At 46.6% G+C, this 443,107-nt stretch overlaps 6 protein-coding genes and 1 pseudogene across 14 annotated transcripts; 4 read left to right on the top strand and 3 right to left on the bottom strand.

Moving 5' to 3' along the window:
• Positions 1 to 25,148: 25,148 nt before the first annotated feature.
• On the top strand, positions 25,149 to 29,857 carry LOC142803721 (uncharacterized). The gene is made up of 5 exons (XM_075889464.1): positions 25,149 to 25,363; positions 28,432 to 28,493; positions 28,615 to 28,731; positions 29,462 to 29,488; positions 29,618 to 29,857. Exons 1-5 carry the CDS (start codon positions 25,282 to 25,284, stop codon positions 29,741 to 29,743), a joined length of 414 nt encoding a protein of 137 aa, XP_075745579.1. The 5' UTR covers positions 25,149 to 25,281; the 3' UTR covers positions 29,744 to 29,857.
• Positions 29,858 to 29,885: 28 nt separating this feature from the next.
• Positions 29,886 to 63,564, bottom strand: caz (FUS RNA binding protein cabeza). 3 transcript variants are annotated; one of them, XM_037426281.2, is made up of 12 exons: positions 63,415 to 63,564; positions 62,653 to 62,692; positions 60,128 to 60,212; positions 55,953 to 56,109; positions 52,295 to 52,909; positions 51,707 to 51,752; positions 50,653 to 50,693; positions 42,718 to 42,821; positions 41,682 to 41,811; positions 39,033 to 39,240; positions 31,088 to 31,393; positions 29,886 to 30,227 (listed from the first exon to the last, which is right to left on the bottom strand). In XM_037426281.2, the coding sequence occupies exons 1-12, from the start codon at positions 63,428 to 63,430 to the stop codon at positions 30,191 to 30,193; spliced, it is 1,785 nt and encodes a 594-aa protein (XP_037282178.1). In that variant the 5' UTR covers positions 63,431 to 63,564; the 3' UTR covers positions 29,886 to 30,190. The 3 variants fall into 3 exon arrangements, with proteins under 3 accessions (XP_037282178.1, XP_037282171.1, XP_075745578.1); XM_037426274.2 differs by having other exon boundaries at positions 55,953 to 56,112; positions 63,415 to 63,563; XM_075889463.1 differs by lacking the exons at positions 50,653 to 50,693; positions 60,128 to 60,212; positions 62,653 to 62,692; positions 63,415 to 63,564 and having other exon boundaries at positions 55,953 to 56,011.
• Positions 63,565 to 63,784: 220 nt separating this feature from the next.
• Chchd2 (Coiled-coil-helix-coiled-coil-helix domain containing 2) lies at positions 63,785 to 71,243 on the top strand. The gene is made up of 4 exons (XM_037426294.2): positions 63,785 to 63,944; positions 66,958 to 67,153; positions 70,002 to 70,233; positions 71,105 to 71,243. The coding sequence occupies exons 1-4, from the start codon at positions 63,913 to 63,915 to the stop codon at positions 71,116 to 71,118; spliced, it is 474 nt and encodes a 157-aa protein (XP_037282191.2). The 5' UTR covers positions 63,785 to 63,912; the 3' UTR covers positions 71,119 to 71,243.
• An 11,250-nt stretch (positions 71,244 to 82,493) lies between these two features.
• Positions 82,494 to 364,636, bottom strand: LOC119175083 (transducin beta-like protein 2). 5 transcript variants are annotated; one of them, XM_037426315.2, is made up of 10 exons: positions 364,283 to 364,611; positions 359,802 to 359,996; positions 317,482 to 317,533; positions 221,396 to 221,670; positions 139,923 to 140,009; positions 126,962 to 127,097; positions 119,108 to 119,157; positions 108,704 to 108,898; positions 85,034 to 85,220; positions 82,494 to 82,822 (listed from the first exon to the last, which is right to left on the bottom strand). In XM_037426315.2, exons 1-10 carry the CDS (start codon positions 364,419 to 364,421, stop codon positions 82,786 to 82,788), a joined length of 1,353 nt encoding a protein of 450 aa, XP_037282212.2. In that variant the 5' UTR covers positions 364,422 to 364,611; the 3' UTR covers positions 82,494 to 82,785. The 5 variants fall into 5 exon arrangements, with proteins under 5 accessions (XP_037282212.2, XP_037282204.2, XP_037282229.2 ...); XM_037426307.2 differs by lacking the exons at positions 82,494 to 82,822; positions 85,034 to 85,220; positions 108,704 to 108,898; ... (3 more) ...; positions 221,396 to 221,670; positions 317,482 to 317,533 and adding an exon at positions 356,729 to 358,636 and having other exon boundaries at positions 364,283 to 364,636; XM_037426332.2 differs by lacking the exons at positions 82,494 to 82,822; positions 85,034 to 85,220; positions 108,704 to 108,898; ... (4 more) ...; positions 317,482 to 317,533; positions 364,283 to 364,611 and adding exons at positions 356,729 to 358,636; positions 362,645 to 363,463.
• On the top strand, positions 213,409 to 215,437 carry LOC142802632 (uncharacterized; annotated as a pseudogene).
• A 10,811-nt stretch (positions 364,637 to 375,447) lies between the features above and the next one.
• Positions 375,448 to 423,273, bottom strand: Mer (ezrin/radixin/moesin family protein merlin). 2 transcript variants are annotated; one of them, XM_037426344.2, is made up of 16 exons: positions 422,837 to 423,273; positions 422,486 to 422,614; positions 419,497 to 419,619; positions 418,932 to 419,015; positions 417,904 to 418,055; positions 415,682 to 415,757; positions 414,621 to 414,755; positions 412,653 to 412,727; positions 411,749 to 411,862; positions 411,157 to 411,279; positions 409,863 to 409,994; positions 407,738 to 407,823; positions 401,646 to 401,757; positions 400,806 to 400,990; positions 399,185 to 399,344; positions 375,448 to 375,883 (listed from the first exon to the last, which is right to left on the bottom strand). In XM_037426344.2, exons 1-16 carry the CDS (start codon positions 422,921 to 422,923, stop codon positions 375,833 to 375,835), a joined length of 1,824 nt encoding a protein of 607 aa, XP_037282241.1. In that variant the 5' UTR covers positions 422,924 to 423,273; the 3' UTR covers positions 375,448 to 375,832. The 2 variants fall into 2 exon arrangements, with proteins under 2 accessions (XP_037282241.1, XP_037282249.1); XM_037426352.2 differs by having other exon boundaries at positions 401,655 to 401,757.
• Positions 423,274 to 423,573: 300 nt separating this feature from the next.
• On the top strand, positions 423,574 to 441,325 carry LOC119175118 (replication protein A 70 kDa DNA-binding subunit). 2 transcript variants are annotated; one of them, XM_037426361.2, is made up of 16 exons: positions 423,574 to 423,746; positions 423,832 to 423,879; positions 424,003 to 424,078; positions 424,153 to 424,261; positions 425,037 to 425,152; positions 425,836 to 425,880; positions 426,700 to 426,787; positions 429,305 to 429,476; positions 429,669 to 429,870; positions 430,724 to 430,863; positions 431,640 to 431,709; positions 431,837 to 431,980; positions 432,877 to 433,118; positions 435,311 to 435,427; positions 439,070 to 439,156; positions 440,708 to 441,325. In XM_037426361.2, exons 1-16 carry the CDS (start codon positions 423,714 to 423,716, stop codon positions 440,813 to 440,815), a joined length of 1,797 nt encoding a protein of 598 aa, XP_037282258.2. In that variant the 5' UTR covers positions 423,574 to 423,713; the 3' UTR covers positions 440,816 to 441,325. The 2 variants fall into 2 exon arrangements, with proteins under 2 accessions (XP_037282258.2, XP_075745576.1); XM_075889461.1 differs by lacking the exons at positions 423,574 to 423,746; positions 424,153 to 424,261 and having other exon boundaries at positions 423,827 to 423,879.
• Positions 441,326 to 443,107: the final 1,782 nt, after the last annotated feature.

The following is a 443,107-nucleotide window of genomic DNA, read 5'->3' as shown; positions in this document are numbered from 1 at the left end:
AGCCCTTTTCCACTCTCGTTGTGAAAATGGAGCCATTGTGCCAATTGATCCATCCTTGTCTATTGTGGTGCATAAGGCACTTCTTTGTTGAAATTTTTCTGTCACCCTTGTTCTTATATATTCAATAGCTTCGTCCCCTTCTAGTCTAGCACCTTGAGCTGTAGCTATAAACATCTGCTCTAGGTTTATTTCACTTCTTGGGAGTATAGATGTCACAGAACGAGCGCTAAAAATGGGCGCGCCGCCAAATTCTTGCGATAACGCGCGGTAGAGACGCCGGGAGGTCAAAACAAAAAAGAAAACAAACATCCAAGGCTCCCCGGGCGCGCGCTCTCCCCTCGGAAGCGTGGCTTCGCCGACGAACCTCCTCACCCCACATCGGCGGCCGAGCAAGCCCGCGAAATTTCTAGAACGAAAGAGGCGTGGTCACGCCAAGTTGAGTCATCCGACGCGGAGAGCATTCGAACCGTCTCGCCCTCTTCCCAGGCTTCGCTGCGTATCGCGCCGACGAAATGACGAGAAGCTTCAGCAATCACGCACGGAAGGTATTTAATCGAGCAGCCGAGACGAGAGATCAGGAGAAGACGGAAGTTAGCGCCAGAGCGCGTAGGGTATCCCGCCGTGTAGTCGGCGAAGGTTTTGTCCGTAGGGACAAAGCAGGAGAAGACGGAAGTTAGCGCCAGAGCGCGTAGGGTATACCGCCGTGTAGTCGGCGAAGGTTTTGTCCGTAGAGACAAAGCGGGAGAAGAAGATGATTTCCACCTGGGGGGTGAAGGCTCGAGCTACAGGCAAGAGCGTGTGTCTACCGCTATCGAGCGAAGACGTGTGGCAACAGCTGCGTGTGTGAAACTGGGTAAACTGGTGTGCGCACAAAAAAAAAAAAAAAAAAAAAAAAAAAAAAAAAACAAAAAACAAAAAAAAAAATTTATTGCGTGTGTGAAGCCGACGTGTTTCCGGCAAAGAAGTTGGAAGCTTGGAGAGAGGCCAACTGAAGACGCGAGGTTTCCTGGAAGAGAGACTTCGGGGGCTGCGGAACGACAACGCTGGACTTTGAGTGAGTGATTCTCGGAAGAGTATCATCTAGACTTTTGTTCCAAGAACTTTGGACTGAATAGGTTTTCTATCTCTTTAGTCTTTAAAGTGTCTTGGTTGTTCAATGCATGCGACTGTATTGTAGTGCGTATTGTTGTCTGTGTCCGTTGTTTCGAGTGTGGCCGATTGTACTGTGTAGTACGTTGTTTGATTGGTGACATATTGTAGGCAACTATTGTGGAGTGTGCATTCTTGTGTATTGTTTTCGATCTGCCATTCTTGAGAATATAATTTTGTGTGTTTATCAACTCTCGGCTCCGACTTGTTCTTTGGGCCACAGCCGGCGTCCGCTGGCACACCAAAAAGGACCACTTCTGAATTGTCCACGCTTTCGTGGTGCGGTTCGGGGGGGCCGATACTTCGGCCCTTGGAATTAGCCCGGCGATCGCCTCCCTAATTGACGGGACCTGTGTGACAATTAATCTGGCGTCCGCGACACAGGACCTTTTGGTGCACAGTGTGTCCAAAATAGTGAGAAAGAGCCTCGAGTTGTTGATAGTGCTATCGGGACGATTTTGTGTGTTATTTAGTGTTCTCGTTAACGAGTGCAGGAGAGTGTTCCGATAGACTGATTTAGGCAAATACTTTTTGCACGCGGCAAGGTTTTATTTGCGAGACACAATGGATCTCGAAAAGTTAGTCGCTCTTGGTTAGAAGATGGGTCTTTCTGGCGCCGAACTACGGAAGTGGGTCACCCAGAAGGAAAAAGAAGAAAAAGAGAGAGCCAAGGAAGAAAAAGCAGCTGAGTTGGAGAGAGAAAGGCTGGCAGCTGAAAGGGCGAGAGAAGAAAGAGAAGCAAAGGAGCGACAGCTGAAGGAAGAAAGAGAGGAAAGGGAACGGCAGCGGCAGCACGAGATGGAACTCGAGCGGCTCCGGTTGCAACAGCGAAGTGAAACTCCCGTCCAACCTAGAGTTGAAAGCAACGAACGGGAAGATCATGGCTTCCGCTTGAACCCAAGCAAGCTGCTCGTGGCGTTTGATGAAAGGAAGGACGACCTTGACGCGTACCTTCACCGATTCGAGACGATTGCGAAGAGCCAGAATTGGCCGGAACATCAATGGGCAACTGCTTTGAGTACTTGCTTAAGTGGTGAAGCGCTCAGTGTGTACGGTAGGCTGACGCCGACCGATGCAGCCAACTATGCAAAGGTGAAAGCTGCTTTGCTGAAGCGATTTAGATTTACTGTAGAAGGATTCCGGGACAGATTTCGGACAGGAAAGCCAGCTGATGGTGAGACGGCTACACAGTACGCCGCCCGACTTAGCCATTATTTCGACAGATGAATTGAACTTTCAGGGACAGCGCAGAAGTACGATGAACTTAGAGAGCTCCTAATTAGAGAACAATTTCTTACTAGTTGCCACCCAAGCCTGTCACTGTACTTGAAAGAGAGGAAGGCTGAGTCACTTGAAGGAATGCTTGAATTGGCTGATCAATTCTTGGAAGCGCAAGGTGGAACTAATTTGGCGAAGGTCAAGAAGGATTGTCCCGATGATTCGAAGAAATTGGCTCCCGAAGAAAAGAAGCGTGCACCTGAGAGCATTCCGCGATGTTTTCTGTGCAACCGAGTGGGTCATCGCGCGAAAAACTGTCGATCGATCTTTACGAGCCCTAGGGTAGTAAAATGTTTCAAGTGTGGTCAGACTGGGCACAAAGCAGACGCTTGTCGGAACGGAGTGAGTCAAACTCACCAGGTATCCTGTGTGCAAGCGGCACCGAAATCTGATAATAATGCCGTCACCGATGGATTTGTAGAGCTGAAGAATGGGGAGAAAATTCCTATTGTGGGTGCTGTAATGACAAAACAGCCAACCAGTGGCACGAAGGGAATGCCAACGCTGCCTGGAAAAGTTGCGGGCAAAGAGGTTACAGTGTTAAGAGATACCGGCAGCTCCACTGTTATCGTGCGGAAAAACTTGGTACGGGAAAGTGAGTCAACAGGCAAAATGAAACTGGTTTGCCTAATTGACCGTACAGTTCGGATGCTTCCCGAAGCAGAAATTGAGGTTGAAACCCCGTACTTCCGCGGGAAGGTTACGGCTTTATGCATGACGACCCCCCTGTACGACCTTGTCATCGGAAACATCGACGGGGCGCGAGGACCGAATGATCCGGAATGTTTGGGAGAAGACCCTAAGATAGAGCCCTCGCCAACCCAGCGACCGCAATATACAGTGGAGGAGCATCCCGTGACGGATCTCCGTAGAGCCCAAGGTGAAGCCGCGGCGCAAGAGACAGCGAATGAGAAGATGATCGAGTTGAATGAGTTCACGACGTACGTCGGCACGACCTCAACCGACAGACAGTGCAAAGGTGACGGAGTCGGCCAGCCAGGTCCAATGTCGTGACATGAACAAGCGGGTGACAGGATCGGTTGAGCGTTATCACCCGTTAACAGTGTCAGAAGTGACAACGATGGCTGAGACGCCGCCTCAGACCCCGTCGTTGGAAAAGGCTCGCCGAAAAAGAACAAGGAAAAACAAGAAGAGATCGAGTGAGCACCGCAAGCAAGGACGCAAGCGCAACTCGAAATACACAGGATAAGTGCTGAAGTCGAATCAGAATGTGTTTGGCAGTGCTGAGTACCATATGTTGTGTTAATGTTGTGTTATCCTGTGTCACAAGTGTCGAAGTGTCTGTGCTGTGATGTGATGTATAGTGTTGTATAATTGTTGTAATGAGAGAACTTTGTACGTTTGTATTGTTCGGAATGTGTGATGAAGTGTTGTAGTCATGTACCTGTGGCTATATTTCATGTGTCGTGGAATTGAATTACAATGTACAGTTGTATTGAGGATCTATTCCAAATGTGAAGTGTCATGAGTGACGGTTTGAGTTACAGTCTTTCAGAGTGATTGGTGACTGTTCGCGCTCGTTTGTGTGGTTTTGAATATTATGAGATAATATTCTGAAAGTGGGGAGCAGTGTCACAGAACGAGCGCTAAAAATAGGCGCGCCGCCAAATTCTTGCGATAACGCGCGGGAGAGACGCCGGGAGGTCAAAACAAAAAAGAAAACAAACATCCAAGGCTCCCCGGGCGCGCGCTCTCCCCTCGGAAGCGTGGCTTCGCCGACGAACCTCCTCACCCCACATCGGCGGCCGAGCAAGCCCGCGAAATTTCTAGAACGAAAGAGGCGTGGTCACGCCAAGTTGAGTCATCCGACGCGGAGAGCATTCGAACCGTCTCGCCCTCTTCCCAGGCTTCGCTGCGTATCGCGCCGACGAAATGACGAGAAGCTTCTGCAATCACGCACGGAAGGTATTTAATCGAGCAGCCGAGACGAGAGATCAGGAGAAGACGGAAGTTAGCGCCAGAGCGCGTAGGGTATCCCACCGTGTAGTCGGCGAAGGTTTTGTCCGTAGGGACAAAGCAGGAGAACACGGAAGTTAGCGCCAGAGCGCGTAGGGTATACCGCCGTGTAGTCGGCGAAGGTTTTGTCCGTAGAGACAAAGCGGGAGAAGAAGATGATTTCCACCTGGGGGGTGAAGGCTCGAGCTACAGGCAAGAGCGTGTGTCTACCGCTATCGAGCGAAGACGTGTGGCAACAGCTGCGTGTGTGAAGCCGACGTGTTTCCGGCAAAGAAGTTGGAAGCTTGGAGAGAGGCCAACTGAAGACGCGAGGTTTCCTGGAAGAGAGACTTCGGGGGCTGCGGAACGACAACGCTGGACTTTGAGTGAGTGATTCTCGGAAGAGTATCATCTAGACTTTTGTTCCAAGAACTTTGGACTGAATAGGTTTTCTATCTCTTTAGTCTTTAAAGTGTCTTGGTTGTTCAATGCATGCGACTGTATTGTAGTGCGTATTGTTGTCTGTGTCCGTTGTTTCGAGTGTGGCCGATTGTACTGTGTAGTACGTTGTTTGATTGGTGACATATTGTAGGCAACTATTGTGGAGTGTGCATTCTTGTGTATTGTTTTCGATCTGCCATTCTTGAGAATATAATTTTGTGTGTTTATCAACTCTCGGCTCCGACTTGTTCTTTGGGCTGTCACAGCCGGCGTCCGCTGGCGCACCAAAAAGGACCACTTCTAAATTGTCCACGCTTTCGCGGTGCGGTTCGGGGGGGGGCCGATACCTCGGCCCTTGGAATTAGCCCGGCGATCGCCTCCCTAATTGACGGGACCTGTGTGACAATAGATTATTCCAAAATTTCGCAGCTGCCTTTCTGTCCTTTTTATGTACTTCTGCCAGCCACTGAGCACCCTTTCTTCTAATCTTTTCATTGATCAGGAGGGATGCTTCCTTTCTAGAGCTTAGAAAGATTTCCAACTTTCTTTCAACATCATCTCTCAGTTCACCCCGTTGCTTAGCATGTCTGTGTTCCCTAGAGGCTTGCTGACGTTTTGCTATGGCTCTCTTAACTTCCTCATCCCACCAACTCTTGGGCTTGTGTCTTTTTTTCCGGGGTGACTTCTCACGTGCCTTAGTAAGCTCTAGCCCAAGCTGTCTAATTAGATTTGTGTATGTCCACACAGTTTTATTATCCTCAGTGATTACTTTCTCAATTTGTTTAGTAGCAATGTATATTTGCCTTTCTGAATGAAAATTTTCCTGTAGTTGCTCATCTTGTCTCCTTCCCACTTTCACTGCACTTCCAAAACTTAGCTTGATACGTTTGTGATCACTACCCAGACTTCTGGAACCACCTTCATCTATGTGCATTCCCCTGAGCTTATCATACATCCTATGTGACATCAGTGCGTAATCTATCGTTGACTGCAGCCTTCCTACCTCCCATGTTATTTGCCCTTCACACTTTTTGGTACTGTTGCAAATGATCAAATCATGCCTTTCACACATATCCATGATCATTTTGCCTGTTGAGTCAGTATACCCATCTATATTTCTATGTGCGCATTCATATATCCTAGTATAATTATCTCGCACTCTTCTCCTAATTCCTCAATGTCTTTAGATATACACTCCACCATTGCCTGGTTTTCCTCTCTGGCCTTTGCTCCCGTCCACAAGTACACCAAACCAAGGAGTGTCATCTGCCCAGTACTTTCCCTCTTAACCATAAATGTTCCATGCATCCCTGCTTGACTCTTTGCCAACCCATTCTTTTATGTATAAATGCACCAATTCCACCCCCCTTTTCACTGCCTTCTGTTCTATTGCAATATTCCCATGCGTAGTCCGGATTGTAGGGTGGTTGCTCCATGTTCCGAAGATGTGTCTCAAACACCCCATATACCATCAGCTCCTCCTGCCTCAACTGCTCTTCTATATCTTCCCACTTTAACCTGTTCCTGCCACCCTGCATGTTAACATAGCCTACGTCTGACTTAGCTCGGCCCTTGTGCTTACGCCGATTTCTTCTCCCACGGACTTCGTGTGGCTTGAATATTTGTGCCCCTTTAGGTCCGTCTTTGGCTACACTGTTAGCCTCAGGGCTCTGGGTCCCCCTAAAAAAGCTATGGCTTAGTGACCCATTCTGTTACCGACCCTCCTGCCCGTCGCACCACTGTAGTGAATGCCATCCTGAGCAAAGGGGCGAGCGCCGGGCTCGTGCACGTCTTGGTTAACTTCCATTACGCTGTATCCGAGTTGCTGGCTCACACAATTGGCCTCCGCTACCCTCCTTTCAATCCCACGAGGCTGCCCCCAGACCTCTGGGACTGTGCATATGGTCACATGCACACTCCCAGAGACTTCTCGGAGCTTACGCATCCAATCCTCTAACTTTCTCTGAAGGTTCTGATCCTTGTCCTTCAACAGATAATTGAGCCTAGCATGAATAATGACTAGATTTTCGCCCTCCATGCTGTTTTCTACAACCTCATGAGCTTTGGCAAGTGCATCCACCATGCTCTTCCCTGACTGTGCCTCCACCCTGACTCTCCCATCTTCCTTCACTGTCTTGAAGACGCCATCCCTAACCCTGGCCACGTTAGAGTCCCCCACCACTAGGACCCTTCTACGCTCCAATCTCTGGCTTCCTGTTTGTGATGGCGCCCCTGTTTGCTTCACCTGTTTCTCTCTCTGCCGTCTGTCCTGTGTTTCTGCCCAGCTTGAAGACTGCTGCGCCACCGAGCTGTACGTTCTCGGAGCCTCCGTGCTGTGGCCAGACACTGCGGCCCCCTGACCTCCCTTCTCGTCTGTTCCTTCCCACCTGTCGCCTTCTCCGCTACCCAAGCCTTCCGTTTCACACCGCTCGGGGCCGGGGCAAAGCGCCATTAGCTCTTTTACCCGCTGCTCTAGCTCGGTCCGCCCTTCCCGTTCTTTTAAAAGGTCGCCCTTCATTTGCTCTAATAGGCTGGCGGTAGCCTCCTCCCGCTCACGCGATGCTCCGAGCTGTTTTTGGAGTTCTATCCTCTGCTCCTATTCCGCCCTAAGCTCCCCCTGAAGCCCCTTGATGCTAGCCTCCATGCGCTGCACGGCCGCCTTCAGTGCCTCGCACAGCTTGCACACGAAACTCGCCTTCTGCACGTCGGCCAAACTCGTGAATGCTGTCTCATCCAAGTAGCACCAGCGCTTGCATTCTTCGCACTGCACCAGCTCACTATCGCTCGTGGTTTTCCTAGCCTCCTTAGCCATCGCCCGCCCGACCATCGGACCGAGTGCCCGACAGGCCTACGTTTAACCCTAATCCCGCTATCCAGCCGCCTCCGTTAACTCTCCTACCTCAACAACTGTTTGAAGCTGCCGCCTACACCGCACACATACGTGTTCAATTTCGCTAGTAGCCTCTCACTAGGTCCCTTTCGTGTTCGGCTCTAGCTCTTTAACAACTAACCGGGCGCCCCGACCTTCTTCAAAACAGCCGCCTAGCTCGTTCACGTCGTCAACGTCACTACAACGTTGCCCGTGTCCCACACCTACAGTACTCGCAACGCAAATTATTGATTAGGAGAAAAAAAAGTAATAATGGTGTTCACGAACACAACAAAGAAACGAAGAGAAACTTATCTCTCGTTGCGCGCTGCTTCTGCACCAACCGACCTTGCACAACCTTGCACGACCTTGAAACCGCCGAACAGGTGGAGCGCGCGAAAACACGTCTGCCTGTCAGAGCGAGAGGGGTGCAACGCTCTCGCCTGTAGCAGAAAGTTGGAGTAAGCTGTCGAGGGTTGATCGAGAGGCACTCATTCGAGAGCAGCGTGAGGACCTTTCGATTAAAGCGCTAATGGAAAGCGTAAACTTGGAAAAAAAGAAAAAGAATGTCTCTTTTTTTGAGAAAGCAAGGCTCCTGCATCGGAGCTACACAAATGCGCAATGTCGCAAGTATGAGCAGCTCTTGGTGCCACAAAAGTATCGTCGCCAACTATTGGAATTGGCGCATGAAAACGCATGGGCAGGGCATCTCTGCATAAAAAAGACCAAGGCTAGAGTTTCCCTTGAGTTTTATTGGCCGAAATGCTAGAAGGATATCGAAGACTTAGTACGCTCATGCGACACTTGTCAGAGAGCGGGGAAATCCACGGACAAGTGGAAGGCACGTACCCATGAAGCTTGTGCCAATTATCACAGAACCTTTTCGGCGCCTAGTAATTGATATCGTCGAACCATTGCCAGAGTCAAGGCAAGGTTGTCGGTACATCCTAACGGCTCTCTGTGTAGCGACAAAATTTCCGGAAGCGTTACCACTTAAGGAGCTCAATTCCCCTCATGTCGTGGATGCACTGCTATCCATATTTGCACGCGTCGGATTTCCTTCTGAAATTCAATGCGACAATGGTAGTGTCTTCACCAGCTGCCTTACCTCTACCTTTATGGATAAATGTGAAATAAAAGTAGTGCACAGCTCGATCCATCACCCGCAATCAAATCCGGTACAGCGTATGCATTCCGTTCTGTAACGGATACTGAGAGCTCTTTGCTACGAGCACAAATGCGACTGGGAAGCGTGTATTCCTCCCGCTATGTTCGCTTTGAGATCAGCTCCTCATGAGAGCACTGGTTTTAGCCTTGCAGAGCTTGTGTATGGCAGGAGTTTGAAAACACCATTGCGAATGCTACGCGAGTCCTAAGAGGGATTCGATGAGGACCCTAATGTGGTTGCGTATGTTCTAGACCTCCTTCAGAGGCTTGGGAAACCGAAAGATCTTGTGGAAAGCCACATGAAAGCTGCACAAGTGTTGTCGAAGGAGTACTACGACAAATCGGCGAAGAAGCGCACTTTTGAAGTAGGAAGTCAAGTAATGCTGCTGCGGCCGTCCAAAAAGAACAAGCTTGAGGTTCATTGGGAAGGGCCTGCCAAAGTAATATCGAAGCTTTCTGATGCCAATTATGAAATGAAATTAGGAAGGCGGCCGAACAAAATTTATCACAGTAACTTAATGAAACCACATGTTCAACGTCAAGCGGTCGTAAATCTGCTGTTGAATGCTTCAGAGGAAGAGGGAGAAGAAATTTTGAGTTCTAGTGATGTAATCGAAAGGGGATCGGAGGTAATCTTGGAGCAGTTGAACCTAGAGTCTAGGTTAAGTGAAGTCCAGAAGGAGGACCTGAGAAGGATTGTTTCAGAGTTTGAAGACGTGTTTTAGGACCGTCTCGGGAACACGACGGTAATTGAACACGCGATATCGAGCTAACTTGTGAGGAGCCAATCCGTAGCAAGCCGTATCGTTGTTACCCTGGGCAAAATCAGATCATGAAAGAGGAGATCGATAAAACGCTGGAGTTGGGAGTCATAGTATTGGGCGAGAGTGACTATGCATCCCCTCTAATATTGGTTCAAGTGCCAGGAAAAGATCCCAGGCCATGCATCGATTATCGACGTATTAACGCCATAACTCGAGACCAAACTTACCCGATACCAAACCTAGAGGAGAGGGTAGAAACTGTGTCACAGTCCAGCTATATTTCCACGTTAGACCTCGTGCGAGGGTATTGGCAAGTCCCCCTTACGGAGCGTGCTAGCCGCATTTGTTTCTCCATTTGGAACGTATCGTCCACTTAAGCTGAGCTTTGGATTGAAAAATACGCCCTTTTGTTTTTCAGGCTTAATGAACCGCGTTCTTAAAGGCCTCTCTGAGTTAGCTCTGCCGTATCTTGACGATGTCGCCATCTTCTCTAACAACTGGGAAGAACATGTCGAGCATTTACGCGTCGTGCTGAACAGGTTGAAAGAAGCTGGTCTTGCCGTGAAACCTACTAAATGTCACCTAGGGTGCGGCGAGGTGTCTTTGTTACATTGCAGTGGGTGTTATAGCAACGTGCAGGTTCTTAGTTAATGGGTGTCCGAGCCGTCGCCCCAGACTCCCACGAAAAGACGAGGCCGTTTGTACGCCACACTTTATACACACGAAAAACGAACACACATAACATGGACAGGCTATTTAAAGAATCCTTCACTGTCTCTGTGAACTATCAAAGTCCTAAACTAACCGTCCCTCCTTTTTAACATGGACACAAGACATGAGGTCGGTCTCACCGAGGTTCGTTGCTACGTCTTGAGCTGGCTCGCGTTGTCCGCACGGTCAACCAGGCGACTAGTTGATGGGTAGGCTCCGCCCCCGCAGCCACGTCGCGGCTGGACACATCTGCTGGAGCTCGTGCCCGTAGCCCGACAGCTCCGCGTTGCTCGCACGGTAGACGAGGCGGCAACTTGAAGGGTATACGCACCACCACCGACCACGTACAGGCCGGACACCTCCGCTGGAACTCGTGCCCGTAGCCCGACAGCTCCGCGTTGCTCGCACGGTAGACCAGGTGGACCAGTTGGCGCGGTAGACCAGGCACTACCACCGGCCGCGTCCCGGCCGGACACCTCTGCTGGAACTCGTGCCCGTAGCCCGACAGCTCCGCGTGTCCTCAAGCACAGGATGCCTTGAAGCCGCAGCACGTCAGCGACGCACGGCCGTGGCAGGTAGAACGTGGCAGGTAGGCCGGGCTCGACTGTTACTAGGCTCGGGTCCGGAACCCAACGGCCGAGTCGAGAGCCCCGTCTTCCTCGTTCCTTCTCGTACCTTCGCCGCCACGCTACTCAGCGCTCGTGCTACCTTCGTCGTTGTCTGCTTCAAGCGCGCACTTTGTATGGCGCGCACTTTGAATGGCGCGCACTTTGAAGCTTCGCGCACGACACATATCACAAAAGCCCCCCCCCTTAAATGAGTTTTTTTTTCTTTTTTTAAAAAAAAAAACTGCTGACACGTGCGCGGTCTGTAAACCCCTTCACTGTATATGTCCTCTGTATAGTTCACATGTCGAGGTCCAATATTTACTAAATACACAAGAACACCGTTAAATACACTGACATACTTTGAGTGTCCAACACCCAATATCACAGTGCATGAAGTCCGAACTCTTGGCTCACAATCTACTCATGAAGTCCGCACCGGTATTCTCCGACCCTTTTATATGCTGAATGCTAAATGAGTATTCTTGCAATGCCAGGCTCCACCTCAGGACCCTACTGTTCAAGTGTTTGGCTCGGGCTAAGTACTGTAGAGGTTGGTGATCTGTTTCCAAATGGCATGTAGATAAAGTGGTAATGTCCGGTCTGAGTTGAAAATGCGGTTACCGATCTCGACTCCAGTTCCAGTGGAACTTGCCAGTATCCTTTGGTAAGATCGAATTTCGAGAAAAACCTCTTGGTCCCAACCTCTGCGAACATCATATCCGTCCGTGGTATGGGTTCCGCATCTGATATCAACACCTCGTTGATGCGACGAAAGTCTATGCATGTCCGATAAGTTTGATCTGGCTTCTTAATTAGCACCAAGGGGGAATTGTATGGCGAATTGGATCGCTCAATCACCCCGAGCTTGAGCATATCTCGAACTTCCTTTTCAACCACTTCTTTCATCGCCAGTGGTAGTGGGTACTGCGGAGTGCAAATCGGATCCGGTGTTGTCAGTCGAAGCGGGCATTCCAGCAAATTGGTCTTTCCTGGCATTTCGGAAAACACATCTTGGTATTTGGTCAGAATCCGCTGGAGCTCAGCAGCTTCCTCTTCAGCCAGCCCTTCACCTATATTAATTGTCTCCACCCCAGTCCCTTGGTCAATAGTGTAAACTGGTATAGGTGAATCTGCCTCCTCTTCTTCCATCACTACGAATGACGCTGTTTGTGTAAACCTCTCCGGTTCGCGATCCTCGTAACGCTTTAACATGTTGATGTGGAACAACTTGGTGTCACGTCCCAAGTCCAACCAGTAGTCATGACTGCCCTTTTTCCCTGTGACCTTAAAAGGTCCTTTCCATTGCATGAGTAATTTATTTTCCGTAGTAGGGAGTAGAATAAGGGCCCGGTCGCCTACTTCAAGCTGACGTTTCGTGCTTCGCTGATCATAGTATTGCTTCTGTGATTTTCTTGCTCGTGTCAAGTTCTCATGAGCCAACTGCAGTGTTTTTTCAAGACGATCTCGCAGATCCAATACATATCCGTAAGTTGTCTTCGCCTCGTCGCCGATGTGTTCTCCAATCCATAATTCTTTTAACAAACTAAGTGGTCCTCTGACGTCACGCCCGTAAATAAGTTCGAAGGGAGAAAATCCCGTGCTGGTCTGAGGCACTTCACGATAGGCAAAAAGGAGTGGGGCAAGCAACCGATCCCAGGATCTTGGTTCCTCCTGGCAGAGCTTCCGCAACATCTGTTTTAACGTACCGTTAAATCGTTCCACCAACCCGTTACACATAGGATGGTAAGGTGTAGAACTGAGGTGCTTAATGGCCAGTAACTCGTTGACTTCTTTCATCAGTTCGGAAGTAAAACAAGATGCTTGATCACATAGAATTTCACGCGGGAATCCTACGCGTGAGAACATCTCCACCAGGCCCTCTGTTACTGTCGCCGAATCGATTGCTGGCAGGGCCACCGCGTCCGGGTAGCGCGTGGCGAAGTCCACCATGGTCAATATGTAGCGGTTTCCGTTTCTCGACACAGGTTTTAAAGGACCGATAATATCGATTGCCACTCGCTCGAAAGGGGTGTCGATCAACGGCATTACGCCCAGAGGCGCCTTGCCCACTTTACCTTTTGGATATGCTCTTTGGCAAATGTCACAGGATCGCACGTATCTCTTTACTTCTTCCTGAACTCCTGGCCAATAGAATGATCCTAGTACTCGGTCAATTGTCCTCTTGATGCCTTGATGGCCCGCCATCAGACTTTCATGAGCTAGCTGCAGTACTTGGCTCCGCAGTTTGCGAGGAACAACTACCTGCTGTACTATCTTGCCGGAGGATAACCGATAATGGCGATATAAAACTCCCTTTTGCATAACAAACGAATATTCTGTCGATCCTCTCCCAAAAAACACCTGCCCAACTTTGTTCCTACAGAGATCTAGGCTCTTGTCCTCCGCCTGCTCAATCTTGAAGATTCGTTGGTTGATATTCAAAGCGGTTGCTTTCACCGAATCCAACGAAGTACTTGATTTCTTGACTACGCTGATCATTGGTCTCTCGTAGCGATCTGCTTTCATCACCCCTAATCTCTCCTTGACGCTTTTAGACTTCGTCTTCCTTTCCGACAGTCCCTCGCTCCACCTGCTATCTGGATCATTGGGATCACGGGATCCTGGCACGTTTCCCACGATGACGTCATACAATGGGGAAGTCATGCATTTAACGATCACCGTGCCAGAAAAATAGGGCGAAAATATCTCCACTTTTGCTTCGGGAACCTTTATTCTGCTCCCATCGGCTAAAAATACTGTCGTCATAGCTCCTGTCAGCACTTCGTCGGGCACGAGGGAACGTCGCACAACCGTCGTGTTACTTCCTGTATCCCGAAGAACAGAGACAGGCTTATCAAATAGGAAACCCTGGAGAACTGGCATCTGATATTTCGTTGCCATTTGTTGCGTGTTTACTGCCCCCGACACATTATTCTCGGGCCCGCCGCCGGATGCGTTATCATTGTCTTTAGAGTTCTCTTCGGACAATATACATGAAGCCTTTTTATACGTGGCGGGTTTCTTGGTGCAAACTTGGGTATCGTGTCCTGCCCTACGACAATGCCCACAGTAAGGTTGCTTCGTCCGAGCGCGACAATCTGAGGCTTTATGGCCGATTTTGTTGCAAACAAAACATTGCACTGAAGTTTTTGAGGTCGTGCTCCCACTTTTCACAGCCATGCCGTTTTCAGCCTTTTCTCGGAAAACAAGCAGGTTAGACTGTCGCTGTGCCTCTAAAAACTGATCTGCCGCTTCAGCCATTTCTTCAAGTTTACGGCAATTCTTTTCACGCAAAAAGAGCGCCACTCGATCATGACACTTACTGATGAACTGTTCAGCTACAATCAGGTCACGAACTGACGCGTATTCTTTGTCTACTTTCGACATTTCCACCCATCGGTCGAAAAAACTCATTAATCGTGCAGCGTACTGCCGGCCGGTTTCTCCCTCTTGAGGCTTACTGTGCCGGAACTTCTCACGGTACCCTTCCGCTGTGAAGCGAAATCGCTGAAATAGAGCCAGTTTCACTTTCTCGTAATCAAGTGCATCTTCAGGGGATAGGCGACCAAACACTTTTAGCGCTTCTCCGCTTAGGCACAAACTCAGAGCCGTGGCCCACTTGTCTCTAGGCCACTCTTGCCCTGTCGCCACATTCTCGAACCTTTTTAAGTACGCATCTAGGTCATCCCGGTTTTCATCAAATCCTGGTATAAAATTATGAGGATTGACGTTGGAAGACACCCTTGATGATCGACCTATGTCTGCCCCGACAGGCTCTCTGGCGGTTTCAGTCTGAGTCAGTTGAAGGCGCAATTGGATCGTCCTTTGGGCCTGCTCCTCGACTTGTAATTGCAACTGCATTTGTTCCTTCTTCGCCTCTCTTTCTGCCGCCCTTTCCTCACGAGCTCGAGCTTCTCGCTCATCAATCCAAGTTTTCAATTCCGCACCTTCCAAACCCATGCGCATGGCCAACGCCATTAAATCTGTCGAGCTCATCTTTTCCTCACTAATCGTCAGCCTGACTCAAGCGATACAAATGGCCTCGTCCTGTCACAGCGGACGCCAGTGTTACATTGCAGTGGGTGTTATAGCAACGTGCAGGTTCTTAGTTAATGGGTGTCCGAGCCGTCGCCCCAGACTCCCACGAAAAGACGAGGCCGTTTGTACGCCACACTTTATACACACGAAAAACGAACACACATAACATGGACAGGCTATTTAAAGAATCCTTCACTGTCTCTGTGAACTATCAAAGTCCTAAACTAACCGTCCCTCCTTTTTAACATGGACACAAGACATGAGGTCGGTCTCACCGAGGTTCGTTGCTACGTCTTGAGCTGGCTCGCGTTGTCCGCACGGTCAACCAGGCGACTAGTTGATGGGTAGGCTCCGCCCCCGCAGCCACGTCGCGGCTGGACACATCTGCTGGAGCTCGTGCCCGTAGCCCGACAGCTCCGCGTTGCTCGCACGGTAGACGAGGCGGCAACTTGAAGGGTATACGCACCACCACCGACCACGTACAGGCCGGACACCTCCGCTGGAACTCGTGCCCGTAGCCCGACAGCTCCGCGTTGCTCGCACGGTAGACCAGGTGGACCAGTTGGCGCGGTAGACCAGGCACTACCACCGGCCGCGTCCCGGCCGGACACCTCTGCTGGAACTCGTGCCCGTAGCCCGACAGCTCCGCGTGTCCTCAAGCACAGGATGCCTTGAAGCCGCAGCACGTCAGCGACGCACGGCCGTGGCAGGTAGAACGTGGCAGGTAGGCCGGGCTCGACTGTTACTAGGCTCGGGTCCGGAACCCAACGGCCGAGGTTGTTGTTGTTGTTGCCCCTTCGCACTGGCACATACCCACTATGGGGGATTGGCCATGAAATCTAGAAGTATCCTATATGAGATATATTAAAAGGTTTATCCTTAATGAAAAAACTAATGATGTAATAGAAAATAATAATTAACTAAAAAGGAATATTAAACTAAACAAATAATTGAAGATTGAATCAAGAAGAGAAAAGGTGAGGTAATACTACAGTGGAAGACAGAAATTTTGAGTAGACCAGACAATCGAGCTTATCTCACCCGGTCACAATCAAATGAATATGCAAATTTCATTCAAAATTAGACAAGTGTCTTCAGAAATATATTTAAGCAGGCATTATTATGACATGCGCTTTGATTCTCGAATGAAATTGCATACAGCATCGAATACGCTCCTGTGGCAATGTCCCAAGCTAAAGGCACCGAAACTTAGAACATTATCTGCAGTTAAATTTAAACCTACTGCTTGAAACGGAACAATTAAAAGTCTTTTCCTAATTAATGAATAGTTTTTACATGTTATAAAGTAATGCTCTATTGTTTCCGTTTCTTCACAGAATGGACACAGGGGGGATATCGCCAGACCAGCTCTGTGCAAGTAAAAGTTTAATGGAGGGACACGACATCGAAATTTGGTTAAAATAACTTCTAACTTTTTAGATTGACTCCACTGAGGTTTCCAGGGGTATGTTAGGTGCTGATAGTCCGTATATTTAGTAATATTTTCCATAATATCCGTATAAATAGCCCATTTTCTATATCTGATCGACACTATGTGTTCCGATTCTGGTAGTACCGAGATCACAGGGCCATCAAGTGTGGCTCGAGATAGTGAATCGGCTATTTCATTCAACCGTATGCCACAGTGTCCCGGGACCCAGACTAACTTCAGGAACTTCACATGAGGTGGAACTAATGTTTGTAATGTCGCTAGAGCTCTTGATTGTTCTGAAGCTGTGAGAGTAGTACACAGCGAAAGAGAATCAGTAATTATCATTGCACTCTCTTCGTTTGAAGGAAGTTTTCGTAGCGCTAAAATAATAGCCAGGAGCTCAGCTTCGAAAACCGGAGTGAAGTCTGGTAGTCTTACCGAGAATGACCAACCGAGGTAATCTGAGACGATTCCTACTGCTGCCTTTTCTTTATTCACAGAAGCGTCTGTGGCTATTATGTTCTTTATTTCCGCATGAGCTATGTAGTCTTCTAACCTGTCATTTAAGTAACTCGAAGATTGAAACTTAGATAGTGGGGGAAAAATTTCATCACATTCTATCGTAATATTGTGATTTAATGCTTTGGTTCCAATTACCGATCTGATATCCACCTTTATGCTTTCAAGTTTCTTTTGTACAAAAATAATCTGGGGAGTACGAAAGCGTGGCCAGTGAGCGAGGAAGAAGGCGTCGGGGTCACTAATAAAGGCATATGCAGACCGTCTCGCTGATAAGCCGTAAAATTTCAAGTATGTTTGTACTGTTAAGATACGGAATCGGCAAAGAATAGTTGGTATGCGAGCTTCCTGATATAGTACATTAATAGCGACATACCTGGGGAGTCGCAAACACAACCGTAACGCTTCTCGCTCTAATAGAACTAACGGTTTAATTTTGTACGTAGGGCCACCCGAAAATAATATACACCCAAATTCGAGTATTGGGCGCATGTACATTTTATATATCATTAATAAGGTGTGTCTACGTAACCCATATTTTCTGTTGCTCAACCTTCGCAATAAGCCTGAAGCTCGTTGTGCCTTTGCCACGTTATAGTCTATGTGAGGGCTCCAGTTAAGTTTCTCGTTATAAATAATGCCCAAATATTTGATAGACTCTACTTGTGGAATCGGTTCCTGATTATAAAGTACTGAAATTTGAATAGAATCTGCTATAGGGAACACCAGGAGCGCACTTTTACTGATGTTTAGAGACAATGAAATTGAATGCAGCCAAATTTCAAGAGAATACATGTACTTTTGCAATTTTTGATGCAAAGAATAAATGTCACTGTCTGCAACGAAAAATGCAATGTCGTCTGCATAAATGTAGACAGTGATATCTCGTTCAATGGGAATTGAGCTCATCAACACATTGAATAACAGCGGAGATAGGACCGCCCCTTGAGGTACTCCACGTTGCTGTTTGAATTTAGATGAGTGACATCCATCCTTTGCACAATAAAATTCTCTCGATTTTAGAAACTCTGCTACCCAATCAACAATATATCGCGGAAAGTCACATTCGTGTAAAGAATTCAATAAAATTGGGTGCTCAACGCTATCATAAGCTTTAGCTATGTCTAGTGTTACTAGTACCGCGTATTGTCGTCTTTTTCGGGCAAGCTGTATTCGGCTCTCTAAGTCGGCATGAGCACACCAAATTGAGCATTCGCTACGAAAACCTATTTGAAATGGTTTCAATATTAGCTTGTCAGCCATCCAAACTTTTATTCTATTATTGAGAACTCTCTCTATAATTTTGATCAGGTGAGATGTTAGAGAGATTGGTCTGATGTTGTCAATGTTAAAACCTGACCCTTGTTTTTTTAATATGGGAATCACTCTAGCTATTTTCCAGTCATGTGGTATCCAGGCATTGCTTAAGGAATAGTTTATAAGGTTGAGGACGTCGCCGGGTGATATCTGGAATAAAATTTTAATCATAGGAACTGTTATACCGTCAGGACCAGGAGCCGAAGAGGGTAAGTTTCTAATTACGCTTGACATTTCGGACAATGTCACTTTTTCGTAGTCAGTCTTTATAGAGGACTTTTGCCAGTTGATTGTCAAAGTCGACGAAAATCTGTTAGCTAAACCTCTTCCGATTGCCTCTAACGAATTAGTCATTTCTTCCGTCGATAACCTGTCATAATCAGAGTTAGCTAGAGACGGCAGAATTTTGCGCGATCTCATATATCGGAATAACGCTTTCTTATTTCTAGGTTTGGAAAGAAAGTCGAAATGTTTTTTGTCATAGTCTTCTTTAGCTTTAGCCACGGTGCGCTTAAATGTAGCAGCAATAAACTTGTAATCTGCCCAATTTTTGGGGGACTGATTATGAATTAGCTGCTTCCAAGCCGCTTGTCGTCGTCTATGATCACGAGAGCACTCAGAATTCCACCACTGACTACAAGGCTTTCTCGTATCAGACTCAATAGAAAATTCTGCTTTTTTGAACGTTCTTTTAATTACCGCACTTAATTTCATGGCTTTATTTTCATCGTTGTCTTCAGTGGGGGTAGTCAAAGCAACTTCTAGGTCATTTTTAAATTTGGAATAATTGATAAAGGTTCGAGCTTGGGAGTAAGATGGAATAATGGGGCAAGAAATTTCAAACAGTACTGGTAAGTGGTCACTGTTGGTGGCGCAGTCTAGAGTAGTCCAAGATACGCTAGAAATACCCGAGCTTATAAAACTCAAATCTAAGGCAGAGCGGGATCGGTCTCGGATAAATGTGGGAGTTCTAGCGTTGAGGCATGATAAATTATGGTCTATAGACCAGTCCCACAAGCGTTGTCCACATTGATCAGTCCTAAAACCCCAACTAGTGTGGTGAGAATTAAAATCTCCAACCATAATTTTTTCTGTGCACCACGAACTAACAGCCATGTCTAAACATCGCGTGTCTTGTACACCCAGAGGAAAGTAAAGATTTACCAGAGAGAAGGGAGAGCATCCAGGCAAGGTGATGTCTAAAGCGAAAATTTCACATTCGGGGGATATACTTTTGTACGAAGTTTTGATCTTTGAACTAATTTTATTATTGACAAAGAACGCTAAACCTCCACCTTTGGATGGGCGATCCAGGCGAAAAGACCGGAAATTAGGTAGGTAAAACGAATTATGTGCTGACAGCCACGTTTCTTGCAGTGCAATAATGTCTGGATTGAATTTACAAGATAAATACAATAAATCTGTACTAGCTGAATGAATAGATCGGCAGTTCCAATGAAGAATTTTGATAGAACCTATCATTTTGACAGAATTGTTTCGGCAACTACCTTATCTAAAATGCTGTCTTTAAGAAAATCGCTCTTCGATAGGTTCTCCTTCTGGTATTTTTTGTTTTTTGAATGTTTTGAAGAGCCAGTATTTTTGGAGACAGGGGATCGAGTGCGCTTTAGGGATTTGATGTCCATGTCCATATCATCATAATCCTGATCATCCTCTAGTATGTCTTCACCTATCCTCTGGTTGTCTGTACAAGAGGGCCCTGCAGCCTGTACCCCTGAAGGAGATGACTCTGCGTCTGCTTCACTTGGTGGGAGAGTTACGTTGTCTTGGGAAGTATCCTTCATATCTCTTGGTGTCCCATATATTTGCGTCAACTGAGTGGCTACAATATGAGATAAGGAGTCACAAAGGGTGGTGGCCAGGCGATCTATAGCTTTCTCCATCGCTTTTTCAATCATGTCTGCAATGGACACTGAAAGAGAAGCTTCTAAAGTTGCATTATGTCGGGCTGCAACACCAGCATATCCCTGGGTTCTTGCCTGAATTTCAGCGATGGCGTCTTTTCGTGAACAGCGTCTGCGATCAACAATTTCCATAATTTGAGTCTCCCGCGCTTTGGCTGAGCAATTAGCGTTATCTGCGCAGTGCTGCTCATGACAAAGACAACACTTTTCTTCAGTACAATTGCATTCATTTGCAGTATGTGCCTCACCACATTTTCGGCATCTGGGAGCTGACCTACATCCTTTTAAAGTGTGTCCATAGCGCCAACATTTCTGACACTGGAGGGGACGAGGTGACAGTTGTTCGACTCTGAATATTAAAGGCCACGCCTTGATTTCAGTGGGGCGAATCGACCCGGCAAATGTGACAATTACAGACTCAGTAGGGATCTTTGTCTGTTCTACAACTCGTGAGCATCTATAAACTGCAATAGCACCTGCCTCAGAGAACATCTCTAGGACCTCAGCTGGAGTCATGTTGATGTCTACGCCTCGGACAATACCTCTGACGCATGCTAGGTGAGGAGGAATGAAGGCGCTCACCGGATTGGTAGCGAACATCGAGCATTTAAGTAAGTCTTTGACACAGAGCTGGTCAGGAGAAAAGCAGACAATGCCTCCCTTGCCAAACTGCCGGACCTCTGTGATGGTGTGATAGTGAGTTGTCGCTGCTTTGAGTTCCGACTGGATCACTTTAGGGTTTTTCATCTTAATGACTCCGTCGTTGCTTGGGACTAGGGCCACAGGAACGGAAGCGACGCCATTGCGTAGGAACTGGTCCACTGGTAGCTCCTGCGGTGAAAGAGAAGCAGACCAGAGATAAGTCCCTGGTCCAGGCGAAGAAAGCGGCATCTGTCTGGATTGACTAGCCAGAAGGGTACTAGCTAATCAATGCTAAGGCTTTAGATACGCCTATCCAAGAAGAAATTCAGTAGAGGCTACTCAGATTTCAGCCAAACCCCCAGAGCAAGCAAGCGTGCGGGCGCAATTCCGCTAGCGAATTCCTTTTTCCGCTGCAGCAGCGCCTCCTCTTCTTCCTTCTCCTGCGTTACTCTTCTCCTGCGTCTCGGCCGCAGGATGAGCCCCGTCTTCCTCGTTCCTTCTCGTACCTTCGCCGCCACGCTACTCAGCGCTCGTGCTACCTTCGTCGTTGTCTGCTTCAAGCGCGCACTTTGTATGGCGCGCACTTTGAATGGCGCGCACTTTGAAGCTTCGCGCACGACACATATCACAGTCTTACCTGTGGCACGTTGTGGGGCGTGGCCGGCGTAGACCTTCAGAAATTAAGGTAGCCGCTGTCGTGAACTATCCACGACCAACCACGAAATCTGAGATAAGGGCATTCTTGGGCCTGGCTGGATACTATCAGCATTACGCGCAAAATTACTCTAGCATTGCCAGCCCTCTAACTGACGCACTTCGAAAATCCGAGCCGGTTAAAGTAGTACGGGACTCAAAAAAAAGTAGAATGCGTTTTGCCAGCTAAAACAGGCCCTAAGCGAAAAGCCTGTTCTCATGGCACCCGATTTCTCTAAAGGATTTGTGATTCAATGCGACGCGAGTGATCGCGGCATGGGAGCTGTATTGTGCCAGGAAGACAGTGCTGGTAACGAAAGGCCAGTTTTGTATTTAAGTCGAAAACTCAGCGGCAGGGTAGAGGCATACAGTACCTCTGAAAAGGAATGCGCTTGCCTCGTGTGGGCCGTTCAAGAGCTAGCTTGTTATGTCTACGGTTCGAGGTTTGTGGTCGAAACGGACCACTGTCCTCTAACCTGGTTAAATAACGTGCCGCCTAAAAGTGGCCGGTTACTGAGGTGGAGCATGATACTCCAACAGCACAACTTTGACGTTCGCTACAAAAAAAAAAAAAACGAAAGCTAAACGCTAATGCAGACACATTGAGCCGTGCGTTTAGTTAGTACCTTCTCCACCTTTCGGTTTCTCGCTGGCGATTCGGGGCAAAATTTTGTCCTCATCACGGCCTTAGCTGAGCGCTCTCGTCCAGAATGAGCTCAAGGAGCCAACTTTATGTTCTATTCTATTTCGTTACGTTGTTGTACATGTAAAAAATTGAGTTCTCATTTTAAGAGTCTTGTGTCCCACATGTGCCTCTTGATGTAGAGGGAACGAAAATCTGATAGACACGTAGCTAGGTATATGTTGTAATATACTTTGTCTGGTATTCTGTCGGGTGACCGAGGGCACTTGCCTGTGTCGTGTGTTGTCTGTTGTCGAACCGTTCTTGACAAGTTGCAGAACCATCGACAAGTGCTGAGACCAAAGATCGTCAGAAGAGACGAGTGAAGCTGGTCGACAAGTTGCGGCGACAAGCCAGTGGAGGTGGGATCCGTTCTCAAGAAAGGGATGTGTTCCCGCAACACAGTCCGGAGCTGCATTCTCCCCATGGCCCTGGAGGCCAACCTATAGAGGGACCTGGCGAACGAGCGCGACTGACATCCGAGCCACGCGAAAGCAGCTCGTCTTTTCGGCGCATTGTCTGGCGGCGGGGGTGCTGTTATGCCTGCGAGTCCACGCCGAACGTCCATGCCTCTGAAAAAGGCAATCTGTGTCAAGGCCAGCACGCGAGCCCGCCTGACGCGAACAACTCAACGGCGTCATCACGCGGCGGTGCCTTCCTGTCGCGCACGCACAGCGAGCCCGTCGAAGCAATCGGTCGGTGCCTTCCTGTCTGGCGAGTCTGACGCAATGCGTGGCGACGTCACTCGTCCTTGGGTGCAGCTACGTGCAGTGCAGCGGATCCGGATTCGATGAGAATGACGCGGCCCAGCCGCGACCCCATTGGAGGATTCTGACCTCACGGCCAGCGGCCGTGAGGTCAGAATAAATATCGTTTCTGCACCCTTTGAAATGATCCAAAGTGTATATTTTTATATGGAGCGCCACACAGACCAATAAGTGCCTGAACATGAGCAATATTGCAAATTTTTCAAAGTTCATGTGCCAGCGCTTCCAAACTACTGTCTTCGCGACTCGTGTTTTTCCCCCACTTACCGTCAACAATGCAAGCAAGCTATGCAGCTGCGTTGTCTCTGGAATAGTTGAAAAGCTGTAAAAATTTCTGACTTTGGTCAAGAACACTGCATTGCTTCCCCGCAAAGCACATTAACATACACTAGTGGTAAATGCGTTTTAACAAGGAAATGCGGCTCTTTTCCTACCGACTGGAATCGTTTTACCGTGCTGCGTATAATATTTCACTTTTTCGAAGTTTCGTCGCAACCTAACTGCCACCATATTTAAGAAATTAAAATTTTCTTAAGAAATTGGTTCCAGTGTAGTAAAGTGAACAACCATTACTTTTTATAGTGTAATCGTAGATGGTCTAGCGTACTGTCTGGGATATCTGGCGTAGAACGACCCTCATCTCCTCCAAAACCCGAACACTAAACCGAAACAACGTTCGAAATGCCTAAGTCCATTCAGGGATTCATAAAACACGAATTAAAAAGAGCGAAACCAACCCTGGACTACGCTTTTCCTCTGGGGGGAAATTACATGTATTGGTAAAGGCACTTAATTTTTGTGATAAAGTCAATTAACACCACTTGCAAAAAAACCCCAAAACAAAACTTACAAAGAATAAAATACCCGAAAGTATTTGCCTTTTCATAGTCGAACCTGGCTGTGAAGAACGCAAAATAAATGCAAGCGGAGTTGGAATGCTGTGCATTAGTAGACAATTCTGTGAATTTACGCAAATGTATTATGATGGCGAGGTGACCAGAAACTTTATTAAAGCTTTGATGTGCACGTATTTGAGATTTCTGGCGCACAAGCCAATTTCCTGCTACGGGCAGAGCAAAATAGCCGGTCGTGAGAACGATAACCAACAAGCTCTCGTAGGACGTGCCAAGCAAGATTTAAACGTAAAATTGATCTGCATTTACCGCACAACAGAACGATGTCCTCGTTCTGTTATGCTTGCTATCGAGCAAATCACTCAGTTTTTCTCGTTGACTAAAGCTAGCAACGTCGTTATTTCATCATCTGTCCACATGGTGCGTGGAGTCCGCGAGGATGTCATCGTGCCTAGCGCGCGCGTACCGGCCGACAGAGAAAGAGCAACGTCGGAGGGATGGGGACAGGGGAAGCGGAGACCGCGACGGGCGGGAGAGGTCACGAGCCGTCAACTCAGCGCGACCGGTTATACATGCCCTTTCTGAGCGCGGCGAGTTCGGTGAACCTACCCCCTGTCTCCGGGTCGACGGGACTCGCCGCGACGACTCTCCGCCCCGACGCGTCCGCTTATACATGGGGAGGGCGAGTCCACAAAACCGGTTTATTTTGACTCAACGCGCCCTCGTCGGGTCAATGTAAACGGGCCTTATGTGTCAGAGAAGAGAGCTCGGCTCTTCGAGTCTCTAAGCTGTTGGCCCCAGTGCCGAATTTGTAACGCCTCTGTATATATGCTGTACATAAACCTTGTTCAACTCACCGTCGTCTCGCCCGCTTGTCTATCAGCTCTGCGCAGAAGCAGTCGCGAGCTGAGAAACCTACACTGCCAAACGGCTGGTGACCTTCCCGGCAGAGTTCGAAGCAGTGGCGCCTTCGGGACCGTGTTGGCGTCGCCGTCCTTCGTGACAATATAGAACATAGAATATACAAAATATTAATATACAAAATATCAATGCCCTTGTGGCGAAATCACTGTCCTTTTTTTCCCTTTCCAGTCGTATCCTTGGTGTCGTGCAGTTTTCATCGCAAACGAAGTTATAGGTGAAACGACGTACGCAAGCCAATTATTCAATTAGGCGACCGCCATATCTACAGTCAGTCGAAGGTTTGAATGCTCAGCTTGCGCAAATGTCAACACGCGCAGCTTACATTTTGTTTATTTCTGCAGCAGCGCAGCTGACCACCCCTCGATTAATTCCCGATTTCCAGAGGCGCAGAGAGGGGGAGAAAGCTGTTCTTTTTTACTGCCCGCTAACTTTTCCGCGCGGAATCGGTGCAAAAGAAAAACTCCGGACCTCCTGTCAGCTGGTCTGTCGCAGGACGTGGCCAGTGGCGGCTGTTTTATAATACGTACGCACTCGATATCAGGAATATGTGCAGGATGTCGAGGCTTTTACGCTGGTCCCTGCTCGCGTTGATGATCAGAGACGCTGCTTTGGCATATAAGTGTTCAGGTGAGAGCTGGAAGTGTTATGAATTAATATACATCCGCCACCGAAAACTGTTATTCGAGTTATGTACGCGTGAACGCGGTAAACATATTTTGTATGACTTTTTTCCTGTCAGTAATGCAGTTTTCCTCACGTTAAACGTCAGTGAAAAAGCCATCTGGCCCGCCGAGTCAACAGCGCGTTTTATGAGTTGTAGTGAATTGTTTCAGCTGTTCACCAGCATAGTTGAACAAGCCATTTACTAATTATTTATTTATGCTAAGTACACTGAAGCGCATACATTATTTCTTCCGTAACCGTAAGAAACGGTGAGCGAGTTCCGTTTCAGTTTTCCTGTATTTGCGTTTATTCGTTGTAAGGAGGGTGTTCAGAAGATGGATGCTTGACGAGGTGAATTTTTGATCGCCGTGAGCGAATTGTTGTAGTGGCTTATCATCGGCGTCCATTACCACACAAGGTCGAGTTGCCAACTGTAATTATGCTTGCCTCTTAATCGTGTCGTTGTTCTAGCATGTAAACATATATACATATTTTTTTAAAAGCCCCAAACTACCCGGAGGTCGAAATTCAGATGTGACTCGCTACAGTGCTATGCTACAGTGCGAGTCTGCATACTATGGGTCAGCAATCAAAATCCCATAGTATGCAGACTAGCAGGTCGCAGTATTCACCTTTTCATAAACGCCTCCCTGGGCTGTGCAAATTGGCGCGTCCTCTCGAAAATGCACTGGAAACGCTGCGCCCTTAGCCTTTGTACTCCCGCGCACAGCCCATCATGGCGCTGACATAAACAACTACGTTCTATAACAGTGACATCAGTGGTCTACAGGCTGGCGATGCAGATTATAAAGGAAAGACTGCAGGCATAAATAGAGGATGAGGGGGTGCTGGCGGAACTGCAGAATGGGTTTCGGGAAACACAGGAGGTTGGAAGACAATCTGTTCTCACTGACGCAGTGCATCGAAATAGCAGAAAAGGAACTCAGGCCCCTGTGGCTAGCATTTTTGGATATCAAGGGAGCGTACGGTAGCGTGGTTCAAGAGGACTTGTGGGGAATACTGGACACACTAGGCATGGAATATGTAGTCACTAATCTTTTAAAGGATATCTATAAAGGTAGCAAGGTAGTTATAAAGTGGGAAAAACAGGTATACAAGTCCACAGAGGTGAAACGGGGGCTTAGGAAGGGGTGTCCTCTGTCACCATTGTTATTCATGATGTACCTACAAGGATTAGAGGCCAAATTAGAGGGAAGTGGACTGGGCTTCAACCTCTCTTTCGTCAAACAAGGAAAACTCGTTGATCAGGCACTACCAGCATTAATCTACGCAGATGATATAGTGCTAATGGCCGACAACAAAGAAGATTTGCAGAGATTGATGGACAACTGTGGTAATGAGGGAGATAGGTTATATTTCAGACTCGGTAAGGAAAAATCAGCAGTCATGATTTTTAATGACAATGGAGTTAGTGAGTTTAGAATACAGGAGGTCACGCTAGAGATAACAGATAAATACAATTATCTGGGCGTATGGATAAGCAATGGGACCGAGTACCTAAGGGAACACGAAATATACGTAACGTCTAAAGTTAACAGGAATGCAGCGGTGACGAAAAATAGGGCACTGTTGAATTACAATAGGTATGATGTGAGAGGAATATGGAAAGGGGTCATGGTTCCTGGTCTGACGTTCGGCAATGCGGTCTTGTGCATGAGATCAGAAGTTCATGCAAGATTAGAAATGAAGCAATGTGGAATAGGTATGCTTGCTTTAGGAGCTCGCGGGAATACACCAAATCAGGGAGTACAAGGTGATATGCGATGAACATCATTTGAGGGCAGGGAAGCTAGCAGCAAGATAAAATTTGAGAAGCGATTGAGAGAAATGGGGGAGGAGTGTTGAGCTAGGAAGGTTTTCACCAATTTGTACATGAGAAATGTCGATATAAAACGGAGGAAGCGAACAAGAAAATTGATGGGTAAGTACTTAGAAAAGAGCAGGGGGCCAAACAGGTTAAGAAGGTGAAGGAAACCGAGACCGATATGTGTAGAATTGGCATGATTAAGAAGTCCGCACTAGGGATCTATCGAACTTTCAAGCAGGAAATTGCCAAGCATCTATGATAATACTCAGGGTAGTTCTCTACTGCTTGAGGCCAGAACGGGAGTATTGCGAACCAAGACTTATCGGGCCAAATACGAAGGGGCAGACATGGTATGCAGTGCATGCGGAGAGGAGAAGAAACTGCCGAACACTTGATAATGTTCTGTAAAGGGCCTCACCCTATAGTTCAGGATTATGGCGCAGTTTTTCAAAGCACTGAGGTTTAGAGACAGGGAGGGCAAAATAGACATTCAGCGTGTAGAATTAACTAGGAGGAGGTTATCTGATTGGTGACTATAATCAAGGCACGAGTGAAAATTAAATCCTGCACTGCAAAATACCAGTTTTCAACTTCACTATTTAAAGAGAGAGAGAAAAAAAAAAGATAAATCTAGTTGCTGGTTCACTAAGTATTACGGCTAGGTGGCATTAGCCGCCGCCCGAGCTAAAGGGTACAACCATATCAATCCAGCCCCGCCCACCCCTAAAGCCTCTCAGCACCCTTCCTCTCTCTTAAATGCTTGCCATCCACCTGCTGTCATCAGTTAGGACCACGGAGGAAGGAATACCTTTTTCCTTCCTTCGTGAGTTAGGACAAATTAGTGGAACCACTGTGAGCACACATTAGCAAAAATCATGCCATTACAGGGTTTTTGTGCTAGTAAAAACAAAAAAATTAATGAACACGCCCACCTTTAACGTGTTAATGCTTCTTAACCCTCTTACAATACAGTGGCACTGGCGGAGAGATTTAGGCTACACACTTAATGCTTATGACACAACCCTGAGCGAACAGACTAGAATAGTACCCTGGCCGAGAGTTCGAACCCAGATTGTATGTAACTACCAATCTTGATGAAATGCTCCCTTTGTGACATTGAACTGAGTAAGGCACACTAAAGATATGGGTCCCTTTCCCTGTCAGGGGGAACTCTTGTCAATTGCAATTTTGCTATCAATTTCAGAAGTTACTGACCCAGTGTTCAACAGGGCTTCGGAATGCGTCTTGAAGATAATGTACCCAACTGTAAGTGTATTTTTGAGTTTCTCTCGTAAACTGGATTGCATTGAATTGACCCTACTCCATGCGTACTACATACAATCGCTTCCATATCTATCTTCTTCCATTGCCTACACTTTTTTCACAGATGCTAGAGGCTTTCGCGAAGAGCCAACCCTCTGCAATCACTGCCTCCGGGATGCCAGATTTTCAGCGTGTCAAGCAAGCATGGGACGAAGACTGCACCCCTCACGCCAACAGCATTGTATGAGCTTGACAGCATCGTTCTGGCAGTTGTGCCGCTTTTTGATGGAGATACGATATAGGAAACTATAAGTGACATGACCTTCCTTTCAAAGCACTTTTCACTAGGCAGCGTCAAAATCCTATTCACATAGCGATTGTAGCAACACTCCAGGCCCAAGTTTGCTATCACTGTCACCATTACATTCCTAGAAAGCTTGTGATTAGCAGAGTTACGGCAGTTGTCGAGAGGGCATGGCCCCCTCATCCCCTAATCTTCACGAGTACAAATCTGCTACAAGGGAGCAGGAGAGTTTTGCCGGGTTAAGTGGCCCCATCTTCAGTAGCCCATAAGGGAATGACTCTGCACCACACGAACATGGGCAACACTTGGGAGTGATTACTGCAGATTTTAATCTAGGACTGCACAAAGACATCCATCATTAGCTTTGGACGTATGAATACTTGATCTAGTATCGATGCTAGGCAGAAAACTTGACATCTACCGCGACAACCCTTAATTCAGCTTCCACTTAACAAAACAGTCATGATGTGCAACATGTCGCACCATGGCACATTTTATGCAAAAACCAGAATCCACTGCCAACTACAGCTCAACAGTTCCAGCCTAAGCTCAAAAGCATTATCAAATTCAACCTTCATGATTTCATTTACTGTAAGTATTGTAACTCTGCTAGTTAAAGGCACTGTTTACACCATTATAACCTTTACATTGCCAAAAAATCTTTCAGGCAAAACTACTGGTGCCAAGCCAATCCGTAGGTATCCTACAAGCTAATGACATCTACCTTTGAATATACCTGATGTAGCCACTATAAGTAGACTGCAGTTGGGCAATGCTCTACAAGGCAAATGGCATCTCTTCTTACCACCTTCCATTTCTGAAGAATGAAGACAAAGCCAGGCTAATGTTCATGGTCGAGACATGCCTCAACAGCAGCATTTTCACTCTTCAGTTCGAGGCAAGTTGTTATTCATTGCACAACAGATGCAGAAAATGTTCGGTAAAATGAATTTCATTACAGGCATCGTGAGCAACCAAGTGACAACGGGCTCATGTCCTACAAATGAATCATGGGCAGAGATTCATCGTCTCTCTAAAATAAAGACAATTTGTGGCGAATTATGTGGCATATAAAAATGAAGCAGTACCACTTCAACGAACAAAAGAGCTTTATTTACGTGCACACAACTGTTATACTATACACAAATTATGTAAGGTGCTAAGCAAATGCATTTTCAAAAAGATGACCAACCAACCAGCATGGAATGGTGCACATCATGAGACAGTCAATGGAAAATATGTATTGGCATGAAAGATGGTATAACTAAAACAGTTTTTTTCATGAGAGCATGCAATGATGTCAATGGACAGGATGCAAGAATTTGATACAGATCAACAAACACAATAGAGCAACAAATGCGGCCAATAAAGGGTCAAACGAACTCCACAGGCCACTTCAGTATGGTCGCGCTCTTCTGTCACCTCTGTCTCCGCTGAAAAGAAAAAAAAATGTTCACGTAAGCATGCTGAAAGCGTGCAACTGCCACCCCTGCTCATGAAACACACATCCAGTGAGCTGCTGGTGGCAACAAACCTTATCAACTGTCAACTACTTGCTGTTCTGCAAGCCCCTCCAGAGTACTAACAAATATATTGCAGTCTTGATGTAAAATGAAGTCTGGGGTGCTAAATAAAGATATCTTGAGTCAACTGCTATTTCTATTGTTTATAGCCTCCTTCAAACATTTTTAAACACCGAGTGAACCATGGTCCACAATCTTAGACAATTTTGCATAATGTATGCATATTAAGAGTGCTGCAACTGAATGAATAGAATGTAGTAATCACATTGCAATGCAAAGGCTAACAGATGTCATTGAAACAGCTTGCACAAGCCAGTGTCAAATGCCTAAAATAATAGTGGCTACAGCAGCTGTAAATGCAACATAATGCCACGTTTATTTCCTCAAGTTTTGTCATCGCCCTGTTACACTATGTTCAGCGCAAACCGCACCTACGGTGTTAGAGAAGCTTCGAGGCAGTAGTAGATCGTTTTGTTAACATTACGCCCACTTCGTGAACATTACAGATTATTCTAGAACCTACGTCGCTGCTAGCAATAACGCTAGAATGTTCGATGGCAAGAGTATGAATGCCAGCACGCTTCGCTGCTTGTCAGTTCATCGACGGCCGACGCTCTGCCCGCCGCTATAAGTGCCAGGGTCTTCCTATAATCCGACTTTTTTTTTACGTGGCCACAAGTTCGGCCCTAAATAAACAGTTTAATATACGACCCGCAGAATGGTCCCTTCGTCCACGTCACGATCCCTTTGACAATATACACAACACTCACCCAGGTCCACCTCGCATGGGTCCGCCACGTCCGGGGCCTCCACGACCTGGCCCGAAGCCGCCACCACGGCCTCCCATTGGTGGGCCACCTCCGCCCATGGGCGGTCCACCCCCTCGTCCACCCATGGGTGGTCCGCCTCCACGGCCACCTCGGTCACCACCCCTACCCCCACGGGGTCCACCTCTCATGCCACCTCGCATGCCTGGCGGCCCATTGTCGGGACCTCCCGGCCCACCAGGACCATCACGTGGTGCTGAACACCTGTTGCACTGAACACGCCAGGAAAAGTTGTTGTTGCCACATGCCCTGCGAAGAGATGGAGACAAACCTGATAAATGCAGGAAACAACTATCATTACTTAAAGCTTCCGAAAAAAAAAAAAAAAAGTTATCCTCCACCCACAGAACTGTGACCTGCTTGCCGTTCGCATGTGAAAGGCTGCTGTGATAGTTTCTGCTGGAACCACAAGCACTTTTTTTAGCTAATGTAAATATTACTCATAGGAGCCAAAGCCACAATATTGGTATCGGAAGATTTATCAGTATTACGTAAAACATTACTTTCAGCTGCGTAGTCATGTTAGAATCCCTGATGAAGTTTACCAGGACATATCTATGCAAATGCTCTATGGGTGGAGCTGGCATATTTTTTTCAGCTTTAGCTGAACACTCGGAAAAAAAAAAAAAAAGTCCCCGTATCAGCATGTTACACCACAAATGTCGTCGAAAGACGATAGTCTTGCTCTGGAGAGTGAACAAAACATTTATTTGATGTTCTGCTCAGAAAATCAGTGAATGATATTGTCACGGGGTCGTGACGTGGCCGAAGACAGGAGACTTCGTGTTGGGATTTAACTGTTTATTTGGGCGAACCTGTGCCCGGTAAACGGAAAGTCCAATTACAGCAGCAGTCTCGGACTGATAGCGGCGAACGGAGCGTCTGCCTTCGATCAACAACTGACAAGCGTCGAAGCGCGTCGGCATTTATACCCTTGCCGTCGAATGTTCTAGCGTTATCGCTGGCGGTGGCGTAGGTTCCAGAACAATCTGTACCGTTCGCACAGTGGGCGTGATCTTATCGAAATGATCTACTACAGTCCGGAACCTTCTCGAAACCTGCAGGCGCGGTTTTCGCCGAGAATCGTGTGGTGTTTCGGAACGATAACAAAAACTTGTGAAATGGAATTTGGCATCGTCCCGATGCTTTAACTAAAGATGAAGGTACAATAATAATGCAAGAAGGTACAATGAATAAATTACAATACAACAATAATAAAAAACACTGTTTCAGTTTGTTAACGTGCATGAAACGGCTTGAGGCGCGCGACATGGACGACTTCAGGTCGCGATCGGCGTCGTTGAGAGTTCGTGATGCCGTCGGGGACCACCTCGTAATCAAGTGGGCCGAGACGTCGAACCAGCTTGTACGGTCCGAAGTACCGTCGCAGAAGCTTTTCACTTAGTCCACGTCGGCGTATCGGCGTCCACACCCAAACACGTTCACCGGGCTGGTATTCCACGAAGCGTCGTCGAAGGTTGTAACGGTGGCTGTCGGTCCTCTGTTGATTCTTGATACGGAGACGCGCAAGTTGTCGGGCTTCTTCGGCGCGTTGAAGGTACTCGCTCACATCGAGGTTTTCTTCGTCGGGGACGTTGGGTAACATGGCATCGAGCGTCGTTGCCGGGCTCCTTCCGTATACCAATTTGTATGGAGATATCTGCGTCGTCTCCTGCACCGCCGTGTTGTATGCGAAGGTCACATACGGAAGAATGGCGTCCCACGTCTTGTGTTCGACATCGACGTACATTGACAGCATGTCGGCGATCGTCTTGTTAAGCCGCTCGGTGAGGCCGTTGGTCTGTGGGTGGTACGCTGTCGTCCGGCGGTGGTTTGTTTGGCTGTATGCCAAGATCGCTTGAGTTAAGTCGGCGGTGAATGCCGTTCCTCTGTCGGTGATAAGGACCTCCGGGGCGCCGTGACGTAGGACCATATTTTCGACGAAGAACTTAGCTACCTCGGATGCACTGCCTTTTGGCAGGGCTTTTGTCTCGGCGTAGCGGGTGAGGTAGTCGGTAGCTACCACGATCCACTTGTTTCCGAAAGCCGACGTCGGGAACGGCCCCAGTAGGTTCACACGAATTTGCTGGAAAGGTCGGCAAGGTGGATCAATTGGCTGCAGAAGTCCCGCTGGCCTTGTCGGCGGTGTCTTGCGTCGCTGGCAGTCCCGGCATGTTCTCACATAACGAGTGACGTCGGTAGTAAGACGTGGCCAGTAGTACCTTTCTTGTATCCTCGCGAGCGTGCGAGACACACCGAGGTGCCCTGCCGTCGGATCGTCGTGCAGGGCCTGCAGGAGTTCTGGTCGCAGAGCTGAAGGCACCACAAGGAGGTACTTAGCTCGAAGCGGTGAAAAGTTTTTCTTTTGTAGAAGACCGTTTCGTAGAAAGAACGACGCAAGTGCGCGCTTGAATACCTTCGGGACTTCGGCGGTCCTGCCTTCGAGGTATTCTATTAGGGCCTTAAGTTCCGGGTCGGCCCTCTGTCGTTCAGCGAAGTCGTCGGTAGTTATCGTTCCTAAGAAAAAGTTGTCATCCGGTAGCGGTTGGTCGACAGGCGCACGAGAGAGACAGTCAGCATCGGAGTGTTTTTTGCCGGACTTGTAAATGACAGTAATGTCATATTCTTGCAGTCTCAGGCTCCACCGTGCGAGGCGACCTGAAGGGTCCTTCAAGGTGGCTAGCCAACACAAGGCATGGTGGTCACTGACAACTTTGAAGGGCCTGCCGTAGAGGTAGGGGCGAAATTTCGACGTAGCCCAGATGATGGCGAGGCACTCCTTTTCTGTTGTGGAATAATTTGCTTCTGCTTTGGATAGCGATCGGCTGGCGTAACTAATAACCCTTTCAAGTCCGTCAGCCCTCTGCACAAGAACGGCGCCAAGACCTACGCTGCTTGCGTCAGTATGTATTTCTGTCTCGGCGAATTCGTCGAAATGGGCAAGTAACGGAGGCGTCTGGAGGCGATGTTCAAGCTCCTGGAAAGCGTGTTCCTGCGGCGCTTCGCACTTAAACTCCACGTCGGCCTTGGTAAGGTTAGTGAGAGGATCGGCGATGCGGGTGAAGTTTTTCACGAACCGCCTATAATAGGCACACAGGCCCAGAAATCGGCGCACGGCTTTCTTGTCAGTGGGCGGCGGGAAGTCGGCGATGGCGGCTGTTTTCCGTGGATCGGGACGAACTCCAGACTTGCTGATAACGTGCCCCAGAAACAAGAGCTCCTCATACGCAAATCTGCAATTTTCTGGCTTCAGTGTGAGTCCGGAAGTCTTGATGGCTTGAAGTACAGCTTCAAGGCGCCGAAGATGCTCATCGAAACTCGAGGAAAGCACGACGACGTCGTCCAAGTACACAAGGCAAGTCTGCCACTTCAATCCTGCCAGTACTGTATCCATAACGCGTTGAAAAGTTGCAGGTGCTGAGCAAAGGCCGAAGGGCATCACCTTAAACTCGAAGAGGCCGTCCGGTGTTATAAACGCCGTCTTCTCTCGGTCTCTTTCGTCGACTTCGATTTGCCAATAGCCAGTCTTGAGGTCCATTGACGAAAAGTACTTTGCGTTATGGAGCCGATCAAGTGCGTCGTCTATTCGTGGGAGAGGATACACGTCCTTTCTTGTGATTTTGTTCAGGCGACGATAATCGACGCAGAAACGTAGGGTCCCATCCTTTTTCTTCACTAACACCACGGGGGATGCCCATGGACTCTTGGACGGCTGGATAATGTCATCCCGAAGCATTTCCTCAACTTGTCTCTTCATGGCCTCACGTTCTCGCATCGAAACCCTGTACGGACTCTGACGGAGTGGTCTGGCATTTTCTTCGGTTATGATGCGATGTTTCGTGATTGGGGTCTGCCGAATTTTCGATGACGACAAAAAGCAATCTTCGTATTGCAGGAGCAGGGCCTTGAGCTGTTCTTGCTTATCGTTCGGAAGTCTGGGATTGACGTCGAAAGCTGTGGGAGGGGCTTGGTTCCTCTGAGCAGGTTCCGCAGAATCGGCGAGGGCGAAAGCACTGGTGGCTTCGACAATTTCTTCGATGTATGCGACCGTTGTTCCTTTGTTCACATGTTTGTACTCATTGCTGAAATTCGTGAGCATAACCATTGCTTTGCCTCCCCGCAGCTCTGCAATTCCTCTTGCGACGCAAATATTTCGGGTGACCAACAGATGCTGACTGCCTTCAATGACGCCTTCCAAGTCAGGTGATTTAGGAGCGCCGACAGAAATAATGACACTTGAGCGAGGCGGAATGGTGACTTGTTCTTCCAGCACATTCAAGGCATGGTGTCCTGACGGCGTGCGCGGCGGTAGTGCTTCTTCTGTGGATAACGTTATCAACTTTGTTTTTAGGTTGATTACAGCACCATGGAGGCATAAGAAGTCCATGCCAAGGATGACATCTCTCGAGCAATGCTGTAGGACTACGAAGTTTGTAGAATAAATATGGCCGTTAATGGTGACTCGCTGTGCAGATTCCTGCAGGTGTTACGAGATGACCTCCGGCTGTGCGGATTTCAGGGCCTTTCCAAGCTGTCCTAACTTTCTTTAGCTTCGCGGCGAACGACCCACTGATGACAGAATAGTCGGCTCCAGTATCGATGAGAGCGGTCACACTGTGGCCGTCGATAAGAACGTCGAGGTCGCTAGTTCGCCGTCTCACATTACAGTTAGGGCGTGGCGTCGGGTCACGGCTGCATCGGCTTGTTCCGCTGCTTCCATGTTGCGTCGTCAGGCCACCTTCGGTAAGTGAGCTTTCGCCGTCAGGGCTTTGCCTGGTTGGCACTGTGTTCGGAAAGCTCCGTCGCGGCGTCGTCGTCGTCGGAGGATCTTCGGTAGTTCCTCGCACAGCAACCGCACCTACACCGGTTGCTGCCCTTAGTTTCCCGGATACGGGCTAGGAGACCGGCCCCGCGTTGGGCCGGAGTACTGCCGGGGGTGCGGTGACATGCGGCGGCTGGGCGACGGTGAACGGGAAGGACTTCGGGGTGTCCATTGAGTTCCTGTCAGGTAGTCGGCGATGTCACGTGGCCGTTCCCCTGGCTGCGGACGTGGTGCATCGACGGCGAAGCCACGCAGTCCCATCTGTCGGTACTGGCAACGGCGGTAAGTGTGCCCGGCCTCGCCACAGTGGTAGCACAGTGGGCGGTGGTCAGGGGTGCGCCAAACGTTGGTTTTCCTCGGCGCACTGCGCTGGCCCGCTGGTGAACGGTAGGTCGTCGGTGGGGGTGGTGGCGGCGGTGGTGTTTGGCAACAGAAGTGCGACGGGGCGGCGTTTTGGCGTGGACGGGGAGGAGCGTTGTGGCGCACTGCAGCGGCGTAGCTCATAGTTTCTGGCTCGGGCAGTAGTGTTTGGGGAATTCGAAGTGATTGCCAAACTTCTTCTCGCACAATGTCGGCGATCGAATCCACTTGAGGGTGCGCCGAAGGCAACAGTTTGCGCAGCTCTTCCCGCACGATCGCTCGGATCGTTTCACGCAGGTTTTCGGAGTCACTGGTTTGAGCAGCAGCGCATTCTGGAGTCAGGCGACGATTATACTGTCTGGTGCGCATGTCAAGGGTTTTTTCTATGGTGGTCGCCTCGGATACAAATTCTTGGACGGTGTTCGGTGGATTCCTCATTAGTCCCGCGAAGAGCTCCTGTTTGACCCCTCGCATGAGGAAACGAACTTTCTTCTCCTCAGGCATGTCTGGGTCAACGTGACGAAATAGGCGGGTCATCTCCTTTGTGAAAATTCCAACCTTCTCATTTGGTAGCTGAACCCGAGTCTCTAGTAGGGCAGCGGCCCTTTCTTTGCGAGCGACGCTCGCGAACGTTTGAAGGAATGCGCCGCAGAAAACATCCCACGTTCGGAGCGTGGACTCTCGATTTTCGAGCCAGGTCCTTGCGGTGTCTTCCAAATAGAAGAACACATGACGCAGCTTTTCGTCATGGTCCCAGTGGTTGAGGGTGGCCACACGGTCGTATATTTCTAGCCAGGACTCCGGGTCTTCGAACGATGACCCATGGAAAATTGGTGGTTCCCTGGGTTGATGCATGACCATCGTGGGCTGGGACGCTGCGGTTGTCATTGTCGCTGCAGTCGCGGTCATGGCCTTGGTCTTCCGCGCCTTCTCTTGTAGAAGCCCGTACTCCGGTGGTAGCCCTTGCTGTCGGCGGCTTGTTCGCTGCACTTGGTTGGTGTCGGTGTCTTCTCCGCGACGTGGGCTGGGTTCACGGCTTGACGGGGGCGTCTGGTACATGAACAAAGCAGCACCTCCACCAGATGTCACAGGGTCGTGACGTGGCCGAAGACAGGAGACTTCGTGTTGGGATTTAACTGTTGGGCGAACCTGTGCCCGGTAAACGGAAAGTCCAATTACAGCAGCAGTCTCGCACAGACAGCAGTCTCGGACTGATAGCGGCGAACGGAGCGTCGGCCTTCGATCAACAACTGACAAGCGTCGAAGCTCGTCGGCATTTATACCCTTGCCGTCGAATGTTCTAGCGTTATCGCTGGCGGTGGCTTAGGTTCCAGAACAATCTGTACCGTTCGCACAGTGGGCGTGATCTTATCGAAATGATCTACTACAGTCCGGAACCTTCTCGAAACCTGCAGGCGCGGTTTTCGCCGAGAATCGTGTGGTGTTTCGGAACGATAACAAAAACTTGTGAAATGGAACGTGGCAATATTCTGGAGGCGCTGCGTTAGAGTGCCTCGAGCATGCTGCAGAGGCGAACGAGTGCATCAAGTCACGTCACACGCGGGACATGAGCGCTATCTGGCAGTTATCTTGGAAAAGTAAGCGCGCACGCCCTGCCGCCAGTCTCGGAGGTGATAAGGTGGAGAACGTAAGGCAACGGGTCGGTGCCATCACCGTGTGGTCTTAGCAAAGCGTTGAAAACACTTGCCGTTTCGTGCAAGCGTTGCATGGCCAGCACAGCGTTATAAAGGCTACGATCCTTAAGATTACTTGTGTGTGCCTTTTCTAGTAAAAAATACACAAATAATATTGACGTGTTGTTATGGTGCCTCAGATATGCACAATAATTGCTTTTTAATTGACAATCGCACATGAACGCTGAACCTTGAGCAATATTGGTGGGTGCTGCGAATGGGGTCGGCCGTTCGGAGTATCGTCACTTTTGTGCCATTTAGGGTACCGTTAAGGGTGGGCAAACAGACAAATGCACAGGCAGACAGACCAAAATGTTTGCATTGAAGGTCCACAAGAAATACTATCGTCTTTAAAAAAAAAGGGGGGGGGGGGGGAGAGAAGGAATTACAGTAGACTCGCATTAAATGGAACCTGAAGGGACCGGTAAAATGTGTTCCATTTAACAGGAGTTCTGTTTACTGAGAGTCTACTGCACTCGAATCTCGGCAGACTTCCTAAAGCATTGGATATGCCGTACTTGTTAAAAGAGCACACAATCAAAGTTCCTGGGATTGGACGACGACTTCACCCTATAATGACACCGCCTGTGCAGCTGTCAGATAGCGAGGAGACGCTGCACCCGGAGGCACTTTATCCTGGAGTCTCACATAACACCCCTAGCTTGGCACCATTGAGCTATGCCACACACTTGCCACAAAGGCCAAAATTGTGGCCTCACATGTCCTTTAGCCAGGTGTTGGCACGGCTACTTACGGCTACAATACTGTCTGATGGCTCTAGTTGTAGACAATTTTTTTTTCCCGATGAAAAATGGCGCGTTTTTAAAAATCCTCGAATCTAAGCCGACCTGCAGTTTGATACACTATAATTTGGGGGAAAAAAAAAAAGCTATCCTAGATTTGAACACGTACGGCACAGCAGCAGACAAGGCTGTTTTACCAAAACACTTACAGGGGTAGATTAGCATTTGGTCCTAGTACATTTTCAGCAGCAGCAAGCACCAGTACTTACGGGTTCGGGCACTTCCAGTCTCCGTCGCGGCCACCCATGCCATTATCGGGACCACCCCCACGACCTCCTCCAGGGCCGCCGCCTCCTCGGGGACCTCCCCTTCCACCACGGGGCCCTCCACGGCCACCCATGCCACCACCAAAGCCACCAAATGGAGTCTTGCGCTGGGCTAGCTCCACATTGATCTTGCCACCCATGAACTCTTTGCCTGTAGCAGGGCAACACAGAAGTTACCAAAGTCAGATTCAGGAATTCCTACAGGAGTAACATTCCTCCTCAGCCTGGAATTTTTACTACCATATAACAGTTTTAACAATGAGAGACACCTACGAACAGCTGCAAGAACATCAACAGTACAATTCAGATGTATGGGATAATTTATCAATATCCTCCTCAGATCGCCGTAAATTTGTGGTCACAATAGTGAAATCGAAACACTTTTGGTATGCACACAATACCTTACGACACGAGAAGAAAAAAAAATTGCACCTGTGTGCCAACTGCTTTTGCACACCAGTGTGCGCAATCATGATGCACACACACTTGGTCTTAATGCACAGAAAATTAACACTCGCTGATTAGAAAAAATTACATTTTGTGAAAAAGCATTCTTGTTCGTTGTCAAGCTGTTTGTATCAATTTCGCGCAGACTTGAAGCACAAGAAGACATGCTGCACCAGAACTTTGTTCGCTTAGAAAATGCAGTTTTGGCTTCGCGAGGAAAGTAACTGATTTACAAGCCCTGACAAGCGACTTGCTTGTGCAGTTCTTGGCTCGAGTGGCACCTCTTACGCTTTCACCAGGTTTCAGAGTTGCTCAATTTGAAATTTGGCACCACATCTCTTTTCTGGCACAAGGTAATGGAAAAAAATACCCTTGTCTGACAATTAGAGGTTTGAGGGGTCACTGCTAATTGTCTTGAGAAAATTTTCTGCCTTTTCATTAAATATTCTAAGACTAAACAAAAGGCAATACCTAATTCCAAAAAAAGCTTATGCCAACTGCACGAGACTAGTCAGCGTGCGCACACCAAAGTCCATACGGTGACAGAGTGTGCATTATAATGAATTGAAGAAAACAGCTTGTGATAACAAAATTACTCGCTTCTAAGGTTACATGACGTGTGGACATTATTCTCTAAAGCCTTCAAAGAATAAAGAATAAAGCAATACAAAAATATGAGCACATGATTATTCAGTTATTAGGCACATTGTTGGACACCACCAGTAGAACACCGAAGTTGAAAATACTGCCATGCTGCAAAGCGGGAAAACATGGCTTCTACAGTTGTGCGATTCCTATAATGCTGACCAGATGATACCGCATGAGCGAGAATGCGATTGCACCAAGAATGTTGGTTCTACAGTCGAACTCCGCTACAACGAAACAGACTGAACGCGGAAAAAATTTCGTCGAAGTGAAATTGAAAAATATATAGCTGATCTGAGCTAGCAAAACTGATGAACGTTTATTCTTAATATTCGAAAAATGTCTGCTGCTTCCTATTCTTTCTCAGCAGCGTCACAACGTCATTCTCACCCATGTATAGCGAGGCCATGGTGAAAAGCACGCTGAAACACGCCTAGAAATGCCTTCGTGAACGAACGAAACAGTTGCATTAACACGTTAACACCAGCAGCTGTCTGCTGTCAGAAGTATCAGACAAAGCCGGGATGAAAGCAGGGACTTTTGCATCATTCTATGCCGTTCTTATCCATCACTCGCGGCTAGCTGATTTTGTTGATAATGCGGACCAACAGCCGCTCTGATTAGTTACCACACTGGCCATTCATTCCACAGTTGCACCCAGCAGCTGCGTGAAGGAAACCACGAGCTGAGCGACTGAGCTTCAGCTTCGGATCATCTGCGGCTCAATATAAGCCAGTGGCAAAAGCAGGGCAGTCTCATTGCCATCGCTATCGAGCAATGGCGGCACCCATACTTGTTGAACAGCGGTGGTTTCTGGTGGTGCCAACGCGTATTTTAGACTTTGTTGACGCATTTTCAGGCTCTGAAAATGCGTCGAAATGTTAGATTGGGTTTACTGCATAGCAATAAGTATTTGAGCCTAGAATTGCATCTTAAAATTTTGGTGAAGCAGGAAGATTGAAGAAAAAAGTGTCCGTTGTGGCGACAATATTTATGCATTGACTCCTATGACTGCTGACTGGGAATCGTGAATTTTGCGTTGTAGCGGAGTTTGACTGTAATGGTGGTGCGAATTTCCGAAAACTGAAAATAAATACATTTTAATGCACGTGTGGTCTGAAGAAGATTGATATGTGGGGTTTAACGTCCCAAAACCACCATATGATTATGAGAGATGCGGTAGTGGAGGGCTCCGAAAATTTGGTCAGAAGATGCGACTACCTCGCACGGTTATTGTTCTAGACACGAGAAATTATTCACTGACAAAACCTCTCCCCCAAGCTTTCCTCCAGCCACCCTGCATGTCTTGAAAGTGACCTTTTAGAAGTTGCTGTTCCATTTTAGAGCAGTTTATGTGGCCATCACCAGGCTAGCTTTTGGCATACTTTTTTGCTGAGCGCCTCCCAGTGCCCGTTCTTTGGCAACCTGTACTCTTACATGAGCAACAAAAAACAAAGCAAAGACATCTCAAGATAGCAAGAAACTTTCCAGTGCACTCACCATGAAACCAAGTGATGGCAGAGTTGGCAGTCGGAGGATCATCATAAGTAATGGTCGCCTCTCCCTTGCCTTTGCCAGTAATCTTGTCCTTGTAGATCCAAATCTTGTTCTTCCCAGTCTTCTTGTCAATCTAAGAAATGAAAATTTCGATTGAAGTGAGCACCAAAACCATAAACATCAAAAGGAGTATAATAAAGTGCCACACCGATTTGTGCCTCATGTACCGAATTTAGAACAGGGGTTCAGGGAGTGGGAATAATGCTGTTTTGTGGCAGCTTTGAAGCATCAAAGGGTGTGTTTGGGAGCAGCGCAAGTTAGTTTTGGAGCATATTTTTGGGTTCAGATATCATTAATTCAGATTCTCTCTGGGAAGCACAAGGTTCAAGCAGTTTTTAGTAAATGTTTAATGCTTGTAGTGTCCGAACTTGAACGAACACGAATTATCAGTTTTATTTATCGTTACTTTGCTGCATATAAAACAGTTGAGCAACACCACCTATAACAGCACATCGGTTACAACGAGAAGCTGCTCAACCGTCAAACTTGTTTTATAGTGAAATAACCCACTCGGAGCAATGCCCGCATGTCGCATTGTCCTTGCAACAATGAATCCTGGCTGTTGGGTGTCTGTGCTGAAAGGTAATGAAAGGCAAAATTCTTGCAAGAAAAAGAAAAGAGATAGCAGCATGGCGAATCGGTGCAGCCCTTCCACTTTTGGTACCAGTGTACTCGTGTTTCTGGCTTCAACATAAAATTTGCCTCATACCCAATGTATCACTAACCACTCAAGTCACTGTCGCTACTTAATCACAAACCCTACTTCATGCACAAAGTGTTGTACACTCTTGGGCTCCTTTGCATGCCACATGGACGATCAAAATAGGCCAGCCACATTTTTTACTACCAGTTTTTTTTTGCCTTTAGGACGCACATCACAAACTGTGTGACCTCATTAAGCTTGTTCGAATGTTAAAAATTACACTAAGCCAAACAAAAGATAGACTAATGGGGGGAACAGAGAAAAATGAAGTCCCACCTTGATCAAACCAATGGCACCAAAATGCTCAGCCAGCTGAATCTCTCCAACATCCTCTGGCAAGTTGGAGACAAATATGGTGTCTGCCATTTCCTCGGAAGGTCCTACGAAACCAGGGCACGCTGACTTAGCCATATTGGCCTTCACAGCACCAAAACGATAAGCTCCAAGGCCATTAATGCAACCTTTCAAACTACAGGAGCCTGAACTAGACTGCACTAGAGCTAACGGAACCTTAGCTGGAATAAAGTTTGCTTGAGCGTGTTTCTGATGCAACGCTATTCAGATGGTTTGTCTTGGGCAAAATGTGTTCCCACACATAGCAAACGATCTTGATTGTCGTTAGTACGGTGGATTGAAAGAAAGATGCTTGAAAGTGATGTCTGAGAAAGCCTTTGCAGGTCACGCATAGCATCATGACTTAAGACTGCAAGAAACCAAACTTGACTTCGCAAGTAATCTTTTATATCCAGCCATTCTAAACCCTCTTTGAAGGCTTATAATACACATTTTTTTGCCCCAAAGCGTGAAAAAGTGGCACCAAACTTTTTGACACACGTAATGGTGTGGAGGAGTTGAATCGAATGGAAACCAAAGGGAACCAATAATCTTGCATGACATCTAACAGTGTCTCAAGAATACAGAAGACCAGCCCAGGAGTTTTCAAACTTCGTGGGGAGCCCCAGCAGAGTTTCAATAGTGCCAGGGAACACAAAGCACTCCTACTCATGTGCTTGATCTCAAAGGCCATCGCTGTCTACGCACAATTCTACTATGTACACTATTGAAAATAACAATCATCCCTTCCCCCAAATGCTTTTTACACTGCCTTGTAAAGCACAGGTCGATTGCACACCTATTGCATTTTCGTGCAAGCAAAGTAACCTACTTTTTTGTCTTTGCTGAAGCTTTGTCCTTTGAGACAATGCCTTAGTCTAAACACTCACGCAGTCCGAAGCCAGCACATTGAAGTGCCTCCTGTGCACTCGTTCTACATTTTTGTTATGAAAGATGTGCTAGCAAATATCAGCCTGCCTAGCAACAGCGACGCATGACACATGAACGTGCACTGCGGGTCTGTAAGCAACGTCCCACTTAGGCAGCAAACATCAGTACCTTCTCGCAACACATGGCCATGCTGACAAAACTTGCAAAATTTCATGACCCATTTTCAGATATGTCACTGAGCATGAATGATAAGTGTGCACAAATGCGATGTGCGAACCATGACAGACTGTGCTGCGGTAGTGTAGTAGGTTTCTTGCTACTTAAGACTCCAGATGTGCGGATGCAGCCTACATAGGCATCATTGCATCCAAAATTCCTCGCGAATCGGCTTCTTTAAATATATTACCATAGTAATACAAGACTGAGTCACAGTTGGTTTGTCTTTTTATGGAACTCTAAAAACCATCATACTGCAAGCCTCCCAAGTTCAGCGCAATCCACTTTGACAACCCCTGGGCTAGCTATTCAAACACAACTGTTCAGCTTGCATTAGTGCTGATGAACTCCAAAAGTGCTTGTGCATTACTTGCACACAAAACATAACAGTGCTAAGCATGGGCAATGTGATCAAGATTGGTTGAACACTGAGAAAATGCAACTTGCCTTACATTAATGTTGCACTTTATAAAAGGCAAGCATTGTTTTGACCCAATTGAAGAACTTCCAACAGCCTAGAAAGTGGGCATAGCCCTTCTTTCCCTAAGATGTATAATTGACCAAGAAGTTTAGCCTTTCCACACACTAACAGACATGAACTTGCCAACATCAAATACAATAGTGCTACGGAGACATTGACCAACGCATGCAACCCAATGGGCACAGGCCCACCTCGCTTGGCTCAATACTGTGGCCAATTTTGAAGTGGCGTCGTGGTGCTCCAAGCTAAGATACAAGGTTTTGCAGTCTGTAAGCATGTCTGTTCAAGTGCAATAGGCGTAACCACCCTCGGGCAATGACCACGCATATGACACCATTATGTGTGAAGCAGAGCAACGTTCCAATAATCAACTAGAATGTAAGCATTACAACTATTTCCTAGCTTTATTTTCTTTGAAGGTTGTTTGTTAGTATTCTTAGGGCCGATGTGTTAGTATTATTAGGACCATTTAAGCATCATTCCTTCAAAAACTGCTATCCCTAAGGCAGATGAGGGGATAATTCCCCATTCACAGCATTCGTTTGCTTGAATTCAGATGAATGACCGTTTTTATCATGAACTACTATAAATGAGATCTATTTGAGCATGGCGGGCCCCACTTAAAAGATTAAATTATTTATCAACCAGAAAACGGGTAGCACTATCAACAAGTGCAGATGTACAAGCTCACTTCATTGAAAGTCTTAGACCGTTTCTGTAAACTGGGGTGAGTACAAGTTAGTCTTTTTCTGTATACCGGAGTCCAGTACAAGTTAGTCCTGACTGGCAACAACAAATAAAGAGAAAGTTTTTTTTTATATGCTGCACATTCCTATTATATTACACTAGGAGTTAGTATGTACAAAGTACTGTATTTGCACGAACATGTAACGAAAACTTTATTTCTAATATTCGTGAGAACAACTTGCATCTAAGCTCCAAATGTAAACAAAAGAAGCTCTGACAATTGGCAACAGGTCTGTAGAGAAGCCAACTTCTTGATGCAAGTGGCAGGGCTAAAGGGCTGATCAACTACGACAACTGCGCCCACATCACTACCATGTAGTTAATGATGTGTGAGCACAGCACAAGCTTTCATACAGGTAGATCCCACAATGCTAGTTTTGCAAGCCGCCAATATTACGCCTTTATCACCTTGTCACTGAATGTTCCATGCTATATTCGTGCAAACACAGTACACATCGAAATCAAGGCTACAAGGTAAACCTTGAAGCTGAAATACAGGCAGTACATGCATGCTTATACATCCTCCTATATTAATCTATTACTATAATGAACTTTGTGACACAAAAGACAACACGCATAGGAGAGGAGCTGCACTTACATGTATGCACAATTCAATATGAAAGCCCTTCTCAGATTAAAATCTGCGCGAGCAAGGATTATGTCAATTTGTGTAGCTACAGAAGTATTAGCATTATGCTACATTCGAAACTGCAACTCCTCACCCTATTGTACAAAGAACCCATGCAAGTAACCTTGGCACACTATAGTGCTGTGAAAACGTGTATGGATGACCATACAATAAAAGGGGGGCAAACAAATTGTGTTGCAAGGCACTTCAAGACTGGTTTTTTGGACGCTCTACGTTGAATTCTTACACACTCCCCCCACTGAAAATCTGCACTACCTCATTGCCAAGGCACATATTCTGATCGATATCCACACACAGTATGCAGAAACCAAACCTCTGAACAAAAGGTTCGTTGTACACTAACCAACAGATTCTGTGCAAGCATATTTCATTTGGCTTGCGAATGTTTTCGCCTTACACTAACATGCTTTCCAAACCATTGATAACCTTTATACCAGCAGAGACACCCTTAAGAGTTCATCAAAAAGTGCAACTAAGCAGGCTGCCACGTTTGGATAAGCTGCAATGCGTAATAATGATTAAACAAACACACAGCACATAACTCTCGCTAGTGTATCCGCAGCTTCGAGGTACATCACTTTCGATGACTGTGCAGTACTCCAGACCACCTGCTGCCCGACACCCACAGTAGCAGGAAAAACCTTGCAGTTCCAAGCCCAACTCGCACGACAAAAAAGGTAATATGAAAAACAATGCTACCAACATAAGCATAGTTCAGTGATGCTACAGTTAGTCAATTCATGTCATCTTCCCTCGCAAAGTGGCAATTTTATATCGCGCTCCAATGTGTGCACCAGGTGTTCCGATGCCTAATAGATCTTCCGCGCAAGCATCTAGCATGATTTGTTTATAAAAAAGGCACCCATACAGCCTTCATATCAAGGAAGCAGTTCTGTTTTACAGTTATACTGAAGGCAAGACTGAGAACAGTTTTGTTTGCATTTTTTTCTGGCTGCATTAACACACAGTAGTAACGCATTAACGCGTGTAAGGGCCGCACCCCGTTTTTATAAAGTACATAGCCGAAAAAAAAAAAAAAAAATCCGTTCAAGGGCCGCACCCACACTTTCGTTCACCCACAAATATTCAAAACGCGCGCGCATGAGACCTTTTAAACATTGTCAATAGATGGCTCGAAAAAACCCAACCATCATCATTATATTGTACAGAGGCAGTAGTACATCACTAGTATATTTTGTTGAAATTTGTTTGTGCCAAGGTGCTCATCAAGTTTGCTAAATATTGCAATCCGGTGTTTATACGGCAGTTACCTAAAGGTTAAACCGGGATTTTACCATTCGCGTCACTTCTATACAAATGCACTATCCATATCGACTTAGCATCACCAATCTTACGCCTCCATGTATTATGGAGTTATCAGTGTTACCTGGTTGAGCCGTCTAGTTGTGCACGCCGTATCGTCACTCGTGTTTGTGTATGTACTGCCGAGCATTAACGTTGTGGCACGTTGGCAAACACCTGAATAGCTACACGGCTGGCTACAACTTAAGGGGGGACACAAGTTGTGGAGACCGAAAAATCGCAAAAAAAAACTAGTTTTTTTATTGCGTTTTTGAAATCTACACCTACTAGTGTACTTATACCGTGAATTTCATGCCTATAATATTTTAGCCGCTAAGACCCTTTATACGGCGCTTTCATGCTAAATCTGAGCCGAAATCTACGTTGAAATCGCACACTTTCCGTGACGCGCCCCTGCCCTTTCATGTGTGCCAGCGCGGCCCGCTTGGTCTCATTTGAGAGAGCAGTCTTTCGCCTTCAAATTCCCGCCAGAATGGGTCCAATTAAGCCATTGGCAGCTTGTAAAATGAGCGGCAAAAAGAAGTATCAGAGCGCCTTCCTATTCGCTACTTCGCGCATGTGACTTGAGCTTGCCTCCCTACTGGTGGAGGCTCCTGGCTTCGTCTGTTCCGAGTATTGAGGTGCGCGTCCATGCGCGCCATTTTGCCTCAGTGTCAGCAGAGAAGTTTCATGATGTCAAAGCCTGAGCGCAAATTCCGCACGCGGCACAAGTTTGGTGCGAAACAGTTGCCAAGGACGTAGTCGCGAATTTCAAGAAGCGCTCGGTGATACAGCAAAACCTTCCAGATGCTACCCTCACGCGGCCCATGGCGAAGTCGCCGACGCCACCACGGAAGGCCTAGCTACCGCATCAGTTGTCACGGAGCTTATGCAAAGTCCGTCAGCCACGGAGCCTTCGAGCAGCAGTCGCATGCGTCTAGATACTATCTATCGGCAGCAATCTGACTTGGAAAAGGAGCGAGCTAAAGCCGAAGATAAGTTATCGGAGTTGTCCGCTGCAGCGACGGACCGGAAACGCGCATTCGTGATTGACGGTGCAGACGAAGCAGCTCGATGATTGATTGATATGTAGGGTTTAACGTCCCAAAACCACTATATGATTATGAGAGACGCTGTAGTGGAGGGCTCCGGAAATTTAGACCACCAAGGGTTCTTTAACGTGCACCCAAATCTGAGCACACGGGCCTACAACATTTCCGTTTCCATCGGAAATGCAGCCGCCAGACGAAGCAGCTCGACCGCCTGGTGGAACCACGTTCACAATTGTAGATTTGGACACAGTGAACAGTGCTTTGTTGGCACAGATCAAACCCCTGTGTAATTTGACTGCCCGGAAAATTGCACAGTGGAACAGAAGGGCAAAAAGAGCAGCGCCGTGCAGACTACCGGAGCGGAGCGTCAACGCTGCATCTTGATGCTTTGTGCCACCACAGACGGGCGGAAGCTACCCCCATATGTTCTGTTAAAAAGAATTCCAAACAAGTGTTCCCCAAGGGAATCATTGTTCGAGCCCAAGAAAAGGGTTGGATGAACAATGAGCTGGTTCTTGACTGGATGAAGTGCGTCTGGTAAAACAGACCGGGAGCGCTGTCGGCCAAACGTGTCACCTTTAGTGCTAAACAGCTTCTGCGGTCACCTGACCGATAAGGTGAAGGAGCAGCTGTGCTGTGTCGGCACAGACATGGCAGTGATTCCGGGCGGCCTCACTGGAATGCTGCAGCCTTTGGACGTCAGCGCTAATCGACCTTTTAAGATTGAATTCCGAAGGCTCTACACCGAATGGACGGCAAGCGGCAGCCACGAGCAGACGCCGACCAAACAGCTGAAGAGGGCACTGCTTGCTACTGTTCTCAGTTGGGTACTGTCTGCGTGGAGCTTGGTGTCGACGGACGTCGTATCCTAAAGCTTTAATGTAATCGGCATATTCAACAGCTTGGATGGCGCCGAGGATGACTGTTTGTTGGAGGACGATGCTCCGCAACACACCATCTCAGACTGAGTCCGAAGACTCGTTGAGCGACAATGATATATGCTGCAATAAACCTTCGTTTGGTAGCTGGTACGTTCTCTCTTTTTTGCCCCCCCCCCCCCCCCAAATTGCATGTCGAGTGTATGGGCCACACCCGGAAAATTGGTCGTCTTTTCATGAAAAAAAAAAAAAAAAATGCAGCCCTTACACGCGTTTATACGGTATTTGCACTGAAGGCAAAAGTGAGGAATTGAGATTGTTTCACACAAGTAGCTGGTCCTACGGGAAAGCTTTACACATATACGATTCACCAACACCCCTCGGTGCCTTTGAGCAGCTTTTACAAACGGGCGAGGTGATGTACTTAAAAGGAAACTCATACCTTGACAGAACGTCAACCCAATGACCATATTACAACCAGACTAACATGCTCTTCCAGACAACCATAGCATTACACAAAACAAGGTTGATACCAAACGAACAATTATCGTACACCTGAATGTTTACTTTATATTGCTTGTATTTCAAACGCAGAAGTGACAACATGAGGCAGATATCTAGCACATGAAAACCCTGTCCACACCGCTACTCTTGTTTAACATTATTTTAAGCCGCAGCAAATGTTTGCTGTATGTATACCACACTTATTCGTCGACTGATCATACTAAGCGCTTCCGTTTCCGTGACAACACACTTTTCCAGAAGTCACAAGTGTACAAAGCGGGCTATAAAGTAATCCATACAGCAATACAGATTTACGGACTATTCCATATATGCAATGCACCACAATGGGCTATAAATACCATTGCCCACATTTTCGCCTCAAGCGAGGCTGCGCCGATTTCCTTTGCAAAGAAAATTCGATAAACCTGAAGGAAAGACCTTTAATGTGCACCTCCCAGCAGCTTGTTCAGGAAAAATAGAAATAGTCTAAGGGCGCTTCACCTGCACAACCTCATGCAGGCACTAACCAGGCAATGACCACCAGTGGTACTTTGTAATACAGTAGACTCTCAGTAAACGAAACCCGACGGGGCCGGAAAAATAAGTTCCATTTACCAGGAGTTCCGTTTACCGAGAAGTGAACATGGCTGCAGAATACAAGCCCGAAACCAAGCATTGCAGAGGCAATAGTTCCATTTAGGCAGTCGTTCCGTTTAACAGATTTCCGTTTACCGAGAGTCTACTATACTTTGCAGAGCTGCATGTTGCCCAACTAGTAGCATAGCAGCATTTAATGCCACCGAAGAAACCATCTTATACTAGAACGAGTGAGTTGAACCTCGTATTTAACTAGTTAAAGCACCCAGCACACAAACGCTTAGAATAAATTGAACCAGTCTTGACCATGCCTTGCAACACCGACCGTAAGTAAAAAAAAGAAGCGTGCAGAAGCAGCACCAAAGCTTTAGAAACAATAGTGCGACCTGTGAGTATTGAAAAAAAAAAAAAATAGTGGCTCTCCACCACAGAATACAATGAAAGAAAATTCAGTTTTGGGGAGCTTTAAGCCTCTTGTAGAGGTAAGCGCTAGGTAATATGCACGCATAGGTAAATATATAGAGATAAACTCAAAGCAACACCATGGGGTGAAGCTGTTACCTTTGTTGTAACTTCCCCTGCCACCGGGACCACCTTGATTACTAGAGTGTGAAGCAGACATCGATTTGTTAGGCCTCCCTCCTCGAGACTCTCACGGGCAAGGAGTTTGCACCCCCTGGCTTCTCCTGCTCTCATTATGCAATTAGCCCCCGCCTCGGACCATCCTGGCCAAGCCAGGAGGTCCGGCGAGGCGGGGTCCAGGGAAGAGAACAGTGACACACTCCCTGCAATGCCCAAGAGCAAAGCTAGCGCGCAGCGAGCCCCGCGTCGCATCCCCAGCCATCATTAGAAACCAAAGAGCACCAAAACGTGACTACGCAGAGCGAACGCTATCAAGCAAATGGTGCTCATGTAACCCACAAGAGCAAGGCACCTACTACACTGCATGAATGCTGTGCTTTCGAACACCATGCGTGAGCTTAACCAGAAAGCCTAAAGAACTTCTTTTTGCACCTTTTGCATTATGTAAAACCACAGATTGTTAGCTTAACCAGCACATCTTAAAACCTCATTTTCACACTCTTTGTACTATGTAAACCACAGATTGCTTTTAACACCCTTTTTTAAATGCAAAAGCAGCAGGGCCAATTAGGCCTCTTCTATGCTGCACACACACACGTATACCAACAGCCAAAGTGAAGATCCTTTACATGCTCACTGCGCCTTTCATGCAGACAAACCAAGACAAACTTACAGCACTGGTGTTTTGAAGTGACAAATGTACAGTATGTCAAGGTAACAGAGCTGCCTATGCTGCTCAGGTTGGTCAATCATGATTTTGTGTGACTGGATCCATATTAATGCCCAAAGCAACGACACATTTTGCATGCATAATTACCTCGCACAATTGTAATGTGATCTACAATGCCTTGGATGGCCCCTGAAGAAACAGTAAATAAAAGGTATTACATTGTTCATCCCACAAATGTAGGCAAGGGACTGTCAGTAGTCATTTATAAAGCAAACATATTGTGTATTTATACAAGTTACAAGCAGACTTCAACCCATATGGAAGACTGTTACACCAAAATAAAAATGTAATGATATCACGTACTTGAAGCCACCTCTTCCTCCCCGATCGCCATACATGCCTGGCCCACCTAAGAAAGGGAAGACGAACAAAAGCACAAGTTAAAACTTTGAGACAGCAACATTACAGTAGCAGAGGTGTGCGAATAATGCATTTTACTGTTGACAGCTATATATGCAGCTTACTACCATGCCCCGAAGTAACAGAAGAAAGACCTTGCCACATAACACTAAAGACACCACTACAACTACAAACTTTTCACATTAGACATTACACAATGATAATGAAGGTTGAATGCACAGGCAAAATAATAAGACAACAGAATAGAAGCCACAAGCGTGACACCAACATGAGGTTTACAGACAGCCACTACAACTACAAGTAATCCAATGAGACAATGCACAACCAGCTGGTGGGTGATAACTAAGTCTACACAGCAAGACTTCTTACCATATGCAGTTAACCTGTTAGATCACAGTTGTGCAGGCCCACAAAGCAAAGCAAGCATAGGCAGGGCAAGGTGCATGAAATTTGGCACTACTCCATTCTACATATGCAACAGGCTCAGGGTGCAGGCAGGCAGCAGTTCTAACATCCTGTGAGCACACCCACCTTGGCCACCGCCAAATCCACCACCAGGACCCCCATATCCTCCAGGTGGAGGTCCGCCGTAGCCGCCGCCTCCTGCTGCGCCTCCCGCGGGCGGCCCAGGTGGACCTCCATGCGGTCCAGCCATGCCCCCTGGGGGCCCTCCTCCACCCCGTCCAAAGTCCCCTCCCCCATAACTACTTGGGGGCCCCGCGGGTGCACCCGGCTGAGGGGGCTGGGGTGGACCACCCGGGCCCCCGTAAGCACCAGCTGGCTGTGGCGGCCCACCCACTTGTCCCGGGGGCCCCTGGGCCTGCCCATATGGGGCTGCACCGGCCGCAGCACCGTAGCCCGAGCCATATGGGGTTGCACCAGCGCTTCCATACTGGTGGGTACCCGGTTGTTGAGGCTGCTGTGGCTGCTGGGGTGTTGGCTGTGGCGCTCCATATCCAGCTGCCGCTCCATATGCACCTTGAGGCGCTGGCTGCTGCGCCCCATAGCCTGCCGCTGGAGCTGGTTGTGCTTGTGCCCCGTAGCCTGTGCTGGCGGCGGGAGGGTATGCGGCCGTGTTACTGGCAGCAGCAGGAGGAGGTGCCTGAGCTGGCTGAGCTCCATACCCTCCGTACGTTGCACTCTGGCCTGCACGTGGGACAGGCCAGACGTCGCTCACTGCCCGCGGTTTTTCTTCTAAGTAAACTGGTGGGACTCAATACATTGCTCTGTCTGAGGGCAGGGCATTTGTCCCTACCTTGTCAAATGTGTACAAAATAGGCTTCCATGTGAAACCAACCATAGCGTGGCTGGCAAAGCTTATTGTTTCACCTCAAGTACCGTTTACCACACTATACAAAATTTAATGAGCTGGATACACAGAAACAAGTGACAACGGTGCAAAAGTGCGACACAGCTCTGGTATGGCCATAGTTTATTTCCCTGCCCCATCCCAGAAACCAAATGATCTGGTTTTTTCTCATATCTAAACAAAGGCCATTGATGTGCTCTGTTTCTTACAGCACACTTACGGAAGACATTTCCAACAAAGTGTAAACACAACTTACAAACTATTATGAAGACAAAGCCACACTATAGAAGAAAAATGTCTATGGGGATGGCAGAAATTCGCACGTCGGGGATGTATGCCCCTGAAGAAACCAATAACTTTAGGTTGTGTCTGCACGTGACTAACATCTGAATGCACCTGATTCATTACCGACAGCATTTTCCTCTAGTGTGTTCTTGTCTTAAAAGGAAAATGCTGTATGAGGGGGGTGGGGAACGGCCTGAAAGAAGCACACACAGACCATACCACTTTTCGCAATATTCGCACACCTCTATAAAACACAGTACATCAGCATCACACAAACACCACTATAGATGCAACAACTTTATGTTAGTGCGTCTCACCTGAGCCCATGAATCAACTCAGTGAAGGTGACAGATGACCCTAAAACACTATACCACACTTATTCGAATCTAGGCAGATTAGTTTTTTTTTTTTTCAAATTTATTGGCATTAAACTGCAGGGTCGGCTTAGATTCGAGGATTTTGAAAAGCGTGCCATTTTTTATTGAGAAAGGCGGTGCACTCTAGCACCACCTAGATGGCATTATAGCTGTTGATAGACAAACCAACACCTGGTTTAACACATGCACACATCAGGGCGCCATTTTGATAATTGTGGGAAGTGTTGAGGCGAGAGTGTCATTTCGAGCCGCGCCTGAGTGGTCTGTGTGGGGCGTAGCTCAATGGCACCGAACAGGTGGTGTCATTATAGTGCCGCTTCTATGAGGAACATTTCCCTAGCTGCGGAGTCGTCGTACAACGTTCCAGTTCCAGCAAGGTGGTATTTTGGAGTGGAGCATCGCTGGAGGGGCTGCAGCGTGGGACAACTTGGTAACTCGTGCGCTTTTAAGAATGCCGACATATCCAATGTGCTTGAAGGCACTAACAATTGTGCACTGTTTGAAGACAGCAACAGAGAAGTCAACGACGAAGGAAGCAGCAACGAGAACTCAGAATGAGTGCCGCATCGTTATGATGGGCAGTGCGAGGAAAAAAAAAAAAAGACAACAAAGAAACACAACAGGACTTGCAACTGTATGTTTCGCCTGTTATTTACATCATGAACCAACTGCCTCGTTTCATCTTTAATTTCAATAAATGCTTTCTCTTGCTGTCTCTGCGCAGAGACAGAGATAAAGCAACAGTTGAGGTGGGCCTGACTCTTGCCGCCCTCGGCTCCATTGAAGATGAGCCAAACGCTGCGAAGGCAAGAGTGATGAGCCTCAAACAAAGACTCGTCATGAACAGCTTCATTTTGACTGCTTCCGCACTGTCCCCTCGAGCCATTAACCGCGAAAGGTGGGCCTATGTGCGCAATGAACGCTGGTTCGAAGACACATTGCCGTTATTAGGCGACGGCCACTTTAAGCAGTGTTTTCGAGTGTGCCCAGCCACCTTCAGTTTCATTGCGGACAGCCTACGCCCTTCGCTAGAGAGGGCCACAAGATACTACGTCGCCGACACAGCAACTGCCGCTGCCAACCCTAACATGATCGCGCTAGTGACGTAATGCAGGCGTTTGAGAGTATGGACAGACTATAGGCTTTCACTTTTCCACAAATCGCACTGCTGCTGAAAATGAAAACATTTTCTCAGCGCAAAAAAATACTGACAGGGTACCGCAGCGTTGCGACACGTTTTCTTCTATTGATAAATTATGCACACTGTATGCGAGAGTACTCCCTGCCAGAAAAGTAGATGCGGGATCTGCTTTTGCAAAAAGGATCTTTGCCGGAAAGGAGTTACTCCTTTGTCGTGTGTCACTGCGCCCGAACGCCTTTCCGAAAGATGTCCCCTTGTCTAAAGGACTTAAGGGTGCCCGTGCGTCAGGGGCATAAGCTGCCCACTACTTCGTCCTTGGAAGCATTCCACTACGCCCCATCTTCGATCCGCCACTTCAACCATAAAGCTGTTACAATGAAGGGGGAACGGAAGCAACGTATAGCTACCACTTACGAATAATTAAATTTTTTGTCTAAATATATACAGTGTTTGTCACGTCTTTGATGATGTAGTGGGCGATTTTCGTAGGTTCACGGTTTAGCTATGAAACCCTCCGGAGCTTCGTTGCACTCATCATCATTCACTCCGTGGATATGCTGCGATTTTGTTTAGGGGCGAAGCTCCTTATGATGTGGGTCTGTCGCTCCTCCGTATGCATACCCGTATGCTCCTCTGTATGCATACGTAGCCACTAGTGGCACATACCCGTTCTAGAGTGGGTATGTGCCACAGGGGTTATGAGATGGTGGTACTTGGAGTGTTCACCAGATGGACGCACGAACGGACATACTAGCAAATGGAGGGACACTCGGACAGATAAACAGACTCGCGGACAGATGCATAGATTGACACATAGATGGCCGCGAGGACGGACGGAAGCACGGAAGGGCTGAGGGACGCTTCGCCCCACTCATCATCATTCCCTCCGTGGATATGCTGCGATTTTTTTTCCCCCACTGGGCTTCAGACTTTTGGTGGTCCGCTTAAAATTGAGGTCGGCCTAGATTCAAGTAAAAGAACGATGATTTCTGACAAAAGGTACATCGCCACAACACAGTTTTAGTTGTCAAATTGTGCATAGGAAGCAATGGAAAGCAATGCAGCGATTCTCCTCACCCTGTGAATAAGAATTGGGCTGCTGGTAGCTACTGTACGACTGGCTTTGTTGCCCATACTGGTCCTGTCCATAGGTCGTTGCAGCTGGGGTGGCAGCTACATTAGAAGCAGCGCCCCACATGGGCTGTTGCTGTGGTTGCGCAGGTGCTGGCTGTTGCTGCTGAAATGAAGGAAGATAAACAAGTTTCTTGGAACTGGTAGAAATTAAAATGAACTGATAAGTTGTACTACGTAACCTCGAACTATTCTCTTGGTTACTTGCATGATCAGAAGTGTCATTAGAAGAAAAATCGCACACACTGAGAGTTGATCTAATCGTGGCATGGTCATTTATTGCATGTTTAAGAATCCACGATTACTTTCATTTCCCTGGTCGAAAGTCTGGCTAATACAGTCGAGCCCACATATAACGGCCCCACTTCAAACAAACTATCGTTCAAAGCGAACAATATCCACGTGACCGTGAAAATATATATTAATTCGATGACACAAAATTGCACTTACAAGGAACGTCTCCGGCGCTCCGCCGACTTCCTGGGAAACCACTTTCGACCACTGATCAGCATTAATCGGCGAGGTGCTCACTGTTAAATGCAGATTTCGCCTCCACGCCCCTCTAGAAGTTGCCTCTCTTTCCGACCACTTTTTTGTTACACGCCCCTCCGTCCTTTGTCCCCCCGCTATTCTGAGCAACCCGCATCGCCAGACGCGGCCTGTGTTTTCACACTGCCACGGATCTTTTGAAGACCGGTCGGCTATCTCCCCTGTTTTCGATCGCTGGTACTGTCGTTGGCATTGCCGGGCTGGAGTGACCAGACCATTTGTCAACATCGTTTGTATCCGATCATCTGCGTCTTATCGTACAGTTCTAAAGCACACAAGTATGCTACCCCGCCCACTTTAATAATTTGCAATTTGTGTTGTGTTTAGGGCCTGTTCTCGTTCACTTCGCACTTGGCTCAGCCTGCCCCCCACAAGCGTAAAAACTGCTGTTAATTTGCGCGGAACAAACCGCAAAATATCGAAGTCAGTGAGGCCACAAAAACCCACCAGCGCAACAAAACGATTCTTTGACCACGACCGCCGCCTGCAGGCCAGGCGGCCGCGCTTAGATAGTTTTTCTACACGTGAGGTGCACGTTTCGTGGACGCCGTGCACGCCAATCCAGGCAACTGTGCTTAGACCTCGTTTTTCTACGCGTGAGGTGCGCGTTACGCGGACGCCGCGTGCACCAATTCAGGCGACTGTGCTTACATCTTGTTTTTCTACGCGCGAGTTGCACGTTACGCGGATCTTTCAAGCAAGCTACCCAATATGCCTCTTCTTCGCGTGTTTTGGTTTTCAAGGTCGCTTTCCCGCCGTAACCCCCCCTCTCCACCATATCGCAGCTCCTTGGCCTTCTGCAAATCTCTTTTCTCTCGATCACAACTCCTTCGCCCGTCTCCACCGCTACGCGACGCCAGACACGCTGGCTCAAATTCAGAAGTTTTGTTTTCTGACTAAAACTGGCCCAGAGCTATACCACATGTTCTGGCATGTGTGTCGCGTGTGCACATCCTGCTCGCTTTCGGTGTGCATGTGTGGTCAGGGTGGCGAATGGGCAGCCTTGCACTTTTTCCTGCCGCTCAACAAAATGCCGAAGGTGTGACCGTATGGCTTGGGCACAATCCGCGCATTAGGTGCAGTGTTGCGGAGCGTTTGCTCATAGCTGTTGACCACCTGGCAGCTAACTTGCCGCTTCGGGCGTCCCGGTATTCAGCTGAGGAGACAATATTTTGTGGGCGGCGGTGACGGTTACATGCGCGCGAAACTGTTTTCGTGAGGCCAACTTTGTCGACGTCGGGCCCGATGCCGAGCCTGAAGCTTCCAAAAGGACCACTGCGGCGGCGATTTGTGACAGCCCGTCGTCGACTCCGACCTGGGAGAGCGGGTGGGACATCTGTTGCAATGGCTTTATTACGGTCGATGATGCTGACACCGCGGAACTGTGCATAGATTAGGGCATTGTGAATAGAGTAAGCGGCAAAACCACTTTGTAGGAATCGGATTGCGAGAACGACGGTACTTTAGAGCCAGTGCCTTATGTAGCTTATGCCACGGGCCTCGACGAACGAGCACCCTGCCGTCTTAAATGAACTCGAGACCTTATTGCTTCTGCGTTTCGAAACCCTTGCAGCACGGACTTTTTAGGGCAAAAAATGTGTTTTCACACGCAACCTTTTAAAAAGCTGCGTGTTTCATTTACTACAAACTTCAGGATACAGTGAATGGATGCCGTGCCAGGCTCAGGTTCGTTATAAGCGGGCTCGACTGTATAAACAATTCCAGTTTCTCTTCACAAAATAACATGTTGCTCGGAAGACGCTAAGCAACTACAGAAAACTAAATGTTGGTTTTTCAACTTTCAAACTACGGAATGATCTACCAGTTCATTAAAAATATTCACCTACCATCATATCAATGATTATTAAAAGCTTACATGTTTTCTTTGTAAACTCTAGCCATTTTTCATATTTAGGTAACTTATTTGCCCCCCCCCCCCCCATTTCTTGGTAAGATTGATTCTTTCAATTAATTTTTTTCTTGTTTGTGTTATGCAATGAAATGTGCTACCACATGCATCTTTACTACCGTGCGGAATATGTAGCTTTCATATATATTTCTGTTTTCAATCAACACATTTATTTTTGTCCTGTACTTAAAAACGAAAAATACCCCAGAAGTTTTTTTTAAGCTGTCAGACCTCTTTTTGATCTTTTCCTGTTTAATACTTTGAGAAAGAATAAACTTGAAGTTGTCACGCGAAGCAGTAGGCAAGTAGCGGCCTATACCGCATTTTTTGAAGTTTTTTTTTTTTGCGCCAAGCTTGAAAGTTGGGCTTCCCCTTTAATGAGCTGTGAGTAGTTATGCGAATACAGGGGGAAGGTCCGTAGCCAGGCACTTTCGCCAGATGTGGGGAACTTGAAGGCCTTGACTATTTGCCGAAAGCACCTATCCTGACAAAGCACCTATTTGAAGCAAAAATTTTATATGTGAATACATTTCTTATTCAGGCTATGTCAAGCGTGCAGCGTTGTCCGCATACCAGCAGGTGTTATCTCTCACTCCCTCTCACATAGCAACAGCTGCTGGCGCGTGTGCTTATTCTCGCCTCTAGCAAAGGGAGCAGATGGTGCAGGTGGAGTAGCAGACAGAGTGGAGAGGATGAGTGCGCTCTGGCGTGTCAGGGCACTCGCTGTGGGAGCTTGGAGGAGCTCTCTTCCTGCATGTGTGGAGGCAGTGGAGAGGGTAGGTGCAGTGCTTCACTGATCCTTCGCCTGCTGTTCGCTTTTTCTCCTCCCTGCATCCCCTCTCTCTCACGTATGTATAAAACAAGTGAAGCGCTTGCCTCACTTTCGACCGCTCGCTTGTTGACAAATAGAGGCCGGATTTATAGGCACTGAATAATCGGGGTTTAGGCGCCAAATATAGACAGGTAAAACAGTTTTAGGCCACTAAAATTGTAAATAGAGGCACAATAAAGTCTTACGAAAACTTGAATTTCGGAAAAGTACGCGTGGGACCTGTGTCTACGGCACGGAAGCCAAAATAAATGTTTTAATTTATGATGGTACAAAGGTGCTAGTGGTTTAACAGCCGTGTAATTTTTACCCCGCAGCGTTTGCAGAACACGACTTCTCTGACGCTATAGCATTCCTGTTGCCAGCGATATTCTTGCGTACAAGAAACCCCACCCCTAGTTCTTTTCTGTCAACTAATCTACAGTAGCATAGGAAGTCTTATTCAACCCTATATAAGCCTCGTGTCCTTTCAACTTCACTGAGCCCTATTACATCCATTGAAAACACCCTCTACATCCTCAAATAGCACAGCTAGACTAGCCTCACTAGATAGCGTTCCAGCGTTAAACATAACCAAGTTCAGGTTCCAATGGCGGCCTGTCTACACCCAGAGACTCTTAGCACCCTCCGCTGCTTCACAGGTATCACTGCGGAGGATTAATGGGTGCGTTCATACTGGTGCTGTTTTTGGTGCGGCACCTACCCATTTACAAACATTGAATAGGTCTATACAGACGATTTATGCGGCAGAGTAAGGTCAACTTCTGAACTGGTGCCCAATACTCTACAATTGGAGAGACTTGCACGAGTGGCTGCCAATGGACTGCCACTTACCCCATATCCTGTGGAGGCAGGCTGGGTGTAGCTGGCCTGTGAGTAGTTTTGATCCACACTTCCATAACTTCCATAGGAGCCATACCTGAAAGACATGCCCACATTCACAACAATGTTTGTTGCACAAGTAGTGAAACAGTGCTATTGACAGCGACAAATCTAAAGGCACGACCTATGGTCATTGCTGGCCTCATACACAACGCTCGCTGTATTTGTGCCTGGTCAGCCTTTTCCTTGATGCCAGGAATGTATACTTTTTCAGTGTTATGCTTATCACACTATTAAAGCTGTTTTAATGCCACCTAGGGCTAGACTCAAAGATAAAATCACATTTCATGGGAGTTACCAAAACCATTGCAAACCTATTTTGATAACTGTTGCAGCTGCACTGTTTGACCCTCTAAAGGCCAAATTCAACAATCTTGTGGTGTCACTAGTAAGAGGGTTGATGTCAATGTTTATACATGACTTGCACTTTATGTCTCCGTTGAAGCGGTCCCATTGCAACAACTATATATATATGTGAACAGCTGCACAGATGCGCAGTACAACTAGTCTTTAGTATAATTGAGCTGACAGCCACGTTGCCACAGTTGGTGCAAGGCAGCTGTTAAATGTGGCATACTATTCAGTAATGATAAGAGATGGGTGGTCTCGCTGAGAGGAAAAAATGCAGTTTTGCGATGTAGTGGATCCCTACACGCTTTGACTCTGAACGAACACTGCGGATGTGACTCGAACATCTCCACGTTCTCAGAAGTGTTGCACGAAAACGCGTTTCGTTTTAAGCACCAACTTTGTTACTCCTGTGATGACTGCGACGAGCGAGTCATAGGGGCAAAACCCTGAGCGCGCAATTGAAACGAAAAGGAAGAATGAAGAAGACGGTTCGGGGAGCATGCGTGGCTGGCTTCGATGGTTGTCTATGCTTTCGACCTCGTGTCCTTGGCGCTCGCCCCGGTCGAGCGTGACCTGGACGCCAGCAGGACGTCGTGGTGCGAATATCGACTCCCCATGTTGCCGGGTGCTATGGTCACCGCAACAACGGTGCGTGTGGTCATGTTGACTTGGTGTCGCGGAGAGAAGCACGCCGACCATAACAACACAAGACCTTCTCGCGTGGAAGGAACTTCATTGTAGACTTTCCATGTATCGTTGCGAGATTCCTTTGTGCGTGTTCTTGTCCTCGTCCGATATAAAGAACGTTTTTGTGTTATTGGGTTGTCTTGAGTGCGTCCGATGACTTGGGCCCATTCAGTAAACCGCACTACTCACCACACTCTTGGCGAAATGGTGTACAAGTAAATAGAATCGCACCACTATACCAGTTGGTGGGGGGTGAAGTGCCGGACTGCAAAGGAGCTTCGCGACAGTAAATTTAATCATGCTTTCAGAGGCAAGTTTGTCAGCACCAGGATACAAAACTGATGCATTTACTCTGCCAAATCAAGAAATGCTCACGTGCGCGCCGAGTTCTCATGAGTGTGCTGCGAGATCACACGTTCCCTTGACTGGTCTGCGTAGTACGTGCGTGTTAACGAGTATCGAGAGTTTAGCCCCTGCATGCATGCGGATGGTCATTAAAAGCTAGCTACATTTGGCTTCTTTAACATGGGTTGCCTTGTGCTTGGTGCCATTCAACCTCCACTTGACACTTTTTGCGACACTGTGTTGTGCAGCGCCTGCATGCTTGAACCCAGTCTCGTTGAACAATGCGGACAGCTTTCCAATGAACGCAAGAGCATCCTTGTTAATTAGTGTTCATATCTTCCCTCTGGCACTTGCCTACTACGAAATGGTCTCCACACATATAACCATTGGTGTTTTCTTCGTCGAAATTTGAGCACATTATGTGCGCCAGCCAGGCTCTATGACGGTTGGTGGTGAGGATTTTCGTATGCTCGCACTGGCCTTCAATGCAGTTTGGTATTCGAAACAAACTTCTAGTGGTGCACTGCCTATTTCTTCCACAGCTGTCGCCATGATGTTGGTAGTCTACAACTGTGCATATAACCACAGCAGAGGAAGGACCTCGGCAGTGCGTCGAGGCAGTTCTGCAGAAGGTCTAACCGCAGCTTACCAATATGGATTGATTGATATGTGGGGTTTAACGTCCCAAAACCACCATATGATTATGAGAGACGCCGTAGTGGAGCGCTCCGGAAATTTCGACCACCTGGGGTTCTTTAACGTGCACCCAAATCTGAGCACACGGGCCTACAACATTTCCGCCTCCATCGGAAATGCAGCCGCCGCAGCCGGGATTCGAACCCTTACCAATATTGCAGACTCGCTCAAAGCAGCGACATCGAGTGACTTGGGTGCAAGTCATGTACTGCATCGGAAAGCAATCTCCTAAATTGTTAGCTGTTTTCAAGTACCATGAGCAAGACAACCGGGGTTTTTATTTTTTAGCAACACGCAGTTTTCGTCAAACTGCCACACAAGTTCGCGCATGTGCACTTTGTTTACTAGCGCGTACTGATCTCCCGGGTGTCATCGTAAAATACGAAAACCACACTTACCCAGCTGCCGCAGGTTGGGTGTTGCCGTAACTCCCGTATTCTGAAAACAAAGCAGGTCAGCCTCGCTTAGTTCAGTGTACTAACAGGGAAACCTGTACCGAAATTCCATCTTATGTAACCCAAACCTAAACGTGCACGACGAGATATACCAAATTAGAGGACGTTTGTTTCTTTGATTGCAAGTAAATACGTGCATTCTGTAGTTTTATAGTAGGCAAGGTTCCTTTTGGCGTTGCATAAGTGGTTGCCAGACTGGAAGGGTGGTTGTTGCAAGTGTGGCCAATGCGCATTAACGCTTTTTTTTTCATTCCGACTGTGCCACAAAGCGGCCGCACGCACAGAGTTTTCGCCGAACTTATCTATAGCATTTTACAAAAGAGGCGAGACGTGCGACGAGACGATGGCGACGAAGGCGGGAACATGGCGTCACCGCTATCAGACGAACAAAAATAAAAACCTCCCCCAGATACTTCATGCCCGTCCTTATGTTAACTAAAGGTGCCCAATATTTTAACCAGTAGAAAACAGCCTTAGGCGGGCTCCATCTATGTAATCAACAAGAAACAACGTTGCGAGCAAGGAAAGTCGGGCGAGTTATAAAAAAACCGAGAAAAACGATCACAGCCTACGTCGGACGGGCGGTGCGGCTATCAAGCCTAACGCCGGTCCGCCGATGAACAAAGCGAAAGCAATAGCTCGATTGCCTGAACTGTGCGCAGGTTGGACTACGCACGAGTACACGAAACGAAAACGGTTACTTACGCGTGGCGTCGGCCATGCCGATGATATATTTCAAAGCTTGCTAGACGAAATCGATGCCGCGTAAACACAACGAGGAAGCCGACTAGAAGATGGCGGGCTGAAAGAACGAAAGGCTACGTCACTCATTTGGGCATGACTCCAAAAACACTCTTCTTTTGTAGCCACTGGACATTTGTGGCGCTAATAGTTATATTTAAAAAAGGTAAACGCATTGTTCTTCAAAACGCGGGTATAATTTAAACAACACAAATTTTATGCGAACATTCTTGATAAATAAATTGTAGTTATTTGCTTGATTATGCACGTTTGAAATTATTCAGTTACATGACTATGAAACTGGTAGGTGTTCTGGGCTATCATCATCAACACGTTCTAGGTTTTTCGAGAAATTTTGCCCTTGAGCGTACGGTCATTAGACTTGTGCGGACTTGCGCGACAACTGGCGTTGTCCTTTGCGAGTGTTCGGAACTTTTCCTGCGGAAATTAGCGTTTAAGAAGATGCCTCGTCAAAGGAGGGCACCAGCTGCACCGTACGTACCTCACTGATTGTGTATTTTTCGTTAGAATTTCGGCGTATAGCGGCAGGCGACAAAGCGCCTTCGGCATCACCCGGCCGCGTGTCTCGTTGAACATTGTGTTACAACGTATATTCGTGTTTTACGTTTATCCCGCCGCTTCATAACGCCTTCAATCATGGCGAGCCACTTCCGACGTGGTTTTTATATTGCAAACGCCGTGTTTTCCTCATACTGCGCCGTTGGTCGTATCTACTGCCTGTGGGCCTGTTGCGAAATACCAAAAATTTCGCCTGAAGGCATCAAAGATTGCTGTCCATTTGACTTACATTTGTGTTATAATTTCGATAGAAATTTAAGCTATGTTTCCGTAGGGCTGGAGTGCTAGAACACAGGTGTACACGTAGGTCGTGGTGGTTTAGGTACGCAATCAAGATCCTCCTGAAAATGACTCCGAAGTACTCAAGTATGTCTCATATAACGAAGTCAGGTATTTCACGTCTAAGCAATTCTTATCTTACGTACTTTATGATTTTCTCGCGATATCTGTATTGCGCATTGTCTAGCTTCATCGCGAAGCACACGGTGGAAGTCAATGAATTAAAATTATCTCGTATTAATAAAATTCGCCTTGCAGCATTGCCAAGAAACACTCGCGAAAGATCGTGGATAAGTAATATTAGGTTTATGTTTAATATTTGAGCTGTATCAAGTTGACCGTGTGCTCAGATTCGGGTGCACGTTAAAGAACCCCAGGTGGTCGAAATTTCCGGAGCCTTCCACTACGGCGTCTGTCATAAATCATGGTGGTTTTGGGACATCAAACCCCACATATCAGTCAATGTATCAAGTTGATGCGCATTATCTCGTTGACGTAATAACACATCTTGCTGCGCCATAGCTCACGCTGCTGTCGCGTGCTTGTGACGTTCCATAGTTAGTGCGGTAAATTTCGTGCGTGCAAAATGTCAGCGTTAATTCGGGGCTTGACTGAGACGCACAAGTAAAACGTGCATAAAATCGGTGTACGATCACACAACACCTCGTCAGCCTCAGACGACTTGACCTTCTGTTTGCTCCTTTATCACGTTAACTGATTGATCGTTGGCGCATGACGGATATGACGTTGCGTTGAATTGGTAGGCCATCCTTGACCTCTCTCACCTGGAAAAGTGGATGATGCAATCTTGGTAACTTGGTTTCTGGTTTGGGACACCAGAGAGTTGACATAATAACCATCCTTATTGTTCTGAAGCCTTGCTTGTAAGCCATCAAAGGACTGCTATGCAGAAAGAGCGTCTTTGGTGTAACCGAGAAATTTTCACACCAGCAACTTGCAAGGTCGTCGTCCTAACAGCTTCTCTTTAAGCATTGTTTTTATTCTTTCATCAGCAAGCAATGTGTATGATGCATTTGAAAGTGAAGCATGCCACAGTTGGTTCATTAGCTGTGGTGTTGTGGGGACTTAGGTGCAGCAAATGGAAGAACACTCGGGTAGTCTGAGTAATAGTTTTCTATTACACTAGAGGGAACTCTGACGCTAGTGTCTATGGAAGCTGCAACACATAGCGCTTCATTGAACATGGGAATGATGGGTAGTACACAGATTTGTCCAATTTTCGTACTTTCGGTTCTGGTTGGCATCACGTGGCTTGAAGTTGCTTCGTCATGAAACAAAGATCAATGAATATTTAGCAGTTGCACTTCACTAACCATTTAGGTTCACCATTCCAAATCGATCGGCTCATGAAGTTTATAGCTGTCCGTTCTTTCATTTGAAACAAAACATGGCAATAAGTGAAGCCACTAGTGCATTCTAGGTCAGCAAGCACGAAGACTAGGCAAATCTCCGTATTACCCGTCATTTTCATGTTCGCTGAATTGACGATCGCAGCACCAAGGTCCTTGCTAGTTAATTTTAGGAATTCTATGATCTGAATAGGGCTCTTCAATGAGGTGTTTCTTATAGGAGTCGCAGTCAGCAATGTCTTTTGGTAGAATGAATGTAACATAATCATTTAAAGGTTTAGCCAAAGTACCCAGTGTGGTTTGTCTGAAAAGGACCCGCTAAATGAAAACAAGTGTCACAAAGCATACACTGGTTTCTGTGCTTTGGCCTCTGGGATTTGAATGCTGGTGTGCTGATTATGTCCAGGGTGCTGATCTGCAATAGTCATTGTCGCAGTGCTCAAAATTTTTGTCAGCTGCTGGTGTTCAACGATTTCACCGGTATCTATATTACTGAAATGTGCTTTTAACATTGCTGGTGATCTAAGAGAACTTTAAGAAATGTTGAGTGGTACTTGGCTGTTGTACGCGCACATGTTAGTAACCAGTCCAATAGGCATTTGTGTTACACTGCAAATGGCTGTAAAATTAAGTTAATGGAGCTAATGGCACCTCAAGTAACCTGAGATTGCTTGGTTTGGTTTGGGAAAACTTTATTGTGACTAACTTGAGTGTGCTCTTCCAATTTCTTTGTCAGTTATGCTTATGTGAAATCCTAAATGGTCATACTGTTAGTGAATAGTTGCTTATATTCAAACTCATTCAGCACTCGGGTTTTTATGGTTGCAGTGTATGACTATAGGAAGGTTTCTTTTGTTAAGTAATAATTACTGTGACTTCATTTATGGCAGAGCTCCAGGTGTGTTGAGTATTCAAAGTAGTCAGATATTAATTGCTGTCAAGTTCTGTGCACACCGGACTGTTCGGTTGCACTTAGGCATTCTTTTAACAACAGATCCATTCATTGTTAAGCCTGTATCATGTGCACGTCTATACAGGCCACAGGACCAGAGGGGAGAAGAGAATGAATAAACGAAATGATGATTATGCTCAAAATGAGACTAAGCTCTTTTAGCCTGCCCTTACATACACTGGCATGCTTACAGCTTCACTGTCCAGTGGTTTATGCTGTGTAAAAAAAAGGGCTTAGTTTATCTTCTTTATCTTTATCCTTTTAAAATTGTGTGTGTGGTAATGTTTGTCTGAAATGGGCTATACATTTTTCGTCTGCTGTGTGCAGGATGAGGCGGGCCCCTGCACCCCCACCAGCCCGAGCACCGGCTGCACCGGCACCAGCCAGGGCCGCAGCTGCGCCTACACAGCCTGTGCCAACCCAGGCACACCCTCCGGCACCCATGATGTCCCAGCCTCAGCAGCCTGGCATGTTTGCTCAAATGGCCACTACCGCGGCTGGAGTTGCCGTTGGCTCTGCTGTGGTGGGTTTCTTTGTCCTTTTGTTGGTGTTGAATGACTACAAGCTTTATTTGCTCCAGCAAAACGAACATTTGGGCTAGTTGGTGTAAGCTCATCTTGATGGTAAAGAGGGGTTTGCACTAATAGACAGACTAAAGAAGCCTGTGGGCCTGTGTTTACTTCTTCCTTAGTCTGTGCCTGCTAGTGTGCCCCCTTTCTTGCCATCAATTTGTTTGTTCTGTGTGTGGTACCACAGCTGCTAGATGAAAAACGATAAGATGCACAGCCTGCTGTGTGTACCAAAAACAGTGTCGGGCAACAAGGAGTACAGGATAGAGCAGCAAAAATTTTTAACACTAGCAATACACACATTTTGGCCAAATCAATCGTAGGATGCACACCTGAGCACTCAATTCAGGTACAAGTAGTGCTTCTCAGTGCATTTGTGGTGCATTGCATGTTGAATGACAAATTTACGCTATATGTGTTGACGTGAAGCTTGATGATGTGTCCACCAGAAACTTAAACTGTAGACATAAACTAGTGAATAACAAAGAGAACACGCACAAAAGTGGAAATATGTATGCTAGCAAGCTTTTAGAACTAGGTGCATCTGGCATAGAAATAAGTGGAGTTGAGCTCATTCGGTAGGGATTGATTTCATGAGACACTAACTCAGCACTAAGTGATTTCAGTAACTCAGCACAGTATGAATGTTGGCAATACATGCACTGGAAGGATATCTTGGAATTGGAAGCCCCAAGTGTCTTCAAAATGTCAAGAACGTGGAACTGTGCCAGCTAACTTGTCTCGACATGCTTTTTAAGCCTTTCATCACCCTGGCTGCTCCCTTTTGTTCTGGCTTGCGATATCCATTTTGATGGGAAACTTATCCTTCTATGACCAGTCTCTCTCACTGACATTTGTGATCCAAGTTATTTGACGAGGGGAACAAGCTTTTTGCCTGTTGTCAACGTATCTATTAAGTAATACAGTGGCATACTATTACAGTAAAAGCCCATTAATTTGAACTCAAAGGTGACTATAAAACTGTTAATGTTAAGCGAAGTTCAAAAATATAGTGGGCTGGCGCTAGCATGAACGGACGTTGCGCCACACTGCATGGGCAGAACCCAAAGAACTTGTCCAGAACTGGATGTTTGTGGCAGGTGATTTGTGAATTAGGTTCATAGAGCGTCAACAGCAAACACAATTGATGAGTCACTGATATGCAAGAAACAAGCAGGGACATCCATGTGAGCAATGAGCCTTAACGTGTAGCATGACACTATTTTATTGCATTTATTTATTTTGTTGCAACTCTGTAAGCATTGTTTGCAGCTTTACCATAAGCCCCAGTGCAGTGCCTCTCATCTGCTGAGAAATGCTGCTGTTTCATTGTTGTTGTTTTTTTCACCTCTTGTAAGTTTGGTTTGGTGATGTTTCGCAACACACTGTGATCATTTTAGGCTGACTTCTGTGAGGAGCAATGAAAGCCAGAGGCTCGCACTTTGAATTGATCGTTGTAGATATTGGCACGTTTGAATTGACTAAATTCAAATTAACAAAGTCCAAATTGACGAGTACCCTGTTGTGAGGCTGCTGCTGTGATGACTATTGTGCAGGGGTACTGAAGTGGAGTGCCCTGTTGGCTCCAACCCAGTGGTGTCTGGGGCTGGGAGTGCTCGTTGCAGCCTGTGCCCCTGCCCACTCGGGGGATACAAGCACCTAGTCTGAGCGATGGCTGAGCAATAAATGTGTAGTGGTGATATGGGAAGAGAAAAGGTCACTCTGCAATTTAGATCTGCTGAGAGGTGAAACTCCGGAATGAAACACGTTCGTAAGTCTATTCATCAAGCAGAATTATAAGCGGCTAAACTTGTATAGGCGTCTCTTACTGCCAAAGGTGAGCACACTTGATAGGAAGTCATGTATATTAATATTCGAGACATGAAGGAGAGTAATGTGTAAATGTTTTTTCACTGGCAAAAAACGTTTGTAGAATACCTTCCTCACTCTGCTCAATGTCTGAGGTACTGTCAAAAGGATCAATTTACATGCAGTAATATTGTGTTAGCTGCACCGCTGTACCGCTGAATTTCTTCCTATGTGCCCTTGTGCTGCTGTTATGGCAAATTCTGTACCTGACTCATTTATTTTGCTTGAGAAAATGCTCAAATCCACACTCCCTTCTTTAGCAAAAAAAAAAAAAAATCCTATTTTAAATGCACCACTTCTAAAGTACTTTTGATCGTGTGCCACTTGTGGGACTTGACCAACAATACTCCGCTATAATAGGAATCACTTGCACAGTAAACTCTGCTTGAATGGAACCTGAAGGGACCAGGAAAATATGTTTCATTTAATAGGAGTTTCGTTTACCGAGAGATCATTAGTGTTGCATACTTTGAGTACGAAACCAATCATGTTAGAAGCATTTATTCTTTTAGCTCACTGAAAGTTGAGTGTATAGGGATAGCTCTGACCAGGTGTAACGTTCAGTAAAGGCTGATAAGATGTTCTATTGTGGCAATTAAGTAGTTTTTGTGCATGGTGCACCTACCAACAACACTAGTGTGACATCAGGCTACAATATCAGTATTGGTGACTTTGAACACTCCATACAATATTGCCACTTATGCATCACCGATGAAGCAAAACGTTGCAGTATCTTGCAAGAGCATGTGACAAAAACAGTTTCGTAATTCCAGGCTACAATAATAAGAGAAACTAGCTTTTTAAAACATGTCATAATAAATTTTTTAGGGCACATTCATGCTGACCAGTACGTATAGTAAGCTCTTTAGTGGTTGGTTTTTTCATTCAATGCAAAAAAAATGTCAGCACCACAGCAGTGAACTTTCGTTGCAGGGCCACACCATAGGTCATGCCCTGACCGGTAGCTTCGGAGGGGGAGGCGCTGAGGCAGCTCCTGCTGCTGCTGCTCCTGCGGCTGCCGCACCACCCATGCAGCCACAGCAGCAGCTGAGTGGCCCATGCCAGTACGAGCTCAAGCAGTTTTTGGAGTGCGCCCAGAACCAGCATGACATCTCACTGTGCGAGGGCTTCAACCAGGTCCTCAAGGAGTGCCGACTTCAGCATGGTGAGTGGCGACTTTGAACGATTTTCGGGGCCTTTCAATCCTGTCGGATGCAGCAAGTGTAAAGACCATTTCTTTGGCTGCCCTGCCATGCACCCGTGTGTCTACCGAACCTCGATATGGTGACTGTGTAAAGAAAAAAAGAACCTATGGTAGTCCTGCAGTGTGGCAGACGGTGGAGCTAAGTAGTTGACCTCTTCAGAAAGTATTCGAGACTTCCAAGGTCAATGACTGTTGACCTCTAAACGTGACTCATAATCTTAAGGCATAATGACACCAGCAACCAACAAATTTTGCAAGACCAAATCGGTCACCAATGGTTTCTTTGGTCGAAAAGCGATCGTTTTGGATGAAGTTGCTTCAGCTCCAAGAATGGAGTCCCAACGTTAGTAAACCGATCAGCAGTGTAAGGGGACAACGTCAGAATAACTCAAAGGCTAATTTACGTGGCCATGGGAATGGAACAGATGTAAACAGAAGCAATCACATGTTTGACGGAGAGCACGTCTCTGCCACCACGGTAAAAGTCGGTCACTGTGAGTAGCCTCAATCAAGAGTTGCGCAGTGCTGTCAGGCACAGGTGTGAATGGTGCCTTACTGGGATCATTTTAGTCCTGGGCGCATTACCAGTGAAAAGTTAGTGTTATAAAGTAACCTGCTGCATATACGGGAGGCGTGGTTATAATCTTTTTGCAAGCACTTGTGCATGCATGCTTTCTCACTTTTGGTGGGAATGTCTCTAGCACAGTGTGTCATTATACTAAAGACATTGTTTTGAATTTTTGGCAGCCTCATACACAACGGTACATTTTACCAGTGCGAGCACTTTCAGCTGTATGTGCTGTGCAACTGAAGCGGCTGTTTTTCATTTCAGGTGGAGGCATGTGAAGTAGACCAAGAATCTATGCTGTTGGGCCCACTTCAGGAACAAGCTGATCAACCATGCTGAGGAGGGCATTATCTTTGTGCGCATGTGTAGAAAGTAATAAAAGAGAAAGTTCTGTAGCATGTTACTCTTATCACATCTGTTAATTGCAGGGGATTGTTTCCAATAAAACTTGGAAGTAGTCCCTGTTCATGTGCACAGCTCAAAGGAGCTACACAATAACATCCTTGGCTTTGAACCTCATTGATAGCAGAGCTTCAATGATTTCATTTCAATGTGCAGGAGAATGTGTTCTTTATACAAAATTACCTATATGTGCTACATTAACAAACAGCAGATCCATTTCCCGTGTTGTCTATGTCGAAACCCTTATTGTAGGAAGATATACCATACAGCCGAATCCAGACATAGGAAATCTGGTTATAACAAGTTATTTGGCTATCCTCTTTGAAAGGTCTACATTGAAGAGATTAAAGGAGCCCAGCAACACTTTATGAGCATGGTCAAAAAACACTCTCGATCGGTAGTAGATGTTCCAGAGAACACGAGAGTCAAATATTATAGGGCAGCATGCGGCCTGCAATTCACAATAAATTCTCAAATTCAGCTAAAATTGCTTTTTCTGTCAACACGTGATGAAGAAAACTAAAAGATAACTCGTAGAAGGCCTATCAGCCAATCGGCTGATTTGAACATTGCGCGCTCGGTCGCTACAGGGATCGCCGTAGGAGGCTGCAACTTGTCCACACGTCTGTGCACGATCACTCTGTAAAAGCCACCCATTCATAGAAAAAAAAAGTTCCCAAGGTCACTAGGCATGCGTGACATATTTTCTTTGCCTATGCAATTCCTCCTGCTTAGCTTCTAGCGCTTTTGTCTGGACGAGACAACAGAGAATGCGATTGCAACGTGCGACTAATCTCTGCAACTCCGCTCCTACTGGACAGATTATTGAACATTTAGCAGCATTGAATTTATGAGGCAATGAGCTCTTTTAGTGAATCTATTCCATGGTTACTTGAAAAAAGTATTTAAGGGCCCCTTTAACCTTTTACTATATTGAACGTTGTAGTTGCACCATGTTGTGACCCTGCAGGTACACTTTCCTTCATGATAAACTGTAGCCTGGGATCATTGTAAATGTTTATGCCACCCAAAAAGAGCCATATGGGCATATGCTGTCGAATTGGGCATTTAGTTTGATGGGCACTGCGTGCCGTTGAGGGGAAAATGAAAAAAAAAGGATGCAGATCTCTAGGTGTGGATAGCTTGGGCTGTAACACGGTACAAAATACTTTAGGTGAGCCGACGCCGGGACAATCCGCTGCCCGATAATGTTCTGCTTCGCTAGGAGTCTGGAAGATGGCGCTACAAACTTTGCTCCTGCTTCCCCTCGCCCTTTCTCGGTGTAGGAAAGCCCCGTGATGTAGGAAAGTAGCGGTGCTCAGTTATCGTCGCCACAACACCCTCACCGCACCGTCAACCTCCTCCCTTATCATCCAGTCTTTAGCGGCGCTGGCACTGCTCTATGCGTGTCGCGTAGTTGATATCGCACGATTACCCGGTTTTATCAGATTTCGAAACTGTCGCTTACGTGCCGGATGTGCTTTGCAGAATTCGCCAGCAGCCCTTCACGGTCCTCAGTCCTGCAAGTCATCTATCAGCACACCGCAAATGAGAACATAATCGGTCTCTCCCTGCCAAGCGCTCGCTTCGCGGTGTTCGCTCACCTAAGATGTTCTTGCACCGTGGGCTGTAATAATTCTCCACTAGAGCTGTGCAAATAGTAAAATTTTGGGTACAAAGTGAATTTGAATGCTATTAAAATGTGAGTACAAATCCATTATACCATTTTTCGAATACTTGTTTAATATTTTTTTAATACTTTGAAGCGACATTACAGAAAAAGCTGCAGAGAATCCCCAAGTACATTTTTACTGAATAGGAACATGCATCTTTGAACTAAGTTGGTTAAATGCAGTAGGGCTGGTGTTCCCTAGTTGTTTTATCAACGATCAGGCAGTGGAGACTGAACTATATTTACGTGACTTGGTGCAACCAAGGGGGTGTCACAACACTTTACATGCGAAAGGAAAATGTTATATATTTAGCCTTTCTCCCTCCAACTTCTGTGGAGGCCCAACTGGTTTGGCAAACAAGGTCGTACTCCCTTCGAATTCAAAGTTACTAGTCTGTCTTGTAGATGTCGCTGTATAAAAACATCTGAAATTTTGGATGGCTGAAAATCTTCAACTTTTTTTAACTTTCTGGTCTGAAACGGCATTGATTAAAGCCTGCACCTCTATGGCATAGTTTTTAACCAGTGCTTTCGTGAGTCAATCCATTTATAGCTGCAGCAGAGCCCTGAAGGCTGCTTTGCAGCAATACAGAAAGGTGAAGCGGTGAAGCATACTGAAAAAATATGAAGGGGCCATTGTAACGGCAATGTGCATCTCCATGTTGGAACCAACATGTTCTTGAGTTAACACATTTGGAACTGTAGCAGAGTCTAAAAAACAGCTTCGCCACAATGTGAGAGTGTAATGGGGTGAAGCATATAAAAAAAAATCTGAAGGGGCCACCGCGGACGTTGAAGTTCGTATAACTTTGAATAGTAAAATTTCAGTATGAATCGAATTGCCAAAACTAGTCGGAAAGTATTCTAAAGTTCGAATATTCACACACCACTATTCTCAACACATTTCTCGCAGTAACCTTCCCTCTAATACTTCAATGTCATGCAGTGAAGTATACTAATAGAGGAACCCGGCGCCTTTTAGAAAATCGTACCACCTGCAGCCTATATCGAACTGCCTTGTGATGCCTTTCAAGTTTGACAGAGTATCCAGATTTGACTGGATACTCTGTATCCCTAGATACCACCTTATTTTGTCATCTCTCCATAACAATATACTTATGTAAAGCTCCTGGATAAAATAAAAGTGAAACTAACTCTTTTTTCGTTTTTCTATGCTGACGTTTGCTCTTGTATATGCTGACCAGGGGCTCCCACTTTGCAGTGCGTAGCTAGCAGATGCTCTTTGCATCACTGTGACCTTAAATCAGTCACACTCGTCAGCTGGTATTTCAATGAGATTTTTTTTAATGTTACATTATTACTGGCTGTCAGAACCAACGAGCAGACATCAAAGTGTTGTTGCATTTGGGCAGCTTTGATATTGGTAGCAAGAGACTGAAATGTGCGCGTGCGAATTCGATTTTGATTGGAATGCTGACAGCTGATACCTATCAGTGGGATGATGCGAAGGCAAAAACATGTTCCTGTGAGAAAAGACGCTTTGTGGAAAATCTAAAATTCTTAGTCGGTGAACGTGGCAATGGCACACCAACAACTAAAGGTGGAAATGCATACATAATTTTTTGAGAGTCAAAAAGACGACGTGCGGCAGACGCTAACATTGCCCCTCAAGGTGCCTGACATGCAAGCTGAGAAGTGTCTCCACCTTAATAGTCTGTATGTGGTATAATGGTCAACAAAAAGGAGATACATTTGAAGACGTGTTGAAGGGACTTTGGCACCAATGTTGAAAATAAACTGGAAAGCGAATATGGGTTACTTAGGTGAATGAAAACCTAATAGAGTTAGTGATGTGCGAAAAGACGCTCGCATACCTCACAGAGTAAAGACCGTTTCGCTGGTTTGAAGTCAGCCCGACTGATTCTACGATTCCAGATGTTTCCGCGTTCTGCATCTTGTTTCTCAGAATGAATTTGAAAAAAACGCTTGCTGTCAGTTTCATATACATGTACTGCACCCGAAAGTGTAGCAAAAAGGTATCACAAACATAGCACGAGTGAAACCACGCTGTAAAAGTGAAAAAAAGAGGTGCAAAGCCTGGTGCACACGCTTGCAGCTCACCGTGCTGGGCACTGCCATGGAGGTCGAGCCCTGTAGAAACAGAAAATAAGCAGCAGGTAACACGTGCGAGGGAAGCGTGGCGGTGTTTGGCCAATGAGAGCACCCAGCATAGAGAGATAGTGCAAAAGAGAAGGACAGGAGCAATTAACAGTAGTTGGTGTTACTTTTGTTTTATTGGGATAGCAATTTATATGGACATTCTCGGCTGATTGTCGCCGTTGCATTCATGTCCCAGATATGTATTGTCACAACGCAGAAACAGCAGCAGTTGAATACAGGACAACTAACTTTAATCATACCAGAACACAGGCTAACTGACCGGATGAGAACCTCGACTTTCTCTCTCCATGCGCGTGCTCTTCGTTGTTCTCTTGGTGATGCATATTCATTGTGGAAGTATTGTGTGTTTAGATATATACAAAAGGCAAAAAGGAAAAAGTTCTGCAGTACCCAATGGGAGATTTGCACCAGTGACGCCTCGCTCCTCAGCGCGCTGTATTAACCAACTAGGCCACGCTGCTCATAAATAATTTCCATACCACTAACAGTAATATATATATATATATATATATATATATATATATATATATATATATATATATATATATATATATATATATATATATATATATATATATATATATATATATATATATATATATATATAAGGGAAACAAGTGTATACTTAAGTGCTCGTTTTTCGTGTTTTACACAATATTAATGAGATCTAACTGACAATAATGCCAAGGAAGGTATAGGGGAAGTTATTAGGCCAATTGTAATGTAAATGAGAAGAAAGAAAAGTGGGTGAAAAGATAACTTGCCGTGGGCAGGATCCAAACCTGCGACCTTTGAATAACGCATTCGATGCTCTACCACTGAGCTACCACGACAGCCACCCCCCCGCCACTTTATTGGGTATCTATGTCAATTTAAACGTGGGAGTGTCAGTCAGCGCCACTAGTAGCCATGGCGACGAGTGTGGTACACTCTTTATGAGCCTGTTTGGCGTCGCGTAGCACGTGAACTTATTACTAATTGGAAGCTGACCAATAGTCCACCGTATACAACCTTGAGGCACCAAGTCTGCCAGTACGAGACCCTCGTTAATGAATAAGGGAAACAAGTGTATACTTAAGGGCTCGTTTTTCGTTTTACACAATATTAATGAGATCTAACAGACAATAATGCCAAGGAAGGTATAGGGGAAGTTATTAGGCCAATTGTAATGTAAATGAGAACAAAGAAAAGTGGGTGAAAAGATAACTTGCCGTGGGCAGGATCCGAACCTGTGACTGTAACCTGTAACTCCAAACCTGTAACTAAGAGTATAAATCCGAACCTGTAACTAAGAGTATTTTCGACTAATCAGTGGGACCCCTATGGGCACCAAAATGGCAGCCAATTATGCCAACATATTTATGGGAAAGCTAGAATCGGAATTTCTTGCACAAAGTTCCTTGAAATCACTGTTATACAGAAGATACATAGACGACATCTTTCTTATTTGGACCCACAGCGAGGATGAACTTCTCAGCTTTATCGACACTTACAACGCTGTACATCCGAACATACACTTCACACACACACACTCGCAAATAACCGTAAATTTTCTTGATGTTACCATAACGATAAAAGAAGAGAAGCTCTCTACAACCCTATATCGCAAACCAACGGATCGACAACAATACCTCCATTACCAAAGCGATCACCCACGCCACTGTAAAAACAGTATTCCATACAGCCAGGCTCACCGGTTTAAGCGAATCTGCTCTAGAGACGCTGACTTTGACACGAGCTCACAGAGGCTAAAACTTATGCTCGAGAAACAAAAATAACACCCACATGTAATTAATGACGCTGTTCAAAAAGCGAGAAAACTAAAGCCTGAAGACTTACTTATCAAGCGACCACTGCAAGAAGACCCTCAACAAATAAACCTCTGCTTGACTTACAGCACAAACTTCCCCAATGTAAACAAAATCCTTAAACGACATTACAACATTCTGGAACTAAGTGAACGTCTTAAACTCGCATTCTCATCCGCTCCAGGCGTCGTTTACCGACGACCACGTAACCTCAAAGACACACTTGTCCACTCTCAAATTAACACATCACCCCCCAATAATTCATGCCGACCTTGCTTAAAGCCACGATGTCTTGTATGTAAGGTGATGCGAGAAACACACAAAGCAACCAGCACACAATCCAAGTTTTCGATTAACATACGAGGAAACCTAACATGCGATTCCTCTAATGTGGTATACCTACTCGAATGCAACGTGTGTGGTATGCAGTACATCGGACAAACAGAAACACCATTTAGGATTCGCTTCAATAATCACAGAGCCCATGCGAAATCAGCCCCAAGTCTACCTCTATCAAAACACCTCAATCTTCCCGACCATGCATTCGACAAACTATCAGTAACGCTCTTAGAGACGGGATTTAAATCAAATCGAGAACGTGAACAACGAGAGTCATACCTTATCCACCGATTTAACACCCTCGATAGAGGTATAAATGAGAATCCTGGTACACTTGCAGCAATTAAAGCATTAAAAAACAATAACGGCAATAATGAAAATAGTAACTGAGTTCACTGCACTGCAGCTGCGAAGGGCACTGGAGAACTCAAAACAATTCCAAGTGTAACTACTCTTCCTAAGTGCAGCTGTCGTCTGTTTTCTATTTTATTTTACTATCCAATCAATTGTGCCATGCATGACATGCCCAACAGCAACCCTGTGCACAGCCGGGAGGCCCCCACTGCACGCGTAATCCAGAAGCAGGCAAGGAATTCGCATTGCGCCCGCTTACCAGCCTCTGCCGCAATACGCGGTACCCCTCTTTCTACGACGAAATGTACCAGCCTCTGCTGCAATACGCGGCACCCCTCTTTCTACGACGAAATGTTGACGGGGCGCCGGGTAGTTAAAGGCTTAAACTTCTTAAAAAAGTGCTTTTGGCCGGAGCCAGGAGGCGCTGTCTGAAAGGAAGCATACACAGACTGCAGACATCAGAAAGGGGAGTGAGATGGAGGGAAAGTGGAAGGGGGGCACCAACGGGGGGGGGGGGGGGGGAGTGTCCACTTTATATTCTTTTTCTATTTCTTTTTCTCTTTTACTCTGTCTTTTTTCCTCGTTCCTTCTGATTTGAGATTGTATAAAGCTGAGCACCAAAAAACTGTATCTTCAATCCTGATGAAGGCCAGACTCTAGGCCGAAACGTCGAAATAAACCACGTTGTGACCGCTCACGAAAGATCTACTTCACTATATATATATTGTGAGCGCAGTCACCGACTATTCTTCATCAATTGGGCGTGTCATCATCATTTGTATAATTTTTCTCATCTGAAGATATCATCATCAGTGTGTGCCAGCTCGAGCTCGCCTCGAATAAAGCTCTTCCTCATAAGTGGTGGAGGTGTTGGGTAGCACCTCCACCATATAAAGGGCTTGCTGATGGATAAAGGGCTTGCTGAGGTAGCAGGAGCCGAAAGGAAGGAGACGTCCAGAGTTACACTTTGAGAGCGGCCATGAACCAGAAAATAAGGAGAAAAGCCGGTGGTGCGTTGCGCAGCTGTATTGTAGGCCAACGTTACGAATGGCAAAATGGCGTTCCACTTCGTGTGGTCAGGGTTAACGTACATGGCAATCATGTCCGAGAGGGTACGATGAAAGCGTTCCGTCAAGCCATTTATTTGAGAATGATAAGTAGAAGTTGTTTTGTGGATGGTGTTGGCGGCGCGTAGAACCTCAGCAACAATAGAGGAAAGAAAGACCTTGCCGCGGTCACTGAGCAGAACACGTGGAGCTCCATGGCGTAAAAATATGTTACGCAGAAAAAAATCAGCTACTTCAGTGGCTGTACCAGCGTGCAGTGAGGCAGTTTCCGCGTAACGAGTGAGGTGGTCAGCAGCCGTTACAATCCAACAATTTCCATTGGAGGTCACGGGAAGGAGGCCGTACAAGTCTATCCTGACGACTTCGAATGGCAAAGCGGGACAAGGAAGAGGTTGGAGAAAGCCAAAAGGAGCAGTAGTGGGTCGTTTCCACCGTTGACATAAGGCACACGAAGAAACATAATTGGCAATCGCGGATGAGAGGCCAGGCCAGGTGAACCGACTGCGTATTTTGTCGTACGTTTTGTGATAGCCGAGATGCCCAGCAGCAGGATCATCGTGGAATGTCTCAAGAACCTGACGTTGTAAACAACGTGGTATAACGGGGACCCATTTGTTTCCTTCAACGTGGTAAATATAGTGATGTAAAACACCATCGTAAAGCTTGAATTGTTTCAGTTGTCGGCGAAGTTGGGCGTTCGGAGGAATGGATGTACCTTCCAAGCGTGCTATTATGGAGCGGAAGTAAGGGTCAACGCGTTGACGCGGCACAAGGGTAGAAGGGCGGCCGGATCTTAGCCAACTGAGACCTGCGGAGGGTAATGCTGCGGTGGAAATTGGTGACGGTGGGCTATTACGGTTGGGTAGAGGGCTGTGAGAGAGAGCATCAGCGTCTTGGTGCTTCTTACCAGATTTGTAGACGACATCAAAGTTGTGCTCTTGTAAATGAAGCACCGAACGGCCAAGACGACCCGATAAGTTCTTTAGCGACGAAAGCCAGCACAATGCGTTGTGGTCGGTGACGGCTGTGACGTGGCGGCCGTGGAGGTATGGACGAAATTTTTGCACCGCACATACAACAGCAAGGCACTCTTGTTCGGTTATTGTATAATTTTTCTCGGCAGCAGTCAAAGCACGACTGGCGTAAGCGATGACACGTTCGCGTCTAATGTTGTCACGCTGCAGCACCGAGACCATGACCACTGGCGTCAGTGTGAAGAATTGTGGGTGCACCTGGATCGAAATGACATAGTACCGGGTCGGATGTCAGGGCTTGCTTCAACGCCAGGAAAGCCTTTTCACAGTCTTCAGACCAGACAAATGCCGTGTTACTTGCGAGCAGTTGATGGAGCGGAGAGGCAAGCCTTGTGAAATTGTGTATGAAGCGCCGAAAGTAGGATGCCAAGCCGAGAAAACTGCGCAGGTCTTTTTGACGCAACGGACGGGGAAACTCGAGGATGGCGGCTAGCTTTTCAGGATCCGGTTGAATACCGTCTTTGCTGACTAAGTGCCCTAGAACCTTGATCGTCTTGCTTGTGAAGGTGCATTTTTTCGTATTCAGCTGTAAACCAGCTTTTGCAAGGCAACCTAGGACTTCTTCGAGACGTAGATGTTGCGAAAAGGTAGACGAAAACACTATGATGTCGTCTAGGTAGCATAAGCAGGTTTTCCACTTCAGGCCACGCAGTACGCTGTCGATCATACGTTCGAAGGTAGCAGGCGCGTTACAAAGTCCGAAAGGCATTACGTTAAATTCATATAGCCCATCTGGGGTGGTAAAAGCCGTCTTCTCTTTGTCAGATTCGGACACTGGTATTTGCCAGTAGCCCGATCGCAGGTCAAGGCTCGAAAAATACTCTGCGCCATGCAACGAATCTAGTGCATCATCAATTCGTGGGAGAGGGTAAACATCTTTGCACATTATTTTGTTCAGTGCCCGGTAATCAACGCAAAAACGTACCGTTCCATCTTTCTTTTGCACCAACACAACTGGCGAAGACCACGGACTCGAGGAAGGACGTATGATATTTCGTCGAAGCATGTCTGATACGTTTTCCTCGATTATCTTCCTTTCTGCGAGAGACACGCGGTATGGGCGCCGGTGAATTATTCGGGAGCCGTCAGTCTGAATTCGGTGAGTCGCAGAAGTTGTCATACCAAGGACAGCGGAATGAACGTCAAACAAAGGCGATGTCTGTTCAATAAATTCAACAATTCTTGACTCTAGGCTGCTGTCAGATCAGGGCTTATCGTCACCGATAGAGGAGTGGGAGAGTTGAGTGGCAGCATGTTTGGCTCTGGTAGGTCTTCTTGACTTGGAAGGGTGACAATTGCAACGGGATGCGGGTCACTACCGCATGTGACTGTTGATCCACAGGGCAACAATAAGGGTTTGGGGGTCTGATTTAATATATATATATATATATATATATATATATTGTTGCGCACCTCCACCACAAAACTGTTGCGGTTAAAGTAGAAGGGTGTTTATTAGCAGGGCGGAGTTGATGGTTTGGTAGTAATGGCGTCGGTCTCTGCACCAGTTCACGTCTTCCTCCTCTTCTCCTCTCTCAGCTCATACACGTTGCAATATATATACACACTCACACAATTTACAACTGGTTTACTATCAATGGACTTGAAAGAAACATTCTTAAACAAAGCTCACGTCTCGCTTGTAGTTATGCATCAAGCGCCAGTTTCATGGCAAATCCCCCGTGATGGGTGGGAGCCATGTATGACGGAACAAGCAAGTCCGCAAGCTTCTCCCACCATCCAGCTGCTACCAGCATCGACACCCCCGCTATAATGTGTGGGACAATCTGAGGCGGAAATTTTGATGAAGTGCATTGAAACGTTACTTTTTGCCACTGTCACTAAAATCGGGGACATTGACTGACACCAAGAAAGGAAATGCCGCACAAACGCCGGCGGAAATGCTGTATGTAGTTCGGCCTTTGTTATGCCACCACGTGTCATACGAGCACCTGTGGAACAGCTCCAATAGAATGCTAGTGTCACTGAACCAAGGTGGGCTCGCTTACGTGGCCAGGCATAGGAAGAACGTGCTACTGCACGTGCGAGAAACCCTGCAGCTCAAAGAACAGTCGGCCGTGTTCACTACATTTTGTATGGTTTCTAAATATCCTAGCCTTGCTTCATGTAACAGTCCGATGTGTAGCTATTGCATTCATGGCTTCGGCCCTGTGCCGAACCTGATACTTTTGTTTAGGGGCTTTATATTTAAACACTCTCGCTGCAGTCGGTGGGTCAGTTGGGCTTGAAGTGGAACTAGCAGACTGCACAAGAATACTGCAGTGCTGGTGCTGAAAACTTGACGAATATGTGCGGGGGTCACTTTCCTTTCTTAATTGTTTACTCTGAAAGGTGCCTCACTTGAATCACACTTTACTGCTCCAATTAGTTGGTGCTCGAAACAGCTAACATCTAAAGCGGTGATTCTTATTTGTCTGAAACACTTTCGTGTTTCTCACTGTTCGAATGTGTGCTGATTGCAGTCGCAGTACGTTTCAAAACTTGGAGCATCAGGAGTTAATATATATTGTTGCATGTTCCATGGCAAATTTTCTTGGTGCTGAATTGAGGACATGTCAGGGTCCTGATCTGAATCTGCCACTAGTTATATAGTCCATTAGAAGACTTCTCAGGCTGTACTTTGTGCAGCCCTGCTTCAGGATTTTTCTCTGACCTCCACATTTAACTTTTCACATGCCTAACGAAAACCTGGTTTTCATTAAGAATGTTTCAAAAAAGAAATGAACTCTCAGAATTTCCTTCTTGCTTACATTTGATGTTCTGTCACATGAAGTACACATCCGTGAGGCTTCACAAAAATAATGGCCCACAGCATGAGAAGTGATGATATTTTATTTTTTCAGTTACCAAAAAGATGGAGTGACCTTTCCAACCATTCACACGCATGCTTCAATTTCACGCAATACAACCAGATGCACTAGGAACAAAACATTCTTTTTCTCGCCCTTCACGAGAAAAAATAAAGGTACTTGCACTATTGACCAGCAAGTTTAACACTGGACTGCTGTAGGCAGTAGGAAGAAGTTGACTCTTTGCAGCATGCACACAGACTGAGAGGAAATGAACACATGATCTATTTGGCCACCGTTACAGACGGGCAGACATTTTACGAATCCTTTGCTTCCATAGTCTTCAAAATGCTCCTGTAAGATATGAAAGAAACAAAAATTTGGAGAAATCACCAATGACAATTGTTCAATGAGAATGAACTGCCACACATTTCAATACAACAGTTCAATTTTGAGGATTACAGAAGTAGCACACTCAAGACACCTGTATATTGATGTGAATACATTTAGGTTGCTTTTACTTTATTGTATTATTTCATATGGAACAGGATTGTTAATTAGTGCATCTCGTGCATTTGTAAAGTTTGCCCGTGTGCCTCCAAGATGGCTGGAATTGAGCCATGAACATGGTCCTGCAAAAGTTGTGCATGGTTCCAGCTTTCGTAAGTCCGAGCATTATCATCCATCCAAACGGGCAAGAAAAATTTGAAAGAAAGCATTTGAATTTAAAAATTCAACGAGCAATCAGCCTCCTTAACTATTAAATAGCCTAACAGCTACATAACTAAATATAACTGTTACATATAATTGGCTAAAATTGTTACAGGTACAATTTCATTTTACACTGATGTCAATCAAGTCATGCAGCACCAAATGGCTGACTGCTAGGAAAGCAAGTGAGACACCTTGTGTATTCTATGCCCTCTGTTTCTGGTCATGTTTGTGGCATAGATTTTCGTACAAAAATTACCAGAGGAAACTCGATCAGTGCAATTCCAGCAATACCATGAGAACGGTGAGCAGGATTTTAGCTCCATAAATTTTTGCGGGTTTTGTTTAGCATGGTGTATGACCAACCTTTCAAAGCGTTTGCGCTTTACATTATGGACACGAAAACCAAGGAATACTCGGCGTACACGAAAAAAAATGCTAGCTTGCTTCTGTATGCAATACAGTCGAACGCTTTTAGAAGAGACAAGTGGATATAGGAGACACTAGTATGCCTACAGTAAAATACGGTGAATAGGAAAATGCATATGAGGTCCCCTGCTTATCAGATACATCTCAAATAAAATACAAGAATCACTGCCTGGAGCATGCATCTTATGAAGGGGTTTAAATGTATTTTATTTAAAACCACATGCCTACTAGGTCACATAGTTGTTTCAGGCCAAAAGATGCCTCGACAGATATGTTTCCTAGCCATCACTTTCGTGCTGACCCAGCTATTGTGGCTGTAGCTCCCATAAACACCATTGCTCAATTTCCCTCTGATAATTTTCGTAAAAAACTATGGGTTGGAACCACACTAAGGCTACGTGTATGCTGTCCAACAAAAACAGGATTGATAGCCAAAATAGAGAGCCAAGTATCTCTGTTCTATGTCATCGTAGACTCCTCCTCATTTTAATGTATTCTTTTAGACATTACCTGGTGAACGTCGAACCCCTCAGACAGTCCTGCACGATTCCTTGACGTTAAATACAAGCGAATCATTTACCCCACAAAAGAAAATAAGCACCTAGTTAACAATAGTTCACAAAGTAGTATTCTCATTATTTAGCGGAGCATTCCGCAACCTCCCTCTTGATGCCAGTCAGCCACTCCCTCTTCTGAACAGCGACTTTCGCAGGTTAGTATTCACAAGCGTAACCAGAAACTTTTCAAAGGGGAGAGGGGGTTCAACCATAGTTCATATATGTTTGTGTGTACATGTTGACTTACAGAACTGAAAAATTTTGGGCTGGGCTGTGTGTGGTTGAACTCTCCAATTTTTGCCCTGGCTGTGCCAGTATTGGAGTTGAGTTGTTTCATTTCATACTAGGTGTCCTATGCAGAACAGGGGCTTTGAGGGGTGGCACAAGCAATCACGTGATTCGTGTAACAAAACCTTTCATTTTGGCTACATGGTGGTTGTGCGGGTCACACAGTTCCAGGAAATGTTCTGCCAAGCAAAGAGGCATTTTTGAGCATTTTAAAAGTAGTTGGAAATAGCTTTGTGCAGTATAGTTCGGCATGCACGCCGATGCTCTAATGAGTTATGTTACATTCACACCGTTTAGAAAAATTCGTTGAACAATTTGATAGTTTGTCATAGCAAATGGTCCACTATAGTCGAGTTGACTAAAATGTGTATTTCTTATATGATGTAATAATATGAAGACCAAACAAATGGAGGAGAATGGTCCACCTTACATTCCGGAGGTATTTTCATGAGTTTGTTGTAATGGTTGCAAATGGTGTATGTGTAGCTGCCTTGTTTCAAAGGTGATGACACTATAACGACAATCATACAAGTATATCATTAAAAATAACCCTGGCAGCGAACTGCGCTGTTGGACGTACCGTGCCTCATCAATCTGCGTCTGCAGCCTGTCACGGATGGAAGCACTAGCGGCGCCCTTCTTGCGTTCCTCAAGGTCATCGATAGCGTTCTGGTATCCAGGCACATTATTGAAGAGCAGAATGTGCTTGCCCGCTGCTACCGCCATGTACCGTCCGTTGGGAGAGAATTGCAGCGCCACGATGGGGTCTGAGAGAGAAATAAATAAATTAATGAAATGTTGGAGATATTAGCCTGGCTATTCATTTGACATGAGACTCCGGCTGCTGGGTGACCATTAGAATATATACACATTTATATACACTTAACAGCACATACAGCCCCTCCACCCCCAACACAGAGTTTACCCAATGACAATTTGACACCAAAACATTTCTCTGTAATGACCCCATCAGATTCTGTCATGCACACGTCAGCCGATTCAGTGGATACCAAGATGACCAACAGCAGAGGTCAAAAAAGCTTCACACTCTTTGTCCCTAATAAGGACAAATATCAATGACATCGATGTGCTTTGAGTTCTTGACCAACTTGCTCTCCTGCTGCAAAACAGCTAGTATCCTGGTCAGCTCAACTGATAGAGTGACCACCCCAAAGGGCGAATTTTTCTTCAACAAGAAGCCTTCCTTTCTCAGAAATCCCTGCGAGTTTCCTGGTGGCCCCGTGCTAAGAACAGCTAATTGTGATTTAGCCCATTAATAATAATGACATATTAATTAAGTGGATATTTTCAAACCAGACAAATGTTAGCCATGAATATGTCTGAGGCTTGTGAATGAACCAGTCTGCGTACATCACAGTAATTGCAAACCCGTCCATGTTACCATCACTAAAGTATAAAAATAAATGGATGTATGCTTGTTTAACCCAGCGTGATGCTCTAAAGCTTGGCTGGTTGTCCACTTTCACAAACTGGAACAACATCTCAATTTTTAGTTGCACAAGCAGTAAGTGACACTCTTGTTTCTTTTCTAAAAAGTTCAGCTCGATCGGTTACACATGGTTTTCCCGATATTAGGAAAATGTGTTTTAAAAAATAAAACTGGTATAGAATTGATGGTTGTGATATTAAGAGTTGTACATTTATGATGTTGCAGCATGTGTAATTAAGATAATAGCTAATTATCTGTTAGAATAACTAATAAAATTGAATGAGTTGATTAAAAAATCAGACGCTCCTCTTGAGCAGCGTCGATTGTTGCAGCACCTGACGGAGCTGATCTCAACCACACACTTCCTTCTATGTGGCCTTTGAGGTCACATAGAAAGAAGTGCCTAGGTCGAGGATTACGGTTGCCTCTAGATTTTTTGAAAAGTACGTTTTATGAATCTATAGGCTAGGGCAATGAAACTTTTTGCTGTATATAAAAGCTTTTATGCTGATTTCAAATATTTCGTTAGTTCTGTAGTAAGTTGCACAGTTTTCGTTTTGTGGCATGACAATGTGTAAGATATAGTTTGTTTAAGGACAAACTTCTAATGCCATCAAAATTTTATGGTTTTGAGCCATTAATGGCTCAAATTACTCTTAGTTAACTGTAGAATGCAAATAACTATCAAGAAAGTGTGTCAAAGACATTTCAATGGACAAGAAAAATTGTAGAGTAAAAATTCTTAGAATCCTCAGCTTATACTAATTGCTTGCTTAAGCCTTGTAATAATTATACAGGCAATATCAGGTTTCAAAGGAGTTACTTGCACCATTCACATGTTGAGGAATATCTGGGTAAAATGCCATCCTGCTCTGGCTATCAGTTCAGAAGTACTAAAAACATGATGTTTAATTTCAAAAGACTGCCCGAAAATGGGACTTGAGAAAAACATATTGGAAAGGTGTAAGTCAAGGATCATCTATGCAGAAAAAATATGTCTTTAAAATGACTTCTTCTATTACAAGAGCTTTGCAATCATTGTTATTTTGAGCATGTGGCTTATAGTTAACTCCTCATGCAAAATGCGATGGCAAGCAGCGAGGTGACAATTTCCAAGGGACTCTAGACAATGAGCAATCTTTAGTTTTCGGTAGCCACCTCATGCTCTTTAAAAGCGATTGTAACCTACTTCAAGTTAAATTTCAATCTCCACCTTTTTTTTGTTGTTGTAAAAGTAGAGAAACCAAACATATGAATGCAAATAAAAATGAAAAATAGGTAACTCTGGAAAAAAATTGGATTTTTTTTACTCGCATCTCCTTTTAAGCTATGAGAAGCCGCATTATTAGAGAACAAAAATTATCATCATCATGAACTTGCATGCGCTTTCTTTTTCTTCTGCTTCCTGAAGCCAACTAAGAGGTAGGATCCTCCCCACCGCGAGAGAAGGGCGCGCGAGCGAGCGTCCAGCCCCCCCTCCCCCCCTCTCTCTCTGCGGAGCAAAGTACGCGTAGGAAATGAGAGCGCGCGCCGCCGCGTCGTGACGATGTGGCGACGCGTGCTCATCGCGCCATCCTGCTGATGCTGGTAATGCTGAAAACACGATAGTTCCCCCCGAGATGCCCGTCAACAGCGGTAAGAGGTATATATAAATAGTTTGCCGTTTGAAAGTTGAAAGACGTGCCTCTCCGTGGCTAATGCCTCGCACTCACGTTTCAGAGGTTTCACATTCGATTCTGCACGCCGGATTATTTTTCTGGATTATTTTTTTTCTTGCGTTTTCACATATATAGATAAGTATGCACATACCGTAAGTGACGCTGGCGGCGAAATCCAGCCGAGAGTGTCGATATAATAGCAATCGCAATAAAAATTCAGCTCCACACTAACCAACATCCAAGCTACACGTAACGCAAGCCTTTGCCTTTTACTGGTGGGTCTGAAACTACATAAATTAGAAAAAAATGTCACCCATCCGTTTTGAAGACACTGCATATAGAATGCACAACTCAGTCAAGACCTATGCTGAAAATCGCCAACCATTCGTCGTGTCGCCATTCATAATTTTATGTGGCCGCGGGCTTCTCAAATTTGCCAATTTGGCGAAAGGTAGTCGCGAGTGGCAACCCTGGCGATGAATAACTATAGAGCCATATATTATGTGAGTACCACGGTGTCCGTGATCGACGCCAAGAAAAGAACGTCGTGCTGTCAGTAGGCAGCGTGAATGCAGTTGTACTTCGCTGGTCGAGCTTATAGGTGAACTTAGAGACATGCCGTGAGAACGGCGGGAATCGGCAGTCTTACGTGCAAACGGAGAAACTAAACGGAATCCAATCTTACTATCATTGGATTATCCAGGGAAGTATCGCGGGTTCGATTCCCCGTCGTTTCGAAAATTTTCACTTTTGCAAGTGTATGCCCACTTACAAACACACACATGCATGCACGCGCACTTACAAATGCACACTAACGTACACGGTTAGGCAGCTCCCGAAAAACATTTCTGGTTACGCCGCTTATTGACACGCTCAAACAGAAAAAAAAAAACTGCAAATGAAATCACGAATTCGGTCGAATCAGTGAACTATACGCATCTGCAACCGTTATATCCGATGGTTACTGCGAGACGTGACAAAATTAAAGATCGATATCAAGACAATATCCACCAGCCCCCGCTACCTCTCTCTCTCTTTCACCGCCCCCCAACACACACAATGAATTTTACATGATAAACGAAGTTATGAAGCCCCTCATGATTTGGTTACGGGATTGACGTAGCGGAGTGGATTCGAATTGGTTCTATATATATATATATATATATATATATATATATATATATATATATATATATATATATATATATATATATATATATATATATATATATATATATATATATATATATAGTTATAAACTTCGAGAATAGTGCAGTATAGGAAACAAAACAATAAAATATTTATTTATTCCTAACAGTTTCGGTTGGTGGACCAGCCTTCTTCGGAGGATGTGGACCAGCCTTCTTCGGAGGACTTACATCCTCCGAAGAAGGCTGGTCCACCAGCCGAAACTGTTAGGAATAAATAAATATTTTATTGTTTTGTTTCCTATACTGCACTATTCTCGAAGTTTATAACTTTTATTACGGTAGCCGGAAGAAACTCTGATCATCTATTTAATATATATATATATATATATATATATATATATATATATATATATATGAGATCTAACAGACAGTAATGCCAAGGAATCGAACGCGTTATTCGAAGGTCGTAGGTTCGATTCCTGCTCACAGTTGGTAATTTTTTCATCCACTTTTCTTTCTTCTTATTTACATTCCATTGGTTCTAATAACTTCCCCTGTACATTCCTTGGCACTACTGTCTGTTAGATCTCATTATTATTGTGTTAAAACACGGAAAAACGAGCCCTTAGGTATACACTTCTCTCCCTTATATATATATATATATATATATATATATATATATATATATATATATATATATATATATATATATATATATATATATATATATATATATACGTGTGTGTGTGTGTGTGTGTGTGTGTGTGTGTGTGTGTGTGTGTGTGTGTGTGTGTGTGTGTGTGTGTGTGTGTGAATTCCGGCCCAAATGAAAATGCAGCCGCAATCGACCCCACGACTGCGCCGCGCATCGTCACATCCGCCCAGCTCCCGTTCGACGAACTGAGATCAAAGTTCAGTGGCGCCGCCGGCAGCCGATCAACGACCCACGATGCCTGCGTGCCAAAAGTCGCGTGCCACTCGCGCGTCGTTCGTTTGTAGTAGAGTGGGGCGAGGCGGGGTGTCCGCGGAAAGGGAGCACACAACCCTCGAGTATAGGTGTGCGGTCGAGTAAAGCGAGGATCGATCATGTCGAACTTGGGGGAAGCCGTGCGCCGCGACCTTGAGAGCAGTCGCGCCACTTTTGATGCGGACCCTCCACGGCTGGACCCACGGGCAATTAACCGTTTTCGGCATGAATACAGAGTTTTGGCAGGTTGAAAAAAGAAATGCAGTGGGCAATTACGCTATATACCGCACGACGGTACCGCTTCTCCATCACCGGTCGTCGAACTATACTGCCAGCAAAGACAGCCCAACACCACAAAAACTTTTTTTCTTTAAAAATTGCTGTGGGGTTGTCAAGCCTCATTGTTTTCTGTCATCCTACGCCAGGGCTAACGCGACACGCACTGTCGCTGGAACAAGAGCACAACGAGCGGCAAAGAAACCGAGGAACGCTACCGTACCGCACTTGCGAACCGTGTTTACGTAACTTGCTTAGAATCATACGCAGCCGTAACAGTCTTTGAATTATACGGAGCTGTAAGTAATGAAGTCACGTTTTGCGATTCCCGAAACCCTCCTCTGCAAAGTTACGCCAATACCACCCAGCAAGATGCGTCATTAGCGAGAAACGCTCTGTAAATGAAATCATGAGAAAGATTCGCACTAGCGCTTGTGGCGGTGGTCAAACATTTAATAACCACTAAATGGTTACAGAGAGGTGATTGGGTTGGGGGCTTATTGGCCTCCTCCCCTCACAGCGCTAGGTGAATTAATCCCCATTTTGGAGCTTTATTGGCAAGCAAAGCCGCCCGCGTCCGTTGAACTAGCGCCTTCTGGTCCTGACAGCCGAGCAGGGCCGCCTCCCAGTCCTCTTTCGTGGGGTTGGGGACGATAGACGGATTTGACTGGCACGCCCAAACTATGCTGAAGGTGTCAGCCACCTTTCCAATGAACTGGCACGTGCCATGAAAGGATGAATTGAAAGCACAGCCGGGTACAGTTTTAAAAGAAGGCGCTCGTCAGCGCGATGCAGTTGCTTACAAGGGTACACTGATAGCGCCGGCGCTCCTCCTTGTAGTAATTGGGTGATATCTTTGAATGAATGGGCCGAATTGTCTGATTGGGAGTGGGCTTCCAAAGACGGGGAGATAGCCCGGTGTTACGACCGGCCCTGGGGAGCCAAGCAGGAAGAGGTTGGGGGAGAACCAGTTATTGATCTGACGGTGTCGTCCACCCCCACCTCCCCATTCGGGTTCCTCCTCGCCGGGAGAGCTCCGGGGTCTGCTGTGCGTTCGTGACCATGTTTGGTAACATTTTAGGGCGCCGTGACCATATATGGACCTCGTGTTGGGATGTGCCACTCCATGTGTTGTGAGGTGTGTTTCCCCCTCTCTCGTGGCCGAGGGGCCGGAGACACCGTATTGGCTGACGATGCGGACGGGGCGCCCAGTGTCAACGGCGCGGCGCTATAAAATGCCGAAGACGTTTTGTATTACACGCACTCTTCTCTCTTTGGGTCAGTTGACCACTTCTCCACATGTAAATAAATCTCTGTTGTTCGTTCGGGCGCTTCTTCTCGCTGAATTGTTGGACGATGGATCCTGCGACGGGGCCAGCTACCGAAAACGAGACCGGCAGAACCCGGAGTCCCAACAACTGGATGGCAGCGGCGGGATGCCGATAACCCCGAAAGCGACCACTGGACGGAGTGAGCCCGAAGTTCAACAACGGGACGACAGGAGAAGGATTACAAGAGCTCATCGACTTCCAGAGGGAATCGAACGGCACTTCTGAGAGAAGCGCGACGCCGGAGACATGACTGCGAACTGGGTGAGTGCCGGCTTTCTCTGTTAAATTTTACCAGGCATTTACTCTATGTGTTAAGTAAAAGCTGGTAGAGAGGGGCTGTCTTGGTCATTGGGTTAACAGGTAACTTGCGTCAGGCAGAAATTGTGTGATAGCTTGGTTAAGCTCTTTCTGTCAGTAGCGTCAAGGTTAACAGTGACAGGGCAGGATTCCGTGTAAGAGCTTTTGAAGCTTTATTTGTAGACTAAGTTAACGGAAAACTTGAGGCAAGGCAGGTATCTAGAGCTGTCGTTGCCGTCAAGGTTAATTAGTTGCAGAACAGGAATCTTTGTGGAACAGAGACAGCGGTACTGGAAGCAGCCATGAATCTGAAATCCCTGCGAAAGTCCATGTTGTTGCTACTTGCAAGGGAGTTGAATCTGGAGGTGTCGGACTCTCAAAGAAAGCCAGAGCTGATAGAGGCGATTCTCGCTTTGGGGGCGGAGGATGACGAGCTGTCAGAATGTGTCGAGAAGATTCAGGAGAGGCAAGCGGCAGAGGCCGAAAGAAAGGCGGCCGAGGCCGAAGGAAAGGCGGCGGAGGCCGAAAGGAAAGCGGCAGAAGCCGAGGCAGATAAGATGCGAAAGCACGAGCTTGAAATGAAGCGCCTCGAGCTAGAGATTAGCCATAATAGTAGAGCAGGAGGCAGCGAGGCATCCGGTACAGCAGAGCGGGTCAGGTTCAAAATGACGGACCTAATGAGATCGTACAAGCTAGGGGAGGACATTGGGCTGTTCCTCGTCAACTTTGAGAGAACTTGTGAAAGGCAAGGTTTCAGCCAGGATACATGGTCTCAACGCTTGTTGTCCCTACTTCCGGGGGAGGCCTCAGAAGTAATCGCGCGCCTCACGAAAGAAGAGGCTGACGAGTACAGTGAGGTAAAGTCGAGCCTTCTCAAGAAATACAGGTTGTCAGCGGAAGGTTTCAGACAAAAATTTCGCAACGCCGTAAAAGAGAGCAATGATTCATACCCGGAGTTTGCTTACAAGTTAATGGCCAACATGGGGGAGTGGCTGAAAGAGGCAAAGGCGTATGGGAATCATGACAAGGTGCTCGAGTGTATCGGTCTGGAACAATTTTATCAAAGGTTACCAGAAAAGGTGACGTTCTGGGTGCAGGATAGACCGGACGTAAACACCGTAACGAAAGCCGCAGAGCTCGCTGAAGAATTCGTTACGCGCCGCGCCCTCGGGGCAAGCAGCGAGCCAAAAAGAAAAAAATTCCTACGGTCGAATAAGGCGCCGTTTAGAAAACAACCGACAAGTCTCGCACAAAAGGGTGAGGAAAACAATTCATCTAACCATGGGGCGTCGGCAGAGGCAAGCAAAAGGAAATTTGAGGCGAGAAAACCGGCGACTTGTTTCAATTGCCACGAAACAGGGCACTTCGCGAAACATTGCCCGGAAGAAAAGGTGGCCTTTTTATCTATAAATGAAGCCGACGAGAACATGTGAAGTTGTTAGAGCCCTATATGTACGACCTTACCGTGAACGGCAAGCAGTGTCAGGTTCTTAGAGACTCCGCAGCCACTATGGACGTAGTTCATCCGTCTTTTGTTCAGTCCGGACAGTATTCAGGAGACTGTGCCTGGATTAGACAAGCCGTAGAAGCAAACAGTCAGTACCTTCCCGTAGCTAAAGTTGTCCTTAAAGGCGCATTTGGGACATTGGAAACAGAAGCCACGGTATCGCCATATCTACCCCCTCAGTATCCTTACTTATTTTCAAATAAGTCAGATCAAATGCTGAAGGAGAAAGGTCTAACGTTGGGAGAAGGCATAGTGCAGGCACTGACTAGATCAAAGGCACGTGCGCTGGCTGCGAGAGCAACATTCACTGAGGCAAACAAGCCTCAAATCGACAACGGGCCTGGTTGCGAGTTGGACACCACGGAAACAAATCGACTTGTGCGAGAACAGGCTGCAGAAGCCGTAGTCGCGGAGGCAACCATTCCTAAAGGCGACGTTGAACCTCCTCCCGAATGGGAAGGGGTCAATTACGCCTCGTTGACCGAGCAAATAGAGAATGCCATTGCTCCCAAGCCGATTCCTGGTAGTACAGAGGATAGCACAGAGGGTGACACATTCCAGGTACTAGGAACTACAAAAGAGTTGTGTGTCATGCCAACTTCGGATAATTTCAGTCGGCTGCTGCAGGTGAGCCCCGCTTCATTAATAACCGAACAAAAGGGTGACCCAACGCTTAAGCAATTCCAGGACAGTTCGAAAGAGGGAATCGCCAAACGAAATGTGAGATTCCAAGAGAGGAGCGGCATACTCTATCGAAAATATCTAGATAGGCGAGGAGTAGAATTTGACCAGGTAGTCGTACCTCAGGCGTATCGTCAGGATTTGCTTAGTTTGGTGCATGGAGAATCATGGTCAGGCCACTTAGGCGTAAAGAAGACGAAAAATCGTCTCTTACAGGAATACTACTGGCCTAGATGCTTTAAAGATGTAGAGAGGTTTGTAAAATCTTGCGATGTGTGTCAGCGAGTGGGTAAGCCGGGAGATAAGGCGAAATTTCCAATGAAGCTGGTACCCGTAATCACGGAACCCTTTCGTCGGTTGGTAATTGACACAGTAGGTCCTTTGCCCAAGACAACTTCAGGCTACCGTCACATCCTGACCTTAATCTGCCCCGCTACTAAATTTCCAGAGGCGGTCCCGCTAAAAGAGCTAAGTTCCGTGGAAGTAGTGAATGCACTTCTGTCCGTGTTTGCCCGGGTAGGCTTTCCTGCCGAGATACAATCAGACCAGGGCACCATTTTCACGAGGGCCTTAACGACAACCTTTCTAGAGCGGTGTGGCGTGAAATTATTGCATAGTTCAGTCTACCATCCGCAGTCGAACTCGATAGAAAAGCTTCACTCCGTGATGGAGCGAGTGTTAAGAGCCAACCTGTGCTTAGTTCACCGGACTACTCGAGGCCTTTCATAGTCCAATGCGACGCTAGTGATAGAGGCATGGGGGCAGTTCTTAGTCAAAGGGATGAGGGGGATCAAGAGCATCCCGTCCTCTATGTTGGCCGGAAACTCACCCTTCGCGAGCAGGTTTACAGCGCTAGCGAAAAGGAATGTGCGTGCTTGGTTTGGGCAGTCCAGAAACTGGCTTGTTATATTGCCGGAAGCAAGTTCATTGTGGAAGTGGACCACTGTCCTCTCACCTGGCTACAGACCATGTCCTCTAAGAACGGCCGCCTGCTGCGTTGGAGCCTCGTTTTGCCACAATATACGTTTGAAATACGCTACAAAAAGGGTGTACTCCATGGCAACGCTGATGGCTTAAGTCGATGCCCCTGACGCGAGAGAATGCCTCGAGAACTCTGGCATTTTTTTTTTCCTGACCTAGACAAGAGCTAGTGATTGTTTTTTTTTTACTCTTTTAGGTGTACTTGTTTGAAAACGTTGAAGACACGGCTATCCAGGGTTTCGGGTTCGGTGTGCTTCCAGTGTTGTTGTTTTGTGTCACCTTAAAGTGTGAGTAACATTTTGAATAAATTGTGTATTTCCTTTAATATCAGTTAAAGGGGAAAATTGCCTGGTGGAGTTTGGCGGAATTGTCCGGCGCTCACCGGCTGAGTAGTTGTGTTTTCATGTGCGTATGTGATGTCTGTTGAGCCCTCAATGAAGCAGGTGTTGCCCTCTACTTCATCAAAGACGGTCGTCACCAAACCGACTGCCGGCGATGATCTCTCCGGACAGTGGCTGCAAACCTCAGCCCATCGAGATCTTCACCCCCCCGCGCGAGAGACTGTTACGACCGGCCCTGGGGAGCCAAGCAGGAAGAGGTTGGGGGAGAACCGGTTCTTGATCTGACGGTGTCGTCCACCCCCACCTCCCCATTCGGGTTCCTCCTCGCCGGGAGAGCTCCGGGGTCTGCTGTGCGTTCGTGACCATGTTTGGTAACATTTTAGGGCGCCGTGACCATATATGGACCTCGTGTTGGGATGTGCCACTCCATGTGTTGTGAGGTGTGTTTCCCCCTCTCTCGTGGCCGAGGGGCCGGAGACACCGTATTGGCTGACGATGCGGACGGGGCGCCCAGTGTCAACGGCGCGGCGCTATAAAATGCCGAAGACGTTTTGTATTACACGCACTCTTCTCTCTTTGGGTCAGTTGACCACTTCTCCACATGTAAATAAATCTCTGTTGTTCGTTCGGGCGCTTCTTCTCGCTGAATTGTTGGACGATGAATCCTACGACGGGGCCAGCTACCGAAAACGAGACCGGCAGGACCCGGAGTCCCAACACCGGGAAGAGAGTGCGCGGACGGCCTGATCAGCCTGTTAGTTTCCCTTGAGTCCTTGGTGACCGGATGTCGCCACTGCTCATGTGTCGTATACGCTGCCCTCTTGCGTACCCACGTTAAGTGACGGAGGTAGCGTGCGTGCGCAGCAAACGCTACCTTTGTGTACTCTATTCGAAAACTACCTATAGGCGACTTCTCCAATAAAAAGGGAGGGCACTCCTCTCCCCCCAAACACACACATTGGCCGAGTCAGAAAGAAAAGTGACTACGCAATGGCCGCAAAAAACGAAATTGAAGTGTTGACGCGAGTGCATCTTGGGGGAAGTGATTTTAAATGAAAAGAAGAGAAAAGGGAGCCCCGTGACTGTCTCTCAGGGGGAGGACACCTCAACAGTAGCTCACGAGAGATGGGGGTAGAGAAGGGATTAAAAGGATAGGATTAAAAGGTAAAGAGATAGAGAGAGAAGAAGGAGGGAGCGAGGCGAAGGGACCGCGAACGACGGAAGTATAAAGAGAAGACAGGAAAGATGGGCACGGTTGCGGGAGTCCGAGGACGAGGCACCACTGGCGAGAGCTCTTGTCGGCGTCAGGAGATGGCGTAGGGCAAGTCCAGTAGGCCAGAGCTACACTGTCTTCGAAGATCGGCGTCAGGAGATGGCGTAGGGCCAGCACAGTCGGCAAGAGCTACGCTGACGTCGGATATCGCGAGTCCGACTGCGTCCTAAAACAGCCTGTCTTAAGCTTTCCAGGGATCAGGAGTATCAAACAATTGCGGGCCGCACGCCTACTCACTCGCAGCCAGCGTCCCGTTCATGGCTATGTTCATCCCACATTTCATTCTTTCATAACAAGTACGTTTGCGCGCTACAAAGGCATGACTGGTGTAAAGCATTGTTTTCGTGAGGCACCCCGTGCGGTGACCCATACATGTGTAGGCGCACAACATTGAAATAAAAAGAGTATTTCAGAATCGGCGTACAGATCGTTCTAATTTTGGAGATCGGCATAGACATGTTGGATAAAATGCTAGCCCCAAAATATTCTTCAGTAATGACTTCTATGTGAGATATGCGAGAGGGTTTTTCTTTTTTTCAGTGGTGATGTTGGCTGACAATGTGTACAAAGCATCCCACCGCTCTTACATTCTTCTCTGACACGGCCCTTGCAGGGATGAAGTCTGCGAGTGCGGCCCGCTGCCCGAGATGAGTTTGAGACCGTCGCTCTATATTGAACAGTTACGGTGCTGGTGTACGACTGAGTAAACTTGTCGGCCTCCTTCGATGATTATAGGAAGAATGGGAGCACCCTCATTCCTCCACCTCGTACACTGGCAACGCGTACTTCAATCGATCTGTTTTTTTTTTTCAAAAGCAACGGGAAAGCTGTTGCACGTGACATATCCACGGTACACAATGTGAAGTCGGCAAGCGCGCGAAACTGCATACACTGCTCGCGGTGTAATAGGTTGAGCAAAGCATGAATAATATATTAAATATATACGTGTTTTCCACGTGTTTTCCGCAACATACTTGTCTATAATCAGTCTGAAATGTGCACAAATGCAACAGCCGCGGCGGGGATCGAACCCACGAACTTGAGGATCGGAAGCCGGGCACTGCGACCGCTGGACCACCGTTGTGGACTACGGCGGAGCGTGGCTCCGCAGTAGTTTCTGTAGGACACACAATCGAATTCCGCGCCGGGATCGAAAACGAAAAAACAAACAAACAAAAGTTAACGAAGATCGAAGGACACAAAAGATGGCCATCGGCCCCAAATTGTTCTGGTCCCAGTCTATAGCCCCAATAAGTTCATTAAATATGTTTGCAGACGACTGTGTTATTTATACAACTGTCAGTAGCCCCTTGCATCAATCATTACTTAACGACAACTTGTGCAAAATTGCTGACTGGTGTGAGAGGTGGCAGATGGTTGTTAACTACTCAAAAACTTGCGCTCTTACAGTAACACACAAGAAAACTCCTCTTAAATATAAATACCATGTCCGTAACCAAAGTATTGAATTTGTTAATACCGTAAAATATTTGGGATTGACCATTAATGCGAAACTTAGCTGGGACGCTGACATCGACAAAGTTTGCGCCAAGGCCTACAAGAAGCTATGCTTCTTAAGAAGGAAGCTGAGGTCATGTGATTGAAAAGTTAAACTTGCAGCCTATAAAACCCTAGTTCGACCAGTGCTAGAATACGCATGCCTTGCGTGGGACCGATATTTAAAGAAAGACATAGATAAAGTGGAAAGGATTCAGCGGCTAAGCACACGGTTCATTTTTTCAGACTTTAGGCGCCCCTCCTCCGTTTCTGAAATGTTAAATAGATGTGAGATGGAACCACTGGAATGTAGGCGAAGAATTGCAAGGTTAGTCTTGTTTTATAAACTATACAACAATGAATCTGGTTTATATAAAGAATTGTACACTCTGCCACCTCCTCAGCACTCAGCAAGGTTAAATCATTCAAAAACTGTAAGACCATATGCTCCTAAAAATAACACACTCAAGTACTCCTTTTTTGTAAGGACCATTGAAGACTGGAATTCACTGCCTTCCGACTGCGTGCACGCTCCGACTTCTCCTAGTTTCGACCTCTGTCTTAGGAACCTTATGTAACCCTCTCCTGCTAGGATGGTGAAAAACTGTCTGCAGTATTCCTTAAATAAATAAATAAATAAATAAATAAATAAATAAATAAATAAATAAATAAATAAATAAATAGTTCGACACACGGCAACATTATCGGCAACTTGAGTAGTTTAAACTTGGACCACGCCAATCGGAATGCCGTCTCCACAGCGCGGACAATCGCACTGTCTGACATGCGAATGCAAGAGCGCGCAGCTGCAACAGAAAAAAAAAAAACAGGAATAGAGAAAACATACGGGTCGTAGTTATGACAGAACGGTGATTCTGGCCTTGAGCTGTGTGCTCGTCGTTAAGCGTGTATGTGTGCTCATCATACGCTGTACACACACGTCATGCATGCACATGCCGGCCAGCTGGAGATGCATGCGTGACTCACGCTTCGCGACAAAGCACGTTAGCCGGCTAAAGAGTGTGGAACCAGGGAATGCATTGACATTAATAACTTTTTTTGTTGTTGTTTCTTTCTCCTCCAATTTCCTTGGTCTAACGCATCAGGCGACAGATGGCAGCACGAGTATCAGTCGCGGAGAGTTTCAATACCGAAACGTGCTACAAAAAGAAGGCGACGAATACAAACTAAGCGCGCGCAGTTCAGGCTGTGCTTCATCGGTTGCCGTTTTGAAAGCGAACTGAACGATGGCACCGAACACTGCTTCAGTTTGCGTGTACGGCGGTTGTTGAGCTTGGTCTCCAAGGACGAAAAAAAAAAAAAGAAAATTGAAGCCGGTTGCACGGCGGTTAAATCCGAGTAAACGGTGGAACTGGCGAGAGTGCGTCACCACCTGGCGAACTCAGATTGAGTTCGTCTTTCTTCAACATAATAATCTCCTTTCTTTCTCTATTTCTATATTGCCATCTCTTCCCTCGCTCCCATCGTTCCTCCTTACTTCTCTCCCGTTCCTCGCTATGCTATACAGTACATGGTGATGCCATGGTTTTGCGTCTCACGTCTCCTCCTTTCTCACCTTCACATCACTCCTCAGTCCCACTTTCCTTTTCTCACCCCCTCGCTATTCTATGCCATGCACGGCTATGCTAGGAGCCGCTTGGCCCATACCCACCGAGTTTTCTGCCTACACGACACCGGCCGTACTCCCGAGTCCCTCGGTGATCTACGAGTTTAAGAAGTAGTGGCTGGATTCGGTGAATCTACAGGCGGCGCAATCACCTTTGCACGAAGATTACGTTCACCCGTTTGCTCCACTCGACCTCCCAGAGTTCTCGCACGGACCATTCCAATAAAGTTTTACTCAATTTCATATTTATTATGGAGAAAGAAACAACCAAAAGATATGAACATTCTGGAGGGGGCTTACGAACTAGATCCACCGTCACGCGTTTGCCTGGGCCGGGAAACGCTTACACGGAAAGTATAGCGAGACAAACGGGCTTCATCGCAGATACAAGCTAAAGAATCGTTGCAACACGTACGAGGTTTCATGTCGCACCAATCACTACACAAGAATGATAAACTGAAGTACCACCATGGCGAGTCGACGTACTCCTTGCAGTGCACACAACTGACTGAACTCGCCTCGATGCTCGTTCAATCCGACCCGCTAGCATAGCCGTAAATAAAAAAAAAAAACACATGTTCCGGACTCCACAGACTGCTTGCTACAGAGGCTTTATAGGGTTCGCCTTAGGTGACACCTGACAGCTCATTCAAGGAATCGCATCTGAGGGATCACCTGCTGGTAACTGAACTCTCGAGACTTTAGCGCTATTAAGTTGGTCGTAGGCGTTTTCTAGTACATTAAAGTGAAGTCGGAAAACGTTGCAAGGCCCTTATCCGTTGTTTTGTTAAAGTGAAGTCGGAAAACGTTGCAAGGCCCTTATCCGTTTCGAGCCATTCGTCTCTGAGAATATATGCAGCGCATCGTTACGCCATACCAACCAGACCCAGTAGAAGCAACAATGAACGTTATATATTGGAAATGAAAGTCGCTAACGGATGCGATATGGAGCAGTTGCAATCACATCGCGACTGACCAGTTGCTTTTCGACTAAAGACTCGTTGACGCCCTCGATGCTCATACCTTTGTGCATCATCCAGAATTCACGTCCGGTGGCATCACAGCTCGCGTCGCCATTATTGCCCCGCATGATAGGCTGACGTCCTGTTGCTGCGCATCTGATTGGTTCAGAGGATTGCGAGCTCAGCTGACAGCGACTGAGCCGACGCAGTTGCTTTGCGACCAACGCGACCTGTCGCTTTGCGACTAACGGGGTCGTATACGACTGGTGCTTGTCGCATGGTGTATAAGAGGCTCAAGTGCGACTGTAGCAGACTGTCTGAGATCCGTAGCCTAGCGACAGCGGTGAGCTGCATAGATTGTAGATTATTATAATAGACTTTAAGCGCAAGACAAACAAAGGACGAAGGCAAAAGGAAAAGGTACCACACTTAGTCTTTGGTCTTTCTTGCACTCAAAGCTCACAACTAACCCTCACAACTAGCCCACACATTCATTTTTTAGGGCTTTGTACTTAGCAGCCATTTGGATGAGCATTCGGAGCTCACCAACGATAATCGTGGAACAATAGTGTTTCAATTCAGAAATTTTTAGAAATGTGTTTCTATGCCACTTCTCAAATCGAGCATGATGTGTGAGGGACGTTGCTTATCGGAATACGCGTTTTAGAAGCAGAAGCAGTCACAGTTTTTTAGGCGGGACTATTTCTTTAGTCGCAGAGCGCGTTGGCTGCTGCGTTTCGGTCATCTGGGCGGGGCATCTCCTGTCTTCTCAAGTTGTACCCGACTAGAGAGCCATCAACGCCAGCCAGTTGGCTCCTGGCACGCACGCACGCACGCACGCACGCACACACACACACGCACACACACACACACACTGTGTGTGTGGGTGAGAGAGAGAAGGGAGAGAGAGAAATAGAGATAGAGAGAGGGAAAGAAAGAAAGAGAGAGAGAGAGAGAGAGAGAGAGAGAGAGAGAGAGAGAGAGAGAGAGAGAGAGAGAGAGAGAGAGAGAGAGAGAGAGAGAGAGAGAGAGAGAGAGAGAGACGCGCGAGCACGTGTTCAGGTTTTTTTTTCCCTTCGGCGGCGTGTGAACCGTGAGACGACGCCGAGACAAACAAAGGATCGCCCGAAAGAATCAATTGAGCGACACCTGTGCGCAGATGCAGACGGAAACACATATCGTATGTACGGGTTTTCTATTACTCGCCGTCCGTGAGCGTTGCCAGTACATGTGTGTGCAACAGGACGCGCCGCTGGAGGTGTAAACACAATCCGGCACCTTGGTTCCCTCCGCCGACGCGACCGGATGGCGCCATGCAAACAGATGCCCACATCTGTCGTTGCTATGCGGCCCCGTCGCGACAGGAGCGCGGTGTGTCTGGCTTGCGTGCAGCGCATATGGGCCCCATTGTATGGCCTACGAAGCCCCACCATATGCCAATGTTTTCCCAGAAGTACGTCGGAGGCAACTCGAAACCAACGCGCAACATAATTTCGCTCTGATGAGGCAACATGGCGAAACGAGACGTGGACGATGGACAGAGAAAAGTTTGTTTCGGTATTTTGTAAACGGCGTTGAGCATGAATTAACGAAGCGTTTAGCACAGAACACACGAGCAGAAGATCCGAGCAAGTGCTCCGCGCGAAACACGGCGATTTATACTAGACGTACATCACGAACGCGCAGTACTAAAAAATTGCCCCCACCTCCCCGAAGGAAATCGTGAGGAAAATGCATTTCTTGCGCCGAAAATGCACGGCGTAGTAATTTTAATGGCGGAAATTAATGACGAGACGAGGATTCGTAGCGTAGCTATTTATTTGCACATTCGTCAGCCAGCAAACAGTCGACTAGCGAGCGGACGGGAGAGTGGGGAGCAGGGAGGAGAGAGCGAACGGCGAGAGATGGAGTGGCGAAGCACTGCATCACATCGCTGCGCCGTGCTCCCTACCGTGCTGCAGAAACTAGGCGCCTTCTACCAACGCCGACTAAATTTCAAGGCCGAAAGGCTGCCGCAGTGACGTCAGAGGTTGGGGGCCCAGTTGCCCAACTGAGCATGCTCAGTAAGACTTTTTTTTTCCACATCTTTTATTCGGCCCAATCTAGCCACAGCAGCAGCTGCGAGAGCGGGAGCGTTGGTTCACCTAAAACGTGAACGAAACACAGGCTTTCCGCCGCGTTCGCGGCGTAACTGGGCCCCCACCCTCTGACGTCACTGCGGCAGCCTTTCGGCCTTGAAATTTAATCAGCGTTGGGTCTACCTTTTCTAACCACCACAAGCACTCTCTCCACACACGCGGGACCTCGGCCGAGCTACCGCGACGCCAGCGTCCTCTCACGCCAAAGAAAGCGCTCCTCCTCTCCACTCACTCTTTGCTACCCCGTCCGCACCACCTGCTCCAGTTACTGGAGTGAGGATAACGGGAAGGGCAGGGAATGAGAATGGAAGGGGAGGGAGAAAAAAGAAAAAAAAATTCCGCCATATCCACGAAGTGAATGATGGTGAGTGGGCGAAGCTCCGGAGGTAAACCTGGTAAACCATGAATCCTCTGTACATTTTGCCCACTCGATTTTATTACATCGCTCCCCCTAGCGTACGTCGCCGCACTAAATCGAACGATTGCCTTCAACCAATGACACGCGCCATATGTGACATCATTCCTATTTTATAGGATCTCGCGTCTTTCATCAACTACAAGTACCGCTTTCTAGTTTATAACATCTTGCATCTTTTCATCATCAGCTACAAGTACCACCATCTAGTAAACACTACAAGAACTAAACGAGAGGTGGCTACATACAGGAGACGGTACCGCCATCTAGTGAACACTGCAAGAACTAAACTAGAGGTGGCTACATACAGGGGACGGTACCGCCATCTAGTGAACACTGCAAGAACTAAACTAGAGGTGGCTACATACAGGCTACAGGGGACGCACAGCCCACGCCCTAAGGAGCTTCGCCCCTAAAAAAATGCGGAAAGGTGAGCAAACGGGTTGTGCAGTGCACGATAATTATCTTTCATGTAAGGACAACTCAACCGATACACTCACGGGGGAACCGGGAATAAACAGACAGAGTGAAAAAAAAAAAGAAAGTAGACTAAATAGAAAAGGGGGGGGGGCGTGAAATCAAGGAGAAAAAAAAAGAAACTAGCGAGATGGGAGGAGGACACGCTTCACCGTGGCGAGCGGCTTATAAAAGTCGCTCGGTCAATCTGGTGTCCTCAAGAAAGTAGCGAGGATAAGCGCACACACCCGCAGCTGTTGCTATGGGAGAGGGAGTGAGAGCGGAGAGATTACACCTACCGGCACGGACACCAACAGATGCCTGACGTGCCCCAACTAAGAAATTCACTAGCACTTAAAATTATGAAGGACGCTTTGTAGATTCCAAAGTATGTTCGGCGAAAGCGTGTGGCCATTCGACTCACTGTGCATTTTGCTCGTTCTGTGTTTTTTTTTGTTTTTTCGTTGTTTTTATTTTTGTGTCCACTGTGTCGTCACGTGACTACTAGAGAGTGTGAGGAAAGAGGCCACAGCTGGCACCATTCCAGGGCACAGACAGACGTTGGTAATGAATAACACTAATTGATCGATTTGTGGGGTTTAACGTCCCAAAACCACGATTTGATTATGAGAGACGCCGTAGTGCCATGGAGGGCTCCGGAAATGTCTACCACCCGGGGTTCTTTAACGTGCACCCAAATCTGAGCACACGGACCTACAGCGTTTCCGCCTTCATCGAAAATGCAGCCGCCGCAGCTGGGATTCGATCCCGCGACCTGCGGGTCAGCAGCCGAGTACTTTAGACACAAGACCACCGCAGCCGGGCCAGCAATAACATTGACGAAGCCGAAAGGGGAGGGGGGCCGTTAAACCCTGCCCCGACGAAATAAAAAAATAAGACACTGTGTATACGCTTACACATATACAAACACTCTCTCGCATGAGTCAAGGCTTGGTTAAACTAATGCTGCTTCTAAGCACCCAATCTAGTCATCTTTAGCACCCTCAATTATCACCGAACAAACACCGTTGCATCTGAACACGTTTGTTTTGCACATACTCAACCGTCTCGGACGACGCACTAGTTGCACGCTCAACAACAAAGTTTTCCTGCCAGCAGCAACTCGTGCAGCCATTATAATTAAACCCCTGCCCAAAAATATGCTGGCAGGAATACATGACGAGAGACGAAAGGCAAGAGCAGAAAACCTCGCAAAACAATTTCAGGATCGCCCAAACGTTCTGTATGTTGACGCCGCTCGAGAAGCGAGAGACCGTTACACCATATGCGCGGTCACCGGCAATGGGGAACTTGTTACTGCAGCCACCGTAAAAACGGCTTCAGCATTAAAGGCAGAAGAAGCCGCCATCGCGCTGTCCACCACAATTCCGGCTACCAATTTCATCCTGGGTCAGTAGGGTTGAGAGCTGGGCTAGTTGGTGAGACATCATTTAACCATATGGTGTAGTAGCGCGAATTCGACGGGGACGAAGAGGACAAGAAAACACGACACTCGCTACACTCGCAACTAATTTTTATTTCAGAAGCAGCACTTCATATATAACCCATAACCCTAGCGACACAGAAAAGAACTACGAACACTGAATCATTGCCAACAGAAGCTTTTGCGCAGACTCAAGCGATAGTACACGGCAGTTAAGCTTAGACACTTTTAGATGACATAACTAAAAACAGCCCTGGGTGACAACCTCCTGGGTGATTCATCCTGGGTGATTCGAAATGAGCGCTCATGAATTTTACGATGGGCTGTGTTGGGCCGATCGCGGCCAACATTATCAAAAATAAAAAACGAGACGATAAAATACAACTTATATGGGTGCCCACTCACGCGGGGAATCCAGGGACTGAGGCGGCCCACCACGTAGCCCGAGGTTTGTATCAACCGAAACGTGGGCCTCTCCACCCTGGACTTCCCGCAGGAAGGGATCACCACGTATAACGAAATTACAGCGTATTGCCGAGAGAACCGCAAGACATACGCGGCCCCGCAGGCAGATATGTCAAGGTTACGATCTGGAGGCAAATCCAAACAGATTCTTTGCCCAGCCCTCATCGGCTGTCTAAAATTTTTTTCCAGAAAAGATCACACCGAACTGCCGACATTGCAGCTGCGTGAAAGCTACCCAAAATCACATTCTTTGGGAATGCGAGGGTAACTCCCCCCACCAAGAACAATGTTGCCAGCTTCCTCCCTCGAGGCGTGGCAGTCGCTCTTGTCGTCAGCTGACTACCGTCTCCAGGCAGAAGTGGTTAACTGGGCCGTGGCACGCCACCACCCTTCGAACCACCGGCAAATTAAGTTTATCGACCTTGCTATGCCACCAATAAAGTTATTTCTCTCTCTCTCTCTCTTTTGAATAAAGCACGGAAAATACGAACGTGCGATCACTAAAATGCAGTAAAAAGATTGGTGGGGGAAAAAATGAGTTCCAGGAACAAGTACGAAACACGATCAACACGAAACGAACTCTCGTATTATAATGTGACGAAAGTTAAGCGAGGAATTAACAGTTTACCGTTGTCGTTTTTTTTTTTTCTTCCTTTCGAGAAAGACCTGTTTCTCTCCCGCCGGAGCTTGGAGCCGGGGGGCATGCAGACCATACACGTAACACCGCAGTCATCCACACGACTGTGGTCACGCGCCCCGCATCTTTCTGTACAAAGGCAGTGCGTACACAAAGAACGGCCGAGTTACGTCACACAAACGGCATAAGTACGCGTTGGTACGCGAACAAGAACGCTGCTTGTAAGCTCCCCCCAAGTTGTGGCGCGTGGCGCGCGTACAATACGTGCACCTGTTGCAACACGAAACGAATATACGGTGTACGGGGGTGTCTATCTATACCGGCGGCGGCTAATCAATTTCCCTGAAGAAACCGTTCTTTATTCCACCCTAACACACCACACGTACGCACTCGAACCTAACCTATAATATGCTACAACTCAGCCACGCACTTGCCAGTTGAAATCGTGCATTTCCAGAAAGCGCTCGCGAAATGAACGACCCTATAGCAGTTGGGGAGAGGAGGTGATTACGCAATGGCTGCATTTCGGGGAGTGTAGAATTACGGCACCAGAGGGCAGCACGCGGAGGTGCATTAACTTGACGCTTTGGTTTTTCTAAATGTTGGGGAGGTGCGCATGCAAAAGGCATACGATAATTATGACCGGCAGCTTACCGTTGTGCTAGAAACGAAGTGTGCGCAATTACTGCATTTTGACGGTGGCCACATACGATGTAGACACTTGGAGCAAAGAAGCTCGAGAATAACGTTAGTGTGTGTGTGTGTGTGTGTGTGTGTGTGTGTGTGTGTGTGTGTGTTTTGCGCTTCTTGTTCAAATGCTCGAATGCCCTTCTTTTACGATATGGCCATCGTAGGAAGATGTGCAAAGCTCCCTCTCGAGACATATCAAGGCATATTTAAAATCGCCGTAACGAGTAGTGTGCATAATGAGCTATTTCGAAATTGCACGAAACGTGAACAAAGAAGCGAAAGTTGCTCCCAGGCGCCGATTATTCGCGCCAAGTGATAACACGTGCAAACTTTTTTTTTTTTTCTCTTTACCCCGACACTCTAGATGATCGTTATATGTCACCTGTTCTATAATCGGTCTCTCAGCGACGCGACAGGGTGATATTACACACACGCACACATATATAATACCACCTCGTCGCCTCGGGGAGAACAGTTTACGCAGCAGTCTATTTTCTCAGTCTAGCTTACAGGGCCGCTTTTGCAAGAGAGCCGCACAACTCTCTTGCGAGGCGGCGTTTCGTAACCGAAGCGTACACAACAAGTTCCACACCTCGTGCATATACGACGCTGCCTCGCAAGTACAGTTAAGCGAGTCGTTCGCGAAGCAGTTCATTCATGTCCACGCGGGTTTTCATTGCGTAATCGACTATAAAGTATAGCGTTATCGAACACGTGTTAAAATAACGGCAAGGCGCGCGTAACCGAGAATCAATGTTGACATTACGTGATGCTGAGGTTATCAGGTAATGCTATTATAGCGATGCGGTCGTAACGATTACGTCACTATTGATATTTTTTTGTATTGAGCGGCTATGTTGAAAATGATTGCCAATTAAGAAAGAAATTAATTAATATACCGTGCGCACTGGTTACGCACTGCGTTACAAGATGCGATGCTGTGAAGCCAGGGCAGGAGCCGGCCACTGATTTAGTGGGAGGGATGGCGGTGAAGTATTACCGGGAAGGGGCTGGTCCTGACTTGTGTTTTTTAGCAGTTATTATTGTCATAAGAAGCTTATGACAGCATAAACACTGCTAATTTATGCTCAAAGGGGAATCACTCGTTTCTTTAACCTGTTTTCAAATAGTAATAAATTGCAGAAATTAAGACTAAATACGCGCTACACCACTACAGAAACGGGATACATTTTGCTGCGGTAAACTTTAGTTAGGAATGGGGTTGAGTGGCTGGTGCGAATACGGGTTGCAGGCAATGAAGGAATTTCTCTTTAATTATTCATTGCAAGTTTATCTTTCGCGCTATTTCCCAGATCTACGGATTCCGAGCTCGGCAACACTGGCGTGGCCATGGTTGCCACACAAGGCCCGTGCCCCCCTCCTGCCCCCAACCTTCTATACAAATTGCTGCAATTGGATAAGGCAAGCAGCAGACCCAACACGGAGAATCCTGTCCTGCCTCTATAGCAGATAACAGCATTTCGTCCTTACAGCTAGGCTAACATGTAGTACATTTCCGTCAATCTGTTATTAGGGCGTCAGCCGTAGAAGCCTCGCTAAGCACGGAAAGTGACTGTCGCCGTCGACACGATCGAGTAATGCAAAAAAAGAAAAAAAAAAAACAGAAAAGGCACCGTCACGTGATGACGTAAATATAGGTCATCGTAATGACGTCACAAATAGCCCTGATTCAAGACGTCATGAGGACGTCACATGGCGCGACGCCATATGAAGACGTAACGTGGAGTCATGGTGAGACCATCGATTTTGCAAGGATACCGATCAGGGAGACAGTGTGCAAAACGAAATGGCGGGCAGAAAGCTTGCAATGCCTCTGATCCCGGAGGTAATTCAAAATCAAAGCATTCTGGGAGGGGAAAGATCAGTGCATGTACTGGGAAGAAACCGAAAACGGATCTCGCCTTCGGGTCGTTTTAGGGCAATATACACGCACGTGAGTTTCTGAGCTCTCGTGCCCTTGCACACACACGCACACAAAGACTCACCGTTGTGCACGTGCTCCAGCTTTCCGTTGAGCTTGGCCGTTCTGCCGCAGAAGACGTGCACCTCGTCGTCGGTGGCGATGGCCACCGTGCGACCGTCGGGAGACAGAGCCAAGCAGCGCGGAGTGGCGCCCTCGCTGACGGGAGGGAACTGGCCCGTCGTCAGCAGGTACGGCTCCTGGCCCTTCTGGTATTCGACTGCGCAGGCGCACGAGAAATGATTCCAAGATGCACGAATAACTGAACACGCTCTATTCGCAATGAAATGGCACCGTCTGAAAAAAAAAAAGAAGCCCCATTTGCCCAAACGATAGCGTTTCCTAAAATTAACTATACAAGGGACTGCGATCGTTCAGCGACTGTGGGAACGATACGACACGGAATTGCCTAGTCTTCGTACTTGAGGGCGGCGAATCGCGCTTGTGGCTTCGTTTATTGCTGTGTTTCGGTTTAATGTCGAAGAAAAGAACGAATCCTTTTGAGCTTAGTGACCCGATTGGATGATTTTTGATATGTGGGGTTTAACGTCCCAAAACCACTATATGATTATGAGAGACGCCGTAGTGGAGGGCTCCGGAAATTTAGACCACCTGGGGTTCTTTAACGTGCACCCAAATCTGAGCACACGGGCCTACAACATTTCCGCCTCCATCGGAAATGCAGCCGCCGCAGCCGGGATTCGAACCCGCGCCCTGCGGGTCAGCAGCCGAGTACCTTAGCCACTAGACCACCGCAGCGGGGCGACCCGATTGGAAATTGTAAGCCTAAAAGATTAAGGTGGTGAAGCGCAACTGCTGAAACTTCACCGACTGTTGTTTCGTGACAATTCAGCTTCAAGCCTCGCGAAGCCAAGCGGAACGCAGAGTACGAAGACTATATAGGCAAATCCGTGTACTATACCCATGATTCCCATGCTCGCTGAAGCGCATTGCGTTGCCCCTCCCATATACACTAGCGCCACAGTTCCCAGTAGTGTATATATGGGAAACTCTATCGTCTAAACACCCAGATGATGTCATCCGATGGCGGGTAACGCATGGTGCGAATGAATTTGGTGAATCTGGCTTCCGGTAATCGATTGCGCATGCACAGAAGAAATGAAGAAGCGATAGTATAGCGATAGTACAACCTTTATTAACCATGAACCAGCGTCGTCTAGAAGAAAGGAGCTCCTTTCTGTCACATCATCGGGCTGATGTCATAAACGATGATGCACTATGTGGTTAACGTCGGCCGAACTTGCTTTCGGTACTGAAATTCACAAGCGCAGAAGAAATGAAACAACTATATACAAGATTTCCCGCTCTACGTCAATGCACCGCGTTTGGCAGAATGAAACATCCGCCTGCCACGGCATTCCGCCACATCGTGAGTGTGACGCCAGACAAAGATGAAGCATGTCCTCTATGGTTGTCATCAGTAGAGGTTGCTTATTGTAGTAGGGTTGACAGGCGGGCTAGTTGGTACAAATTAATAATGGAATAATTGGAAGCGCAAACCTTGGAATAATTGGAAGCGGACACGAGAGAAGAGACAAACAAGCGCAGACTGAACGCGGTTTTATCGTTGCTTATTGTACTCAACCGGGCAGGCGCAAAAGAGAGAAAGATAATGGAGCGAGATATTCGTACAAGCGTTACCAATCATTTGGGGCAACCGTTAGAAAACGCGTTCATGCGCAAAAAGATGGTGAAATACCTAAGTGAAGGTTATTGAAGGAGATGGCATGTCCACGATCGAGGTGTCCCTCACGTTGTAGCTTCGCAAGAACCGTAGTGATTTATAATGAGCTAAGTGTACGTTTCCAAATATTATGCAACATTTCCCCGGAATACACGTAAAAATTTCTCTTTCGCCGAACAAATACGAAAGGCGAAAATTCTGCAGACAAATCCACAGCACTGACCCTCAGGTCACGGGATCGAATCGGCCGCGGCGGCCGCATTTTCGATGGAAGCGAAAATGCTTGCGGACACTGTACTTCGACCTATGGCGCACGTTAAAGAACACCACACGGTCAAAGTTTCCGGAACCCTCCACTAGGGCGTCTCTCGTAATCATATCGGAACCCTCCACTAGGGCGTCTTTCGTAATCATATCGGAACCCTCCACTAGGGCGTCTCTCGTAATCATATCGTGGTTCTGGGACGTTAAATCCCATTGAATATTAATGCAGTTCCGCGGAGGAGGTGGTGCTCGCGTCGCGTACTCGACGACATCACAGAGTTGAAGACCTGAAAGCGACGAGCATGTAAGTCATCAATGCATCGACGATGTCATCGGCCCGTACAGTTCAGGAGAGCAGACTTCGACTGCGCCGTCGATGCCGCTCTGCGATAAGACGGGCCGCCCGCCAGCATGCTCAAAGCATTAGCCTTACGCGAGGGGCGACGAGCAGCGCTGATAGGAGCGGTATTACACGTTGGTACGTACAGGAGACTGGTGTGTGACCAGGCAGCAAATGGGCATTGAGCTGGCGGCTGAACGAATGGGCGACGACACATTAATTTCTTGCGGAGGCTACATTTGGCTTTGACCACGACTTACCTCTCATTTCGCACCAGGTGCGAGCCACAAGGACTGCGCCTTCGCAGAACGCTTAGCATAATGGACACGCGTGTGAACACGCCCTGGCCGTCCAGGGGAGTCAGACTGGCGCGCTTTTCAATATATTCGCAATAGGTACACACGTATACCTATCAATACAGCCACAAGGCGAGTCAGTGCTTTGTCAGTGGGTGTCCGTTGAGCAACACAGATCATGGTACACCATCTTACATGTACGAGAATACGAGCGGTTTACTTGACCATATCGCGAAGAAAGTTCTGGTGGAATCCCAGGTATAAGTTTCCATCGTCATAAGCTGATTGATAGTTTAAAGTATTCTGTGTACACAGGTCTAACCACCAATCTCCTCACGCCCTGCTTTACCTCTCTCGTTATCTCTCTTCGTGTCAACCGCAATGCGCAGAGCTGAACTTCGGGATGACGGAGGGAGGGTCAAAGACAGTTCGCACCGTTACACCCGAGAGTCAGCAGACCTGCTTTGAAGTCATGGGCCCCTTTATGCCTATGTTAATGGTTGCACTGATCAGGCTGCGTGATGGGAACATCACAGGGCTTGTCTGCTGCATACGTTCGAATCTGTTGTGGACTGCCCTACTCGTATAAGCATGCATAAAAATACGACAGCCAGGACCGCTGAATCTGTTGCGGTTACAAACTTCATTTAACGTCTTTAGAGGCTCCTCCCACCTTCTTAAGCGCGAGGACGGCGCAAGTACAACACCGGTGACAAAGGTGCGTTAGACGGTAACCAGTTTACCGGTACACCTATCTCTATCCCAAGCAAGAAGCATCCTCATGTACTACATCAACGCTTCTTTACTGTACGCACATTGCGCGCTCAGTGCATCGCTCTGTTTCTGTTCATCTGTATATAACAGCAAAGAGAGGACACAGATAGAAGGCGTGAAGAGAAAGATCACACATAGAAAAACTTGCGTCGAAGATTCCACGAAGAAAAAAAAGAAATACGTGAAGAAAGAAAGCGCAATGACGTTTTCCTGGATGGCGAGCGGTCAGTCGCATTTCGAGAGTCCCCGCCCGAGTCTTCACGCTTCTTATTTGCTTTCCTTGTTGCTGCATTCTTGTCCCCCCCACCCGTCGTCGACGAAGAAAGCGCTAAATTATGATGCCCGTGCCCCGCCCTGTGCCCCGCCGCGGTGGTCGAGTGGCTAAGGCATTCGGCTGCTGACTCACAGGTCCCGGGATAGAATCGCGGCTGCGGCGGCTGCATGTTCGATCGAGGCGAAAATGCTGTAGGCCCGTGTGTTCAGAAATTTGGCTGCACGTTAAAGAACCGCAGGTGGTCTAAATTTCCGGAGCCCTCCGCTACGGCGCCTCTCATATTCAAATGGCGGTTTTGGGACGTTAAACCCGACATATTATTCATTATGGTTCCCGTATAGAGGCGGTGGTCACCCCCTGTATATATCGTATCGCCGAGCTGCCGCACAGTCACTGCCAGGCCATGGCTGGCCCCGTAGACGCCACTTTGTTACTCTCCTCTTCCTCCTTTCTACCCTGTCAGATAAACGAACCAGGCGGTATAGCTGCTTGTCCCAGAAGCTTAAAAACAAAATTGCGCGTTTTGATCTCTCCCGCGCTCCTCCGTGTCTTCGGCGCTCCGAGAATATGACGCACCTATAGACGTTTCTTTTGTGGGCGCCACCATCTTGCTAGCGGGCGGCTCTTTTCTAGTCTGGCAACCCATCTGGCATGTGGGAAGCTCGCTGTTAGCATAGAAGGAAAGCGTGCGGTTGCGGTTTTATCGTTTCTTTTTAGTTTTTTACGCAGTGAATTTCGACAGAAGTGGTGCGGGTTCTTTAGAGTCTATGAGACGTTCTGACAAGGCTCAAGTCTTTGAGGGTCAATTGCTTTATTATACAGTGCCGCGAACAGTGCCTCTGTTGATGCATATTCACAGCACTGACCTTCTGCTCGAAGAATGCGCAGTCTTTTCAGGTCTTTCTTTCCCAAAGTGAGCAGCAGCACTTCGAGAGCATAGTGAATATCTTTTTTGGGCTGTAGTCATGAGCTTTCCTAACAAGATTTTTTTTTACGCCACACCATCGCATCAGCTACCGCTCTTGCATGAAGCCGTGCGTTGGAGTGTAGTGCACATGGTTCGTCTTTATTTCGTCGCACGGACGAGTTACCTTTACTGCGCACTAACTGCTGTCTAAATTGTTTATAGAATCTGAAAGAGAAACCGTGTCTTATTCGCTCGTTTGTTTTTACAGGTGTGCACTTGAAATACGGCTCTTACATCAAACAAAGCTGACGTGCCTGCGCGTCCTCTTTTTTATCTTCTTCTTTTAAATCGCGATTTCTGAGTGACTCTCGGTGCCGCAGTACTTTGACCTGTGACAGAGAAAAAAGGTTACGCGGAGCTGTTTATGGGGGAAATATTGTCATCGTTGGAATAGCTGTAGGCTGCGTACCTTCCGTTCATAGCCGAAGTCGAGCATCAGTGTCGAAGTCGTCGTGGTTCGTTCACCCGAGACGAAGTGCTCTGAACATACCCGAGTACTTGCGGAAGGTACAAAGTTTTTCTCCTGTTTAAGTTTGCAAGCCATAGAAGCTGCTGCAATTTGAAAACGATGCAACTTGAAGAGTCCACAGCCGCACAAAAACTCCGCGTCTGGTGATGCACGCGGCGTATTTTTTCCTACAGCAGTTTCCTGTTCCTGTAGTTGTTCATCATCATCATCATCAGCCTGACTACGTCCACTGCAGGACAAAGGCGTCTCCCATGTTCCGCCAGTTAAACCGGTCCTGTGCTTGCTGCTGCCAATTTATACCCGCAAACTTCTTAATCTCATCTGCCCACCTAACCTTCTGTCTCCCCCCTAACCCGCTTGCCTTCTCTGGGAATCCAGTTAGTTATCCTTAACGACTAGCGGTTATTCTGTCTACGCGCTACATGCCCGGCACATGTCCATTTCTTCTTCTTGATTTCAGCTATGATATCCTTAACCCCCGTTTGTTCCCTAATTCCTGTAGTTGTTACTGCACCCAAAAACGGCGCATCGGTTTCCTGATGACCACTTCTTGGCCGTGATAGCAATGAAAAAAAAAATCCGAAGGTTGGCTTAATATACGGCGAAATTGCTCGATAACATCACACATGCCAGCATCCACACACACACTCCGAGCCGTCGCCCGCATGCCATAGAGGAGGAATGCGTTGGTTGCCAGACCGGACCTCCTCGCCCGATGCAAATGTCGATAAGCGACACGTCCCGCACACGCCGACTCGACGCTGCCACGTTACGGACGCGTAATTGAGCAGCGAACGGCTTTTGAGATGAACGAACGCCTAAACTACGAGATCTCGCGGGCCTATACTTGGCGCGCGGAATGCGACAAGACGAGGTTGGTGCAGGAATGTGACGCCACACTTCGCAGTGAAAGCAGGGAGCAGGTACGAATTCGTGTGTGTATAGACCTTTTTTTTTACGGAGAGGAGGATTTCCTTCTTTCTGGGCACGAGAGTGCAAGAGCCGACGTCACAGCCTCGGTAGTGCATTTTTTTTAAAGACGATAATCTTTCTTGGGGACATTGGACCCCAAAATTTTTGTCTGTCTGCACACTTGTCTGTTTGCCCGCGGTAACGATTCTTCTAACGGAACCAAACGGTACCTCAAACGGCCAACCGCATCCGCAGTGCCAACCAATATTGCTCAGGGTTCAGCGTTCATACTTTTCGAGATTGTCAATTAAAAAAAGCAATTATTGCGCATAACTGAGGCACCGTAACAACACGTCGATGTTTTGCATGTGCGCCTTGTTATGACCGCCATCAGTAGGCGCCATGCTGTCGCTGAGAAGCGTAGCCGGGCAGCGTTCCCACGCCTGGAACCCAGTTTTTTCGGAACCAGCATCCAGAGATGACGGGGAGCAGCGCTCTTTTAATCCTCAAAGAGGTAGCCGACTGGTCGGCTGCCTATGCCCGCCAGGTATTGTCCCTGCTTGCCGGAGGATGAGACGTCGTGTCCCCACGACACCGTAAGCCGTTCCAGAGAGGACAACAAAGACAGCGTCTTCCTTGGAAGAAACCGCGGCCGCGGCCACAAATTGCCCGGCTAATTGAGCGGACAAATCGGCGGACCGTTTGATGTCTGCTGTCAGGAGCGTGGGACGCCTCGACCAGCGGCACACACACGACGAGAAAGAGCCCCTCTGGCGCCACTTTGCAGTGCAGTGATCACGACTCAATATTGGATGCTCACGTGGGCCGTGCATGCTCGTACCCCTCGCCTGTTGTGTGTGTGTGATTGGTGTTCCACTCAAGAAGGAGGAGCCCGACAGGGCTTATAAGGACGCCGCAGAGTGCGGGACGTCGCTCTGAACCATGTAACGGTTCAACCACCACGCTCGTGGTTTGTGAAAACTCTCAACCTTTCTATGCTGTAAATATTTGTAAATAGTGCCATAAACCTGTTTGTTTTTTCGTATCCCCATCTTGTAAGCGCTCGTTTCCTCAACCCGAAGCTACACCACGCTACCACAAAAGACCGGGCAGACCCCGGTCCGCAACAACGGGTCCTCATGCTGGGAGCCGCAACAGCCTTCATACACAAGTATTTCGAAGGACCGTAACGTTTATCACGCTGCGCTGACAGTGCAACGCGATGCTCAAAAAGGCAAGCGTTTCCAACCCTTTGCTAAGACGACACGGTGGTGGCACCTATACCCGTCACTTTGCGTTCTACTCCTTATCGCTTCCGAGACAGGCGCACATCTTTCTCCGCAGGCCCTCACGCCTTCCTTCGTTTTTGAAGATAACTGCCAGATGGCACTCGTGTCTAACGTGCCTCGATGCACGTTCGCCTTCTGTGCGCGGATCGAGACTCTCTAGCGCAGCGCTTCCAGAATACAATTCACCGAATTTCTCGCACAGAACATCAAATAAACGTTTTGTTCACTCTATCCACACGCAAGACTATCATCATCTTTCGACGACATTTGCAGTGAAGCATGCAGATACGGGGCGAATTTTTTGTTTGGGGGGGGGGGGGGGAGTGGGTGTCGCGCGCACTGAAAACTGCCCAGAGGACTATGGCAGCGCCCTTGAATGAAATGGTGGATAGGGCACGTATGACCAATGGTGCAACGATCCCGCCACAAGGGCACGAGCCCATCGAGATTGGTACTCTAACGACCGTCAGAGCCTGGCACGTAGTGAGAGGTGGTCATCAGGACAGTGAAAAATGTGTGCGGTGTTCATGAAAATGGTTGACATGATAGTAGTTCCTCAATTTTTACCTTGCCGGTTAACGAGCGGGGAGGATAGGTGCGCACTCGGTACCAAAAGACCACCACTACCCCCGTCATCATCATATTACGCTGTCAGTATTAACTAGTCAGACGTTGGGAAAATAAATTGACATTTCGGATATAGGTGAACAAAACGCAGGTAAGCGAGAATTACAGGAGTCTCTATAGGCACAGATAACAAGGCGTCACGGAAATTGAGATTTATTGTACGAAGAAAAGTAAATAAATAAAAACAAAATATATGGCACGTTCGTACGAGGTAGAAAAAACAAAACCTCACCGCGAAGGAAAGATATTAGAAACTTTGTTTCAAAAGGGAGGCTCATAAATGTCATAATGATCGCGTATAGAGTTACTATATACACGCTTCCATCGGCAAGGACAACTTGTAGATTAAATGCACGTGTGGGGCACCCGTAGTAAGCGCCATGCCACGAAGTGTTAGTGGCGCCGTTTCTTCGGTGCACACCACGCAACGGCGCTTATTGGTCAGCTGCAAATACGAGAAATTTAGAGTATTGTTAAAAAAAGAACTACCAGGCTGGTAAAAGACAGACACGGCATGCCTGTTTACAAATCCACATTGTGTACATGACCTAACTTTCACGATAGCACAATGCTATTCTTGAACGAGGGACAGTGTGATACATGTGTTACGAGTTGGTTTCGCGAAAGACGTTAGTGTCGTAGAGTTTGGCAATGGAATAGTGCGTTCTTTGAATCAGAAGACGCGTTCGGCATGACGGGAGCTCAGAACAGACACGTAAAAAAATAAAAAAAATTGGCCCCGTATCTGCCTGTTACACTGCAAATGCCGTCGAAAGACGATCTTGCGTCTGGAGAGAGTGAACAAAACGTTTATTTGATGTTATGCGCGAGAAAATCGGTGAATAATATTCTGGAGGAGCTGCATCAGAGTGCCTCGAGCGTGCAGCGGAGGCGAACGAGCGCATCGAGGCACGTCACACGTGAGACATGAGCGCCATCTGGCAGTTATCTTGGAAAACGAAGCGCGCGGCGTGCGCGCCCGTCTCGGAGGCGATAAGGGGTAGAACGCAAGGCGACGGGTAGGTGCCGCCACAGTGTCGTCCTAGCAAAGCGCTGGAAACACTTGCATTTTCGTGCGAGCTTTGCATCGTGAGCGCAGCGTGATAAGAGCTACGGTCCTTAGAATTACTTATCTCTGCCTTTTCTAGTAAAAAGACACAAATACAGAATATTGACGTGTTGTTATGGTGCCTTAGAAATGCGTAATAATTGCTTTTTAATTGACAATCGCACAAACATGAACGCTAAATCTTGAGCAATATTGGTGGGCGCTGCGGATAGGGTCGGCCATTCGGAGTATCGTTTGGTGCTGTTTAAGGTACACTGTAAGCAAAAGTTAGCCGAGATGGGAGTTTCTCCAGCACAAGAGCCCACAAAACTTCCCTGCCCCAATTATTTACTCCCTGTTAGGGAGTGAACTCGGCCCATGTCTTCGTAAAACGCCCCCTGCTTAATGACAGAGTTTATGAACGACATGACCTTGTTAAACTCCCCAGGGAGTTTCAGGTCACGTCGTTATAAACTCCCTAGGGGAGTTTTAAAAACCCTTTTTAGGAGTGACGTGTGTGTGTGTGTGTGTGTGTGTGTGTGTGTGTGTGTGTGTGTGTGTGTGTGTGTGTGTGTGTGTGTGTACGGGCATATGTTTGCACGTCGGTGTGAAACACATGTGCTTTGTGTGGCTAACCATGGTAGCATCTGTCAACAGGCAACGGAATTATAAGTGCAGCGAAGAATAGCAACGACCGGTTGGTATTTACTGTGAACATTTCAATATATTTCGCACCGTTAAACCACGCTGCACATCGGTCCGATTCCTCAACGAAACGCCGTGAATGCCGCACTTCAAAGGGCCGAGTAACAAGAAACTTCGAAGAATTATATAATGGTAGCAAAAGTAAGCTGTTACGATCGTCAGCGGCTGCTCCTGGAGTTTCACCGTCTGAAAGCGGTTTGATGTAGGCTTCGCTCGACTACGGCAGGCTGGCCGGCAACCGGTGTGACAGTTGCGCCGGCGACGCGCTCGCCCCGTCTCCGCCGATAGCGGATTCTCGGAGCGTCCGCCTTTAACGATATATCGTTAAGGGCGGACAAACAGACAAATGTACAGACAGACAGACAGACAGACAGACAGACAGACAGACAGACAGACAGACAGACAGACCAAGACTTTTGAGTCGAAGGTCCCCAAGAAAGACTATCGTCTTTAAAAAAATACATCCTATGGACGCGATCAAGAATAGAACATATTGGAGTCCCGACCGTTGCTCCGTGACAAAAGCCTGTCAGATGCGGTGAAGGATGTGAGTGCCGACAAGCACGACCACGACGCACGCGACATCGTAGGAGGGATGTGACATCTACCGCGGTGTTCCTGCTTAAACAACTTTTCTATAGCTTCTTCACCCTCCTCGAGTCCCCATTCTGTAGTGTTTACACAAAGCATCGTCTGATACAAAGCACTGGCGCGGCAGAAATAAGAAGAAAACGAGGAAGTAACGCCTGTTGTACTCACTGTTGCAGTCCCACAGCTTCCACGTTCCGTCACGGGAAACAGACGCCATCCTGCACAAATTGAGGACCGGAAAGAGGAGAAGAGAAGCAAACGACGAATTTGAGACGTGTGAACAGGACGAAACAAGGCCATCGGTGTCACCTCATTGCGATAAACAAGTTGGCAGCATGAAACACCAAAGATCAATACTCAGTAAACGGACAAGCGATTTTATGCTTCATTTACCGTATATTGCCTCTTCGTGATCTCATACTCTGTGCTACACCCTTTGCGTAAACTCTCTTCTTTATTATTTCAACAACACCTAGGCTTCTTGAAACTGCTTGCCCAGTCACAGAATTATACCTGTAAAGCTTACATGTGTGCTCAGCACTCAACATTCCAATACAACCAGGATTAGAGCAATCAAAATTAATAGAATAAACTCAGAAAAAAATATCAGTGGCTTAGCTCGGCTATGCCAGGATACACAGACGGACGGACGGACGGACGGACGGACGGACGGAAGCACCGGTGGACGGGGGCAAGGAAGGACGGACTAGCGAGCGAGCTCACAAGAGTCAAAATGACAGCCCACTCGTGACACGTCACTCCTGGAGCTTCCAGGCATTCTCCGGCGCGCCATACGTGGGCCACGTGACGTCACTACTCCTCGAACATGCGCAGCGCGGCTCTCGATGAGCCACGCGAAACTACTCTACCTCGGCCAGTGTAGCTTAGGCCATAGAGTTTCGTAAATATACGCTAGAGGGAACTGTGGCGCTAGTGTCTATGGGAGCTGCAACGCACGGCGCTTCAACGAGCATGGGAATGATGGGTAGTACACACATTTGTCTAATCTTCGTACTTCTGGCCTGCTTTTGGCTCCGTGTGTGTTCGTGTGGCTTGGAGCTGTTTTCTCGCGAAACAAAAATCAGCAAATGTTAAGAGATTGCGCTTCACCACCTTATTCTCTTAAGCTTACCATTTAAAAGCAGGTCATGAAGTTCAAAAGGGTTCGTTATTTCCTTCGAAACAAAACCAAAACACAACAATAAACAAAACCACAAGTGCGATTCGCCGACCGCAAATACGAAGACTGGGCAAGCCCGTGTACTACCCATCATTCCCATGGTGGCTGAGCGATCGCAGCGCCAGAGTCTCATCTAGCTAAGTTTAGGAAATTCTATGGCTTAGGCTACGAAAGAGGATGCATAGAAACCATCGTGAGAGCGCATCTAAATACGACACACAAGAAGAAACCCGAGAACAGGCGCACCTGTGTGTGCCTGTTCTCGTCAGTTTCTTTGTGTGTGCCATGTTTGGTTACCGCTCTCGCGATGGTTTCTGTGTCAAAGCACCCATTCAACTTTGTCAACTCTGCACCGATTCAAGTCAACTCTGCGGAATAGTGAGTTGTGGCCAACGTATAGGCTCAGCGAGCTATCACGCGTTGCTAACCTCACAGCACTACTCTATATCAGAGCTTACTACTCAAGCGACCAATAAATCATCATGTACTTCTGTGTACACCTGTAAATAAACGACCTCTACTCTCCGCCTCTCTCACTCTCATTTTCTATCCTCAATCAGTGTTCATTGAAATATTTTGAGTAAAATATTTCATTCTCTTTCCCTTATTTGGCAGATAAGCAACCACTTACTATGACTAATATCTTCCCCTCGCGCTATACCCTTCGCTTCGGAGACTCTGAATCCTCTTTCGTATGATTGCAGGACGTCACATCCACTCAATGCCGTCTATCCTCCTCACGAACTTGCAATGTGGGGAGAGGGCACACACTGGCTCAATCGTTGACAGTCTCTCACTCTCCCTATATTACTGAAGGCTGCCGAAGCATGGAGCTCAAGGTGCTTTGGGCTGTCGACTTCACTCCATCGGTAAACTGCAGAGCGCCAAGTCCGTACGAGACGTAGAACACGACAGACAAGACAAGCGCTAACTCCCAACTGCCTTTTATTGTGGAAAAGGATTTGATGCACACGCACACTGATGTTCTGAGCATGCGTTCTGGCGATATGTTCTTATGTGGTCGCGACTGGCACTATGCGCATGTCAGCTGTACAAATGTACGCAGTATTATACCCAGCCTTTCCACCAGTTGCAGCGTAGTACTCGAAAACGGGGTAAACCAGTAACATGCGAGGCACAGAAGGAACTAAGGATGTGTCCCCACAAATCATGGAGATGAAGAACACCGTGTGACGATGGTTACATATACAGGTGACGAAGAAGTGCCTTATAAATGCCCACACTATGTAGGAAAGCGTTTGTTCACAATATGGGTAGTTGCGCGTTTGTACTATGATGTGTGTGCGCCTCTATGTTCCGTACTGAATAGCGTAGCATCCTGAAGCAACTACCCCAGCAACAATTTCTATTAAAATTCTACTCAAAATCTATTTTGAATGATGATGTCCCTTTTTTCGTCATATCTTTGTGAGCCCTCTTTTTGAGGGAACACGCGCTCGGCCTCCAAGAAACACTGAAAGCTCCACCGAAAATGCGAGCAAAAAAAAAAAAAAGTCACAGCTTTGCCGCAAAGGCGTAACGATGAATGCGATAGAAACAAATTGGAATGTCACGCGAAGAATAAATAACAAGCAGATCGCAACGTGCCCCGCGTTGCTCGCGCGAATAAGTGTCTCAATTGTTACTTCACTGCCTCTGAAAAGCGCTCTCTTTTAGTAAACGGAGATTGTGCAGCGAGTGCAGCGACCTTTGTGAACCCGGTAACTACAACAGATTCGTTCCGGTGAAAGCCCAAGGCCTACTATTCTCCCCACTGGGAGATAAGCACGTACAGCCGCGCCGAGACGACCTGGCGACGGTAAAATCTCTTAAAGGGACCCACAACTGCTCAGAACATGAAATGAGATGACTGCACGGATGGAAAGATTGTCCCTTATAGTGACTCAAACCAACCCTGTTTTTCTCGTGAGAAGTGCATTTTTATTTTTATTTCTTCTTTGAAAATTTCGAAAAATGGCCTGTGGCGTCTCTGGTGGCAAAAGCATAAACTACCATGAATGCCCTGTCACGTGACCATGCGTTAATGCACACGCTCAACAATTTATTGATTAGTACTGAAATATTGTTTGATGTTTTAGAGCGAGAGATAATATTTCATAAAGGTATAAGTATAAGCTTGCGTTAGTGGTACGCATTAAAGTGGCGCTGCCTTTGCGAGACATATGTAAGGTGGACGGCGTGGTGGCGCTAGCCACCGCCCGATCTAAAGGGTACAGCCATATCCATCCATCCACGCATCCATATGCGCAGTTCCGTTTTCGATTACTTGGCTTGGCGACGCGGTACAAATGCAGCGAAGCTCTATGGAGCCACACCGTCTCGTTGTAACGGCTTGTTATTTTCAAAAATAGTTGTAAAGCGCAGAATAAACGTGGTTAAGCATAGTTACAGGAAATCCTGCGAAATAAGAACAACGACAGCATTGCGTAAGCGACCAGAAAGGCTACCGGCATCACTATCAATACTGAGCGTTGCCGGATGAAAAGACACTACCGTGTTCAGAGCCTTTCAGATCGAAAAATACCGCTTATAAAATGACTACGAGCTCTTGGTATTAACTACTGCAGCTACGATCACTACGAAGGGTAAGCTTTCTGTCTCGCAGGAAAAAAAAAACTGGATCGAAAAAAGTCAGTTGTCGGTCCCACGTATATAGAGAAAGTACCGACACTCCCCTCCATATCCTCTCTAAAGTGTCCAACCCTTCTCTCCCAAGTGCCCAAACCATATCCATAATCATCATCATCACCATCATCAGCCTGACTACGTCCAGTGCAGGACAAAGGCCTCTCCCATGTTCCACCAGTTAACTCGGTGCTGTGCTTAAACCATATTTATATCCTCTTCCAAAAGACCACCATGTGGACGCCGGCCCTATAAGCCGGCTCGCCCTACTTTCCTATTAAGAATGTTATGTCAAGCTGATAAGATAACACGCACAATGTTCGTGGCGGTCCGACAGGCGGGAGAGGAGGGTGCGCGGCGGCTTGGTTAAAGAACGGCGGTATTTTCCTAAAAAATATATATATCCGGGAACTTTAGGCGACGCTCGCTCATTGCGCCATCTCACTGGCAATGCTTAAAACACGATAGTTCCCCCGAGATACCCATCGCCAGCGGTAAGTAGTCGATATAGTTAGCTTGCCGTTTCAACCTTGAAGGAGATGCTCCTTCAAGGTGGTTAACGCCTCGCACTCACAAGCAAGAGGGCGGACGTTCTATTCCACGCGCCGGAGTCTTTTTTTTTCTGAATTAGTTTTCTTTATTGCGTTTACATACATACAGATACGTATAGATGTGTACGGTGAATGACGCCAGGGGCAAAATCCAGTCGAGAGTGCCCGCATAATTGCTATCACATCAATAAAATGACGCAGATCTCGCGCGCTCTGGGAATCGGCGTGAACGAATCCTCGACGAGCCGTTAAGACGAAACGCGGCGTATCGCGACGCGAATCGAGCGGATTTTTCGGCGACGGACTCGTTCCGTATAACGACCACTAATTGGCCACGGCATCGCAGACCTTGCGACGCACGTAGCGAAGGTGACTTTCATTCAAGGGCGACGTTATCTCTGGGGCGATCACGTTCGGTGATACGCTGTCGATCACCTTCGCGCGGTTTCGCGCGTGAAGTAGCGAAAAACGCGTCGACCATGGTATAGAGAGAGATCCAAAGAGGTTTGTAAATAGAGACGGCGAGCTCGGTGCAGCGTCAGAAGCGATGCACCAACGCGTTCGTATATACGGTGCGCGCAGAGTATAGCGAACCCTGGCGGTACGTGATCGGGTGGGTCCACCATATTGTCGACTTGCACTCCACCAGACGGTCGACAATCATCATTCATCACACACTGTCGAAAGCGGCCACAGGGTTTCTCTTCGGTAAAAGGGCCAATTGATTGATTGATATGTGGGGTTTGACGTCCCCAAACCACCATATGATTATGAGAGACGCCGTAGTGGGGGGCTCCGCAAATGGGGTTCTTTAACGTGCACACAAATCTAAGCACACGGGCCTACAACATTTCCGCCTCCATCGGAAATGCAGCCGCCGCAGCCGGGATTCAAACCCGCAACCTGCGGGTCAGCAGCCGAGTACCTTAGCCACTAGACCACCGCGGCGGGGCGGTAAAAGGGCCAAGACAAGATAGACAGCAAGCAGGTGGACAAAACGATACCGCATTTTAGGAATAAGGAAGATAAAAGGAAAAGTCGGCCCAATCTTCGTAAACGGAACTGCCACATAGCGCGATAAACATCTTATACCGATGTAGATGTTAGGTACACATGCATGGCTTTACTGCATAATTATAGAAAGAGATAGCCAACAGGCACCAGTGTAGCCGACGTTTGCCAGAATTGGCCTATATAGTCCCCACCCCACGTATTGGTAAGCGCTTTTGTGTGCTGACATAGTGTTGGGGCTTCTTGAAGCTCACAATTAAACTCCAAAAGAGTTTAAAACAATAGGTTTCTTTCACAAGATGTCGTATATAAGGTAAATATCATGTTCATTGTAGTCTCAAATGATGCCGTTTTTGTGCTGCACTCGCAATTATTACATTCTATTTTTTTTCTACGATTTTGATGGGGGAAATGTTGATTTTTCTTTGTCGCGCACCCATAAACTGCTAGCGAAAACCCAGCTGACTACTAATACAACGCTTGGCCATAAGACAAAAGTAAATAAAGCGCTATAGGTTCGCAAAATCGACAAACAGTACTCCTGGCATCATGAAGGCAACCTACAACCTCCCTCAATCCCTCTGTTCCGTCCTCGTTTTACATCGCAACACCTGATTCCGTTTAACGGCGATAATTGCATCCGGAACAAAATTGCCGCTTCAGCACGCGGAAATCTATAATAAATAAGCGACTGCCCCGATGTAATGCCCGCGAGGCATGATCGCGGCTTCCAAGTATTTCAGTGGAAATGACATTACTAAGGAATTCCCAGTGCAGCGTTCTCGGAGTGATAAGCGAGCGTTCAGTTGATGTAAGCTGGAGCTCGGTTCGCAGGAACCGTTCCCTCAACGCGAGCGATCGACAACGATATCAAGTTTACACATTAAAAAAAAATGGAACGGGGGAAAGGGCTGTCAAAGTGTGAATTACGCCCTGTACAAGGTGAACAAATTGTTCCGAGATAAGACGAAACAAGGCCGGAGATAAAGCGTGCACACAAAAAAGCGCCCCTCTTTTGATAAAGAACGCTGTGGCGTCAGTGTGCGCGAGTATTGTGTGACAATGCGTATACTTGACGCGTTACACAGAGAGGGAGATAACAGTTGCAGGGGAAAAGTCGATCACTTCTGTGTCGCAATCAACAAGGTAAAATGTATTAGACAAATACGGCAGCCACTATATAAGCGCTTTCTATCGGTCATATTATCACATGCGAGCTACATATATATACAGAGCGAAAATGAAAAAAAAGAAGAGAAAAACTCGCTATGAAACGGGAATTAGTTCGCTGTATCCTGTCATTCTATATAAAACTTTTAAAGAATTTGCATACTTTCGATGCGAATTTCCATGCGCGATTAGGATTCACGAAACTGTTTCACGATAGCCCAAGAAGGTTAGGAGGAAAAAAAAAGCATGAGGAGTTTCACGTGGTGATTACTTTTGCACGGTTTGTAGTAGTGCGGGGAAGAGGGGGAGGGTATATTCGCGGGTGGATTCTATAGGCGACGAAATGCAGCATCGCTACGGCTCTCTTAATCCCACCATTGACTCTTCCGGATTATGTCACGCTCCGTGAGAAGAAGCAGACCTCTCACAAAGAAACGCCAACTATTTGGCCCGTTTCGGACTATAGCTTGTGTCCAATATTGCCGGCTATTTTCGTTCGATATAGCCGTAATTTTAGGGGCGAAGCTCCTTAAAGCGGCACCCGTTCGTCCCTCGTAGTAGTGCGTAACATGTCTTACGCTTTGACCTCCAAGATGGTGCCGGTGGGAGATTTCTCCTGTGCGTTGTTAAACAATCGAAAATTCGCAGCGTCGAATTCTCCTGTCTCTCATTCCCCATTAGCAGCCGTTGGCGGGTACATTAAGCACTATCTGACAGGAAAAGGTTGCTACGTTATACTCGCTGGGCGTAAGCTCCTTGGCTTTAGAAAGGTTTAGCGAGCGTTGAGCCGCAGTGCCACGAATGCAGTGAACTAGTATATATCATGAACTCGAGGTGGTTAAAGGTGGGAAGTAGACCCGAAGCGCAAGCAGTAAGAAAGTGTGCGTGTGCCACCTCTCGTTTAGTCCTTGGAATGTCCGCTAGATGGCGGTGCTTCTATATGGGGAATATATGATTAAAAGATGCGAGATAGTGGCACTTGGAGTGTTGACTAGACAGACTAACGGACACACAGACAGATGCATGGACGGACGCACGGATGGCTGCACGAACAGATGGACGCATGGACGGACGCAGGGGCGGATGCATGGACGAACGCAGGGATGGACGTGCGGACGCACGAACAGACGCACGCACGGACGGGCGGATGGACGCACGGACGGTCACACAGACGGACGCATGAACGGATGGAAGCAAAAACGAATGAACGGACGGATGCTTCGCCCCACTCTCCATCATTCACCCCGTGGATATGCTTCCATTTTTTCGATGCATTGAGGTTAAAGCGTTCTCGTATTCGATGCAAAACATCGTTCGATTTCAGCGAGTTTCGATGCATTCGCGCGTTCAACAACACATATAAGATTGTGAAATCTCTGATCGAATACGAACACGAGCTGTATTCGATTCGAAATTTCGAATGTATCGCGAACTTCAAAGGTGCACCGACGCAGGCACACATACCTGGACGAGTCGTTGGAGAAGGCGAAGCAGAAGACGCCCGACGTGTGACCCTTGAGCTCGAAGGCCCTCTTGACCTCCTTGAAGTCGCCCGTCTTGTTGAAGCACACCTCCCACACCTTGACGTCCGGGGTGAAGCCTGCACGCAGAGCGGGACCCCGTGGTCAACGCGCGGGTCAGCGCACGCGACTCGGAAGATGTCACAGCGAAAGCACAGAACTATCGGCGGTTTCAAGATCTCAAGCGTTGTACCCCCCCCCCCCCCGAAAAAAAAAAAAAAAAACTTCTGGTCACCTCATTTACCATGCTCCTAACGTTGAAACTGAAAGCCCGTTTTTAATTTCCTTTCAAGCGCAAGAAAAGTCTCTCTTTCGTTTTTCACGTAAAAGAAACGTTCGTAAAGTACAAGGGAATGTTTCATAATTTTTATGTAGCTCAAAAGAACGTTTATTTGAATATATTTTTGCCAATTAAGGGAAAGAAACTGTGAAAAATCGGCGAGCTATTTTCTAAAGCTTTGCTGGTCCACCAATGCTATTGTAGCACATCGATGGACAAAAGCGGAAGTCATCAAGGGGCTGTGTTCTGTAATCCTTGAAATGGTCTGTAGCGCGATAGTACCATAGAGTAACATAGCACTATGTTACTCTAGGATAGTACTATCTGGGTCAAATGAAACGCGAACAACGGCAAGCCTTCACTATGGTATAGGTACTATTGGCGTCAAATGAAACCCGACCAGCGGCAAGCCTTCGAGATGGTACCGCGCGCGCCGTTCACTTATCACCGCGGACAAGCACGCGTACATATGCGCGGAGCTGCCGAACTGGAGGCGAGTGCCAGTCAACGGTGATAACTGGACGGCACGCACCATACTATCGCGAAGGCTTGCCGCTGTTCGGGTTTCATTTGACGCCGATAGTACGCGTGCGTCGTCCACTTATCACCATGGGCAGGCACGCACGCGTGCGCAGAGCTGCCGAACAGGGGCGCACGCCTGTCCACTGTGATAAGCGGACGGAGCGCACTATGCCATTGCGAAGGCTTGTCGCTGTTAGGTTTTGATTAGGCGTTCATAGTACATGTACTATGCCGATCCACGCATTAAATACTCAAATTAAATCTTTGGGTTCTCGTAGGACAGATACGAGGCCCGCCTTTGAGGCGGGCGTCCACGGATTACATTTTAACACCTGGGATATATTTTTCAACGTGCACGGGTATCTTTAGTCTATACACCAGCGATGGAAATTATTTATAAAATAAAGATCCTTCTTTTTTCATTTGCAAATGAAAATAAATTATATTGCACCTCACCGAAAGTAACCAAATTTCGTCATCTATATATGCAACAACTCAGACATGCATTCTCCACAGCACCTATATGCATTCAAGTCGCAGAGATCTTCATTCAACTTCCCAGGTTCGTTATAGTCAATTCTCTTCGTGTGTGTGCGTGTGTGTGTGTGTGTGTGTGTGTGCGCGTGTGTGTGTGTGTGTGTGTCGTAAGAAAAGCGGACGTGCTCTATTTCAGTCAGAAATGGTTTGGGAAAATTATGTGCAATTTCCTTCAAATTACTCACTTTGACGCATTACGTCGTTATATTACCAAGCCGCAAAAGTGATTCATTATAAAACTGATAGGAATGAAAAGTAACTTAAAAACTGTAGTTTCATTACTTCCAAGTCTGATTTATAGGTGCACGTTTGTCACATTTCATTCACATCGTAAAGACGGGGTATCGAACCGGTGTCCTTGGGCTAACAGCACTGTTGATTGATTGATATGTGGGGTTTAACGTCCCAAAGCCACCATATGATTATGATAGACGCTGTAGTGGAGGGCTCCGGAAATTTCGACTACCTGGGGTTATTTAACGTGCACCCGAATCTGAGCACACGGACCTACAACATTTCCGCCTCCATCGGAAATGCAGCCGCCGCAGCCGGGATTCGATCCCGCGACCTGGGGGTCAGCAGCCGAGTACCTTAGCCACTAGACCACCGCGGCGGGGCGCTAACGGCCCTGTCGACCACGCACCAAGAACGATGACTGCAGAAGCAACAGAGTGTATCAATTGGGAGGTGCTCTTGGGATGCACATACTGGCAACGATACTGGTCTTACAGGTTTGGTACATAGACCCGAAGACCGCGGCATAGAATCTCGCTATAGCATCGGCCACATTTTCAATGAAGACGAAAATGGGCCTTTGAACTTAAACTTGGGCGTGTTAGACATTTCCGGAGCACTCCGCTACGGCATCTCCCATAATGATATCATGGTTTTGTGTCGTTAAACCCCGATAATTATTAGTTTTATGTAGGACTGTATATATGTATGCATGCTATTTCGTTTTTCTTTACTTGTAACATTCAAGTGCAAATGGCAGCCGTTGCCAAGTAACGGTGACAAATACTCCATTGTTTATTTTCTATTTCAATAAAAAAATTTGATTTAGCAGTCACAAAAGCGTCTTATGCCGTACCGTAACCCGATTGCGTTAAGCGATATTGCAGCGAATACAACGGGTTTCAGTAAACTTGACTACCGACGCTCGCTAAAGCTTGCATATTTCGTCCTGGTCCTTACTTGCCGAAAAATTCTTCCTGGACTAGGACGAATTTTTTTGGCAACTAAGAAGCCTTTGTTTCTGAGAAGTCCGTACTCTAAGGGCCAAGACGAATTTTTCGGCTACTATGAAGCTTTTCTTACTGAGAACTCCGTGCGGATTTCCTTGTGGTTTCGTGCTACAAACGGGTCGTTGTCTTCTTTCTCTTTCTTACGGCACAAGAAAGCGTGCATACAGTATACGGGACAATTCGGGAGTCGTCGACGTAGAAGACGCCCGAACTTTAGCGATTTATTTATATTCTTCCCCCCCCCCCCCCCCCCCCCAGTCACCTAACCGTCACCTAATCGGAGGTCGACGGGCGTCGCTAAATCGACAGCTCAGCTCGACAGATGACGCGCCTTCGACCAGCCTCCATCGTGTGCGTATTAGTCACAACTGCGCTTTGTTAAAAGGACCCATCCAAGCGCGAGGAAAAGGACCTTGCAGGGCAACGCGAGAGTCGACGACCCCGCCATCGGCGGCAGTCGTGACAACTGCCACGTTCACCCCTACCGCGTATACAATACACAGACGCACTGCTCGCGAACAGCAGCGACCGTAGTGACTCAGCGCAGCGGCGTGAAAACGGCATTGTTTACAAACTGCGCGTCCTTGGTGATTAGCGTCGACGTGCTGTCCGCGAGAGAAACCATACAGGACGACCCAATCGAATGACTTGATTGGTGCGGTGTTGGTGCTATTAACCATTGCGGGTATAATAATAACATTATCGGTTCAACGTCCCGAAACCGCGACACCATTATGAGAGACGCCGCAGCGGAGGGCTCCGAAAATTGAGACCACCTGGTGTTGTTTAACGTGAACCTATATTCCTAAGTACGCGGGCCTTAAACATTTCTGCCTCCTTCGAATTCAAAATGCAGCCGCTGCAGCCGGGATTCGACCCCGCGACCTTCGGGTAAGCAGTCGATGTCCCATAGACCACAGCGGCGGGGAAACCAGTGCGGGTCTGTGGGATTACGTACTTCATCTACCGAATATTTGTTGAGCAGGTAAAAAAAAGTTTCGCATCTATCTTACACACACACACACACACACACACACACACACACACACACACACACACACACACACACACACACACACACACACACACACACACACATACATACACACATATATATATATATATATATATATATATATATATATATATATATATATATATATATATATATATATATATATATATATCGAGGATATGTTATGTCAGAATGTTAAAGCAGGTTGCCCCACCAATAGTGTAGAAACACACACAAGAAAAACCACAAAATGATTATGAGGATCACTATGGACATGTACAATCGCGTATAAAGAAGGAACAAAGTCTAAAGGCACGGCCCAATAGATACAGGGTGGTCTCATAGATCGGCGTGGGTAGAGTACGTATAGAGATGGTTCTTTTATGCACTTGGATGTAACACGACTGTGAGATATGTTCGTTAACAACACATTACTACGAAAGGCAGCTATAATGACAATTATATACAGCTCATCAAGCCTACGTACGCTCCCCCCCCCCCCAAAAAAAAATATATCACGTCGTTCTTTAAGAAAGGTGAAGCCATCAATGCAATCTTCGTAATGACTTCAATGACCAGAATAATAATTATAACGTAGATAACGAAGACAATCCACAATTGATTAAAACGCAAGGTAATATGACTACAAAAGCAATATTCCGAATGTTGCACTCCCACCCTGACGATGTCTTTGCTGGCAGCGGAGTCGAACCCGCAAGAATGCGCGCGCAGCACGTGGTCATCATGGCCGCACTACGATTAATGACACCGCTATAAATGGCAGAGGCTACGGTGTTATAGGTCCCCTTTTTGCGGAGTGTTTCAGAGCACAGAATGCGGCGCTCAGTTGATCGCGGGCACAATGTATACCTGGTATACGATTCCCTGCTGCGGTATTAGCTGCATTGCCATAATAGGAAAGGGCGAAAGCTCTTGGTAATTGCCCGTTGCTAGCCCCTATAGAGCGCAAGAAATCAATTCGTAGTCTCCTGCATCATTTAGCTAATACGTTGCTGATAGGGACCTCTGACTGTAGATCGTCTTGTGAAACACTCGGAAAGGTGATGGTGGGACCGTCTGCGTCATAGCTTCAAAGAGAAACTGTACCGACAGAGTATCACGTCATGAGCGGCGGCACTTGCTCTTATCGTTGAATAGAAGTACAGACAAATATTAAAGTCAGGAAAAAATCAGAAGAAGAAAAACTTTTATAGCCGTAAATCCCAAATGACGGAAAGATACGAGAAAAAGAAGAAAACGAATTCGATGCAAGCTTTAAGCTGCAAAATTTCTCCTAAGGCGGCGGTCAGTTAATAGAGTCAAACTAACAACACTGCAAGCCATAAATAGCACAGCAGATAGAGCGCGGGAAAAGGGCGTCTGAGCAAGAGACGCCAGTGCGCTGACGTATTCGTGACGTGTGCGGTGTATACGGTTAGCCACGCGCATATATACAGTGTTTCACCCTCAAGTCGCAACTGAACGTCAGACAGAGCGATAACAGTGTAAAACGGTTCGAAAAGTGTGTCAGGCGCCTTTCTGATGCGTTCTATTTATGAAGGCGTGACAACCCACAGACTCACCGGACGGCAAGTGCAGGGTAAAAACAGAAATTGAAAAAAAAAAAGCAGGTTCGATATATAGCGGGCCGAAACGATATCAACACCGAAAGACGTGACTTAAGTTAGCGATGCAAGCAGTGTACTGCACTGCGGCTGTTTCATGCGTTATATTGCACATAGAGATGTGTGAATCCGCACAGAAAGTGCATAGAGAAGGAAACGACTAACGAAGGCGGGTAAAAGAAAAAAACTGGATAAAACCCGACCGAATGCGGGAAAAATACCGGGAAACGACGTTTTCGATTAAGCAAGATAGTGCGCGCATGCGTGTTGAAGCTCTCGGGAGCTGGTCTACAAATTTTCTAAGCTGATTGATATGTGGGGTTGAACATCCCATAACCACCATATGATTATGAGAGACGCCGTAGTGGAGGGCTCCAAAAATTTCGAGCACCTGGGGTTCTTTAGTGACTTCAGTGACTTCATTTTTATTCATCAAGCGTGAACATGGAAAAGTGCATGGGTACAGATTCACTGGGAGGTCCCGCGGTAAGAACCGCAGGCGGGACCTCCCATGATGGAAAAAAAAGAAGAAAAAAAGAAAGAAAAGGTAATCATCAAGCAACACTGAAATAAATTGTCAGCAAATAAACACAGCATAAAAAAGAGAAAGATAAATAAAAAACAAAAGAAAACAAAAAACCATTAGAATAATAAGCAGGAACACTAAAAAACAGGGAATACATCGTCAATCTAAAAAAAAATGTGGATATGAATACCACAACAAAAAAAGACATGATAATACAGTTACAATTCAATCAAACAGAAGGGCCTAACAAGAAAGTCTTTAGTTTGGATTTAAAAATGCAAAGTGATTTAGAAGATTTAACATCAGAGGTTAGTGAATTCCAGAGCGAAATGGCCGAGAATAGAATCGTTTGTTTGCCGTAGTTAGTGTGTATACACGGAAGTAAGAGATTCTGGCGGGAGGCAAAGCGCGTTGAATTGAGATTATTAGTGATGCAATGAGGGAGAATATCTAAGACAAGGTGATCGTGCAAAACGTTAAAAAATAAAATACCAATGCTGTACCTAAACAGATGATGAAGGGGCAAAACACGCAGCTGATAGAACAGCGGGGAAGATTTTGCTTGTCGATGGGAAAATGTAATGATGCGTAACGCTTGTTTCTGCAGTGTTATTAATGGGGCGATGTGGGTATGATACGTACCACCCCAGGAAGAAATGCAGTAATTTAGGTGACTGTGGACAAAAGCGTAATACAAAGTTAGGAGAGTTTGCAAGTTGAAGTATGGTCTAGCTCTAATGAAAACTCTTATGCCGAACATAACTTTCTTTGAAATGAAGATTACGTGCTCATGAAATTTAAGGTGAGAATCGATTATTACGCCAAGAAAATTAGTGCTACGACGAAGTTCAATTTTAATACCGGAAATATACAGGGAAGGGAACTCGGAAATTTTTCTTTGCGGGGAACTAAAAAGCAGAAAGCAAGTTTTAAGAACGTTAATAGATAACTTAATCAACGTAATAGTAGACTCAGCTGTAGTGGTATATAGAGGTAGTGATTTTATTCCGCATCTCACAAATACAAGAAGCGTGGTCGAAGAGCCATAACACGGTAGAAACCAGGCCTGCAAAGGCGTGTGCATAAGAAAGTAAAAGTGCCCTCCCCCGCCCTTGTTATCTAAAAGGTTACAAAGCGTGACAGGACAGGTCCGACTGATTTAAAATGAAGTATACCTCATTTTAAATCAGTCGGACTTGTCCTGTCACTGCTTAAACAACAGCAATGAGACCTGCTTTGGGGGAATCGGCTGCAGTGAAACGTCGCAGCCACCCTTTCTCGTACCCCTAATGTGGGACCCTTCGAACACCTATGCACACCCTTGCGTAGTTTTTGAATAAATGAGTACAGTCGCAAACATGTGGGGCGGTAAGTACATGTTAACGCTGCGTTAAATAACGTTAATATGTTAAATAGCTGCGACATCCTGACAGTTTATAAAATTACAAATGAGAATGAACACACACACACACACACACACACACACGCACACACACACACACACACACACACACACACACACACACACACACACACACACACACACACACACACACACACACACACAAATCAAACCGATTACGCAAAGAAGTGATACAGCGTTCACTGTGACAGGAATGCCATTTTTTGCAGAGGGCGCTTCATTAAATATATACTGGCGTCAAAGTTCATGTAGAAATCCTATAAAACGTGAAAAACAAGAACTGCTTTTTTTTCAGAAGGCTGTTGAAACCCAGCGTTTGACAGGATCCCACGGCTGCTATCGTTTGTTGCAGTGCCGATGTCAGCAGGTTCCTATCCCTGCCACCAGTTGATGGATCTGGGGTTTTGGCAGGATACCACACTTGCCACCATAGCTTTGAGTTGTTGGGACTTTGCCGGTATTAGCACCAGGGAATCGGGAGGAAGACGCCAAGCATGAGGAGAGTGATTGATTGATTTGTGGGGTTTAACGTCCCAAAACCACCATATGATTATGAGAGACGCATGAAGAGAGTGACGAGGAACGCGGTACAGATGTTTATTTTACATTATTCACAAGCGAGCATTTCTCGCCACAAGACGAACATTTAGACAAAGATGTCTTCCTACATCGTGCCGATTTCGTCGAAGGCTCTCTCAGGAGCCCGCTGCCATGGCTATCAAAAGTATTTTCTCCTCACCCTTAGATGGAAGAATGGCTTTAAACTTCTCTGTCCAACCACCGGACACACACCACTTTTGACGGTGCCGCCCACACCAGCCCTGATCAACGTCTTTGACCGCACCGTAGCCACACTGCCCCTCCGGCGCCTATACTTGTCTCTTCCTTGAGGTGAGAATGCCGCTGGGTGCTGGGTCCCATGCTTGTACTCGCAGAAACATCAAAAGACCTCCACTTTCCACGCTCACTTTGCGGAGCTGATTGTCATGCATGCTGACGCTGCCATTTCTTCGAGAAGGCTGGCGCGACCGAAACCATTAATCCCCTTTCCACGCGCTTCCCCCACAGCCGCAACGCATGTGCCGGGACCCCTACCGCACGCAAGCGGTGGTGGGGGTGGTAGTGATGGTGGTAGTGGTTAGAAGAGGAGAAAGGCACCTAATTACTGCAGCCCGGTCAGGAGCACGGCGCAAGCGGGGGACAAATAAGCCAATTGGGGACGCTTTTTCACCCTCCGCAGCGTCGCCAATTGGCTTATTTGTTTCCCGCTTGCGTGCAGTATAGGGGTCCCGGCACGTGCGTTGCGGCTGTGCGGGAAGCGCATGGAACGGCTTTTAGGTCATATCGTTGTACACTTTGCGGAGTCGCGACTGCATATGCCTTGCTTTCAGGTTGGGAGAACAATACTAATAATGCCCATATTTGGACGGCTGTTAGCAGGTCCGCATCCTTTCGGCAACTGGTTCACAGAACCACGAACACCCCCTTCTGTTTGGCTCAAATGACCATCCTAACAAGGCCCTTTTGACGGAAGCACGGATGTACTGGCGGACACACGGAAGCAAGAACGAACGGACGGACGGAAGCATGGACGGACGGACAGAACACGGACGCACGGACCAACGGACGGACGCGTTTCACCCTACTCATCATCATTAACTCCGTGGATACACTGCGACTTTTCCGTTAGGTGTTCTTGATACGGCTCCCCTAGAGCGAACAACCTTCTCATAAATTACGATGTGTAACGATAGCGCAACCGTAATTACAATTGCGGTTGCACTATCCCACAGCAGTAACCCAGCATTCTGAATATTTGAGAAGCATTACCTATAGCATTGCCTTAAGGTACCGCCTTCTGTGAAGCGGGCGGACGTCATACATTCCAGGAGATACTGGCCGAACGTCAGCAGAGTAAAACCGCAAAATGTCGTGCCTATTTTAAAATGCGTGCAACGCGGGACTAACTGACGCGCGACTGCGACCATGTCCGTATGTGTGGTACGTCGTCCCTCGAACTCGAAGAATTCATAAACACCCGAAAACGAACTACCGAAAGGAAGGGTCCATTGTCTTCGAAGTTGATGAACGCGCGATAGATCGCAGGGAAGCTTCTGAAGACAATAACGCAGCGGCGTTGAAGACATGCCTCGGTGGTGACTCATATATATATATATATATATATATATATATATATATATATATATATATATATATATATATATATATATATATATATATATATATATATATATATATATATATATATATATATATATAGCGTCGAAATAAAAAGACAAAGAAAGTAAGAAGCGAATCACGCGCGTATATAGCTGAATTTCTCGCAGCGAGTCACAAGCGCACGTTTGTTGCGCAAATCGCTCGGCGGGGTGTGCCACCGAACAGGAAACGCATGCAAAGTGAGCGCCAGCGTCAGCAGGAGCATGTTTAAACGTTTCGGGCACAACGCTAAGAATCACGTAGTTAGCAGGTGGCCGGTATTAATGATTAACTAAAAAGCCGCGGCCTTATTGCAAAGCGGCGATTAAGTGAACGTTGCGTAGTCGCGTAATTACTGCGCATGCGTTACAGCAGTACGTGTCTCGTCGGGACGAGGACGGCGACAAGAACAGCAACAACATCAACGACGGTGACAACCACGGCCTCAGCTAATCATCATGAACAAAAGCAACATTGGCGACGACGACAACCACATCTTTTATTTAATTAATTAGCCAATACTGTCGACTTCTATGCGAAGTTGCAGGCAGGAGTTTTTTTACATATATGTATACCTTCCATATTACATTTTCCAGTGCAAGAAAATAACAGGAAGGAGTTCTAACAGAAAAAGCGCGTCGGGGAAATAGTTTAGATGAGTTGTAATTTGCGCACATTAAAAACATAAGTCGGTGTAAACAGCTTTCTTGGTATAAAGGTTTTTTTTTTCTTTTGCACAATGAGCGAGTTTTGTTTAAAAAAGGCAGGAACATTTATTACATCGACACAATGAGCAAAAATGCGCACAATGTAACATACAAACGAGCTAGCGCTGAACATAGCAAAGCAATTGAACTCAAACACACAGAAGAAATTTGATGCAGGCGCAATGATATTAATTATAACAATAATGACAAATCGATTAAGGGATGGCTGGCAGATTCGCCATGTCATTCATGAACGAAGAAACAGTTGTGGGTGATACAGCTTCATCAGGCAGCGCGTTCCAACCAGGTAATGCTCGATGAAATAATTATTTTTGGAAAGTATGGTGGTTTTGCACGAGAATCCTCAAAATTCTCGCTAAGGTGCGACCATGTTATTTGTAATTTCGGCGGTTCAATATATTTGCCTCGATAGATTTTTAAGTTATTACGATAGATCTTATACAATAGTTTCAGTCTTTCACAGGTACGCCTGCTTTATAAGCGTTTCAAGTTAGAACTTACCAGGAGGGCTGAAGGGCACGTGCTTGTATTGTAAGCGTTGTAAACAAACCTTACGGTTTTTATTCGTACGCATTGCACTTTTTTATTATTTGGTAATGTATGATGGTCCCATAGAGCAGACGCGTATTCAAGAGTGGGTCGCAAGTAAGTTTTATACGCCAACATTTTAATTTTTTCAGTAGTCTTGCCAATAGTTTTTTGTAAGTATACCCGAGAGTATTCAGCTGTGCCTTTTTTTCGTGTGTATTCTATGTGTTCATTCATGTGAAGGTAATTATAACTCCTCAGTATTTATAGCTGTTAACGAGACACGTATTCTTATTGTTAACGCAATAGGTGAAAGGCAAGGCATATTTCTCACACGTAATTCTCATAGCAACAGTTCTTTTTTATCAATGCTCATCTGCCTAGTGGAACAAGAGTGTATCGTATACAGGGATTTGTTTAAGGTTATCAGGTCATTGAGGTTATAGATGAGATAGTAAAGGATGCAGTCGTCTGCAAAAAGTCTTTTTTTAACGGGTGTGTCATAGAATATAACATTAATAAAACAAAATTGGGCCAATGAAGGATCCTTGTGGTATCCCGGAGAGAACTGCTGCTAGGGTGGAGCTTACGTCATCTACAGTAACAATTTGGTACCTATGGGAATGGTATGCCCGAATCCGTGCTAAAAATAATCATTTTTTAGAATTGATTTTAATTTTATAAGCAACTTCTGAACGGAATGGATCATCCTCATCAACAGCCACCAATTACCAAACGGACAATGAACAAACGGATGAACAAACTCAATTTCGGCGGGTTACGGTCGAAAAAATAAATCGGCGACTACCGAAAAGCATTCAGCTAGTGAAAAAAAAAACAAAAGAAAAAGAAGCTACCATTTTTTGAATGTCACACCGGAATCTCGGCGTTTGTGCATGCGTCATCGCGACTGTGACGTCATACACTTCCAGGTACATTATAGCGTACATTCAGGGAAGAATTCTTGGGCCGAGGGATGGCGTTGCAGTCGCTGTAAGCTCCGCGCAGCAGCACTAGTCTTTCGACGACGTTGCGCCCCTTTCAAGCCTGCATCTGCCCCACTTGCCTCGTTTAGAATATAGTATTTGGGCATACTGATACCAGAAAGCTTTCTCAAGTTACGGGCACCGTGCACAGGCGGGTACGTATCAGCAATTCGATAACGGCGCATATAAACGGGAACGCGACCGGGACGTCCTTATTTGTGCATGCTCTCATATCTGCACACTCGCAGACGCCGGATTTTTAAATGACGATATTAAAGACCATACCCTTTCTCGCACTAGTTGATGCAGATGACTGAGGCGCAAAAAAACATTTCGTGAAATGCGAAGAGAAGAAAGAATAGTGCCTACTACGAACTGTTGAATGACAGTCTAGGAAACGCGCAGGAAGAAAGAAGACATTTTCCGCGCATGCGCGCACAGCCAACCAACGTCGTACTAACCAAGTAAGCAACAACTCGCCCAAAAACAAGTCCTTGGGGCGTAGCCAGGGGTAGCACACCAGGCACGTGACCCCCCCCCCCCCCCCAAATTTTTTCCACGTGGCATAGAGCCAAAAATGTCCATTTTAAGGGGGTGCCCCTTCCGAAATCAAGGTGGTGCTCCAGCCACCCCCTCCACCCTTTCGAAAAAAATTTCTGGCTACGCGCCTGCCTAGAGCTATCTGAACGCAGAAATTTCGGTCTGTCTGTCACACGATTCAGCAATCCGGCCAAAGTTTCAGCACTTGCTAAACGCCCAGCCATCTTGAATTGGTGGCTGCGTTCATACTTGTGGAACACTATTGATGAAAAAGCAAATATTACGCATATCTGAGGCAGAACATCAATACGCCGTAATTTGGGTGGTGCGTTCCTTTACTAGAAAATATACATCTACGTGATTCTAAAGCCCCTAGTGTTTCTTAGGCTGCGCTGGAAATGCGACGCTATGCACGAAAGTGAGCGTCCTTCGACGACATTTGCAGCGAGGCCCACAGACACCCGGCCAATTGTTTCACGGTCGATTGATCACACCTACAACGCCGATTGGTGAGGCACAAAAACGTTCGCTTAAAAACACCTTTATTGTGGCTTTTCTGGTACTACAATGAACGAGGCGTGCCAACCCGCGTTAAAATGGGTACGCCCTGTTGAAAATGGCTACACACTGGCGACCAGTGACGGCGTTAATGCACGCGCACAAACTCGCCAACTGTGTCCTCAAAGTATTGCTTTCCGACTCAATGGATGTAAGAGGCTTTCGAGGCTTACCCGACGAAGCGACGAAGCGTCCGCAGGGCGACACGCAGCCGTAGTAGTTGTTCATATGTCGGGTGTCCACGCTGGCCAGAAGGTCTCCTGCGGAAGGGGAGAGCGGTAAATTAAGTATCAATGCTTCGGCAAACACAGGCTGACATGTCACAAGGTGTCTTACAGAAAAGGGATCGATATTGAGGGCAAGGAAAGTATAGGAGCGCTAGTGGTAGTTTTACAATGAAGTTCTATATTTCTAGGAGATGGGAAAATGTAGCGGCCCACGAGCACTCCCAAACTACGATGAAAAAGCACTTGAAGAGTCCTCGTGCTCGCACTAGTTTTTCTACAGGTTTTGTCAGCACGCACGCACACACACACACACGCACGCACGCACACACAAACACACACACACACACACACACACACACACACACACACTGAAAAAAGAACACAACTCGTCACTTACTCAACAGAAAACCTTTATAATAGGTAGTGCGTTACGGGAAATGTAAACACCACCACTAACAGTAGTGCACTAAAAATAACCAGAAATAAGGGAAAGAGTCAATAAATAAATAAATAAATAAATAAATAAATAAATAAATAAATAAATAAATAAATAAACTCAAGTGTTCTAAGCATTAGGATTCGCATTTGGGCTGGCTGGCTCATGATAACGATTGGAGAACAGCGCTAGAGAGAAGGAACAAGAAAGGACACAAATCACGACTGACTGGAGGAATAAACACATTTGCTTACTAAGTCAGCGCCATGTCCTATCTGTTCTCTACTCGCATTGAAGTGCTGTTCTCTACTCGCATTGTCTTTGAAAAGAATTCGCCCAAGACGAGTCGAAAACGGAAGCCTACAATCTCTTTTTTTCTCTCATTAAATGCCCCCATCCCCTTACCCAGGTAGGCTTTGCCGCAATGATCCACTCACACTTGACGAGCGACGATATGTGACGTCACAGTGACACGTTAATGACGACAGGAATTTCGCCGATCAGGGACTTCACGTGGTGTCATCGTAACGCGATGATTTTCTGAATAACTCGTGTTGAGGCCACCGACGGTCAAATTTTCGTGTTCGCCAAGACGTCTGTGGTTTTGGCCTTAATAAGCAAGAAAATAACCTGGGCGCTGCACTTCCACCTTTAAAAAATTCGACGCGGAAGTGCGGTAAAAAGAGCATACACTAAATTTAAAAAAAAAAGCGCCTTTGTGCGCTTTTTTCACACACACACACTAATAACCATGTGCTAGTGCCAACTCGGTGTCGTGTGCTACGCAGCCTCGCCGGTCACCAACCTTTGCAGAGTGGTATGGCGCGTGATTTCTCTTTTTTCTAAGTCGTCACGATTGCCATTAGGTGTGTGCACGCGACACAGATGGCGGCCGAACGACATATGTGTCGCATGGAGCGCGAGGATTATATATATGCGCGCAGTGCAATCGGCGCCATACAACAGCAGGTGGGCGCCGTCTTCGGCGGTTGCAAAGAGAGCAGATATCGATGGGCGCGCTGCATTCCACCCACTGGAATGCCTCGCACATGCGCCGCGGGCAAAATTACAGCGCACAGCCGGCGCCACACGGCGCAACTATGCACCACCGGCTAAAGCCGCCCCCCCCCCCCCCCCCTGCGGGCACCGCCGTTCGCGTAAATACTGCATGCATGTCACTGTCCCGGCGGGCGGACCGCTAGTCAAGGTCGTTGACGCCGTGGCGCCACCCGCGACTGCGCGATGAATGGCTCTTAAAAATAAGGAGGCTATCATTAAATCTTCGCTGTTAATGTGACTTCATATCGTAATGATTCATTTCACTTATTACGCTTCGTCGCCGTTGCGGCATCGGGCGCGAGCGCACTGCGCAGCCCTTGTGGTGATAGGTCGCTTGGCGCGCAAGTGATAAGTGCAATGGAATAAGTGAAATCGATAGTTACAGAATGCGGTCGCCTATCCGGCGCTGCTTTGAAATGCCACTCGGAACAAAATAGGCAGAGAGAGAGAGAGAGAGAGAGAGAGAGAGAGAGAGAGAGAGAGAGAGAGAGAGAGAGAACAATCACAGCATATCCACAGAGCGAATGACGATGAGTGAGACGAAGCGTCGATCAGTCCGTGAACGCTTTCTTCCATTCTTGCGTCCATCCGTCCGTCCATCCATCTAGTGAACACTCCAAGTGCCGCCATCTCGCATCTTTTCATCATATATTTATCATATAGAAGTACCGCCATCCAGCGGACATTCCAAGGTCTAAACGAGAGGTGGCTACCTGCTGCTACTACTAGCTACTACTACAACATACATCGCGGACGCACGATCCACGGCTTAAACGGGCCCTGAAACACTTTTTCAAGTAACCATGGAATGAATTCACTGGAAGAGCTTATTGCGAGTGAAGTTACAAAGATTTGTCGCATGCTGCAATTGCATTCTCTCTTCTCACATCCCGACGAAAGCGCTGGAATCGAAGCAGGGCGCGCCTCGTGGCCTTGAGTACTTTTTTTTCTTTTTCGCGACTTTTTTCACTGTGATCGCCGACGCACGCACGGACAAGTCGCGGCCTCACGCGGCGATCTCTGTAACGACCGAACGCGTCATTATCAAATAAGCTAATGGCTGATCGATTGGCTTCCTACGTGCGATTTTTTTAGCGTTTTCTGTCATTTGTAGAGGCCCCGCCGCGGTGGTCTAGTGGCTAAGGTACTCGGCTGCTGACCCGCAGGTCACGGGTTCAAATCCCGGCTGCGGCGGCTGCATTTCCGATGGAGGCGGAAATGTCGAGGCCCGTGTGCTCAGATTTGGGTGCACGTTAAAGAACCCCAGGTGGTCAAAATTTCCGGAGCCCTCCACTACGGCGTCTCTCATAATCATATGGTGGTTTTGGGACGTTAAACCCTACAAATCAATCAATCATTTGTAGAGAGAAGAGAAAGCAATCTTTAGCTGATTTTGATGATTTATTGTGAATTCCAGCTTACTGTGAATTGCACAGGTTTGCTTGTCTTTAGTTTCGTGAAGTGCGCTTTATATCAGCAAGTGCATGCCATTCAGCAGTTGCCAGCTTTCTCTCCCCCCCCCCCTTTTCTCCGTGTTCTTGTGTATCCGTGTATGCAAATAAAATAGATAAACAAACGATGATTTCGCGCCTATCCCACCAATACGGACGCTCCAGCCGCACTTTCGAAGTCACCGTCGGCACCGCCTGCATGCTCCTTGACGAAATTGATGGCACACTCACGCGCGTCATACATGTTTCGTGAAAGCACGCGCGCGAGCGCTGCTGACCAACGCGGCTGAAGCAGAGATGTAAAGGCCCAACCACACGTGCGCGGTGCAGCGCGTCAGCACGTGGCCTTATGACGCGGCGTTGCGCCCTCTCCCAATGATGAAAGAGTGCGCGCGACCTCGCGAAGCCACGCGTCCTCTCCACCGCACGCCCTCTCTCTTCAGTGGGAAAGGAAGCGCGTGCTGACGCGCTGCACCGCGCACGTGTGGTTGGGCCCCCCTCCATTCTGTCCACGGTCGTTTCATTTTGTTTTACCATCAACCACTGCGCAGTCACCACTGCCTAGTTTTTTGACGCTTGAACATTAAAAAAAAGGAATAAAGGGGACGAGACGATGCTAAAGATACCCACTACAAATCACCGATGCTATACCACTAGTGGACAATACGCAGGTCTTGTCGACTAAAGAAGCGACGTACCGGCCGCGGCGGTATATAGTGTTTTCGTACTTGCCGCGCGGTAAACAAGCATTGCTAGCACACCCAAATAAGGTATCTTGCCAGTGACGTTATTACCTTACGGTAAATCGTATCATGTTCCTCAGCACGCGTACCATTTCTTTTCTCCACAATCAACAAGAGCCATATTAGCCATTTTGATAACTTATCAAGTTGCCGCACGCAATAAGAAACTGTCGCGTTTTAAGAAGTATGCGTGCTTTGGCGACCACTGTACGCTATTTAGGTACATGCATCAAGACAAACATCACAGCTAAGAAGTACACCAAAAAGAAAAAAAAAAGAGTAAATATGCGTTTCCAACAGCCACCGCTTTACGATTCTAAACGTTCTGAACAAGGAACAGAAAGACGTCGCGTAAACGACGAAAGCATTGCAAGCGACGGACAACTTTCGGGAAAGACAGGAATTACTGCGCAGGAAAAAAAAAAACAAAAAAACACGGAAAACCTCGCACAGGCTCATGCACGTTGAACGCGAGGAACGAACAATGGAGTGATACAGAAAAAAATAAATAAAAGAGAGAGTGAAGCGGTCGATGATGCGCAGCCCCAGCGACAAGTATACTTACAAAGCTTCCCGTTCCTGGTTTTTGCCCTTGACACTGCGCAATGAGCGTTGACGTCACAAACATGCGGCTGCTGCGTTTCCGGCTTCCCTTGCTCCGATGGGCGCGGGTGTCGCTTCGAGTCGGTCAAGGTCGTCAGGAGCGGCAGGTATAGACTATTTCACGAATAGCTACATTTTGAGTTTTGCATATCTAACTAAACCAACAGTGTCACGGCAGGCGCACGCGTGACAGTCATTGGGTAGAAGCGCACGATGTGATCAGGGCCATTAATTCATGTCGCGATGTACGAACACAGTAGAACAGCAGCTTAACAGATGCCGGCGCCCCCAAGTCTTAGGTAAAATGGTCTATAGCATGCCTGCCAAGCATTCGATTTGACAAATCTATTTGAGCGTGAGCGCCCCGTGATGAGAACTGTAAGACCATGAGCCACTCATCTAGGCGAGTCTTGACTTGACACGTATATGACTCCCTTTAAAGAGTCACGATAAAAATCCTTTGGGTCCCACGACTCTCCTAAAGGATTATATTGATCTACAAAAGGAAGCAACGCGTCCCTGTAAAGAAACATATAGGCCTGGCAAGACAAAACTCACCAAAAAGAGTAACACACACTTTGTTTTTCTTAGTTCGCATATACTACGTGCTTTAGCGTGTTGTCTATGCTCCCTATAGGGAACATATAAAATTACCGATACCAGTCACTCGTGGCATATATGTTAGCGGCCAAGGTAATGCGCTACTGACGTAAAAGACGCGGATTAGATTCGTGACAATGGCACGGCTACGGAAGTTTGATGGCGAAAAATTACAGAAACGCCCATTCTTGGACTCGCTGTGCGCCACAAGCACAATTGAGAGAGAGAAAAAAAAAGAAAACACGACGAAAAGAAAATTTCCGCGATAAATAAGGGCTGTACTGCTCGTGCGAGTCGGTCAGCCAATGCACTGGATGTAGCGTTACATTATTGCGAGGAATAGCTGCATTGGTTTTGAGGAATGCCCTGCTTTGGCGGATGCTCAACAAAAAAAGTCCATAACCACTGATCACAGGCTCATCACCGGTCATTTTAAATTACCCGGTTCAGTTAAAAGGTTAACGACGCCTGTACAAATATATAGAGTCACGCCAGAAACGACCTCCTTGTAACGTGAAAGCTGTCACTTGACATACAGGAATAACACTTTCGCCGAACTCGCTCCTTCTCTCTGACTTTTACTTAATAGTAGTGTACCCTGTACTCTAAATCGCTACCTACTTTTTTCTACTCCCTTTTACTTAATTTTTTTTACGGTCGATCGCGTGCTTATGTACTACTTTTTATAAATATGAGGGGTCTTTTATCAGTGCCCCCGTTTACCTTCCCCCGCTCGATCACGAAAGAGATAATAATAATTGTTGGGGTTGTATAGGTCCCGAAACCACGATATGATTACGAGAGACGCCGTGGTGGAGGACTCGGGACGTTTCGGCCACCTGGAATAGCTTCAGGTGCACCTAAAGCTGAGTACACGGGCCTCCAGCATTTCACCTATATACATCGAAAAAGACCGCCGCAGGCGGGATTCGATCCTGCGACCTTCGGGTAAGCAGCTGAGCATCATAACCACTGGACCAGCACAGTGGATGCAAATTAAAAATGAACGTTGTTGGTAGTTAATAGTACACAAAAGCAAGGAACTTTTCTCAGCAGTAGAACAAAGTGTTCTTTTTATTTTCTCTTGCCTTGGTCTTTGGTATAGAGTTTCCTATGAATACACCAGAGATAACTCTGGTGCTATAGTTTCACGTGAGGTACAACGCATCCATGGCACTTCAGCGAGCATGCATGGCAATGATGGGTAGTACACGAATTTGTCTAATCTTCGTACTTTCGGTTTCACTTGGCTTCGCGTGGCTTGGAGTTGCCGTGTCAGGAAGAGGCACTCAGCAAATGTTTAGCAGTTACGCTTCGCCATCTTGGCCTTATTAGGATCACACTCGGGTAAGGAAGTTCACAGCGGTTTGTTCTTTTATTCCGGACAAGAAAAAAAATAAACAAAGCCACAAGGGTGTTTGAAGCCCTTAAGCACAAAGACTAGGCAAATCCGTGCACTACCCATCATTCCCGTGGTGGCTGGACAATCGCAGCGCCAGAGTCCCCTCTAGTTGATTGATATGTGGGGTTTTAATGTCCCGAAACCACCATATGATTACGAGAGACGCCGTAGTGGAAGGGCTCCGCAAATTTCGACCACCCGGGGTTCTTCAACGTGCGCCCTAATCTGAGCACACTGGCCTACAGCATTTTCACCTCCATCGAAAATGCAGCCGCCGCAGCTGGGATTCGATCCCGCGACCAGCGGGTCAGCAGCCCACTCTATAGTTAATATCAGGAAAACCTATGGTCCTGGTATCCTAACCGATACTACAATCATTGTAACTGGGCACTACACCGTGCACGCTTTCAGGTATAGGAACAATGCGAATCAACCGGCAACTGTGAACACATTGCTATAGCTGCCAAAGTTCAGGCAGAAAGATTCTTGGCAACTCCGTACAATTACATCCAGCGGGCCTGCTGAACTTGACTTGCCGACGCTTTTTTGAGCTTCCTGGTGCTGAAACAGCTCGAAATCGGCTTTGACCCTGCCTTGCGTGCGGCCTTGTCACAAGGTGGATTATCGGTTTCGTTGCGTCACAAGAGCGACGTCACGAAACCGATAATCTCCAGCAGCCACTCGTATGACGCGACCGGAAAGTACCACGTTGCATAAGAACGAGAGCCATCTTTTCCTGGTTGCGACAAAGCGCCCCGAATACATGCTCGGGCATTTGATTGTCATCGTACGAAGTTGCACCTACACTATACGCACTTGGCACTCTGCCGCATTGAGCCGCAACTTGCGAATCAGAACGAGCAACTTGAAACCTGCGTTGTATCCGCCTCTCCACTATCGTGACATTGAATCCGCAGCGGTGCTTTTGTGCATACATGTGTAACAAAGTGGAGACGCGAAAAGTAGCGTTGATTTCGGCACTTGTTGACAGAGTGTTGAGCTAAAGCGCTCTCAGAGCGGGTAGTTTTGTCTCTCCGCAGAGCAGAGAGCCGCTTGCTCTCCGCAGAGCGGAGAACAAGTGAATTTTCAATTACACGTACCAGCAGGCGTGGGCAGGTCGCATCGGCGGCAACCACGCGTTTACCTAGAAATCGTATTGCTTAATTAGTTATTACGTGGTCGCAGTTAAGGAGTTTCTGTAGTCACACTATATATAACCAGTTGTACGAAAAATATTTTTCCCATAATGTACTAAATACAGACAGATGCACCGGAACATAAAAATATTGATTGCCTGATTGATATAGAAGAGAAGCGTCGTGCTATTGCAGGAACGTTTTGTGGACGGATCGAGTTTGGTCACAACGTATGTTGCGTTAGCTTCAACGGAGCGCCTACTTAGAGCCATGGGCGCTCGTTTATCGTCGTCCCTACAGCCATCTTTGCAATGGATGCAAAAATAATAATGAGGCAACGGCTTGCTTTTGGCCCCAGGCTCTCTGTAGAAAAAGATAAGAGGTATATATGTGGGTGGGGTAAAATGCGACAAAAAAATTAAAATAGCAAATATTTATTTTCATTTCGCTACTCAGAATTATATGTCAATGCAGAAACTTTCCTTCGTTTACAAGGTATGTGCTGCATAAATATTATCATGTTGACACCGTTCAAAACAGTAGTTTACGATTAAATAAAAAAAATGCTCCAGATGTCTCATTTTTGCCCCAACCTGCGCGGTAAAGTGAGGCACCGCCTGGCGCAAAACGAGACAGTGTGAAAAAAATTCATTCCTTCCGTTCTAGCAGGCGAAAGACTTGAAATTCACTCTGTGGGCCTTTACGCAGTCTTAAGCAGCCGAGTCCTTGGACTCCGCCACGCAATGAATCTAGACAAAATGCGGTGTTGTGTTGCTCCGAAACACAGTCTTTCGTTGTGCTAATGTTGGTTTTTGTTTAACGCTTGCACCTCATTGGATCATTCAACGATTGGAAACCAGATATATTTCGACGCATATTTTTCAACTCTTTTTGCCGTTTTGATGCAGAACTGTTAAAACGTCTCATGGCTTTTAACTTCATCCGCTCGACTGCGGTATGATCAAACTTTCTAGCGCTTTTTTTTTTCAATTATGGAATTGGAGAAACGTCGTTAAAGCTCAATCCCAACGCGTGTTTGTGAACGACTTCACTTGAATATTCCGCAACTTTTCCTTTATGCATCTTTTGAGCGCATCCTTGGGAACACGGAAAAACCTAAATGTATAGCGCGAATGGACGGAGTCATGTTCTGAACGGCAATTAGTGCTCTTTCATGACGTTTTCCTCCCAGGAAGCTTATATGATACGACACCCTCTAAAGCTTGGATGCCTTTTGTCGCACTTCGCCCCTCTCGCATGCCAGAATTAAAAAAAAAAATCGCTTTGTCCCCGAGCACCAAACAAACTGAACTTTTCGTGTTTTGTAGTTCATCATCATCATCATTATCATCATCATCATCATCATAATCATCAGCCTGACTACGTCCACTGCAGGACAAAGGCCTCTCCCATGTTCCGCCAATTAACACGGGCCTGTGCTTGCTGCTGCCAATTTATACCCGCAAACTTCTTAATCTCATCTGCCCACCTAACCTTCTGTCTCCCCCTAACCCGCTTCCCTTCTCTGGGAATCCAGTCAGTTACCCTTAATGACCAGCGGTTATCCTGTCTACGCGCTACATGCCCTGCCCATGTCCATTTCTTCTTCTTGATTTCAGCTATGATATCTTTAACCCCCGTTTGTTCCCTAATCCACTCTGCTCTCTTCTTGTCTCTTAAGGTTACACCTACTATTTTTCTTTCCATTGCTCGCTGCGTCATCCTCAATTTAAGCTGAACCCTCTTTGTAAGTCTCCAGGTTTCTGCTCCGTAGCTAAGTACCGGCAAGATACAGCTGTTATATACCTTCCTCTTGACGGATAGTGGCAATCTACCTGTCATAATTTGAGAGTGCTTGCCGAATGTGCTCCACCCCATTCTTATTCTTCTAGTTACTTCAATCTCGTGGTTCGGCTCTGCGGTTATTACCTGCCCTAAGTAGACATAGTCTTTTACAACTTCAAGTGCACTATTACCTATCTCGAAGCGCTGCTCCTTGCCTTAGTTCATAGCCCAAGGTAACAAAATAAACATTTTTCGTTGCTGTATACTGACGCAGGAATATACCTTCATGCACGGATCCAAAAATTTGGCCGAGCAGAATCTCACTCCCTTTTTGACGGGTCACGAACACACTGGCACCAGCCGCGTAATTTTTCCCGCGCAAACTCTGTGAGCAACCATCAACTTTTACGCACGAAAAGGTAGACAAGAACCAGCGTTTATGACTGGAAAGGAGAAACAAAGAAAAGTTGTTTTTAGATTATAGCTACAGAGGCCGGCAAAGTCGAAATGTCGCGTTTTGCCCCGTGTCTCATTTTACCTCACCCTAAACTAATACACTTCTTTGGAATGCAATGGCCCTCGGTCGCCATTATCGTCAAATTCTTGCATCGCCATAACTTGAAACAATAGCGGGACAGGTACGAACGAGTAAAATTGTCCTTACAGAAATGTTCGGCATACCATTTGTATTCTGTATACGTTTGCTTACGAAATCCATACAAAGTCCGTAATGTTTTCCCCATAATTGCCATACATTTCCGTAAGAATTTTACGGGAAAATATAAAATTGTTGGCATGTCATACACGCAACATTTTAGTAGGGATGGGCCAAACTTGGCGCCCCCCTTAGATGATTAGGAAGGCGTCATTCACCTGCCCCTCCCATATATATGAGCATGCCTATGCTTTGATGTACACTTTGCCCGCACAAGAGGCACATGGCACAAGCACAGACTTCATGACGACTGTTCCGTAAGAAAGAAAAAAGAAGCATACATCCAGAGAAACGCAACCGTTGCCACCAAATGCCAGCTAAGTACTTGTAGCTTCCTCTGTCTTCTCGAGACAACAGGGCGGCGCCTTGTGGCTTTCCTTCTCTCTGACATTCTGCAAACTTTTTTTTTTCACTTTTGAAGCTTGCACGAAAAACGATGTCGACATCTTCACTATCGAAAAGATGCAAAAAAAAAAAAGATCCCAGATCTACAACACCACAGAAAAAAAAAAAAAACACAGCACTAACGGCTTTTACAGGCGAAGGCGAGTCAAATAGCGGAGACAGTATGGTGAGGTCCGAAAGAGACACTTCCGACCAAGCCCCGACCGAAACGTGACAGAACAATCGACGAGCCACGCGCGCAGGAACACAGCCTTCCACGGCAGGGCTATACGTTGCCTTTTGCTTTTGCTATACGTTGCGTAACGCCAGAAGGCTTCCACGTTGACTTATTTTCTTTTAATTTACAGCTTACGCCGTCTGAAATTGATTGGTGCAGCTGGCAAGACAATTGTTCCTCAACTTTCCGCGTGCATGCACCGTTCCAAACGAGGCTTAGCGGTGCACGTGCTGAGGCAAAACGACTGTCGCTAAGTGAACATGCTGGATAGATTCTGAGAATCGAGTGCGCAATGCTTGATAAGCCAGGGCTGCAAGAACTGGCAATGGATTCAACCGACGGTGACCCACATCTGTATGCCATCGTCCCCGAGTCTAAGAAGACTTGCTTGACGATCGCAATGGTTCGGCGCCAGCGTTGTGCGCGTAAGCCACTGAACGGCATTTCGAACGATGCGGGAAAGTCGCATTGTTGGAGGAAGAGACGTCGTTCGGCATTTGAAACGCGACAAGCGGCAGCTTTCTGAAAGCGAAGACGGCGCGCCGAGGAAGACAAAGTCCATGGAGTGTACAAGACGGGTGCAGACCGACAACTGCTTGATTGAGGCCAAGACATCGTCCGTCTTGATGGACGCGAGTGTTTGCGGCGTGTGCGCGTTCGAATGGGTGTTACGTTGTGTCCTGTAGATATGATATTGATATGTGGAGATTAACGTCCCCAAACCACCGTACGGTTATGAGAGACGCCGTAGTGGAGGGCTCCGGAAATTTCGACCACCTGGGGGTTCTTTAACGTGCACCCAAATCTAAGCACACGGGCCTACGACATTTCCGCCTCCATCGGAAATGCACTGCGCCGCAGACGGGATTCAAACCCGCGACCTGCGGGTCAGCAGCCGAGTACCTTAGCCACTAGACCACCACGGCGGGGCTGTGTCCTATAGATAAAGCAGTTGTTATAGTCTCAGCTCGTTTTGCCTTCTTGTACTCTGAGCAGTAGTTCTGCACGTAGCGCTTCGAGTTAGCGAGAAAATTTTTATCTTCTCCACTGGACACATCGATGCCGCAAGCTTAAGGTTTAGAAGCGCAAACTGTTTAGAGATAATGTCTTCCTTGGCCTCGCAACAGCTGGCGTCGCCAATTGTGCCGCAAAAACGCGAAACACCGGCAGAAAACAACGCGCTATTTTTTTTCTTTTTTTGTATTTTCAGAGGTTCTTAAGGGGCTCTTTAAGTGATTTACCGAAACAAAACAGTTCGGGCTCGAAAAAGTAGGCTCCCTTTTTCACCTATTGCTGCTTGTCCTCGAGACATTTGCTCGTTCAAGGGGTTCGTCTTTAGTTTGGCGTCAGCGGGATGCTAACTCCGTATACCAGGTCGGGCATGCAGTTTTTCCCACAACTTCGGGGTGGGAAGTTTTTTTTTTTTTTTCTTCAAACAGCCTTGAGTCACACTCCTCGTTTGGCATTTGATCGCATCAATTAAGCCCGACAGATTTACGTCCTCGAACGCTTCTTGTTTACATCCTAGACAAACTTTTGTATACATACTTCATTCCGAGCCTACAACGCACGTAATCTACACGACGCGATAAATATGGCGGCACAGTTAATACAATTACCAAAGGGCTACTTCCTGGTGCATATAGGGTCAATTGATGCACACTTCTATACGTGGACGATGAAAGAAACGCAATCAACACTAAACATCAAGGACTGCGATAAACAAAAGTATCCGCGAAATTACGGCAACCTATACTTATTTTCGAAGCCAAGCTTACACCATCGTACGAGCTTGTTGTACACAGAGACCAGTCCGAACATGTCTGAACTCAGAAAATGCCGATGAGATATTTTATTTTGATACTGGAGTCAATTTTCGGATGGCGCACCTACTCACATCGACAAAAGCGTGACGTCAGGCTAAAGTGTCAATTCTGGCGACTTCGCGTATATATACACCAGCATACGGGTAGTTGCGCAGAAGCCAAAACAGTGCCGCCGTGGGAAACGTCACGATATCTTCCGCAAACACGTGACCAGAAGCTCATGCCATGTCATGACGTCAGGGTACAATAGAAACAGAAGCTAGCTTTTAAAAACGTGTAAATTTTTTCAAAGGGCAATCACGCTTAATTAAGAGTACAATCTTTAGGCTCTTCAAGACTTGGGTCTTTCATTTTTTTTTACACACACCCCAAAACACATACACACACACACACAAGAAAGGGGGAGGGGGTATTTCACAGTTTACGAGATAAGGAGACGACGCTTACAGGAATGGGGCAACTTGGCGCACTCTGATAAAGCTTCCGCACAGTTTTATTGACAACTGGGAGCCGCTGTGGTAGCTCAATGGCGATGGTTGATGATTGATATGTGGGGTTTTACGTCCCAAAACCACTATATGATTATGAGAGACGCCGTAGTGGAGGGCTCCGGAAATTCAGACCACCTGGGGTTCTTTAACGTGCACCCAAATCTGAGCACACGGGCCTACAGCATTTCCGCCTCCATCGGAAATGCAGCCGCCGCAGCCGGGATACGAACCCGCGCCCTGCGGGTCAGCAGCCGATCAATGGCGATGGTGCCGCGCCGATGCCCCACGACACGGGCCCAATACTGGGCCACGTGCTTCCACATAAGCGCACGTTAAAGGACCCCGGGTGGTCTTAATTATTTTGGAGTCCCTATTTTAATGTGCGTCTCACAGTAATTTTTGGTAGTTAAAGCCATTTACATTTGACAAGTGAAGTTCCTGGACATTCCCGACGTCTTGTGTGCAAAGAAAAGCGGCGTGATTTTTGTCCAGTCCACGACAGCAGCCGCAGCCTTCTGTTAGACAATAGCCGAGTCGCTTCACCCATATATTTGAAGAATGCGCTTTCGAAGACCAAGAAACGTGGTGTTGTGCTGTGATCTCATCGCGAATCTGTGCATCTTTCCTGACGCGCCCTTTCTCGATCACTGTACAATGTCGACACGTCGCGCCGAGGTGAAGTACAAGATCGATCATTTCTGCGGTGACAACGGAGTCAAAGTTCACATTCTTGATTCAAAACTCGTTGTTTTTACCTCTCAGCAACAGGACGCGCCAACACGCAGATAATCTTTAAGGTGCATTCCGAGGCACTTGCACAATCGACCGACCAAAACGCCCTTGCTGAATGTTACAGAGACGCTTGCAAATATTTCAGTTCCGAGTCTGAAGCTCAAGGCGTTAATTTTTACATATATATAGAGAGAATAAAGAAACAAAAAAAAATGAGCACAAGCAAAAGAACGACTAACAAGCATGAGATCAGCCTTCGTTTTGTCTTTAAGATGTAGCTTTGATTTTGTGTTTATATCATCTGTCCATGAGTCACCATCACGCCACACACAATACAATGCCCTCTCCGCGACTGTTACATCCGTATATTTCGTCACACAAGGCCAGTTTCGCTTTTGTGGGCACTGGGGCGTGCTGATGTTTATCCTTGCGTATTATTGCTGGCCCTTTGTCGTAGCAACGAGTGGTTAAGATGTACTGTCCCGTCGTGATGGAACGTACGATGAAAGCTTGCCACAGTTGAAAATAGAAGGCGGGAGAGAGAAAACTTAAAAAGCTAAGAACGTTTGGAACAATTGCAAGATATGCGCTAAAATTGGTCTGTAGCAGAGTGCGACGTTGGGCGAGTGTGTGCATAGCTTAATAAAAATGATGGTGGTGCAACAGAAACTAGCAAGAAAAAAGAAGGAGACTGGATAGAACGCCAGACTTTCAACTCGTTTATTTTTCTCGCATCCCCAAATACATATGCTTCCAGAATGCGCCCAAAGAGGCGGGGGGGCAACACGAGCGACTATGCCTTTGTACACACGGAAACCTAAACAGAAAAAAAAAGCAATCGCACAACGTTATCTAGAGCCAGGCATTCCTACTTGTACAAATCAAGTGATCGACGGGACACTGACGCATTCGTTCTCCTTCCTTTGTATGCGGTATGCCTCCAATACTTCACGTGCTAACGTTTCCCTGCTTCGTCCTAACACACGCCTCTCTCGGAATAGTGGTGTGCAGCCGCACGAAGCAAAAACGTAACGGCAGGTGCGAACCCACGCCATTATTGTTTGATAAGATATGCTCCCTAAGGCGACCATAAACACAGCGTCCTGTTTGGCCTATATACACCTTGCCACAGCTCAACGGGATTAAATAAATAACGCCCACTATGCAACGCAGAACTGGCCGCGGGCATGCTTCTTTTCGCGCAAAAGGTTAGGTTTTTGCGAACAAATGCAGGCACAGAGCTTCGACAGCTTGTTGATCGATACGATTGATATGTATAGGGTTTAACGTCCCAGAACCACCATATGATTACGAGAGACGCCGTAGTGGAGGGCTCCGGAACTTTAGACCACCTGGGGTTCTTTAACGTGCACCCAAATCTGAGCACACGGGCCAAATCTGAGCACACGAGCAGCCGAGTTCGACAGCTTGTTGGGTGCCGAGATGACCACTAGAACGACATGCCTGTTTGCAACTGTCTTCAAATTGTGGACAATATTTTCCTCCTTTTTTCCCCCTTGCTGGTATATATTGTGCCACCATCATTTTATTTTACTCGGCTGCTGACCCGCAGGTCGCAGGTTCGATTCCCGGCTGCGGCGGCTGCATTTCCGATGGAGGCGGAAATGTTGTAGGCCCGTGTACTCAGATTTGGGTGCACGTTAAAGGACCCCAGGTGGTCAAAATTTCCGGAGCCCTCCACTACGGCGTCTCTCATAATCAAATGGTGGTTTTGGGACGTTAAACCCCACAAATCAATCAATCAATCAATCAATCAATCAATCAACCATCATTTTATTTAAAAGAAATTGGTCTACAAACGCCGGAACAGTGAAATCTTACGACGTCACGCCATGATGACCACGCTCGGAAATAAACCGAAAACAATGTTCAGGGCATTCAGTTTGGCCGCATAGTTTTGTATCGGCCGGACTAGATCATCTGGCGGTGCATCGCCCAAAATACTTTGCTTCCAAACGGGCGCTGCGCCGTCACAGGAAAGACAGCATATGCAGGTATCTTATCGTGAACAGCCTGCATTGACGGCTAAAATAACAACGTCAAGCAACAACAATAATAATAATAATAATAATAATAATAATAATAATAATAATAATAATAATAATAATAATAATAATAATAATAATAATAATAATAATAATAATAATAACCGTCCATAGTGGAGGGGTCAGGAAATTCATACCCACTGGTGTTCTTTAACTGACGTTGAACACCTTTTCGCCTGCATTATTTATTCACTGCATTTCACTGTGTTATTTATACCTGTTACTGTATTATCTTAAAACTAATGAGGCATTATTCTCCCTACGGCTCAGACACGAAAAAAATCACAGCATATCCACGGAGTGAATGATGATTGGTGGGGCGCAGCGTTCGTCAGTCTGTCTGTCCATTTGTTCTTGCGTCCGCCTATCTGCGTGATCCTTGGTACATCCGTCCGTTTGTTCATTCGTCTGTCTGTCCGTCCATCTCTTTTTGCAGCCATCCCTCTGTCTGTCCGTCCGTGCGTGTGTCAGTCTGTTCGTCCGTCCATATGTCTAGTGAAAACTCCAGGCACAGCCATCTCACATCTTTTCATCATGTATTCATCATATACAAGTGCCCCCATCAAGCAGACATTGTAAGGACCGCTATTCCGGGTATGTGCCACTGGTGGTTACGTATTACGAGGGACGCACAAGCCACGCCATAAGGAGCTTCGCCCCTAAAAAACTGACGCGAGCGCACGTAGGTGCCTGGCGCATGCACCTATACACACTGCCTTGATTTGTAAAGGAACGGAGTTCTTGAGACTATATACGTCATTAAGTGCATCACTTGACATAATTTCCGTTTCACAAAACTCGCTCCGTTTCGCCGATTTCCGAGCAATATTTCTCGGACGGATCACGCACTACCGGCGCCTGTATTAACATAAAAAATGAGTGGTGACGCAACAAATTAAAAAAAAAACTCCAATCACTGTATCTTTCTAAAAAAGCATCGTGTTTCGTGATCTTTCTAAAAAAAGCATCGTGTTTCGTGAGCGCAGTTACGTCACGTGCGTACCTAGATTTAAAGACCAGTTTCATAATCGAGGACGACGGATGACTTTTCACAGCTGTTATGCGAGCATTTAATTGGGTGCTCCGATAACAGCTGTACAACGTTACATTAAAAACAAAAGGAAGATCAGTAGCTCCAAGAAGCCACGGCATTTTAGGCGCTGTTGGCGAGTGAACTTGAATCACCGTAGTACTTACTCACACAGTGTTGTTTCATGCCATAATTATCGAATTTTTTTGTGGAGCAATAGTTGCCAGAGTAAGAAAAAAAATCCTCACGAATTTCAGTCGTCAGGCCGAAAGTCACTGCGTGCGATATTTTTGGCGCGAAATTGAAAAAATGGAACATTTATCTTCATTTCCTTTCTTATAATGAAGCTACGATAATGACATTAGCGACAACGGAATTCTCGAAGAGTAATTCGTCACTACAAACTGACTTCTCGTTTCACTGTAGTGTGATATTTCATATTTATTTCAGACAATTACAGATAACAAAAAAGTACATTTGTCCTGCGCAGGAGGGCGACAAAAGGGCTGGAATGCCTTGAGTGTCACACTCCTTTCTGTAGACACACACAACACAAAAACAACATAAGCCACTTCGTGGGAATGGATGAATACATAGACAATGTAAGTATACTATACATATTTGACGATACACACACGAGATTAATGCAGTTACACAATTATATAAGCGTAGTACAGACGTATATAAGACCACAACTGAAATGTGAACGTTGAGGACGCGCGCTTGCGAGAGCTAGCCCGGAGGAAAGAAATTTAATCGCCTAGTCGAACGGCTCGCTCATTCGCTTTCAAGAGTTTGCAACAGTCATTTCTAAAACCGTATTCGCGAGGTCACTTTCGAAGCCAACAACAACACCCATACGCGTATTTGTGTAACATGTTTCAAGGGGGGGAGGGAGAGAGCGTTTCAAAACACACCAAATAGAATTCAACGCGCGTTCATCGTGAATTAAAAAAAACAAAAAAAATAAAGTACACTCCTATCTCTTTACGCCACACCACTTTCCTCTGTTGCAACAAAAGAGGCGTAGTATACGTCAACCGCGGACGCAATCTGCTTCCAATTCCAACAATAATAGTGACAAAGCAAACCATCGAGTGACCCACTGTACAAGTAAAAACGTGCTCTGCGAGTCACGTTTCGCATGTGACGAAAAGCGGCGTACATGGAGAAATACGGCAGTAAATCATATATACATATATATATATATATATATATATATATATATATATATATATATATATATATATAGAGAGAGAGAGAGAGAGAGAGAGAGAGAGAGAGAGAGAGAGATCGAACGCTAACAAAGCAACGCGGAGCCACGGGTTTGGCCTTTCTCGACCTTATTACCAAACAGTACCAGTTACGAGGAGTTCCCGTCTTCTCATTTCGCTTAAAATATTTTACACGCGGTGCGAAGAGCGAAGCGAAGACGTCATCATTGCGAGGTTCTGAACAGAGTGGATCACGAGTAAAGCATCAAACGTCGCACAGCCTATACGCTGTTACAGACGCGATACTTATAGTGCACTGCTGCTCGCGTTCCTATACTGTCACGAGTGCGAGGTTCGTATGCACGCCCTAGAGAGTTGTGTGGAACGGGCAAAATTTGTGGCAAATTCAGGAATCGCATTGCCACATGAGCACGCCTGGTAAGGGTTAGTAGTAGTAGTAGTAGTAGTAGTAGTAGTAGTAGTAGTAGTAGTAGTAGTAGTAGTAGTAGTAGTAGTAGTAGTAGTAGTAGTAGTAGTAGTAATACGTGCTTGCTCATTAGAACGAGTGCACTCAAACTTCACTATAACTTAGTTACGTCTTACACGGACATAAATTAGTTATATCCGAAAATACGTTATAAAGGTATATTCTTAACACTATATCTATTACAATACTATATTTATTTACTTCGTTGTAACCAATATTTCGTTATATCCAGGTTGGTTACATCGAGGTTTGGGTATACATGCAAGAAGAGGAGAAAGGCGACGGAAAAGGGTTAAGATAACATGAGCGATGCTTTATACAGTAGAGTCGGGTACATCTTCAGTAGGTATACGCATTTCTATCTGAAAAGTGAATGCACACAAGCGTGCGCGTGAATAGGCAAGCGTTCTCGGGGCCTTTTCCTTCAATGTCGACGAACTGACCTTCCCCGGGCCATCTCCGAGATCTTTCCGCACATTACGTGATTTTCCACAACCCCTGTGATCGGAGGCATTGCAAGCTCCGTGCACGCCACCTGGTTTTGCACGGTCTCCGTAATCGGGCAACTTTTTTACCAAGCGACGATTCCACGTGACGAAATCATCACACGGCATCACGTTATGACCCGTGAAGCCACGATGACGTCATTACGTGGTGAGTGTTTTTATTTTTCTACCACTCGAGTTGACGCCGAGGCCGCCGACGTTCAATGTTAGTGGCGATAGCGCGAGAACAAAACGACGACACAGAGACAAGAAGGACACGAAAGACACGATGTCTTTCGTGTCCTTCGTGTCTCTGTGTCGTCGTTTTGTTCTCGCGCTATAACTATCGCCATGCCATACCAACTAGACCAAGCTGCCACACTTCAATGTTAGTGTCCCATAAAACACTTTTTTTTTTCTTTTAAAAGCAGATGGCTTTAGCATTCATGTAGTTCTATGCGAATGCGTGTAAGTGTTTTAATTCACATCGCGATATAAAAAAAAAGAAGGAAACATTCTAAAAATATATTACGAGGCGGCGAAGCTCGTGTGTCCTGGTAAAATTGTCTACTGCCGGTATGGGCGCGGCACAACCGCGGCCAACGAACTCGACGTATTGAACCTCGGCGTTGACTGCGGTCCAGGTGTTGGCGTGCGATAGTGGGGCACGCGCGATCACGATCAAGGCGACGGCGCGCCGCTGCCACCGCAAGTGGCGCGCGCGTCGCCAGCCGCGACGTAACCACTTGCGCAACCTCGCGACTAGTTCTAGTACACTCTATCGCGACGCCGCTCCCTGCCGCGCCCCACCTTCGTTCGGAAGAAGACGGCGCGATGCACGTGCAGCACAGGTGCGCGAGGGAGAATAGACCATTGTGTTTCCTAAATATACACCAGAGGGGACTCTGGCGCTATAGTGTCTATGGGAGATGCAATGCACGGCGCTTCGGCGAGCATGGGAATGGTGGGTAGTATACTACACATTTGTCTAATCTTCGTACTTCTGGCCTGATTCTGGCACCGTGTGTGTTTAAAGTTGTTTTCTCACGGAACAAAAATCAGCAAACGTTCAGCGGTTGCGCTTCACCACCTTATTCTTTTAGACTTTACCTTTCCAAATCGGGTCACGAAGTTCGAAAGGGTTCAATTTTTTTTTCGAAACAAAACCGAAACACAGCAATAAACGAAGCCGCAAGTACGATTCGCCGCCCGCAAGTACGAAGACTAGGCAAATGTGTGTACTATACTCCATCATTCCCATGGTCGCTGAACGATCGCAGCGACAGAGTCCCCTCTAGTTAATTTTAAGGAAAGTCTATGGAATAGACACGCACACATGGCGGCAACCGGATATATATAACAGGGCGCGAGGCAAGTTTTGCGAACTGAGCGGCCGCAAAGACGAGTCTCGAGTAAGCAACAAAGAACACGTGAGAGAGCGTTATGAATGCGAAGCAAACATTTGGACACCATTTGTAGGACTGTCCGCTGGGCGAATCTTGCTCGGAGGATAATAATACATGCACGGGGTTTTACGTGCCGAAACCAAGATGCGATTACGAGAGGAGACGCCGTAGCGGAAGGCTACAGAAATTTTGACCGTCGCACATTACAAGGGCCTCCATCGCTTGGCCTCCATCACGGCCGGGGTCCAACCCGTGACCTTCTGGTCAGCAGTCGTGCACCACAACCGACGCATCAACGCGGAGTACTTTCTCAAAGGAGACCCCGAGATTCTTCTTCTTCTTCTTCTTCTTCTTCTTCTTCTTCTTCTTCTTCTTCTTATTATTATTATTATTATTATTATTATTATTATACGAAGCAGTTGCATTACGACACACAAGTGGCTTTTAGCGCATGCATCCACATTACTTACCACGGTGAAACATGCGATAACAAAAAAGTGCGCTGAAAGTATGAAATAAATGTTGTAGGCCCGTGTGCTCAGATCTGGGTGCACGTTAAAGAACCCCAGGTGGTCGAAATTTCCGCAGCCCTCCACTACGGCGTCTCTCATAATCATATGGTGGTTTTGAGACGTTAAACCCCACAAATCAATCAATCAAAGTATGAAATAAAGACGACGGAACGCTGGACAAGATAACGTGACAAGCGAATTCTGTGAATGAAAAAAAAAACTTACCTATACTTGCGTATAGATCGACACAACTTGAGGAAGTGTATTCGCGAATATAGTTTCATATAGCCCTACGTGTCCGAGCATCGCATTAACTTTCCGTTAGATTGAGAAACTCATACAAAGCCACGGCGCGCCCACAGTTAAATAGGCGGCAACCACAACTCCCGGTTGGTGTCTCACGATCCCAACTTCCCCGTACTATTCAACCGGAGTGATGGTCTTACCGCGTACAAGCTCATTCGAGGGCGAAGGTAGCCGGCACGGTTACCACTCCCAGTGGCAACAAAGCGATGATATTTAATAATAATAATAATAATAATAATAATAATAATAATAATAATAATAATAATAATAATAATAATAATAATAATAATAATAATAATAATAATAATAATAATAATAATAATAATAATACAGGGGGTTCATAGTCGTTCACACAACAGAAAATTGTAGGGTTTTTCAAGGACTTTCAACGTTATATGTGCAGATTTTGAAGGCCCAGCACGTTAAAAAACTCCAGCTGGTCGATATTTCCGGAGCTCTCCACTACGGCGTCTCTCATAATCGTTCGGTGTTTTTGGCACGTTAGACCCAACGTATCAATCAATTAATCAATCAATAAATCAACCAATAAATAAATTTCAAGGACCACGTTGTCTCTTAAAAACCTCACTAACACATGTTCAGGAAAGGATGGAGGCTTGAAATAACTAGAATTCATCGGAAAAAGGGCAACATCACTGGAGCAGACATCGAAAATATGATTCCAATGACATTTTCTGTCTAAACAACTTTGTATTGCGGTTTCTTAAGGTTTCATGTAGGTAATCACTTTCATTACGGCAGAAGTTGCAAACTTTTATTCATATAGCGAAAAACTAAAGAACAGCCTATCACGCAACGCCGCGTTGTTTTTCTGAACTTTCATATCAATATCCAATATTTCCTGCTACTTGGCCTTGGCAGTATTCCTAAGGCCTTCGATGCGCATCAGGTTGTAATTGTCCCCGCCTTTTCTGCGTATGAGTGATGCAGCTGTTGATTCAGCCACAGCGGCTTCTAGTTTATTTTTTCTTTTTTTCTAAGCATTTCGGCCTCCTCCTCAAACGAACATTTTTTCCCCCATTTATCATCCTTCTGCTCCCGCCTTTTCTGAATTTACAGAAATGCGCAGTGCTGGTTCTGTGCAGACGTTACTGATGTTCTCAATTATTTCGTGATGGGCGCATTACGTATACGTCACCTGCTACTTTTACGGCATTCCAAACAATGCACTGTGAAATGTTCTACAATGTTTTTTAAGAAGAAAAAAAACAACAGAAAATTCAAGGATTTTTAAGTATTGGCGAACATTTCAGCGCCTTCAAGGCCTCGAAAACGAACTTTTATAATTCAATGGTTCTCCGAAGATTTCAAGGACCAGCATCAACACAGTAACAGTGGTGGAAGTGGCTTTTGGCATTTCGGAGCAGCTTTCGGAGCAGGAAAAATGAAAGTTTGGAGCAAAAATTAGTGCGCTTGGAGCACAAAAATGTCCTGTTTGTAGCAAGCTAACTACTGTTTGGAGCAGTCTTACCGCAGCAGGTAGGTACCGATATGTGCATGGAACACGACAAATAAGTTTTATTTTAAAAATAATTGCATTTATTATTGATCATATATTGCACTTAACAAATTTTCCAACTAAAGTATGAACACATTTACTGAACACACAACATCTGCAGAATGCCTGCTATTTTTGCACTACCAGGTATCATTTTACAGTTATTACAATGCAATACTATCACAGAAAAGCTCTCACGTGAGTCTCTAAACAGAGTACTTCAGCTCTAAAAAAGAAGTAAACATCACAGTGACATTCACATGCAAACCTCATAACTGAGACTAGTCCTATAGGCGCGCACAGCTTTTCTTTTTCTTTGAATCTTCAAGCTTGATAAGACTGCTAGCAAGTTTTGCCTGACCCTCCTTGAGCAATGCTTGTCCACTTTCAATATCATCAAACTTCTTAGCCTTCATCCCTTTTGCAATAAGCAGTTCTGCATTGGCTAGCATCTTCTTAGCAGAATCGATATCCATCTGTATACTTCGCTGCTCATCCACTTTGCTTCCTACGGAGTCTTGGTGAAGCTTGGCTTTCTTGGCTGAGGGTTCACATTCTGCAGACACATGTTCCTGGTACTTTTTAAATGAGCCCTTTACCGCTTTGATCATATCCGGCTTTAGAGGAACGGCTGAGGCATCTTGGCCGTACTGGCTACAAAATTATTTAGTAGCACGCAATCCATTTACACTTGCAATTGAAAGGTTACTTCGCTCATGGAGAAGACGGCGATTTTCACTAAATACCCTTTCAACGTCAGCATTGCCATGCGCAAGCGACAGCATAGCTTTAACAAATTTCACTGTTCGGGGGTACTTGGGACCCCCGTCTTTTGACAAGAGGCTGAATATGTGTTGCCAAGCATCGTCGAGACGCTTGTGTGGATTAGAGGAAAACTCTTCTGTGGAGAGGAGCGTTAGTTCGTCCATCAGAGCAGACACTTTCTGCGGTGGTACCACTTCTGGCACTTGTTGTGCCAAATTCCTGAGTGCCACAATGGCGCTCTACTCCTTGACAGCACTTGGATGAATGCTCTTGAGATCTTTAAGCAGCTGATTGCCAAAGGGCAGCCTTGAAAGCAGATACTTCGCAACGTGAATGTAAAAGCTAGGTACACCTATTCTAAACATCTTCTTCTCTTCAGGCGCTAAAGAATTAATGGAATTTTCAGTGTCTCCACCAATTTCAACTACCTGTTTCCAATTCGCAGAGCCCTCTACATTAAGGAATTGAAGTTCCACTCCTGTGAAGTCCCTGTATGCACCGATCAGTAGCAAACGTCCCAGAATTCTTTTCACAAGCTTCACCATTTCTTCATACAATATATGGAGGAGTGGCTTCCGTCGTTGAAATAACGTCAATAACTCAACAAATACATCTGCGACAGTTCGAAGAAAGATTGCCTTGGGAAGTAGATCCTTTTTCATTAGATTTTCCTTCAGACGCCTATAAATATTGCCACCCGCTCGACTTTTTTGTTGGGCACCCAGAACTGTTTCCTTGACAGCTTCATGTTGCTGGATAAATCGATCCAAAGCTGAACTCAGCGTCAGCCATCGCGAGCTCACATGCCGCAGAAGGACATTTTCAGGCAAGCCTAGGAATCTCTGTGTTGCCTTCAGCGTAGCACTTTGTACGGCTGAATTTTTGAAAAAGTGATATATGTCAAGCAACGTTGTTTCTACAGTATCACCAAATGCTTCGAGACCTTTTGCAAATGCATTATGCACCTTGTGCAAACTACATTCACCAATGTCCAGCAAAGCTGGATTCACATCTTCTTTCAAACGTTTTCTCAAACTTCGCATGACGTTGGGCTCGTCACTGTAAAAGCAGAGCATGTTCCTTGCAGGCAAATCTTGCAGGGCTTCTTTGACATGTGCCAGCAAGATTTCTGTTGTTGCAGAGCCCAAGTGATAAGAGCGCAAATGCTCAACAACAACACGCTGTGTGTATCAGAAAAATATCTGGCCATCACGTCCAGCTGCTGGCGGCGTTGCTCTGGGAGCGGTGTTTCGTCGATCTGAATTGTATAATATGTGTGTGGCCTGTTCAGTTCATCTGTGACTGCCTTCGTAAATATGGACCTAGGCCATCTGAAATTATGTATGATAGCTTCTTCCTACCACACTGGAACTCCTTGGCTATTTTAGAGTCTAAGTCTTTTAGAGTCTAAGTCTTTAGAGTCTAAGTCTTTGGCTATTTTAGAGTATAAAGGCGCCTCTCCGCAAACGGAAAGTCGGGCATGTTGCGCCTGATTACGTCCCACTACCCTCAGACGCTCGCGCTCAGTCCTGCCTGGTACAAGTGCGCGCGACTGCTTACATATTAGGAGGCGCAATTCCGACCGACATCAAACCCCGCTGCGTTCTCGTTTGGCTTTGGCTTCTCCGTGCACACCGCTCCGCCGCAACCGATGTACTTTAAAGGTCAATTGCCCACTCGGATATTCGACTGATTTCAAGCTCTGGTGTTCCCTGCTTGGTGATGCGCTGCCACACTATAGCACAAAGAATAATTGAAATAGGTATCGCAAGGCGCGGTAATATCATTATACAATGCTATGATTATATAAATATCTGCGGCGACAGGCGCGCTGTTAATTTTCACAACCGCGTTTCATATGCTACCGACCAATTTTAAAAAATCCAAAATTCGATATATTATGAGTTCAGTCAGTACAGATAAGCGCGATATGGCCCATATCAAGGTTACACGATATTAACTTCATGCGCACATCAATACATAACACGTGGCTGCTGATGCCGCACGGTCACTTCGTACGAACTACTGCCGCTACTGCGCTGAACCGTGCTGCGTGGAGGCAGTTACAAATCGCAAACAAACAATGTAAAATAATGAGCTGTGATCCCGCAATACAAGTCTCCACGAATAACTTGCTAATAAATGCACCTATTGGCACTCGTGCATTTTATATTTTTGTTCACGTCAGTTCAGAGCTAATAATGTGCGATATAAAATTAGGACTTATGTCGAACAAAGAAAAGACGAGCCCCTCAATAATTCCGGTACTTTTAGGGGCTACTGGTGTCACAGCAGGGAACATCCAAAGCAAATGCGCCCAAAAACAGCACGAAATGTGCGTCAAAAACGCGACAATAAACAGTAGGTTTAACAGCACAATAATATCAAGGGTTTTACAAAGAATAACAATCGGAGGCTCGAACACTTCAACTTTAACTTTTCAAGCATTATATCCACATCAGCCAACACAAAACAGGCGTCAACGACACATGTCACAGGCTTACCTACCGTTGTCAGAAAGGAAGAGGAGTTGGCTCTCGAAAGCGCCTCGTCCCAGAGTACATGTCACTCATCAACCCTTCATCATCCAATTACGTTCAACCCGGTAAGGGTCCCGCCCCTGGGAAGAGGACGGGTCTTATATTGTTTCGGTTGAACGGCCCTACCCGGACAAGGGTGCCGCCTCCGCACGACGCCCTGAGCACCGTGCGGACGCGACGTATCTCGCGGCCCCACGCCGCGAGATGGACGGTGCCTTTCATGACAAGGGGGCCACTCTTCAGTGCCGCTGACGAGGTCAGGGCCCACGGAGCTGTGGCCTCTCCATCGTGACCGGAGGTCGAAGACCCCCATGGTCCCCGCTCAAAGCGAGCGGTTGTGCCACGCCCCCGCGGCGCGCCGAAGACGATCGGCGCGCGCGAGGAACACGTGGCAAGCGTGTGCCCGCTGGCTGCCTGCCAGCGAGTGGTTTGAATTGCGCGCGCGTCGCAGCGGTCACGCGCGCAGCAGACCAGAAAACGCACGCCGGCGGCGGGGCTAGCGAAGGAAACGAGTTTAGCTCGGAGGGGGAAAGGATGCATGCGTTCTCTTCCTCGAAGAGAGGCGGGAGAGGAGGGGAGAGCGCCCGCGGAGGGGCGCGCTCTTTGAACGAAAACGCGTTCCCCCGGAGAAAAGAGGAGGAAGGCGCCGCCGAGCATAATGTAATGGAAAGGCTTACCTTTCCTCGTAAAAGCCATTTCGTTGCCTGCCGGAACGGCCAATGCGCCCAGCACGTGTGACTGGTGCGACGTTCTCTGGCCACTAGCCAACGCTTCGCACACGACTAGCAGTGGCTGAAGATAGGCTTGGCTTGGCTGCTTTTCCGGCCCTGTTTCGGTTTCGGAACCATTGGCCGTGGAGGCGAGCGTCACAAAACGTTGGCCTCGGCGCAGGCATGGCGCAATATACGCGAAAAACAGCCATTTGGCGCAGCATGTAGCAGCATTTCTGTCTTGGCGCAGTTTGGCGCAATTGGCGCAGCACTTCCATCACTGCAGTAATAACAATATCCGGGCTTTAACGTTCCTAAAACACGATATGATTATCAAAGATGCCGTAGTAAAGGATTCCAAGAATTTCGACCATCGTGTGTTCGTTAACTTGCGCTGATATCGTACAGCGCACGGGCCTCCGGCATGTAGCCGCCGCGGCCGAGAATGGATCGGACCAGCGACCTTCAGATCAGCAGCCGAGAAGATTAACCACTGATCGACCATGGTGGCTGCAAAACGACCATCGTTATTTGGCCCCTGCTAACCACTACAATAATGAACTCGAAGGGGGGGGGGGAACTAGTTAACCTCCTTATCTTGCTTTCTCTGCTATTCATATATGCACTGAAGGAGAAACGCTCAGTAAGTGACCGAGATCATCTCCTTGTAAGCAAGAAGCAAGTGTCTGGAAAGAGTTCGGGTCGCAGACAAGCAGGCGCACCAACGAAGAAACAAACAGAACACGGAACCACAACAAGAAAACAAGACACATTAGCGCAGCCTGTTGGCCTGGGGGCCAACAGGCTGCGATCGAAGGTCGCGCTCTTATACTCTTCGTTTACTTTCGCCGCGGGCCTGGCTGTCTGGATCTCCTCAATACGTGTCTGTGTGTTTCTCGATGTCGAAATCGTTAAGTGGGAAGGACTGCGCGTGGACGGGGAGGACTCTTTCTGCCACGGCGATCGCCCGCAACGCAATTTTTGTGCGCGGTAACGGCCGACAACAATTTTTCGTCGCGCTCCAGAGACGACAATGCAGGTATACGAGACATTCTTCTTCTTCTTCCTCGAATACGCTCATTACGTCTTCATTTACGCAAGGCCGGACGCCACGGCGACGGCAGCCAACGACAATATAGTGCGTGCCGGAGAAAGATAAACTTGTATTCGCCCAATTTTTAAATGCGAAGCTTTTCTTTGCGTGCTGCAAGCACCTTTGGCGTCTATCTGCGTACATAATCCTACCTATCTATCTATACAGCTGCTTACGTCCCGGGAGCACCCTTCACTTGGCGTGAACCAAAGTAGTGCCCGAGGGTAAGATGGTTTGACGAATACGGTGCGCTGGTCGAGACGTGAACAATGTCACAATCCCGTCGCATAGGTCATCAAACACTTCGCGCCAGACAGTGGTACATACGCGCGGGCGGGTATGTGCCACTGAATGGTATGCGGGCATGTGCCACAGGTGATTGACAATTACTATCTACCCAGGAACGACGAGAACACACACGCGCAAGGGTGGAACTATAAGCAGTCACGTACATGCATACAAGGAATGGACAGATTCACGCCTCTAGGAGCTTCGCCCCTTAAAAAAAGTGCACGAAAAGATAACTTGCCACCGGCAGCAGCATCCGAACCTGCGACGTTCGAATAACGCGTCCGATGCTTTACCACAAAGCTACAGCGGCGTATCATCCTCCCCCCCCCCCCCCCCTTCACTATATAGGGTATGCATGTGCTTTTCAACGTGGGAGCGTTAGTCAACGTAGCCTGTTGCAATTGCGGCGAGTATGGAACACTCTTTTTGCCTGCTGGCTTTGCGCGTGGCATACGTGACGCTAACGGGCAAAAAGAGTGTCCTTCATGCCTGCTGAGCTTCACAATATGCAGAAGTACCCGTTTCAACATTGTTATACGTCGGGAACAACGCGCACATGGTCAGGAAGAACAGACACAACGGCGTTGTAGCGCAGTATACAATACAAGGGCGAAGCATCAGGGGAAAAACAAAATCAGAGGAAGAAAAGAAGCGGGAAGATCAATAAGACGCGATAAACGCGTTTTATTCCCGCAATCTGCAGAGTCGACCTTTTCTTTTTCTCTTCGGGGCCGTAATTAGACGAAAGGCTGCGAGTGCGCCAAAGACTCCCGCAAAGGAGATCGCGTACGCGATCAGTAAAGGCGCCACCAGACCGTGACCTGAGAAAGGCGAGATAAGAAAAAAAAACAACAAAGCAAGAGCAGGAAATAATAGGTAACGCGAGGAAAAGACAAGGACCTAACTATACGTTGTGCAATTACCCCCCCCCCCTCTCGAATTCTCCTCCTCCTCTATTTTCACCTTCGTTGCTTGTTTTATGCACAAGCAACAATGGCGTGGACGGACCAGTCGAAGTGGGTACGTTGAAACTAACAGGTGACGACGCTCTCGGTAGACGAAACACAGAGAAAGCGAGAGAGAGAGAGAGAGAGAGAGAGATAGGGAGAAGAGAAAGAGAGGGAGGGAGACGGGAAAACGTTTTGCGACGAGGACAAAGGAAGGGGAGAAAATAGAGACGCACTGTTGTGCAGCACGACAGATTGCGTGGCACCGCAGTCGACACGCGTGCTCTGACGGCGGATATAAACACGGCACGAACGAGACGGCCATTCAGAGAGGAAAGAAGGAAGCAGCAGGCGGATAATACGACCGAACGAAGCCATTTTGCCGCGATGGAAGAAGAAAGGAAACAAGCGGCCCGGTAATGCGGGGAAACGTCTCGAGACAACAATGGCCAAAGACGAGGGCAGACAGAGAAGGATAGCGACGAAGACCCCCCTCCAATGAACGGTCACTGCCGTCACGTCACCACGAGAAGGTAGCTGCCCAACAAAGCCATGACGAGTGGTCAGGCGCGAAACCGACACTGTCGCCGCGAACGGCGTTGATGGATAAAAAGGCGACTGGGGGAAGTCACATACAGGTCTTAAAAGTTTGTCACACTTTAAAGCGATTGCCCAGATTATTTATTTATTTATTTATTTATTTTATAATACCGCAGGTCCTCGTCGGGAGCATACAAAAGTAGGTACAATCTTGAAACCATGAACACAGTTCAAAAATAGAACTCAATGAAACCATGTTCGCAGAGCACTCACAAAATACTTTTTCTTCCTCGACTGCTGCGAAAGCCATACTTGTAAGTGTGGCAGCTTGGGCTTGTTAATATGGCATGACGACAGTTATAGCGCGAGAACAAAACGACGACATAGAGACAAGAAGGACACGAAGGACATAGCGCTCGTGTCCTTCGTGTCCTTCTTGTCTCTGTGTCGTCGTTTTGTTCTCGCGCATAACTATCGCCATACTTGTCTTATGAGTAAAGAGTCTTCGCGAGATTTGGCGAGAACTGGCGACACTCTGCGAAGCCTGCTGATGCCATGGCGTCAACACAAGCGGTACCCGTACATCACGCAGTCATGTACGGCATAATCGCGTCTTCACCCGTGATCTGTTACGTCATGACGATGTCACACGTCGCCAAAGTTTTAGTGGTGAAGGCGTCATGACGTGACGTCACATGACGTGATGCCATCACATCACATCGTATGATGTTTACTTATTTACGAAGTGCACTTTGAGGGGCCGAAGTAGTGACAGAACCGAGGGGGGAAAACATGTGCGTCCCGTAATATCGATACAACAAAAAATGTTTCAGGCATTTCTAAGGTGATCTGGGATTGGTGGTTAAGGCAGTGATTGTGGAGGTAAGGTAGGGCTACTTTTTATATTGCAGCCGTTTCTATTCACGTCGAAAAAGAAGAAGAAAAAAAAACTGCCTTCATATGACAATTCATTCGAATTAAGTAGAACTTTTCCATTCCGCATATTCAGCCATTATTAAATTTCCTGTTGAGACATTGTCATAGCCATATCTGCACAGTTATTGCAAGATTTGATTTTATAGGGACAATTTGCTTGCTACGATTTAAGCTTTCTATATCATTTTATTTCGACCAATCTAAAATTTATCATCAGTGATACAGCTCAGCTCGAAGTAATGATTTTAATTCATCCAGTTCTTCCCCGATTGCCCTAACCGTGTGCGATCTATTCGTATACAAATGACCGCAACAGTTATCTATACTTGCCGCTTTCGCTGACACTAGCTGGCATGCCGTCGCCCCCAGTATAACAGCTTCTCCTCACGGCAGCGGTGTAAAGGGGTAAAGTCATTACGCGACAGCCTGGTATCCGTTGGCGCTGTTTCTTTATTGTTAGTTTGTTTCAGACGACCGATGAATAGACAGGTAACGCACCCGGAGGATTGGCAACTTGCCTACATACTGACAGGAGCCCAAGTAAAAGCACTTCACCTTCCTGGCAAAGGAAAACGGAAGGCACTGAAGAAGAAAGAAAGAAAGAAGGAAGGAAAGAAAGAAGTAAATGAATAAAGAAAGAAAGAAAGAAAGAAAGAAAGAAAGAAAGAAAGAAAGAAATGAACAAGAAACCGGTGTAAAATGCATACGCTAAAAGTAGATGCACAAAACTGAACGAAGAATAAAATGATTAAAGGAGTTGAATGAAACGATGACGATGTGGACGACGAAGTAGTGAAAAAAAAGTAAGGATTAACAAAAGAAAAAAACGCAAGCGAACTTTTAGACAATCGGGGAGGCGATAACGCAACATTCACGTCGCAATCAAACTTGTCTGTTAAGCTCTTAAGACCAAGCGTGCATGTGTCCTTGGCATGCACGGAACTTCGCGGCAACGTTGGAAGGCACTGAACGCCCGTCCGATGCCCGAGCGGGAGCAGCCGACGCATTCCTTAAACCTAACCGACAGGTGGTTTGGGAATGCAATAGCGCGAGCAGATGTTTGCGTGCCGGTGAGGGCGCAGCAAGCTGCAGGCAACACTTGCAGACCGGAAATGTACAGCAACAGCTAAACACCGCCTCACAGATGTTCCGGGACGTCTCGCTGGCGTTTGCTAACCCTAACGAACCCTTGGGGTTCTAGATAGGCGTAGTGCGGAGTCCACGAACACTCCGTATAACAGCCCGGAGAACTGGGTCATTCGTATCGTTGATTGAATTGCCGCAAAACACTTAAGTTGACGAGCGTTCGTCGAAACACCCGTAAGAAGCGCTCATGAGGCGGTACGATTGTCCGGCCAAGCACACTATGAGTAACTGCGCGCCTGTTCCGACACTAACGTTCCATCAGCGTTGCGCGAAGGCGCAGCTGTTTGTGTGGGCCGCTGTTATCTATTCACTGTCAATCACAACAGGCGCACTGCCGACTTGGCAACGGAGGCACAACAGCAGCAGCCGCTCGCGAGTGGATTTATAAACACGAACTCCCAGCCCACTTCACTAGAACAATACAGAGGAAGTTGGGCTACGGAATTTCATGGTAATCGTAAATTCTGCCACGAGCAGAAATAACTTCGTCACGTTGAGAATTCGACAAAGTAGTGGGGGATTATGTGGTTTCTCGGAGTTTCGACCCACGTTCCACGCACTGTTCGAACAGGTGGAAAACGCCGGGACGTCACTAATTCGTTTACCTCCTCTACGTGGCTCCAAACATCACAGATTCGGGGCAAAGGAGAAAAAAGAAAGGGCAAACAAACAAACAAAAAAGAGTAAACGCGCACCAGGCGACCACCAAACATCGACGAGCTGCGGGCGCTTTATGCACTGCACGCGAGAACCACCGTCAAAAGTGGTCGGCGATTTGGGTTAGTTGGTCGGCGGCCTTGCCCCGCGAGCGGCTCCGCCTCCTCTTTTGGCACGAAGCTGGAGAGAGGGAGAGAAAACGCAAATGGAAGAACGACAGGGGAAAAAAAAGGTTACTGGGTACACGCATAGATGCGCGAGACAAAGAGAGATGGGTAGAAAGAAACGCGCACAAGACGCCCTCTCGAGCGCTGATGTGACGTCACTGCCCGACCGTCTGAGATTACCGTAAGAGCCGAACGAAACAAGAAAGTAAACAAACAAAAAAGGAGGAGGGGGCGCCGAAACGACCCCGTCGCGTTAAGACGCGGGTGACCTTCCCCTCAATGAAAACGGATTGCCCACACAGTATACGCCGACAACGACATCGAAGAATATAGTGCTACCCTGCTTTCGCCCAGCACGCACATGTCCCGCGCCGGGGGTGTTGCATAATAATTACGGATGCGTCGCTCGTTCTGCTCCCCCCCAACGAGCCGTTCCTTGCATGGCCTCCCCTGCCGAACTAGCCCGCCGTCGGCGACAGGGGGGACGTCGTCGATAAACCTGATGCGTATCGTGTTTCGCGCTCTATTTTTTTTTCCCGCGTATACCCGCGTCTAAGCGACGCCACGGCGACCTATAACACGTGGCGGCAAAGCAGGTCCCATACGGCGGTGGACGGACGCGTGTCCGAAGCGAAAGCGTGCCAGATTAGACGGCGATCCAGGTTACGGTCGCCGCCTGTGCGTACACGCGCGCCGACCGGCATTTCCCCTTCGAGCCAAGGCCCCGTGAAAAGCTGTGACGTGTTCGAATGGAAGCGTTTGCGATCCGAATGGAAGACGCCGAATGGAAGCACCCGAATGGAAGGACCCGAATGGAAGAAGACGCCAGGACCTCTGGCGCAGGTTCGTGAACACTGCTGGTATTAAAAGGGACGTTGTAGAGGAGCCCTCTAAAAGTCAGTTTACACTGACAAAACGATACTCTTGACGCTCTGCGTTCTTTGCATTCCGCGTAGATCTTAGAATCAAACGTCCGAAGTTTTGAAGCTGGCAGAAAACGTCAGCGCGAACAAGCCAGCGCTGATGTCGACTTCCCTCGTGTAAGCGGTTGCAGTGCCGTGGAGTTTCTCGAAACGTACCACGTTTAGTCTTTTGACGACGACATCGCTGTTCAGTTCCAGTTCGTCACCGCTTGATTCCGTTATCGACGTTTAATCCCAGGCACATATGACGCAAACGTGCTTGAGTACAGACGGGCCCGTAATGAGCAAATGAGCAAACGAGTACAGATGGCCGTAACCGAAATTTTTATTTTAAAAAATTCTATATATAGCTCTGGCTCCATTCCCAGGAAGCAAAAGATTTTTCGAAGGTTCGTTTCTCTGTTCGTACAGCCTTGATGAAAACAAGCAAACAATGAAGCCAAGAAATAATAGGGCACGTTAATTGTAGTTTTAAGTGTACTTTTGTGATTGGGATGTACTTGTGAAGAAAGTAAAGTGGCTAAACGACAACTTGGAGTCGGCAAAGATGGAACATGGCTGTTCAGCAAACTGGGAGCCCGGGAGTAACACAAACACGAAGCAAAGAGGAGGCACACAATGCTGTGTGCCTCCTCTTTGCTTCGTGTCTGTGTTACTACTGCGCTCACAGTTCGATGAAGAATCATGCATTACCAACTATAGCCCACCTTTCCATCCTATTGCAATGGAACATGGCCGAAGGTTGTAGGTTCGACCCCTGCCGATGGCAAGCTGCCTTTTCGTGCACACTAGCTTTCTTCGCAACCACATCCAAATTACCACAATACTTAAACCATGGCTAGGAACTTTTTATGTGGGGGGGGGGGGCAATTGCTGAACACATTGAAGAACACATTTTTTTTATAATTTGCCTTTGGCGAATGAAGGGAAGCGGTGATTCGAAAAAGGGATCAAAACACGGGTGCTTCTGCAAGCTCTCACAGACTTGGTACGAACCTCTGATAAGTCAGAAATACGTATGTCGTAGGCACATCATGCATTGGCCTAAGAAGACTATACGGTAAAAGCCATCCTCTTATATTGAATCACAGTAGGTTGTGTTGATCCCTCTCTCCCCGCAGTCTGCCGCGGTGATGCGACGGTTACCGTGCTCATGCAGCTGCTCAACCGAATGGTGGCAGGTTCGATTTCGGACGCGGCGGGTCGCATTTCAATGAAGGCGAAATGGTTGAGGCGCGTGTAATATGTGCGGTGTCTGCGCAAGTTAAAGAAAACCAGATGCGAAATTCCCGTAGTCTTCGTCATTCCTCCTGATAGTGGTTTTCAGGCCTAAACACAGCATAAGTGTTATCACTATGTTTTCTCCCTGCAGCTCTCTGATGCTCATGTGATGCTGCATTTCCACCGCGATTGACCCACGTACTCTTCACAAAACGTCGATGCCATGTGACGACAAAATCATGTATGTCGTCTCATAAAATACCACGAAGATGTCACCAGCGTACACGATCCGTGACGTAACTGTGACGGCACAGATGAAGTGAAGTGAAATGACCTTTATTCGGTCCTGGAGTACTAATCAGACTCCCCCCCCCCCCCCCCTCCAAGAGGGGTCCGCCGCAGTTGCTGGCCGCGTCCAAACCAGGACTGGAAGACCGTGGCCCACCGCCCGTTCCCAGGCCACCTGGACTGCCGAGTATTGCACTGAGAGCTCGGAGTTTTCGAGAGCCCTTTCCCAGTCTTGTTCCATGCTGTTCCATGCTGAAGCTTGGGCCATGTAACGCCGGGCGCTGCCAGAGCATGAGAGCGAGTGTCACAACTACGGCAACCTGGAGTTATGCCACCAGCAGAGTGGCTAAATGTGCAACGAGACGGGAATGAACCTGCCTGTAGCATTGGAAGAACCGACGACTGCGGTCGAGGGAGCTTAGAATGCGGAAGCGGGCACCTCCGCCTAGAGAACTGATAATGGAACGTCCCTTCGTTAAAGGTGCCAAGTGGATCTTTAAAGCTATCCGCGAACCCACCTCCGTACCCACGTGGACCGCCGCGGCACATGTATGATTTCTCGCGCACGATTACGGGCAAGTTCGTTGGCGTTGGGAAGAGTCGGATGCAACTCTGAGCCCATGTGGCCCGGAAACCAGGTGCAGTGTGGTAGCCTACTACACCCCTGGAATTTAAAATAGCGGCAGCCTTCCTAAAGATTGCTACAGAAGCAAAGGCCCGGGCGGCTGCCCTGGAGTCAGTAAATATATCTGGAAGCGAAAGGTCCACCATAGCCAAGGCTATCGCTACCTGTTCTGCTAGGGAGGCAGAAAATTCCTCACGGAAATCGAGTTGAGTGCGCGACCGCGATGATCAACGACCCCGGCCGCAAAACGATCGGAGCGGCCATACTGCACCGCACCGACGAAAGCTACACTGGCCGTGGACCTAGACACGAAATCAAGGAGAGACTTGGCTCGTGCATTTCGCCGGCCAACATTGCACTGTGGATGAACATTGCGCGGGCAGGGTGCCACCTCGTACGTGCCCTTCATTGTTTGTGATAAGATCTTCTGTTCCTCCCCGGCCGTATCATGATATCCCAGCGAAGGTAGGAGACGCTGCCCAGCATTCATGGAGGAGAGCTGCGCAACCTGAGCTAGTGTTTGTGCCTCGGTCACCTCCGAGAGGTTGTTGTGCATGCCCAGACTCATGAGCCTGTCCGTGCCGGTGCTCATGGGAATGCGTGGAAGAGCCGAAGGAGATTGCTCTCCCTCAGCCCTCCCCTGCGGCTTGAAACCCCTAATATGAGCATGTTCTCCGTTTTGGAGGTGATGCGGGCCGAAACCTGCGAATTCTGCCGTTGGATTCGAGAAGGAAGCATGGCACCCGAATACAATTGACTCCAGAAATCGACTGCCCATCTCGTGCGGTTATCGTAATTTGCACCTGATCAAACGGTGACTGGTGTCTTCTACCGGGCAGAACCAGTCGATATAGAAGCAACTCCGATTCAGAGGGGGATAGCCGAAGCCCTGTACCCTGCAGAAAACTTTCTGTGATAGACAAAGTCGATTGGGACGCCTCCTCCACTTCAGCATCCGAACCACCCATACATCAGACTGTAATGTCGTCGGCATATAAGGTGTGGTTCGTATTGGCTACAGTAGAGAGGCGCTCCGAGAAGCCTTTCATGGCTCAGATGGCGTCCTCACGACGCCTTCCGCGATCACGTGATACTTTTAGCACTGTTTGCGCTGAAGTTCACGGTAACGTTTCGCATTTCATGAAAGACTCCCACCTTAAAAATGCCTATAAACGATGGTTTAGCCTAATAAAATAGCTTATGGCGATTTCTCGTCGTAACACGTATGCACCATTTTCGCCACAGTATTCATGTTAATCACCGAGGAATTTCGCCAAGCGGGACAGAGTATAGGCTATCATAATACGGAGCCTGTAGGGACCAGGAAACGGTGTTCCATTTAATGGGAATTTCAGTTAAAATAATAATAATAATATCTGAGGTTTTACACCCCCAAAACCACGATAAGATTATGAGAGACGCCGTATTTGAGGGCTCCGGAAATTTCGACCATCTGAAAGGGAGTTTCACTGACTGAGAGAAAAACAGGGGTGCAGAATTGAGGTAGGAAACCAATCATACCAGAGGTATACAGCTGCTCCATTTAAGCAGGAACTCCGTTTCAGAGACTTACTTTTTTTTTTCTAGACTCTATACTGCACTCTGAACGCACGCGCAGACGCGCGCGCTGGCCAATTCAGTTCACTAAGCCTATAAAAGCACGGGCGTATACACGTAGTTAAATATAAAGCCACATCGCCTTGCGTTTCCCGCTCACCGACCAGTCTATGCGCAGACGTCGCGACCTGTAGTTGCTGCGAGTGGCGAACGAGACAAACCACCACGGTGCCAAGAGCCGGTTCTTGCTTCGATTACGTTTACTATTTCGGCACCTGAGCATAAGTCTTCCATATTCGCTGCGGTGCGCTCAATTTGCGTCTGCGCTACTTTCGGTGCACTTTTCCTCGTCGCGTACGCACACGAGTCGAGCCACCAATGCGGGATAAACGCGGTACACGAACTGTGGAGGACGGTAAAGCCTGGTGGCAGACAGCGGCGTGCCCAATAAGCGTTGAAGGCGAAGTTTATTTCGGTACCGTGCAGTTATTTCGCCATAATTTTGTCGCCGAGACTCGCGACGAGATCCGACCGGCAAGAGAGTAATGGCAGCAGTTGTGTGCCATCGACTATGGGAGTGCATATTTTGTTGCATCACGTTGTTGATGATGACAGGGGAAGTCGGGAATGACGTACATGCGTGTGATGTATTTATTAGTGTTCGCTACGAAATAAAATTTTCAGTTGCTAGTAAGCGCTTGTCTGTGTCCTCTCTGAGTGTGTGTATTTTTAGCGCTTGTTTCATCGTGAACTTTTACCAACACGCCCAAGTGGCAGTCATCCTAAGAGTAATAGCAGCAGGTCGTGCATGCTCGGTCTAGCCAATTGCGCGTTGCAGCCGAATCGGAGTGAATGCGTCCGTGCCTGTTATCACGACGACTGTCTCCGCGTTTGTCTGGTTCTTTATTAGTTTCATTGATGTGGCATGCTTTGATTTGTATTTTGTATTTTCACCTTCACTGTGTATTTATTAAGGTGAAAGCCTTCGGTGCCTCATGAAATGCGATATTTGATCGTCGGCGTCCACCGGCGACGAGACTTTATAGTGATGAAAAAAAAAAGTGTTTCGTGATGACGTAACAATATGAAGTCGTATTGGCGTCACAGCTCACAATCTTTTGTGTTATGACATCACTGAAACGTCACGTGATGCCACAAGATGACATCATCACGTGACCAGTGATGGAAGCGATATTTTGCTTTTTTGGAGCAGATTCTGGTGCAAAAAAATGGTGCTTTGGAGCAGCCTCAAGTGTCTTCGAAGCAGAAAAAAATGCCATAGCTTATAGGGTTGTTATTGGCGTTTTCGGAGCAGATGCATGTTCTGAACGACTCCAGAAGTCTAAAACATCACTTAAGCATGTAATAAATATTTATACTTATTATTAAACATGCCGTATGCTAGTATACAGCTAGTATACAAGCAGTGTATTTGGCGTAAATTATGGGCGCGGGGTGTCAAGAGAGTCTGGACTTTTCTGGTGCTCAGGCTGTGGAGGACACCCCTTGCAAGTGTCCCACTTGAGATTTAACTTTAGCACGTGATATAATTGAGTAAACAGTAAAGTATAGCACAATTAGCTTTTAAAATCATCTTTTTATATTTTACTGCGCACCTGTGGTAAATGCCCTTCAGCTGTGTGAACTATGGAAATCGGAGAAATGTGAAAAACAAAACAGACTGAATAGAACAGTGCAATTGCTCGAGCGTGGACACAATGCTCGTTTTTTTATATTATTTGACCGCATGATTTAATTCCTATATAAATAAAAATACAACCCTTAAAAATACGAACTGGACACCAAGTCCTGATATGTGTCGCCCCTGCAGATTTTTCTGGATTTACGCCACTGAGTAGCATACTAGGATGCTAGTGTATACAGCTTGCTTTTGGTTTCGCTTATGCTCACGGGATGGTTCCATGGTTCATCTTCATTGTTTTTAGTTTGCGAACACTATTTTGGAGCAGGTTTGGAGCAATTACTAAGGAAAATTACTGTTTGGGGCAGCATGGAGCAACATTTCTCTTTTGGAGCACTTTGGAGCGATCGGAACAGCACTTCCATCACTGCGTGACATCGTAGCTTCGTCACAGGTTGTCCGATCTCGAATGCAATGCGAAACTATGCCTCCGATGAGTGCAAAAACCCGTTAGTATAACAGAAGGCTTCAGAAGAGTGGCGGGGTAGGATTAAATACATCGACTGAGAATAAACCTATAGAACACACATCGATTTTTCTTAAAACTAGGTCGCCCGGATTAATTTCGACTACCTTGGGTTATTTAAGTTGCAACAAAACCGAAGAAGGCGCACGCTCTCGCATTATACTCCCAAACAATCACACCCAAGTCCTCATCGTCAGCAGCTCCCGGAGGTGTCGCGCATCCAGGACGGAACAACGCGAAAAACGCATAACACACACCGATCAGTCAAGTCTTGGATGCACTACACCTTTGGGAGCTATATTCGAACCACCAACGAGCCAGTTCAGCAGCTCGCCCCGCCACGGTGGTCTAGTGGCTAAGGTGGTCGGCTGCTGACCCACAGGTCGCGGGTTCGAATCCCGGCCTCGGCGGCTGCATTTCTGATGGAGGCGGAAATGTTGTAGGCCCGTGTGCTCAGATTTGGGTGCACGTTAAAGAACTCCAGGTGGTCGAAATTTCCGGAGCCCGGCCTCCACTATACAGCGTCTCTCATAATCATATGGTGGTTTTGGGACGTTGAACCCCGCATATCAATCAATCGTCAGTTTACCAGGTCGACACGTTGGCCGCTAAACGACACAGCATGGCGTTGTTGACTATAGCGAAGCAAGGCGCAGAAGTTGCGACGTGTTGTGCGTTGTTTCCAGCGTCTGTTCGTATAGCTGCATGTTACAAATGATGGACCCAATTTAGTTATCTATTCTCCTTACTCCCTGCAGCCATAAGCGCGCGCACAGGACCGGAGAGGGGGTGATGGAACAAGAGATGGAACATACGTTTCATCAGTTGCGGCACGTGTCCACCGAAAATTTATTTCCCAACAGTTTCGAGAGGGGTCCTCCCTTGCCGAAACTGTTGGGAGATAAATATATTTATCCTTCTTGACAACGCCCCCGTTGTGCCATATCCCATATATATATATATATAGTAGTAATCTTGAGGCGAAGCTCAAGCGGCATCTAACTCTATAACTTCTAATTTTTGCATACGTCGCGATGCTTACTACACTTTCGAACTCAACTAAAGGGTTGCGTCGGTACGGGGACAGCCCGCAGCAGTAAAACTTGCACCCCTTATCCAAGAAGCCTGCGTATAGGATCATGGTGCTTGTCTGACGGAGGCCTTGGAAATTTCGCTGCACTGCACGGAATCCGTTAGACACAGTATACGCAGAGCTGGCGCAACACTTATAGGCGATAAAAAGCGCAAAGCAAGGCAAACGAGGGTGACACGGATATAGGGCAATAAAAGCGTGCAGCGCGGCGCTCGCTCGATCTTTCTCAGCCTGTCCGCGCTGAATTTTTCTGCGCCTGCAGGATGTCGGCTTCGATCCACCCGCGCTTCGCGCTCTTTGGGCAAGGCTAAGGCAAGATGGTGCACGCGTATAAATGTATGAAACGCGAGGGTCTTATAGAAACGGCGAGACGAGAGGGAAGGCTTCGCGCATATGCCGACAGAACAGCGTTGGCGACGAGTCCGCAATCTGGCAACACCAAACCTTTGGTTCTTTCGAGCAAGGACGCTGGCAGGATTGCGCACACATCGAATTTGGGTTATTTATTTATTTATTTATTTATTTATTTATTTATTTATTTATTTATTTATTTATTTATTCATTTATTTATTTATTCATATTGCAATCCCAATTGCAGAGATTTTAGCAGGGTGGTTACAGATATAATTTTCACAATGTTGGCACTCAAGAATGCATTAACCAAACAAACAAACAAAAAATAGAACGGCATGATGTGAACGATCAGGTCAAATTTGCTGCAAACAACCTTAAGGACGGCTCCATCACTTGGTTATTAGTTAGTCCATTCCACTGAGTTACTGTACGAGGGAAAAAGGAACATTTGAAGCAGTTATTTCGGGACCGGAAAGGGGTTATTGTGAGTTGATGCCTTTGGCGGGTGGCGTACCCTTGCGTGCCTTTGGCGGGATCGGATATATTGCCGAGTTCCTAAGCTTCTCCTCGAGCCCTGAACAAAAAGTACGCCCACGACACGCACAGCAGAGAGGCTATCCGAGTAGGTTCGCTGAATAATAAAGCGGACAGCGCGAACTCCTATAAGATGGCCAGGAACTAAGCGCTGTGTGTAAAATATTGTTCGTCTTGTGTGTTACTCCCTCAGACGGTCGCTAACACTATACGAGCAACAGCGAAAACGAGAGGTGAGTTTAGGTGTAATTACTCAAGTGTGAACGGTTGATTGATTGATTTGTGGTGTTTAACGTCCCAAAACCACCAAATGATTATGAGAGACGCCGTAGTGGAGGGCTCCGGAAATTTTGACCACCTGGGGTTCTTTAACGTGCACCCAAATCTGAGCACACGGGCCTACAACATTTCCGCCTCCATCGGAAACAAATGTGAACGGTAAACTATCAATGAGAAATACCGGATTCATCAGGAAGAACATATGGCACAAAAGTTCACGAAATTAAAGTCGCCCTAATTAAACTGAATACTCTTCGACGGCTAAGAGACCATCCATACGACAACGCTCCGACGAAGAGACGAATGGTATTTGAAACGAAGCAGTTGAGTTAAACTTCATAAAATTATTATATTCGAGTGCTTTTTTTTTCTTGATAAGTATAAAACGACGGCGTGGTAAGTAGTATTGATTCACTAACTAATAACCGCCGCGGTATATTTGCATCGGGGCGGGACCGTAATTTTATATTCTCTTCGTCATCGTCATTATCATTTAAATTCCGTCATCCTCTTATTCATCATTTCCTCCTCATCCTCTTCTATTCTTGAATAAATGACAGGGCAAACATTCTTTTTTTTTCTTGCTGCATTGCGGTCAGTTTTCACGAAACTCGCATCAGCGGGAACGCACGCCATAACTATTCTACGTGTCGGCACCGCCGTTTGCCTAAACACCTGATTCAGCGTGATGCCCTGCAACACAAGAGTCTATAGGGAGACAGCTGGTGCGCAATACTGGCTCGTTCCCAAGAGCGCACAAAGCAGCCAACTATACACTGTACACGAGGCCGCTATTTTGGGCACGCCGCATGACAAATACGGCAGCGGTGGTAACCCTGGAAAAACGGTATCGACTCCAGTGTGTACGGCCTTTGTGGAAACACGGAAATCGTGTTATTTTTACCGCGGCAACAGCTTTTTTTTTTCTATCCCCATCGTGGTGAATCGATCTGCTTTTCCCCCTCCATTTTCGCCCCCCCCCCCTTTTCTTTTTCTCCAAGGCACGGTGAGTGCCCATAAACGTTCACCCAGTTTTTTTTTTTTTGATTTTACAAATGTATCTCACTGACCTCATATAAACGCGTTAGTACCACATGTAAACGTTGTAATGAGTAGCCGTGCAGACTGCAGTCGAAATTCGCGCCTATACGAACACATATATCGCGTAGAATCGTTTTGCTAAAACGGTGCTATAACAACTACTCTTGCACGCGTTCATATAAAGAAAGCTCTTGAGCTAGAATTGCCTCAATAGAAAACTTCTGCCAGTCCCGAAGTTGTGATATGCGCACCATTAGCGAAGACAGTTATGAAAAAAAAAAAGAAGAAGAAGAGCCCCGCTGCGGTGGTCTAGTGGCTAAGGTACTCGGCTGCTGACCCGCAGGTCACGGGATCGAATTCCGGCTGCGGCGGCTGCATTTCCGATGGAGGCGGAAATGTTGTAGGCCCGTGTGTTCAGATTTGGGTGCACGTTAAAGAAGCCCAGGTGGTCAAAATTCCCGGAGCCCTCCACTACGGCCTCTCTCATAATCATATAATGGTTTTGGGACGTTAAACCCCACTAATCAATCAATCCCCACATATAATCATCAGCTGTAGAAAAAAAGACAGAACAGAAGGCTTCGCGAATACGGTCGCATAGATTCAAGGTCATCATACATCTGCAGTATCAAAAAAACACACGGACGGACGCAACGGGCGGGCGGAAAAGAGACTCCCACAACCTCTCAAGCGCGCCTCTGCGCTATACGACCACGTTCTGGCAAGAGCAAAATCACGCACTGTACCCCCACGGCAGTGTCAAGAGCGATGCGCACCAGTTCATTTATCCCTACACACACAGGCACGAGCCGTGAAGCAGCACACAAAATCGCACGGCCGATATCTCACGCTCAGCAGCGTCAGAGGGTTCACACGCCGACGCGTTCCGGGGTCCTCCTTCGACGCTCGTATGGGAGCGCACCCACCATTCTACGAAAGCGCCGTACGTGTGCGTTGGCGGTGAGGCGAAAAGGAGACAAGAGAACTATAAGAACAAGACCGATCCTATACTTGTCCGTGAGCGATTTCTATTCAGCTTTGATTTTGATTTGATTGATTTGTGGGGTTTAACGTTCCAAAAGCACCATACGATTATGAGAGACGCCGTATAGTGGAGGGCTCCGGAAATTTAGGCCACCTGGGGTTCTTTAACGTGCACCCGAATCTGAGCACACGGGCCTACGACATTTCCGCCTCCATCGGAAATGCAGCCGCCGCAGCCGGGATTTGAACCCGCGCCCTGCGGGTCAGCAGCCGAGTACCTTAGCCACTAGACCACCGCGGCGGGGCGATTTCTATTCAGCTTCTACAGAGTATAAAACACATGTGCAAGATTGTTCGACTAAACCAAAATATTTGGAGTGAAAGCGATTGCCCGTGTGGGACGTTGATTCGACGTTGCAAAAGTGAAAACTCCCACGAAGTGTGTACAGCAGTCTGCCACAATGGATCACAGCTGGTTACAGTGAACGGACGGACGCCGACCCGGAGGTCGCGGGTTCGATACCGGCCACGGCGGCCGCATTTCGGTGGAAGCGAAGCGGTAGGAGCTCGTGCGCTGTGCAATGTCCGCGCACGTTGAAGAAAACAGCAGATGGTAAAAATTTCCGGAGCCCTCCATTAAGGCGTCTCTCATTATCATCATCATGGTTTTGGGACGTAAAATCCCACGTATTACTCAGCTGTAGCACCAATGTTCAAGTAGCTGGTCAAGGAGCCGGGCGTATGTTGCAGTACTCCTGAATTAAAACGATCCATCGCTGTTTTTCTTTTTATGACAACGACCATTTTGGGCAATTGCTTGCGGTAACCGCACCATGTCACTGGCTATGACTGGAAAGTGTTCGATTCAAAATTACGCCATTATGACGCGAACTATAGACGATGGAGACCAAAGCACGTGCATTAATTATGTATTTAGCCTTCAGTTCCCACGCTTCGATCCGTGAGTACAGTACAAGTGTAAACCAATTTTCTTTAGCATCAGCTTTTTCTTCTGCGAAGGTGCTAGCCAGTTCTATTTCAAATTACGCTGACTTTCACTCCACAAAAGTTTTTCACCAAGTCATCTCGCTCCGCAGCGGTCATCATCATCATCAGCCTGACTACTTCCACTGCAGCGCAAATGTCTCTCCCATGATCCGCCAATCAACCCGGTTTTTGAGCTTCCTGTTGCCTCGTTATACCCAATACTTTTTTTAATCTGGCCGGTCCACCTAACTTTCTGTCTCCTCCTCGTGCGTTTGCCTTCTCTGGGAATCCAGTCAGTTGCCCTTAATGACCAGCGGTTATCCTGTCCACGCGCTGCCTGTCCGGCCCATGTACATTTTTTTTTCATTTCAGCTATGATATCCCCTATGCCTGCTTGTTCCCTAACCCACTATGCTCTATTCTTGTCTCTTAAGGTTACACCTATCATTTCACTTTCCATCGCTCACTGCACCGTCCTCAACTTAGGCTGAACCATGAACCTATAAGGACGGTTTCGCTGGGTGTTTCAAACTAATTGAAACGGATTCTCATAAGTGTTCCATAAGTGTTCAAAGTTCTGCGAGTACAGGCGTTGTTTCGTTCCAAAGAAATGCGGTAATAATGAACACTAACATGATGATCAAGCTGCGTGCGTGCGGCTGTTATCGTCAAAAAAAAAAAAATACCCTGCAATGTAATCACTTGGTTAGCGCCATGGCAACCCGACAAGGTTGTCTAGTACCTATGACAATTGATTGCTGACCCGCTTGTCGCGGGATGAAATTCCCACCGCGGCGGCCGCATTTCGCTTTTAGGCCGATGTGCTAAGATTTAGGTGCACGTTAAAGAACCCCAGGTGATCGAAATTTCCGTGCCCCGTTCATTTATACGGCGCGCCTCATAATCGTACTGCCATTTCGGGACGTTGAACCCCAACATACATCATTATTATTATTAGTAGTAGTTTGCCACTTTTTTCCTTACCAGCTCACGCAACGGAAAGATGACAGCTGACTGCCTCCGCAACGTATGCTTCACTGCACAGCCGATTTCCCTTTTCCTCCGACTTGATCACGCTCTCCCTTCAGAGAGCGTCCCTCGCTGCATCACGCAATGCAAAAAAAAAAAAAAAAAGCGCGCGCAGTGCCTGCCTGCGCCGCCGCCAGCTGGTCGACTCGACAAAACTAACAAAACTAATAAACTCCAACTGCGCCCGCTGGCAGGCAGAGGTAGCAAGGAGCCACAACGCCCATACAAGAACGGAGGAGGTCGTTATCCGCAAACAGCTGCGCGAATAGTGCCAGCACTGCATGGCAGTCTCTATCCTGCAGTGTTGTATATGTGTAGCGCAACGGAGAAAAAATCGGGTCACTGGAACAGCCGTCGGCGGACGGCAGTGGCAACGTGGGGGGAGCACGATCGGCGCCGCAGCTGGACCAGGCTCCGCGCTGCAGCCCGCTTTCTCGTTACGAGACTTCCTTTTTTTTTTGTTGTTGTTCTCTCCGTTGCGTAGCGCCCTCTTTTATCTACCTGTCCAGCGTATTACGAATTCAACGCTCAAAAAAAGGGCGTAGAACGAGCGCCGTGTAGCGGGACCTGAGAGAACTAGCGAAAGCAGAGTAGCGTGAGGAGACGTACAAAAAAAAAAAAAGAAAGAAAGAAAGAAACAAAGAAAGAAAGAAAGAAAGACGCTCAAAAAGGGCGTAGAACGAGCGCCGTGTAGCGGGACCTGAGAGAACGAGCGAAAGCAGAGTGGCGTGAGTAGACGTAAGAAAGGAAGAAAGAAAGAAAGAAAGAAAGAAAGAAAGAAAGAAAGAAAGAAAGAAAGAAAGAAAGAAAGAAAGAAAGAAAGAAAGAAAGAAAGCAACGAGACCTTTCACATGCGCGAGCTGTTGTGCACGTACGGCCACAAATCGTTCTTCGGGAGTGTGCGCGGGCAGTAAAAGAAACGACCCCCGCGCGATGCACAGTTCTGAAACATTGAAGGATCTCTCTCTCTCTCTCTAGCGGCAACGCGCGTAAATAAATCAAGCCGACAGAACTGAACAGTGTGCGCGCGCTCACGGAGAAGCACGAACTCGATCGTTATCAGGGCGCGCCCGGGTGACCGCGAAATCTCTCGAAATAAAATGTGGGCGACTACAGCTTGGTCGCATGAAAACAAAAACACGGAGAGAATGAGAGATGAAAGGGCGAGGCCTCCCAAGTATCACGGTGGATGATTCTGCAGGAATTCGTGCGTTTGCTTGCTCTCTCTCTCTCTGTTTAAGCTTTCTATTAGCAATTAAGGAATATCTCAAATAACGGGAGTCTACCTGGCACATGGCGTTTCGAACGTGGGCGCCATGTCTTCGTTGTGGCGACAAGTGCGTGACTTTGTGGGATCGAGAGCGTACAGCGAACGTTGTGAAGAAATGTATTCTGCAGGGTAAGAACCTCTCCGCACCACAGTAATCTATACCTTCCCCTCCACTCCCCCCACACCCCCACGCAATATAAGATCCCCACAACTCAACGAAACTACCCCCCCCCCCCCCTTCTCAGCGTATCTCTGTAGCATGTGAAAATATACTTTGTCTTATGAGGCCTGGTTATCAAATACGGATGAGAGCGCTGCAGTTTGTCCCTTCTCCTCTTGTGTCCGTGTAGTCGTGCGCTGGGTTGAAATATGTTTAAGCACTGTCACTAACTGGCCCAGTTTTCCGTCTTTTACGCCATACTAGAGCTGTTTGGATGGAAACAATGAGAGACTTACAATACGGACACCTTCGTGAGCAACCGCAGCGTGCGGCCAGCAGACTGTCTATACTATACTTTTTTATTATGCCCGCGACCTCGGTATACATTCAAACCAGCAAGCAGAGATTGCGGAATGTCGCTTGCTTATCGTTAAAAAGGCATGGGCACGATCACTATCGTTCCAAAACATCTAGCACGAGACATCTGTCAAGAAGGAACAAAGCCTCCTAGGAAACTATGATCCGTCTTTCTTTTTTCTTCTATAGCCCCTTCTATAGCAAACTTTATATCTACAAGTCCTCTAGTCAGAGTGCACTGGCGCGGCCTCATAAAGCCGTGCTAACTCGCCCTGCTGCCCCAGTGTCCATCTTCCGTCGCCATAGCTCGCACACTAGGCTCTTCGGCTCAAAACCGTAGCTCAAGCCCACACCCGCCCTTTTCTATTACTCTAAAATTGCGCCGGCCTGAAAACGGACTCTCAGCTCCATGTTTGTCTTCCCTCTGTCCCCGTAGCATGGCCTTGAAGACGTCCGAGTCCTACACGGATATGTTATGTCTTTACTTCCGTAGACAACCACGTCGTCTGCACATAAAACCGCAGCTGCGGCTATAGGCACCCTGCAGTGGACCAGAGGGCGCGACGTATAGCTCCCGCTTACTGCCACAGTATGGCCGGAATCGGCGACAAGGGTTACCAAGCAAATTGGAATATCAGAGAATACATAGACGCACCCAACCATGTCTTTGTATATATGTAGCCTTGTCATGAAGGCCCCCCAGCAACTGCCATAACTCACTCCGCGTTATTTAAGGATGCACGATTCCCTAGAAATACATTGACAGGCCCGATTTCGCTGCTTCTTCTCGCAGTTGCGTGATTGTCGCATATTGAAAACAACGCCACATGGTGCCACGAACGCCACGGAAGTCGAAGCCCAACACGTTGTCGACGGTGTCTCCGTGGCGTATACACAGCCGTGTTAGGTGCTACTTCAACACACACGGGACGGGCCCGATACTCGCGGGGGTCGGTATTTGGCGCATGCAGCGCAGCAGGCCTTCGCCACGCACGTACACCTTGACCCGGCGCATGCAGGGAGCGTTGCGACAGAATGCTCCTGCAGGGAGCCACGAGGAAACTTTCGCACCGCCGGGGCGACTGACGAAGAACAAGTTCAGTTCGAACCGGGACAGCGTCGAGGGACAACGTAATCGTCAATTGGGGCGGCCGCGAGCGCGCACTTCATCATCAACAGGGACGGAAACGGAGATCGGCCGCGTAGCCATGCATGCATGTCTCAAAAGGCGCGGCGCAACCTCCTTTTCTTCGCGTTATTGTGCTTCGTCACAAGAGGGCGCAATGCCATTACGGCAACGACCATGACCCGCAATGAAATTTTCATTCAAACAAACACATCTGAACTCGTCCCTACAGTCCCGTGTGCAGCAGTTCCATTGAAGTCGACGTCGGTGTTGACCACGCAAAGTTAAACTAACTTGCAGCATCTCGTCACGTCGGCTGTCAGTAAACGAAGGGCGTACGTAATCTGCAGGTCAAACTTTTCAGAAAGAGACAACTCAAGTGTTGACGCGCAAACGTACATGCGTGAACCACGAAATGCCTCGCGGAAGATTGAATCTTTTCTGTGGCAGATAACTGGGGCGAGTGTTGTCCGTTGCGCGGCTTGCATGCATGCGACACGCTGAAACGCCGGAGCGAATGAGTAGTTACCACCGGCACAGAACGCCGAGCAAACGCAACTAGACAGAATGCGTTTATTGCGCAAGGGCACACGTACGCTTCCACGAGCTATAGCGCGATCCGTTCAACAGCCCTATGCAATCACAAAAGTCCAAAAAGTAATACCAACGAAAATGAAATGTTTACACTACTTCGACCCACGTACACGTAAAGATTAAATTAAATTTTTAATCCGCTGACGCAAGACAGCAGCCTGGGAATACTTTCAAAGGTTCCATATAATCATAAGTGGACGGCCTATGCATGTCAACGACCGCTTGTAAGCCATAAAGACCTTTTGTGAATACGTCTTGGCGCATATGTGAACGTCGGCATTACCTCGACCGCCACTCTTGTCCATGGCCAACACGTGCCTTACAAGAACGCGCAATACTAGCGCTCAAGAAATTCCCGTACGGGAGCGGTATACTCGGAAATTATAGAGAAAAGCTTACTGAGAAAACTTCAAATTATTGAGAACACCACAACTGAAAGACAGTTACTGCGTCACTCGGCCCACTCCAAGAAGGAAACGGAGCCCTCGAAGGGAGACTAAGCTTAATTAAAAAATGACCAATTAGAGTTCAAGTAACAGCGTTCGAAAACCTGAGGGCCAGATCAGCGGTACGACGGACGCCGATGAGGTGCAGGGCAGGAGGCGGTGGAAAGGCGCTATGGAATGCGCATTACGTCGCTCTCTGTTTACAATACATGGCGAAAGCGCGGAAACATGCGTTCGGATCAAACGGCGGTTTTAGGGCATGCTATAGATAATGCACAGCCGCGCTCTCATGTACACATTGAGGGGCTATGAGCAACAACGCTGTAGCACTGAGGAGTTAAACACGCATATCATTTGTCGTAGCTTATAAGTGTCCAGATTTTCGGTTACCAACACTATATGCTTTCACATGCCAGAAGTGACACTGCCAATGCAAGAGGCACGCCACTCTGCCAAGTTGTCAATTTAATTTTTTTTTTATTTACGACCTGTGATTCTATTAACGTGCGCCTACATAAAGAGCTGCATTCACGGCTGCTAATCAAGTTCCTAAACTTATAGATCAGCAACAACAATGTTAACAATGATATGCGATGTCTTACACGTGCGCCATAACCAATACGTCATTATGAGGCCCACTGCAGTATATATAGGGCCCCGGAAGTATGGACCATCTAGTGTTGTTTACACGTGCCTTGGCATCGCACAGTACAGCGGGCTATTGTATCGTTATACCCTTGTATCGTGATATCACATTCAATTCTTGTGTACGTTATGCCGACATTGTCATGAATATTAGAGCAAATGTCTTCACTGTAACGTAGTGATGTTAGTCGTGATACATAGATGTGCAGAAGTGTATGTGCCCTGTTACTGGAATGGTATGAAGCCTTTGTGTTCTGTACATGCTGTAAATAATTTTTTTCTAAACACAACGGGCTTGCATCAAAACACGAACGGCGTGGCTGGGATTCGAACACGCAACATTCAGGCCAGCGAAGGAGCGTTCGGAGCACCGCAACGCGTGCACCGCAAGAAGCAGCAGAAACCACTGAAGCGCAGCGGCGGGTTTCCACGTGGAGTTCGAAAGAAACGGAACGCTCAGTTTATGCTTCCGCAAGGATTGCGACTGAACTTGATAAAAGTGCGGCCGCAGTCATAACGCAACACCTGCGGCGGATAAGAGGCGGCCAGACGCGACGTTTCCGTACTGCAGGGGCAGTTCAACGACCTCGCCGTCGCCGAGACGCGACGGTCAGAAGTTGTAGCGGTCGCCAGACGTGTGCCCGTCACGGTACTGCATAATGTATTAACCTCGATGCGATCGCAGTGAGCAGGTGGACGTAGCCAGCCGACCGTCCGACGCAACAAACGTGACACGTGTACCACCGCCAGGCCGCGGCACGGGAGCGAAGCCGCGCACTAAAGGCCCGTCGGAGACAGATGAAAGCGCCCCGGAGGCAAGGTGTACGGAAATTGCGCAGCATTGTTATCTGGACGCGTCAGCGAACGGTGACAGCTAGAACGAGCGCGTCCGGCAACGGCCGACGCACCCGGGCCGATCGACGCATTCCGGGGGAAAAAAATGGGGTCTGCTGAAGGCGAGGCCCGCGATTCCGCTATATACCTGCGCCCGACAGGCAAGCACGCCATTCAAGGCACAGGACCGGCGCGACGCTGCGGGCGCTTTATATACTGCACCTCCTCTTGGCTGCAGAGTGAGTGATCTGATTGATTTGTCGATGCGGAGAAAAAAAATAAATAGCACACCCGGAATAAGCTTAGGATCTATGCTCCACTCACAGATCTATACACAGACGGCGCGCAAGCTAGCGCAGTGCAGGTGCATCATGCCCAATAAATGTCGTGCAAAAGGCTGAACGCCGGGCTAGTCGACGAAACGAGCCCTGTTAAGCGAATAGTTTTAATTGATGAATATTAGGAGTGTTCGAGAGAAAGTAATAAAGTGTGTGAGTGAGCGTGAAACCTATGGTGTAAATACTCGTGTAACAGCAGCGCTATTGACCAGTAGTGATTATGAAGGCAATCGATTCAATGAAACGCTATGGCGCATTCCTCAGACATTCTTCTCATGTGATTACTAAATGAAAAGAAGATAAAAGTGAGCCCCGTAACTGTCTCTCATGGGGAGGACACCTCCACAGTAGCTCACGAGGGATGGGGGTAAGGAGAATTAAAAGCATATGATAAAAAAGGTATAAAAATAGAGAGAGGGGGAAGGAGAAAGCGTGGCGCAGGTACAGCGACATCCAGAAGTAAGGAGAAGATAGGCAAGATGGACACGGTCGCAGAAGTCCGAAGACGGGGCCCCACTCAGCGAGAGCTCTTGTCGGCGTCAGGAGATGGCGTAGGGCGAGCCAGTCGGCCAGAGCTGCGCTGTCGTCGGAAATCGCTGGGGCACAACCGGTCGGCACGAAATCCAAGCAAGCGAGTTCCCTCAGGCATTCACCAAACGTCACTAATCTATATTTTTTTTCAGTTTAGCGCAAGTCCCACGTAATAGAATTGCGGGAACAGTTTTCGTTTGCGAAGCTTCAACCTCTTCAAAACCGAAGGTCATGGAACCGAATCCTGACCGCGGCGACCGCATTAAAAAGGACACCAAATATGTACTGCAGCCCCGTGTGTCTAAATTCACGCGCACGTTAAAGAACTGTACACAAGGTCGAAACTTCCGGAACCCTCCGATACGGTATCTCCCATAGTCGTATCGTAGTTTTGGGATGTTAAACCCCGACAATTATCACAGTTACGAAGTTCCCAACGCCGATTGCACTGCGAGGCACAAGCGTCAAGCGCAACGTCAATCATATTTTCGTAACACGTCACCGCAACGCTTCGGTGACAGTCCCACAGCATGTTTGTTTATTTGTTTACTTCATTCAGCAAAGTAAGAAGGAAAGAGAGGGGGGGGGGTAGTCATCACTCAAGGTCGAAGGCGGACAGCGCTGAGCACGACGCAACATTTAGATGCCTTGCTCAGCGGCGGAAGGTAACACTAGGCTGGACCACGCTACTTTGTCCGCAGAAAGGACAGATTGGGCAAAAAAAAAAAAACCATTGTACGAGAAAAAGAAAAGAAAAACACACCAGCGCACACGCGACGTCGTCCCTGGCTTACTTACAGAGACACACGGCGGGAATGACGACGATGGCGCCCCCGTGCGGCGTATCTCATCGGCACGGCGCCCGCGGAGCGTCGTCGCGTAGCGATGCTCTTTGAACGCCCGTAGGTCGGCCGCCGTCATTAAGAACTGCCGCACCATTTCACGCAACAAAGCTTCACCGGCGGCGGCGGCGGCACACGACGGCACCTTGACCCGCCCCTGCGGCGTATTATGCACGCACCGGCGCCCAGACCAGCACAGCGGGAAGGGACGCTTCACTTGGCGGGAAGTCTACCGCTGCTGCCCAAACAGCGAACGAAGCGTCGCGGATGCCTTTTTCGGTTCTTCGCTTGCAGGCCAGGCAAGGAAGGCGCTGACCGACGGGTCACGCGGAAGTGCTCCGAAATTATTCGCAACTTTCAGTGACTATAGGGGGCGCCACAAGAAAACCAAAATGGCTGCCGATGCCTGGGCGGAGGCTTCGTCACAGGTGTTCTCACTGCGTGGTTGCCGCCGCTTTCGGCTAAGATAATTTTCCGTGGCATTTGAATTTCCCACGAAGGAAGCAGCTCATGCTAGAGTGCATAAAGTGCGAGACGCGCGGTGTCATCTTTCACCGGATTCGACGTCCGACGCGCTCGTGTAGCAGTCGGTTCGGTGACGTTCCGTCACACTGCATTGCCGCATCGGACAACAAGCGTGCGTCAAACTCGGCAGATTTTTGTCATCCACTCGGTCCGGCGGTCGACCGGCCGTATATGTGTTTACAAAAAGTGGGTAACGATTTAGAGTACTAGGTACTCTACTATGGGAGAGCTTTAAGCCGTCCCGCGTCGGCGTCGTAAACGTTTTGTCTAACGGTAAACAACACGGGAGACAGGTGACGTAGGGCCGTTTGCGCTAGCGGTCGTTTCATTACTACTCCGATCATTTTGACCGAGGATGCCGGTTTCATTTACCTGTTTCGTGCCAGCGAAGATGGGTTGCAATCGTTTCATTGCGCAAAATATTGCTTAATCCAATAAACTGGTGCGCCAGTGCACGTCACTTATTCAAAACAGCGCCGGCTTGCAACCTACGAGCGAGATTGAAAACCACGAGGCTTGGGCATTTCGCAGGTAAACATGCGACACAGCAGGCAATCTCGCCCAACCGGATCACTCTGCTGCCATCTTCAAATCGATGCTGAGGAGAAAACTGCTTGCCTATCTCGACGCAGGCATAAGACTAGAGATATGAATCGCGTTGCTGAAATTCGTGAGCTATCCAGGCTTGCGCTCGATCGCGGACAGCGGCGGCGTCTGCCCAACATGCTGCGCAACTGACACATGCTGATCGCATGTGTCAATTGCGGCGAGCTGTGAAGTGTTTTTCACTCGCGATAGCATAGCTGTATTTAGCATGTTATTGAAACCACCTCCCCCTCAAACGAAAAAAAAAAAACAAGGCATTCGCCTGTTACCTCAGGATTAGCACAGCACGCTAAGTGCAGTGCTGCTGAGTTCGGTGGCACGGGCTGGATTGCCGGCCACGGCGGTGGAATTTCGATAGGGCTAAGTGCAAAAGGACAAACAGGTGCTAAAACTTAAGAGCACTTTGAAACACACCAAGTGGTCGAGATGAATCCCGACGTCCTTACTACACCGTCTCATCACTCATCCTATCGTGGTTATTTTAAATAAAATATAAGAAATTCTGTCACTAAGCAACCACAGTGTTACTGTGACAAGTTTCAAGATGTGCAGTTCGATACCCCATGGCTCTTTTTCTGTCGTCAGCCGAAAAGAAAACCAAGCACGCTTATGACGCCTTTCTACCGTTGCAGCCCGCAAGAAGTTCTCCGACAGAACGACGAGGAAGCACGGCTGACACGTTGTCGCCAGGAAAGTTTTCGTTCTATCAATGCATCATGGCTTTCGCCGGTTGCCGTATGGCGGCGCCACCGTAGCTGAAGGTGGCGAATATTACGGGGCCGTAATGACACCTCATTAAGGCGAAAGGCTCGAATGCCTCATCGAGTGCGAAAGTTGACCAACACGCAAAAAAAAAAACAAAAACAAAAAGAATATGTGATGACGTCGTTTGACTGCGGTGACAGCCACAACTACATGACGTCAATATGATGCAATGGAGTGACATACACGCTTCTTCGAACGTTGGCTGATCCCGGCAGGCAGTACCAAATTACGGGAGAGGGAAGGGGAAGAGAAAATTGGTTCCGTATCTGCATGCTACACCGCAAATGCCGTCGAAAGACGATAGTCTTGCCTCTGGAAAGAGTGAACAAAACGTTTTTTCTTGATGTTCTGCGCAAAAAAATCGGTGAATGGTATACTGGAGGCGCTGCGTCAGAGTGCCTCGAGCGTGCAGCGGTGGCGAACGAGCGCATCAAGCCACGTCACACGTGAGACATGAACACTATCTGGCAGTTATCTTGGAAAACGAAGCGCGCGCGCCCTGCGCGCCCGTCTCGGAGGTGATAGGGTGTATAGAACGCAAGGTGACGGGTAGGTGCCACCACTATGTCGTCTTAGCGAAGCGTTGGAAACACTTGCCTTTTCGTGCAAGAGTTGCCTGGTCAGCGCAACGTGATAAACGCTACGGTCCCTATAATTACTTACGTATGCCTTTTGTAGTAAGATACACACATACAGAATATTGACGTGTTGTTATAGTGCCTCAGATATGCGCAACAATTGATTTTTTATTGAGAATCGCACAAGTATGAACGCTGAATCTTGAGAAATATTGGTGGGCGCTGCGGATTGAAGCAGCCGCTAGGAGTATATTGTTTGGCCACTTTGGTGCCGTTTAAGGTGCCGTTAAAGGCGGACAAACAGACAGACAGACAGACCAAAATTTTTGCGTCGAAGGTCCCCAAGAAAGACCATCGTCTTTAAAAAAAGAATCACAGGGCTTTCGCCTTAGCATCAACTTAGGCGAAGGCATACGGCCCATGTGACCTTTCTTTCCTTCCATAATAGAAGAAAGAGAATCGACGAAGGGTTCATTTTGGTTAGGCGCAACTGTGTGAGGCCGAAGGTAATTAAGCGAAGGAAAGCATAAGAGATGCGTGTGCTCGGAAAATTAAATATTGCGCCGTTTTGAATTTCGCTCATCTACTATTATACAATTGCACTTGCAGATTCCAGCACCGTGGTTTGAGAATTAGGCAGCGCCCTCCATGTTACCATGGCTGTTCGTGAAAGCGGAACTTCACATGAGTGACAAAAAAAAAGAAAGGAAGAAAGCATAAGAATATGATGGAAGTGAGCAGATTAATTGGCTAGATAACCTGTATTGGGGGAGCAGTGACCTAGATTTGGGAACAAACACCACTCGCGATCCTATACGTATACCTTAACAGGAAATGTTCTCTCTCTCTGTCTCTGTCTATGCAAGCGAGATAAATACATATGCATATTGAGGAAAACGGTCTTTACTCGTAAGCTGACTTTACACTTCCGCTGCTGCAAACCTAAAAGGTGCAGGTTCGATTCGAGTCCATGGCAGCCTCATGTATAAGACGGCAATCCCGTTTGCTTAGATTTACGTGCACGATTAACAACCACAGCTGCTGAACGTTAGCCCGGAGTCACCCACAATATGGAGTGTGTCTCATAATCATACCGTGGTTCTCACGCGCAGGACCACAGAATTTAATCTTTCACAATTCCGTGTGAAGTTTTTCCACTACTGCTTCGCATTCTAGTCCCCGCTTCCCATGAGACCCAGGGAAAATGGTGGTCGGTAGTTGTGACCGTCTCCCTTTACTTGACCGTGGCACCGTTGCTATATTATTATTATTATTATTATTATTATTATTATTATTATTATTATTATTATTATTATACAGACGAAGTCTGTTACGAAACACAGACTTCGGTAGCGGCGGCGTTGTACGTCGAAAACACGTTCTCTCTATCAGTAGCTCGATGGCACAATCAGTCGTCGAGCCTCTGATCGTGGTATACGGCAATCTGATCTGTTTTCGTGGTCACCCGTCCTTCACGTTACTTCCCTTCGTAGTTACCTGGACACAAACGCCATCGTTGTTGCCCGCGGCTATACTAAATGGCCACGCTGCTAAGCACGAGGATGAAGGTTCGATTCTCCGCATGCAAGGACAAAAGTTTTTTTAGGAGGGAGCGAGCATTACGCAATGCGATAGAAAAAAGGAAAGTATTATCAGGCGAGCACACGCCAAGCCTCGCTTGCGCTTACTTTCCTGGTAGAGCAGGAGCTCCTTATTATTAAAAATTTTTAAATCTACTGCAGTGTACACACATGCATATATTGAAAAAGAACATTCGCCAAGTAATCAGCGAAAAACACACTGACCGACCTGTTTCCTTTTTTTTTATTTACAGCCGCCGCTTGGATGACCCCGAACCTTCGGATACGTAAATTTAGAACAAAGCAGACAATAAAGTGACTCAACAGGACAGCGTACCAAGTAAAAGGAGCACAGGACAAACGTAGGGAGGAGCCTGAGCACCTGGAAATTCATTATACACTGCCGCCGCAGCGACTGGGCAGGGCAGCGCAGGACGTGCCGTTGGCGCACGAGAGCCATAAAGAGCTCGTTTATGTGACCCTGCCCAGCCCGATCAGCCGCCGCCAGTATTTCCGTCGCCCGACGAGGACGATGTCGGGTGCGCCGTAAAAGGACACGCGTTGTTGCTGTGTGAGCAGCAGGAAGCCGACTTTACGAGTGATCCCTTCATTACCATCGCACGATAGTTCCCAAACGATCAGCAGCAGCAGCATCGCTTTTCAAAGAGACACCGAAATGATGATGCCTTGTACTTTTTATACCCTACAGCATAAGTAGACGGATAGGAAGGTTCGGAAATGGCGAGGGCCAGATGAGTTATAAATTAAAGACATATACCTTGGGCTCACGAGTATACAGAGCCGTGAATGACTGAGATGTTCGTTATGAATGGCCATGTATGTCAATAAAGCAGCGCCACTTAGCAGTTACACATTCGTTAGTTTTTTGTTTGTTTTTTGTACATGCGTTGCTCGTGCCACTGGCTACGTACGAGTCGTCACCAGTGCACCAAAGTGAGTTCTGGCGACATTCGAAATTCGTTTGGGACAGAAGAGGTGTACCTTACGAACGAGTTTTGTGAGTGAATGAGTGAGCCCCGAATTTCATGGTCAGCAAAGAACATAACTGCCCAGACCTACGAGAGAGCCAGGAAAACCGACTCCCGCGTGCGTGCGTAGGTCCGGTGGCCCGATGTAAAAAGAAACGAAATAAAAAGAAAAGGTAAACGGTAAGGCGTTCGGTAGCCAGGTCAAGCTCGGTATCCACCAGATCTGCTGTGACCAAGCAATGCGTACGTGCAAGCTGCTCTAATTATTTCTTTTACCTGCTTGAATTCCTTTCCATTTATGTCAAAATTACACCATCGAGTTATAAACTACAAAAAATATCTCCTCTGCCGGATGTCTCCCCGGTTTCACTGTCTGTTAATTAGCTTAACTGAGGTGTTTTAGCAGAGGAACGAGCCCTCGATGATTTGTCCCTTTCGTTCCCTTGAGCACTCGTAACAGAAAAAAGCTAAGCGACCGCAAAGACATATACGTCTAGTAATGACGTCAAAAGGAAGAGAGCGGGTAGATTTATATTCGACAGAATGACGGGTCAAAAATAGGTGGAGACAAAAAAACAACATATTGCTGGTAAAAATAGGAAGTCGCTAAACAACCCCGGTTTCACGTCAAAATATTTACTCTTGTCAAAGTGTACCCCACACGAAATGCACAAAGGAAAAAAAATGCGCATAGTTCATCAAACAGCCCATAAGAAACAAGAGAGCAATCGACGGACGAGCTAGAGTTTACTACGTGTAATACATACCGAGGAAGTTTCTGTGCATGAGTCATGAATATACATCTGCAGCATAAACAAAATTCAAACAGCGTGACTCACAAACTACGTTTTTTTTTTTCATGGGGATGAATGGTGAATTGCGTTGTCAATGCCTTCATTCCGTTCGCGTCCACTGGCGCTAAGCATGTTGTTCCTAATTAAGGACGGCATTAGGCCAATGACACTGGAGTAGGTACTTTTTCTTTCGCTCTAATCGATATGCAACCGCCACGGCTGGGAATCGAACCCACGTCTTCGAACTCGTTAAATAAGGGCTTGTTACTTTACTGTAAATAAAACATTTTCTAAAAACTTACCCTCGCAGAAACCACACTAATCAACCGCTACTATTTTACACACCATTGAAACGCACTTAATTATACACCATACATATATCTATGCAGAACGGACAAATCGTTCATGAAATAGCGCACCTGGCATCGAACAATGACTTCATAACTGTGACTTAATGCAGAAGCGAACGCCAGCAAATCAACGATGCGTATTACCAATGCAATTATGAGCAAGGCCGAACTCCCGAGAGGTTATTAAATTTACTTCCTTGCTTTTGTTCGTATTCAAACGGCCACGCCGCAGAATAGAGGAAAACCCCAGGCGACAAACAAATCAGACAGTGGCCATTGTTTCACCGCAAACGAGCGTTTTCTTCTCCCCCCCCCCCCCCACCCTAAATAAACCGAAGGTCATCCCAGTAGCAAGCTTCGACGTCTTTGGCGCCACCCTATTTCCAAGAATCACGCAATTAACCAATCCCCTTGAGATAACGGTCAGCGCCAAGAGATTCGGAAGAGCGTTTGGGAGTGGCTATTTACTCAAATACATTTTTCAGGAAAAGGGGCAAAACTAAAATAGCAGTCACTACACACAAGTGACTGCCTCGTAACTCTCTATATTTATTTTCACAAAGTTTTTTTTGCTATCTTGCTATCAAAATGGCGATATATGATGTCATTTTTATTGCACCTATAGTTCTGAACGGAAGTCACGCATATTCACCCCTTTTAAATATCAATATTTTAAAATCAATATTTTAAAAATCAATGGAAATATAAAAAAATATAGACCACAGTAAAATACCACTTGAATGAACACCAGTTAAGTGAGCTTTTCAGTTGTGGAAATTTCTTTTCAATTCCCGGCTGATGCGCCATTGGATCTAATGCTTACGCAGTTGGACGAAATAAGCGCAGGGCAAATTTCAGTTCTACGAAAATACCATGCAATACCATTCAATACATCTCCCGCAATATTGATAAGAAACTGTCTGAAAAACTGGGTGCAGAGAGGCTTTCGCTTTTTGAGGACTATGTCACCAGTGCGTTGAGACATGATAGCCACTCTGTCTACAAACAAGAGATTCTAGCGAGCGTCAGGGAAAAGAAGCAACCCTTGTAGAGGACGCACCGAGAATTTCAGATAAATAAGCGCTGACGTATTTGGAAAAAAAAAAGTGAATTCGTTCGCTGCCCAGCAGAGTGCTAGCGGCGCCTGAGAAAGACCATGAGAGCTCAGACACAGTGGCTGAGTTCATGAACACTGCAGTGCTGAGTGCACAAGTGTGGCAAAAGGTATATACCTTTATTAAAGCACGGTAAATGAGCAGAAAGTCACATTCGCACAAGACGCATTGCAAATAAAAAGGTGCAGCTTTACAGTCAACGACTGATGTGTTTTCATCTCCTTCAGCTTTCATGTGTGTATGAATCCCCCCCCCCCCCCCCCTTATTCGTAACATTTCACGCAGTCATGATTCGCAAGAAATGTAAGAATTACTGGTCTGTCTTCGACATATTGACCACAGCGCCTCCCATGCAACTTATGTAAGCTTGCCGTTGAATATTAAAACGGAGCGAAAACATGTAAGGTCACTTCGAAATGTAAAGGATAAACGTCAAGGAATTTCCATTTCGCTTTTCCCAAATTTCACAAGCAGTTAAGACCCATCAGCAAGGCGGCGGCCACCACAACCACACACGGACAAGCTTATCTACATAAAGGACTCAGTAAAGGTCTCATGTCACACTGAAAACACATACCCGCCACTATACGTACGAGTTAAAATTCGATTACTTTAAATTATGAGGCTTTACGTCGACCAGCTGCAATCTGGCTATACAAAATGGCGGAGCGGCAAGCTCTGGACTCGATTTTACCCTTACTGATTATAACATGCCGCACAATCAAAGGTTAGCACACAAATAATTTCATTCATTCATTCATTCATTCATTCATTCCACCTCTAGCCCCTCAGAATGCGACCGCATGCACTACTGGTCGGGCAATCGAACCGGCGGTCCTGAGCTCCACAGAAAAGAAAAAAAAAAAACGTCACAGAACTCGTGAAGAGTCGCGACACGGTGCATCGAAACGAGGCCGTTAATCGAGGCTCAACAATATACCGCCCGGTACTTTAGGCTTTCGCAGTTGTGCGCAGAGTTTCACGGCTGAAGCGACAGGAACTGGAACGAGCAGCCAGAAGTGCAAAAGCTAAACAAGCGCGCGAAAGAAACCAAGCGGATGGCAGGCTGACGCACGCACGCGCGCGCACACACGTATGAGCACATACGCACGCAAATACACACTAACGCACACATTAACGCACATGCCCGCACACATTGCGCAGGTCGTGATGACAGCGCCCTTCACTGCGACAGCGCCGCTTTAGCGAGCGTGATGGAGCGAGACAAGCGGGCGCTTCCGCCACGGAGGAAACACCCCGTTCACTGCTTCCGCCCTTCGTAATCCATCCGCGCCCTTCGCGTGTGTATGGCGCTATCGTCGCAAGGTCGTCGTTGGCTGACTTTCACCGCGAAAAAGCCATCCCCCGCGCTTTTTTGTCGTCCCCGACCTTCGGGAGGCGCGCTGACACAACGGTGCACGCGCGCCGTGGAGCGCGCGCTTTTTTCGTTCCCGGCACACCCTGGGTTCCGTTATGCGAGTTTCGCTCTTCTTCGTTTGTCGCTTCCAACCTTGACGAGCGAACAGCGTGCAGTTCGAAAGGCACGTCACACAAAGCCGCGGGCGGCGCACAGTGAAGGTATAGCGTAAAGCGACGCTTTTCGCGGTCGTATAATGTATATACCCCGCGACAACTTTCTGTGGCAGCACAGCCAAGGCTACGGAGCCGAAGCACGCTTGTCTTACTGCGCCACAGCATGTAGTCCCTCAACGAAAACGTTTGTATACTGTTCTGGGTAACTAAGATATTACCATTCGTCACTTACATTTTTTGCGGATTTATTTTTTAATTAGTGAATAAAAACGTTGCGCAGTAGAAAAAATTTCGTTTCACGCTCTCTCAGGTTATTGGGGGGGTTTTTGGCTTCCGTCGCCTTTTTACCTCACCGCATTCCTCACTGTCAAAGATGGCGTCCGCCGGTTACAGCTCGTCAACGTCGCTTACGGAGGAAACACCGCCGCGTGCCGCGAGTCCACCAGCTGCGCAGCCGTACCAGGCGTTGTCAAATCAAAAGCTGTCCGTACAGGCCAAGAAGGTGGCGTACAACGTTAACGCGCAAGTAAGGAAAAGCAGCGAAACGCGAGCAAACGCAGCGAAACGCGAGCAGCGAAACCTGCAGCGAAACGCGACGAAACGCGAGCCGAAACGCGAGCAATTTTTAATAATTGTGACACGAGCCGAGTTTCGCTGCATTCGCCGCGCTTCGCTGCAGATGACATGCTTCATTTTTGTTGTTTATTCTTCCAGACCCATATACTACCTTGACGAAACCTGGGTCAACGCCGGACACACTAAGGATAAAGTATGCGCTGGTGAAATCGAAACCGAAACACCCGTCGAAGCGGTCGGACTACTTGGCGCAGTAGCACATGTGCATAGGCTCCGCCCACGTAGCCTTGGCCGTGCTGCCACAGAAAGTTGTCGCCGGGTATAGACGCCGACGGGCAACGAACATGCAGATGCAGCTGCTCGATCAGCACACGAAGATGGTGAAGAAGAAAGAATCTATTCCATTTTCAAGGACTAATGCTGCATTGAAAATAAAAAAAAAATCGCTAATGAAGAGTTCAAATCACCGTGGAACGCTGAGTGCTTATAAGGCACACGCGACTGCATATAGGCTGGACACGTCTCGTCGACTTCGGCCTCCGTCCGGGCTATCTCGACTTGAGACAACGATGCTTTGCCGACTGTGGCTTGGTGTCGCTTTCACCAAAGTTTTGCCTTCTGAATCGGCACAGAAGATAGTGCTGCTTGCGATCATTGCGGCAGCGATGAAACGATGAAGCACGTTCTCTGTCACTGCCCTCGTTACAGCTTGCAAAGACGGCAGCTAGCTGCTGCGTTAGCTTACCTTGACGACAGATCCTTGTAAGAACAGTCAATGCTTGAAAGGCGACATGATCCGTCTTCGCACAGAAAATCAGTGAAAGCCTTATTCAACTTTTTTGCGTGGAAGTGGTCTATTGAATAGGCTATAGCACCCCGGCTCAGTTTTTTTTTTTTGTTTTTCGCGCGTCTATTTCGCTATTAGCTCTCTTACCCATCTTTCTTCCCCATTCCCCCTTCCTTCAGCACAGGGTAGCAAACCGGATGTTACAATTTCTGGTTAACCTCCCTGCCTTTCCCTCATTTTATTCTCTCTTTGACGGTGCACCCCCCCCCCCCCCCCTGCCTTTATCTTCCTAAATGGCCAATACGTCATTCAATCCCAACTAGATTTGATTGACATGTGGGGTTTAACATCCCGAAACCACCATATGATTATGAGAGACGCCGTAGTGGAGGGATCCGGAAATTTCGACCACCTGGGGTTCTTCAGCGTGCACCCAAATCTGAGCACACGGGCGTATACAGCATTTTCGCCTCCATCGAAAATGCTGCCACCGCAGTCGGGATTCGATCCCGCGACTTGCGGGTCAGCAGCCGAGTACCTTAGCCACTAGACCACCACGGCGGGGCCATTCGTTGACAACTTCACTTGTACATTTTTGTTTTACGGGCGAAGCTCCTTGTGGCATGGCTTGGGCGTCCCTCGTATGTGACCACCAGTGGCACATACCCGAAATAGGTATAACACTTGACCTCCAAGGTGGTGCCAGTGAGAGATTTCTTCTGTGCGTTGTTTAACAATAAAAAATAGTGCTCAATGTACATGCCAATGGCTGCTAATGGGGAATGAGAGACATGAGCATTCGGCTTTTAGTCAACGCGCACGCTGCGATCCCCATTAGCAGCCATTGGCATGTACATTGAGCACTATCGGACAAGAAAGGGATGCTACATTATACTCGCTGGGTGTAACCTCCTTAGTGTTAGAAAGGTTTAGCGAGCGTTGAGCCGCAGTGCCATGAATACAACGAACTTGTATATACCATGAATGAACTCAAGGTGGTTAAAAATGAGAAGTAGATACGAAGCGCAAGCCGTAAGAAAGTAAAAGCCGAATTCTCCTGTCTCTCATTTCTCATTAGCAGCCATTGGCATGTAAATTGAGCCCTATCTGACAGGGAAAGGTTGCTACGTTATACTCGCTGGGCGTAACCTCCTTGGTTTTCGAAAGGTTTAGCGAGCGTTTGGTCGCAGTGCCATGAATACAGTGAACTAGAATATACCATGAACTCGAGGTGGTTAAAGGTGGGAAGTAGACCCGAAGCTCAAGCCGTAAGAAAGTGTGCGTGTGCCACCTCTCGTTTAGTCCTTGGAATGTCCGCTGGATGGCGGTGCTTCTATATGGGGAATATATGATAAAAAGATGCGAGATGGTGGGACTTGGAGTGTTGAATAGATGAACGAACGGACACAAACAGATGCATGGATGGACGAATGAACGGACGCAGGGGCGGATGCATGAAAGAACGCAGGGACGGGCGCACAAATAGACGCATGGGCGGCCACACAGACGGACGCACGGACGGACGAATGCTTCGCCCCACTCTGCATCATTCACTCCGTGGATATGCTGCCATTTTTTTTATTTTACGGCTGTCTTTAGTAGAGATACCTAAAAAATTTGTGCGAAGTGCAGCGCTAAATGACACATGCACATTAAAAAGTGCGTGTTCTACAGCAAAAACAAAATAAAATTAAATGAAAATTGCAGAAACAACGCATGCAACATGTACAAGCGCACTCAATAACAAAACGGGCCGTATAACAAAACGGGACATATATACTTGATAGACATGACGAATATTGACGCACAAAGATGTCGGAAATAAACCTGCTTATTGCACACGACAAACCGAAAGTCAAGTGTTGACTTCAAGCAGTTTCTTATTGTAGGACAACGTCCTTCAGCGAGTATATGCGATCCACTTTCTCTAACGAGGCACCCCCCAAGTCGAGAAGACAATTTCTGACTAAATTAAATGTGGCTTTTGTATAGCTGACTTCATCGAAGCAGTCATACACTGGCTAGCACTGACCATCACTGGCTAGCGCAGCGCTGTAGTATAAAGCAATGGCTGTTATAGCGGCGACAGTGCATAAACACAATATCAGCCCAATATAGTTGAGGTGTTTGCACCTTTTTTTCTCCTCTGTTTGATTGAGATCGCATAGTTGCATCGCGGAACGAAAGAACGCAGTTACCTGAACTTCGTTTAGAAAGCTGGTACGCACACACGAAGATGCATAAACCTGCCCAATGACACGACGTCGCTCGCAAAAGCGAGCGTTTGCTAAAAGTAATGCTTCTAGCTGGGCATAGCTTGTTAATGTGAGAGCTGGGAAAGATTGGGCTGGATTATCGGTCACGGGATACTCTCAATGCACCACCTGCCGCGAGCTTTAGCGGCAGCAACAGCGATTCAAACTGTAGTTGTCTCCATTTCACCATCTCTCCTGTATAAACTCTCAAGCGCAGTGCTTGATTTAAGAGCGCCACTTCTGCTGTTGTTTCATTTATGCCATCACACTAGAATACACCAAGGACACCAGGGGGTTCTCGAGACGGCCAGGCATTTGTCAATGATGAGCTGCAAGCGGTAAAGAGTAAACACATTTTGCACGGTTCAAAGCGTCGGCAATGCCAAAGCCTTTCCCGTATTACACTTAAATCGAGGTTTATCTTAGCTGCCAGGTCGCAGGTTGCGTGACAGACAGTGATAAGAAAAATACATATAGGGATATGAAATAAGCTAGACGTCGTGGTGGTGGTGGTGGTGATAGTGATTATTACGGTGTTGACAATGGGTGACGAAAAAGCGTGGGCCGGTGGCTTTGTGGGTTACACAGAATCCACGGGTTACCGAGCGATACATTTCGATTTTAGGGATTTTACGCGCCGAAGCCCCGATTTGATCATACAGGACGCCGTCTTTTGATTAGTTTTGGCCAGCCCCTAGGTTCCTTAGCTTTAAGGCTAAGGAAGTTAACGTATATAAGTTTACTTGCGAAGCCTTTATATCCGTTTTCTTTTTCGTGTGTATGTGTGCGTGCAATTAGTCCCCCCCCCCCCCTCCGTCGAAATGCGACCACCGCGGCTAGAAATCGAACCCATGTCCTCATGCTTACCACTGTAACGCCCTAGCCACAAGCCGACTTCGCGGAGGGTGAACAGAAAAAGCTTGTCGCGTACGAATGCGAAAACGCTATAGAAATACGTTTCGCATGTAAAAAAAAAAAAACGCGAAAGCGCTTATAGGTTGATGAGACAGCCAAAGCCGGGTCCAATCAAAAGCGTTTACTTCTCCATCACGGACATCTGGACAATAATCGAAGATAATGCCTTGCACTAACAAACTAATTATAATAATTTCAGGGGTTCTACGTCCGAAAACCGCGATATGATTATGAAGCATACCTTATGTGGAAGGCTTCAGAAATTTCGAGCGCCTGGTATTCTTTATACGTGCACTGACATCTACATCGCAAAATGCACGCGGACTTCTATGTAGCATTCAGAATCTATCAAAATATCACCACCGCCGCAGCCGGAATCGAACCCACGACCTCCGGGTCGGCAGCCGAGCACAGTAACCACCGCAACTGCTCATTCACTCCACTGCACGATCATGACAACCAGTAACGATAGTATACAAGAGCGCATTGTGTGGCTGACGTGCTCAACCACGACACTAAAACGAAGGATTTATCCCGAACAGCTGGTTAGGCAAGAGGTTATAAATGCACGCGAAGCAAACGCCAGCCAGCCAGTCAGTATAGATATATACCTGTATACGGCCAACAATATGCCTCCACTTTGAGCGGTCGCAACAAATGACACGCCAGTCAAGCCACCTATGCGGCCTTCGATTACCGGTAGCAGTTACAGTCACCCGGCCAATCCGAACGAACAACAATGCATACGCGACCGATCGACCAACTGTGATAACCATCAATTGGGCGTCATTCGATCACCATTAGTGCAGAAAACGACGCGAAACGATTGCCCTGCGTAACGAGCTGTGTAGCTGCACATGCAGATCGACTTCGGTTTTAATGGAAAACTAAAATGAAATAATGAATCAATTCAGACTCATATTATCATTTAAAAACTCTAAACCATGGTTAATCTTGCAATCACAGGTATGTTTCGAGGAGAGAAAATGAAGCTGTTACACTTATTTTCACGTACATATCGTGCCGATATCTCTGCAAATGAAAGTCAGCATGACGTCACGGCTTTTCGAGCACTTTTTTTTTTTCGCGTTTTGTCATCGCTGGATGTACAAAATTTTCTGAAACTCGGTTCGTCACGTATTTGGTGATCTCAAAGGGCCGCATACCAAGTGTTTAGCGAATAATAAAAACGCGGGCGTAGTGAGATCGCGCCTAAATATATATGACGTCACAGCCACTTGTTCTTGGGCGCCACCGTCTTTATATTTATTTTGCGTGTTTCCTCACTTACTTTTAGCTTCTTTTAGCAACAACGGTAGAGATTTAGCAGTGTGAAATGGTAATTTAAGGCGGCGGTCTCACTCCGGCGGCACGAACACATCGTTTTTGTCACTTTTCCAACTGACGTGGCGGCTGTTCTTCTTGTCTTATATAGTTGGTTTATGTGTCATTGAAAAGCTTAATTTTTGTACATTTTAAGCATATCTATTAAGAATAAGTAAGCTTTTAGCATTTGGGTAGGGAGAGCCAAGAATAAGCGCTGGTTACATGGTTTGGTCTGACTGTGTGTCAGCAGTGACCATTTTCTGAAAAATCTGCTGCAGTTATAGCACTGTTCTTTGCGCAGAACATTTAAAACATATTTATCTATTTCCTCAACGTAGCAAATTATTCTAGCGCCTTTACTGTATTGCTGATTAGCTTTTGAAAAGAGCCAAATTTAGTAAATGTCGATGCGGACTATCCGGCACCTATTCGCTAGAGAAAATTCATTTTCCGGGTGTATATAGAGGATGACATTTTCCGTTTGAGTGCTCAATTTTATTTATGTACGCCCGCTCGCTTTTTAATTATATTGATCTAAATTGGGCAATATTCTCATTAGATAGACCTACCGTGGCCCATTTTTGCGGAGAACTACTGAAGTTCGTTAGCTGAATTTTCGCGTGGATAAACTAGAACCCCTGATCTATTTCCTCAACGTAGCGTTTTTCAATAAAGCAAGCAGAAATGCGAAACAAAGCTCGCAAATTGTCTTAATTTATCGTGCCGTAAACATCAACAAAATCGTTGTTATCTTGAAATAGCGCTGAATGCTAAGCATGCATAGCCTAAACTATAACAGTTACGGTCTCCTGGTATACTTATGCACACGAATCGCACACAACAGCTGCAGGAATATTGAGAAATCTGCATTATTCCTATCACTACAACGAAAATCTTCCCCTAGCGCCACCTAAACAGAAATAAGGAAAGCGCTGAATTTGAAGGTTCCCTGTCTCCCCGAATGCGGCGTGCAAAAACATTTTGCCTCAGGAGGAAACGTCTTTTCTAACTTCAAACCATGCACCGTCATCTGTAAGCCTTCCTCCCCTCAGAGTCTCATAAGGCTGCGCGGTACCGCGGGAGAGCGTGAAAACAGGTGGGCAGTATCCTCCGAGAGGAAGGGGTGAGCGTCTTCACGGGAAAAGAAAGGCCGAGTTCTTGGAAAGTCCCTCTTTTATGTGTGCAAGTCTTTGTCGCCTTCCTCACCCCCCACGGACTATAGCGAAAAGCGATGGCTGTGCGACGACAGTCAGAAGAAAGCAGAAAAACGAACGACAAACGAGCGATACGAGCGAACTGAGCAGACGTGCGTGGGTAAGGTATTTGTGAATATCTTTTTTTTTTACCGTGAAATATACGGAGCTTCAGACGTGCTGCGCTTGTTGGTATGAACCACGGTGGTATGAACCCATCACAACAAACAGCACAAACACGAAACGAGGCACACCTACAGGAATGAGATGAAGTCTGTTTTGTACTTTCTGCGTGTTTATTTCATTTATTTACTCTGGGGAAAACTATGGTGCGGCAGGAGTTGAGGACGCGTGTTCGCTTTCCACCTTTATATACGACAAGCGCACATTTCCATAGCGCCGAAATGCGCGAACACCAATGTTCTGGAGTACCCCATGACGGCGTTCCTCATAATCACTGCAAACTTGCTCTAAGGGGACGCGGCCGCTTGCAAACTCTTCTCTCGGAGTCGCCTGTGAATATCCGTCATCGGTTTCAATAAACCACAAAATCGAGCAATATTTATTCCGTTGCTCACTGCATAATCTGGCTAAAATCATGCTGCTGCCTGAAAATCTTGCAGATTTTTCAGCCAGTAACAACGAAGCGAAGTGGCATGAAATTTGCTGAATGCACGGCGTGGTGTAAGAAAGTACTTCCGTGCGGGGACAGCAATGAGGCACCAGGGCTCTTTTTTTTCTGCTTTGAAGCACCCGCGACAAGTGAGGTCCTTCAGGGAGGCAGAAAGGCGGATAACTTTTGACTATGCTCCCACTAAGCAGGTCTGGTGGGGGAGCGGCAGTGGTGAAGCCCATCTATATTTCCTATGCACTGAGGGTTTATGCCACTCAATCTAAGGATTGCAACGTCGAGTAGGGAACTTGTTGGTTTTCTTCAGTGCCAGTGTACAACACCATGCGACAAGGCACCCTGCCGACGCTTTCGCCTGAAGGAGAGAGAGAGAGAGAGAAAGGCAAAGGAAAGGCTTATATGCTACCCTACACGGGGAGGGGGAAGGGGAGAAAAAGAATAGAGAAAAATGTCAAGGGCATGCGGCACCTGCTGACAATTCGTCATTGGGAAGTCTGCTGTGCGGAGAACTGTCAATGCGTCAAGATAGCAGCTCCTTGACTCGTTAGCGTGAGTCATACACCTGACGAGTAGAAATAGCCGATCTTAGACTTACGCCTAGTAGCTCGAAAAGAACAGAAACGTTTCTGAAACGGATAAGTTTATAAGAAAGTGTGGTGACATCGGTGTGCATAAAACACGTTTACATGAGTGCGAAACATGCGCTTCGCATTCATGTAAGCAATGGAAGGCGCATTGCACTAATGCGTAGGAAATGGGCAGTTTTGCGAGTGCCAGTCGATTCACGGGCCGTAAATCACGATGAGGGGAATGGTGACCCCCCGTTGTGCGAACTTCGGCGTCCCTCTTTCGCTATAAGGAATAAATTAATATTAGCTCAAGAAAACAAAAACACTCGAGAAAGAAGTGGGACGAAGCAGAAATGTCGGGAGCTGAGATATTTCTGCCTCCTGCCACTCCTTTCTCAAGTCATTGTTATTTTGCTTGCGCTAATATGTACCTATTTATATAGTGGTTGACGACGCAGAAAATTGTGCGAATTTCTGTTTCCCATGCTCGAGGCACGACTAAGCTAATGAGTTATTTTTTTTAAATTCTTTTACATAAACCAACTGGCCCAGCTACAAGTCGCTGTAATCCGATACTCGCTCGCTGTAATCCGACACCACATGGTAGCTGCGGCGTACAGAAGACGAGAGGCCCTGCAAACGGCGTCGCATCACCTTTCCGAAACGCGCTTGCAAAGTCGATGGGCTACTCTGGCATTCGTGTAAAATTGATTACAGCCTGACAGCTCGAGGCAACTGCCAGTCAGTCGGCTGCCAGCTGGGGCGACTAACTAACTTCATTCAACAAGAGGCCGGCACGCCGTCTCCACGGTTGTTGAGAGTGGGGTCCAGTTCGTGTTTCCTCGATAAGAAAGCACGTTTGCGTATAGCCGGGCGTCGACAGTTTGCCGTAAGCCGGCACGGCACGCACAGCGTTTATACGAATGCGACAACTGGCGCATCACGACCATGTAAACGGGGGTAATGCGCTAGAAAGACGTATCGCACAAATGCGCCAGGCAGGTCTGGATTTCGAGGGGTAAGTCGACCCAGAGTACTTTTCACGACAAAGGAACGCCGACCACTCGTCGTGTTGGCCTTGTGTGCACTTCTCGCACACTACAAGGCAGCTGCGAGGACAGAAAGCAAGAGCTTCTCGAGACTAAAGTCCGCTAAATTTTTCTTTTTTACCTAAGTAACGACAACTGCCTCCTCTCCCGACCCTCTCTCACACACAGCCGGTGTCTGCCGCCATGTGCTTCCTAACTAGGCAGACTTCCAAAGCCACGTACATATAAGTAAATTAGCCACGCGCCTATCAGTGAACAATGTGCGAACGCGACGCGCTTTTCTCCTCCAGCTAGTCCCCCGTCAATAGTGAGCGAGGAACGCGTTTTATCAGGTACCAAGAAGGGGTGCCCAAGGCGACACCACTAACACCTGAATAGTCTAGACGGCCTCGCATGAGGGCAGGAGATATGGAATGACAGCCACTATGCTAGCCTGAAGGTGCAAGGCAGCATGACGAGGGGGGAGGCGGACTGAGTGAAGATGAGGACGGACACAAAAATGCTTAGCGTGCGCTGCGAGTGCGTGTGGGAGTACCTGCAGCACGAGTGCCTTGCCGGGCTTCACACGAGTCATGACAAACCATAAGGATAGAGCTTCACGGAAGAGGAAGAGAGCCGCCATCGCGACATGTCGAGCACGGGCAGCAGCTGCATTTTCACACCATTCAAGGTAAGACCATTTCGATTACTGTGGTTTCTTTTGATAATAAAAGCGCGCAGCTACAGCAGCAAAAAAGAAAAAAAAAACATTATAGAAGCCTATTCTTGATACGGTGGCGAGCTCGTTTTGTACCCCAGACGCAATGTGGGCTCCGTAAAGGAAGGAAGGAAGCAGAAGGCAAATTGTCACGTTGTGGGCGACATTCTTTCTATGATCAGCTTTACGTTGCCAGCTACACTGCTATACTTTACTCTTTTTTATGTTGGCATGTTAGTTTTGGCGGCTATATATGTACAAAGACGAATTCGTTAGAACTTCTGTTTTACGGCTTCAGGTGAACAAAACTGTCCAATGCTATAAGCCCGTACTTTGTCGCTGCAGCGCCTTTAGGTGCGTGTACAGGACGCTGGACACGCAGTCACTCCTAGATAATGCGCGCCCGTGAGAAGAAAGTGCTAAGATCTGCGGACGTGTGGAGTCTATAAAAAGCCTTGTTTCTTTGTGTATCTGAAATGTCGCTGCCGTGTATCAAAAGGCTAAGGGTAGGTGCTTCTTAGCGCTGTGACGAGAGGTCTGGGCGAATCAGGACCTACAGCACGCTGTGTGTACGTCACAACGCTCCTGCTTGCGTGTTTGTCTGCTTGGGCGCCTTTTATTTGTCGTGACCTTGGGCTCCGTTTATCTTTATGACCTGCACTTGTCCGATCGAACAGCATATTTGCGGGCGGAACATTGAGCAGTGGTGGCAAAGCCCGGCATTTTTGTCTGATGCTGCTTTTGTCGCAAGCACGCGGCGTGCTTGAGAGCTGAGCACTGTAACTGAGAAAGTGTTATATAAAACCTAGACTGTGCTCAAAATAAAAAAAAATGTGAGATGCACCCAATCAAATGATTCTGTACACACGAGCGCTTATCCCACAGCACACGGACACGCGCGCACACAGCGTGTCACATGCCCTATCCGCCCAACCATCCTCTCAAAACGCTATGACGCACTTGTCAATCCGTAATGGTTCATATTTTATCCCGGCCATCCTTTTCTACCGTAAATATGCTTTTTTGGAGCAAAATTATTTAGTTTATATATTGATTGATTGATTGATTGATTGATTGATTAGGATCAAGGAAGGCAGCACAAACACCTGTATCGTCTATCTTGCCTTTTATCGACATTCAAGCAACCCATAGTAGACGACTGTCGGGAGAAATTCTTTTCAGTAATTATCCCGACTGAGAAAAGGACTCGCCCTTTTATTTTGAGTTTTGCATCGGCCCCTCACCAAACCAGCTTATTATTCATGCCAGCTTTGGAAGTGTAGTTGCTACGATCCCTGTGCATCTGGTGCTAGCTCACTAACCACATGATGTACTTTCCTGTAAAATTTTCAGGAAGGCGAATTCGCCGGAGAGCAACACAGAGCAACGCTAAAGCGCCGCCTGTACGCCATGCTTGGACGACAGTGGTTTTGCCAGAGAGGATGACGCAACGTCTGAATACTGGGACAATTTCGGCATCGTCGAAGCGTCGCTGCCGGGCCTGAGTCTGGAGACAAGCGTCACAACTCAGCCAGAGGAGCCGATCATCACCGGAAGAAGAGTTGTGTCGCTGGCCCATTTCGTGAACGCTGTTCGTAGTCTCGACGACCACAGCTGTCCTAAGCTGACTGGACGTTTTGCACTCGTGAAAGAACGGAGAGTGGGGCTCTGGTCGGAGCTCACGTTTACCTGCAGTGAATGTCAGGAAATCAGAAAGTTGACGACTGACCCCGTCACAGAACCAACGTCCCTCACTGACAAAGCAAACATAGGAGTCAATGATGCTGCTGTTTGGGCATTCATGAGTATCGGATCGGGCCACTCGCAGTTCGAGGAAGCAATGGCAGTCATGGAAATTCCTGCTATGAGCAAAGGGGCTTTTCTACACCGGGAGGAGGAGTCCCTGGGAAAGGTAAATAAGCTGATAAATATTTAATTTTCTCTTTCTGAAGACGATGGAGGATGTACAGCACTTTATTTTTAGTAAAATTCACGTGAAGCGACAGTGGCACGTGCATGGCAAGCGTTTTGAACGGGAGTACGGCACGATGAGAATTTCTCTGCAACATTTCGTCGTATACAATGAAACAAAGAGTCTCTCAGAAGAAAACTGTTTGAAGAAAATGGCCACCAGCAGCATAAGCGCAAGGAATCTACGGTGAACGACTCAATGATTCATTATGGTCCGAATTGCCAGCAGCCAGACATGCCACCAGAGTAATATGCCGAGAAACAACGGGCTGTTTTAGCAAGCCTGCAGGTGAATGAGAAACAGCAGATGGAAATTGAGAAGGCTACTCGAGGACAGGCTGATAATCCTACATGGCATTTTGAAAGAAACATGCGCCTAACGGCGTCGAATTTCTATGCAGTATGCCGAAGGAGGGTGTGGACACCGTGTGACACGCTCGTGAAGACCCTGCTCTATAAGGAAAATTTCACCAGTGCCGCTCTTGAGCATGCATGGAAGACAACAGGAACGTGTCGCACTTCGGTTATACGAGCAAGAAATGGAAACTGCTGTGCAACCTTGCGGGTTATTTGTTTACCCAGAGTACGGATTCTTGGCGGCGTCACCAGACGGATTAATTGCGAGCGACGGTATCGTGGAGGTGAAGTGCCCATTCACTGCGAAGGACATGGAGCCATCCGAGGCAGCTAAAAAGTACAATCAAAGGAGCCAAGTACACGAACCACCCAAATTGAGCCACTCTCATAACTATTTCTACCAAGTGCAAGGCCAGCTGCATATCACTAAAAGAAGTTTCTGCCACTTCGTCGTCTGCACGTCGAAGGGCATCCACGTACAGCGGATCGAAAGAGATAATGACTTTTGGAAATTCGGAATGCTTCCACAACTAATCAGATTTTACAGAGACTGCATGTTACCTGAAATTGTAGATCCCCGTACTACGCGCAGCATGCCCATACGCAGACCACAGTGGAATGTGAAAGCAATTGAGTCACACCAGCAGTCTAAACGAGCTTCGATGAAGAACAAGGAGGCAAAGCAGAGTGGCGACTCGGACATTTTCCACAGCCTTGAGTCGTAGGACTGCTGGGCGCGTGCACTGTGAAGAAATTCACCAATTGGGACGATGCTACCTAATGGTGATTTTGAGCGCACTTTCGTGTTGGGGCAACGCCAAGTACGTCTGTAGTTTCGGCCATGTGCAGTTGTAGCTATTTACATATTTCCACGCAAATTGCCAGTGCTCGAGCGTTACGCATACCACTTTGTGCATTGCAGGCGTCGCGAACCAAGCGAAATGCCGAGAGCCCCGTTACGACAAGCGAAGTCAGCCGCAGTGCACGTGCCAGCCCTGCACGCGCGCGAGCTGCGACCGGGGGGGCTAGCGAGCGTGACGGAGGAAGAAGGTGAGGTTAGAGGCCATGGAGTGGCGAGTGACATCGGCAGACTCCGCGTTCGCTCTCTTTCGTCCTTGTTCGCTCTATTGGTTACGCCGACGACGCCAACAGGCGCCGCCGCTCAACGCAGCAGTATGTGCGTAAGAGCTTCGCTCTAAAGAACTGCACATTAGGAGAACGACCTTGTATATGTCGAATGGCAGATGCAGGCTCAGATTTGACGATAGCAAAGACTCTTGTTCGAGCAAGCTATGAGGTAGCAATTCACTTCCTTGTGTCGCGTGTGTCATCAGCCATTCACGTGCGTTCTGCAGCAGCAATGACCGAGAGACATGACCACAGAAGCTCCAATGAACTTTTGTAAAAAGTTCGTGTGTGATATAGGATAACGGAAAATAATAATAAAACATACACCTTCATTCTCTGCTGTCACAAGTTCGCATCCGAAAGTCGTGATTATATGTACTTTTGCTTTGTGCGATTTCACATTTCTCTGAATGTATGCGTTGTAGTTCTGTGGGCTTTTTTGTGTGTGTTATGTTCAGGTGTCTTCGTGGCTGTAACCAAGTGCTGCCCACGCTCGTTTCGTACTAAATAAATTGTCACAACAACGTGTATTGACTCAATCTTGCTTACTGCATGACAGCCCTTCATTGCATAGCATATACACAACACTAAGACTCGTTGCTTGAAGATATGTTAGCCGACATAGTTATTTGAATTGACCAATCATGCATCCAAAAGCCTTATCCAGTGCGACAAGACCTTTTCTTCAACTCCTTTGCAACTATTGTATTTGTGTACTCATGTTTTTGCCTTGCATGCGCTTTACGAACTCGAAATGGGTACGACATAGAAGTAATACAAGCAGCGGCTGTGTAGAAAGATGCATGGGAGATGCACTGTATCATAAGTCTTCCCCTCCCTTGTTGCACTCCTGGGAGGTTTGTGTGAATCCGCCCCAGTTTTTATCATGAGATGTTTATAGAGCTTGAGGTAACGGCCTCGAATCTACGAGCTTGCAGTCAATAACTAATATAGGCGAAACGATCACTCTTCATGTTATTGCCACGACCTTTACAGGAAAAAAAAAATGATGTTGAAATAGCGTACGCGAATAGAGAAGTCGTTCTTTGGACAAGGGAATAACGCACCTGGACCATTCAGGTCACGCATGTGCGAGTCTCGCTCATATGACACACAAGAGGTAATTGCTTCATTTGCGTCATAAAAATAGTTTGTCGACTAGTCCGACGCTTTGCGTACGGCAACGTGATAATTAAACGCTGCATCAACCAAAACATGAATTCATACTAGCCTGCTGAAGTTTCAATTCTAATGAAATAAATTACGCTACGTATAGTGGGGGAAAATAATGATTATGCATTCGGCACGTGTTGGGCACCATGAGTCACAGCGGCCGCACTTCTTAGCACTCGATTTGCCTAACTACCCGTTTTGTTTTGTTTTGTTTTGAAAATTCGGAAGCTTAGGTCATACTGGGAAGGAAGTATACATAGTCAAATATAATTTGCCTTCTCCTGTCCCACCGAACCGCATCATGCTCCAGCAACCCCAATTATATGTAGAACGAACTGTTCCGTTGAACCTCGCATGAATACTCATAGTCCAAGTTTTGATCTCCGTTGTATACATTGTTGTGACCTCCGCGATAGAGTTTTTCACTCAACCCCGCATTCCGGCACTGTATGGAACTTAGAGCAGCTGGCCAAGCAGACTACTCAGCCTACATGAGGGATCTCTTGAAAAGCAGCGACCGCAGGGGTCAGGGGCTAGTGAGCATGGAGAGAGATGGAGGTGTCGTTGAAGGGGAGAAAAAAAAAAGCCCCTGCTCAGTGCCTCATTTCTTCGAACCGTGTCAGCGCTGAAGGGGAGAAAAAAAAAAAGCCCCTGCTCAATGCCTCATTTCTTCGAACCGTGTCAGCGCGATTTGCACCCCCTCGTCATGCAGTGTGGCGCGCCGGCACACGTGTGGCAGTTCACCTCCGAAATGTTGGCCTTCCAGTCCTGACTTGGTGGCGCCGTCTGGTGTTTTTTCCAGAACTACTCGCAATATGGCGACAGTAGGACCGCCACCTTAACAAGAGGAGGAACACAGATCTTCTTCTATGATGATGATGATGATGATGATGATGAAGATGATGATGATGATGATGATGAACCTTCAGCTTTGCTGGCTGGCACTCGCCCACAAAGGGGGATCGGCCAAGAACCGGGCGGCAGGATCATCAAGTGTGCTAAGTCAGGCATTCAGGTAGTCTTTCTATGAATATGCTAAACATTTTGCACAGAGCGTGCACGCGCACGCATTTACACTATAGTAATCGTCACCATCATCAACCTGGCTACACAAGTCCTGCGTTATATCCACCAATTTGTAAACACATTATGGCATTTACTATCGCAGCGGGAGACTAAACCAACAGGTCGCGGAGCGTTTCTGAAGAGCTGCGCGTCGCATTATTTTCGAATGCGTCGAAGAAAACAGAAAGCGCCGCTCGTAACGGCGCCTCTACGCCGTAAGTGACGGCCTACTTTACATATACCATCCACGCGCGCAAGTAAAAAGCACGCTAGAGTACTGCACGGCGGACGCCCACTAATCACACGGCGATCGCCCAAAACGCCTCGTCCTTTACAACGTGCTGAAGAGAAAGTGTGCGAGTTTATCCGCGAGCCACGTCTCTGGGGTACTCTAAACGTTATCCCGATAGACGCAGCCTTGACAGACAAAAACAAAAAAGAAAACAAATCAGCGAGGGTGCAGAGCATGCAGTGTAAAAGCGCGTGGCCTTGCACAGCCAGCCGGGCTGTTCGTTGCCTCGCAGACGCGAGTAGGGTTTTACGACGGCCCCAGGGAAATGAAGAAGTGCAGCTCTATCATGTGCAACACTCGCTAACACGCACCACTGCACCGCAGGTTACGTAAGAGATCCTCAAACAGATGCGACGAGTCTGGAAGCGCGAGCGAGAAAAAAAAAAGAGAATAGAAATACAACGGATTCAAGCGGCATATACGTTGAAACTGCAGAGACCGTGCAGTGTGCATCCAGCTTAGCGAGAAAGAAAACAAAAAAATAATTAGGGAAGCGCGAGTAGAACGAGAGACATGGTTCCGTTTAATAAGTGCATTCCCCGAAACCAGATTCTCCTCCCCGGGCATCCGAACGACGTGCCACTGCTGCCGCCGCCGCATTGGAAGTGCGAAGAGTTGGTCCAAAAGCTGCCGAGCGGTTTCGACATCGCACGTCGCGTTGGAGACGCGTCTCTTCACGACTGCGCGACCTTCCGCCGTTTCGGGAACACTCACTCTCTCTCTTCTCTCCCATCAACGCATATGCCGCTCTCACACGTGGCAATCCCAGAATCGCAGTTGCGAACTAAATCACCGCAAAACACGGAATACGCTTCAACTAAGTCAGCGCAGAGTGCAAAGCAAGAAACAACAACAACAACAAAACAAAACAATCAACCACATCAACAACAAAAAAGGCGTACAAAGATATAGCGCAGCAGATCAGTCAGATGCAGCATAGCTATCGGCCGCGTATAAGAGCCTCATAATTTATGGCCGCAAAAAGATGCCATCAATCTTCATTTACCCGACGCCGCTCATGCGCACGTCGCAGCACACGTGACGGCTGCAATTGCGAACGACCATATACGAACTGCGCAAAGTTTGGGCCTATATATGTGGTTCTTCCCCTGTACATACGGAGCGGCACATCTTAGTCCATTTATCGGATTCGGTTCCAAGTGTAAACATGTCGAAATCGACCCAGGCTGCGAGGAGACCCGAATCTTCTATCCGTGCACAGCGGACTCAGCGACAGCATCTAATGTAGACACTCCGTAGCGAATTTGCTTCAAGCGCGCGAAAAGGAAGTTCTTCCGCGAACGGCGTGAATAATACTGAGAAATCGGGAACCATTATGCCGATGTGCTATCCCTAAACGTGACATATTTTACGCAACCGATTATCCAATTTGCCCTTTTAGCTTAATTTAAGCAACTTAAAAAAAGGTCACAAGGTCCCTTCCTTATGCTTTCGCCTAAGAAGGCGCAATCTACATTTTTTTTTCTAAGCTCATTCATTCGGGTAAAAAACCATTTTTACGTACACGTATGCCGGTAATGCGACAATGAATATAAGAAAAGGAATACATTTCCGGGCTTTTTGTGACCAAGGCACAACGTGTGATTATGAGCTACGCCGAAGTGGGGGCGACAGGCAATAATTTTTACGACCTGGTGTTCCTCAACCCGCATTTAAATCTAAATACTCGGGTGCTCTTATGCATTCTGCCCCACATCGAAATGTGGCTCTTGAACCCGCGACCTAGAGTTTAACAAGCCACCTGTAAAGCCACTAACAAGCCACCTGTAAAGCCACTAAGTCTCTCAATTCCACAAGACCACGCAGACTGCGTAAACCACTAAAACAAACGACAAAGCTAAGCCATTAACAATTCAGGTCTGTTGTTTTGGCTGTGGACTAAAGGCAACACATCCAACTCCCCCCCCCCCCCCCTCCACCACCCTTCTCCGTTGGTTTAGTGGTCATGGTTCTAGATCGCTGATCCGATGGTCACGGGATGGATTCCCAGGCGCAGCGACAGCACTTCGATAGAGGCGAAATGCCACGGCCCGTGTACTTCGATTTAATTCATTGATATGTCGGGTTTAACGTTTCAAAACCACCATATGATTATGAGAGACGCCGTAATGGAGGGCTACAGAAATTCCGACCACCTGGGGTTCTTTAACGTGCACCCAAATCTGAGCACACGGGCCTACGACATTTCCGGCTCCATCGGAAATGCAGCCGCCGCAGCCGGGATTCGATCCCGCGACCTGCGGGTCAGCAGCCGAGTACCTTAGCCACTAGACCATGTACTTAGATTCAGGTACACGGTAAACAACCCCAGGTGGACGAAGTTTCCGGTGCTTTCTACTACGGCGTCCGTCGCGATGATATCGCTGTTTCGTGACGTTGGCACAAACAAACAAGCAAAAACAAAACAATCGCCATATAAAGGCAACACATCGTTCGAAGTCCGCGGTGTGGCGCCACTGGCGCAATGAAAGAGGCCTATATGTGCGACTGCCGCGCCACGCGATCCTCGTCTCCGCGAACGTTTGCGCACAGATCCGACCGACGGTGCAACGTGAGAACCGGAAATGCGCAAGAAGCGGATGCATACGCTGCGTAGTCGACGGTTCGAAACGCGAGACCGTCTTGGCGCGAGAGAGAAACGTGCACGACCCAGTAATTACTAATATAAGAAGGTTGGTTACTTCGAGAGAGCGGTGCACCGGTCGCCCATTGCGGACGTTTCGGCCGCATCGTTCCGACTGGAAGAAACGGGAAACACTTACGTACGACTTTCCGCTCTACTTACGGCCATCCCCCTACACCATTTACCGGCGGTGCCCCCCACTTTAAGCCGAGAGACTCGGGCCGCGTGAATACATCTTTCGTCGGGGCGCGTACGTTTTGGGGGCACGGTAGAATGCACTCGCACGTGTCGCACGAGGCATTCGTGCACAATACAGGACGATCACATGTTGCACTGAACTCCCTGTCACACCTCATCGGCAGCGCAGGTGGATGTATACGGTGCTCTTCGTTCGTGTAGTTGCATTATCTCAATCAACAAACAAATAAATAAATAAATGAATAAAGAATTGTGGGAGCTCGGACATCGGTGCATCGAGAGATGTGTGGAAATTGGCAGATATTACAAATTAGTTACCAAAGAAAGAAGGTGACGATAACCCACTAAAGAGAAGATTATAGAACAAAAGCTTTTCTCTCAAGAGGCCAACGAAATGATATGTGTGCAAATAGACTGTGAGTTAGGGAGAACACTCAGGCGACAATATAAGACTACGGCAAAAATAAGAATTACTAATGGCAACCTATTACAAGCAAACGTAAGATATGATAGACTAAGTGCGACTTGACAAGGGCGTAGAAGAACGGATATTAGTATTGCTAGATATGCATATACAAATACACAAGGACACACAGAAAAAAAAAAGGAGAGAGGCGGCTGAACTCGGCCGCCCACAGACGGGCTCACGGCATGCCTATATTCTTTCGGGAGGAGAGAAGAGAGAGAGGATAAAAAGACAAGAGGACAGAAAGAGCAAAGAAGATAGGAAAGTAAAGAAAAAAATAGACGGGCACTAGGACAAAAAGTTAATGTGAATCCGAAAAAAGAAACGCCTATAAACGCGTCACCAGATCCGTTCGATCTAAAAACTCATGAGTTTTCATCGAGGACAGCTCGATGAGCTTGGCTCCATGGAAAAGCGCATCGTATCGGAAAAAAAAGGTAATGGTCAAGCAGTGGTCGCGCACTCCAAGCCAAACATAAGCTAATCAGACAAACTTAATGAACTGGTAGTATCAGGTCACTAATCAAACGAACTTAATGAACTGGTAGTATCAGGTCACGAAATGTTGCTTGGTAAAGAATAAAAGACCAATGCTGAGACTACACGTTACACAGAAAAAAAACTTGTTGCTGCAGTGACCCATATTACCTTTGAGGCTCCAGACGCAGAGCGTGGTGTCCATGGAGATGCTCATGATGAAGTTGCCGTTGCAGGCGATGCCCACGTTGATGAGCTCGGAGGAGCGGTGCGCGTCGCGGAACTGAAGCAAGGGCTCGGCACTGCCCGGGGAGCCGTCCTCGCGTCGCTTCACCCGGTACACGTGCACCCGATTGGCCAGGGCGGTGCACAGCACCAGGGCCCGGTTGTCGGGGCTCCACTTGCAGCGCTTGGCGTGGTCCAGTTCTACATTCAGGCGGATGGACCTGCGGAGCAACGAAAAAGAAGGGAAGAACTTCTGGTCAGCATTCACGCGAGCCTTCAGTTTTGACATTAAAGTGTTTCCACTTATGGTGTGCTCTTGTTGTATGAAATGCGCTGTAGCACGCTTGAAGATGTCTACATACGTCCCCTAATCCGAAATTGAGGGGGAAAAAAGCAGTGCCAAATGGCGGCAGCTATACCCACCTCGCCATACACGGCTGGAGCTCTCATGAACGCATGATACATCGAGATTTATGCACGGCAGACACGTAAAGACATTGAGACTTTAAATCCTGAGGGGATATCCCGTGGGGAAGAACTGGCATAATAAACGAGAGTCGACGCAGTCTCAAACAGCGATAGCCTCTGGGAGCGTAAGAAGTCTGCGTTGCTCAGCTCGGATCTGGAGCACGAACTTTAGGCCATCCAACGAGCCTATGAAGCCGCCAAGAGCCATAAACCCTTCGGCCGAAGACTAGACGGAGGCCCATTCAACCAATTCGTGGAGTACTAAAATAAAGTTATTTGGTCTGATCTTATATTGTGCGCTCACGTTGTAACAAGCGCACACTTTCCACGGTCTCGATGCGTAGAGTAACAGTATCCAGAACTTAAAAAAATATACGTAAACGTACTGAACCACCAAAAGTGCACTGAGGGTGCCCCGAGTCGCACATCGCACAAGGGTGCCCCGAGGGGCACCCTTGTGCGATGTGCGATTCCACACACAGTCCCGCAATACAAAGACATCCACTAACGACGAATTAGGAACACGCTGTGGGACGCATGGTTTGCTGACAAGGGGCAAGAGAGACGAATCGGCTCTTCTGGACCAAGCCCAGCAAGCCGCTCTTATCCGAGCCCTAGAATGGATGCCCCAACCATCATATGCCTTAATTTATTCGTTAGCGACACGAACAAGCCGCGACCCCATTCTTTTTGTTCCAAACACTTCCATTCGAACACTTACTTCCGGCTTCCAGAATAATGAGAGAATTGATCTTAGAAAATAAAAGTGGTACAAAATCGATGGTTCTCAAGTTGAGAATGATACTGTATACATGTGCAATGTCGATTAATACTTTTACTGAAGTTAGGAATTGTTAACTGTCAGACTAATTAATGAATATTCATTGAATTAGTTGACTGACAGAACAGACTGTTATCTCCTGAGTAGCTGGAATCGCTGCGGCACCCGGCGAAGCAGATATCAACGACGCGCTTATTCCTGCGTGGCCTCCAAGATCTATTCCGCCAATGCGACGCAGCGTAAAGTTCATCCAAGGAATGTTCTAGGGCCCGAAAACGGCTTCGTGCGGGTGCCACTACCGGACACCCGAGTGTAAAATTAAGGCTGTCTGTCTCTGATTTATTTATTTTTTTCAATTAATTTTTTACTCACTCGATTGATATCCAAAGGTGTACCAAAAAGACTCTTAACTTTAGCGTGGAAGGAAATGACGTAGAATTGGCTTTGCGCGACATTTTGTAGCCATGATGCTAAGGGTTTCACCTATCGGGCTCAACAGGCTACAGAAGGATAGGTTGGTCATTGCAGGATTAAACGATCGACCAGCCGCTTTTGGGTCATAAGATATGACTTCGCGCTGCCGCTGCATACCCGACAAGTCGTGGGTTAGATTCAGACGTGGGCACAATGATAGCACGCTCACGTGAATGCTCGATCAAGTGTGCGGTGACACAATTATTTCTTCGAGGCGACACAAGTCATACAGCGCTAATCGCTGCACGTTATATGCGTCGATGCTCCATCATTTATTGTTATCTTATGACGTTGATTAAACCAGTGAGTCACAGGCTTTTTGCGTAAAATTACCATTCCAGTGACTCACTGACTGATAGAGCCAGAGACAACAAGATGGGAACAGTCGAAGTGATTACGAATACAATTTCACCACTCCTTGATATAGAATGATTGCATGTGTCATATACAGACCTATTTTTTAATACATCTGAGCTCAGCGCAGATGAACACTCGAGCTCTTGAAATCAAACCAAGCAGTGTTATCGGTATCAGCACCGACAGAACAAAAATAACGTGGTCGACTCCAAGAATTGCCCTTTATGCAGCAACAAGTATTGATTAGTTCAAGAATCCATTTTTCCGTAAGCGCATGTCGATTCTTTGTACTCCGAGCGTGACACAAAAGAAAAAAAAAGACGTAGACGGCATACTTTGAAATTGAACAGTCAGTTGGCTAGGCATGTACACTGATTACCTTTTCTAACCCAATATGCAAGTATCACAACACTTGAATTACGCTCAAACCACGCAGTCGATTCCACAGGAGTCACTATAGAAATGCTTTGTTCTTATAGAGTAAGGGATAAGCAGAGCCAGCGCAATCGATTGATTGATTTGTGGGGTTTAACGTCCTAAAACCACCATATGATTATGAGAGACGCCGTAGTGGAGGGCTCCGGAAATTTCGACCTTCTGGGGTTCTTTAACGTGCACCCAAATCTGAGCACACGGGCCTACAACATTTCCACCTCCATCGGAAATGCAGCCGCCACAGCCGGGATTCGATCCCGCGACCTGCGGGTCAGCAGCCGAGTACCTTAGCCACTATAGACCACCGTGGCGGGGCAGAGCCAGCGCAATCAGAGAGCCATAGATTCTTGAGATAGACTAATCTTGGAAGCAGCGGAAGCAAGCAGACAAGCCGGGAATTCTTCGCTTGCTCGCTATCTTCGTTTGTTTGGCGTCGTTTACGACACAGGCAACAAGGACGAGGATACAAGCCTTTGTCTCGCTGTCTTGTACATTGCAATGAAAGAGTTCCTCTCCAATAGTATAAGACTCAGAAACTTAAAGACATGAGTTTTCCCTTTCCTCTATTTAAGAAAAAATTACAAAGAAAAAACCTCGAGCTCGTGTTTAAAGAGGAAACGCAGAACGTTGTTCCACGCGAGTGAAGCAACTCGAAAAGAAGACGTCCCACAAAACGCCAGCGATTCGTCGATGTATCCAACATTCGACACGTACTTACGTCCCTACTGAAATATGCGCTTCCCTCTCTTTTTTTTTCAGCACTGAACTTATTTGTCGGATTGACACGCTATGGCAGCCTTGACATGCGGAAGTCACCAAAAGTAATAATAAAGTAAAGAACTGTGGGTATTTCGGGTGCGCGCGTCACGAGACCACGGCCGCGAGGTCTCCAGGCGCACTATAGGACGTGCCGAAAACGAGAGTTGTACATGCACAACCGTCATTCACCTTCGTACTAAATAAAAAACAAAAATAAGTAGAGGTCTCAGACAACCCATTATGCGGGCGCACGGCCGGTATTCATCCATGCAAATCGTCACGCACGCAGATGCAACCCAATCTGCAGGCGGCTCAAGGCAACGGTTACTCTCTTCTTTTGCCGTTTATTTCATTTTTTCCTTCTCGCGCGCTATATTTGCGGCCGCTCCGAGGTTTCGGGAGGCACGAATGCCAGCCAAGCAATGACGACGAGAGAGAGAGAGTGAAACACGTGAGCATCCAGAGTCCTTTTCGGGACGACGAGGACACCGACGAATGATGCGCGAGCGAAATGAATGATTTTCCTCCGCTAGCACGCTTCCCCGAGCACAAGTCATGCGTTGCGGAAGAAACATGCATGCAGACGTGCGCCCCTTCGCACCGCGGACCAGAAGGGCCACAAACGGCGAGGCTTCTCGCCGTAACCCGATCTAACGCAAACCTATTGGCCCCGATCGCCCAATCGCGTGCCGGTGTTCCTCTGTTGGGACGCTCGAACCATGCAGCGCGTGCCTGTTACACGAAACGGAAAAAGTCTGCACGGGGCACGGCACAAACGCCAGCCAATTTTATGCCGCACTGCAGTATGCAAGATTCCGAGATCGTGAAAGATGCCCGAGACAGGTTGTACATTTATCCATCAAAAAAATGTGGTGAAACTGCACGCGCATGGCACACCGCCCCTCCATCGATCAGCTATATGCCTGTCCGCAATACTTCCAAGGATGAATACCTGGCTGCATTGTAGAGAATCAATCGTTTGCAGATGCCATTAAACAGCTCTTGCGAGCAGGGCCGCGTCTATAACAGAGGCGCGACTTGAAGAGGACCGAATACCATGAATCATCGATTGCCTAGCACGCATTTGAATCAAGAAGCTGTCATGCCTACTTTTTCCTGGGCCTCTTGCCAGTGTACTGTTCAACGTGGACTTGTTTGACAGCACACATGATAGAACGTTTTCAACAACTTCATCATCATGACCTGTTCGACATCAGCTTGAAATCTTCATGTAAGGCAAAGCGATGTGACGTCATACGTACACACACATAATTATGTACATAAAAATCCCGAGGAATCAGTGTACAACATTGTTTTGAAAGTAGAATGGCATGTTTCAAAGGCGTCGCAATTTCTTTTTTGAAGTGCCGTTTCCATTGGAATAACAGAAGCGAACCAAGGGCTGCAGTTGTTCAAATGACGAGTGGTTGAGATATTCTCGCAGGGAAGTTGTATGAAGATTCATACCCTAGTGTTGTTCCATGTGGTCTGCGTTGTGACATAGTGCGACTACCACTGCGACAACCTATGGAGAGCAAACCTGGTCACATCAAATACCTAATCTACTTCGCAACTGTAGCTATGTCCGTGAACTTTTAAAAACAAGTCAATACTACATGCAGCCTAAAGGAAAAAAAAAAATGTTCAAATGTATTTTCTTTCTTGTACTGTGCCCCAAATATACTTACTACTAGTTACGAATTGCATTCTGTATTGTACTATTCGCAACTTCCACAGATGGTAGAGTCACCATGCGGCATCCATCGTAACTGTCGTTTCGGGAATGTCCACGCAGCCAGCCCATGCCATCGTTAAGGCGGCCTCACTTTGGCGGTTCGCTGGTGCTTTATACTTCGTCGATGGCAATTTCTACTACGGTTATTCTGAAGTCGGACAGGTACTACGAGTCGTAGTAGCAATGATTTACTCTTTATTGTTCGCTTGCTGAGCTAGAAGAATGACGAAATATGTTGGATGTCGCTGTGCAGACGCCGTGCAGTTGAAATTGAGGTTTCCTGCTTTGCACAAGCGCGGCCGACAAAGCTGTACGTGCATTCGTTCACACCGCAGCAGACGATGTGCTCGGCGTTCAAAACTTCTTTTCCTTCAATACACGCCGCATACGACTTTCTCAACACGCAGTGTCCAATATAATACATGCTAGAGTCAATCACCTTCTCCGCAAAGCCTTGACAGCACGGTGGCTGCAGCCGAAAATACCACGCAGTTCAAAGTGACACGCACACCGGCGGCGGCTGCCGGCGCGCAGGGAAGTTATATAAAGTTTTGACTTCATCTTTTCCAGCTTTCAGTTTTTACTTTTTCGTTTCCTGTTTCATCTTGTTATGGGCAAATTAGCTTTGATGGTGCCGTTGTATTTTAAAGCGCACGTTCAGATATTTGTTCTACACTTTGAATGTTGCTTTCACGTTTCTACAAATAAAAAGAGAGAGGTCCTTGTATTTTTATTCTGTCTTATACATGCATGTGAGAATTAGGCAAGGATAATCTGTCTGTAACCCTTTCAACGTAGCTTATGTTCTATAAAAAAAAAACCTAATTGAATTCGACCACTTTGTTTATATGACTATGGCGATCGAGCTCAAACCTCGGCGCTCGTTATTACACGGCGAACGGTTTCTATAGTTATGTGCCGTGATTGCACGATGTGCTGCGACGTGGTATACCGTTAAACAGTGCGGTTTCTGCACGGCATTTCCGCTTCTTGTGTCTCCCTTACGTACCAATAAGAGTTCGCGATTCAGGCTAAGAGTGAAAATGTGAAATAGGCGACACGATAGAGCTACATCGATGATTTCAACCGACTCTGAACGCGACGGTATTCAAGGAAGCCCGAGGAGAGTGCCCGAGAGGCTCGAATCTTGAACGCGGCGAACGCCGTGCCGTGGTATAATAAAGCATCGTTATTTATGGGACGGTCTCGGGGACTGCTTTCGGGCTCTGTTTCGTAAAACACAAGATCCAGGTGATGATGCCGAGGAGAGGAGCCAGTCATGACGGTTATCACACAAAAAATACAAGCTGCATTTATTCTGAGAGCCCCTAAGCATTCCCTCATCGGCAGTCGATAGATCGAACCATGGCACGGCGTTCATTCACGCAGCGCCATCATTCCCGCTGTAACCGATCGCGAAAGCTGATGCGGCCTCCGTGATGAGCTTCGGCAAAGCGCCGTTGCGAAGACGCGTTACGGGAGCTAATAATGATGATGGTGATGGTCGCCTACACGTATGGCTCCCACCCACTCCGGCCAAGAAACGAATAATTAGATAGAAGTGATCACGTGAATTGTATACCTAATGAATTACAATATGGTTAGAAGACACTAATTTCACTAATTTAAAGATTTGCAATCAAAACCACCCTGATTTAATTTAGAATGTTTGTACAGCAGAACGAAAACCCCGGTGACGACGACCCAATTAGGCAATCAATGGGGCCACTGGCTCGTGAGCAGAGCAGAGAGAGAGGACGAAGAAGCACACACATCTCGCGTGCCCAGCTGACAAGAAGAGAAGAAAACGTAGACAGCGCGTGCTTTCTTGCTCGAGACGATGGCAGCTTTGGAACACCGCGGTCGCACTCTAGGACGCTGCAGCAACCTGGCCTTCCCGCCGACATCTGTCTCGGTGGCACCGGCCAAACACCGGGGACTCGCTGCGCCTCGGCTGAAGAGACCCACCCCGACGTCCTTCAAGAGTGCCTGCAACACTTCCCGGGACAAGACCTCGGACGGTGGACGTACTTCTGTCGAGCAGTTAGGTCGGCCTGCAGCGCGACGACTCCACACTGGCACGATGAAGCCCTGGCGTCTCCGAGACGTGGCTCGCCGGGAATTCAAGTCGGGTGGGAGAGGAAATCCGACAAAACGGCACAGCACTGTCCCTTCCGGCGGGACCGATCCCGGACCGGAGGCGATCCCGTCTAGGCGAACGCGAGCGACTCCGACGGACGACGCTACGGAAGCGGAGCACAGCGGCACGAAGCAGGCTACACTGTTCTACCGTTTGCGAAGGGCGAACACGGAATCGGCAGTCGGAGTCCAGCCAGCGGGAATCCCCGTCGACGCTCTTCCGGCAATCGACGAGACATCGAGCGCGCCAAGAAAGCGACGCAAGAGCGCCTCTGCTGCGACTGGAGCGACTCCTGCCCGTACAACCCAAGGCAACGACTACTGCGAGGCGTCCGAAGATGGCACCTTCAAGATTCGCGCAGGGTCTTGGCACACGTCCTCCGATTGCCGCGACGCTCGGAAGCGTAGGTCGCCGAGCTCGCGATACGGGAAACGGGACGTCTCTTCTTCAACTTAGACTCCAGGTGACGCAACTAGCGTCGTAACTTTGAAGAGGCGTCGCCGTTGCTGCGTGCTGACTACCGTTCGACCTGGGGTAGCTGTAGTGGCGGATAGGGTCAGCGGAGGTCAACGCACGCGCCCCAACGCCCAGCGTTCTTAGAGACAATATAACGTAGTATCCTCACCCCAGCCATAAGCGACGAGCGTGCGAGACTACGGCACGTCGTGCAGCGGTACCGCTAAGCCTTGCAGCAGATAGGCCTGGGGCTTCAGCGGAAAGGAATTCTGAAGTACCCGCGGCTACCACAGGGCGAGCACCACGTCATCGAGAGCTTCAGCGGCGAACATAACGGCAACACCAGGGGCTGCCGCAGCATCTATGTCCCGTGGCATCGACGTTATTAGCTGGACACTGTCGTCAAAGTGACGTCACCTTTATTGGCTTTTTAAATTGGTTAATTCGACAATAAAGTACATTTGTACGAAATTGCAGCGTTTCTTGTACTTGTTGCAGTTAAGACAACTCCTTAGGCTTCATCATCAACCTGGCTACGCCCACAGCAAGTCAAAGGCGTATTCTATGTTTTCGCCAATTAACTCTGTTCCGTCCATAACCACCCTTACGCTTAGTGGACAATGGTCGAAGTGTTGCATGTGCATTCGTATAGTATAGGTAGCAAGCTGAAAAAAAAAAGAATAGCGGCCGATTAAGTTTCTCGGTTCTTTCTTTGGCCGAGCAATGCAGCCGCTGAAGAGGATGTAGCGGAGAAAGTTCAACGAGAGAATTCGTCAGAAGCTTACGTACTGTCAAAAAGTTTCCGGGTTGTGCAGTGCATGTGCGGAGCGGCGGAAACCTACAATGCTGCGCGGATTTCCGTTTGGCGGCGTGGTGTCGATGCTATACCGTACGCGGCCTCGGTGATAAGCGACGGCGCGTTTCGAAAACGCGTCCCTGCTGGGACCGATCTCGCAAGCCGCGTAGTCGATAACCTCGACACCATGGTGCACGTCACGGTAGGCGGCGCAGAATTGCAGTTTTCCACCACTACGCCACGCGCCATACATCCCACAAACTTTTTTGCTATTGATAGTACGTAAACGACGCTGGACCTCGTAACAGGGATAACAATCACGTTTGTACTGTTAAATATACCCTATAGTTAACTGAACCTACTCAGAAAAGACTTGTTGCTGCCTTACACAACCTTTGCCTTGAAGCTCTCTCGCAGCCCTCAGAAAGGACGAGTGAGAATAAGAAAAATAACGATTCGAAGGAGGAGACGCCAGCTCGCGCAGGAAGCGTAGCCCGTATGACTTCTCAGCAAAGCATCGATCACGTCATCGTTCAGTGTATAGAAAAAAAAGAAAGAAAGAAAGAAAGAAAGGAAGAAAGAAAGGAAGAAAGAAAGGAAGAAAGGAAGAAAGAAAAAAAGAAAGAAAGAAAGAGAGAAAGAAAGAAAGAAAGAAAGAAAGAAAGAAAGAAAGAAATATCTTCAGAACACCAGAATGATTCTCAATAACATGTGAAAGAAAATTTCATGTCTCAAAATAGATTACAATATTGTATGACGGCATGGGACGCATTATGCATAGCCACTATAACAGGACTGTTCCTTCCATTTTTTAATCCTTTCTATTAACGCATTCTAATAATAACGTATCGCAGAAAACGTCTGACATCGACGAATGTAAAAAAGAACAATTACTCTACGCAACGTTCCGAGTGATGATTACTTGTTGGAGCTCTACGCCCCAAAACTGCGATGCGATTAGGAGGGACGCCCTAATGGATAGTTCTGCACATCTGGCATAATCTGGTTGATAATCTGGATTATCTGCACATCTGGATTCTGCACATCTGGATTATCTGGTTGATAATCTGGCGTCCTTTCACGCGCGCCCATATCGGAGTGCGTGCACCTCGACCATTTCGCGTCCGGCATTCAAATACAGCCGGCGCGGCCAGGATACGATCCAGCGACATTCGAGTCGGCTGTCATAGCCCGCATCCTGACACCTGTAATACTCCTCCGGAGATGCGCTTCACGCACACCACAAATCTTAGTATAACACGGAACTGCATACCGATTATGGCTGCGAATTTAGAAGTGAGACGAATCACACGCTCCCTACAACGCCTTCAGCTGATCGAAGTTCACGTGGAAAAAGTGTACGTCTATTCGAGGAAAAAAAAAGAAAGAAGAAACTCCAGTTGGTATTATTTCTCGCCTTCGTATCTGCCTTCCTATCTTACGTTTCACACGTTCGTACAATCATCAAACGATAGAAAACAAGAAAAAGAAAATGCTAACAAGGGTCAGAGCTTCAGCCAGCCCCCCAACATATGCGTTCTTGGTCACGTCGCAGGGCAAATGCTAGCTCTGGGCAGGAAATGATGAAAAAAAAAAGCCTATTTTCCTGGTTGTATCTTCCACTTTATAAGTACAGAACATGATTAAGAGTGCGCTATGGTGAATGACCCATTCTAAGTTGATAAACGCATGGTCCGTCGTTGCATTCATTCATACATTCACTGGTCTCTGGTTTTCTTCTCAGCAGTCCCCATCATTAGCGCTTAAGTTTCCATACTACGACGGACGACCTACAAAATGGCATGAATCAGTACGCCTACAAAATTCATTCATTCATTCACCGATATGTGAAGAAGCACACGCGTCACATATCTCGAGGTCCCTCTTGGTCGCGCGTCGACGCAACCCAAGGCGGGCCTCCAAGGCAAAAAGGGAGTCGCCCCAGACCGTTTGTTCTCAGGGCGCGTCTGAAGTTCCCTCGTGGCGCGCCAACGCGCAAGACGCACCCAAGAGTGACGAAACGTAGCCGCGCCCCAGTCGGGACCAACGCCAGCCAATACACATCCGGCGCGTTGAGTCGCACGCCGTGGCAAAGAGACGCAGCAGATGACGCGTAGAGTTGCTGCACGCGTGCGGAAGCGCTCGTCCTCCCGGGAACCGCCGTACGCTGAATTTCACATTGCATCTGGTTTCTTTGAAAGTCAGTTAGAGTGAGTGAGTGAGTGAGTGAGTGAGTGAGTGAGTGAGTGAGTAGAGTGAGTGAGTGGGCCCGTGTGCTCAGATTTGAGTGCACGTTAAAGAACCCCAGGTGGTCTAAATTTCCGGAGCCCTCCACTACGGCGTCTCTCATAATCATATGGTGGTTTTGGGACGTTAAACCCCACATATCAATCAGAGTGAGTGAGTGAAGGAGTGAGTGAGTGAAGGAGTGAGTGAGTGAAAGAATGAGTGAGCGAGCGAGTGAGTGGAGTGAGTGAAGGAGTGAGCGAGTGAGCGAGTGAGTGAATGAGTGAGTGAAAAAGTGAGTGAGCGAGCGAGTGAGCGAGTGAGTAGAGTGAGCGAGTGGAGTGAGTGAGTGAAGGAGTGAGTGAGTGAGCGAGTGAGTGAGCGAGTGAGTAAGTGAAGGAGTGAGCGAGTGAGTGAGTAAGCGAGCGAGTGAAGGAGTGAGTGAGCGAGTGAGTGAAGGAGTGAGTGAGTGAAGGAGTGAGTGAGTGAAGGAGCGAGTGAGTGAAGGAGTGAGTGAGCGAGTGAGTGATAGAGTGAGTGAGTGAGTGAGTGTGCGGAAATGTCCATGAGGTGCGCAACCCTTTGACAACACATCGAATGCGGAAATTGACTGTCGGCGTCGAAGTATTCGAGATTTGGCGAGGCCTGACGAGAACGGCATCGTTGTCAACAAAAACGACGTCACGAAAGAGTAAAAATATCGGTCAAAAGTCGCGAGACATCCAAGTGAATGCGCGTGTCTGCAGTCGGTGTACCAAAAGTCACATCGCTTCACAGTAACATGACGTGACATTAATGACGTCATAAATCACCATAAATCGTGACATCACCACGTGGCGTCATCCAAGGACATCGTGAGTTCGTCAAAGACAAACTGATGACGGAGGTCATGTAAAAAACACGTGAACTGCGGAAAGCTTTTGCAGGGGAGGGGAGAACCGTTATATCAGCTGAAGAGAGAGAAAAAAAAGGTTGTTTAAGGCTTCAAGCGTTTAAGGCGATTGTATATTCGCGAAGCTTTGCTTTTAAAATACAGAGCAACAGCTTGGTCGTTCGAAAGGCACTGGGCGTGATCTGAATCTTCATTGCAGCGACGAATACACGAGATGTTAAGACCAGATTAAAAGGGAGGAAATGTGACGAGAGTCCTTGATGTGGCTGCTTGAATTCTCAAGAAAAACAATGGATGCTGATTTGACATCGGCCGTGGTCAAACACTAAGCAAGGAAATACATTTGACATACCGCGAAATAAAGAATTCCAAACACTGCACCACCAGCCCGTCTCGCGATTGTGCACCTCAATCTCCCTGCTTATCCCATACACATGAGTGTTTAAAATATACATCACGTGCAGATGGACACTTCATCAACCTTCATGGCGGTCCTGCTTCTTTAGTACCACTAGATTAGTCAAAAACACATTATATACCACACCAACAGGCAGTAAGTAAACTAAATGTGAGACCCCGCCGCGGTGGTCTGTGGCTAAGGTCCTCGGCTGCTGACCCGCAGGTCACGGGATCGAATCCCGGCTGCGGCGGCTGCATTTTCGATGGAGGCGAAAATGCTGTAGGCCCGTGTGCTCACATTTGGGTGCACGTTAAAGAACCCCAGGTGGTCGAAATTTGCGGAGCCCTCCATTACGGCGTCTCTCATAATCATATGGTAGTTTTGGAACGTTAAAAAATTCAATTCAATTCAACTTCATTTCAGGTGTGCCCTAAGGAGACAGAGGCTAAAGGCTTTAATCGCCTAACGGTGGCCTGTGCCCCCCGGAGTTGAGAGCAGGTACACAATACATAAATCAAAACAGTAACGCTTAAAACCACACATATACAAAAAATAAATTATGTACAAAATGGAGCGGCAATGAGACGCTACGACAATGGGGGATTACTACAGTATTACAGCAATACAATGCTGCAAAGCCATAATGTTACAAAAAATGTTACACAAACGTAGAACACGTAAGAATTTACTGCAAACGAATAGCTAGCAATTTGAAATAGTATATAAACAGTTAATCACCTACATCAGTGGTAATGATATGCAACTTAAATTTATGTTTCATTTTTTGCGGAATCAGTCCAGCAGATAACGTCTTTGTATTTGTTCAGGAAATGCAGGAAATGTGCAATTTGGTAATGTAATGTCTGCTTTCCATAATTCGTCCTGACTTCAGGCAATCGATTCTGAATATTCCTGTACTTATATCTGGCTGTTTCAGTATACTTGTTTTGTTTAAAGGCATTTTTATTGTGTATATACTGCATTAAGGTAAATAAGTAGATCTGGTTGGGCTTTAATATGCTGTTCTTTATGAACAATTTTCGTGTGCGTAAGTCGCGTATGTCTCCAGTATAATTTTCAAATATACCCCTTTTTTGTAAAACTAACAACCTATTGGAATTGGTGTCCGTATATAGTTGTTCCCCAAACTAGAGAACAGTATGTCTGTTTTGAATACACTTATGAGTAGTAAAGTTGTCTTTTTAACCCCAGTGGTATTAAAGAACAAATCTCCGAATGAAACCTATGGTTTTGTTATATCTGCTGTTTCTTATGTTATTCTGAAAGAGAAAAGAAGAGAAAAGTGAGCCCCGTAACTGTCTGCATCAGAGTGCGACACCTCAACAGTAGCTCACAAGGGATGGGGGTAAGGAGATATTAAAAGGATAGCATTAAAGGTATGGGGATAGAGATGGGGAAGGAGAGAGCATGACGTAGAGACAGCGACAAGGAGAAGATAGAAAGATGGACACGGTCGCAGGAGTCCGAGGACGGGGCACCACTCGGCTAGAGCTCTTGTCGGCGTCAGGAGAGGGCGTAGGGCGAGCCAGTCGGCCTGAGCCGCGCTGTCGTCGGAGATCGCGGGGCACAACCGGTCGGCACGAAATCCATCGAGCGGGTCGCTGTCTACTGTCAAGTGTGAAATGTGCGTATTCCATGTCATGTTTTCGTGGAACCAGACTCCTAAGAATTTGTTTCTTCGTTCGTGTAATTTGTGCGTATCCATGTTTAATTACTATGTCATATACATTCCGCTGGTTGGTGGTGCGAATAATGTGCACAGTGTCTCATTCGCATTTAACTGTAACTCATTTTGATGTAGCCATATAGGTAATTAGTCTAGATATGAGTTTGCCATTGTTTCTAACAGGTTCATGTCTTTTTCAGTAAAGAATACGTTGTTGTCATCTGCATAAATAAATCAATAAGTCAATCAAACTAAGTGTGAAGTTGTAGACTTCGGTCAGAAATGTGAGGCGATTCAGCACGGAGCATATATTGGTACATTGATCATTTCAGGACCGACATCGAAGTAGTTGCCAAGGAGCATTCGTGGTCGAAGTGAGCCAGAGAGGGTCCCCAAGAAACAAAAGGACGCCCAAAATACTCGGAAGGACCTTCACCTCGCCAACGTGGAACTTCCTTATCACTTACCTGTACGATCGGTACTCTTTTCGCCTGAGTCATAATATTTGTCCTGCACTGCAACGAAGAGCTGATGTTGCATTGTTATCTTTTTCTGTTCGGAGCTTCATCTCGCGTCAGCATTCACGCAGATACACGTGCGACAATGTTTGCGGAAGGCAACAGGCGAAGTTCAAACGACGTCCTCCGGTTATTGCGCTCATTCACCGAGACACCAGACAGAAGTCTCCGCGGTTAGTAGCAGAGTCGGGCTGATCCTGTTTATTACCTATAGTTTTATTCAGCGAGTTTTAAACGTTGTGCGATTGTCGTTCAAGCTCGCCCGAAGCGCTCTTAGCTCCGCTCAAACTTCTAAGTGTGGCAGCTTGGTCTAGTTGGTATGGTATGACGATAGTTGAGCGCGAGAACAAAACGACGACACAGAGACAAGAAGGACACGAAAGACACGAGCGCTAACGAGGACTGAATGATGAAGAGAAACACACGAAAAAGAGCCCGAATAACTAGAAATGTAACTTAGAAGTGTGGCAGCTTGGGCTAGTTGGTATTCGGGCTCTTTTTCGTGTGTTTCTCTTCATCACTCAGTCCTCGTTAACACTCGTGTCTTTCGTGTCCTTCTTGTCTCTGTGTCGTCGTTTTGTTCTCGCGCTCTAACTATCGTCATGCCGTACCAACTAGCCCAAGCTGCCACACTTCTAAGTTACATTTCTAGTTATTCGGGCTCTTTTTCGTGAGGTTTTCTTCATGATTACGTCCTAGTTAGCGCTCGTGTCTTTTGTGTCCTTCTTGTCTCTGTGTTGTCGTTTTGTTCTCGCGCTATAACTATCGTCATGTCAAACTTCTAAGAACGTTGTTTCAATCTTATCTTCGCATCAACGTCCCTGTCTCCTTCGGACTCGCGTTATCTCCGGGCGAAATCTAGCCATTTTTCCGCCTCTTATCTCCATGTTTTGTCACAAATTTTAAGACATTCATTCATATCTACAGTAAAAACTAAAACATGGGCCGGTTTCCATAGCACCATGTTGAAACTCGGTTGAAAGTCAGCGCTTGTCTGTGTTCTGTGTCTCGTTGGTCTTCGTATAAATCACGCAGAAGCCTATAGCCGAAGTATGGGCCGGTTATTCGCCTTAGATGAGATGTATAAGGTACAAAATATTGTCGTTCTTCCCAACTGAAAACATCAGTCTATCGGTATACGCTTCTGAGGTCACGGCGCTTTTCGCAGCTGCTTCTAAACAACGTGCAGAAGGATGGAAAACTCCCATTCCCTATCTACTGGTGTCCGTTTATCGCAGTAAAATTACGACGACGAGGCACAACAAGCACACTGTGCCAGGGACCGAAACAGACGATAACAAATCATTCCTCGACACCAAACGTTACTCAAACCAAAAAGGGCTGTCGCAATGCCCTATAGGCAGTGAGTCACAATAATAGCACGAGACGCCCGAAGGACACGGAGCAATAGGTCGCAACTCGGACGTGCTCCTCTGCACTGTTTACAAACACAGCCCAGAGCACGTGGGTACACCCTGCACCGAGTCGGTGCACTCTAGGATATTCGAGAGAGAGGGACAGAAGGAAGGAGGGGACGGGGTGTTGCTGTCTTTCACTGAACCGGTGCAAAGGCATTACTGATCTATCATACTGGAGCGAGAGAGAGAAAGAGGAGGATTGCACCTGGAGTTCTCACGAAGACGAGCTCACATATGCAGTGCGATATAGAAACATTCCGAGTGCGTTCCCAGTTTGTGAGTCTTCGGCGCATCTCTCGTCATTTGCCGCTCCTCCACGCTGGAAATGCCCTCTCCCCGCTCTTTTAGCTTTTTTTTTCGTTTTTTTTAGTTTCGCAATGTTTTTGTTTTCTTTTTGCGGGGCAATATACGCGTAGTACGAGATAAGAGACTTCTGACCCGGCGAGCGCTCGACAACCTAAGCGCGCGCCCGTAAACAGGCATGTTTATACTTTCAGCGGGCAGCACTTTTTTTTAAAGCCCCTCGACGTACAATAACGCAGTCGTTTATCGAAACTGCACACGGCGGCGCTTTCGCTTTCCCCTTTTCACTACTCCTTCTCCTCGTCCGCCTCGTTCAACTCTGTGCTCTTCGAGGATGACGGAAGGCCAACGACTCTCCGGCGCCCAGCATGGGGAAAAACAGGACCGAGCGTAGCGCAACTTCATGATCATCATCATCATCATCATCATCAGCCTGACTACGTCCACTGCAGGACAAAGGCCTCTCCCATGTTCCGCCAATTAACCCGGTCCTGTGCTTGCTGCTGCCAATTTATACCCGCAAACTTCTTAATCTCATCTGCCCACCTAATCTTCTGTCTCCCCCTAACCCGCTTCCCTTCTCTGGGAATCCAGTCAGTTACCCTTAATGACCAGCGGTTATCCTGTCTACGCGCTACATGCCCTGCCCATGTCCATTTCTTCTTCTTGATTTCAACTATGATATCCTTAACCCCCGTTTGTTCCCTAATCCACTCTGCTCTCTTCTTGTCTCTTAAGGTTACACCTACCATTTTTCTTTCCATTGCTCGCTGCGTCGTCCTCAATTTAAGCTGAACCCTCTTTGTAAGTCTCCAGGTTTCTGCTCCGTAGCTAAGTACCGGCAAGATACAGCTGTTATATACCTTCCTCTTGAGGGATAGTGGCAAAGCGCAACTTAACTGAACCCAAATACGATTGATAGCTTACACGCGACATCGTGGACGCATGTTCTTAGCGTGGTGGTGCTCAAGCATGGCAGTTAAGGTGACGTCAAGGCAACACAATCACGTTTCGGTTAGCTTGCTTCAATGTCCTAACGACGCGGCCGGAACGTCATTGGTCTCTGTGCATGAAATAACAAAAACGTGCATGTTGTGCACTGATAGCGTTAACGCGACACGACAAACGTCGCGCTCCGCCTAGTAGGTATTCCATCATGGCGCTTTCAGTAAGGCCAAAGAGCCATCTATAGTGGTGGGCAAACCACCTTCGGGACGACAGAGCCCGCAGGCAAAGCTATCCAGCAGCGTAGCCAAAAAAAAAAAAAAATCGCAGCACATTCACGGAGTCAATGATGATGAGTGGGGCGAAGCGTCCATTCGTCTGTCCGTGCATCCGTCCGTTCGCCTGTCCATCCATTCGTGCTTCTGTCTGTCCATCCGTCTGTCTGCCCGTGCATGCTTCTGTCCGTCCGTCTGCCCATCCATCCCTACCTCCTCCACACTGTCCATCCATCCACCCATCCATCCATCCGTCGGCCCGTCCGTCTCTGTGTCCGTGCTTCTGTCCGTCCGTCCGTGCATCCGTCCATTCGCCTGTCTGTCCATCCATTCGTGCTTCTGTCTGTCCATCCGTCTGTCTGCCCGTGCATGCTTCCGTCCGTCCGTCCGTCCGTCCGTCCATCCGTCCGTCTGTTTGTCCGTGCTTCTGTCCGTCCGTCCATGCATCCGTCACTCCGCTCGTGCTTTTGCCTATTCATCTGTCTGTCTGTCTGTCACGCACACTAGCGCCACCTGCGAAGTGAGTCATACAACTAGGTGGTCACGAACTGGTCACAGAGACACGCATGGACCGACCCACGGCTTTAGAAACTTCACCCCTAAATATTCTTGTTCAATAACGCTGCGTTTCAGAAGTCACCTGTCGGACCGACACTAATACCTGTGTCACACGGGCGCGCAAAAAGTCTTTTAAGTAAGCGGTCTTTTACGAAGTTGAAAGACTTTTAACAAAGAGGTGTTGCGGCGCAGACACACGGCAGCAACGATCTCCTTTTAGTGTTTTCGTTCCAAGACGCTAGCAAAAGCGTGGCGCTAGCAGTTAAAAAAGAAGCAATGAAAATTAAACGATGTATTACGATGTACAAATTAAAGACTTGTTGCACTGCTCGTTTCTTCAAATAAATTTAAGAATAAGAGATGAAGAAACACCAATGTGAAAGTTTGTTGCACTAGTTAAGGAAGCATTCCCATAACTAGCGACGTGCACATGTCCGTCTGGCACCACTGGGCATCACTGTGGAGAGCTTGCGCAGTGAGCTCGAAAGACAGTGCACCAGCATGCGTGAAACCATCACTCCCGATAAGCAAGTCGGCATTGCCCTATACAAGCTTGACCACTTGAATGACGGGCAGACACACGACTGCCACGCTTTCCTCGCTTGTGCAAAATGGCTCGGAGCGAGACCGCGCGTCCTTACGTAATATTGCCGACGCGTCGTAGCTGCTCACGAGAGTAGAAAAGGAAACAACCATTAAAAGAGTTCAATACACCTTCTGCAGGATATGAAATTTGTTTTTACAAAGAGTTTTGGTGACAGAAAAATAAGCGTTTGCTCTTTTTTTTTTCCATCACTCGAAAATTGCTGGCGCCTACTGGTTTCGAGGCTACTCGTTCGGAGCCGTAAAAGAGATCGACGAACTCGGTTTACGAAAAAGACCGCTTCTGAAAAGGAGTTAGCTCTGTGCCGTGTGTCTGCTGTCAGGAACTCCTTTTCGGAAAAAGACCGCTTACTTAAAAGACTTTTAAGTGCCCGTGTGACAGGGGTATAAGAGGGAAGACCGAGGAGAATGAGTTTGCAAATAGTTTAGCTTGCCGGGGCTGCCAGGACGACGCAATCATCTTATCAAGTTTATTTTCTTCATCGTCCATCGACTTGGAGAATTACCGACACTGCAAGAGACCTTACTCTTTTTAAACGCTGGTTAAAAAAGCATAAAAAAAAGAAACACGGCAAAGACCAGCTCCTTGGCAAGCCGGTTAAACGAAGCGTGGCACGTGATGGAATACAGTGTGGTTGACCCAAGTGGTTTATAGCCAACAGGTTCTATAAGCAAAACGAAGAATGTAAAGAATCGAAATAAAAACGTTTCTGCAGAACGTTCACCGCCACGATTGCATGGCAAAACATTGCGGGCGCCAAAGTCATCACGTGCGTTTGTTTTGAACCAATGACCCAAAGATGGAGGAGATAGACAAAACAAACCGGTCGGCTACTCGCCAGGGTGAGCTACGCCACGCGCCGCAGCGGCTGTTGGCCGCACATACGACCGCTCGTCGACGAAAGAGGAAAGAGAGAAGAAAAAAGAAGTTTCGTGCAGTGAACGGTAGTCACTGAAGGTATTTCTTTTCCCAGCTGCACCGGCATTAAAGCACCCTGGACGCACGTAGAACTAACGACACGAGCTCACGGCCTTCGACTTCAGGGCGAAGTAACTTCGGCCCCTTAGTGAACTAGGTTTTTTTTTTTTATATAACAAGAAACAAACTGGGTTGAAATTTTTGCGGTGTGCGGTTCAGCATCATACGAACAAAATAATTCTTTTAGCTACATCTTGGGTGCACGTTAAAAAAAAAAAACCCAGGTGGTCGAAAATTCCGGAGCCCTCCACTACGGCGTCCCTCATAATCAAATGGTGGTTTTGGGGCGTTAAACCCTACATATCAATCAATTCTTTTAGCTACATCAAAAATATCGTCATGCAACTTAGAATTATTAAGCCGTCCTAGAAATCCAGGACCGAGACGGCATGTACGCTAGTGTTAACAAATTCAGAGAAAAAAAAAAAGCACCGCTTCAGTGAAACCTACCATGCTTAGCCGATTGATACAGGCACCGACTAATCTTGGCTGCCTGTGGTTTTCGGCTTTCGAAACTACTTAGTAAAATATTGCAAGTGTTGTGCCACACTAAACATATGGCACAATCTGTCATTAACTTAGCACAAAAGTTATTTACAAAAAAATAACCAAGAATTTATTTATTTATATTTTTTTCCAGTTGCCTTCTTCGCACTAAAACAGTCGCATATAGGGTAGCGATTTAGAAATAAATGAATGAAGATTATCCGGAAATTGCCCTGAAAAAAACTCGTACGAGATATTCAACTTGATCCCGATAGAATGTCTACTAAGTCCAACAAGATGTCATTAAATTCTACAACACTAACACAACAACTGTGTTAGGTGTAAATTGAAGCGAAAATGTGTAAGAATAAAAGGTTCGCGTGGGTATCGAAGCAATCACGCCAAATTCCGTAAGCAAGTAAGGCAGCAGACCACATGTGTCGCCACATGTGTCACCCCATGTGTTACAATGGTCCGTCTTAGAGAATACATATCTATGCCATACCTATAGGCTTACAACAACACCAACGACGGCAACGAAGAACAATGACCCTCATGGCAGGCGCGCGCAGTCACATTACGCGAAGTGGAGAGGATATTGTCGGTAACATCTGCATATATGCCTCGGCACACAGGGAATAAGCTTGCGAGCCAAAGCATAGATAATCGTTCAATTGTTGCACACGCTGTTTCAGCGTTGTATAGGCTCCACGGGCTGCATCGTCGGGAACCGTTCCTAGCGCGAGACAGGTACAAGATGTTATATAGCCCGGATGAAAACGATCGGAGCACGTGATGCGAAAATCAGTGCGCGAGAGATGCTTCAGAAGTTTGAGATGATGTTCCGTTTTGTATAGATATCACTGTACCGATGAAATGGATGCTTCGGCGAGTCAATGCGACATACTATGATACTACATACTACATACTATGATACACATACTACATACTATGATAAATACTACCACAAAAGTGTCTGCGTCGTCCTCGCACAAGTATTCTGTGAAGTGCGCCGTCTTAAATGTGGCTTGTTGCAGCGGGACTTCACTTGACGGTCTTCGATGACGTCCATTTTACCGAAAGCCATCTATCCACCGGAGCCCAGTGAAAAAGAAACGCATAAATATGGGACACCGAGGAAAAACAATTGCTTGGTTCAGATTGATGAACTGTACTCTGAGAGCTCTAATGCCCCAATTGATCTGATTTATATGTGAGATTTAACGTCCCAAAACCACCATATAATTATGAGAGACGCCGTAGTGGAGAGCTCCGGAAATTTCGACCACCGGGGTTCTTTATCGTGCACCCAAATCTGAGCACACGGGCCTACAGCATTTCCGATGCAGCCGCCGCAGCCGAGACTCGATCATGCGACCTGCGGGTCAGCAGCGGAGTACCTTAGCCACTAGACCACCGCGGCGGTTTCATGTTCAAGATTAAAAAAAAAATCAAGGTTGAAGTTTCATTTTTAAATTTCGCGCCAAAATCTCCACACGTGACGTAACAAGTTTCATAAAGTATTTTTCGTATATACGCGACATTGGCTCGATTAAACATTTCAAAACTTCCTGGCTATGTCCGTGGCACCCACAGACGGCAATGTGCATAATTTTAATCGAGTAGAAGCTATGTAGGACCAAGTAGACGCCTTCAAAGTTTACTACGTCACAGTTGCGAGCACCTCACGGTGGCGTCTCTACTTGTATTTTCTTTTTGCGTGTTTTCTCGCTTACCAAGCGTCATGTAGCGGTATAAGAGTAGTGCTTTCGGGATTGCGACATTGTACTTTACGAATACCCGAAAATCGTTGCGCTCTTTAGTGCCCGTTAATTTGTGAACGAGTGCCCTGCCGCGGTGGTCTAGTGGCTAAGGTACTCGGCTGCTGACCCGCAGGGCGCGGGTTCGAATCCCGGCTGCGGCGGCTGCATTTCCGATGGAGGCGGAAATGTTGTAGGCCCGTGTGCTCAGATTTGGGTGCACGTTCAAGAACCCCAGGTGGTCGAAATTTCCAGAGCCCTCCACTACGTCGTCTCTCATAATCATATGGTGGTTTTGGGACGTTAAACCCCACAAATCAATCAATCAATTTGTGAACGAGTGGTGAACACGAGTGGATGGACAACTTATACCGTACCTACCCGCACACTGCCAGCGCAGTTCGACAGCAGGTAATGACGATTAGCTCTTGTGATAAAAACGCCACCATTTCGATCATTTCAACTAGACAGCAATCTAAGTGCATTGTGCGTGATTTTTTTTCTTTGGTCATCCCTCTTGGCAGGAAGGAAACGATGAAGCCATTCATACGGTCGTTTATTCCGGTGGGCGCCAAGGCCCGACACGCAGATATACTGACAACTAAAAAGTTGTCGAATCCGTGGAATAAATGAAGCGGGCTTCCTGAAGGACCATCGTGACGTCAACAAATTGCCGTCGACACAGCGGAACGTGCGAGCGATGGGTGGTGATAACGTACGCAACGCGAATGTCGTATATTCGAGTAATAGCGATCAACCACGATTATATGCACGGTGCATCGATATGCACCGACTCCTTTTCCACTGCCGTGCCACTCATTCGTCTGCTGATCACATTAGTAAAATTACCCATTATATACAGAAAGAAAGTGTAAGCCTATACACCTGATTGTACTCAATAGTGGCGATTTTCCTCTCTCTCTCTCTCTCTCTCTCTCTCTTTACACTGTCCTAGCACATGCCATGTCATGGAAGATCACGAATCCGAAGTCCGTATCGATAGCTTACATGTGACGTCATGGACACCGCTTCTTAACGCGCTGCTAATCCAAAATGGATGCTTTGATAGCGTGAAAACACGATAATCCCGTTGCGGTGAACCTGCTTCAGTGTGACAAAGACCTGGCTGGAACGTCATTGGCCTCTGTGCCTGAATAACGAAAGAACCTGCATTCTGTGTAATGATAACACTGATGCTACTTTACAAACCTCGCGTCATCCGATGTGGAGCACCGACATGGCGGTTTCAGTCAGCAATTGCTAATCTGTAGAAGGAAAGTCTGTCGCCATCTCTAGAGGGACATAACTGATCAGTATCTCTCACGAGTCAGAGTGTGATGCACAACTGCTTAAGCCTATCGCCATGGCCATCGCAGTTTTTCCCCTTACTTATCAGCTCTCTGACGTATACTCTAGACGACTTTCAATAGATAATAGGTCAGCTTGCAAGAGGCCTTGGACCTGCAGTAGACTAGAGGGGATACTGACACCATTTTTTTTAAAGTCGCTTTCACTCTGCCGCACAAATCTCCTGAATACAGAGACGGCACCTAGCAAGCATAAAAAATGTTCATGATATATGTTATTTTGATATCGGGTCCAACCAAAAGTTTTGAAGTCGATATCACCGTCAATTTTCCCATGGAACACCTACGGACATCGACACTGACTTCATGTCGGGCCACAGAACTGAGTCTGGTAGCTCCACGCAGCAGTCTGGCTAGTTGGGATGACCGCGAGTACTAAACCTTCTAATACGACCGCTTGTGAGTCACCAGCGGAGCCATATTGCGGAGCTTCCCTGGAAACGTCACAGTATTTTGCGCAAGCAAGTGATGAAAAGCTCATACCATGTTGGGACGGGTGTACAGTAGGAAGTAAAAATAACTTTTAAAAACACTTTTTCCGGGTGCACTCACGCTCGATTGCACGTTTTTCTAGGCTCCTCAAGGCCCATGACTTTTTCATTTGACGCAACATATAGTATACCAAAGGAGAAAAAAATGGCAGCATATCCACGGGGTGAATGATGGAGAGTGGGGCGAAGCATCCGTCCGTCCATTCGTTCTTGCTTCCGTCTGTCCATGCGTCCGTCTGTGTGACCGTCCGTGCGTCCTTCCGCCCGTCCGTGCGTCCGCACGTCCATCTGTGCGCTCGTCCTTGCGTTCGTCCATGCATCCGCTCCTGCGTTCGTTCATGCGTCCATCCGTCCGTGCAGCCATCCGTGCGTCCGTCCATGCATCTGTCTGTGTGTCCGTTCGTCCATTTAGTCAACACTCCAAGTACTGTTATGACCGTCGTCAGTAGGCGTCATGCTGTCGCTGAGAAACGTAGCCGGGCAGCGCTCCCACGCCCGGAACCCCAGTTTCTCGGATCCAGCGGCCGGGAGCGAGAAAAGAATTAGAAGACGGCCCGTGAGACGGTCCGTGACAGCACTGGGATACGAAGCTACAAGTGACAACAACAGTCGGCCCATGGGAAGCAGCTGGCTCAAGACATGGATCACGTATGGGTGAGTGCTTGGCTTTTCCTCTGTGTGAACCAGGTTCTAAAAGGGGGTAAATTTTAGAAGCAGTAGTTAACTTTGCCGAAAGACTCAGTTTCACCGTTTCGGGAAGTTTTTTGGGAAGTAGCGAGCACTCAGTACGATCATGGACTTACGGGAGCTGCAGAAGTCAGACTTGTTGCTGTTGTGTGAGGAATTGGGGATCGATACAAAGGGTTTGGCACGAAAACCCATAATCATTCAAGTTATTAATGATTTGGGGGATGATGATGAGGAACTATGTGAAGGACGGGACCTCATCATTGAAAGAAAGTTAAGAGCAGCTCAGATGGAAGGAAAGAGAGAAGACGAAAGACTAGACCTCAAAGTTTTTGAACCAAGATATGGAGTTGAGTAAGAGGTTTGGACCACAGCGCGGAGTACATCTTCTCGACAATGAGGCAGAGTTCGAGATGTCTAGGTACATGCAGCCATATGAGGTATCATGGGATATGGGCCTGTATCTTAGACTCTTTGAACGAAAGTGTAGGCAACTATCGTGTGAGCGAGACACCTGGTCTCAGAAGCTACTCACGGTTCTGCCCTGCGAGGCAGCGGATGTTGTTGCGCGACTCAGGGAGCAGAACACGAACAACTACGAAGTTGTTAAAGCAGAGCTAATCAGGAGATTTAGAACTTCTGTTAGCAAAAAGAAAGAAAGACTCAGACCGGAGTCTGAAGGCGAGGCGCGTCGCAAAGTGTCGGACGTTGAGGCGCCTCATGAAGCGCTCGAACCAGAGATCGCGCCAGTAAAGGGCCCGCGTATTCTAGAATCCATCAAGGTAGAGTATGCTGAGAACGAGGCCGTGGCCTGTCTGGCAGTAAGGACGATGTCGAAAGACGCTCCTTGCGTGGATAAGGAGAGTGCCAGCAGCCCTAATGGGCCCAGTAAGGAGCTGGAAAACTTCTTCGTGCCTCAAGAGGACCTTTCGACATCGTCAAATGTAGGCATGGACAGCGCAGTGGCCGATGAGAGCAAGAACACCACGCTTCAGCAGTGCAGCCATACCATCGAGGTGGTTTGCAAACATCGCAGAAAAAAAAAAGAAGCGGAGGCGTTCAGCACTGCGTAAGCCTAGGGCAGATTCCCACTCCGTCGCGAGAAAGACGAAAGGGTGGGCCGTTAATGCGTTTCAGGAAACGTCAATGGTGGCGTTCGAGGAGGCACAAGCGGCGAGCCAGGTGTGGAGGGGGAAGACGAGATACGTCACCCCGACGAAGCGCGCAGTTCAGTTCGACGAAGACTTCGGGAAAACGGCCTTGCCCGAAGGGTCAAAGTCGAAAGGGCAGAGTGTACCGCTTAGGGGAGAACACAAAGAAAAAAATGGCACAGTTTCACTCCCGCTTCTGGCGTCCCTCTAAAATTCCTGAGGGGAGCCGGCCGAAGTGCAGAATGAGGCTCTAGGACACAGCCTAGAGCTTGAGAATTTCCTAGCCTATGGCGTGTTCGAAAACCACCGGGGCCGCGACCCCATCGTGTGCCATTCAAGCGAATCTAGTTGAAAAAAAAAAAAGGCGGTCAGTTTGAGTATTTGTTGCACGCGCGTGCTAAGTATGGTTATCGAGTGTAACATGGGAGATTCATATTTGAGTCGTTTTAATTATGTATAGATTACAAAAGGTGGTGTAAAGTTTTCATAAGGAAAACCGCCGAACCAAACGGTGAAAGTTAGCATCAAAGTGTTTTATACATTTCTTCGAATATACCGAGAATGTTAAAAGAAAAAACCGAACTAAATGGTTCATTTTTCTAGTGTTTCAAAGGTTTAGTGTAATATCGTATGCATTAACTGCCATGTCGATTTGGAGTGAATAAGCATTTAAGGGTAGATGTTAGCGTAGACCAAACGATTTTGTAAAACGTTTAAGCTCGGCGCGACACAGTCGAGTTGTCGTTGCGCGCTTTGAGAATTGAGAGCCATTGGTGCACGGTTTTAGCAAAGACCTGTGCATTATTGTGAGGTGCTCTTGATGAGTATAGCACCTAGGATTATTTTTGTGTTGTACACAGAGTCTTACAACGTAACGAAAGAATGTTTGAGAAACTGTAAGGGTTTATGCGTTTGGTTAATAGTGCCGTGTATTTCGCAATGTTGTAGACATGAGAGTAATTGAACGTTTAGGAGAGCCCAGTGAGTTTTACTCAGAGGCATTAGCATAGGCAGTTTGCTTTAACCGAACGAACCTGCTAGAAGGCAGTGGTTGTTCCGTATGTTTTGTTGGTTTTCTTTGAAGACGATTGATAAAGTGATCATGTGAGCGGAACAGTAAGCTTTTTCTAATGTTCAGCAAACGAAGAGTATTTTGGCCACAGTGTAGGCCAAAGTTTCAGGAAAGCTAGATAGCTAAATGTCTCAGTAGTGGACGGTTATTGGCGACCGTAAACAAAGACGGACGTTGGGACAACTTTAGCGCTCACTGAATCCTAGTTCCAGACTGATGCTCTCAGCAGGACAGAACCGATCAAAGCGGTCAGCGACGAAAAGAAGGAAGTTGCTTTCTTAAGCAAAGATGCAGTACTGATCATCGTACGGTTTTGAGAGTTCCCTATTACGACCGAGAATTAACGGTTCGGTGTTATGCGAGAGATCGAGGCCTAGGTGCCGTTCTATGTCAGGACGACAGTGGTAACAAGCAAAGCTGCGCTTTACTTGAGCCAGAAATCGGGCTCTCGAGAGATGACGTACTGCGCTTCAGGAAAGAAGTGCGCTTGCATTGTGTAGGCCATTCATAAGTTGCAGTGTTATCTCGGAAGTGCTGAATTTACAGTAGAGACAAACCATTGTCCCCTTACGTGGCTGCGAACCGTGACATCGAAGAACAGTCGCCTCTTGAGGTGGAGCTTAATTCTTCAAAAAGATCATTTTGACATTAGGTAAAAGAAGGGCAACTTGAATAGAAACGCTGACGCGCTCAGTTGCTCTTTTTAAACTATTTAGGGGTGCTCCTGATGTATCAAAATTGATGTTGTAGTTTTTTTTTTTCGTCCACCTTATTATGTTAAATGTCTAAGGTACCACGTCTGGTCTCTCAGCGCAAGTGAGTCCTGAGAGTTTTGAGTGTGAGGTTTTTCTTAAAGCTCGTAATGAAAATTGGCTTGCCATCCCTCTTTTGGCTTGGTTCGTTCGAAGGGGGCCGAGTGCTTGCTTGTGCATGTGGTCGAGTTTCAGAGACGCTGTCAAACTTTTCAGCAATGGCCCAGACCATCCGACAAGCAAGGCGAGTTCATGGCATTCAACTACGGACCCTCCTGTCACCACTTCGTGCAGCAGCGGTGACTGCTGCCCTCCGTGACTCATCTCGCGAGGGGGAACCTGTTATGACCGTCGTCGCTAGGCGCCATGCTGTCGCTGAGAAACTTAGCCGGGCAGCGCTCCCACGCTCGGAACCCCAGTTTCTCGGATCCAGCAGCGGGGAGCGACAAAAGGATTAGAAGACGGTCGGTCCGTGAGCCAATGTCCCTACATGCAATTCTTCCGGGCCGGCTTGTTTAGCGAGACGGCGAAGCAGACCAACCGCACAGGTCGTGTCTCCACGATTCAAGCATCTACTCCTTTGGCTGCCCTTCCAGGGAAAGGCGGAAGAAGCAACCCAACCACCAAATTGTTCCGGGAGAGAAACCCATTTCCCCTCTTGGCAGAGAATTGAGTTGGGAGACGCAATAACTATTCGGCGGACCGTGTGTTATTGACTGATGGCCTGTTTGTGTGTGTGATTGGTGTTCTGATCAAGGAGGAGGAGCCCGACGGGGCTTAAAACGACTCTGCAGAGTGCTGGACGTCGCTCTGAACCATGTAACGGTTCAACCACCACGCTCGTGGTTTGTGAAACTCCTAACCTTTCTATGCTGTAAATAAGTGTAAATAGTGCCATAAACCTGTTTGTTTTTCATATCCTCAGCTTGTAAGCGTTCGTTTCCTCCACCCGAAGTTACACCACGCTACCATATGAGACCGGGTGCGTCCATCCATGCGTTCGTCCATGCATCCGCTCCTGCGTTCATCCATGCGTACATCCGCCCGTGCAGCATCTAGTCAACACTCAAAGTACCACCATCTCGTATCTTTTCATCATATATTTCCCATATAGAAGCACCGCCACCCAGCGGAGATTCCAAGGACTAAACGAGAGGTGGCACACGCACACTTTTTTACGGCTTGCGCTTCGTGTCTAGTTCCCACATTTAACCACCTTGAGTTGATGGTATATACTATAGTTCACTGTATTCATGACACTGCGGCCCAACGCTCACTAAACCTTTCTAAAACTAAGGAGGTTACGCCCAGATAGTATAACGTAGCAACCCTTTCTTGTCAGATAGTGCTCCAATGCAGATGCCAATGGCTGCTAATGGGAAATGAGAGACAGGAGAATTTGGTCTTTAGTTAATGCGCACGCTGCGAATTTTTCATTGTTCAACAACGCACAGGAAAAATCTCCCACCGGCACTACCTTGCAGGTCAAAGCGTAAGCAATGTTACGCACTACGACGAGGGACGAACGGGTGACACTTTAAGGAGCTTCGCCCCTAAAACAACAACCGAGTCTTTTCGTATCACTATCCTATAGACTGATGACGATGAGATGATGAATGCAACGTTTTAGTTAGTCATTTATTTTTTACTGTTTTGCAAAGGCCCGTCAGATAAAACCGACGACGCACAATACCCAAAATAATATCTCGTGTGTTTCGTTTTTCTAGCGCAAAAGCTATACTTTCGTCGGCACAACACACAACCCGCGCGCAAGCTGCATAGCCACAACGGTGGGCAGGAGAAAAAGCAGATCGAGCATATAGACAGAGGAAGCAGTCACGTTGCATTCGAGTCACTAGACTGCTTGGCGTTCGTGCGGCAGCCCCCACCTGCGTTACCTGCATACTAGCGCAAGTGGTCACCATCCGTCCACTGTGCAAGCCTTTTAGCAGGCTTGCGTCGGTATAGCGAATGCCCCCAGTGAAGCAGAAGAAGACCTGACGGCGAGAGGGAAGTAAAAAGAAGCAAGGCGTAAAATGGACAATATAACAATGCCACTGAGTTTGAGTCTGTTGAAAAAAAAAACAAAAAAGTGCATTCGTAGATGCCTCTCCCAAGAAAGGACTTTTTCAATCACATGCCAATTAGGGATACACTTCAGAATAAGTAGTAACCAAAGGTGGATTATTGCAAGACTTCGATTTGTCGTCTGCATGACAGCAACATCCGTAGCCCGGTTAACTGCTATTGTAAACGGCGAAACCGAAAAACAGGGAAAAAAAAGCTTCCTGCTTCAAACAAAGTTTAACACAAAACTAAGGCAAGATCTCAATCAATTTAAAAAAGCGCAAATCCAAGAACACCTCGGACTTTTTTTTTACAGGAACAAAAAGTATCCCACATGCGCCGATGTAGGGGGAGGGGGAATCCTTAATACTAACCCCCCCCCCCGCGAAGATTTTCAATTCTGCACGTGTACGTATCCATGTAAGCATAAAAACGCGTGTATAAATATCGGCCGAACCCTCCCCCACACTCCCCCCTTGAGTTTGATATTTCTGACTATGCACTTGATAGAAGCACCTACACGAGCAGAAACACACACGCATACGAGATGGAAGGGCAAGCGAGGCGCAATCGGAAGAAGCGCCAACTCAAATTGAAAAGTGCAGAAAGCGTATACGAAGCATTGCTCGTTCTACTTCACTGAATATTGCGCAAGTCACAAAGTAAGGTACAGTTAAGACGGAAGACAAAACAACTCATTACGGGTGGGATGCGAACCCTCCGCTTTCCGATATACGCATACGATGTCCTTGTGTATCAATTTAGCTATGCCTCAGAGTAATTTTTGCATACCTTGCCTGATCTTTAAGTATCCCCCATCTTACTCGCAATTGTAAGGTAGCAAACAGGTTATCTTCAACTAATTCAAATGTGTGCCGCGGTGGAGCAGTGTATGGTTGGGGTGCTCAGCTGCTCACCCGAAGGTCACGGGTTCGACCCCGGCCGCATTTCGATGGAGGCGAAATGGTGGAGGCCCGTGTACTGTGCCGTGTCAGTGCACGTTAAGAACACCTAATTAGTAGTCCGAATGTCCGTATCCCACCCCCTACAACGTCTCTCGTAACAACATCATGATTGTGGGAAGTGAAACCCTTAGATGTTGTTAACTGGTTAATATCCCCGTCTTTTCCTCTTACTACTTATCTCGTACAATCGCTGCACACCTGGTTTAAAACATGCTGCTCCAGCAGCACGTCACAATGGACAGTATAGATGACGTCACGTTCTGCACTCCGTGACCATCTTTCAAAATAATGTTAACATGTCAGTGTTCTAGCTATGGATAACCTCGTATGTATGTATGTATGTATGTATGTATGTATGTATGTATGTATGTATGTATGTATGTATGTATGTATGTATGTATGTATGTATGTATGTATGTATGTATGTATGTATGTATGTGTGTATGTGTGTGTGTGTGTGTGTGTGTGTGTGTGTGTGTGTGTGTGCGTGCGTGCGTGCGTGCGTGCGTGCGTGCGAGAAGCTCGTTTGCGGGGTTTAAAGTACATCGGGAAAGGCGCGTTTAAAGACACAACAACGCCGTCAGCGACCTTGGCCTTGAGGGGTGCTGCCGCGATCTCCCGCTACAGCACGCTGGCTCAGCAACGAGCGATCGCGACAACAAAAACAACGCCGATTAGCGCCCACCTAAACGCGGCGCAGCGTAGGCGGAAAAGCCTTGAACTGTAGCTTACCCACTCCGATTGCGGGGTCGGGATAGCCCTGAGCACACAAAATGGAGAGAAAGAAAATTGGCAAATCCCATGGACGTACAGTGGAAATCGATGACATGCGAAGCACGAATGAGGAAGGTTGATGTGTCACTTTAAAATCACCACAACGTTACGAGGCGGGCGTAAATTATGCCGTACATGACTTGCATGTGCATGATTATCATCTTTTGACGAGTCATTTATCTTCGCCGTCTATTCACGTCGCGTGATACCAAACTTAGTATATGTGGAGTTAGCGAAACGGCCGCGAACACGCTATGAGCGTACAATGTGGTCATGCTTTACATGTCACGCATGTCATGATTATCATGTTTGCAGCAGTCACATACCTTCGTCATCCATTGACAGCGGAACATGACAACGGAAACGAAGAGTAAGGAAAATACATCGCTCAACGTTGCACGCCTTTATGAGCTCTCTCGTGTAAGGATCGGGTACCCTTGTGGGAATTCTGAGGGATAGCGTCGTGTTCAGTGTTAGATCGGTCAAGTTGCCGAAATACAAGTTATGTTCAAGAGCTTCGCGCAACGCTTCACCGCGCGCACCCACCGCAACACATAGCATCTAAAACTACGTTTCGAACTCTAATTTCCGGCATCATATTGACAATCAAGCCTCCAATACGGCGCGGTCAAGCGTACATCTTGTGCACTTGGCAATAAGCTTCATTCCGGTCTCCCGAAGGACCGCAGTGACACTGCTGCACCGAACTGTGCACAGGCACGGCGCGTATATATACGACACGGAGAGAGTACTCCGCGAAAGTACTCGCGTACACGACTGCCATTTGTGTGCGTAACGACTGACAAAGGACTTTCGAATGTCGTGGCGCGACATTGAATGTTTATAGCGCGCTGTGGCGCCAGTTGCTGCCACTGATGCATTCACTGTTCTAACGGGCCAAAACGCGAATCAGCTTCCTCCATTACGGCGGAAGGCTATCGAAGAAAAGCGCAGCGTCGCTGTTGCGAAGAAAAAAAAGAAAGGTGGTAGAGGCGTGGAGGGGCACAGCAATTATCGTTGCACTAACAGCGGCAACAACGCAAAGCGGAAGAGGAAGTTCGTGGAGGAAACTCCGCTCACGACGGCGCCTGCAGTTTCCTCTTTGTTACGCTTATGTTTTTTTCACCCGCGAGCGGCCCCACAGATAAACGGTGCTCACATTTACTAAGCTCCTACAATGCATCCGGAGACGAGGACCACTGCATAACCACGTTTCCGGGCGTTTGTTTTGGCAAAAAAAAGTATAATAAGAACAACAACGACTGCGGCTTGTTTGTTTGTTTGTTTGTTTGTTTGTTTGTTTGTGTGTACTTGTGTCATATTCGCAATGCAGACACAAAGCGCGGACACGATCGCTTGAGCAAAACAGCGCTGACAGCTCCTGAGAATCGCACATCGTCAATGCAAAGCGACGTCCTTCGGAGCAGAGTGGTGTACACTATATGCATCATTCATATCTGCGTGGCTATTTTGTGTGGCGATGAGTAAGCGAGGACCCCATTTGCAGCGCGTAGTATATCCGTATAAAACACGCGACCTCTGTCCGAAACGACCTATACGGACGTATCCGCTGCCTCCGCGATGGCTTTGAAGAAAGAGAGAAAGAGAGAGATCCGATGATTCGTGCAGATTGAATACGACGCGGAAAACCGAAAGAAGGATGAATCTAAAGAAGCACGTTCGACGCGGCCGGAGCAGTACTCGTTCGTAAGCTATATACCGCTCACGAAGTGACCCCCGGGAGACAATGGGGAAATCTGCGGCCTCCAACCACATCACGACTCGCCATCCGATCGGCGAGCGAGTCGAATCGATTCGCGGCGCGCGCGCCACGCGATCGTGAAAGGCATGCACGCGCGCTTTAACACTGCGGCGGTCCTTCGCCGTGATTTATGGTGGTGTGAACCGTGTAAGGGTATATTCACGCGACTGAATACGTCAATTAGCGGATCGTCTCTAGAGTTTATACGTGCATAGGTTGCGCAGGTTGAACGTTCGCTCGAGCGTTGAGGCTTTATATTTATAATTTTAGGCCCTACACTACTACCACTACTACTATATACTACACTACTACACTACTACTATACACTACTACTACTACTATACACTACTACTGATTGATTTGTGGGGTTTAACGTCCCAAAACCACCATATGATTATGAGAGATGCCGTAGTGGAAGGCTCTGGAAATTTAGACCAACTGGGGTTCTTTAACGTGCACCCAAATCTGAGCACACTGGCCTACAACATTTCTGCCTCCATCGGAAATGCAGCCGCCGCAGCCGGGATTCGATCTCGCGACCCGTGGGTCAGCAGCCGAGTACCTTTGACACTAGACCACCGCGGCGGGGCTATACACTACTACTACTACTACTACTACTACTACTACTACTACTACTACTACTATACACTACTACTACTACTAGTTGTTTTTGTTGTTGTTGTTGATGTTGTTGTTTTTGTTGTTGTTGTTGTTGTTGTTGTTGTTGTTGTTGTTGCTGCTGTTTTGTTGTTGTTGTTGTTGTTGTTGTTGTTGTTGTTGTTGTTGTTGTTGTTGTTGTTGTTGTTGTTGTTGTTGTTGTTGTGCTCGTTATTGCGCAACCAAACTGGCCCACTCAACGGCTCACCGAGAAAGCAAGAAAAAAATGACATAGAAAAGTTAACCAACAAAGAAGCATGACGACGTGATGCGGTGAAACGGTCTGTCTAAACGCGGAACAGAGCTGCTTGCTGTTTTTCTAGTATACACGCGCGGCTGTTCTGTTCGTGAGCGATAGCAGGTCGCGGGTGCGATACCTGGGCCACACGAAGATGCGCAGCCGCGGCACACACGAAAGACTATTCGAGTCACTAAATGTGCGTACATGTACGTTTGACATGAGCCGGTGTATTGTGCACGGAGTGTTGTATACACACAGCCCAACGCTGCTGTAAGGTGATAGTTATAGCGCGAGAACAGAACGACGACAAAGAGGCAAGAAGAACACGAGCGCTCGTGTCCTTCATGTCTCTTTGTCGTCGCTCTTTTTCACGCTATAACTATCGTCATGTCCTACCAACTAGCCCGAACTGCCACACTTCCAAGCTGCTGTAAGATTTTAATACTCACTCGTACTTGACACTCACTCACTCAATGATTCAATCAACCAATCATTCAATTAATTAATTAATCGTCGGAATTAGGGAAGTCGGAAAGGGTCAAGGGTAAGAACACTGGGTGATGCGGATCGTATAGATTGGATAGAATACATGCAACGAAGGCGGAAATAAATCACTTGGCACGCCGTGACGATGTTTGCGCAGAGACGATAATAATCAGGCTGCACGAGACCGCGATCGAGGAGAAAAGTGACAAATCGTCGCCCGAAGCGAGAACAGGAAAAACGGCAGCACGATCACATTACGCGAAAAGGTGACGGCCCCTCTTATACTTATAGGCGCTTAATTCTGCATCCCACGCACGGAGAGTTTCTGTTTGCTCTTCTCTCGAATCACATTTCACGAGATCGCCAACGACGTGACGCAATAACGCAAATTTCGTACAGCCTGAACGACCGCCAATAACCGCCAGTGCAAGCGAGAAAGCGCTCAACAAAGTAGAAAAAAAGTGAATCAATCGAAGACGTGACGTGGAAGCTGGAGGACATCCATGAAGAATAGCCCGTAGGAGAAACAGAAAGGGGAAATCGGTGATAACTGTGACACTCATTTACAAGCAACAATTATGCCACGCCGTACAGTGGCTGCATGCGACGGAGAAGCCCGATGGGGACGCCATCCAAGCCGACGAAGGCCGTGTTGTCGTACTTACGTCAATCCGTACTTATCGACAGCTGACCTTGAGGCGGGCATTCATATTTTCACTTATGATTTTCCCCCGGTCGATGTTCTTTCAATGCGATGAGGACTCGCCCTTAGAAAACTCTCGGTTTTCTACGTGTGTACTTATCATAGGCGTGATATACGGCCCATGTAGTGTGAGAACCGAGCCAGTGTTTCGTGGAATCTGTTATCGCGTATCCAATGGTCGCAGCTGGTTGTCGCATATGACGACGACCCTCTAGATGTTACTGACCTCAAGTACAGCCTGATGAAAGCAAAATACAATGAAGTTAAAGAAAGTATAGGTCACCTTTAGGTGTTATATATGTACGGTTTGACTTCAATGTGGGAGTTACATTAAACATGTAAGAAAATTGCGTTAGGGAAAAGAGAACGTATGTGGCCCTTTTTATATGCTATACAACACCATGCACACAAAGCTGCATGCTCACGTCAATACTGTATGAAATCTGTACGACCCAATGCTTCTTGAAATAGCTTGTACGACCCGCCGCGGTGGTCTAGTGGCTAAGGTACTGGGCTGCTGACCCGCATGTCGCGGGATCAAATCCCGGCTGCGACGGCTGCATTTTCGATGGAGGCGAAAATGCTGTAGGCCCGTGTGCTCAGATTTGGGTGCGCGATTAAGAACACCAGGTGGTCGAAATTTCAGGAGCCCTCTCATTATCATATGGTGGTCTTGGGGCGGTAAACCCCACATATCAATCAAAGCAAGCACTGCTCATCTGCTGGCTGATACTTTCAGGGATCATGAAACACTTTAACTCTCTCCAAACAGTCGGTCCACAGTGTCACTTAAGTGAGCGCGTGTTGCACGACCACGCGCACCGTAGCCGCGATTACGAGACACGTCTCGTATTCCGAAACAAGCAGTTAAAGTAAAGGCACACTGCTGAGTACATAGCTGAGTAAGGAAGCTCGTGCCGGGCGTTGGCACTGCATTCCTCCTTTCCCCCCAACTCTTACTTTTTCACCGTATATATCCCGACAGTTATCACACCACGGCCGCTGCTTCAGCTGACGCCACGACGGAAGGAAAGAAAACAACGGGGGGCGCGTCGTAAACAGCAGGGCTTGGCGGGCGTGAGTGTAATCAACGAAATAACTTCTCTACAGCGCGCGCAGCACGGTTTATCAGCGGGCACGCACCGCAAACGCTTTGGATACTGCGCCCGCGACTTCTTTGTTTACGTTAGCTCTTTCTTATCTCCTCCGTATGCAGATAAGAATGGCCGACGGTGAAGAGACGGGAGCAGACGGGCACGTAAAGAAAGAAAAGCAAGAAAGCAAGCAAGAAATGGCACCTTCTTGCCTCTCTCTCTCTCTCTCCACTTCGGTGTGAATGAAATGCGAATGGACGAAGAGATGTGCGACCTGACTGACACGGAGGAAAGGCGAAATTTCGAAATAGTAACTGTAACCACTACGAACAACAACAACAACAACAACAACAACAACAACAACAACAAAAGTCACGACGATCTGTACGCACTGGGACCGAAGAATGCGTTAGCGAACTTCGCTGTTCTATCTGCTTGTAAAACGAGCCAGTATTCGATAAGAGAGACCCTTTAGTAAATAAACGTGAAACACGGAACACGTTGTTTTACTTTTATTACCCCTCTCACGCGGCACTTGAGCGCAGCGAAAGGGCCGACCGGCTTGCTCGCGAAATTAAGCATCCGTGCGCCGGTCGCAACCCTCGAGGAACCCCCGAAAAACCCACGCGACAACCCCGAAAACCGAAGCTGAGAACGACAGGAGGAAATACAGTCATCCCCATCCGGATCTTGCCGGAGAACAGGCGCAAAATTGGCGTCGAGTAAAAAACCAACACGTATACTATCCCTTGACGATGGTTATAACGCGAGAACACAACGACGACAAAGGGACGTTGTTCCGACAAAGGGACGTTGTTCGCGCTATAACTATAGTCCTGTCGTACCAACTAGCTCGAACCACCCCACTTCCAAGTTACCCTCCCTTACCAAGAAACCACCACACAAATCTGCAGACGCGCGCAGCTGTCCGTGGGGTGGAGTACGGCCAACTCCCGCCCACATTACGTGGTGGTGCGAATCGCGGCGCCAAAATATCATTTCTCCCTTTTCGGGGACATCTTGAACAACGCAGTGGGCAACCTGAATTACTAGCATGGGATCGGGAGAGTCAGCTGGCTCTGCTGAACCATTTAGCGTAAAAAAAAAAAAAATCCATCATCTTCTTGCGGGGGTTGCCCACCACATTTCTTACTTTTATTTATTTTTCGCTCTCTCTCTCTGTCTCATGCTACCGCTCATGCTGCCAGACAGTCGTAAAATTTTTGGTACATGTTTGACAGATTTAGTACATTACGAAGGCACTTTTATCGTGTGGCACGTTGCCTGACAATACCCTACTGTGACTAAATTTGCATGATCACCAGCTACTCTAGCAGCAAGCACGAGCAAAACTTTAATAGTGCAGTGCTACCCATTTCAAGATGATTAATTGAAGTAAAGTGAGCGTTTATTTGGGGAGGGGTTATAATGAACTTACTATTAGAGTTCTAGGCCAGTATTGCCACTGCAAATCCACGTGATCAACCCGCAGCAGTTAACCTGAAGAGACCTGTCCTATGTAGCCGATAGAACAGAAAGAGGAAGGCTGGTATCGGGAGGAGGCAATATGCAACCACCATCTTTTTTTTTTTTTTTGTTCTCTAATGTGAACTCCCGGTCACATTAAGTTAATCACTGCGCATTTGTACGCTGCATTTCCAATAGATCAGTGAACGTTTCATCTCACCCATATGGCTATATCTCCCAATAATAATTATAATAATAATAATAATAATAATAATAATAATAATAATAATAATAATAATAATAATAATAATAATAAAATGCAGTGCTATACATGCCAGAAACACGATATGATTATGACACGCGCCGTTATGCAAGTTTCAGAAAATTTAGACCATCTGGTGATTTTACAACGTATACTGACATCGCACATCAAGTGTACACTGGCCAGTACATCATTTCGCCTCCATCGAGAAGCGACTGCAGCGGCGGGAATCGAACCTACGACCTTCGGATCAGCTTCCGAGCACCGTAACCACCGTATACCGTAACGCCGGGAAAAATTCGTGGGCCTGTGAAACACCCCTAGTCAACTGCAAACCGGGCACACACATGCCATCATTGTTGCGACATTCGAGTATTGCAGTTTCACGTCGCTGTCGAGGGTAATGAATTCCATTAGTATACATACGTACAACCCGTATTTCACTCAGCGAAGTTCCTTTCACACGTCTATGCATACATGTTCGTTTTGTTTTCCCTCAATACTTATTTCTCTACTGCTTATTCAAATTACAACCCGGCACGTGGCTTAACCCCCTTGGCGGATGATAATGAATTATCACCGTCGTTTCATGCATGATGATGAAAGTCAAGCTGCTAATGTGAAGCACACGTGTTCAGACTCCATCATGCACCCCGGGCAGCGTTTGGCGCCGTTTTCTCGGTTTCTAGGAACGGATGCTCAATCAGCGTTTACAGTTCCACGTGCGACCGTTTCGCATATACGCCCCAACGCAAGACAGAAAAAAAGGATTAAAAAGAAAGCAGACTTAGCACTCGGTAGCGCATTTTCGTTTTAGTTTGCTGCTGTAGGCAAAACGCTTATCCGCTTTACTCGGCTTAAGCTGAACCGCGTGGGAAAGCAAAACTAATTTTCATGAGCGGTTGAACGTTCTGCCAACGAATAGCCTTCCCTTCGTGAGCGCAGGAACACATTCGTTTTTACGGTACAGCATAAAAACTCCCACAGCAGGGGACGTCGCTAGAACCAACGTTTTAACAAGAAACCTTGTCAGCGTCACTTACTTTCTTTGGGGCTTTTTCAACTCTTGAAGCCTGCAACTACCTCTGAACTTCGGCGATTCTTGGTTATAGTTTAGTATGTTTAGCATATGGCTTACTATAGTACAGTACGGTACACACGGCGCAGTTTGATATATGGTGGAGTATCGTGTAGTAAAGTACATATGGCGCAGTGTGAATACGGACAAAGAATAACATAATACGAAGATAAAAGCAGAAATGATCCACCACAGTGGTCTAGCGGCTATGGTGCTCCACTGGTGACCGGAAGGTCGCGGGATCGAATCCAGGTGCCACATTTCGATGGAAGCGGAACACTGGAGGCACGTGTTCTTATATTTAGGAGCACGCTAACGCTCAAAATATCCGGAGCCTTCCACTACGACGTCCTTCATAACCATATCGTCATTTTTGGGTCGTCAAGCACCATCAATGCTTGCCATTATTATAGTACAGTACATATGACACAGTCTGCAACGGTCTGGTACGGCATTGTGTATAGTAAAGTCCATATGTTATAGCGTGGTACTTTATAATATAGTGGTTAGTGCAGCATGCAGACAACAGAGAAAATCGACCAGGCCGAATGACCGATATGTTGCCGGACCCTCGATGTTTATTCACAGCAGGGAACTCGAAAACAAGAAGACAAACTTCAGCTTCCGCACTTTTTCCACTGCTGACAGTGTACATAGGCCAGCCATATCGTAAAAAAACGGGACACGCTTTTTGACACGTGCCAAAGAGAAAAAAAATTATTGTCGCGTCCAGCCAGTTGTCAGCTACGGAACAATGAAGCGCCACTATCGTCCTCAGATATGGAGTCGCGGGAAGCTCGTGGCTTGTTTCTCAAAGGGGTCAGCTATCAAAGGCACGCGTCTTTTGACAAACAGGTGCAGGCGAAATGCCGTTAAAAGCGAGCCCGTCGCTCAGACAGCCGCGACGGGTTCGACAACCTTCCGCTTCCGCCATGCAGCGCCGTTGTGATTAACTTGAACAAAGAACCAGTGTATCTCTGTCACGCACTCAATATGATATTCAACAGATTACGTCACTTCGCGTTTTGATCGATTGCGTCTATATACTCAACGATATATAACATGATATGACACCTACGAAGCTTTATCTCTTAAAGCGGAACTGACAACAAGTTTTCTAAGTCTAGTTAACTTAGCCGAATGAACCTACTGAATACAGAGACGGCTCAAAGCACGTGTGAAGGTCGGTAAATCCAGACAGGATATCTTAACGCGGTACGGTTAATGATCTCGTTTCACAGAAATCCAAGTGTCAGCGTCGTTGCTTGTGAGCGAAAAAAAAAAAAATCAGCGTTGCCTTTGGCCAACAATCGGGGAAAATGCAAACAAAGCAAATAATAAAAATCTTAATTTCGAGAGAGAATCAAACCCAGGCCACCTGTGCAGCTACAGGCACGTGTTACAGGCCACAGCCGCGATACTGAGTAAAACTTGATTGAAAAAAAAAAAGAAAAAGAACACTATATTGCAATAGCGTACCGAACTGAACTAGGTGGTTTAACTCCGTAGTAAGGAAAAGCAAGAGGACGAAGACACACCTGTCTTGGATCAGCGCCTGTCCTGTGTACTTCATGTCGTGTCTTTTGCACGGCTTTACAATGCCACTGTATCATTAGGTTTGAAGGAGACCGTCAAGTTTGAAAGGGGCCGTTTATTAGGTCGTGAGGGTGAGGTCAGGAGCGGCCCACTAGTTGGTTGGGTGGTTGCTCCTTAGAGTCCTGGCGCCACCAACAGCGGGGGATAGGCCATAGGAAACGAACGGTACTTCATTTTGAACATAAAATTGTTATACGAGCCAAATACATTTACGAACGAATTGTTCCAGAATAAACACAGTGGTAAAAGAGAGATTAAAATGTAGTAAACAAAGAAAAATAAAGAAAAAAATCACAGCATAACCACGAAGTGAATCATGATGAGTGGGGCGAAGCGCCCATCCGTCCATCCGTCCGTGTGTCCGTCCGGTCGTGCATGCGTACGATCGCGTTCGAGAATGCAGACGGCACGCGGATAACACCGACGAGACGCGAGCCAAGGAAGCCGAGCGCAAACGTCTTCAACGCGCCCGCCGCTCTGATTCGTCCATGCCCCAGCAACGACGATCCGCCGTGTACGGCGATTATTCAGGAGACAGAGAGGCACTCGTTCTCCGCGTGCTCAGGCACAGCCCGCGCAGCAGCCAATCGGAAAGTAGCGGTACAGCGCCATCTAGAATATCCTCATTCAACTGCAGTTTGTATGTACTGCTATGAGACAACGCCGTCTATAATACTGTTCGGGAGATACTACCTTCTCTTCTTTCTCGTCTCTTCTTCTCTCGGTTACGCGTGACGAATGACAAGGTTAGACTAAGAGGAGCTTCGCCCCTAAAACGAGCCCTTATACTTACACTTATTTCCTACAATCTAAGGATTTTTTAAAGCTACCCGCATTATGGTGGAACCCCTGATTCGATGGAGTCTCAGTCTTCCTGGTGCCATCCAGCTCCGCACTTTCTTTCGGCTTGGCACACCTAATGCGAATCTGCATTAATTTTCTTTAACAATGGTTTTGCCTGCACTACGCCAAGCGATGACAGCATGCGCCTGCCCGGGTGCTTGATATCACTTAAGATCATCATCAAGGCGCTCGAAGAACAAGAGGAAGTCGCTCCATATGCTACAGATGCCTGTGTAACGTCAAGCGATGACGTCATACGACAGAATACACCAGCCCGGACCCCAAAACCGCTCTGCACTTGAAAACGCTTGGAGCGTGCGATAAATATTGGCTCACGTTTGACGGATCATACTTGACAGATCATTTTTGTTTCGGCAGTCGATTGATTGATTGATTTGATTGATATGTGGGGTTTAGCGTCCCAAACCACCATATGATTATGAGAGACACCGTAGTGAAAGGTTCCGGAAATTTCGACCACCTGGGGTTCCTTAAGTGCACCCAAATCTGAGCACGCGGGCATACAACATTTTCGCCTTCATCAAAAATGCAGCCGCTGCAGCCGGGATTCAATCCCGCAACCTGCGGGTCAGCAGTCGAGTACCTTAGCCACTAGACCACCGCGGCGGGGTTTCGGCAGTCGATTCGTGAAGCAATAGACTAAACACCGAGATCATTCGACCATTACTCGAAAAATATGTTGCAGCATCTACTTAAAGAGCGCCCCGCCGCGGTGGTCTAGTGGCTAAGGTACTCGGCTGCTGACCCGCAGGGCGCGGGCTCGAATCCCGGCTGCGGCGGCTGCATTTCCGATGGAGGCGGAAATGTTGTAGGCCCTTGTGCTCAGATTTGGGTGCACGTTAAAGAACCCCAGGTGGTCTAAATTTCCGGAGCCCTCCACTACGGCGTCTCTCATAATCATATAGTGGTTTTGGGACGTTAAACCCCACATATCAATCAATCAATCTACTTAAAGAGAAAAAAATATCATAGTTTGCTTAGTTGCCAGCGTTCCTGTTTCGCTTAATCGCGCTGTTTCTCTTCTCGTTAGAAAAGAACGAAGCTTCCTTCGTTTCTTTCTCATGCACGCATGCGCAAAACGAAGGTCAAGCAAACGCGAGAAAGAAGAGACACTCAGGGTGACCAGTCGATATGTTTTAGAATTTTAAAACGTGACCTTCACGCCTTAGCTTTGCAAGTATATACCCCATTGATAGTAGCGAATCTGGCTTTGACGCAATCAACCACTGGCGGTTCACATGAAACCTGAGGCGGAGATAATTACGAATGGATGAAACACCGGCAGGCACCAAACGAGAGGTCATCACAAAAAATAAACATCGTGTTTCTTTGAACGAAGGCCACATACAACTTTGGGCTGCGATTGATAGACCACCGCAACCGACCATAATTTGCAACGAAGAAACAAACTTTTTAGGGGGGTTTTCGTACCAGTGCAGCCGGTCGGAATACTAATCTAGTTGATTGCACCAGACATTTTCAAAAAAAGCAATTCGAGTTCGATCGTTTATTCGTGGAATCAAAACTCCCAGCTAATACTTGTTGATTCCATCTTCATTATTCTGTACTTGGGGAACAGACACAGGGTATGTTTTGCCCACGACGTCCAAATACATACACTTATAGTCATAGCATGCACAAATATGCTTATTGTGTATCATATTCTACATAATCTCGAAGAAACCATCAATGTGAAGTGTTTCACGAACAATGAGCCACATAAACACAAGATAACAATAAAATTGTACCCGAGGTTTTATGTCTCAAAACCACGGCATAATGATTACAAAGGACGTCGTATAGCGAAAAAGCTCCGGAAAGTTTAACCCCCCGATGTTCTTCAACGTGCGCTGACGTCGCACAGGGCCTCCGTAATTTCGTCTCCATTGAAGTGCGACCGCATCAGCCGGGATCGCACCTGCGACCTTCGGGTCAGCAGCCGAACGCCGTAACCAAACGCCACGGCTGAAACGCAAAAGAAATGACGATAGTTATAGCGCGAGAACAAAACGACGACACAGAGACAGGAAGGACACGAAAGACACGAGCGCTCGTGTCTTTCGTGTCCTTCCTGTCTCTGTGTCGTCGTTTTGTTCTCGCGCTATAACTATCGTCATGCCATACCAACTAGCCCAAGCTGCACACTTCTAAGTTACATTTCTAGTTATTCGGGCTCTTTTTCGTGTGTTTCTCTTCATCATTCAGTCCTCGTTAGCGCTCGTGTCTTTCGTGTCCTTCTTGTCTCTGTTTCGTCGTTTTGTTCTCGCGCTATAACTATCGTCATGCCATACCAACTAGCCCAAGCTGCCACACTTCTAAGTCGCAAAAGAAATGCCGCGTTCTTTGCATGTAAACTAATTTTTTGTTCTCAGAACAGCTTTGCGAAAGACTACCGAAAATTCCTCAAGCTATGGGTTGCCCTTTATATTCTTAAAGCGCAACACACTTAACGAATACGTCCAATGAAGCCACGGTGCTGGTAAGACAGGGACGAAGTAAAGAGGACAGGACGTGCACTCTTTCTATATATGGCTGCTGCCTTATCAGCGCCATGGCTTCACCAAGAAGGTGTCACAAAATTTCAATCGTGTTTTGAAATATCCCTGGCCTTCACTGAACCTAACAAACCAACGAGCCCGAAAGTCTGTTCTCTTGGTTTGCGAATGCAATATTTAAAGGAAAAGTCGACGTCTGGGGAACTGCGTTCAGCGGAACTGCATAAGTGGAACTGCCTTAAGCGGAAATGCTTCGGCCTTGAACATACCGCATAAAAATGCATTTACCAACGACCGACATTTACAAAAGCCATCGTCTGGATCTACAACAGTGCTCATTTTAATTTTTTTTTTCCGAGCTAAAAGGGACTGACTTCAAACGTTAATCATGTCTGTAGAACTCGACCTCTTCAAGTCATCGCTAAAAACACGTGTTTTCGACATTCATCTGTTCTCAGAAAACGAGGTCGCGCCTTCTGGGAAACGATCCAGAGCGGCTGGCGTGTCTTTCGGTTAAACGAGGCACTTGATATGTCCGCTAATTCTGCGGGGGAAAAAAGAGAAAAAAGGTCGTTTCTTACAACAATACACTCGTTGCTAGTTCGACGATACGCACGGGTGCTTGTACCTCACCGCCAACTGAAAAGAAAAGAAAAAAACCTTCCACGAAAAAAAGGTCAATCCAATTCGGCTTGAACTCTATACGATTTCTTGTGTCAATGTGTTGGAATAAGCGGATTAAGGTCTCCTTGCCCTTTCGCATGCTCGTTGATGTGCTTAATCGGTGTAGTTACACTTAATTACTTTCTCCGGGAGATGAAAAGATTAGCGAAGTATTTTCTATAGGTAAGCGAAGCCTCGAAACACCTGCTGACCAGCAGGTCGCGGGTTCGAATCCCGGCTGCGGCGGCTGCATTTCCGATGGAGGCGGAAATGTTGTAGGCCCGTGTGCTCAGATTTGGGTGCACGTTAAAGAACCCCAGGTGGTCTAAATTTCCGGAGCCCTCCACTACGGCGTCTCTCATAATCATATAGTGGTTTTGAGACGTTAAACCCCACATATCAATCAATCAGCCTCGAAACACGATGACAGGAAAGAAGATGTACGTATCAAGGAGTAAGGCACACCATCAGCCGGTTTATTACCCTGGCGTGCAGCGCATGCGCAGAGGGCATTCAAAGGCGATAAAAAAGAGAAAGAAAGACAGGAAGATCGTTGCTGTGATATACGGTGGAGGATACACTTATACACATATCACTACACACTTTAATCCTAGTAGCTCCTTGCATGTGCGCGTCGCCCCTGGATATATAGAGCCGTTTTGCAAGAAATAAACTACCGTAAAATGTCTAGTAAGCCCCGCCTTCTCCTTTTTCCCCCTGCGGCCACTGTTTTTCGCCCAAGATTAGCATTGTTAGTGTAAAAAGAACCACAAGAAATGAGTACACTGAATGCGTATGTAATGTCGTTTTTGAAATGCTTTATATGTAAAAGACTTCATTAGAAACATGAATGGTTTTTTTAAGCGGCTCTTTCACCCCCCCCCCCCCTGCTCCAATTTAGGTCCGGGACCGAGCAAGTGCCCCCCTTCCCAAATCTGATCGGATTATCCTTCACCGTAAGGGGGTGGGGGGAGGGAGGCTTGCGCAGCTCTTTAAGTAGTGGGTATACTGTGCGCTGGTACTCTTTGCCCCCGTCCTTCCTGGCCTCAAGGTTTGCCGCTTTCCCGGGAAATCGCCATGCGCCAACTCGCCAAGCAACGCATTTTATGGGAACGAAATATGTAGGAGATTCTGCAATGAGTTTTCTGTCGCATGCTAAGCGGAGCCCGAAAGAAGTCACGTAGAGAGGCGCGTGACTATAGGAGTTCTTGAGAACTCCGCTTGATATATCACACTCACGCCCAACAAACAGGTAGCTCGCGCAATAAATGCGATGCTTCCGCGGTATATGAGGCGTGCGTGTGCTGCAACGAAAGTGCGGGTATTGGCCAACGCACGCATTGTAATGGGACGTCGATGTGTTCGCCCGGCAAGACAAATACCCTCGCAGAGCGACCCACTCTCCGGAATACAAAGGAGACAGAAGTATTAGCAGGTCAGAGGTTCAGATAAGCAAGAGACCTTTAGAACATTAGACATTAAAAGAAGTAGCGAAGAGAAAGGTACAGATAAATGATGCGCGGAAGACGTCGGGAGGTTGAGCGCAAGATAAATACCCAATTTACAATACCGCAGGGCGGACAGTATACGTAAAAATAATAACAAAAGATTAGAGAGAAGGGGGTATTTACAGGCTCGCACGAAGAAAAAGAAGAAAGCGATAGCCACAACGCTGACACAACACGTGTAATAACAACGGGTAAATGGGGCGGCATGTTGCCGCTGCCCCCGTTTCAGATGAGAGACCAATAAAAAAAGTGATCAACCTCGACATATCTGTGCTCAGGAGCATCGGTTGTGGTAACGCAAACATGTAAAACAAAGCCGATCACAGAAGAATACACAGACGTTAGAGCCCATCCGTTCTATACGGTGACTGCACTTCCTCCGACCCTCACTGTTATCAAGTTGAGTGTAAGCGTCCGTCACATTCCTCAATCATGAATCTTGTCGAGATGCTAGCAAACCGAGACGGTACACGCGATGACGTCAGAGCAAACTATCGATGTCGATTGTTTTCACAGTACGTAAAGATGAACTGCAGTGACAACAGTATACAGTTCAGTCTAGGAAATATTCTTTCTCAGAACACTTTGGGTACATCATGACGGTCAGAGTTAGGGTCAGTATAAGAGGTCACTATATGGAAACCCCGGAAGACCACGTAGTTAGCGAGCACTGACCCTTGGCCGCGCGCAAGCACGTGCACGCGCAGCCTTGTTCCCATCGAAGAATAAGCTAGCTGGACCCTTGACCGGCCGAGGGCGCTCCGTGGCGAATATGTGTGCATATAAATAAGCACCTCTTCGCACTCGATGCGAATGCATCCCATGAGGTGAGTCATTGTTGGACGTGAAAGTTTCGGCGCATGCATGCGCGCATGGTCTCACAAACGGCCGAGAATCCGGACAACCGCGGCACTGAAGCTCTCCTATATACTATACACCCCGTAATTACCGACGTTATTCTCGCCTCCGGCGTCTAGTAATTAAGGTCGATTAGGTTAGAAGGTGGTAGATGAAAGATGAAATCGGCGTGACGACTTTACCCGGACCACACGCAGATCTGAATGGGAACTGTGTCAGGGGCCTCAACCTCTGCATGTTTCTCGACGTGCCTCAAGAGGGTTTTTTTTTTTTTTTTGTTCCGCAGATGAGGAGCACTGCTAGCCAACGTCTAGTTCACGAGACCTCACAGCGGCCTTTTTGCATATATACTATTCGCTCGAGCACTTAAGACTCCACATATACTATTCGCTCGAGCACTTAAGACTCTGCGCGAGTAAGATCCCACAAGGTCGAGAATTCCAATACGCAGTGCATGTTCAAGCCGGCGTTTCGACGAGTGGACTTGTCTTTTTCCAGGCTTCAAACCAGTTGAAGTTGGATAGAACACTGAGAACTTAGTTCTGAACCCTGACATCCCAGACGTCCCTTACGCTAAACTGTATGAGGTCAGCGCCCCTGTCATTCACATGACCATGACACAATAAAACCCGATCATACGAGGATTCATGAAAGCGTACATTTCATTCATACAATATAAATAATATCAAGGCTCTAACGTCCAGAAACCAACATATTACCATGAGGGACGTGTAGTGTAGGGTTCCGGGAAAAAAAAGTTTCAGCCAGGTAGACGTGTACTGACATTGCACAGCGCACGGGTCTCTATCATTGCGCCTCCATCGAGACGCGACCGCCGGGGCCCGAATCGAACCCGCGACCTCCGAGCAATATTACTGCGCCGAACTGGAGTGTAACTACATTAATGTCGGTGTTTCGGTGACTTAAACGAGAAAGAATGCGCGTAAGCGCCCAGATACACGTAAACACGTCAGCTGCGCCTAAAAGTGGAGTCTGAGAACGACGTATTGCAAACTTCTTGCAAGCGGCCAGCGCAAGTATACGTTTGGATCGACTATTCCTGTTCGATCATGTTCGAGGCACACGCTCAAATTCCCACGAAAACCAGATCGGAAAGCCGGAGGCAGTTGGACACACGTACATTCAACATATTTACACGGAGCGGGAGTGAAATGACAAGACACCGAAACAAGAAACAACAAAACACAAAGCTATATATGTCCCGAGTCGACCAGCTATAGCAGACGCTGTAATACAGCGTGCATGTGCGGCTATACGACACTGTGACGTTTATCTGTGCGCTTACATTGCCCGCCAAGGTTGTTTTTTTATGACGCACCGTATTGCGGAAACTCGATCCGACCACAAGTAAGCCTAACCACGTACGATTGCGCCCCAAATCTCAATCGCTCGCGCGCCCTTATAACTTACTCTCGACGGCGGAACGCAAAGGCAATGCAGTTCTACGAGGCAGCTTGGAGGAGGACTAAAATAAAAAAAACAGAATAGAGAAAAAGTTGAAATTGATAAAACAAAGAGAAAGAGAGAAAGCAAGCGAGGGAAGGACACGGGTCAAGCGAGAGTGACAAGACGTGCTCGAATCATGTTATACGCTTGCTCGAGCCAAACGTCCTTCGAAAAAAAAAAAAAAAAAAGAGGGACGGCGAGATACAGAGACGTCCATGGGTTTCCCTGATGGTGATAATAATAAGCGGTCAGGCCGCTGCTTCTCGTTAGGAGATGCAGGAGCTGTTGCGGGCAGTGCCGCACCAAGTGGTCGCGTCTATTATATAGACGGCTAGGGTAGTAGCAGTTACTAACTGCTAGTAGTAACAGCAAGAGTAGTAACTGTTACCACCCTCGCCGTTACTAACTGCGCATACTACCAGGGTTGTAACGTATGTGACAAACCGTTGCTACCCCAATGTTAGCAAGTACTACCACCTTTTTTCTAAGAGTGTAGGACGAACGATCGAAATTCGCGTCGCTGCTCATAATTTCTGCGCGACTAAGTACGTCGCCGATGCGATGCGTGGAGGAACAAAAAAAAAAAAAAACTTCTCGATGCTTTTCCGCGTTATGGTGCTAGCTTGTGACACCGAGAATCCCCGCGAAACTGCAAATAAAACGCGTCAATACATGTCGTAAAAAAAGATGAAGTTAATTCGAAGCGAAGGCTATGAAACCGAAATCGTTTTTAGCGTGTTCGTGCCATAAGGGGTCGCCGCTTGAGCGCAGCGAAAATTTACGCTAGCCGCGGTGGGAGATAAGCAGAAGGTTTCCAGTACACGACGACGGCCTGACAGTATGTGTTGCAGGCACGGGTGGGCAAAACTTGTGGAGCTCACTCAGACTCACTCACGAAATATATTTTGAACTTCGCACTCAATCGGACTCACCAAATAATTTTCCTCAGCCGGACTCCCTCACACTCCCTTTGAGACTTCGATCTGAGTCTGAGTGAGTCCACTGACGAGTCCATTAGTTTAGAACCAGCTTTTTTTAGCCATGATGTGGATGCTCTTTAATATCAATACCTACATAATCGGTGCTCTTCTTGGTTCCGTTTAACGTAGTATCTTCAAAAACGAGTTCTGAGTGCTTACAAACCAGTAGTACGGTCATTTTTTCTTGAAAGAGATGACATCATGAGATATGATAATGAAGAAATTCCCTGCAAGATTTGGAGAGGCACCCTCCTACCCCCCCCCCCCGCCCCCTACGTAATTCACGTCTCGAATAAATTCTGAAACGGTGTATGAACGACACTGCTGTGGAATACGTGCGAGTATAGACGCGAGTATAAACGGGAATCCAGGTGAGGCTGATATCAATGATCACTAGATAGGTGTAATGTCAAAGGTCGCATGCGGTACGTCTATAGGTATCGCTACAAGGCGTTCATGAACTAACCGTGTCACAGCGACTCCACGACACTCATCAACGCATTCTGGGCGTTCCCGTGGCAAAACCACAACTTGACTTTGAGCCATGCCGCAGTGTGGGGCTGCGGACGAAAGCAGTGCAGTGTGAAGCAGCGCGTGATTCTTTTATCAAGCACCTACAAGGTAGCACAGTCGATATTTACTATTTTTTTTCTATATAGCACGCCTCTGGACGCCATGGCCACCGGGAATAGAACCCAGGCCCTTGTGCTTCGAGCAGCGCGACGCCTTATAGTAACTGAGTCACCACGGCGGAAGCAAAGCAACATGAAATAACTTCAATTGTATGCACCCAATTGTTGTTGTTGTTGTTGTTGTTGTTGTTGTTGTTGTCGCCGTCGTCGTCGCCGTCCACTTTCAATGTGTACTCTCTTTACAAATTCTGCATTCTTAAATTTAACATGACACAATTTAAACGCAGTCCATTCGTACGGTCACCAGGAACAGGCACGTAGTATGCCTCCTCAGATGAGCAGGACAAAAGAAGGCATCAACAGCTGTTCCGGTGTTCCACTAATCGCACAAAACATGAGCGGCAAAATCTTTTTTTTTTTTTGGCACTGCTCATCATGCTATCGATTTGCACGACTTTCGCCAGATGCTGTCGTATGCGTATTAGAGAGAGCGTATTACGCAACTGCAGCAGCCGGCATTTCGAAAAGTGTGTGGTGCACTAACTCCCTCACTAACTCATTCGCTCACTCACTAGAATACACACACAAACGGTACGCGAAACGGCCCCATTTCTCTATAGAATGTCTATAGGCTTATTCTAGGGAGACCACTCTTCCCAGCATGCTTATTGCCTTTTCCCATCCGAGACGGGTGAGAGGTGTCAAATGCTAGCGTGTTCACAAGAAAATAATCAACGCAAGATAGACACCCCCCCTTCCCCCAATATCGTCGGGACTTCCTCGAAAAAGAGGAATGTAAATTAATTTCCCTTTCTCGAAAGTATTTCATTCATGATAAAACCATCACTAAAGTACGCCGGAGAGTCGACAAATTCGATTTAATTATTTTATATAGCGAAAATATGCGCTAGTATGAAGGAAAGCACATAATTACTTTCCTTTTACATTGTCCCCCGAGCAGTCTCCTTTCGTTTGGATGCACGTTTGCCAGCGCATGGTAATTCGGAAACTTACGTTTCACCTCAACACTATAAGCTGTATACTCAATGTCATTCGCGATCGCGCTATTAGTGAACGTCAAACGCGCCGTGTGTGAACGTGATCCGCTAAAATAACCACACTTGCTGGGAAAATGCAATAGACCGCGCCAAAATGAACGCCACAGTTAAGCGACTGGAAAATTCTACAAGCGACTCGGCGAAGAATGAAGCCCGAATCCGCTTTTACTATAATAAGCGAAACTGGCAACTTCCTGGGAGGGAGGAAGTCGTGCCAGGCGTGAAAGATTAATTCGGGAGCAACATCTGTCCATAATGCCTTTAACGAATGATATCGTAGCCCGGACTAGATAGACTAAAAGTTAAACTAAATACGGAAGAAATACAGAGACAAAAATGTTTAAAAATCAAGCAAACATATCAGTGACACGCATCCGCGCGATAGCGTATGCAACCATAAACATGCGTGAGTACGAAGTGGCATTTATGAAAAGGAAAAAAAAAAAGCTGCGCTGTAGATTCGCGTTATAAGAAGAACGCGACGCAAACTGAAACGTACAACAATATACACCTCCTCATCCCTCTACACCAACAACACCACTCCTTGCTCCCGCCGTCAGGTACGCCCAATACGGCTAATGCGGTTCCCCTGTCGTCTAAAAAAGCAAAAATAAAATCAGCACTGACGCAACAACGGGGAATGTTTACCGGCCCCAACCTATAGAAGCACGCGGGAATCAGCCAAGCGTGTGTCTTAATTAATTTCGGTGGGCGGCACGATGTGTCAGGGAGGTCAGGTGCGTCGAAGTGCACCAGCGCACAGTGCCCCGACGCGTGTTGCCGTAAGCCACACGGTACACGCTAAGTGAATGATCTTTTCGGTGAGTAATAGAGCGTCGCGCAACAATGTTAATGAGACTAAGCGGCGCGCATCTCAAGACGCCTTCAACCGTGCCCCGGTACTATACAACACATAGAGTTTTCTAATATACACTAGAGGGAACTCAGGTGCTAGTGTCTATGGGAGCTGCAACGCACGGCGCTTCAGCGAGCATGGGAATGATGGGTAGTACACACATTTGTCTAATATTCGTACTTCTGGCCTGCTTCTGGCTCCGCGTGCGTTCGCGTGGCTTGGAGTTGTTTTCTCACGAAACAAAAATAAGCAAATGTTCAGCGGTTGCGCTTCACCACCTTATTCTTTTAGACTTACCTTTCCAAATCGGGTCCCGAAGTTCAAAAGGGTTGATCCTTTCTTTCGAAACATAACCGAAACACAGCAATAAACGAAGCCGCAAGTACGATTCGACGTCCGCAAGTAAGAAGACTAGGCAAATGTGTGTACTACTCCATCATTCCCATAGTCGCTGAACGATCGCAGCGATAGAGTCCCCTCTAGTTAACTTTAGGAAACTCTATGCTACAACACACCCACCGCTCACAGTAGATACCAGGCTTTGGCAAACTGATTGATTGATATGTGGGGTTTAACGTCTCAAAACCACTATATGATTATGAGAGACGCCGTAGTGGAGGGCTCCGGAAATTTTGACCACCTGGGGTTCTTTAACGTGCACCCAAATCTGAGTACACGGGCCTACAACATTTCCGCCTCCATCGGAAATGCAGCCGCTGCAGCCGGGATTCGATCCCGCGACCTGCGGGTCAGCAGCCGAGTACCTTAGCCACTAGACCGTGTACTTAGATTCAGGTACACGGTAAACAACCCCAGGTGGACGAAGTTTCCGGTGCTTTCTACTACGGCTGCTCTCTGCTACGGCTAAACTCTGCTGGTCGTAACTTCACTTAGGCGCCAATGGAACACCATGAAGCAAACACGCACGGTGTTTGTTTGCATCGCTATGTCGCCGCGAGATCCTGTTTCCCGACGAAGCGCAGCGTCACCGATGTTCTCTGCCATCTCTCTTCGTCGGCTCAGAACAAACACACGCGGCACAAACTGTGTATCACAACAATATTTCCCGCATGACGGATCAGTACACATAATTCGAATTCACTCTGGCGAAGGGAGACGCACACAGCCAACGAGACTCGGTCCCAGTTCGAAGCGAGGGCGGCCATGTTGGACATGTTCTCCGTCGGCTGCAGGTGTCAGCGGCTAGAGTGTACTCCGGCGCATGACGTCACCTGAAAGTGCGCGTCTATTGGTGGAGGCTCGTGTACATCCGCCGTTGAGGGGAAAATGCTGCTGCCTTCTTAAGTTGTACCTGACTATATAGTGGGTCATTTTTCCTTATTAGTTGGAGCAATAATAAGGAGTGGAGGGCTCCGTAAATTACAGTGGCCTCTATACCGTATCGCCTTCATCGAAATTCGATGAGCGCGGCTGGGATCGTAGCCACAACTTTCGGATCAGCAGCAGAACACCCCAACCGCTACGCCACCGTGGCGGACCGGGACATATAGAAGGCCCTCAAAAAAAACTTCAAAACTCGATCTTCGAGAATGTGACACACTCCACGGTATACTCCGACGCACCCGAAATGCGTGCTTGCAACGTCCATCGCTGTTGGTGACGGCACCAAGGACGCCACCATACGTTCGTGCGTGCGTGTGTGCACGCGAGGGGCAGAGGAGATTTCCTCGTCGCTGCATGCAATCGTCGCCTTGGCACAGGGCAACAACGCATCGACCGAAGCCGCCGATAAGGCAACCACACTCTCGCCGGCGACGAGGTCCCTGCAGTCTCCTCTCGGTCCGACAGATTTCGTCACGGCTGAGACCATACCCCATCGCGCGCGCGGGGATCTTCCTTGCAGCGGGCATGCAATCGCATCTACAAGATTAGACAACGCGTGCGAGTGTGTATAGCACGCTCGCATACATGTGTACACACTTGTGTATACATATTTGAAACGAGCTTCGCCCTCATTTCTCCCGCTCTGCGTTCCAGAAGAAAGTCATCAGAGGCACGCAAGCCTATATACGCGGGAGACCCGAGTGTGCCCTGTAATCCCCTACTTTCCTCCACCTCCACTCGACGTGCTTTACTTAGTTACTTGCCCTGAGCCTTATTCCCGGAGAGATAACGCAAGTGTAACATGGAAATTAGCGGAAACCGCGCTCCGCAAATTAGTTCGGTCCGCCTGTTTTTCTTCATTCGCGAATCGAATCCCCGATGGCGACAAGGTTGTCCCAGAGCAAAGACGCGCTGGCTAGGCTGATTTGTTTCCATTCATTAACTTATCAACACATTTTTTAAAGCAAGACGATTCAGTTGTCTGCTGAGACAGTCTCTCAGCGATCTCCAAGCGGGGCACAAAACTGCATATGAAAGGCAAAGGGGATGACTATAAAAACGGAAGCAGAAACCAGCTTATAGTAAGCAAAAGATGGCGCGTAGGGAGCAGTGGACGAACGTGATAGGAACGAACCGTATTGGTGTATACGACAGTTGTTTTTTTTTCGTCATGCTTCATTAAAGGAAATATATTAACAAATGCCCTCGCTGTGACGTGTTCGTTTTCGCTTCATATATATATATATATATATATATATATATATATATATATATATATATATATATATATATATATATATATATATATATATATATATATATATATATGTGTGTGTGTGTGTGTGTGTGTGTGTGTGTGTGTGTGTGTGTGTGTGTGTGTGTGTGTGTGTGTGTGTGTGTGTATTACACGCACGTTTCTGCGCCTTCACAGAAATTTCACTGGTTTCGTCATAATAACACGCAATCGCACGCAGAAAGAAAAAGAGAGAAGGCAACGCAAAATACCCCTGCAGGCACAACAACAGCAATGAACGAGCGATTAGCGAAATAATGCGAGCAGAGAATCAGATTATAAGAAGGTAACTAAAGCAGTTGTGGTTTAATGAACGTCCCAAAACAGATTACAAAAGCGCTATCACGAGCAAGGATGCGTATAGGCACTCGATGAAGCGGACTAACGTTTTTACGGGGTTATTATTTACACTCACGTCATGTCCCGACCACGTGCGATACAATCCACTAATTATATCATTGGCGAATAATTAGCTGAATGTAACGTCACAAAATGACACCAACGTTATGAGAAGATGCCTGTAGTATATAATGACGGTGTATTCTGAACACCCACCCCTTTTTTGTTTTTTAATTTTGTTTAATGAACACGGAAAAATAAAGGAGAAGATCTTTTTCGCATATTGCCGCAATCGAAATCGCAAGCCACGGTGAGATTCCGAAAAGAGGCATCGGCACACGAAACACGCACGAAGGGGGAAAAAAAAAGAAAACCCGAAGACGTTGTGAAAGTGGTTGGCAGTACCTTGAAGTCAGCGTCACCATACGCCCAGTTGGCACAGCTGTTGCTAAACGACTTGCATCAACTCTGCGGCGCATTTTTTTTCCTTTTTTCATTCCCTGTAACATCTTTCCTACGAGGCTCACACTTGTATACCAGCGCTGAAGTCATTCCAATTCTTTCTTAACCGTGTGACAAGAATTAGCCATTCCACGACTCACAATCTTGTTCTTGGCTTATTGAGGAAAAAAAAATTGCGTAAGTTATAGCTATAGCAAAGAGACGCGCGCTTAAGAAAGAACTACTGCGCAGTATACAGTAAAACGCCTGTATTAACCTGCTATATGTTTATGGTGCGGGCTGAGGCTTTGCTTTTCATACCTCACAATAAAAATGTATACAACGAAGCGAGCGGTACCACGGCATAACTGTTCGTTACACAATACGAAGAATTACGCATCACACTTTATTATACGAAAATACGCATCACACATTATTGACCCGAATAAGAATGACAAGCACACTAAGATGGAAAGAAAAGCGAGGCGAAGCTGCCACCGAGGCTTTAAAACGCGAAGCTGGTCGATTCTGAAGACTAATCTAATTGCTTCATTTAGGGGCGTCAGCTAGCCTGCAGGTTGTTCCTGTTGGTTGCTTCTCGTGTCTGTATAGGCCCCAGCTATAGGTCGTACTATATAAGATGCTTTTTACGCTCATTCTCGGCAGAAAGAGGATCGAGTCTAACCATAGTCGCAGACACGACACGGATATTCCGAACTCTAAAGACAGACCGCTCACTCTGAAACCGAGTTATGAAGCGTGGAAGCTTGGGCAAGTTGGTAGGACATAACTGAATGCAGGAACAGCGCAACCTAGAAATATGGCCGTTTTTCTCACTTTTCGCCTATATATGTACACCACTCCGGCATTAATTCTTTGTTGAAAGTCAGCGCTCTTTTCTGTCCTTGTTTTTTTCGCTTCCGTAGTTACGAAGTAACTACTTCTAGGTTGCGCTGTTCCTGCATTCAGTTACGAAACCGAGTGTTCGCAACTCTCACAGCCGTTGGCGTGGGCCTTCCATCCCTTCCGGGTCTTCTCGTTACCTTTCCCGTTCCCTCTCTCGTTGGACGTAGTCAGTAGTCTTCGGCTCGCTACTGTCGTTTGTTGAGCTCCCTGTTGCATTGTTCATTTCAGTACACGACTGGTTAAGTGGTGGGATATACACCCAATTTCTGTGGCACACGCCCGTTAGTGATGATGATAGTTTGCTTGTAGGCCGCTCATAACATGTACCCGTAGGAGAGTGATGTTTCGTGCAGGGAATTTTCCCTTTTTTGGGGAACTTTGGTATTCGAGCCCAAGAGACAAAGGGAATCTTCGTGATATTGCAGGGAATTTCTGGAATGGTTAAACTATCCAATGACGACCGATAATTAGCAGTCACGGTGCGCCTTCATCTGCTGTAATTGGTTCTGGCGCATGCACCATGCATGCAAGCATAGCCCTGAGATTTGTTTTTGATATATACACGGAGCGATTTCTATTTCACTATTGAACTTAGACAAGAAGCCCACAATGTGCAGTGTGCCATCAGTACATGAATTATTACAGGGATGCTTTTGTTATGCGGCCGTGGATGGGCTGGTCACGCTTTGGAAAGACACCAGTACGTGAGTGCGTGGATGCGGGCGGGAATCAGTACTGTTGCGCAGGGAAATATGCTGAAGATTTCGTCAACGTTTGCAAGAAAAAAATCCCCGAAATCGGTATTTTTTATGCCTCTGAATGGGAATTCTTCGGCGTAGTACGGAACATCACAGCGCGCAAAGTCGCTGTTAGAATGTTCATTCCAATTCGGAGATTTCATTCTGCACAGTAGCTTGACTTCATGCACAACCACCCCCAACCTGATGTCACCAGCGTTAACGAAGTGCTGCGGCGCGAAATGACGGAGCAAACAGAGACAAATATATACGCTTCACACCAAACAATAAAGCAGCACCAGTTACAACAGGGATAGCAACAGGGATAATTTTGCCAATTTAAGCCATCTATACTTCTATTGGCGCTTGTTCCATTTTTGTAGTGAATAAATAGTTGTATTTAGAACATACGGAAACGATGCATCCGATGTCTTAACACCATTCTCTTTATTTTCCGATTCCACGCGCTCATCTCGATCTTCTTTCTTATATACATCATAAATGTTAACTCATAATGACCTACCAGCCCCAGTGGTCCGTTTCTTCTAACCACTGCGCGTTACGTGTGTGGATAAGTGTATATAATTGTTACAACACAGCGATTCGGAAACGTACGAATCGCTTCGTTAAACAGCAAAATTCACTGCAGTCATCGCTGTAGTGGCGTTCAGAATACGCGAGAGAGATATATCGGGTAAAGCATCGAGAAATACTTCGTTGTACAAGCTATTTCGGGGTGAGAGCTTTTGTCGTGGCGGCCTTCCACGGTATTGCGTTCGTTCGAGCTTTTAAAGGGCCCCTAAACAACGCCTCGAAATACAAGAAACGAGCGCGCCATTCTTTTCCGTCGTTTCCCTCCTTTTCGGCACAAATCGTGACGCCAGCAGTTTGTTCACTTGACGTAATGAGGAAATAATCTCTCGATTGGTCCATACACGAGGTACACCAGTTGTTAACTGCCTCGTATAATTTGTTCTACCGTGAAGCAGCACGTTCGTTCTGACTTAACTCTCATGAATGTCGTAAGCGATCAACTTATTTTACCTAATTTCCTACCATTTTCGACCGCGTGAGCGGAGGTATAGAGCGTGTGGCCGACAATGTGCGAAATACTCATCACAGATCGCTAAGCGTAGAAATTGACGACGTGTTTTATGAAGAAACACGTGACGAGGAGAAAATATCGCCAATATAGACGCTTTGAAGATTGCAAGAGTTGTACCCCGAAAAACTTCCGGTCACCTCATTTACCAGATCCTAACGCCGAAACTTACAGCACGTTTTCAGTTTTTTTTTTTCCGAGGATAAGAAAAATCTTCCTCGAGCTTTCCAGATAAACGGCACGTGCGTACAGTTTAAACACGTGTGTACAGTTTGATTGTCTGACAATTTTTATGTAGCTCTAGAGAACGTTTGTTTACTTGAATGTATTTTTTTCAAACAAGGGAACAAAACTGTAGGAAATCAGCTGATTATTTCTTAAGCTCTTCTTGCCCATCTATGCTATTAAGGCACATCGACGGACGAAACCGGATGTCGTCAAGGACATGTGTTTGTAAACAGTGAAAGGGTCTCGCTGTCTTGGTCCGTTCTCGTGACTGGGGTGGCACAAGATGGTATAGGATTTCATTTTTTCTTCCCACAAAGAACAACAAAAAAAAAGAAAGCCGTTTGTTGGCTTAAGCCCAATTTATTTTCCTTCCATTGGTTTACACCTGTTATACCTCGGTGGCACTTACGGGCAGAGGCACTTTAGTTTACGCTCTTGTCTTAAGGCCTCCCAACAGCGTTTCTGTATAGGAAGTGGTAGCGCAGGCGAGAAAGAAACCCATCTCTCGTCTACGAACTCAGAGTAATCTATTGCTTCCAAGCGTGCATTTATATGAAACTTCCAATGCAAAGCGCGTGCTGAGACAGGCGAGAATGGCAACGAAACGCGCTCGGACCTGGAGTTCGCAAAGAGATGACGCAAAGTTCAGGGTCGATTTCAACGACGGTATCAACCGTACCAACTCGTCGGACGGTCAACAAGGCTCGCGAATAAGAGACGACAGACACAGGCGTTGATTTTCCACGTATCTATACAACACTGGTCGTCCCTGGAGAACGAAACGTGTCTTGGCAAATGTTTTGATCCGTTTGTTTAATATTCGAGTGATTCGCTTCTCGCGCTTTCACGTTTATTTATTTATTTATTGTCATTTTTCGGACAATACAATTGCATTGCCCGCGGTCAGGACAAAAGGAGGCGGTTTGCCTCCTGACGAGGTCCTGCTCGCGCAGGGCGTAACAGTGATAGTGCTAAATTGTCATTCACAATATACAATCGCAAAACAAAATTGCACAACGCTGCACTAGAAGATTTCGTACATTTCGAGCGGCAGTCCCTCAATCCCGAACTTGTGTCCCCGCATGCGTCGAAGTAAGCCGAAATACAGAAATACCCAAAAGTAAAGGTAGAGAGAAAACAACAAAAAAAAAACAACAAAAAAAACTTGCGACTTAAAGTGAATACGCAACCGAAATTCGGCCAGTGCAGCACCCATTCCAGCGCGAAATTCGAATGACATTCGAGCGTATTCCTCGCGCCCTAACGTCGCATTCGACGGCGGCGAAGCCGGTGGCGTCGAACTGTCTTCTTATTCCACCTCTCCCATGCTTTGTTATATTTTCGTTTTCAGCCACGAGAAATGCACACTGTCGCCGCTTCTTGACGCATTAGCGTGAATAGGAAGAGTAAAAAGAAAAAAAGAAAACTATAAACACGAATACAAAGAAGAACGAAAGAAAACAAAGCCATACGACAAAGCGTGAAAGGAACAGTTCAGAGGACAAGGGCCTTCCCCTGTTGTTTTTTTGTTTTTTTGACGCCCCCCCACTCCTGCGCGAAGCAACTGCGGGCGTTGCGAAGGAGTTTAGCGGTGTTGCCGAACGCGGCTATAAATAAAGTGGCAGCGCGCGCTAGACACGTCTTCTTCGAAGGGGCCGGAAATACCGGGCGTCTTTCGCCTCGGAGCGAGGAGTCGGCGTATATAAGCTGGTATGCCGATTGCACTCCGCCACGAAGGCCGGCAACAACTCGGCTGAGAAATTAGCCAGTGTATACGTAACACACGTGAAGTGTAAAGAGCGACGTCGCAGTCGAAGACGTCGAAACCGATTAACCGTCCGATCGGGAACGACATCTGTGTATGTGTATACAGATGTTCCAACTGCACGGGGCACCCTTCTAAAGGAAGAGAAAAAAATATTTCTGGTTTTTTTTTTTTCGCGCTAAAATTATACGACAAGCTAATGAGACACACCGTAGTGAAGGTTTACGGTTTAAGTTTCTGTATATGATTAATTAGCTTCTGCTTAATCGAACGTACGCAATTATTTCGATATTCCGTTTCAATCCAAACGTGGCCACTGTGGCTGAGAACGGGCAGGAAACACAATCGGCGCCAAAAGCACGCTGTGAGTGTACCGCGACAAAAAGAAAACGGTTCTTGCCAAGCATTAACTCCTTACAGTGGAACTGTCAGGCAGCCGAGCGCCCATACATTATTTATCATTACCGCGTTTAAACAACACGTACGTACGGTCGGTCAAATCTTTAGCTATCGTGCATGAGTGGCAGTTTTTTCTTAGTATCTTTGCCATTCGACTGAATTAAGTTAGGGTTGAATAAAAGACAAGTGTATGCCCACAAAGCACATAGGTTAACGAGGCAATTTTTTGTAACTTCGTCCAATAATATGGCGCTGAGAGACAAAAAAGTGGCCGCTGCGTACACTCGCTCACTCACACTCACTCACTCAATCAATCAATCAATCAATCAACCAATCAATCAATCAATAATATCAGTTTTTTTCACGAGATCTCCCTCGTTCCGAAAACAGATGACGTCGACATTGCGTTCTCTGCAGTAATAATGACGAAAATCCGGGATTCATGAACATGCGCAGTGACAACAAAAATCAATATCTCAGGACGACTAATCTCAGTCGTGCCTTCAAAAACTGAACTTGCAGCTGTATTTTTTTTTTTCACAGTGGGAATGCACATAGGATGACATTCTATAGCGAAGTCGCTTCCCTATACCCTGGACTCCGCATTCAGCATTAGTAAAGCGAACGATAATAAGAGCTTTAGCGTGCGCAATCAGCCCGAATGAGGACACTTGGGCGAACCGCGAGCGTGCGTACGTCAAAGAGGAAACACGCTGGAGTAAACAAAAAAAAAAAACGTGCTATATCAAGCCACCCGCAGGTCAGTCGACAGTTTTGTCCTACAGAAGCTCCTGCGCCAATGCTAATTCCGCATGGTTCGATCCGAGAAGGACGATAATGGAGAATGCGACGAACGATGAAATGAGCGCGTCAGAGACATCCCATATAGCTTCGCTGCCTTTTTTAGGGGCGAAGATCCTTAAAGCGGCACCCCTTAGTCCCTTGCCGTATATAGTGCGTAACGAGTCTTACGTTTTGACCTGCAAGGTGGTGCCGGTGAGAGATTTCTCCAGTGCGTTGTTGAACAATAAAAAATTCGCAGCGTGCGCGTTAACTAAAAGCCGAATTCTCCTGTCTATCATCACCCCTTCGCAGCCATTGACATGTACATTGAGCACCATCTGACAAGAAAGGTTTGCTACGTTATACTCGCTGGGTGTAACCTCCTTGGTTTTAGAAAAGTTTAGCGAGCGTTGGGCCGCAGTGCCATGAATACAGTGAACTAGTATATACCATGAACTCGAGGTGGTTAAAGGTGGAAAGTACACACGAAGCGCAAGCCGTAAGAAAGTATGCGTGTGCCACCTCTCGTTTAGTCCTTGGAATGTCCGCTGGATAGCGGTGCTTCTATATGCGGAATATATGATGAAAAGATGCGAAGTAGTGGTACTTGGAGTGTTGACTAGATGGACGAACGGACACACAGACAGATGCATGGACGGACGCACGGATGGTTGCACTGACGGATGGACGCATGGGCAGATGCATGGACGAACGCAGGGACGGACGCACGGATGGACGGTGCGGACGCACGAACAGACGCACGCACGGCCGGGCGGATGGACGCACGGACGGTCACACAGACGGACGCATGGACGGACGAAAGCAAGAACGAATGGACGGACGGATGCTTCGCCCCACTCTCCATCATTCAGCCCGTGGATATGCTGCAATTTTTTTGTTTTGTTTTACGTATCTCTATGCACCTTTTCTGCTATACTTCAGATTGTTGCAAAGCGCCTTCAAGCCGCTGATTGCTTCTAATGAAACAATAGAAACATTACGACCACCAATGAGACGTATACTTCTCACAAATCACTCGAGACCTGCAACACATTGTGCGTGACCGCACGCGCTATGTGCATCAGGGTCTGTGAAGGCGCCATTACACCTTCAACGGGACTCGAGCTTAAAAATCCAGCATAGCGAAGCACCACCTGCACGTCACGCGCCGCGATAGCGTCATTGACGCTTTTGCGGGCCACGAACTTACATGAAACTTAATGAACATTGTACTCTATGTGTGCGTGACTGTATGTCACTGTATAAGGACTAATCAGAAATGTGAAAACTATTTATACGTAGCCATTAAGGTACACTGCATGCTAAATAGCCCGTGGCCCGTTTCAGTATACGTATGTCTTACGTTTTAAGGCTGTTCTATGTTGTAGGGGGTTGGATTTCGATCGCAGTTCCTGTTCAATTTGACGTTTAGTTGTACACGGTCGACGCCAAAATGTTCGGCGACCATCCAAAAATATATGGGCCAGCCCGAAACACCGAAACGCTGCTGAATGTCAATTGATCTGCGGCTGTTGCGACGGCGTTGAATGTGCGGCGGTGGGTGACATGTTCGCGCGACGTGGCAGCACGCAAGGATAACATGCGTGCTGGTGCAGGTGCTAGAAGTGATCAGCGGATGGTGAACACTTGAGCATAAATCAATTCACCTCTATGCGTTAAGCATTCTTTACTTAAAACTCGCTTCCAATATGTGCACTTGATCCCGACTTGGAATAACTTCTATTTATACGGTGGTCTATATATACGGAGGTAGATTATGGCTAATATTACACAACAACCATGTAATGTTAGCTATAACAATCAGAATAAGTTATAATTATGCATGTTACTTCTATATATGTAATGCCAGTTATAACCTATAAACCCAAAAAGAACATTTTTTTTTTTAGAACAAGAAGTTATTCAGAGTTAGCACAAAGGTTATATCAAGCATTGCACAAGCTTCCATCCACCGATGATCCTGTATGCGCTCTGATGATTAATTCTTAGCACTCATTTCTAGTTCTATAAGAGGTGTTCTACATTCACGGAATGCAGCTCGCCGCTACCGTAAGTTCGATTAGCCCCAAAACAACCTATAACCATTGACGACGACAGAGAATTTTTCGCAAGCAAAGGCGTTTGCTGATACAACGCTGTACGCGGAAACTGTCGTGCGTGCATATCTTCGTTCTAAAGTGCTAATTTGAGTCAGTCGGTACATGATCAACGAAACGAAAAACAGACCGAAACACAAGAAAGTGAAAGAGGCGCACGAATTCGCACTGGGACCTCTTTCGCTGCCTTGTGTTTCGCGTTGTTTCTCTCTTCGTATATAACTTCATTTACTTTCTCATTCTTCGGTATGCTGGCGTGGCAATGCGAGCGTAAAGAAGTTATCTTCTGATTCACGCATTTGCTATATTTATAGAAGTGCAATGCGGAACTACAGTGTTTTAAGAATCCACGTCAAGAAAACAGCTGCGCCATTCCGATTCGTCACACGCAATGGCGAGTGTTGTCGGTGTCAAAACGATGCGCGTCAACGATATAGAGCGCATTAACGTTAGAAAGTGAGCACGCACGCACGCACGCACGCACGCACGCACGCGCACGCACGCACGCACGCACGCACGCACACACACACACACACACACACACACACACACACACACACACACACACACACACACACACACACATACATATATATATATATATATATATATATATATATATATATATATATATATATATATATATATATATATATATATATATATATATATATATATATATATATATATATATATATATATATATATAGTCAAGCACGATCGCGAAGAAGAGGTGCACGAAGAAGCCGTACACAAAACTGAGATCTCCGGACTGAGTTTGATCACCCGAAATTCTACAACGTACGCAGTTAAATCAAGATATGTGTTTGTAAGTGGTTACCAAAGAGACCAAAGCGATCGACCCCACATCCAAGTGGACCTATAGCAGCGTCACACCTGACAGTCACCACAAGTATTCACGGTGGGTGAAAGACGTACTACACCACGAGGAATATGAGCTGGAACACCGAATTCATGTTTATTTAACGATCACTCGCAATGTAGAACGTGACGAATCTAATTGCAAAATATACCTGTTTTTTTTTTGTTTTGAACATATGGAGTTACGAACATTGTTGCGCTCACCAACAGAGCTTAGTGTTCCTTCTCAGTGTTACTCTTAATGTTCCATCTCGTATTGTACTGCGCTCATGATTACATGTGAACATGCCCCTTTATGACCAAGGATACCACCCGTTTGTATACTTTTGCGTGACAGCGGGTTCGCGGACTCTGTCCGAAATATATCGGTGTTACAGCGGTGGATTCCTTCACGCCATTTCCCCGCGAGCCGGAGACGCCGCGACGGTCGGTAAACTGATCATGAACAGACCACGGCTCATCCTCCGATTGGTTACCGATTATGAACAGACCACGGCTCATCCTCCGATTGGTTACCGATCATGAACAGACCACGGCTCATCCTCCGATTGGTTACCGATCATGAACAGACCACGGCTCATCCTCCGATTTGTTACCGATCATGAACAGACCACGGCTCATCCTCCGATTGGTTACCGATCATGAACAGACCACGGCTCATCCTCCGATTGGTTACCGATCATGAACAGACCACGGCTTATCCTCCGATTGGTTACCGATCATGAAAAGACCACGGCTCATCCTCCGATTGGTTACCGATCATGAACAGACCACGGCTCATCCTCCGATTGGTTACCGATCATGAACAGACCACGGCTTATCCTCCGATTGGTTACCGATCATGAACAGACCACGGCTCATCCTCCGATTGGTTACCGGAAGCGAGAGGTAACCAACGCACCGCACCTCTCAACGCACGTCTTGCTTTGGAACCGAGCGTCATTGTGTTTCGACCTTCAACCCCGGCGGCTGGTGTCTGGGAGGCCACGCCCGGGTCACGTGATCACATCAGAGGCGGGAGACGATCATGCAAGCTACGGGAGACGACCTCCGGCAGTCCGAGAGACGGGCTGCTCGGGAACACCACTTGTATTCTGAAACGGGCCTGCGGCCCTTTGTTTAGGGTCGCGTGGAAGATAAAGACCCTTCATAACCTTCACCGAGTCCGCAGTGTTATACATCCCCAACAATACTAGTACTGCATATTAAAAACGCAATCATGGAGTGAACTAAAGTTGCATGCGCACACGATTGAAAACAGCGGTGCAGATGCGAAGGCAAACAAGAGCTGCCTGTATGACAGCTGACACGTAACTGATAAATATAAAAAAATATGAATATCAAACAACTGCGACTGAGTGTCACGTGCGTACAGGAGTGCCTGCTGGTGCGTCTTGCTGCACTCATGTACTACCGAAATGTGCGTCCCACCTTGAGGCTTGTGTGCCGTTATTACTGGCTGTTGTGCCTCGCCCAAGTTCCACGTGGTCTTCGCGGCCTGCTGGCACCTGGCAGCTGTTGATGAGTCAACCCTGCACCGGGACGGCAACGGACGCGGACAATCGGGAAAAACCACGTCGCCGGCTCCTCTTGACACAAAAGTCGTTGGCCAAGCTTTTGTCAGCCGCCGAGGGCAACACTCCGAAGCAGCGTCGACCCAGCAGCTGTACGGGGTATTCTGCCTTGCTTGAGTCAACCTGGCTGCATCAGGGAGCGACTTTGCGCATGGGATTCCACGTCATCTCACTGTGGTGCCACGCTGGCGCGTGGGGTCTCCCTCACCAAACAGCGAACTGGGCATGCCTTGCCCCCTTTCCTAGATTCGCTCGCAGGATTTCAAGCTGGACGGTTGTGCCCTCGCGATCTCCGACTTCAGCGTAGCTCCCGCCGACTGGTTCGCCCTCCGCGGTCTCCTGATGCCGTGTAGCTCTCGCATTGTGGCACCCCGCCCTTGGACTGCTTCGACCGGATCCCCACTTTCCTATCTCCTTCTTTTTCCTCTCGTTGGCTGTCTTCTTCTGCTTCTACTTTCCTTCTATTCTTTTTATCCCTCCTTCCCCCCACCCCTATAAGGCACTGCGCCGTGTCGCCTGAAGGCAGACAGAAATTAGGTGCCTTTTTCCTCTTCATTGTAACCACTACCACCACCTTTCCTAGGTTCAGAGGGAGGCGGTGTTTGGCTTTCCCTCTTCGGGGCCGGAGAGGAAGACGACGATCTCATTGGAGTATCCTGCGCATAAATTATCTTTGCAAGGGATCTTGGGAAGGCGGACGATGTATAAAAACGCTAGCGCAGAGGCGCTCGTGGGTGATTCTCTTTTCATGTTGTACCACGCTACCATGTAAATACTGTATATAAACATTTTTTCTCCTTCTCCGGCTTCTCTACTCGTCCTCTCCGGGGACTCGGATGGCCCGAGTCCGCACCACGCTACCCAAAGGCGCAACAGTGGCTGGCAGCTGGTGGGATTCGCCTGCGTCGGCTGCATCGAAGTGGTGAGTGCCGCGTGTTTGCTCTTCTTTTCGCCAGACTCGTTAGCGCAGATGGTCGGTAACGTGGTAGGGTGATTGTGGTAAATTTTGATTCGCAGACCAAGAATTGGGTGGCTCGTGGGCAAAATTACCTTAGAAGAGAAACGGTGTGCATATCTAAGATGGAGAAGTTTAAGGTCCAAGAACTCCTCGAAATTTGTCAGGAGCTGAATATTTCGGTCGGCTCGGTTAAAAGAAAACAACAAATTTTGGAGCACTTGGGAAAAGAGGAAGTGAGTTTAGAAGAGGCCATTGAGGCCAGAGAAACCATTTTGGCAAAGAAAGAGGAGCGTGAGCGCTTAGCCCGTGAACAGAGAGAGGAGGAAATAAGGAGGGATCGCGAGGATAAAGAACATGAAATCCGTCTGAAAGAACTGGAGCTTCGTATGTCCGTGGGAAATCGAAATTCAGGGGGTGGAGAATCAAAGATAAAGGATCTAATCCACACCTTCAAGGCGGGTGACGACATTGCATTATACCTCGTGCATTTTGAGCGAGCATGCGAAAATGCAGGGTTTAGTAGGGAGACTTGGCCACAAAAACTGATATGCGTACTACCAGGCGAAGTGTCCGATGTTATCGCAAGAATGAATAAAGAGGACTCCGAGGTGTATGACAGGGTAAAGGCTGCATTGCTACGAAAATGTCGCCTATCGACAGAGGCTTTCCGCCTGCGGTTCAGGCACTCTAAGAGGGGCAACGAATCTCATTCAGACTATGCCTACCAAATTAGAGCCAACTTTGAAGAATGGCTCAAAAGCGCGCAAGTCTATGGCAACCATGACAAGGTCATTGAGTTGATGGTACTTGAGCAGTTTTACCGGGGAATTCCCGAGGAGGTAAGGCTTTGGGTGCAGGATAGGATGAAAGACGTAGACATGAACAGGGCAGCAGAACTCGCCGAAGATTACTGCTCACGCCGTAGTCTCCGCAGTACACCACGAACTTCGGAAAAAAATGAAAAGGTAGAAAGCTGGTCGGGAAACCAGGGACGCAAGAGGTTTGCAAGAAATAACTGGAAACCCGAGAATTCCAAGTTATTAGACAGTCAGCAGGGAAAGGACAGTGAGGGGACTAAGGCGGCACCTTCATCAGGTTCAAAGGCGCCGGGTGACATAGCGCATGCGTTAGAAGCGCGGAAGCCAGTTGTTTGCTACAGCTGCGGAGAAAAGGGCCACATGGCCAGGAGCTGTAAGAGGCACATGGCATTTGCCACAATTCAGGAGTCAGAGGATAGCTTAAAGCTGTTGAAGCCTTACATGAGGACACTCTCAGTGAACGGCCGAATGTGTAGGGTATTGAGGGACTCGGCGGCCACAATGGATGTAGCGCATCCAAGTTGCGTATCTTCCGAAGACTATATAGGAGAGTGTGCCTGGATTCGGCAAGTGGCAGAAAAGCAAAGCGTCTGCCTACCGATAGCGAGGGTTGTAATCGAGGGCCCTTTCGGCCAATTGTGTACGGAAGCAGCAATTTCAGCCAACCTTCCGGAGCACTTCCCTTACCTATTTTCAAATAAGTCTGAGGAAATGTTAAAAACACGTGGAGAATCATTTGCCACCGAAATAGCTTGCATGGCCCTTACCCGTTCGAAGGCGCGCGAGCTGACGCAACAGCTGAGCAGCTCACCCTCTGGGGAACAGACGTCCGAGGGCAGTGTAGGAAAACCTGAGGTAGTTGCGACGGAAAATGAGTCTGCCATGCGAGTTGTCGAGACGGAAACTGGGGCTATGGTCGGCAACAGCGAGGAAATATCTCTAACGCCCGAAAACGAGGACTTGGTGACAGGCTCGGTGTTAACACCCGCGTCCACCAGTTGGTGTCAGCTAGCCAGAACCGACCGTGCAACGCTAGTGGTCGATCAAAAGGCGGATCTCGCACTCTCTATGCTGCTAGATGCCATACATAAGGAAGGTAACTCTAGAAAGAACGTTTCGTTCTACACCCAAAACGAGGTGTTGCATCGCAGGTATGAGAACGCTAAAGGGCGGGTCTACAACCAAGTGGTAGTTCCACTAAAATACCGGCGGAACATTCTCGACCTGGCCCACAGCAACGCCTGGGCGGGCCACTTAGGTATAAAGAAAACGAAAGCTAAGCTGGCTCAGGAGTTCTACTGGCCCGGGTGCTGGAAGGATGTAGAGATGTTTGTCCGTGAATGCGACACTTGTCAGCGGATAGGAAAATCAACAGACAAATGGAAGGCACCAATGAAACTAGTGCCAATAATCACAGAACCCTTCCGTCGGCTCGTGATTGACATCGTGGGGCCTCTGCCTCCATCTAAATCAGGATATCGGTACGTCCTGACCGCGCTGTGCGTTGCCACCAAGTTCCCGGAGGCAATCGCACTGAAAGAGTTGAGTTCAGTATGCGTGGTGGACGCATTGTTGTCTATTTTTTCTCGGGTGGGTTTTCCCTCGGAGATACAGTGTGACAACGGAAGTGTGTTCACAAGCTGCCTTACGACTACATTCCTAGAACGCTGCGGGATAAAAATCGCGCATAGCTCTATTCACCATCCACAGTCGAACCCTGTGGAACGCATGCACTCGGTCATGAAACGCGTTTTGCGAGCTTTGTGCTTTGAGCATAAAAGTGACTGGGAGGGGTGTATACCAGCTGCGATGTTTTCTCTGAGGTCGGCCCCACACGAGAGTACGGGTTTTAGTCCGGCTGAACTTGTCTACGGCAGGAACTTGAGAGGTCCGCTGCACTTGATACGAGAGTCATGGACTGGATATGGGGAGGACCCTAATGTGGTTTCCTATGTACTGGATTTATTGGGGCGACTGGGGACTACACGCGAAGTGGTGGAGAGCAACATGCGCGCAGCACAGGCGCTTTCCAAGGCCCGTTACGATAAGTCAGCTCGAAAGCGAGTCTTTAGAGTGGGCGATGAGGTGATGCTGTTGTGCCCTTCAAGAAAAAACAAGCTGGACGTACAATGGGAGGGACCAGCGACAGTGATGTCAGTGCTTTCAGACACCAACTACGAGGTAAAGTGGGGCCGGAAATGCCCCAAAGTGTATCACAGTAACCTAATGAAACCCTACATGCGACGAAAAGCAGTAGTAAACCTTGCACTCAATGTTCCTGAGGACGAGGGCGCGGAAATCCTTTGTCTTTCCGATGGCACGGTCAGCAGCACATTGTCAGATAGGGTAGACACAGGGAACACCCTAAGTAAGGCTCAAGAGGAAGATTTAGAGCTTTTAGTACAGGAATTCGCTACCGTTTTCTCCGAGAAGCCAGGCAAAACGGATGTGATTAAGCACGACATTGAGCTGACGGTTAACAAGCCGATCAGCTGTAAGCCGTATCGGGTGTCACCTAGACAGAGAAAGATACTAGAGGCCGAAATTCGCCGCATGATCGACCTAGGTGTTATCATCGAAGCAGACAGTGATTTCACCTCGCCTTTGATTTTGGTTGAGATTCCGGGCCGTGATCCAAGGCCATGCGTGGACTATCGCCGCCTGAACTCTGTAACAATCGACCAGACTTACCCTATTCCTAACATTGAAGAGAGGGTAGAGACAGTGTCTAAGGCGAAATACATTTCTACGCTAGACCTTGTTAGGGGGTATTGGCAGGTCCCTTTGACAGAGCGCGCGAGTCGATACGCTGCTTTTATCTCACCCCTGGGCACTTTTCGTCCTTTGATGATGAGCTTTGGGCTCAAGAACGCACCGTATTGTTTCAGCCGCCTGATGGATAAGGTTCTCCACGGGCTCGAGAAATTTGCGCTGCCTTACCTAGACGATGTGGCGATATTTTCGGACAAATGGGAAGACCATGTTGAACACCTTCGGATGGTTTTGGAACGGATCAAAAATGCAGGTCTTACGGTAAAGAGAGAGAAATGTCATTTGGGCTGTGCTGAAGTAAGCTATTTAGGGCACATTGTAGGAAATGGGCGTCGTCGACCGTCCGAACTCAAGGTAGCCGCGGTGGTCGGTTATCGTCGTCCCAGCACTAAGACCGAGATGAGAGCATTCCTCGGCCTCACAGGTTACTATCAGCATTACGTCCCGAATTACTCCGAGATTGCCAGCCCTTTGACAGATAGTTTACGCAAGACCGAACCTGTGAACATTCAATGGGACTCTAAAAAGGAAGACGCTTTTCAGAAGCTGAAGCACGCATTGAGTGAGAAACCCGTCTTGAGGGCACCGGATTTTGCAAAACCTTTCACTATTCAGTGTGATGCAAGCGAACGCGGTTTAGGAGCAGTGCTATGTCAGACGGACCAGAGTGGAGAGGAGCGGCCGGTTTTGTATTTGAGTCGCAAATTGAGCAGCAGGGAAGAGGCTTATAGCACTTCGGAAAAAGAATGTGCTTGCATTGTTTGGGCCGTACAAAAACTAGGCTGCTATGTTGCTGGCTCTAAGTTTATTATAGAAACTGATCACTCTCCACTAACCTGGTTACACCAAATGTCACCTAAGAATGGTCGTTTGCTCAGATGGAGCATAGCACTGCAGCAGCACAATTTCGAGGTGCGCTACAAGAGAGGTGGCCTTCATACAAATGCAGACGCCCTAAGTCGAGCGTTTTGACTCGTCAAAAGACGCGGAAGGTTTGTTTGATTTTTTTGTTTACCTTTACCTAGTTAATGTGTACTTTTTTTTTCAATGTGTTACAGTGAGGGCATAGAGAAATTTTTTACTGACTCCCTCGTTGTCCCGAGCTCTACAGTTTGCTTGTTTAGCTTGATTATAATGTTATCTCGATTCCAAATGAAATTACGTATGAAAGAGTTACTGGACACTTGTCCCGATTGGTATGCACATTGTTTCCTTGAGCTTAAGTTATTAAGATAAGATGTTTGCTTTGTAAAATCTGAGGCCTGGCGATGAGAGTGGCGTGCACGCGGTGCTTGTCGCATTGTGTGTGGCTGACAAAGGTCGTTTCTTGGAGCTTGTCACCCACTTTTCACCGAAGCGGGGCGCAGAGGCCAGCTCTTGGAGCATTCCAGTTTGACCAGGCCCTTCGAGAAAGCAAGAGCCTTGCCGGAACGTCGCCGACATCGACCCGGCCGAGCTGCATGGAACAACTCGACCTCCCGATGTATCATCTGGCGGCGGGGGTGCTGTTGTGCCTCGCCCAAGTTCCACGTGGTCTTCGCGGCCTGCTGGCACCTGGCAGCTGTTGATGAGTCAACCCTGCACCGGGACGGCAACGGACGCGGACAATCGGGAAAAACCACGTCGCCGGCTCCTCTTGACACAAAAGTCGTTGGCCAAGCTTTTGTCAGCCGCCGAGGGCAACACTCCGAAGCAGCGTCGACCCAGCAGCTGTACGGGGTATTCTGCCTTGCTTGAGTCAACCTGGCTGCATCAGGGAGCGACTTTGCGCATGGGATTCCACGTCATCTCACTGTGGTGCCACGCTGGCGCGTGGGGTCTCCCTCACCAAACAGCGAACTGGGCATGCCTTGCCCCCTTTCCTAGGTTCAGAGGGAGGCGGTGTTTGGCTTTCCCTCTTCGGGGCCGGAGAGGAAGACGACGATCTCATTGGAGTATCCTGCGCATAAATTATCTTTGCAAGGGATCTTGGGAAGGCGGACGATGTATAAAAACGCTAGCGCAGAGGCGCTCGTGGGTGATTCTCTTTTCATGTTGTACCACGCTACCATGTAAATACTGTATATAAACATTTTTTCTCCTTCTCCGGCTTCTCTACTCGTCCTCTCCGGGGACTCGGATGGCCCGAGTCCGCACCACGCTACCCAAAGGCGCAACATGGCTTTCACAGGGGGGCGGGGGGGGGGGAGGACTGCTTGCATCTGCAGGAATAAACTCCCCTTATGCAGTCGAGGGTGAGCGTGACCGTAGAAGGTTTCATTGATATCCAGGACGGTTGTACGTCGCAGCCATTTCGCAACGCCGCAATGCCGGGTTTCGCATGGCCCGCCCTTTGGCCCTCAGGCTGCCACCGCAGGGTCTTCGTGGTGAGCTCGAGTCGATGCTGCCTTGCGAGCCCGCCGCGCTACTGCCTTGGCTTCTGACATGTTCGTGCGGCCGAGCGGTAAGAACATTTTTCACTGCGTGAGCTCCAGCGAAGAGAAAGGCGCCGAAAGCATTTCTGAAATCTCCGGAGAAGTGTACACGCCGCCGCCGCCGCCGGACAAGGCGCCACCATAAAAAGCCTGCCGAAGCAAGCTCCTAAAATATTTTCTGCTTACGCCCCCGATTGTGCAACAGAACGAGCGGAGGTCAGCTTTCGCTTTGACGCAAAAAATGGCATCATATCCACGGAGTAAGTGATGGATAGTGGGGCGAAGCATCCGTCCGTCCATTCGTTCTTGCTTCCGTCCATCCATTCGTGCGTCTGTGCGGCCGCCCGTGCGTCCATCCACCCGTCCGTGCGTGCGTATGTTCGTGCGTCCGCACGTTCATCTATGCGTCCGTCCCCGTTTTCGTCCATGCATCCGCTCCTGCGTCCGTCCATGCGTCCATCCGTCCGTGCAGCTATCCGTGCGTCCGTCCATGCATCTGTCCGTGTCCGTTCGTCCACCTATTCAACGCTCCAAGTACCGCCATCTCGCATCTTTTCATCATATATTTTTCTTATAGAAGCACCGCCATCCAGCGGACATTCCAAGAACTGAACGAGAGGAGGCACGCGCACACTTTCTTACGGCTTGCGCTTCGTGTCTACTTCCCACCTTTAACCACCTCGAGGTCGTGGTATATACTAGTTCACTGTATTCATGGCACTGCGGCTCAACGCTCGCTTTACCTTTCTAAAACCTAGGAGGTTACGTCCAGCGAGTATAACGTAGCAACCCTTTCTTCTCTTCTGTGCGTTGTTGAAGAACAAAAAATTCGCAGCGCGCGCGTTAACTAACAGCCGAATGCTGCTGTCTCTCATTCCCCCCTTAGCAGCCATTGGCATGTACATTGAGCACTATCTTTTATTGTTCAACAACGCACAGAAGAAATCTCTCACCGGCACCACCTTGGAGGTCAAAATGTAATACTTGTTACACACTACTACTACGGCCACGAGGGACGAACGGGTGCCGCTGTAAGGAGCTTCGGCGTTTCAGTATTCAACGCGGTCAGCGTTTCGGCGGCGTTGCTGCCGGGTGTCCACTCACGACTTTGCCAGCCAGCTTTTTTTTTTTGAGGCCTGATCCCATCGTCGTCGGCCCTTGCCGGGACCAGCGAGGATGGCGTCAAGACTTGCGGCGCTCCCCCTCAAGGAGCACTGCTTCAACTTCACCGTCCCGGAGGGGACGGCGTCCGTCGACGAGATCATCGATGGCCTCGAAGACGTCATGGGGAGTAAAGGAGTGCTGTTCCTGCAACACCTCGGAGCTTCGAAGTTCCTAGTTGCGGCTCGGTCGGCTGCACAAGCAACCAAGTTGATGGTAAACCAAGGATTCAAGTTACAAGGTCACAAGGTACAAGTTGAGGCAGTCGGGGCGTCAAGCGTACAAGTCAGTGTGTTCCGCCTCCCGCCGTACGTGTCAGATGACGCAGTCATTTCAGCTCTTCAGCCATACGGAAAAGTGAAGGATATCACATTTATTACCTTGTAAAGGCATCAATCAACGTACACTGGTACCCGCATCGTCCGAATCGAGATGGCCAAGCCCACCCCTAACTTCCTATCAATTCAATGTCACCGCGTGATGCTCGAGTATCGTGGTATGCGCAGAGTATGCGCACGCTGCAGCAGAGAAGGTGATGTTGCGGCTACTTGCACAACACCCTTCTGTCAACGATGTGGCACGTTCGGCCATACATCTGAGGATTGTGTGTCCAAGTGTAAGCGCTGTAATGGGGACCACGCGACGAAAGATTGCTTCCATCCCAAGTCATACGCAGACGCAGCGCAGAGCACCTCACAGTCACTGAAAGAATTCCCAGAACTTGGAGAGAGTGCTTCGAAGAGAACAACCCAAATTGGAACCTCCAGGCACATGGAAGTTTTGCAACGCAAAACCAAGCCACGGCCACAGAAGATTCCAGATTATTGGGATGAAGACAGCGCAACAGACACATAATTTTATGACGCCAAGACAGAAGACGCCAGCGGCGTTGATGTCGCGTCGCCATGCACAACGAGTGACAACGACGTTTCTGCGCTGACTGGGGACACCGCAGCGTTTTCATCTCCCACAACGTCGTCACAGGATCCCAGCAACGCTGTGGAGACGCCGAGTGCGTCTGCTACGTCTTCATCAGAGGAACTCAAGGCCACAGAAAACGAGCAGTCCTCGAACGCATCACCGCTGGAGAAAGCGTCCCAAGCATCTCTGAGTGCTGGCCAACCAAGAAAATCGCTCCGACCTTTTGATGGGGCAACAAGTGCAAGTGACGAGCTCCATGAACAGCCACCTGTGGGCCCGGAAGGTAGCGTGAAGACGACGCCCACGAAAGAAGTAAAGACCACTTATTCAAGGAAACCTAACACACCTCGCACACACACTGTACAGGCCCAAGAAGAAGCGTCCGACAAGACATCCAGACATCGTAGGAGCCGATCACCATCACGAAAATTAAGGAGTGACAGATTTTCGCAAGCTTCACGATCGGTATAAATACGTGTTTTCCCGACAAGTTGTCTAGAGCCACAAACTCTCAGCGCCGCACCAAGCATGGTAGTTCAAGCAGTGGAAGTGATGTCACCACCTCCGGAACATCCAAAAAGCCCCGAGTGGATTCACCAAACCGGGATCCATCACCTGATGCGGGTGAGGACTCAATGTTTTTTTTTAATTTGTGCTGCCCACATTCATTCTTTCCTCTCGCCGTTGTCTTTACCGTTGCAATGCTTGCTTCCCAGCCGTACAACCACTATGCATTTGTTGTCTCTGATGCATGCAAACTGTTTAGTATTCCATATGTTATTGTCATTCACGATGAAACCTTCATGTGTCAATTTGTGAGCTCTATGCTGTGGTGGCTATGCCCTGTTATAGTTATTGCATCATGTGAGTTACGTTGCATGATGCGTGTACTATTTCTGCTATTATTGCAAGGTGTTGCTTACTGGGTCCGTTCTATCTGTGCGCGTGAGTAAATCTCAGCGCCTGTCCTTAGAGTATCATCACGTTGACTTCATCCACTGCCGCTTGACACAGGAGAGGCCGTGCCGTCCGCTTACGCATCGCTGTTAAAAAAAAAAGAGGAAAAAACGATTGTTTCGTTTCCCCCTAAATTTATTTTGAATGGATAGGCTATCTTTCATGACTTTCAATGTTCGTGGTTTCAAAGATCTTGTAAAACAACAGGAGATAATGAACCTTGTGCGCTCGCTCGGGGTCGACGTGCTTTTTCTGCAAGAGACCAACTTTCGAACGCGGCACGACATCATGACCTTCCGAACTAGATTTTCGGTTAAAGCCTTCTTCTCCTTAACGCAGACGCAGTCGCGTGGCACCGGTGTCGTGTTTCTCAATCCGAGGTTCAGGCGGGGTGCGCATTGCCTCTTCGATACAGAAGGCCGTATTATTGCGGTGGACATGTAGATAAACGACCAGGAAATCCGATTCACCAACTTTTACGCGCCCGTGGATAGGTCTCTTGCCAATGACTTTTTAGGGGCGAAGCTCCTTAAGGCGTGGGCTGTGCGTCCCCTTGTATGTAGCCACCTCTCGTTTAGTTCTTGCAGTGTCCACTAGATGGCGGTACCGTCTCCTGTATGTCGCCTCCTCTCGTTTAGTTCTTGCAGTGTTCACTAGATGGCGGCACCGTCTCCTGCATGTAGCCACTTCTCGTTTAGTTCTTTCAGTGTTCACTAGATGGCGGGACTTGTAGCTGATGATGAAGAGATGCAAGATGTTATATACTAGACGGCGGTACTTGTAGTTGATGATGAAAGATGCGAGATGTTATAAAATAGGAATAATGTCACATACGGCACGTGTCATCATTGGTGAAAGGCAATCGTTCGATTTAGTGCGGCGACGTACGCTAGGGGGAGCATTGCAATAAAATCGAGTGGGCAAAAGGTACGGAAGATTCATGGTTTACCAGGTTTTCCTCCAGAGCTTCGCCCACTCATCATCATTCACTTCGTGGATATGGCGGCACTTTTTTTAGAGGTGCCAGGTCATTCCTGCTAAATTCAGCACCGTGCGGCGTGTTAGACGATTTCAACTGTGTTGTAGATTCAATTCGAGATGTCCGAGGCCCTAGTCAAGGAAAAAGCACATACCATTCGAAAGAGTTGCAGAATATACGTAGAGAGTTGAAGCTGGTCGATGCATGGACAACGCTTCACGGGAACACCTTTGGAGCCACGCGCGTTCAGGGTACGTCTCAGAGCAGAATTGACAGAGTCTATATACCTAACGAGCTCGTTGAAATAGACATGCAATGTAATTTCTTTAGCGCCTGGGCAACGCAAGCTCAGCGACCACATGCCAGTGCTGTTCACCTTGAAGGCCCAGCCCGGAAGGCATTGCTCCAAGTTGTGGCGAATGGATTCATCAATTTTAAATGATGAAGTTTCGGTATCTAAAATGCGCATGAATATCTATGCGTCTTTGGAAGACACGCCGCAAATTACGCCGGCAGCATGGGATCTCTTGAAGGCCAGATGGCGTGCGATTGCGCAGGAGGCCGGGAAAATGCGCCATGCACGTCTCACTTCACAAATGATTGAAACATTGAGGCGTATTCCAATCGTTGAGCGCACAGGTAATCTGACCGGCGCAATTCAAAAGTACATTGGGGCCAAAAAAGGCTAAATACGACCTCTTGTTGAGGGCAAGGTCCGGTGCTTTTAAACGCGCAGAGGAACTGCACCTGCCTACGGATGAACTAGGTAAATCGGCATACGCACAGCGAGTAGGGGTAAGGAAACACCAGCCCAGTATCATCGGTGCAGCACGGACAGAGTGTGGGAGCATCGTCACAGATATCAAATCAATCGAGGAGGTCTTTAGGGCGCATTTTGAAAGGCTCTGCTCTGCAGATCATCGCTCCAAAGACAGCAACCAGCATCAAAGAATCGCAGAATTTTGCGAAGGCTTGCCCACGCTGTGTCCTGAGGCGTCTGATATGCTCTGCGCTGAGGCGACGAAAGATGAAGTTTGGCAAGCCTTGAGGAAAATGAACACTACCACGGCTCCAGGTCGAGACGGAATACTGACGGGGTTTTATATAACTTTCTTCGACGTCCTAGGCGACGCACTTACTGACATGGTTAACGGGTTCATTGTTGATGGGCAAAAGCCGAGGTCTTTAAGTGAGGGTCGTGTAGTCTTGCTGCCAAAGGAGGGCATGGATCCTGACGATCCACGGTCATGGAGGCCGATTACCCTCCTTAACATGGACTACAAACTTGTAGCTACGATCCTTGGCTTGAGGCTAAAACCTTTTCTGCCCGATATAGTGTCACCCACGCAAACGTGTGCAGTGCCGGGTAAGTCAATTTTTCAAACACTTACTCTGATAAGAGATTTGTTCTACTATGCCAACGCCAAAAACGTTACCGGTGCTTTCGTGTCATTGGATCAAGCTAAGGCCTTTGACAGGGTCGAACATGACTACCTATACTGCGTACTTAGAATGTTTGGTTTGCCTGAGCAGTACGTTCGCTGTATAAAGCTTCTATACACCAACATGACCAGCCGACTTCTCATCAACGGCGTGGGGACAGGAAGCTTTCCAGTAACAAGAGGTGTTCGCCAGGGATGCCCAACCGCACCGGTGCTCTTTGTTCTTTCCATAGATCATCTCCTTAGGAAAGTGGCAAAGTGCCCTAATATTCAGGGCTTTCCAATGACAGGTCTGGAGTCAGTTAGCATCACCGCTTATGCGGATGACATCTCTGTGGTTGTGCGAAACCAAGCCAGTTCCCGCGCTTTCTTGGAGCTGTTCGAAGAGTATGCCAGTTTATCGGGTGCTTTCCTGAATGCGGAGAAAAGCAAACCTCTTCGTTTCGGTAGCTTCCACGGTTCTTTGCCGGGTGGTATTCAATACGTGGATGCCGTAAAAGTCCTCGGGATATACTTTCAAGACCGGGAGGTGGCCAAAAGAAATTGGGAGGACGTCGTACATCGAGCCACGCAGGTCTTCGCGTATGCCACTGACTTCAATTTGTCACTTGACGCCAAAGTGACGGTGGTGAAAACCAAAGCATACGCATATGCTTTTTATATCGGGCACAATGCACTCATACCCAAACTTTTTGCGAGCCGCCTTGCGTCATTGGTTGGAGCCTTCCTATGGGACGGGAAGACACCAAAAGTTCAACAAAAGTTCCTGAAGTTCCCCAAAAGTTGTGGAGGACTCAGTCTGCCAGATGTTGCGACATTCACAAAGGCACTTGCAGCTAAAACAGTTCACAAATTGTTTCAGGACAATGACTATCCTGGCCGTAGCTTATTGCTATATTGGACCGGGACTCTTGGAGCCGCCTTCCCGTCGGGAAGGTACCGGGGACCTCAAGCAGAACACCCACATGCCTTTTATAAGGCAGCAGAGGGCCTCAAGCGTTCGGTTGACGGCGACGCCACCGAAGAATACTTTGCAAAGCTCGAACCCGCACGCATTAGCGAAGTCTTAATCAGTCGCTCGATTAATGACGAGGAAAAACAGAGATGGAGGCCCAGCAAGTGGAAGAAATGGCGGAACAACCACGTACCGGAAATAGTTAGAGAATTTGATTGGCTGCGGCGATGGGACGCGTTGTCCACTCGTCAGAGACTGTTAAAGCGGGGCGTCGTTCCCAATGACCACTGCCCCAACTGCGGGAAAAGAGAAACGATCCGCCACACGATGTTTGAATGCGTAGCGGCCAAAGGCGTGTGGCACGCCGTGCGTCGTCAATTCGGAGTGTCAATTCCTTCGAGCCAACAGCGCAGAAGGGGCTTATTTGAACAACTCGTACTGTACGTCACAATGTTCGTCTTGTGGCGTCGCCGCTGTATGGCCGAAGCACGGCGACGACCCCAACGAGCTGCATACCCAGCGTTACAGAAGATTAGAATGATCATGGTTCGGTACCTTACCGAACAGATGGAAACTGAGGGTGAAGAAGCATTTATCAGAAGGTGGCATACACGTTTTTTTTTTTTTTGAGTTCGGAACGGGAATATTGAACTTCCTTTACTGCCGTTTTAACTCGGGGGAGAAAATTGCTTCTCGTCGCACGTAATATGTGAATCTGTTCCAATTTACTGCTTTTTTTGCGTTTCTTTTCTCTTTGTTTTCTTGAGTGATTCGTGATCTGTGAGAATATTGGAAGTGCTGTGTGTTACATCCTGTCTATGTTCTCTTGTTTGTACACGCCACTGAAGTGATTTTGTTACACCAGACAGTTGTACTCACCTGAAATGTTGTTACCAGTTTGCAATGAACTTCCCTCTTTCGCCCCTAAAAAAAACTCACGTACTCGAAAACGGTCGTAGTTAGTGGGTGTCATCCAGTGCACTGATGTTTGAACGAGTCGTTTACACGCTGGTGTATATACCACCCGGCGTTCGTTGAGACAGCGCGCGGAAACGGTGCACCGTTTTCCGAACGCGTGAATCCGGCCCCTGCAGCAGTTGCACTCAGTGTGTACCCGGTGGAACGCGATATGCACAGCAAACACCAACCGGGCCGATGTCAAAGCCCTCGCGCGTGACGGCAACACCAACCGATTACCACGCTATAGCGCGCAGTGCACACGCGTGCACGCATCAACACACAGCTCTCAATAGAGAGTTTTAGTACTGCAGAATGGCGCTACGTACGCATCACGCAAGCGCTTTGCGTTACGTGGCGTTGTTTGCCACTAATCGGCTTTTAGTACGCCGTAGTACCCGCGTTCGTAACGAGCGTGAAGCGTGTTGCGTCATCTGGTAGAACAAAATAGAAGCACGTGTGGGGCAGCCAATGTGAGCCAATCCAAGTGTTATAGCCAGATTATGGCCATATTTTAAGCCACAGAGCCGGTCGGTGCTTGGCTTCGATGCCGCCATTTTGCAAAACGAAGTCTCGCGCTGTCGCGAACTTGTTCGAGAGCGGCGCGATCACCTCATACGTACGTACGCACGCATCTCATGCGTGCGTACGTAGCGGCTGCGTACGTAATGCGATACGTGCGCGTTGCGGTCTGCGCATGCGCACTACGCAGAACGTGGCGTCCTTACGTACGCAACGCCGCCACGTACGCAGCGTACGCAGTACTAAAGCTCTCTAATAACAACGCGCGCGTGGGCTGCCTTTGAACTTGAATTAAGCACGTAATAAAATAACAACGGGACGCTCCTTTCACACGTATCTCCGTCCGTACAATGTCACGTTCGATCAGCCCTATCTTCTCACCGTTGTCTACAGTTCAGTCCACCACAATCCCCTCTCCCCCCCCCCCCTTATAACTCCTCTGGGGTAAGTAATAGGGCTATCATCGCGGGAAACCCAACGGGGAAAGTCTGGCTATACCGAGTTAGAAAACGCTCCGAGCGTGCATCCATGCCCCGCATAACGGCTATACTGCGCAGTAAAAGCGGCTCTGCTGGATCCGTGCAAACGAGATGAGGACAGATGTAATCGCGCAGCGAATTCTGGAGGCTATTTTTTTTTTATGCCTCGATCGCGAGGAATCGAATTACGCGTCATATGCAAAGGAGGCCTAGCGCGTATGTGTGCCAAAGAGAGCGCTGCACGACACTCCGAGGGATGTGTGTGATTAGGAAAAAAAACAGAAAATAAATAAGAAAGACGCCAGGGGGAATTGACGCGCTTATCGATTCTTCCTTTCATTAGCTCGCGTTAGAACACGAACGAGATTGCATAAGTGCACGCGGCGAAGAAGAAGAGAACTAGTAAAGTAGGTAAAGAAATCGAGGAAAAGGGCCGCGAGTTTAGCCCAAATCAAGGTTAACGACAGCATGCGGGCGCTGAAAGAGCATGCGTATATACCAATGCGTCGTCCGGTTTGGGAGCGACCGCTGAGCTGCTATATACATAGAGCTATAAAATAAAAACGCATACCTCAGGCGCAACGCGAGCGATGCACTAGACCTGCGGAATTTTCGAAATAAACAAACGTGTTCTCCAGTGCCATAACCGTTCACAATGTCAACTGCTCCAATTCGCACCGAGCCAGAGGTAGTTTAAAGCTGCAATATTTTTGCAGCGGGCCGCTATTTCGGGGCCGACCACGACACGACCACACCGAGTGATCGTAATCACTGTTTGACCGAAGCCGGACTATATACGTGCAGAGCAGTATGCACAGCGCGCAGGAGCAGAGGCCATTTCGCCATTGTTTTTGTTTCCTTTTCGCTCGTACGTTTTGCCTATTCCCTTTCATAGTGCTCACAGTCAACTGTCATTTCTTCTTAACACGTCGAAGTTGTGTGTGTGCTCGTTTGTGTTTTTTTTATTCGTACCACATACTGCCCGAGCAGCGACCCGTCCTTTAAGTAAACTGACTAACGGCCGCACTCTCGCATCGTTATTTATGCAAATGACACGCGACTCGTATGCATACAGTCCACACAGGGCAGGCATATGTGACTTGCGAAGCATCCCCCAGCAACACCCCCGCGGCAAGGTCGTCTGACTCGGCTTACTATACGCCCGACGACTCGACGAAGATAGTCCTAGACGGCTTCGTCGAACAACGATGGCTCCCGTTTCCACTGAGCAGTGTCCACGCATAAATGACATCAATTTCAGCTCCACTTTCAGCGTGCAATGACAAAGTCTGGGCACTAAGAATGCAAATGTGCACTTCGTCACGTCGTTCCGTGCTTTCGGTGAAAGAAAAAAGGAAAGAAAGAAAGAAAGATGAAAAGAAAGCTAAGTGCCACCAGAACTCGAAAGTGCACAGCACTCACGGATTTAAGCGCGAGAACTTGGGGTTAAGTAATGCATCTATACTTTCGCTTTTGGCGTCCACAGTTCACAAGTTTAAGCTTATCTTAATTCTGCCCTATAATTGGCTTCGAGGTGAGGCACGGCGTAGCACTAAAATGTTATTCGAACATAATCAATGTAATAGATGTTTGACGAAATTTTGCATAACACTGTAACAATTGCGGTATTAAATACAACTAAATATACGAAGCATCCGCCAAAATAGTTGGCTCAGTGGTTACTTGGTATAAATTCCCGAGAAAGCTCATCGTAGAATAATTGACAGCGCGAGGAGCCCAACTTGCGAACACGCATCCACCAACTGGCCAAATTTGCGATTCTGCTTCACTGAGAAAGCCTCCCCGTGCAGAAACTGCGATATTTGCAAGCTCTACTATAGCAACTATACTAAAAAGACGGCGCAAAGGTATACAGTAAAATGTGCTCGAAGCTATACAGTACATACGTGCGGTTACTGTTTCCTAACTTTTTTTCCACTCATAAACAGCCGAAGGTCATGCAGCCCATAACGCAGTGAACTAAATAGCTACTACTACCACTCAATTGGACGTGTGTTTATCGCAGCATACATTGATGTAGGAAGGAAATAGGAGGGAAACAACGGCAGGGAGGTTAACCATATAGGCAGCCGGTTTGCTACCCTGCGCATGGGAAGGGGATGGGGGCGATGAAAGATGGAGAGGAGAGAGGAAAGAGAGAAAAAAACAACAAATTATGCAGCACACGCGCGCACACTCAGTCATAGTCCAGTCTTGTCGTTCGTGATGTGTGACACTGCTGTTATACATCCGCTTGTTCAAGTCCGTGTGGCGCGTAGGAATTTCAACAGTCCTTTTGTCGCCTTCTGTTGCTGTAAGCACGCACAGCACCACATGCGCGTGTTGCCTTGTCGCTCGTTTGCGCTGCACCCTCGAAAGGTGCCAGACATTTCAACGTTTTCAACGTTTGGGCGGGGCGGGCGCCTTTGTAAGGGAGACCCTTTATAAGCGACACTGTCAGCATTTTCTTCAGTGCAATCGAACGCCGTTATAAAAGACATGTGACAGACTGTTGGGCATAAGAAACACCAGATTGGTTGATTTGTGGTGTTTAACGTCCCAAAAGCGACACCATATGATTATGAGAGACGCCGTAGTGGAGGGCTCCGGAAATTTCGACCACCTGGGGTTCTTTAACGTGCACCCAAATGTAAGCACATGGGCCTCCAACATTTCCGCCTCCATCGGAAATGCAGCCGCCACAGCCGGGATTGGATCCCGCGACCTGTGGGTCACCAGCCGAGTACCTTAGCCACTAGACCACCGTGGCGGGGCATAAGAAACACCAGTGTACCTACACTGAAATAGGGGTTGATAAGAAAACACACACGTGGTACACTGCTTATGAGATGCACCTCATATAAAAGGCAAGTATTGCTCCCCGAAGCATTCACCTTACAAAGGGGTTCAACTGTGTATATAAGTGTTTACGGGTAGGCAGGTGGGGTTTTCAGTCCACGGCTCCCCTCGCGGCTCAGTGAACTTGGTCGGGTATAGAGCCAGCTTGCTCTCTTGGGTCATTACTGGCCAGACGCGTATCTAGAAACTTTTTCGGGGGGAGGGGGGTTCTTGATTTGGGTACGGAACCCTCCTTTAAATGGTCATTTTTAGCTCTGTATACCGTGGCAAAAGCAGTTTCTGGGCGACCCCAGTGTGCGATTCCTCGCTACACCTCTGCTCGCCTCTGCTGCTATAGCGCATACAGCGAACAACGTCCGATTCTGAATGCACGCTGATTTGATTGATTGATATGGGGGGTTTAACGTCCCAAAACCACCATATGATTACGAGAGACGCCGTAGTGGAGGGCTCCGGAAACTTCGACCACCTGGGGTTCTTTAACGTGCACCCAAATCTGAGCACACGGGCCTACAACATTTCCGCCTTCATCGGAAATGCAGCCTCCGCAGCCGGGATTCGAACCCACGACCTGCGGGTCAGCAGCCGAGTACCTTAGCCACTAGAGCACCACGTCTGAATGCACGCTTCGCGCGAGAAAGTTGCGCATTACAATGTGATCGCGAGGCAGTATTTACTGTCAGTATCTCTGGGTACCTGCAGTGCGAGCAGTAACTGATTTCTTCTTCATCATCATTTCTAAGGAAAGTGCAGTTTTGTCTGAGACACTAATTGGAAAAGGCGAAGCGGTAATAACCTATAGACAAAAGACCTCGCGGAAAGGCTATCAACGAACAAACCAACTGAGCGGAGCGACTTCGCATGCTGCCAGAATGGCGAGTCGATAGAGACGCTGCTACTCAGAACAAAACAGCGGATAGGACGGTAAGATAACGCCGAAGGGCAGCCGAAAAACAATTGAGAGACGCGGCTCGAAGGCTTTGAGGGCGACGTGCCGGCGGCAACAATGGCTGAATAAAGCTGAGAAGGGAGATCGCGTGCACCAGAGGTCGAGCAGACCTTCACGTCGCCAGGTGCATCGATGACACAAACAACGCGTCTCCTCTTAGAGAAAAAATTTGTCGATATCAGCGTCGCGACGAGTGACCGAAGGAGAGAGATAGAATAAACGTTTATTGGTACTGTCAGTTACTAAAGCCATAGAGTTTCCTAAAATTAACTAGAGGGGACTCTGGCGCTGCGATCGTTCAGCGACCTCGGGAACGAAGGGTAGTACACGGATTTGCCTAGTCTTCGTACTTGCGGGCGGTGAATCGCACTTGTGGTGTTTCGGTTTTGTTTCGAAGGAAAGAACGAACCCTTTTGAACTTTGTGAGCCGCTTTGAAATGATAAGCAAAACATTAACGTGATGTGGCGGAACCACTGAACATTCTCTGATTAGAAAACAGCTCCAAGCCAAACGAACACACAACGGAGCCAGAAGTACGAAGATTAGACAAATCCGTGTACTACCCATCATTCCCGTGCTCACTGAAGTGCCATGCGTTGCAGCTCCCATAGACACTAGCGCCAGAGTTCCTTCTAGTGTATGTTTAGGAAACTCTATGACTAAAGTGGGCGGAGCCCTTCGCCCAGAGCTCCACTGGCCGGGCCGAGTCCAGGGTTGCCAACTGGCTTCCCAAGGCCTCATCCGAGACCAGCGCCTCCCACAACCAGTGTGGTAACGTGTGCGCTTGTATGAGCGTCGAGTTGGCCGCAACAGGACGCGAGGGACAGCTGTATGTAATGTGTGTAAGTGTGGGTACCCCTCCGCCCCAGGGGCGTGCACTCGTCTTGATATTCGGAAGGGTGTATTTTAGAAAGTGCGTGTAGGTGGGTGCACGTGTTCGTCTAAGGGGGAGCGACAGTTGGTACGAGACGCGAGCATGCGCAGTGGGGGTGTCGACGACACCGCTGACGCCGGATTTGCGAGAAAAAAAAAAAGAAAACTTTTATTTTGAAACCCAAGTTCGCGTCCGAGCTTCAGAGCGAGGTTTTACTAGCCTCCCCCAAGATGGCATGTTAAAGATAATCGTCCGCGATAAGGTTGTTTCGCCCAAATTCGCGACCCTGGACTCCGATGTAAGTATATTAGACCGGAGTGATTGGCGTTGTGGTGTATTGGCTCTGAGACAGTGTCAGCATGTGTGGAATAGTGTCGGTACTGAACCACACACTTGGCAATAAGGTGCATTCGGGGCCTGTTGAATTTTCCGCGGTGTAAAGTCATTCGGCAGAGAATGTGTTTGTGCTTGCCTAGGTGCGACTATAAAATGCTCCGCATTTGAAACAAGCTGTCCGATTTCAGGGGCATCACTCACTGTCATGCTCTCTCTCGGCTCTTCATCTTACTCTTCTTCTACCTGCTCCGACTCGATACTGTCTCTCTTCCCCACCTGCGCCCACATTGTCTGCGCCCACTATCCTCTGAACGGCGACTCGACACTCCATCAGCGTCGTATATATAGAAACGCACAAGGTGCCTCAAAACGTGCTGGCTTACAAGAAGGCAACACTTCAGGCAACGTTTCATGAAACGATCGGCACATATATGGCGGGGTGAAGGTATACCTGAAGAAATTCTATACGCATTTGACACGTCGTACAGTACAACCACACTCACTAACCAATGATGATGGAGGCTGTGGTAGACTGACAAGGGTATTCAGGCATAATTAGAAAACTGGTACTTGTAAAATCTCTAATAGCATTACTACTAATAGTAGCAGTAGTAGTAGTTAGAGTGGTAGTAGTAGTACTTGTTGTTGTAGCAGTAGTAGTGTGGGTGGTAATGGTGATAGTAGAAATTCAACTGCTAGTATTATAGTATTTGCAGAAATAGAAGTGGCAGGTAGCATGCAGTCTGAGGAGGAGGAGGAAAAGTATTCACATTGGAACTTATTGAACTCGAACGTTTTATAGCTCATCACGGCTGTGGCGAACTCCTATCATCGCGACTGGGAGTGTAAGCTGCAATCTAAATGAAAGAAAAAAGATGGATGTTTTCTGTGCTAAGGGCATGCCTCAACCGCACCGCTACAGCTGTGATCTCAAGAACTGGCCATCAAGCGCGTTTATACAGACACGTAGCCGTTATCCGGGAATAATGTGTTTAGATTCTAACCGAGTATATGGCGCCACATTTGAGATTGGTAATGCGTTGGTAACGGAGGCCACTTCTTAAAGCCCCCTATTTTCTATTAGAGGCGGAGCTCCTCCTCTGTAGTAGTAGTAGTAGTAGTAGTAGTAGTAGTAGTAGTAGTAGTAGTAGTAGTAGTAGTAGTAGTAGTAGTAGTATGTAGGTACCTCTAGTTTACGAGTTGCTCAGTAGATGGCGCTGTGTGTATATGTCCTTGGGAATAATACAACTAGATGACATTAGTGGTTTTGACAGAATATGATGAGTGAATGATGATGAGTGGGGCGAAGTGTCCATCCGTCCGTTCATCCTTCTGTCGATACACCCATGCTTCTGTCCGTCCGTCCGTGTTTCTGTATGTCCGTCCGTGCTTCACGACGGATCTCCTTGGGGAGATCTGACCTGAGATCATCTTCGGAAAGTCGTGTGACCGAAAAGAGAGTTAACGTGTCTGTTCAGAGCGAGTCATGTACGTGGCAAGTCAGCACTGCCCGAAAGAAATCACGCTTTGCATGCTGCATACTGCGCATGCCCGAGGAGCAGTGACGTCACACGGCACCCGGCTGGCTCACCGGAGAAGGCCTGGAAGCTCCTCGAGTGACGTGTCACTAGTGGGCTCGCGCACGACTCGCGTGAGTTCGCTCGCTAGACCGTCCGTCCGTCCGTCCTGCCTGTCTGTCTGTCTGTCTGTCTGTCTGTCTGTCTGTCTGTCTGTCTGTCTGTCTGTCTGTCTGTCTGTCTGTCTGTCTGTCCGTCCGTCTGTATGTCTGTATGTCTGTCTGTCTGTCTGTCTGTCTGTCTGTCTGTCTGTCTGTCTGTCTGTCTGTCTGTCTGTCTGTCTGTCTGTCGCTCACGCTACGCATATCTTGGCATAGCCGAGCTAAACCACTGCCGAGGTTTTTCCTATAGAATGTATACAAGCGCAGCAGCAACCAACGCCTCGACCTGTGTACGTGGCATCAGCGTCTGCTTACACGGATTTGATAACAACGATAAAAATACACAAGTAACAAAAATAAAGTTACACATGTATCTAAAAAAACGTAGGCGCTGAATAACATATTTATAAAAGTCCATACCCCCTACACGTAACAAAGCATACTGCTTTGCGCAAACGTATACGAAAACCATATCGGTCGAGCAGTTGCGGAAAACAAACACTAACGTAGAATTCGCGAGCGTGCGTAAGTCTGATAAGTGGCCAATAACATATTTACAAAAGGAAATGCCCGCTATGTGTTACAAAGCACGCTGCAATGCTCGAACATATGAAAGCCGTATCAGTCAAATGCTGAAAAGAAGCCCCTTACGTATAACTCGCGAGCGTGTGCAAATCTAATAATTGTTGGATAACATACTTGTAAATGTCCGCGGTCTTTTTGGGTAAAGAGCACGCTGATATGCGTAAACATACGGGAGCCCCATCGGGCATGTAGTTCCGATTTGATCTGATTTCATTAATTCAAGGCAATATTCTTACAAGTTCCCTTCGTCATGAACACGGCTAAAGACGAAACTAATTTCCACGTATACTATAGAATTCGCGGGCGTTGTCAAACGTAATCGAATTAAACCGGTAGCGTTGTTCCCACGATCCCTTAAAAACCAGGAAGCATCACGAAATCTCCACTCTCTGTCTGTATCCCTCCATTGGTTTTTGCTGAACACGATGAAACTCTCAGTGCGGCAGTTCATTTACCGCCAGTGAAAAGGTTTAACAGACAATAATTAATACGTGTCAACCTATACACCTGGCTATGGTTTCTATCTCGTTATTTTTCCACAATTGAGCTCCTTACGCACCGGAAACAATTCAGCGAAAGATAACAGGTCTGCCATCGGTTCAATAACCGAGACTTGAAATCTCTATAGAATACTCCCCAGTGTTTCGCGCAGAAATGCAGAAAACACACACACACACACACACACACACACACACACACACACACACACACACAGGCGTGCACATAGTTCTCCGTTAGGGAGAAGGAGGCGGGAGAGGGGGGCGCACGCATCCTCCCCGGCACTAGTGTACGATTCCTACAAAAAATAAACTATATAAAGTTTAGGCGACGACGTGTTTCTCAGAAAGGCCTGCACTTCGTCCTCGAGCGGGACGACTTGTTGAATTGGAACATAGGGGGTTATGTGGGCCGCCATTAGCGTCACGATCCTGCGTGCGGTCATAGAACCGCACGTAAAACAATAGCAGGACAGGTACGACTGGGTAACTGAGTTAAGGCATGAAGCAGACCCCCCCCCCCCCCCTTAAAGGATTAAGGGGGGGGGGCTGCCCTGGCTCGTCTGCGCGCACGCCTACGCACACTACCACTTCGTAACTTCACAAGCGCTTCACACACAAACGTTTCGCACGCTTTCTCGCCTTCACAAGTTTACCCGCTGAAGAGTGAGGATATGTCTCACTAACAACTGCATATGTCCACCTATGCAGTTTCTGCATCGTAGTAGTAGTATTAGTAGCAATAGTAGTAGTAGTGGTAGTTTGGCTTGATTGATTGATATGTGGGGTTTAACGTCCTAAAGCCACCATATGATTATGAGAGATGCCGTAGTGAAGGGCTCCGGAAATTTCGACCACCTGGAGTTCTTAAACGTGCACCCAAATCTGAGCACATGGGCCTACAGCATTTCCTCCTCCACCGGAAATGCAGCCGCCGCAGCCGGGATTCGATCCTGCGAGCTGCGGGTCAGCAGCCGAGTACCTTAGCCACTAGACCACCGCGGCGGGGTATTAGTAGAGGTAGTAGATAAACCATATTGTGCACAGAAACTAGACAGGCGAGAGCTTTGCAGTGCCATGCAGGGGATATAGGCGTTTCCAGAAACAAAAAAAAAAAACGACACTGATAATAAAGTGATATGCGCACACTCAGTCGTCGCTAAAAACTTATGAGCGGTAAAACGCGTCGGAATTCATACGCGTGTCATCGAATATGCTCGCATTAGTTACAGAGTAAATCATGGACCATGTCGATAAACTTACGCAATCTTATCGGAATAGTCCATAAACATCCGAAAGGCTCCGAAATAGTCTATAAGCATCCAATACATCAAGGCGCGGCCTGCGCAATGAACAAATTACGCGAGTAGCGGGTCGGTTACATAAAAATAAAAAAAAGATAGCACACGTGGCAACATATAACAACAACAAATGTATAAATAAAATCTTGGTTCCGGCGCATGTAACGGTTTCACGGCGATAACGCAAGCCGGCGACTCAACGAGACCATCGGGGACCATGACCTTTCTTCGTAACAAAGAAAGAAAGAAAGAAAGAAAGAAAGAAAGAAAGAAAGAAAGAAAGAAAGAAAGAAAGAAAGAAAGAAAGAAAGAAAGAAAGAAAGAAAGAAAGAAAACGCAACCGGATGGTGAGACATTGTTTCCTCCTCAGTCGGGAAAGCCGGCCGGTTCCCACTTCAATCTTTCTCGCACTGCTCTTTCCTCTTCGCGGTGGTATTTCTCCGGCAGTCTGGATAGGGCTGCGTAGTCGCGATACGGCACTTCCCGAGAATATTCGCCGAAAAGAGAGGCCGCGTCTGAAGAGGCTCACAGAGCGTAAATTACTACTTTTCTCTTTCCCTCTCCTTCTTTCATCTTCCGAGGACAGGCGCGCTTCCGCGAACAATTGAAGTTAGTCCGCGAATTCGAGAGCGACGAAAGAAAGACGGCGTCATTAGCCGCCCGCCCGCCCAGAACTGCATGCGTCAGTCCCTCCATTGTCACGGCACGCTTGGCAACAAGAAAATGACCCTCCGCGGTATTCGAAGCACATGGGTGAAAATGAAGGGCAAACAAAGAAGTTCACCTCGAAAGGGAACAGGAAGACGATCATACGCACTTGAGGAAAGAAACACCCACAACGCATGCGCACGGGTGTGTGTGTTTGTGTTTGTGTGTGTGCGTGTTTCAGAGAGAGAGAGAGAGAGAGAGAGGGAGTGAGTGATGACATAATGTTCACGTTTCACGACCCCAAACTACGATACGAATATGAGAGATGTCGTCGTATAGAGGACCCAGGTAGAGTAACTGTATATGGTCCCTACGGGTAGCGACCATATACTGTTACTCTAGGCCAAGGAAGATCCTTTAAAACGTGCGCGTAAATCTCAACCCACAAGCCTCTAACACGGCCAAGGACTTCATCCGTCGACTTTCGTGTCAGCAGTCGAGAACCATATCCCCTATATAGACCATCGCAGCAGGACGAGTGAGAGCGCATTGAGTGAGTGAGTGAGTGAGAGTGAGTGAGTGAGTGAGTGAGCCAGAACGAAGAAAGAAAAATTCGACCACCTGGGGTTCGACCACCTGGAAATTTCGACCACCTGGGGTTCTTTAACGTGCGAATGGGATTCCGTTTGCAAACGCCAATATGGTTAGTCACCACTTCTCAAGCAAGTTCCCAAAGTGCGATAGTGATTTTTTGAATTCCATTCACAAATACAAATCAAAATGAATGATCGTTGGTTTCCTCGTGCCATTCAGTGCCGCAAATTTCGCTTTTTTTTTCATACGTTTTTTCTGCAGTTGTTATCGTATGAGCTGTGTCTAAGACAATGGTATATGTATATGCACGCGTTGTCTACTCGAATTTTGTGTGAATGCATGCAGGGAGGTCCCCAACCCAACGACATATCAATGTACTCAAAAAAATGCAGGCAATCATTTCCGCAAGCCCTCGGGCGAGTTCCTCGCGAGTCGTGGCAGGAAAATCTACGAGGCGGACAACCTTCGTGAATCATGACATCTGAGAATCGTTGAACTCGGACGCCCATTCAGAAGAGATTCTATGCCCTCCCCGCCTCCTCCGGTAAACACATTGGCAGGATTCCTTCACGTACATTCCCCTCTACCCCCCCCCCCCCCCCTGTTTTCATGTGCGTGCATGTTTCATGTGCGTACATCCCCTCCTCCTCCCTCTGCTCTCAGACACACACTGGCTAACATATGTAGAAACGCGTCATCTATAAGATGATTTCTGCATACTCCACTGGTACTTCGCCCCTCACATTAAAACGAACACCAGGATGCACCATCCATGTCCCCGTGATCACATCGCAGTAAAGCGACCTAACGGTTTCCGGTTAAATGTCAGCTAGACTGGTGACGAGCAACACTATAGAGCACAAATAAAAGCATCGAATGAATAGAATAACAGTATTAAGACGAATAAGTAAAATAATTGTAGACCCATCGCTCTTCGCCACGATATGCGATAACATTTAGCATTAATTTATCATATAGTACACATGTTGATCACTCATACGCAAATATCACGGTAATAATATTCAGTAACAAGGAATGAAAAATAAACATTGAACAACTGCCACGCGAACATATAGGCAGGACAATCAGCGAGCCACGGAATCTTATAAACAGGTGGTCCTCACCATGGTCCTCACCATCACCATAATTAACATTGTCCTCGTTATTGCTGTCATATGATACGTTTTGGGTTCGATTGTTCACGACTTGAGCAGAAACGATGCCTTGAGGATCAAGGAATACAATAGATCTCGGGAGCTGACTGGAGGCAACTTCAAACGAGAGCGTTTCCCAACACTGCGCATAAAAACGCATCTATACCCGACCAAGAGCCACATGACTCGAGTAAACAATGTAGCATAAACCACGCTACCTGAGAACACGTTTTATGAGAATACACATAAGTCTCCTGATAAGAGCTTGGGGCGCGGTGGAAAGCTCAGCTCATCGAATCAGATCGACAAAAGTATGGACCATCCAGCGAACACGGAAGGCGGCTGAGACACAGGGTCGTTCCGACGCTCCCAGAGCGGCATATAGGCTCAGGCCTCAATCCGCTGGTTTGAATAGACCACTCACTCACTCACTCACTCTCTCACTCACTCCCAACGGAACCATTGGTATGAGTACATGTTGCGCTCCACGCGTTTGTGCTGTTTCTGTGACAACACGGCGACCGCTGTGTGTCCACTCCGAGACATGAGCACATACATAACATACAAATATCGGAGCACACTTCATCCGGCCGACACGTTCTCACCGCTGGTCAACGACAGAAATGCCAACTGATCATGGGAGGCGCGACTGCCTGCACTCAACTTGGAAAGTTAATTGGCGACTCTTAACCAGGACCGTCGAGCCGCAACAGACAGTGGGGCCCTAAAAGAGGGTCATTACCAACAGTAGCCAGCAATCCAGCAGCCAACTGCTGAATGAAGTTCTTTCTCACTACTCAAGGCGACGTTTTTGTTACTGTCGTCGTTTGTTGCTAACAAGCAAAGTAATAACTGCTCGAGTTTCACAAACCAAATCCACTTTTTGATTATAAGGCCACACCGAAGGACCCCAAATAATTTTTTTATTATTTATAGCGTTCTATAAAAATTCTAAGCGTACGTTGGTTCGTTTGCATCTCTTCCCCATCGTAATGCAGCCGCATTGACTGGGATTCGAACCCGCTTCCTCCAGCTCTAAGCGTTTGTTCGTCTGCCAACAGCCGGGATCTCGTGAGCGGCAGAAAATCGAGAGAACCCACCGGTGCGAGAACCGACGAAACGTTTGCTGCATTTCACAGAAGCGATTCGAAGCAGCTTGTATACGCGCACACTGCACCGCGTCGCGCGCTATTCTGGTCCGCCAGAGATGCGTGTCTACTCGAGCGTGTATACAGAGCCGATAACGGCCCGCTTGATATAGGGACGCGGGGCTAACCAGGAAGTGATTTGGAGAAACCGAAAACACCGTAACGTATACTGACTTCACGCACGAGGAAAGAGAAATAAGCCGTCTACGATCAAAGGCACAAAAGCAGACACATGAAGAGTGTACTTATAGAGCATGCGAGCCGGTCTTGCAATCACGTCACTAATGGGGAGGAAGTCTTGTGCGGGGAGCTTTCTTTAGAGTGTTGCGGAAGGTGTCGAGCAAATGATGCCGCACCCGTTGAACGAGACGGTTATGAATGGTATTCTCTATAAGTTACAAGGAAAGCGTATATATCGTACCACAAGAAAAAAAAGTAAAGGAAAAAGGGGGTGGCTACTTACTTAGCGGTGCGAAGACTTAGGAAGCGACCGACCTGGCGGCGTCGCACTCCTTCTTTCCGTATTTATCACTCTTAGTTTACTTTACCACCCCTTGCTGTACTATACTACACGGGTACGCTTGTTCCCTCTTCCTTGTATCTTCTTTTTGTGTCTGTTTCTATCTCTCTAGCAGTGCTTCTAACTCTCTTTTTCTCTATCTCTTTCTTCCTGCCTCTTTCCTGCTCTGCACGACGGGATATGTTGAAAAAGACAACGACTATTAAACATTGACTGAGAGCAGGCGAGGACAGACGTGCACGACTATAAGAACGACATACAGTGCCAAGCATCTCACGTCAGAAACTGCGCAGGCGAGCGCAGTATCTACCCCTATACCTCATTATAACAAATTTGCCTCTTACACGAAAATAAGTTCGATATATTCGAAAACAGCTGATTCTGGAGCAGAAAAAAAATGGTGCTTTGGAGCAGTCTTGAGCGTCTTCGGAGCATCAAAATTTCTAGTTTTGGGCGGCTATTGATGTTCCCAGAGCAGATGCATGTTCCTAGCGACTCCTGAAGTCTAAATCATCAGTTAGACATCTGAAAAATATTTATATTTATTATCAAACATACAGCGTGCTAGTAAGCAGTTAGTATATACAAGCAGTACAGTCGCTGAGAGTTGCAATGTGGGCTTGTTGATGACGCATTTGAAAGAATTTTTTTAGCGCGAGGCGAAATACGGAAACAGGAAGGCATAGACTGAGAGGTCTGAGAGCCAAATCATTGGCGTAAATCATACGGGCATCAGGGAGGTCCCGACTTCCCTTCTGTTCAGGCTGGGGAGTACACCCTTGCAAGTGTCCCCCTTGACATTTAGCTATAGGTCGTGATATAACTGAGTTATGAGTCAAGTATAGCGCAATAAACTTTTGAAGACTATTTATTAATACAGGTACTGCATACCTCTGTCAAATGCCGCTCAGCTGTGTGGATTATGGATATTGCAAAAAAGGTTGAAAAAGAGAATGAACAGAACAATGCAATTGCTCAAACTCGAATCCCATGCTCGTTTATTTATTACAAATATCGGAGCACAGTTCATCCGGCCGACACGTTCTCACTTGCTGATCAACGACAGAATTGCCAACTGATCATGGGAGACGCGACTGCCTGCACTCAACTTGGAAAGTTAATTGGTGACTGTTTGATTTCAAAGCATTGTTTGATTCTGATATAAAAAAGCACACAACCCATATTGGAAATCTAAATGGCCAACATGGCCTGATTTGTGTCACCCCTTGTGATTTTTTTCTATTTTCACGCTACTGAGTAGCATACAAGGAGCATAGTGTGTTCAGCTTGCTTTTGGTTTCGTTTAAGCTATCAATTGTCACATGGTTCAAATTCATTTTTTTGAGTTTGCCAACACCACTTCAAAGCAGGCACGGAGCAGTATAGCAAATATCGCCCTTTGGGGTAGCGTGGAACAGCATTTCTCTTTTAGAGCAGTTTGGAGCAACCGGAGCGGCACTTACATCACAGCGAAAATTCGTTAAAAACGTATACTCATAACACTACTTTTTCCAAGACTACTTTTCGTCTGCTTTAATTATTAAACCGATATTTCGTTATATCCGGGTTCGTTGTATCAAGGTCGTAGTATATCCTATTCCCACCGTGCAATCAAGAAGGGTCATTGACGGGTAACTGTTGAAGGGCGTAGAACGCGAAGTCATAGCGAAAAACGCGCGCAGCGCGGTTAAGGGAACACCTGGATGCATGCTTCCCAATTCGTCATGCGCGGCATTTGTGATGTGAGAAAGATGGGAAAAAAATTACAAAAGCACGAAACCACCGATCTGAGGCGAGAGATCGGCGCCAGCGAGACCATTGCCCTTGCTTACGCGTCAGTCGAATTCCGCGTCTGAAATCATTCATGAAGCTACGGCGGCGCTGTCATTGATTGGTAGAAGCCTGAATGAACAGCACTAAAGAAAAGACTATAATATATAAGTGAAAGAAGTGTATACCTAAAGGTCTCGTTTCTCCGTCTTTTGACACAATATTAATGAGATCTATCAGACAATAATGCCAGGAAATGTATAGGGGAAGTTATTAGAACCAACGTAATTTAAAGAAGAAGAAAGAAAAGTGGGTGAAAAATAACTTGCCGCGAGCAGGAATAAAAACAAACTGCTTGGCCAACTTACTTGTGCTCCTTTTGCGCCAGGTTCTTAAGGCACCATAAGAGGATGACCCGATCTGCAGCAGGAGAAGAGAAAAAGAAAGAACTTTTTTAACCGTAACAAGAAAAAGAAACGTATATAGGGCATTGCCGAAGTTTTTGTCAACAGGGCCTCATTAAATGTGAGGCCCACGGGACGGTTTCATGCTTTCCCATAGTAGAGTACCTGGTACTCTAAATCGTTACCCACTTTTTCCAAGCACAAACAAAAAAGGAATAACAAAGAGATAAGACCAGAGTTTTAGTCGGGTCAACGAAACGACATTTAGGGTTTGGTGGGTGGGTCGGATGATGCGTCAACATGTCCCCTCCTTTGAGATAATATCAATGATATTGTCACGAGTGAAGTCGAGGTCACGAGCGAAGTCCGTCTGGTCAAGATGAAACGTGTCATTCACAAATGCATGTCACTGACATGGACACAATGTATACGCCAAGCACACTGAAGTGCCGTGCATTGTAGCGATTTTCGTGCGCATATGTGCATTTCCAATCTTTCTCTTTTTTTTTTTTTTGAGCGCCACCTCGCCGAGTGAGTACGTGTAAGTTGGAATTCCGAAAACAGATGGGTACTTAGCAGTGATTCTGTACACTGTCTGTAACACTTAAACGTGTGACAGACAGACTGAGAGACTATATCGTCTTTAAAGTTGGAGTGCCACGAGGCACATTCATCACGGCACTTGCTCGAGAGAAGCGTTTCGAAAGAAAGTCGGAGAGCTATTCGAGTGTGATGATGAGATTAGACAAGTGATGAGTCATATTAACACGCGAAAAATGTAATCTTTTCACTCCCTTTCTTACCTCCTTTACCAATAGTACCCACCAGTCGGCGATGCTGGCGTGTTAAATGAAAGCGCCGGCTTGCCGGTGCAATGCGCCTATACTCAACACAGGCTGTACGCAGCCTGACGCAGTGTTGACCGCGGGTAAAACAAACACAACGAACCCGAACACAGAGAGAGACGGTACAAGCGCCTGTGTCCTCCTTTTGTGTGTGTGCGTGTGTTCGTTATGTAACCTGGTGTGCGCTGCCATATGCTGTATACCAACTAGCCAACAAGTACGTTTTAGGTAAAGACCTTGCGACTAATTCACTTGGAAATCCGTGGAAAGAGTGTTTAATTATATTTCCTAACGCGACACGAGGAGTGCTACGAAACATTGCCTGTAAGGCTCGTCCGCATTGGCGAACAGAAATTTTAGCGAACGCGATCTCTAGCGTGCTCAAACGCCTTCATCAACAAGTAGAAGAGGTAATCAGCTCTTCGCGATGTCAGGATTATGGATTACGTCTGTACATTTGACGCTTTAAGACGATCCTATATATGAAGACGACATTACTTAAGCTCGATTCTTATGTTCCAACACGTATACTTTTCCATAACGAATACAATGGGGAGTCAGACGTAGCGTTAACAGAAACATCATAATACCCTTTTACCGCTATCACTAGCGGGTCTGTTATTTGAAATGTCAAGGCTGGCTATGTTATTCGGCGGCGAAGAGCTCCGTTTCGCTCAATCTATTGCCCTGAAGCAACGGGGTGCAATTTGCTACGAAATATTATTTTAATCGAGTTTTAAACTCAGCGACCTAAATTCGGATTCAGATCTGTAGATGCAATATCAAGGCGCGTCACACAAACGTCGCCTACGCAAGGAAAATCGGAGCAAAAAAAGAGAGAAAAAGCCAGTTGCTATATATTTTCGCCTGTCAATAACAGCAGCGCACGAGAACAGTAAGGGTTAGGTTATAATGCTTCACTGCCCGTCGATACTTATCCCCCCCCCCCCCCGAGTACAAAACCAGCAGAAAGGGATGTCGAATCTCATGACGAAATTCTCGGAATAGACGCTCTGCTCGAGGATAATCGTTGTTATATTGTCTTCAAATACGATTGTCTCTAAAAATTTTTAATAAAAAATACACCCCAATCGCTCTAGCAAGCAAAATTATCTGACATGAAGTACTTGTCACGGGTGTGTTCAATGAGCCTACCCTAAGTGGCCGTAAAAACTGGGAGTATTGAAGAGAATGAAACCATGTGCCTGCGCAGGCAAATTTAGTGAAGCTGCAGAGCCTAATTAAAACAGGCGGTCTAGTGACTCGTCTTTTATTACGTTTAATAAATCGAAGATATTAAATCATAGTAACTCGCCCGTTGTGTCGATCATGTTGCGCAGTTAGTAAGGTTAAAAATATTGAAAAATAAATTCATAATTAACACTGAACGCGCATGCAGACATCAAGACCGATAGGACGATAATGTCATAGCGCATAGCCGAGCAGACTTAAAGTGGAGAAGCGAAAATATGTGGCCACTTAACTTCAACTAACGCGGTTTGTGATGAACAAAAGCTTAAGGCGACCTTCATGTTCCATTTAGTTGTCTTTAATGGCGCTAGACCCTAGCGTATGGTGACCTTTTCGTCCGATTAGACATTGCTTTAGGTTAACTTATGATCGCCGCCGACTTTCATATAGCTTCGGTGCATGTACATTGTCCGCCGTTGTCCACTTGAACCGAAAAAGGCTGTTCTACAATGGGTATGTGTCCTCTTGATAAGTAGTGAATACGTACCATAGTGATGGAACAAACGTATACATTTAAAAGCGCGCAGTCTGCTCTCTTAATGAACACACGACCTTGCGTTTAATTATTACACTGCTAGTTAAATTACCCTTATCTTGACTAAAGCTGAGCTCCGGTAACTTATGTATCCCATACACTTGAATCTTGCATCACTTGGATAATTATCTCATTTTTATGTGAGTCTTTTTAATAGGGGTGTCATAACATTCCAACAAACATTGAGCGTGGCTGGGCGCTGATTCCGGCGTGCTCATTGAGAAAAAATGTCGCGACCGAACCTTCTACTGACGTCTACCACTGTCTTATCCATCTCCGCTTGGGGGAATACGTCATAGTGACCGCGGGACATAGGTTCCGGAAGAAGAGAACATCAGGCGTGCGAACATGTGCACGACCGGCCAAGGGGTTATCTATTGCCTAGACAACAGGTTACCCCTTGGTTCTATACGATAGGCAATATGGTTACAACTTGCGTGTATACGGTATAGGAGTGTAAAGTCGCCTCACTGACGGAGACAGATTCGCAGATACGACACACGAAAGCTAACATGCGCGCTAATTAACTCTTTGTTCAGTTCATTGGAGAATAGGATCGCTCATAAAGTCAGCATGTGCCCCGCAGTGTGCCAATGAAGATACGTTTTTTCTGAACATTGCAAATCACTCATGCTGTGGCCCCATCACGCTGAGCAGAGTAACAATTGAATGAAAAAAAGAAGAGCGTATTAGCCGTCACTGAGTGTCTACATTCGTTGTTTTCTTTCGTTCGGCGCACAGCATCGCTTAAGAGTGCTTACTGGAAAGAGGTCTAGAAGTATAAGAGCTACCTCGTGACCTTTCTAATAGCTCAGTTTTGCCTGGTTACGCGATAAAAAAGCCTGCATGCATAAAATACAGTCGGCATCACGATTGAAAGATATGCTCCCGAATGTCAGTAGCCTATAGTTTACCAGACACTCGCTCCTAAATTTAATAAGAGCCTACTGACGCGCTCTGGCTTTGTTCCTATCCGACCGAGAAGTGTCGATATCACAATGCTATTTATTGCGGGTTCTCAACCGATAAGAGCACGACATGCAAATGCGCACACACATCCGCTTGCGCTGCGAACGTGACTTATATAGCAGCAGATCTGCAATAAGCTCATCTACATTGCACCTACATTTCACCCACAATACCAACTGAAACGTCAGCTGAAAGTATCTAAACCCACAAACTCCATAAGCAACAGGCGTGCAACTTCGTGGTCACGGATACGACACGAATGCAACTGCGTTTCGAAACAACAGACGCATTTCAAACAGTTGTCTTTTGGACAGGTTAACTTGCGTGATAAGCGCTGTATCTAACCCCCCGTATTCACAAACGCCCCTTCACTCAAGAGCTCTCCTCTACTTGAAAGAGCCGATGGAAGCGCCGTCTCTTGGCAGACCAAGTCACTGCGTATCGGCAATATTCTGCAGCGATTCTTGAGAAGCGCAGCGTCAATTTCAGTCGAGCAGCGGCGCAGTGCTCAAATCAGTCAAGTGAAGGATGAAAGTCGAGTCGAGGAGCGTTTCTGAAAACGAGGGTGAGAGTTATCGTTGCGTATGCCGTGACAGTGAGCATCCAATTTTACGCCGAGCATGAAAACAGCAAAATATGGAGTTGACCGATAAGCACACGTGCAGGCGAGGCACTTATACGCTGCCCATGCAACTCGCGTGCCCGCTCTTGCGTTGGACGTGCAACCCCAGTTTTTAATAATCCACAAAAATGATGCGCAATAAATAGAGTAGCAGGTGCTGATTATAGCGCTTGAACAATCTACAACACAGCATACGCAACAATGGCCGCCGCCTACACATATCGACGAGCTGCGAATATAGATCCGACCACGCGGATTTCCCTTGTAAGTAGAGCGCCCTGCCATAACAAAGACGGAGCTCAAACAATAAAGTCTTGGCACATCGACCTCATCGGAACGAGGCCTTTGCGAGTACATGTGAATGGTACTTGAACCTGAAAGCCGGATCCCTTACCACATAGTTTGTACTGTTTGTGGTGTTGAATCCGTGGATAAAAAGGTATAAGCACCCCGCCGCGGTGGTCGAGTGGCTATAAGGCACTCGGCTGCTGACCCGCAGGTCGCAGGATAGAATCCCGGCTGGTGCGGCTGCATTTTCAATGGATGCGAAAATGCTGTAGGCCCGTGTGCTCAGATTTGATTTCACGGTCAAAGGGACAATAAAGTCAAATAACAATTAACGTCAGAGTGAAAACTCAATGGCCCCGCCGCGGTGGTCTAGTAGTTAAGGTACTCTGCTGCTGAGCCGCAGGTCGCGGTTTCGGATCCCGGCTGCGGCGGCTGCATTTCCGGTGGAGGTGGAAATGTTGTAGGCCCATGTGCTCGGATTTGGGTGCACGTTAAAGAACCCCAGGTGGTCGAAATTTCCGGAGCCCTCCACTACGGCGTCTCTCATAAACATATGGTGGTTTTGGAACGTTAAACCCCACATATCAATCAATGAAAGCTGAGTGTATGACAACACCTAAAACAACAATATTATCAACAGCAGCGTCCTACTTACCGAGAAGTTCAGGTAAATGCACAAGAATACACGCGCCGCAGTAGGACATTCTCAAAATGATTCCGATGACGTCAGATGAACCGCCTACAGTTAATGACAAGTAATAGATCCAGCTGCACTAAATAAAGAACCTTCCGTGCATCAAGAAACACAATGAAATGCTCCTTGTTTGTTCCTGTTTGATTGATGAAAAAAAAAAAACCGGACGCCACTATGGGGAATGGCAAGAGTGTCTCGCAAATTCAATTTTCGCGTAGTTAAACATGACAGGTCATGCCGTCTAGCGGGGCGCAGTTCAACCAAAACACGTCTGCGATCTCGTAGCCAATCGCAGAAAATAGATCAATGGCCGTTGTTGCTGCTGTGGCTTCCACTGCGTTCGTTCTCTCTACTATAGTTTCGGCGACCACGCAGTAGAGCCGGGCAACGTTGTGTACGGCGACAGTGACGTGAGTCGGTCCGCTTCTTGAAGCGGGTAATTTGAAATGCGATAACCCAGTGCGGGCCCCTAAAACGTGATTTTATTTCAAAATAAGCCCTTTCTCGACAGAAAAGTAACACAACAAGGTTTCTGGACCGCTATTTCAACAATCAACGTCGACTTAATGGTTGTTTTTAGTGTCATTTTAAAGAACCCCAGGTGGTCAAAATTTTCGGAGCCCTCCAATACGGCGTCTATCATAATCATATTGTGATTTTGGGACGCTAAATCCCACATATTAAAAAGGTATAAGCATTTGTTATCCAGTGTAAGCCCTCTATAAGTTCAGAGTTCCGGATTGTTGGCTTTTGAAGCATGCTGAATTCGTATAAAAGGTCATTACAGAAAGACGGACACGATAGGGGTTGTTTCAAGCGCACGAACAATGAGAAAAGGCTGGAATTAATGATTGCTTGATTGATTGATTTTACCTTATCGAAGTAATACACGAGCTACAAGAGAGAAAGGGAGAGAACCCTTAATCGCAAGCCTTGCGAACAGATATATATTTACAGACAGCTGTTACATCACAAGTAGTTATGACATTACGTCAACGATGCAGACGTTTCAATGCGTGAGTGCCAAGACATGGCGGCCAGAGTGAGGTCAGCACACGCACTTTCATCAACATACGTGCAATCCCTTTACGCTTGATAGCGGCAGCGTTTTTGCATGTTTTTTTGTGTGTGCGAGTGGATTACACAACACCGATATCGACTGTAACTCGCTGCAAGTCACACAATTAACTTCACTCACGTCTTCGACTTGCTAGTATTCAAACATGGCGGCGACGAAGAGCGTCGGTGCAAACCGTCCACAACCTCCGAGCCACCTCAGTGATTAAATGCCCCGATTAACCTCGCGATTCATTATTTCGCGAGCCGGGGGCTCTTCAACTAGCGCATTAAGAAGTGCAAACTATAGTAAGCAGTTTCGGCTAGCGCATGAGACGTATACTTCGGACAATGAAGACAGTTTCACGCACCAAAATGAAAGCCCCTCTCTTCTTTTTTTTTTAACTACATAAAAATATACAGAGAGACTGCTAGAAGTACTGGGGCACTTCAGTATGAAAATGCATGGAGCAGGAGATCTGGGCTTCACTATAAAGCGCCATTTGACTAATATGGAATCAAGAAATGTCAATCCCTGACTCTGCAGCTTCAGATATGCAGCTCTGCGACGCGCGTATGTATCCACATGAGTTATCCTTGAGAAACTGTATGTGACCTTGGAAAATGTCGACAAAGGAACTCCTCGCCCGCTCTTCCGCGTGGCGAGCGGTCAGTCTTTCTCTTTGAAAAGAGCCGCCGGGATGACTTCCCTCGCCTGAAAGACGCCACTGCAAGATTTCTCTTCTTTTAGGCCATCACGTACGCTCCATACACGTATTCATAGAAATCCAACAATTTCAGCCGTGATGATGCCTTAGCATGCACTACATGTGCCGACGTTCTCGTCGTCGTTGTTGTTGTAGTATGAGACGTAGTAGTAGTATTAGTAACAGAAGTAGTAGCAGTAGCAATAGTAGTAGTAGCAGTAGTCTACAATAGTAGTCACGTGAACTGAACGTAGGGGGAGGGAATAAAGAATAAAACGAAATGGTGGCGATGAGGACGCTAAGCGATGATGATGATCAAAGTGATTATCATCACGATGAAATGTGTACGCGCACGTACACTCTAACATAAAAACGCGTTCCTTGACTCAGCTTTCAAACATGTGAGAATCACGCGCGAATTTCTAACCTCTTTGGAGCTGAGAAATTCGTAGACACACGCACACTAGCGCTAAGAAAATCAGTTCAAGCCTTGGAGAAAGCATGTCCACCTGTCTAAACGTCGACTGCAACATACAACTCCTGCCCACGGATTTCTTATCGCAAGCTTTGAAGGTAGAACTACTATCTTCCCCTTCCTACCTTTCTTTTGAAGCCCCCTTTAAAGAGTCGCACTGACTCTCTTCAAGAGTCAAGCGTCCCACGACCCTTCCAAAAGAGAGTCAACATGACTCTCTAAAGAGAGTGCTATAAATACGACTCTCACGTGCAAAAAAAAATGCGAATTTTGGGGGCTCGTTTTCTTCGTTAGACAAAATATTACTTAGACAACAGACAATGGTGCTAAGGAAGGCACAGGCGATGCTACTAGAAAGTAATTGTATCGTAAATGTGAAGAAAGAAAAGTGGACGAAAAGACACCGGCAGGATACGAACCTGTGACCTTCGAATAACGCGTCCAATGCTCACGTGCGCAAAAAAAGTGGGTGTAAATGTTCCGAGAGTAAATATTCCAAATCTAGAGGCAGATTTCACGTACACTCGCGCGCTTGCAGCTGCGCTGTCCGACGGTTCTCAACGACGTGGAAGTGGCCGAGATTTCTCAAGTACCGCCGGGTATGATCGTTTTAGCCACGTTCTCGAAGTAATTAAGCGTAATTATGAGCAAATTAACGTTACAAGTCGGTCGCTGAAGTTCCACCGAAACCAAAATAGAGAACGAAAGAACAGAAGGTAGGGCAAATTGAACTCGACTGTAAACGCCACTGACTTTAGATGGCACACGCCGTGGTGGTCTAGTGGCTATAGGGTACTCGGCTGCTGACCCGCAGGTCGCGGGATCGCATCCCGGCTGCGGCGGCTGCATTTTCGATGGATGCGGAAATGTCGTAGGCCCGTGTGCTCAGATTTGGGTGCACGTTAAAGAACCCCAGGTGGTCGAAATTTCCGGAGCCCTCCACTACGGCGTCTCTCATAATCATAAGGTGGTTTTGGGACGCTGAACCCCCCATATCAATCAATCATACACTGTTGCACCTAACAGTGGCAGGGCATCTACACTGTTACCGTAAGTTCGACAAAAAACTTATGGTATCTGGATGAAGCATGACAAAATCAAGGCACCGACCAAACGAACCTTTGAAACAAGGCAAGACGCTTCGGATTTCACGTGCAAAACCTTCGTTCACAATGAGACAAAAGGTGCAACCGCCATACGCTCATTCCCCCCCAAAAAAACTATGCCTTCAGAAAAAAAAAATAGGGGAACGATTTAGAGAACTGGTACACTACTGTGGGAAAGCGTAAAGTCGTCCCGTGGGCCTCACCTTTGATGAGGCCCTGTTGACAAAAATTACGCCATCAAGCTTGGCGGAAACCCCTGACGTTGGTATCACTGAGAGCACCAGACGAGAACTATTATGTGTTTAGAAAAAGTGGACCACTATTTAGAGTAGTATGGTGCTTTATTATGGGAGCGCATAAAGCCGTCCCGCGGTTAGTTAAGTGATTTAAGGTGTGTTAAGAAAAAGTGGTTAACGATTTAGAGTACTGGGTACTCTACAATGGCAGAGCATAAAGCCGTCCCGGGGTGAGCGCAACATTTTACAGAACCGCTACATTCGAGGACCATGTGAGGGGTGGGGGTGGGTGAGTTTAGAAAAAGTGCTCAACAATTTAGAGTACTTGGTACTCTACTATGGCAGAGCACAAAGCCATCCCTTGAGCCTTACACCGTGTTTAGAGAAATTTATTCTCACAGACAGTGAACATCAATTACAATCCAACAGAACATTGCGACAGAACACAACATCCACAGACACACCAAAAGTTGTTACAAAAAGATATGTGTACATATGTAAACGGAACATAACATACACAACATATGCAACTACACAGGAATTGTTACAAAAACAGTGTCTACATATGCACAATACATGGTAAACGAAGAACACACAAATAAAATGTAGAGATCTATATGTCGGATATTTACATAGTATTTATAATGTATTTGTATGAGTACTAAGCAAAGATTAACCTACCAATACCAGGCAGGCCTGAAAACAAGCCTTACACGTCTCTCACAGACGAACACAACACACTTGTTTAGAAAAAGTTTATTCTTTCATAGGACGAAACAAACCTAAGAGACAAGCGTCTGTATAACAGGTACAATAACAAACAAAAGACAAAGCACAATATACACTACACATTTAAACTAAAGTGTCCAAGTCCGTAGCATGTCCATAGTCCGTTGTACTAATAACTGTACATATACTACGTAAATGCACTAATCACAATATGGACAATGTACATGATGATATATGTACAGAATTTACAAGACTTGGTGAAGATGTTAGAAAATATGTACAACAGGTATTAATATTCATAAAGGTTACATAACTTACAGCGTTCGAATGAAATGCATATATAGGAGAGCTAACACCCATATTGAACACACACAAACACATAAAAATAGTAAGCACATAGTGATTACATGCACCAATCAGACATTGACAGGTGACCTGGCTATAGGAACCAGGCCAAGTGGAAGACTAATCGAACGCGTCTGTCAACTACGGACAGAAAGCGGCACGACCATTGTCGCAGAAATTCTTCCTCCCCAAGGAAGAACAATTCCTCCGACAGAAACGATATGAGTTCAGAGTAGAGGCGTTCCAGTATTGGAAAAAGAGCACGACGACGATGATCTGCCGCAACAGCTTCGCACCTATTACGCCATAAACAAAAAGCTCCCGCAGCTATTAGAAGGCGTGCAAAGCGACTACGCGGGCAGCGACCAGATGTTACAAAGCGATTAACACCTAGGCCGCGAAAACTAGTGTTAACTGACTTCCAAAACACCTTTGCAATGACACATTGCTGCAGCATATGCTGGTTAGACTCCTGTAACGGGCAGTTAGGACAAGTGAAAGATGGGACCATGCCCCACCTCTCCAGTCTGTCCCGTGTTGGGAGTACTCTCCATCCAAGACGCCACATAAAGTCACGGAGGTGACCAGGCAAAAACAATGCCGTTATCGCGCTCCACGAGACTTGTCTCGATCGTGCTAGACGGGCTGGAGGAACCAGAGGAAGCAGAAGAGCCGCCGTTGTATCTACAATGCGGCTTTCAAGAATGTCCACATCGGGACAAACCTGCTGCGCGCGTCGATAAAAAGATACTGCCGTTGAGTAAAATGCAGGTACGTGAAGTGTTTGTGGTGCAGAATTCAGCCGTGCATCTGGTAGTAAATAGCGTAACTTGGTGCCTAAGAAATAGCAGGCGAGATCACGCGCGGGGCACTGATCACCATGCAACAACCGAAGTAAGAACACAACACACTTGAGCATCAATTGCTTTAGAGCTCATTTTTCTGTAACGGTATCGCAAGAGAATACCCCGGCACGTACAGAAATCCGGCCCTCAAAGATGCGCCGGTGTCATGCAGATTCGTATGCTCAGTTTTCGCATACTCAATGACCTTACAATCGTGGGCTTGTCAAAGGTCACCCATTCCTGATATGGAAGTCTAATCTTTTATTGAGGCGACTCGTCATTTCACGTGGGCGCGTTTCAATGTTGCCTGGGTGCGAACGCATGCACGGCCGTCGTTGCTGGCTGTGGCAACAGAAATGTCGCGCTGCTAAGCACGCGAACGAGTTGGTCTAATTCCCGGCAATGAGGAAAGAAACAATTGCGAGAAAGCATTGTGCAATGAGAAAGAAATAAAGGAAAAAAACGGAAGAAATAAATTAGATAAAAAAATAAATATCAGACCAGGCACGCACACGCCAAACTTCGCTTGCCCACCCTCTGAGGATAACTTAATTTTTTGTAGGGGGCGAAGCTCCTTAAAGGGTCCCTGAAGCGGTTTTTTCACATGTCGTTTTCGATTAGACCACTACGGGAGCAAATCATTGGCACCAGAGTTCAATCGAAACACCCACTATAAACGGAGCTACGAGTACTAATAAAGTATACCCTCCTCCTTCGCTCCACATTTCACCCTCAACTGCCCTCAACTCTTCCTTCGAGCGCTCGGGGCTAAGCTCCGTCTTCGCGGAGCCTGCGTCACGATGTGACATGGGACCGCATGCGCGTAAATCCCGCCGCCGATCCTATACCGGCAGCCTGTGCTGCGTGTTCCATAGCCAATCAGATTGGCGAGAAATGATGACGTCAGTGGGGCAGAGCGTGTCGCTTGGTGTATGGGCTGTTGAAAACACGTTTGGCCGAGTCACAGCGATCTGGAGACAGACAGACAGACAGACAGACAGACAGACAGACAGACAGACAGACAGACAGAACGAACGAAGAAAGAAAGAAAGAAAGAAAGAAAGAAAGAAAGAAAGAAAGAAAGAAAGAAAGAAAGAAAGAAGGATAGATAGATAGATAGATAGATAGATAGATAGATAGATAGATAGATAGATAGATAGATAGATAGATAGATAGATAGATAGATAGATAGATAGATAGATAGATAGATAGATAGATAGATAGATAGATAGATAGATAGATAGATAGATAGATAGATAGACGCACGGACGTACGGACGGTAGTGAGAACGATCGGAAGGACGCTTCGCCCCACTCATCATCATTCACTCCGTGGAATGCTGCGATTTTTTTTTTTTGTCAATCGATCGTGAGCAAGCGTCTTACATTCTTTAGCACTAACTGGTGTTACGCAGATAGGGATGTTGCTTTTTTTTTCCTTCGTAGATGGTGATGCGCATGGAACCTAGCATTTGAGCTCGTAGAAAGAAAAAAAATAATCAGAGGAGAGAACACATTTACCCGATTGATGCCCAAAAAGAATTAACGGTCCCCATTAGAAACACGACGTAGCTAAACAAATATGTTCTTCCAATACGCCGACATTACAGTGGCCGACACTGATCGGTCATGTGACCACGTGAGAGAGGGCGAAACACTCTCTTGCCGAGGCGTGATGCGACACACCTGTCGTGTTTGAACGAACTAAACACGTACGGGGTAGACCTAGGTGTATCCCTGGGTAACCAACGGTTGGTGATCGGATCAGGCATCGGCGAACGAGCGACGTCGAAGACGATACCGGAGGCCACTGCGTCAACGCTCGCCGAGTTACAGCCGCTTCCGCTAGGCGGCCGGTATAGCGAGCCGCGAGCTCGCAGTTTTTTTTTGTTTGTTTATCTCACGGCTACAGCTTCACACTAGTGCGAGTGCGACATTCAGGCGATAATTAAACTGGCTCGAGAACATCGCGCTGCAGCACTTTGTTCCTGGACAGTGCTATTGTCATGACGTTGCAGTATCACTGCAGCTTCGCTTATTCTCTCTCGTTCTTCGTCACCCCTTTCCCCTTCGCAAGTACAGGGCGGCCAGTCGAACAATTCGCCTGGTTCTATTGCGGTCGGTGTCTTAAGCTCACTTTTCATCATATATCTCGTCTCGCAGCCACGAATAAAGCGAACGTTGGCAAGGGGCACGTCCCGCGAGTAAATGTACTTGATAAAGGAGCGGACCGCATCAGTGTAACAGGACCTTATCAGCACGCGTAAGGCGCCGGCCCTATCCTATCGCCACGGCTTCTGGAATGAGGAACGACGACCTCTTGTATGCGGCTGGGTCATTCCTTATAAGCTCCACGATACAGCCAGTATCCACGTCCGCAAAGCTCATGGAAGCATTTTTGTTTATCTATCTATCTATCTATCTATCTATCTATCTATCTATCTATCTATCTGTCTGTCTGTCTGTCTGTCTGTCTGTCTGTCTGTCTGTCTGTCTGTCTGTCTGTCCGTCCGTCCGTCCGTCCGTCCGTCCGTCCGTCCGTCCGTCCGTCCGTCCGTCCGTCCGTCCGTCCGTCCGTCTGTCTGTCTGTCTGTCTGTCTGTCTCGTGCGCTTTCATACTCAAAACATATTATGAACTGAAAGATGTATCGACTCAGACGCTGTTCTTTTTCCTCGAATTAAGACAACTCAAGGCGAAAGCCTCCTATGTCGATTGCACTAATTCCCCTCCCTTCTCCCCAAAAAGTTTCTGCACCCAACGTGATCATGCACTGCCTCCGTGAACGGAGGCACTATAGAAGCTTTCTGCACCTCTCGTGGTTTTGTAGCGCTTCCGAGATGGGCCCTACACATTCACCAAGTGACGACGCCATCACGTTACGTGACGTCACACCAGCTTCATTACGACGTCATCACGCAACGATTGTTTGCACACCTTGTGCTGACGGCGAAGGTCACTTTATGCGTTTGACGAGGAGTTATCAGGCTTTCGCCTCGATGAAGAAAATTTGTGGCTCACTCCATTAGCGTCATGCGAGTAAGGATCTCGAAATCACAAACAAGCACTGACACGAGCATGCATGCAGTCGCCTTCGGATAACAAAGCTGAAAGGCGGCCTTTAAAACCTACATCATACGGGAGGCCACATTTCGTTCAGACCTTCATACCGACGCTCGAGCGTTGGTATATTATCACGTCGCAGATTGTGGGAATACAAATAGTTTGCCCAACGGCAGCGCGACCCTGGCACTTTGGCGCGCACGATAGCGCAAGCGCTAAAGCAACGCCAACCGGGACTTCCACAGCGAGCACGCCGTAAGGCTTAACGTTGCTGACGCGGTAACTAGCGGACAGATGCCTTAAGGAGCCCCTGAAATCGTGCACTTCCAGAGATACGAAGAACGATCGCGTTATTCTCTCCCGCCGGCGTTTGCAGTCCTCGCGGCACGATTCGTGACGCCAGCTGTTCGTTAACGCGACATGATGAAGTATAGGCTCTCGGTTGGCTGATATACGAGAGCTAACTGTCCTCAACTGTCGCCTACCCTGCGTCTGCGATGCAGTGGCATGCCTGTCTGTCTTGTCTCGAATTACTATCGTACGCGATAAAAGGATTTCACTCCGTTTTTTTTTTTTTTTTTTTTTTGCGTTCGCGATCGCGCAAGCGAACATAGTGGGTAGTCAAAAATCGCAAAATCCTGACTGGCTCAATGCTTAGTTCTGACATTGTCCACGTGTTTTCTGAATAAATAAGCGGCGAGGAGGAGATATCAATTTTAGGAAGTGGGTAGCAAAGGCGAAAAGGAGACTACTAGCTACCTCGCCTATGAACTCGTTGTGGTTTAGGGGCCTTTTAATAGGCACCACACACGGCCATCCTCGATATATATGGGTGCAATGAGCGTGGCGACATACGCTAAGCCTGATCAGCCCCGTTTAATAAATTAATAGACCGCAGACTTGGAGAATCCGTAGTCGTGCTTAGTATTGCGCGCAATGCCGATGGGCATCCTTGGAAACGCGAGGGTTCAGCGCAGTCGCGCGATCTCCCGGGCCCGTGGATCGAAGTATATATATATATATATATATATATATATATATATATATATATATATATATATATATATATATAGCCCAAACGACTGCAGCTCTTCGAAGTTGCCATTATACGGTTGGGGTACGTCGGTGCGGTTGAAATATGGATTCTCACTCGGGCGCTTCCTCTGCAACTCATGCACCAGTTCTGATAAGACTTGAAACGCGATCATCTATGGCCGTTCACCGATAAGACGGAAAGATTGCCCAATCTGTACACGCAGATCCGCGATACAGAATATGGTGGCGAGTGACACGCGATTGCGCGGGGGAGCGAGAGATGAATTGGAAGGAAGTCATGACGCAACGTACAAGCTATTTGATTTGATTGATTGATTTGTGGGGTTTAACGTCCCAAAACCACCGTATGATTATGAGAGACGCCGTATAGTGGAGGGCTCCGGAAATTTCGACCACCTGGGGTTCTTTAACGTGCACCCAAATCTGAGTACACGGGCCTACAACATTACCGCCTCCATCGGAAGTGCAGCCGCCGCAGCCGGGATTCGAGCCCGTGACCTGCGGGTCAGCAGCCGAGTACCTTAGCCACTAGACCAACGTGGCGGGGCGCACAAGCTATTTGAAGAAGCCTCGGGTCGTGCAGATTTCATAAAGTAGTGACATGAGCACGTAACTTTGTGTGCATGCTGTTGTGTAGCATATATAAAGGGCCACATATATACGTACAGGCGCCCAAATCTGGAACTTTAACGTGCGCTGTTCTACGCGCGTTCGCGCCATCTTACGGAGCCAACTTGCACGCAGGGCGAGGACAAGCACATGCCCACAAAGCGCGCTGCTTCGCGGAAATAGCAGCGAGCGCTTCAGATGAGCGAGCCGGATAATCGAGGGTTTTAAAATAAATAAATAAATAAATAAATAAATAAATAAATAAATAAATAAATAAATAAATAAAGAGAGCGTGAACTCGAGAACAGTGCCGCCATCGCAGCGGCTTCTTAGCGTTAACGTAAGAGCGAAAAATGTATAACAGACAAAACGAAAAAAAAAGTGAATTTACCCCGTCCTCAACATTCGCTCAGGTCAATACACACGAAGGCGAGAGACGGGAAAAGAGGGGGGGGAGGGGGGGCGGTCGAGGATGAACTGTTTTCCGTTCAGTTTTTGAAGGAGCCAAAGGCCAAGTAAACAGTTCAAATATTTAAAAAACAAGTAGAAGGCTAGAAAAGGGTAGACAGAAAGTAAAAAAAGAATACCAAAGCAAACCAGTACACGATTCCGAGCAGATCACCGTTGAAGACCCGGAAGCAAAGAAAGAAAGAAAGAAAGAAAGAGAGAAAGAAAGAAAGAAAGAAAGAAAGAAAGAAAGAAAGAAAGAAAGAAAGAAAGAAAGAAAGAAAGAAAGAAAGAAATGAGAGAGCGAGAACGGTGATAGCCGGCATTCACAACAGCATCGAGGTTAGTGAGTCCGCGGAGCCAGCTGGGTGGCACCTTATAAGAGGAGCAATCGTGATCATCCACCGAGGGCCAAGGGGGAGGGGGAGGACACCACCGGGAAATAGAAGCCGGTTCTGGGGGGGGGGGGGGGGGCGAAGCTGCAGGCCCAGCCGACGATGGACTCTATTGATCTGAACGCCGCATCGTTTACGGCAAAACGAGTATTATACACCTTGGTCGAAGAGAAGCCGGAGCGAACAAGGCCATCAAACGCATCGGAAAGTAACTGCGCTCCACTTCTAGAGACCTGTGTTGTTGTTGTTGTTGTTGTTGGTTGTCGTGTGCGACGTCATAGCCACAGTTGTTGCTGTCGATGTCGACGTCGGTTGTGCAAACATTTATCGGAACACAGCGCATTTCGAACAGCGCGCTATACATGCGAGTGTGGTAGCCAGAGGTGATGGAGTATCTAACCCTTCCCCACGTCCAAAATTGTCTGGCTATATATACGGATGTATATACACGAACACATGCAAATGCTCACGCGAGCATACATAAGGCGTCGTTTATTTAACGCGCACGTCAATTTAACTACTCGTAATTCTGGCGCAAGTAGCGAAAATTCCACTCCTCTGCCTTTCCGTGAGTTGATTTTGAGCTGTGCACAGCACGATCATGTAGGCCTACTAAGGGTATCCAACCCTACCAGAGTGCCACACTTTGTGCACGGGCACTTCTGCCCTTCGCTCTCCGTGAGAACTCGGCGGCCGAGGCTGGGAATCGAACCTGCTATTTCATGCTTGGTCGCTATATTAATAAATTCCGGGACTTCCCGCGCCAAAACCACGACGTTATTGTGAGTCACGTCACAGTAGTGGGCTCCGGAAATTTTCAATGATCTCGTGGTAATTATTCAAAGCGCCCTGGCATCGCACAGCACGCGCGCTTTTACCCTTTCTCCTCCATCGAAACGCAGCGGCCGAGGTCGAACCCGAGACCTTCGGATCAGCAACTGAGCGCCGTAACCGCACAACCACCGCCACGGTTTCATAGTCGCTAGAATCAGCCACGTGACGTGGGTTAAAGGGGCACTAAGGGCAACTATTAAGTCGGCGTTGATTGTTGAAATAGCACTCCAGAAACCTCGTAGTTTTATTTTTGTGCCATGAAAGTGCTTATTTTGAAATAAAATCACGTTTCAGTGGTCCCCATCGCGTTGGCACACTTGAAATCCCCCACCTCTATTAGAACCTTTCACGTCACTGTTGCCGTGCCCAACGTTGCCCGGCTTTACTTCGCAACCACCTACACTGGTAGCAGCAGAACGAAAGTAGCGGGAGTCACAGCAGCAACAACGGCCATTGAACAATTAATTGCCTTCCATGGCCTCCGCGATGGCAGACGTGACTGGTCCAAATGGCCCCCGCTAGATGGCACGACCTGCCCAGTTTAACCAGGCGAAAACTGAACTTTTGAACCACTCGCGCCATTACCCATAGTAACGTCCAGCGGTTCTTTCCTCCATGAATCAAACAGAAAGGAACAAGCAGAACGGAAGGTTCCTTATTTAGTGCAGCTAGTTCAATTAATAGTAATTAATTGTATAATTTTAGGCGGTTCCTCTCACGTCATCGGGATCATTTTGCGAATGTTTATATACGCGTATAGCACATGCGTTCTCGTGCATTTGCATTCATTTTTCGGAAAGTAGGGCGCCGCTGTTGATAATATCATCTTTTTATACGTTGTCATACATTAAGCTTTCACACTGAGGTAAATCGCTATTTGGCTTTAGTGTCCCTTTAAGAAACCGGCACACGGCATATCGTAAGCAGGCACCTTAATTAGCGATAGAGTTTGCTAACGGCGAGCATAGTTTCACGAACCTCTCCACTGTTGTTGACGCCAATGGCTCCGTTCACCTCGGCCTTTGTATGTGCATAACCTTTCTTTCACCTTCGTAACTTCCTTTCGAAAACAGTCCACGTCATCGACATTCACGCCGTGGGAGTCACGCAAGTGTCTAACGGCGCCCCGGTCCGTGCCGTTCACCCCTGACAGCGCGTTAAAGAAGGTATGCGCATGATCATCGTACGTATACGGGAGCGATGCACTCGCACTGCCCAGCGCTGCACGCAGAGGTTCTTCACACTGCCTTTCATGCTCCCCTATGGATCAACTTTCCGCTTCCAAAAGTTTGCGTAGATGACGTTAAACGCGCTGCCTTATTTGCACGCCTCAGTTCGTCGCTGACACACGGGTATTCATTCATCGGCCGAAGTATAGCTCGGTTGCTATGAGCTACCAGAAAACAATAGAAAAGGTGGGGCTGGGTGCTATTTTGCCGAGCTTGATTCCAGATGGTGTTGGCAGAACACGCTTCTACATTTCACGCCTTTTTACCTTCCATCTTGTGATGAGACATGCCTCCTTACAGAAGCGTAGCCACGATTTAACATCGGGGGAGGGGGGGGGGATGTTCGACACATACGAAAGTTCGTGTGTGTGACCGTATGTGTGAGATATCTCACGGGGAATGGTGAGGAGGGTATCATCAACACCTTCCTCTTCGATTACGATGATGATTACTACTAATGGCTTTCACGATTGATTCTCCGTTTTACGGAGGAACGACGATCATGATGGTGATCTTTTTCTCCTTCTTTTATCATTATTATGACGATTATTAAACTGATGGTGACTGCACTCGATGAACCCATCAAGTGCAATCCCCCTCCAGTTCTCTCAGAGGAACAGACAAGATTACGGTTATTATCTTCTTCTTAGGTTATGACTATTATGACGATGATTAAAATGATGATGACTGCACTTGATGAATCCCCCGACTTCCAAGTGCAGTCATCACCTGCCAGTTCTCTCAGTGGAGCGATGAGATGGTCAGATGAGCAATCAAGGCTATGACGATGATTTTCGGTGTTATTTGTGTATAGACGTCGACGAGGACTACCTCAATGGTCAGTTTTGACGTTTACTGAGACACACGAAGCTTTCACCTCCAACAAAAAAAAAAATCATTTTTAGTTGAAACAGCGCCGTATGACGTTCTTCCTTAAACGATCTCGTCGTCAACGCATCGAACGGTGAAAGAGAGAGAGAGCAAAGAACGCAAAGCTTTCGGTTTTTCAAAAAAAAAAAAAAAGCGCTCGCGCCTCGCTCATAGACGACCTGGACAAGGTGCCGCCCAACCGCTCCGGCAACAAGCGTGCCAAGCAGGCTTGGAAAGTGAAAACTGGCTTTACAGAAACAAAAGCGGCACTATTTCCTGAAACCATCGCGGGAGTAGTAATTGTTGGGAGTTTTACGTCCCAAAACCACTATTACGGGCCACAGTGAAAAGCGCCGGGAAGTTCGACCACCTGGGCTTCTTTAACCTGCACCTGAATCCGCGGCACACGGGCCACGAGCAATTCCCTTTCATTGAAATGCGGCCGCCGGGGTTCGTTTCCGCGACCCTCGCTTCGGCAGGCAAGCAACATAACCCCTGAAACCACCACCGCGGCGGGACGGCATGCGGGTGGTTAGAGCATCGCTCTACATCATTGCGGTCACCCCGTTTTTTGAAGAGGAAACGGTATGGAAATCCTCTCCCCTGACAAAAACTGGTGAAGTCATGATGACCGGAGGGGTCGTTTGACGGCTGTGAGAACGAGCCCTAAGAGCCGCAGGTCGGCGAACTCACTCGTGAGTACACACTCACTTGGACTCACTCAGATTCAGATTGAGCTGCGAGTCTGAACCCCCGTATTCACTAATGCTCATCGACTCGACTTCCACCCTTCCCTTGACATAGTTGATCCCTGCGCCATCGCTCGGCTGAAAATGACGCTGCGCTACTTAAGAATCGCAGCAGCTTATCGCCGATATCCAGTGACTTGCCGAGCCTATAGACGGCGCTCCGATCGGCTTTCTCAAGTGAAGGTGAAACGTTGAGTGAAGGGACGTTCTATAATACGGGGGTTAGTCCGAATGACCCGGCTCAGGAAAGTTTTGGCGAGTCTGGGTTCGAGCTATAGCCTTGAGCTCTGATTGCGCTCCACAGTTTTTTGCCGACCTATGCTTCGGGCAAAGAGTAATGGGGAGGCACGGGAAGAGAAAGAGAGAGCAGGGTCATGGTGATTCCATTTTCGAGAAGGTCGCGCAAAAAGAGAAGCTCGCCTAAACAGCAGTTAGGCTGCGAGCCTAACGAACCGTTGGTTTCAAATGAAACTTAATTGATCGGATGCTCCACTGTGCTGCGCAAACCTGAGCGCCTGCGTGCGTGTATATAGCGTGTGCGTCATTTCCATCCACGCACGTCATTTCGTTTACACGGTGTAAAGTATCATGCCCAGGCAAGGGCCTCTCCGCATACCGGTATAAATGTTTCCCGAGTGCCCTTCACCAAACAAAAAAAAAAACAGTTCCCAACGAGCAGTTCTTTCAAACTTTGCCAGGTGACGCTGAGTTATGTCACGTCTATCGTGGACCCAACAAAGTTATTTCACTCACTCACATCGTGGCATAAAAGAAGCGACATAACTATATGTTGTCGCGGGATAATGTTAGTGATAACATCCGGAGTATAATGAGCCAAAACCACGATATGATTATGGGGCCCGCCGTCTACAAGGTAGGGTGCCGGAAATTTCAACAACCCGGGCCTTTTTAACGCACACCGAAATCTGAGTAAATGGGCCTCCAGCATCGAGCCTCAAGAGTAATGCGACCGCCAAGGTTGGAATCAAACCCGAGACTGAAGGAATAATGTCGCTCTCACAACTCTACATTATTATATACGCATAGTATTGGAAGCAACAACGTGTAGGTTTGACTTCCGCGAGCGGCAGTACTGTCCATTCGTAGATTTCCATCCCTCTATTATCCGCATATCATTACTACATACCAAATTAAACATGAAAAGTAACGGGGAATTTTCCTTATCTTTCCTCAGGCTCAACTCATCGTTCGTTTAGTCAACAATTTTCGGCTATACACCCCAACAGCATAGGTACGGCGTATGGGCTACGGCTATCAACACATGTATAGCCGACATCATATAGCCAGCGTGGTGGCCGAACACACATAGCATTACCCCATGCTGGTACTATATGCAAGTAAATACGGTAAAGCTCCGAACAACTTGTGAACACTTTTAACTGCGAAAATTTATGTCTACACGGCAAATCACCAGCCAAAAAACAAAAAAAAAAATCGTACGTGCCGCACAGATTGGGAAAACCATTAGCAATGGTTCACTAAGATATTAAGGGAACTGACAGGCAGCAGTCATTAGAGAGGGGGAGAGAGAAGGAAATAGACTCTTTAATCATACTAGCTCCACAAGGGGAGGGGGTCCAACGCCAGGGGGCGTGCCACGAGCCGGACAAAAATGCGCATATGTGGCGGCAAAAAATACGCACGCTGCCCAAATGAAAAACAACGCTGAATTCAGAAAGGGACTTTCTGGCGACCGTTCGGGTTTTCTCGGGAAGCACGATCACCTATGGTTCGAAATACTGCGTCACGCTCGAAAAACTGGGTGGTTCAAACCGCAACTCAACACCGTAATGCAGCTTTTCCGGTCATTCTCACTTCCACATAAGCGAAAAGCTCACCTTTTTCTTTTCTTTTTTTTTTGTTCCACAACAAGGTAATGCAGTAGTATACATCTTCCGCCTTGATTCCGACTCTAATTGAACAGCTCGCATGTCTATTACATGACTGGAGATATTTCTTTACCGAACGTAAGCTCCGAAAATACATTTATTTTCTGTACCTAATATAAACATAAAAACGCTTCCGAAATCCCATAGCTATAGTTTACACCATAGAAATATTATGTTCTTGACGTCCTTATCCACGTCTAAACGCAGGAAATTTTCACGACGCGAGCGCCACACACGAAAAAAGAAAATGAAAGGGAATATTGCTAGGGCTTTGCTTGCCCTAAACCCGGAACTTGTATAGATTGGGTAAAATACAAATAAAGAGGCGTCGCAGACGACAGAACATCCTTTCACCTACGATAAGAAGCCACGGTGTCCCTGCACTTATTTGCGGTCAACGCGCCATTGTTTCACGAGGCATTCGCCTGTCGCAATAACTTCGAAGTCTGCTCCGACGAAATCTTGTGCGGTGGACGCGAAAGTACTATAGTGGGCAAAATATCATAGAGTACACGAGGGCTTTGGTACGAGCAGCCAGAGAGAAACATAATAACAGGCCCACTAAATACAATGGGCATATTGCAAACTACTTCGTGTAACGAGGAACGATGTCATCGTTCAACATCGTTTACCGACTTCCCAACAATGAGAGTTGGGAAAGTTAGTTCAGAAGCATATTATGCGGCATATATCCCGATACTCGAAAAACGTAATGAAAAAAAAAAAACTTAAAATAACCTGCACCGAAGGCGCCATTGCTAAGCTTTGATATTCGTTTTCTTTCTGTTTTCCTCATTTTTTCCCTCTATTCCCTCTGTACATTGTGTAGGCCTTTTCTGTCTGTTTATTACCATTTCTTTCTTCTTTCTATCTCTTTTTTCCTCAGCCTTTTTTTCTTTCTCTTTCTTTCAGTTTTGATGTGTGTATTTATTGCTTCCATTTTTTTTCAAAGCAACACGACAAAGAAAAACACAGAAGAAAAGAAGTCGGATATCGGGAGGAAAAATTACAGGTGGCCGAAAATATTTGTTCCACATTTCAAACACCTTGTTGACTTACCACGAAAGGTATGCTTTTCTGCCTTTTTTTTTCTTCTTTTTCTTAACGTTCAAACATCGACACACGTCTTCCATGCCGACCATCCCACGTATACGTGCAGCATAGTCTGTACTTTAGCATTTCTGAACATTTCTGTACTTTAGCACCCATGCTCTGACAGTGTCCCGTGTTAGAGGACTTCAACGACGGAGAAGACTGGGAGAAGGTCATCAATAGCTCTAAACTAGAAGATCAGTCTAGTGGAGCCGTTAGAGGGCGCAGGGCCATGGCCTCCTGGCTGCCACACGGGATTAGCAGACAGCAGGCCAAGGGTCCTTCCTCCATGGGACTGTGCTGGCTGGCTCCTCGGGACCTTGATAAAGTTACTTGTCTCTCTGTTTGTTCCGGACTAGCATTGCCCAGCTTGCCTTTTTTATTTTATTATTCGAGATCGGTTTAGCAACAGGGTGACTCAGTACTGAAGGACTTCGCCAACACTCATCCCGATAAAACACTTTTGTCGTGAACAGCGTCCTTTCATTTTTTTTCTACCAAATTTAGCGTTTACGTTAGCAGAACAGAAACACTTCAACGCTCATCACTCGAAAAGGTCAAGTTTCTAATGAGGTAAACAACAGGCGAATGCCGCCGTCACAGTTGCTGCTGGGATGTTGCGAGAACTTCCACTGCACGTTTAAACCTCCTTCCCCAACGACAGCGAAATCCTCGCCGAACTAATCCCGGGCTGACGCACAAATGTAAATATGCGAAGCAAATGTCGCGTTGACACACGCGTTCGTGCGCTAAACAGTGAGGGAGCCTCGTAGATGCTCTCGGACGTGAAAAAGGAAACAGTATTTCGCCGACAGAAGGCACGGAAAGACAGCGAGATATCGATACATCAATGGCGTCATCCATTTTCGATTACCAATCGCAAGAGCCCAGAACGCGCGCTCGATTAATTAGGTCTACATATAGACCAGGAGTTGCAAGCAGGCTGCAAGCGGTTCGCGGCTTCACAGGGAGTAAAATGTTTGCGACTTCGTTGAATTGTATTCGCATTATTAATTTGCCTAATGCGATTAACAGATTTTTTTTCTCGTAACCTACAAAGACGGAAGGTCTCTTGAATACGTGAGTGAGTGAGTGAGTGAGTGAGTGAGTGAGTGAGTGAGTGAGTGAGTGAGTGAGTGAGTGAGTGAGTGGGAAACGCGTACCACACACGGTCACAATGCATGTGTTGAAATATAACCGTAGGAAAAAAAATCTACATATGTCACAATGGTACAGTCCAGATATGAGTCACAGATATCAGTATCGATATGTTTCTCGATGCCTGACGCCAAATGCCCCGGAGGAATCATTCATGTGCGAGCAAAAGGGTTCGAAATGTCAGCGATCCAAGCGATCAATTGTTCAAACCTTCCCCCCCCCCCTTTTAAATCTTCACTTTCCTGGTTCTGGGGTGACTACACACGATACCGATCCCAATCCGATACCTTCCATCATTCCCATGCTTCCAAGAGCGTCGAAACACCAGCTTTTGCCTCTATAGGTAACAGCAAGGAACTTTGCGGCTGCAACACATGCGCTTTAGGGTCGTTCCACGCGCTTCCCGCACAGCCGCAACGCACTTGCCGGGACCCCTACCGCACGCAAGCGGGGGACAAATAAGCCAGTTGGCGACGCTCTTTCACCCTCCGCAGCGTCGCCAATTGGCTTATTTGTCCCCCGCTTGCGTGCGGTAGGGGTCCCGGCAAGTGCGTTGCGGCTGTGCGGGAAGCGCGTGGAACGACCCGCAGCAAGGTGCAAGGTGATGCGTGCAACGTAGATTTGCCTGAGATCTATTCTGTCGGCTCCGTGTGGCTTTGTGACTTTTGAAACAATCACTCATTCTAAATGTTCAGCAGTCACGATTCGCCATCTTGACACCTTTAGGTTCACCGGCACGATTCAGCTCACGAGTTTCAAAACGAGCCTTTTTTTTTTTTTGCCCGAAACAAACGTCGTAACACCACAATAAAGTCACAAGTGCGCATGAAGCTGCAGGACCCATTACTCTATAGGCGAATTCGTGTACTGCTCATCACTCCCGTATAGGGGCTCAACGATCGCAGTTGGCGTCTCTCATAATCATATGGTGGTTTTGGGACGTTAAACCCCACAAATCAATCAATCAACGATCGCAGCACCACAGTTTGCCGCAATAAATTCTTTAGACAACTGTATGGATGTAGCCAAGCGCGGGCGATTGAAAGCTTAAACAGACGAGCGTGAATTCTCGAAACGAAAATGGAAGGACGGAGGCGGTGAATGAGATGAGCGATCGATGAAAAACACGGAATCACGATACGTTTACAGACGCGGAAAAATAGAAATGAGAGAGAGAGGGAGACAGACCGAGAATTAGAGGGGAATGAAAAAAATCGGCTAGATTACGCGACTATAGCATCGGAACGCTGTATGGAAAGTCCGAACTGTGTCTCCCGAGTACAGGCAAACCTACGGAAGAAAATATTCACAAGGCGAGGCACCTGCCAAGCTGAAACTAAGTGCGGAAGCAACGCGTATACACGCTCGAAGCGATGCCGGGTCGTTCACACAGGAACACCCTCCAAAACGAACAATGCACAATATATATATATATATATATATATATATATATATAAGGGAAAGGGAAAGAAGTGTATACCTAAGGGCTCGTTTTTCCGTGTTTTTAACACAATAATAATGAGATATAACAGACAGTAATGCCAAGGAATGTACAGGGGAAGTTATTAACATTAATGGAATGTAAATAGGAAGAAAGAAAAGTGGATGAAAAAATTACCAACTGTAAGCAGGAATCGAACCTACGACCTTCGAATTACGCGTTCGATATATATATATATATATATATATATATATATATATATATATATATATATATATAGTACAATTACAATTCGGTCTAATATCATCCCCTATACTTTCCTTGACATTATTGTCTGTTAGATTTCGTGAATATTGTGTGAAACACGGAAAACGAGCCCTTAAGTATACACTTCTTTTCTTAATTCATTAACGAGGGTCTCGTACTGGCAGACTTGGTGCCTTTAAGTTGCATACGAGAGACTATTGGTCAGCTGCCCGCTCGTAATAAGTTCACGTGCAACGTGACGCCAAACAGGCTCAAGAGAGTATGCTACACTCGCCGCCATGGCTACTGGTGGCACTGAGTGACACTCCCGCGTTTAAATTCACATATAAACCCAATAAAGTGCCTGGAGGGATAGCCGCCGTGATAGCTCAGTGGCTATAGCATCGAACGCGTTATTCGAAGGTCGCAGGTTCGATTCCTGCCCACGGCAAGTTATCTTTTCAGCCACTTTTCTTTCTTCATATTTACATTACAATTCGGCCTAATATCTTCCCCTATATATACTTTCCTAGGCATTATTGTCTGTTAGATTTCATATATATATATATATATATATATATATATATATATATATATATATATATATATATATATATATATATATATATATATATATATATGTGTGTGTGTGTGTGTGTGTGTGTGTGTGTGTGTGTGTGTGTGTGTGTGTGTGTGTGTGTGTGTGTGTGTGTGTGTGTGGAAACAAGCTTGAATCCATTACAAACTTGAGATTCTTGTAGATACGCTAGTACATTGTTGAATACCATCAGCTGCGGCACATTCCTCGACTTGCACCACCGCGCCACGATTGTATCGACGTTTTAACGTAAAATACGCGATTCCGAAGGCTCGTCTCGGCAGCTTCCGTTCTCGTCTTGTGAAACCGACAATATTTCACACCAGTAACTACACTATATGCTACCGGCCCGCGATAGTCTATATAAACACCAAAAAAGAAAGAAAGACGTCGCAATAACTTTTGGAGGGGAAAAAAAGAGAACACTATAGGGACCTTATACATTCGCTGAAGACGACTCGAAGAGTAAAGCCCTCTTCTTTTTCCTCTCATTCAATACATAATGGTCCTCCCCCGCCACCCTCCCAAACCTTCCGGTTCCTAGCGTGGTGCAGGAACGCTCTAACGTGGTGCAGTAACGTTTCTGCACCTCACCTGGTTTCGAACTGCCGCCGTGATCGACCCACATTTCACCAAGCGACAGCGTCACGTGAACACATCATCGTCTGACGTCACAGGCTACGGCTTCGTAGTGACGTCACGACAACGTCCTCGTAAGACGGCACGTCATGTGAAGTCGTGATGGCGTAACAATCGTCGGCGCTGTGCGACTCCATAGATTTCATGCATCACACACGTTGACACCGACGCCGCGGGACGTTGACGCCACCTACGGTCAATTTTTTTTTTTTTTCGAGTTTGATTAGGCATCCTCCGACTAAATTATATCCGCTTCTTCCAAGGTCCGTGATCACCAATGTCGAAGTGCGTTCAAATCACTCGATCGTCTTCCCACCGGCGCACGCGGCCGAACCCGCCAGAGCTCAGCTAGTCGGCCCGAACTGTTCAAAACGACGGCGATTTACACGGAGAGCGTGTGGCGCACGGGGAACACCGTGCGGCTGCGCCCCCTTCCAGGCGCAGACGACGCATGACGTCACGAGCAAACCCGTCGCCAACAGGTCAGGCCGGAAGCCGTTTCGCGCTCATTGCCTCGCCGTTTTCCAGGAGCGGCAGCGCCGACTCACCATTCCGCACGCCTCCGATTGATATCGGGGCTCGCTACAACTTGCCGAGAGCAAAACCGGGAACGGCGGCCCCGGGGTCGACCGCCGCCTGTGACGCATCGATACGGGGCAAGCTGCGATCACACGTGGGTCGGAGCACGTTGCTCAGCGCTTACAACGCGGCGGGTGTGGGACGGAAGGGAGCGCGTTCCGGTGTGATCCGCCCTTGTACTCCAGCCAGCTGTGTTCTCTTCGACCACCCTTTGTCCGCGTGGTGTTGCGCGCCACTGTCTCTCTACACGTAAGGTGACACTATACGTAGATTGCGTCATCATGCCCAAACACCATGAAAACGCGTCGTTTCCTCGTAGGTAGGTAGGTAATCAACTTTATCGATTCACGAAGGAATCAAAGGGGGGTGGGGGGTAGGGGAAGTGGAATCAGGATGACGATGAGCCCTCGGACCGCTCTAGGTGGCCGGACACTGCTGTGCTTCGGCGACCCTTCTGGCCCAGCTCACTGTCCGGAGCTGTAAACCCGGTTGCGAGCTGCGCAGAGCAGCCTCCCATCGCTCCTCGTGTTCTGACCCTTGCCACGGACGGGGGCTTGGGTTTGTTTGGACAATTCAGAAATATGTGCTGGAAGTTGGCTCTTGTGCTAGGACATAGCCCCGCCGCAGTGGTCTAGTGGCTAAGGTACTCGGCTGCTGACCCGCAGGGTGCGGGTTCGAATCCCGGCTGCGGCGGCTGCATTTCCGATGACGGCGGAAATGTTGTAGGCCCGTGTGCTCAGATTTGGGTGCACGTTAAAGAACCCCAGGTGGTCTAAATTTCCGGAGCCCTCCACTACGGCGTCTCTCATAATCATATAGTGGTTTTGGGACGTTAAACCCCACATATCAATCAATGTGCTAGGACATAAGTTGCAATGAGGCGAGGTTTCGCCATGTGTAGAAAGGGAGAGAAGAAAAGTGAGATCCTTAACGCGGACGGGTTCCGACAGTATAACACAGGCCTGAACTTCCAGGCAGTCTTAAAGTTCTCTTCGTTGAAACTTGTTGGCCGGCTAGTTCGTTATAGAGTACGCGATAAACTTAATGCGTGACGTCGCGCATACTCACTGAGTGTCTCGATTTATGCGTGCCACCCACGAGGCTGTCAACGAAAAAAGAAAAAGAAAACAAGCGATGAAAAACAGATTGGCTAGCCGGGTTGATCGTTCGGCTGGACCCTGATGTTTGAAGCAAGGGTATATTAGAAAACGTGAGACGAAAACATCAGAATGAGCGACAGCGCGAAACTGAAGGAAAAAACGCTTTGTTCATTCGTCCGCTTCGCGCATATCGATTTCGAAAATGTTGATGTAATGCTTATAAATATAACCTAAAAGGAATACTGTTACGGCACGGTGGTCTCTTAGTAAAAAGGCGCTGTTTCGGGAATTTATTTAAAGACGAGAGTGTAGGCGCGAAATCTGCTGTCGATTTCGACTCGCCAGCGATTTTGCGCGGGCAATAAGTGAAGATTATGTTTGCATACAAAATGGGAGTTTTTAGTATTCTACGTAAAACATTCCACGGCCCCTTCAACTTCTTCCCTGTTGTGTACAAACATGACGTGGACAAATGAACACGAAACTGACTCGTTTTTTTGTTTGTTTGTTGTTGTTGTTGTTACTCACGCTTCAAACGCATCACCTGTCAATCACACGATTATTCACGATACAATCAGTAACTTCGCTCTCGAGAAATGGCGGCTCAGTACTTATCTTGATTATCTGCTGGTTATCATCCAAGGTTGTATCAAACAAAGATACGAGCCCTCGAAAAATTCCTCTTCCTCATTCCCTCAACGCACAATCAATCTTGCATTGAACCCTTCCCCCCCCCCCCCCCCCCCCGCTTCCCGGCTAGCCTCGGGTAAAAACAAAACAAAAAAAGCAACGCATATGTGCTTTACGCAAAAGAGAACTCGCGCGAGACAGAAGATGAAATGCCGCGGTATGCGCAGCCCGCCGAGAAAGATACATTCTTCTCATCTGTTTGTCTCGACCCTACAGGCGTCACTTCCCTGCGTTGAACAATTCGGGGAAAAAAGAAAATTGGCAACGACGTCCTCGCTTCGATTGACGCACTCTCAGTCATCCCATTGAATGCGCCTGGCTTCCCACCACTGTGTAAGGAAAGTAATTATTTTTCTTACGCTGTGCTTTAGACACACTGTCTCCCGCTACGGTATGGGACTATAAAAAGAAAGTACGAAAACAAAGCAAAGCGAAGAGGAGCTTGTAGGAGTACCGAGGAACAATAACAGTGCGAGGACGTCTCTTCGCAGCAGCGCTTTGACGCACTATATAGTCTGCGGCTGACGCTCCCAGGTTCATGAGTCATCCAAACCAACGTTACTAGATACGTTGATCCAAATCGCATCCCTGAGATAAAAAAATCGCGAAATACTTCGGTGAGCTGAAAAAAATATATATAATTTGACTCCCTTACGGTACCCGTATAGCACATTCGCTAACTGTTCGCTATATCTATAGCCATTTCACGCGATAACATTTCGGGGGACTACAAAGCACAGCGCGACTTCACATATGGTGCTTACCACCTTAATGCCATGGCCTCGTGTAATCAGAAGGCTTGCTTCTGCGGTTGCTTCGGCTCTCAGCACTCACAGCACACTGCAGTGCATTCCGAAGAGTTTGAGGGTTGGCATTAAATACATATGTTTCTGACCCTGAAACAAAGGTGTAACCACAGAGAGAAAAAAGAAGTGCTACGGTTACACCCATGCGGTCGTGACCCAAAACAACACGGCAGCATACTCGCTCATACTCAATTCAATAGGAGTGAGTGAGTTAGTAAGTGAGCCCCGCCGCGGTGGTCTAGTGGCTAAGGTACTCGGCTGCTGACCCGCAGGTCGCGGGTTCAAATCCCGGCTGCGGCGGCTGCATTTCCGATGGAGGCGGAAATGTTGTAGGCCCGTGTGCTCATATTTGGGTGCACGTTAAAGAACCCCAGGTGGTCGAAATTTCCGGAGCCCTCCACTACGGCGTCCCTCATAATCATATGGTGGTTTTGGGACGTTAAACCCCACATATCAATCAATGATTAGTGAGTGAGTGAGTGATATGAGTACAAACGTAAGAGAGCACCTACAGGTGCGAACAGACGCCTGAATGCGATTACGTGAACTCGGAGACTCCGTCGAACGCTGCACAAACCCATTCGCCTGCTTCATTAGCTTTTTCAGACCGGCAGTCGGCACACAAAGACAAATTTCATCAATGAAGACACGCGCCGTAGTGTCCGTCGTCTCCGACAAATTATTCCCGCGCTGCGTCATCGAGGTAATCGGCGCCTGGCACGACGTATACAGTCGGAATCAGACTTGTCTGGTCGATTGCGTGGCTCTGCACGCCATGGCGCCGTCTTCAGTTGGTACACCTCGCGTTATGGCTACAAGCTTCTGTTCGTGCTTCAATTACAGCTTAAGGACTTACAGCATACCATATGACTACGTTTGTTATCATTACGGAATCTTATCGAAAATGGCATTTTTTTTGCATATCTTTGTGAAAACCAGCGGCTGAAGAGGCCGCTTAGACAAGCGTGGTTACTATATTCTGTATAGTGGTTACCATTGTACACGTATGGCGGGTATCTATACTTCACGAATTCGCTTCCAAGATGTCACACTTCCATTCCTCGGGGAAATAAAAAAAGCTATGCCCGCTGCAAACTGCAGGGAAAGATTAATTATTCATTTCGAAATTTCCGAACCGGGAGAATACATTATCCTCCGCTGATATTAATGATGATCGCGGAGAAAGAGAAACAATCACGTAGCTTTTTATTAATGCAACGCTTACATCGCACACCACCTCTGACCTATAGTATACGTCGCCTTGTGTGCAAGCACGCTGGCTCACTTATACAGCCATTCGTACTTTAAGAATCTGTCAAGCCACTGTGCAAAGCGTTAAGTTTGGGAGATAAAAGCGTTCTTCGGGCTCGGGCAGACAATGTATACCGCACGGAAGGCCTCGACGATCGAGCGTATATATAACGCCCGCGCCTCGCTCGTCTTGCCAAACATGCGCTCCACGAGCAACGAGGTCCACAATACTTCAGCAGCATCATTTTAAGCCTATTTCATGTCCAGCACAGGACGAAGTCCTCTCCTCCAAATCGTGCACAATCGACATGTTAGAACGGGGTCATGATTGTAAACGAAGTTTACAATTAACAAAAACGACAGTTAATGTTGCCATTTGAGAAAAGACATTTCCCATATAAATATCATATGTGGGTCATCGTCACATATATATATAGTATATGGGTCATATATATATCATGTATGGGTCATCTACGGAGTCCTTCACTGCGGCTTCTCTCACATTCATATCACGGTTTCGAGACGTACAACCCTATATATTAATATTATTGGTGTCTTGCTCGAGTGCCCGCCCCGCCGCGGTGGTCTAGTGGCTAAGGTACTCGGCTGCTGACCCGCAGGTCGCGGGTTCAAATCCCGGCTGCGGCGGCTGCATTTCCGATGGAGGCGGAAATGTTGTAGGCCCGTGTGCTCAGATTTGGGTGCACGTTAAAGAACCCCAGGTGGTCAAAATTTCCGGAGCCCTCCACTACGGCGTCTCTCATAATCATATGGTGGTTTTGGGACGTTAAACCCCACATATCAATCATTGCTCGAGTGCCCGGCGCATGAACGGCGATCATCAATGGATGAGAGAGCACTAAACGAGGAGGAAAGGATAGGGGACACTATATCTGCGTATGTGAATAGTGCCACTATATTCATCACCTATCTCTCTCTCTTTCTACTACTGCCCTCGCCCAACAAACCACGCTCACCGCCCTTCGAGTGGCAGCTATATATACAGCTAAGGAGCGATAGCCAGCTGTTTCCTTCTCTCTCTTTATAGTGCGCCAGGGTTGCACAATGGTTACGGTGCAGGGCTGTTGACCCGAAAGTCGCGGGTTCGATTACGGCTGCGGCAATCGCATTTCGATGGAGGCGACCACTATTGAGGCCCGGTGTGACCGAAATTCCAGGAGCACTGCACTATACGGCGTGTTTCATAGTCGCGTCGTGGTTTTGGAACGTAAAACCGCAGATACCACTATACCACGAGCAAGTTTTTCGGGGCCTGGAACACGCTATATACTCTGTTTTCTGTTTTCTTTTCTTCTTTTAACTATGTTTTGTTTTAACAGATATAAAGAGCTTGCTGGTTCACTTCGACCGCTCCACATATGGCGTTAGGCTGAGCACTCCCACCACAAAATGAGCACAATAGAACAAAAAAAACGCCTAATAACTGCATTTTTTTTTGTCTTTCTTGCGCATGTTTCGCTACGCTGCGAGATTCAACGGGAGTATATGATATGTGGGGTTTAACGTCCCAAAACCACCATATGATTATGACAGACGCCGTAGTGGAGGGCTCCGAAAATTTCGACCACCTGGGGTTCTTTAGCGTGCACCCAAATCTGAGCACACGGGCCTAAAACATTTCCGCCTCCATCGGAAATGCAGCCGCCGCAGCCGGGATTCAAACCCGCGACCTGCGGGTCAGCAGCCGAGTACCTTAGACACTAGACCACCATGGCGGGGCTTCAACGGGAGTATAATATTACGAAAATAAAACCGAAACGCAACATTGCATGAAAACGATTGATACGTGAAATAAAGCAATAACGAAGCGCACGTCGCATCTCGCCTCTGAATTGCAGACATATTTAGCGAACACCGTGCTTCATTGACCGTCATCGCGTTGTTGAAAATTTCTTAGCCTGCCATTGACCGATATCGGTATACCTGCCTCCCGCAAACATTGTTCGCCTGCGCTATTATCATAGTGAAAAAAAAAAAGAGAGACAGAAAAAAAAGCCCGACCAAAACTGCTCTCTTTGAATAACGCTGTCAAAGATTTCAATAACAGAATATGACACGACGCAAAAAAAAAAAAATGCCCACCGTGTCAAAAGCTGATTTAGGGAGATCCGGGCGGGTATACGTGACGTAGTAGTACACGCGACCCGCAATCATCTCCCAAGGCACTGCGCCGTGCTCCCGACCGGGTTGCAGAAATTAGGTGGCTTTTCTCATATTCTAACCACTAACCACTACCATCTCCCACTCAGTTTTTATCAGCCCCTACAAGCTCGTATTTCAAGCGATGGATGTGACGGTCGATCGCTCCTTTCGCAACACTATTCCAAGCACGGACAAGAAGTGAACACTGCCTCTTCACAAGCGACCGGCAGATTTTTTTTTTTTTCAAGTAAACACACTACAGAAGGGTCTCCCAATCTTGTTCGTTCACATACTACAAGACAGCGGTTGATTTGATGTGTGGGGCTTAACGTCCCAAAACCACCAGATGATTATGAGAGACACCGTAGTGGACGGCTCCGGAAATTTCGACCACCTGAGGTTCTTTAACGTGCGCCCAAATCTGAACACATGGGCCTACAACATTTCCGCCTCCATCGGAAATTCAGCCATCCCGCGGCCTGCGGGTCAGCAGCCAAGTACCTTAGCCACTAGACCACCGCGGCGGGGCAAGACAGCGGTTCGATACTGACTGCATACATTCGTTTGCTAATTACCGCCTTGATTCATTCATTAATGACATTTCAAAAGAAGACTAATGGGCAAATATGAATCAGTTTAGAAAGTTCACTTATCTATCTATCTATCTATCTATCTATCTATCTATCTATCTATCTATCTATCTATCTATCTATCTATCTATCTATCTATCTATCTATCTATCCGTTCATCCATTCCGCGCAACAGTGCGTGTAAACGTCTACGTAATCCCGGAAACGGCCGCAGTGCTAAGCTTTTCTGGCCCACAGCGGAGGTGGCTTGGCGGACTACTGTATATATATATATATATATATATATATATATATATATATATATATATATATATATATATATATATATATATATATATATATATATATATATATATATATATATATATATATATATATATATATATATATATATATATATATTTAGTGCCGTGCTCGTGATTCCCGGGCACTCAAATGCTTCCCCCGTCATCTCACGCAGAGTGTGAACGCAACTGGTTCGATAACCTTCCGGGTTTCGTACTGGTGCCCTATTCGTGGAGTCGTTGCAGGCTGCCGAGAGTTAGCGGGGCACCGGAACAGCCTTTTTGTGAAACGGCTGGCCACGTTGAACAGTGAATTAATGTTTAGTGTCCCTGCGAAATTCCGAACGAGTGTTTGCAACCAAGAACGAACAATACGACAGCGCACACTGTTGCCCATCAGGGTGTACACACGCATTTCAGACTGAGCAACGAGACGCACACGCACAAAAGCTGGACTATTTGGGTCAGCTCTTGTAAATGTCTACAAGAGAACACTCGTTTGTCACGTTTACGAAGCGCCATTCAATGCTTCCAACGAAAGTGATGGATCGGCTTCGAATGTAAAAAAAAAATATAAAAAATGGGGCAGGAAACGGGGTTTATTTTTCATTGGAAATGCGACTAGGCGAACCAGCGCAGCGTGTTTGCATTCCGGCATGTTTGCAAGCACTGGACAGAAGGTCGTTCAACTGTAGTGTCTTATCCACTGAAGAAGACCGAAACGCCCGAAAGCCTAATGAAGAAATAGAAGGGGGGAAAAGCTGTAATGGGGACAGTTTTCACGTGTTCCACATCGTGCTCTGATCGTTAGCGCGCCCTTTCATTAATTACAGACAGCGTTTAATTAGCACGCCCTGTAATAGCCGTTAACCACGACGCATACTTGAAAGGAACCGACGAGGCCGACGCGGATGGTGAGGATATTAACTGATGGTCACTCGAGCTGCACGCCTTGACATCTGACACCGCCGCGCTCTTGACGCAAGGCCTCGCGGAGGCGAACGAGCGCATCGAGGCACTCTATCGTGGTCTAAACGAAGTTTTGGGCATAGAAGGGTTTTAGGGGCTTTATCGCGGTCTAGGGAGCCTACATGTAGCCTCCATATCGCGGTCTCTTTCGCAGCGCCACCGGCTCCTCCCTCGCGCCGCCAGAGGTCGCGTGCGGGAGCGCCGCAAGCGACCTCTGGCGGCGCGCGACGTCACAAAATGCGCTCGTGCCAGCAATGCCCCTCGCCGCGTCTTCAGATTAGAAGCGTCGGCGGTGCCAGGGAGCGCGCAACGTGGTTCTTAACAAGTCGACGGAGCCCGACCAGCGCGACGATTCTTGGCGCAGCATCAAGTCTCCACACCATTATACGCACCTTATCAACGAAGGCTCCCTGGGTGCCAACAAGATCCCCTAGAGACTGTCGTAAACATCCGTGACCACACGAAAATGCACTGCCAAGGCAGCGCAGATCAGTTCGTGTATACTCCTATCACCGTACCGCGTGGTGCTATGAGAAAGTGCGCGATATCACCGTACAATACGATGATCAGTCACCAAACAACCCCGATTTCACGCTATAGAACAATGTACTCCCCCCGTGCAGCAGACCTGAAACGATGGTCTCGCCGTTTCCGTAGGTCTGCAGCAGTTCTGTGACGAGTGTTCCATCGCAGGAGCGGTGTCAACATGAGGAAAAACGTTCCTCTGCTCGGCGGGCGGACTTTCCTTGCAGGTGGCGAAGCAACAATTATACGCCGCTTCGATGAGGCATGGGACTCTCCAAGGGATTATCCCAGACGTTCGACTCGCACCGGGCACCCTCGCAAAGCGCTTTCGAGTTTTGATTCGATGTTGACGCAATTCGCGCAAGGCGGGGAGTCAATGCAACGTCCTCCCCGCTTGCAGGAAAACGCCCCGCGCCAAGCAACAAGCGGACGAAACACCACACAAAGAGAACGAGGAGTTTTTTTTTTTTTTTTCTTTTGAGAAAGCTGCAACTCTTGGCTCAATTACGGCACGCTGTCCTTGGCGTTGCTAAGTGTCATCCTGCGCTCGTTACGTGGCGAGCGGCAGATTCATTACCAAAGCCATGAGGGAGTCGTGGTTAATCACCAACCCGACAGCGTGTTGCCGCTCTTTAACCGTTCAGCTCGAAAACACATCTCGTTTCGTACATATGCCAGGCGGAGTAGCACGTTCGTAATATGATTTCTCACTTTCTTTTTCCAAATCATCTTTCAGTGCAGTAATACTGCAAAACAAGTTCTCGTGGAATGGCAACTTCGCGTGTCACAACTACAACTCACGGAATCCACGTCTAGGCCACCGAAGTCAGGCCACTTACGCAACATTTTTCTGCTTCTGCGATTCCTGTGAACGACGGCGCTTCGGTCGCGGTCGCCAAAAAACGTGGTAGCCCGTTTCGGGGTATAGTACGTGTACAGATCTCGGGCGTCAATTACGTAAAAAAAAAAACTACATTGTCGTGATATCGACGTTCCAGACTCATTAGGCAGTTTTAGGAGAGAGTTCGTACATAGCGGTATTTTCATAACTTAACGTGTATATCGAACAAGTTAGCGTACGACGCATTGACGACGAACGCTGACGCAAGGCTATGCGTACACCGTATACTAGAACTGCTACTTTACACCAAACTTTCATGAAGCACACCGTCTGCAGTCACGCTTTTTTTTTTTTGTTATGCATGCCAGCAGTATTGTTCTACTTATCAAGCCTTGGATCACATCTGGCCTCCATGGCAAACCTAAAAGAGATCGCCCGAGCACGCGAACTTACTCACCGTGCTGGGCAGCCTGCGGGGCCTTCAGACTCCAACCTAATGGTCCTTAGGGATGTTCTCACTTTCAACGAGGTGATCAAACATTATCAGCTGGACAGAACGATTTTCCCCCTTCCTCATATGCAACTTTGTAAGGCCCAGGCATCTACCCTCCGCATGCTTCAAACCAGGTCGTACCCCAGTCTTCGTTCCCACAGCCAGTTTATTGAAAGCATTAATCCAACATGCCCAGATTGTGGCGCCGTATCTACGTTAGAACACATGCTCTGGCAGTGCCCCTCATCACGCGATTCTCGGCACATGACCGAAGAGGAATGGAGCTCTGCACTCAGGAGCTCAAAACTTGGACATCAACTCTGGGCTGTCCAGAGGGCCCACGACAGTGAGGCTCGGCCGACCCGTTCCGACGTGGGAGCGGCACGCTGCTCTACCTCCTTGAGGTAGTGTTCCTCGGGACCATAATAAAGTTCTGTGCCTGTCTGTCTGTCCAATATGGCATTGTTGTATTCAAAAGCTTTCAAGGCCACAATTCATTCAACGACATGGCCAATTACTGAAACAGCAGGCACGAGAGAACGCCACCACGTGCGCTAACTTCACTCCTGCGCAGTCGGAGTTTGTTGGTCGTTGCGCGGATCGTCCCCTACATTCGACGCGTAGAAAGCGGCAAGGGCCGCTTCATTACGACTGTTGCGCAACGCATCCAGTTGCGATAGGGCGCTACGCCAGAGAGCCCCCTCTGTGGCAACGTTTTGGGAAGAGCTCCAAGGCGTGAGTCAATACCTTTTTAGCCGTGGCAACGACTTTTCCTCGAACATGCGCTAAGAGTCGCTTACGACAGCTGCGAGATGAGAAAAGTCCCCCCCGCTGTTTCACCGAAGTCCTTCGCTGACCCTGGAGACAAGACTGGCGGTCTTGCAGCTTGATCTCGCGATTTCATTAGCCCCGCCGTTATGATACCGAGTGGTTTCTGTACTAAAACATATCTATAATCTGCCTATCATACGGCTCACTGGAATGTGTGCAAGGCAGCCTAGTACTACTGCACTAGTAACAACGGGAATACAAAGACTGAGGCATTAGGGTCTTCTAGCAAAGCTGGTTGACCGTACCATCGTGGAAGGCATGCAGATTTTTTTTTGTCTTTTTAGTCTACAACACATCTACAGACACCTTGACCACATCTCATCACGTTCCTATGCACAATGAGAAACGAGTGCGGATGAAAAGTTTCAAAAGAAAAGCTGCGTGTTCACCACGACGGTACGGTATTTCCGCGCATACCACGCGGTAAACCAGCCCAGCTAAAACACTGCTTCTGATGGCCAAGCACCAAGTTTGCAGCTAACTGGTGAACACCAGAAGATATGACACAGCCAGAAGCCGCTGAACACGCAGACGAAAGACCAGTCCCTACAGGTCCGACACAACACTCGGCAACATGACATCATCATTGTTAAGCCAGTGCAAGTTCTACCATTATGACGAGGTAAACTTAGCACGAATGAAGACGAACACACAAATACTAAGCATACAAGGACAGGACTGATCTTGCATGCCCCGCCTAAGTGTGTCAGTGTTCATTCCAGCTGATCTGACTTTCTTGTAACCCCAGACCAACTAGTCTCTACTACCAAAGGTTTTACCAGCCCTGCAGCCTCATTCAAACCATAGAGCTTGGCCGGCCTTATACGTGAGCTCTAGCTTGATCGGTCTTGGAAGCACGGAACTTGCAAACCAGCAGTCCATGAGCGTGGCATCCTATCCACCACTTTGTAAACATGCACATGATGCAACACTTCACCGAACAGTCAAACACTTAAACAGGATGGGAAGGTATGTGCACAGTCGATTGATTTGCAGTGTCGGCAGTTGCATGCACGACACGCGTGAGAGAGAGAGAAAGTCCCGTACAACAGATACGTTTCTCGCCGAGGAAAAAAAATTTTTTTCCTTTTAATGGCAGTAAAAAAAAACATTACAAAAGAACGGACATATCAATAAATTAAGATCCGCAAGCTGCACGAGACCCAGCCGCACGTGTAAAATGACAGCATGACGATGGGCACGTGACAATAAATAAAAGACTGTACAAGATGGTCGATGCGCGGTCTTGTCGGCTAGTCTCGGCTTCCGTCTTCTCCTCCCTAATATGATTTTTTATATATATTGGAAAGACGCCCTCTTTTCTTCCTGAGTCATATAAAGACTTTTTTTTTTACTTTGTACGAATAAGAAAAATAAAAAATAAAACGAGGCGGAAAACAAGAAGTATAACAGCGTCTTTCCAAACAAGCGTCCACCAACACTGAGACACAACAGTCCCCCATTAAGTTCTTCATAGAAAAAAAATGTAACAATAAAAAAAGTCCGAAGAGTGACACTTTTTTTTTTCACAACCGTGGTTCGGTAGCACCGCTCCGTCTCAATGGTCCAGTCCAAACACGGCGGCACGTCCTTAATTTTTTTTTTCTTAACAACACACACACAGACCAGCCGGGCGCGTGCAGGTAGAACAAGCCGCCGATAGGATAGATCCGCTTATGGGGAGCAGGCGTCACATCATGGCAGTGTGCATTGGCGTCGCGGACACAAATCCTTGTCTTTCTTCATAAAGAGGGAGCGAGATAGCAGGTCTGGTTGAGAGAGAGAGAGTGAAATAGATGGAGCCCCGCGCACTGAGTGTCGTCCACACGAAACAGTTCACACACTTTCTTCCAACTCACTCACACACACGCGCGCGAAGCACCACAAGAAACGGCTAGAAGGACGGCTGCAGGAGGCGCCCTCCTGCTCCGCGGTTCCGTCGCTCCCGCAGCTTCTGGTCCCGGCTGGCCTTCCACAGCATGAGCTCCATGCAGGCGCGCGCGTCCTCCACGCTGTCGTGGCCCCGGGTCCCGTCCTGGACGTCGCGGTTCAGGTACGCGCCGACGAGCGAGCGCAGCGACCGACGGAACGGCAGTCCCCGGTGGTGCGGGAACACGACGGCCGTGTCGACCACGGTGTCGTGCAGGATCTTGAGTCCGCGCAGGTCGTTCTCCAGGCCGTGGCCCACGAGCACCGTCGAGGCGGTGAAGAGGCGCAGCAGCACGGCCTGCACGTCCTGCAGCGTGGTGCGCACGTTGCGCAGGTGGTCGGCCGTCACGCCGCTGAAGGCCGTGTTGTAGTCGAGCACGGGACTGCCCGGCCGCACGTACGAGTCGTACACGGTGGCGCCGTTCGAGCCGACCACGCTCACCTTGGCCACCTCGAGTCCGCGGATGGTGAAGCACATCTCGCAGTCGAGCGCGTACACGCCGCCGGCCACGCCGTGCCGGGGCCGAGTGCGCACGAAGCCCCTCGCGGGCGCGTCGCACTCGCCGCGCGCTCCCTGGGCGCACACGTGGTAGTCGGACCGCTCGCAGCCCGGTTCGTCGCCCGTCGCGCCGCAGCACGAGAACTCGGCGAGGCCCCGGCGGCCCGTGTGGAAGGTGCACACGTCGTTGGCGTAGTACTCGCCGCCCGGAGTGATCACGAACGAGGAGCCGCAGCGGCAGCACGTCTTACGGCTAGAGTCGGCCGTCGCGGCGTCCGCTTGCAGCCACACGGCGCGACCGGGCTCGTCGGGGCAGGGCCGCGGGTAGCCGCACCGGTACAGTTCCTGCGGCGTCAGCCTGTAGCGCAGCAGCTGGTGGTACAAGTCGTCGGCGCACACGGGAAGGCGCCAGGCGCCCTCCAACGGGCTCGGGGGACTCCGGGACGGGGTAGTGCGTCCCGCGGAGGAGGTCTTGTGACAGCTGTGCTGGTTGTTGATGTTCGGGCCCTGGATGGCACGCTGGGCCGATCGACCTCCGGGAAGGAAGCAGGGAAGATGGACAACAAAAACAGTGCGGTCGGGATTCACTCTCGTCATGGTTCCCGCGCGCTCAAGGCGGCGAGACCCGCGGGGCTCCCTATCTCTCTCTCTCTCTCTCTCTCTCACTAGCGCTATGCGCTAAAACTCTTAACAGCCATAAGAGGACGGCCGCTCCAGCACATGGAGACAAAGACAGTGCCAGCACCGCAAGGAAGAGGAAGAAAGCAAAGGATCTCCGGCTCCTGGACCGGACGACGCAGCGACTTGCACATACCTCCCACACCCTGGCAACCCTCGCCCAGCCACGCATCATGCACGTTGGGATGCCATCATACACACACAGCCACACACACACACGTGCGCAAAGTAGTAAAAAAAGGGGAAGGGAAAGATGAGGGTTCTCTACAGCTCGGATAAAAAGCGAGGGTGAATAGCAGTAGCTATAGGCTTTGTTACTGTTACTTTCTCAAAAGGAGGTCACAAGGAAACGCGTCCTCAGAGAGAGAATAAGAGAGCCCATATCTATGGCTACCAATCTACGAGCATTTTCATACTATGCTAGGACTTCAGCTTTTTAAATGTCTTTCACAGAACTGCAATATTGCGGTTCAGCTTTGTCGCCAAACCTATAGCATAGCTTACATTTTCTTTTATTTTTCTTTTTAGCGTAGAGCCAAGGCGATATGCCCGATTGCCCCTGCAGAACTGGGAGAAACATAAGTAAACCTAGCAGTGATTTGATTCAGCGGCGTCGGTTCGAATCATTACAGCCCTGCAGTATCAGCCTGCACATGGCCTCGACAGAGCATCCAGGAATGGCGTCCTGTTGGAAGTACACCGTCCGTTACAGTGTACTCTGATAGGATGCAACTCAGAGCCGGCTATCATGGCTGGTGCCGTACAGCGACAAGCTCTCGTGATAAACATCCAATCAAAGCATACTGAAATGAAACAGCCCCGTTACTGGAATCAAACAGAATACCGCACCAGGTCTGCCTTGTTGTTGTTGTACTTGCTCTAAAAGCAAATAAAGCTATACGACGACACCATTTTAGATTCTAGACACCACGTGAAAGCAAAAAAAAGCGCTACCTCGAACCAAACAAAGAAGGTGTGTATGAACTTGAAAAAAAAAAATGTGCCAGGCCTTCAACTTACCATCAGCAGAGGTGGCCAGGTATTTGCCGTTGCCGTTGAAGTCCAGGTCCAGTATGGAGCCGCTGTGTCCCTTTAGGGTCGTCATTAGCCACGGATGTAAGTACGGGGCCTTCAAGTCACGCTTCTTCTCCTGCACTTTCTTCTTCTTTGGCAAGGATCGCACCTCCTTGCGAAGCACCGTTTCCTTTTCCTTGGCTGCGCCGCGACAAACACAAGAGGGCCCGCGATCACTACGCTGCAAGTAGCTACGATCGAATGGCTACGCTAACGCTTTCTTGCAGCTATCCACTATACTCAGAATACCTCGAGGAAAATTGTAAAATTACGAGCATCGTGTATCGTAGACACGGTACGAGACAAACATTAGTGAAGGAGTCACGATTCGTTTTTGAATATCTGGGAGATTCTTTCTAAACGCAACGCGGCCGGGAGTTTTCACCTCTTCAGTGATGCAAAACGAACTAGCCCAAAAATTAACCATTTCCCGAAATTGTCCACGAGCAAATAGATGCAGCTCACCTGTGCCCGACAGGTGGACAGGCCCCGAGCGTGGCTTTCGTTTACATATGTTCAGGTTCGTACCGAATACACCGCGTCAGCCCAATAGATGTTTCAGCGTATTGGGCACACAAAAGCTCCGCTCTTACGCGGAAAGTGCCTGCCGACGTGCTCTATAGAAGACAAAGCAGGCAGGTCACTCTATACATACACAAGCGCCGCGAAGCATCTGCGAACAATTCGTGAGTCACCCACACGCGGCGCTGTTGCCATTTGGCAACCAGCACGCGAAGCTAATCAGCTGAATTCCGATCTGCGAGTTGCACATCGCACCACGTGACAGCTTTCGCTCGCTTCCTACTTGCATCATCCAAGGGCACGCGTTTGATGGAATACGGCATTTCCGCGTTTAAAACAGCGGATAACGGAAAATCGAAGCGAAGAGAGCATCGGCAAGAGCAAACACACTCGCGGCATAACGATTTCGTACAAACTCCGGTTCCAAGCCGATTCGAAGTGCGCATGAACATACTCCCAAAGCAACCATCACCAACATGCCTTGACCACTGACTACCCCTTTAGTCGGGGATAGTGGCTAGCAGACTGCAGTTTAACAATAGCCTTACACGCCTGCTCACCGAAATAGATGCTATTGTAATCCCCGACGACCAGTCTTTTTTTTTTTTTTTCTTCAATCGATAAGCCCAGTCACCAAGAAACTCAACATCACCCCTCCTCCCCTTTCCCTTTGTAAAGGCGCACGCCCGATACAAGTGACACGATATGTAGTCTCGTTTGTAGACTACACACACTCAACCATGCTTCCAAACCAGCGATAGCTACAAATGCAAGCAAACAAACACAGCGTCTAATAGAAAGCATCGCTACAGCTTGCGTCAGTTCAGATTTGCCAACAGATCAGCTCTGGCCCACTTTTTTTTTTTTCTGTCCTCAAAATATATACAGATAAGCATGAGTCACCGCGCGCCATCGTATCAGGGCGAGGCAGAACAACACGCACTACAAACGCTATTTTCGGGTATCTATGCAGATGTCTGATACTCCCAGACAGAAAACTAGCAAAAAAACACTAGCTCTTCCGTAAAGTCATTTCGTATCGGTCACCGCCGTCCCTTTAAAAAAAGCAAGTTACTTACGGGATGTCCAAGCAAAAGTGGGTCTCCTACCCTGAGCTGAGCCAAATTTACATGGTTTACAGGAAAGCTCGATTCGTACAAGCACGCGCGCCTCACAGATAGCCACATCCGCATGCACGACACACGCACTGGGGATTCCTGGACCCGAGACGTGAACGTACTACCGAAATCGGACAGGCGAACTTGTTTATATACACAACTGCAAGGAGTACTCAGTCTCATGTGGCTAAAGAGAGAGAGAGAGAATGAGAGGGGGGGGGGGCTTCTGTTCCTATACAGATGGTGAACTTCGGCAGCATAAAGTGCTTAGTCACTCCGTCCTGCGGTGCGGTTCTTGACACGTTACCGGGAAATAAAAGAGAAAAAAAAGCACCAGCTGACGTGTCCCTACCGCGATTGTTGAAGAGTTTTTGTCTACGTTGCTTTTGTCTACCTCCACGTAGTCGCTGGCCCTTATCTCTCGACAACGACTGCTTAACTTAATTTTTATTCCAAGGGCATTTCCTTTTTTAAGGCGTTATCTCCAACATCCCAGGAAACAGACAACTTGCCTTCACACAAACTGCACGTCGACACGACGCGCTCGTATATCGCGTTCTAACGACGCGGTGCACAAGAGAGACAACGGTGGGGGGTTGCGACCCCTCCGCGGATTCACACTGCTGGTTTCGCATCCGGAGCCGTTTACCGGAGAGAGAGAGGGGGCACGGTACAAAAAGAAAGCGCTTTTCGACTAAAACGAGAACAGATGATCGACGGTCTGCTCGAAAGGGGGCTTTCAGGTCACCGAAAGCAACACAAACGAAGGAGTGAGAGAGTCCACAAAAAAAAAAAAAAAGAAGAGGAGGAGAGACGTGAGAGCACATCATCCCACCACCGTGTCGCCTTATCGCCGACAGAAATTAGGTGCCTTTCTTCAAGAACCACTACCGTTTCTTTTTTTTCTCTCGCTTTCTCGCAGACAAGACCGAAAAAAAGCAGGATCCCCACGCGCGCGGCTGCGCTGGACTGACAATGACCTCAATCCCAAGTGCGGCCTTCCACGCGCCAAAAACACTCGCAAATGAAACCGGGTTAGGTCAAATTGCGTTGCCCGCACGATCACCGCGGTGTGCCCAAGCTAGCCCGAAAAGCCACCGCGTCGTCAAAAGCGACGAAACCAGCGCTAATTAAAAATCTAGAGCTTGCCTTTTGTCCAAACCTGCGGATAGAGTCGTGGCGATCCAGCGCGGACGAAGGTACGCTATCCGTCTGGCCGCGCGAGCAGACGACGGAGCGAACCACACTGAGAGAGCGCTCTCCCTTGCCCACACAAACTCGACGTGCGGAGAGAGGCGGCGGCGTTGCGCCAAGCGTCACCGCTTCGAAGTTTCTTAATAAATCAAGACGGTTGTTTCACTCGTGTGACGCATTATCCTCCAAGGAGCGGGTAATACCGGGAGGGGGAGGAGGGGGTTGAGCCAGCGGGGCTGGCAAGCCTGGTTCGCGGTCACTGTACGGATATCCCGTCATCGTTTCTCCTCCTCCGCGAAATGCGCCGCCTCCGCGGTTCTTTTGCAAACGTCGGCTGAGGGGTTCACCGGTGTGCGGGAGTTACATTATGTTCCTGTTTTTGCTCGCGGACAGCACGTCGAAGTCAAGGACCCCCCCTTCGTTCATTGACGCTTCCAAGCAACCCCCGTCAGTTCGCATGTACTTTTTTTTTTTGCTTAATTTGTATTTGCGCTTTCTTCCAACACACTCAACCGGCGGAAGGCTTGCGATGCGCTGATGAAAAAAAAAAAGACAAGCTAGGCACTACGGGTAGTACTTGACCGGCCGAATCAACGGACCGTAACACGCGTAGGCAATGTAGAATGCGGAGACAGTGGCTTCACTTCGCAGCTCACGTGCAACTCCAACGTCGAACTATGCTTCAGCCGCAACAAAATTTGAGCGAGCAAAGGCTAGCTTAAAATCGGGGTAGCCGAATGCGCCGAGCTTCGATCGGTGGCATCGGCTGGGAGGAAGCCGAGGCTAAAAAAAAAAAAAAAGGCGGGCGATCGAAGGGAAGGTACGGCAAGCGGCCGTGGTACGGCAAAACTGCCAAGCATTCATGTTCACCACTAAACGTTTTCCGTAAAATCCCTAACTTGGCTTCATCGTCGTCCTCTTTGTAGCATAGTGCAACTATTTCCGAGAATTACGTTACTCACAGGGCGCTAGAGCCCAACGACGACACCACCTTTGTGCACGCAAGCGGTTGGGCCGGTTGGGGTCCGAAGCCGGCACGGAGAAGTGGGGCACCTCGTCCACGAGCGAGCAGCAATGCTAACAGCGACGAAGTAGGCTAGCTCCCGAAGGGTTTCATGCAAATGCAAAGCGCCGCGGCTTGCTCAAGAATACGCCGCACGTCAGCGGTGGTGGTGGTAGTGGTTACAATGAAGAGGAAAAAGGCACCTAATTTCTGTCTGCCTTCAGGCGACACGGCGCAGTGCCTTATAGGGGTGGGGTGAAGGAGGGATAAAAAGGATAGAAGGAAAGTAGAAGCAGAAGAAGACAGCCAACGAGAGGAAAAAGAAGGAGATAGGAAAGTGGGGATCCGGTCGAAGCAGTCCAAGGGCGGGGTGCCACAATGCGAGAGCTACACGGCGTCAGGAGACCGCGGAGGGCGAACCAGTCGGCGGGAGCTACGCTGAAGTCGGAGATCGCGAGGGCACAACCGTCCAGCTTGAAATCCTGCGAGCGAATCCCCACGTCAGCGGCAAAGCACAGATGCGTCCTCGCACGCCCGCCGGTCGAGCGTGGTGCCAAGGGGAAAGCCAGCGCACGCGATGCGTTACTCACTCGTTGCCGAAGGTTGCTTCTCGACATCGTCCTTCTTCTGGCTTCCCACGAGAATGATCAGAAGAATAAGGACTCCGATGACAGCAGAAAGCACTATCACAGGCGAATTGGCAGTAATAAACACTAGTTCGTCGGCCATGCTTCTGCTCCCATGTGCTACAGGCACCCGAGGCACACTAGCGGTTAGATGATGACACGCTGCTCCGCGCCAAAAGATACAACCTGCGATACAACAACCGGTGCGCTGGCCTTGCGTAGACGGCGCTCGTGTCGTGTTGAACGCATTGTTGCCAGCAGCTTGTTTTGGTTCTCGCTGCTTTGAGACGTTGGGCATTTTAAAACTCAGTATGCGTGGCTTCATCATTTCACTTTCTAAAATGCAATGACAGAATGCAGAGATCAATTCTAGGCGATAATTTGGGCTTGCAACGCGAGAGAATATATAGCGTGAGGTTTCATCGCGCCTACTGCGAAATGTCCACGTCGTGCAAGTGGCTGTGACGCAAATCCCATCATTCATTGGTAAAACCCGCGTTCATCGAACACCCTTTCTCGCGTGCGCGCTCAGCTTGTCGTCAGCTGTTTTGTTTTGTTAGTTTGATACGAATTATTAGCTCTCTGTTTCGCTCTATGGTAATAAGATGGAGGATAAATTTTCATTTGTTTTCTATTGCTAACCTGCAAGCTTTTACGTGACATCGTTTGATCACATTCCTACTCGGGATGCGCCTTGTTTGGTTCTCTGAATGCGGCAAGTAGTGTCGATCTTTCAACGGAAAACGAATTTTTATGGACACCTTGATATAAACCATTACTCGGGGGCCAATTTGCATGAACGAAAGTGATACTGCCGGAGAATTTATTTTGCACATCTCTGCACTATAATATTGCCGTGCTTATCGCGCCTATGTGCGTTGGAAATGGCTTTTGATGTAAAATGAACGTTTAGTAGACATTTGCTTGGGTTGATATAGAGTACACTCTAATAGATAGATAGATAGATAGATAGATAGATAGTTAGATAGATAGATAGATAGATAGATAGATAGATAGATAGATAGATAGATAGATAGATAGATAGATAGATAGATAGATAGATAGATAGATAGATAGATAGATAGATAGATAGATAGATAGATAGATAGATAGATAGGCTTTGCTTGTGGTCATCTGATCCAATATGTAGTACATTACCAACAGGCTTAGTAGTCATTAAAATTATCCGCTATGTTCTTTTCGAGCTTGTTGCCAAGCAGCGGCAACATACCGTGATCACTAACTACACATTTGGGATCGTTTAACCGTAACAAAACTCCACGAAAAAAAACATATACATTTATCACCAGCAGAGCCACAACACTGCATGAAGAAACCTACATGAAATTCGCAGTCGAAGAAATTTAACAGGTAATTGCGCGGAAATCGAACGTATATAAAACCAACGTTTTCTTCCCGGCCTTTCCAAATAAATTATAAATTTTACCATCCGCGAGCTCATTGGGCCGAGTCAGTGTGTACGTGTGCTTCGAGTAGACGATTCATTTAACGCCCACTCGAGCTGCATTCTACTGAATTCCTGGTTATATTATCGATTTTCGTCTGCTCTTGAGTTGTCATTTTATTTTCGGATAAACATATAGATGGTGGGTGCAACAGCAGTGACAATTGGGCGGGCTGGTACTGATTCTTGACTGGCAGCGCAACGCACACACGGACACATAATGGACAAGAATGTACACTCCCACGTGCCTGCCTGGGGTGTCCATCTGCCATTTGTCCTGTGTTGCGCGACCAGTCACGAACGGGTGCTATGAGCATACAGGGTGACGGTATTGACGGCGTGCTGCCAAGCTGCAACGACACTTCCCCCACCTATCGGGTTTTTGGAGAACTGATTCGCCCCAATTATGGCCTCCGAGATTAAGTTCACGTAATTTCGGAAGCCACGTTATTTAAAAAAAGGGCACGCACTGGCCGACAGTCCCGCACTCGCTTGCTCTGCCTGCGAACATCCGCGAGCTTTAGCAGAATAAAACTAAGACGAAAGGTGTTCGAACGAAAATTACTCGCGCCAGTGCTGCAATCTTTCAAATAATATGGGAATGGTAGTTATACAGTGTATGTATTTGTCAAATTTTCGGGTGCGTATCTTCAATCTTTCTTGTAATCTTTTACGTTGCGCTTATATAATCTGTCCCTGTAATGGACCTGAAGCCATTCCTGAGGAAAAAGCTCATTGCTTAATGCCAGCTTCTTAAGGATAATCCGTTACTAATAAGGTACACTTCATCGAACCGCGAATTAACGATTGACCATCCAGATATAAGTAAAGGTGTATTGAAGAAGCCAATGTGGAGTAAATATGGCGAGCCACTGACAACATATGACATGTATTTGCGGAGCGTTGTTAACTAAAGGCAGGCAAAAAAAAAAAAAAAAACGCCGACGATTACTGCCTGGCAAGACCAACGTACCGTTACTGAAGTTTTGGCTTTCTGCAACGCGTCGACTAAAACATAAATCAAACCGCACAGCACCGACTACGCCAGTATTCGTCTTTTCTGCGGATAAGCGAGGTAACCGCTACACATCTGTATGGTATCGTTGAAGTTGAAGTTTATTCATCATTGCAAACATACACCACTTATCCAGCTGTTGAATCGGAAGGGGCGATGAAAAGGCAACTGGAGTGTCTGACGACGCATCAACCCTTCCCCCCCCCCCCCCCCCCGCTCAGACCACAATGTGCAATACCCAGTACGTACATTTACGTAAAGCATAAATACATAAATTCGACACAACAAAAAAAAATGTACTCAGAACAGATATACAGCAAAAAACAAAGTTTGAAGAGCAGGAGAATTAGACACCTAGGTGTCTAGTATAGTGTGCACTTGTAGATGTTGCTTGTGGCTGATGACGATGAAGAATGAACGTTCAGCCTCTGCAGTGGGTGGGAGGCATGAAATCACACACGCGTTAGCATTGCGTGACGCGGGAGCGCTAAAGAGCTCGTTTCGCAGAAATTCCGGCTTCGGCGTCACTGGTTGTGAGCGAAAAATCATCTTATGCGCGACCGAAACACCGAGAACGATGTAAATGAAATAAATGATAAAAAACAAATTCAGGTCACAGTGGGAATCGAACCCAAGTCGTTTGGGCCCCGAGACGTCTGCGTGGACAGCAGACGTTCTAACACACGTCCACTTGGGATAGTTGGAGCACGAGCACAAAACGACAACACAGAGACAAGTGTCAGTTATAGCGCGAGAACAAAACGACGACACGGAGACAAGAAGTGTCCTTCTTGTCTCTGCAGTGTCGTCGTTTTGTTCTCGCGCTATAACTATCGTCATGCCATACTAGCCCAAGCTGCCACACGTCCACTTGGGATAGTTACAGCACGAGAACAAAACGACGACACAGAGACAAGAAGTGTTAGTTATAGCGCGAGAACAAAACGACGACACAGAGACAAGAAGTGTCCTTCTTGTCTCTGTGTCGTCGTTTTGTTCTCGCGCTATAACTATCGTCATGCCATACTAGCCCAAGCTGCCACACGTCCGCTTGTGAATGCAGCGAAAAGAACTTCCCCTACTCGGAAATGCAGTGAAATTAGCTTTATTCTTTGCAAACTCACGCGTCCTGTATTCATGCTTCGCAACACGACATCAACCATTGCAGCAATAGTGCGTGGCACCAGCGTACATTGCCATCGGGCCTCGATTGATTGATTGATATGTGGGGTTTAACGTCCCAAAACCACCATATGAGTATGAGAGACGCCGTAGTGGAGGGCTCCGGAAATTTAGACCACCTGGGGTTCTTTAACGTGCACCCAAATCTGAGCACACGGGCCTACAACATTTCCGCCTCCATCGGAAATGCAGCCGCCGCAGTCGGGATTCGAACCCGCGCCCTGCGGGTCAGCAGCCGAGTACCTTAGCCACTAGACCACCGCGGCGGGGCTGCCATCGGGCCTCAGAACGTGGGATTATCATATCAACTTGCGCTAAAAGATGTCATGAACTGAGTGTTTGAAGAACGCGTAGATTAACGCGTTTCATTGGCCGACATTACACCTGTATATCTATAGAAACTAAAAAAGTTCTATAGGCCCTTATTTCTCCGTCTTTTCCAGAGTGAATCACGAACGTGATGCAGGGTATATAGTGATTCGCTCAGGGAGGTTCAAAGTACTCCACATCAACAGGGTAACGTAGCGCTGCCCGAAGCAGAGTAGCATGACCCCATCGAAAGAAGTAGTAATACATCTCTCGAAAAAAAAAAACAGCAGAACTCGGGCCAAAATTGGTCTTTTTAGTTGTTTTTGACTGATTTACTCACGCGCAGACTGTAAAGATGGATAAATATGAACACTACGACAAGTAAAAAGATGACCGAGTGGTACTCAAACCTTCGACCGCACATCAGACAGTGAGCCCGACACGCCAACCACTACCCCTCACTGGAAGACGGTCGAGTATTTATTTATTCATATCATAAGCAATGTTTGTGGTCTGTGAGCATTTTCTTGTTTAGAAGCGCAGGTTTGAGTGTCTCTGCGCTTGTGACAACCATTCGGACTGTAGTTCACGTGTTTCGTGCGTTTGTTTTGTGCTTCGTGAAATGAGAACGTTCACCCGGCGCGTTTTACAGAAGAAAAGAATAGCGCAACCAATGATGTGAACCTTAGCACTGACTCGCTATGCGGTTAGTAATTTCTGTGTACGAAAACGTCGCACCTCTGAAGTGTACAGTGAACAATTCAGTTTTTTGTTTAACCTTTGAATGCGTTTTCGATTATTTTTCTATGGCTAAAGCCATTATACTCCGCTGTAGCCATACCGTACGTTAGGCTTACGGCAGCATTCCCCGGGCGCGACATTCGTATCGAGAAACATGGTTATTAATATAAGGATAATGTAATAGCCGTTTGAGATTAGTCTCGATCGTGACCGATTGAATGAGGTCATATTCGCTTTATATTTCACTACACAGATCCAAGCTGAAAACTCGGATATTAAAAGTTCTCTTCAAGTCACTGGCACGCGCTGGGAAATGCTGTTCTTATTGCTGTCGTCTCGAACGCCAACACAAACAAATGCAGTCTTAATGCATACATGTGTGGTTTAGAGCTAATCAATCGCAGAGTGCCGGCGCATGGATATATAGATCAAAAGCAGGAGTATAATCACGTTTTACTCTCTTATATGGCTCGCACGTTGCGCACATGGTCTCGCGAGTCAGCGCATGTCATTTATTGTGACGCATTTTGACGTTTAATGTAGATTCTAGAAATGCCTGTGTCTCGGGAAGTTCACTTCGCAACGTACTCTCTTATATATGACTGAAGAATAGTAGACGGGCATTCCGCTCTCTCAGAGAGAGGTAGTAGAAAGCAGTCTCCCTCTCTCTTTTCGTACAGAATGAAAATGAATTTTACTCCGTCTGATGCTTTGCGGGAGTAGAAGAACGCTCTGAACCAGGCCTTTTTACTCCTGCGATACGCAAACTTTATAGAGTGAGGGTGTTTTCGGAAATAAGTTCAAAGCACCATCGTGGCTCTGTGGTAAACGTAGAGGGTTCCACATAGAGAGTTCCAGCGCAGGTTCCAATTACCCTAGGCTTTTTCATTTTATTTTTCTCGTGACTCTCGGTTTCCTCTGTGCCTGTCGGTTACGCCGGCGACGCCGCTCAACATGGGAAGGAACGGACGCCCTAAAGAGCTGCGTGCACTCTAAAAGCACCCACCAACAAACGTCATTTCATTGCTCGCGTTTCTTTGGAAAAAGGCCGTTATCTGACTTTTAAGCAGTGTTTGCTTCCATGAATGGTATTCACTGCGTGCACGGGCATATGCAGACCTTTTTGTATATGCAGACCTTTTTGGGTATATGCAGGTGGAGAGGGGTGCGGTGGGGACGCGCCTGGTATGCCAACACCTGGCTATGTCACTGATTGCATGTATGTCCTATAGATCCAGCGATCCATAACACAACCTCTTAATAAAGGGTTTTTATAAAGGCCATATCGCACACTACCTTTATGATCATAGGCCGTCTCCGGTCTATAGCTAAGCTCGCCTGCCCCCGTTATAATTTTAAACAATACATATATGTTGCCGCCTTCGAGTATATCGATTGACCTTTAGACATTTTATGGCTGCTTCTCTCCTATGCAATGTAATTCACTGGTCATAGGCAACTCATAGATTCACTTTCATGGCACCCATATATAACCATACTAGTTGTGTCCATAATTGATATCATCATCATCATAGTCTTCTTGATTATACCTCTCAATTTCAGAGCCGACTTGGACACTAGCAAAGGAATTTATAAGAACCGTACCGGGTCCCCACGCAGCGTGTTGGGAGCATCCAGGCAGAGTGAGCTTAACCGTCGATCGCTCTTTCAAACTGACGTCTCGTGGGAATTAATCAATTTGCAAGGTTAAAAAACCATTCCAGATCACAAGAATCGATTAAGAATCAGCGGTTAAGTCCTTCAATTCTCAGAAATTATTTGAGGCGATTTCATTTAACGTGTGCTGCATACGTTCTGAACGTTATTGGATTCGCTATTTCTTCAGCTTCGATTAATCCTGTGAGAAAAAGGGATAGACGAAGGGCAAAGGCTTGCATGGAGGTTAACTACCCTATACGAAGGTTGAGGGAAAGAGGGGATAATAGATGAGATAGAGAAGTAAGAATATTAAAAAGAAAAAAAAGAAAATTATTATTTAGTAAGAAAACACAAAACACAAATTCGCGCTGGTACTCGCAGGAACTCGTGTGTTCCGGTCATGGAACACGATCGGCATTTCGTTGACTCGCGCATGCGTTCAACAGTGGGCCAAGGTCCCCAAATTTTGTCTTAGAAGAGTAGTCGTGAGTCAAGCCGATATATAGCCCATTTGTCGCGACCCTATATCAGTCTTACAGACACTGCGTCTTACAACACGGGTCTCACGAACAGCAATGTGTATACGATGAAATAAGGGACGATTTCCACCGAGGGCTCGAGAAGGGACACGGAATATTTCAGTGGTTACCGAGCAATTACGCGTACTACCGGCTGAAGATAATGCAACGATATCTGCAGATAATGATGACCATGATGATGATCATGATGACGATGTTGGCCCATCGGGGGCCTAGGTGTGCGCATGACGGGGGTGGGTTGGTTCTCCCATTTAACATGGCATCACCGACCATTGGGGATAGGCCGTTTTCTAAAGCAGGCAATAGCTTAGAAAATAAGCAGTCACATACACTAAAGCAAAAATTAACAAGATGGGAACGGAGAGAAAAAAAATGCGCTAAGAACGTCAATGGTAATTATCCGTAATAGTTGGAAAACAAGATGGGAACGGAGAGAAAAAAAAAATGCGCTAAGAACGTCAATGGTAATTATCCGTAATAGTTGGAAAAATTATATTTTCAGCAAGGGAGAAACAAAGACGAAGTACAATTATTTTAGCATGCGTTTTTTTTTTTTGTATCATGGAGAACTTTAAACTGAGCATCATTAGGCGCCTCAGTGGGAAAATCTCAGTACGGCTGCACCAAATGAGAAAAAGAAAAAAAAGGAGCATTTAAGCATGAAATTAGTGACGTCTCTATATACTATAAAGGTTCCTCTAAAGATGCGTCAACGCGTTCAACAGGTCATCCACCCCAATCGAGTCGGTACGCAAATGTCTTGCAACTATCTAGAACGTGACGCTTCTAAACTGCGTCTGATGGCTATTATAGTTTCAATTCAAACTAATTAGATGCTGCGCGTGAGAATGACGTCACGATGACTGAGATAACGGCCTTTTACGTGTAAGGTGAAAGCATGCGCGGACCTAAATTTTACCAAGCTGGAATGTTCAGTCTTGAAGTGGTGAATGACACTGAAGGCGACGGATGATTTCGATTGACAATATTAATCGGGGATCCATTCGAGAGCCGACGCACGCGCTAAGAGCACAGGAATGACTGGGGAGATGTACGTCACTTTTTTGTCACGCGCTCTATGCAATGCATGACGCACTGCACACGAAATTTGAGACAGCTTGAATTTTGTGTGCGGAGGGATGAACGCGGGTATCGGCAGTTCTGCACATTATTGATTGATATGTGGGGTTTAACGTCCCAAAACCACCATTTGATTATGAGAGACGCCGTAGTGGAGGGCTCCGGAAATTTCGACCACCTGGGGTTCTTTAACGTGCACCCAAACCTGAGCACACGGGCCTACATTTCCGCCTCTATCAGAAATGCAGCCGCCGCAGCCGGGATTTGATCCCGCGACCTGCGGGTGAGCAGCCGAGTACCTTAGCCACTAGACCACCGTGATGGAGCCACAGTTCTGCACATTCTTCTCTGGATCCGCCAATAGGCCGATTCAAGCGGCAATAATTAGTACGTCTCAATGTAAACACAAAACTAGATGATCGAACGAAAAAAAAAATATTAAGGCTGTTCCGTCCCATGAGTACCCCCCGACCGCAAGTCTGTAAGTGCACGAATGAACGTGAGGTGAAGCTAAAACTGCTAAGCCTGATTTCACCATGGTTGATTAATTTTTATTTTAGTCGCGGCTACATTCTGGTCACGTAATTAAAGTGAAATATCGGAAATCCCCCTCCTGTATGCTCATGAGCGCCTGCACTATGCAAGAAAATGCTTCATTCCTCAATAAACAATTGTATCGGGCCAGTTGGTTGGTTGCGCATTCCTCAAGCTACCTATACTTTCTTCAAAATTGGTGCAATATTGAATGTTTATTAATTTCATGAGCCGTTTCTATATCCTGCTTTTGGTCCACACTCTTGCTATGTCCGCAAACGATGCAGTTGCCGTGTTGCTGTCAATCACTGCGTGTAAAGTGCGTTGTTCAATCGTTCAAGGCTACGGTAGACACACTAGCTACGCCCCAATAGTCTGTCAGATCAGGTCGATCATATAATGCTAAAGCTGATTCAACCCCCCCCCCCCCCCCTCCCTGAGTGCACGTGCGTTTTCTTTTTCTCTCTCTCAACACGTTCTTTTTCTTGCACTTATTTCCCCACCCCAAGTGCTGGGTAGCGAACCGGATGCATATATCTGGTTGACCTCCCGGGCTTCCTCCTCTCTCTCATTAGGGCACGTGCTTTTTTTGCTTGAAATTTATGCATTCTTGTTGCTTGATGTCGCATTTATAGCTTTGGGTTGAAATATTTTGCTGCACGTACGCGATAGCTTTGCTGCAGTGACTTCCGCGCATATATATCATCAGCCTGACTGCGTTGTGCCAGTCAACTTGGTCATGTGCTTGCTACTGCCAATTTATATGCCCACAAACTTCTTCATCTCATCTGCCTACCTAACCTTCTGTCTTCCCCTAACCCGCTTGCCTTCTCTAGGAATCCAGTTAGTTACCCTTAATGACCAACGGTTATCCTGTCTACGTGCTACATGCCCGGCCCATGTCCATTTCCTCTTCTTGATTTCAACAATGATATCCTTAACCCCGGTTTGTTCCCCAGTCCATTCTGCTCTCTTCTTGTCTCTTAAGGTTACACCTACCATTTTTTCTTTCCATTGCTCGCTGCGTCGTCCTCAATTTAAGCTGAACCCTCTTTGTAGGTCTCCAGGTTTCTGCTTCGTAGCTAAGTACCGGCAAGATGCAGCTGTTATATACCTTGCTCTCGAGGGATAGTGGCAATCTACCTGTCATAATTTGAGAGTGCTTGGCAAATGTGCTCCACCCATTCTTATTCTTCTAGTTACTTCAATCTCGTGGTTCGGCTCCGCGGTTATTACCTGCCCTAAGTAGACATATTCTTTTACAACTTAAGGTGCACTATTACCTATCTCGAAGCACTGCTCTTTTCCGAGGTTGTTGTACATTACTTTCGTTTTCTGCAGATTAAATTTAAGACCCACTTTTCTGCTTTTCTTGTCTAACTCCGTAATCATGAGTTGCAATTCGTCCCCTGAGTTACTCAGCAATGCAATGTCGTCGGCAAAGCGCAGGTTACTAAGGTACTCTCCATTAACTCTTATCCCTAATTGTTCCCATTCTAGGCTTCTGAAAACCTCCTGTAAGCACGCGGTAAATAGCATTAAGGAGATTGTGTCCCCCTGCCTTACACCCTTCTTGATTGGTATTCTGTCGCTTTCTTTATGAAGCACTATGGTAGCAGTTGATCCCCTGTAGATTTATTCCAGTATTTCTACATATGCTTCGTCGACGCCCTGATTGCGCAGTGTCTGCATGACTGCTGATATTTCTACTGAATCGAACGCCTTCTCATAATCTATGAAGGCTTTGTATAGTGGTTGGCTATATTCTAAAAATTTCTCTATTACATGATTGATAGTATGAATGTAGTCGATTGTTTAGTAGCCTGTTCGAAATCCTGCTTGTTTTTTTGGTTGATTGAATTCTAATATCTCTATTCTGTTAGCAATTACCTTTGTAAATAGCTTGTATACTACGGAGAGCAAGCTGATCGGCCTGTAGGTCTCCAAGTTATCTATATATATATATATATATATATATATATATATATATATATAAATTCGGAATTACCGCGAGCAGACAGCAATTCATACGCAATTTAAATGGATCGCTGGATTCACTTTGTAAAGAAATATATCGTGACTGATAATAACTAAATCATCATTTACGTTTTAATTACGATTACTTGCTGTAAAACACACTATACAGTTAATTCAAAGACTTCCACTGCTTTACAATTTTTTTTCTCCAGAAGACTGGCATCGCAATACGCAAACTTTACGCATTTACCAACAGTCGATCATAACGCGCCCTCTCAAAGGATTAAGCTGACCCCAAAACAGATTCGGCACGGCCGGTTTACTGCCGTGCTTCGCATAAAACACAGCGGCGAGCAACTGCGCGGTATACCGACTCGGTCGCAAATGAGGAATACGTGCCACGGGGGCACCTCGTTCCAAAGGCATCGCGGAGCGGATATAATAACGCACATGCTGCGCACGCACTTGATAACTTACGTGCACGGCTCAAGCGAATGACACGACCAGGTTGCGAGAGCACTGCTGGGTCGAGTGTTCCATGTTCCATTCTGTTCCAGTCCTGGAAACCTAGTTTGCTTCTAACGTGTTCAATATGAGAGAAAGAAAGAAAAAAAAACTACGCAAGGTATAAAAGCAGGGCAGCGATAATTTTATTTACAAAATTTACAGGAGCAGAAAAAGAATTGTTTTTTTTCCACACGGGGACGAAAAGAGACGACAGCAAGCGGTAGATAAAATATTTTTTAAAAAAGTGGGCCAGCGCAGCCAGCTGCACTGTTCTATTTCTTTTTGTTTTTTTCTATTCTATGACGTGAAATAGGGACGGTATATAGACTTCTAGATTTTACTCTGTTCCTCTAGCATCTTGTTCTTTCTTCTTTTTTTTTTTTTCAAAGAGGCGCACTGCTCAAAAAACGAAGATTGCGAGTCAATGGCGCGCGCGCGCACACATAAAACAAGACGTACACACATATAAACACACCGTTTCCAGGCAACAAGTATTTAAGTAGTTATCATAACTCCTCGAAGAAGGCCACCCTGGCTTTCGTGGAGCCCGACTTCGTCTGCAAAAAAAGAAAACAAAAGCAAGCAGAAAAGAGTGTCAACAACACTTCGCCCAGTTTTCCCACAACGACAACAATAATTTCGTTTATATATATATATATATATATATATATATATATATATATATATATATATATATATAGCAAGACTTTGAATTTATTTCCATTTGTTTGAAAGCAGTTTTAAAAGCCTGAGTAACATTTCAGCTCACAAACGAAACTGAACATAGTAATGACAGTGATGACAAAGCACATACTGACGCGCGTAAACACCTTTTTTTTTTTTTTTCACAGCGAAAATGAGATCTCATACTTCGAAAACACCGTCAAAGGCATCTTTCTAGCTTCGCTTCCTTCATAAAGAACGCTACACGAACAAAACCGAACCCTCCACACAGAGATGTTAAGAAAACGAAAAGTCTACAACCGTTATGCGGCAGGGTTAAGTGGGACGTACGCGACCGCGTGTGATTATTAATAATCAATCAATCCGTACGTAGAGCACACGAGCTTTACAAACACAGAAGGAATAAAAACATAATAAAAATAAAGCCTATCATGAGTGTTTATGTACAAGCGCACTCAACGTGTTCATTTTATTTTTTTGTCCTTCTTATTTTATGCTTAAAAAAAGAAAAAGACAGAAAATATTTGAAAACCTTAGATTACGAAGACGGACGGTCGCCTACTAACCATGTGTCTGTGCTAACGTGCATTTCTAATAAACAGTTTTTTTGTTTATTTTTTTCCCCACACATTAGGCCGACAATGAAAAGAAAAATTGGCACCCACCCGTTTCAATGATTTAAATAATAATTCCTGGAATTGTCCGCGCCACAACCACGACATAATAACGAGGCGCGCCACCGCACAGTGAAAGGGCTTCAGAAATTTTCACCGCGGTCGTTAACTTGGACCAGAAAATCTAAGCACACGGGCCTTGCCTCCGCAGAAGGGAAACTGCCGCTGCCGAGATCGACCTACGGGTCAGCAAACCAGTACAGTGACCAAGTTACAGGAATATCCATAAATAATTTCTAGTTAACTAAGGATGAATAAGAAGGTTCCAAAACGTACAGTGCGTTATATATATATATATATATATATATATATATATATATAAGGGAGTTTAATAGCGACGCCAGGTGGTAGGCAGGCAGCCGGTACGGACAGAAATGCTCCAGCAGTCCAGCGTCTACAGCTCGTGCACACACTCGCACTCCGAGAGAGATGGTCCCACTAGTCGGTGCCTTGCGAATTCCTCACTACATTATCATTATTTTGTACTTCCAGACGAATAACAGTGGGAATCGCTCTTTCGAAATCTAGCGGCTTATGTGGATCGCAGCCTATCGAGGAATCAAACAATAAGGTTCTCGTCATATCATACGGGAATATCCCGGGTTTCGGAGCATCAATTAAACCTTAGAAGCTGCCACACAGACAATTGCTCTTCTGACATTATTTAAATCCTCGTAGAGACCGAATACGAATGCCCCGCTAGGTTGTATCGCTTTTTCACGATTAATTGCCCGGTTTTCCCGCTTTTTATTGGTACTATTACTATGGTATTGTTCTACCACCTAAATGGTGCGTATTCCGCATCGAGAAGTAAAACCCTTTACAAAACAGAAGGAGATCCATTTCTTGGCCAATCCTAACGCAGTGGTGGGTATGAGTCCCACACCTGATACCGACAGCAAACGTTTAATCATACACAGATTGTATTGGATGTCATGGCAACAGGTTTTCACTGCGCTGGTACACAAACATGGCGGCCGTAGTATCGAATTTTTAGCTCTGATATAAGGAACTCATTTCGTGGCAGATTCCAACGCAGCGATGGTTATGAGTCACTTGTCTATGCGCTGGATACCAAAAACAACCCTTCATCCGTAGATATGATATATATTGCACCCATGGAAGCAGCTTCTCCGCTCACTAGTACACAAACATGGCAGCCTCAATATGGAATTTCTAGCTCTAATATACTGGAACACATTTTAGGCAGATTCCGACGCAGTGATGGTTACGAGTCATCCGTATATGCGCGCTGGATACCAAAAACAATTCTTCATTCATAGATTGAAATTAAAATTGAAGTTTATTTCAGGCAAAAGCAAAAAAAAAAGAAGAACGGTACAATTTGCCTAGGGGACCAGCGAAAAGGCATAAAAGCCTGACAAAGCGCCGGCCCCCTGTAAACCCAAAACCCACCAAAATAACACAGTGCTCAGTGTAAAGTAAAGAGTCAATAAGAAATTAAGCATAAATAAGTTTCTACATGCAAAACATGTACAGGAAAACATAAATGAGCGAAAATTTGCGCAGGCAATGAAATCAATAAAGCATATGCGTGCCCGACAAATGAAGCAAACTGTAGAGGACATAAACAAAACTAATGTAAGACATGTAAAATACCTGAAGAAACTTTAAACTTGAATACAAGGTTTCAACAATCAAAAGACAACAACATCAATAAGGAATATGTTTGACCGATAAATGAAACACAGTTTGGATAACATAACCAAACGTTAATGTGATTTACACAAGAAAATACTTCAGGGAATATGAAACAAAGATGGTGACGATGATTACGTTTGTGTAAATAGGAAGTGTTCCTGTATCTTCTTTTTGAAAATGCCATATGAGACTGTATTGTCAATTAGAGAAGCTAGAATCGGTTGTTCGTTCAGAAAATGCAAAATTTGATACAATAGTTTTTGTGTGCCGTAATTTGTACGTGGTTTCTCATATGTGTACACCCTGTGTCGTAGGTTGTGACTGTGATCTCTCGGGAGATGCCTCTGATAAAACCCTGAGCGATCAGTTCGTACCTGTTTATAAATAAGCATTGCTAATTTTTGTTTCATGACGTTGGTTACCGTAAGTATTTTATGTTCCTTGAAGAGAGGCGCGGTATGATGCCTGAATGACACCCCTGATATTAGTCGTATAGCTCTTTTTTGCAAGGTGTGAATTTTGTCAGTGTTTGCTTTAGTCGTATTTCCCCATACAAGAAGACAATAATGGAGATATGAGTGAACAATGGAATAATATAGTTGTTTTTTCAACCACAGAGGGAGGAGTTGTCGCAATTTGCAGATTATACCCGTGGATCTGGAAATCTTGGTACGAACGTGGTTGGTGTGTAAGGACCAGTCTAAGTGTTCTTGAAAAAGTATCCCAAGAAATTTATGCGCTGTGACACGTTCAATTTTCTGCCCTTCAAATATTATTGTAGGCTCGCTTGTTATAGCCTTATTGCGTGGGCGGAATAAAACATATTTAGTTTTTTTGGTGTTTAACTCTAATCTATTACACTTAAGCCAGTCAGATAGATGTGTCAGCCACAGGTTTGCGTGTTGTTCAAGGTGATTGAGGGAATTACCGGGGAAGAATATATTGGTGTCGTCCGTGTAGAGAACAACATCGGGTGTTAGCGGTATGTTAGGTAGATCATTGATATGAATCAAGAATAGCAAAGGCCCTAAGATTGATCCTTGTGGAACGCCACAAATGATATTACCTACGTTTGACTTAGTGTCGCCGAGACTGGTGTACTGTTGCCGATTGCTTAGATAACTTTTTATAAATTCTAGAGACTTTCCTCCAATTCCATATGAAGGGAGTTTCTGTAATAAAATATGGTGCTTAACCGAATCGAACGCTTTTTTGAAGTCGAGAAAAATCCCTATGGTAAGTAATTTATGTTCAAAATTGTCAAGTATTTTTTCTTTAATATCCAGTAGTGCTGTTTCAGTAGATGTTTTCTTTTGGAAGCTATACTGTTGTTGTATTATCACATTTTCTTGCAATAAGTAATTTGAAAGTCGTAGGTTGATGACTTGCTCAAATATTTCAGAGAATATAGGTAATAATGAGATAGGCCTATACTTATTAAGGTCATTTTTATTACCGCCTTTAAAGATGACAGATACTTTCGCAATCTTTAGCTCACCAGGAAAAATTCCTGAACTAAGAATTGTGTTAGCGATATGTGAAAGCGGCTTACTTATGGTATGGGCAACTGCTTTAAAAGATGGATTGCACCTGGCGCCATGGAACTAGCTTTTCGTGGCTGTCGTGCACAAACATGGCGGCCAAACTGACGTCAGAGAAAGAGAAAATACTTTATTCACAGGATCTTGCGTGGGGTATAGGTGCCGGCCTCACAGGGCGCGGTCTATACCCTTCTAATGTTCTAGTCTATGCAGACCTAGAAACACTGGGCCTCGAGGGTTGAACCTGACCCGACAGGGGATACTTGGGTTCCCGCGCTTGCGGGTCACGAGTTCCTGTTCTCCTCTGCCTGGCCAGGGCCCCCTCAAGCCGCTGGATCGCCCATTTCTGAGATTGGCAGTCGACAGAGCGGATTCACCGCTCCATCTGCGCTGGCAGTTCTAGGCGGGCGGTGCTGTGGTCGGCACCAGTTACTCCGCCACGAGATTCCCCAGCCCTGCCACACGCATCGCCGCCGGCAACTGACGTCAGTGCACAACAGTGTCACGCGCTTATCGCTCATTGGCCCCCGCTCGACGCCGGTAGTTGTACCTTTGTATCGGCAGGTTGCCTTCAACGATTCGTTTCACGGCGCAAGACGCACCTGTCACGTTTTCTCGCCTACGCATATAGGCTTATCGACGTTCGTGCTGGTGCACAAACATGGCGGCGACAATGCAAATAACGACCACATTTATTCAAGTCCCGCATTGTGCTCGTCCTTTATGCACGTTCATATCCCGATCGAGGGTCACATCTACGTTCTTATTGTAACATTGCGAGCAAACTGCATTTGTAAACGCTGTTTTCACAAATGAATACGTCTCTTTTTGGGTAAAATTTATCGCACGAAAAGTTTCGCAAAAAAAAGCTTCCCCACTATGAAAGCGGCCCCTTGCGACCGGTATTGAAAAAAAAAATAATAATAGTCGTGTATGTGCGTGCTTCCCTGCAAAAGACATCGGAAGGCGATAGCTTTCTGTTAGCGGAGAAACAATGAAACGTTTATCTGACGTTCTGCGAGAGATGATCGGCGAGTGCTGCGTTATAAGATATGGCAACATCTTGCAGTAATGTAAAAAAAAAAAGCTTTAATGTGATAGCGTTAAAAAGCTCGTTTCGCAGAAACTGCGGCGGCGTCGTCGTCAATGTCGGTGTCGTCAGTTGTGAGCGAAAAATCAACATATTTGCGTGACCGAAAAATCGAGAAAGATGCAGATAAAATAAGTAATAAAAAATTCTGGGTGATAGTGGGGATCGAACCCGGGTCGTTTGCGTTGAAAGCGGGTGTTCCGCCACACAGCCACGCCTCGGCGTGTGAATGCAGTGAAAAAGAACTTCCTCGGCTCTGAAATGCAGCAACCTTCATGCTTTACCTAACACACGCGCCCCGTTACATGTGGTTCACAATACAACACGAAGTATTACCGTAATAATGCGTGGTACAAGCGTACAGTCATCGGGCGACAGACCACAGAGGGGCTATCATAACGATTTTCTAGTTTAAAGCCAGTCACCCACTGCAAAAGACACACATGTTACTGCGCCCTTAAGGCCACGTAGTGATTGCATAGCAAGTTCGAAAAGATTTCATGCGCCAAGTGTTTTAAGTACGCACAGGAACAGAATATAGCTATCGCGTTCAACTTTTAAAGGCTAAGCTTAAGGGTCTCCAGCCCCCCCCCCCCCCCCTTTTTCCCCCTTTAGAACGGAGAGCTACTGGTAGGTGGCAGCAGTCGTTTTAGCGAAACGCAGGAAACCACCCGCTTTTTTCGTCCTTTAAGTCACATTGTCAGCGCAGCGTAATAAACGCTGCAGTCTTTAGGACTGCGTACTATACGTTTTCTAAAAGAAACACACTACCTGTTGCTTACCTACTGATGTTATTGATTACATATTATTGATTACCTATTATGCATATTTTGCTTTTTCATTGACAATTATCAGCGGCTGACCAGATCAAAATGTGTGGCGTTGAGGACGAGGTTAAACTTTTGCCGGGTGGTTGAATTGTTGGACAGACACCAACAGACAGACAAACTGCGTTGAAGTATCCAAAGAAAGACTAAGAAATGTGTTTTAAGTATCCTGGCTGAACGTGCTTCTCTAAGAATTCAAATACTAAATGCGAAGAGCTATATTCACTTGAAACCATGCAGGTCATTCTATTTCTTAGGTAATATTATCTGATAATGCAACAATACACTTCATGTACCTAAAATATGAACGACCTTGACAGCACCATTAAACAACGTTCTTTTTTATTTTCTTCGCGCATATTTCAGCAAAAACAGCCAATTAGTTACACCCCCACCCTTCCGATAATGCCTTGATGGGTTTGAGGTTGAGAAGACAAGTTAATCGTGAGACTTATATTTCATGCTCCGTAATCATCCTCTAATATATATATATATATATATATATATATATATATATATATATATATATATATATATATATATATATATATATAACTTTTTTTTAACCCGTACTTGAGCGGTCTGTTTAGCATGGCCACAATAATCAGCGAAATGCCAAACTGAAATTTCGTCGACGTGCTACAGGAAGGTGTCGAGTGAACCTCGCAGTTCACCACCTGATGGTGATGATGATGATGGAGTGTTTTGGCGGCCAAGAGTCCTCTCTAATGTTCACTGAAATCGTGTATTGCTCGACTTATACTACTCTAGACACCTCACTATGTCGTTTGCCCTCTCAGCTTTTTTTTCTTCCTTAGTGTAAGCTTCTATTTTGATAATGTACCGTTATAACATCTACCGGCTCTTGCACTGTCAATATCACCCCTCGATTTCGCCCCCACAAATACTGTAAACGGCTTTTTTTTTTTCTCCTCACATAAACCGCAGGCCAGTTAAACTTTTCATTCGCTTTGAAACCCTGACAATCTGAGAATGCTACACGTATTCCACAGGTATTTTTGGTCGAACGTACTGGCATTTCGTTGACTCGCGTTTTATTGTTTTCACATTTTTCTTGCAGCCGACACAAAGTATCTCCACACCACTTGAGCAGGTAGTGACACCTGGCGAGACAGCTATTGACAAAAGATTACAATGCATTAGAACAGAATGCGACTTGAGAGCCTCGCTAGTTCTCGGTCTGAACAGATGGCGGCACATGGTGTGACAGTTTTTAACAATAGATGAGAAATCACGTTGCTGCCAATGCAATACACGGCTTACTTACAACACAGAATTATAGGTGCCGGAAAGTAGCACTAACCACCAATGTCTACGGGCGGGCGCACACATAGTAGACTGAGGTCATCACGTTTAAAGTGCGTACATTATGTGGTCGAGTTCCGCAAACGGCACAGGACAATCAATACATCATTGAGTGCTGATGCTGTGAAAGTGTACTGACAACCACTTTTTTTTTTAGCAGTGCATTATGCACTGCTTTGGCACACGTATTAAGGAATGCATATATGCATCAGGGAGCTGGTATTTATAGCTACCAATCAGGTCTGTAAGTAGTGTAATGAAAAAAAAAAATGTTGATAATAAACAAATAAAGTTTAGAGATATTGAGTGATGCAGTAAAATCTTTCTCCCAACTGTAAGTGTGGCTGCACACTTGCGATTAAAGCCAACATCATAACGCACAACCGAACATAAGACGAAACCGCTCTTTCGGCATGTTCTGTATAGCTTCATCCCGTGATGAGATACGTGGCGAAATGTCGCACGAGAAGTGTACAGAACATTCCGAATTTTGGTTTTTGCTCTAACGTTAAAACGACACGCAAACACGTTAGAACGACACATGCGTGGCGGTACTTGAAAAGAAAGCCTTCGTCCCACGCAAGCTCATGTGGTTACAAAAGCATTACTCAGCAACAGCGTAATGGTGATTAGCACTGGCACGCGAGCAAGTCTGGAAACGCTGCCCACCACGGACAGCCAAATGGGGAAGACAAGCGATTACATAAGCGAAGGGCGCGTTGTGTGGGCAGCTGATAAAAAATGGAACGGAGTAGCGGGGGCTGCCCACCGACGTCAAAATTTCAATATTTTCTACGCGCCCAAGATCAAAAAAGCGTTAACCACATTAACGAAACTGGCAAACCTGGAGCGAGCTTATCTTCTCGCGAAATGTAATGTGTTTTAATTATGTGCGTCATGTCGTCTTCGCGAATTCAGTACCTTGGCTTGAAGCGAAAACCATGCCACTGCTGCTGCACAGAGGCAAACTAAGCTGCCGAAATCTTAGCAAACACTTTTTTTTTTCAGATTCTTGCAATCTCGCAAAGCAATGCACGTTCGAGAAATAATAATTCACATTTCAAAACCACCATATGATTATGAGAGACGCTGTAGTGGAGGGTTCCGAAAATCTGAAACTTTCGACCATGCGATCCTAGTTAGTGGTTTCAACCCCTCCCCTTTTCTATCCCTCCATCCTCTCTCTCTTGAGGTGGACGTGCATGCATTACATAGGCCTGTCTCCACGTTGACTTGCGCCTGCACAACGCCTGTTTACACACCATCGCAATCAATGCAAGTTTTAGCCTAACTTCATGTATTCTGCACATAGTGTTTGTAACGGCTCTGGGGGAAAGAGGCGGTGTCAAATGTTCCCAGGCTACGCTTCCATATAATACATGGGGATACTGGACTGGGCATTTTTAACCAGCCCTGTACATAATGTACCCGCGTTTCTGAGGTTTTGTGCACGCCCTCTTTGCAAAGTGTGACGCTCCTGCGTACACCACGCCGTTACCGACGCTACGTACGCAGCACTAGAACTAGCTAGAAACGCCTGCCCAAGGCTTACACGTATTGTGTCAGCCATAAGAACTGCCATTATGACAACTTGCCAGCAAACATGACAAAGTAAGAACGGGACACATACAAGCGCAGTTTGTTTGTGTTCCGATATCTGTGCCGTCTGTCACCTATATGTATAGTCTCTTCTGTAATACGTAAGGAGTGCCAGCTCTGACAAATCGTCTACATAGTCTATCGAGTCTTCAAGCGCAAATGGGAGCTGCACTGAAAGGGGGAAGGTGGCGACACTGAGTTTGTAAGTAAATTAAGAAACAAACGCCAACAAAAATGTTCCTACAGCTCGATCCGAACTCCGGACCTCTGGTGCCGACGCCCTATGATAAGGCACATGGTCGGCCACATGTGGCCGGCGGGTCGCATGCGGACCCCAGCATGGCGAATAAACTCTCTGCTCCCCTCCCCCCCTCCCTTTGTCACTATTTATCTCAAGGTCAACAAAACAGTTCTGACCTCAAACAGGCTATTGCTTGTATGTTATGTTTGTAAAGCGCTACTTTCTGACACAAATGCATAAAAAGCATGTAACTCCTACATTTCTATTCAAGGTTCATACAATTTTTTCACACGAATTTCATTCCCTTGCCTACAACCACATTCCTCTCCTCGATTTACCCATGTGCATGCAGCTCACGTACTTACGTAATTGAGACGCTGTCGGCGCCATCAGAAGCATAGGCAGAATTTGGGGAAGGGGGCAAGGAAGGTATGGGCTTGGTGTTTCACCCTTTGACTGCACCACTGGACGCCATATTGATCAGAGGATGCAGGCATTTTTGTTTAAAACTCGAGTGTCAATGAAGCAAAAGTGCCAGCAATCAACTATTTTCATTGTGAAAATATGCTGATGCAAACCCATAAAAATTGGTTAATATCTGTATCAGTTTTTTTTAAATTTAAATGCTGTCGACACAGTACCACCCCGAATATTCACTGCTATATTTGAGCCTGCAGCTACAAAATATTTCAGAAAACTGTAGTTGCTGCTCAGTTTGAATAACTTTTTTTTCTCAGTTAAGTTAATTGAAATATTGCTTTAATGAAGCTTGTGATTATTTGTTTCATAAAAACAAAAAATAAAAGGCCTGTATTAAAAGTTGTTGCCTTATTATTAGAAATTTATTTTAACAGTATTCTAGTTGCATTACATTCAGTTCTGAAATTCCATATTTGTCCACCCCTTAGAAAGAGCAGGAAGAACGGCAAATGTACCCTTCTATGTAGAGTGAATGAATAAACTTGATTTAAACATCCTGCAGTTTCCTTCAGGCGAGCCGGGGAAAGGGGGGATTAACCCCTTTCCTATACCCCGCTCTGTCGATGACAATGGTGGTGCCTGAGGCATAGAAGCAATACTTTTTCAACAAGAATCACTCTCACCTTTTTAGCCTCAGCTAGTTTACTAACTATCTCACGGCCTCCATTTAGCACACCTTCGAAATAACATGCATGTTGTCCCCGACAAAACAAGGGTTCTGCCATAAAGACGAAACTGTGCCCTATTGAAAGCATAGCAAGAGCTGTCTAGAAAGACAGAGTGCTAGGGAGCCAGTATCGTTTCACGGGTGAAACAGGAAATGGGGACATTGCAAAACACAATAAAAAGTGAGGAAGAGAGAGGCATAGAGAGAATTGGCTACGCAGTTGCAACACAGATGAATGCAGTACATGAACGACTTCTAGCAACAATAAAAAAATATGCAGCTGTGTGTGCAAATACTGGCATCACATTCTTGGAGTTTCACAGTAATAATGCCACTGCACAGCAAAGACAAACATGCAGCACATAGGCTGCTGCGGAGTGACTAAGTGCTTGGTCTCCAAATGGAGACGTATTAGAGGCACCATTAGCAATGTGTATGTGCATGTGTGTGTGTGTGTGTGAAACAGTAACATTCGTACAAAATTGTCCCATAACCTTCAGGCCTCCATATTTCTAAGATTCGAAGGATATTCTGAGTGCTCACCCTTACAAACGAAGTCAAGGCAGAAATTTTTGTAAATGATAAACATAAATAATGCAAGGCCATAATGAAGGTCTACGGAAGATTTCACCAATTCAGCGAGGGGGTCACACCAACATATTCTGTGCTCAGTTTTTGAGACGTAGTACATTGCATCTGCAGATGACACACAAGTAAAAGAAAGCAAGGTCATTCTACAACCAAGACTCGCCAAGCTTTTCTTCCTTTTTTTTTTTTTCAAGGCTCTTGAGAAGCATTGCCTCTCTTTATAATCACTGTGTTCTCAAATAACTCAAGTTTTGCACAGGTACCCACGAGAATGATGAAAGGCCCTCACACATGCACTATGGCTTCTAAACTTCTGACAAATACCATTCATACTTCAACTGAATAATAACCAATTTGGGCAATGTCTGCAAAATAGAGGTGAAATTTCCGAAGGATTGTTTCTGGAGCATGCCACTTCAGAATGACAGTTTCATTGAATCATACCCAATGTAAAACCAAGAAACCTCAGGTGATTATCAGCCGCAAAAAGACATTACTATACCATCAGCTTTGACAGATGGTAGAATTTACGAAACTTAATTTGCTGCATAGACTGCGTCACCAACGCTTACTACCATACCTATAAACACCTCGTTCAAGCATTTCTGCAATTTTTCATTTAAAGAATTCTAATATGGCTTAGCCTGAAAAACTCTTATCCTGTAGGCTAAAGTTATTATTGTAGCGAAACATTTCAAATGTTTGAAAATTTTGTAACGCTATGCAACTTGCACAGATCATCGAAAAACTATGAAAATGAATAAAAAGTCGAACACCTTTATTACTTGAATTTTATTACTTGAAATGCGTGATCTGGAGACGAAACTTATTAACTGCAGCCAACTTTAAACAAATATAAAATGAAGCGCATAAATACCTAGAGTTCTTGGCGAGTTTGTCGCTAGACTACATTGCGAACCGAATAGTCCTACCACTTTTTTAAGTACTTTACTAGCAATAAGGCAGGATTGAACATCACAAAAGAGCTGCAATGCCACCAATAAACAGAAAAAAAAAATACGCCCCTCGATCCAGGTACTTCAACCCAATGCACTGGGTTGGTGAAAGAAAGAACATAACAAAGAGCGAAAATAAAGGCAAACGTAAAAAAAAAAAAAAAATATCAGCACAATTTCAGAACACACAAGTGTTGCATGTCCTGTGTGCAGACCGTGCAACCAAAAATCCCGTCAATCTACATCAGCTGGTCTAGAGCCGAGCCACTTTCACTACATGTCCCTGCGGCCTGAAGCAAAAGTGAACACACACGCAACAGCTGAGAATGAACTAATCATTCTGCATGCAACGCAACCTTACCTAGGCCAACGACTGCCACAGTTTCTCACTTGACACGCATTTGAAAAATTTATTTTGTTTCAAACAGCCTTGCAACATTTTCGAAACATGGCCATAAAATGCCACTGCCACTCATCAGCGGCATTTTATGGCCATGTTCCGAAAATGTTGCAAGGCTTGAAAAGACCAATGTGGCCTGAACATCATAGCGCATCATGTAGCATGGAATTTACAATGAAGTTTGTCAGTTAGTGATTGCACACTTTTCTCTTGAAGGGTGCTTGAAATGGCTTTTTCATATTCCATTTTTGATTAGACCACTACTGGAGCTCGAGGCCAAGCTCCACCTTCACGGGGCCTGTGCCGCACGTTACACATCCGATCAGATACGCAGCCACATCGACATTAAGTGGGCAGAGCAAGTCACTCTGTGAATGGGCGGTTGAAAACGTGTTTGGTCGAGTCGCAGCGATCCGCAGTGATATGCAGCGATTTGCAGCTTTAAAGCGTATAATAAATTACACAGTTTATGCAGAGAGCTCAAATTAGTTTGTAATGGACCGTAGGGACTTGGTTTAATGGCCCAATGTGTTTGTACAAAAGCGTCTAGATAACAACTCAGGTCTCGTGCAGCACTGTAGTTGTTGTCCGCCGCCGCCAGTGTCCGTAATTACATCGCGCGAAATTAGAAAAAAAACCTAGTACCGATGACACAGCGGGGCTCAAACCCGGGTCCGCTGGGTGCCTGCACAGTATTCTACCACTGAGCTATGCTTGTCCTTGGGACTTGTTGGCAAATTTGCCTTAGGTGAGCTTGATGTCGGGAAAGCAATCGCGTTAATACGACTCATAAAGCGTTTTAAAACAGCGAAACAACAAGCAGTCGTCGCACAATGCGAATACCGTAACAAGTGGGTCGTCCAATACTCAAACTCATTACAAAAGTTTGTTTTTGTTCAGCTATTAACTGTGGTGCATACTCCCCTTTAGGTATAATTCCTCATTGTTGTCCGCCACTGCATGAATAATTGGCACAAAATTTCTCGCAATAGTTTAGCGGATACCGCACTTCTCAGAAGAATGACGAAAAATAGCATAGCGAATGTTGGCCTACTAACCTAAAATTTTTATTATAAATGCCATAGTGTGCATCAAGCAAGTGTGCTTGCACAAGTTACACAATGAGTGTTTAGAAAAGGCTCTGAAAGGCCACTCTTCTAGCTTTCGCTGTGACAGTGCTGCGCCTTCCACGCAAGCCTGGCGTTTTTTTTTTTTTTTTTTTTGTCCATTCGTCATGCCTCCCACACCCCGCATAGCTTTCAGCACACTTGCTGGTGTAAAAGGAGAAAGTGCTTAAAACTGCGCAACTAATTCTTCAACTCTACTCATACAAGACAGAATCTGAAAATATTTGTTGCAATCGATTTGTGAAGCCACAAACTCCTTTAAAGAGGTCAACTGATCGTTACTTAGAATAGCATTGCAAGGCCTCTTCGAGTGCTTCCCAGCAAAAATTCTGTCTTTCAGCCAGCTGAATCACTCTGGGAGCCATCATTTTAAAGCAGATGCTGAATGCTTCTCAAATATACAGCTTGTGTCAAATAAGTTAATGCTTTGTTTAAAGTTGAGCAGCTTCATGCTGCAAAATCTTAAGGCTTATTAAATGTGAAGCATTTTTTTCTGTACTGCAGGCACTTTGAGTATGTATGCATGTATGCGTGTCTGTCTGTCTGTCTGTCTGTCTAGCCACCTATGTCTGGGTGCTCTCGTGATCATCCTCTTAACTTGTAAACCAAAATCAGTACGGTAAGATAAGATGGTTTGATGAATACAACTAGCTGCCATGAAATAAATTATGTCAAAATACCATCGCATCACAAACTTCATTAAACACTGTCCGCCAGACAGTGGTACATACCACGAGTGGGTATGTGCCACAGGTGATTAACACTTTCTATCTAACCAGGAACGATTCCAACACGCATGGCTAATTTTAACGCAAGAGCATCAAGAAAAAGCTGAAATGTGCAGCGTTGACCCAATGAATGCAAAGAATAAATGTCAGGGTCTAAGCACGAATCGAGCCCTAGTATTCCGCGTAGCAAGCAAGTATTCTAACACAGAGCCACGCCAGGTATTGCAACTACTTTTCAAACAGACTCGAATGTTCGTAAAACGACAACTGTGGTTGCAATGCTGGCTTTCCGACTTCATAAACATTACATATTTGCTCCTACGATACAGCCATCATGTCGGGTTAACATCAATTGTAGACAGATGTCATCCGCTTAAGTTTATTTATGTAGCAGTGTCCAGGGCTACAGTACTCGTGGGCACCAGCCCTCCATTTTAGCTTACCGGTTCTGGTGCTGCTGTCATGATCCATGTTGCTGTTGGCATCGTTACGCGAGTGTAAACAACTGGTTATATAAAACATATGCGGCTGTTTAACATATGTCTGTGCATGCATTTGTACAGTTCTTCAGTGCCACTTTGCAAAGTTTCACTCAATAAGAAAATTACAACACAGTCACCTTACATGCGCATGCTTTGCGTAACATCGATTCCCAAGGTACGTGGGATATGCCGATTTTTCACTGTTGCTCTAATTCTTCTTTTGATTATAATTAGTTGGTATAGAAGGGTGAATAGCGAGACTTTCAAATAAGATGTCATGTACTCTTTTATTCACATTTATGCAAGTTTACAGAATACCAAGCCCTTCTCTTTTTCATATAAAAAAAATAAAGCTTATGTTCAACGACATATTTATCTATAATGACATTCACGATCAGAAACTAGACCAGTTGGAACAAACTGGACCATAGTATTCTGTACGTCTAAACAATTTCTCTCGTATTAGTAAATTACTCTTTCAAGATGGAAAAAACACCATGCTTGCTGCAAAAAGACACTTGATAAACGGGAAAAAAGCATAATGAAGATATTGACGGCGATGCCACCTTGACATTCTCACACAAATAGCCATGACGAGACAGATTTTGACGGCATCTACTAGGGCCTACGTACTCCCTGATTGGTAAAAATGAAGTAAATTGTGCTCTGAGAAGGCAAAACATTTAGCATACCAAGTTTCAGGAAGTTTCGTAAGGCCAATGCCACCATAACACGAAAAAATGCATCTTGAAATATGCGACGTTGTGTGCATGAAAGATTCTGGCATGAAAATGAGTGATAAAACTATTACCTTTGTTTTCTCCGTCAATATTAAGCCTATGATAGTAAAATTAACGACACAAGAGTTTTCAGAGTAAAATTTATCATCCTGTACTGATTCACTGCTTCCCTTTCGCTTTAAAGAAATGACTCCCAACGCACAAGAATTGTACTTAACATGCAGAAGAATATTACGTATTGTCGAAACTCCAGTTGAGTGCAGTTATTTCATAAATACTTGACATAACTGAATATTCAATTCATATTTTCATATATCAGCACACTCATTGTTAGTAATTAATTTCCATACGCATTGCTGAATTCTATTGGCAAACACAGTAGCTGACGTACTTCCAACTGCAACTTCTATGGGAGCCTATGCAGAACAGGACTCATGAATGTTAAAAGGTAACACTAGAGCCAGAGTATGCTTCAACGGTGTCAGGTCTATTCAAGTTTCATGCATCCGCAAGACGCGACATAGGGAGTGGCTCTTTCACCTTATTTAATGTGCATCCATACCACATCTGTGATTCATGTATTGCACGAACAAAATGGGACAAATAAATTTTTTTAGATAAAAAAGGGGGGGGTCAGAGTCATCCATCAATCCGACACACATCGTCACAAGCTGACACAGTGGAGAGAAGCAGCACCGAGAACTGTGAAACTTAATTACGTTGCATGCAACCTTGAGATGCGGGAGATGAAAGCCGTCACAAATGCCTGGCAAAAGTTTCGGGTCACAGCTATAGCACTGTGCAGTTCCCTAGCAATGACAATGTCATTGTAGCCAGTTTACGCTCTGACCTCTGCTCAAAGTGGAAGTTTCCACGGTAAAGTTCATCCCGGATGGAATTTAAACATACTAAAGGTTCCCAAAAGTGGAAGGCAGTTCATGATGTGCCGCTGTTTTCAGCTATATATATGTTACTATTTCCTCTAATCTGAGCCCAACCTGATCTAACAGCCTCAACCTCTGTGAAGCAATCTGAAGCCAAAATAATCTGAACTCGCACCCAAATTTCTCACACATTTCTGTGTGCAATGTAGTTCTTAAGTGTAAACTTGAATGCACAATTAAGCGAACACACAACTAACTTGAACGTACAACTCAGCACAATAAGGTGAATCAAAATCAAGCCATCTGAGGTTGTTTTGAGTTACTGACAACTTTTTTTTTTCTTTTACAATAAAGGTTAGGCTGCACATCTTTTTGTAATCATCTGCCCGTAATTGCTCGAGAATTAGGCCAATCAATAATAAAGTTGCTCTATTTCTTACTATCTTTATAGGAATAGTACTGTAGGGAGAGTGCACCTGGAACTATTAATACCAAGCAGTACTGTGCTAGAGGAACATGACACACCAGCATTGATAGAATGAATTTTTTTTTGTTTCACAGATATGATGGAATCATGCACAGATTTATCAAGATCTACTTACAATGAATTTACTGCATTCACGACAAAAAAAATAAGTGAACCACAAATACGGCCAGGAGAGTGCAACAGCACAATCTAGACATGCAATATAAAATGTGGCTCAAGTTACTAGCACTCAGAGCTCAAAATCTACAAAGCAAGCAAGCTGGGCTTATCCACAATAATCACAATAACATGCTGAATATTGTGTGTGAATTAATCTATGTAACATGACAAAAAGGTCCTTTTCTTCTAAATTTTAAGCCAACACAGTTATGAAAGAATGATTATAACAAATGCAATATTTACAAAGAAGAGAATATATTTACACTTCGTCGAAACTCGTTCCTCTATTAACCTGCAAACTAACAAGTGCCTGCAATGATTTAACAATAAATAAATAAATAGATAAACAAATAAATAAAGTCTGTACAACTGAGAACTTGTCAATCTTTTGGAATAACTAGGTTCATGCGCACTGATGCATCAAGGGCATTCAGGCTCAATCTAACAGTGAAGGTGTATTCCAACAGCTGGTGGAAAAGCTTCCCTGACAACGGGAAGCAAAATTAAAAACAATGCTGATACAAAGCACTGCTACGGCCTGTCAAGGCTCTTTATAGTCTCCCAGCAACATGAGTCAGACAAAAAGTAAATGTTAAAAAATGAGCACTTCAGAACAATTCCACTAAAAGAAGTGAAACAGATGGCTGGTACATTACAGCTCAAGGTTGCATTTAAGAAAAAAGGAAATGTCTGTATGATCGATTAAAGGAAGTACATTTCCTTTATGACATGCCCTATCAATTGAAATGTGTCTCAGTACTCAGGTGCCCTCCTTCCTTTACGGTCCTAAAGTTCAGCCATAGATGAGTTATCATTCGAAACAATGTTACTACAATAAACTCTCATTAAATGAGAGTTTGAAGAGACCAGAAAGATGCACTGCATTTAGCAAGAGTTCCGTTTACCAAGAGACGAACTAGGGTGCCAAATTCAAGTGCTAAACCATTTATATATAAGGCAGTTGTTCCAAATAAGTAGCAGTTCTGTTTAAGAGAGCTCCGTTTGAGAGTCTTCCGCACTTTATACCCCTACCCATAAGAAGCTGCTGTATTGTGTAACACGAAAATACAGCATGTCGATAATCAAAATACAGTGCTGAGCCTGGCATTCCCAATTCAATATCCGTGTTTCCCCATCAATGAGAGAAGCAACAAAGAGCAGTAGGGTATTGATTAAACTTGGCTGGAACTTATTCTTTACTAGTACAACTATTACACTATTCATACCTGCCAACCTCGAAACCTCGGAAATCAAAAGGTTTGCAAAATAAAAAAGAGGGAGGGGGGGATGGGAAGGTGGAAAAGAAATCACACATTTATATTTCTTCCTTCTCAGGGCCCCAATAACAAAATACACAGTTCACTCAGTAGAGGATGACATGCCAGTGTTCATACAGAAGCTTGTAATCATCGCACACGCATGTGATTAATGAAACGAGAATGCAGGGCAAAGTGTGTGCCGTGACCTCCGGAACTTAGCAGCCCCTAAAATCGTTAACTGCTTGGCTAGTTAGCGAGACATGCGTGGCTTTGAAGAGTGAGAACTTGTTGATAAAACAACTTTTGTTCGTCTTACATTTGCTCTTGGTTCACAAGTATTTCTCAAGGGCACATTAGTTTCGGCACATGCGCGGTTGCTGTCGACAGGATTTCTTCATGCCTCTCGAACTAAGTTGTAAGTTGAGCATCTTTTTTTGTCTGAACTCTCTTGTTTTATTGTCAAGTTTTTTTATTCAAAACAACATTAGTAGCCTGGTGTGATACACTGCATAACATCGTACAGTGGTTAAACTAATTGTGCACTCGCTGCAGTGCAATGTCATCATAAGTTCCTCGTAAAGATAACATGCCAAACCACGAATAACTAATAACCAAGACCGTACACAAGCATGGCAATTTTTCCTCCCTTGACATCAGTGGGTAGAGTTAGCCATTTAGGTTCCTGAAGGCCAAAAAGTTTTTAGTTCTGTCACTTGCCATAATAGGGGTTAGGGTTGTTTATTGAAGATTTATGGCCCTATCTATGTAGTCGGAAAGACAAGCTGCCGAAAATCTGGAGAGCTCGCAGGTACGGCTATCAGACTATCACTGCTATCATCACCGGCCTGACTAGGTCCACTACAATTCTCTTGCTAAATTGTGCGTGCATTACATATTTCTGATGTGGCTATTGGCATTTTTGATCATTAATTAACTAACTAGCCTCCTAAGAATGAAGCAATGCAGAGAGTATCAGGAAGATTCACTTTCTACACAGCCGAACCCCTCCATTGGGTATGTGCCATTTTCGGAGAAAAACTACTACAAAGCAAGTACTTTTCCCATTAACCTGATAGCTTGCCTACTACGGCAGCCTTATTTTATCATCATCATCATCAGCCTGACTACGTCCACTGCAGGACAAAGGCCTCTCCCATGTTCGGCCAGTTGACTCGGTCCTGTGCTTGCTGCTGTAAATTCATACCCGCAAACTTCTTAATCTCATCTGCCCACCTAACCTTCTGTCTCCCCCTAACCTGCTTGCTTTCTCTGGGAATCCAGTCAGTTACCCTTAATGACCAGCGGTTATCCTGTCTACGCGCTACATGCTCGGCCCATATCCATTTCCTCTTCTTGATTTCAACTATGATATCCTTAACCCCCGTTTGTTCTCTAATCCACTCTGCTCTCTTCTTGTCTCTTAAGGTTCCACCTACCATTTTTCTTCCCATTGCTCGCTGCGTCGTCCTCAATTTAAGGTTATTTTATCACCACCAACTTATTAATTCCATCTGCTTACCTAGCTTTCTACCTACCATTGTCGTGTGTGGCTTCTTGAAGAATCCTGACTTTTTTTTTTTTTTTCTTACTGACCAGCAGTTATATTTAGTCTGTTCTCGTGAATATCGATGACTATTCAGAAATAGTGTGAAAAATAGACATCACAACAATAATCAGATATCTGTTTTAAAGGGTGTGCAGTATCCGCAGATTGAAATGCGTCATCAAACTTTTCAGTATTATGACTACTATCTGAAATTTCTAGAGATATCCAGCTATGTCTCAACAAATATGGTCTCTAAAGATAATGTTGGCCCTGATCTACATGTTGTAGTTGAATTACACTGATGTCAACCAGACTATACGGTGGAAAAAAAGTATGCTGTTACTTAGCACTAAACTGCCCCTTTTTAATCAGAAAGTGCTGTAGATCTCTTTTCATGGTATTGAACTATTTATCTACGGTGATAACTTATGGCATTCTCCCGCATATAACCCCACAAAATACACAAAAACTTCGGAGCTAAAGTGGGGGTACAGTTTATAAAGAGTTTTGTTATAAAAAGCAGCTTTATGATAATACTTCACAGTAATGCAAGAAAAGTAGCTTCACGTCAATACGTTAGAATCTTTATCTTTCTAAAAATGTATTCCATGAGTTACTGTTGGGTCTGCGGGTTATAAGTAGAGGCATACTATACGTGAAAAAATGCAGTATGACACTACTACTCTTTCTTGTTCTAAGAATTTAAATTTTTCGATGACAGAGATTGTTATGCTAGACAACAGATTTGCATCTGGTGCAGACAATAATAATATCTGGGGTTTAACATCTGCTGCAGACAAAGCTTAGAAGTGGTGTTGTCAAGTGTTAGATAATATGTAGCAATGTTTAAAAAAAATTAACAGTGCATTTAAAACACACTTTATTTTTACAGTAATATAAATTTGGCTGTCAGAAGACTCAAACATTCAATGTTATAGAGAAAAAAAATCTAAGAAAACACAGAACAGAACTTGGGTCATAACATAAGACACAAGTGTATGACCTAATAAGGCAATAATTAATATTAATGGGCGGGATAATGGTTACTTTGATAATGCTGTACAATGCAGGGCTAGCACAAGAACAATATATGCAACGCCCAAAAAAATTTCATTAGCAACAGCTACACAATAGGTAAAGCAGAGCAATATCCTGACAAACTTCTTTTTTTCAGCTCATGATGAAATGCCATTTTAAGTTTGTGTGGGAATCGGTGCGACATTTATAAATTTGCCAATGCACCTTCGGCACTGCATCCCGTTTTTAAAAACTGACGTTCTCGCCTTTATTTTTTTTAATTCTATCTTTTCAGCATTGTTACCTCTCAGCTAGAGTCGATGAGTTCCCACAGCAAAGCACAGTAATGTAGAACATTGAACCTCCAATTGTTTTTAAGGATAAGATAAAGGGAGGCCCCGCGATCCTCCTTGTGATCAATGTCCTGCCTTACGGTGTTTCTCCTTTCCAAAGGATAGTTTAAAAAGCAAAGCCTGTGTAATGTGGCCAGCCACTGCAGGCCTCACAACAGTGCATCTGTGCATTTTGAATATGCCAACACTGTACAAGTGCACTGAATGCCACTATACACCTGAATTACTGTGGCTTTCTGCAACTTTCTATTTCAGCAAAGCCCAAGCTTTAGTGGCACAGAGTACATATGATAGTTTTTTGACAGCCCAAATGTAACCATGCACTCTAAAATTCGAGCTGAGTGATTTCGTATATATTCCAACTCAAAAGCATTTTACTGCATGCTTTACTGTACCACATTATGGGATACCAGAAGAAATGTGCACAAGTGTGGGCCCTTACAAAATGTAGACTTTTTATGGGACGTAGACTTCTTATGCGACGGAGACTGCTTGATAAATAGGCTTTACGCTTACGGCCCTATCTCGCGGATCCACTCGTGTTTATGGCTAAACGCGATATCCGCTTTGCAGAGACACCAGCCGCTGAGTCAAAATAAGCTGATGCATGAGTGCCAGTTGTGATCACCTCGTTTCGGCCGACTTAGAGTGACCTAAAATACTAAAGCCGTAAACATAAAAGGCCTCAAGCCAACGAAAGGCTGGATAGATGACACATTCTAGGAGGGTAAAAATGAACCAGGCAAGCACAAAGTTCTAATTGCAAAAGCATTGTAAGGTTTACTTCTTGTGTAAATGTTTTGCAGCAGCATAAGTGTGAATGAGTTACCTTCTTAATCATTTTTCACCTGATAAACTCTATGCGACAGTAAACGTGTCCATGACTATGGCTGCACAAAGTGTCACAAGATGTCCCCACCATCGTCTGGTAAGATGGTATATTTTTGCAGCCCTTTGCGTATACCAAGATACTGTAGACTCTAAAATCCACTCTTTTGATTTTGCCGCAGCGATGATTTAATCTGATGTCACTCAAATATAGTTTAAATGCAGTTATTATCACCATTTAGAGGTTTCCACTAACATAATGGTAAATGCTTACGTACCAACATGAGCGTTTATGTATCGGGAGCTAAAACTTCTCTAAAACATGCGCTCCAGTAACATGGTTAATGCGATCTGGTATTCCGGTAACACCTAACATCAAAAAGTATACGTACAAGATAAAAGTTCCTATCACGCTAACAAATCTATTTTACTTAATAGTCTATATCATGCCAATTTTTACTGTTCACACATAGGAACCTACACAAGGAACGATGCCGAACAAAAATATACAAAATTGTTGTACCACTCAGGAGACCAGACTGTTTCGATAAACCAGGGGTCTCAAACATGCGGCCTGCGGACCTTTCACCAGTGGCCCAGCCTGTACACAATTCTCTTAAAGCTATATATGCTATACATATATTTTAAAGTTTTCTAGATAAGTAATCAACTAGCTTTCAAAGTGCAATAGAAAGAAGTTCTCACAAGAAAGTAACTCAACAGGAAAGGCCGTCTGTTTGTTTAAGCGGACGTGACTAAAACTTAAGTTATATAGTGCTTCGTAAAGAAATAGTTATGCAACTTTGCTGAATGGCACTTGGATTCTTTTCTAACGTACTGCGATCAATAACTATACATGTATGTGATTGATCTCTAGCCTTTTTTTCATTAGACACCCCAATCAGTCACCATTTGTCGAAACATAGCCGTGAAACACAGTAGTGGAGTCAGAGCCGAGATTTGAGCCATTCTGGAGATTAGTATCAACATGTTTTTCGAATGCTGATGCTAAATCTCCTTCAGAAATTACTCCCATATACAAGGCATGAGAAAGGCCTTTCAAAGGGAAATATTAGCTGGCATTTTATTCGGATGTCCTTGCAGGACTCAATATTCTGACTGCGGCCTGCTACCTAAGGCGAGTTTGAAATCCTTGTGATAAACAGTTTATTTCACACATTTTTTAAACACTTCACTTTATTTCTGGAGGATTGTGAGTGCGCAACAGCTACTTGCCAATGTGCAGATCTGAGCACTCACAGTTGTGACACTGAGTGTCCCCACAGTGGAAGCAGGGTATAAGCATTAGTGTCCTGCTACTACCATTTTTTCACCTTTCTTTATACATCCCACACTCTCCACCTGCTTTACCCAAGTACCGTTGCTACTCTGCATGCTATTCCAGCTATGCGGATAAATACTGACATCTATATGCTCAAGATTTACCTTCCAAGAGCAACTGTTTCACACTGCAAGGTTCGGGCTCTGACCAAAGCTGTCATGCAGCACTCACCTTCCTAAGAGTTGAGTACTTGTTCTCTCCTCGCAGCACGTTATCCTCGTAAATGAGGTCCATGGAGGTGAGCTTGTTCTCCACCTTGAGCACCTCGATCTCGGACTTGAGCTCCTGCAGGTGCTCAGCCAAATGCTTGCTCTTCTCCAGATACTCCACACTGTGCACAACAGGTAAAGCAAAAATGAAGTTAACTGGAATGATGAACCACACTTGTCACGAGACACGTTAGATGCGAGAAAACCTTTTAAAGTTCAAAGAAATGGTCTCAATAACATATGTCCTTTAGCAAGCATGCTTGCACGAGAGAACAATTGTTGTTATACAGTTTCTTGGGTGCTTAATAAGTGTAAAGGACACACCTCCTTTTAACACAAGGCGTAGCAGGTGAACTGAGACTGAGTACGTGTATCCATATCTCAATGGCACAAAGATGCGTATAGCTCTTCTCTTCGTCTGCAACAAGTGTACAGAGCTCACAGATTGAAATAATACAGTTTAGGGCTAGGTAATTAATGTAACCACAACCTCCAGTCTATGTCATACGTTATTTCGGCTCAAACAACTACACCTGGACCACATTACCTTTAGTAGCCAGATTCATAATTCCATGATGCGGTTACCTCGATAGTGAACATCAACTGTTATACCAAAAGTTGTGGCGTCAAGTTTCAATCTGCGAGGACTGCGCGCAACCCAATGGCGAGAAGCCTGTCAACTTAACGTGTCTGACATCATGACAGTAAAAAAAATGCACAACGCAAGTTACACCACTGGTCCTCTTTTCCAGCAAGTGTCCACTTCCATGCTCTCAAAAAGTCTTCATTAATAACGCCTACGTAAATTCTGCACACACACCATATTCTTCAGTTAAACTGCGACAACTGGACATTGCGACAGTGACGTGGAATTTGTCACCGCTTATTATGGCAATGTTCTGCATTTGATAACGGGCGAATGGCCATACAAGCTTTGCAGTTCACAAATTATCGTAAAGCGCTGCTTACGAACCCAGACACGCAGTTATTATTTGCGCAATATGAAAGTCGGAGCGGCCTGATCAGAGTGGTTTAGGGGGTCTGACAAACCACAGTAGTGAACACACACCGCCTCAACACCAGTGATTGTTAATAGACTAAGTGAAAAACCTACGACATTATACAATGTTATTACAGTTTTAAAGTCCCGCTTAACCACACAGTGGACATGCGCCTCCCTCTAGTTTAAAAGAGGTTTTTCAATCCATTCTAACTGTTGCAACAAAATTATGATAGAGGTATAGCAACGGCATGACTACATAGTTTATGCCTTTGCTCTTATAAACGTGCACTCCTTTGTAAATGGTTGCATGCAATTACGTATACACACTACACAAATGGGGCTTCGGACACTAATGTTGTAACTCCTCACACTGCTAAAAAATGTATGCGAGTGTTTGAGAGCAATTTTTCGTTCGTGCTAACACGAAACTCTCACGAATTTCTAACTGTGCAAGGCCTGTACTGCTGTGCACTGGCAATGTATCTTTGATGGATCACTGATGATCACATGGCTGATACCGCTATAATTTGAACTTTGCAATACAGAGAGCACAGAAGCTACAAGGAACGAATCCCCTCACCGTTCTTTTTCTATTTCCATAGAAAGCTGAGCCATGTCAGCATCCGTGGTGAAGTCGCAGCTGACGCTGATCGGTGAATGCAGCATCGAACTGTCAAGGTTGAAGCTGCTATGATCAAGACCAGCGGGCAGGTTGCTTGTTGCTATTGTTGGCACATCGGGCACCACAACCGAGTTCTCGTAAGTCTTCAGCGCGAATGGCGTCGAGAAAGAGAACGACCAAATTTTACAACAAGCACACATCTTCTACTGTAAAGAAAATAACCGTAAATAAAAAGAGAGAAAGAAAGTAAAATAAAATAAAAAGTAGCCGGAAGGCAAACTCAAGGCCCAACACAGGCAATAAAATCAGTGTAAAAGATAGAGGACTGGCCACTCAGTTAGTAATCAGTTGTTGAGAGAAAAAGAAGCCTTCAAGTGGACTCGGGTAAGCGAGTTGTAAGATAAGCTGACAGTTCGGCATTCTTTCCAGCAGTTTTCACAGCACACCAAGTCCAAAACTATGCATGAAACAAACATATTTGTAAATCAAGTTACTCTTCATAAGGCAACCCTATTGCAAAGAGAAGAATAAATAAATGTGAGGGCTTTAAACATCAATTAATCTAATTAAATGAAACATTATGATTTTTTCTTGTAAGCCATACAGCAACTGAATCCCATAAACACAATGCTACGATCTAGGTTAGCTGTATTTTAACGTTTCAAGTTCCTTTTCTTCCTTGATGACACCTACTATGTGAAAATCCCCAAAAGCTACAAATATAAGAATAAACAAGATACGCATAAGCTTTTTCAGATCTGCAAGGCTCCAAACTCCCACCCACTACAAAACACATACCGTCCGTACTTCATAGGGGCTCCTGAAGATCCCCAGAAGCTTCTCTTTGGCTTGCTTCTCTGCCAGGCGGGCCTGGAAGAGCTCATCCTTCAGTTGATGAGCCTCCTGGGCTCTGCAAAATGCAGCAGTGGACAAAACAACGAATGTATTAAATGTAAGTCAACTGCTCCTAGAAACTGCGCTGACTACACGAAACATGAAACTTTAAAATAATTAGCAAAGGTTTGATTGATTGATTGATTGATTGATATGTGGAGTTTGACGTCCTAAAACCACCATATGATTATGAGAGACGCCGTAGTGGAGGGCTCTGGAAATTTCGACCAACTGGGGTTCTTTAACGTGCACCCCAATATGAGCACACGGGCCTACAGCATTTCTGCCTCCATCGGAAATGCAGCCACTGCAGCCGGGGTTCGATTACGCGACCTGCGGGTCAACAGACGAGTACCTTAGCCACTAGACCACCGTGACGGGAATTCACGGATTGAAGCGAAAAAGTTCTAAGGTACATGTCATATCAGCGTAATCTTGACTGGAAGACTTACATCAGAGCCTAAATTAACATAAGCTTTACCCAGCACTGCTTGCAGCTTTAGGTGCTCAGCTTGGTTGTGCGATCAACAAAAGCTCATCTAGCAAATTTCCCTCAAGTTGTTTCCCCCTCATGGTTGTCAGGTCTTGTGGAATCTAGCATCTGACTATGCATACTGTAACTGGGGTTGCTGCAGCTTTGCACGTGATCACGAGAACACTTCTGCAGTGGCACCATCTGATGGTGTGGTTGATCCAGCTTCTTTTGCACACAATGTTGCACACCTTATTCCTTTGAATGCATCTCTATTCATGAGATTTCATCCCCGGATGATACAGACACGAATTTCTGGTGTGGCCAAGCATTACTGGCTCGATATTCTGCTGTAGCGAGTCAAACTTCCTCAATTCCACACATGCTCTGTCAGCCTGCTACACTGATTTTCTAATTGGGCTAATACACTCAAACCTCGATATAACGAACATGGATATAAAAATATATTGGTTATACCGAAGTAAATAAGAATAGTTTTGCAACAGACACAGTGTTAAGAATATACATTTATAACAAATTTTCAGATATAAAGAACTTTTTTTCATTGTGAGATGCTATTTTGAATAATTGAGGTTTGAGTGTCGCTTATATGGCATACAAAGCACCACAGTAAATGTGCTTTTTTTTAGTTGCCTTACTTTAACCAGTTGAACTCCTTTGTAAAATACACTGATATGAGAGACAAATAGGTATAAGAGACCCCAATGTGCCAACAATAAAATAACGGGTTGATAAAAAAGAAATGCTAAGGTACCCTGCTTATAACAGACATCTCATATAAAAGATTGTTGCCTGGGGCATGCCTCTTATAAAGGGGTTTAACTGTACTGCGTTTCATCAGCACATAAGAACCACAGACAAGAATGGAACACAGCTGAGATATAACAAATGTACATTGTGTTTCAAATAAAAATATCAATATACCGTATTTACTCGCATAATCAGCACACTCCTAGTTTGGTCACCGAAAATTCAATTTTTTTTATTCCGCGCATGATAGGCGCACCCTCAACTTGGGCGTGATCAGAAATGATTCTACCCCCCAGCGGTACAGTTGGAACGTGGTACCCTGAAGAAAAAGAAGGCAAATTGACGAGCAAATAAAAAAATTCGAAATGCAATAACCTAACCAACGTGTTTGTCGAAATAAAGCTAAAAAAAAGCATCCATGAGTGAAAAAAAAACAAACAAAAAAAAACAGATGTTTCATTAATTACTGATACCTCCCCGAATTGCCGCGCTCCTTGGAGGTCACGCGTACAACGTCGGGGGCTCGATCGCCATCATCACTATCAGAGAAAAAGAAACAAACTTCATTTTGCAAGCGGTGTGCGTATGTTGTGGTCGCGTATTGGCTCCACCATGGGGAAGTATACAAGCTACACGGCTGGATTTTAACTGAAGCCAGTGCACTGAGCCCGGAGCACGGAAACCGGGCTGCAAGCAGGCATTTTGTTGTTCGAGAAACCAGTATGCGATACTGGAGGGATCAAGAAGAAAAAATTAAGGCAACGAAGAAGACATGACGGTTTCCGTGGTGCCAAGACCGGCAGGTATCCAAATGTCGAAGAGCAACTGGTCCGGCATATATTGGAGCTATGACAAGACGGCTGTGCTGTTTCACTGGATATTGTGTAGACTGAGGTGCGCAGAATAGCCCGAGCGCAGCGCATTGAAGCAAAAGAGTTCAAAGCCAGCTCTGGATGGACAACTCGTTTCATGCGGCGCCATGGCAGACCACCTGGTGCCAGCACTTGCCTGTAGCATATGAGGACAAAGTGGTGGACTTCCACCGTTTCGTTATAAAACTCCGACAGCAGAAAGACTTCATTTTGTCCCAGATTGGCAACGCTGATCAGACTCTCCTTTGCTTTAATAAGCCGCGGAACATGATAGTGGAGGAGAAAGGTGCACTGAGCGGCATCGTCAGAACATTTGGGGCTGATAAACAATGATGCACCGTAATGCTGGTGGTGAGAGCGGATGGGCGCAAGCTACCGCCTTACGTTGTTTTTAAACATAAGACACTCCCAAAGACAAATTTCTCTCAAGGCATCTGCGTCAGAGTCCAGGAAAAAGGCTGGATGAGTGAGGAACTCATGGTGGATTGGGTGAAAACAGTCCGAGGTCGGCGGCCGAAAGGTCTGTTGTTCCCGTCTATGCTTGTCCTGGGTAGTTTTCGTGGGCACCTAGTAGATCGCGTATGAGACGAGCTAAAGGAGCTGCGCACAAATCTGGCAGTGATTTTGAGTGGCCTCACATCGATACTGCAGCCTTTGGACGTGTCCTTGAATAACCCTTTCGAGGACAATGTTCTAAGGCTGTACATTACCTGGATGGCTGGAGGACAACATCAGCTGACTCCAGGTGGTAAGATCAAGAGGCCGCCTGTGGAAATGCTGTGCGCTTGGATTGCGGAAGCGTGGTAGGCGATCTCCGACGAAGTCGTCAGGAAAGCTTCAAGAAGACGGTTATTTCGAACGTACTGGATGAGAGTGAGGATGAGATGCTGTGGGGTGCAGATGATTCGAACACCTAAAACAAATCCACGCTCGGCGAGGATAAATGTGTGCTTTCCGACTCAGACGGACTCCAAATAGGGAAAAGAAGGAAGACCTACGACATTTGTGTAAATAAATTTTACATGTGTGTGTGCAGTTGACGAATCTCGCTTGTTCATTAAAAGCTACGCAGGTATGTTTCTTTTATGCTGAATTGATTGGTAAATGATAAAGCCGCCTTTTACTTGACAAATGTGCAGATTTAAAGCGCAAGAACAGAGTCGAAAAAATTTTCGAAAATTTTACCCCGAGTAATTGGCACACCCCTAACTTCAAGCCCGATTTTCTGAAAAAGAAAAGTGCCTATTATGCGAGTAAATACGGTAGTATGACTAAATCTGATGCATGAGAAAGCATAATGATCCCTAGTTGGCTACCAAGACACTTACTGCTCTGTGATAAGAAGCCATCAACTTTGCAAAAAAAAAAAAGAATGTTGCCTGGGCTTTTTGTGGGTCAGAATATACACTTAATCATTTTATTTGTCAAATTTATGTGTTTGATGAAATGTTTCTTCTCATCAATTCATGTAAACTCAAAAAGGAAATGTGTATCAAAGAAATGCTTACTATACCAGTGTAACATGTAAACTTGTATTTTAGAACTGCTGTGAAAGACGTCTTCCACAACATTTCATGCTTGTAAATTCGTGGGGATCTGAGGCGCGCCCGCGACCATTTCGCGGGCATTCCGCCACACGGTCACACCCTCTTGCTTTTCTGCTCTGCTAACACCACGTGGCGATAGAAGGCGCCACGTGCAGGCGGCACGGGTTACGTGCGCGCCGAGAGAGCTGACTCTCTCTCTTGCGTACGTCTTCCTGGGACACACGTGAATGAGCGGGATAACGCAGCTGGCTACCGCTGAAGTGCGGGTCAAAGCTTTGGCTTTGCTCACTATTAGATTCTTTGGACAGGAACACTAAAATTCTTCTAGCCTTCTTTTACGTCTTTACTGCCTTTAATCTACTGCTGCATTACCGTAATTACTCGAATCTAACGTGCACCTTTTTTCCGGTTAAGCGAGTTCATAAATCGCATGCGCGTTAGAATCGAGTACGAACAAAAAAATTAAGGCCAATCTATTGCCATCGGCAAATCTAAAATGGCCGCCCCCTACGTGCGTCGGCATGGCGCGTGGTCCATTTCTGCCTATGTGTTTCTCATGTGCGGCACTTCGTACGTGTGCTGAGGAGTTCGTCATCTAGTAGTGCATTAGCATCGACGGTGTGGAATGGCCGACTCCAAAAACTCGAGTGCACCACGATGCCGCTTTTAAAAGAAAAGTCATCGCGTGTGCAGAAATGGACGGAAATCGGGCCGCATCGCGGTCGTTCTGAGTTCCCGAAACGTGCGTGCGGGACCGGCAGAAACAAAAGCAGAAGATTTTCGACAGCAAAGCTTTACGCAAAGACTTCAGTGGACCACAGCAGGGTCGGTTTCCACAAATTAAAGAGCTGCTCGGCGAGTATGTGCTTTAGCAGCGAGCAGCACAGCGGCCCGTGACGGCAGAACTGCTCCAAGTGCGGGCTATGCAATTAGTCTTAGAAAAAGGTCTAATGCGGAGCCAGTTTTAAGCGAGCAGGTGCTGGCTAACTAACTTTATGAAGAGGAAACGCTTTTCCCTCCGAAGGGGAACATGCATATGCGAAAAGTTTTGCGGAGGAGTACGATGAAAAGCTTCACAGTTTTCAGAGGTTCGTCCTAAACTTGCGGTGCAACAACGACTACCGGCTTGGGCAAATCGAGAATGCCGATCAGACGCCTCTTTACTTCGACATGCCTGGCACCACAACCGTCGAGAAAAAGGGGGCGAAGCAAGTTCGCGTGCTGACATCGGTCCACGGTAAAACTACAGTGACGGCAATGCTCTGTTACACGTCAGATGGGCACAAGCTTCGCCCGTACCTCATATTTAAATGGAAGACGCTCCCGAAAGGAGTCGTTTTTTCGAGTAATGTGATCATGCGGGCCAGCGAGAAAAAATGGGTGCGCGTTGCAATCGATGTCTTACGTTTTTTTTTTTTTTTTTTCGCGGTGGAAATCGGGTGCGTGTTACAATCGAGGGCGCGGTAGAATCGAGTAAATACGGTAGTCACGTGCCCTTGGAGCTCGTAGATCACTATTGCATTGCCGGGACCACGGTTTAGTGTCCGGCGGTTGTGACAAACTGTAGTTTCGTTTTGAATCAGCACGTGTTGCCTGCGCACGTGCCTTCCAAACTAAGTCGTTTTATGCTACCTGCCACGGGCTTGTCCACAGAGTTTGCTGAAAGCAGCGTTGCTTTGACTGGTCGAGCATTGGATGCGCGCACACTTTCAGAGCACTGTCAGTACCGTCGTCGCCACACATGATCGTGTCAAGAACGACCGCGATTTCGTCCACAGCGGTTGTGGCAACGAAACGCACTGCAGAACACGGTGAGTGTGCTGGTTGCACACGCACTTCTGAAGCTTTGAGCACACTGCTCTCAATTGGCCTTCGTTCAACAGTTTCGGTACTGAAGTTCAAATCAGACGCCTGGATCAGGGAAAAGTGTTCGGAACTTTCGAATTCTGGCCCAATGGACACAGTGAAATTTGGATGGGGAATTTCACGAAATCAGATCTGCCGCGGTTTTCCACCACTGAGACTATTGTACATTTAGATGAACACCTCCTAAATTCGTTTGTAATAAAATGTGGTGGTGTTGCAAAAAGCCTGGAGTAAACTTACCTGCATTTTTGTCAATGCGGCTAGATCAAGCACAAAAATTTCGATTTCCGAAAGATTTTCATGACATCCGTACAAACAGAAGGAACCGTCAAAATCTGGGAGTCTTCCAGACACTCCGAGAGAAATGGCAGGTATGCTATGTGTTCCTTAGTGCTGCACGCCCGAAATGCAGATGCACCCCTTAAAAAGCCACATTGCAATGTACGGCTCTGATGAGCAAAACTTTACCTCCTTTCCGACTCCTCGATCATGCGGGCTGCCAACTGTTCCGCTTCTCGTGCCTTGCGCTCCATCATTATCTTCTCCTCTTCAGTCTGAAAGATGTTAGCAAGCATTCAGTCATTCAAAGAAGACGGCATTTTGAATTCACACACGAATTGGCTACCAGTGTTTTCTTTAATTTAGTAGTTTGGTTAACGCACTAAATACATAGGTGATCAGAATGTCCACTGCAAGGGCTTTTTTCAACGTGCTGAGCCAATACATGATCAGCTATGTGAAATGCACTACATGAAACTTGCTGAATCAAGAAATGCGTCAAATGTGCTTAATATCCATGTGCACTACTATATGACAAGTAACAATCAAGGAGAGAGAGAGAGCGAATTATAAGAAGCTAAAACTCAGTGCAGAGCACAATCAAGAGTAGGAACCTATAAAAAATTAAAAACAAAACAAAACATGCAAGTGTAAAAATAATGGTTTTCAAAAAACTTTCACACAGTCAAAATCTTCAAAGATCACAGTATCTTGACATGTCTTAAGGTGACACGTGATTAGCCTCCTACACGACTTCTTTATCATACATGGCTGCTTAATTTACACCCCAACAAGATAATATGAATCTTTCACATTATAATCGTGTCGCACAATTCAACCATATCATGTATGTGACTTTTGGGTAAGTCATAGGCTGGTGACCTTCTGAGCTGTCAAATTGTGCAATGACAAACGACAAATTTAAAGAAACACTAAAGACAAACAATGGCTTGGTTTAGATTGACAAATTGCTTCCTGAGAGCTCTAATGCTATATGTTTCGCTATCATAAGTTCATTATTAGCAGATAAAATCGAGGTTGATGTTTAATTTTTTAATATCTCACCAAAGTCCCCGCTCGAGACCTCAAAAATGTCAAAATGTATTTTTCATGTTTTCAAGACAATGGCTCAATGAAATATTCTAAAACTTCGTATGCCAGGTCTATGGCACCCACAGATGACAAAGTGCTTCATTTTTATCGATTAGAAGCTATATAAAACCCAGGAGCTACATAGGACCTTCAAATCTATGACGTCACGGTGTTTGGTGTGGTAATCTCGAGGTGGCACCTCCACCCATTCTTTCTTTTCGCGCATTTACTCGCTTACGAAGTGCCGTGTCCCGGTAAGAACGGTGTTTTTTGAATTTTGAAACTGTACTTTACTAAAAGCAAAATATTGTTTTACTCTTTAGCGTGCCTTTAAGAACTTTTAATTTTTTCATACTTATGATATCCAAGCAAACCCAAACTCAAAAGCTCACCTCATTTTTCATTCTCTGCATCGGTACTTGCCTAACTTAGAACTCTGATGCCTATTTTCATATCACATATTGTGCCTATCTCTTTCTGCTGACCACCATATACCAACTGTTTTAATGTTTCACGTTCTTTCCTTGAGCACACATCACCTGCTATATGAAAATCTTCAAACGCTAGAATTATAGCAATAAACAACCCACACAGAGGCTACGTCAAATCTGTAAGCCTGCTAACTCCCACCCACTACAACACACATACCGTCCGTACTTCATAGAGGCTCCTGAAGATCCACAGAAGCATCTCTTTATCGAAGAACCTTCCAGAATCTTCAGCTTTATTGGAATGTTGAGTCTCAAGTTTCCATAACGCGAACGCATAAAAAAAACTGTGACAAACTGAAGTAGCCACAGTGTTTCCATGGGTTAAAAGCACAGCCAATAAGTGTTTCAGAGACCGGTTCATGCCGACAATAAGACGAAGGTTTCTCAAAAAATATCCATTTTGCCTTATCCTATGCGAGCTGATCCACTTCACTCCTGTAAACTTCTGTCACCACTCTAACCCACAGCCTTTATCAACTACGCTTCCCATCCCTTGGTAACCCTTATGTTGCTCTTACTGTACTCTGGTTATAAGTCCTACACATTAAATTGTCAGCCTCGTTCCATTTCTTTCACTTGATGCCAACTATAGTGTCCTTTACCCCCACTCCCATATTGCCATCCTCTGATATCTTAATCCTATCCTATCATTTTTTTCATTCCATTGCATGCTACGTGGTCTTCGACTACCAGAAGAAATGGCCCATACATTCAGCCAAAGCAGGGCCTACCTTGATGGCACTGATCTTGATCCGCTGAATCTCGGCTTCCGCCTCCGCCGCCTTCTGTGTGAGCAGCATGGCCTCTTCTTCCGCCACCCGAGACTTCTCAGCCAGAAGTTCGGCAGTCTCTTCCGACCGCCGCTGCCGTGTGTAAAACACAGAGTGGTGTTCATAAAAACACACACACGACGAGTACAAGCACAGTGGGTATAGTATCAAATTTGGAAGGACTGCAAGCGATGTACAGTCAACGTTACACTCACCTAATTTGACATGCACTGGCGGGAGCTATGCAGTAAGAAAGGAACAAGGAGCGGTGTCAGAGCAAAGGAGAAGCAAGGTCAGCTCAAAAGAGAGCGGGCGGCATCAAATTTATAGGAGATATGCGCAGCATGTGAAAGATAGGAAAGAAGTAGAGCAAAAAACAAAGAGAGAGAAAGAAAAACACAGTTGTTAATGCAGGGTTGCTTACACAGTTGTGCAGAAGTGCCAGCCCGACAACCCCTCCACCCAAAAAGGGTAAAAAGAAAGCCCTTCTCCATACTATGGCAAGATTGCGAATAATTAAGCAGAATGAGACTGAAGAGACAATATCAATATCTACGGCACTCAAGCATCATCATAACAAAGTTTCATCTTACACGAAAATGAGTTTGTTATATCCGAAAATTCATCTTAAAGGTTTATTCCTAACACTATGTCTATTGCAGGACTGTTTTTCATTTACTTAGTTATAACCAATATTTTGTCATATTCAGGTTCATTAAATCAAGGTCTGAGTGTACTTGATTATTGCCAAAACATTACAATGGTTCAGTATTTGCAGCCAATCCAGTTCATTTCTGAGCTAACGGAGTGGAGACACCTTTGCATTGAGCTTGCCCCACATGAGAGCCCTTGGTGTGACTCTACATCCCACATGAAAACCAAGGCACTTCATCAGTCATGCGAGCTGGCAAGTTCGTGCTAGTATGTACATAATCAGTGATCACTTCCTGCTTTTCTGGCATTTACCAGTTGATAAAGAACTTGCGAAGTTAGCAGAATATAACTGTCTGCGTAAGGAAAACAATTTCTAAACTTTATTTTTCTCATCCCACAATGAACTTCCAAACGGGAGAACTGACAAAAGTGCCGAAAACGATTAGAAAGTATTGCTATGAGACATTAGGAAATTAATTGACCCATCAGACAGGTGCTTCAAAGAGGGGCTAAAGACAAAAAGAAAGACAGGTTCAAAGAACAAATGCTAGCATCTTTTGCACTGAACAAAAGGCAAACCAACCCCATACTGCGAACTTACCAGGGCATCGTGTGCCGCCCTCGCCTCCTCTTGATAATGCAACAGCCGCTGTTCCAACTCTGCTTTCTCTTTCTCAACCTCCTCGCGAAGCTGCTTCTCCCGAGTCAACTTGTTTCGCTCCGTCTGCACAAAGACATACGTACAAACACAGATTAAAAAAAGTCGCGCAACCTTTTAAACGAGCCTTAAATGGCCTACTGGCATTGCAGCACTAAAGCACCACACAAAGAACAGATGTGGATGATGTACTCCAGTCTATCTTTTGTCCACCTCCCTAAATTAATATGGCATTATGGTAAATTAAAGCATTTTTACTATTATAACAAGCAGGGTGTTAATAAGAATAAACCAAAGGCTGTCCTTTTACCACTGTATGTGTGGGCACAAGCAGTTTCTGGCACTCGGAAGAACTCGAAGTGATCATCCAGAAGAATCAATGGTTGGACCATTGCCTCTGTACACACATGCACACATAAACGACCTTACATGCCTCAAATTGTGAATTTTTATTTTTTTCCCTTGTGAATAAAGCGGTCAGAGACATTGTGTGAGCACTGTAGGCATGCGGCACACAATCTAGAGAAAAACTTGCCTGGCGCCGGAGTTTCTCCTCTTTGGCCTGTGCTTTCATCTGCTGCACTTCCATTGAATCTGGCTTCCGGCGGCGCATGAACAAGTCGTGGTTGCCAATACAGAGATCCAGGATCTAAGGACACGAGAAAAATTAAAATAGCCAATAACCGAACAACTGAATGTAAAGAGATGAGAAAAGAATTCTGCAAATCGATATGAGCTTCACTGTGCATGAAATGGACACCTAATTACAATAACAAATTAAGAAAATGGGGATGGAGGTAGCCATATTGCATTAATTTTAAAAATGTGAGTGTGTATACACACTCAGACCTCATTACAACAAGGTTACATTTTACATGAAAATACATTTGTTATAACCAAAAATACACATTAAACTTAATTTTCTAACACACCCATAGCAAGACTGTTTTACACATATTTCATTATAACCAATATTTTGTCATGATATTGACGCTTGATGTACATACAGTGATACAAAGAGAACGAATACATAGTCGCTGCACCTATCATATGGTGAAATGCTATTTCATTTCATATGGCTTGCCAGAATTTCAGCAAACTGCAGAGCCAGTCGTTGATCTATTCATGAGGTTCAGTTCAAAAAACTAGAACACCTGCAAGGTACTGTTATGAAAGACTTTGCAACAAAATTTTTACCGTATTTGCATTTTTCGCGTAAATCCCAGCTTTCAATATACGCAGGCATTTTTCCAGATTGAATATTTCATGAAAGCTGTACGCAGGCACAGCTTCAGTAGAAGAGAGTTTGTACAGTGCACGACTGCTGCTGCTAGTAAACAAAATATTCTTCCCCCAAACATTTTGTTTTTATTTCGATTTTCTTTCATAACAGCTCACAATCGAAAACATCAAAAGGTTGGCAGGCTGCTTCAACTTACCAGTTTGTTCATTCGTATTTTAGATGAGTAAAACTGAAAACATGGCGCACTCTTGTCAACAGGCTTAATATTGAACTGCAAGGAGAAGACGTACAAGGCAGGTGCATGTAGATAAATGTGCAAAGTAAAAGCTTTTATGATAGAAACAACCAGCAGCTACTTAGCTTATCACAAGAAAATGCAATGAACAAAAAATTAGCAGATCCCACTGGGAATCGATGATATGCGAAGCACGAATGAGGAAGGTTAATATGTCGCTTTAAAGTGAGCACAACGTTATGAGGTGAACGTAACTTATGTCGTACATGACTTTTATGCTATGATTATCATGTTTAGACGTGTCATTTACCCTCCTCGTCTGTTCACATCATGTAATACGAAATTTCGCATATGTGGAACTAGCGAAACGGCTGTGAGCACCCTATAAGCGTAGCATGTAATCATGTTTCACATGACATGCATATCATGATTATTATGTCTAGACGTGTCATTTACCTTCGTCGTCTATTCACGTCACGTGATAAAAAATTTGGTAAATGTGGAGCTGGCAAGACGACCGCGAGCGCGCTATGGGCGTAGCATGTAGTCATAGTTGACATGACATGCATATTATGATTATCATGTTTGAACGTGTCATTTACCTTCCTCGTCTATTCACGTCACCTGATACCAAATTTGGTATATGTGGAACTAGCAAAACGGATGCGGGCGCATCATGAGTGTGGTATGTGTTCATGTTCTTAGATGACACGCATCTGATGATTATGCGCCAGTCATGTACTTTCGTCATACATTCACGTCACGTAATACCAAATTTGGTATATTTTAAGCGAGCAAAACGACCGCGAGTGCACCATGAGCGTGGCATGTAGTCATTACTAGTCATAACATGAAAATCATGGGATGTATGTCATGATTTCGACGTTAGGGTCTGTTACTTACATTCGCTATGCAGTCATGCCACGCCATACCAGTTTTGCAAAATGTCGTGTGAATGAAAACACCGCAAGATCAGCAAGACCATAAAATGTAAATCATGACATACATGTCATGATTTTCATGTTATGACTAGTCAGCTATGCTTGTCATACCATCATGATATCCTGTACCGATTTTGGTATCAATACCATTATCGAGACGGCCAGGAAAGCTAAAAATTGTAGATGGCTAGATAGATATGCTCAGTCGCCAAAGTTCGCTGAGAAAGAAATGCTTCGCATTTAAAAGCAATAGAACAGTGATCACTTGAGAAATAGTGTCATGTAGCATGGTCACTATTTTATAAAAATGAGTATAATAAGCCACCAGCTTCTGTGATGTTTGAAAGTTAACAGTAGCAAGATTTCAAGAAACCCTTAACATTAGGTTTGTTAAAAAGCAGATAAATTCAACTTACAGCAGCACTGTTTTCTTTACATGCGCTCTATTAAATGTGAACGTTTTCGAAACACCATAACACAGGCATCCAGAGGAGTAATGATCTAGTGTAGTGTCGAGCATGCTTGCACGAAAAAAGGAAAGAAGAAATTGCTTGTTAAGTGTGATAACTATAGTTGCAACTTGGCTTATACATGAAGGATTCAAAAGAATTTTGCAGTACGAGATTTCTGAGACAGTCTAGTCAGATATTGAGGTTAATTTATGATTATGTACCATTAAGTACTGTGAAAACACCCAGTTTTGCACAAGTGCTCAGTGTTAACACTTCCAAATCACCAGATTCTAAAATTATATATGTTAAACACCCACCCCACTAAAGTGCCAGCATCAGTCTCAAAATTCATCCCGTCATGGCCGTTGTGAGACCACTAGGAGCAATCCAATAGCCTGCAAAGCTACAAAGGCACTTGTGGTTTTCACCATGACCTGACGCTCAACAGCACAGTGTAATGGTCAATAAGCTGCTAACTTCAGAAAAAACATTAGAGGAAGCGACAAGGACCAAGTAAATGTATACGAGAAAGTCACCTTCTTGTCATCGAATGAGATGTTGCGAATCTCGCTCCAGGGAAAAGAGATCCTGGGGCACAGCTTGTTGTTTTTTTCGTAGATGTTCAGGCCCAAGGCAGTGACTCCGAGCCAGAGGTCCGTCTCTTTTTTGTTCTAAAGCAGAAAAAGTATAACTACAACAATGGTCTAATGAACAGGCCAGTGCTATAAGTATTTGTAATGCCAGAACAGTAGCCAAGATACCATCACTAGGGGGCAAGCGTAAACAACCCATTCGAACACGTTAGACACCATTTCCAGGAACATTACATAAAAAGCATAGACAAAAGTCAGGTGCGGATTTCGTTTTTAGGTGCGGCATGACTGTAAAATTTGCAAAATACTGACATCAACACTCAGTGCCCTACAATGGTAGGCGACAAAGAAGACAGCAATAACTGGAAAAAAAAAGTTCTTCAAGTGGCTAGTGACTTTACGTTATTGCCACTTACACTTCCCAAGCCTTCTTCATCACTGCAATCAGCTAACAGAAGGCGGATAGGGGAACGGTTCGCACAATTATATACGTATGACATGAGTAGTGGAAGCGTCCACTAACGGCAATCCTCACACCTAAAGCCTAACAGAGGACGCCGTGTCTTTTGCTTGAGGTTTTTTCAGTGTCTTCATATTTTTATTTTTCTCTACTGGTAATTCTTGCACATGAGTTCCAATGCCTTCGGTAAAGCAGCTTGGTGCAAAACTTACCTCGACTTTTCATAAATGCAGTGCATAAGAACACGGTTTTGTCTTTCATTAAAAAAAATAAACAGAAAGTTCTAGGTACAGATACATGAGCCTGAGAAGCACTTCAATTTGGTCAGGTCAGTAACTACTGCATAAAGATATTCTCTACAAATGAAAGACCACCCGTGTAATTGTAGTACATTTTTTTTTATCGTCATCTTTCAATAGCAGTAAACGTTACGCAGATACGGGGGCACCCACGAAATGGCTCAAGACAGGCATAATGTATGGCACGGCATGAAATTAAATAGGCAAAGGAGACCAAGAACATAGAAGCTGGAACTTATACACACACTTATGCGGAAGTAGTTGACTCCATACATGTCCAGGTCTTGTGCAATCTTCAGGTACTCCATCTCTGCTTCATCCCTGCGCCGTCGGAGAGGGAAAAAAAAACAGCAACAATAAATTAATCCTCTTTTGAATGGTTTCTCTGAATAACAACTGCTTGGCAGTCATTGGCACACAGTGGAAGTAAGTAGCATGCATACACTCAGACAAGTAGCTACACTGTCGTCCTTTATGAAAAGGACATGCGAGCGCATGGCCTGCACCCTGCTGCGGCTGCCTACAGCCCCATAACTCGACAGCCAAAGAAAGCACGTCGGCTTCTGTTTCATCTATTGGCAAACAAAATAATGAGTCATGGCCGTTGGACAAGCGGTGCTAGATAACACTCCTGCTCTGGTCTCGTAACAGGTGGTGCCGCGAAAAGCGGACACGCTTTGTTCAGCCGTTGGTTGATGGTGCTGTGGGCAGCCATTCGCCGAGTGCAGGCGGCACGTTGGTATGTTCCTTACATAAAGGACGACAGTAGTATACAAGAAAATAAGACAAGAAGAATAGTGTAGAGGTATGAGATAACAAACATTAATGCTTGATTTTATGTGTGGGGTTTAACATCCCAAAATCACAATGATTATGAGGGACGCCAACAAACATTAATGCTAACTGCACAAAGCATGTGTAATTTGAAACTACAAGCACAACAGAAGCTCAGAGCAATCCACAGAAAAAAAAGCCAAAATGTACCGAAGTTTCAGTGTATTTGCACATCAGAATATGCCAAGTTGATAATCAGATCAGGTCAATTGCCGCTTTCCTATATTTTTAAGTGTCACTTCAACCCAATGCTTCTTTATTATTCAGAAAAAAGCAGAGGGTAGTGCCAGCACAGAATAGACATTGTTGCAATAGAATAATGACATGCCCAAACAAATATACAGGGTTCACAATCATTAACTGGGCCATTCTCTTACCACTGAATACCTCAAGCATACCGCATACCCCCGCAGACGTGGTCAACAGGACGCTTTGACAGACTAAACTACCGAACGTTTGGTAAAGTTGTGGGAGTGCTGACACCCCCTATAAAGTTGTTTGCACCGTGTGGTGCACGTGTCTTGCGCAGAAGCCACATTTTCAGGTTGCAACTACCGAGCAGTAGATGGCGTTGTGCTCGTGAGCATTTATCGCCACCACCATCATCATCATCATCATGGTTAGAAAACAGCGCCGGCGGCGACGCTTGGCGGGAAGTCTTGGTGGCGGCGCGCAAGAAATAAGCTGGTCTCTTTTGGCGTGGGGCGGTAGCACGAACTGTTGCATCCAGCGGGGGGGTCTGCCGTGGACGGCACCGTGGGCCGTCTGCAGTGGACCCACGTGGCGAGTCAGGCGTTAGCGACACCGCCTTGTTTGTCATGTTTAATATTTTGAAAGGATGTCTTAGCGTGTTTGAGCACAATTGATGTTATAATTAAATATTCAGCTGATGATATCGTCATTTTAAATTAGTTGAATAAATATGTGTGCATTGTCTGGTTTGTACCGACCGTGTCTGCTGTGTCTGTGAACTCCAATAGACTGGCGCGCTCGTCACTTCGAGGCCCCACATTGTTGATTAAAACTAATCAAAAGTTTGTATTCGGCATGCTCACAATTGCTGGAGGAAAGTTTTGGCATCATACTTCACACTACATGTACACTGATGATCAAGAGCAGTACGTATAAGAACAACAGGCAAAAACAGAAACACAAAACAGTCAGTGAATAAACAACTCCAGCCAACGTCATGACACAAGAGCTGTCTGAAAATTAACCCGTACAACTACAAGCAATAAAAGATGAAACCAGGCGGTAAGGACGGTCTTGTGCCTCAGTGCGTTAATGATGAGAGACTCTTCAAGGTACATTCGGCCAAATCTATAGCTATCGTGCATAAGTGGCAGTTTTCTCTGTGTATCTTTGCCATACAACTGAATTAAGTTTCAAAAAAGGCGAGGACAACTGTATGCCCACAAAGCACATGTCCAGTGTGCTTGTCCAAAAGCAATTTTTTTTGTAACTTCGTTTTATAATATGGCACTGAGAGACAAAAAAGTGGCCCCTGCGCACAAAAGTTTTGGCTGACTGCACATCAACGTGTCCCTTGCCCCTCTTCCCCTGGTTCTCTGTTTACTTAATGCGAATGGTTACAATGTCTTGATCCTCAGTCAGTCAGTTTGCAAAGTCTTACCTCGTCATGCCCTTGTGATCGGCATACCAGACTTTGATTCGTTCTTCCCACATCTCCAACGTCATCTGGTATTGGTCAATGACTCGCTGTGGCAGCAGGTCGTCGTTAGCCAGCATGCCCGGTTTATATGTTGTCTCATCATAGTCTCCATACTAAAGAAACAAAAAAAAGAGCTTGTCAGCCAGCTAACTTGAACGAAACGATAAGTTGGAGCAATGAAGAGCCAAAAATGTGCTGCAAGACAATTAACACCTTGTTTGTACTTCAAAGCCATCAAGTTTATAGCAAACTTTTGGTTTATTGCTTTGTTTAGCCATTACGGCGAAACTAGCCAGAACAGACATTTAAACACACTGGGTTGCGCAGCTGTCTGCCATGCTTGACAGGTGAAGGCTACTTGCGGCATTATCTTACGATGCTTTATCACAGACACACCTCATTCACTCCACCCTTTATCAAGTCGCCTCGTATTTGTACACCTTTGCATTGTCTCCAACTCTTTCTACAACTGTATCACTGAAATGCCTACCTAACTGATACGGCAACTTTGCTCAATCAACGTGGCCTTTAGGAAAACTGAAACGCTGACCTGAACTTTGAACAAGCTGTCATTTGGGAAGCTTAGTCATATTATAGACACACAATAAGAAGCAATGGCGTAATGCAGTAATATGATAGAAAAAAAAGTACAAACAAATGCACTCCCAGAAATTAATACTGGATGAAAGTTCCAAGAATGCCAAAAATTGAAGGATTATTTGTCTTTCTGTACATTCTTCAATAGCTCGGACAACACTTTCGGTTTCCAGGCAGAAAAACATCGTTCAGTTGCTGTTCAGTAAGTAGAAACAATACTCACAAAAGGAAACGAACACAGAGAGCACCCAATAATGTTAGCATGTTACTACGTGTCTTACTCACCAAGACATAACTGCTTTGACTAGACATGGGACAGTTGCGTGCACAGTATTAATACATGTTCACAACAGATAGACAATGCCCCTTTTAAATCCCCCCACAGTGCTCACCTTTGCCTGAACTGCATATGATGCCAGAAGAACTGAGGCTTCAGGTGGGCAGTACACATGCATGCTCAGGATGGCCTGTTTCACCTGATAGGGACAGAAAATGAGCCCACATATTAAAACGCATGGCAACGAATACACTGTAGCTAGATGCAGTAAGACACATTTCTGCTGCACTAAAAAGTTTCCGATGACTTCAGGCTGATGAAGCAACCTTGAAAACTCAACTTCTATAAGCTCCACCACAAGAAGAGAAAATGAAGCCCCAATATCAATTAGTTGAAAATCGCCCTAAATCCAAGCACAGTATTTCAGTGTGACATCAAAAAATTTGCATCTTTTCTTACTATTATTACTATTTAGCACAGCCACAACAAATCTGATAATTATTTGCATGTTTTTCATAATTTCTTTGATGTTAAAGTTCAGAAAATCATCTTCAAAGGACTTCGTTATAGTTCATAAAGAAGGCTAATTTTGGTACTATATGTAGCTATCTTTACTCTCTTGTGACAGGCCCACTGCAAAGTTGGCCAATGTGCAATGAACGCAAAGGCAATGAACGCACCTGAAGAAAGAAAAGATGCTGTGTAACTTCCTGTATAAGCTCCTCAGAAACATCCTCGGGATAAAACTTTGCCAAAAAGAGCAGACAGAGTGGACTTTTCTTGGCCACATCTTGGTCTTGAACCTGAAACAACCGTCATGCCTCCATTTCACAACAGGTCGCTCAAGCTAAGGTTAACACTAATTATGTGAGGAATTTCAGACCCACAACATGATTACTGCCATGTTATCGTGAGCTTGAGATAAATCATTGCAGAAATTTTGATGGATAAAATAGTGGAGATGAAGCACTCCTTTTCAGCAATGCAAGAGTAGCAGCAGCAGCAGCAGTCTAATAGCAGCTGACCGAAGGAGAGATTTAGCGTGTCCACCTTTCCAGTAAATGAAATGGCTTTTGTACAGTACTACATTACTGGACAACAGTGATCAACATCTTGCAAAGCGTCTTATGATCACAATTGTAGTACCGTTTTTTTTAGACGTGAAGAAGCTTTTGCTCAGAGCTAAGTCCGTTCCTCAGCAACCATACACTCCCCCCACTGTGCATAGGACAAGTCTTCCCCCTCTCCACATGAGTGCGAGAAGGTGGGGTGAAGGAGGTGGTAGAGCGCTGCCCCGCTTCGTTTCACCTGTCCCGTTTATCTCCCCACCACAGCTGTGCACTAGTATATAACGCGGCGCGCACTTGCTCCGTTGTACTCTCCAAGCAGCGCTGCGTATTTACCTTGTGGCACACACACGGTAATACACACAAATGGGAGGGGGGTAAAATGAGCGGTACACAACATTTACACGACTCCACACACAAATCAAACATAAACGGAAACCTACAAATGGAAACACAAGTAGAGGATTTTTATTGCAGGGGAAGATGAGAGAGAAAGAAGGGTGTGACTTAGGTATATCTCTCCGTCCTTATTTGTGTGTGTGTGTGTTTGCACACACATTTAATTAGCACTGTTAGTTATTGAAGATGAATTCCCATCATCTTGCCCAAGTTTCTCCTTCTGGTATGCACATAAACTTTAGATATTGCTAAGGAAGATTGAAAACCCCCTGGCTGCGCCTATCCTTAAAAGCCCCGTGACATAAATTAAGCATGTAGTTTGCATTGCTTTTTCTCGAACTGTGAAATGCATCAATCTTGTTGCACATGTGGCAACACCAAAAGCAGAACTGTTGTTATTGTATTTCAACGGAGAAAAACACTGGTTTTGGGCTAGAGTGACACACAACAGCTATTTGCTCACAAAAAGTGACGCTTCATCAGATGAGAGTAACGACACTGATCGTTTATCCCAATTGGCTTAATGTGACAAGTTGTATATAATATTCATATGGTCCCAATAGGCCCTAAAATAATGTAAACACTTACTATCTTTGTTCAGATACGATAGTATTTCTATCTTAAAATATTAAAATTTCAAAACAATCCCAATACAACGTCAGGCATTTTGCACAACGACCATGACAATGTGTCGTCCAGTATGTCTCTGTAAGAGGCGCGCAGTGACCAGAACTGGTCTTTCACATGAAATTAGCAAATTAAAGGAGATGTGGAATGTATAACTGTAACACTTTACAGCTTTCTTTCCGTTAGTCTATTGCCAGTATTACATCAGTTATCGCATACCTCGTTTCATGCCTCACTGAGTGCTGCATTGCAGTACTATGTTTTTTTATGCCGACTTGTGTTTTTTACATTTACCTCTATATTTTTCATCCTCTGTGAAAATATTTCTTTTTGGAACATAACAATGCAGTATTGTAACAACCCCCTCCCCCATGTAATGCCCACATGGGCCCTTAGGGTGTATGAATAGACAAATCAGTAAAAGAGAAATACGAAACGAAAATATTTTTTCTCATCGTCTGATAGTGTTTGAAGTTTGATTACTAATAACCTCAGTTAGAGTGCACCAATTTCAATAATTCTTTTTGCATCCTCTCAGTATTCAGTCCTACATACCCTGCAGCTCTGCAGAGTGCAGATGAAAAAGCATTGCAGGGCCCCTTTAAGTATAGCACTGCACTTCTGTACAATAGAACACGAGGGGTGCTGCCCAGGAACACATCACCCTATAACAGAGTCACAACCACGCAGCAGCACCATCTTCAAATATAAAGACTGAAGTGGAATTTAGCAATGCCTGCACCTAACAAGGAAATTCGCACCATCCTTGTGCGGTTAACATGGCCAGTAGTAAAGTCAGTATCTTTATCCACAATAAGTACACGCCCCTATCACTGCTTATGTGACTGCCATCTATTTCTAACATTGATTTCAGGTTTTTCTTTCTATCATCTCACACATTATGCATGCTCTGAAGACTATGTGTTTGTTTAATTTTTATTTTTCACGATGCCTTTATGTGAAACTTTCACGACGGCAAATGTTTATTCACTTTATGGCAATCTCGTGTTGATAGTTTCGTTAGATCAACAATATTTTACGATTTGTATTTTTCTTTTGGGAAGGGGGAGGTCTCGTGTTGATAGTTTCGTTAGATGAGCAATATTTTGCGATTTGTATATTTTTGGAAGGGGGGGGGGAATGTCAGCGATTCCAGACGCAGTGCAACCGTTCTTTTTTGTGTGTGTGTGTGTGTAATATATGGTGCAAATGTACGCAACAAGAAAAAAAACGAATAGGGACTTGCAAAACGCAGTACATCGGGCTTTTTGACAGCGCCTGAACATGTCAGTTTCGGCAAGCCGAAAACAAAGCCGCGCGGTACGTCAAAACTACTCGACCTTCCACTAAATCCAAAGACGCAAGTTTAGTGATCGCATCGTAACGTCACGTTATGAGAGTACGTCACGCGGTAGTACATATCGTTAAATTGCCGGACTTTAGAGGAAAATATGCGGGGCATGACAGCACCAACTTGTCAAACAGGCCCCGTGCCGACTGTATCGAAGTCTGCGCGCCTCGAATCGCGACTGGGTAAACGAGATTTGTCTTTTTTTTTTAACGACTGAGCGCTTACCTTTTTGTCGAGCTTCAACCACGCGACAAATCCTTTGGTGTCTTCGTATTGAAGACCGAAGTACCAGCTTTCCCTCAGGCCAATGGTTCGGCAAACCAAATCGAAGAGCTCTTGACCGGTGACTTTTGGCTGCAGCACAGACAGAGAGAGAGAAAACAAAAAAACGCGTTATGTATAAAGCATTTGTTGATTGCGTGAACAACGCATAGCGCAACGGATTCCAAGGCGTCGCCTGCACGTGGTAGCTTATAACGCCGTAAAAAGCTAAACTGACCTTTTCAAGGACGACGTACGGTGAGTCACGCGCTTATAAAAAGAAAACGAAAACTTCAAAAACGAAGAGGCGCTTACCTCAAGATCGAATTCCAGTTCGGCATCCATCGTAGACACCCGAACTGGGACAACTTTTCCCGGCTTTCGATTCTTTCTGAACGGCATGATGAGTCTTCTCGTAGACGACCCTGCTCGGCCGGTATCATAAGCTTGGCGGTGAAATGCCGATCATCTTGAAGACGAGCTCCAGTTTTAATAATTACTAGGTCAGGAAACGGCGTACTGCTGCACCCGCCGTCCCTAGCATAGCGCTGGCCGAATGACGTTCACACGAGCCAAAACGGATTGCTCAACGGGTATCTTCGGGCGACCGTAAACATGATGACATCGGCGACACGGCGCCCGCCAACATCTGCTGCGCCCTCCCGAACTCTTGAGTGAAGTTTCCTAGCGGGCCGTCCGAAACTTCTTCAGGGAAGATGGGGGGAACACCGAATAACCCTTCTGTCCGGAATCTGGACGGATCATGGGACGGAGTACGAGAAGGAGGAAGAGACGGATAGTGCGCACGTAGTTGCCGGCCGTGGAAAGCGTGAAGCACGAGAAACCGCTAAGGGCTGAAAATCTGAGCTCCGTTTCAGTCCAGCTCGGATTTCACCATATACCCGATTGCGCACATATCTGCGCAGAGAAACTTTTCAGCATTGTAGTTGTGGCACAAGCGAAGAATGAACTTTTTTAATCAAGCAATAACGGATGCGCAGGCGGCGATGGTAGCGCCGTCGAACCGAAACTGGAGAAAACAACGGGAAGCATTTGGCGCGCTTCTAGAGTAAATGGCGTTGTTCTTGTCTGGACACGCACGTTGACAGTGTGTGAATTGTGGCTTTCGTTTGACGTTTCTTACCGGCGTTTATTTGGAACTAGTTGTGCGATTGCAAGCTGAGAAGACGCTATGGAGAACCGCCTGACTGCTGGCGCGGTAGAGGTGAGATGTGATAGGCGTTCAGTTCATGTTGCACTAATAGGTGTATGCCACTTACTTAAGTTCCCTGCCTGTTTCGGTATTACAGCGCATTCTCAACAATCAGCAAGTTGACAAGCCCATATTGCAAGTTTTGGTCAGTACTTATTCGGATCATTTGCGTTGCTATTACGGCCTGCGCTGTCTTGTGCTGTTGGGCAAGCACTGTAGAGCTGGCAGTTTGCATGTTTAGGAACAACCTTCCTTGCTTTGTTTACAGAACTTCAAGCCCATTAGCAGCAACACAGCTGATAGATACAGGCTGCTGCTGTCGGATGGTGTTCAGTGTCACACATGTAAGCTACATTTCGTTTTCAAATGATGCCTGCTACGTGTACCATTTGTAATGCACTTTCGTCGCTGTTTGCAGACGCCATGCTGGGCACACAGCTCAACGGCATGATCACCAACAATGAGATTGACAAATTTGCTGTGGTGCAGTTGGACAAGTATATGTGCAACGTTGTCAGTCCGGACAAGTAGGTTTGGTCATGTTCCGACAACTACAAACTAGTTTGTCAAGCCTTCCCAAATTTATGTGATGCTGTTCTAATATTGTAATGCATTTTAGGTACGGGTGTTTGCGTTCTGTGTCTCGTGCGGGCATCTGCTTGCGTCAAGCTGCCACAGAAGTTGGCGTTGATGCTCGTTGCATTTTATTCACGCGCAGATCGCTACGGTCATCATTCTTGCACCTCTGAAGACGTGCACTTTCTAGACCCTCTGATCCGTAGTGTGTTTCAACCACAGTTCTGTAGCGCGATTCGGTACAGTGATAGAACTAGCAAGAGGAAGGGTTCTTTTTGCCTGGCCTCTCACTCTCAGAGGAAGTTGCTCTAATCTGTTCTCCCAACTGTGCATGCATAAATTTTGCTCATTTTAGCTCGGAAAATTCATATCTTTCACGATTGCAGTATTCTTTCTTCAGGAGATTGTATATGTAATGAGGGCTGGTGTAGTGAAAGAGTTTATCTCGCTGCTATACTGTGTTCTTTTTTTCAATCGTTTGCTACATAGGATTGGCTTGTTCCAGTGATAACGGAGGTAGAGCACCACTTGGACCACTCATAATGTTCTAGTAAAAGCAGCTGTGATGTGAAATTATTACAGTATATCAGCCATAGTTAGCAGGCAGATGTGTATGCTTGCCACACACACACACACACACACACACAAAAAAAAATGTTTTTTAAATACTGATAGCTTTGAGATCTCTGCAGTGACTGATTGCATTGTTGTGTTGAACCCACTTAGGAAAGTTCTGATTGTGCTGGACTTGACCGTGATAGCTAAAGGCTCTACGGTGGGCTGCAGGCTGGGGAGCCCTGTAATACCAACATCATCATCCTCTGGTGCTGCACAGCCTACAGGTAAGCAAGCTGCAAGCTCCACTTGTTTTTTTCTAGGTGCCATAGGAAATGGCTGTATGTGGTCATGGTTTTGTTAACGTATCAGCAAGTTCTGATAATGGACTTATCATGTAATGCAGCTACAAAAGTTTTACTGTGGCAACAGATTGAAGTACTAAGAAAAATGAAAATGTCCAACCTAAAGAGAATGGTACAGTTCTTAGGCGGTGTACCTCCATTCACAATTGGCAAAGTGCAGATGGCAGAGTGCACAAGCCGAAGCTGTCTAAACCAGATCAATCTTGATTGCCATTAGAAGCAGAAGGGTGATGCCATTATTAGTGCACGTGTGTTTGGTGTGTTTGCCATAATATGTGTTTTCATGTTTATGGCTCTCGGGGACTAGGTTTATAAATGAATCATAAGTTCAGCAAAGGTGTAAGCTTGAAGAAATGAAAAATTCTTAAACACAGGGTGTCGCTAGAGCCAACACTTCGACATGTGGTCTTGTCTTCAAGATATTGTTTAATTTGTAGCCTTGAAGAGGACTAGGCTGCTTCTCTGGACTAGTTTTTGTGGCGTTCTGGCTGCACGTGCAACTTCCTTGAAGGGGCAGGGCACAGTGAAGATGTACTGAATACTTAAGTTAGTGTATTAACATGTGGTATACTTAGAATGTGCTGACAGTTCTTTGCTGTGTGCAGATGGTGGAACCAATAAGGCACCACTTCAGCAGAACAATGCTGCACGTGAGTATACAGAATTCATATCATGCTTTAGATTTCTGGGCGGGTATATTGTAGCAATGTCTTTTGTGCTTTCGCCCTTGGCCAGTTATCAGGGCAACGATACCATGTTATCAATAGGATCAGCTAGCCACTCTTAATGGATGAGAAGACTAGCATAAAAAGAGGTGCAAAGCAGGATAGCACTCTTGGAGCCATGGTGTTTCATTTTGTGCTTGTCATGTTGTTGCGCCTTGGGAGAGTGTTAGGAAAGCTAGCACCTCATCTTTCACATGCAGTAACCAAAAACTCGAAGTAATGAAACATGATATTCTGACTGCACGGTGGCTGGCACTTTGTGTGTCATTAGAGCACGCTGTGTGATCACTTGGGGCACCACGTTCAGTCACACTGCGCCATCAAGGCTCTCACATTCATCCTTTCATCACGTAAAGTACTCATACATGGAAACGAGGAAAGTCATGGCTACATAAAGCACATATTTTCGTTTTCAGTGTTGTCTGTTCACATCACATTGGTGTAACTTTGAACACTTGCAGGTTTGCAGCAACGTTATGCGGATTTCACAAGCTGTGCATAGTAGTTATGCGAAAAAGTGTATAAGCTTTGCATTTAACTTCAAGAGTTATGTGCTTAGCTGCATCAACTCAGTGTCTTATGTGCTCAACGGTAGTGCATAAGCTACTGGTAGCCATGCGCACCAAGTATCATATTTCAAACACTGGTTACTGTAATGTGTACCGATTGTTCTAAAGCAAAATCTATAATGGCGCAAGGGTTTTCTTTTTTTCCATATCTGAAATGAATTGTGCCCCTTCGCAGCATCGTCATTTGGAAACCGGGCATACCCCGCTTCTACCAGTGATGTCGTTGTTGTCCCCATTGCCAGCCTCACTCCATATCAGAACAGGTAACTTTCCATTTGGATTTGCAATTGGGCAATATTAATAATCTTTGAAAAGCCTCAATAATGGTGATGCAGAAGCTCTTTACAGTTGTGTGAAGTCTCTTATTCTGGAATTTGAATGTAAGGCTTCTTTTTACTGCAAGTTGCTCAATTCAATAGTTCCGTTGTAATAGCTGTTGAGAAGTTGGGTTAACATGAAACTTGCCGTATAAACCCGACTATAGGTCTAGTGGGAATATAGGTCGACCTCCCAAGTTCTGGTTAGCGAAAAAAAAAGGAAAACAACCCGAAACTGCCGTACCACATTTATTTGCAAATTGGGTGCACCGTTCCCCAATCGTCGGAGCTTCCCATAACCACCATTGCAACTGCTCCTATTCGTCCGATGAAGCACGACTGTCTTCCGAACACGAGAGTTTGTCGCTGGCCGCCTCCCACAGTGCGTCGTCCTCCGTGGCGTCCAGCGAGTTGCTGATGCAACATTTCTTGAAAGCCTCTTCCATCATGGAATCTGGCAAGGAACGTCAGGCGGAAAGCACCTAGCCACAAACAGTCGCTAGCGGAGGCCTCTGTAGGTGGCCCGTCGGTGCCTTTGGGTTGTCACCGGATATTCAGTTTTGATACTCCAGAAAAACTCGGTCCTTGAACGGCTTGTTCAGCACACCATCGAGCGGCTGGAGGGTGGACGTCATACCACCTGGTATCATGGCGAGGTCCGTTTTCCCGTTGCCGAGTGCGCGTTTCACAGCGTCGGTTAAGTGACCACGAAACGCACCCAACAGCAGCATGCTCCGAAGATGCAGCAGTGCACTTGGCTGACAGTTCCACACTACTCTTATCCATTCGAGCATCATGGCCTCGTCCATGTATCCCTTTTTGTTGACGCGAACGACAACACCGGGCGGGAACACTTCCTTTGGCATTGTCATGCGTTTGAAAATGATGAGGGGCTGAAGGTTTCTACCATCTGCCGTGCATGCCAGCATGACGGTGAAGTGCGAGTACTCGTTGCCAGCGTACAACAGCTTCACATCTTTAGTGCCGCGCGGCATGATCGTGGTCGACGGAGGCATGTCAAACCACACGGGGGTCTCATCGGCGTTGCCAATCTGCCCCATCATGTAGTCGTTCTGCTCCCAAAGCCGGTTCACGAAGAGCTGAAAGTTTATAAGCTTGTCCTCAAACTCCTCCGGCAACTTCTGACAGATGGATGTGCGCCGCCGGAGAGAAAATCCTTTGCATCGCATAAGTTGATGCACCCAAGTGTTTGGTGCACGAAACTTTTTTCTCGCGAGCCCAGCTTCTCGAGCGAGTTCCACGGCTTTCTTGCGAATGGTATCCACAGTCACTGGCAGCGAGCGCGCACGAAGTTCCCGCACAAAGTCCGCTAGCTTATTCTCCAGCTGTGGATGAACGGCACTTCGTCCACGAAACGACATTTTTCGAGGATTGCGCATCTGCAGCTTCCCTTTCTGTGCCCTCCGATAGCGCACGCTTTTTTTCTGATACACCAAAGCGGCGCTGAGTAGCCATATTCCCGTTTGCCTCTGCAAACTCAACAAAATCTAGTTTAAACACAGCTGAGTACTGCCTCCTCGTACCGCTACTCATATTCAGTGAACGAAAAAAAATACCACTAAAAATGCAGCGCAATCTAAAGTGGAGCGAAAACTCTGAACACATTGGAAGCAAATCAGAAACACACACAAAAAAAAAACAGAGAAAAAAAAGTTTGCGATTGGATTTGGATGCGGATATGGCCGCGTCCGGCTTCTCAAGCACATGCAGGCCACATGTTGCCAGACAGCGGCGCACTTTCGGCTAGGCACTGCTATATTAGACGAGGGGCGACTTAAGCTTGTTATTTTATTGAAAATACCACGACTTATATTCCGGTTTATACAGTAGCTGTCCTGATGACATAGTGATTATTGAAGCAGCCCTAAACTAATTCAGCAGCCATGTTTGTACACTGACTACTGTGAGCTGTTTCCTAGACTGAAGCTTTGGTTTGCAGTGAAACGTTAATCTGTTTGCTGGGTGTTTTATTTGTTGCCTAACTAGAAGTTTTACTGTATGTGAGTGATAAGTGTTGCTAAATTAAATAGCTTGGTGAATATTGTGGTGTGGGTTCAACTTGTCTGCGTTTTGCTTAAGTTTTAAAGCAGCAGTTTTCGATGCCACATGGCCGCTACCTCTCATTGTTGGGATGCATTGGGAACTTTTGTAGGCATGCCTTGGACCAAGACACTGCGCTTCATCTGGGAGTTCTATGGTTACATTGAGAGAGAATGTAAATAATTTTTTTTGTGGTCAAGCTATTCTGGCATTGTTGGGAGGTTTGCAGCTACCCAATAAATTATATATATTTTAAAGTATGGATGAGAATGTCTTTTGTCAGTATAATACTAGTATCTTAAAAGTATCCACTAGCAAAGCCATTACTTTTGTTGCAGCACTTCATGTACCTCTTGTATTGTGGAGTGCTCTATTTTCTCTTCTGTTACATGTTTAATTAAGGTGGACCATCAGAGCGCGTGTCACAAACAAGTCCAACATTCGTACTTGGAGCAACTCCAAGGGGGAAGGGAAACTCTTTTCAATGGACCTTCTGGATGAGAGTGGAGAGATACGTGCCACAGCTTTCAATGCTGAGTGTGACCGCTACTACGACGTTATTGAAGTCAACAAGGTTAGCCTGATTCCTTCTTGTGTTTGACGGTCTACTACGATGCGTTGTCCAAACATTCCGCAGTGCGTGCGAAATGCTTCTTCCAAAACCTTGGGAAATAGTTGCTTGTCGTGCAGCCTGCTGAAGGTCGAGTTTTCACCTACAATGCTACTCTCCAAAGAAAGTAATCGCATACCGGAAAAATATTTGCAGGTGTACTACATTTCAAGAGCCGTTATCAAGAATGTCAAGAAAGGCTACTCGTTTTCATCTATAAAGAACGACTTCGAGATGTCACTCATTTCAGAGACAACTATTACACCATGCGATGACGTTACTCCAAACATCCCTACACTTCAGTTCAACTTCGTGCCCATTTCACGTCTTCAGGAAATAAGCAAGGACAGTGTAATCGGTGAGATCGCTTGTTTGTGGAACAGCATGGTTATCGTTTATCTGTAATGATTTTCATGCTTTTAACTCATTGTTCGGTTTTAACTTATTATGTTCCTCATTGTTGCGCTGAGGAGAAAGCCTGAGCCATTGTCTTGTTGAAGTATGGTCTAAACAACTGTCATTTCGTACAGTTACATTTTTCATTTTTACATTTTAAAGAAGTGCTTGAGAATGGGGTAATTGATAATGTACAATTCTGGGTAGTGTGCTATAGCAGTCAATGGACCAGCAGAATGAACTACAAAATGGCTGGTGCTTCAACTGAAGCTTGCTGAAGTCAGCTCAATGGTGTAATAAAGATTGGAATGTGGTTAGAAGGCGTAGGCTAAAGGCGACTACAACGCACACCAGGAAAGACAAAACCTTTTGTTCATGTTTTACAGGCGATCTTCAGTCTTAATCGTGCTAAAGCAACTCGCACAACTACCTGTGTGGACAAATCTGTAGTCCTTCGCATGCACATGATTGCAAACAAAAATGTTAATGTGTGACACTGCTGGTGGACAACAATTTGAAAGTGTAGAACTGTGAGTGGTGTGCTTCCTCTGCTTTGAGCCTCTACAGATTTTGAATTATGTCTTGGTTTCACAGTTGTTTTTTTCCTCCCTTGCTTATCATTGCACACATTCTGAAGACATTAGTACTTCTTTATTGGCACATTGGCTGTTCCCTTGTTCAAATGTCTGTATAATAAGATCATCGCTTGCTCTGTAGTTTTCTTGTCTAGGACCTTTTCGGAATAGGAAATTTTTAACGTTTGTGTATGGAGCTTATGAAGCAAAATTGTTTGATTGCATGCTGGGCTGCCGCAGATGTCATCGGAGTCTGCAAGTCGGCGAGCGACTTACAGACAGTGACGCGCCGCACCACCAGTCAGGAGCTCAAGAAGAGGGATGTGAGCCTGGTGGATCGAAGTGGCACTGAGGTGTCTCTTACCCTCTGGGGAGATCAGGTGCGGTTGCGGATGATGTCACACACGGTGGTGACTGGCGTTATCCAATTTTCTTGCACACTGCTTCTTTCGCACACCAAGGACAGCAGGGGTGTGTATGATTATGGTGGTGCAATTTTCCTAATTGTGTCTTTGCTTCTATGTGCTATTGTTGCTTGACTGGGCAGTAGTGTTGCTTCTAGATAAGGCCTACTGAAGATTTATAGGAAATCTAAATATGTGTGTTAGCTTTATTTAAAAGTTCTGCCAGGTTGCAACATGGCCACCCCCAGATGGATTGTTACAGTAATGAAGTAAAATCTAGAGATAATATGCGAGTTTGAATGTGGTGAGAGAGGAATTTTATAAATACTTGGAAACAGTGTTGAAGTACAAAAGAAGCCCACATGTATTCTCTGGATTGTTTGTCTGGGGCATCGAGCCTGTGTGCACCTCTATCAAGCCTCTGTCATGTGTACTTCTCCGCCTCGTGTTCCTGTTCCTGCTAACTGCTTCTACAGGGAGTGGCAACATTCTTACCCAGTTTACACACACTGCATCACCAAAAAAAATCATCTTTATTTTGCTTAGTTTTGTGTTACTTTACGGTAGATGCAGTAGACTTCCGCTGATTCTCTGTTGCGCCCGACTTTGAGAAATGTGGATGGAGGCAGTGTGACCTTGTGGTTCATGCGATAGTGTAATGCGAAGGTTTCCTAGTACGGTGATAACCGCTATTGAATCACTTTGGCGATGACGCTAAACAACGGCTTCTCGATTTCTTGATTTAATTCCAGGCAGAAAAGTTTGATGGCTCTGACAACCCTGTCGTGGCTGTTAAAGGAGCACGTGTATCGGACTTCAGTGGTAAGTTTAGGTCGTTTTCTACTTTTTACTTGTTCCTTCAACTTGTGAGCACCAAGGACACTCGCTGCCAGGTTGGAATCAAAATTATTATTGCAGTAACCTGGTGTATTGGTTTGTTGCTTTCCAGGCGTTTCCCTCTCCCTCATCAGCTCAAGCATGCTTCAGGTGAACCCAGACATTCCAGAGTCCCACGCCCTGATGGGTTGGTACAGCAGGGAGGGAACACTTCTGCAGACGCACTCCCTTTCCAATCAGAGAGGTGGACCAATGGGTGAGTACTCTTTATTTTGTGGAGTAGGTCATCCAGTTGTGGTATGTAAATAGCTGTAATGCACTGCTGCATTGTAAAGGTGCCCGTGGTATCAAGAGACTAAAATTATTTAGCTTCACTTTGTTCTCAAATCAATAGAAAATACCCATTCACTAGGATTTAGGTGCACAATTGAAGATCATTGGTTTCTGAAATTAACTTGGAACAGCTGACACATGTAGACTTGTCATGGCTCTTTTGTTGCTTTCGAACGTAGCCACTTGCAACTTGTAGTTCAGTCCTTGAGTCTGTCAGTAGAGGCAGCTCTAGAGGATTACTCTTTTGCATAAATTTTTGTCCCTCTCCAGAATGTCAGCTTTTGTGCAAAAGTGGGACTCCGAACGACCTAAGAAATTAGGTCCATTTACAAGGAGTTTCATTGAAAAGATGTGCGAAAACATGGTTTCGGTACCTTGTTGTCAAAACACTGGACAAGCTTTTTGTCACACGCTCGTGCATGATGTTGGGAATTTTTCCATCGCAGCTCGGCTGCATGGCGTCTTTAGTGATTCACAAGGAGCCATTCTGAATGCTTTGGTACCTGACCTCATTGTTACTGGCCATACAGTAGCGTGATGCCACCAAAATTGATTCTGCCACCTAAAATCATGTAAAAGTGTAGATACCAGTAGGTGAAACAATCGAAAATATACTTCAGTTTTAAAAAAAAGATATTGTCAGCATTTGCTGATCTTCACCCTTGCTCAGAGCCGTCTCTGTACACAGGAGGTGTGTATGGCAGTGAAACCCACCCTCATTGTTGTCAGTACCGTAAAACCAACAAACTTAAAGGTGGTTGTTCCATTTAAGCGATGACTGTTTTCTGAGACTATTCTGTATTGTCAATGTTTTTACAGGAGGCAACTCAAACTGGAAGTCGATAGCGCAGGCCAAGGCTGAAGGCCTGGGCCAAGGGGACAAGCCAGACTACTACAGCGTCAAGGCATGTGTGTCGATCATCCGCAAGGAGAACTGCCTCTACAAGGCCTGTCCGAGCGAGAATTGCAACAAAAAAGTGATCGACCTGCAGACTGGATATTACCGCTGCGAAAAGTGTGCCCAGGAGACCATGGAATTCAAGTGGAGGCTTCTTGTTTCGGTACGGGCTAAAGTTATGAAAGAGGGTAATAAGATGGCTGGTGTACGGTAGTAACAGATAATGTTAGTGATAATGTTGGTGCCTGCAACTAAAGGAGGGCTGGCACTAAATATATGAGCTGTGTGAGTGGCTGTCATACAGCAATCGGTATTTTCTTATTTGGCAGAAAAGTTACATCTGTACAGGGGAATGCCATCAGTGCACGTTGGCAGACATTAGACAGCAAAAATGGGTAGTTATGCACCACATTTGTGTGTAATTGTATTTGTGATGCCACCTGCTGTGGTGGTCTGGTGGTTATGGGGCTAGACTGCCGACGCGAAGACAATGAGGTTTAATCTCGGCTGCAGTCGCTGCATTTCAATGGAAATGAAATACCTGAGGTCCGCATACTTAGATCTCAGTGCACGTTACAGAACCACTGATGGTCGAAGTTTTCAGAGCTGCACACTATCGAAGCCCTTATAATCATGTTGTGCTTCCGGGACCCAAAGCCACAATTAGTATTTTTATCTTTTTTACAGGATAGAAAGGTCTTCACAGCACTAGTACTCTCTAACAACGCTCGTGCTGTGTGGCTCTTCTTTATGTTGGGTGTTCCCACGCTACCAGCTCGTTGAGTTGTCTGCCATCGCCGGTGCCTGTAACTACTATTGCATGAAATAAAAAAAAACTAAGTAAATGAAAAACACAAAGGGCACAATGGGATTCGAATCCGTGTCCTCTGCGTGCCAGCCCAGTGTTCTACCGCTAAGCCATGCTGGTGCTTGAAATTCTGTCACATTCCGACCTTAGGCAGGCTTGATGTCGGGAAAGGAATCCCGTTTGTACGAGTAATAAAACATTTCAGAAGAGCCGAGGAACAACCATGCATCTAACAATGCGTAATGAGTTGGTGGTCGAATGCTCCAACACATTACTAAAGCTTCAGGCATAATTCTTCATCGTTGTCAGCCACAGCACCGAAAATTAGCTGCAAAATTTCTTGCAAGCATGTAGTGAGTACCAGGCTTCTCCAAAGAGTGATGGACATCATGGTGAAAGTCTGCCTACTACACAAAAATTGTTTCCAGCTGTAGTGGGCACCCTTCAAGTGTACTAGTAGCAGGTACCCAAATAGATTTTAAAAAGGGCTTTGAAAGGCCGCTCTCATATTTCGGTGTGACTGTGCTGCGCATTCTGCGCAGGCCTAGCAGTTTTTTATTTATGATGTCGCGCACTCAACTGACGATGTAGGTCTTTCTCAGAAACTTGGACTCGCATGAGCCTGTTTGGGTTTCCTTGAAATGCTTGCAGTGATGGGAAGTGCTGCTCCAAAGTGCAATATTTGCTAGTAACTACTCTAAACCTGCTCCAAAATTGTGTTGGCAAACTAAAAAAGCAAAACCAAAAGCAAGCTGTATACACTATCATCCTAGTATGCTAAAACTGAAGGGGTGACACATATCAGGCCATGGTGTCCAACTCGTATTTTTAATATGGGGTGTATTTTTATTTATATAAAAATTAAATCATGCTTGCAAATGAAATTTTAGAAAGTGAGCATAGGGTCCGAGCTCGAGCAATTGCATTGTTCTATTCAGTCTTTTTTTTTTTTCCACCTTTTTTGATTTCCATAGTTCACACAGCTGAGGGGCGTTTAACACAGGTACGCAGTAAAAGATAAAAAGCCTTTTAAAAAGTTGATTGCACTCTACTTAACTGTTAATTAACTGTTAATTCTGTTATATCACGTGCAAAGCTAAACCTCAAGGGGGACACTTGCTAGGGCTGTCCTCTCCAGCCTGAACGCAAAAAAGTCTGGGCTCCCTTGACCCATCCCCCGATTTACGTCAATGATGCTACTATACCTCTGTATACTAGCTGCATACTAGCATACGGCATGTTTAATAACAAATATAAATATTTATTACATGCTTAAGGAATGTTTTAGACTTGAGGAGTCCTTCAGAACATGCATCTGCTGCAAAAACACCAATAGCAACACTGCTCCGAAAACGCCAATAGGACCTTAAGCAATAGCATTTTTTCTGCTCCGAATACACTCGAGCCTGCTCCACAGCACCATTTTTTCTGCTCCAGAATCTGCTCCAAAAAGCAAAATGTTGCTTCCATCACTGCGCTTGCAAGTGCGCAGCATGCAATTGATGTCTTGAAATTAAGGCGTCACTTTGTTGTCTATTTCCTCACAGGCAAACTTGACAGACTTCAGCGATGGCCAATGGGTAACCTGTTTTGGCAAGGAGGCTGAGATGCTTATTGGGGCATCTGCAGAGGACTTGGGCGAAATGTACTCAAATTCCAGCAAGGTATGGCGAGCATGTCAATTTACATATAGCTGCGAGTTGGGCTGTAAACAAATTCTTTATGCTTGGCTTGTCTCGACATGTTGCCTCTATAATTCGAATACAGTGGAATGTTGGTGATCCGAATCTATTGGTGGAGCCGAAATATTCATTTCACTCAAAATTTTGTATCACCAAAAATCTAGCTATCTATTTCACACTACAATAAACACCCAAAAAGTTTATTGCTGCTGTCTAAAGAACTTGCAGATGTCTTTCTGGGACACAGGCGAATGGATAAATAAGGGTCGGTGCAACTGGCTGCCGCAAATGGGCACGTCAGAGCTTTGCTTGAAGGTAACTGAAAACTAACTGCCAAAGTCTGCTCCACTATAGTCGGGAGCAAACAACGAGAACACCAAAATGCATTGTGCCTTTTTGCGACTTTATTGCATTTACTCTACCGCTGCACTATCCACATACCTTAGGAGCTGTGAAGTTGCTATCTATAATCATGCTGATAGTGACCGTGGTGTGATGCGTAGTGGTTGCGGCAAGCGATGTTTTTTCATTTCTGTCTGTGCATGCATGCTTTCAAAACTGTGTCGATACTATCCATGATCACGTCTATCGTGGTTTTGTTCCAAGTGGTTGCAGCTGGCAGCATCGCTATGACCCTGTGAGCTGTGTACGCGTGTGTACTTTCATAGTTTTATTGTCACCATACACGGTGTTTCAAAAAAAGTGTCCACTAAAAAATTGCAGAAAAAGGAGGCATCTTCATGCTACCTGCGGCGTCCCCTTTATTGTAAAAGAAGGCATCTTCAGATGCGCACCAACAATAATTACGACAGTAGTTATATGAATTAACACAAATTAACCAGCGGAACTAGTAGCCAATCGAGTCTAATGGGTGAATTCAAGCCCTTCCTGCAAATTTTTTGGAGCACTTCGAAATTTTTGAAAGGTGAACTTTGACGGCTGAAGATGGGTTTCTGTGTGGCAGAGAGGTGAACAATTAAACGCACCAAAGAAATCGCCGCGCGACGGCAGTCTGCCACTTGGCGCTTCACAAGCATGCCAGAGCTCTTTTTTTTTTTTTTTTGCACACCTGAATGAGAATTTTTGCCCGCGGAATGTATCATATTACCGCAGTTTGCCGCAATGCCGAATGTTGCTGCCAAATAATTGTATTTTTTGGGAATGTATGTAGCGGAACATATTAACACATGGGGTAATTCTTGGTTTTCGGGATTTCATGCGTTGGAGCAGGAAAATCGTATTAAGTGGGAACGTATCATTGAGGTTCTACTGTACTAGTTTCTTTGTAACCTCCTGTAAAAATGGTTTCACTGCAACACAGAAATGCTAAGCAGTGAAAATGCCAATCCAGGAAAAATTCGCACTGCCACGAAGCCTCACTTACCTTCCCATAGATATTTTTTTTTTTTTTTTAAGTTCTACAGCATGTTCTGCTGACTTATATGCCCTGAGTGTAATACAGTCGAATCTCATTAATTCGAACTCACAATAAGGTCCCATCAAAGCTATGTGTATTCCAATGGGCGAAAACGCCCAGTAATTCGAACACACAAGCACTTGCGGCGGTTAATTAGAACATACCGCGCTCCGAAAATGCTCTCAGCACACCGCCCATCCCGCGGTGGCACCTCCAACACCGCAACGCTGCGCCCGAAGGAAAGGAAAAGGAAAGAAAAGGCTGCGATGAACTCGGGGTACGAATTGCAACTCATGATTACGGAGTTAGACAAGGAGAGCAGAAAGGTGGATCTTAAAATTAATCTGCAGAAAACGAAAGTAATTACAACAACCCCGGAAAAGAGCAGCGCTTCGAGATAGGTAATAGTGCACTTCAAGTTGTTAAAGACTATGTCTACTTAGGGCAGGTAATAACCGCGGAGCCGAACCACGACATTGAAGTAACTAGAAGAATAAGAATAGGGTGGAGCACATTTGGCAAGCACTCTCAGATTATGACAGGTAGATGGCCACTACCCCTCATGAGGAAGGTATATAACAGCTGTATCTTGCCAGCACTTAGCTGCGGAGCAGAAACCTGGAAGCTTACAAAGAGGGTTCAGCTTAAATTGAGGACGACGCAGCGAGCAATGGAAAGGAAAATGGTAGGTGTAACCTTAAGAGACAAGAAGAGAGCAGAGTGGATTAGGGAACAAACGGGGGTTAAGGATATCATAGATGAAATCAAAAAGAGGAAATGGACATGGGCCGGGCATGTAGCGCGTAGACAGAATAACCGCTGGTCATCAAGGGTAACTGACTGGGTTCCCAGAGAAGGCAAGCGGGTTAGGGGGAGACAGAAGGTTAGATGGGCAGATGAGATTAAGAGGTTTGCGGGTATAAATTAGCAGCAGCAAGCACAGGACCGGGTTAAGTGGCGGAACGTGGGAGAGGCCTTTGTCCTGCAGTGGACATAGTCAGGCTGATGATGGTGAATGTTTGCTTGCACTCTCTCAAATGCCGATCTGTGACATGCCTGTGCCATGCTTCTCCCTTTTCTGCCCCTGCCATGTAAAGACCCTTCTCCTTCCAACAGCGCGCTCAAAGAGACAGAGTTAAAAAAAGAGAGAAAAAGCTGTCGCAGAGTGTGGCTCTCTCTTTCTCACAAACCAGGGCCATGCTTCTCCCTTTCCCGTCCCTGCCACGTAACCCTTCTGCTTTCAAGGACGCACGTGATGAGAGAAAAAAAAAAAAGCTGATTGCTTCCCTCTGTGTGAAGACGCTCCTCCTTTTTCGTCACGTGCTGGCCACGCTACGGCTTTGGCGCAGAGGGTAGTAGCAGAGATGCAGTCATTGTTGCCGTCGTCTTTAGAGAGTGTCGGCGCTGAACATTGCCGCGAGCAACTTCTCTTGCCAGGAGAATGCTAAAGCCGAAGCAGACATGCTTTGCAAGCTGTGTGCGAAATTGATCGACTCGCTGCAAGGCAAACGTGTGCAGACGCACATCACTGATTACTTCAATTAATGATGGATATTCTGTGATTTATGAATAAATGTAAGTCTTCTGAAACTTCCCCCTCATGCGTTAGCTCAATGCACATGCGCCACTGCATGGGGAGCCCTACGTTTACATAGCTTTCGTTAATTCAAACAAATTTTTAGGCCCCTTCGAGTTTGAATTATTAAGATTTGACTGTAATTTTTAAAACGTATCGTATTTTACAGGTTATAACTAGCATTCTGCTGAAAGTCAAATTCTGCTATCGTTCAAAGTTGTTTCTATTTATTTGAAATTGAAAAAAAAAAAAGCATTCGCACAGGCCTTGTCTCGGTGCTCAAAAAAATATTCTGCAGGTCGATTTGGTTATGATAAATATTCCCATTTTTTTATCAGTATGTGATATGTGCTATTCGAATTCAATTCAAAATTATTTGACTAATGTCATTATTCACTTCGAACCTAAACGTCACTATTCACACAAACCTGCAAATTCGTATCATCCAGCTTCATATCACAAAGGTTCTACTGTATTGCGATCTAATATGAATGCACAGCGATTGAAGCCATGAAAAAACTGTGAATAATGTGGTTGTGTTTCATTAAACAATGCTTTATAATGTATATTGTAATCAATTATTCAGTCTATAATTGTGCTTTTGTGAGAGCTGTTTGCTTGTCTGCCGTAGGAGGACAGCAGATTTGAGGACACCCTTAATGATGTTCCCTTCAAGCCTTTCATCTTCCGCCTTCGCACCAAAGTGGAGGTCTACAATGTAAGAAGCAGCATTACCTATTTTCTTTGAACTTTTTTTTTTGTATTCACAGATCAGTATATTTTGGCATTGCTATTCGTTTGAATCTATTCAGATTAATGCTGTGTAGCATTGGTGCTTTCAAATCAGAACTAGTATTCATATAACAGTTTCAAGTAGCTTGGTTGAAATTGTAATGGACATTGATTTATCGCTAGCTATGTTAGACGCTGTAGATTTTTAAAACACGTTTATGAATGAGAAAGCCTGCAACAGCTTCTTTGAGAAGCAGTAGGTTGATTTCATGTTCTCGCCGTGCATCCTGTAAGAGGACCTTGCTGTTACATTGGCCTCAATATGCCTGTTGCTGTGGCATTGATGTTGACTATATATTTGAAAAATTGGCAGTTTCATGACGAGGGTGAAGCAGAAAATTTGATAGCAAGAAATTGGAGCGTTACGGGGAGTACAGCTGGCAGCTCATTTTTTAAGCATGCGGCTTCACTTAAAACTCATTGACATTAGGAAACACGAGCGTTGCAGTGAGCATAGAGTTTCCTAAAATCAACTAGAGGGGCTCTGTCGCCGCAATCGTTCATCGACCATGGGAATGATGGGTAGTACACACATTTGCCTAGTCTTTGTACTTGCGGGCGGCGAATCGTATTAGCGACTTCGTTTACTGCTGTGTTTCGGTTTTGTTTTGAAAAAAAGACTCGACCCTTTTGAACTTCATGATTCTATTTGGAAAGGTAAGTCTAAAAGAATAAGGTGGTAAAGCACAACCGCTGAACATTTGCTGATTTTTGTTTCGTAACAAAACAGCTCCAAGCTACATGAACTCACGGAACCAAAAGCAGGCCAGATGTACGAAGATTAGACAAATGTGTGTACTACCCATCATTTCCATGCTCGCTGAAGCGCCGTGCGTTGTAGCAGCCGTGCGTTGCAGACACTAGCGCCAGAGTTCCCTCTAGTGTATATTAGGAAGCTCTATGGCAATGAGCACTGTCTACGGCTTCAACACAAACTACAGCACTCACAAAGGTATGAGCCGTCTACTACTCTGTGTGAATATATGGTGCTCGCCCATGGGTGAGTACACCCGAGTGGTTCGTGCTCACAGTCCCTGCCAAATCCACACAGCCCCCTTTCGGGACTCCTCTGTGTGCCTTTCCCAAGACACAGATGGTTGATGCATTCACTTTCTGCTTAGCAGCCCTCGCTAACTTTCACTCGCACATTATATTAAAAATACGAAGCGCAGGACGTTGTCATTGATTTAGACTCTACACGGAACCCTTTGCAATCTGGAAAAATGTCTCGCTACTGTCCATATTATTCCTATCGCAATAAAGAGACAGTCTATACAAACAAATTGTTGAATTCCTCTTGACTTTAGCAGTAACAGTGTGTGATTATTAGTGTCACTGTGCTTAGTGTTGTGTCGAGTGTGATTTGCATGGAAGGGACCATGCCCACAGTCATATAAAACACATGTACATGATTTAGCAAGCAGACTGAACTAGTTCGCTTTCTGAATACTTACCTTCTCTCAAACCTTGGTTGCAGGACGAGAGCCGCTTGAAGACTTCTGTAATGTCCGTTTCCCCGGTCGACTATGTTGAATATACAAAAAAGCTGCTCAAGGACATTGCCGAGCTGAAGAAAAACTTTTGATTGCTTGGTAGAAAATCAAAGAACAGCTGAAGGAAGTTGCTTTCAAGATCTGCATTGTGCAGTATTAGAAGATCAGTGCCTAATTAAGCAGTTGAGATACACTTGGTAATCATGCTGGCATATTAAATGATGAACTCGCGTGTCTAACTCTGCACTGCTTGCAGCTTATTGCACTACATGCATGTACCACAATCTTGAAGGTGAATTACTACTCAGGTGAAATGGCTCAGATCATTCTCAAGTGTGTTCATTAATATGTACGTCATATCTCAAGATTCCGGTAGTATGTGTAGTTTGAGATAGCATTAACAAGCTCATCAATGTCGGACTTGTATAATAATGATGTTTCTCTGTCTATAAATTAACCATATCGCACCGGTTGACCATATTACCATTTGTTGTTTGTTATTGGCATGAGATGTTGTTGCTTTGCTTACTCCTAACATTTCTGTGCGAGAGCAGTGTTACGGTACTGTGCTGCATTAAATTGCTGTACTTCAATTATGCAAAGATGGCATTGAAGTTTCTTTTGTGTCTGTGTACTTACAGCATAGTTTAGTGTCTGTTTCTCTCAGATTCTTTTTGGGGGCTCATGGAGCCCTATCATATCTTTCATGCTTTAGAAAGCCGGCCTGTTTCCATGTCTTTGCGCAATTGGCCTGTATCGCTCTCGAGTTGGAAAGTGAGGGATTCGAGCCAGTCATGCAAGGGCACGCTATGATTTACTTGCCAAGCCATTATTAGATAGCACCCTGGTTGTCTGCCTACACAGGGCTCTGTTTCAGGTCGTTTACTCAAAAAGAGGTCTGCCTTTAGGATAGCAATTAATGATGATCATTTTACGGATATTTATCGACAAAGTCATGTTCCAGTGGCCATCGCAACAGCACAGTCACAGTGAGTTTTGAGAGTTTATGACTTGTTGCACAGTGTGGCACTGTGTGCACAAACATGTCAAGTGAAGAAGAGGCTGGTTGGAGGCCAGGTTATTCAGACATCCTTCCTGTATCTGCGAACTGAAACAGACAATCTGCTTAGAATGTGTTCTTGTAGTATACTGAATATGACCAGCATAATGCAGCCTTCTTTCTTTTAAACACTGCGTTTTAAATTTGTCTGTGTAATGACTCGTTCGGTGAAGTTTCTACTGTCGCCTCGGCAGCAGTGTGACATCTCTGTGTGCGTGGTGGTGTTACTTATTTGGCGGCAGAAAGACCGCCAGTATTCGCGGCATTTGTGCTGGTCGTCGTTTCCTTGACTGCTGACGGTCGTTTTACCACCGAATATGTAGGGAGACATAGACACAACCCTGGTTATCTGTATTCATGCAGCCGGTAACAGCGATGGCCACCAATGATGGTTTGTTCGTTGATATTTGCTGCTTGCACATCCCTTATTAGGGTACTTGCTTGCCCATGCCATCAAGCTTTGAGAAATTCACTATTGCAGCGTAAGCTGTTCTGAGCTCTCAACAGCTGATTTTAGTTGTCATCTGCTTTTACCAGCATTTATCGCATATTTTTCACGAAATGAGAAAATAAATAACTGTAATCAGAATTAAATTGAGGCGTTGTGCGTGGCAGTCAAGTGTTTCAGCGCAGGACCACATGTGATTGAAACTTTTTTGGAGAAAGACCCGATACGGTTGTCATGTTGAGCAAAAAGTCGCAATAACGGGTGTAGTGCTGTGTAGCAGAGCTTATTATCCGGCTAAACATCACGGCATGTTCATTGCATTAATAATGGATTGCTTAAAGCTGCCCACTTATTGCAAAGGGCTCTGTCATAATTCATCATTATCATCAGCACCAACTTCAGAAAAGTGTGCAGCTACATAGGCCCTACATTGGTTTACTAGTATGCATTAGATATAGGTATCACGCTACATCGCTAAATAAATTATTGTGTAGTGGGTACTCCGCAAATGAACTTGCACAAGGCATCCTATAAAGGAAGGGATGTTAACAAAAAAAAAAAGTCCGGTTGCCTACCCTGTGCTGGGGGATGGGAAAGGGCAACATAAAGAGAAGAGGGAAGGAAATGAGCAATGAATGCACTGATGCCTACGTTTAGTTTGCACTGCTAGTCATGCCTTCTCGCAGTCTCATCCTCAAGAAACAAAAGTGCCTTCACTAAGCACCCTAATATAGTTTACACTAGACTCTAGGGCCCCACTCTGGCTCTCGCTGCGACTAATGCATGTTCCGTGCACACAACTTTCACTATGCGTTTGTACTGTTGGAATGAAGTTCTCATAAAACGTTCTGAAGGACTTTCGTTTTGTCACACGCA

The sequence above is a fragment of the Rhipicephalus microplus genome, chromosome 3 (assembly GCF_043290135.1).
Source record: "Rhipicephalus microplus isolate Deutch F79 chromosome 3, USDA_Rmic, whole genome shotgun sequence".
Classification (NCBI taxonomy): domain Eukaryota; kingdom Metazoa; phylum Arthropoda; class Arachnida; order Ixodida; family Ixodidae; genus Rhipicephalus; species Rhipicephalus microplus.
The sequence above is the reverse complement of the archived record's forward strand: the minus strand, read 5'-3'. Positions and strand labels throughout refer to the sequence as shown.

Excerpts from the sequence above, each read along its gene's own strand:
- LOC142803721 (XM_075889464.1), top strand. The coding sequence starts at position 25,282 with ATGTGCAGGATGTCGAGGCTTTTACGCTGGTCCCTGCTCGCGTTGATG. Across the intron at positions 25,364-28,431 it reads TTTGGCATATAAGTGTTCAG|AAGTTACTGACCCAGTGTTC; the intron begins GTGAGAGCTGGA and ends TATCAATTTCAG. Across the intron at positions 28,732-29,461 it reads CCCCTCACGCCAACAGCATT|GCAAAACTACTGGTGCCAAG; the intron begins GTATGAGCTTGA and ends AAAATCTTTCAG.
- caz (XM_037426274.2), bottom strand. Across the intron at positions 60,213-62,652 it reads ACCCAACCTGCGGCAGCTGG|GTATGGCTCCTATGGAAGTT; the intron begins GTAAGTGTGGTT and ends CATGTCTTTCAG. Across the intron at positions 51,753-52,294 it reads TGGATTTGGCGGTGGCCAAG|GTGGGCCAGGCATGTATGGC; the intron begins GTGGGTGTGCTC and ends TCCCTTTCTTAG.
- Chchd2 (XM_037426294.2), top strand. The coding sequence starts at position 63,913 with ATGCCTCGTCAAAGGAGGGCACCAGCTGCACC. Across the intron at positions 63,945-66,957 it reads AGGAGGGCACCAGCTGCACC|GATGAGGCGGGCCCCTGCAC; the intron begins GTACGTACCTCA and ends TGCTGTGTGCAG. Across the intron at positions 67,154-70,001 it reads TTGCCGTTGGCTCTGCTGTG|GGCCACACCATAGGTCATGC; the intron begins GTGGGTTTCTTT and ends CTTTCGTTGCAG.
- LOC119175083 (XM_037426307.2), bottom strand. The coding sequence starts at position 364,616 with ATGCCCAACGTCTCAAAGCAGCGAGAACCAAAACAAGCTGCTGGCAAC. Across the intron at positions 359,997-364,282 it reads GAAGCAACCTTCGGCAACGA|CCAAGGAAAAGGAAACGGTG; the intron begins GTGAGTAACGCA and ends GTCGCGGCGCAG. Across the intron at positions 358,637-359,801 it reads CCTGGCCACCTCTGCTGATG|GTCGATCGGCCCAGCGTGCC; the intron begins GTAAGTTGAAGG and ends TCCTTCCCGGAG.
- Mer (XM_037426344.2), bottom strand. The coding sequence starts at position 422,923 with ATGCCGTTCAGAAAGAATCGAAAGCCGGGAAAAGTTGTCCCAGTTCGG. Across the intron at positions 411,280-411,748 it reads AGGAGAAACTCCGGCGCCAG|ACGGAGCGAAACAAGTTGAC; the intron begins GCAAGTTTTTCT and ends GTCTTTGTGCAG. Across the intron at positions 399,345-400,805 it reads ATGGAAATAGAAAAAGAACG|TGTGGAGTATCTGGAGAAGA; the intron begins GTGAGGGGATTC and ends TGTTGTGCACAG.
- LOC119175118 (XM_037426361.2), top strand. The coding sequence starts at position 423,714 with ATGGAGAACCGCCTGACTGCTGGCGCGGTAGAG. Across the intron at positions 429,871-430,723 it reads AAGCAAGGACAGTGTAATCG|ATGTCATCGGAGTCTGCAAG; the intron begins GTGAGATCGCTT and ends GGGCTGCCGCAG. Across the intron at positions 430,864-431,639 it reads TTACCCTCTGGGGAGATCAG|GCAGAAAAGTTTGATGGCTC; the intron begins GTGCGGTTGCGG and ends ATTTAATTCCAG.